A 485477-nucleotide genomic window follows, 5' to 3' on the forward strand; every position below is an offset into this window, starting at 1 on the left:
ACCTTGGGGTGGCCCGTCAAGAAGTCCACGAACCAGTTGCAGAGGGAGGTGTTTAGTCCCAGGGTTCTTAGCTTAGTGATGAGCTTTGAGACAGACAGGCAGGCAGCTTTTCTTAGCCTGCCAAAATCATGAATCAGATGGCATAATTTGTATGGATATATACAAAGAAATGTCAATAGAAAACAGCTTAAACAAATGCAATTGCAGCTATTTTGCTGTTATTCTGGCTGCACTGTTTGACGGTGACTGTACGTTAGCTGTAGTTGGCTAGCTAGCAAGCAAGGGATAAGAACTTTGCCAACCAGTATGGCAATGACACATTTAGAACGAACAACTGGGTGACGGCCATAGATACAGAACAAAAAGACTGAACGACTGGGTCGCATCCATGGCAACTGAACCGATAGAATGAACGACCAGTCGGCTTGGGTAGCAACCCTAGATTTGTTTCGGGACTATGTCTTGTGGAAAAATGAAATAGTATGAATACATTTATCGAAATAAAGTTTTTAATTAAAATATTGGTAACCCGTCTCGGGCCTAACACCAGCTTCTCGGGCATTATCACTTAACCTAATTGCACTAGTATGCAACAGTTATTACCTATTTCATAGTGAACAGATCCTTATAATGAATTCCCCTATCAATATTTTATATGGTTGTGGTCCAATATCATAGACAAAGATGCTCTGTACCTCTTTAATTTGTAATACAATGTCACTGCAGCCTCCTTTGAATTACAGTACAGTATTTCCAACAGCCGTAGCAGTCCAATGAATGTGCACACTTTTAAATATAGGCTATAGTATATCTAAATATGTGCATATGCTCATTTTACAGATTTAACTAAAGGTTTGAAGCCTCAGAGGACCAATTAGAATGAGCATGGGATGAGCAAGCTGTCAAAGCTGTTACAGAGGAGCCTTGACCCCTCCACCTTGTGTCTTGACTGGACATAACCACCACCCACATCCAAGCTCCCTAGTGTAGGGAGAGTAATCTCCTTTGAACAGTTGGCTTTCCTCTCTGCCCTCTGACATTTACACACCATGAAACATGATGGTATTTATTCCTTATGATCCATGAGTCCACCAGCTTTTGAAGTGTAAATGATATTGTCTCTCGTTATGGCACATACTGTAACAATAAAAGCTCCATAATTTAGATCCTCAGTAAGAATGGTATCTAATATCTACAGGAAAAACGCAAACCTACGATATCGGCTTAGAACTGTAACTTCAACTTCTGAAGTATAAGGACATATTATGTACAGAAGTTATCTAATTATTATTTATGTTCTTCCTCCTGTGCACAGACAACTTATGTCAATACACCGAGGGATACTACATACTTGAAAGTTCATGCAAATAGTTAATTGATTTGATTACGTGCAGTCGTTATTAGTGTTAAGTTACAAAAAAGGTTAGGTGATACAATCCAACTTGCTGTACTTCTGTCATAATGCATGAAATGGTAACCTCATTAAGCTTTTTAATGTATCCTGTCCTGTCAGATCATACATCATGTTATGAATAATTGAGATTTAGAATATATCCTTTATGAGCATCTGGATCAGAAATGGATCCAGCTTTTAATATGAATGTATGTCAAGATGTTACCAAACATGGCTTCTGATCTGAAGGTGATCTGTTTGATTCAGTTGGAAGTATGTTGGGGTTCATCCGTTTGCTTGGGTTGCATTGAATTCAATCACTTGTAGATATAAAGGTAAATTGCAGTGCGGGTTCACTCTAAGCTACATCGTATTTCAAGGTCTGGTTTTGCATCAATATCAAATCAAAACAAATATTTTTTGTCACACGCGCCAAATACAACAGTAGGCCTTACAGTGAAATGCTTACTTACAAGCCCTTATCAAACAATGCAGTTTTAAGAAAAACAAGTGTTAGGTAAAAAAAAAATAGATAAGTAATAAAAATACAAATAACAAATAATTAAAGAGCAGCAGTAAAATAACAGTAGCGAGGCTATACACAGGGGGTACATGTACAGAGTCAATGTGCGGGGGCACATGTTAGTCAAGGTAATTGAGGTAATACGTACAGCAAGGATGTGGCTCTCTGCCAATAATTACATTTAGAGGATTGCAATGTTCTAAATTAATATCTAATGGCCATTTTTCAATAGGATCTGTGAGAATATCTAAGAGGCTTTTATATAATTCTAAATTAATGAATAATAATCGCTTTATTTTGGAGATGATTTAGTTTTCATTTAACCTAGAGTGAGCTAAAAAAAAGGCCATTCTTGAACATGGGGTGAGACATTCTCACTAATTTGTAAATAAAGCCAGTTTGTTATTTACAATGATTTATTTCTGGAGAAACCAAAAGCTGCCTCATGGATCTCCCTGTGGCAGTCGGCTTGGGTATCGAACAAGCATCTGTAGCAAAGCAGTTTGCACTGCGATGCAGTGTCTTAGACTGCTGCGCCACTCGGGAGGCCCCATCCACAAGTTTTTAATGCTGATCAATTGCTTTGCACAAAGTATCAAAATACAGAGAGGTAATGGGCTATTATAATACTGTACATGGTGTCCAGGTCAGGATAACCAAAACATTTCTTTATTAAAGACTATCAGAAATAATGTTGGTACTTATTTATTTTGATTCAAAGCCATGAATGAGTGAGTCACTCAGCTTTATGTAGGTGCCAGGGCTATATGACTGTGCCATCAAGTTGATTATACATACATATATAACAATATTTTGGAGATTATTTTGTTTTCAAAAAACGAAAGTGAGATATTGTAATCTGAATAAAGGCCAAAATAATATTTGTAAAGACCAAAACATGCATTTCTGTTTTTAGAAGGAGAGAACCTCTGGGCCAATTGTGCGCCACCCTATGGGACTCCCAATCACGGTCAGATGTGATACATAATAGTAATACGATTTTTTTTTAAAGAATGTGTTTTATCAATTAGGATATTAGAGTTTAACCACAATATGTGTTGCATTATTTGTTCTGTCTTTTCTGGTGGATTAAACTGAAATTGCTTACAATAATCCATAAGTATACAGCATATCTCTGATTGTCCTCACTTTGATTATGCTGTAACAACATACTGTAGCACCATGACCAAGATCTCTGTTCATTTAAACAAGCAGATTAGGGCTTTCAGGAGGAACGGAAAATCTACTGGAGAAATTTGAAAAAAATACTGGTAGACTTGAAGAGTTTGGTCACAGATAGTACTATTCGCCAAACCTGAAAGCCCAGGAAAATGAACAGGTACAGTAGGCGACAATACTGTAAAGTAGGCCTAATAATGCTAAAAAATAATGCTTAAATAAATCACTGTTGCCTCCTTTTTCAGGTATCACTGCTCAAGATTTCATTGAGGAAGAAATCATCAAGCGATAGGGTCCAGCACACACAGAGAGGTGTTTCTGGGACCACATCGTTTCTTTCAAGGTAGGATTATAGCAATATTTTGGCATGTTTAGGCCTATTTACATGTATATTTATAGTATTGTACATAATGTTGGCTGTTAGGCAAAATGTTGTTGTTTTTTCTCCAAATGCAGACAATGACCCAAACACTGCCACCTGGGTTTGCATTGCAAATGAGGGCATAAACGGTGTAAGTAGACCATTATGCAGTAAAATAAAGGTGAAATAAAAATAAATACCTACAACACCTACGGTAGGCCTACAGTATATCTAAAAATGATTTTTTTTATCTCTACATGTAGGTCTGTTTTCAAAATGCCTCCAACTGTCCATCACTACTGTAAATAAAAAGACACCATATTGTTTACATCCTGTTCACATTCTTTATTGTAACCACAAAGTCACAAATCATTTGTGTCTACCTTTCCAATTACTTTTAGAGTTTGGGATTTACAAATGTGCGCTTTTCATGTCATTTTTCGTTAAATCCCGTTTGGATTTAAGTAAAACTTTGACTGACGCCTTTAGTGAGAGGTCTAATGCTTTAATATGTAATAATATCTGCCCTCTGAATTCATATCTAAGTGGCATTTTTCACGCCATTATTAGTTACATTGCTTTAGTTAGAATGTGCAGACAGGCACCAAGAACAGCGGGAACATTTCCCGAGTCAGCAACATTATTAGCGCCCAGTGGGGCGGGTTGGGGGTCCCCCCATGGGTTAGTTACATGTTCTGTGCACTTCTCTGCGGCCCGTCCCGTGCCTCCTGCCCTTGAACTTTGTGCACCTACCGCTATCTCAGTCGATAAAGCTGGAGAACTGCAAGACAATCACATTGTGCGCCACTCGAGAGCCATGACCAATATGACCAATATATATTGTCCTGCAAGAAATGTTGTTTGCAGAATTCACAGCCTTCTACGCTTGTGAAAAACAGCGTTAATAATATATCTGTGAGAATATCTAAGGGGATTTTATATAATTCTAAATTAATGAATAATAATAATAGTTTTTTAAATAACATTTGAGATTATTTTGTTTTCAAATAATGTAAAGTGAGCGAGAAAAGGCCGTTCTTGAACATGGGGTGAGACATTGCTACTAATTTCTAAATAAAGCCAGTTTTTTATTTAGAATGATTTATTTATGTTTTTAGAGGGAGAGAAATCAAAAGCCTACCATCACAGGTATAGAACCAGCATCTGTAGCAACCCAGTTTGCACTGCGAGTCTTAGACCATACAACGTGATCGGTCGGGAGTAGGCTAGAGTTCTACAGTAAGAGCAAAATAAAAAAACTGGGTAGCCATTTAATTAGCTGTTCAGGAGTCTTATGGCTTGGGGGTAGAATCTGTTAAGAAGCCTTTTGGACCTAGACTTGCCGCTTGCCATGCGGTAGCAGAGAGAACAGTCTATGACTAGAGTAGCTTGAGTCGTTGACAATTTTTAGGGCCTTCCTCAGACATCACCTGGTATAGACGTCCTGGATGGCAGGAAGTGATGTACTGGGCAGTACGCACTACCTTCTGTAGTGCCTTGCGGTCAGAGGCCGAGCAGTTGCCAAACTAGCCAGTCATGCAGCCGGTCAGGATGATCTTGATAGTGCAGATGTACAACTTTTTGAGGATCTGAGGACCCATGCCAAATCTTTTCAGTCTCCTGAGGGGGAACAGGCTTTGTCGTGCCCTCTTCACGACTGCCTTGGTGTGTTTGGACCATGATAGTTTGTTGGTGATGTGGACACTAAGGAACTTGAAGCTCTCAACCTGCTCCAATACAGTCCCGTCGATGAGAATGGGGGCATGCTCGAGCCTCATTTTCCTGTAGTCCACAATCATCTCCTTTGTCTTGATCACGTTAAGGGAGAGGTTGTTATCTTGGCACTACACGGCCAAGTCTCAGACCTCCTCCCTTACAGGCTGTTGCATCGTTGTTGATCAGGCCTACCACTGTTGTGTCATCGGCAAACTTAATGATGGTGTTGGAGTCACATCTGGCCATGCTGTCATGGGTGAACAGGGAGTACAGGAGGGGAATGAGCACGCACCCCTGAGGTGCCCCCGTGTTGAGGATCAGCGTGGCAGATGTGTTGTTACCTACCATTAACACCTGGGGGTGGCCCAGGATCCAGTTGCAGAGGGAGGTGTTTAGTCCCAGGGTCCTTAGCTTAGTGTTGAGCTTTGAGGGCACTATGGTGTTGAACGCTGAGCTGTAGTCAATGAATAGCATTCTCAAATAGGTGTTCCGTTGTCCAGGTGGGAAAGGGCAGTGTGGAGTGAAATAGAGATTGCATCATCTGTTGGGACGGTATGCAAATTGGAGTGGGTCTAGGGTTTCTGGGATAATACTGTTGATGTGAGCCATGACCAGACTTTCAAAGCACTCCATGGCTACAGACGTGAATGCTACATGTCGGTAGTCATTTAGGCAGGTTACATTAGTGTTCTTGGGCACAGGGACTATGGTGGTCTGCTTGAAACATCTTGGTATTACAGACTTAGTCAGAGACAGGTTGAAAATGTCAGTGAAGACACGTGCCAGTTGGTCAGCGCATGCTCGGAGTACATGTCCTGCTATGCCGTCTGGCCCTGCGACCTTGTGAATGCTGACCTATTTAAAGGTCATACTCACATCAGCTACGGAGAGCGTGATCACACAGTCGTCGGGAACAGCTGATGCTCTCGTGCATGCTTCAGCGTTACCTGCCTCGAAGCAAGCATAGAAGTAATTTAGCTCATCTGGTAGGCTCGTGTCACTGGGCAGCTCACGGCTGTGCTTCCCTTTGTAGTCTGTAATAGTTTGCAAGCCCTGCCACATCCAACGAGAGTCGGAGCCAGTGTAGTACTATTCAATCTTAGTCCTGTTTTGACGATTTGCCTGTTTGATGGTTCATCTGAGGGCATAGTGGGATTTCTTATAAGAGTCCGGGTTAGAGTCCAGCTCCTTGAAAGCGGCACCTCTTACCTTTTAGCTCAATGTGGATGTTGCCTGTAATCCATGGCTTCTGATTGGGGTATGTACGTATGGTCACTGTGGGGACGACATCGTCAATGCACTTATTGATGAAGCCAGTGACTGATGTGATGTACCCCTCAATGCCATCGGAAGAATCCCGGACCATATTCCAGTCTGTGCTATCAAAACAGTCCTGCAGCTTAGCATCTGCATCATCTGACCACTTCTTTATTGACTGAGTCAGTGGTGCTTCCTGCTTAGTTTTTGCTTGTAAGCTGGAGGATAGAATTATGGTCAGAGTAAAGGTAGTCTAGAGTTTTTTCTCCTCTGGTTGCACATTTAACATGCTAGTAGAAATGAGGTAAAACAGATTTAAGTTTCCTGCATTAAAGTCCCCGGGCAACTAGGAGCGCCACCTCAGTGAGTATTTTCCTGTTTGCTTATGGTCTTATACAGCTCATTGAGTGAGGACTTAGTGCCAGCATCGGTTTGTGGTGGTAAATAGACAGCTACGAAAAATATAGATGAAATCTCTCTTGGTAAATAGTGTGGTCTACAGCTTATTATGAGATACTCTACCTCAGGCGAGCAAAACCTCGAGACTTCCTTAATATTAGATTTCATTCACCAGCTGTTGTTTACAAGTATACACAGTACGCCACCTCTTGTCTTACAGGAGGTAGCTGTTCTATCTTGCCGATGCAGCGTAAATCCCGCTAGCTGTATTTTATCAATGCCGTCGTTCAGCCACGATTCTGTGAAACATAAGATATTACAGTTTTTAATGTCCCATTGGTAGGATACGTAGCTCGTCTATTTTGTTATCCAATGATTGTACGTTGGCTAATAGGACTGATGGTAGAGGCAGATTACCCACTCGCCGTCGGACCCTTACAAGGCACCCCAACCTACGTCCCCGATATCTCCGTCTCTTTTTCATGTGAATTACGGGGATGTTGGCCTTGTCGGGTGTCTGAAGTAAACCCTTCGTGTCTGACTCGTTAAAGAAAAAAAACATTTGTCCAGTATGATGTGAGTAATAGCTGTCCTAATATCCAGAAGCTCTTTTCGGTCATAAGAGATGGTGGCAGAAACATTATGTAGAAAATAGATGACAAATAATGCAAAAAAACACAATAGCATAATTGGTTAAGAGCCCGTAAAATGGCAGCCATCTCCTCCGGTGTCATTCAGTCAGATGTCTGCGAGAGTAACAGTTCAACCACAGCTCATAATTTCACATGCAAATTAGTTTTCTGGGCAAACTGTTGCGGTAAATGTGCGGCAACTTGTGAACTTCTGGCAAAAAAAATGGAGAAACTTGTGAACATTCTACTGTTTGCTGCAGGTTAGAATTTTCAAATTCATACTGAGTTTGCAGCGATCAGGTTTTTGGTTACTGTGTGTTAACAACATTGAAATGTTGTATCTACATAATACATCAGAGAAATGTGAACACTATGGGGATGCTGATCTTAGCATGTTTAAAGGGGCAACTACAGAATAATTTACATGTGCAATTGATTAACCAATGTAAGTTTAAAAGATTAACAAAATGTCAATGAGTAAAACAACAACAACTAAATAAAACCCAGTTCAGAACTATTGCCTTTTTGAGTGAACTTGAGATGGCGGCCCAGTGGAAGTCCTTTGTCCAAAGCTTGTTGAATGCATGCACTGAAACAATCCTCCCAAAATAGGACACTGAAAACAACTACTGAATATATTTTTATTTTGGCATCTATAAAAACAAGAAATTGAGTAATGCCTAATATGGCAATTCATATAATTTGTACAGAATCAATTACTGTTACACTCAAAAGAATGCTGGGTTTAAAATAACCGAATTTAGTTAATTTTGAAAACCCAGCGCTGGGTCAACATTGGACAAACACAGCATTGTTAATTTAACTGAGCAGGGTTGGGTTGTGCTTCTAACCCAGCACATTGGTTTAAGGGCTTGACCCAGCTGCTGGGTAAATTAGACTATATTGCTGGGTTGTGACATACACCCAGCACATGGTGTTGGGGTATTGACCCAGCAGCTGGGTAATTTTTTTATGTAATCCTTGGGTTATTGTCAGTGTAATCCTAATTTCGATTCTGCTTATATATTTTTGCCTTCCCTACCATCCCATCCTACACACAATCAAGATACAATGTTGAATTTCAATTAATTAATTTGTATTGCCTGCATTTCAGAACATACACATCACATCAGAGAATTGTCCACAATGTACAAGAATATATACTTTTTAAATAGCACATTGAGACAAAGCCCTATTGTCTAAGTATGTGTTATATAATAAGACAATAATCAAATCAAATGTATTTATACAGCCCTTCGTACATCAGCTGATATCTCAAAGTGCTGTACAGAAACCCAGTCTAAAACCCCAAACAGCAAGCAATGCAGGTGTAGAAGCACGGTGGCTAGGAAAAACTCCCTAGAAAGGCCAAAACCTAGGAAGAAACCTAGAGAGGAACCAGGCTATGAGGGGTGGCCAGTCCTCTTCTGTCTGTGCCGGGTGGAGATTATAACAGAACGTGGCCAAGATGTTCAAATGTTCATAAATGACCAGCCTGGTCAAATAATAATAATCACAGTAGTTGTCGAGGGTGCAGCAAGTCAGCACCTCAGGAGTAAATGTCAGTTGGCTTTTCATAGCCAATCATTAAAAGTATCTCTACCACTCCTGCTGTCTCTAGGGAGTTGAAAACAGCAGGTCTGGGACAGGTAACACGTCTGGTGAACAGGTCAGGATTCCATAGCCGCAGGCAGAACAGTTGAAACTGAAGCAGCACCACGGCCAGGTGGACTGGGGACAGCAAGGAGTCATCATGCCAGGTAGTCTTGAGGCTTGGTCCTAGGGCTCGGGTCCTCCGAGAGAGAGAAACAAAGAGAGAAAGAGAGAATTAGAGAGAGCATACTTAAATTCACACAGGACACCGGATAAGACATGAGAAGTACTCCAGATATAACAAACTGACCCTAGCCCCCCGACACATAAACTACTGCAGCATAAATACTGGAGGCTTAGACAGGAGGGGTCAGGAGACACTGTGGCCCCATCCGATGATACCCCCGGACAGGGCCAAACAGGAAGGATATAACCCCACCCACTTTGCCAAAGCACAGCCCCCACACCACTAGAGGGATATCTTCAACCACCAACTTACCATTCTGAGACAAGGCCTGTTGTAGCCCACAAAGATCTCCGCCACGGCACAACCCAAGGGGGTGCGCCAACCCAGACAGGAAGATCACATCAGTGACTCAACCCACTCAAGTGACGCACCCCTCCTAGGGACGGCATGAAAGAGCACCAGTAAGCCTGTGACTCAGGCCCTGTAATAGGGTTAGAGGCAGAGAATCCCAGTGGAAAGAGGTGAACAGGCCAGGCAGAGACAGCAAGGGCGGTTCGTTGTTCCAGAGCCTTTCCATTCACCTTCACACTCCTGGGCCAGACTACACTCAATCATATGACCCACTGAAGAGATGAGTTTTCAGTAAAGACTTAAAGGTTGAGACTGAGTTTGCGTCTCTCACATGGGTAGGCAGACCATTCCATAAAAATGTAGCTCTATAGGAGAAAGCCCTGCCTCCAGCTGTTTGCTTAGAAATTCAAGGGACAATTAGGAGGCCTGCGTCTTGTGACCGTAGCGTACGTGTAGGTATGTACGGCAGGACCAAATCAGATAGAGAGGTAGGAGCAAGCCCATGTAATGCTTTATAGGTTAGCAGTAAAACATTGAAATCAGCCCTTGCCTTGAAAGGAAGCCAGTGTAGGGAGGCTAGCACTGGAGTAATATGAATAATTTTTTTGGTTCTAGTCAGGATTCTAGCAGCCGTATTTAGCACTAACTGAAGTTTATTTAGTGCTTTATCCGGGTAGCCGGAAAGTAGAGCATTGCAGTAGTCTAACCTAGAAATAACAAAAGCATGGATTAATTTTTCTGCATCATTTGTAGACATAATGTTTCTGATTTGTGCAATGTTACGTAGATGGAAAAAAGCTGTCCTTGAAACAGTCTTGATATGTTTGTCAAAAGAGAGATCAGAGAAATGCCGAGGTCCTTCAGTTTTATTTGAGACGACTGTATAACCATTAAGATTAATTGTCAGATTCAACAAAATATCTCTTTGTTTCTTGGGACCTAGAACAAGCATCTCTGTTTTGTTTTGTTTAAAAGTAGAACGTTTGCAGCAATCCACTTCCTTATGTCTGAAACACAGGCTTCTATCGAGGGCAATTTTTGGGGCTTCACCATGTTTCATTGAAATCTTAATATCTTATGAAATGACTTATATTATTTTACAAACCAAACAGACTAAAGCCTCAGCTGAACTTGACGTACACACTAAGATTGCAATCTAAGAAAAACAAAGCATGCGTGCGTGTGACACAGTCTGTCTGAACTGGTATTAACACAGATCTGTCTATCAGACAGTACCAGAGCTAATCAATAGAGATTCACATTCACTGACACACTTCAGCTATCTTAGGCGGCAGTACACACACACACACACACACACACACACACACACACACACACACACACACACACACACACACACAATGCTGTTTTACCATACTATAATCGTCTAGATTTGGGTCGAGTCAAAATATTGTTACACAGAGAACAAGTGTAAAATATTACATTGGAAGGTCACTAGACTAATGACTGCCATTACTGAAATAATAACTGTATTTCACTCATAAAGGACTTTTCACAATTCCCAAAATGTAACATTTCTCTTTCAAATAAATTGTTGTGATCGAATGAAAGTGTAGCGGAACAAAACATTTCATTATATATATTAATCATACAAATATATCAAGATTTACATGCAACACTAGTTGAACTAAATGCAAGCAGGCACAAACAATACAGTAGCCAAAAAGCAGGCAGAAATTCATTAAAACAAACTAAAAGTCAATTTAACAGAGCTATAAATAGTGCCTTAAGACCATATTAGCATTGTAATATAAAGGGGAAAGGGGATACCTAGTCAGCTGCACAACTGAATGCATTCAACCGAAATGTGTCTTACACATTTAACCAAACCCCACTGAATCAGAGATTCAGATTCATGGCTCATCCATCCATTGATCTATTAATGCACTTCTCACAGTACATACAAGAGCAGCTACTTATTCACTATTGTTCAGTGGAAAAAATACATGCTCGCATTAGTCTTACTACAATGGGTTATTTCCTGGCAGCTGATACACTGTGGTCTGTAGGAAAGGTGATATCAAATACATAATAGGACTTGAAGCACACCTCCAGTGCCACAAGCAATGTACCTTGCTCCAATGCTTGTCCACTAATGATTATAAACACCTGTGAGCAGTCCCCAATGGGTAGGTTCTAGTCACCTCTGCCTGGCGCAGGTACTCTACCGTGTTGGTCCCAACTTGTTAGACATAAATCATTTGATTTTAGAATATGAGGACTTGTGCAAAGCATGGAGGCACACTGACAATGCCATCAAACACAATTTATTTTGTATACTATATAGCCATGTGTCGTGTCTTTGGCATCATTAAACTGCAGACTTATTTTTAGTTTATCAAATCAATTCTCTGTAATTGCGTGGGATAACTAATCAGGTAGATGTAATTAACTAGGTTGTCGGAGCACCAAGGAAAATATTCAGATTACAAAGTTCTAATTCTCCTAATATAACTTTCAGATATTTTAATATCTGATCAATTAGTCTTCTAATTAATGATGAATTATTCTTTACCTCATGTTAGTCTCATTCCAAACATCGTAAATTGTTGGTTATCGGTACGAACCCAGTCTTCACTATGAGTCATCCATACATCAATTGTCTTTAGCATTTATTGACTAACTAAATAATCACAGGAATGCACAATCAAACAGGTAGATATGGTTACAAGGAAATGATAGGGGAATGCGCCCTAGTGGGATAAACCGGCATGGCAGCTTGGTGGACAAAAGGGAAGTGGGGGTCGACTGAGATAAAAGACACGACAAAGTTGATAATTATAGCAATTGAAATGCTAATCCTTTGCACATGAAAGCTCACTCATTCGGGAATAATTGCAATCAATATATATATTTAAGCTCAGTGTGTCGTCCTGATCTCTGTTGGAAAGTTTGTTTCTGTTGGAGAGTTTGTCTGCCCTCTCTCTCCCTCCCTTAGTTAGAATGGATAGTTCAGAGTAACATTCAGCAATGTAGTTATAGAATAGATGTTTCGGCGGTTGTCGGTCTTCACGTTCAGTGATACCAAATTCATAGCTGCAGACTAGTAATTAGTATCAAAGATTTGTTCTTATTCTGCAACGGGCTCAAATCTTAGCCCTCTCGTAATTGAGGTAAGCTTGGTCTCTACTCAAACCTTAGCCCTCTCGTAATTGAGAGAAGCATGGTCTAAAGATAAATTCCCAAGGTGGGGTTACATTCGGAAGAGCAGAAAGGGGCTGTCCCATGACGCCAGATCAATGTCTGTGCTCATGGGGCGGACCAATGTTTTAGTTAAACTCCAAAAGGAATTGGAGTTTCCTTCATTAAACAGTTTAAAATCACATTACATAATTTCACAAATAGTTTCATCTTTAATCATTCATTTTATACAACAATTAGATGTAAGCCTCGTAACTGAGACTCTTGTATAAATAGGGTTATGGTAATGTGGCTGTATTGCCTCTCATGAGTTTCACAAAATTGTACCAAACGGACCAGTTCATAGCTGGTTACTTCACCAACCTTTTATACATTCTCCAGAACATGAATATTGTTCAGTTCTCAAGTTCTGCGAGGTGGAAGAAATTCCTTTGTTCTCTCTATGAAAACTCACTCTCTCTTATACTCTGGCCATGAGGAGAGAACTGCTCAAGGAATTTATTACCTGCCTAACAGAGCCTGGTGTAGGGAGTATAGAGAGAGGGGGATGGTGCAGAGAGAGGGGGGTGGTGCTCGCTGTATCCAAAGAGGGCAAAAACGTCATGACACATTTATAGTACACCCAATCCCTGTTTGATGCCAACATCTTCTATTCATTTGGGGCTGAGGCTTATAGGTTCATTTACACACCTATGTCTTGGATTGTGCAGTTATGCATAGCCGATATTGGAATTCCATTCTTTTCATTCAAGCTTTACAAATCAAATCAAATTGTATTAGTCACATGCACCTAACACAACAGGTGTAGACCTTCCAGCGAAATGCTTACTTACCATCCCCTAACCAACAATGCAGTTTCAAAAAAATATGGATAAGAATAAGAGATTAAAGTAAGTAATTAAAGAGCAGCAGTAAAATAACAATAGCGAGACTATATATAGGGAGTACCGATACAAAGTCAATGTGCGGGGGCACCAGTTAGCATCCCATCTAGCCTAGAGAGGCTACCATCCCCCCTGACCAACATCCACTGAAAGTGCAGGGCGCCAAATTCAAACTACAGAATTATAAATATTTAACATTCTTGAAAATACATATGCAATATGTCAAAATAAAGCTTAACTTCTTGTTAATCCAGCCAACATGTGAGATTTCAAAAAGGCTTTTCGGCGAAAGCAAACTATGCTATTATCTGAGGATAGCACCTCCGCAGACAAAAGAAAGAAAGCATATTTCAACCCTGCAGGCGTCAAAACGAAGAAATAAAAATAGAGTTCATGCCTTACCTTTGACGAGCTTCTTTTGTTGGCACTCCAATATGTCCCATAAACATCACAAATGGTCCTTTTGTTCAAATAATTCCGTCAATATATATCCAAAATGTCAATTTATTTGGCGCGTTTGATCCAGAAAAACACCGGTTCCAACTTGAGCAACGTGACTACAAAATATCTCAAAAGTTACCAGTAAACTTTGCCAAAACATTTCAAACTACTTTTGTAATACAACTTTAGGTATTTTTTAAAGTAAATAATCAATCAAATTGAAGACGGGATGATATGTGTTCAATACAGGAAGAAAACAAACTGAAGCATGCTTTCTGGTCACGCGCCTCTATCTAACATTACACTTCAAGTAACCCTCGTTCAAGATGGCCGTACTTCTTCATTACACAAAGGAATAACCTCAACCAATTTTTAAAGACTGTTGACATCCAGTGGAAGCGATAGGAACTGCAAGAAGGTCCCTTAGAAATCTGGATTCCCAATGAAAACACATTGAAAAGAGAGTGACCTAAAAAAAAAACATCTGAATGGTTTGTCCTCGGGGTTTTGCATGCTAAATAAGTTATGTTATACTCACAGACATGATTCCAACAGTTTTAGAAACTTCAGAGTGTTTTCTATCCAAATCTACTAATACCATGCATATCTTATCTTCTGGGGATGAGTATCAGGCAGTTGAATTTGGGCATGCATTTCATCCGGACGTGAAAATACTGCCCTCTGTCACCAAGAAGTTAACAAATAGCCTAATTTTCAGAACAGTGTGGTTACAGCTCTCCCTACGCTGAGTCATGTAGGTTGCATCAGCCAGGCTAGTTAGTAATCACAGCAAACAGAATCAAATTCAAGTCTAATGTTTTTGTAAACAATTTAACCCACCATGCCTGGAGTATAAAGCAGATGCAGCTACGCTCCGACTATCTTAATTCTCTTGGCCCCATTCTGTCTGGTCCACTGAGCCCTCTAGATCGAGGTACATTTCATGTACTCCGCAACTTGGCTTGCCGGCCAGATATTGTTCTTCAGCCACTCGGTCATCTGGGCTGCCCTATCACATCTGACGCTGTTGTGAGCAGAAAGTATTCAGTGAATTATAAATTACGTTTAGCAATCAGTTTTCAAACTACACAACAAAGCTTTCAACATATACCTGGCAACACGAGGCTACTGCTCAAGCTTGGTGCGTCACTTCGTGTGTCCACAGTCCTATGTAGTCATGTGTGTCCCCTGAGGACCTCCCCTCTTGTATAAAAAGGGTGCCGTTTACAGAATGCTCACTGAATGTACAGTAAGTCTTTCAAGTTCTTTAACTTCAGGCTAAAGTCGAGTCGTCCAAAAGCAAGAGCGTTTCCTGGTCTATCTCCTCCACTGCAAAAGAGAAAGGGGGTACCTAGTCAGCTGCACAGCTGAATGCATTCAACCAAAATGTGTTTTCCACATTTAATCCAACCCTCCTTAATCAGAGAGGTGTGGGGGTTGCCTTAATAACATCCACGGCGCCCAGAGAACAATTATTTTTGGGGCAGAAGGGCAGATGTATCCACCTTGCTGGCTCAGGGATTCGAACCAGTGACCTTTGTTACTTGCCCAACACTTATAACCACTAGGCTTAACCGCTAAGTGATTTATTTTAAGGGATAGTTTAACCCAAATTTCGAAATTACATACTTTGAGGAGGGAAGGGTTGATAAGACTGGTCAAATGGGAGTGAGGAAAGAGATAAATGAATAGGGTCGGCAGTAGCTTCAAGGTTAGAAAGGCAGGCCAATTACTGGCAGGTTATCAGTTCGAACCCCTAGCTGCCAGCAGGAAGGGATCTGGCAGCCAAAGGGTTACCAGCTACAATCTCTTTATACAACCTACTGCTGTTGTGCCCTTGAGCAAAATGGCCATGAGTTGCTCCCTTCCTGTGATTTTTGTTGTGTGTCAGGTTGGTCACTGTGACAGAATATCTGTGCAAATGATCAATATGGTAAAATTAAGGCCAGACTATCTATGGTAGTTGTGCATGTAATGCATCTAGTCCCAAAGTGTCTGCATGGTCCTAGAAGCTCTGGTGAAGTTAAGTCTTTCAGATTTTATATTGCGATTGTCCTACTTAAATTAGTTGCAGAAACAATGGAATGGTTTAGTTGACTTCTTCAATCAATGTTCCAGATGACAATGTGGAAGAAGTAGATGCTGTTTTACACAGGGTCAATGAAAACCAAAGTTCTGTCCCTCAATCTCAAAAAGGAATTTCTTAATTGTACTTATCCTCAGAGGCCCTGTTCCACTCATTCAGCATATCCTTTAAAAAGCAGTCCATTGCCTTAACCTCTACATTTAAATACATAAATAAAGACATTTTAGAAACATAGCTAGCTAGCTATACTAACTTGGCTATATCAAATGTATGGTCAATATTAATGTTAGGTAGCTAAAAGAATTTCCATCTTCCTCCGGCAGAAACTGTTGACAACCAGTACAGTAACGCTACCTAACACTAGCTAACTCAATCAATCACCATACAAGCGTGAGATAGGCCTGCCAAATAACCCAGATGAAGAATAAGAAAAATCCATGGTAACTTAGCTAGCCAGCTAACTTAGCTAACGAGTGAAAAAGTATACTACACACTCCAGAAGCAGTGTCAGACTAGCTAGCTAAGGTAGTTAGCTAGATAACTTTAGCTAGTGTAACAGTTGTTAAAGTACTATGTGAATTTCACCAGGTTCATATATTAATATGTTGTGTTGATTTGTTATTATGCATGCCTGCATCCTGGGAGAAGGGGAGTGTGTACTTACGTTTTGCCCTGCGTGCTTGTGCTCAAATCATTTTGATGAACTGAGAGGTAGGCACGCTTTTTCTGTCTTCAGAAAAGTTTGATTCTTTTAAGTACAAAGTCATACACACAGTGTTTTGTTCATGAATGATGATGTATATTTAGAGGTTGCTCATAAGTGGATGGTATTGTTAAGATGCACTTGTAATTGTACTTTTTTGGATGATATCAACATTCTGAATTCAACATGTGGTTAATAGCTAGCTAAGGTATTAGCAGGCTATTGTATGTGTGAACGATGGCTAGCTCCTCGATTGATCCCAGTCCCTCCTACATACTTTGAGGAGGGAAGGGTTGATAAGACTGGTCAAATGGGAGTGAGGAAAGAGATAAATGAATAGGGTCGGCAGTAGCTTCAAGGTTAGAAAGGCAGGCCAATTACTGGCAGGTTATCAGTTCGAACCCCTAGCTGCCAGCAGGAAGGGATCTGGCAGCCAAAGGGTTACCAGCTACAATCTCTTTATACAACCTACTGCTGTTGTGCCCTTGAGCAAAATGGCCATGAGTTGCTCCCTTCCTGTGATTTTTGTTGTGTGTCAGGTTGGTCACTGTGACAGAATATCTGTGCAAATGATCAATATGGTAAAATTAAGGCCAGACTATCTATGGTAGTTGTGCATGTAATGCATCTAGTCCCAAAGTGTCTGCATGGTCCTAGAAGCTCTGGTGAAGTTAAGTCTTTCAGATTTTATATTGCGATTGTCCTACTTAAATTAGTTGCAGAAACAATGGAATGGTTTAGTTGACTTCTTCAATCAATGTTCCAGATGACAATGTGGAAGAAGTAGATGCTGTTTTACACAGGGTCAATGAAAACCAAAGTTCTGTCCCTCAATCTCAAAAAGGAATTTCTTAATTGTACTTATCCTCAGAGGCCCTGTTCCACTCATTCAGCATATCCTTTAAAAAGCAGTCCATTGCCTTAACCTCTACATTTAAATACATAAATAAAGACATTTTAGAAACATAGCTAGCTAGCTATACTAACTTGGCTATATCAAATGTATGGTCAATATTAATGTTAGGTAGCTAAAAGAATTTCCATCTTCCTCCGGCAGAAACTGTTGACAACCAGTACAGTAACGCTACCTAACACTAGCTAACTCAATCAATCACCATACAAGCGTGAGATAGGCCTGCCAAATAACCCAGATGAAGAATAAGAAAAATCCATGGTAACTTAGCTAGCCAGCTAACTTAGCTAACGAGTGAAAAAGTATACTACACACTCCAGAAGCAGTGTCAGACTAGCTAGCTAAGGTAGTTAGCTAGATAACTTTAGCTAGTGTAACAGTTGTTAAAGTACTATGTGAATTTCACCAGGTTCATATATTAATATGTTGTGTTGATTTGTTATTATGCATGCCTGCATCCTGGGAGAAGGGGAGTGTGTACTTACGTTTTGCCCTGCGTGCTTGTGCTCAAATCATTTTGATGAACTGAGAGGTAGGCACGCTTTTTCTGTCTTCAGAAAAGTTTGATTCTTTTAAGTACAAAGTCATACACACAGTGTTTTGTTCATGAATGATGATGTATATTTAGAGGTTGCTCATAAGTGGATGGTATTGTTAAGATGCACTTGTAATTGTACTTTTTTGGATGATATCAACATTCTGAATTCAACATGTGGTTAATAGCTAGCTAAGGTATTAGCAGGCTATTGTATGTGTGAACGATGGCTAGCTCCTCGATTGATCCCAGTCCCTCCTATTGTGCATCTGTTGTAGAAAGAGGCGACGATTCTCAGAACATATGCGCTCTACAAATGTTTTATTTCCTTTTGGATGCAGGTATGTGGTTTTATCTATGTAAAATATGTTATGTATAATAAGGAGAGACTGTATGAATTTTTTTATTCTAAAATCATTTTGATGCACTGAGAGAAAGAGGCGACGATTCTCAGAACACATGTGCTCTACAAATGTTTTATTTCCTTTTGGATGCAGATGCAGGATGCAGAGAGTGAGTTCTGCTTGATTAAAACTACCTGATATCCAAAGTCCACGTCTATAGTCTCAATCAACCACACACAACGCAGAGTTACAGCGGTGCAGTATAGCACCGGTTACACAAGCTCCTTTTACAGACGCTGACATAGTTAGCTAGTTAACTTGCCAAACATCAACAAACAAGTACATCTAGCTATATTCCGCGACAACAGTCCAGTAAGCTAGCATCACGAGCATGGTCGTGAGGCTAACTTTAGCTACCTATTAAATGTTACCACAGCCAGAGATATTAGGACAGAAAATGGCAAGCTAGCTAACAGTCGTTAGCTAATTCTCAAGCTAATGTTAGCTAGCTACCTAATTATTATAGGTCAACATTTTCAACCTGAATGACGATCAAGTTCCTAATTCATAACATTTGTTACTTACCGTTTTCCTGGTTTTCAGTCAGCCAACACAGCTTTAGTTTATCAAAATAACGTAAACCGTTTTCAGTCTGTTACTAAATCGCAGGAAGACTTGTAAATTGCCACATCTTGACACTTTCTCACATTCTGGTGGACTTCACGCGCTGGTGGCAGGAGAATTAACTCACTGGTGGGGTCAAATATCCATAGCCCAATGTTAATAACCCAGCACCAAGAAACAAACCTTGCTGTTTATTTTACAGAAAACAAACAAGCTATAGACCCAAAGCCTGCAACTCAGCAATAGGGTCATCCAAACAACCCAGCATTTCTTCTCAAAGTCATGCATGCAAGAAGCCTTGACCTGTCTAGTGCACACATATTTATCTGTCCTCAGTTTGATTAAAGGCCTCAATCTGTATTTGTGCCTGGTAATTGATTGCTTCTAGAAAGAGAGAAGGAATAACATGATCAAGATGAGCTAGCTACTACTAGTGTAAAGCAATTAAAGATCTAATTGTTACAAAGAATGAATATATGGTCTACATTTACAAGCATTTGCTGACCTTCAAGAAGATACACTCATTTATCACTAAAAGGCGCTATGAGTGAGTGCACCACAAACATATTTCCAGGGTGTTGAGGCATCCTCCTCCCAGCCTCTCTCAACACCACAGGTAGGGTAAGGGCATACATCTGCAAAAGGCTTTGCTTTGATGTCAAATCAAATGGAATTAAGAATAAATAAATATATGGATGAGCAATGTCAGAGCGGCATAGACTAAGATACAGTATATAGTATAGAATGCAGTATATACATATGAGATGACTAATGCAAGATATGTAACATTATTAAAGTCACCAATGATTTCAAGTCTATGTAGGCAACAGTATGTGCTAGTGATGGCTATTCAAAAGTCTAATGGCATTGAGTTAGAAGCTGTTTTTCAGTCTCTTGGTCCCAGCTTTGATGTACCTGTACTGACCTCACCTTCTGGAAGACAGCAGCGTGAACAGGCAGTGGCTTGGGTAGTTTTTGTCCTTGATTATCTTTTTGGCCTTCCTGTGACATCGGGTCACGTAGGTGTCCTGTATGGCAGGTAGTTTGCCCCAGGTGATGCAGTGTGCAGACTGCACCACCCTCTGGAGAGCCCTGCGGTTGTGGGTGGTGCAGTTGCCGTACCAGGCGGTGATAAAGCCTGACAGGATGGTCTCAATTGTGCATCTGTAAAAATTTGAGAGTTTAAGGTGACAAGCCACATTTCTTCAGCCTCCTGAGGTTGAAGACGCAGTGTTGCGCCACCTTCACCATACTGTCTCTTTGGGTGGACCATTTCAGTTTGTCAGTGATACAGTTGAAGTCGGAAGTTTATGTACACCTTAGCCAAATACATTTAAACTCAGTTTTTCACAATTCCTGACATTTAATCCTAGTAAAAATTCCCTGTCTTAGGTCAGTTAGGATCACCACTTTATTTTAAGAATTTGAAATCTCAGTAGAGACAATGATTTATTTCAGCTTGTATTTATTTCATCACATTCCCAGTGGGTCAGACGTTTACATACTGTGGCAGACCAGGGGGTTTGGTCAAGACATTTACACAGATCAGACATGGACAGAGTATGATTACCTCCGTTTCAAAGGTGTTTATTTAAATAACAAATCAAAAAGAAAAAGATAGGTCTCCCTCATGAGACCCTCTCCGGGATACCGTCTTCTGGGCTCCGGGTCTTGCTGTATCCTGTTGGTCACAAAAACTGAACTCCCTCCTCATACCTCTGCAACCGTCCTCAACTATACGGGAGTCCTTCCTTCCCCGCTCTCCCTTGTGTGCTGCCCTTCTGACAGCTTGATGGGCCTTGCACAGCTGGTGAGCAATCAGCCCTTGATTACTTACCAGCTCCCAATCAGAACCAATTAGTCCTGGCCGGAGAGCCCTTCGAGACCTGGCACGTCCAGCAGATGGCGCCATCGCCTCGTGATGAATACTCCATCTGTCACCAGGCCTTGACGAGTCTCCCCCTGGTGGCTGACCCGCTGTACGCCACAATACACTCAATTAGTATTTGGTAGCATTGCCTTTAAATTGTTTAAAACTTGGGTCAAACTTTTCGGGTAGCCTTCCACAAGCTTCCCACAATAAGTTGGGTGAATTTTGGCCCATTCCTCCTGACAGAGCTGGTGTAACTGAGTTAGGTTTGTAGACCTTTCTTTAGGACCTTTCTTTAGGATTGAGGTCAGGGTCACACACCTTGACTTTGTTAAGCTATTTTGCCACAACTTTGGAAGTATGCTTTGGGTCATTGTGCATTTGGAAGACCCATTTTCGACCAAGCTTGAACTTCCTGGCTGATGTCTTGAGATGTTGCTTCAATATATCCTTATAATTTTCCTCCATCATGATGCCATCTATTTTGTGATGTGCACCAGTCTCTCCTGCAGCAAAGCACACCCACAAAATGATGCTGCCACCCCCGTGCTTCACTGTTGGGATGGTGTTCTTCGGCTTGCAAGCCTCCCCCTTTTTCCTCCAAACATAACGATGGTCATTATGGCCAAACAGTTCTATTTTTGTTTCATCAGACCAGAGGACATTTCTCCAAAAAGTACGATCTTCGTCCACATCTGCAGTTGCAAACTGTAGTCTGTCTTTTTTATGGCGGTTTTGGAGCAGTGGCTTATTTCCTGCTGAGCGGCTTTTCAGGTTATGTTGATATTGGACTTGTTTTACTGTGAATATACTGTAGATAGTTTTGTACCTGTTTCCTCCAGCATCTTCAAAAGGTCCTTTGCTGTTGTTCTGGGATTGATTTAAACCAGACTTGTGGAGGTCTACAATTTTTGTTCTGAGGTCTTGGCTGATTTCTTTTGATTTCCCCATGATGTCAACCAAAGAGGCACGGAGTTTGAAGGTAGGCCTTGAAATACATCAGCAAGTACACATCCAATGGACTCAAATTATGTCAATTAGCCTGTCAGAAGCTTCTAAAGCCATGACATAATTTTCGGGAATTTCCAAGCTGTTTAAAGGCACTGTCAACTTAGTATATGTAAACTTCTGACCCACTGGAATTGTGATACAGGGAATTATAAGTGAAATAATCTGTTCTGTAAACAATTGCTGGAAAAATGTCTTGTGTCACGCACAAAGTAGATTTCCTAACCGACTTGCCAAAACTATAGTTTGTTAATTAACAATACATTTGTGGAGTGGTTAAAAATGAGTTTTAACCTCTTGAAACTAGCAATCCCCGATCCGGGATCGTAATCATAGCCTCAAATGAATTAGCATAACGCAGTGGACATAAATACCCCTAGAAACTTTTCCTATTCATGAAAATCGCAAATTAAATGAATGAAAGATATTCAAACACAAGCTTAGCCTTTTGTTAACAACACTGTCATTTCAGATTTTCAAAATATGTGTTACAGCCAACACTAGACAAGCATTTGTGTAAGTTTATCATGGCATAATGCTATGCTAGGCTCTGCTACCAGCAGGCAACATTTTCACGAAAATAAGAAAAGCAACCAATTTCAATTATTTACCTTTGAAGAACTTGGATGCTTTCACTCAGGAGACTTCCAGTTAGATAGCAAATGTCCCTTTTTTTCCAAAAATATTATTTTTGTAGGCGAAATAGCTCCCGTTTGTTCATCATGCTTGGCTGAGAAATCGACCGGAAAATGCTACCACTACAACCCCAAACTTTTTTCAAAATTAGCTCCATAATATCGACAGAAACACGGCAAACGTTGTGTAGGATCCATCCTCAAGGTGTTTTTAACATATATATTCGATAATATATCCGTCAAGGCAATTGGTTTCTCATAAGAAGCGATTGGAAAACTGGCTACCTCAGTATTTTACGCAAGATTTTCTGCGGGAGACACCATGTGACCACTTGCTATATATGGTCCATTACGGCTATTCTTCAATGGAAATGCGTAAAAAGACGTCACAATGCTGTAGACACCATGGGGAATACGTGGAAAACGTAAGCTCATTCGTAGCTCATTCACAGCCATATAAGGAATCATTGGCATGAGGCGGTTTCAAAAAATGCGGCACTTCCTGGTTGGATTTTTATCTGGGTTTCGCCTGTAACATCAGTTATGTTGCACTCACAGACAATATCTTTGCAGTTTTGGAAACGTCAGAGTGTTTTCTTTCCAAAACTGTCAATTATATGCATAGTCGAGCATCTTTTCGTGACAAAATATCTTTTTTAAAACGGGAACGTTTTTCATCCAAAAATGTTAATAGCGCCCCCTAATGCTTAACTCCAACCTAAGTGTTTGTAAACTTCCGACTTCAACTGTATGTACGCTGAGGAACTTAAAACTTACCACCTTCTCCACTGCTGTCTCATTGATGTGGATAGGGGTGTTCTCCCTCTGTTGTTTCCTGAAGTCCACGATCATCTCCTTTGTTTTGTTGACTTTGAGTGAGAGGTTATTTTCCTGACAACACAATCCAGAGCCCTCACCTCCTCCCTGTAGGCTGTCTCGTCGTTGATGGTAATCAAGCCTACTACTGTTGTGTAGTCTTCAAACTTGATGATTGAGTTGGAGGCTTGCATGGCCACACAGTCATAGGTGAACAGGGAGTACAGGAGGTGACTGAGCACGCACCCTTGTGGGGTCCCAGTGTTGAGGATCAGCGAAGTGGAGATGTTGTTTCCTACCTTCACCACCCGGGGCGGCCCGTCAGGAAGTCCAGAACCCAATTGCACAGGGCGGGGTTCAGACACAGGTTCTCGAGCTAATGATGAGTTTGTAGGGTACTATGGTCTTGAATGCTGAGCTATAGTCAATGAACAGCATTCTTAAATAAGTATTCCTCTTGTCCAGATGGGATAGGGCAGTGTGCAGTGTGATGGCGATTGCATCGTCTGTGGACCTATTGGGGCATAAGCAAATTGAAGTGGGTCTAGGGTGACAGGTAAGGTGGAGGTGATATGATCCTTGACTAGTCTCTCAAAGCACTTCATGATGACGGAAGTGAGTGCTACGGGGCAGTAGTCATTTAGTTCAGTTACCTTTGCATTTTTGGTTACAGGAACAATGGTGGCCATCTTGAAGCACATTCATACTGATATTAAAAGACAGTTTTGTATTCACCCAAAATACGTGTTTAGACAAATCATTAGTTAGCTAGCTACTTATCACATGACTTGCGCAAAAATATAATAGCTAATGTTAGCGCTAACCAGTCAGTGGCTCTGACAGATTGAAACTGGTATCAGCAAAATGTGTTTCACTCTATTCAATAAAACAAGAGATTGTTAATTAGGCATCATTTAGCTACACTGAACAAAAATATAACAGCAACATGCAAGTTACAGTTCATATAAGGAAATCAGTCAATTAAAATCAATAAATTAAGCCCTAATCTATGGATTTCACATGACTGGGAATACAGATATGCATCTGTTGGTCACAGATATCTTTAAAAGAAAGTAGGGGCGTGGATCAGAAAACCAGTCAGTATCTGGTGGACCACCATTTATTTACCTGATGCATCTCGACACATCTCCTTCGCATAGAGTTGATCAGGTTGTTGAGTGTGGCCTGTGGAGTGTTGTCCCACTCCTCTTCAATGGCTGTGCGAAGTTGCTGGATATTGGTGGGAACTGGAACTGTTGTACACGTCGATACAGAGCATCCCAAAAATACTCAATGGGTGACATGTCTGGTCAGTATGCAGGCCATGGAAGAACTGGTACATTTTCAGCTTCCAGGAATTGTGTACAGATCCTTATCATGGGCCATGAATTATCATGCTGAAACATGAGGTGATGGCGGCGGATTGAATGGCACGATAAAGGGCCTCAGGATCACTTCATGGTATCTCTGTGCTTTCAAATTGTCATCATAAAAAATGTAATTGTGTTCGTTTTCCATAGCTTATGCCTGCCCATATCCATACCCCAACACTACCATGGGGACTATGATCACAACGTTGAAATCAGGAAACCACTCGCCCATATGACGCCATACACGCAGTCTGCCATCTGCCCGGTACAGTTGAAACCGAGATTCATCCGTGAAGAGCGGCTTAGGGTAGAGAAATACATATTAAATTCTCTGGCAACAGCTCGGGTGGATATTCCTGCAGTCAGCATGCTCCCTCAAAACTTGTGTTGTGTGAAAAAACTGCACATTTCAGATTTTATTGTATCCAGCAAAAGGTGCACCTGTGTAATGATCATGCTGTTTAATCAACTTCTTGATATGCCACACCTTTCAGGTGGATGGATTATCTTGGCAAATGATAAATGCTCACTACCAGGGATATAAACACATTTATGACAACATTTTTACAGAAATAAGCTTTTTGTGTGTTTGAAAAATTAGTGGGGTCTTTTGTTTCAACTCATGAAACATGAGAACAACACTTTAAATGTTGCATTTATATTTTTGTTCAGTGTAATAAAATGTTAAGTTTATTAGGATGTTTTAAATGAGTTAGACACTCACCGGACAACTTTGATAGGTAGCTAGCTGAATAGCTTGTTTTCTATTTTCCAACAGATGTTTCTAATCCCCCTGTTTGGTCATCAACGGTTACTGGTCTTGGAACTCATGTGTTCACCAGAAACGGCTACTGGTAAACTGTTTGCCATTATTGGCAATAAATGTTGTTGCCAGAGGTTTTCCACAGATACAAATTGAACCTTGAAAGTATTATCTTCCAGAAAGGAAGACCCTGATCTGTTTCACCTGTCCTCGATATTGTCTCCACCCCTCCAGGTGTCGCTTGTTTTCCCCAGGATATTTATCCCTGTGTTTCCTGTCTCTCTGGGCCAGTTTGTCTCGTATGTTTCCAAGTCAACCAGTGGTTTTCCTGTTCTCCTGCCGGTTTTGACCCGTGCCTGTTTCTGGACTTTGTACCCGCCTGCCTGTCCATTCTGCCTGCCTTGACCACGAGCCTATCTTCCACTCTGTATCCCATGGAGTCTGATCTGGTTTTGACCTTTTTGCCTGTCCACGACCATTCTCTTGCCTACCCCTTTTTGATTAATAAACATTGTAAACTCCAACCATCTGCCTCCTATGTCTGCATCCGTGTCTCACCTTGTGCCTTGATACTCAACCCAGTCAATTCCAGCCAGTCTGCACAGCACGATATCAACCCTGAGCAAATCGGACTGCTTTTTCTCTACCACATCTCCGGATTCCTACCACAAGTTCTGAACCTTTACACTGGATCATCGCAGCTAGCTGCTATCCGAGTGGATAACCTTGTGCTAGGCCCATCTCCCCCGGCTAGCCAAAGAGGTCCACCAGACAATTCTTGGGCTACAATACCTCTTTTGCCAATTGGCCTGGACCCTTTACTGCCAACACGGAGCCCCGCCGATCCATCATGACTGGTCTGCCGACGTAACCGTCCAAGGTGGTCTCAACAGGCTCTTCTGTTGCGACGTCACCGGAGGCCAATCTGCTAGCCCCAGCCCGCTAGCTTTTTGAATCGCCTTGTCTCCAGCTCACCTAGCGTAACAGCGGCTATGGAATTTGGCTCCCTGACTCATCTAGTGCTATTCATTGGACCCTATGATCACTCGGCTAAACATGCCTCTCCCTAATGTCAATATGCCTTGTCTATTGCTGTTTTGGTTAGTGATTGTCTTATTTCACTGTAGAGCCCCTAGCCCTGCCCTCACTAACTTTAAGTACCAGCTGTCAGAGCAGCTCGCATAGCCCATCTGTAAAAAGCCAATCCAACTACCTCATCCCCATGCTGTTATCTATTTATTTTGCTCCGTTGCAGCCAAGTATCTTTACTTGCACACTCATCTTCTGCACATCTATCACTCCAGTGTTTAATTGCTATATTGTAATTATTTTGCCACTATGGCCTATTTATTGACTTCCCTCCCTTATCCTACCTATTTTGCATACAAACGACCACCCCTCATCACTGTCAAACGCTCCTTAAAACACTTCAGCGAGCAGGCCTTTCTAATCGACCTGGGCCGGGTATCCTGGAAGGATATTGACCTCATCCAGTCAGTAGAGAATGCCTGGTTGCTCTTTAAAAGTGCTTTCCTCGCCATCTTAAATAAGAATGTCCCATTCAAAAAATGTAGAACTAAGAACAGATCTAGCCCTTGGTTCACCCCAGACTTGACTGCCCTTGACCAGCACAAAAACATCCTGTGGCATTCTGCATTAGCATCGAATAGCCCTCTAAAACGTTATTGGACACTGTAAAGTCCATGGAAAATAAGAGCATGTCCTACCAGCTGCCCAGTGCACTGAGGCTAGGAAACATGGTCACCACCACTAAGTATACGATAATTGATCATTTCAAAAAGCATTTTTCTATAATTGGCTATGCTTTACACCTGGCTACCACAACCACAGCCAACAGCTCAGCACCCCCTGCAGCAACTTGCCCAAGTCCCCCCCACCCCCACTTCTCCTTCACCCAAATCCAGACAGCTGATGTTCTGAAAGAGCTGCAAAATCTGGACCCCTACAAATCAGCTGGGCTAAACAATCTGGAACCTCTCTTTCTAAAATGATTCACCGAAATTGGTGCAACCCCTATTACTAGCCAGGTCAACCTCTCTTTCGTATCGTCTGAGATCCCCAAAGATTGGAAAGCTGCCGCGATCATCCCCCTGTTCAAAAGGGGAGACACTATAGACCCAAACTGTTATAGACCTATATCCATCCTGCCCTGCCTTTCTAAAAATCTTATCTTCGAAAGCCAAGTTAATAAACAGATCACCAACCATTTCGAAATCCACCGTACCTTCTCCACTATGCAATCTGGTTTCAGAGCTGGTCATGGGTGCACCTCAGCCACGCTCAAGGTCCTTAAAACTTCTTATGGCTGCAATCCCGTTAACGGGATGATATGACAACAGCCAGTGAAAGTGCAGGGCGCCAAATTCAAAACATCAAAAATCTCATAATTAAAAGTCCTCAAACATACATGTATTTTATACCGTTTTAAAGGTAGTCTTCTTGTTAATCCCACCACAGTGTCCGATTTCAAATAGGCTTTACGGCGAAAGCAGCACAAAGGATTATGCTAGGTGACCACCAAACCACAATAAAAACAGCCATTTTCTCAGCCAAAGAGGAGTCACAAAAAGCACAAATAGAGATAAAATGTATCACTAACCATTGATGATCTTCATCATATGACAGTCATAGGACTTCATGTTACACAATACATGTATGTTTTGTTTGATAAAGTTGATATTTATCAAAATATGAGTTTACATTGGCGTGTTACATTCACTAGTTCCAAAAACATCCAGTGATTTTCCATAGCCACATCATTCAACAGAAATACTCATCATAAATGTAGATGATAATACAAGTTATACACATGGAATTATAGATATACCTCTCCGTAATGCAACCGCTGTGTCTGATTTAAAAAAAACTTTACAGAATAAGCAAACCATGCAATAATCTGAGACGGCGCTCAGAAGAAATAGTTACAATAGCCTCCATGTTGGCGTCAACATAAACAAGAAATTACATGATAAATATTCCCTTACCTTTGATGATCTTCATCAGAAAGCACTCCAGGAATCCCAGGTCCACAATAACTGTTTGTTTTGTTCGATAATGTCCGTTATTTATGTCCAAATACCTCCGTTTGTTAGCGCGTTTGGTATACATGACCAAACGCTCATTCTGGTCAGCGTTACGTTGGACAAAAACTTTAAAAGTTATATTACAGTTCGAAGAAACATTTCAAACTAAGTACAGAATCATTCATTAGGATGTTTTTAAAATATAGCTGCAATAAAGTTCCAACCAGAGTATTCCTTTGTGTCTTGATGAGCAATGGAACGCAAGTGGAAATGCGCATGATCGGAAAATGGCTGACTGCCAGTCACCTGATAGATTCTGCTCTCATTCAGTCCCACAACACAGTAAACGTCTCATTCAAATTTATATAGATGGTTGACATCTAGTGGAACCCATAAGAAGTGCAAAATCATTAATATCTCAAGGGGATTTCATTGGGAACTGTGGTGAATACATACTGTACCAAGCTCAGATTTCTCACTTACTGTTTTGATTTCTCCTCGGGATTTTGCCTGCCATATGAGTTCTGTTATACTCACAGACATAATTCAAACAGTTTTAGATACTTTAGAGTGTTTTCTATCCAATACTAATAATAAGCATATATTAGCAACTGAGACTGAGGAGCAGACTGTTTACTTTGGGCAACTTATTCATCCAAGCTACTCAATACTGCCCCCCCAGCCATAAGAAGTTAACAATATCATAACCGCCATCGATAAAAGACCGTACTGTGCAGCCGTCTTCATCAACCTGGCCAAGGCTGTCGACTCTGTCAATCACTGCATTCTTATCGGCAGACTCAATATTCTTGGTTTCTCAAATGACTGCCTCGCCTGATTCACCAACTACTTCTCAGATAGAGTTCAGTGTGTCAAATCGGAGGGCCTGTTGTCCGGACCTCTGGCAGTCTTTATGTGGGTTCCACAGGGTTCAATTCTCGGGCCGACTATTTTCTCTGTATATATCAATGATGCCGCTCTTGCTGCTGGTGATGCTCTGATCCACCTCTACGCAGACGACACCATTCTGTATACATCTGGTCCTTCCAAACGAGCTTCAATGCCATACAACACTCATTCCGTGGCCTCCAACTGCTTTTAAATGTTAGTAAAACTAAATGCATGCTCTTTAACTGATTGCTGCCCACACCCGCCCGACTAGCATCACTACTCTGGACGGTTCTGACTTAGAATTTGTGGACATCTACAAATACCTAGGTGTCTGGTTAGACTGTAAACTCTCCTTCCAGACTCACAGTAAGCATCTCCAATTGAAAATTAAATCTAGAATCAGCTTCACATTTCGCAACAAAGCCTCCACTCATGCTGCCAAACATACCCTCGTAAAACTGAATAGTCCTTGACTTCGGCAATGTCATTTCGAAAAATTCCCTCCAACACTCTACTCAGCAAACTGGATGTAGTCCATCACAGTGCCATCCGTTTTGTCACCAAAGCCCCATATACTACCCACCACTGTGACCTGTATGCTCTCGTTGGCTGGCCCTCACTATATATTCATCGCCAAGCCCACTGGCTCCAGGTCATCTACAAGTATTTCCTAGGTAAAGCCCCACCTTATCTCAGCTCACTGTCCACCTTAGCAACACCAACCCGTAGCACGTGCTCCAGCAGGTATATTTGACTGGTCATCCCCAAAACCAACACTTCCTTTGGCCACCTTTCCTTCCAGTTCTCTGCTGCCAATGACTGGAACGAATTGCAAAAATCACTGAATCTGGAGTCCTATATCTCCCTCTCTAACTTTAAGCATCAGCTGTCAGAGCAGCTTACCGATCACTGCACCTGTACACAGCCCATCTGTGAATAGCCCACCCAACTACCTCATCCGCATATTGTTTTTTTTCTCTACTTGCACATCATTATCTGCACATATATAACTCCAGTGTTAATGCTAAATTGTAATTATTTCACCTCTATGGCCTATTTATTGCCTTACCTCCCTACTCTTCTACATTTGCACACACTGTACATATATTTTTCTATTGTGTTATTGACTGTACATTTGTTAATGTGTAACTCTGTGTTGTTTTTGTCTCACTGCATTGCTTTATCTTGGCCAGGTCGCAGTTGTAAATGAGAACTTGTTCTCAATTGGCCTCCCTGGTCCCTGTTGCGATGAGCAATCCCGTATCCGGGAGCGTAATTATAGCCTCAAGCTCATTACCATAACGCAACGTTAACTATTCATGAAAATCACAAATGAAATGAAATAAATATATTGGCTCTCAAGCTTAGCCTTTTGTTAACAACACTGTCATCTCAGATTTTCAAAATATGCATTTCAACCATAGCAAAACAAGCATTTGTGTAAGAGTATTGATAGCTAGCATAGCATTAAGGCTAGCATTCAGCACGCAACATTTTCACAAAAACTAGAAAAGCATTAAAAAAAAATAATTTACCTTTGAATGTTTTTTAATTTACCTTCAGATGTTTTCAATGAGGAGACTCTCAGTTAGATAGCAAATGTTCAGTTTTTCCAAAAATATTATTTGTGTAGGAGAAATCGCTCCGTTTTGTTCATCACGTTTGGCTAAGAAAAAACCCCGAAAATTCAGTCATTATAACGCCGAACTTTTTCAGAGTTTCAAGAGGATAAAGGGGAAATAAATACATAGTGTTTGCCACTAGTGGCCATTAATATTATTGTTACCAATAAGACAAAGCATCATTTTGTGGCACACTATTTAGTTTGCAGCAAATTTGCCACAATCTAGCCAGAAGTTTGCAGCAATAAATTACTTTTTTTAAGGAAGGGATTATTCAGACCAATGACCAGTCATCTTTATTTGCATAATCCTCTGACTTTGAAGGTGTAGGTTCTAGAGTCTAAACGATCCTATTGACCAATCAGGGATGTGTATGAAAATATATTTACATACATATCAACAAGCCCACACAATCAGACTCAGCATTTCAATGGCAAAAGGAAGTTCAGGGAAATAAATGATTAAAACCCCCTAAAATCGATTGACACACCCGGTGACGTCATTTTGAATATTGAATAGGTCCCTGTGTCATGTACTGTCATGTTGTGTCTTGTCTCTGTCCTTTCCCTTCATCCTGTCTCCCTCTGCTGGTCGTTGTTAGGTTACCTTTTCTCCTCCTCTTTCCCCCAGCTGTGCCTTGTCTCCTCCTAACCACCTCGTCACCCCTTTTCCCACCTGTTCCCTTTTTCCCTCTGATTAGGTCCCTATATCTCTCTCTGTTCCTGCTCCTGTCCTTGTCGGATTCTTGTTTGTTGTGTTTCATGCCTGAACCAGACTGTCGTCATGTTTGCTGTAACCTTGTCTTGTCCTGTCGGAATCTGCCGGTCCGTCTGAGCCTACCTATGTTTGGTAATTAAAGAAGCTCTGTTTAAGTTAATTCGCTTTTGGGTCCTCATTCACGCACCGTAACAGAAGAATCCGACCAAGAATGGACCCAGCGACTTCGGATCCTCTCCACTCAGCCGTCGGGATCCAGGGAGCGATGCTAGGCAGACACGAGCAGGAATTGTCTGCTGCTCGACATGCCGTTGAGACCCTGGCCACCCAAGTCAACAACCTCACAGAACAGGTTCACCATCTCCGCCTCGATCCACCGGCCACTTCCAGGGCTTTCGAATCTCCGGAGCCCAGAATCAATAACCCGCCGTGTTACTCTGGGGAACCCACTGAATGCCGCTCGTTCCTCACCCAGTGTGATATTGTGTTTTCTCTCCAGCCCTACACTTTCTCCAGGAGCACTGCTCGTGTCGCCTACGTCATATCTCTCCTTATTGGACGGGCTCGTGAGTGGGGCACGGCAATCTGGGAGGCAAGGGCTGAGTGTACTAACCAGTATCAGGACTTTAAGGAGGAGATGATACGGGTTTTTGATCGATCTGTTTTTGGGGAGGAGGCTTCCAGGGCCCTGTCTTCCCTATGTCAAGGTAATCGATCCATAACAGACTACTCTATTGAGTTTCGCACTCTTGCTGCCTCCAGTGGCTGGAACGAGCCGGCTTTGCTCGCTCGTTTTCTGGAGGGTCTCCGCGCAGAGGTAAAGGATGAGATTCTCTCCCGGGAGGTTCCTTCCAGCGTGGATTCCTTGATTGAACTCGCTATTCGCATTGAGCGACGGGTTGATCTTCGTCACCGAGCTCGTGGAAAGGAGCTTGCGTTCTCCGTTGCCCCCCTCTCCGCATCACTACCATCTTCCTCTGCCGGCTCGGGTGCTGAGCCCATGCAGCTGGGAGGTATCCGCATCTCGACTAAGGAGAGGGAACGGAGAATCACCAACCGCCTCTGTCTCTATTGCGGTTCCGCTGGTCATTTTGTCACTTCATGTCCAGTAAAAGGCCAGAGCTCATCAGTAAGCGGAGGGCTACTGGTGAGCGCTACTACTCCTGTCTCTCCTTCAAGATCCTGCACTACCTTGTCGGTCCATCTACGCTGGACCGGTTCGTCAGCTTCCTGCAGTGCCTTAATAGACTCTGGGGCGGAGGGCTGTTTTATGGACGAGACCTGGGCTCGGGAACATGACATTCCTCTCAGACAGTTAAAGGAGCCCACGGCCTTGTTCGCCCTGGATGGTAGTCCTCTCCCCAGGATTCAGCGTGAGACGCTACCTTTAACCCTCACTGTTTCTGGTAATCATAGTGAAACCATTTCTTTTTTAATTTTTCGTTCACCTTTTACACCTGTTGTTTTGGGCCATCCCTGGCTAGTTTGTCATAATCCTTCCATTAATTGGTCTAGTAATTCTATCCTCTCCTGGAACGTCTCTTGTCATGTGAAATGTTTAATGTCTGCTATCCCTCCTGTTTCCTCTGTCTCTTCTTCACAGGAGGAGCCTGGTGATTTGACAGGGGTGCCGGAGGAATATCACGATCTGCGCACGGTGTTCAGTCGGTCCAGGGCCACCTCTCTTCCTCCACACCGGTCGTATGATTGTAGTATTGATCTCCTTCCGGGAACCACCCCCCCCCGGGGTAGACTATACTCTCTGTCGGCTCCCGAACGTAAGGCTCTCAAAGATTATTTGTCTGTAGCTCTTGACGCCGGTACCATAGTCCCCTCCTCCTCTCCCGCCGGAGCGGGGTTTTTTTTTGTCAAGAAGAAGGACGGGTCTCTGCGCCCCTGCATAGATTATCGAGGGCTGAATGACATAACAGTGAAGAATCGTTATCCGCTTCCTCTTATGTCTTCAGCCTTCGAGATCCTGCAGGGAGCCAGGTTTTTCACTAAGTTGGACCTTCGTAACGCTTACCATCTCGTGCGCATCAGGGAGGGGGACGAGTGGAAGACGGCGTTTAACACTCCGTTAGGGCACTTTGAATACCGGGTTCTTCCTTTCGGCCTCGCTAACGCTCCAGCTGTCTTTCAGGCATTAGTCAATGATGTCCTGAGAGACATGCTGAACATCTTTGTTTTCGTTTACCTTGACGATATCCTGATTTTTTCACCGTCACTCCAGATTCATGTTCAGCACGTTCGACGTGTCCTCCAGCGCCTTTTAGAGAATTGTCTTTTTGTGAAGGCTGAGAAGTGCACTTTTCATGCCTCCTCCGTCACATTTCTCGGTTCTGTTATTTCCGCTGAAGGCATTAAGATGGATCCCGCTAAGGTCCAAGCTGTCATTGATTGGCCCGTCCCTAAGTCACGCGTCGAGCTGCAGCGCTTTCTCGGCTTCGCGAACTTCTATCGTCGTTTCATCCGTAATTTCGGTCAGGTGGCAGCTCCTCTCACAGCCCTTACTTCTGTCAAGACGTGCTTTAAGTGGTCCGTTTCCGCCCAGGGAGCTTTTGATCTCCTCAAGAATCGTTTTACATCCGCTCCTATCCTTGTTACACCTGACGTCTCTAGACAGTTCGTTGTCGAGGTTGACGCGTCAGAGGTGGGCGTGGGAGCCATTCTTTCTCAGCGCTCCCTCTCTGACGACAAGGTCCACCCATGCGCGTATTTTTCTCATCGCCTGTCGCCGTCGGAACGTAACTATGATGTGGGTAACCGCGAACTGCTCGCCATCCGGTTAGCCCTAGGCGAATGGCGACAGTGGTTGGAGGGGGCGACCGTTCCTTTTGTCGTTTGGACTGACCATAGGAACCTTGAGTACATCCGTTCTGCCAAACGACTTAATGCGCGTCAGGCGCGTTGGGCGCTGTTTTTCGCTCGTTTCGAGTTCGTGATTTCTTATCGTCCGGGCTCTAAGAACACCAAGCCTGATGCTTTGTCTCGTCTCTTCAGTTCTTCAGTAGCCTCCACTGACCCCGAGGGGATTCTCCCTGAGGGGCGTGTTGTCGGGTTGACTGTCTGGGGAATTGAGAGGCAGGTAAAGCAAGCGCTCACTCACACTCCGTCGCCGCGCGCTTGTCCTAGGAACCTTCTTTTCGTTCCCGTTCCTACTCGTCTGGCCGTTCTTCAGTGGGCTCACTCTGCCAAGTTAGCCGGCCACCCTGGCGTTCGGGGTACGCTTGCTTCCATTCGCCAGCGTTTTTGGTGGCCCACCCGGGAGCATGACACGCGTCGTTTCGTGGCTGCTTGTTCGGTCTGCGCGCAGACTAAGTCCGGTAACTCTCCTCCTGCCGGCCGTCTCAGGCCGCTTCCTATTCCCTCTCGACCGTGGTCTCACATCGCCTTAGATTTTGTCACCGGACTGCCTTCGTCAGCGGGGAAGACTGTTATTCTTACGGTTGTCGATAGGTTCTCTAAGGCGGCTCATTTCATTCCCCTTGCTAAGCTTCCTTCTGCTAAAGAGACGGCACAAATCATCATCGAGAATGTTTTCAGAATTCATGGCCTTCCGTCAGACGTCGTTTCGGACAGAGGTCCGCAATTCACGTCTCAATTTTGGAGGGAGTTTTGCCGTTTGATTGGGGCTTCCGTCAGTCTCTCTTCCGGCTTTCACCCCCAGTCTAACGGTCAAGCAGAACGGGCCAATCAGACTATTGGTCGCATCTTACGCAGTCTTTCTTTTCGCAACCCTGCGTCTTGGTCAGAACAGCTCCCCTGGGCAGAATACGCCCACAACTCGCTTCCTTCGTCTGCGACCGGGCTATCTCCTTTTCAGAGTAGCCTCGGGTACCAGCCTCCGCTGTTCTCATCTCAGTTCGCCGAGTCCAGCGTCCCCTCCGCTCAGGCTTTTGTCCAACGTTGCGAGCGCACCTGGAAGAGGGTCAGGTCTGCACTTTGCCGTTATAGGACGCAGACTGTGAGGGCTGCTAATAAGCGTAGAACTAAGAGTCCTAGATATTGTCGCGGTCAGAGAGTTTGGCTCTCCACTCAGAACCTTCCCCTTAAGACGGCTTCTCGCAAGTTGACCCCGCGGTTCATTGGTCCGTTCCGTATTTCTCGGGTCATTAATCCTGTCGCAGTTCGACTTCTTCTTCCGCGATACCTTCGTCGCGTCCACCCGGTCTTCCATGTCTCCTGCATCAAGCCCGTCCTTCGCGCCCCCGCTCGTCTTCCCCCCCCCCCCCCCCATCCTTGTCGAGGGCGCACCCATCTACAGGGTCCGTAGAATTTTGGACATGCGTCCTCGGGGCCGTGGTCACCAGTACCTCGTAGATTGGGAGGGGTACGGTCCTGAGGAGAGGAGTTGGGTTCCCTCTCGGGACGTGCTGGACCGTGCGCTGATCGAGGATTTCCTCCGTTGCCGCCAGGTTTCCTCCTCGAGTGCGCCAGGAGGCGCTCGGTGAGTGGGGGGGTACTGTCATGTACTGTCATGTTGTGTCTTGTCTCTGTCCTTTCCCTTCATCCTGTCTCCCTCTGCTGGTCGTTGTTAGGTTACCTTTTCTCCTCCTCTTTCCCCCAGCTGTGCCTTGTCTCCTCCTAACCACCTCGTCACCCCTTTTCCCACCTGTTCCCTTTTTCCCTCTGATTAGGTCCCTATATCTCTCTCTGTTCCTGCTCCTGTCCTTGTCGGATTCTTGTTTGTTGTGTTTCATGCCTGAACCAGACTGTCGTCATGTTTGCTGTAACCTTGTCTTGTCCTGTCGGAATCTGCCGGTCCGTCTGAGCCTACCTATGTTTGGTAATTAAAGAAGCTCTGTTTAAGTTAATTCGCTTTTGGGTCCTCATTCACGCACCGTAACACCCTGTGTGTTTATGCTGTAGCGGTTGCAGCTCAAGCCTCTCTTTCCATCGATATAAAGTTTGTGCTTATTCCGTAAAGTGGACCTTGTGAAAGCAGCCTTTTTCTACACATGCGAGGATCCAGACTTGAAAAACATCTGTATTTACCTGAACCGTTTGAGCTAAAAACGAATATATAACCAATATATAACCAACATAAAAGGTTTGGTTGTTTGGCACTACGTCATCCACAAGCTTTACAGCAGTCATCTGAACTCTCTGTCACTAATGTCCTCATTTTGAAGAGGTCTTCTCACAAACCTGATTGTCCAGACCGAACCGTTGGAGCTACAAAGTAATTTGTCTAAATTGGAGACTCTCATCAATATCGAAAGGGAGACGCTCACAAACACGAAGGTGCCTGTTGTTCTGCGTTACAACTAACACAAGCTTCAGGGGAGTCATATGAATGTAACACAGTACAAACATTACATCTCTCAGATATAGGAGAGACACTTCAAAACATTGTTCCTAATGATTTATATTTTGACTGTCAGTTTTGCCATTTATGACTGTGTTATTCAATGTGTTTCTCTGGGCTATATCAGTAAAGGCCTAATTATATTTGTATTTACCTACAGGTGTCCTAAAATTGAAAATCAAATGGCTAAATGAGACATTTTTTGACCATCTTAAAACAATTACGTATGTTAGCTTACTAGATATTGCGATCTAAGGGCTTTAACCTACATGGGTTAAAACTATATTTGGAACTATTTTTATGAAATTAACACACAGTGATTTATTAGACATTCCGAGTGGTTGTTTTGGGACCTCTACAGGACCCCAAAAAATAGAAGGTGGCATATAATTTGAACGCTACAGGCCTTGTCTTTTTGTAAATTGTATGCATGGAAAGGGTACACCCTGATGGTCATTGTAAAGCAATGCATTTCCTTTTCCATCCACATTACTGTACCTTGTATGCATCCTCCACATGCACCGTTTAGCTACAGTAGCTGATCATTTAGGAATTTTTTTTTAGGAAAAATGAATCGGAAAATAAGTTTAAAGTTTCTTCACCTGTCTGTGTCTTCTTTAAAATTAAAATAAAGCCCTGGTTGCTAATGTCATTTTAATATGTCAGGCTTGAAAATCTGCTTATCCATTTTGGCACAGTGACTCACTACCCAAACTAGACACAACTGGTTTCAAGTGGCCAAGAGACGTCATGTGATGTCCTACAACTATCTAGTGAGATGAACTGCGAATCAGACAGAGGATATATTTAGAACAATGGATAGGTGGAGACTTCAGCTTTCTCCTCATATATATATATATATATATATATATATATATATATATATTAGTCCTGTAAGACGAAAAATGAAGTTATGGCACATTGTACAAGCCCTGCACTTTTACAATGTCTGTGTTCCAATGGAAATGTGTGCATGTCTAAACAGTAATTGGTAATTGGAACAGTAATTGGTGACATTTGTTATCTCAAACCTAGTCTTTTAAATATCTTCTTCCCCTACATATGCACAATTGGGAAGACCCCCACGTTGTACATTTCTGTTTTTTCTAGTCTACTGTATGTTGGGCTCTGTAGTAGTCATGTTGTTTCTGACACCTTTACCTGATTCCCACTTTTCTTACCTTTCTAACAGTACTAAGCATGTGTTCGTAGAACTTTTATTTTTGAAACCAAAATGTACTTTATGAGTGTAGTATACAATACTATGTGTTGTTTAGAAAATGTCACCAGAGGGGGTCAGAGTTTAACAGACAAAGAAATAAAAATAAATAGACTATGTGGGCTAACACCTCAGATATACTGTAGCGTCAACATTGTGAGTGAACCTGCAGTGAACGTTTTAATAATCTGTGATAGATTGAAACTCTGCCTTACTGCTTAAGAGTGACTTCGAAGCACTCAAAGTCACAGATCACATTAGATTTGCTTAGCGTCGAATGTTCCCCTCAACACTTCCCTAATTCTAATCCATCATCAATTTGGAGGCAATTATCTGTCTTGTGTTTTGAGAGCACATCTACCTCTGGCAGTTAGTTCACCACATCCCCTTCTTCCTCCTGACATGTAATTAATTACGTGTTGCCTGCCAGGACCCCATGAGTTGATGGATTGGTCAATACAGTATGGGGTGCAACCAATCCATCACACTACTAAACATCTTGAACACCAGCTTAATACTAAGGTTTTTTCTATACCTACCTTTTTCAAAATCCCCTCAATGGATTTTAGTGCTGATACTTTTTCCTCGTGGGACAAGAACTATTTTTGGATTTAGTGCCAAGAGAACACAGACAGGCAGACAGAGAGGCCAGGATTAAGAAAAAGATGAATGTTCATAATGGCTGGCTTCCATGCTTGTCTGTCACTCACAGGTCCTGACAATGGCCATGTAAACAGTCTTGGGAGGCGGGCCAACAAGGTTGGCACATTACGATTGGTTGCCGCCTGCCATTGTCACACAGTGATTGGTTACCACCTGTCATTGGCAAGGGAACATGTTTGATTTCCTGTTTGTTCCAATTATCCATCATAGTCAGTTGTTCAAATGTTTGCAGAATACCAAGTAGTGGGTCAACAATGAGAGTTGTTGATATTTTCACTGCTCGGAGCAAATCAGTTTGAGGAGAAAAATAGCCTAGTGATGGTAATAAACAGACTGTTTCTAGTTTGCAAGAATTTAAGGCAATGTTTCCTATAAGCAACTGAATCAGGGATGACTTGATAGCAGTATTATTGTTTATCACATTGCCTCATAGGAATATGATTTGGAACTAGCCTAGCTTTGTCTTGTTCCATTCCATTCAGGTCATCTGCGTCATGTTTGCAATGTATGTTCCAATTAGCATATTCTATTTACTGAACGTTTACTGTAATGTACAGAACGTTTGTTAAATGACTAAATTGTAAATTGATACCTAGTGGAAACCGTATTGCCTACAAGGTGCACAAGCACTAAGGTTTGACAAATCCCCATGGGCAACAGGTGTTGCTATTGGTGACTGAGACACTACAATGCTGTAATCAGATGGTGAGAATAAAGCATGTGCTGTTGTGGAGTGTGTTTTTTTAAAATCGACACTGTTTTGCCTGTTCTCATCCAGTGTTTTGAAGCAAATCTCTGATTGGTTTTAGGGTGCAATAAAATAGTAAAAATAAGATATGTGTAGTGAAATGTGTTGTTGTGCAGGATCAGCAGTATGGTGACCCTGGAGCAAATTAGGGTTAGGTGCCTTGCTCAAGGGCACATCGACAGATTGTTCACCTTGTCGGCTAAGGTTTTCAAACCTACAAACCTTCGGTTACGCTCTAACCACTAGGCTACCTGCCACCCTTTAAAATTCAAAATTATTAAGAAATACAACTGTATTTAAGATCCCAACGGTATGAATGTTGTATATGGAATTACATTATGAATCCATTAATCTGATATATTTCCAAATGTTTAATCAGCCTGATTTATAAATTAATTTCTTATTCATCTTTAGTTACGAGTAATGTTCTGTATAAAGAAGAGGAAGGGGAGCGCTACTAAGGTACACAATAGTACATTTTGGTAGACAGAAGGTGATCTTTGGTAAAAGGGGTGAATTGTTCATCAAAAAGAAACGAGGACCAAGGCACTCTTCACATAATTAATTTAAATGGCTTTATTTGTTATGGCATGTTCAATAGAAACAACGTTTTAAAAATCCGACGCGTTTCGGCTGCATGGCCTTCGTCAGGGAGTACAAAGAAATAATACAATGTCCTCTTTTGAGCAGCTCTTCCAATTAGCCCTAATTTGAAGAGGGAGTGGTTACAATGTTGATTGGACACACCTAGTAAGCAATACTATACACATTAAAAAGCCAAATACTGTAGCTATGTTATCAAAAAAATACAACTCCAAGTTAGAAGTATCAGAACATTTAGATATGACTGGGAGAAGTGTCAAGAATAAGAAAGCAATATATTCCATAGTACACAAAAACACAGCAAACATGAACAACAACAGTCTAAACATAGTTGAGGGCAATTGAGCAAAATGTCCCCTATATGACAGCAAATGGACCCATCACGACCCTACAGGAAGGGTGAGAAATCCATATCTTCATTTAAACCAGGGTACTTAGTGACCTTTAGTTTGTAAATCCCAAAACTTTCCCTTTGGTTTAACTGTTAAAGTTACCTATTTTCTAATAGAGGCCAGAACATGATCAATACCCATAGCTTGTAGGGAGGCAGGGTTGCCATGGTGTAAGGACTTGTAGTGCCTTGCCATGGGGTAGTCTTCATTGCCTACCCGTATGGTGTACTTGTGTTCCACTAAGCTGTCTTGAAGGCGTCTCTTTGTCCGTCCAATGTAGAACACCTTGCACTGTGGACATTCCAATCTATAGAGGACATGAGTGGTTTTGCAGTTAATGAAATGCTTGACGTAATACTCAATTTTGGAAGCTGTGTCAACAAAATACTTTCTCTGTGCAATATTTCTGCAATGGTTGCAATGGTTACATTTAAAAGAGCCCTTGGGTTTGTGGTCAAGCCAAGTTTTTTGAGAGTAACCCGTGTCCGTGTGTGTCTGCATAATATAGAACATGTTTTGGTTTTTTTCCACATTTGCTGTTTTGTATTTTGTAGTGTTCACATTTATCGTCTTTATTAAACATGATGAACACTAACCACGCTGCGCTTTGGTCCTCTCCTTCGTCCACAGAAGAAAGCCCTTACAGTCACCCGGAAGATAACTGTGGACTAATTTGTCATTTAGGGTAGGACATCTCTTAAAGCTTATGACTCGTGGCTCAGGAAAGACTTGGCGTAGTAACGTATCACTTTGGATGATTCCCCAATTATTTTTAATTATTATTTTAATGTTCTCTGCTTTAGTGATGTATTTTGTAACAAAATACACTCTGATGTATCACGAGGCACTCCTCTTCGCAACAAGTTCTCTCTGTCAAGTAATCCAGCCCTTATACCTGCATCTTTCAGGACCTGAAGGCTGTAGCCCCGATTCAAGAAGCGATTCTCCAATTCAGCAGATTTGACACCGTAGTCTGTTTCCTGATCACAAATTCTGCGGACTCTTTGGAATTGGCCATATGGAATATTTTCTTTTAGCCTTTTGGGGTGAAAGCTGTTTGCCCTCAGAATAGTATTGACATCTGTAAGCTTCCTAAAGATTGATGTTTGCAAACAACCTTTGAATCATTGTCCAACAATGAATGGATTGCGGTTAAGAAAGTAGACAAAGGTGGAGCTACAGTAGTGTGGCATAAAGACAAATGTGACAGAAGCCTACCGTCAATTAGACAATGATGAATTCTACCAATCTTTTACATTCAACCCTACAGAGGACCTAAAAACTGAATTGAAACGGATCCTCACAGAAGCTAAGGAGAATAGCTACATTTCAGACGAGTTCAAATGTTTTTTCAATGGCAGTCTGGCTTCTTTTTACCTTCTTCCAAAGGTCCACAAACATCTTGAAAATCCCCCAGCAGACCAGTCATTAGTGGTAATGAAAGTCTGACAGACCCATCTCTAAGTACATTGATTACGTTATTAAGCCTTTTCTGACGTCACTCCCAGCCTATCTTCAAGATACCACAGATGTGTTGAACAAAATTAATAAGGAATTGAACAATATAGGTACAGCTTCCTTTTTAGTCACCATGGATGTGGAGTCTCTATACACAACCAGTGAACATATGGTGGTGTATAGAGACTCCACATCCATTGTGAACATTTATGTTCAATGGTGGTGTATAGAGACTCCACATCCATGGTGAACATTATGTTCAATGGTGGTGTATAGAGACTCCACATCCATGGTGAACATTATGTTCAATGGTGGTGTATAGAGACTCCACATCCACTCTTAATCATAACATCTTTATCTGTCAGGATCGTATTTTTAAACTGGTCAAAGGGTGTGCCATGGGAGCTACAGCCCTTCCTACGCTGGTTTGTGCTTGGGTAAATGACTTCATTTTGGATCCTTCTAATAACCATTTCTTTGACCGGATTATATGGTGGGGACGCTATATTGATGATGTTTGCCTGTTTTGGTCCGGCTCAGAAGATGAATGTATTTCCTTCCACCAATAACAGCATTAACCCTAACGTCAAACTAACTATGGAGTAAAGCAAGGATAACATTCCTTTTTTGGGACCTCGACATCAGCAAAAAAATGACAAAGGTTGTTTGCACACATCAATCTTTAGGAAGCCTACAGATGAGAATACCATTCTGAGGGCAAACAGCTTTCACCCCAAAAGGATAATAGGGAATATTCCATATGCCCAACTCCAAAGAGTCCGCAGAATTTGTGATCAGGAAACAGACTACAGTGTCAAATCTGCTGAATTGGAGAATCGCTTCTTGAATCGGGGCTACAGCGTTCAGGTCCTGAAAGATGCAGGTATAAGGGCTGGATTACTTGACAGAGAGAACTTGTTGCGAAGAGGAGTGCCTCATGATACAGCAGAGTGTATTTTGTTACAAAATACATCACTGAAGCAGAGATCATTAAAATAATCATTAAAAATAATTGGGGAATCACCCAAAGTGATACGCTACTACGCCATGTCTTTCCTGAGCCACGAGTCATAAGCTTTAAGAGATGTCCTACCCTAAATGACAAATTAGTCCACAGTTATCTTCCGTGTGACTGTAAGGGCTTTCTTCTGTGGACGAAGGAGAGGACCAAAGCGCAGCGTGGTTAGTGTTCATCATGTTTAATAAAGACGATAAATGTGAACACTACAAAATACAAAACAGCAAATGTGGAAAAAAAAACAAAACATGTTCTATATTATGCAGACACACAAAGACAACCAACCCACAAAACCCAACACAAAACAGGCTACCTACATATGGTTCCCAATCAGAGACAATGACTAACACCTGCCTCTGATTGAGAACCAGATTAGATTGGAATGTCCGCAGTGCAAGGTGTTCTACATTGGATGGACAAAGAGACGCCTTCAAGACAGCTTAGCGGAACACAAGTACACCATACGGGTAGGCAATGAAGACTACCCCATGGCAAGGCACTACAAGTCCTTACACCATGGCAACCCTGCCTCCCTACAAGCTATGGGTATTGATCATGTTCTGGCCTCTATTAGAAAATAGGTAACTTTAACAGTTAAACCAAAGGGAAAGTTTTGGGATTTACAAACTAAAGGTCACTAAGTACCCTGGTTTAAATGAAGATATGGATTTCTCACCCTTCCTGTAGGGTCGTGATGTGTCCATTTGCTGTCATATAGTGGACATTTTGCTCAATTTCCTCAGCTATGTTTAGACTGTTGTTGTTCATGTTTGCTGTGTTCTAGTGTACTATGGAATATATTGCTTTCTCATTCTTGACACTTCCCCCAGTCATATCTAAATGTTCTGATACTTCTAACTTGGAGTTGTATTTTTTAGATAACATAGCTACAGTATTTGGCTTTTTAATGTGTATAGTATTGCTTACTAGGTGTGTCCAATCAACATTGTAACCACTCCCTCTTCAAATTAGGGCTAATTGGAAAAGCTGTTCAAAAGAGGACATTGTATTATTTCTTTGTACTCCCTGATGAAGGCCATGCAGCCGAAACGCGTCGGATTTTTAAAACGTTGTTTCTATTGAACATGCCATAACAAATAAAGCCATTTAAATTAATTATATGAAGAGTGCCTTGGTCCTCATTTATTTTTAATGTTCTGTATAGTGTCATACTTTGCCCTGTAATTATGTAATTTCTGACTCCCCCATGGAAATCTGTGACAGTGCCTCTCTTCAGACTAAAGCCTAGAGGTGACAATCTGTCATATTTGGAATTTAAGGGAGAAAAATAAACCTGACCAGACAGCCCCTGAAATAGAAAAAATGAAAACACCAGACAGGATGGAAGTGGCTGGGAAATGGGTGTTATTAGAGATGGGCAATGTGAGGGTGGGGGGAAAAAAGGTTTTGAAATTGGGAGGAGAGTTGAAAGCAATGTCGTCTATGTAAATCGGTGTCATTGGCTCACAATGCAAAGTCAGACAGACTGACAGAAACGCTGCTGAATGAATGGGGAGGGGGCAGGAGGGTTGACACTTTCTGCATGGCCATGTTGGAAAGGACGGAAGTACTACATTATATCCACTGACTAACCCATACCATAACCCTCACTTTACCATAACCCCTACGTCGACCCTGAGTGAAGAATACATACACATATACTGAATACATACATACTACATGATTACCAAGGAAAGCAAGGGGAAAACCACGCTCAATGTGAATTGTCTCTGAGTGAATAGTGACATTCTGTTGACTTGAATAGCATTAACTGAAATTAAATGAAATCCCTTCAGGGATGTTTACCCCTTCTAGTATATTCTATTCTTTCTTGTTTCAAGCAAAGGTGAATATTGAACTCCATGAAACATGTGCACCAAACAAGTAGCCTATAGGTCTCTCTCTATATATACATACACTAACTTCGGAAAGTATTCAGACCCCTTGACTTTTTCCACATTTTGTTACTTCACAAAAATATTCTAAAATTGATACAATTGTTTTTTTCCTCATCAATCTAAGCACAATACCCCATAATGACAAAGCAAAAACAGGTTTTTAGAAATGTTTGCTAATTTATAAAAAATAAAAAATAAACTGAAATATTACATTTACATAAGTATTCAGACACTTTACTCAGTACTTTGTTGAAGCACCTTTGGCAGCGATTACAGCCTCAAGTCTTCTTGGGTATGACGATACAAGCGTGGCACACTTGTATTTGGGGAGTTTCTCCCATTCTTCTCTGTAGATCCTTTCAATCTCTGTCAGGTTCTATGGAAAGTGTTGCTGCACAGCTATTTTCAGGTTTATCCAAAGATGTTAGATCGGGTTCACGTCCGTGCTCTGGCAGGGCCACTCAAGGACATTCAGAGACTTGTCCAGAAGCCACTCCTACGTTGTCTTGGCTTTGTGCGGTTTTCCTTTTGGAAGGTTCTCCCATCTCCACAGAGGAACTTTAGAGCTCTGTCAGAGTGACCATCGGGGTTCTTGGTCACCTGCCTGACCAAGGCCCTTTTCCCCCGATTGCTCAGTTTGGCCGGCGGCTAACTCTAGGAAGAGTCTTGGTGGATCCAAACTTCTTTCATTTAAGAATGATGAAAGCCACTGTGTTCTTGGGGACCTTCAATGCTGCAGACATTTTTTGGTACCCTTCCCCAGATCTGTGCCTTGACACAATCCTGTCTCATAGCTCTATGGACAATTTCTTTGACCTCACTGCTTGGTTTATGATCTGACACACATTGTCAACTGTGGGACCTTACTGTGTTTAGACAGGTGTGTGCCTTTCCAAATCATGTCCAATCAATTGAATTTGCCACAGGTGGACTCCAATCAAGTTGCTTTGTAATTATGGAGTATTGTGTGTATATTACTGAGGATTTTTATGTTATTAAATAATTTTATAATAAGGTTGTGACGTAATAAAGTGTGGAAAAAGTCAAGGGGTCTGAATACTTTCCCAAGGCTCTATATACATAAATACAGTACCAGTCAAAGTTTGGACGAACCTACTCATTCAAGGGTTTCTCTTTTTTAAATATTTTCTATATTGTAGAATAATAGTGAAGACATCAAAACGATGAAACAAAACACATGGAATCATGCAGAAAGCAAAAAAGTGTTAAACATATCAAAATATATTTTATATTTGAGATTCTTCAAAGTAGCCAACCTTTTGCCTTGATGACTTATTTGCACACTCTTGGCATTCTCTCAACCAGCTTCATGAGGTAGTCACCTGGAATGAATTTCTATTAACAGGTGTACCGTGCTAAAAGTTAATTTGTGGAGTTTCTTTCCTTCTTAATGCTTATGTGCCAATCAGTTGTGTTGTGACAAGGTAATGGGTGGTATACAGAAGATGGCCTTATTTGGTAAAAGACCAAGTCCATATTTTGGTAAGAACAGAACAAATAAGCAAAGAGAAACAACAGTCCATCATTACTCAGTCAAAGCGGAAAGTTTCAAGAAAGTTTCTACGAGTGCAGTCGCAAAAACCATCAACCGCTATGATAAAACTGGCTCTCGTGAGGACCGCCACAGGATAGGAAGACCCAGAGTTACCTCTGCTGCAGAGGATAAGTTCATTATAGTTACCAGACTCAGAAATTGCAGCCCAAATAAATGCTTCACAGAGTTCTAGTAACAGACACATCTCAAAATCCACTGTTCAGAGGAGTGGGTGTTGCGTGAATCAGGCCTTCATTTGTATTTGTATTTATTATGGATCCCCATTAGCTGCTGCCAAATCATCAGCTGCTCTTCCTGTGGTCCAGCAAAATTAATGCAGTTTTATACAATTTTAAAAACATTACAATACATTCACAGATTTCACAACACACTGTGTGCCCTCAGGCCCCTACTCCACCACTACCACATATCTACAGTACTAAATCCATGTGTATGTAGTGTGCGTATGTTATCGTGTGTGTGTGTGTGTATGCGTGTGTCTGTGCCAATGTTGTGTTGCTTCACAGTCCCCGCTGTTCCATAAAGTATTTTTTATCTGTTTTTTAAATCCAATTGTACTGCTTGCATCAGTTACTTGATGTGGAATAGAGTTCCATGTAGTCATGGCTCTATGTAGTATTGTGTGCCTCCCATAGTCTGTTCTGGAAAGTTCTGTTGGGGACTGTAAAGAGACCTCTTGTGGCATGTCTTGTGGGGTATGCATGGCTTTCCAAGCTGTGTGCCAGTAGTTTAGACAGACAGTTCGGTGCATTCAACATGTCAATACCAACATGTCAATAAATAAAAGTAGTGACGAAGTCAATCTCTCCTCCACTTTCAGCCAGGAGAGATTGACATGCATATTATTAATATTAGCTCTCTGTGTACTCTCTGGGTTACTCCAAGCAGTTTAGTCATCTCAACTTTCTCAATTTCCACGTTATTTATTACAAGATTTAGTTGAGGTTTAGGGTTTTGCGAGTGTTTTGTTCCATATACAATGCTTTAAGTTTTAGAAATATTTAGGGCAAATGTATTCCTTGCCACCCACTCAGAAACTAACTGCAGCTCTTTGTTGTGTGTTGCAGTCATTTCAGTCGCTGTAGTAGCTGACGTGAATAGTGTTGAGTCATATGCATACATAGACACTCTGGCTATACTCAAAGTCAGTGGCATGTCGTTAGTAAAAATTGAAAAAAGCAAGGGGCCTAAACAGTTACCTTGGGGAATTCCTGATTCTAACTGGATTATATTTGAGAGGCTTCCATTAAAGAACACCCTCTGTGTTCTGTTAGACAAGTAACTATTTATCCACATTATAGCAGAGGGTGTAAAGCCATTACACATACGTTTTTCCAGCAGCAGACTATGATCGATAATGTCAAAAGCTGCACTGAAGTCTAACAAGACAGCTCCACAATCATTTTATCATCAATTTCTCTCAGCCAATCATCAGTAATTTGTGCTGTGCTTGTTGAGTGTCCTTCCCTATTAGCATGCTGAAATTCTATTGTCAATTTGTTTACTGTGAAATAGCATTGTATCTGGTCAAACACAATTTTTTTCAGAAGTTTACTAAGGGTTGGTAACATACTGATTGGTTGGCTATTTGAGCCAGTAAAGGGGGCCTTCCTATTCTTGAGTAGCGGAATTACTTTAGCTTCCCTCCAGGCCTGGGGGCACACGTTCTCTAGTAGGCTTAAATTTAAGCTGTGGCAGACAGAAGTAACAATATCGTCAGCTATTATCCTCAGTCATTTTCCATCCAAATTGTTAGACCCCGGTGGCTTGTTATTGTTGATAGACAACAATACTTGTTTCACCTCTTCCACACTGACTTTACGGAATTCAAAAGTACAATTCTTGTCTTTCATAATTTGGTCCGATATACTTGGATGTGTAGTGTCAGCAGTGTTGCTGGCATGTCATCCATAAGTTTGCTTATTTTGCCAATGAAAAAGTCATTAAAGTAGTTTATAATATCAGTGGGCTTTGTGATGAATAAGCCATCTGATTCAATGAATGAAGGAGCCGAGTTGGCTTTTTTTTGGGTGCCCCAAAGGTTTTTACTATCATTCTTTATATAATTTCTCTTTGTTTCATAGTGTAGTTTATTTTTATTTTTATCTAGTTTAGTCACAATTTCTTAATTTGCAGTACGTTTGCCTATCATTTGGGCTGCCAGACTTAATTGCCATACCTTTTGCCTCCCTCTCAACCATACCATTTTTCAGTTCCTCATCAATCCAAGGGGATGTAACAGATTTTACAGTAATTTTCTTAATGGGCGCATGCTTATTAGTAACTGGAATAACTAGTTTCATAAATGTGTCAAGTGCAGTGTCTGGTTGCTCTTCATTACACACCACAGACTAGCAAATATTCTTTACATCATCAACATATGAATCACTACAAAATGTATTGTATGACCTCGTATACACTATATTAGGCCCAGCCTTTGGAACTTTGGTTTTCCTAGATATGGCTATTATATTGTGATCAACACATCCTATGGATTTGGATACTGCTTTAAAATAATTATCTGCATTAGTAAAGATGTGATCACATGTTGATGATTTAATGCCTGTGCTGTTTGTAACTACCCTGGTAGGTTGAGCTGATTCCGGTTGTCAGTTTTTTGTCAGTGGGTAGATTGATAATTGCCAGTCAATATTTAAATCACCCAGAAAATAAACTTCTCCGTTGATATCACATACATTATCAAGTATATTATCCAGATACAGACTGTTAGCACTTGGTGGTCTATAGCAGCTTCCCACAAGAATGGGCTTTAGGTGAGGCAGATGAACATGTATCCATATTTATTTTATTTATCCTATATTTAACTAGGCAAGTCAGTTAAGAACAAGTTCTTATTTATAATGACGGCTTAAGAACAGTTAGTTAACTGCCTTGTTCATGGGTAGAACAACAGTTTTTTTCCTTGTCAGCTTGGGGATTTGATCAAGCAACCTTCCAGTTACTGGCCCAACACTCTAACCACTAGGCTACCTGCAGCCCCATATTACTTCAACAGTATTTAAAATTAGATCGTCTCTAAGCTTTACAGGGAACGTGGTTCTGAATATAGACCGCAACACCGCCTCCGTTGGCATTTCTGTCTTTTTGGTAGATGTTATAACCATGTATTGCTACCACTGTATCATCAAAGGTATTATCTAAGTGAGTTTCAGAGATAGAATATGAATGTCATCTGTTACAAGCAAGTTATTGACTTCATGGACCTTGTTTCTTAGACTACATATGTTAATATGTGCTATTTTTAGCACTTTTCTGGGTTGCTTGATTGATAAGCTTCCCATTAAAGCACTAAAAACAGAGGTAGACTTACTCATGTTATTTACATTGAAGCTAATAGTGCAGGGTGAGCTGCATAAAGTGGTCTTCCTACTATTGCACACCAACTCAGTGCTAACAGTGTAACTCTGGTTTATAGGCTCAAAATCATATACATTTGATGCAGCATTATGATGACTCATTGTCACAATGGTAGGGTTTAACTGAGCTAGTCTTGGGCCATTTACCAGTCATTGTTTCAACGCAGCCTTGAAATGCGTGGACAGAGTCCAGGAGCCAAGATGATTTGGATGGACTCTGTCATTCCTGTAGAGTATCTTCTGCTTCCAGAAGGTGTCAATGTTATCAATAAAAGTGACTCCAGCAGAGCTACAGTAGTCTTTTAGCCAGATCTGTAATTCCAGCAGTCCCCTGAATCTTTCACGCCCGCGGCCCAACGATGTTACTGGACCTGAAATTATTGGCCATTTTTTTGAGTCTTTTAATGCAAAATCAGTTCTTTAAAATCCATTTACATGGTTGAATTGCTGCAAAGAAACCACTACTAAAGGACACCAATAAGAAGAAGAGACGTGCGTGTGCCAAGAAACATGAGCAATGCACATTAGACTGGTGGAAATCTGGAAATTTGGGATTTTTGGATCCAACTGCTGTGTCTTTGTGAGAGGCAGAGTATGTGAACGGATGATCTCCGCATGTGTAGTTACCACCATGAAGCATGGAGGAGGAAGTGTGATTGTGTGGGGGTCCTTTGCTGGTGACACTGTCAGTGATTTATTTAGAATTCAATCACACGACCTCGACCCAATTGAGATGGCTTGGGATGAGTAGGACAGCAGAGTGAAGGAAAAGCAGCCAACAAGTGCTCAGCATATATGGGAACTCCTTCAAGACTGTTGGAAAAGCATTCCTCTAGAAGCTGGTTGAGAGAATGCCAAGAGTGAGCAAAGCTGTAATCAAGGCAAAGGGTGGCTACTTTGAAGAATCTCAAATATAAAATATATTTTGAATTGTTTAACACTTTTTTGCTTACTACATGATTCCATATGTGTTATTTCATAGATTTGATGTCTTCACTATTATTCTACAATGTAGAAAATAGTCAAAATAAAGAGCAACACCTTGCAAAAGTATTCATCCCCTTGTCATTTTTCCTATTTTGTTGCATTACAACCTGTAATTTAAATATATTTTTATTTGGATTTCATGTAATGGACATACACAAAATAGTCCAAATTGGTGAAGTGAAATGAAAAAAATAACTTGTTTCAAAAATATTTACAAAAATATAAAACGGAAAAGTGGTGCATGTAAAGTATTCGGCACCCTTGAACTTTGCGACCTTTTGCCACATTTCAGGCTTCAAACATAAAGATATAAAACTGTATTTTTTTGTGAAGAATCAACAACAAGTGGGACACAATCATGAAGTGGAACGACATTTATTGGATATTTCAAACTTTTTTAACAAATCAAAAACTGAAAAATTGGGCGTGTAAAATTATTCAGCCCCTTTACTTTCAGTGCAGCAAACTGAGGATCTCTGAATGATCCAATGTTGACCTAAATGACTAATGATGATAAATACAATCCACCTGTGTGTAATCAAGTCTCTGTATAAATGCACCTGCACTGTGATAGTCTCAGAGGTCCGTTAAAAGCGCAGAGAGCATCATGAAGAACAAGGAACACACCAGGCAGGTCCGAGATACTGTTGTGAAGAAGTTTAAAGACGGATTTGGATACAAAAAGATTTCCCAAGATTTAAACATCCCAAGGAGCACTGTGCAAGCGATAATATTGAAATGGAAGGAGTATCAGACCACTGCAAATCTACCAAGACCTGGCCGTCCCTCTAAACTTTCAGCTCATACAAGGAGAAGACTGATCAGAGATGCAGCCAAGAGGCCCATGATCACTCTGGATGAACTGCAGAGATCTACAGCTGAGGTGGGAGACTCTGTCCATAGGACAACAATCAGTCGTATATTGCACAAATCTGGCCTTTATGGAAGAGTGGCAAGAAGAAAGCCATTTCTTAAAGATATCCATAAAAAAAGTGTTGTTTAAAGTTTGCCACAAGCCATCTGGGAGACACACCAAACATGTGGAAGAAGGTGCTCTGGTCAGATGAAACCAAAATTGAACTTTTTGGCAACAATGCAAAACGTTATGTTTGGCGTAAAAGCAACACAGCTGAACACACCATCCCCACTTTCAAACATGGTGGTGGCAGCATCATGGTTTGGGCCTGCTTTTCTTCAGCAGGGACAGGGAAGATGGTTAAAATTGATGGGAAGATGGATGGAGCCAAATACAGGACCATTCTGGAAGAAAACCTGATGAAGTCTGCGACTGAGATTTGTCTTCCAACAAGACAATGATCCAAAACATAAAGCAAAATCTACAATGGAATGGTTCAAAAATAAACATATCCAGGTGTTAGAATGGCCAAGTCAAAGTCCAGACCTGAATCCAATTGAGAATCTGTGGAAAGAACTGAAAACTGCTGTTCACAAATGCTCTCCATCCAACCTCACTGAGCTCGAGCTGTTTTGCAAGGAGGAATGGGAAAAAATGTCAGTCTCTCGATGTGCAAAACTGATAGAGACATACCCCAAGCGACTTACAGCTGTAATCGCAGCAAAAGGTGGCGCTACAAAGTATTCACTTAAGGGGGCTGAATAATTTTGCACACCCAATTTTTCAGATTTTGATTTGTTTTAAAAGTTTGAAATATCCAATAAATGTCGTTCCACTTCATGATTGTGTCCCACTTGTTGTTGATTCTTCACAAAAAAATGCAGTTTTATATCTTTATGTTTGAAGCCTGAAATGTGGCAAAAGGTCGCAAAGTTCAAGGGGGCCGAATACTTTCGCAAGGCACTGTATATGTATTCACCCCCTTTGCTATGAAAGACCCTAAATACAGGTTCAACCAATTACCTTCAGAAGTCACATAATTAGTTAAATAAAGTCCACCTGTGTGCAATCTAAGTGTCACATGATCTCAGTATATATACACCTGTTCTGAAAGGACCACTTTAAGCCGTACACTCCACAGAGCTGGGATTTATGGAAGGGTGGCCAGATAAAAAGCCATTGCTTAAAGACAAAAACAAGCAAACACATTTGGTGTTTCCCAAAAGGCATGTGGGAGACCCTCCAAACATATGGAAGAAGGTACTCTGGTCAGATGAGACAGAAATGTAGCTTTTTGGCCGTCAAGAAAAACGCTGTCTGGCGCAAACTCAACACCTCTCATCACCCTGAGAAAACCATCCCCACAGTGAAGCATGGTGGTGTCAGCCTCATGCTGTGGAGATGTTTTTCATTGGCAGGGACAGGGAAACTGGTCAGAATTGAAGGAATGATGGATGGTGCTAAATACAGGGAAATTCTTGAGGGTAACCTGTTTCAGTCTTCCAGAGACTTGAGACTGGGATGGTGGTTCACCTTCCAGCAGGACAATGACCCTAAGCATACTGCTAAAGCAACACTCGAGTGGTTTCAAAGGGAAACATTTAAATGTCTTGGAATGGCCCAGTCAAAGCCCAGATCTTAATCCAATTGAGAATCTGTGGGTTGACTTAATGATTTTTGTACACCAGGGAACCCATCCAACTTGAAGGAGTTGAAGTAGTTTTGCCCTGAGGAATGGGCAAAAATCCCAGTGGCTAGATGTGCCAAGATTATGGAGACATACACCAAGACTTGCAGCTGTACTTGCTGCAAAAGGTGGCTCTATAAAGTATTGACTTTGGGAGGGATGAACAGTTATGCACGCTCAAGTTTTCTGTTTTTGGGACTTAGTGTTCCACAATAAAAAAATATTTTGCATATTCAAAGTGGTAGGCATGTTGTGTAAATGAAATGATTCAACCCCCCAAAAAATTCATTTTAAATCCAGGTTGTAAGGCAACAAAATAGGAAAAATGCCAAGGGGTGTGAATACTTTCGCAAGCCACTGTACATCCCACACTACCCTCATCCCTCACCCATCACATCTGTCTCCCCTACCACCCTGGCTTGAAGGCCAGAAGCTCCAGGCTCTACTGGCTTACTCCTGATGCTTAATTGAGTGAGAACGCCAAGGCGGCCCAGGGATCGCAGTAGGAGAACACTTTGCACTCGCTGCTTTTGTTTAAAGCAGAGTTCATTATTCAACTCCCTACGAAGCCAGACTGCATGCTCTTTTACCCCCTATTCTCACAATAACTCCAAATGAGAGGCTCTAGCTTGTAGCAATTTAAAATTCCTCTTGTTGTTGCTTCCATGCCCTGGTGATTATCTAAATGCTAAAGTGAGCGAAGCTACGAGGTGTGTGGCTGCCCCTCTATTTCCTCTTGACCTGGTTCACTTGCCTCTGCACTGCACTTCATGTACTCTAACAGTAAAGAGTCATTCGCCAACTCAGATGTAACGCTTACTGGGTCATCACTTTGAGAACAGTGAGTTAGGACTTTTACCTTCTGACATGATATTGAAGCTTTTAAATTCACAGGATAGTATGATTCATTCAAAAAGTTGTTTTTAGCGAGACATAACTAATGTTTGATGCAATCTGTCCCAGCTTCTGAACATTCTGCGTTACTTTTTTTGTGTGTTCCCTTCGCTGTTGTACCTTACCCTCAATGTACTATCCTCTTTATTCAGAATAGATTTGATTGGGTATGGACGTTGAAATGACTATTGTTACAAAACAACGTCAGAGAATGTGAAACAGATTGGATCATTGTTCAAAATCCAGCAGAAATGTTTATTTAATGTGTCAGGTCATGTTTAGTGTTGTCATAGTTGTCTTTCACACAGAGAACATATGCCAGCTACAATATTCAGTCAGACAATAACATATTTCATAATTCATGATTATTCTAATTTCTTGTCTTGCTTTTGGGGTGGGTGGTTGTTTAATTATTCATTCTTCTCCAAGTCGTCCGTAAACTTGGGTGTCAGAACATGTGGAGTGGAGATGTGCTCAGGGTTACAGGAGTTAGACGAGATACAGTTGTGTCTGCCCAAATGCCACTGACAATACACAGGCCTTTGTGTTTTTCCTAACCAAGAATATAAGTTATCATAGTCTATAAACTAGGGCCCAGAGGTTTCCAGGGCCAACGAGCACGGTCAGGACTCAGAGCACAAGTGGAGAGAAACATTGGAAAAGAGACAGAGAGAGCGAGAGAGAGTGAGAGGTGCATCAAAGCTATAAAAAAAATGATGATGTTACGTCATTTTACCTACGTATCAAAATCTTTCCAGCTGAGTCTGTTGATGGATTTAGACAGGGTCAGGAATGGATGAAACAGGGTATTATAGGCTAGTTGTTATAGAATCATATGCAGATTCAGCTCTTTTCAGTAATGCACTTGCTGCAAAGTTTGCCGTGTCTTTGTGTCTGGTGAGATTTGTAATAATGACAGGGATATATACACAAATCACAACTGATCCTTTCGATCCTAAATTATGGGTAAATATTATGCAGAGCATTGCACTGTTTGTGAACAGGGTTTTTGGTAACTCAAACACAAGGAGCATATTTGATAAGAAATCATGTGGTTTCAACGCTTTGTTTACTGCTGACATAGTTTATGATGCCACAGCTGATGAATTGGAGTCACAATAGACTTTGACTTATGACTTGATTAATAGACATTAGCTCCTGAGCAGACGTTATACATTACTGGAAGCTCATACCCCAAAGGCTTCTGCTCTATGTGTTCAAGTTGTCTTTGATGGGTGAGTTCAGTTCCCGGTCAATTAGTCTACAATTGTTGAGCCCATGCAGTGATGTAGAGGAGGACAAACAGTTTTGCTCATCAGTTTACCCACCTCTTGTGGAAAATGCTTTGAAAGTAAAGAGAGCGTTACTTTTTTCACTATCACTGGACCACGCCCTGGGAGAATGGTGAAATATTGACAATGAAGTTAAAAGAGTTCCACAAAAAATTCACCAACAACAAACATAGAAATGAACACAGATATGGATGCCTAAGCAACATAGTGTATCAAAATAGATTTCATTTCAATACCCAGTGGGCAAAACCTGGTTGAAAAGATGTCAGTATGACAAGTTGATTGCAAAGAAGACTAGCTTGCTCAGAACAGTGACCAAAGAAAGGCAGCTGCCACCATCTGCTCAAAACAAATTACGAGTGGAGCTGTACTCCACACCAGTGATGGAGAGTGTTAAAAGCAACACTAACAGTGAACAGAAATAAAATAAATAGAGTGTTTTCACCTCCGCACGATGCATCCTACTGGATCTGGCATGTGAGCTTCATTAGAACTACATGAACACCAAGAAAGAAGCTACAGCTGCCGAGCAGGCCGCCAAGGCAGCAAGTCCTGCTCTCCCTCTTCCACATGCACCACAGGTCCCACTCTGGAAAAAATAAGGCACAACGTCAAGTCGGCAGGTGCACATGAAACAAGGCCCATGAAAACTGTGTGCAGTGCAACCGATTTGTTTGTAGGAGTCACGCTTTGATCTGTTTCACCTGTCCTTGTGCTTGTCTCCATCCCCCTCCAGGTGTCGCCCATCTTCCCAATTATCCCCTGTGTATTTATACCTGTGTTCTGTGTCTGGTTGTTGCCAGTTTGTCTTGTTCATTCAAGTTCGTTCCCTGTCCTGACCCTGTACCCGCCCGCCTGACCTCTCTGCCTGACCCTGAGCCTGCCTGCTATCCTGCACCTTTGCTCCACCTCTGGATTACTGAACCCTGCCTGTCCCTGACCCTGAGTACCTCTCCGTCCTGTACCTTTGCCTTACCCTGGATTTTTGACCCCTGCCTGCCTTGACCTGTCTTGGCCTGCACCTGTTGCTACAATATATATTGTTACTTCGACAGTCTGCATATGGGTCTTACCTTGATCCCTGATAGTAGGGCTTGCTCACACAAAGTCTTGAAGCTGCGTGCTGACTGTGGACCTGAAGCATAAAGAGAAGATGTGACTGATTCATGCATAAAGAATTGGGTATAAGGGCATAACACAGTATCTGATACAATCAACAAATTCCTGTTTTTATATCTTGTCATTAATATATTTCAACAAATATTTATTTATGCAATTAATCCTTCACAATTGTTCATGCACTGTGGCTTTTGTTTAGGAATACTTCAAATTATTTCCCCTGCACACCAGGCTGGTTATATTATTATTATAATGTTTTTCTTTTTTTTTCTTTGTTAAAATAAGCTGTAACTGGACTTTATTAATTACTATAATTATTATTACTCTGTTACTAATCAAATATTCAAATAAAGTTGATCAAATGGAATACACTGTAATGTTTTTATTAGGGAAATGAAAATAGGCTATTAGGCCTAAGTTCTATTATACAAAACATTACCTTGACTCAATCTAAACAAATAACTATTGTTATTGTTTTAAATTGATACAGTATATTGCCATGAATATTTCTTCAAGCAGTTAATCCTTTACAACAGTTTATTACCTATTTATCAAGCATTTATTTAGCAAGCATGTTTGCGTACCTTGCAGGTTGTCACGCCCTGACCATAGAGAGCCATTGTTTCTCTATGGTGTAGTAGGTCAGGGCGTGACTGGGGTGTTCTAGTTTTCATATTTCTATGTTGGTGTGCTTGATATGGTTCCCAATTAGAGGCAGCTGGTAATTGTTGCCTCTAATTGGGGATCATATTTAGGTAGCCTTTTTCCACCTGTGCTTTGTGGGATATTGTATTTTGTATTTTTAGTTAGTGCATGTTGCACCTCTGTAGTCAAGGTTCATTGCTTCTTTATTGTGCGTTTCACTTACTTCAATAAATAAGATGTGGAACCCAGATCACGCTGCACGTTGGTCCAAATATGCTTCCAACGATCGTGACACAGGTTGATATGCAATGTTCTCTAGCGGGTACTTATATGCTGAAAGGCCAGACGGTTCTAGTGTTAAGCTGTGGGCACAGGGGGAAAAGGAGATCAAGGCCTAAGGCCAGTCCTTTCGATTCATCCAGGACCTGTCTACTAATTCCGATCAGACAGTCACTGGAGGAAAAAGGAATCAATTCTCAACTCCGATTCCCGGCAGTACTGCGGGTATGGAAGGGAACACAGAGAATTGAGTTCAGAAGCGCCAATGAAGCCCTGAACAGGTTGCAGGAAACCTTTGCAGTTGAAAGAGAGCCCAGTGCCCTAAAGAGAAGCAGAAGTGGAAAAAGCGGATAAGCACACTAGGCTACATACAGCGATGCACAAGACCAATTCATTGTAAGTTGAGAAAATATTCCTTCCCCCTCACCCCAATACAATCTAGACTCTGTTGTCCTCAAGTAACTGTTCTTCTCTAGGAAGTAACAATAGAATTAGCCAATACCAATGAGATACATGGACACTGAAAATACAATATATAACAGGAAATACAGCAATATATACTGCATTGTCAATAATTGTTCTATGGATGTGTGCGTGTGTGTAGGCGAGAGGGTGTAAGTGGGTATATGTGTGGGTAGGCGTCTGTGCTAATGAATGGGAGAGTGAATGATGATGAACATGTTTTGGAGGGTGGGAGAGAATGAGTGTGCAGAGGCATAGGGTATATGTTTGTGAATGAAGTAGAATGGATGATTAAGTAGATGTACAGTGAGGGAAAAAAGTATTTAATCCCCTGCTGATTTTGTACGTTTGCCCACTGACAAAGAAATGATCAGTCTATAATTTTAATAGTAGGTAAATTTGAACAGTGAGAGACAGAATAACAACAAACAAATCCAGAAAAACGCATGTCAAAAAAATTATATATTGGGAAATAAGTACTTGACCCCTCTGCAAAAAGTGACTTAGTACTTGGTGGCAAATCCTTTTTGGCAATCACAGAGGTCAGAGGAGATTGACAGTTCTTTTGTGTTTCTTCCATTTGCGAATAATCGCTCCAACTGTTGTCACCTTCTCACCAAACTGCTTGGCGATGGTCTTGTAGCTCATTCCAGCCTAGGTGTAGGTCTACAATCTTGTCCCTGACATCCTTGGAGAGCTCTTTGGTCTTGGCCATGGTGGAGAGTTTGATATCTGATTGATTGATTGCTTCTGTGGACAGGTGTCTTTTATACAGGTAACAAAATGAGATTAGGAGCACTCCCTTTAAGAGTGTGTTCCTAATCTCAGCTCGTTACCTGTATAAAAGACACCTGGGAGCCAGAAATCTTTCTGATTGAGAGGGGGTCAAATACTTATTTCCCTCATTAAAATGCAAATCAATGTATAACATTTGTGACATGTGTTTTTCTGGATTTTTGTTGTTGTTATTCTGTCTCTCACTGTTCAAATAAATCATTAAAATTATAGACTGATAATTTCTTTGTCAGTGGGCAGACATACAAAATCAGCAGGGGATCAAATACTTTTTTCCCCTCACTGTATAGAGGTGTGTGTATATGTGTTTTGAGAAGAAGCCAGGGGGGAAAATATGAAGGTTGTAATAAACTGGGCCTGGGTGGGTAAGGGAGGGCAAGGAGGGGAGGTGGTGATAAGCTTGGTGGCCCAGGGTGGGTAAGATTTGTGTCCATGCACTAATCTGGGGAAGGGTGCAGCATTGAAGGTCCCAAAGAACACAGTGGCCTCCATCATTCTTAAATGAAAGAAGTTTGGAACCATCAAGACTTTTCCTAGAGCTGGCCACCCGACCAAACGGGAGAGAAGGGCCTTGGTCAGGGAGGTGACGAAGAACCCAATGGTCACTCTGACACAGCTCCAGAGTTCCTCTGTGGCGATGGGAGATTCTTCCAGGACAACCATCTCTGCAGCACTCCACCAATCAGGCCTTTATGGTAGAGTGGCCAAATGGAAGCCACTCCTCAGAAAAAAAGGCATATAACAGCCCACTTGGATTTGCCAAAAGGCACCTGGAGGACTCTTAGAACATGAGAAACAAGATTCTCTGGTCTGTTGAAACCAAGATTGAACTCTTTGGCCTGAATGCTAAGTGTCACGACTGTCGGAAACGTGGAACCATCCCCACGGTGAAGCATGGTGGTGGCAGCATGGGGATGTTTTTCAGTGGCAAGGACTGGGAAACTAGTCAGGATCTACGGCAAGATGAACGGAGCAAAGTACAGAGAGATCATTGATGAAATCCTGCTCCAAAGCGCTCAAGGCCTCAGAAAGTTCACCTTCCAACAGGACAATGACCCTAATCACACAGCCAAGACAATGCAGGAGTAAAGGGTCTGAATACTTATGTAAATGTGACATTTCAGTTGTTGTTATTTATAGATTTCTTAAAATTTCTAAAAACCTGTTTTTGATTTGTCATTATGGGGTATTATGTGCAGATTGATGAGGGGGAAAATAATCTATTCCATTTTAGAATAAGGCTGTAACATACAAAATGTGGAAAAAGTCAAGGGGTCTGAATGCACTGTACATACCTTCCGTCCTCCTCCACCACGGCTGTCAGCTGCATATTTTATGACTTTCCAGGGGGCCCACAACACACCAACCTCCTGAGTTTTCTGTCTTTTCATGACACGTACTGTAAGCATAAAAATATATTTTTATTTATTTAACGATTGGCATAATGTGGGCATGCAGGACATGACAGAACAGTAACACACAGTAAAATATCTTTAACAGTCAGAATCTATTAAAAGCGGTAGCAAAGGCATGCTTTGTGAGACATTAATCAATTGGTCATCAATCTGAAACATTTTAAGAAAGAGTATATACAAATTAGACAGGATAATGACAATGTTTAACCCATCTCTAAATTGTTTTTCTTAATCCTTAATTCTTAATATATGTTGTAATATTCAAACAACTTTTTATAGACTCACAAGTTTTATTAACATAATCCTGAGGACATTGTCCCAGACAGAGGTTCCCCCAATTGAGGACAGCTTGGCAGTCTTTTAAAAAATAAAGCTAAATGCAAAAATGTAAATATGTGTAAAGAGGCAATAAAGAGTTATGTTATCTTGTTCAAAAGTTATGCGTCTGTCATATCATTACTGTAACAAACATGGTTAGAAATGGAACCAAAACGCGTTCTTCAAAGACAACGCTTAGACTCTAAAGGGTTAACTAAACATATGTTGAAATGGTAGCTATCTTGCTAAAACCAATGACTACAACATGTAAAAATTGTAATTTACCATGTCCATTGAGGATTAGCCAGCGAGCTAATGTTTACTAGCTAAAATTAACCAGCTAAATTAGCTAGCTAGCTAGCAAATCTTTCCTTTATGTTCTTCTCCACAACAAACCGCCACCTTACTTTAAAAAAGTTAAACAAGAACGCAGGAAAACGGGGACTGCCACTTAGCAGTCAAATCTTTTCAAAGGTTTTTGTGTACATTTTTGCAATCATTTTTGACTAATTATTTATGGCAATAAATGCCATAAAAATATGGTTTGTAAATCCTGGTGGATAGTATGATATTAAAATAAAATACATAGGTCTAGATGTTATTTGATAAATTCTGAAACCAAATGTAGTTAGTCATAATAGAACTTCAAAACAGCATTCAGTGGAACAGAAGAAAATGTGCAGCAAAAACAGTGCAATTACACAAATACAATATTACCATTAGAGGCCAATAGACAGAGCAAGCTACCAGATATCATTAATTAAACAAACATTATTTCATTGTAATGCAGTTTTACTGCATTTGAACCGCACTAGACTTTTGTAAGGGTGTCCTGTATTATTGTGCATGTGTATCTTACATGCTGGTAGCCTAGAACAAACGTTATGGAAGTGAATGTGCACTTTTCAGTGTGGGTGGACTGTAACTATGAGAAACACTGCCAAAGCAAAAGCATTTATAGCATCTGAGATTCTCTAATTTAGGGACCAGCTCTGATAGCTATAGCACCGCAGAAACTGTCACACATTTTTTTGCTTTAATGATATAGCAAATTCCACGATTTGGGGATGAAATACATCACATTTCTTAGTTTTTTTAAAGTGATATTTCAACACCTGCCAAATAAAAACCTAAAATAACCCTACTCCTGAAAAAGTTAATTGAGCAGGATAAACTGAAATAGACTCTGTCCTGGTACCATTAGCAAGAGCCCAGAGTAATATGATTCTACGAATCCATGCTGAGTCCCCCGAGTCTCGGATTAGGCCCGAACCCATCATGTTGGCTGGGTACAGTATGGAAGGGGACCCTAACCCGCTTTGTTGCACTCTGCCAGCTGTTGTTTGCCAAGTGTGCTAAGTTGAATCATGTAAATCCTTCTGAAAAACAACATTACTCCAATTTTAATAACTGTCATAGTCCTAGTGTCTTATATGCAATGGGTGCATGGCCCACAAACACTATGCCTATATATATATATATATATATATATATATATACATTTCTAATGATCAATTAGCCTTTTAAAATTAACTTGGATTAGCTAACACAACGTGCCATTGGAACACAGGAGTGATGGTAGCTGATAATGGGCCTCTGTACGCCTATGTAGATATTCCATTAAAAACTCCAGCTCCAGCTACAATAGTCATTTACAAAATGAACAATGTCTACACTGTATTTCTGATCAATTTGATGTTATTTTTTTATGATTTCTAAGTGACCCTAAACTTTTTAACGGAAGTACAGTGGGGCAAAAAAGTATTTAGTCAGCGACCAATTGTGCAAGTTCTCCCACTTAAAAAGATGAGGGGCCTGTAATTTTCACCATAGGTACACTTCAACTATGACAGACAAAATGAGAAAAAGAAATCCAGAAAATCACATTGTAGGATTTTTATGAATTTATTTGCAAATTATGGTGGAAAAAAAGTATTTGCTCACCTACAAACAAGCATGATTTCTGGCTCTCACAGACCTGTAACTTCTTCTTTAAGAGGCTCCTCTGTCCTCCACTCATTACCTGTATTAATGGAACCTGTTTGAACTTGTTATCAGTATAAAAGACACCTGTCCACAACCTCAAACAGTCACACTCCAAACTCCACTATGGCCAAGACCAAAGAGCTGTCAAAGGACACTAGAAACAAAATTGTAGACCTGCACCAGGCTGGGAAGACTGAATCTGCAATAGGTAAGCAGCTTGGTTTGAAGAAATCAACTGTGGGAGCAATTATTAGGAAATGGAAGACATACAAGACCACTGATAATCTCCCTCGATCTGGGGCTCCAAGCAAGATCTCACTCCGTGGGGTCTAAATGATCACAAGAACGGTGAGCAAAAATCCCAGAACCACACGGGGGGACCTAGTGAATGACCTGCAGAGAGCTGGGACCAAAGTAACAAAGCCTACCATCAGTAACACACTACGCCGCCAGGGACTCAAATCCTGCAGTGCCAGACGTGTCCCCCTGCTTAAGCCAGTACATGTCCAGGCCCGTCTGAAGTTTGCTAGAGAGCATTTAGATGATCCAGAAGAAGATTGGGAGAATGTCATAAGGTCAGATGAAACCAAAATATAACTTTTTGGTAAAAACTCAACTCGTCGTGTTTGGAGGACAAAGAATGCTGAGTTGCATCCAAAGAACACCATACCTACTGTGAAGCATGGGGGTGGAAACATCATGCTTTGGGGCTGTTTTTCTGCAAAGGGACCAGGACGACTGATCCGTGTAAAGGAAAGAATGACTGGGGCCATGTATCGTGAGATTCTGAGTGAAAACCTCCTTCCATCAGCAAGGGCATTGAAGATGAAACGTGGCTGGGTCTTTCAGCATGACAATGATCCCAAACACACCGCCCGGGCAACGAAGGAGTGGCTTCGTAAGAAGCATTTCAAGGTCCTGGAGTGGCCTAGCCAGTCTCCAGATCTCAACCCCATAGAAAATCTTTGGAGGGAGTTGAAAGTCCGTGTTGCCCAGCAACAGCCCCAAAACATCACTGCTCTAGAGGCGATCTGCATAGAGGAATGGGCCAAAATACCAGCAACAGTGTGTGAAAACCTTGTGAAGACTTACAGAAAACGTTTGACCTCTGTCATTGCCAACAAAGGGTATATAACAAAGTATTGAGAAACTTTTGTTATTGACCAAAATACTTATTTTCCACCATAATTTGCAAATAAATTCATTAAAAATCCTACAATGTGATTTTCTGGATTTTTTTTCTAATTTTGTCTGTCATAGTTGAAGTGTACCTATGATGAAAATTACAGGCCTCTCTCATCTTTTTAAGTGGGAGAACTTGCACAATTGGTGGCTGACTAAATACTTTTTTGCCCCACTGTATATATATATATATATATAAATATATATGCTACTCATTTAATAGACATCCATATGTCTATTAATTGAGTAGCATTTATATAACTGGTCAGCAGTTCAATTAGATTTCAACCAAAGTAAGATGTGTTTTCCAAAAGAGGTGATGAAAAGTACATACAGTATTAATCAGGTTGTGTTCTGGTTAGAAAACATCTCGAGCAGATTTCAAACTGTAAATCATGTCCTTATCACGTTTTCTGTCCACTGGGTAGAAACGGTAAATTGTAAATTGATAAACAAATATGTAGGCTATTACTGATATATCATACATCCAACAGTAATTACACGTTATGCTTTGATTGTCACTGACTCTCCGGGCAAGCTGTGGATGGTGCTAGAGTTCAACAGAAAACACAACTACACGATGGGTTAGGCCTAATCCGGTCAGGGAAGGGTTTGAGCTGTTCACGCGTCTGTGTAAATGCCGTGCGCCTTCAGCGGGAGGTATAAACACTAGCCACCTGTCAGGAATGGTAAACAGCCTACACCCGACAACCCTCACATTGAAAGCTGACTGCCTTCCCCCCTCTTGGCAGATGAGACTACGTCGAGGGAAACATTTTAGCTTGTAAAGCCTTCTAAGAACTTTGACGCATAAGTGAAAGTGAACCGTTATTTCAGACACCAGACATGCAACCTGGTATTGGCGAGATTAGAGACTGACTAAAAACACGGTTGGTTTCGACCCCTCTGGCTGTGAAGAGTAGCGCGGGTTGACAGCGTCTGATGGACAACGGGGAAAGGATTATATTTTACATACACCGGACACATACTTCATTTTATAACTCAGTGAAATTCTGCCTAATGATTGTTGTCTGACACCGGGAGCAGTGCCTCGAGGTAAGGATCAATATGGGGAATGTTTTGCATTTAGGTTGCTGTCAGAATCTCACTAATTTATAGCCTGAGTAGGCCTAGGCAAATATGTAAAGTCTAGGCCTACTGTATATAAAGTGTATCACATTGACTGGTCTTTGTGTTCAGTATAGCCAATGAATAGCCTACTACTGCAACAGTACATTCCAAACACAATTATCGTACTTACAATGCACATTACTGGTGCACCACGTGAACCATAGGCTTTTCACAGTTGACGGTCACGAGTTGAACTGCATTGAATTTGGGATCAAACTCAAATTGCTCATTTACAACAGAACAGGGCTCTTGGATCACCCACAACATTGTCACAACTAGGATATGATGGAAAGAGTTGCCATATAGCTTACTTTACACAGGGATTGAGTATTATTCATAGAATATGCAATTCGCGCAATTATCATGTTATCAGCGTTTGACAGTTTACTGCAGCCATATGTGCGTGGTTAATGAGGAATTGGAATATTAACAGACCATATTTTCCAATATTTTTCCATTGGTCAGAAAAAGCCTATAGGCTTTTTTGTGGTCTGCTGTAGCTTAATAGGTCTACTAAAGGATTGTGCCCAATCAGATGTGATTTTGTAAGGGGACTCAATAGTTTACCATGATTATGAATAATTGAATGAAATGTATGGTAGGCCTACACATAACATTAAGGTTGTGTTTGGTGTTATTTCAGTCCTCATTTATTGGCCATGAAAACCTTTGTACCAACCAAAAAGCTCATAATATGCATGATATAAATCATAAATCTATATTTAGCTGTTTGCACTCAAGTAGCCTAGTCCCATCCAGGGTTGTTAGATCACATTCCTTAATTAAAATATACATTTAAAGGTGGGTGTTCTGAAGCGCATTAGCGGGTCATGTTTCGGGGGACGCATTACTCGAAGTTCACCTCCACGCTGAGACAAGATTGAAATTGGGGAGAAAAGGGGGTAAAATATATATATATATATATATATATATATATATATATATAATTGATTCAAAATTGTATATATTTAGTAGTTCTCATCTAGTCAGAATTCTCCAGAGTATGAAGCCTCCCAAAATAAGGAAGTGAAATAGAAGTGTTTGTCTGTGTATGCATATGCGTGTGTGCGTATGCTTGCGTGTGCATTCATGCGTGCATCTGTGTGTGTGTGTGTGTGTGTGTGTTGGTCCAACACTGTGCAGTCACCCCAGAATTGCTCAGCACACACTTATGGGACCAGAGAAGAGCAGTAAACCAATGTGAAGTATTACTGTGTAGAGAAATGGATATCCTCCAATACAGGGCTCTGCTGCTGGCCAGCTTGGTACCCTACAGCAGGGACTGAAAGAGGTTCAAATGCAGAAACCTGAAAAATCATCCCCTACACAGTCAAATGCCTAAAAAAACATGGGGACTTAGGGGCCCCAAAAAAAACGACTGGCATAGAGCCTCTGTCAGTAATACATTGCTAGACCAGAAAACTAGCTTAAAAAATGCAAGGAAATAATGTTTTCAGGCTCCTCTTCTCTCCCAATCTCCTCCTGCCTCTCCCCTCCTTTTCCTTTAAATCATCCTATCCTCCCATCCTCTCCTCTCCTCTCTTCATGTTATTACGTGATAGCTACTTTTAGCACTTACAAGCTTCAATGGTGTAAAATGCACAGATTCTGCCTAAATAACTATAACTGTCTGCTAGATGTCCTAATTATGGCTAGACGATGGCTACAGTAGCTCTTTTCAACGGCAGATTTTGGAAATTAATAGGGATGTGAGTTTTACTGGTCAGATCACATAATCGGGACAATTTATCCCTTGAAATGAGGAATGATAGAATAAGAGGAGCATGCCTCCTAGAGCTCAGCTGTCTGTCGGAACCCATTGCTATTCTCCTCATGTCTGCAGCTGCCTCCGTAGGCATCCCATGTTACGGCTGGCTCAGTGGGATGGTTTCTGATGATTGAGGGGTATGGGGAAGGGTTGAAGGCCAGCTTGGGATGAAACTAAAGGCTTGTTTATTGAAGGTTAAGGATATCTTAACTGAAGGTTGAAGTGCGTGTGTGTGTGTGTGTGTGTGTGTGTGTGTGTGTGTGTGTGTGTGTGTGTGCTTGTGTGTGTGTGAGTGAGAGAGATAATCTAGCTAGGTTTCCACTAACTTGTCCAGTGATTTTTGTTGTTGTTGTTGTTGTTGTTGACATTTAGAATGCTTGCATAGAAAAATGATGAAATAATTGCCTGTTTCGGTGTGTTTCCATTGAACTGTCTTGTTCTGATAAAAACAGCTTGACGTAATGATGCAAAAACCTACAATATCGAATAAAAACGAAGTGGTTAAATGCACGTATGCCATGCTCATCTACAGGCAACTGCCAAAATGAAGGAAACATCAACATGGAGTGTCTTAAAAGGGCTCTGGGCCACTACTACATAGACTCTACAAGTGTCTGGAATTCTGTTGGAGGGATGGGACAACATTCTTCGGTGAGAAATTCCATCATTTGGTATTGTGTTGATGGTGGGGGAAAACGCTCAGACACCACTCCAGAATATACCATAAGTATTCAATTGGGTTGAGATCTGGTGACAGAGATGGCCATGGCATATCAAATCAAATTTTATTTGTCCCAAGCGCCGAATACAACAGGTGTAAGTGAAATGCTTACTTACAAGCCCTTAACCAACAATGCAGTTTTAAGAAAAATAAGTGTTAAGTAAAAAATAGATAAGTAAAAAACAATAACAGTTGTGGGGCTATATACAGGCTATATACTGGGGTGTGATTACGTATTTACCTGATTTATTTGATATTAATGGTTAACAATTAATATTTCACTAATAGTAAGACATTTATGTTCTACTAAAGCTGTGTATTTATGGTCTCCACTCCCTGCAGCTAATCTGGCTGAATGGGTCACTAGAGAGGGCTTGACCTGACAAATTAGTTGAAGACTGCATTCAGTAGACAATATGCGGTGGGTGTAAACGAGATGATAGAGATAGCCTGAAAGAGTTTAGAACAATCCTTCATTGTCTCAAAATCATCCTGGCATCTGGGAAACTAAGCCAGGGTGGGTTAAGACAATACACCCCCCCCCCCCCGCCCCCCCCATGCAGATAACGGCAGGATGAATCCAGAGTGGTTTATGATACCCCTTGGTCTGCATGGGAGGGGTGGACCCAGCCATGACTAAGCATTTCTGGATCTACTATATAAAGAACTCTGCATTTCTGTAAGGGTTAGGCTTCTCGGGTTGGGTTGACTAGTCTCATTATTGCAATAATTAATCAATGTTGAATAACGATGATTGTTTGAAGAAATGACAAAGTCTCTCTCACTTGATTAGAATATTCCACGACAGGTTTACATCCTTTTCATGCTCATCAAACCATTCTGTGACAACTCGTGCCCTGTGGATGGAGCCATTGTCATCCTATGGGGCACAGCCTGAAAAAAATAGGGCTAACAATGGCCTGCCCTCCATTTTTATTCATAACCCTAAGCATGATGGGATGTTATTTGCTTAATTAATTCAAGAACCACACCTGGGGAAGTTCGCCAAAAGAAAAATCCACCTCTGTTGAGCAGATCAAAATGTTATAGATTGTTTGATCATTTCTCCTATTCCTACTATTTCCATTACACATGTCGCAAAGATTACTTTTTTTGCAAACATTGCCATTGTCGGCTATTTTTCACTATCAGACTAACTTACTATTAGCAAACAGTTATTCTCACTAATTAAATGTGCCACCCACATCAAATGCATAGCACATATGACTTCACAGGAGATACCGTTTGAACGTAAAACATATTTTTCTCAAAATGCATTTTTTGGCAGAAATGCCTTTTCGAACATGTGAACTATCATGTGCCTTAAAAACAAACATTTATGCCATCTGTGAATACAAATAAGTTGTTAAATTAAGAGCCTAGGTGGTTTAGCCATAGAAAAAGTCAAGAACCTTCCCGCTAGCCATGATAGGTTGAGATAATGAGTGGGCTGGACATGCCGAGAAATGAGTTTCAGATTGTTCTGCGATCTTGTGTCTATAAAATGAACTGCAAATATGTTGATACTGCTCTCCATAACATTGCTGCCCTGAATTTATTAGGCACTATCTACAAAGGTCAGTGGGAAAAAGTTGTGATGGACTACTTTCTGGAGGACGATCGGGCCATGCTGACTCTCTCCGACTCTGAAAATGAATCAGACGATGATGAAATCCCTGATTTACAATACTGTTCAAAAGATTGGGGTAATTTAGAAATGTCCTTGTTTTTTTAAAGAAAAGCACATTTTTTTGTCCATTAATATAACATTTGTCAGAAATACAGTGTAGACATTGTTAATGTTGTAAATTACTATTGTAGCTGGAAACGGGTGATTAAAAAAAACTATGGAATATCTACATAGGCGTACAGAGGCCCATTATCAGCAACCATCACTCCTGTGTTCCAATGGCACGTAGTGTTAGCTAATCCAAGTTTAGAATTTTAAAAGGCTAATTGATCATTAGAAAATCCTTTTGCAATTATGTTAGCATAGCTGAAAACTGTTGTACTGATTAAAGAAGCAATAAAACTGTCCTTCAGACTAGTTGAGTATCTGGAGCATCAGCACTTGTGGGTTGAATTACCTCCTCAAAATGACCAGAAACAAAGAACTTTCTTCTGAAACTCGTCAGGCTATTCCATGCAAGAAATTGCCAAGAAACTGAAGATCTCGAACAACTCTGTTTACTACTCCCTTCACAGAACAGTGCAAACTGGCTCTAACCAGAAAGAAGGAATAGGAGGCCCCGGTGCACAACTGAGCCCCGGTGCACAACTGAGAATAGCAACATCCCGGAGTTACCTCTTCACTGTTGATGTTGAGGCTGGTGTTTTGCGGGTATAATTTAATGAAGCTGCCAGTTGAGAACTTGTGAGGTGTCTGTTTCTCAAACTAGACACTCTAACGTACTTGTCCTCTTACTCAGTTGTGCACAGGGGCCTCCTAGTCCACTTTCTGGTTAGAGTCAGTTTGTTATTCCTTGTTTTATAGCTTCGAAGCTCTGGAGCCTGGTGTTGTTGTCGTCAAGGAGTGTTCGGACTCTCGGAACCAGGTTTCAGCTTCTGTGCAACGCTGACATCCTTCCTCCCATAGATTGTCTGCCTGTACAAGCACGACCTAGACTGGACACAGCTAGACAAACTTATCTTTTTGAGAAGATTAGGGAGTTTTGCGACTAAGAGACTATGGACATCACATGCCCTGCACCAAAGTCAAGGGCAGAACAGAAACAGGCTCTCCGAATATAGATTCCCTTGTTCATGAGTGGTTCGCAATTTTTTTTATCCTGCTGCTCAGCCACTTTACCCCTGATTGTATAAATATAACTACCTCGTCTATCACTGATATCGTTATTGATATTGTTCTTGTACTGTACATACTGTATTTTATTTTGACACTATCTATTTCTGATATTTCTACTATGCGAGTAATCATTTGGCTGTACTGTTTACACCTTCTGTAGAGACCCATCCACTTACTGTAGTAAGACTTTGCAAAATATTAATATATAACATTAATATTGATATATGTGGTCGTAACATGATTTTGTGACATACCACAACAATATCATGTGAATGTTTCAAGTGTCTACCACAAATATATGATGCGTCTGTTTATGTACTGTACATGTGCAACTCACTCAGGTTTCAACTCAGGCCTTAACTTATGTATGGAATACTATGTGGTAAAAGTGTGTGTAACAGTATATTACGTATGCTAATGTACTGGTGTGAAAGCATTTGGGCAGTGGTCGAAAGTACTTAAGTAAAAATATTTTGGGGGGGTATCTGTACATTACTTTACTCTTTATATTTTTAACAACTTTTACTTCACTACATTCCGAAGAAAATAATGTACTTTTTACTCCTTACATTTTCCCTGACACCCAAAAGTACTTGTTACCTTTTGACAGGAAACTGTTCTAATTCACACACTTATCAAGAGAACATCCCTAATACATCTGATCTGGCAGACTCACAAAACACAAATGCTTTATTTGTAAATGATGACTGTTTGTTGGTGTGCCCCTGGCTGTCATTAATAAAAAAGTAAACAATTGTGCCGTCTGGTTTAATATAAGGAATTTGAAATGATTCATACTTTTACTCAAGTATGACAATTTAGTACTTTTTCCACCACTGTGGGTCATAGCATTTCTTTCACATTTCCCATCAATTTAGACAAATGTATCCTTATAAGTGTCATCTAATATTTATAAAATAAAAAAAATAAAGTATCTGGACACTTTCTGTTTACCTGGAATTGTTCCTTATTGTAGGCTACTACCACTTTTAGTCATAATCTTTACTACACCAATCGATGTTTAGCACGACCTCATGTGAATCCTTAAAAAGATGAGTGGGGCTGGCTTAAGAGGGTGTGAACAAGGCTGAATGGGTGGAGACGAATGAGAGCTCTCCAGTATGTACCAAAACATTCAAAGGCCCTTTTCTCAAAAGTGAGTTTACAAATTGTATCAACTTTCAAAGCAGAATTACTTTTCTATTGTTCCTCAAAAATGCTGTGTATGATATACCGTTTTGTAGCTCTGAGTCGCTACTTTTATCCAATGTAAAAATAAAAAAATTAACTACTTCAAATGTTGTTACATAAGACCGAATCCAGGTGGTAAGTCACATATTCCACAGATTCCAATGTCTTTAAATTTCTAGATTCTCCAAAGCCAGATGTAACAACAGAAGTGACCTTTGTGAGGTCACTCCTGAAGATCAATGGCAGGACAAGAGGAAAGATGTATCTGCTGTGAAATTGCAATGCTCTGCACTATTCTGTCCTGCTTTGGCAGGAGATAAGAATTCCCCAAAGCTTTAAACGATAGAGAAGTAACAGGGAGAGGAGTCATGCACATTAAGTAGCTTGCACTGATTGCTGTCGTGTTCTCTGTCAAGTACAAGTGATCAAGGCTGTATTCTCTCCTTTTATAAAAAATAAAAGAGTAATGTTAGGGAGTGAAAAGAACCCCATCTGAAGACACTGGCAAAATAAAGATATCTTTTGAAAAGTGGAATGGGAGTCGTGCCTCAAGATAAGAAGTCGACTATGGACTGACATAGCAGACACGTAACCTTTTAACCGAGCACTGAATTTGGACATTCCACTGTGCATAGACATTTGAACTACCAAATACTTCAATTGAAAGAACAATCAAAAGCTTATACTGTACATTAATATGGATACAGCCATAATGGATCCATAATGGATGGATGAACAACTTTAAATAACAGTAGATGGAACTGGATATTGCACGCTGGTCAACGTACAGTAGTAACGTCACTGTAATGTTGGAATTACTGAGTCACAATGTGACAGTGCCATTGCAACAGGAAATCATTGAAATCCACGTCACAGCAAGGTATAATTTACATCTGTTTACTGTGGAAACATCACTCTGAAGGCAGAGTTTGCTGGTGTGCAGAATGTGTTGCTTGTACTTGATAACAAACAAACTTTTAGTTTGTTAAAGGAAGCCGCATCAGGTGCTAATAAAAAAATTCCCCTCCAGTATCGCCAGCAGGTACTGTAGAAAGAATCTCTGTCTCTGAGGCCTCCGCTGAAGCATGAAGGGGAGAGGATGATTGCATGCAAGTTATCTCAATGTGGAAATGGCAATACTCTCAAAATTAATAGAAAAATAACTTGATATGAATATGAAAAACGTGTGTGGACGCATTGCAGATACTCATCTAATGCCGCTCTCACTCTCTGAGATGGGAACTTTATTGCTTTAATATTTCTCTAAACCTAGACTTTCTGGTTCTGATTATTTGTGAAATAAAACAAAACAGGTAACAAAAAATAACTGTCTCAGATTGTCATACCATCCATGATGTGATTTGTTTGTCCATTGAAGCAGAGTTCCTTGTTGTCAAGATAAAATAAATATAGAGTGCATTCGGAAAGTTTTCAGACCCCTTGACCCCTTGACTTTTTGTTACGTTATAGCCTTATTGATGAAATTGATTTTTTTTCCCTCATCATTCTATACACCATACCCCATGGTGACAAAGCAAAAACAGGTTTTTAGACATTTTTGCAAAAAAACAGAAATACCATATTTACATAAGTATTCAGACCCTTTGCTATGAGACTCAAAATTGAGCTCAGGTGCATCCTGTTTCCAATGATCATCCTTGAGATGTTTCTACAACTTGATTGGAGTCCACCTGTTGATAGGACATTATTTGGAAAGGCACACACATGTCTATAGAAGGTCCCACATATGACAGTGCATGTTAAAGAAAAAAACAAGCCATGAGGTTCGAAGGAATTGTCCGTGGAGCTCTGAGACAGGATTGTGTCAAGGCACAGATCTGGGTAAGTATACCAATAAACATTCTGCAGCATTGTAGGTCCCCAAGAACACAGCAGCCTCCATCAGTCTTAAATAGAAGACGTTTGGAACCACCAAGACTCCTCCTAGAGCTGGCCTCAGGGAGGTGACCAAGAACCTGATGGTCACCCTGACAGAGCTCCAGAGTTCCTCTGTGTAGATTGGATAACCTTCCAGAAGGACAACCATCCCTGCAGCACTCCACCAATCAGGCCTTTATGGTAGAGTGGCTAAACGGAAGCCACTCCTTAGTAAAAGGCACACGACAGCCCGCTTAAAGGACTCTAAGACCATCTGGTCTGATGAAACCAAGATTGAACTCTTTGTCCTGAATGCCAAGCGCCACATCTGGAGGAAACCTGGCACCAACCTTATAGTGAAGCTTGGTGGTAGCAGCATCATGCTGTGGGGATGTTTTTCAGTGGCAGGGACTGGGAGACTAGTCAGGATCGAGGGAAAGCTTAACAGATTAAAGTACAGAGAGGCCATTGATGAACCTGTTCCAGAGCGCACAGGACTTCAGACTTTTGTCCTTCCAACAAACCTAAGCACGCAGCCAAGATAATGAAGGAGTGGCTTCGGGACAAGTCCCTGAATGTCCTTGAGCGGCCCAGCCAGAGCCTGGACTTGAACCCAATCAAACATCTCTGGAGACACTTAAAAATAACTGTCCATTGACGCTCCCCATCCAACCTAAGATGATCTGCAGAGAAGAATGGGAGAATCTCCCCATATACAGGTTTGCCAAGCTTGTAGTGTCATACCCAAGAAGACTCGAGGCTGTAGAATCTGCCAAAGGTGCACAACAAAGTACTGAGTAAAGGGTCTGAATACTTAACCTGTTTTTGCTTTACCATTATGGAGTATTGTGTGTCGATTGATGAGGGGAAGAAAAAATTAATAATCCATTTTAGAATAAGGCTGTAACGTAACAAAATGTGGAAAAAGTTAAGGAGTCTGAATACTTTCCGAATGCAGCTGCAGCCAGTTTGTGCAACAAACGCTATTATAACACATTAGCATTTGTAAACAGTGCCAGTAGTTGATCTAGGGTTTGTCCTGTCAAACTGAATATTACTCCTCCTGATTTATGACCGGGGCGTGGCAGGAGGTAATACAATTAGGTAATTCAATTAGATAACCCTGTGGCATATGTAAACACCTTTTTAAACAGACATGTTTTTTTTTAGCAGACACTCTTATCCAGAGTGATTTACAGGGTTAAGTGCCGTGCTCAAGGGCACATCAACAGATTTTTCACCTAGTGATTCGAACCAGTAACCTTTCAGTTACTGGCCCAATGCTCTTAACCGCTATGTTACCTGCCACCATGTTGGTAGGTAAAACCAAATCATAAACTCAGCAAAAAAAGAAACGCCCCTTTTTCAGGACCCTGTCTTCAGAGGATAAGTAGTAAAAATACAAATAACTTCACAGCTCTTCATTTTAAAGGGTTTATTAAACACTGTTTCCCATGCTTGTTCAATGAACCATTAACAATTAATGAACATGCACCTGTGGAACGATTTTTTTTTTTTTGGCAAACTCCAGGTGGGCAGTCATGTGCCTTTTACTGAGGAGTGGCTTCCGTCTGACCACTCTATCATCAAGGCCTGATTGGTGGAGTGCTGCAGAGATGGTTGACCTTTTGGAAGGTTCTCCCATCTCCACAGAGGAACTATAGTGCTCTGTCAGAGTGACCATCGGGTTCTTGGTCACCTCCCTGACCCAAGGCTCTTCTCCCCCGATTGCTCAGTTTGGCTGGTCGGCCAGGTCTAGGAAGAGTCTTCGTGGTTCCAAACTTCTACCATTTAAGAATGATGGAGGCCACTGTGTTCTTGGAGACCTTCAATGCTGCAGAAATGTTTTGGTACCCTTCCCCAGATCTGTGCCTTGACACAATCCTGTCTCGGAGCTCTACGGGCAATTCCTTCGACCTCACGGCTTGGTTTTTGCTCTGACATGCACTGTCAACTCTGGGAGCTTATATAGACAGGTGTGTGCCTTTCCAAATCATCTCCACTCAATTGAATTTACCACAGGTGTACTCCCAAGTTATAGAAACATCTCAAAGATGATCAATGGAAACAGGATGCACCTGAGCTCCATTTTGAGTCTCATAGCAAAGGGTCTAAATACTTATGTAAATAAGGTGTTTTTGTTTTTTATATTTAATACATTTGCAAAAAAATCTTAACCTGTTTTTACTTTGTTATTCTGGGGTATTGTGTGTAGATTGCTGAAAAAAAATATTTAATACATTTTAGAAAAAGACTGTAACGTAACAAAATATGGAAAAAGTAAAGTGGTTTGAATCCTGTCTGAAGGCACTGTAATTCTACAGTCTATACAATCACTGTACATAACTCTCTGGCCCAAAGCCAGGGAAAGCCAGTGCCAAATTCAAATAAATTACTATAAAAATCCAACTTTGCAAATTAAAGCTACACTTGTTGTGAATCTAGCCAACATGTCAGATTTCAAAAAGGCTTTTCGGCGAAAGCAAACGATGCTATTATCTGAGGATAGCACCATAGTAACAAAGAGAGAGAAGCTTATTTCAAACCTGCAGGCGCGACACAAAACGCAGAAATAAAAATATAATTCATGCCTTAACTTTGACCAACTTCTTTTGTTGGCACTCCTATATGGCCCATAAACATCACAAATGGTCCTTCTGTTCGATTAATTCCGTCAATATATATCCAAAATGTCCATTTATTTGGCGTGTTTGATCCAGAAAAACACCGGTTCCAACTTGCGCAACGTGACTACAAAATATCTCAAAAGTTACCGGTAAACTTTGCCAAAACATTTCAAACTACTTTTGTAATACAAATGTAGGTATTTTTTAACGTAAATAATCGATAAAATTGAAGATGGGATGATCTGTGTTCAATACTGGAGTAAAACGAACTGTAGCTAGCTTTCTGGTCACGCGCCTCTATCTAACAGTACACTTCAAGTTACCCTCATTCAAGATGGCTGTACTTCTTCATTACACAAAGGAAAAACCTCAACCAAGGATTGTTGACATCCAGTGGAAGTGATAGGAACTGCATGAAGTTCCCTTAGAAATCTGGATTCCCAATGAAAACCCATTGAAAAGAGAGTGACCTCAAAAAAAAAAATCTGAATGGTTTGTCCTCGGGGTTTCGCTTGCTAATAAGTAAGTTATGTTATACTCACAGACATGATTCAAACAGTTTTAGAAACTTCAGAGTGTTTATCCAAATCTACTAATAATATGCATATCTTATCTTCTGGGGATGAGTAGCAGGCAGTTGAATTTGGGCATGCATTTCATCCGGACGTGAAAATACTGCCCCCTGTCACCAAGAAGTTAAATAGTTAGCTGTCTATGGTTCATTCAACGGTAGCCACTAAGCAAATAGCAAGCCTATATTCTTGATAGGTTAGCTTAGCGCAGTTAGCTTAGCAGTAAAAAAAAAACATCTTGGGTGGGGAGATGTCAGGGCCTAGACCATATAAATGGAGTAGAAAATAAATGACAATATTACCACAGAGGTGCTGTAAATCAATAAATTCAAACCAGAATTTTATTCTATGGGCTAGCTTTGCTTAGCCGCACACCCAGTCATCCCTATGTCAAGATGTTAACAGTTTTCACTCGATCTATGTACACATTAAAACTTTACAATTTCAACATAAAAGGTAAGTATCACCCAGATAACCATTTAGACTCTTAACATTTTCTATAGATGAAGTGCTTATGTACACCACATACCTTTTTAAGAGAACAAAGAAAAAAGAGACAGGAAAATAAATTGTCACAGGCATCTTCTTCGAGTGTTGTTGAGTGGAGGGGAGATGCAAACTGCTGTGTTCTCCCGCCCCTGCTGGTGGTAGCATGCATAAACAATACCCATTGGAAATTCTTAGAGGACTCAGCGCAAATATATAAGTGGATTACAACCATATACAGTTATTGATTACAACTACAACATCTAAACCATGTTTCATCTACTCTGCGTCTCACAAAGACCAAAAATGGAACCAAAAATCTCAAATTTGGACTCATCAGACCAAAGGACAGATTTTCACTGGCCTAATGTCCATTGCTTGTGTTTCTTGGCCCAAGCAAGTCTCTTCTTATTATTGGTGTCCTTTAGTAGTGGTTTCTTTGCAGCAATTCGACCATGAAGGCCTGATTCACGCAGTCTCCTCTGAATAGTTAATGTTGAGATGTGTCTGTTACTTGAACTCTGTGAAGCATTTATTTGGTCTGCAATATCTGAGACTGGTAACTCTAATGAACGTATCCTCTGCAGCAGAGGTAATTCTGGGTCTTCCTTTCCTGTGGCGGTCCTCATGAGAGCCAGTTTTGTTATAGCGGTTGATGGTTTTTGCAATTGCACAAAGTTCTTGAAATTTAAAGTATTGATGGACTGTCATTTCTCTTTGCTTATTTGAGCTGTTCTTGCCATACTATGGACTTGGTCTTCTACCAAATAGGGTTATCTTCTATATACCAACACTACCTTGTCACAACAGAACTGATTCCCTCAAACACATTAAGAAGGGAAGAAATTCCACCATTTCACAAGGCACCCCTGTTAATTGAAATGCATGGGTATTCTATGTTGTAGGTCTAGATTCTATTTTCTATGTGTTTGGCCTGGTATGGTTCTCAATCAGAGGCAGCTGTCTATCGTTGTCTCTGATTGAGAGCCATACTTAGGTAGCCTGTTTTCCCATTTTGAGTTGTGGGTGATTATTTTTCAGTTTCAGTGTTTTCACCACACCGGACTGTTTTGTTTTTCCTTTATTATTTTTGTTCGTTTGTATTCAGTGTTCAGTTTATTAAAGGCATCATGAACACGTACCACGCTACTCTTTCTTCCACCAACGAGAATCGTTACAGGTGGCTACTTTGAAGAATCTCAAATATAAAATATATTTGTTTAACACTTTTTTGGTTACTTCATGATTCCATATGTGTTATTTCATAGTTTTGATGTCTTCACTGTTATTCTACAATGTAGAAAATAGTCAAAATAAAGAAAAACCCTTGAATGGGTAGGTGTGTCCAAACTTTTGACTTGTACTGTATAGGGCCATATATTTATTTTCGGTATGGGTTATGTTAACATGTACATGTACTTTTCATATAACCTCCTTTTGTCCATCTAATAGCCTAACCACTGATCAAGCAACATAATGGACACAACGTTGCTGCACAATTATTTTACTCTGACAATACAGGTCAAATTAAGATCCAACATATTTCAGAAAATCACAAAAAAATGCAAGTTTGTTATTTAAAAGATTATGCAATGCAGGAATCTCAACCTAAGTTTGGTAATTTACTTCAATCATTTTTCACTTCGCAGTTCTCGGTGTGTTTCATTGTTGCCTTAAGATGATTCATCGGCCACTCATGGACATTAATGTTCATAAGCACTTCTGAATTTTTCATTACGCAGCCATTTTTCACTCTTACGCTCAGCAGTTTCAACATCTGTTCCCCTATCTATTTTGCCCTGCCAAGAAGAGTCTATTCATAGAAAACAGTCCTATGTGTCCAATCTTACTCTCTCTGATGTCAAAAGTTACCCATGTAATCAATTACATTATTCATTCCTCCAATTAGTGGCCACATGAGTGATTTTCATGAAACATCAAAGAGTAAGGACTTCTGGGAGATGTAGTTTTGTCAGAAGAAATGCTGCACATACTTTATCTGAAGCTGTCTCAGTACAACCTTGTCCCTCATGTCCTACAGTGTAGTGAAAATGAATAACTTTGACATCTGTGGCTAGAATAGCTGAGATTGATATATCAAAAATATTTAGCAGCTCTTTCAGTACAACACATTTCTGTGGAACAATGGTAATTGACCTGTAATTACCTAGGTCACAAGCGAGACTCAAGACTACGTACTGTTTTTTTTATAATTCCATTGAGGCATGAGAGGAAACACCAACACTCATCTTGATTGTTTCAAAAGAGATTGTCACTATATTTATTATTTTTAAATTGTTTGCATTAAATCATCATTATTTGATTTTGAGCCTAATGTACATTTGAGTGTGATTATCAACTGTCAACAGCAAATCCTTAAAAATAAAAGCATTAAAGAAAGATTTGTTTGATTTTACTTTATACAACTGGGGTCTAATCCTGAATGCTGATTGGTTTCCACTGGCTAAATCTATGACGTTAAATTCCCCATTTACTCTGTTCATCAACCAAGCTAGGCAATTTATAAACTTGATCTCCACTGTAAAAAGCCTCTAGACATCATCTCCATTTATTTTAGACTAGCATTTGATTTTCAACAGCTGAAATTTGTATTAAACAGGTAAAATTAAGCTAGTTTGTAGTCTTTCCAGCTTCAGTTTGAAGTGATTGTGTTATCTGTGTTGTTGGCTAAATCCTCTAAACAACATTGTCCTGACGAGACAGCACATTTTCTATGCCAGGTGAAATAGCACCTCATTAGCTTATTGTTATGGATGTATCCAAATAAATGTCACTAGGAAAAGAACAGTTTATGCAAATGCAGCTACTTTCTTGTTATTCTGGCTGCATTGTTTGACTTGACTGTAAGTTTGCCGTAGTTGGCTAGCCAGCACGCAAGGGATAAGAACGTTACCAGCCAGTATGGCTATAGAACATTTAGAATGAACGACTGGACACAGAACAAAAAGACTGAACGACTGGGTCACGTCTCTGTCAACCCGAACTGATAGAACGAACGACCAGCCGGCTTGGGTAGCAACCCTAGATTTGTGTCGGGACTGTATCTTGTGGAAGGAAGAAATAGTATAAATAAATTCGTTAAAAGAACGTTTTCTTGATGAAAATATGTAAATCATTACTTGAATATGTTTGTAACCAATTGTATAGAAGTGATAATTCCCTAGAAGCTGGTGTTTGGAAGATATCCTGGCATGGTTCTCTCTGACAAACAAACACAAAGAGATTTCTAACACACACAAACACAAATTACTAGGTCCTCATTCTTACCTTAGCTGAGTTCTCCATGGTGACGACCATGTTGGATCCAGCACTAGCCACCAGATCCATGAGCGTGCCCATTCCCTTCACCATCTTACCCTGAGGGGAAAAAAAACATTTCAGTACTTCATCAGTCTTATTTATTTGGGTCCATAATAAAGTCAATTGTCATGGGACCCAAATGTTTAAAAAAAACATACACACTCAAAGAAGGGTCTCTCTTCTCTTCAAACCGCTGTGTCTCTTTATCTTTCTCTCACTCCCTCTCTCTTAACGAATTAACATGAACTTGTTAGCTACCTACATTGTTTTGTTGGATACAGGAATGAAACATACCATGGCTGGTGAAATAGTCAGTGAAACATTTAGGCTAACATTAGCTATAGCAACTTGTCTTCAAACTTGTCTTCAGATAGTACTGTTGTTCCAACAACACTGGCAATAGCCTACCTTAAACAATGCAAAGAAGATGCAGGTAGTGAAGGCCAGATAGTTTATGAAGTCTAGCTAATGCATTGTGTTCTTAACTAGCTAGCTAGTCTAACATACCTTGTTTGCTCCTGATTGAAGATGCTTTCTCATCTCTCCATCCATGGTCGGATTGAGGTAACAGACGATCGTTGGGAACACTTGTAAAATCATCTTTGATTACCGGTAATTCAGAGCATAGTGGCAGCTTTGTGCAAAGTAATGGCAACTAACTAGCTAGCTAAATCAAACAACAAGTAACATCACTATTTATCTGAGAAGTCAGCTGTCAGCTTCAACAATGCTTGATTGACTAACTAAAAAACTGGAAGACAGTGTGTGTGTGTGCTTGCATCTTTTAGGTGAGTGGACGGGGCTAGCAAGAATTGGAATGCGTATTAAAATTACATAGAGTTGAAGTCGGAAGTTTACATACACCTTAGTCAAATACATTTAAACTCAGTTTTTCACAATTCCTGACATTTAATCCTAGTAAAAATTATCTGTCTTTGATCAGTTAGGATCACCATGTCACGTTCTGACCTTAGTTCTTGTGTGTTTTCCTTGTTTTAGTGTTGGTCAGGACGTGAGCTGGGTGGTCATTCTATGTTGTGTGTCTAGTTTGTCTATTTCTATGTTTGGCCTGATATGGTTCTCAATCAGAGGCAGGTGTTAGTCATTGTAATATAAATATTTAACATTCATGATAATACAAGCGTAATACATCAAAATAAAGCTTAACTTTTTGTTAATCCAGCCACTGTGTCAGATTTCAAAAAGGCTAAAGAACACCATGCGATTATCTGAGGACAGCGCCCCGCTTAAAAACATTTTTCAACCAGGCAGGTGCAACACGAAAGTCAGGAATAGCGACATAATAAATGCCTTACCTTTGAACATCTTCTTCTGTTGGCACTCCAAAATGTCCCAGTTACATCACAAATGGTCCTTTTGTTCGATAAAGTCCTTCTATATATCCATAAAAACTCAGTTAAGCTGGCGCACTTCATTCAATAATCCACCGGTTTCCCTCCTTCAAAATGCATACAAAATTAATCCCAAACATTACCAATAAACTTATCCAAACAAGTCAAACAGTGTTTATAATCAAACCTCAGGTACCCTAATACGTAAATAAATGATACAATTTAAGACGGAGAATAGTATGTTCATTGCCGGAGATAAATACCAAAGAACATGCTTTCATCCACGCGCATGGAAACACTACAGCCAAAATGGGAGCCACTTCGAAAAACTACAACTTCTAGCTCATTCTTCCAAAAACCAGCCTGAAACTCTTTCTAAAGACTGTTGACATCTAGTGGAAGCCCTAGAAACTGCAATCTGGGAGGACTTTTGCTCATAATAACCATGAAAGCCAATGGAAATATTGGTAGGCTGAATTTTCTTTTTTTTGGATGGTTTGTCCTCTGGGTTTCGCCTGCCATATCAGTTATGTTATACTCACAGACAATATTTTAACAGTTTTAGAAACTTTAGAGTAGAGGTCGACCGATTTAATCGGAATGGCCGATTAATTAGGGCCGATTTCAAGTTTTCATAACAATCGGAAATCGGTAATATTTTTTCTACACCTTTATTTAACTAGGCAAGTCAGTAAAGAACGCATTCTTATTTTCAATGACGGCCTAGGAACGGTTGGTTAACTGCCTTGTTCAGGGGCAGAACGACAGATTTTTACCTTGTCAGCTCAGGGATTCAATCTTGCAACCTTACGGTTAACTAGTCCAACGCTCTAACCACCTGCCTCACGAGGAGCCTACCTGTTACGTGAATGCAGTAAGAAGCCAAGGTAAGTTGCAAGCTAGCATTAAACCTAATCAATTATAATCACTAGTTACAACTACAGATGGTTGATGATATTACTAGTTTATCTAGCATGTCCTGCGTTGCATATAATCGATGCAGTGCGCCATCGCGAAAAAGGACTGTTGTTGCTCCAACTTGTACCTAACAATAAACACCAATGCATTTCTTAAAATCAATACACAGAAGTATATATTTTTAAACCTGCATATTTAGCTAAAAGAAATCCAGGTTAGCAGGCAATATTAACCAGGTGAAATTGTCACTTCCCTTGCGTTCATTGCATGCAGAGTCAGGGTATATGCAAGTTTGGGCCACCTGGCTCATTGCGAATTCATTTGCCAGAATTTTACGTAATTATGACATAACATTGAAGGTTGTGCAATGTAACAGGAATATTTAGACTGATGTCACCCGTTAGATAAAATACGGAACGGTTCCGTATTTCACTGAAAGAATAAACGTCTTGTTTTCGAGATGATAGTTTCCGGATTCGACCATATTAATGACCTAATGCTCGCATTTCTGTTATTATGTCATAATTAAGTCTATGATTTGATAGAGCAGTCTGACTGAGCGATGATAGGCACCAGCAGGCTCATAAGCATTCATTCAAACAGCACTTTTGTGCGTTTTGCTAGCAGCTCTGATGTTTATGACTTCAAGCCTGTCAACTCCCGACATTAGGCTGGTGCAACGATGTGATGTGAAATGGCTAGCTAGTTAGCGGGGTGCGCACTAATAGCGTTTCAAACGTCACTCGCTCTGAGACTTGGAGTAGTTGTTCCCCTTGCTCTGCATGGGTATCGCTGCTTTGAGGGTGGATGTTTCGTTGTGTTCCTGGTTCGAGCCCAGGTAGGAGCGAGGAGAGGTACGGAAGCTATACTGTTACACTGGCAATACTAAAGTGCCTATAAGAACATCCAATAGTCAAAGGTATATGAAATACAAATGGTATAGAGAGAAATAGTCCTATAATTCCTATAATAACTACAACCTAAAACTTCTTACCTGGGAATATTGAAGACTCATGTTAAAAGGAACCACCAGCTTTCATATGTTCTCATGTTCTGAGCAAGGAACTTAAACGTTAGCTATCTTACATGGCACATATTGCACTTTTACTTTCTTCTCCAACACTTAGTTTTTGCATTATTTAAACCAAATTGAACACATTTCATTATTTATTTGAGGCTAAATTGATTTTATTGATGTTTTATATTAAGTTAAAATAAGTGTTCATTCAGTATTGTTGTAATTGTCATTATTACAAATACATTTAAAAAATCGCTGATTAATCGGTATCGTTTTTTTTTTGGTCCTCTATTAATCGGTATCGGTAGCGGCGTTGAAAAATCATAATCGGTCGAACTCTACTTTAGAGTGTTTTTTTTTATCCAAATCTGCCAATTATATGCAGTAACAGGCAGTTTTGGGCATGCTTTTCATCCGGACGTGAAAATACTGCCCCCTAGCCCAAAGAGATTATAAAGCTATTTTGCCACAACTTTGGAAGTATGCTTGGGGTCATTGTTAATTTGGAAGATCCATTTGCGACCAAGCTTTATCTTCCTGACTGATGTCTTGAGATGCTGCTTCAATATATCCACATAATTTTCCTACCTTGTGATGCCATCTATTTTGTGGAGTGCACTAGTCTCTCCTGAAGCAAATCACCCCCACAACATGATGCTGCCACACCTGTGCATCACGGTTGGGATGGTGTTCTTCGGCTTGCAAGCCTTCCCCTTTTTCCTCCAAACATAACGATGGTCATAATGGCCAAACTGTTCTTTTTTTGTTTCATCAGACCAAAGGACATTTCTCCAAAAAGTACGATCTTTGTCCCCATGTGCAGTTGCAAACCATATTCTGGCTTTTTTATGGCGGTTTTGGAGCAGTGGCTTCTTCCTTGTTGAGCGGCCTTTCAGGTTATGTCGATATAGGACTCGTTTTTACTGTGGATATAGATATTTTCCTTCAGCATCTTCACAAGTTCCTTTGCTGTTGTTCTGTGATTGATTTGCACTTTTTGCACCAAGTACATTCATCTCTAGGAGACAGAACGTGTGGACCCATGGTGTTTTTTCTTGCATACTATTGTTTGTACACATGAACATCGTACCTTCAGGCATTGTACATTTCTCCCAAGGATGAAACAGACTTGTGGAGGTCTACACTTTTGTTTATGAGGTCTTGTCTGATTTCTTTTGATTTTCCCATGACGTCAAGCAAAGAGGCACTGAGTTTGAAGGTAGACTCAAATTATGTCAATTAGCCTATCAGAAGCTTCTAAAGCAATGACATAATAATTTTCTGGAATTTTCCAAGCTGTTTAACCTCTTAGAGCTCTAGGGGCGCTATTTCATTTTTGGATAAAAAACGTTCCCGTTTTAAGCGCGATATTTTGTCACGAAAAGATGCTCGACTATGCATATTCTTGACAGTTTTGGAAAGAAAACACTCTGAAGTTTCAGAATCTGCAAAGATTTTGTCTGTAAGTGCCCCAGAACTCATTCTACAGGCGAAACCAAGATGATGCATCACCCAGGAATTAGCAGAATTTCTGAAGCTCTGTTTTCCATTCTCTCCTTATATGGCTGTGATTGCGCAACGAATGAGCCTACACTTTCTGTCGTTCGCCCAAGGTCTTAGCAGCATTGTGACGTATTTGTAGGCATATCATTGGAAGATTGACCATAAGAGACTACATTTCCCAAGTGTCCGCCTGGTGTCCTGCGTCGAATTCGGTGCGCAATTGCCAGCTGCTTCCACTTTACCATTTGATTCAGGGGAGAAAGCATGTGTCCAAGAACGATGTATCAATGAAGAGATATGTGAAAAACACCTTGATGATTGATTCTAAACAACGTTTGCCATGTTTTCAGTCGATATTATGGAGTTAATTTGGAAAAAAGTTTGCGTTTTGAGGACTGAATTTATGGATTTTTTTTGGTGGCCAAATGTGATGTATAAAACAGAGCTATTTCTAATACACAAGGAATCTTTTTGGAAAAACTGAGCATCTGCTATCTAACTGAGAGTATCCTCATTGAAAACATCAGAAGTTCTTCAAAGGTAAATGATTTTATTTGAAGGCTTTTATGTTTTTGTTAATGTTGCGTGCTGGATGCTAACGCTAATGCTAACGCTAAATGCTAACGTGAAATGCTAACTCTAGCTAGCTACTTTTACACAAATTATTGTTTTCCTATGGTTGAGAAGCATATTTTGAAAATCTGAGATGACAGTGTTGTTTACAAAAGGCTAAGCTTGAGAGATGGCATATTTATTTCATTTCATTTGCGATTTTCATAAATAGTTAACGTTGTGTTATGCTAATGAGCTTGCTGATAGATTTACACAATCCTGGATACAGGGTTTTTTTCATAGCTAAACGTGACGCAGAAAACGGAGCGATTTGTCCTAAACAAATAATCTTTCAGGAAAAACTGAACATTTGCTATCTGAGAGTCTCCTCATTGAAAACATCTGAAGTTCTTCAAAGGTAAATGATTTTTTTGAATGCTTTTCTGTTTTTTTGTGTAAATGTTGCCAGCTGAATGTTAATGCTAAATGCTACGTTAGCCATCAATACTGTTACACAAATGCTTGTTTTGCAATGGTTGAGAAGCATATTTTGAAAATCTGAGATGACAGTGTTGTTAACAAAAGGCTAAGCTTGAGAGCTAGCATATTTATTTCATTTCATTTGCGATTTTCATGAATAGTTAACGTTGCGTTATGGTAATGAGCTTGAGTCTGTATTCACGAACCCGGATCCGGGATGGGGAGATCAGAAAGGTTAAAAGCACAGTCAAATTAGTATATGTCAACTTATGACCCACTGTAATTATGATACAGCGAATTATAAGTGAAATAATGTCTCTGTAAACAATTGTTGAAAAAATTACTTGTGTCAAGCACAAAGTAGATGTCCTAACCAACTTGCCACAACTATAGTTTGTTAACAGGAAATTTGTGGAGTTGTTGAAAATTGAGTTTTAATGACTCCAACCTAAGTGTATGTAAACTTCCGACTTTAACTTTAGCTAACCACTGACAGCAAGATGCCTCTCACTTCAAACAACTTTAACATAGCATATCGATTGCTTTGCTTTCGATATCAAAATAATTCTGAACTGCTGAAATTACTGCAAGACTGTTAATATATTTGGATAACTTTTCATGTAATTTTGGCCAGCTAATATCCCTGATCAAGCAACATTGGAAGAAGAATGAACCTCTTTTTTTTAACCTTACTCGTTAGGTCTGGTGTATAGCTATTTGTTTACAAAATCTAAATCCGACCCACTTGTATTCATAGCTACATTGCTGATTGTAAATGACAAATTTATACTACTACATTACTAACTAGCTAGCTACAGTGCCTTGCGAAAGTATTCGGCCCCCTTGAACTTTGCGACCTTTTGCCACATTTCAGGCTTCAAACATAAATATATAAAACTGTATATTTTTGTGAAGAATCAACAACAAGTGGGACACAATCATGAAGTGGAACGACATTTATTGGATATTTCAAACTTTTTTAACAAATCAAAAACTGAAAAATTGGGCGTGCAAAATTATTCAGCCCCTTTACTTTCAGTGCAGCAAACTCTCTCCAGAAGTTCAGTGAGGATCTCTGAATGATCCAATGTTGACCTAAATGACTAATGATGATAAATACAATCCACCTGTGTGTAATTAAGTCTCCGTATAAATGCACCTGCACTGTGATAGTCTCAGAGGTCCGTCAAAAGCGCAGAGAGCATCATGAAGAACAAGGAACACACCAGGCAGGTCCGAGATACTGTTGTGAAGAAGTTTAAAGCCGGATTTGGATACAAAAATATTTCCCAAGCTTTAAACATCCCAAGGAGCACTGTGCAAGCGATAATATTGAAATGGAAGGAGTATCAGACCACTGCAAATCTACCAAGACCTGGCCGTCCCTCTAAACTTTCAGCTCATACAAGGAGAAGACTGATCAGAGATGCAGCCAAGAGGCCCATGATCACTCTGGATGAACTGCAGAGATCTACAGCTGAGGTGGGAGACTCTGTCCATAGGACAACAATCAGTCGAATATTGCAGAAATCTGGCCTTTATGGAAGAGTGGCAAGAAGAAAGCCATTTCTTAAAAATATCCATAAAAAGTGTAGTTTAAAGTTTGCCACAAGCCACCTGGGAGACACACCAAACATGTGGAAGAAGGTGCTCTGGTCAGATGAAACCAAAATTGAACTTTTTGGCAACAATGCAAGACGTTATGTTTGGCGTAAAAGCAACACAGCTGAACACACCATCCCCACTGTCAAACATGGTGGTGGCAGCATCATGGTTTGGGCCTGCTTTTCTTCAGCAGGGACAGGGAAGATGGTTAAAATTGATGGGAAGATGGATGGAGCCAAATACAGGACCATTCTGGAAGAAAACCTGATGGAGTCTGCAATCAATCAATCAATCAAATTTATTTTATATAGCCCTTCGTACATCAGCTGATATCTCAAAGTGCTGTACAGAAACCCAGCCTAAAACCCCAAACAGCAAGCAATGCAGGTGAAGAAGCACGGTGGCTAGGAAAAACTCCCTAGAAAGGCCAAAACCTAGGAAGAAACCTAGAGAGGAACCAGGCTATGTGGGGTGGCCAGTCCTCTTCTGGCTGTGCCGGGTGGAGATTATAACAAAACATGGCCAAGATGTTCAAATGTTCATAAATGATCAGCATGGTTGAATAATAATAAGGCAGAACAGTTGAAACTGGAGCAGCAGCACAGCCAGGTGGACTGGGGACAGCAAGGAGTCATCATGTCAGGTAGTCCAGGGGCATGGTCCTAGGGCTCAGGTCCTCAGAGAGAGAGAAAGAGAGAAGGAGAGAATTAGAGAACGCACACTTAGATTCACACAGGACACCGAATAGGACAGGAGAAGTACTCCAGATATAATAAACTGACCCTAGCCCCCCGACACATAAACTACTGCAGCATAAATACTGGAGGCTGAGACAGGAGGGGTCAGGAGACACTGTGGCCCACTCCGAGGACACCCCCGGACAGGGCCAAACAGGAAGGATATAACCCCACCCACTTTGCCAAAGCACAGCCCCCACACCACTAGAGGGATATCTTCAACCACCAACATACCATCCTGAGACAAGGCTGAGTATAGCCCACAAAGACCTCCGCCACGGCACAACTTAAGGGGGGGGGGGGGGCGCCAACCCAGACAGGATGACCACATCAGTGACTCAACCCACTCAGGTGACGCACCCCCTCCAGGGACGGCATGAGAGAGCCCCAGTAAAGCCAGTGACTCAGCCCCTGTAATAGGGTTAGAGGCAGAGAATCCCAGTGGAAAGAGGGGAACCGGCCAGGCAGAGACAGCAAGGGTGGTTCGTTGCTCCAGAGCCTTTCCGTTCACCCTCCCACTCCTGGGCCAGACTACACTCAATCATATGACCCACTGAAGAGATGAGTCTTCAGTAGAGACTTAAAGGTTGAGACCGAGTTTGCGTCTCTGACATGGGTAGGCAGACCGTTCCATAAAAATGGAGCTCTATAGGAGAAAGCCCTGCCTCCAGCTGTTTGCTTAAAAATTCTAGGGACAATTAGGAGGCCTGCGTCTTGTGACCGTAGCGTACGTGTAGGTATGTACGGCAGGACCAAATCAGAGAGATAGATAGGAGCAAGCCCATGTAATGCTTTGTAGGTTAGCAGTAAAACCTTGAAATCAGCCCTTGCTTTGACAGGAAGCCAGTGTAGAGAGGCTAGCACTGGAGTAATATGATCAAATTTTTTGGTTCTAGTCAGGATTCTAGCAGCCGTATTTAGCACTAACTGAAGTTTATTTAGTGCTTTATCCGGGTAGCCGGAAAGTAGAGCATTGCAGTAGTCTAACCTGGAAGTGACAAAAGCATGGATTAATTTTTCTGCATCATTTTTGGACAGAAAGTTCCTGATTTTTGCAATGTTACGTAGATGGAAAAAAGCTGTCCTTGAAATGGTCTTGATATGTTCTTCAAAAGAGAGATCAGGGTCCAGAGTAACGCCGAGGTCCTTCACAGTTTTATTTGAGACGACTGTACAACCATTAAGATTAATTGTCAGATTCAACAGAAGATCTCTTTGTTTCTTGGGACCTAGAACAAGCATCTCTGTTTTGTCCGAGTTTAAAAGTAGAAAGTTTGCAGCCATCCACTTCCTTATGTCTGAAACACATTCTTCTAGCAAGGGCAATTTTGGGGCTTCACCATGTTTAATTGAAATGTACAGCTGTGTGTCATCCGCATAGCAGTGAAAGTTAACATTATGTTTTCGAATAACATCCCCAAGAGGTAAAATATATAGTGAAAACAATAGTGGTCCTAAAACGGAACCTTGAGGAACACCGAAATTTACAGTTGATTTGTCAGAGGACAGACCATTCACAGAGACAAACTGATATCTTTCCGACAGATAAGATCTAAACCAGGCCAGAACTTGTCCGTGTAGACCAATTTGGGTTTCCAATCTCTCCAAAAGAATGTGGTGATCGATGGTATCAAAAGCAGCACTAAGGTCTAGGAGCACGAGGACAGATGCAGAGCCTCGGTCCGATGCCATTAAAATGTCATTTACCACCTTCACAAGTGCCGTCTCAGTGCTATGATGGGGTCTAAAACCAGACTGAAGCATTTCGTATGCATTGTTTGTCTTCAGGAAGGCAGTGAGTTGTTGCGCAACAGCCTTTTCTAAAATTTTTGAGAGGAATGGAAGATTCGATATAGGCAGATAGTTTTTTATATTTTCTGGGTCAAGGTTTGGCTTTTTCAAGAGAGGCTTTATTACTGCCACTTTTAGTGAGTTTGGTACACATCCGGTGGATAGAGAGCCGTTTATTATGTTCAACATAGGAGGGCCAAGCACAGGAAGCAGCTCTTTCAGTAGTTTAGTTGGAATAAGGTCCAGTATGCAGCTTGAAGGTTTAGAGGCCATGATTATTTTCATCATTGTGTCAAGAGATATAGTACTAAAACACTTGAGTGTCTCTCTTGATCCTAGGTCCTGGCAGAGTTGTGCAGACTCAGGACAACTGAGCATGAAGGAATACGCAGATTTAAGGAAGAGTCCGTAATTTGCTTTCTAATAATCATAATCTTTTCCTCAAAGAAGTTCATGAATTTATCACTGCTGAAGTGAAAGTCATCCTCTCTTGGGGAATGCTGCTTTTTAGTTAGCTTTGCGACAGTATCAAAAAGGAATTTCGGATTGTTCTTATTTTCCTCAATTAAGTTAGAAAAATAGGATGATCGAGCAGCAGTAAGGGCTCTTCGGTACTGCACAGTACTGTCTTTCCAAGCTAGTCGGAAGACTTCCAGTTTGGTGTGTCGCCATTTCCGTTCCAATTTTCTGGAAGCTTGCTTCAGAGCTCGGGTATTTTCTGTGTACCAGGGAGCTAGTTTCTTATGAGAAATGTTTTTAGTTTTTAGGGGTGCAACTGCATCTAGGGTATTGCGCAAGGTTAAGTTGAGTTCCTCAGTTAGGTGGTTAACTGATTTTTGTCCTCTGGCGTCCTTGGGTAGACAGAGGGAATCTGGAAGGACATCAAGGAATCTTTGTGTTGTCTGTGAATTTATAGCACGACTTTTGATGATCCTTGGTTGGGGTCTGAGCAGATTATTTGTTGCAATTGCAAACGTAATAAAATGGTGGTCCGATAGTCCAGGATTATGAGGAAAAACATTAAGATCCACAACATTTATTCCATGGGACAAAACTAGGTCCAGCGTATGACTGTGACAGTGAGTGGGTCCAGAGACATGTTGGACAAAACCCACTGAGTCGATGATGGCTCCGAAAGCCTTTTGGAGTGGGTCTGTGGACTTTTCCATGTGAATATTAAAGTCACCAAAGATTAGAATATTATCCGCTATGGCTACAAGGTCCGATAGGAATTCAGGGAACTCAGTGAGGAACGCTGTATATGGCCCAGGAGGCCTGTAAACAGTAGCTATAAAAAGTGATTGAGTAGGCTGCATAGATTTCATGACTAGAAGCTCAAAAGACGAAAACGTCATTTTTTTTTTTTGTAAATTGAAATTTGCTATCGTAAATGTTAGCAACACCTCCGCCTTTGCGGGATGCACGGGGGATATGGTCACTAGTGTAGCCAGGAGGTGAGGCCTCATTTAACACAGTAAATTCATCAGGCTTAAGCCATGTTTCAGTCAGGCCAATCACATCAAGATTATGATCAGTGATTAGTTCATTGACTATAATTGCCTTTGAAGTAAGGGATCTAACATTAAGTAGCCCTATTTTGAGATGTGAGGTATCATGATCTCTTTCAATAATGACAGGAATGGAGGTGGTCTTTATCCTAGTGAGATTGCTAAGGCGAACACCGCCATGTTTAGTTTTGCCCAACCTAGGTCGAGGCACAGACACGGTCTCAATGGTGATAGCTGAGCTGACTACACTGACTGTGCTAGTGGCAGACTCCACTATGCTGGCAGGCTGGCTAACAGCCTGCTGCCTGGCCTGCACCCTATTTCATTGTGGAGCTAGAGGAGTTAAAGGAGTTTTGTTCTGCAAAAGACCTGAGACTGGGACGGAGATTTGTCTTCCAACAAGACAATGATCCAAAACATAAAGCAAAATCTACAATGGAATGGTTCAAAAATAAACATATCTAGGTGTTAGAATGGCCAAGTCAAAGTCCAGACCTGAATCCAATCGAGAATCTGTGGAAAGAACTGAAAACTGCTGTTCACAAATGCTCTCCATCCAACCTCACTGAGCTCGAGCTGTTTTGCAAGGAGGAATGGGAAAAAATGCCAGTCTCTCGATGTGCAAAACTGATAGAGACATACCCCAAGCGACTTACAGCTGTAATCGCAGCAAAAGGTGGCGCTACAAAGTATTAACTTAAGGGGGCTGAATAATTTTGCACGCCCAATTTTTCAGTTTTTGATTTGTTAAAAAAGTTTGAAATATCCAATAAATGTCGTTCCACTTCATGATTGTGTCCCACTTGTTGTTGATTCTTCACAAAAAAATACAGTTTTATATCTTTATGTTTGAAGCCTGAAATGTGGCAAAAGGTCGCAAAGTTCAAGGGGGCCGAATACTTTCGCAAGGCACTGTAATTATTCTGTGTCGAAACCAGCCTGATTTAATTTATCTGTAGCATAATATCTTGAGTGGGACAAGTCAGCTGTGACATTCTCAGGTCAGGAAAGTGCTAGCTAGGATTTGCTTGCTAAATGTAAAAAAAAGTTGGAAATTAAGACATTTCCTTAAGTATCCAAAAGAACCAAAATCTCATTTTCCACAAAAACAGATTCTCGTTGCATTTTGGCTTTTTCCTAACAATGCGTCGTTGCGACATCCTACGGGTTCTCATAGGCCGCCTCACATATTGGAAAAAGTCTGGGAAATCTTTAAAGAAAATGCTTATGTCATTGGTATGAAGCCCATTTGATACATTGGTTTCTGTAAAATGTGATGTTTATGGCGTATACTGAAAGCTGAAATAAGAAATCTATTTGAAGGATGATATCCAACATACTGTATTTCTCTTGGTCAGCCAACCAACCTGTTCAACTAGCTTTACTCATCCTCTACTGTGACAGGTCAACCTCCATGCTGTTACTTGTTCTGCAGTCTCCCTTGGTTTTCCATGGGTTTAGTGGCTCACTGTCATCCTCCGGTTCCTGTTTGTCTGCCTATTTGTACCCCTGTAGAGCGGTAGGATTGAGACAGCCAGAGCAGCGGCATCTGGATTTTCTCACTGCAGTCAGTCTCCACTGGTTTTTACCTTCCAACATGAGCAGGAAAATAAACTGCATCTAAATATGAAAGATGGAGATTGAATGCACTGGAAAGGAGAGGGTAAACCCAAGGCTTCTGCTGGTGCTTTCAGCTGCAAGTGGCCTAACTCCACTTTGAGTAGCAGGGATGAATAAAGCCCACACATTTGGGATGACAGAGACTGTATGTGTCTCTCTTCCCTCTCCATCCACAGGGTCCTTGGGATTTAAACACTGATTTAGGAAAGGGACTACCTGTTTTCCTTTATGAGATGGACCTTTTCTCTGCTTTTGCATTCATTTTGTTTTGCTACATCATGTTATGCCTTATTTCAAATGTCAGCTTAGATAAACTGACTTTGGTTTTCAATTGGAATCAAACAGGGCAATGTTATTCTTATTATATTCAACTTTGTTAAATGTTGAAATATTCTACTGTTTCCATTAGAGGTGCTGTGTATGTGTGGATGAGGACAGTTAAGGTTAGATTACTACAGTTGAGAATGTTATCCTCATGGAAATTAGATTCAGGAGAAGTGTTGCTTGACTTGGAGGAAATCAGTGCCAAATCCATTGGCCTCCCACAAAGAAGCCTTTCACAGTGTGACTTCAATGTTTTTTCCATTTTCCATGCATACATCCTTTGGGTACCATCCAGGAATCACAGTTCAGGCCTATAAAAATGTGTGTAGTAGTTAGATTGATCTTGTTTGAAATAAGCATAGACTTTTTGTTAATTCTAAACTCGATTGAACATGGGGAGCTCTAAGTTGTATGAAAAGTGTGTGTGTGTGTGTGTGTGTGTGTGTGTGTGTGTGTGTGTGTGTGTGTGTGTGTGTGTGTGTGTGTGTGTGTGTGTGTGTGTGTGTGTGTGTGTGTGTGTGTGTGTGTGTGTGTGTGTGTGCGTGTGTGTGTGTGTGTGTGTGTGAGTGAGAGAGAGAGAGAGAGAGACCAGGAATGTGGCTGCCGCCTGAAATACGAATGAGAGCAAACTACAGTTGACAGCTGTTAGATTGTTGGCCTCAGACCGGAAGCAAGCACCTGTAGACCCATTAATGTGTCAGAACAAAAAAGGAAATACTGATTACTCTACCTTTTTCTTCTAAAATTAACTGTTCTATTCTATCACTCATCCACTGCTGCTGTTCCATTCTTCTCATTCCCAGCCGTACTTCCATCCTAGTATTTTGTCATCGTGGGCAATGGCACATCAGGTGCCTCCAGAGTATTCGTAGGATCTTAATTTAATTTAAAGTGCTTGAAGGGAAAATAGAATTGTCCTTGTCGCAGAGAAACACATGGTTTTTAGTTTCAAGACATTCATTTTCTATGTAGTTGCATGACTGAAAATGTACATTTGCAGCACAGGAACAATGTCTAATCGGTAGGGTTTGGGTGAGTTCAGTAGCCCCAAAACTTCCCGTATGGCTTGAACTCTCCATTAGAAGATTATGCTTAGCAGGCTAGAAGGAAAAGGTAGAGTTTCTTTTTAATTCTCTCGCTCGCTCGCTCGCTCGCTCTCTCTCTCGCTCTCATTCTTATTTTGACATGTAATACCACATATTTCATTAATCCCAACTGAATGGGAGCAGGGGACACAGTGAGAACATGACAGGCCAAGGGGATGAGGAGGAGTCTGCCTTTAATAAAGAGGACACGAAAAGGCCTGGAATTACTTCTTGGTGTGACTTTGAAGTTCATGTGTGAGACTCAATTAAATTGTGTCTCTCATCCTTCTACATTGAAGTGAAAGTTCATTTTTTGTGGCTTTGCTCTAAGCAGATATATTGATGCTCATGCAGAGAGATTTTCCTTTCCCTTCCAAATATATGCTTGCAACGGGTCGAAAATATTGCTTTTTAGAACAAAGTCAGATTTGAATTCTTATAAGTATTTATTTTTATATGCTAAAATCAGATGGAAAATGCATTAGCAACATATAACGTTTTGTATGAAATAATTTGTGCTCAGGTTCTAAATGAATAGTGTACAATAAATTATATTTAAGTTGAAAGGGTCAGATCAACAATTCAGTTATTATGTAAATGTAAGATAACAGGACTAAACAGATTAAATAAAGATGAAATGCTGTAATACTGTCCTTAGATTCCTGCTGAGTTGCAGGTTCCTTGGTGTTCTGCTGTGTGTTAATGCTGATTATTCATAATGCTTCGGCTTTAAGAAATTAAATGCTTTTTCCTCTGTAGGAATTTTTTTTCTTCCAGAGAGCTGACAGGGAAGGGAAATGCATCTGAAATCCTCTAAGCATGCCCCCTCCATTGGTGTGGACAATGATAGATCTTTAGTGATGTGGACACAGAGGAACTTGAAGCTCTAGACCCTATCCACTACAGCCCCATCGATGTGAGTGGGGGAGTTTTCTGTAATCCACAATCCGCTTCTTTTGTTTTGCTGACATTGAGGGAGAGGTTGTTGTTCTAGCACCACACTTCCCGGTCTCTGACCTCCTTCCTATAGGCTGCCTCATCGTCGTCAATGATCAGGCCTACCACAGTCATGTCGTCAACAAACTTAATGATGGTGTTGTAGTCGTGCAGCGCCACGCAGTCGTGGACTAGTCGTGGACTAGTCGTGGACTAAACACACACCCCTGGGGGGCCCCCTTATTGAGGGTCAGCGTGGTGGATGTGTTGTTGCTTACCCTCCCACCTGGGGGCTTCCCTTCAGAACGTCCAGGATACAGTTGCAGAGGGATGTGCCTAGTCTCAGTGTCCTGGGCTTAGTGATGAGCTTTGTGGTGTTGAACGCTGACCTGTAGTCAATGCACATTATTCTGACATACTTATTCCTCTTGTCCAGGTGGGAAAGGGCAGTGTGGAGTGCAATAAAGATTGCGTCATCTGTGGGTCTGTTGGGACGGGATACAAATTATAGTGGGTCCAGGATGTCTGAGATGATGGTGTTGATGTGAGCCATGACCAGCCTTTACGAAGTATTTTATGGCTACAGATGTGAGTGCTAAAGGGTGATAGTAATTTAGACAGGTTACCTTGGCGTTCTCTGGCACAGGGACTATGGTGGTCTGCTTGAAACATGTAGGTGTTACAGACTGGGTCAGGGAGAGGTTGAAAATGTCAGTGAAGACACTTGCTAGCTGGTCAGTGCATGCTCTGAGTACACGTCCTGGTAATCCGTCTGGCCGCACAGCCTTGTGAATGTTAACTCTTATCGATCAAACCCTTTTTTAAATTTTCACCTAAAATTACATACCAAAATCTGTAGCTCAGGACCTGAAGCAACAATATGCATATTATTGATACCATTTGAAAGGAAACACTTTGAAGTTTGTGGAAATGTGAAATTAACGTAGGAAAATATAACAAATGATATCTGGTAAAAGATAATACAAAGAAAAAAAAACATGAATTGTATTTTGTTCCATCATCTTTGAAATGCAAGAGAAAGGCCATAAAAGAACATAGGAGTTTAGGCACCATTTAGATTGTGGCCACCAGATGGCAGTAGTGTGTGTGCAACATTTCAGACTGAGCCGGTGAAGCATTACATTACTGCACAACATTTTTAATCAAGTCTGCTCAAATGTCCCGAATTGGTCAATTGATACATTTTCAAGTACATAACCATTGAGAACATACATTTTAAAAAATTACATTTTACACACTCCCAGGAACTTCATACATGATGGATAGTTAGCTTCCCTACAGAAAATGTAATAACCTTCACACATCTAGATGGCCGGGCGGGATGGGTGTGGGTCCAGAAACAGCCGGGGTTGAAACTGTAGAAACCAGTTCCTTCATTTTAATATAAAAACGATGCTACATTTTATCTTTGAGACCCTCAGGATGACAAATCAGAGCAAGATTACTGAATGTAAGTACATTTTTTATGTTCAGAGGTGAATGTGTCAAATCATTTGCCATTATAAAAGTTTCTTGTTTTTTTGCACTCTCCTCAAACAATAGCAATGTTATGTTTTCACTGTAATAGCCACTGTAAATTGGACAGTGCAGTTAGATTAACAATAATTTCAGCTTTCTGCACATATAAGACATGCCTATTTCCTGGAAAGTTGTCTGTTACTTACAAGGTCATCCTAGTCACATTCGTGCACGTTAGCGACAAACGTCCCGGTATAGAGACACCTTATAACCTGTTTAAAGATCTTAAGCACATCGGCTACGGAGAGCGTGATCACATTCTTCTGGAACAGCTAGTGCTCTCATGCATGGTTCAGTGTTGCTTGTTTCAAAGCAAGGATAGTAGAAGGAATATATCTCGTCTGGTAGGCTCTCATCACTAGGCAGCTCATGGCTGGGTTTCCCTATGTAATCCGTGATGGTTTGCAAGTCCTGCCACATCCGACGAGCATCAGATCCGGTGTAGTAGAATTCGATCTTAGTCTTGTACTAATGCTTTAACTGTTTGATGGTTCGTTTGGGGGTGTAGCGGGATTTCTTGCAAGCGTCCAGATTACTGTCCCGCTCCTTGAAAGCGGCAGCTCTAGCCTTTAGCTCAGTGCTGATGTTGCCTGTAATCCATGGCTTCTGATTGGGATGTGTAGTGTACAGTGCCTTCGGAAGGTATTCAGACCCCTTGACTTTTTCCACATTTTGTTGCTCTACAGCTTTATTCAAAAATTCAGTCAATCAATCTACATGCAATACTCCATAATGACAAAACAAAGACAGTTTTTTAGAAATGTTTGCTAATTTATAAAAATTAGAAAATGAAATATCACATTTACATACAGTGCCTTGCGAAAGTATTCGGCCCCCTTGAACTTTGCGACCTTTTGCCACATTTCAGGCTTCAAACATAAAGATATAAAACTGTATTTTTTTGTGAAGAATCAACAACAAGTTGGACACAATCATGAAGTGGAACGACATTTATTGGATATTTCAAACTTTTTTAACAAATCAAAAACTGAAAAATTGGGCGTGCAAAATTATTCAGCCCCTTTACTTTCAGTGCAGCAAACTCTCTCCAGGAGTTCAGTGAGGATCTCTAAATGATCCAATGTTGACCTAAATGACTAATGATGATAAATACAATTCACCTGTGTGTAATCAAGTCTCCGTATAAATGCACCTGCACTGTGATGGTCTCAGAGGTCCGTTAAAAGTGCAGAGAGCATCATGAAGAACAAGGAACACACCAGGCAGGTCCGAGATACTGTTGTGAAGAAGTTTAAAGCCGGATTTGGATACAAAAAGATTTCCCAAGCTTTAAACATCCCAAGGAGCACTGTGCAAGCGATAATATTGAAATGGAAGGAGTATCAGACCACTGCAAATCTACCAAGACCTGGCCGTCCCTCTAAACTTTCAGCTCATACAAGGAGAAGACTGATCAGAGATGCAGCCAAGAGGCCCATGATCACTCTGGATGAACTGCAGAGATCTACAGCTGAGGTGGGAGACTCTGTCCATAGGACAACAATCAGTCGTATATTGCACAAATCTGGCCTTTATGGAAGCGTGGCAAGAAGAAAGCCATTTCTTAATGATATCCATAAAAAGTGTTGTTTAAAGTTTGCCACAAGCCACCTGGGAGACACACCAAACATGTGGAGGAAGGTGCTCTGGTCAGATGAAACCAAAATTGAACTTTTTGGCAACAATACAAAACGTTATGTTTGGCGTAAAAGCAACACAGCTCATCACCATGAACACACCATCCCCACTGTCAAACATGGTGGTGGCAGCATCATGGTTTGGGCCTGCTTTTCTTCAGCAGGGACAGGGAAGATGGTTAAAATTGATGGGAAGATGGATGGAGCCAAATACAGGACCATTCTGGAAGAAAACCTGATGGAGTCTGCAAAAGACCTGAGACTGGGACGGAGATTTGTCTTCCAACAAGACAATGATCCAAAACATAAAGCAAAATCTACAATGGAATGGTTCAAAAATAAACATATCCAGGTGTTAGAATGGCCAAGTCAAAGTCCAGACCTGAATCCAATCGAGAATCTGTGGAAAGAACTGAAAACTGCTGTTCACAAATGCTCTCCATCCAACCTCACTGAGCTCGAGCTGTTTTGCAAGGAGGAATGGGAAAAAATGTCAGTCTCTCAATGTGCAAAACTGATAGAGACATACCCCAAGCGACTTACAGCTGTAATCGCAGCAAAAGGTGGCGCTACAAGGTATTAACTTAAGGGGGCTGAATCATTTTGCACGCCCAATTTTTCAGTTTTTGATTTGTTAAAAAAGTTTGAAATATCCAATAAATGTCGTTACACTTCATCTACCCTGTACTACCAGAAGAGGACTGGTCACTCCTCTGAGCCTGGGTTCCTCTCTATGTTTCTTGCTAGGTTCCTGCCTTCTGGGTAGTTTTTCCTAGCCACTGTGCTTCTGCATCTCCATTGCTTTCTCTTTGGGGGTTTAGGCAGGGTATCTGTAAGGCACTCTGTGACAAAGCTGATGTTAAAAGGGCTTTATAAAAACAAAACAAAGGTTTTTCTGATTATTAAATAAAAAATGTATATACTGAATTAGAGGTCGACCGATTAATCGGCATGGCCGGCATGGCCAATTATATTATGGCCGATTATATTGCACTCCACAAGGAAAATGTGTGGCAGACTGACCACCTGTTACGCGAGTGCAGCAAGAGGCCAAGGTAAGTTGCTAGCTAGAATTAAACTTATCTTATAAAAAACAATCTATCTTAACATAATCACTAGTTAACTACACATGGTTGATGATATTACTAGTTTTGCTAGCTTGTCCTGCGTTGCATATAATCAATGCAGTGCATGTTTATTTATCATCAAATCACAGCCTACTTCGCCAAACGGGTGGTGATTTAACAAGCGCATTCGTGAAAAAAAGCACTGTCGTTGCTCCAACGTGTACCTAACCATAAACAACAATGCCTTTCTTAACATCAATACACAAGTATATATTTTTAAACATTAATATTTAGTTAATATTGCCTGCTAACATGAATTTATTTTAACTAGGGAAATTGTGTCACTTCTCTTGCGTTCTGTGCAGGCAGAGTCAGGGTATATGCAGCAATTTAGGCCACCTGGCTCGTTGCGAACTGTGTGAAGACCATTTCTTCCTAACAAGGACCGTAATTAATTTACCAGAATTTTACATAATTATGACATAACATTGAAGGAAGGGTAATGTAACATAAATATTTAGAGTTAGGGATGCCACCCGTTAGATAAAATACGGAACGGTTCCTTATTTCACTGAAAGAATAAACATTTTGTTTTCGAAATTAGAGTTTCCAGATTTGACCATATTAATGACCTAAGGCTCACATTTCTGTGTGTTTATTATATTATAATTAAGTCTACTATTTGATAGAGCAGTCTGACTGAACGGTGGTAGGCAGCAGCAGGCTCGTAAGCATTCATTCAAAAAGTACTTTCCTGCATTTGCCAGCAGCTCTTCGCTGTTCTTCAAGCATTGTGCTGTTTATCACTTCAAGCCTATCAACTCCCGAGATTAGGCTGGCAATACTAAAGTGCCTATAAGAACATCCAATAGTCAAAGGTATATGAAATAGAAATGGTATAGAGAGAAATAGTCCTATAATTCCTCTAATAACTATAACTGAAAACTTCTTAACTGGGAATATTGAAGACTCATGTTAAAAGGAACCACCAGTTTTCATATGTTCTCATGTTCTGAGCAAGGAACTTAAACGTTAGCTTTTTTACATGGCACGTATTGCACTTTTACTTTCTTCTCCAACACTTTTTGCATTATGTAAACCAAATTGAACATGTTTCATTATTTATTTGAGACTAAATCGATTTTATTTATGTAAGTGTTCATTCAGTATCCTTGTAATTGTCATAATTACTAATATATATATAAAAATTGTCTGATTAATCGGTATTGTTTTTTATGGTCCTGTTGGAGTTTGTTTCCTTGTTCCTTGTCAATCATTGGCTCATTGGTGAAATTAGCAATAACATGACGATATCTTTAATTAAATCATTCAAAAACCTTTATTAATGCAATTGCAGACAGAAGTTGACAACAGGAACATAACATGTTTCCCAGTGTGTTCTGCAAAATTGAAAAGGTCTCAAGTTGCTTTTATTAAACCCGAAGTCCAGCCTTAGTGATGTCACTGCCTACGTCATTACCTTTTACTCATGAGACCATCTAAAAGCTTAGTAGTAAATGTCCAAGTTGATTTATAGTGGAAACCTGACTAGTCTTATCTCCTACACTCCCCTGCAGAGTTCTGTCTCAGTCACACATTTCTCAGAGGGGTCTCTTTATAAAAGGCAGAAAGAGAGAACTAGAAAACAAATCTGGAACAATATTAAAACATGTACTGTACAGTGGGGCAAAAAAGTATTTAGTCAGCCACCAGTTGTGCAAGTTCGACCCACTTAAAAAGATGAGAGAGGCCTGTAATTTTCATCATAGGTACACTTCAACTATGACAGACAAAATTAGAAAAACAAATCCAGTAAATCGCATTGTAGGATTTTTAGTGAATTTATTTGCAAATTATGGTGGAAAATAAGTATTTGGTCAATAACAAAAGTTTATCTCAATACTTTGTTATATACCCTTTGTTGGCAACGACAGAGGTCAAACGTTTTCTGTAAGTCTTCACAAGGTTTTCACACACTGTTGCTGGTATTTTGGCCCATTCTTGCATGCAGATCTCCTCTAGAGCAGTGATGTTTTGGGGCTGCTGCTGGGCAACTTGGTCGCAAATGGGTCTTCCATATGGACAATGACCCCAAGCATACTTCCAAAGTTGTGGCAAAATGGCTTAAGGACAACAAAGTCAAGGTATTGGAGTGGCCATCACAAAGCCCTGAACTCAAACCTATAGAAAATGTGTGAGCAGAACTGAAGAAGTGCGTGTGAGCAAGGAGGCCTACAAACCTGACTCAGTTACACCAGCTCTGTCAGGAGGAATGGGCCAAAATTTTCCCAACTTATTGTGGGAAGCTTGTGGAAGCCTACCCGAAACATTTGACCCAAGTTAAACATTTGAAAGGCAATGCTACCAAATACTAATTGAGTGTATGTAAACTTCTGACCCACTGGGAATGTGATGAAAGAAATAAAAATAAAATCATTCTCTCTACTATTATTCTGACATTTCACATTCTTAAAATAAAGGTGGGATCCTAACTGACCTAAGACAGGGAATTTTTACTAGGATTAAATGTCAGGAATTGTGAAAAACTGAGTTTAAATGTATTTGTCTAAGGTGTATGTAAACTTCCGAATTCAACTGTAGCTAGCTAGCCACCTAGCTAGATTTCTTTGCTGACAAATGTTAGGACTGTTGCTGATCTTTTTACGGAGTTGCATTTGGAAGGTTGTGCCCGTTGGGTGTAGAGTATTGCAGTCTCCGAGTACTATTGTAAAGGTTATCCATGACTTGTTGTGACGGATACAAATTCTAGGAGTTATTCATTGTTAGCTACAGGAATGAAACATTTTAAATGGCCGCTAAAAGAAAACACGCCACAATTAATTGTTTTTTCCTTTTAAAGGGAAGTGGTATGGCAGACTTTTCAAATCGCGTTCATTTGATTGGTCTTTTTTAACCGTCACACACTGACTTCTGGTTTTGTTCGTTTGATTGGATTATTTACTTTCAATCACCACTCCCTCCCTTCTATTTACATGCATTTGATTGGCTGAAGAGTTTGTGCTCATGAACGAACACTTCCTTTCTCATCAAAACAGAAACTGAGATATACATTAAGTGCATTGCTCCAGCAGGCGGGAAAAGAAGTGAGACATCTCACGGGCAAAACATTTCCTGGTTCATATACAAGTAGACCAAACCCAGATGCTATCAGATTGGTGTCTATGGGAGAGCCACCCCATAAGTAGACCGGAACTGTGGCAAATGTATTTTAATTATAAACGTCCTGAGTAGACGTCTTCATTTATCCAGCAACTTTGTCAACCAGTCTTTTTAGCTTGGCCTTTAACCAGTTTTCACTAGTTGGTCTAAATTTAAGTTTAGGGTTAGGCATAAGGTTAGCAGTGTGGTTAAGGTTGAAATTAGGTACAGTGCCTTGTGAAAGTATTCGGTCCCCTTGAACTTTGCGACCTTTTGCCACATTTCAGGCTTCAAACATAAAGATATAAACTGTATTTTTTTGTGAAGAATCAACAACAAGTGGGACACAATCATGAAGTGGAACGATATTTATTGGATATTTCAAACTTTTTTAACAAATCAAAAACTGAAATATTGGGCGTGCAAAATTATTCAGCCCCTTTACTTTCAGTGCAGCAAACTCTCTTCAGAAGTTCAGTGAGGATCTCTGAATGATCCAATGTTGACCTAAATGACTAATGATGATAAATACAATCCACCTGTGTGTAATCAAGTCTCCGTATAAATGCACCTGCACTGTGATAGTCTCAGAGGTCTGTTAAAAGCGCAGAGAGCATCATGAAGAACAAGGAACACACCAGGCAGGTCCGAGATACTGTTGTGAAGAAGTTTAAAGCCGGATTTGGATACAAAAATATTTCCCAAGCTTTAAACATCCCAAGGAGCACTGTGCAAGCGATAATATTGAAATGGAAGGAGTATCAGACCACTGCAAATCTACCAAGACCTGGCCGTCCCTCTAAACTTTCAGCTCATTCAAGGAGAAGACTGATCAGAGATGCATCCAAGAGGCCCATGATCACTCTGGATGAACTGCTGAGATCTACAGCTGAGGTGGGAGACTCTGTCCATAGGACAACAATCAGTCGTATATTGCACAAATCTGGCCTTTATGGAAGAAGAAAGCATTTTCTTAAAGATATCCATAAAAAGTGTTGTTTAAAGTTTGCCACAAGCCACCTGGGAGACACACCAAACATGTGGAAGAAGGTGCTCTGGTCAGATGAAACCAAAATTGAACTTTTTGGCAACAATACAAAACGTTATGTTTGGCGTAAAAGCAACACAGCTGAACACACCATCCCCACTGTCAAACATGGTGGTGGCAGCATCATGGTTTGGGCCTGCTTTTCTTCAGCAGGGACAGGGAAGATGGTTAAAATTGATGGGAAGATGGATGGAGCCAAATACAGGACCATTCTGGAAGAAAACCTGATGGAGTCTGCAAAAGACCTGAGACTGGGACGGAGATTTGTCTTCCAACAAGACAATGATCCAAAACATAAAGCAAAATCTACAATGGAATGGTTCAAAAATAAACATATCTAGGTGTTAGAATGGCCAAGTCAAAGTCCAGACCTGAATCCAATCGAGAATCTGTGGAAAGAACTGAAAACTGCTGTTCACAAATGCTCTCCATCCAACCTCACTGAGCTCGAGCTGTTTTGCAAGGAGGAATGGGAAAAAATGTCAGTCTCTCGATGTGCAAAACTGATAGAGACATACCCCAAGCGACTTACAGCTGTAATCGCAGCAAAAGGTGGCGCTACAAAGTATTAACTTAAGGGGGCTGAATAATTTTGCACGCCCAATTTTTCAGTTTTTGATTTGTTAAAAAAGTTTGAAATATCCAATAAATGTTGTTCCACTTCATGATTGTGTCCCACTTGTTGTTGATTCTTCACAAAAAAATACAGTTTTATATCTTTATGTTTGAAGCCTGAAATGTGGCAAAAGGTCGCAAAGTTCAAGGGGGCCGAATACTTTCGCAAGGCACTGTAAGGGTTAGGTTTTAAATTTTGATTTTAGGAAGATAAATTGCAGAAATAAGCAAGGTTAAGCCATAATTTTTACTTTGTGGATGTGGTAGCTAGTGACAACCCCATTTAATCAATGATGCCTTTGTGTTTTATGTTCTTTGATAACATTTGGTCTCTTTTACTGCTGTGCTTGTTTTTTAATTTTATTGTTATAAGTGTGTTGCTATTTTAAATGCACTTCAAATAAAGATTTGAATTTAAGTTTGATTTGATATTGACTCATTAATTGATGATGCATGAATATAGACTCCATTAACGTTATAGTCTGTAATTATTATTTTAAATTCTGTAGGTTATAGGCCTACTAAATAAATGTTTGGGGTAGATTACATGCAGAGTTGAGGTTCTACTTCTTATCATTAAAGATTTTATTAATTACATCTACACACTCGGAAACAGACCATTTTACGCCGTGGTAGTAGTTTGTTGAACGAGACTCGTTTCATGATAACCCTGCCTCAGACATGAAGATGTTTAAGCTCCCAGAGCCATTGCCAAGGTCTTTAGCTCAGTGGGCTTTAGCTCATTAGCTCAGTGGGCTAACCCTGTCTCGAGGCATGCAGACGACCTGGGTTCAATATTGGTTGGTTGCATATGGTTAGTGTTTTTCACAGAAATATAGATTTCTAGGAATTCAGGCAGAACCCCATGGCTTATTTCTATGAAAAATTCCAACGGATCACTTTAATTTCAAAAGGATTTGTTTCGCTAAAATGTCAGATCAGACCATATTTGAGTCAGGGTGTTCAAGCCCTGTTAAATCCATGTCTCACTAGTCAGAGCCTGTCATTATTATCACCTGTAATAACGGTATCAGCATAGCAGTAGGAAGGCCTATTGTGACAGTAGGTTATGTGATTTGACATCCTTTCCCTTAAATATTACTGGACCATGACACATTGTAGCTCATTTTGGGATACATCTGTGGATGAGTCATGTAGCGAACATAATATCACCTATATTGATTCTATTATAGGAAGATATGTACTCATATATTTTTCCCTAATTACGCAAATATAAGAATATACACATTCTTGTGGCATTATGTATATATGTATGTATATATTTTGTGTTATTGTATGTTATTATTGTATTCACAGTGGCTCATATTTGTTCTGGAAATGATCACTACTCATTTTATAGACTATCAGAAAGCCATTTGTGGTGTTTTGTTTAAGTAGATATAGTTCAGTAATGTGCCAAAATGAAATACAATGCAGTAGTATTAAATTCAAGCAAACAGCATTTTAACGCAGTTCATTAATATGTAAATCCTAGCCAGACAGTAATCTTGCCCGTTTTTTTTTTTTTATTGCTGTTGATTTCATTCTTGGCCCGGGGCGCACAGTGTTTCTTCTCGGGGAAAGGACATCCATTTCCTGAGTGCACACAGCACACACACAACCAAACCTTTTGGCAGAATATGCATTTTTGCACATCCCAATATCAGTTCTCCTGTCAAGTCCCAATAACACCAGACGCCCCGGGGCTATTTATATGCCAAAACTACCATTTGCATCAAAAAGCCAGTTGGCAAGCACCCGGCGTCGTTCATACAACACAACCGGGGCATTTTGGAAATATTTCCTCACGGTCTCGACACTGCATTTTTTTAGTGGGCTGGGCTGGAGGAGTAACCGGCTGGGTAACCTTGTGTCTGTCCCGAAGTGAAGGTTATCTCTGTAGAGGCAGAGCTGTTACCACTGTATACTGCGCCCGCGTATCGGCATCTGTCTATCACACTGGTGTTATGAAGACAGCTATCGTCAGTTGGCATTTCCGTCTGTGTTAAAGTGATGATGAAGCATTCTCACACAACCCACTGTGGCCACATTTCTGCGTGCCGGCATATTGCATTGCAGCCGTTTCCTCACTTTACAGGCTAGGTGAACGAATATCTACAACAAGCTTATGAGCTATAACACTCCTATTTTGTCATGCAGGGCCATTTTCATTCTGCCTCAAAATGCTGAACCATTTTGAGGCAGATAGATAAACAACAGCCTCGGTGTTGAAAGGGAATCATGGGCCCAGCTGCTACCCACTAGCTCTCAGTCTACTAGCACTGACCTGCTGTTGGCAACACATCCCCAAGACCCAGGGATTCTTATGTGTACTCTTCATCAAAGATGGAATTTCACATTAGTGTGGATGTCCTTGCAAGTAAGTGTAAAAGACACAGAAGGCACAGCCAGTAGCAGTCAATGTACTGCATAACATTTTGAAGTGGCAAAATATCTCTAGGGTTTCATTCTTTTTACACGTGTACCTGAATTTGGAAATCCTCGTTAATTAAACTTAGGAGATGTTTAATCCCAACGTGGCAGGGACGAGACAAGCTCTGTCGTCTAAGCCGCTGGGAAACCGCTTCCAAAGCCTCGAGTCGACTTCCCCAGCAATCAAGTTGTTTCTTTGTCTTCAAAGTATTGCAGTAGATCAAAGGGCCTGGAGAAGATTACGACACACACCCTTTCACTCCACTGAAAGGTGACATTTAGTGCTTCACCAGGAACAAAACATGAAACCGTGCAACGGCACAACAAGCAAAGCCTTTATCAAAGTGGGTAATGACACTATGACATTTTAGAAACTGCCGCGTCGCGCTTGTTTTCACTTCCCGAGGCCGACAATAAAAATGGCCTCTTCGACACTACATGATTCATTAATGGGCTTCTGGATTTTAAAAAAATGATCGGTCGACATTTTATTGGCACTCAGCAGGAATACAGTACCCACAGGTTGTGATCTCAGTCAATTAACCATGAAATATGGAGCCAAGCTGACGTCAGCAGGTGTGGGAGATTATCAGGGCGCTTACACCACTCACATCATTGTTTCGTGATGAAATGATGACCAACTGCATATTTGATCAAATTTGATTAGAATTAGATTTATTTTCAATGAAATTGGATTTGTGAAAATTTGATGAATGGCTATTACATTAGAAAGATGTATGACTTGATGAAATGGTCACGCTTCTTATTTACTTATGTCATAGGCCTAGATTCAAATGCAAATAATGTCAATCAGTGCCTAGTTTTGAAGAGCCATTTTCAGTTTAATAGATGGCACAAATTTGTCGGGCATGGTCTCTGCAAGGTGTCAAAGGTGTTCCACAGGGATTCTGGCCACAGTTTTGTCAAGTTGGCTGGAGGTGGATGATTCTTGATACACACGGGAAACTGTTGGGTGTGAAAAACTCAGCAGCGTTGCAGTTCCTGACATAAACCGGTGCACCTGGCACCTACTACCATACCTCGTACAAAGGCACTTCAAACTTTTGTTTTAAACTTTTGCTTCTAGTTTTAACCAATCAGATCAGCTCTGAAAAAGATCTTATGCAAAAAGATCTGATGTGATTGGTTAAAAGACCAATTAGTGAAAAGAATATCAAAATTGTGCAGCCTATCTAAGCGCAGGAACTGAATTCAGTGGTGGAAGAAATGTTTATTTATTGTGCTCAAATAAGTTGTACATTTGCTGGCCACATCACGTCAAGGCTCTTTGAGTATAAGACAATATGGACGGACATCAATATCAAGATGTGTTATTTCTCTCCTTGTTTTGAACATGAGTTTTGTTTTCCTCCAGATCGTAGTGTATGAGGGGTTTCCTAGCAACAGTGGATGTTTTCTCAATATAAGTTAAAAATAGGATATCAATTCATACACTGTATGAATGGTCTAAAGTTAAAGTAATGGATGTTCTTTTTAGTCTAATAATCAATGTCCACCAATATTCAGAGTCTCTCCAGGATGCAAGGCACTGTTGTTTGAAGGAGGAAACGCTTTTTTATTCAAACTCAATGGTACATGCCGGTTTCGTAATTGTAGTTCAAAATGGAACCATGTCTGCGACTCTGCTCCCTACAGTAGTTTATTGTGAGACATGCACATGGTCCCATCACCATGACCAACATGCCCTTTTGACTGTATTTGGAGTATGTCTCTTTCTCTCTCTTGCTCTCAGGCTCTCTCTCTCTTCACTGCCCCTCCCTTGTTTATGGCGTCTGGTCCAGACGACTTGTCCAAAGTGGCAGTTTGAGTGGGCCTGTTTTCTAACTGGTGAGTGTCTCGATGGCTTTTACTGTCCCTTTAAAACACATCAACAATGACACTTACTTAACAAGGATATTTGTAGCATAATGGCCACCACACAAGTACCACAGAGCTTTTGCTGTCGCAATTAAAGTGCAGTGTGTACAGCATAGGAAACATTGGCACGGGGGATGGGAAGATATGTCCCCCCAATATTCAGAACAGGTCAATTTATCCTCCCCAATATTTTTTTTCAAATCAATAATTGTCATTTGGACACTGCTCCTCCTCCGCTCAGCTATTCACGCCCCTCTCCCCCTTATTTCAGTGTGCTGCTCAGCAGCCTCAGCCAAACCAGCACTTACTTCACAGTCAGGCCGGCCTCATTCCATCTCAGATACACATGTATCTCTGGAATGGAATTCGCCCCTCTGATATGGTGCACCTCCCTCTTTTAGTGACCATTAATTAAACTGGCCCGACGAAACAAACTAGTTTAATAGAGTAATACATTCAAATCTTGAAAGAATCATTTAGTGTTAGCTAAATGTGATTGCTGAACAACTCACTGCAAATGTGTCCTTTAAAGTAAACTTCCTAGGTTAACCAGTAACATAGGACATTGTCCACTCTCTCTGTCTGGCTCACTGTGTGTGTCCTTATCTGCTGTGATTGGGTGCGATAGAGGAAAGCAACTGTAAGGAGAGAGGTGTCAGTGCAGGCAGGGGCAGCGGCAGGGTTGGTGTAGAGGTGAGTGAGAGGAGACTTATTCTCAAAAAGTGGAAATAAAAAGTAGACTCAAAAGAGTCCCTTTCAGGGTGTATATTGTACTGATGTTTGAAGGTGGCAAAATGGCTGTATGTGATGATCAACCTTTCCATAACATCAGTCACTTATCTACAAAATCATTTTATTTTATTAAAAAAATAAATAATTACCCCCTTTTTTCTCCACAGTTTCGTGGTATCCAATTATTAGTAGCTACTATCTTGTCTCATCGCTACAACTCCCGTACGGGCTCGGGAGAGACCAAGGTCGAAAGTCATGCGTCCTCCGATACACAACCCAACCAAGCCGCACTGCTTCTTAAAACAGCGCGCATCCAACCCGGAAGCCAGCCGCACCAATGTGTCGGAGGAAACACTGTGCACCTGGCAACCTTGGTTAGCGTGCACTGCGCCCGGCCCGCCACAGGAGTCGCTGGTGCGTGATAAGACAAGGATATCCCTACCGGCCAAACCCTCCCTAACCCGGACGACGCTAGGCCAATTGTGCGTCACCCCACTGACCTCCCGGTCACGGGCCGGTTACGACAGAGCCTGGGCGTGAACCCAGAGTCTCTGGTGGCACAGCTGGCGCCAAATCCATTTTTTTTGTATCATTATAATACGACTCTGAGAGGCATAATAGGTCATGTCATACTGTGTAGAATTGTAGTAAATGTGTTTTAGAATGTCCTTTTAAAATATCTACACCACAATATTGCCTTTGGTGTAGAGAACCCATTCGTCATAGGAAGGCTCTTAGCCTCTCTGTCTGAATTTGTTGCGGAAATAATACATGACAAGCATTGTTGCGTTGGATTTTTGTTGATGTGCTTTTCAAATGAACTCCTACTGTAAGTTACCTCTTAAGTGAGGCCGTTTGTGGTTTCAAGAGGGTGCTCAGTGGAGGTTTTCATACCGTTATATAACCGGCATACCAGCATCCCTCCACTGTGCACTCTAGTACAGGCCTACGCTCATGTGTAGGCCCAGCTGTTTTTTTTACACACACCTGTCACTGTGTCTGAATGACTGCTTGAATGACACATTTTCTGGACATGATATCATCTCACCAGAGGCAAAGGTCAATAGCCATGCGCCCTCCAAAACACAACCCTGGGACAAGGGCATCCCGGCCGGCCAAACCCTCCCCTAACTCGGATGATGCTGGGCCAATTGTGCACCACCTCATGGGTCTCCAGGTTGGCTGTGACACAGCATGGGATGGAACCCAGGTCTGTAGTGTCGCCTTTAGCACTGTGATATAGTGCCTTAGACCGCTGCGCCACTCAGGAGGCCACCAATTGTCATACTTGAAAAGGTATTTGGTTTTAAATATACTTAAGTATCAAAATTAAATGTAATTGTGAAAACATACTTAAGTATCAAGAGTAAAAGTATAAAGGATTTCAAATTCCTAATAAATTCCTGCTATGCATTCAAAATATAACGGGTACTTTTCGATTATTTCACCCATTTTCCATCCAGCAAGACAGTAGATGGAGAAAATCTTTAAATAAGAACAAATATGGACAGCATAATGCAACATTTGATATGCACTCCTCAAACAAGCTGCCAAGCAGAAGGAGATAAACGTGGTTGGGGTGGTGCTACTCTTTAAACATCCCTCAAGCGCAGAGATGCAGAAGAAAAGCTCAGCAAAGATTAATGGAATTATCCCTCATATGTTTTAAGGTTTATTTTCATAGTGATTAGGGCTCTGTTGATGCTAGAGGATCTTCGGGATATAACTCACCGAGCTATAGAGTGGGAGGGGATTAACACTTTATGTGCCTATTTATGTTTGTGTTTCAGATGCTGTATACTGGAGTCCTCAACCTTTAGATTGCACATTTATGACAATATAAGACTCTTATCCTGTTTTCAAAAAGAAACAAAAAGAAGTAGAAAAACTGAAAATCTATGTACAGAATGTTCATGAAAAGTCGTTCACAATGAAAGAGCTTTAGAATGAAGAATTTGTTGTTCTCCAGCTCTTGCCGTTGTTCAGCACCCACCCAGGGCGTCGCAGTCTGTGAAACCCAAACCGGGTCAGCTACAAACTAATAGTAAAGGTGAGACTCGAAAGAACACGACAGTGTCAGTTGTTTGGCTCTACGACATCCACAAGCTTTACGGCAGTCGTCTGAACTCTCTGTCACAGATGTCCTCAATATCGAAAGGGGAGACGCGAACACAATCTTCAGGGGAGAACTCCATAGGTAACCCAGTACCAGGCTATAAAAATGACAAAAACATAATACACATCATAATTTCTTAAATCTCTCAGACATTCAAAACCTTATTTCTTATGATATATTTACTGATTGTCTGAATCTCTGACAAATTAAGCTAATTGATTGCACCCAAATTGGCCATTTTAATTTGGATGATTCATATAATATTCAATAACGATAGTACATCACATCCAAGTAAGACATGAGGAATCCAAAGAAGTGGTCAAAAGCCATTAGTGCTGAGTGATTAGTGCTTTTTGAGGTCGGTTCGGTTTCTTTTTGATTTTTAAAAAATAATCACGGTTTTCTATTTTGTTTTTCATGACATTTTTTTTAACATGAAATGCACTACGCATTATGTGGGTTGAATGCTGTAACAACACAGAATAAAATAATTAGTCCCATCATGGTAGTAATAAGTCTCATCATGGTCCCATCATGGCAGTGACTGCTCATTACTACTTATTACTTATTAACCAACAAAAAAGTTTGCTTGTTGTGTATATTACATTTGCTTTATTTGATGACTTTATTATTTCATTACAAGTCATCATCTCTACAGAGCTGCTGCCTATGCTGTCTGGGACAAAATAACAATTGTAGTAGTTCTTCTAAGTAAATAAGACATACTTTTATGACTGCTGAATAGCAATTATCAGTCACTGAGATCATGTATTTTCAGGTCAAGATACCTCAAGAAGCAACTGGTCTCCATCCCTCGATCGCACATTCATCTCTCTCTTTCACATACAGTAGTAGGCAGACAAGTAAGCGCACAATGGGTTATGGTCATTGTAGTTAATTACCATGTTTTCTGAGCTAAACTGTGTAGGATATTTGCCTGTTGGAAACTTCAACTCCCTACTACATCCCACAGTTCGGTCTTGATCTGATCTGATTTATTTAGGGCTCTGGAGTGGCAAAGCTGTCTAAGACACTGCATCACAGTGCTAGAGGTGTCACTACAGACCCTGGTTTGATTCCATGCTGTATCACAACCGGATGTGATTGGGAGGCCTATAGGGACTTGGCCAGTGTAGGCCGCCTTTGTAAATAAGAATTTATTCTTAACTGACTTGCCTAGTTAAATAAATAAAAACACTCTCTGGAGAGACTTTAAATTGAGCTCAAATAAAAAGCCATCCAAAAAACAAGTATATAGTATGAGTTCTCTATGTTTGAAAAGTAGCATGCAGCTCACAGTATTGTTTCTTCATCCTATTTAATGTATTTTCAGTTATGTTTTTTTTCTTCCCTGTTCAGAGAAATGTATCATTGAAGTTGTTAGGTTTATCTGACATCCTGATTTTACCATGTTCTGACCACTAGATGGTGCTGCCCCCCTCCAATTGTTAAAGGGATAGTTTGCCTAAAATACAAAATTACATATTGGTTTTCTTACCATGTAAGCAGTCTATGGACCATTTTTTTTTGTTAAGCAAATGTATTCAAAATAGAAAAGTGTGATCACATTTACATAAGTATTCAGACCATTAACTCAGTACTTTGTTGAAGCACCGTTAGCAGCGATTACAGCCTAAAGTATTATTGGGTATGACACTACAAGCTTGGCACACCTGTATTTGGGGAATTTCTCCAATTGCTCCTCTCAAGCTCTGTTAGGTTGGATGGGGAGTTGTTTGATTGGGTTCAAGTCCGAGCTCTGGCTGGGCAACTCAAGGACATTCAGAGACTTGTCCCGAATCCACTCCTGCATTGTCTTGGTTGTGTGCTTAGGCTCATTGTCCTGTTGGAAGTTGAACCTATGCCGCAGTCTGAGGTCCTGAGCACTCTGGACCAGGTTTCATCAAGGATCTCTCTGTACATTTGCCTCGATCCTGACTAGTCTCCCAGTCCCTGCCCCTGAAAAACATTCCAAAAGCATTATACTGCCACCACCATGCTCCACCGTAGGGATGGTGCCAGGTTTCCTCCAGACATGACGCTTGGCATTCAGGCCAAAGAGTTCAATCTTGGTTTCATCAGACCAGAGAATCTTGTTTCTCATGGTCTGAGAGTCCTTTAGGTGCCTTTTTGCTAACTCCAAGCTGTAACGTTACAATATGGAGAAAAAGTGAAGGGGTCTGAGTACTTTTGAACGCACTGTATATATACTGACATAGCTCACTGTAATATATCTACTGATGTACATATCATTCTTAGTATATCCTGTGTAATTCTACCAGTGTATGTATAGATTGCATTTTGATTACTCCTACAGTACTATTTGGGTTGTTAATAAGATTCGTCCCGCCGTTTTTGAATTCATGATTATTATTATTTTTTATACTTACTTGTTTGATATTTTACTGCAGTGTTAGGAGTTTGTAGCGTAAGCATTTCGCTGCGCCCGCTATAACACCTGCTAAACTGTGTACGCAATCACTCAACTCTAATTAGATTTCTGTTTACCTGTTTGAAATGCTAACTCTAATGCAAGTCACTAACTTGTTTTCCATCCAATTGGCAACAGAATTTCATGTGAATATTCAAACATTTTCATAAAAACAATATGTGTTTTCCCACCAGAGATGTTTCCATCAGATTGACGTGTTGCAGATAAAAGGCTGTGTGATGACGTAGTGCACATAAAAATACCTTTTACTGTTAAATTCCCATGTACCAAATAAAATATACAAGTTGCAGGGGTTTCCATCACATTTTGAACTTGACTGATGTTTTTCTCACAAAAAAATCAAGATTAAATAATATTTCAACAAAACAATGTTGTTTAAATGCTAATTTGATCTGTTTCTAACAACAGAAACGATTTCAGAACAATCTGAAATGGAGGGTGTCTCAATCTTCTTTTTGGTGCTTTTTGAGGTGGAACTTAGTAGATAATGTGATCTAAGGGATTAGACCTACAGGGGTTAAAGAAATACACTTACAGCCAAGGTGATGCTGTGAGTGTATTGTGTGCATGTGCACAGACATGCACTCACATGCGTTTTCAGCCCAAAAAGTTTTCCTGAGCCAATCGGTTAGGGATTGTTCAGCTCTAAACTAGGTTCTGTGCCCTGAGACCTCCCCTATTGGGAGAAGAGCTGGGAAACAGCCAGTGACTCAACAGAAGGTACCATATGGTCTCCACAGCACTGTTGTACCATATGTCATTGTCATCAATGACAGACTTATTAAAAGTAATACCTTTACGGGATCCAAAATATTAGATTTGTTACAAACATATTATGCATATCAATCTATTCAGTCTATGTTCAGTATACAGTACCAGTCAAAGTTTGGACACACCTACTCATTCAAGGGATTTTCTTTCTTTTGACTGTTTTCTATATTGTAGAATAATAGTGAATACATAAAAACTATGAAATAATACATATAGAACCATGTAGTGACCAAAAATATATATTTTATATTTGAGATTCTTCAAAGTAGCAAATCTTTGCCTTGATGACAGCTTTGCACACTTTTGGCCTTCTCTCAACCAACTTTACCTGGAATGCTCCCACGTAGTTCCCACATATGCTGAGCACTTATTGGCTGCTTTTCCTTCACTCTGCGGCCCAACTCATCCCAAACCATCTCAATTGGTGTTGTTTCAAATCAGAGGCAGCTGTCTATCGTTGTCTCTGATTGGGAATCATACTTAGGCAGCCTTTTTCCACCTGTTTTTTGTGGGTGTTTATTTTCTGTTTAGTATCTGGTTACCTGACAGAACTGTTCGCTTTCGTTTTATTACTTTGTTCGAGTGTTTCTTTGATCAATAAAATCATGAACACTTTCCACGCTGCGCTTTGGTCCACTCATTCCGACAAGAGCCGTTACAATGATTCTATAATATAGAAAATAGTCAAATTAAAGAAAACACTTGAATGAGTAGGTGTGTCCAAACTTTTGACTGGTACTGTATGTATGTGATGTGTATATTCTTGCTGACAAGGTAGCTCTTAAATTATTATATTCTGTGATAATTGTTTTTGTTAGAGCGGAACCCTTAATCCCAACTGCTAGTTAGTCACTACCTTTTTATGGAGGTAAATATTAAATCAGCCAAGTGCAAAGGAGACATTATTATCCCTTCATGGCCCATAAATAACTTGTGATGTGGCCTGCTTTTGAGTGTAACCATTTTGGATGGGTACAGTAACTTCGAGCTTGGCAGTTTGGGTGCTGTGTAAGCATAAACTACACTCATTCAAACTATGGCCCTCCCTTGGCACTCTCCCTCTCTCTCTTTCTCTCCCTGACTCTTCTTTCTGTCCCTCCCTATGCCTCTCTTTTTCTCTACCCTTCACATTTTTTCTCCCTCAGCTCACTCTCTATACTTTCTCTCTGCCTGTCTTTATCTATATCCCTCCCCCTCTCTCTTCCTCTCTTCCATTCTTTCTCTCTCTAACCTTCCTTCTCTCCCTCTCCGAGTTCTCTTGTGCATTTGCTCATGTTCCTTTGATGTGCTAAACAATACGAGGGATACATTCCCTGTTGAGTTCTGAGGAATCCAAGCTGAAACTGCACACCACAGCACAAGCATGTCCCTGGGACCTCCAGGGAATGGAGAAGATGTTACAGAGACTTCTTGTGGAGACATGGGCCAGTGCTCCATCAAAACAGTTTACCAGGAAGTACAAACACAACATTGGCGAGGGTCAATGCATATTGTGAATCCCACCCACAGAAAATGACCTTTGTCTTTATTGTTTGATAAGCTATTGAGGTGTTCCATTGTTTGGGTCACCACTTTATGATTAGGGACTAATTATAGAATCCATGGAATGTGCATGTAGACTATAGATTTAATTGATATAAGGATAGGCGTCTGCTGAATTCAAGCTTTACATACCAGGAGGAAAAAGAAAGACCTGCATATGCTCTCTCTCTCTCTTGTTCCCCATCTTTCTCGCTTAGATGCGCACACACACATACACACACGATGAATGCGCTTCGTTATGGGGGATGAAAGGTGATCTATAGGTAAATGAGTGCTCTCGGATGTGAGGTGTTACTGGGGCATAGTCTGCTGGAGTTTCTGATATCGGTGTTGTTCCACATCCACGTACAGTACCAGTCAAAGTTGGACACACCTACTCATGCAAGAGTTTTTCTTAATTTTTACTGTTTTCTACATTGTAGAATAATAGTGAAGACATCACAACTATGAAATAACACATATATAATCATGTAGTAACCAAAAATGTGTTAAACAAATCAAAATATGTTTTATATATGATATTCTTCAAAGTAGCCACCCTTTGCCATGATGACAACTTTGCGCACTCTTAGCATTCTCTCAACCAGCTTTACCTGGAATGCTTTCACAGCAGTCTTGAAGGAGCTCCCATATATGCTGAGGACTTGTTGGCTGCTTTTCCTTCACTCTGTGGTCCAACTCATCCCAAACCATATCAAATGGGTTGAGGTCGGGTGATTGTGGGGGCCAAGTCATCTGATGCAGCACCCCATCACTCTCCTTATTGGTCAAATATCCCTTACACAGCCTGGAGATTTGTTGGGTCATTGTCCTGTTGAAAAACAAATGATAGTCCCACTATGCGAAACCAGATGTGATGGCGTATCACTGCAGAATGCTGTGGTATCCATGCTGTTTAAGTGTGCCTTGAATTCTAAATAAATCACAGACAGTGTCACCAGCAAAGCACACCCACACACACCATCACACATCCTCCTTCATCCTTCACAGTGGGAACCACACATACAGAGATCATCCAATCACCTACTCTGCGTCTCACAACGACACCGCGGTTGGAACCAAAAAATTTGGACTCATCAGACCAAAGGACAGATTTCCACCGGTCTAATGCCCATTGCTCGTGTTTCTTGGTCCAAGCAAGTCTCTTCTTCTTATTGGTTTCCTTTAGTAGTGGTTTCTTTGCAGAAATTCAATCACGAATGCCTGATTCACACTGTCTCATCTGAACAGTTGATGTTGAGATGTGTCTGTTACTTGAACTCCATGAAGCATTTATTTGGGATGCAATTTCAGAGGCTGGTAGCTCTAATGAACTTATCTTCTGCAGCAGAGGTAACTTTGGGTCTTCCTTCCCTCTGGCGGTCCTCATGAGAGCCAGTTTCATCATAGCACCTGATCGTTCTTGCGGCTGCAGTTGAAGAAACTTTCAAATGTTTTGACATTTTGCTTATTGCCTGATCTTCATGTGTTAAAGTATTGATATGAACTTGGTATTTTACCAAATAGGGCTATCTTCTGTATAACACCCCTACCTAGTCACAACACAACTGATTGGCTCAAACGCATTAAGAAGGAAAGAAATTCCAGAAATAAACTTTTAATAAAACACACGTGTTAATTGAAATGCATTACAGGTGACTGACTACCTCATGAGGCTGGTTGTGAGAATGCTAAGAGTGTGCAAAGCTGTCAAGGCAAAGGGTGGCTAATTTGAAGAATTTCAAATATGAAATATATTTTCATTTGTTTATTGACACTGAAGAATCTGAAAAAAAAAATTGAATTGTGTAACACTTATTTGGTTACTACATGATTCCATATGTGTTATTTTATAGATTTCATATCTTCACTATCATTCTACATTGTAGAAAATAGTAAAATGAATAGGTGTGTCTAAACTTTTGACTGGTACTGTAGGTCTAACCATACACCCATACCGTGTCTTATGATCCATCTCCCTGTTTCATACTCATTGCTCACAAACTGTGCCATATGGAGTTCATGTTTGTGGCTGTGTTTATCTGTAATCGATATCATTTTGCGCACCGACATGTCTGTTTGATTAACTTCTATCCTGTGAATTACATTAACTAACACTTTATTGCAATGATTTGTCAGATAAAATGTGCCAACAAGGACACTGAAATGGATCTCTCTTTCTCTCACTCTCTCTCTCTCTCTTTCACTTGGACATACTTTATCTTTCCATCTCACTCTCTCTTTCACTCTTGTTCTCCCACAAACACAAGCATTCTGTTTGTAGTTATTTCATGCAAATGTTTCCTTTCTTGAGAGCCACTTCTACACAGAAGGTACTTTGGGTCTTGAATGGGATGACTATAATAAAATATTTGCTTTAATGTTTTGACAAATTGAAGGAAACCTACCTATTGGGACTGAGGTCAATAGTAAGTATTGTATGTAATTAACCACATAACAATAATATAGAGAAACTAAAACGTTAGTAACACAATTAGACATTGTGCATACAAAAATGACCACCGCTGACACACAGATCATTAGAAATGACAGGATACATTTTAATCTTCGCCAAACTTGAAACTCATGAGCTGCCTATAGTCTACTATAATGCCCATTAAAAAAAGGGAGATCCCGTGAAAGAAACATGACCGCGGATGGAAATCAAATGCCAGTCCAACTGATTCGTTCTGGCACCGGCCCTGACTGTACCTATACACTAACGTATTCCTTACAGTAGAGTACAGTATATTAATAAAAACAGGATAGGTATATAAATTATACAGTTTGAATAGAAACAGGAAATATAAACTTCCTTCCAAATGACCCTGCTGTATTGGCAGGAAATGTTGCCTTTTTGTCCAGCTCAAGGGAGCACTTCAACTCCTTGATGGATTGTAAAATGTATATTTTTGGAAATATTTTTCTAAAGATCTACCAAAACAGCAAGAAGTTATCCTCTACGGGATCGGTGTCCCTATACTTGGGCGGTTGAGTTAACGTGCGCTAATGTGATTAGCATGACATTGTACGTAACAGCAAACTTTCCAGGATATAGACATGTCTTTTATGGGCTTCAAGCTTAAAATCTTGTTAATCTAACTGCACTGTCCAATTTACAGTAGCTATTACAGTGAACAAAATACCATGCTATTTATTGTTTGAGGAGAGTGCACAACAACAACAAAAACTTTTTTCACATCAGCTGGTTTGATACACTCACCTTTGAAGGTAAATAATGTACTTACATTCAGTAATCTTGCTCTGATTTGTCATCCTGAGGGTTCCAGAGGTAAAATGTAGCATAGTTTTGTTTTATTTTCAAATGTAGAAACTGGGTTTTACAGTTTGAATCCCTGCTGTCTCTGGCTTCACACCCACCCCACCCGGCCATCTAGATGTGTGGAAATTAGAGTATAAGCTAATGATCCTTCATGTATGACATTCCTGGGAGTCAGTAAACTTACATTTTGTATTACCATATCCTTTTTGTATGTTCCCTATAGTTATGTACTTGAAAATGTATCAATTGACCAATTCAGCACATTTGGGCAGACTTGATACTAAATATTGTCCAGTATTGCAATGCTTCACTGGATCAATATAAGACGTTGCACACACACTGCTACCGTCTAGTGGCCAAAATCTAAATTGTGCCTAAACTGCAATATTATATTATGGCCTTTCTCTTGCGTTTCAATGATTGAAAAATAAATAAATAAATAAAAATGCATGTTTTTTTGTTTGTATTATCTTTTATCAGATCTAACGTGTTACATTCTCCTACATTAATTTCACATTTCCACAAACTTCAAAGTGTTTCCTTTCAAATCGTATGAAGAATATGCATATCGTTGCTTCAGGTCCTGAGCTACAGGCATTTTAAGCGAAAATTGAAAAAAGGGCCAGATCCTTCAGTTAATCATAAAAATCTTAATCTTAATCTTAATCCATTGGCAGCTAAAGAAATGAGTGCATGGAACTCAGAAATAGCCGATAGGCCAATGCAGCAATAGGCTACAACTTCCATCATCAACTAGGTAAAATACATAGACCTAAAGCCGACAAATAAAAACAGCAGAAAATGTCCTGATGAAAATACAGGTTCTTTCAATTGCATTCACCTCTCGACTCTGCCTGTCTGCCTCCCTTTCTGTCTGTCTTGACTTAAGCTGTTGCTAGTGAAGTGCAACATATCAAATCAATCTACTGGGTCCAGTAAATGGGCACTTTTTTACATTTGCGCTCAGCAGGCCATCTAGGCCTACTTCTATGCGTGCTCTCTCAACATTATCAGGACCGAGAAAGCAGACATATATTCATTGCTCACATGGAGCACTCAAAACAAAAGAAAATAAACAAATTGTCAAAACTCCTAAATTATGGTTATGAAATAAACCAAAAATGTAGCAGGTTGGATCTATGTATATAACCTGCTACATTCCGAGAATGAGAACGGTAAATTAGAGTAATTAATCAATGCATAAAAATAAATGAATGTAACCAAATGACAGGGATTAACGGTACATTTACTAGGCTTACTGGTGACATATGGGGAATTGATAAAAATAGACAAAGTGCGAACAATTCACACAATGAAACAATTAATGTGCAAGAATTGGGGGGAGGCCTTCCGGGTGGCGCTGTGGTCTAAAGCACTGCATCACAGTTAGCTGTGCCACCAGAGATTCTGGGTTCGAGTCCAGGCTCTGTCGCAGCCGGCTGCGACTGGGAGGCCCATGGGGCGACACACAATTGGCCCAGTGTTGTCCGGGTTAGGGAGGGTTTGGCCAGCAGGGATGTCCTTGTCTCATTGCACACTTGCAACTCCTGTGGTGGGCCAGGCACAGTGCATGCTAACCAGGTTGCCAGGTGTACAGTATTTCCTCTGACATGCTGGTGCTTCTGGGTTGGATGCATTGTGTCAAGAAGACCTGTGCAGCTAGGTTGGGTTGTGTTTCGGAGGATGCATGGCTCTCGAGCTTTGTCTCTCCTGAGTCCGTATGGGAGTTGCAGCAATGAGACAAGACTGTAACTACTACCAATTGGATACCACAAAATTGGGGAGAAAAAAAAAGGGCTTAGGCGTAGACCATGCAATTTTTTAAAGAAGGCTTGTCATGCTCTGGCTCTGGTGAAGTATTTTTAATTATTTTAAATGCTTGACGAGGTCACTAGGTGTTGGGTTTAGGTTGCCAAATCCGTTGAGGCCGACCGGGACTCGAATCCAGGTCCAGCGACTGTCAACCCAAGGTCCAGGTTCCCGGAACCTGCCATAGCCTAAAATAAATAATGCACATTAACCAGTGTAGGCTGCTGAGGAGAGGACATCTAATAATAATGGCTGGAATGGAGTGTAATGTCTGGGATGGAGTGAATGGAATGGAACCATTCCATTCACTCCGTTCTGGCCATTGTTATGAGTCATCCTGTCCTGAGCAGCCTCCACTGACATTAACTGACGAGAGAGGCTGAGTTTGCTTCGTCACAGCAATATCATGTTTATAGTGCGATATGGATGTACACATTATGTGTTTTGTTGAATGTCAATATTCCATAATACTCAGGCTATGCAATTTACAGTAGCCCATGTCATGTTGCAGGCCTACTATTTTGCTGATGATTATTCTCATTTTGTTTAGGTGGGAACTGTTTAACTGGAGTAAGAGACATGCAGTGTGACCACAGAAACACAAGTCAGGTAAGCTTTCTCAAACCCACAGTAAATGAGTATTGCAAGTATTTTAACAAGTACAGCAAGTATTTGCATGCAACTTCTGTCCTTGTGTGTGAATGTGTGTCAAAATCCAAATGTGATACGTGTTCAGATTGATTGACGTGGCTATACAGTAAAACAGTCACAGTGCCAACCTAACTAAACATTAAGGTCTGGTGGGGTTTTTAAAGTTAGACCTTGTATTGCTTTACTGTGTTTTATTTATGCCCCTCAGATGATTCACCCTGACATTTACAGAGGCTCTCTGTCATGTGAAAGTCTCACACTGTCATAAAACTGCTTGTCCAGGGTTCACATGGTAAATATTTGAGGTCGCCTTCCTCTCAGTTGGGCACAGAGTCAGTTGTATTTTTCAGGCCAACATTTTCATAATTGGATGAGGACGTTTGTTATTGTATTGTTCTGTAGTTTTAGGCATTCTGGTTGGATTAGGTAAAGCACAGGGACCTGGTTATGTGTGATTAGTTGTGTATAATGTCATAGCCCAGAGTATATTTACTGTAAAGCAAAAGTGTCATGGCACTTATGGGTGGTCTTTGAAAACTCATGCCCCACAGGCTTAAAGTGCCACTCATGCCCAAAAACACACAAAATGCTTAGTCAGCATACATCACACACACACGCACACACACACACACACACACACACACACACACACACACACACACACACACACACACACACACACACACACACACACACACACACACACACACACACACACACACACACACACACACACACACACACACACACACACACACACACACACACACACACACACACACACACACACACACACACACACTTACTAAATAACAGGCTGAGTTTGAGTGAAGAGAACTAGAGAGAGGGAGGGAAGTGAAGCAAGGGAGGGAGGAGAATTGAGGAAGGAGGAGAAAGGGAGCGAGGGATAGATAAGAGTCACCGGTGCAGTGAGAGGTGCAGAATGTACTGTAGTAGAGGGGATTCAGTGTGAGCAAGGAGGGGGGGGGGCAGTGGAAAGCAGGCCTAGTTTAGCAGGGTGTACGAATTGTGTGAGATCAGGCTGACACTCGAGGCACCAGAGTTTTACATGAAAAGAGATAGGTTAGCTAGATCATCTGAACAACAGATAATCTGTCTGTTTTACTGTCTGATACTGCTCTTCTCTAGGGTTAAATTAGCGGATGTGGCTGTGGCCCTTTTTTGGTGCCATGTAGCAATTGATCATGTAATATCTGCCAATAATGTTATAACGTTTGCTTTTATCTTATATAAGAAATTCCCAATAATGTAATAAATATGCTGAACACATAACATAATAGTGTGTTTATTATTACATTATGAAGTGGCTAAAAAAACATGGATAGTTTAATATCTTTAACAATTAATGTAATAACAACTTAAATGTTTTGATAGCTACCATAATTGACACTTAAATTCTTATTTATGCATTTTTTTTATTAGGGTTTGACTTTGTGGAAGACATATTTTTTTATCAATATTACTTAACTGACATTACTAAGAGAATGTAACAGTTCATTAAACCATTGGGCTAATGGTTGAGGGCCCATACACATGTTTCCCAGCAGACATAAACAGGGTTATCATGACATTTGAATTCACATTAAATATTACAGATACACAAATTGAGTGTTGGCCCTCTTGGTCGAATGCTCAAAACATAGTTTTTTCCTGAGTGAGACCCGGGTTCTAATCCCACCAGTAACAAAAGCACACATGTAAAATGTTAAAGATCACTTGATATGTTGGGAAACCAAGTGTCTGAGTCATGTGCAAAATCTACAGTACATGTGAAAGTTGTTTAAACCACATCTGACACAGATGTCTGTTTTTCCCACTTTGCATTTTTCACATGATTTCTTCACATGTGAAAATTCATGTGAAACGTCAAACGTGTCTGAAAACCACGTCTGACTCGTGAATATTTCATGTTCATTTCAAGGGGGAATTCAATTTTCTTTGTGTGGCAATTCTCACCATATTTATTTGCAGGTGTGTTCACACCTTTTTCATATGTTTTTTTGTAGTTGTTGTAAGGGTCTGATACAACAGTAATCGTTGAACGTTATAGTTATTGTAGATGTTTTTGCTTTTTGATTAACTCTCAAGGTCTGTGTTCTCTGTGTGTTTGGTATTTGTCTCACATAGTTTCAGTCTTTCAGTAGAGATTGTCTGGTAAGCGAAGCGTAGCAGACTCTGTTCAGCTTGGCTTTGTTGCCTCCTCTTGTCTGCCTCCCCATCCAGGACCTTGTGCTGTGCTTCCAGTTCACCTGTAATTAGCTTCAATAGGGCCAGTGCTTCACAGAGCCAGGTAGACTGTTCTGACCGCAAAAAAACAGGAGCACACACACGCACACGCATGCACACAGACACATACACACCCACATGTGAGAGGGAAGTCATCCGGAATAATCCCCTTGTGTCTGCTTGGCTGTGTGAAGGTCACCTTGCCTTCCCTTTCCATGCCTCTGCTTAATATATTTAAATGAATTTCTATTCAGTGTTATTTGGACAGGACTTTTGACTTTCAGCACTCTGGATGAAGTCAGGATCCCGTAAAGGAATCCAAGAGGGAAAACTGGCCTAGGGGGAAAAGTTAATGAGAATAGGCTGGGCAAGACTTCAGGGGTGTGTGTGACCAGAACAGGGATAAAGCTTTAATACTTATTATGACCACATTGGAGCCTTTGCTATGCAGTATGCTCGCTATCAATGCATCAGTGTTACTCGGGTAAAGAGAAAATGCCAGAGATATAGTATTTGACAGGTAATAACATGGAGCCCTGACGGCCTAGACCAGAGCTGTAATTAGCTCCCTATTCTAATGCAGTTTATTGTCTGTTTCTGAGTCAGCCGTCAGTGTCCTAACCCCTCTGGATCACAGCTCAATGGGAAACATGTTTTTAAGAGCTGCTGTCCACGATGGGCTCATTCAACCATCTTCAATTCCAATCTCCAACATGTCACATCTCTCTGAGCTGCTGCTGTTACACATGTTTAGAAGTATATGGAATTACACGTTCACATGAAGAGGTAGAGTGAGAAAAAAAACAGAATCTACCTACCGCCTTGTCAATCAAATCAACTGGAAAATTATTCAACATCAGTATGTGTGTAGATATATTTTCTAAAATGAGGTAGGAATGGTGACTCATGCCTACAGTAGGGTTGCAAAATTCCCTGGTTTTCCACAAATCCCTTTTGGAAGTTTCCCGGAATCAGGAGGGAATAAGCAGTATATCCGAAATCCCCCAACCAGGATTTCTGGAAAACCAGGAAATGTATTGAAAGTTCCCTGAATTTTGCAACGTTACTCATGTCTGCAGCTTGGATAATGTAATGAGTTGAAATGATGTATCGGCTGTGATGATCATTGCATACAGTATGAGGGTCACAATGTTCCATCAGCTGATAGGTCAGCTAACAGTTGTTTGTTCCCAGAATGTTTCTGGTACATTTGAGGCATATCCCCACAACAGCTAGCCTATCTGACACATTCTAGGAATGGCCCATCAACATTTTCACAACTGCAGATGCATACCCCTTGTGGAATGTTGTGACGTGAAGTAAGAATTAGATTTTTCTTTCACCTTGTCAAATGCATCTGGAAACATCACGCTTAACACAATGAATGTCTAGGGAGCATCATATAGTGAGTGTTATTGTATTTCACAACTAAAATGGATATCAGAGGAAACATCCCATAGGAGTGTGTCTTCTTAGATGTGATGTCTTCATGGTATTTGTATTATAAGAAGAGGTTATTCACACTAATATAGCTAGAAAGGGGGAAGGGGAAGGGAAAGGTGTAGATGGTGAGATAGCAGTGTGAATGGGGCGGCAGGGTAGCCTAGTGGTTAGAGCGTTGGACTAGTAACCGGAAGGTTGCAAGTTCAAATCCCAAAGCTGACAAGGTATCTGTCGTTCTGCCCCTGAACTGTTCCTAGGCCGTCATTGAAAATAAGAATTTGTTCTTAACTGACTTAACTGACTTAGTTAAAGAAAGGTAAAATAAATAAAATGCCGCACACACCCACGCAAAGGGCATTGTTCCCTCTCACAGCTGTACTGTGTGCAACCACTATATATCTCAGTCCCATATCCTACTTTATCTCAGTTCGGAATCTCCTAGATTTTAAAGAGAGAGAACATATAGAAGAGATAGAGAGAGATGGATAGGTAGAGTTACTGAGTAAGTTGATCACAGGATAAAAGGCATCCTGACAGGCCTGTTAGTGTGAAAGAGCCTGTGTGTGCATAGGGAAGCTCAGAGTGTGAAACAGAACCGTCTGCCATTGAATTTCATTCAGGAAACCTGAGGCTGTTATGGACTAATATGGTTGATGTTTCTCAAGCCTCCCCACGCATCCCTGTGGATGTGTTTGTGCGTACATCCCCTTCACCCAGCCCTGTGTGTGCAATAGGGAATAGATTGCCACTCCCCTGGATTCTCTTTCCCGCTACTGCCCAACAGAACAGGGCTCTTGTTCTTCTCCAGACTTTAAAAGTTTGAGCCAAGAGGGGACTTCGAGCGGTTCTGGACCGGTTCCGACTGACATTTTGCTGTATAAAGAGTTTTGTGAACGTCGTAGGGATTATAGTGCCAGAAAGCCCCATCTGTCTGCTCTCCACTACCACTCTCTCAGCGGAGCTGACTTGAAGTGTTAGGTTTCAGACCCAACATCTGCATAGGGAGTGATGTGTCACATTTTCTGACCTATCCAGTCAAAGAATCGATTTGCTCTTCCTCTGAGCGACTGAGCCCAGCCTGGGAGACAGCATATGAAAGGCTACAGTTGAGCCAATCAACAGTTGTGGTTTCATCTCGATATGATATTCTCAGCCAAATTTAGAGCTCTCAACATGAGACAAAAATTATTTCATAGAATTGAAACAAGACCACTTTCTTTTGGTGGCAGACGGACAAAATCTATTTGTGCTTAAAGCTGAAGTTTTTAACGAGTCTGCACATATTTGAATGGTGTCATTGACGTCGTAAGTTATATGAAATGGTGCCAATATTGCACTAAGTATGATCATATTTTACAGTTATAAGAAAGGTGAATTATTATATTAAGTCAGTTATAATTTGATTGTTACTATATTAAGAAAGCATTTCAGTCATTGCAAGCCCTATTTCCCCAATGTGTTGAATTGGGGAAAAAATCATATGATTTTCATATTTTCGTAATATTTGTACTATGTTCTTGAGCTGGTGTCCTCAAAAGTGAGTACACCTCAGCAATTTATAACACTTTTTATCAGAAAGTTAAGTTCTGGACCTTTTGAAATTGATGCAACATTACCAGTTAATGTTTATGGCCACCTCATGAAAAATAATTACGTTTGGGTATGTCTATTTAGGCGGAAATCCCAATTTTGCCCTATCATTCAAGAGGAGGGGAGAGTCATTGAACATTGCATCTGCCCATTTTTATAACATAAAAACCCTCACGTTTTCACACATAGACTTCAAAGAGAAAGAAGACACTTCTTTCAAGGGATCCTGCATTGGGGTTCTTGTTAAAGCAATGATGGTGCAATTCTGTCTGCTTGGTTGAAGTTATTTGTTTTGAGGGACATGAACAGTCAGGTCCCTAATTATTGGCACCCTTGCTAAAGATGAGCAGAAAATACTGTATAAATAAGTAATACTGAGCTATTGTATGCTCCAAAAATTTGGGAAATGATTGTATTTTATACTAAAACAGTTGTTCATAGAAAAATATTTAGTTGAACAGGTAATAAAGAAAATCTCAAAAATATAGGGGTCAAAGTTATTGGCACCCTTGTTTTCAGTACTCAGGCACCCTCCCCTTGCTAGGATAACAACACAGCCTTTTCCTAAAATGTTTTATGAGATTGGAGAACACATTGGGATGGATCTTAGCCCATTCCTCCATACAGAATCATTCCAGATTCTTGATATCCTTTGTCTGCTCTTATGGGCTGCCCCATTCAATTTAAACCACAGGTTTTCAAGTCCGGAGACTGAGATGGCCATTGCAAAATGTTTATTTTGTGGTCAATATTTTTTGTTGTTGTTGCAGATTTTGATTTGTGCTTCAGGGTTATTGTCTTGCTGGAAGATCCATTCCTGGCAGATGCAACCAGGTTTTTTGGCTAAAATGTCCTGGTACTGTCACGCCTGCTCCCAATCCCCTTCTCTGACACACCTGTCACAATCATTACACGCACCAGCACGTCTTTGGACTCACCTGGACTCCATTACTTTGTTTATTGCCCTTCCTATATCTGTCTGTTCCTCGGTTCGATCCCCATGTCAGCATTATTGTCATTGTGTTTTCTCCTGTCCTTGTTTGTTTGTTGTTGGTTATTTATTAAATGTTCACTCCTTGTACTTGCTTCTCGTCTCCCAGAGTCCTGGGCCCCAGGACCAGTGGAAGCAAAATAGCCCTACAACATTAAAGATGACGAATAAGGATTTAAAAATGGGAAGGAAAAAATGGGTTAGAAATGCTCATTTGTTATTTCTACCTTCATTAGAGTTTATTATTTCTCTAATGAATAATGTCAATCAGTGTGACGATAATGGATTTTATTATTTATTATTTTCCAGTATGTGCATTAAGCTGTTTATAGATTGTAATAGTTTGATCTCAACAAACATGTACTGTTTTGAAAATCAAAATTTCATCATATTTAATATAATACATTTTGATTTTCCAACTATTATGAGCTCATTTGTTGATTTTAGCACCCAGAATTTCACGTTCAAAAGTGAAAAAGCTGGAAAATAGCAAATTAATTTTTTGAGAGTTATTATTGAAGAGTTATACAGAATGACTTAATCATTACTCCGTATGTGTCACGCCCTGACCTTAGAATTCTTTGTTTTCTTTATTATTTTGGTTAGGTCAGGGTGTGACATGGGTGATATGTGTGTTTTTGTCTTATTCTAGGGTGTTTGCACTGTCTAGGGGTTTTTGTAGATTTATGGGGTTGTTTTCATCTAGGTGTTTATGTTGGTCTATGGTTGCCTAGATTGGTTCTCAAATAGAGGCAGGTGTTTATCGTTGTCTTTGATTGGGAACCACATTTAGGCAGCCATCCTCTTTGGGTATTTTGTGGGTTATTGTCTATGTTATGTTGCACATTAGCACATTGTTTATACAGCGGTCACATTTGTTTTTTGTTTAAGTGTTCTTCATTAATAAAGAAGAATGTATTCTAACCACGCTGCGCTTTGGTCTACTCCATACGACGATCGTGACAGTATGACAAAAAACAGTTTGAACTTATTCTACAGCCAATTGCTCGGTCATCTAAGAAAAAACGATGACCTTGATATACCGCATTATATTGTTATCTTTCACATCAAATATGCCATTTTAAAATAAAACAACATTATAAATGTTTTTTAAGCGTTGTACCATATGACACAGGATTTTGTATCATAATGCACCAGTGACCGAAAAGGTGAAATTATCAACATTTTAGGAGAGACTTACTGATCTTTCTGCACTGTGTGGGGTCCTTCTGAATCTTCCTTCTGATGCAATAACATGTCATGTGACTATCGCAAAGCATTATGGTTTGAAATAGCTCCTGAATGTCTGTTATACTGAATGACATTAAACGAAATCCCAATTTAGGGACAAAAGTCTTTCAAGCATAAAAATATAATAAAGTTTAGGATCTTCACCATTATTTTTATTTATCAATACAGATACCCTCACAGTTATGTCAACGGAGTTTATTCGATTTTTACATTTGTGGAGCATTTTTGTATATTGATTTCAGTTGTGGACAGTTACTCCAATTTACATTTTGGTACTTCTGAGATCTATAACGCCCTACATTTCCATTATTCATAATGAATATTCTTATAAGCAGATAAATAGGTGAACATTATGTCTTATAATGCAGTGTTTATAAAAATGTATATTTTATAATACTGTAAATATGCTGCGGACACCAAAATGGACATGACACGTCATTGACACAGGAATGAGGTACTGTACTTTTCTGCATGTGCTTCCGTTTTTGGACGCCAAACTAACTACTGGTGTGCGTGGCCAACGAGCTGTGTCATCTGACCATAGCACTGCCTGGAGTTTGATAAACGGCACTGGCACTTTGTGCCATGTTCAAATGACATGAAAATAGAGCTCTTTGGCCATGTACACTAGTGGTGGGTTTGGCATCTATAAACAGAAGCATACATTCTGTTAGAAAAGTACTGTACCTCATACCTACTGTAACATATAGTGGTGGATATTTACATTTTCTATGGGGCTACTTTGCTTCAACTGGTCCTGAGGCCCTTGTTAACCGCCTAGAGTCAATCTATATAAATTACATTAAAAAATCCCTGTCAGTTTAATCTGTTTTTCAATTATTATTATTTTTTTTTATTACCCCCTTTTCTCCCCAATTTCGTGGTATCCAATTGTTAGTACTTACTATCTTGTCTCAGAGCCTAAGCGCGAACCCAGAGTCTCTGGTGGCACAGCTAGCACTGCGATGCAGTGCCCTAGACCACTGCGCCACCCGTGAGGCCTGACATATCTGTTTTTATGCATTAGAATGTGTCTCAAAAATGCATCTGCCCATGTCGCACTTCTGCATATGTGGTAAAAAGTGGCAGAGCTAGTGTGGTGTTTGTCAGACCATGAGACATGACAAAAATCCGTCTTCTAACACAAATGTCTGTAGCGACCGAACGGTTTGACCTACAAACTACACAGCAAATTTGAAAGTGTTATTTTAACACCAGGTGTGTTAATTTTAACACTCGTCCAGTGTTCATATAGGTCCAATCTCGTCAGTGTTAACTTAACACTTTTGTCTTAAAATATAACACTTCAGATGTTGTTAAAATGACCCATGGGAGTGTCAACTCTAGAGAATCCATCCTGTAACTGAATTGACACCAGGAAGTGCAAAATATTCACACTAGGAAATAACCGTTTTTGGTTTGGTTCTCTCCAATTTATAAATCAAACCTGCAAGTTGTAGGCGAGTTAAACAGGAGCAATAAAGGATTCGTTACAAGAGTTGTGACTCTACATTGTTTAATTTATTCAGGCCACAAAGAGAGGTCGCATCAGAATGAAATCAATTCATCACAGGCACATCAGAATGAACTCAATTCATCACAGGTGCATCAGAATAAAATGAGTGCATCACAGGCGCCTCAGAACACGTATCAATCAATCAATCAAATGTATTTATAAAGCCATTTTTCCATCAGCCGATGTCAAAGTGCTATACAGAAACCCAGCCTAAAGCCCCAAACAGCAAGCAATGCAGATGTAGAAGCACGGTGGCTAGGAAAAACTCCCTAGAAAGGCAGGAACCTAGGAAGAAGCATAGAGAACAACCCGGCTCTGAGGGGTAGCCAGTCCTCTTCTGGCTGTGCCGGGTGGAGATTATAACAGCAAATGGCCATGATGTTCAAACGTTCATAGATGTCCAGCAGGGTCAAATAATAATAATCACAGTGGTTTTAGAGGGTGCAACAGGTCAGCACCTCAGGAGAGAATGTCAGTTGACTTTTCATAACCGATCATTCAGAGTTAGAGACAGCAAGTGTGGTAGAGAGAGAGTCGAAAACAGCAGGTCCGGGACAAGGTAGCACGCCCGGGGAACAGGTCAGGATTCCATAGGCAGAACAGTTGAAACTGGAGCAGCAGCAAGACCAGGTGGACTGGGGACAGCAGAGAGTCATCAGGCCAGGAGGTCCAGATGGCATGGTCCTAGGGTTCAGGTGCTCCGAGAGAAGGGGTCAGGAGACACTGTGGCCCCGTCCGGCGATAACCCTGGACAGGGCCAACCAGGCAGGATATAACCCCACCCACTTTGCCAAAGCACAGCCCCCACACCACTAGAGGGATATCTTCAAACCACCAACTTACTACTCTGAGACAAGGACGAGTATAGCCCACAAAGATCTCCCCACGGCACGAACCTGAGGGCGGCGCCAACCTAGACAGGAAGATCACGTCAGTGAACCCACTCAAGTGACGCACCCCTCCTAGGGGTGGCATGGAAGAACACCAGTAAGCCAGTGACTCAGCCCCCATAGTAGGGTTAGAGGCAGAGATTCAGAGTGGAGAGAGGGAAACCGGCCAGGCTGAGACAGCAAGGGCCGTTCTTTTTTAAATTTGATTTATTTTACCTTTATTTAACTAGGCAAGTCAGTTAAGAACAAATTCTTATTTTCAATGACGGCCTAGGAACATTGGGTTAACTGCCTTGTTCAGGGGCAGAACGACAGATTTGGACTTTTGCTCCAGTGCCTTTCCGTTCACCTTCACACCCCTGGGCCAGACAACATAGGACCTACCGAAGAGATGAGTCTTCAATAAAGACTTAAAGGTCGAGGCCGAGTCTGCGTCTCTCACATGGATAGGCAGACCATTCCATAAAAATGTTGCTTTATAGGAGAAAGTCCTGCTTTAAACTGTTTGGTTAGAAATTCTAGGGACAATAAGGAGGCCTGCGTCTTGTGACCGTAGCGTATGTGTACTGTAGGTATGTACAGCAGGACCAAAACAGAAAGATAGGTAGGAGCAAGTCCATGTAATGCTTTGTAGGTTAGCAGTAAAACCTTGGAATCAGCCCTAGCCTTAACCTTTCTGATCTCCCCATCCCGGATCCGGGTTCGTGAATACAGACTCAAGCTCATTACCATAACGCAACGTTAACTATTCATGAAAATCGCAAATGAAATGAAATAAATATGCTAGCTCTCAAGCTTAGCCTTTTGTTAACAACACTGTCATCTCAGATTTTCAAAATATGCTTCTCAACCATTGCAAAACAAGCATTTGTGTAACAGTATTGATGGCTAACGTAGCATTTAGCATTAGCATTCAGCTGGCAACATTTACACAAAAAAACAGAAAAGCATTCAAAAAAATAATTTACCTTTGAAGAACTTCAGATGTTTTCAATGAGGAGACTCTCAGATAGCAAATGTTAAGTTTTTCCTGAAAGATTATTTGTTTAGGACAAATCGCTCCGTTTTCTGCGTCACGTTTAGCTATGAAAAAACCCCTGTATCCAGGATTGTGTAAATCTATCAGCAAGCTCATTAGCATAACACAACGTTAACTATTTATGAAAATCGCAAATGAAATGAAATAAATATGCCATCTCTCAAGCTTAGCCTTTTGTAAACAACACTGTCATCTCAGATTTTCAAAATATGCTTCTCAACCATAGGAAAACAATAATTTGTGTAAAAGTAGCTAGCTAGAGTTAGCATTTTGCGTTAGCATTTAGCGTTAGCATTAGCGTTAGCATCCAGCACGCAACATTAACAAAAACATAAAAGCCTTCAAATAAAATCATTTACCTTTGAAGAACTTCTGATGTTTTCAATGAGGATACTCTCAGTTAGATAGCAGATGCTCCGTTTTTCCAAAAAGATTCCTTGTGTATTAGAAATAGCTCCGTTTTATACATCACATTTGGCTACCAAAAAAAATCCATAAATTCAGTCCTCAAAACGCAAACTTTTTTCCAAATTAACTCCATAATATCGACTGAAAACATGGCAAACGTTGTTTAGAATCAATCCTCAAGGTGTTTTTCACATATCTCTTCATTGATACATCGTTCTTGGACACATGCTTTCTCTCCTGAATCCCAGGAGAAAATGCCCGCACCTGAAGATTACGCACAAATTTAGACAAAGGACACCGGGCGGACCTCTGGAAAATGTAGTCTCTTATGGCCAATCTTCCAATGATATGCCTACAAATACGTCACAATGCTGCTAAGACCTTGGGCGAACGACAGAAAGTGTAGGCTCATTCGTTGCGCAATCACAGCCATATAAGGAGAGAATGGAAAACAGAGCTTCAGAAATTCTGCTAATTCCTGGGTGATGCATCATCTTGGTTTCGCCTGTAGAATGAGTTCTGGGGCACTTACAGACAAAATCTTTGCAGATTCTGAAACTTCAGAGTGTTTTCTTGCATAGTCGAGCATCTTTTCGTGACAAAATATCGCGCTTAAAACGGGAACGTTTTTTATCCAAAAATGAAATAGCGCCCCTAGAGCTCTAACTGGTTAACAGGAAGTCAGTGTAGGGAGGCTAGCACTGGAGTAATATGATAAAAAATGTTGGTTCTAAGATTTTAGCAGTCGTGTTTAGCACGTCCGCATAGCAGTGGAAGTTAACATTATGTTTCCGAATGACATCACCAAGAGGTAAAAATATATAGTGAAATCAATAGTAGTCCTAAAACAGACCTTTTTGCAGTTGATTTGTCAGAGGACAAACCATTCAGAGAGACAAACTGATATCTTTCCGACAGACTGTCTCTCTCTTTCCGACAGATAAGATCTAAACCAGGCCAGAACTTGTCCGTGTAGACTAATTTGGGTTTCCAATATCTACAAAAGAATGTGGTGATCGATAGTATCAAAAGCAGCACTAACGTCTAGGAGCACAAGGATAGGTGCAGAGTCTTGATCTGACACCATTAAAAGGTAATTTAACACCTTCCCCAGTGCAGTCTCAGTGCTATGATGGGGTCTAAAACCAGACTGAAGCACTTCGTATACATTGTTTGTGTCACGTTGTTATGTCTTTGTTTTAGTATGGTCAGGGCGTGAGTTGAGTGGGTTGTCTATGTTCATTTTTCTATAATTTGGGATTTCTTTGTTCGGCCTAGTATGGTTCTCAATCAGAGGCAGCTGTCAATCGTTGTCCCTGATTGAGAATCATACTTAGGTAGCCTGGTTTCACTTTTGAGTTGTGGGTGTTTATTTTCTGTGTTAGTGTCTATGCCACACGGAACTGTTTCGGTTTGATTTACTTCACGTTTATTGTTTTGTTCAGTGTTCGTTATTCATTAAAAACTTGAACACTTACCATGCTGCGTTTTGGTCCTCCGATCCTTCATACTACTCATCTTCGTCAGAGTTCTAATGATCATGATCTTTTCCTCAAAGAAGTTCATGAATTTATCAGTACTGAAGTGAAAGCCTACCCCTCTCGTCAAAGAAGCTGCGTTTTGGTCCTCCGATCCTTCATACTACCCCTCTTCATCAGAGTTCTAATGATCATGATTTTTTCCTCAAAGAAGTTCATGAATTTATCAGTGCTGAACTGAAAGCCATCCTCTCTTGGGGAATGCTGCTTTTTAGTTAACTTTGCGACAGTATCAAAAATTAATTTGGGATTGTTCTTATTCTCCTCAATTAAAACCATTTAGGGCTAGGCGTCCCGCTAGCTGGACAACTTCCTGTGAAACTGGAGGGTGCGCAGTTCAAATAAATAATCATAAAAATGATGGATATTAAACATTTAGGTACATAAGTAATTATATCGGTTGAAAGCTTAAATTCTTGTTAATCTAACTGCACTGTCCGATTTACAGTAGCTATTACAGTGAAAGCATGCCATGTGATTGTTTGAGGACGGCACCCCACATCAAAATATTTTTTCAACAGCACAGGTTTCATAAATTCACAAATAGCGATTAAATATTCGCTTACTTTTTTTTGAAAATCTTCCTCTGATTTGTCATCCAAAGTGTCCCAGCTATAACATTTAGTGTCGTTTTGTTAGATAAAATCCTGCTTTATATCCCAAAAAGTCTGTATAGTTGGCGCCATCGATTAGACTAATCCACTCGTTCAACATGCAGAGAAAGAATCTGGAAATCTACCCCTAAATTTTGTTTCAACAAGTCAAAATACGTTTCTATTTACTCCTCAGATACCCTAAAATGTAATCAAACTATAATATTTCTTACAGAAAGAAGTATGTTCAATAGGAAACCGATTTTAGCAGTTGCGTTCTGTCTTCATGGCGTGCGCAAACACAAATTTCCTAGAATGTGTCCCTGAACTAAAACATATATTTCTTCTTCGTTTTTGAAGTTACAAGCCTGAAACCTTGAATATAGACTACTGACACCCTGTGGAAGCCATATTAATGGCATCCAGGGAGCTACATTTTCAGTATGCCCTTATACTTTCCATTGTAAGAGCATGGTCTCTCTCAAAATAAAAATTTCTGGTTGATTTTTCTTTGGATTGTCTCCTACCATTTCTATTGTGTTATATTCTACTACATTATTTTAACATTTCTGCAAAGTGTTTTCTTTCCAATGGTACCAATGATATGCATATCCTGGCTTCAGGGCCTGAGCAACAGGCAGTTTACTTTGGGCACGTCATTCAGGCGGAAATTGAGAAAAAAGGGGCCTAGCCCTATTAAGTTGGAAAATAGGATGATCGAGCCGAAGTGAGGGCTCTTCGATACTCCACAGTACTATCTTTCCAAGCTAGACAGAAGACTTCCAGTTCCGTTCCAATTTTTTGGAAGCTTCCTTCAGGGCTCTATATGAGAACAAGAGTATTTTCAGAGCTACTATTTAACACAAGTGGAAGTCCTCCTAAGACTAGTTATGCAATTTTCTTGACAAACTTGCCAATAATTATTATACCTTTATTTCAACAAGAAACACAGACTGAGACTTATAATCTGACTATTACTCAATCATGTCAAACAAAGGAACAACATAAAGACTGTCGTCAGCACCATAAGCACTTTGAAGGAAAAAAGGCTTATAAAATTTCAAACAACTTTGTCATCAACACCATCAAACACAGTAAATGCATGGTAATGTTCACTGAAATTATCAGTGTGCAACAATAGTGTATACAACATTGTCAATCACAATGATCTTGGTTATTTTACTAAATACTTTTCATGCTCATTACTGCAAACTAACAGTCCCTCTCTGTACTCCGTGCCATCCATCTTAACCCAGCTGGTAGTGTAAATGGCTTCCTGCATAGTGACCTGAAGGTTTAGTTGGATGGTTTTTGTGCTCCAAGTACCCATAGTCAAACAAGTAGATTCTTGAGAGAAGAGCATGTTTCGAAATAACATTTTCAGAGACATAGTCAAACAACAATTTGAACTCAAACTTAGCCACCTCTTCAAGAATGTCATGCATTATGTCCACAGAACATTTACTACAAACATGGAAGTGCTGCAAACTGTTTAGTTTAGAATGTTTCTTTACACGTTACAGAGCTGTGGATTTCAACTGATTCAAATGCATTTTAAATTGATCTTTATCTCGCAAGACAATCTTAGGGTCCTCCTCTCTGTAAACCGTCTGAGCATTAGACTTTTCTATCACACAGAACCCGCAAAAGTAATGACCACTGAAGGACTCTGTGAAACCAAGGAGTGCATTCATCCCCAAATTGTCTCCAGTTATTTGGCAGATAGTGCCATAAACTCTATCAGTTGAAAAAGGAAAATTTACACCATCACTCTCCAGTTTTTTAACATCCTTAACCAAGGGCTCTAGAATGGCATCAATGTCATATTTCTTTAGATCATGGTAATGAAATAATGAAACTAAATTAATATTCATCACAGCAGAGTTAAACTTGGTTGGAGGATTCCTGAGGACAAAATAAATGACGCCTATCTTGTGAACACCACGCTTGGATCCAAGCGGGTTGGCAGTTTCAAAGTAATCATAGAACAATTGGATCTGTAAAGCATTTCTATGTTTTGAGAAGAAGGATGAGTCTTAAAGTACAGTGCCTTGCGAAAGTATTCGCCCCCCTTGAACTTTGCAACCTTTTGCCACATTTCAGGCTTCAAACATAAAGATAACTGTATTTTTTGTGAAGAATCAACAACAAGTGGGACACAATCATGAAGTGGAACGACATTTATTGGATATTTCAAACTTTTTTAACAAATCAAAAACTGAAAAATTGGGCGTGCAAAATTATTCAGCCCCTTTACTTTCAGTGCAGCAAACTCTCTCCAGAAGTTCAGTGAGGATCTCTGAATGATCCAATGTTGACCTAAATGACTAATGATGATAAATACAATCCACCTGTGTGTAATCAAGTCTCTGTATAAATGCACCTGCACTGTGATAGTCTCAGAGGTCCGTTAAAAGCGCAGAGAGCATCATGAAGAACAAGGAACACACCAGGCAGGTCCGAGATACTGTTGTGAAGAAGTTTAAAGCCGGATTTGGATACAAAAAGATTTCCCAAGCTTTAAACATCCCAAGGAGCACTGTGCAAGCGATAATATTGAAATGGAAGGAGTATCAGACCACTGCAAATCTACCAAGACCTGGCCGTCCCTCTAAACTTTCAGCTCATACAAGGAGAAGATTGATCAGAGATGCAGCCAAGAGGCCCATGATCACTCTGGATGAACTGCAGAGATCTACAGCTGAGGTGGGAGACTCTGTCCATAGGACAACAATCAGTCGTATATTGCACAAATCTGGCCTTTATGGAAGAGTGGCAAGAAGAAAGCAATTTCTTAAAGACATCCATAAAAAGTGTTGTTTAAAGTTTGCCACAAGCCACCTGGGAGACACACCAAACATGTGGAAGAAGGTGCTCTGGTCAGATGAAACCAAAATTGAACTTTTTGGCAACAATGCAAAACGTTATGTTTGGCGTAAAAGCAACACAGCTCATCACCCTGAACACAACATCCCCACTGTCAAACATGGTGGTGGCAGAATCATGGTTTGGGCCTGCTTTTCTTCAGCAGGGATAGGGAATATGGTTAAAATTGATGGGAAGATGGATGGAGCCAAATACAGGACCATTCTGGAAGAAAACCTGATGGAGTCTGCAAAAGACCTGAAACTGGGACAGAGATTTGTCTTCCAACAAGACAATGATCCAAAACATAAAGCAAAATCTACAATGGAATGGTTAAAAAATAAACATATCCAGGTGTTAGAATGGCCAAGTCAAAGTCCAGACCTGAATCCAATCGAGAATCTGTGGAAAGAACTGAAAACTGCTGTTCACAAATGCTCTCCATCCAACCTCACTGAGCTCGAGCTGTTTTGCAAGGAGGAATGGGAAAAAATGTCAGTCTCTCGATGTGCAAAACAGATAGACATACCCCAAGCGACTTACAGCTGTAATCGCAGCAAAAGGTGGCGCTACAAAGTATTAACTTAAGGGGGCTGAATAATTTTGCACGCCCAATTTTTCAGTTTTTGATTTCTTAAAAAAGTTTGAAATATCCAATAAATGTCGTTCCACTTCATGATTGTGTCCCACTTGTTGTTGATTCTTCACAAAAAAATACAGTTTTATATCTTTATGTTTGAAGCCTGAAATGTGGCAAAAGGTCACAAAGTTCAAGGGGGCCGAATACTTTCGCAAGGCACTGTAACTTCCATCACAAAAGTCTTCATAAGTGTCTTCCACAAATGTATCCCTAGGTGCATTTTCCAATAACTTACAGATTTCAGTCAAAGATCTGGCCCATTTTTCCAGTATAGTAATATATACAAAAGTGTCTTGACACCATTTACACCATGCCAAGAATGTGCAAAGCTGTCATCATGGCAAAGGGTGGCTACTTTGAAGAATCGTAAATATAAAATATATTTTGATGTATATACACATAAACACAGTTGAAGTCGGAAGTTTACATACACCTTGGCCAAATACATTTAAACTCAGTTTTTCACAATTCCTGACATGTAATTATAGTAAAAATCCCTGTCTTAGGTCAGTTAGGATCACCACTTTATTTTAAGAATGTGAAATGTCAGAATAATAGTAGAGATAAAAAAAATGTCAGCTTTTATTTCTTTCATCGCATTCCCAGTGAGTCAGAAGTGTACATACACTCAATTAGTATTTGGTAGCATTGCCTTAAAATTAGACTTCCACAAGCTTCCCACAATAAGTTGGGTGAATTTTGGCCCATTCTTCCTGACAGAGCTGGTGTAACTGAGTCAGGTTTGTAGGCCTCCGTGCTCGCACATGCTTTTTCAGTTCTGCCCACAAATTTTCTATGGGATTGAGGTCAGAGCTTTGTAATGGTCACTCCAATACCTTGACTTTGTTGTCCTTAAGCCATTTTGCCACAACCTTGGAAGTATGCTTGGGGTCATTGTCCATTTGGAAGACCCATTTGCGACCAAGCTTTAACTTGAGATGTTGCTTCTATATATCCACATAATTTTCCTCCCTCATGATGCCATCTATTTTGTTAAGTGCACCAGTCCCTCCTGCAGCAAAGCACCCCCACAACATGATGCTGCTACCCCCGTGCTTCACGGTTGGGATGGTGTTCTTCGATTTGCAAGCCTCCCCCTTTTTCCTCCGAACATAACGATGATCATTATGGCCAAACAGTTCTAATTTTGTTTCAGACCAGAGGACATTTCTCCAAAAAATACAATCTTTGTCCCCATGTGCAGTTGCAAACTGTTGTATGGCTTTTTTATGCCGATTTTGGAGCAGTGGCTTCATCCTTGCTGAGCGGCCTTTCAGGTTATGTCGATATAGGAATCGTTTTACTGTGGATATAGACACTTGTGTACCTGTTTCCTCCAGCATCTTCACAAGGTCCTTTGCTGTTGTTCTGGGATTGATTTGCACTTTTCGCACCAAAGTATGTTCCTTTCTAGGAGACAGAATGCATCTATCTCCTTCCTGAGCGGTATGACAGCTGCGTGGTCCCATGGTGTTTATACTTGCGTACTATTGTTTGTGCAGATGAACGTGGTACCTTCAGGCATTTGAAAATTGCTCCCAAGGATGTACCAGGCTTTTTGAGGTCTACAATTCTTTTTCTGAGGTCTTGGCTGATTTCTTTGAGTTTCCCATGACGTCAAGCAAAGAGGCACTGAGTTTGAAGGTAGGCCTTGCAATACAGCCACCTCCAATTGACTCAAATTATGTCAATTAGCCTATAAGACGCTTCTTAAGCCATAACATAATTTTCAGGAATTTTTCAAGCTGTTTAAAGTCACAGTAAACTTAGTGTATGTAAACTTCTGACCCTCTGGAATTGTGATACAGTGAAATAATCTGTCTGTAAACAATTTCTGGAAAAATTACTTGTGTCATACACAAATATGATGTCCTAACCGACTTGCCAAAACTATAGTTTGTTCACAAGAAATTTGTGGAGTGGTTGAAAAACTAGTTCAATGCATTTCTTTAGTAGTAATGGCCAAAATCAATACTTTATCAAATATATATATTGTGTTTTTTATGTATACCTAAACGGTTCCTAAAATTCTAATAATTCTGCTAAATGATCTATAGTATGACCATCCTAAACCAATTCCATATGCCTTCGTAAAAAAACAACTAGTAAAAGTTTTTGAGGCATAAAATATTGCTCATTATTTGTATTATTTTATACTGTATTTTTTTCTCATCTTTGTCAAGGGTGCCAATCATTTTGGGACTGACTCTATGTACTGTACTCTGTATGTTTGCTCACAATATGTTTCCACAACGACTGTGTAGAAGCCAATGACAGAACAAGATTGACATTTTCATTTTTCAGTGAACACCCCATTTTGCCATTAAGCCATGAAACCATTTTGTACCATGTAGATTTTCCATTGTGAATATTATGTCATAGTCTACACGTAGCCTACAATTACAGCCACTCCAGTTTAGTCTCTACATTGTGAAAGTTGGATATGCTTCAGTACCACATGTTTGGAAAGTCAACTTCGAAGTGCTAATAGACTCTCCAGAGATATGGTTGCCCTGAGCTGTAAGAGTAATAAACTGGGATCTCTGTCAAAGAGTTGTCCCCCTAGGTTATCAATGTGAGAGCGTTCAGTGTTAGCGGTAGCCTCTGGGAGCTCCAGTCAAAGATCTGGTCCATGCATTCTGTTCTGTTCATCATGCGTTCCAAATAATCAGCCTCTCACAGTCATCATAATCACCCCAAAGCTAGGCTCTATAATACATTTTCTTCCCCCAAGTCTCTTCTGTCACATTTAAAGGGACATGGTCAGGGCCGGCACCAGGCATAAGCGAGATAAGGGGTCACTTATCACCCAGGCCGCTAGGGGGGCCCCGTCCCCGGTCGGGGTCTCAATTTACTGTTTAGAGTTAGATCGGTGGAATACACAAGGTGCAAGTTCGATATTTGGCTGTGCATCACCAGTTTATCTTATGTCAGTCACTGTTTACCAGTCAGCTAACCATTTTTAGATTGGTAAATTAGTCTAGGCACCTATATAAACTTAATGGCCGAATACTAACCAGGCATGCAGGGCACTTGCCCAGGGTCCAACCTCCAGGTGGCCCCTATTGATTTTGTTAGTCACTCTCACTCAGATACCATTAACATGGCACAATTTATCTCCACCCCATTGCAAAATGGGTAGAATTGCAGGAAATTAGTTGAAACACTGCCAAGAAACTAATCTGGTTTAGGGCCCCACATGGTGGTAAAAAAAAAAAAAAAAGATGTGCTTTTCATTACAACGTGTGCTTGGTAAATCAATGTCGTTTCATTAGATAAATGAAAAGAAATGGCTAGGAAAGCTCGGCAATGGACAGCCGTATTATGTTATCACTCACTGTTTTAAGCACGACTATATTATTTCCTTATTTCTGGACATACACCCAATTTCCATGAACCAAAGCCCAAAGTACCAACTTGAGCATAATCTCTTCAGTCACTTTCAAAACTGATGGATTATATTTTACTGATTTATTTCCCATGAAAAATTAATATGGTAGTAGAACAACAAAATGTACTATTGAATTTGTGCTATTGCATTCTGGTTTGAATACACAAATCAGCTTTCCATTCCCCAAGTCTGGCATATGTCTAGCTAGTTCTATTGAACCAAACCACTCATAGAACTGTATCTTGTCCTCAAAACTAGGGGCCTTATTCATTGAATCACATGTCCCCAATTTGAATTGGAGTATAAATTTGAATTGAAATCCTGGGATGCAGTCCTAGAATATTAGCAAGAATTACCAGACATAGACTTTAAAATCCGCAATAGTATTTGCAGTTCTTCAACTGTTGTTGTAGGATAAATGTTACCTTATTAGATCAGATCTGATAAACCTTACGTAACGAGTCAATGCGAATGATTAAGTTAGCAATGACAGGGCTTCTTAAGAAACTTCTCAACAGCCATCTTTGTGCTAGGAACTGATGCTGAGGTGCTAAAGAGAGCAATTCTCTCTCTCTCTCTCTCTCTCTCTCTCTCTCACACACACACACACACACACACACACACACACACACCAGTCACTTCTGTGCCAACCATCAGAATCCCCTGACAGTTTTTAAGCCTACCTTCAGTGTTTTTCCATTTGCACAGAGCCAATTTCAATGTTTCTATGGAGTGGGTGTGGGTTGGTGTCAGAGCCACAGTAAGGAGCTGGACTGAATAATGCCCTAAGCGCTGCACTTTACAAGGCTAGAAATCAACATCAACTATCAGCTCCTGTACAAGCCAGAGAAACAAAGGCCTTTAGCATAGCTTTATTTGTGTGTGTGTGTGTGTGTGTGTGTGTGTGTGTGTGTGTGTGTGTGTGTGTGTGTGTGTGTGTGTGTGAGAGAGAGAGAGAGAGTGCCTAGCCCCTCTATGTAACATCACACTTCCTTGACTAAATGTAATTTTAAAAGGGCTCAGTTGGGAGACTGCTGCCACAACCTTCAGTACCGCAGTCAGCTGCACTCTCACTCCCGCTCTCACTTTGTCTAGCTGTGTGTGTGTTTGTGTGTGTGTGTGTTCATTCTTGTCCACATCTAGAGAATGTGTGTATGCACAATACTTGAAGAGTGAGCCTTTCCCCCCTTTTTTCACTGCAGATACAAAACATGCTGTCACACAACAACCTGTACAGTTAATGTACTGACCTTATTCATAGGAGCTGTACTACAGCTATTGTGTTATACAGTGTTATACAGCAATCTGTGCTATGTGCTTTGGAAATACCTTGTTCATTATTTCAGACAAGATGCTGCCCATAACAACCCCAACCTAAACAATTGGATTTGAAAGAGGACAGTTTTTTTATTTGTTATTTAGATATCCACAAGAGGAAACACTGTTCAGCTCTGAACCTGGATTGGAGTCTGTCACGTTTAGTGGCAGTCTCTCTTTGTGTGTGTGTCGTGTTCTCTGGGGATAACCCATAGGGAGCTCCCAGGAAGAGGATTTCAGAGCTGAGTGCACGGAATCTCCTGGGAAATGATGCTTCAACAAGTGGAATTATTTCCTGGCTACCCAAACTCCTTGCTCCGGCCAAACGCTATGCCACGCCCACAGACGTTCGTTTCTGGAGTCTGGATCTCAGTACCTTTCCCTACGTTTTCTAGAATGGAAATACATTCAAGACCAGGGGTGTCAAACTCATTCCGTGGAGGGTCTAGTGTCTGCAGGTCTTTGGTTTTTCCTTTCAATTAAGACATAGACAACTAGGTGAGGGGAGTTCCTTACTAATTAGAGACCATATTTCATCAATCAAGGCAAGGGAGGACACTCGGCCCTCCATGGAATGAGCTTGACATGTGTTCTAGACTGTCTGATTGGTCTCTGAAACCGATGGGTTGGGCCAGAACACACATGGGTAAAGTAACGTTTTGAAAATTCATCATTGGCTTTGATACTCTTATTGGTTTGAGATAATTCAATCGCCGATAACTTTTTTTATACAACACCCCTCATTTTGATGTCCCCACAAACAATTTTAATGATTGCAGTCTCAGACTGAAGTATGTAGCGAACATAGAGCAGCGGAAGAATTCAGTCTGAGTCGTCAGGCAAGAGGAATCATTTCATTTGTCCCAAGGGAAACACGATATTCAAGATTAACTCTGTTTTTGTAATGCCAGTATCTTATTCCTGTTTTTCCTTGAGACTTTTGGCCTCATGGCTGCTGCGCTGCCGAGGTTGTTGTGGATGGCAGTGTTCATCTACAGTAATGACAGAGGGGATGTAGCAAGTATGCATAGGAGGGATGATCATTTTCCTCTCATCTGAGTATGGTTCCTCTACTCCCTTGGAAGACACTTGTGAATCATTTATTGTGTGATTGATTCAAAGAGCTCAGAGAGGAGCATGGGTAGTGGGCTAATTCTCGAAACAGAAAAGGAGCATCATCTGCACTCTGAAACATCCCATTCGGGAGCCTCTGTGCCTTCGTTCCTGTGATACTGACTGGAATTCTACACCGCTACAGTAAACACAGAGATTGGAGTGTGATTATAACAGCAGATGGCACACAACCAATTACCCCAGCATTATTTTTCTGAGTCTGAAAACATCCAAACTGAAATGTGAAAATCATCCAAGTCAGATTCACGTGTTTTTAAATGACCTGGAAGCAATTTTACGGGTCGTCGATATGCGATAGAAAAAAGAAAAAAAGCCAAGCGTTGCTGCTGATCCATAGCCTCCACAGATGTGAGAGAGGAAGTAATTTATGGAGAATAATTAGCCTATTACTGACAGTCGTTGCTGCAAGTTCACATCTGCTAGGCACAGTCTCTCTGTGGAGCTTGAAGGAAATGTCTGACAGCACATTATTAATGAAACATCACTAATATTAATTATTTTCTCTGCAAATGATTTGCATGCTTTGTTATTGAACTAGCAGTTGAATACAGAGGAGGTTCCCTAATACTTCAGCTGTTAATGAAATATACAACAACCTCCAAAGAACAAAAAAACTGCTTAAAGTCAAATGAATGGATACAAGAATGGATACAAGGGTTAATGACATTCATCATTGCTTAAGAATCACCCAGAGGTTGCAAGCTAAGAGTTACAGTGAAACGTTTTTTTACTATATGTTCCTGTTCCAGCTTCCAAGGCAAATGTGATGAGTCTTCGCTCAGCTCAGCAGTCATATGTGTCAGGCCACAAAGTGAATCAAAGTGTTCTGAGAGTGGCAAGCAGGTCTACAGGTTGAAAACATTTACATCTACTTAAGTGTTAATGTTTACGCTATTGGTCATGTACGTGTAGCTAGCTAGTGGTTGCTGCAGTTAGTGCCGTAATTGTGGTGTGAATATCTTTATGGTCTCTCTCGCTCTCTCGCCTTCTCTCTCATACACACACTGACATGAACACACAACTTATATATTTGCTTTGGGTTCAGTGAATCCTCTTTAATAGGAGTTTATTGGGGTGACTGATCCTACAGTACGAGGAGACTTTAATACTCTCCCCCCAGAACAGCGCCTTTCTTAAAGGCAATTACGACACTTTTCAACCTCATAGTCATCATCTCCAGCACCTATCCAGTGTCTACATATGTGAAAACAGTGTGTTTGTATGATCTGTGGTTAAAAAAAAAAAATACTTTATATATATTTTTTTTAAAACATAGAATTGTTGACACTGGCATTATGCTGGAGATATTGAAAATGAGGTTGAAAAATGGCGGAGTTGCCCTTTAATAATTTCAGGGAGAAGTGTGTTCACTTCTGCCTGAACTCTGCCCTGCTTTCTCTCAGCACAAGAGAGAGAGAGAAGAGAAGAGAAAGAATTAACATCCTGACAGGCCTGATTATAAGAGAGCTTTTACACAAAGCCTGCTTGATATAAAAAACAAGTCGGGCCAAGCTGAGATTTTGATCTTAACCTGGATTAGCTTCTTGTGGAGGATGAATTCAGATGAATGCTAATTAGACAAGGTTTTTGAACAGTCATTTTAGTCTTTGAAAAGAGGATGAGATGTGGAGAAAACTCAAAGGAATTGGCCCATGAACCAGAATGACGCAGAACAGAACAGCCCTCTATTGATCTGAAGAGCTGTGTGTTCGAAATGATGGGGAACAATACAGTTTATAACAATGACAAATAACAGCAGATAGTAATATATTACTGACCCACAGTGCTTGGGCTACTACATTACACTAGCTCCTTTGGTAAGCATATTGTTAACACAAGGATTTTATTAGTGTCCAGTTTTTTCAAATTAGATTTGAATCCCCGAGCCAACTAGCAGAAAAATCTGTCGATGTGCCCTTGAGCAAGGTACTTAACCCTAATTACTCCTGTAAGATGCTCTGGATAAGAGCGTCTGCTAAATGACTAAAATGTAAATGTCATTATTGTTTTCATTTACTTCACAAAGTGTCATTGAACAAAAGGAAACTTCTTTCTACAGTGCATTGCCTCCAATGCAGGACCAAGCTTTGACAGCTCTTCTCTCACAGAAATTGTATTTAAGCTGATTGAACGATTTATGCCCCTAGGCATCTTCACTTGACTCCAGATTTGGGTCGACTATATGCTAATTCAATGGGACAGAGATTGGGAAGGTACAGGTACACATGTACATCTGAATGGTTGTTGGCTAGTGGGTCTAGGTTTTTTAGGTGCTCCTGCTTTTTTCATCCACAGATCTGCATTTTTGCGACATAAATTTGCTTTCTAATTTGACTTTGTGTAAGCAGGGGGGTACTTTCGCCAGAGGTGTTTATACTCAAGAGTTACAGTATACAGTGTGTTCTGAAAGTATTCAGACTTTTTACACATTTTGTTAAATTACAGCCTTATTCTAAAATTGATTTAAATAATTTTTTTTGAATCAACAATCTACACACAATACCCCATAATGACAAAATGAACAGGTTTTTAGACAATTTTACAAATGTATTAAAAATAAAAAACAGAAACAACTTATTTACATAAGTATTCAGACCCTTTGCTATGACACTCGAAATTGAGCTCAGATGTATCCTGTTTACATTGATCATCCTTGAGATGTTTCAACAACTTGATTGGAGTCCACCTGAGGTAAATGCAATTGATTGGACATTATTTGGAAAAGCACACACCTGTCTATTTAAGGTCCCACAGTTGACAATGCATTTCAGAGAAAAAAACAAACCATGAGGTCGAAGAAACAAGATTCTCTGGTCTGATGAAACCAAGATTGAACTCTTTGGCCTGAATGCCAAGCGTCACGTCTGGAGGAAACCTGGCACCATCCTTACGGTGAATCATGGAGGTGGCAGCATCATGCAGTGGGGATGTTTTTCAGTGGCAAGGACTGGGAGACTAATAAGGATAGATGAAAAGATAAACGGAGCAAAGTACAGAGAGATCCTTGATGAAAACCTGCTCCAGAGTTCTCAGGACCTCCAACTGGGGTGAAGGTTCACCTTCCAACAGGACAACGACCCTAAGCACACAGCCAAGACAATGCAGGAGTGGCTTCGGGACAAGTCTCTGAATGTCATTGAGTGGCCCAGCCAGAGACCGGACTTGAACCTGATCTCTGGAAAGACCTGAAAATAGCTGTGCAGCGACGCTCCTCACCCAAACTGACAGAGCTTGAGAGGATCTGCAGAGAAGATTTGGAGAAACTCCAAAAATACAGGTGTGCCAAGCTTGTAGCGTCATACCCAAGCAGACTCGAGGCTGTAATCGCTACCAAAGGTGCTTCAACAAAGTACTGAGTACTTATGGAAATGTGATTTTTCAGTTATGATAACTTTGTTTTGTAAAAAAATTATACAAACCTGTTTTTGCTTTGTCATTATGGGGTATTGTGTGTAGATTGATGAGAGAAAAAAGCAATTGAATCAATTTTAGAAAAAGTCTGTAATGTAATAGAGTGCGGAAAAGGGGTCTGAATTCTTTCCGAATGCACTGTATTTCCATTCCCGGTTTTTATTTTCTTTATAGAAATATACTGAATTGGCTGAAAAACATATTTTATTCTGTGAGTTCCTGAATGCGCTCATGTCTTCTCTGTTTATTCATTTAATTTTTGTTTCATCCGAATGGAAACTGAGAACATTTGATAAGCACATACGATTTTTATTGAGCCCTGGATTTTGACTGTCCTTGACACCTCTTGAATAGAAAATGCAACACTTTCCCCCAGTCTGAATGGAAAAGTGTCTTTGTTTGCATGAAGAGTCAAACTTCTTTAATGTTCCCCTCAACATGGCATGTCAAGACTTATTCAATAGTGATGCCTATTCTAATTATAGCAAGGTGTATTGATGAGAGGAGTTTTGTTGTGAGCTGAGCAGTAGTATAAAGTACTTATCCAAAAATACTTGAAAGTACTACTTAAGTAGTTTTTGGGGGTATCTGTACTTTACTATTTATATTTTTGACAACTTTTACTTCACGCCATTCCTGAAGAAAATAATGGACTTTTTACTCCATACATTTTCCTTGACACCCAAAACTATTTGTTACATTTTGAATGCTTAGCAGGACAGGAAAATGGTCCAATTCACACTCGTATCAAGAGAACATCCCTGATCATGCCTACTGCCTCTGATCTGGTGGACTCACTAAACACATGCTTCGTTTGTAAATTATGGCTGAGTGTTGGAGTGTGCCCCTGGCTATCCGTAAATAAACAAATACAATTACAAAATGGTTACGTCTGATTTGCTTAATATAAGGAATTTAAAACGTTTTTATACTTTTGATAATTAAGTATATTTTAGCAATTACATTTACTTTTGATACATATTTACATTTAAAAGCAAATACTTTACTTTTACTCAAGTATTAAAGCATCTTTACTTTTACTCAGGGATGCACCTGCCCGCCCGTCCTACTCTGGACGGTTCTGACTTAGAATACGTGGACAACTACAAATACCTAAGTGTCTGGTTAGACTGTAAACTCTCCTTCCAGACTTACATCAAACATCTCCAATCCAAAGTTAAATCTAGAATTGTCTTCCTATTTTGCAACAAAGCATCCTTCACTCATGCTGCCAAACATACCCTCGTAAAACTGACCATCCTACCGATCCTCGACTTCGGCGATGTCATTTACAAAATTGCCTCCAAAAGCCTACTCAATAAATTGGATGCAGTCTATCACAGTGCCATCTGTTTTGTCACCAAAGCCCCATATACTACCCACCACTGCGACCTGTATGCTCTCGTTGGCTGGCCCTTGCTTCATACTCGTCGCCAAACCCACTGGCTCCAGGTCATCTACAAGACCCTGCTAGGTAAAGTCCCCCCTTATCTCAGCTCTCTGGTCACCATAGCAGCACCCACCTGTAGCACGCATTCCAGCAGGTATATCTCTCTGGTCACGCCCAAAACCAATTCTTCCTTTGGCCGCCTCTCCTTCCAGTTCACTGCTGCCAATGATTGGAACAATCAAAAAAATCTCTGAAACTGGAAACACTTATCTCCCTCACTAGCTTTAAGCACCAGCTGTCAAGAGCAGCTCACAGATTACTGCACTTGTACATAGTCCATCTATAATTTAGCCCATACAACTACCTCTCCCCCTACTGTATTTATTTATTTTGCTCCTTTGCATCCCATTATTTCTACCTCTCCTCCGGACCGTACCCCTCCCAGTCCACGAGGTACTGTAGGACCCTAACCCAGCGTCTCGAGTCCAGAATAGCATGACGAGGTACTCATAATGGCCTGATGTGATACTAAATGCGGTCTTCCACTCATCTCCCCCCGGATACACACCAGATTATACGCACTCCTAAGGTCCAGTTTTGTGAAGAAACGCGCCTCGTGAAATGATTCCACCGCCGTGGCAATGAGAGGTAGCGGGTAAATAAACCCCACTGTGATGGAATTTAGACCTCTATAATCAATGCACGGACGCAGACATCCCTACTTCTTCTTCACAAAAAAGAAGCTTGAGGAGACAGGTGACGTGGAGGGCCGAATGTACCCCTGTCCCAGAGATTCAGTGATGGATGTCTCCATAGCCACTGTCTCCTCCTGGGACAATGGGTACACGTGAATCCTTGGATGTGCAGCGTTCTCCAGGAGGTTTATTGCGCAGTCCCCTCGTCGATGGGGTGGTAAATGGGTCGCCTTCTTCTTACAGAAGGCGATAGCCAAATCGGCATATTCAGAGGGAATGCTCACAGTGGAAACCTGGTCAGGACTCTCCACCGTTGTCGCACCGATGGAAACTCCTATGCATCTGCCTTAACACTCCTCTGACCACCCTCGAAGAGCCCCCTGTCTCCATGAAATCACCAGATTGTGATGAGCCAGCCAGGGAATTCCCAGCACCACAGGAAACGCAGGTGAATCAATAAGGAAGAGACTAATCCGCTTCTTATGATCCCCCTGCGTTACCATGTCCAGTGGAACCATGATCTCCCTGACCAGCCCTGACCATAATGGTCGGCTATCTAAGGCGTGCACGGGGAAAGGTTGGTCTGACGACACCAGGGGAATCCCTAGCCTTAACGCGAGCCCACGATCCATAAAGTTCCCAGCTGCGCCTGAATCGACTAGCGCCTTATGCTGTAGAGAGGGAGAAAAACCAGAAAAAGAAATTAGAAAAAACATATGGCTGACAGGAAGCTCTGGGTGAGTCTGGTGCTGACTCACCTGGGGTGAACGAGGAGTGGTCCATTAGGGCCCTGTCGTTCCACCCCGCCCCTGCGGCCAACGTCCGGAACTCCAGTGCAAAGTCCTGAACGCTCCTCGTCTCCTGTCGCAGGTGGAACAGCCGTTCACCCGCCGCTCTGCCCTCTGGTGGGTGGTCGAAACCGGCCCGGAACCGGCAGGTGAACTCGGGGTAGTGATCCCTCGCGGAGTCTGGGCCATTCCACACTGCGTTGGCCCAGGGCTCGACCCGTCAGACAGGAGACGAGGACGCTCACGCTCTCCTCCCCCGAGGGAGTCAGACGAACGGTAGCCAGGTACAGCTCCAGCTGTAGTAGGAACCCCTGGCACCCAGCCGCCGTCCCATCGTACTCCCTGGGGGGCGCCAGACGCAGGGCACCGGATCCAAACGCTGAAGGAAGGGTAGGTGGTGCTGGTGGAAGAGGCGCTAGAGGTGAGGTAGGGAGGCCACTCCTCTCCCATCGGTCCATCCTCTCCATCATCTGGTCCATAGCCGACCCAATCCGGTGGAGAATGGTTGTATGATGAAGGACCCTCTCCTCCATTGATGGGAGAGGAGGTGTGGCTGCTCCTGCTGACTCCATAAAACAGGTGCGGGATTCTGTCACGGGTTACTAGGAGTGGTGGGTAGGAGTCAGGCGCAGAGAGCAGAGGGTTCAGTGATTTGTAGATTTATTTCTCCGGCACAAAACGGTCAAGCCAAATACAGGGCGCATAAACACTGACCAGCACAAACATAGGGTAAATGATCCGGAGAACAATGAAAACACATCCACAACCGACAGAGAACACAAATAATCCCGCACAAACCTAAGCGGGCCTAACAGGCTTAAATAGACCAAAAATCAAGAAACACAAATGGAACAGGTGCAACTAATAAGACTAAACTAACAGAAAAGGAAAAAGGGATCGGTGGCGGATAGTAGACCGGAGATGACTACCACGGAACAGGCAGGGGAGCCACCTTCGGTGAGAGTCGTGACAGTTTTACTCCATGTGTAACTCTGTGTTGTTGTATGTGTCGAACTGCTTTGCTTTATCTTGGCCAGGTCGCAATTGTAAATGAGAACTTGTTCTCAACTTGCCTACCTGGTTAAATAAAGGTTAAATAAAATAAAATAAAAAAATGACAATTGAGTACTTTTTCCACCACTGGAGCTGAGAGCAATGGGGGTAAAGACCAGTGATTGTTGCAAGGTGACTGCTAGGTGAATCATCATTAGAAGTTTATAGTGTTAATATTGTTTCAGCACTAACATCATCCAGTCCATTCAGACAGAGTACAGTAAAGGCTAAAATGATTGCCAACTGATTGTAAATGGCTTTAGATGACCTTCACACTGCTGCTACCCTTAGCTGAGGGTAATCTTGATTGAGAGATAACACTTCTGCCTACTGTGGAGATACTGACGACCATTCACTTATTTTCACTGAAACCATTTTCAGTTGGGACACAATTATTTTCACCTGTGCCTATTGATTGGATTAATATTTTAATGTGTTCATCATTTATAAAATAGACTTGGTGAAAATAGAGTATGACATAACCATGTCAAAGGTAATTTCTCCCATTCTTAATCCAAGTGTACAACACCCTATAGAAACAAAAGTGTAGACTAGCATGGTCCTGTGTGTCTTTACTGTCCCTCCCTACCCCTCTGTGTAGTAGGAGTTGGCCAGGTAGAGCTGCTCTGTCTGACGACGTGGACAGGGGGAAAATACAGATTTACCCGACTTCACCTTTACTGCCCGGCGTAATACGATTACTGCTTAACGTCATGAGTATTTGCTCAGGCCGAGAGAGAGAGAGCGTCTGAATTTCAACGAGTAGTTGATTTCTGTAAGCTATGTGCTGTGCGCAGCAGAGTTTCGATGCTTGATATTCGTGCTTGCCAACAGAAATACACTAACTCGTACAATAGTTGTTATTTCTGGCCACGGAGTTTCCCTTTTAAGTGTAGGCGAGAGACAGGGGGCGGTCGAGGGCTGATGTGCTTGTGTGAGGATGTGTTCTAGTGTCAGTTGGCTTCTGTGACAATCGGAATAGGATTTGGGTGCTTTTGGAGACAACATGGTAAGAAATTATTTTACGTTTGATATGACCGTCGTAATATTTCAGTAAGGGAATAATGTGTAGAGGTCGTTGAAATGTATTGGAATGTGTGTAGCCTGCAGCCTTTGTAATATATAGGATTATATAAACTATTGTGTTTGTTGTGTGTGGTTCTATGATCTAGTCTAGTCCTTTCAAATAAAATGACTAAATGCAGTGTATAATAAATTCAGTATAGGGGGATGCCAGTAATAAACCATTTTAACGTGTTAATAATTATTAGCAATATATTTCATCATTGACATTGCGTCACCATGGTTAAACTACTCTACCCAAGGTAGACTACCGTTCCGTTAATCTCTTGAAAGTGAAGTTTTAAATCACACTGAGTGCATCAGCGTTCACATTGGATTACGCAAGGGTGATATACTATTAATGTTTTACTGTAAACTGTAGCTGCAGGCAAAACCAAGCGTTGTTTCACGATAAGCAGTCGCTTTAAGGACGTCATGTCCCCCGAGTCGAATGATCAGCGCTTTTGTTTTATGCGAAGCATCCAAAAATCACACTTTTCTCCACTGAGTCAAGGAGCTATATAGCGCCTTCACGCGCATGGGTCAGGTCTCTCTCTTTCTCTCTCTCTCGCTCTTTCTCGTTCTCTCTCTCGCCTGTGGATTTACCTCAAGTATTGAACAGCCACACACCTTATGCAGCCCAATTCCTGGCAGCTACCTTCCATTCGTCTTTTTTTTCTGATAAATATTTAGATACTGTTTATTTATTTCGAAAATTGGAAACAACTGTGTCACTGATGTGCATGGAGCCATGTGCACCGATCAGGTTTAAAGTTTCAGTTTAAAGTTTTAATGTCACATGCACAAGTACAGTGAAATGCCTTACTTGCAAACTCAAAGACCAACAATGCAATAATCCATGACAGTCAATAATAATGTAATACTAGAAAAAAGAAGAAGAAGAAGAAGAAATAATGAAGAAATTAATAAGTAAGTAAGCATACTATATACAGGGTTAGTTACAATGCCATATTTACAATGTGCAGGGATACTGGAGTGATGGAGGTAGATATGTAACGTAACTAGGCAACATGATTTAAGATAAACAGTACCAGCAACTTGTTTGTGAGTTGGTGTGTATGTGTGTCAGTGGCGATTTTAGCATTTAAATCTTGGTGGGGCAAGCCAGCAAAGTTTTATGCATGCCAGCATAGTCACAACACTAAACAATATATCAATTGCACTATAACGGTGACAAACGGTGCCCACAAACTGTTAGGGCCTGCATAAAGCTGTCCCAACCGAAGAGCTATCATTACCACCGCTACACCTGGCTATCAGCGGAGCCTTGTCTGGCAGCGAAATAGTTAATTCAGCCTCATTTAGTGCCTTTTTAAAAAACATAGCTGATATGGCTGACCTGCTTAAACAAATGTTTTTTACTGACAATTGAGATGTACACACTATGGCATAAGGGAGCGATGAGCAGATAAGAGGTAATCCGTAATTTCGATTAAGACATTAATGAGCAAGCTAAGACGACGTAGTCTATATAACTATTTGTTCAGCGCTTTTTAAATGTACAGTGACATAATTCAGAGCATGGGCATTATAGTATTCTCCCTGTACAACAAGTCAGAGCCATAGGATAAATAAAGGGGGCATATGAGCAGACAATGGAAGCTCTTAAAATATTCGACAATGACATTTCTCTAAAAACAGGATATAGGCTACATTTGCACCACCAAGTCAAACAGCAGGCTAAGTTATGAGGGGGAATGTGACCAAATTATTAGGGCGAGGCACATGGGCTACTAATAGATTACTAAACAACATACACTTAGTATTACTTTCTCTGCTACAGTATACATATCTCCCTGGCATAGTACATCATTTATGTAGCAGCATACAATATATGTTTGGACTGTGCTGTGCTCACTTGAACAGGAAGGTGGTGCGGAAGTCCTTCTTGTGGGTAAATTTAGTCATGTAACTTAGACTGGCATTCTCTGAATTTACGGGGCTTTCAAGACAATCGGGAACTCGGAAATTAACTAGATTGAATCATGACGTCAGTGATCTTCAGGTCGGAGCACTAGAGGAGGTTAGAGTTCCTAACTTGGAATTCCGAGTTGGATGACCGTTAAAAAACGTATTTTCCTATTCGGAGCTCAGTTGTGTTTTTAACATTGCAGAAGTCATGATGGATTGACAGCATGGCCAATGTATTCAACCTTTTCTGGTTCATGGTGTTGCTTGTGAATGTTAATCATTTTAAGCTTGGAAAGAGACCCTTAAACCCAGACTTGGACCACACACCCTCTCCACCGAATAGCAGGCATGGGAAGCAAAATAGTGATTAATTTGCAATGCTTGCAGTTAGCCACTGATTCCTTCCAAACCACTCATTGTTGAATTTGCGATTTCTGACTAACTAGCATGGTATTCTTTCACTATAATAGCTACTGTAAATTGGACAGTGCAGTTAGATTAACAAGAATTTAAGCTTTCTGCCAATATCAGATATGTCTATGTCCAAGGAAATTTTCTTGTTACTTACAACCTCATGCTAATCGCATTAGCCTACGTTAGCTCAACTTTTCCGTGGAAGGGACAGTGATCCCGAAGAAGTTTAATTGTTTGCAAACTGATATGTGTCACGTATTAGTGCCAAAATAACATGAACATTAAAAAGAAAAAATAATAATACATTAGATAAAAACTTCAAGTCAAAAGTTTGGACACACCTACTAATTCCAGGCCTTTTCTTTATTTTTACAATTTTCTACATTGTAGTGAAGACATAATAGTGAAGACATCAAAACTATAAAATAACACACATGGAATGATGTACTAACCAAAAAAGTGTTAAACAAATCTGCCACCCTTTGTCTTGATGACAACTTTGCATCCTCTTGGCATTCTCTCAACCAGCTTCACCTGGAATGCTTTTCCAACGGTCTTGAAGGATTTCCCACATATGTTGGCTGCTTTTACTTCACTCTGCTGTCCAACTCAACCCAAACCACCTCAATTGGGTCGAGGTCCGGTGATTGTGGGGCGGCAGGGTAGCTAGCCTAGTGGTTAGAGCGTTGGACTAGTAACCGTGAAGGTTGCAAGTTCAAATCCCCGAGCTGACAAGGTGGTTCTGTTCCTAGGCTGTCATTGAAAATAAGAATATGTTCTTAACTGACTTGCCTAGTTAAATAAAGGTAAAATAAAAAAGGTCATCATCAGGCCAGGTCATCTGATGCAGCACTCCATCACTCTCCTTCTTGGTCAAAAATCCCCTGTTGAAAAACAAATGATAGTCCCACAAAGTCAAAACCAGATGGGATGGCGTATAGATGTCGAATGCCGTGGTAGCCATGCTGGTTACGTGTGTCTTGAATTCTAAAAAAATCACAGACAGTGTCACCAGCAAAGGCCCCCACACCTCCTCAATGCTTCATGGTGGGAACCACACATGCGGAGATCATCCGTTGATCTACGACTCCACGTCTCACAAAGACACGGCGGGTGTAACTAAAATCTCAAATTTTGACTTTTAGTAGTGGTTTCTTTGCATCAATTAGATCATGAAGGCCTGATTCATGCAGTCTCCTCTGAATAGTTGATGTTGAGATGTGTCTAACTTGAATTCTGTGAAGCATGTATTTGGGCTGCAACTTCTGAGGCTGGTAACTCTAATGAACGTATCCTCTGCAGCAGAGGTAACTCTGGGTGTTCCTTTCCTATGGCGGTCCTCATGAGAGCCAGTTTCATCATAGCGCTTGATGGTTTTGTAACTGCATTTGAAGAAACTTTGAAAGTTCTTGACATTTTCTGGATTGACTGACCTTCATGTCATCTGCCCTTTTTTTTACATTTTCATCTAAAATTGCATACCCAAATCTAACTGCCTGTAGCTCAGGCCCTGAAGCAAGGATATGCATATTCTTAATACCACTTGAAAGGAAACACTTTGAAGTCTGTGGAAATGTGAAAGGAATGTAGGAGAATATAGCACATTCGATCTGGTAAAAGATAATACAAAGACAAAAACAACCGTTTTTTTTTGTAATTTCTTTGTAACATCAGCTTTGAAATGCAAGAGAAAGGCCATAATGTAATATTCCAGCCCAGTTCCTATTTAGATTTTGGCCACTAGATGGCAGCAGTGTAAGTGCAATGTTTTAGACTGATCCAATGAACCATTGCATTTCTGTTCAAGATGTTGTATCAAGACTGCCCAAATGTGCCTAATTGGTTTATTAATAACTTTTCATGTTCAAAACTGTGCACTCTCCTCAAACAATAGCATGGTATTCTTTCACTGTAATAGCTGTTGTAAATTGGACTGTGCAGTTAGATTAACAATAATTTAAGCTTTCTGCCAATTAAGATATGTCTATAGTATGTCCTGGGAAATGTTCATGTTACTTACAACATTATGCTAATCGCATTAGCCTATGTTAGCTCAAGACTCCCGTGGACGGGACACCGATCCTGAAAGTAATGATGGACTGTCAATTCTCTTTGCTTATTTGAGCTGTTCTTGCCATAATATGGACGTGGTCTTTTACCAAATAGGGCTATTCTCTGTATACCACCCCTACCTCGTCGCAACACAAATTCATTAAGAAGGAAAGAAATTCCACAAATGAACTTTTAACAAGTCACACACCTGTTAATTGAAGCTGGTTGAGAGAATGCCAAGGATGTGCAAAGCTGTCATCAAGGCAAAGGCTACTTTGAAGAATCTCAAATATAAAATATATTTTGGTTTGTTTAAAACTTTTTTGGTTACTACATATGTGTTATTTCATAGTTTTGTTGTTTTCACATTTATTCTACAATGTAGAAAATAGTAAAAATTAAGAAAAACCCTGGAATGAGTAGGTGTGTCCAAACTTTTGACTGGTACTGTATTTAAATACATAATATATATATATATATATATATATATATGTATATTTATTTTTTAGCTAAACAGGCGGGGCTAAAAACAGCCTCTGCCCCACCTGCCCTGAATGACAGGTCACCACTGGTGTGTGTAAAGTCAGTAGAAATGTACAGTGCATTCGGAAAGTATTCAGACCCCTTGGCTTTTTCCCAGAATTTGTTACGTTAAAGCCTTATTCTAAAATGAATTACATTATTTTTGTCCTCAACCATCTACACATAATACCCCATAATGACAAAATGAATACAGATTTTGTTAAATGTATGTACAGATCCTTTTTTAAGAGACTCGAAATTGAACTCAGATGCATCCTGTTTCCATTGATCATCCTTAGGCTGTTTCTACAACTTGATTGGCATCCACCTGTGGTAAATTCAATTGATTGGACTTGATTTGGAAAGGCACACACATCAAATCAAATTTATTGGTCACATACACATGGTTAGCAGATGTTATTGCGAGTGTAGCAAAATGCTTGTGCTTCTAGTTCCGACAGTGCAGCAATATCTAACAAGTAATAGCAAACAATTTCACAACAAATACCTAATACACACAAATCTAATTAAAGGAATGGAATAATAATATATAAATATATGGATGAGCAATGACAGAGTGCATAGGCTAAAATGCAATAGATAGTATAGAATACAGTATATACAGTTGAAGTCAGAAGTTTACATACACTTAGGTTGGATTCATTAAAACTCGTTTTTCAACCACTCCACAATTTTCTTGTTAACAAACTACAGTTTTGGCAAGTCAGTTAGGACATCTACTTTGTGTTTGACACAAGTAATTTTCAAACAATTGTTTACAGAGAGATTATTTCACTTATAATTCACTGTATCACAACTCCAGTGGGTCAGAAGTTTTCATACACTAAGTTGAGTGTGACTTTAAACAGCTTGGAAAATTGCAGAAAAGTATGTCATGGCTTTAGAAGATTCTGATAGGCTAATTGACATCATTTGAGTCAATTGTAAGTGTACCTGTGGATGTAGTTCAAGGCCTACCTTCACACTCAGTGCCTCTTTGCTTGACATCATGGGAAAATCAAAAGAGATCAGCCAAAATTGTAGACATCCACAAGTCTGGTTCATCCTTGGGAGCAATTTCTAAACGCCTGAAGGTACCAGGTTCATCTGTACAAACAATAGTACGCAAGTATAAACACCATGGGACCACGCAGCTGTCATACCGCTCAGGAAGGAGACACATTCTGTATCCTAGAGATGAACGTACTTTGGTGTGAAAAGTGCAAATCAATCCCAGAACAACAGCAAAAGACCATGTGAAGATGCTGGATGAAAAAGGTACACAAGTATCTATATCCACAGTAAACGAGTCCTATATCGACACAACCTGAAAGGCCGTTCAGCAAGGAAGACGCCACTGCTCCAAAACCGCCATAAAAAAGCCAGAATACGGTTTGCAACTGCACATGGGGACAAAGATCGTACTGTTTGGAAAAATGTCCCTTGGTCTGATGAAACAAAAAATAGAACTGTTTGGCCATAATGACCGTCATTATGTTAAAAGGAGGAAAACGGGGGATGCTTGCAAGCCGAAGAACACCATCCCAAATACATTTAAACTCAGTTTTTCACAACAGGCAGTGGCTCAGATGGTTGTTGTCCTTGATTATCTTTTTGGCCTTCCTGTGACATCAGGTGCTGTTTATATAAGATCCCACATTTCAAAGTGCGTGTCTGAGAAGAAACGAAGCCATGAGGTCGAAGGAATTTTCCGTAGAGCTCCGAGACAGGATTGTGTTGAGGCACAGATCTGGGGAAGGGTACCAAAAAATGTCTGCAGCATTGAAGTTCCCCAAGAACACAGTGGCATCCATCATTCATAAATGGAAGACGTTTGAACCCAACAAGGCTCTTCCTAGAGCTAGCTGCCTGGCCAAACTGAGCAATCAGTGGAGAAGGGCCTTGGTCAGGGTGGTGACCAACAACCCTATGGTCACTCTGACAGAGCTCCAGAGTTCTTCCTTGGAGAGGTGGAGAACCTTCCAGAAGGAGAACCATCTCTGCAGCACTCCTCCGATCAGGCCTTTATTGTGGAGTGGACAGATGGAATCCACTCCTCAGTAAAATGCACATGACAGCCAGCTTGGTGTTTGCAAAAAGACTCTCAGACCATGATTAACAGGATTCTCTGGTCTGATGAAACCAAGATTGGCACCATCCCTGCTGTGAAGCATGGTGGTGGCAGCATCATGCTGTGGGGATGTTTTTCAGTGGCAGGGACTGGGAGACTAGTCAGGGTCGAGGGAAAGATAAACATAGCAAAGGTTAGAGAGATCCTTGATGAAAACCTGCTCTAGAGCTCTCAGGACTTCAGACTGGGGTGAAGGTTCACCTTCCAACAGGACAACAACCCTAAGCACAAAGCCAAGACAACGCAGGAGTTGCTTCGGGACAGGTCTCTGTATGCCCTTGAGTGGCCCAGCCAGAGCCCGGACTTGAACCTGATTGAACATCTCTGGAGAGACCTGAAAATAGCTGTTCAGCGACGCTCCTCATCCAACCTGACAGAGCTTGAGAGGATCGGCAGCGACGAATGGGAGAAACTCCCCAAATATGTGTGTGCCAAGAATACTCGAGACTGTAATCGCTGCCAAAGGTGCTTCAACAAAGTATTGAGTAAAGGTCTGAATACCTATGTAATATTTCAGTTTTTATTTTTTATACATTTCTAAAAACCTGTTTTTGATTTGTCATTATAGGGTATTGTGTGTAGATTGATGAGGAAAATAAACAATTTAATACATTTTAGAATAAGGCTGTAACATAACAACATGTGGAAGATGTCAAGGTGTCTGAATACTTTCCAAATGCACTGTATGTGCATATACTTTGTTAGTGAGCAGATGATGGAATGAGCGTGAGTGTGTAGGGCCCTCTGAGTCTGCATAGATACAGTTAAAGGTCAATGAAGATAAAAGGTAAATTCAGATCATCCGTGTAGCGATTTTGTTAGCTATTTGTCAGTCTTATTGCTTGGGGATAGAAGCTGTTTAAGAGCATGTTGTTGCCAGACTTGATGCACCGGTACCGCTTGCCATGCGGAAGCAGAGAGAATAGTCTATGGCTTGGGTGGTTGGAGTCTTTAAAGATTTTCCGGGCCTTTCTACCACACCGCCTGATATAGATTTCCTGGGTGGCAGGAGGCTAGGCCCCAGTGATGTACTGGCTGTCCGCACCACACTCTGTAGCTCCATGTGATTGGGGGCAGTGCTATTGCCATACTAGGTAGTGATGCAGCCATTCAAAATGTATAACTTTTTAAGGATTTGAGGGCCCATGACAAACCTTTTCAACCTCCTGGGGTGTAAGAGGTGCTGTCGTAGAGTACATGCCCCTTTGCCCTTCCAGGCTCCAAAGTGCCCTTTCAGGAGGTGGTAAATATTTTTTTGTATTCTTTTTTTGTCATTGTAGTTCAGAACCCACTGCCCGCAAGTTGTCATGTTCACCACCCCCCATTCTGTCTGTTGGTTGCACCTGTTGTTAAGCCCTGTACAGAGCTTACAGTCACCCTGTTGTGCCTTTTTCTCCAGTCTGCCCTCTAAAGAGATTGTGCACGGCCGGTATCCAAACAGCACTCTTACCCAATGAGAAAGGGGGGACACTAAGGGTAGCTGTCACGTCCTGACCATAGAAAGCCTTTATTTTCTATGGTGGAGTAGGTCAGGGCGTGACTGGGGGGTGTTCTAGTTTATTATTTCTATGTGTATCCTATGTTTTCTACTTCTTTGTTGGTCGGGTATGATTCCCAATCAGAGGCAGCTGTCTATCGTTGTCTCTGATTAGGGATTATACTTAGGCAGCCTTTTTTCTACTTGTTTGTGGGATCTTGTTTTTGTATTGTTGCTTTTGAGCCCTACAAAACTGTACGTTTGTTTGTTTGTTACTCTTTATTGTTTTGTTGCTGGTTCACATTTAAAATAAATTATGACGAACCCAAACCACGCTGTGCTTTGGTCCACTCCTTATAACGATCGTGACAGTAGCGCTGCCACGCCTCTGATAATGCCCCTGGTTCACATGTACATTATAGGTCAATGCTTTCGAAGTTGTTTGTGTGTAGGCCTGCATGCGTGGTCATACATTCGGAGAGGGGTGCTCATCTCAGGAAAAGAGATGAGTGATTTGTGTCTCCATTAAACTTTAAATTTGGTGACTTGTCCCAGAGAGCAGGAGTGGTCAGCCTTGGTTAGCCCGAGATAGGGCACCGCACAGTGAACGCAATGGCGTCCTAGATTGCTAGGATGCGGAGCCCGGAACATAGTTTGTGAAAAGTCCTAAGGTTTAGGCCTGACTGTTATTCAAGGCAGTCCTATAATTCATTACTCTTTGTCTGTCCATCTGAATTGTATAATGTGAAGAAACCTTCTGCCCTTTTCTCCACACAGGCACATAACTCCAACTATGGTAGACAGTGGTAGGACACACTGTGACTGGTCTTATGTGCGGATTACCACAGCTGGAGTTTGGTGTATATGTTCCAGGCGTCGCATTTATTGCATGGTGTCCTATACTGTATATGACTAGCCTTTGCCATGCTCTATGCATCCAAGCCACAGTATAGGACTACATCAGCAGGATGTGTTTAGTATCTGAGTTAAATGAGTTCTATTCTGCCTGAGGTTACATTGACTTGTGTAATCCCTGGTTTGCTAAACCTCTTCTCTTGTTAAGACTATCCCTTAATAACTATTGACAAAGAGGTTTTGTCAATAGTTGAGTGATGTATAATCTCCCTCAAAACATCTCAATGCAAGTCAGAAGACATGTGGCATTGAGTTTATAATGAAGCGATGGAATTCAATTAAATCTGCAATGCAGCACACACAGAATGTGTATAGCCTAAGACAAAATCATTCCCTTACATTCTCCTCCTTGTACGCATTGCACAGTTTGAGAGTTCTGGACTGCACCAAAGGAGCTAGACGAATGATGTCAGGTCTTTAGTACATGACACGAGGACTTCCTTACATTACTCTATCTTTATTGTCAGTAAGAGAAGAGGAGGCTCAAGGCATCTTAAGATACAGTATTAATAAGGCGAACCAAAGAGGTTATAATGCTCTGATAACTAATCAGAACCAGAGGCTATAAATTGTCCATTCTAATATAATGAAGTACTTCTTTAGATTTATGAATGCACAGTAGAGAATAGCATAGGGAATGATGGGTAGGCCAAAAAATACCTGAAAACACCAGTATTCAAGGTGGCCTCACTCTACATATTGTGCAACTGGGACTTGTCTTTCTTTTCATCAAAATGCTATGCAAGCCAAATAGATATTGGAGAAAATGTTATAACTCACAGCATTGTGTGTTCTGATTGTTGTTGTAGTAGTAGTAGTAGTAGTAGTAGTAGTAGTTTGCACTTGTGACTCATTGCCTCTTCATTATTACCCTGGGCTCATGCGAGGAAGGTTTGCGTGTATGTTATAAAACACAAATTAAACAAGGTTGGAACACTCCCATGACTAACTAATGGTTCTCTCTCATCGGGCGCAACACTGCATGAGACATTACTAAACAATGACAAGTCTGAGACATATTACAGTGTTATTAATTGAAATTAAGCATTTATGTTTTACCTCGTGTGGGTTTTTCTTATTTTCTAGAAATATTTCCCTAAAGCGAACCTTTTGAGGTATTGTCAGTTTAAATGTGGCTGTTTGAAGGTCGTGTCAATGGTCACATTTGGGTGTTGTTCAGTTATTTTCTTGAGTGCTGACATAATAAAGACCATATCCCACGATGCTGTGTTGAACATTTGCATAGTCCCAGTGGGATTTCAGTCAGGGTCATTGAGCACTGACAGAAATATGGTAGGATGATAATAACCATGTGGTGACAGAAGCAATTATAAGGAGGTCAAAAGATTACAGTACATGCAGGATATGACCTTGTGAGTTCACATATACAGTAACCTCTTACTGTTAGTAATACACACAAGGTGATGGATGGCCTTACGCACAATCCAAAATGACATTTTGCTAAATGTAAGGGAGACATTCCACCAGTAGTTGATGACACCCGTGCGATACCTGAAATGATTTTACTCTGTCCGGATGTGGAGACGGAGACGATCCAGGATCGCTAGAAAGACTTGTCCTAACCCCCACCACCCCCGTGCTTCAATTTCCCCAGACATTGTGTGAGATGCAGGGCTGTATTAAGATATAACCTTCTATGCGTACATGCCACGTTTATCAAGAGGGCTGGTTCAGGTTGAGCACCCTTATCAAATCAGCCCATAATTAGACGCTGAGGGACATTAGACTGTCTGGTGCTACTCTGACACCTGGAGTGGCCTGAAGTAGGAACAGAGGCATGGCACAGGGACAGTGGCACAAGATCAAAGGTTATTACTGACAGCAGGGGAGGGTTCATATCAGGGCAGGGCTGATTGTGTGTAGATCATGAGGACTTCATTAACATTTTCCAGGTGTGGTCTTGTTCTCTCTCTCTCTTAACATGTATCTTCCGCAATGCTTTGGCGATACGGAGTGAATCTACCTCTAAGTGATTGCAGGTCTTACTTCCTTCAATATCCCTTTTGTATCTCTACACACGTGAGCAAGCCTTGGGCTGTCCATTTGGTATTGTCACAATATTTTTTGCTAAATTAATAGTCTAACCACTTTGAGCTAGCTGATCCAAAGATCATGCCGCCTTTGCGTTGTCACTCACTCACACACACGCACACACACACACACACACACACACACACACACACACACACACACACACACACACACACACACACACACACACACACACACACACACACACACACACACACACACACACACACACTCACACACACAGTGGAGTAGTTCAGTGGCCTGCATAAAGAGACGTTCTATAGTTCAAAGAATCATCACATTGTCCGTGCTTAAGGGGTTCCAGCCATCCTCAGACAATGGGATGGGGGTCAAAGATGCATATTAAAGTTCTTGCTTCCAACTGATGTTTTTATGTGCTTGGACTGAGGTTTTGGGGGATTACTATGATGTAGTTCTAATTGGAATGTAACTCCCAGGTTTTATCACAACTAGCTGGACCCCTCTTTGGTTGTTAACATTTGCAGATCCATTCTACCCACTGAAATGCTCTCTGAAAGTGTAAGAGGTAAGTGAACACTGATACTTCATTCAAACAGACTTCGGCTGTTAGTTCAATAACTTTTTTAGAGAAGAGAAGTGGTTGACTTGAATACTAGATGTGTTTAAGGTTGGCTGTTTTTAGCTGAGATTGAATGGTGGCAATATGATTTAAAATGGATTGGAATTTAAAAAAGGCATATATTGTGCAATACCTTGTTCTCTTTCACTGTCAATGTCAGGTCTGGTATGCATTCTTGCAGATGTAATTTATGTTGTATGACCAAACCATTCAGCTCTTCAGTGTAATGGTGATCTATCCTGACTATACATAACTGTTTTGTAAGGTAGAAGTTATGTTGAATGTTGGTCATGCTGTAGAAGCCCTGGTAGAACTGGGGGCATTGTTAAAGAGTCTGATTGTGTGTGGCTCAGCCCGGAGCAGGCTAGCAGCAAAAAACATCCTATTTTGAGTTATCATGCATTATACCTAGCAAGCATTTGAGTCAGCTAAAATGTTAATGTTATGTCTTTGCTACAGCATGCATACCCATCTATTTCACATTGCATTTGATGATTAATAGCTGTCACTGTAAAGAATGACAACAGCCTTTATATGTGACTAGGCGTATGTCACACGTCAATACTTCAAAGGAGAGGTATTTGAAGGGAAACATATTTTTTCACCAAAATGTGTTTTTCTGTCAGAAATGCCATCCAGAACATGTGAACTTCATGTGCCTTAATAACAAACGTGGACCCCATCTGCTAATATGAATACAATTGTTAAATTATGAGTCTAGTTGTTTTAGCCACAGAAAAAAGTCAGGAACCTTCCCGCTAGCTATGATTGGCTGAGATAATGGTTGGGCTGGATATGCCGAGAGATAAGTTCGGACTGGTAGCCATGTAGCATGCTTCTGTCTGTAACATGAGTTCCTATTTGTCGGTAATAATTCTAATGCTGCTTTTTTGAAAGATATCACAAAGAACTGCAAAAGTCTTGCTAATGCTCTCCACTTTCTGGTGGACTGAGTTTTTAAATCAGTGGAATACCAGGTGGAAGCAGAGCAAAATAACTAAGGAGATGGAAAAAACTCTGGTGTTTGATTGCAAATATGCGGAGGAAGTTGAAAAGATAACACAAAGAAAGCTATTGTATAAAACACCTGTCTCCGGATTACATCTTCAAACTAAGGGCAACCATGACATCCGTGACAGAGAGGGAAAAGCATTCCTCCATTTATATGGGTAAGAGAGTCTAGCTAGCTACATTTTCCGATAATATACGTTTCTAATTTTGTCAGAAAGTCGTTTTCATTGCCAGTTGAAGTGTACTGTTAACTAGCTAGCTGACGTTAGCTGGCTAGCTTGTTAGCTAACGTTATGTGTATGATCTTTGTAGTAATGTCATTTGTATCTCAGAAATCCATTTGCATTGCTAGTCATAGCCTATTATTAGCTAGCTAGCCAACATTGAACCTAGTTGGTTAGCTTTAGCTACCTGCAGATTCATGTATGGTAGTAATGTTATGAGTTGGGATTATGTTTCATTGTTTAGCGAGCTAGCTAGCTACATGTCTAAACAAAAGACTCCACTATGCAAGTAACCAATTCACTCTAGCGTTTTACTGTATCCTATGCATGTGACAAATAAACTTAGTTTTTTATTTAATATAGTGTGTTTACCAGAGATGGTAATGTGAAGAACAACATAACCTGCACCAAAGTCAAATTAGGATATAACGTTATGCCAATGACACAGTGTCCTCGTACAAAGCTCTCCCTCGCCCTCCATTTGGTAAATCCGACCACAACTCTATCCTCCTGATTCCTGCTTACAAGCAAAAATGATTAAAACATTTTTTATATCACCTTTATTTAACCAGGTTGGCTAGTTGAGAACAAGTTCTCATTTGCAACTGCGACCTGGCCTAGATAAAGCATAGCAATTTGACACATACAACAACACAGAGTTACACATGGAATAAACAAAACATAGTCAATAAAACAGCAGAACAAAAGAAAACAAAAAGTCTATGTACAGTGAGTGCAAATGAGGTAAAATAAGGGAGATAAGGCAATAAATAGGCCATGGTGGTTGCATGGCAATTTATAGAAATGTAAACAGATGTGCAGAAGATGAATGTGCAAGTAAAGATACTGGGGTGCAAAGGAGCAAGGAGCAAGTTAAAGGAATAAATACTGTGTGGGGATGAGGTAGGTGTAACGCCCAGGGTGTAGTGGGTGAGAAGTCAGGGGCAGGAAGCAGAGAGTTCAGGGTAGTGCTATATCGTTTAATGCACCAAACAATTCCGCACAACCAGTAGGTGGGCCTGCTGGTAAATAAAGCGCGACCAATCAGCCTAAAATGAACACAGGTGAAACCAATAAACAGAAAGGGGGAAAAGGGATCAGTGGAAGCTAGTATGCCGGTGACGACGACCGCCGAGTGCCACCCGAACAGGAAGGGGAGCCACCTTCGGTAGGAGTCGTGACAGTAGGTAGATAGATGGGCTGTTTACAGATGGGCTATGTACAGGTGCAGTGATCTGTGAGCTGCTCTGACAGCTGGTGCTTAAAGCTAGTGAGGAAGGAAGCCAAAGTGGAAGCACCAGTGACTCGGGAAGCACCAGTGACTCGGTCTATAAAAAAGTGGTCAGATGAAGCAGATGCTAAACTACAGGACTGTTTTGCTATCACAGAATGGAACATGTTCCGGGATTCTTCCGATTACATTGAGGAATACACCACATAAGTCACTGGCTTTATCAATAAGTGCATTGAGGACGTCATCCCCACAGTGACTGGACGTAGATACCCCAACCAGAAGCCATGGATTACAGACAACATTCGCAATGAGCTAAAGGGTAGAGCTGCCGCTTTCAAGGTGCGGAACTCTAACCCGGAAGCTTGCAATAAATCCTGCTATGCCCTGCGACGAACCATCAACCCGGCAAATCGTCAATACAGGGCTAAGATTGAATCATACTACACCGGATCCGACGGTCGTCGGATGGGGCAGGGCTTGCAAACTATTACAGACTACAAAGGGAAGCACAGCTGCAAGCTGCCCAGTGACACGAGCCTACCAGACGAGCTAAATCACTTCTATTCTCACTTCGAGGCAAGCAACACTGAGGCATGCATGAGAGCATCAGCTGTTCCGGACGACTGTGTGATCACGCTCTCCATTGCCGACGTGAGTAAGACATTTCAACAGGTCAACATACACAAGGCTGCGGGGCCAGACGGATTACCAGGACGTGTGCCCCGGGCATGTGCTGACCAACTGGCAGGTGTCTTCACTGACATTTTCAACATGTCCCTGATTGAGTCTGTAATACCAACATGTTTCAAGCAGACCACCATAGTCCCTGTGCCCAAGAACACAAAGGCAACCTGCCTAAATTACTACAGATCCGTAGCACTCACGTCCATAGCCATGAAGTGCTTTTGAAAGGCTGGTAATGGCTCACATCAACACCATTATCCCAGAAACCCTAGACCCACTCCAATTTGCATACCGCCCAAACAGATCCACAGATGATGCAATCTCTATTGCACTCCACACTGCCCTTTCCCACCTGGACAAAAGGAACACCGATGCGAGAATGCTATTCATTGACTACAGCTCAGCATTCAACACCATACTACCCTCAAAGCTCATCACTAAACTAAGGAACCTGGGACTAAACACCTCCCTCTGCAACTGGATCCTGGACTTCCTGACGGGCCGCCCCCCAGGTGGGGAGGGTAGGTAGCAACACATCTGCCACGCTGATCCTCAACAATAGAGCTCCCCAGGGGTGCGTGCTGTCCCCTCCTGTACTCCCTGTTCACCCATGACTGTATGGCCAGGCACGACTTCAACACCATCATTAAGTTTCCTGACGACACAACAGTGGTATGCCTGATCACCGACAATGACGAGACAGCATATAGGGAGGAGGTCAGAGACCTGGCTGGGTGGTGCCAGAATAACAACCTATCCCTCAACCTAACCAACACCAAGGAGATGATTGTGGACTGCAGGAAAAGGAGCACCGAGCACGCCCCCATTCTCACCTACGGGGCTGTAGTTAAGCAGGTTGAGAGCTTCAAGTTCCTTGGTGTCCACATCAATAACAAACTAGAATGGTCCAAACACACCAAGACAGTCGTGAAGAGGGCACGACAAAGCCTATTTCCCCTCAGGAAACTAAAAAGATTTGGCATTGTTCCTGAGATCCTCAAAAGGTTCTACAGCTGCAACATCGAGAGCATCCTGACCGGTTGCATCACTGCCTGGTATGGCAATTGCTTGACCGCAAGGCACTTCAGAGGGTAGTGCGTACGGCCCAGTACATCACTGAGGCAAAGCTGCCTGCCATCCAGGACCTCTACACCAGGCAGTGTCAGAGGAAGGTCCTAAAATTGTCAAAGACCCCAGCCACCCCGGTCATAGACTGTCCTCACTACTACCGCATGGCAAGCGGTACCGGAGTGCCAAGTCTAGGACAAAAATGCTTCTCAACAGTTTTTACCCCCAAGCCATAAGACTCCTGAACAGGTAACCTAATGGTTACTCGGACTATTTGCATTGTGTGCCTCCCCTTCCCCCTAACCCCTCTTTTACACTGCTGCTACTCTCTGTTTATCATACATGCATAGTCACTTTAACTATACATTCATGTACATACTACCTCAATTGGCCCTACCAACCAGTGCTCCCGCACGTTGGCTAACCGGGCTATCTGCATTGTGTCCTACCACCCGCAAACCCCTCTTTTTACGCTACTGCTACTCTCTGTTCACCATATATGCATAGTCACTTTAATCATACCTACATGTACATGCTACCTCAATAAGCCTGACTAACTGGTGTCTGTAGCCTTGCTACTGTTATTTTCAAATGTCTTTTTACTGTTGTTTTATTTCTTTACTTACCTACACACACACACACACACACCTTTTTTTCACACTATTGGTTGGAGCCTGAAAGTAAGCATTTCACTGTAAGGTGAATTCAGCGCACGTGACAAATACATTTTGTTTTGATTTGATTTGACATCTTTGGTTGCTTAGTACATACCACACTCACTATGTTTAGCACATGGCCTCACATGTGAATTCTTAAAAGGGTGAGACTAAAGCTTAAGAGAGTGTGAACGATGCTGAATGGTGTAGACAAATAAGAGCTCACCATTAGGTGTACCAAAATATCCAAGGGACAAGGGTTTCCCATTGTTCCTCAACTGTAGTGTATAATATATAATTTTCTAGCAGAGTCTGTACTTTTATCCGATGTAAAAAACGCTATTTCAAATTTTGCTACATAAGACCGAATCGAGCCGGTCGGTCACACATGTCAAAAGAGCTCTTTGCAAAGACTCTGGAAGGTATTGGAAACATGACACATCTGACGAGTAATGATTGTTTTTCAACAGGTTTTGATTGTATATTTCCCGTCAAGTATATATGTCCTAGGCTGCTTCATCGTACTGTAGGTTTAATTTAAGTGGTTTTGATGCTTCAATGCCCTTGATACTTCAATGGCCTTCTTACAAGGTGTGATTATGTTGCTGTCTATGGATATATTCCTGCCCACTCCTTTTTAAGCGAACGATGTTCACCAGATCAATTGTTTAATCAGCTGTTATATAGTGACTGCTAGTCACAATTTCAAGCCTTCTTCGGATTGAAGTATCAGTAATTCAAACATGGATTGAAGCTTAGTTGGAAACCTTTCCTCACAATGAATGATTTGTGATTACAACAGATTGACTTCCACAGCAAGCATGTTAAGCCACACATTAAGTAGAGGAAATCTCACCAAAAGTCAAAAGCGCTTTGTTAGGAGTCAGCGGTTAATGTTTAACATCCATTGTACTGAGCTGAGTGTCTTGTAACATGGATACTAGGCCTACATTGGGATGCTAAGCAGTGAGCCAGAAAAGCACCCACATGGGTTTAGCTCCACAGAGTTTAGAGCTTTGGAACTTGGTCATGACATGAATCAGACAGAGGTATTATAAACCTCAGAGCTCTGTAACTCTCTCAGTGACTATGAATGAAAACCTTCCCCATCAGAAACAAAACATTGTATACAGTGTTGCATCTGTCCCGCTGTCAAAAACTTGATTTTCCTGTGGTTTACATATACTGTATGTGACCCACCGCCTCGATTCGGTCTTATGTAGCAACATTTGAAATTGTGTTTTTTACATTGCATATAAGTAAGGACTCAGAGCTACAAAATTGTTTAACATAGTCTGCAGATGAGGAACAATGGGAAAGTATTTCTGCTTTGAAAGTTAATAAACTTGTAACACCACTTTTGATGAAATGATCCTTGAATGTTTTGGTACACCTACTGGAGAGCTCTTCTTTGTCTATATCTATTCAGCATCGTTCACACCTTAGCCCCATCCATCTATTTAAGGATTCACATGTGACGCCATGGTAAACAAAGTGAATAAGGTAGTGTAATATACAACCAAAGATTTCAAGAAAGTAGTAGCTTACAATAAAGAAAAACTCCAGGTAAAAATACACTTTGGCCAATATCCTAATTTAAATTGATGGGTCATGTGAAAGAAATGCTATAACCAACCCCCAGCCACATCTAGCTAAGTGGATGGGTCACTATTGTCTAGACAGGTACACATGTTCACGAAATACAATAGATGGCCATAATGAACCCCAGAGACACCTGGCTAACTTGATGGGTCATGTAATCATTCTCATGCGAAGTGGAGTCTTTTGTTTAGACATGTAGCTAGCTATCTAAACAATTAACCATAATCTCAACCCATAGCTACAGTACAAACAGATTGTCATAGCTAGCCACAATGCATTAAATGCTGGAGTATGAATCTGCAAGTACAGTTGAAGTCAGAAGTTTACATACACTTAGGTTGGAGTCATAAAAACTCGCTTTTCAATCACTCCACAAATTTCTTGTTAACAAACTATAGTTTTGGCAAGTCAGTTACTTTGTGCACGACATAAGTAATTTTTCCAACAATTGTTTACAGACAGATTATTTCACTTATAATTCACTGTATCACAATTCTAGTGGGTCAGACGTTTACATACACTAAGTTGACTGTGCCTTTAAACAGCTTGGAAAATGATTGAAAATTATGTCATGGCCTTAGACACTTCTGATAGGCTAATTTACATCATTTGAATCAATTGGAGGTGTACCTGTGGATGTATTTCAATGCCTACCTTCAAACTCAGTGCCTCTTTGCTTGACATCATGGGAAAATCAAAAGAAATCAGCCAAGACCCCAGAAAAAAATTGGAGACCTCCACAAGTCTGGTTCATCCCTGGGAGCAATTTCCAAATGCCTGAAGGTACGGCGTTCATCTGTACAAACAATAGTACGCAAGTATAAACACCATGGGACCACGCAGCCGTCATACCACTCAGGAAGGAGAAGCCTTCTGTCTCCTAGAGATGAACGTACTTTGGTGCGAAAAGTGCATGTCATGACTTCCGCAGAAATCGGCTCCCCTCCTTGTTCGGGTGGCGTTCGGTGGTCGACGTCACCGGCCTTCTAGCCATCGCCGCTCCATTTTTCATTGTTCCATTTGTTTTGTCTTGTTCCTCGCACACCTGGTTTACATTCCCTAATCACACTGCATATATATATATATTCCTCTGTTCCCCCCCATGTTGTTTTGTGATGGGTTTGTTTATTCGCGGCAGTCTGGGTTTTCACCCTGGTATTGCCTGTACCCTATTTAGGGTTATTGTTTGGTGAACCTGTTTGTATTATATTTGACGGTATTTTGCGCCCATCTATTTGGGTGCTCTTGGCTAATAAAGTCGCCTGATCCCCTATTCTCTGCTCTCCTGCACTTGACTCAAATAACCAGCAGCGAAAACCCTGACAGTGCAAATCAATCATAGAACAGCAGAGGACCTTGTGAAGATGCTGGACAAAAAAGTACACAAGTATTTATAGCCACAGTAAAACAAGTCCTATATTGACATAACCTGAAAGGCCGCTCAGCAAGGAAGAAGCCACTGCTCGAAAAACCGCCATAAAAAAGACAGACTACGGTTTGCAACTGCACATGGGGACAAAGATCGTACTATTTGGAGAAATGTCCTCTGGTCTGATGAAACAAAAATAGAACTGTTTGGCCATAATGACCATCGTTATGTTTAGAGGAAAAAGGGGATGCTTGCAAGGTGAAGAACACCATCCCAACCGTGAAGCACTGGGGTGGCAGCATCATGTTGCGGGGGTGCGTTGCTGCAGGAGGGACTGGTGCACTTCACAAAATAGATGGCATTTGAGGGAGGAAAAGTATGTGGATATATTAAAGCAACTTCTCAAGACAACAGTCAGGAAGTTAATGCTTGGTCACAAATGGGTCGTCCAAATGGACAATGACCCCAAGCATACTTCCAAAGTGTCTGGCAAAATGGCTTAAGCACAACAAAGTCAAAGTATTGGATTGGCCATCACAAAGCCCTGACCTCAATACCATAGAACATTTGTGGGCAGAACTGAAAAAGCGTGTGCAAGCAAGGAGGCCTACAAACCTGACTCAGTTACACCAACTCTGTCAGGAGGAATGGGCCAAAATTCACCCAACTTATTGTGGGGAGCTTGTGAAGGCATCCCGACATATCTGACCCAAGTTAAACATTTTAAAGGCAATGCTATCAAATACAAATTTAGTGTATGTAAACTTCAAACACACTGGGAATGTGATGAAAGAAATAAAAGCTGAAATCAATTTTTCTCTCTACCCTTATTCTGACATTTCACAATCATAAAATAAAGTGGTGATCCTAACTGACCTAAAACAGGGAATTTTTTTACTTGGATTAAATATCAGGAATTGTGAAAAACTGAGTTTAAATGTATTTGGCCAAGGTGTATGTAAACTTCCGACTTCAACTGTAGCTAAAGCTAACCAACTAGGTTACATTTTAGCTAACTAGCTAACATTATGCTATAACTAGCAATGCAAATTGCTTTCGGAGATACAAATTATATTTCTACACAGATTATACACGTAACGTTAGCTAGCGAGCCAGCAAGCTAATGTTTGCTAGCTAGCTAACAGTGTGTTTTATCTTGCAATGAAACCACTTTCTGACAAAATTAGAAACGTATAATATCTGAAAATGTAGCTAGACATTTACCTGTATACATTGATGAACCCTTAACAGCAGTGTGTCTTCTCCATTTGGTTTGTAGCTAGCTACAGCTTGTTCAGCCCATTGTTGTGTCAAGTCACTCCAGTTCACACGTAAAGTAGTCCATCACAACTTTTTCCCACTGATATTTGTACATAGTGCCTGCGAAATTCTGTGCAGCAATGTTGTTGAGAGTAGTAGCAACACTTTTGCAGATCTCCTAGGCTAACGTTATATCTTTCATAAAAGCCATGGTAGCAAGGATTATCTATACATACTGAGCAGCTCATGTTATAGACAGACGCAAACTCATCTCTCTGCATATCCTGCCCATCCAATATCTCAGCCAATCATGGCTAACGGGAAGGTTCCTGTCTTTTTCCAGATGGCATACAAGTTTGTTATTAAGGCACTTGAATGTTCACATGTTCCAGAAGGCATTTCTTCCAAAAAACACATTTTGATAAAGAATACATACAAATTCAAATGCCTCTCCTGTGAAGTAGTGACATAAGCCTAGCTTCTTGAAACAGTTCACATACAGCATTTCCCCACTATGAGGTTGGAATAATAATGTGAAATTGTGAAAATTATGAAAATACACTTTTATTGTAAAAGCTGAAAGCTGAAATTGTAGCCTGTTTTGGTGGAATTAAGTTTTGCCCTTAGTTATTAATAGTCCAATAAGAAAGAGAGTTCCAAACCTCCCAATAACAGCAGGTTTTCAGTTTTCCCCTCCCCACTCTAACCACTCCCAGACAATCCTAGCAAAATTCTTGATTGAAAAATTGCTCTTTGCTAAGAAATAATTTCTGTTTATTTTTTGACAATTTTAATTGCAATCAATCACAGTAAGGTACTTAATTGTTACCAAAAAAATATTGAGATAAAAATGGCTACATTGGACCTTTAAGCACAATACATTTGTAACATATTGCATGAATTGGATTGGTAATTGCAAAATTTGTGTGATATCATATGAATTGCAGAATATGTAATATTTCACACAAAATAGATAACATAATAATGTTTTGCTTAAAATGTTGACATACTACACTGAACAAAAATATAAATGCAACTTGTAAAGTGTTGGTCCCAATTGGATAACGTTGTACACCAAAAAGTGGGATCCGTCTTGGCTCGTGAGCTCCACTTTCAAAACTACTGGCTGAAATTATACAAAGGCTTGACAGTGCATCTTTAAGTTTCCCAATATAACTGTTGTGGAGAGGTTAGAACTGTTTGTGGAGAGATCCAGTGGTGGAGTGGAGGGTATACGCTGTATACCCACTTATATTTCAGTGAGCATTGTGTATACTCACTTCTTAATCCCCACGATGCGTGTCAATGTAGTGTAGTGGAGGTATATGCCGTATCAATTAATAAGGCTGATGGAACGGATCAAAATGTTTGGCTTAAATTGTGGATAAACTGAATAAAAATATAAATGCAACATGTAATGTGTTGGTCCCATGTTTCATGAGCTGAAATAAAATAAAAATTCCATACACACAAAAAGCTTATTTCTAATTTTTTTCTCACAAATTTGGGAAGATAATCCATCCAACTGACAGGTGTGGCATATCAACAAGCTGATTAAACAGCATGATCATTACACAGGTGCACCTTGTGCTGGGGACAATAAAAGACCACTCTAAATTGTGCAGTTTTGTAACACAACTCAATGCCACAGATTTCTCAAGTGTTGAGGGAGCGTGCAATTGGTATGCTGACTGTAGGAATGGTCACCAGAGCTGTTGCCAGAGAATTGAATGTTCCTTTCTCTAACATAAGCCGCCTCCAACTTTGTTTCAGAGAATTTGGCAATTATGTCCAACTGACCTCACAACTGCAGACCATGTGTATGGCATCTTATGGTCGAGCGGTTTGCTGATGTCAACGTTGTGAACAGTGTCCCATGGTGGCGGTGGGGTTATGGTATGGGCAGCCATAAGCTACGGACAACGAACATAATTGCAAATTATTGATGGCAATTTGATTCCACAGAGGTACCGTGATGGCATCCAGAGGCTCATTCTCGTGCCATTCATCCACCTTCATTACCTCATGTTTCAGCATAATAATGCACAGCCCCATGTTGCAAGGATCTGCTTCCTGTAATTCCTGGAAGCTGAAAATGTCCCAGTTCTTCCATGGCCTGCATACTCATGTATGACAGAGTATTCCAATTCCTCACACTATCCAGCAACTTTGCGCTGTAATTGAAGAGGAGTGAGGCAACATTCCACAGGCCACAATCAACAGCCTGATCAACTCTCTGTGAAGGAGATGTGTCGCGCTGCATAAGGCAAATGATGGTCCCACCAGATATTGACTGGTTTTCTGATCCACATCCCTACCTTTTAGGTATCTGTGATTAACAGATGCATTTCTGCAGTCCCAGTCATGTGAAAGACATACATTAGGGCCTAATTTATTTACTTAAATTGACTGATTTCCTTATATGAACTGTAACTCAGTAAAATCTTTGAAATTGTTGCATGTCATTTATATTTTTGTTCAGTATATTATTTATTCAAATTTTAGTCACAGCAATGTGTACATGTTAGTAGGCCTACATGTGGATGTTCTAAAATGCAAATTGCATGAAAATATTGTTCTAAAATGCGCACCGCTCCTGCGAGTAGTTTCATGGACAGAGATGGACATTTAAAAAGAGGGGATATCTAAAGATGCAACAACTATCATGGGTTGCTAATATGACTAGGATAATGCCTTTGGCTGCTAGACAATGAAATAAAGTTGAAAGAAAACCAATTGAACAGGAGAACGAATATGAGGAAGTCTTTAAAAAATAATTGGCTCCACGTGGTGGGATTTTGACTATAGGCTACTTTGAAGCAAGGTAAGACATACCTCTTAATATGAAGTAAAACCACCGGGTTTTAAACAATTACGGAACAGGAAAAATATAGATGCTAATGATAAACTTATCTTATCATTAAATGTTAACTAGCAACAAAGTAGCCTGGCAGAATACCATGATTATTTGCGTCAATCCAGTGGCACACTTCATCTCATATGCTAGAAACACTGCTCACAGTGCTATGTGCTGAGCACTTGAATTGAAGGGTAACTACACTCAACAATCTACATTCTTAGATTTTTCAAAGACCTCACAAATGGTCTGATGATCTGATATAAGCATTGGTGTGGACTTAGAATATCCAATGTTGTTGTTTTTCTATTAAAAAAGTGTGACTTTGAGAGTGAAAACCTGAACATTTTGGTAAAATTTGAATAATTTGAATTTCTGTCTCAGTTGAAAAGCTCATTTATCTGCTTCAACAGAAGGCCTACTTGCACAGTACAGCTTGGGTTGGTCTGACTGTGAAAATACCAATATGGGATTTATAATTTTTGGTCATTCAGAATGTTTCTCATTAAAACAAATTCACACAGGGCACCTTTCCTTCGCTGGGTGTGCCGTTTGGGAAATGTCTGGCAAAATCGGAGTATATCTACTTCTCCAGGCACCACTACACCACTGGAGACATCATAACTGTTTTTGGAGAGATATGGAAGGTTTAGTGGGCCGCGGGGCTCTATTGACTTTCCATGCGGGGTCTAGCTTTACTGTAGAATATTGCACTAATATCTATTTATTTTTGCTTTTTACTTTAGTATCCCAGGATGGTGTCTCAGAGTATGGAGAAAAACACCTCTCCCACTCATATTTATAGAATTGATTATAAACTATGACACTAGTGCTAGAACTAGCTAGTATTGGAAATAGCACTTGAAAGCCATGATAGAGAAGCATGAGGCATGCACACACACACACACACACACACACACACACACACACACACACACACACACACACACACACACACACACACACACACACACACACACACACACACTTCACTCTCTCTCTCTTTATCTTTCCCTCTCTCTCACACACTCTGATTATGTCTATTCTGCATTTACTGTAAAATGAAAACATAACACCAACAAGCACAGCGGCTGTATCTTGTTCTATCTATTTCTCCATTATAATAAACATATTAAAGTTTTATTTGCTTTCAGGAGGACTGCAAAAGCATGTAATGGTGTTTATTCCATCCCCTATTACGCTTCGAACACACCGACAGCGTCCTTGCACAAAATAGAATGCAGCATCATCTGGATATGTATGTAACATTCACCTTCTGCTACCATTTCTGTCAAGCCGTCTACGCATACAGCTTGACGCATACGTTGGATACGTATGCACCACATCGAACGCAACGCAACTGCCTCTGCAACGCAATGCTGCAAGGAAAACACAGCGTTTCATTGGAAATTAATGTAATTCTTGTGTACCAAATGCAATGATGCTGTCGATGTGTTCGAAGCGTTAGGGTCACTATGCTGCAGCAGAACTACCCAGGAAAGACTGTCTGATGTTAACACTTCCCAGGCCAGAAGGCTGAATATTGCTGCCACATGAACTTAAAGGCATGGTTATAATAACTGCAATTAAACTACTAAACTCAGAAAAAAATAAACATATTTTTTTCAAGACCCTGTCTTTCAAAGATAATTTGTAAAAATCCCAAAATAACTTCACAGTTCTTCATTGTAAAGGGTTTAAACACTGTTTCCCATGCTTGTTCAATTGAACCATAAACAATTAATGCACATGCACCTGTGGAACGGTCTTTAAGACACTAACAGCTTACAGACGGTAAGCAATTAAGATCACAGTAATGAAAATTTAGGACACTAAAGAGGCCTTTCTACTGACTCAGGAAAAACACAAAAAGAAAGATGCTCAGGGTCCCTGCTTATCTGTGTGAAAGTGCCTTAGGCATCCTGCAAGGAGGCATGAGGACTGCAGATGTGGCCAGGGCAATAAATTGCCTAAGACAGCGCTACAGCGAGACGGGATGGACAGCTGATCATCCTCGCAGTGGCAGACCACGTGTAACAATACCTGCACAAGATTGGTACATCCGAACATCACACCTGCGGGACAGGTACAGAATGGCAACAACAACTGCCCGAGTTACACCAGGAACGCATGATCCCTCCATCAGTGCTCAGACTGTCCGCAATAGACTGAGAGAGGCTGGACTGAGGGCTTAATAGGTCTGTTGTAAGGCAGGTCCTCACCAGACATCACCGGCAACAACATCGCCTATGGGCACAAACCCACCGTCGCTGGACCACACAGGACTGACAAAAAGTGCTCTTCACTGACAAGTCGTGGTTTTGTTTCACCAGGGGTGATGGTCAGATTCTCGTTTATCGTCAAGGAATGAGCGCTACACCGAGGCCTGTACTCTGGAGCGGGATCGATTTGGAGGTGGAGGGTCCATCATGGTCTGGGGCGGTGTGTCACAGCATCATCGGACTGAGCTTGTTGTCACTGCAGGCAATCTCAACACTGTGCATTACAGGGAAGACATCCTCCTCCCTCATGTGGTACCCTTCCAGCAGGCTCATCCTGACATGACCCTCCAGCATGACAATGCCACCAGCCATACTGCTCGTTCTGTGCATGATTTCCTGCAAGACAGGAATGTTAGTGTTCTACCATGGCCAGCGAAGAGCCCGGAACTCAATCCCATTGAACACGTCTGGGACCTGTTTGATCGAAGGGTGAGGGCTAGGGCCATTCACCCCAGAAATGTCTTGAAACTTGCAGGTGCCTTGGTGGAAGGGTGGGGTAACATATCACAGCAAGAACTGGCAAATCTGGTGCAGTCCATGAGGAGGAGAAGCACTGTAGTCCTTAATGCAGCTGGTGGCCACACCAGATACTGAGTGTTACTTTGGATTTTGACCCCCCCCTTTGTTCCATTTCTGTTAGTGACATGTCCGTGGAACTTGTTCAGTTTATGTCTCAGTTGTTGAATCTTGTTTTGTTCATACAAATATTTACACATGTTAAGTTTTTGCTGAAAGTAAACGCAGTTGACAGTGAGAGGACATTTCTTTTTTTGCTGAGTTTGTAATTAAGTTAAACAAATACATTGACAGTAGCTCTAAAACATCTAGTTTTTTGCCAGTGTCCTGTACGCATTGTTTGTTTACACAGCTTTAGTGCTGCTTTACTCCAACACAAAGAATTAATTGATTAATGAGTTAATTAATAATACAGGTGACTAGCAAAAAGCTAACAGAGACAGGCCAACAGGTAATAGAAAGGTGCAAGAAGATAAGCTTGTTGCAGCTGCAGGTGTGTTTAGTGAGTGCTTCTATCTCTGGCCGGCTGCTAGCTGAGGCAAACCATGAGGCACGGAGCCCCAGTCCCTTTGCCTGCGCTAATCACCCCAGTCATTATGAAGCGGGAGGGCCCCTAGCTAGGACTGATTACATCTCACAGTGTGTAATGAATATCTCCTACTTTTTTCTGGCAGGGACCTCACAGAGACATTAGCTTACTCTCCAGCTCTTCTGTTCCAGCTCCAGCTCTCTTCTTTATTCCAGGTGACGTGGTAACAGAGACAGTAACAGTAGTCGTTTGTGGACAGCGTGCAATATCATGCAAGGCCGGCTCACTTAACGTCACGTTGAGGGACGTCCAGTTTGGGTTACTGGACCGCTAGCTGCTGGAGCGGGTGTGTGCTGAGGGGATTTGGTTACGGTAGCAGAAGGGCTGTTGTGAGGAGAGGGTGTTTCCATGGAAGGCTGTCACCAGGTGAAGGTTCAGTCTGGGATGTCTTTGACCTGGCTTTTACAGGACCTGGCCCTCAGGCTAAAAAGGTTCTTTGTAATGCCTCTGCCCTGTCAATTAAACACTTAGAGCTGTCAGTCGAATTATCACACCTTTTACATAATTATTGTAGTATTATAATTGATTAGACAACTAGAACAAAACACAATGAAATTCTGCATTTTCTCAGTGCAGGAACAAAGTTATGTTTTTGAATTAAGATGTAACAAGTAAAACCATCGACAGCCGTCATTGTTGTAATCAGACTATAGTGAAGGGTCTGTACACATGCTGATCAACACATACTCCTGATGGTCTCTTTGTTTACGGCGTTTTTATGGTAAAAAGTGCTGCTTACACTCTTAGAAAGAAGGATTCCAAAAGGTTTATTCAACTGTCCCCATAGGATAACCCTTTTTGATTCAAGGTAGAAGCCTCTGTGGAAAGGCTTCTACAGTGCAATCGGAAAGTATTCAGAACCCTTGACTTTTTCCACATTATGTTACATTACAGCCTTATTCTAAAATGTAATAAATTATTTGTTGTCCTCATCAATCTACACACAATACCCCATAATGACAAAGAGAAAAGTTTTTTCGAAATTTCAGCAAATGTATTAAAAATCTAAAAACATAAATACAGTATTTGCATAAGTATTCAGACCCTTTGAAATGCGACTTGAAATTGAGCTCAGGTGCATCCTGTTTCCATTGATCATCCTTGGGATGTTTCTACAACTTAACATGATTTGGAAAGGCACATACCTGTCTATATAAGGTCCCACAGTTGACAGTGCATGTCAGAGCAAAAACCAAACCATGTGGTCGAAGGAAATGTCTGTAGAGCTTTGAGACAGGATTGTGTCGAGGCACAGATCTTGGGAAAGGTACCAAAAAAAATCTGCATCATTGAAGGTCCCCAAGAACACAGAGTCGTCCATCATTCTTAAATGGAAGAAGTTTGGAACCGTCAGAACTCTTCCTAGAGCTGGCCGCCTGGCCAAACTGAGCAATCAGGGGAGAAGGGCCTTGGTCAGGGAGGTGACCCAGAACCCGATGGTCACTCTGACAGAGCTCCAGAGTTCATCTGTGAAGATGGAGAAACTACCAGAAGGACAACTATCTCTGCATCACTTCACCAATTAGGCCTTTATGGTAGAGTGGCCAGACGGAAGCCGCACATGACAGCCTGCTTGGAGTTTGCCAAAAGTCCCCCAAAGGACTCTCAGACCATGAGAAACAAGATTCTCTGTTCTGATGAAACCAAGATTGAACTCTTTGGCCTGAATGCCAAGCATCATGTCTGGAGGAAACCTAGCACCATCCTTACGGTGAAGCATGGTGGCGGCAGCATCATGCTGTGGGGAGCAAAGTACAGAGAGATCCTTGATGAAAACCTGCTCTAGAGCACCTCAGGACCTCAGACTGGGGCGAAGGTTCACCTTCCAACAGGACAATGACCCTATGCACACAGCCAAGACAACGCAGGAGTGGCTTCGAGACAAGTCTCTGAATGTCCTTGAGTGCCCCAGCCAGAGCCCAGACTTGAACCCGATCGAACATCTCTGGTGAGACCTGAAAATAGCTGTGCAGTGACGATCCCCATCCAACCTGACAGAGCTTGAGAGGATTTACAGAGAAGAATGGGGGAAACTTCCCAAATACAAGTATGCCAAGCTTGTAGCGTCATACCCAATAAGACTTGAGGATTTACCCATGCCAGAGGTGCTTCAACAAAGTACTGAGTAAAGGGTCTGAATACTTATGTAAATTTGATGTTTCAGTTTTATATTTTTAATACATTTGCAAAAGAAATCTAAAAATCTGTTTTTGCTTTGTCATTATGGGGTATTGTGTGTAGATTGGTGAGAATTATTACTTTTTAAATCCATTTTATAATAAGGTTGTAACATAACAAAATGTGGAAAATGTCAAGTGTTCTGAATACTTTCCAAATGCACTGTACATGGAACCCAAAACGGTTTTACTTGTAACCAAAAGGGTTCTTCTACCTGGAACCAGAAGGGGTTCTTCAAAGGGTTCTCCTATGGGGACAGCCGAAGAACCATTTTATGTTCTAGACAGCACCTTTTTTCTAAGTGTATAGACTGATTTATGGTACCATGTGTGTTGTACAAGTTGTATGAATTGCATATCTGCATGCATGATTGATTATGTTTTGTATGTCATTAATTCACTTGATCAGTCAGGTGACACACAGTACTGTACAGTATATCACTCACAATGCTTTGGGGAGGAGTTGGGCTCTAATTGTGTCTAATTTTAAACGGATGATTTTGCAATTCTCAATATCTGTCTCCAAGGGGAGGAGTTTCAGATGTTGGAGGCAAACTTTCTAAAGAACGATCCTGGTAAAGATTGTATATCAAACTCAAGGTAACACATGGAAACTCTGTACTGTGCTCAAACATGGACTGTTAAGCTACTACTGGTAAATGTTTTGAAGGGTCATTAACAATGGTTTTAATCTCCTACCATGTTTCGTTCTCAGAGGTTTTAGTATCTAGCCCAGTGATCCTATTTAGGGACAGTCCCAGACATGCCAGGCCAGGCCATTTTATACAAATGGGATTACATCAATGAGGCTTGATGTCTCAGCCAAGTAGTGCAATGTGCAACATTGGAGGCCTGCATTGGGACCTACACTGGCCCATTAACTGGAACATCCTTAGATGATTAAAACACGCACACACGCACACACAAACAAACGCACACAAACAAACACATGCGCTCCCACAAACACTTCCACCAAACACACACATACACAAACACACACACTAGATGCCGTAATTGACTGCTTGATAAGTCGAGGCGTAGATTGATGGCTTGATGGTTTCTTTCTGCAGGGGTGGATGTTGTTTTTTCTGGCTCTGTTCCAGTAGATGCTCAGAACATCTACTCAGTGATTGTGACAAGACAATACAGATTATTTTCTTTCTTGTCTCGTCAGCTACTTGAACAGAGAGAGAGCCAGACTTTGGACAGGCATTTCTGAAGCATAGCTTATATGACTATATGACTCAGGATACACATGGACACAGCAACAACTGTTTTGAGTGTATATTCAAATTTACTGCAGCTTATTTCTTATAGACTAGCAGAGGTGGGACCAAGTCACTATTATTCGAGTCACAAGGAAGTCTCAAGTCACATGATCTGAGTCCCAAGTAGAACGGGTCAAGACTCGAGTCAACTCCAAGTTGTGCATTCTAAGAGCAAGTAAAGTCTCAAGTCTATAAATCTATACTGTACATGCAACGACTTGTTCAAACACAAATCGTTGTCTATTTATCGAGGCTATAGGACAGCCCTTTGCGTTATTTTGTCTGCAATTATTAGCCTATGTAATTGTAAAATATGGATCTTGTAGCAGTGGTAAGCGCATGAAATCAGCAGAAGGCAGGTTGACGTGCTCAGAGTGTAGATTTATTTACAGGTCTTGGTGATCCATTGGTGAAAGCGCCATATCATACAAAATATACAAGTAGACTGACCAAATATACACGGGCAATAACCCAAAATAAATAGCCTCTGTATCATTCTTAACCTGTCCTATCTGAGAAACCAAATTGAACCTGTCTAACAGGAGCTCAAACAGGTAGACCTGCATAATAAGCATTTGGCCCCCAGGACCACACAATTACTCAATTGGCAATTACAACCAATAAACTGGTTCTACAATGTAACAGGCAATTTCCACATCCATTGTTACATTGGTACATCCATCTTAATCAAACTTAATGATTATTAATGATATCCAAGGACTCCAAGGAGCACAGACCACGTAGCCTATTTCTAGTTCTTTTTCTCCTATTTCGCACAACAAAAATGACAGAGACATAGGACACAGATAGACAGAACTACCAAAATAACCGGGGAATCGTGACCAAAGGAATCTATACGTTGAATTAAATAAACAGAACTTCTTCCTCACGAGTTTTGCGAATGTTCATGTGCACTATAAACATCGCGCCAACTCAGAGCAGGGTAAGAAATAGTTGGCTACAAAATTAAAATGTATTGTAGTAGGCCTATCAAACATGAAATAGAAATGTCTACGTGTTACAATCAACAGTAGATGGAATATAGAATTACCACATAAGGTCTATGCATTTCAACGTGTGAAAGCAAGAGCAAACATTTCAGCGGGAGAAAAAAAGCCCTCCACTGGCGGGAGGTTGGAGAGTACAAGTGAAGAGCAGTGCCTACGGTGCGTCTTCGCCACAGTAATATTTGAATTTAACCACAAATTCCAATCACAAGCTTCTTAAGTAAAATATCAATATCAACCAACTGTTACATACCAAAAGACCAGTAGACCTACAGTATGGTAGTAATTGTTAAGTTAATATTATTGATCACCAAACGATTTTTGGAGCTGCATATTTATTTATTATGGCAATCCTCTCTCTTTTCAATTTGATGTTTGTGCTGCACCCGAACAGGAAATCAGCTGTTTGTTCTCTAGCTCACCCAACCTGTGTTGATTGACAGTTTGCTGGTCCAATCAGTGTGCAGAGTGTGCATTTCACTAGCCAATCTGTTGAAGTTTTTTTGCAAGGGAGATGCTGCGGCTACTATCTCTGGCTGCGTTTTGATTAATCCATGTAGACTCTGTGCCACAAAACGAGTGACAAAACATTACAAAACCTGGCCAGATCATTTCAAGTCATCAGTCTCAAGTTAAAGTCGAGTCCAGAATCTTGAGGCTCCAAGTCCAAGTCAAGTCTCAAGTTATTTTATTTTCTATCAAGTCATCAAATTTGTGACACGAGTCCACAACTCTGTAGACTAGAATATAGCCTTCTACAGGAAACCTCGGAAATCTGTTGTATGGCCCTGACCAACAGGCAAAATGTTCAACTGAAGTTAGGTTGTAATGCCAATGTCTTTTCAACTTTGTTGACCCCTACTTATATACATCCAGTATATGCTCAACCTTTGTACTGTAGAATCATCAGAACATGGAAAAACCTCTTCAAATGCCATGTCCTGCATGTGAATCTTTAGTTGCCGAGCGTGATTGATATCAAAAGTCATCCTCGTTATTGACGAGGATGAAGACAAGCTTGAAGTGGCTGCCAGCAGATGGGATGTTAAAAGAGATTATACAGGTACCATGAGTGTTAGATCAGCTCTTCACTCCTTTCATGTGTAATGGAAAGATATGATTCCCTTTTATCAAGACACTTCCGACACTCAGAAGCAGAAAAGAGCTAGTTGGGGAAGAAGAAAGTCTGATGAAAGAGAGGCGAAGGAGCTGAGAAGCTGTTCGTGTTTTTATTTCAGATGGAGTAGGGCTCCTACTGTACCCTCGCTGGATAAAGCCCAGCCTTGTCAGTCTCCATGTGATCCATAACCGTGATTGCTTCCCCCCCCCCCCTCGGCATAATCTCTTTGATCTCACTGCTTCACTCACTATGTTATTCCAGCCACATACATGTCCTACAAGAGATACTGACTTTGATACAGACTCGCAGCAGAGTTTAGAGGTTGAGAATCATGTTGTAGTTACAGAATCCAGATGTTGTCATATAAAAAGTATCATCCAAAGTAAAGGACATAGTTAAACTTTACACATTCAGTAGTCAGTGGTGGAAAAAGTACCCAATTGTCATACTTGAGTAAAAGTAAAAATACCTTAAGAAAATGGCTCAAGTAGAAGTGAAAGACACACAAGAAAATTCTAATTAAGTAAAAGCCTAAAAGTATTTTGGTTGAAATACACTTAAGTATCTAAAGTAAATCTAAATGCAAAAATATACTTATGTATCAAAAGTACATTTTCAAATTGCTTATATTTAGCAAATCAGACAGCACAATTTTTTTGTTGTAAATTGTTTATGGCTAGCCAGCGGCACACTCCAACACCCAGACATCATTTACAAATAAAGCATTTGTGTTTAGTGAGTCCGCCAGATCAGAGACAGTAGAGATGACCATTAAAAATGTAACTAGTACTTTTGCGTGTCTGGAAAAATGTATGGAGTAAAAAGTACATTATTTTCTTTAGGAATGTAGTAAAAGTTGTCAAAAAATATAAATAGTAAAGTTAAGTACAGATACCCCAAAAAACGACTTAATTAGGTAGTACTTTAAAGTATTTTTACTTAAGTACTTTACACCACTGTCAGTAGTCCAAAATCCCATTGGGGTAGTTGGAGCAATTGTGATTAACAAAAGAAGGAACGGAGACATGACTTCAACTAACAATTTTCTGATTTCACCACCATCTTCCTCCAATACTATCAACATGTCCCTTTAGAGTCACAGTAAAGCCTGGGTTGTGGCTAGAAAACATGCTCATGGCTTTGTTTACCTTGTATGCCAGGAAAACATTCAGTTGACTCACTATGCCACCAAGTTTGTGCTCCCCTTATTCTCTTCTCCTAGAGTCACATGGATTTCTTTCTCCCCATGAGGACAGGGATGTTATGACAGACAGTTTAGGCTCAGACAGGAAGTCATCTGGGGCGAATCCTGAAAGATGGCCCTCCCCTCTCTCCAGAGTTTATGGGCCCTGAAGACTGGCTTCAAACGTGTACTGATCAGCCCTGTTAAGACAGATAGATGTACATGGGAAATGAACCTGGCTTCAAAGGGAACACCACTGGGATGAGAGCGAGAGATATCAAGAGGCGGAAATAGAGAGAGGTAGAGAGAGAGAATACGTAAAAAAAATTCATTGTCGCAGTTGAAGAAGAGATACAACAGCTGGGGTTGTTCTCCATTATCCCCTTGTGTAATCCGCTAGTTATATCTATGATTTGTGTGCGTGCTTGTGTGTCTGTCTGGATGTAAGTCTCCCTGGATAAGAGCATCTGCTAAATTACAAAAATGTAAAACATTTAAATGTCTGTTTGTCTTGGTGGTATGTATGTGTTCTTGTGTCACAAATAATGATTCTGTCAGCATATGTGCTAAGATGACTGACAGAGACGCTGATTGTGTTAAACAGGCCTTTGATATGGTCCGGGGGATATCTGTGACTGCTTGCCCTGCCACCTTATGTTTTAATATCACATTTTGCAACGTATCTCCTTCTCCCAGAATAAATCAACTGAGGAAGTTCTGACTCAAAATACCCCTTACAGATAAAAGCTAAAACACTTCTATTCTTCTCTGAGACACCTTGCCTCTGTATAGGAAAATATATGTATGTGCTGTGTACTGTGTAATTCAATCACATAGGCTACATAGAGTGACAAGAACACACTAGGTGGTCTACTGTGATAGATGTGTCCAGCGAGGATTTGAAAACACTGAAGAAGGAAAAAAAGGTTCTTAGATGGTTCTTCATCAGCTCTTAAGGTTCCTTGTAGAACTCTTGACTGATAAAGAGCCTTTGAGTTAAGTGGGGGTTCTTGACATGACATCTACTGTTCTTCAGAATTCTAAAAGGTTGAAATGTATGGAAGCCTGCAGATGTGTCCCTTTCGTAGCATGTTCTTTGCTCATCAGTCAACATGCTCTGATTGATATGCATTACAATCTTCTGCATAAATATACGTTTTTTTCTTCTAATAGAAAAATGCTTGCTACTCATTGATATGTTTGAAAATAGTTGCTATAATGAAATCTGGTATACTGAAGCTTGCCATATACTGTACAGTAGATGCATGGAACGTAGCATATCATTGCTTGACTCCAAAACACCTGTCGTCTTTCTTTTATACGACATGACTAAAAACGGTGGATACGTTGTTTATGTCCTGCTCTCATCTGATCCTCTGAGGTAATTTGCAGCATAGCTACATCATCATCTGATGGAACATTTTGGTGAGTATCAAAGTTGGCTAGATTTGTCTAGCGTAATTTATTATAATTTATTTTAAACCATATTCCTAAATGTCAGTAATTTGTCAGTGAACAGTATAGCTACTACCAAACTGATCTGACTTGGCAGAGCACAGTAAGGTAGATAAAGTTATAACACAGACACAATGTTAAACCTGTAGTTATTAGTTAACGTTAGTTAGCTATCTAGTTACCAATATCTTTGGTTATATCTACTAACGTTAGCTGTCTACAAGCTAGACAGTATTGCTACTTTGGTTTACAGGGAACTCTCACACATGGTGCAGCTAGCTCGCTAGCTATTTAGCACCATGTACCATGTGATGTTAGCTAGCTAGGTACATTTTCTAAGTTAGATATCTACCAAGCTTGGCATGCTCGCACCAAGTCAGATCACAAAAGTATGTCTGGCCTAGTCAGATGAGTTAGCTAGCTAGCTTGGATTTTCCTAGTTAGCTAGAAAACAAACTTGTCAGTTATATAATATCATGTGAGGTGTTAGTTGTTTGAACCAAAACCTATCACTCGCTAAATACGAACAGTGACTTGCTAATGTTAGTAAAACACAGTGGTGTACAGCAAACTTTTATGCCCGGTGTAGCTAACTAGCTATTTACATTAGCTAGCATCATGCATGATATTAGCTATAACATATTAAGCTGACAATATTGGGGAAGGGACACAATTTTATGAAATATTAGATAGATAGTGATCTTGGTGATTGTTGTTTCACATGTGAATCCGTGATTCATAAGTGGGTTGTCCGTTTAATTATCTTCTCACTTTTTAGTCAGCAATGCCATGCCTATATTATGGGCCAATGAGCACCTCACGCTGGCAGTGAGAAATGTAGCTAGTAGTGTTGCCAAACAGTGCCCCTTACTGCCAGTAAAAAAAATAATAGCATATTTAATGGGTATTTTGTTTAAGTACCTATTTATTCATTTATCTCATTTAGTTAATGAAAACAATACATAAAAAAAGAATGAAGGTACGGAATGTATTTACAATATATATGATGGAATTAACTCTTAGAAAGTCTCAACTGTTACTGTATGTTTTTGTGATGAGTTTGACATATTTGTCTAGTATTTTGAGGACCTATTTAGTTGATCTCATTTAGTTCATGAATAAAATACAATAGATTCATTAATTTACAGAATGTGTGGACATCATGGATTTACATAATTTATGGTTTATTCTCTCTCTCTCTTCTCTCTCTCTCTAGCTTTTGGAAGAGATGATAGCACTCATGCAGAAGGACCTGGACAAGCTACTGATAACCAATCTGCATAAAATGGCAGTTAACGTAGTTGAGAAGGCCCCAAAGAGTCCCCCGAAGATATCATGTGCCCAGTTGCTAGATGGCTGCCGAACAGAGGTGGAGAAAGTAGGTCTGTGGTTTTATATTATTACACTTAAAGTTCAGTATGAAGTGGGCAGCTGCTAGGGGGGTCCACTGATTTTCAATGGTGGTGAGCAGGCTAGGTGGCACAACAGTGGATGCTTATTCACACTTGGGCAGGGAATGTTAAAGCCATGTTCAATAACAATATAGGAGGTGTGATGAATTAAGATGTTTAATTCTGTCTTTCAGGCCATATGGTCAATAGAGCTATATTCCTGCTGCCATATATCTTCAAAGAGGATCAGCACAGTTTTGGAACACTCATTACTTTTTTGTAAGCCATTAGTGCAGTGCTCTACGATTAGATTATTGTTCACTTCTTAGATTATACTGTACCTCTATTATTGAACAATGACTTTTTTTTAAATTGTACTTTGAAATAAATGGAAATTATACTTTGTTGGAAATTGTACTTTGAGTTTGAAATGAAATGGTACTTTGTTTGAAATTGTACATTCTACTGTTTTGTGCTTGGTTGTATAATAAACTATTGGTACATTTGGTCATGATTGATTATTATTTCAATACAGTTTAAATAATTAATGTATTTTAATTAAAATTCCTGAAGAACCACCATATGAGAGAACCATTGGAGAACCCAATCTACGTAGAACCATCAATGCTGTGCTTCGAAGGGTTGGGTTATGGTTAGGACCAGGGTTAATTTATAAACATTTATGCTGTTTCCTTGTGTAACCAATAATGGATCTTTGTAGAACCTTTAATGCTGGATCCTTGTGAAACTAATAATGGATCTTTGTAGAACCTTTAATGCTGGATCCTTGTGAAACTAATAATGGATCTTTGGAGCTTTAGCATTTTTTTGTTTATTGGTAGGGCTCTTTAAAGAACCATCCCATTTATGGTTCTTCAGTGATCCAAAAAAATGTCCAATATGGCATCGCTATCAAGAACCCTATTTGGTTCCAACTTGCACCTTTATTGTTGATGCATTTATTGTGTTGGGATAATGTGATGTCTACCCAATTCACACACGATAACGTACACACAGAATGTGAGCAACACGCACATGTGTCCCGCAATGGCTCAGTAACAACCTTGGCTGTTCTGTACAATTTCTGTGCATGTGTGTCTGTCTTTGTTTGTCCGCCTGCGTGTGTGTGTAGCCTATGTACACGTGCGGTCGTAGCCTGTAATTTGAATGAGTATTAGGTACGTCCATTATGAGCAGTCTTAGCTAACAGGTGTGTGCTGGACAAGAACATCTGGGCTGAAATGTGTTATCTCTGGCCATTTAATGAAGTTTCCCTCTCTTCCTCACGTCCAGGTGGGCAGGCAATAACATTTGACAGAAGATGCGACGGGGGCCATGTCTCTTCAGATGGCTGGGGATAAGCATGGCGCTCCTCTCTCTGACCACCTACAGCTGGGCCCAGAAAACAGAAGGTACAGTAGATGGACAGGCCTTAACGGGATGTGTGAAGTTGGGTATTGTGACAGCAAATCAATCAATTTCCATTGTAAAATTGACAATTAAGTGTCCATTCTATTCTATTATATAGAATATTATATGTGCTGAGTGAAAACATGCATACTGTTTAAGGTAGACCTTTTCACTGGAGTGTATGCCTGTGAGCTTTTTCGAAAAGCATAGTAACAAAGAATCCAGAGATTGGCTGGTAAGATGAGGGGGTCAGGACAAATGGCCAGGACAAATTGTCTGAGTTAAGCCAGGGGGTCGAGGGAGAGCAGAGCGGTAGCTAATTACTTTCTTGGATGGTTGTATAGATATTCTCTATGATACTTAATCACGGTGCACTCACAGTAAGCTCCCTAGTGTCAAGCCTTTCCCTCGTCATCAATATGACTCAAAAGGCATTATGTTAAATATTTATACATCCCTCATTACTGTCAGTACAGTTGAATTAGCTGGAGAAGAGGGTGCTCCTTGTAGTGTAATGTACTGTACAGTGAAAATATATACTTTGTAACACTCCATTCAAATGTTTCTGAGACGGTCAGTAAATTATGAACTGTAAAGTACAATAACTAAAGACATAACCATACTTGACTTCCCCAGTGTGATACTGTTTCTAACTTGTCCCAAAGATTTTTTATTTTATTTAACTAGGCAAGTCCGTTAAGAATAAATTCTCATTTACAATGATGACCTACTGTGAAACAGTGGGTTAACGGCCTTGTTCAGGAGCAGAACGACAGATTTTTACCTTGTCAACTCAGGGATTCAAACCAGAAACCTTTCAGTTACTGGCCCAACACTCCAACCACTAGGCTACCTGCCGCCCCAGGATATGTCACTTTACTTCAAGAAGTGTCCTTATTTCCTTCATTTCTTCATTTCTTCATTTCTTCATTTCTTCCTTCCTCCCTCCCTCCCTCCCTCCCTCCCTCCCTCCCTCCCTCCCTCCCTCCCTCCCTCCCTCCCTCCCTCCCTCCCTCAATCCCTCTCTTCCTTCCTTCCTTCCTTCCTTCCTTGCTACTGTATTACTAAAGTATTATAATTGTACAAAAATGGAATGGAGTGCCTCCTCAAGGTGAAAGCAAAGCATTGTGGGTTCCTTGTGGAAACTGTCTAGATGCATAAACAGCCAAACATCTGCTGCTGTTGAGTGAGGAGAGTACTGACCTAAAATATCATAGTTTTTATTACCCCTGGAATATGGATTTATTTGTACCGTTTTACAGTTTCTGTAAAGTTAGTCTTCTTTTAATGCATGGCTTACCTTGGAGAAACCACTGAAGGTAATGCCTTTAAAGCTGCAATCTTTCACAGTTTTATAGAGTTTTGGCTGGCACTCACATCAGCTCATTAATTAGCTCCTGTCACCTTGGGGGGAAGTGAGTTCCTGCTTAAATAAGTCCTTTTTTTTCAGAGCCTATGTGTGTCTGTGTGTGAGTGCATGTTGGAGTGATTGTTTTGTCTGTATGCACTTAAGTGTGTTATGCGCATATGTGTTTGTGTGTGTGCAGTCGTAGCCTGTAATTTGAATGAGTTTTGTATTACGTACGCCCATGTGTATGTTTGTGCTTTTCTTGCATCCACATGTTGAGCAGGCTTAGCAGAAGCCTAGTTGGCCTTCGCCTAAACAAACAAAAAATGTATCTTCTGACCACATTCAATCTCTGTGGGTAATTGAGTCTAGGCTGAGGTCTGACAATTTTACATATTTCCACTTGCCATTGTCAAGTATTTAACGTGTAATTTGATGTAACATAAAAGTTGATGGAAGAGTGTGGTTTCTAATGTTATTTTGAACTAGTGCTTTAGAACCGGTATCCTCAGTCAGAGTTGTTGCACTTAAACTTACATCTCTTATGTATCTACTCCATATGGATGTAAGTGACCAGACTGGCACATGATTATATATTTCCTGTACTTGTCCTCCTCGCCTTTGTGCCGTCTCTGTATTTATCTCACGGTACGGTGACCTGCTCCTGTATCAGTGGAGCTTCAGCCCACTGATTATAACTGGGGATGCAGCCTATAATTTGAACGAATACAGACGGGATAATTACACAGGGAGCAGGTAGGAATTAGAGGTAGTTAGAACAATCACAAGTGAGAGTTGATTGGATCACTGCGTGGAAACACGGACGCTTGTTGAAGCATGAGAGGGAACAGTGTCTGTTTACGAGAATGTGTGCATTCGTGTGTGTGTGTGTGTGTGTGCGTGAGTGAGTGTGTTCCCAACTGTGCATGTGCGTGCTTATTTTCTCAGTGTCACCTTGGTTTGAGCGGGCCTTCTTAGGCCATTTCCAACCATAAATCTCCCTGTCTATAGTCTTACTGTCTGTTTGTTGTCTGTCTGTCAGCATTCAAGGGTACAATACAACAAGGTTGTTACAGTATACAAAAAACATGCAACAATAATTTCTATATCGAAACATGGAAATTACATGAAAACACCAATTAAAGATAAGAGAATAGGTATCGCATAGCTCTTTGTTTCTCTTTCTGCCTTTCTACAGTGTGTCCCATCCTCATGTTTCTTTCATCCTCTCTTTCCTAGAGCTCTTTCTTCACCTTCTCATCTCCACTTTGCCTCATATGCTTTAACTGTCTTACATCTCTGACAGTCAGTCTGAATACTGTGAGTCTGTCTGAACAGTGTGGCATGGCGCTATGCAATGCAGTATTCCCATCATGCATATCCCCTGTCTGTCCATCCACTGTCTGTCTCTATGAGGATCAGCGATCAGCAGGCCCCATAGCTTAGGAAAGGATCATGAAAGGTCAAGCCTCAATCTGGATGACAACGCACAAACCTTTCTCATACCTCTCTCTACCTCTCAATACAATCACTCAAAATCTCCTGATGTTTAGTGTGTGTGTGTGTGCGTGTGTGCGTGTGTGTGTGTGTGTGTGTGTGTGTGTGTGTGTGTGTGTGTGTACATGGACTTATTTCTGTGGTAATACACTGTACTAATGACAAGCGGCTATTATCTTTGAAGGGTTTCATCACTAGTATGTTTATTATGTCTCTCTTGAGGCTTTGATGGTTGCCCTATTCTCATTAAATAATTGTGTGTGTATGTTGACAGCCATCCCAGCTAACCAAAATTGGTTCTGTGAAAGTTCTCAAAACATTAATTTGGTTGCAGCAAATGTTATCATAATACAAAAACTGTCCGGTTGTACTTATGATTATACAATGTTTGTACAAAACCTTTGCCTGATGTTGCAAGAACCTTTCCAGAACTTTACTCTCACATTTTGTTTCCGGCAGTATGTTTTAAAAACATTACTGGTACATTGTGTTATTTGATTACCTGGACAACTAAAGTTAGATAAATCCTTTACTAGAACTTAATGGGGAATCTTAGCTAATATTCTGGGAATATTAATGGTTTGCTGGGATGTGTCCTCTCCTCAGACTCCATCTAACCTTCTCTCTCATCCCCTTCCTCTCTCTCTCTCTCTCTCTCCCCTCCCTTGTCTCTGTCTGAAATTGTTTCTCTATTTTGGGGATTGTTTGATTAGAGGCCAGATGCGCAGACTCTGTCTAGCAGTAGCAGCCTCTAGCTGTGGGGGAAGTGGAGCGGCTGTGTGGATGTATGTTTTAATCTGGCAGCCAGCAGGCTGTAATCAGGCTCGGTGTGGCCCAGGAGGATGGGGGTTTGCTGGGCTTGGCTGAGCCTGAACTTGGCCTCTCCTGGAGCTCAACTGGTCCATGTGCAGGATCAACTCCGAGCAGTTCAATGGGAGTGTGATTGCAACACTCGAAGCAATGTCCTTTTTTAACATCGATCTAGCTTTTTTCCCTCAAGTGAAGGAGAATGGTTGTATATGATCTGAGCAATCCTCTCTGTAACTGTTTTCTAAACCCACCTGAGGACCTGTAAGGTAAAGAATCTGTCGATGTGCCCTTCAGCAAGGCACTTAACCCTAACGGCTGCTGTAAGTCACGCTGGATACGAGCGTCTGCTAAATGAGTAAAATGGAAATGTGGTATAAAAGGGTCAATCTGCAGTTAAAACAATAAAGCGGGAACCCCACCACTTCTTTGGTAAACAGCTATGGGATGGGGCTGGAGAAATGTAAACACTCTCAAATTCATATAAATTGAGGCAGGCAACACTGAACAATCGGTGAGAGCACCAGCTTTTCCGGTCGACTGTGTGATCACGCTCTCCGTAACCGATGTGAGTAATACCTTTAATCCTTAAGAGTCTATTGATACACCTGTGCGCCGATCTACTGTGCCTTCAAAAAGTATTCATACCCATTGACTTATTCCACATTTTGTTGTTACAGTCCTAGTTCAAAATTGATTAAATATGTATTTTTCTCACCCATCTACTCACAATACCCCATAATGACAAAGTGAAAACATGTTTTTAGACATTTCTGTAAAATGTATTTAAAATCAAATCCAGAAATATCTAATTTACATAAGTATTCACACCCTTGAGTCAATACTTTGTAGTCGCTTCTTTCTGGGTAAGTCTCTAAGAGCTTTCCACACCTGGCTTGTACAGCATTTGCCCATTATTCTTTAAAAATAAATTCAGACTCTGTCAAATTGGTTGTTGGTCATTGCTAGACAATCATTTTAAGGTCTTGCCATAGATTTTCAAGTAGATTTAAGTCCATACTATAACTCGACCACTCGGGAACATTCACTGTCTTCTTGGTAAGCAACTCTAGAGTAGGTTTGGCCTTGTGTTTTAGGTTATTGTCCTGCTGAAAGGTAAATTCATCTCCCAGTGTCTGGTGGAAAGCAGACTGAACCAGGTTTTCCTTTGGGATTTAGCTGTGCTTAGCTATATTGTTTATTTTTTATCCTGAAAAACACCCCAGTCCTTAACGATGACAGGCATACTCATAACATAATGCAGCCACCACTATGCTTGAAAATTGAGTGGCTCTACCTGATGCTGTCTTTAGAGCTCACAGGGAATAAGGTGAGCGGTAGCTGCCTGAGTTACAGTGCATTCGGAAAATATTCAGACCCCTTAACTTTTCCACTTTTTTTGCGTTTCAGATTCTGTTATTTTAAAATTGATTAAAAAAAACAATTCTCATCAATATACACACAATAACCCATCATGACAAAGCAAAAAAAGGTTTTTAGAAATTGTTGCAAATTTATAAAAAAAATATCAAAATGAAATATCACATTTACATAAGTATTCAGACCCTTTACTTTGTGAAGCACCTTTAGCAGCGATTACAGTCTCAGGTCTTCTTGGGTATGAAGCTACACGCTTGGCACACCTGTATTTGGGGAGTTTCTCCCATTCTTCTCTGCAGATACTCTCAAGCTCTGTCAGGTTGGATGGGGAGCGTCGCTGCACAGCTATTTTCAGGTCTCTCCAGTTATGTTCGATCAGGTTCAAGCCTGGGCTATAGCTGGGCCACTCAAAGACATTCAGAGACTTGTCCCGAAGCCACTCCTGCATTGTCTTGGCTGTGTGCTTAGGGTCGTTGTCCTATTGGAAGGTGAACCTTCGCCTAAGCGCTCTGGAGCAGGTTTTCTTCAAGAATCTCTCTGTACTTTGCTCCGCTCATCTTTCACCTCGATCCTAACAAACAACCCCAGAGTCTGAATCCTTTAGGTGCCTTTTGGCAAACTCCAAACTCCAAATGTTATTTATTTTGTCCACATGGTTAGCAGATGTTAATGCGAGTGTAGCGAAATGCTTGTTCTTCTTCTTATGACAATGCAGTAATAACCAACGAGTAATCTAACCTAACAATTCCACAACAACAACAATGAAAGAATATGTACATAAAAATATATGAATGAGTGATGGCACAGAACGGCATAGGCAATATGCAGTAGATGGTATCGAGTACAGTATATACATATGAGATGAGAAATGTAGGGTATGTAAAAATATAAAAGTGGCATTGTTTAAAGTGGCTAAGGATACATGTATTACATCAAGATGGCAAGATGCAGTAGATGGTATAGAGTACAGTGTATATACGTATACTTATGTAATTATTTGTAATATATTTGCACAAAAAAAAGTAAACCTGTTTTTGCTTTGTCGTTATGGGGTATTGTGTGTTTAACAAATTACGGAAAAAGGGAAGGGGTCTGAATACTTTCCGAATGCACCATATATCTATCATGAATAAATCCAGCACTGCTATAGTGCAGTTTTGTTTTGACTGTTTTGTGGTTGCCATTGCCGTGACCTCCCTGTAACGCTTGTCGTTGCATGAAGAAGGAGTGGACCAAAGCGCAGCGTCGTACGTGTTCATGATCATTTATTTAAACTGAACACTGAGACAAAATAACAAAATGGAACAAATTAAACAGTTCTGTCTGGTGCAGACACAAAACAGAAAACAACTACCCACAAAACACAGGTGGGAAAAGGCTACCTAAGTATGGTTCCCAATCAGAGACCACGATAGACAGCTGTCCCTGATTGAGAACCATACCCGGCCAAAACAAAGAAATACAAAACATAGAAAAATGAACATAGAATGCACACCCAAATCACACCCTGAGCAAACCAAAATAGAGACATAAAAAGCTCTCTAAGGTCAGGGCGTGACACTCCCATTAAAATAAATATTCAGTCATTTTGAATGTTATGTTGTTTTTGTTAATCTCTGAGCGATGTTCTATCGATTCCTGGGGTCATTTTATGTTTTTATGTGTATCTGATACTATTGCCGTTCAAGCAGGCAGAAATTCAACCATTGTGATATAGCTTAGCAATAAAGCTGCTCTCACTAAACTGGAAGTTATTAGGAATCTGAATTTTAGAAAAAACATCTGTCATACAGTGTATGTCAGATTTCAATACTGGCTGATGTCATAACGGCTTCTCTTGAATGAACCATTGATCATATTTTTTGTGATATTCCTACCTCGAGAAATGTGCACGTTAAGAGGGTCCACCACATTTTTCCTATTTGTTTTCCTCTTCAGGCTGCATTGCATGGTGCTGTTGAATGGCTGTTGCAAATGTCAAATTCCACTCGATCTGCAGGTTGAACATGGTGAAATTGTTGACTCCTAAATTGATAGTGTAGTTTGTTTAGTGCAGTTTGTTTACAGTTAACTAACTACTTCACATGCTGATATTGACTTTGGTATTATTGTGTGTAGCTACGTTTGCTAGATAACTACCTGGCTAGCCGGCCAGCCCACAGAGAGAGCATTGCATTGTGGGTTTTGTAGTTGACTTGAGCTGCAACAGATTTCCACAACGATTTTCACATTTGCCACCAACCTTATTATGATGACAAAATGAAACATTTTCACCCCAAAATATTTTTCTCACATATAAGTGTAACTTAACACTGCAAATTATAGGAATTAATGGTTTTGGGTAGATTTTTCCTTTAACTGGCAATGGGCAGCGTTGAACAAATGCCTTCCCTGTCACTCTCAGCTCTTCACCAACCAGCTATTGCTGGCCCCAGACCAGGGTTCCCTGCTGCCCTTCTGGATGCCACTCTATGCAAGCAGATTACACTAAGCCCCCTGGGAAATTAAGAAGTCCCTGTTCAGTTCAGTCTTCAGTCCCTCATCTAGGCATCATGCCTGCCACAACAGGGATTGGCAGGGCCATAAATGTAACCTTTGACCTTGGAGTGTTTTAAGCTGATGACGATGATCAGTGACACTGCGGTAGGGCAATCTTCCAATCTTCTCACTGCTTGGAAAGGTGAGGTAAGGCGAGGGATCTGGATTGGTTCAAGATTCCTCAGCTCTCGCCTTGAGAGAGAGAGGTGACATTGGAAAGGGACTCTCAGACAATTGCTCTCCGTCATCAAGGCTTAATATTTATTTAAAGGGCAGTAGTATTTATGAGTGCATAAGGAGGTATTAAAGGTTTTATGAGATGAAGGACCTGGTGTGAAACTGCCTGGAAGAAAGCCATTCATCTACAGGAGTAGTGTTCTCTCCTTTCATTCTCTGTCTCTGATGGGAAGAGACTGTCTGTGGATGGAGAAGAATGTCTTAGTTATTCTGACAATATCAATATGGATTGGATTGTGTGTATGCATGCATTACTAGTTAGTTGTGAGACGATGGGTTATTATGGGAACAACTCCCATCAAATAATTATGAACAAACGGAATTCCCCATCAGCTAAAATGTGTTTTAAGAACTTTGAGTGAGCTGTGGCTATTTGATTTAGTTACTTTTTTCAGATGAAGTTGTGAAAACGCAGAGGGCACTGATTTCATAGGCAGCTAAAAAAAACATTCTGAAAATAAAATGTCAGTGGGCAGCATTATCTCAGTGGTGCCTTGTCTGAGTGCTCTGGTAATTCAGTGCTGATTGAAATGTCCTGTAAAGAATTAAGGCACTGTCTATTTCTGTAAGCCTGCTTCTTCTGAAAATACCTTGAAATATTTTGCAGCTTTCATATCCCAGTCATGGAACAAAGTAAGATCTTGCACAAAAACAACCACATCACATCTAAAACAGGTTAGTTGTGCCTCCGTCCATCTCTGAGCCCAGTTCTTTTGTGAGGAAAAACGATAAACATTTATTAATTGAAGTTTTGTAGCTTAAGGGGGAATCGGCATGTTGATTAGTGCAGGATATTATCTCCTCAAATGAAAGCAAATTACCCCGAGGTTCTAATTAGAATATTTAGATTGTCCTTGGACTAAGCTCCTGGAGTGTATAGTGCCTTGATTACCAATTACTGATGGAATACTGTGTCTTTAACATTTTCTGTTTTTCCTCCTATACTTCGACTAATTTGACTGTGAACAAAATAGATATATCCATTAAAGCAATGTTCCCCTCTCTATGGTTTGTGAGATGGCTAATTAAACATTAGTCTAGATGCTTCGGTGCTCGTTGATCTGCTTTGGTAATCCTAATTGTGGATAGACGTTTGTTGTTGAATGAATTATTATTAGATGTCTATTGCACTAATGCTATGCATTGTCTGGAGGTACCAACTGTAGATCGAGTTACTGCAGTGCTTGTTGATCAGGTTGGTGTCCCTTCCTTCTGCGCCGTCAGAAACCCATCTATACACAATACCCAATAATGACGAAGAGAAAACATGTTTTTAGAAATTTTAGCAAATGTATTGAAAAATGAATACAGAAATATCTCATTCACATAATTATTCACACCCCTGAGTCAATACATGTTACCTTTGGCAGAAATGATAGCTGTGAGTCTTTCTGGGTATGTCTCTAAGAGATTTGCACACCTGGTTTGTAAAACATTTGCGTGTTATTTTCTTAATTCTTCAAGCTCTGTCAAGTTGGTTGTTGATTATTGCTTAAACAGACATTTTCATGTCCTGCGATAGATTTTCAAGTCAATTTAAGTCAAAACTGTAACTAGGCCACTCAACAACATTCAACGTCATCTTGGTAAGCAACTCCAGTATATAGTTGGCCTTGTGTTTTAGGTTATTGCCCTGCTGAATGGTAAAGTTGTCTCCCGGTGTCAGGCGTGTGTGTACTTGTGGTGAAGTCAGCTGCAGGAGAGCAGAGAATTGTGAACAGGCACACACTTTATTACGGCAGGAGAGATATACAGATGGGCGCAGCTGCGTCAAAAACCTCCTTAAGCCAACAAGGCAAAGTGTATAGCGCACACAAATATCACACAACATAACTGTATAGCAATACAAATAAGCTTAGTGAAAACACATGGAAAATAACAAAAGCTTAGCCTAGTGCGTACAACATGTAACACACAAATAGTTTCACACAAAGTCATGAGGGGGAACAGAGGAATAAATACATGTAGGGTGATTGGGGAAACCAGGTGTGAATGGAACAAGACAAAACCAATGGAAAATTGAAGAATGGAGCGGCGAAGGCTAGAAAGCCGGTGACGTCGACCGCCAAACGCCGCCCGAACAAGGAGAGGAGCTGACTCGACGGAAGTCGTGACACCCAGTGTCTGTTGGAAAGCAGACTGAATCAGGATTTACTCTAGGTTTTTGCCTACGCTTACCTCTATTCCATTTATTTTTATCCCCCCAAGAAACTCACTTGCCGATGACAAGCATATCCATAACATGATGCAGCCACGACCATGCTTGAAAATATGAAGAGTGATACACTCTGTATCAATGTGTTCTTATATTTGCCCCAAACATAAAGTTTTGTATTAAGGAAATAGTGTTAATTTCTTTGCCACATTTTTAGCAGTTTTACAGTGCCTTATTGTAAACAGGATGTGTGTTTTGGAATATTTGTGTTCCCTACAGTCTTCCTTCTTTTCACTCTGCCACTTAGGTAAAGTGGAGAAACTACAATGTTGTTGATCCGTCCTCAGTTTTCTCCTATTACAGCCATTCAACTCTGTAACTGTTTTAGTCACAATTGGCCTGATGGTGAAATCCCTGAGCGGTTTATTTCCTCTCCGGTAACCGAGTTAGGAAGGACGCCTGTATCTCTGTAGTGACTTATCCACAGTGTAATTAATAGCTTAACAATGCTCAAAGGGATATTGAATGAATTGTTTTTTTCCATCTACCAATAGGTTCCCTTTGCGAGGCATTGGAAAACCTCCCTGGTCTTTGTGGTTGAATCTATGTTTGAAATTCACTGCTCGACTGAGGGACCTTACAGATAATTGTATATGTGGGGTACAGAGATGAGGTAGTCATTCAAAAATCATGTTAAACACTGTTATAGCACACAAAGGGAGTCCATGCAACTTATTATGTGACTCTGTTAAGCACATTTTTACTCATGAACTTGTTTAGGCTTGCCATAACAAAGGGGTTGAATATTTACTTATTTTATTTATTTTTAAATGTTTTATTTCACCTGTATTTAACCAGGTAGGCTAGTTGAGAACAAGTTCTCATTTACAACTGCGACCTGGCAAAGATAAAGCAAAGCAGTTTGACACATACAACAACACAGAGTTACACATGAGTTACATATAGTGACAAAAATACTTACATTTCAGCATTTAGTTTTAATTCATTTGTAAAAGTTTCTCAAAACATACTTACTTTATTTAACCCTTAATTTACCAGGTAAGTTGACTGAGAACACATTCTCATTTACAGCAATGACCCGGGGAATAGTTACAGGGATGAATGAGCCAATTAGAAGCTGGGGATGATGAGGTGGCCATGATGTTATGAGGGACAGATTGGACATTTAGGAAGACTTCACCTTACACAGGGCAATGTCCCCAATCACTGCCCTGGGGTATTGAGATATTGTTTTCAGACCAGAGGAAAGAGTGCCTCCTACTGGCCCTCCAACACCACTTCCAGCAGCATCTGGTCTCCCTTCCAGGGACCAACTAAGTCCAAACATGCTTAGGTATGCTGCTGGCCAATTCCACTTTGACATTATGGGGCATTGTGTGTATGCCAGTGACACAACATTTCAATTTAATCTATTTTAAATTCAGGCTGTAACACAACAAAATGTGGAAAAAGTAAAGGGGTGCGAATACTTTCTGAAGACACTGTATGTGATCCTAATTGTGGAAAGACCATGATGTTGAGATCATTGTTCCTGAAAGATGTCCTTCTTGTTCTTAAAGTATGTCCCTCTATTTCAGACAATTGTAACCTAATGCTTTTTCCCTGGTTATTGTATGATTGTCTCAAGTATAGGCTACATTTCCCATGCATCTACCACTAAGTGGCTTCACTCTCAGGATCGCTGCAAGCTACACTGGAGGTGCATCAATGTGATGTTCAGCATAGCCCTGTAAATACCTTTGGTCACATTGAATTGGACATGCAGTCCTGGTAGATACCCAGGCCTCTGGTTACAGAGATGCTGATGATCAGTAAAGAGTGTCAAGTCATCAGAGTATTATGTTACCCATGATACACCATGCTGTCGCAGCCTCACACTCAGTCCACTTAGGACTGTTGGGGATTCATTTTGACCCTTTTCCTCTCTCAGCTATAGTGTCTTGCTGCAGTATATACAGTATCTCTTTACTAAGCACATTTGGGCTCAATCTTCTCAGAAAAGGAATCCAAATCTGTTGAATTAATTGGTTGTTGACCCTTATTGCAGTTTGGTTTTAGTTCTCTGTACGTTGTCCCCTCCTGTAGAATAGTTAAACGTATGTTCCAAGCTAGCCTCCACTCCCCCTGATATTCTCTGTTTGTATTGATTTTCACTTGAAGATCATTCTCTATACACTTGGTCCAACACTCCTGATTGTGTGTGTGTGTGTGTGTGTGTGTGTGTGTGTGTGTGTGTGTGTGTGTGTGTGTGTGTGTGTGTGTGTGTGTGTGTGTGTGTGTGTGTGTGTGTGTGTGTGTGTGTGTGTTTGTGTGTGTGTGTGCGCGCGCACGGAGGGGGGGAGCGAGAGAGGTATATGTCTTCCCATCTCCCTCTGCCATTCCTCTTTCTCTGTCCTTCCCTCTGGTGTGTCTGCCCCCACCTGCCTTTCGTTGTATCTCTCTATGTCTTATTTTTCTCACTGTCTTACACGTCGATTCAGAGCATCCCAAACATGTTCAATGGGTGACATGTCTGGTGAGTATGCGGGCCATGGAATAACTGGGACATTTTCAGCTTCCAGAAATTGTGTACAGATCCTTGCGACATGGGGACATGCATTTTCATGTTGAAACATGTGGTGATGGCAGCGGATGAATGGCACGGCAATGGGCCTCAGGATCTCTTCACGGTACCTCTGTGCATTCAAATTGTCATGGGTAAAATGCAATTGTGTTTATTGTCCGTAGCTTATGCTTGCCCATACCCATACCCCAACACCACCGTGGGGGACTCTGATCACAACGTTGACATCAGGAAACCACTCGCCCATATGACGCCATACACGCTGTCTGCCATCTGCCCGGTACAGTTGAACGCGAGATTCATCCGTGAAAGCACACTTCTCCAGCATGCCAATGGCCATCGAAGGTGAGCATTTGCCCACTGATGTCGGTTATGACGTCGAACTGAAGTCAGGTCAAGACCCTGGTGAGAACGACAAGCATGCAGATGAGCTTCCCTGAGACGGTTTCTGACTGTTTGTGCAGTCATTCTTTGGTTGCACAAACCCACAGTTTCATCAGCTATCCGGGTGACTGGTTTCAGATGGTCCCGCAGTTGAAGAAGCTGGATGTTGAGGTCCTTGGCTGGTGTGGTTACAAGTGGTCTGGCTGTTTAGACGTACTGACAAATTCTATAAAACAACATTGGAGGCAGCTTATGGTAGAGAAAGGAACATTAAATTGTATGTCAACAGCTCTGGTGAACATTCCTGCAGTCAGCTTACCAATTGCACGCTCCCCTCAAAACATGAGACATCTGTGACATTGTGTTGTGCACATTTTAGAGTGGCCTTTTCTGTCAAGGTGCACCTGTGTAATGCTGTTTAATCAGCTACTTGATATGCCACACCTGTCAGGTGGATTATCTTGGAAAAATAGAAATGCTCACTAACAGGGATTTAACCACATTTGTGCACAAAATTTGAGAGAAATAAGCTTGTTGTGCATGTGGAACATTTAAGTGATATTTTATTTCAGCTCATGAAACATGGGAGCAACACTTTACATATTGTCCAGTATATTACGACAAGCAGTGGTGTAAAGTACTAAAGTAAAAATACTTTAAAGTACTACTTAAGTAGTTTTTTTTTCTGTACTTTACTTTACTATTTATATTTTTGACTACTTTTACTTTTCACTACATTTTTTTAAAGAAAATTACCCCATACATTTTCCCTGACACACAAAATTACTAGTTACATTTTTTAATGTTTAGCAGGACAGCAATTAGGGTCCAATTCACACACTTATCAAGAGAACATCCATAAAAAAAAAAAAATATATATATATATATATATATATATATATATATATATATATATACAGTGTATAAATTGATCCCATCTGGTTTAGTTAATATAAGGAATTTTAAATGATTTATACTTTTACTTTTGATACTTAAGTATATTTGAGCAATTACATTTACTTTTGACACTTAAGTATATTTAAAACCAAATACTTTTACTCTCGTAATATTTTTCTGGGTGACTTTCACTTTTACTTTAGTCATTTTCTATTACGTAGTATCTTTACTTTTACTAAAGTATGACAATTGCGTACTTTTTCCACCACTGGCGACAAGCTATGTGTTCTTCCAAATATGTTCACTTTCCTGCTTGCTGGCTGCACAAGGCACTCCTTATGTTTTTGGCTCTTGTACCCCTTTCCCTATTGGACCAAGTTAACTCGATGCATACCGCCTGACTTCACAATTGAGCTTTTTAGGATTTTCCCTGGCCTGCCAGATATGTCGATACATCTATAAGCAGCTTTGCCGTGGTGTGTGTATTTGCCTATACCAACTTCAACAGTAGGCTTCATTAGCAACCTGAGGAACGTTACAGCCTATGGCATTTAGGAATTTCAGCATGACTAAGCTATGTTTACTATGAATACAGAATTCCAGGGGTGGGACAGTGATCGGAACCATCTCTGATATTCTCTTCTAACTCTGGGACGCCACCCGAGAGGGAAGAGTCCCAGACGAAGAATGTCAGAAAACAAACACACAAACACCCTGGAACAAATGTAACCACCAGATGAAATATGGTGTTCTCTTTTCTCTTTGGCTTTGTAGTCAACATGTGTCTCTTGACTGTGCTGACTTTAAAGCTGATGTGGTTATTGTGTGTGTGTGTGTGTGTGTGTGTGTCTTGCTGCCCTTCTGCTGCAGTGTGTGCTCTAATCTCAACAGGGGACCATTAACAGAGCAATACAAGCCATTGTTCTTCCTCCCTGCTGGAGAATATTCTTCTCAAAGCAGGCTTTTGACATTACTACACACACACACACACACACACACACACACACACACACACACACACACACACACACACACACACACACAGAGAGATGCAATAAAACCAACCGACTCCTTGGGATCCTAAGGTCTTGCTAAAGGTCTCATTTTAAGAGACATTCTGCACACACACATAGTTACACACATACACCTACACACACATACACACACACCCTCATACACGCCTAAACATACTCCCACTCTCCCTTTCTCTCCACATATTTGCTCAGAGCTGATGAGCATACTCATTTTCATGTGCTGTGTTGTGTATGCCTCAGATTGGTAGGTCGGACCACTTTCTATTTTTGTCTGAATCAAAGGAAATGTAGATCTCTCTGTTTCTCCAGCAGATGCATTCATTAATCTAATTGCTGTGAAATTGTAGGAAATCTGAACTCCTATATCAGAGCTCATACTCCTACTCCTAACAGATTAGCTGTGCATTTACAAAATGACTGAAATGAGATGAGCGGTGTGCCACCTTACTGATGAATTAAACCTCTGAATGAATACACACATAGACAGCATACATATGAATGCTTTTTCTCTGTCGCATTTCAAATGAATGTGCATCCACCTGAAGTCAAAAATGGACACAAACTGGATGTAATGAATACACAATTTCATGAAACAACTGAACTTTCAAATATTGTGGCACCCCTTATTGCCATTGAATCCCTAATTATCATGCGTAGCTGTGCTAGAGAAAAAAAACAAATGGATATAACAGCGAATTCAAGCCTGCAGTTGTATTACTGATTCATGTGCACTTTTAAACCTTCACATTACTGGAAGGGCTCGTGGCCATGAATATTTGATGGAAAAACGATCGGCCCGTTCGCACCTAGCGACAGGTGTTTAGTTGCGTAAGAGGAGTTAAGCAACAGACTGCCATTGAGGAACCTTAGAGGGGCCTATTTTCTCTGTCCCTCTCTGATGACACACAGACGTATTGTAACGAGACACCTGGGCTGGACAACAGATCACATGTGTTCCTCAACATGCCGTAGACAGGGACACTAGTTGCTGAATGAGTTATAGTGAGAGTCAACTTGTTCTCCATGTCCAGTAAACATTCTCTTTGAACCTGGTCTCTCAGCATCTCTAAGAATGTCACTGCTGATGTCAGTGAGGTACATACTGTCGGTTCATGGACATGGGCCATAATATGTGCCTTTTATAAAGTGTGCCATTATGTAATTATGTGGGAAATTCCTTTCTTGGGTGCCAGTAAGGTGCATAGGTTCGTCATATGTGTCTCTAAACAGTGTGCTATCAAGTAATTAAGTGGGAAATGATTTTCTTGGAGAAAGACAGTACAGTACCATCTAAGTATTGCTAACGTCAGTAAGGTATAGCTTGAGGAAATTATACTTGGTTGTTGTTTCTGTATGTATGTATGTATGTATGTGCATGCCTCTGAAGAGTTCACTTAAGTAATTATGTTCAAAACAAACACTTATCATGAGTTTTTAAGTCAGAAAATGTATGCAACAATTTAAGATGGCCCCTTTAAGTAAGATATGGTAATATATGTAATAATTTCCAAACTACAAGACAAAAGGCTAACTATGTTGTGGTGGATGTATCTTGTTTCCTACTCCCAAGCCAAATGAAGTCCATCTAAATATTGCTTAAATTGAGATCTAGTGTCTTTTATAGAGATGTTATTTTGATTCACTGACTCTCTATTCCTTCACTCCCCCCTTTCCTCTCCTGTTTTTATCTCTCTCTCTCCTCTAACATCAAACCTCTCCTCCAAACCATCATGCTATTCTTTTCTCCCATGATTCTTTTCTGCTTTCCTTCTATGGCACCATTAACCCTGACCTCTAAAGACTGGCAGTATGAGGGTAAGAGGGTAGACCTTCACTTTTCCTCTCTCTCGCTCTCTCTTTCTCTCGGCATTAAGTGTATATTGACTCTCAACTAGGGTTGCAAAGCTACCGGTAATTTAACAAAGCTAATAAACAGTTTACCTATGTCAATCTATGGTAACTTTGGTCATTTATACTTGACTAACAAAAAAATATGTATATATTAAACATCAATGGTATTCACTAAGTTGATGGTTTATGTTTAGGATAATGTCATTCTTTGTCATTGTATTTTTTTAATCATCTTATTTTATATATTTTTATTTGTGATAAGGCCACACAGAGGGCCAGAGATAATTACACACTCTCTTTGTACTCTGAGTAGTTCCCATCTGTGCATCTCCCGTACTGGACACTGTGCTCGTGTTGTCCCCGACATGGTTGTCATATATTGTCATCGTGTATTATAGTGAATTGGTCATCACTGTGCTTTTGTGTCAGTGTCGTTCAACCCATCAATGTTCTTCAACAGTCAGAGAAATGATGCAACCATTCTTAATCAGTTATGACAATTTATGTCAGCGTATAACATAAGGCTCTTTGTGGTGTTAATGTGTTTTATTGCATTCTCTCTCCGCATACAGAATGTAAACTGTCTCGGTCAGGCCCCCCTGCTACCATCGTGACCATCGATGAAGAGAGCCCCAATGGTATGTACTTCCTTTTTGTTTTCTCTGCACAGTACCTGCTGTTCAATATAGACCATAACATACATTACAACACAGAGTTGAAGTACCGGTATTTGGATTTCTAAGTTAAGAGTCGACTGGTATGCTACTGGGTGGCCAATCAAACCTCTACCCAAGATCCCAGGCTAGGAACCTTTGTGCTCCTGTTGAGAACACATCTAGCTTAAAGACTTCAGTTACCTGTAGCACTATACTTTCTATTTACCTAATTAGTTTGATGAAAATCAACTTGTTGCAGGCACTTGTTATTGTGTACTATGTGTGTGCGTGTGTGTGTTTGTGTGTGTGTTGGCCTCCCCAGGCAGGGGACGTGTGTGCTTGGTACAGATGGTGTTTGTCGTGGTGGTGCGGTGTGGGGCTCCATTAGTGTATAGACCGCTCCCAACCGAGGACTGTACGGCTATGCATGGCTGTGTGCAACTGGTGACGGCTACAGCTCTGAGTGTGTTCAAGGACTCAGGGATGTCGCTAAACAGATGTGCACCAGTTGTTGGGGTCAAGTGTGCCGAAATCCTTCTCCAGTTTCCTCATTATTATCTTCCTCCACCTTTTGCCTCTCTTCCTCCTCCTCCTCCTCCTCCACTGCTAATATAGTTTTTGCTGGTGAGGTGAGATGTTGCACCGTGCAGATTCATTTTATGTGTTTTTTTTCAACTGGTAAAAGGAATGTGGTTGAGAGTGAAGTAACTTCCAGCTGAGAAACAGGTGGACCTGCCTCAAAGTGGCTCCCTGCAGGAATAAGCTCTGCAGGTTAACAACATTTAATGAGCAGTTTTCAGTAAGCATACTTTTCTGGGTCTGTTTATACAGTCAGTTTATTATTTCACACGCGCTTCACTGGGCTGTCACATCATACTGGAGTTGCCTCTCACAGGTGTGTGTGTGAGCGCACGAGCTCGACTCCATTTGCCTGTGCTCGTGCATCTCTTTTTCTGCTTTGCTGTTGTTTTGTTCTGGGTATGATTTATCGAAATTGAGAGCTGTGGTTTTACAGTTCTGGGTGGAGCTTTTTAAAAGACAAATCGCTCAACAACCAGACCCTTATAATGGATGTCACAATGTCCTTCCCAGCCCTACCTCTCCATACACGTCCTTCCCAGCCCTACCTCTCCATACATGTCCTTCCCAGCCCTACCTCTCCATACACGTCCTTCCCAGCCCTACCTCTCCATACATGTCCTTCCCAGCCCTACCTCTTCATGCATGTCCTTCCCAGCCCAACCTCTCCATACATGTCCTTCCCAGCCCTACCTCTCCATACATGTCCTTCCCAGCCCTACCTCTCCATACATGTCCTTCCCAGCCCTACCTCTCCATACATGTCCTTCCCAGCCCTACCTCTCCATACATGTCCTTCCCAGCCCTACCTCTCCATACATGTCCTTCCCAGCCCGACCTCTCCATATGTGTTACTGTGATATGGCCATGATGGGTTGTCTAGGGAATGTGTTAGACTGCCATGCATTCCCTTTTACAGTGCCTTGCGAAAGTATTCGGCCCCCTTGAACTTTGCGACCTTTTGCCACATTTCAGGCTTCAAACATAAAGATATAAAACTGTATTTTTTTGTGAAGAATCAACAACAAGTGGGACACAATCATGAAGTGGAACAACATTTATTGGATATTTCAAACTTTTTTAACATATCAAAAACTGAAAAATTGGGCGTGCAAAATTATTCAGCCCCTTTACTTTCAGTGCAGCAAACTCTCTCCAGAAGTTCAGTGAGGATCTCTGAATGATCCAATGTTGACCTAAATGACTAATGATTATAAATACAATCCACCTGTGTGTAATCAAGTATCCGTATAAATGCACCTGCACTGTGAAAGTCTCAGAGGTCCGTTAAAAGCGCAGAGAGCATCATGAAGAACAAGGAACACACCAGGCAGGTCCGAGATACTGTTGTGAAGAAGTTTAAAGCCGGATTTGGATACAAAAAGATTTCCCAAGCTTTAAACATCCCAAGGAGCACTGTGCAAGCGATAATATTGAAATGGAAGGAGTATCAGACCACTGCAAATCTACCAAGACCTGGCCGTCCCTCTAAACTTTCAGCTCATACAAGGAGAAGACTGATCAGAGATGCAGCCAAGAGGCCCATGATCACTCTGGATGAACTGCAGAGATCTACAGCTGAGGTGGGAGACTCTGTCCATAGGACAACAATCAGTCGTATATTGCACAAATCTGGCCTTTATGGAAGAGTGGCAAGAAGAAAGCCATTTCTTAAAGATATCCATAAAAAGTGTTGTTTAAAGTTTGCCACAAGCCACCTGGGAGACACACCAAACATGTGGAAGAAGGTGCTCTGGTCAGATGAAACCAAAATTGAACTTTTTGGCAACAATGCAAAACGTTATGTTTGGCGTAAAAGCAACACAGCTCATCACCCTGAACACACCATCCCCACTGTCAAACATGGTGGTGGCAGCATCATGGTTTGGGCCTGCTTTTCTTCAGCAGGGACAGGGAAGATGGTTAAAATTGATGGGAAGATGGATGGAGCCAAATACAGGACCATTCTGGAAGAAAACCTGATGGAGTCTGCAAAAGACCTGAGACTGGGACGGAGATTTGTCTTCCAACAAGACAATGATCCAAAACATAAAGCAAAATCTACAATGGAATGGTTCAAAAATAAACATATCCAGGTGTTAGAATGGCCAAGTCAAAGTCCAGACCTGAATCCAATGGAGAATCTGTGGAAAGAACTGAAAACTGCTGTTCACAAATGCTCTCCATCCAACCTCACTGAGCTCGAGCTGTTTTGCAAGGCGGAATGGGAAAAAATGTCAGTCTGATAGAGACATACCCCAAGTGACTTACAGCTGTAATCGCAGCAAAAGGTGGCGCTACAAAGTATTAACTTAAGGGGGCTGAATAATTTTGCACGCCCAATTTTTCAGTTTTTGATTTGTTAAAAAAGTTTGAAATATCCAATAAATGTCGTTCCACTTCATGATTGTGTCCCACTTGTTGTTGATTCTTCACAAAAAAATACAGTTTTATATCTTTATGTTTGAAGCCTGAAATGTGGCAAAAGGTCGCAAAGTTCAAGGGGGCCGAATACTTTCGCAAGGCACTGTATATTAGTTTACGTCGGTCACCAGAAAAACAAACAGAATAATCATCAGTCCTTCACCATTTGCTTTGTCTGTAGGTTTCCAAGAAATGTCCTTGTTTTAGAATGTGTTTTGCATCACTTGAGGGACGAATACATCATAAGCCTTGTGATAGAAGACTTGAATCAGTTGCTGAAATTCTATTTTCAAAAGATTATTTCAATGGCCATTCATTGAAGAACAGAGTAGCCTGCACACTGCTCTTGCTCATATAACTCTGTTTTTTTAACCCGTTACACTCGTGGGAATTGGCCTATATGCATGTAGGGCCCAGTTCAAATGTTTCAAACAGAAGAAATATGAGAAGCATATGCACAACTATAGTAGGAATTGAAAGGAAACCGAAAGTGAGGACACATTTTGAGCATTAGACATTTTCTGTACTTTTCGCAGCATTTGTCAATACCGAAATATGACTCTTGATAGATTGAGTAACATAATAAGAATATACATGGAAAATGTGGGGATGTCCAACATAAGACAAGAAAAAAGGGACAAGGGTTTGAGTAGATGTCTTAACTGCTGATTTGACTCAAGGAAAATAATGAAAGTCATGTCACAACACAGTGTTAGCCTTTCACAAGGCACTTCGGTGAAACAGATTGTAATTTTGGTGTGCAAAGAATGGATCCATGAGCACATTCAGGTACTAGTTTTGTAGCCAATTTTCTTCACAATAGACAAACATCGGTGTACAATTACAAGTATGATATGGCGTCATTCCCCAAATTGTTCTGAGTAGAATAAGCCTATCATAAACATTAATACTGTAAATGACATGAGTTTTATAATATTTATGTGTGTATGTGGTTTGCTTGCAAGGGGTGTGTGGTTTGCTAGCATTACAACGAAACTGTATTTATTATAAATCCTCAATGTCTCATCGAGAACCCATCGAGTCCTTTTGATTTACAGCATTCCCGTCTCTCAGACGACAAAACGTTAGCAAAAGTAGCCAATGGGAGGGAGGGATGGGGGCATCATCTTGTTGCGCTAGCCAATTATCATGAGGGGTGGGGGCATCTTCTTTTTGCGCTAGCCAATTAGCGGGAGGGATGGGGCATCTTCTTGTTGCGCTTGGTGCCTACACCAAATGTCTGTCAGTTCAATCCCATACAGCGCTGTAAAGCGGAGACCCAGAGCTCTATCGTCATGTATAGCCCGTTACTGTACAGCCACTGGTTTCCAATTTAGGCACTTACTCACTTGACCAAACCGTATACGGATTGAAAAGTGCACAGCTTAAGTGTGGGCCTCTCTGCTTTTGTCAGGGCTTTGAAAAAAAGCTCAGACGAAGGCCAAAAGGAATACGCGTAAGCTTTAATAAAAAAGTGAAACAAACGAGAGCAGTGTGCTGGTTTCTCTTTTCTTTGAAGTAATGCAACAAAACTCAGATGTGAGAGTGCTTTTTTTCGCAATTTGAATGGCCATTCATTGGTATTGTGTGCTGTGGCATTATGGTGGGCCAAGGAAGGTACAGAAAACAATATTGATTCATGTCACTTTCTTTACTGCTTAGTACTTAACGTACTCAAAGAGAGGTCTGAATAGCTTGAATGCCTCAATGTTTTTTTATGTTGTTGCTAAGGAAGAAATGGACCCAAATTTTGACGTGAATTTCCATTGTCAGTCGTACCATCATTGGTGTATTGAATGGGATAATGCAACGGGAAGCATTGTATTGACCTTACTGAGAGAAGATGAGGATTGCATATTACAGAGTATGACTTAAAGGGAAGCAATATGATGCCTGTATTCAAATGATCCTCCTCATGTTTATCATCTATACAATTCCAAGATTGATTGATGAGGACTTATTGGTCAGCTGGTGATATACTGATAGAAGGGTGAAGAGATGGATAGGGAGATAGGTTGAGCAATGTGAAAGATGGTTAGGAGGACTGAGTGATACATTGCTATATAGATGACTAAACAAAGCACTTGCTTATTATTGTTTATGTTCAGGCTTAGCTTTATTCTAGACATGCTTTTCTCATTAAAGCTCACTGTCTGCGCCTACTGGGGCCTCTGTGCAGTCTGAGAATACCAAGGGCTCAGAAGGGGATATGACTGCTCATTCAGATGGAACATAGCATGTTTAATTTATCCAAAATGCTTGTTGTGCAGTCACTCTGACAGGTGCCAGAAAGATTCAAAGTATCACTTCACCATTTTTAGCTGATTTCTATCGTAAAGACAACGCTTGTTTTGTTTTGGCTTTTTTGCTGGTTCAATGTATGAGAAAGCAAATGTGTTTTTTTTCCCAGGTTTCAACTGCAGTTAATCGGATTGAAGAGATTTCTATCTGGGGGATAAAGGATATGGGCTGTCTGCAGGTGCAGAGAGAGACGGGAACCGAACTAGAGAGAGAGCATTACAGAAGTGAGTGGAGGTAGAGAGAGGACATTGGAGAGCGAGAGGAAGGACGGCAAGAAGGAGAGTGAGAAGACAGAAAAAGAGAGAAAGTGTGTGAGAGAACGAGAGAATAATACAGATTGTCTTAGAAGAGAGAAAGAAAAGCGAGTGACAGGTAGAGATGAAGTGAAAGAGATCACGTGAGCAGTGTAGAGATAAAGGCATAGAAAAAGAGATTAAGAGAGAGAGGATGAGAGAGTGAGACAGAACTACATAGTATGGAAAGAGAGGTAAATGAGAGGAATGAAGACCTTGAGAAAGATGAGGGAGAGTGAGAATGAGAGAAAGAGGCAGAGAATTTCACCGAGCAGAGCTATAAAAAGAGAGTGGAAGTGAGCGAGATGGGAGGGACAGAATGGAAGAAGCAGATCAAGGTGCCTGTAAACTAAGGGTCCGGTTCCTGGTGTTTTACTTTCCTACACAAATGCATGATTTATATCAGTTGAAGCCCATTCCTCTCATGGAAATATTGAGCGACAGCTTGCAGGAAATATAAAAACGTATTAAAGTAGTGTAGCTGAAGGGTTTTTATTAGAAAGGAGCATTTTATACAGTATGTGCTGTGGGCGAGCATAAGTCGCGGTGAGATCACTTGACTGATAAAGTCTTTGTAGTAAAGTAGGACTATCCATATGAATGACATACACTGATTATGCAAAATGTTAAGAACACCTGCTCTTTCCATGACATAGACTGACTAGGTGAATCCAGGTGAAAGCTATGATCGCTTATTGATGTCACTTGTTAAATCCACTTCAATCAGTGTAGATGGAGGGGAGGAGACAGGTTAAAAAAATATTTTTATGCCTTGAGACCATTGAGACATGGATTGTGTATGTGTGCCATTCAGAGGGTGAGTGGACAAGACAAAATATTTAAGTTCCTTTGAGCAGGGTATGGTAGTAGGTGTTCTTGTGTCAAGAACTGCAACCCTGCTGGGTTTTTCATGCTGAACAGATTCCCTTGTGTATCAAGAATGGTCCACCACCCAAAGGACATCCAGCCAACTTGACACAACTGTGGAAAACATTGGAGTCAACCTAGGACAGCATCCCTGTGGAACACTTTTGACACCTTGTAGAGTCAATGGCCCGACAAGTGCAAGTGACCAATGCTGTTTCAGATTCTGTTCATGCCCTGACGAATTGAGGATGTTCTGAGGGAAAAAGGGAGGAGGGCAACTCAATATTAAGACGGTGTACCTGATGTTTGGTATACTCAGTGTATTTAAGTCACAAATATCACTTCCCTTCATGAATAAGATATCACTACCCTGATTAAAAAATACACATATTCACACACATACAGTGCCTTGAAAAAGTATTCATCCCCCTTGGCGTAAATAAAATATCAAATTTAAGACAGAGAATCGTTATTGTCTTTACTGGAGAAAAATACCAAAGAATGCGTTCTCATTCACGCGCTTGGAAACACTACAGCCAAAATGGGAGCCACCTCGAACAACTACAATTTCTGGCTCATTTTTCAAAAAAACAGCCTGAAACTCTTTCTAAAGACTGTTGACATCTAGTGGAAGCCCTAGGAACAGCAATCTGGGAGGACTTTACCTTATAATAAAAGTGACAGCCATATCAGTTCTGTTGTACTCAGAGACATTATTTTAACAGTTTTAGAAATGTTTGTGTTTTCTATCCAAATCTACCAATTATATGCATATCCTAGCTTCTGGGCCTGAGTAACAGGCAGTTTACTTTGGGCACGCTTTTCATCCGGACGTGAAAATACTGCCCCCTACCCAAGAGAGGTTAAGGGGAAACATTTAAATGTCTTGGAATGGCCTCAATCCAATTGAGAATCTGTGGTATGACTTAAAGATTGCTGTACACCAGCAGAACACATCGAACTTGAAGGAGCTGGAGCAGTTTTGCCTTGACGAATGGGCAAAAATTATAGTGGCTATATGTGCCAAGCTTATAGAGACATACCCAAAGAGACTTGCAGCTGTAATTGCTGCAAAATGTGGCTCTACAAAGTATTGACTTTTGAGGGGTGAATAGTTATGCACGCATAAGTGTTCCGTTTTTTTGGCCTTATTTCTTGTTTGCTTCACAATAAAAAATATGTTGCATCTTCAAAGTGGTAGACATCTTGTGTAAATCAAAGTATACAAATCCCCCAAAATCTATTTTAATTCCAGGTTGTAAGGCAACAAATAGGAAAAATGTGAAGCAAGCACACACATGCATACAATGAAAGCTGAAGATGAAGAATGCTCCCTCTCCACAAAAGCAATGGCAACCGCAACAGGCTTCTACAGAACATCCCCTGTAGTTAGACTTGGACTGTATCGCCAAAGAGCTACATTAATGCTGATTAGTTAGCCTGAACTAGCTGATGCCAATCAACTAATGTGCAGAATAAGAATGCACTAGATTTAGTCTGATAACGAGAGAGGCCGAAATACAACACTAGACACAGACACTTGGCTCAGGACTGAGGCTGCATTAGAGGAATTGACATAGCAGAAGGAGAACCAAGCAGCTGAATCAGAGGGTTCCAGACAATAAATGTCATTCAGTCTCTCGGTCTCCTCTTTCTAGGAAAGCATTCAAGGACTGAAGGATGCTGTCTTCCATAGGAAAATGTAAGGTTCAACAATCTGTGAAAGGGCCTTGTGACTGTTTTCTCAACAACCATGGATTCATTAGTTACTCCTTTCTCCAGTGCTATTTCAAACCACTCTCTCTCTCTCTCTCTCTCTCTCTCCACACACACACACGACGGTGAACTAACACACTCTCAATTGTCAATTGTTTTATTTCATTCTCACATTTGAATTAAGCAAATCTTGTTAATTTGTCTCTGGTGCACACCTGTTTGCCCTGTAGCACATTACCTATTTTAAGGGTCTCAGATTGATACGAAGCTGTAATGACTGGGCCCTGTAATTATAGATTGGTTGCTATGTTAAAATGAGAGCTCTGTGTATTTCTGTTTTAGTGCTATGTTGGTTGTAACTTCTTCTAGCTGAGATGCCGGTTTGGTATTCTGGAGCCGTCTCTCTGTGATTCAAACGATGAGACCCCTGGTGGAAACGCATGCATGAATGCCTGGCAGCAGAGTAAAGAGAGAGAGACAGAGTGTGTGTTTGTGCGTTTTTGTTCCTGCATGAGTATGCATGTGCCTGGGTTGGTTACAGTGTGTGGATGTGATTGGTTTACATTCAAGGGTTTAATTTGGATTTTGCAGCTGTTCATTCCCAGTTAACCACTGCCAGTCTGATACAGAGAAAGTGTTTGTGTATGTAATAATTTGGTTGGTGCTTATATTTGCCCTATTTAATTTTTTTTTAATTTTTTTTTATTTTATTAATATGTATGTGTGAATTAGAAATGTATTTTTTTGCATATCCTACACTCCCTGAAAGGACGACCCTGTAGCAATTAGGGTTAAGTGCCGTGCTCAAGGTCACATCAACCAATTTTTTTACCTTGCTCGAGGATTTGAACTAAAGACCTTTCGGTTACTGGCCCAACGCTCTGACTGCTAGGCTACCTGCTGGCGAGTGTGTGCGCATGTGCATGCTTGCATACGTGCGTGTGTGCGCCCTGTTGAATTAATTGCAAGGCCAGCAATATGTAATTAGAGAGTGTGGCTGAAAGGACTGGATTAGTCCCCAACACCTGCTACGTCTTTGGATTAGAGAGGGAGAGGAAGAGAGAGGGATTGAGAGAGGCGTGTGGGGGAGATGAGAATGGTGCATGGAAAGTGGAAAGCAAAGAGAGAGGGTAGTGTGTTGACAGTGTGCATACTGTAGGTGCTTGCATGCTTGCCTCTGTGCATGTGATGTATTAGCAAATAAAGATTTTATTTATCCAGACGTTCCATTTTACTATTGTTTTTTTCATATGATGTATCTCGATGGCTTCGTGTTTGAATCTGCTTGCTAATTCAGTGGAACGTCAAATCTTTAGTGGAATGGTAGAACACTAGTTGATTTGTATCTCGGTGTCCACCCAATTAGCCTTATGGGGTTGCTAGTGTGGTTTTTTGGTATTGTCAAACATATTCCTACAGTTGATGTGTAATAAGGCTGCGATTACAGTATTATGTTGAGATAAACAGTCAGTTTAATTAGCCGTGTTGTGCTAAATTGCTTTGACACTTGGTTTACCCTCATTAAAAACAAGCTATAGAGATGAGTTTCTTTGAAGTATAGCTAGCATTCTGCATCCTCATTTACATACACTTAAATTCTTTGTGAGGATTCTTGCCTTTTTCCATTTAAAAACCTCCACCTTTGTCTCATTTTATTTTCATAGCTATCTACTCACAAAACAGATTACTAAATCAAATGTAATATGTTCACTCACATTCACAATATTATATAAACCTCTAATACAGAACTCATCCGAACAACTTAAATTCCCAACTGTAATGTAATTTCATAAGAAGTAGGAAGAAAAATGCCTCTTTCCCGTCCTTCACTTTCTCTCAAGTCGATTCTGACGTGAATTCTCAGCCCCAGTTGCATTATCCAATTGCCTCTCCCCGAGTGTCTGAGCATTGTCACGTTAGATTTAAAAATGTTCTGTGTATTGTCATTTTGGATTTGCATCTCTCTAAGAAAATCCTGGGGTAAATTTTCACAAGAACAGCATCCCCTTGTATTTCCTGCTTGGAAGATCTGATCTCAAGAAATTACTTTATTTTAATAGTTTCATGGTCACACAAGTAATACGGATTAAAAGTTTAAATGTATTTTATTTTTTTCGTTGATTTCAGTTTATGTGACAAAACAAGCAAGTAGATTGTAGAGAGTCATTGTACCATCTAAACCACTGTGAAATATATTTTCCATAATATACATTTTTTCAGCTGTTTGAAGCTGGTGTACAAAACCCAAAGTAAAATACACAAAATGAAACTTCAGAACGGAAAGCATAGAAGTAATACACCTAGAAAAGATGTACCGCTTCTTGGATTTACTTTCAATGACAATGACAGATCTATGTGAATTCGTCCCAAAAGTTGCATATTGCAGCTTTAATCCTCTCATTAGACTGAGCAATCATTAAAGGGATAGGTCATCTTCATTTCACTATTGGATCTCATTCCTCAGAGATTATTTTTCTAAATTACCTGCAAAATCAGCGGGTAGATACTTCCCTTGAGAAGGGGGCTGAATTGACTGATTCAGCCTCGGTTTCAATTGTCCTCATTAGGAAATGCAACTGAGAATGAAATTTGGGTCTTGGATGCGGGCGTTGATGTGGGTGTCTCTTGTGTAATAATATTAATACATTTTATTTGGGGAACGCCTTTCAAGATACTCAAGGACATCTTGCATTAAAAGTAGGCCTACATAAAATCAAATACAGTACATAAAATCAAATGCACCAATTAAATGTGCAAGAGGTTGAAGAGGTTTGTTTTGAGGAGGTTTTAGAATGTGATGATTGCATGTGGTATGTGTAGGGGGAGTACATTCCAGAGCCTGGGTGCTGAGCAGCTGGGTGCTCCGCCCCTATGGTGGAGAGGTGGAATGGGGTTGTGACAAATAGGGCTATCTTCTGTATACCACCACTACCTTGTCACAACACAACTGATTTGCTCAAACACATTAAGAAGGAAATTAATTCCACAAATTAACTTTGAGAAAGAAACACCTGTTAATTGAAATGCATTCCAGGTGACTACCTCATGAAGCTGGTTGAGAGAATACCAATACTGTGCAAAGCTGTCATCAAGGCAAAGAGTGGCTACTTTGAAGAACCTCAAATATAAAATATATTTAGATTTGTTTAAAACTGGTAAGAAGCTCGTTGACATCCATGGTGCAGCTGTGGCAAGGCTGAAGTGGAGATTAGGCCAGCTTCGGCAGCCTCGGTCTCACTAGTTGAGGCTTAGGTCTGAAAAATAATCACACAATCCTCCCAGTTAGTCACAACTGAATGGAGGAGAGAGAGAGAGAGCACTTGTATTTTTATCTGCATTCTCCTTAAGATTGTATGTCTGCAGCAATGTTTAATAGGCTTGCATTGTTGAGAGCACATCTTAAGTCTTGTTGTCACACACTGTCTGGACTGAGAGTGTGACAGAGCTTTACGTACAACACAAAGCTAATCAGAAGGCTTTACCTCTCCGAACAGATTTAACCTGCGGGATGCTCACTGGTTCCGTGAATAGAGACCCTAAAAGTCCTCATCAATAACACTTTCATGGATGTGAACATATTTACTGTAACAATGAAAGTCAAAGTCTCTCATTAGATGTTGGGGTGAAAGGGGATGCAGAGGGCGATACCCTATAGAAAACTTAACGAGCGATATAGCTGGTGTTGGTTGGCCACAATGAAGTTGTTTAGCTTTTAACTCACCCTTGGATCTTGTGCCCTCTGCCTTGAATGAGAACACGAACAAGACTAGAATAGAGTGTGTCAGTGTCATCTAAGGGACATGGGAGGGTTAGTGGCCCTGGAGCACTCATATCTATAGCTTTGAAATACTTTGAAAGGCTGGTCATGGCTCACATCAACACCTCCATCCCAGACACCCTGGATCCACTCCAATTCATATACTGCCCCAACAGAACAAGAGATGACGCAATCTCTATTGCATTCCACACTGCCCTCACCCACCTGGACAAATTGAATACCTATGTAAGAATGGTGTTCATTGACTACAGCTCAGCATTAACCACCATAGTCCCCTCCTAGCTCATTACCAAGCTCAGGACCCTGGGACTGAACACCTCTCTCTCTCTCTCTGGATCCTGGACTTCCTGACAGGCCGCCCCAAGTGGTAAGGGTAGACAAAAACACATCTGCCACAATCACCATCAAAACAGGGCTCCTCAGTGGTGTGTGCTTAGTGCCATCCTATACTCCCTTTTCACCCACGACTGAGTGGTCACGTACGACTCCAACACCATCATCAAGTTTTCTGAAGACACGATGGTGGTAGGACTGATCACAGACGGCAATGAGACAGCCTACAGAGAGGAGGTTAAAGACCTGGGAGTGTGGTGCCAGGACAACAAACTTTCAACATCAGCAAGACAATGGAGCTGATTGTGGACATCAGGAAACGGAGGGCCGGGCATGCCCCCATTCACATTGACAGGGTTGTAGTGGAGCCGGTCAAGTGATTCAAGTTCCTCTGTGTCCACATCACTACGGAATTAACATGGTTCACACACACCCACACAGTTATGAAGAGGGCAAGACAACGTCTCTTCCCCCTCAGGAGGTTGAAAAGATTTGGCATGGGCCCTCAGATCCACAAAAATGTTTACAACTGCACCGTTGAGAGCATCTTGACTTGCTGCATCACCGCTTGGTACGGCAACTGCAAGGTACCCGACCGCAAGGCACTAAGGAGGGTGACGAGTAGGGCCCAGTGCATCACTGCGGCCAAGCTCCCTGCAATCCAGGACCTCTATACCAGGCGGTGTCAGAGGAAGGCCCAAAAGATTGTCCAAGATTCCAGCCACCCAAGCCGTAAGACTGTTCTCTCTGCTACCGCATGGCAAGCAGTACCAGTGCACCAACTCTGTAACCAACAGGACCCTTAAGGAACTACCCATCCCAGATCTGGGAGAATTGTCATCAACGACACTAATTAGCATAGCGCAACGGTCAAAAAATATTACTAGAAAATATTCATATTCATGAAATCACAAGTGAAATATAGCGAAACACAGCTTAGCCTTTTGTTAATCACCCTGTCATCTCAGATTTTGAAATTATGCTTTACAGCCAAAGCAAGACAAGCGTTTGTGTAAGTTTATCGATAGCCTAGCATAGCATTATGTCCAGCTAGCAGCAGGAAGCTTGGTCACGAAAATCAGAAAAGCAATCAAATTAATTGTTTACCTTTGATGATCTTCGGATGTTTTCACTCACGAGACTCCCAGTTAGACAGCAAATGTTCCTTTTGTTCCATAAAGATTATTTTTATACCCAAAATCCTCCGTTTGTTGGTCACGTTATGTTGAGAAATCCACCGGAAATAGCGGTCACGACAACGCCAAAATAAATTCCAAATTATATCCATAATATCGACAGAAACATGGCAAACGGTTTTTATAATCAATATTCAAGGTGTTTTTCAAATATCTATTCAATAATATATCAACCGGGACAATTGGCTTTTCAGTAGGAGCGAGAGGAAAAATAGCTACCTCTGTCTTTTACGCAAGAATCTCTCTGAGAGCCCTCACCTGTCCACTTACGCAATGTAGTCATTTACGCTCATTCTTCAACATAAAGGCGTGAAACTACATCTAAATGCTGTAGACGCCTTAGGGAATATGTAGAAAAAGGAATCTGGTTGATATCCCTTTCAATGGCCAATAGGGATGCATAGGAACACAACGGTTTCAAAATAAGAGGCACTTCCTGATTGGATTTCCCTCAGGGTTTCGCCTGCAATATCAGTTCTGTTATACTCACAGACAATAGTTTGACAGTTTTGGAAACTTTAGAGTGTTTTCTATCCTAAGCTGTCAATTATATGCATATTCTAGCATCTGGTCCTGAGAAATAGGCTGTTTACTTTGGGAACGTTATTTTTCCAAAAATAGTGCCCCCTAGTTTCAAAAGGTTAACAGCTTCTACCCCCAAGCCATAAGACTCCTAAACAAGACTACTAAATAGCGAATCCAGGTACATTATCCATTTCAAATGACAAATTTATAAAACATGTACCCATAGGCTGCCAGTCAAAAGAAGAAGACAAAACTAAGAAATAAAGTACATACTAAGTTATGCTATAAATGAAATATGAACAGGAAAATAAAATAGAAAATAAGTGTACCTCCACCCCCAACCTCCCATCCCATTCCCCCAACTCCACCCATGTTTTTGATGTAACTTATGAACCGCTTAATGCAAATCTCTACTCTGTGTGAACTGTATGAGTGTGTTTGTGTTCAGCTTTGCTCACTCTCCCCATTCACGCTTGGTTGATGGGTGCTGAAGGGTCCAGGGTGTGAAACTGTAGAGGTCAAGCGGTGGGAGCCAAACCTCAGCCACTGACACATCCTTTTGAACACAGAGTTTGATCCACCATGTCAGGTATAGAGTAAAACCGTACTTCTTACACAGCCTCTTATAGAATACTCCTGGTCTTGAAAAGTCAGAGTATTGGATTGGTTCTTACAGCATGGTGTTTTTCACTTGATTGAGGACATTAATTACTTTTCAGTTAAGTTTTTTTGGTGCTTTATGCATGGAAAATATCATGTTTATTGTATTCTTTCAAAGATCAAACACAATTAAACCTGCAATCGGTTCGACATCAGTACAAAACAAATGAAATGCTTATTGATCTGTTTTTCGCTAATCTTTGGATTTTCTCCCCGCTAATTTCAAAGCTTTTGGTAAACCTCAGCACGTACTAAAATTATCCTGGGATTGATTTTATTGGTCTAAGGTCTAAGATATCGTGAGTCTAGAAACTCTGCTATGAGTCATCAAGGCTTACACCTTATGAAAGGCATTATCTTTAATATATATTCAATATCTACAGAACTCACACAAAGCGCCTGGTCTCTCAATTAGAGAAAACGGTTTTATTAACTAAATACTAATTAAATAATTACATAGCTATTGTTTGAAACATATCCTCATATGAGTGGCAGGTAGCCTAGCGGTTAAGGGCGTTGGGCCAGTAATTGAAAGATCACTGATTTGAATCCCTGAGCCGACTAGGTGTTGATGTACCCTTGAGCAAGGCACTTAACCCTAATTGCTCCAGTGTCGTTGCCAATAATGGCTGATCCCTGGCTGTGACCCAACTCTCTGAGAGCATCTCATGGGGAGTGGGAAATGCAAAAAAAAAATCCTAATAGGACAAATGTTATCACCATTATTATTAGATCCATAAAAGGTATAGTAAAGTGTAATTCTACCGACGTACCTTCCCATAGCTTCTGAAATATAAATATTTTTGATTTGCAATATCAGCCCTGTCTGGTACAGTAGCATGGTTCTGCAGAGTGTCTTTTGATATTTAGAATAAATGTCACCTGGTTTTCAACCTTCCCATGTTACCCCGCTCCTCCACAAACTCTGCTGGCTTCCAGTCGAAGCTTACATCCACTACAAGACCATGGTGATTGCCTACGGAGCAGCAAGAGGAACTGCCCCTCCCTACTTTCAGGCTATGCTCAAACCCTATACCCCTACCCTAGAACTCCGAACTGCCACCTCTGTTCTCTTGGCTCTCCCACCCCTACGGGATGGCAGCTCCCGCTCAGCCCAGCACAAGCTCTTCTCTGGCCTGGCACACCAATGAACCAACACTTGCACTTGACTCCTCCCCTTCTAGCACTGATTTAGCTGATAACTACTTTATTGAGTTTCTATTCCTGTCATATGTGGTTGTCCCACCTAGCTATGGTAAGATGTTAAGATGTAAGTCGCTCTGGATAATAGCATCTGCTAAAATGTCAAATGAAAAAAAGTGAATCCTCTGCCCTCCCTCAGTGGGCTGGTCACACTGTGAAGTCTGAAATAGATTAAATGCTCAGTGGAGAAAAACCCATAGGTAGGAAAGCTTCTGCAAGATTTTTTTTTTGCAAGGCTTCTCACCACCTGCAGAAGTTTACTTGTGTGAGTGTGTCAACATGACCTCTTTCCTGTGTTAGTTTTGTAAGTGTTAGACTGATAGAGTAAGTGACTAGAAGTGCATGAATCTTCCATTGACAGAAATAGTGAAAGCCATTGCTTTTGCCATTGCTTTACTTTCTCTACAAAGCTTAAGTGTAATTAACATTATAAAGCAACAAGGCTCCATCCCCCTCTGTAATATTATCTGCAGTATAATTTATGACCAAGATATTCCAAAAAGATGTCCCTCTCAAGTTACTGAAGCGAAAGTATGAAAATGCATTGTTTTCAGATTAATGAACCTGCACGGGTCCCTGTCTTCCACTTTAAATTAAATTCTTAAAGATCTATTATTCAAATGGGGTTGTGTCCAAGTCAGCAGGAGATAATGGTGTGTCCTCTTGATTGCAACACAGCTGCATGAAACATGCCGTGCTCCAAACATGGAGCATACACTTTAATGGGGAAAATGTAGATCGTTAATAATCCTCTGACTTCCCTGGAACCTCCTTCCTGTATGTTACTGCATTAGGCCATTTGATTAAAGCGTGAAATACAATGTTTTATACTGTCATGTCTGTGACTATCATTAAATGTGAAGACTGTTATTTTATATCAAATCAGTTCTCTAGGTTTAATTATTACGTGATTAAAATAATCATGTAAACAATAATTAAAATTCTTGGTTATCTGCATGATCCCTGTCCATAATGAATCAGCAATATATAAATTGGCTTAATTATTTATTTACTAACTAACTAGATAATCACACAGAATTACATAACAAACAATACATATCGGTTACTAACAATGATAGAAAAGTCCCTAGAGGGCTAAGCCGATATGACCACTTGGTAGACAAAGGAAAGGGGTGGGGACTGAGAAAGAGCGGGAAAAACAAAATAGATTCACTACACACTGTCTATAATTATATTCATTGAAATGCTAATCCTTTGCACATGAAATGCTGCTCATTCGAGAATAATTGCAATTTATATATTTACGCCCGTATGTCGTTGTTGTCTTCTCTGTTGGAATCCTTGATCGTTCTGTAAAGTTCATCAGAGTCTCTGGTTAACTTTCCAAGAAGTCACAATGTCTTTCATGGTTGTAGGTGGTTAGAATGGATACTTAAGAGTACCATTCAGAAATGTTCTCATAGAATAGTTGCTTCGGAGGTTGTCAGTATTCTCGTTCTAGACATACTTCATTTCTAGCTGCAGACTAGTAATTATACGTCTAAGATTTGCTCTTATTCTGCAGTGATCGATAGTTTCAGAGTTTAACCATTTGCAGCCGTGTAGCCAAACACTACAGTTGTATGGTCTAATGGTCTATAGAATTGTAGCTATTCCAACGTGGGAAATCTGACAGCTGGGAAATATACACTTTAAGAGTTACAGTTATGTGTGTTTCCTGTTCTTCATGAGATCACCAAATGAAACACACTTGACATGACTGTCCCTGTTTAGGTCTATGATCCTCCCCCCAGGGCACGTCATGACAATACTGTGTAATTAAAATATTCATAACATACAGTGGGGGGGAAGAATTATTTGATACACTGCCGATTTTGCAGGTTTTCCCACTTACAAAGCATGTAGAGGTCTGTAATTTTTATCATAGGCACACTTCAACTGTGAGAGATGGAATCTAAAACAAAAATCCAGAAAATCACATTGTATGATTTTTAAGTAATTAATTTTCATTTTATTGCATGACATAAGTATTTGATACATCAGAAAAGCAGAACTTAATATTTGTTTGCAATTACAGAGATGATACGTTTCCTGTAGTTCTTGACCAGGTTTGCACACACTGCAGCAGGGATTTTGGCCCACTCCTCCATACAGACCTTCTCCAGATCCTTCAGGTTTTGGGGCTGTCGCTGGGCAATACTGACTTTCAGCTCCCTCCAAAGATGTTCTATTGGGTTCAGTTCTGGAGTCTGGCTAGGCCACTCCAGGACCTTGAGATGCTTCTTACGGAGCCACTCCTTAGTTGCCCTGGCTGTGTGTTTCGGGTCGTTGTCATGCTGGAAGACCCAGCCATGACCCATCTTTCATGCAATAAAATGCAAATGTATTACTTAAAAAGCATACAATGTGATTTTCTGGATTTTTGTTTTACATTCCCTCTCTCACAGTTGAAGTGTACCTATGATAAAAATTACAGACTTCTACATGCTTTGTACAGTGGGGCAAAAAAGTATTTAGTCAGCCACCTATTGTGCAAGTTCTCCCACTTAAAAATATGAAAGAGGCCTGTAATTGTCATCATAGGTACACTTCAACTATGACAGACAAAATGAGAAAAAAAAATCCAGAAAATCACATTGTAGAAAAGGAAAATAAGTATTTGGTCAATAACAAAAGTTTATCTCAATATTTTGTTATATACCCTTTGTTGGCAATGACAGAGGTCAAACGTTTTCTGTAAGTCACAAGGTTTTCACACACTGTTGCTGGTATTTTGGCCCATTCCTCCATGCAGATCTCCTCTACATAACACATATGGAATCATGTAATAACCAAAAAAGTGTTAACAAATGAAAATCTATTTTATATTTGAGATTCTTCAAAGTAGCCACCCTTTGCCTTGATGACAGCTTTGCACACTCTTGGCATTCTCTCATCCAGCTTCACATGGAATGTTTTTCCAACAGTCTTGAAGGAGTTCCTACATATGCTGAGCACCTGTTGGCTGCTTTTCCTTCACTCTGCAGTCCAAGTCATCCCAAGCCATCTAATTTGGGTTGAGGTCGGGTGATTTAATTTTAAACAACCATTTTTTCACCTTTATTTAACCAGGTATGCCAGTTGAGAACAAGTTCTCATTTACAACTGTGACCTGGCCAAGACAGAGCAAAGCAGTGCGACACAAACAACACAGTTACACATGGGATAAACAAACGTACAGTCAATAACACAATAGAAAAGTCAATATATAGTGTGTGCAAATGTAGTAAGATTAGGGAGGGAGGTAAGGCAATAAATAGGCCATAGTGCCAAAATGATTGCAATTTAGCAATTAAACACTGGAGAGATAGATGTGCAGAAGATTAATATGCAAGTAGAGATACTGGGGTGCAAAGGAGAAAAAAAACAATATGGGGATGAGGTAGTTGGGTGGGCTATTTACAGATGTGCTATGTTCATGTGCAATGATCGGTAAGCTGCTCTGACAGCTGATGCTTAAAGTTAGTGAGGGAGATATGTCTCCAGCTTCAGTGATTTTTGCAATTCGTTCCAGTCATTGGCAGCAGAGAACTGGAAGGAAAGGCGGCCAAAAGATTGGCTTTGGGGGTGACCAGTGAAATATACCTAATAGAGTGCGTGCTACTTGTGGGTGCTGCTATGGTGACCAGTGAGCTGAGATAAGGCAGGGCTTTACCTAGCAAAGACTTGTAGATGACCTAGAGCCAGTGGGTTTGGCGAAGAATATGAAGCAAGGGCCAGCCAACGAGAGCATACAGGTCGCTGTGGTAGGTAGTATATGGGGCTTTCGTAACAAAACGGATGGCACTGTGGTAGACTACATCCAATTTGCTGAGTAAAGTGTTGGAGGTTATTTTGTAAATGACATTGCCAAAGTCAAGGATTGGTAGGATAGTCAGTTTTACGAAGGTATGTTTGGGAGCATGAGTGAAGGATGCTTTGTTCGCGAAATAGGAATATATTTTTTGAATGGGGCATGCTTATTTAGGATGGTGATGAAAGCACTTAAAGAATAACCAGGCATCCTTTACTGATGAAATGTGGTCAATATCCTTCCAGGATACCCGGGCCACGTCGATTAGAAATGCTTGCACACTGAAGTGTTTTATGGGAGCATTTGACAGTGATGAGGGGTGGTCGTTTGACTGCGTACCCATTACGGATGCAGCTAATGAGACATTGATCACTAAGATCCTGGTTGAAGACAGCAGAGGTATATTTAGAGGGCCGGTTGGTCAGGATGATATCTATGAGGGTGCCCATGTTAACGGATGTAGGGTTCCACCTGGTATGTTCATTGATAATTTGTGTGAGATTGAGGGCATCAAGCTTAGACTGTAGGACAGCCGGGGTGTTAAGCATATCCCAGTTTAGGTCATCTAACAGTACAAACTCTGAAGATAAATGGGCGGCAATTAATTCACATATGGTGTCCAGTGCACAGCTGGGGGCTGAGGGGGGTCTGTAACAAGTGGCAACAGTGGGAGACTTATTTCTGGGAAGGTGGCTTTTTAAAAGTAGAAGCTCAAACTTTTTGGGCACAGACCTGGGTAGCATGACAGAACTCTGTAGGCTATCTCTGCAGTAGATTGCAACTCCACCCCCCTTGGCAGTTCTATCTTGGCAGAAAATGTTGTAGTTTGGGATGGAAATTTCAGCCTTTTTGGTGGCCTTCCTAAGCCACGATTTAGACACGGTTAGGACATCAGGGTTGGCGTAGTGTGCTAAAGCAGTGAATAAACAAAATTAGGAAGGAGGCTTCTGATGTTAACATGCATGAATCCAAGGCTTTTATGAATTACAGAAGCGCCTGGCGCCTGGGGAACAGAAGTGGAACTGGGGGCTACAGGGCCTGAGTTAACCTCTACATCATCAGAGGAACAGAGGTGGAATAGGAAAAGGGTACGGCTAAAGGCTATAAGAACTGGTCGTCTAGTGGGTTGGGGACAGAGAATAAAAGGAGAAGATTTCTGGGCATGATAGAATAGATTCAAGGCATAATGTACAGACAAGGGTATGGTAGGATGTGAGTACAGTGGAGGTAAACCTAGGCGTTGAGTGACGATGAGAGAGGTTTCGTCTCTGGAGGGACTAGTTAAGCCAGGTGAGGTTTCCGCATATGTGTGGGATGGGACGTCTGTCCGGCATTTTGAGCGCGACTGACGGCTCTAGAGTGAAATAAAACAATAAAAACTAGAAAAACAGCAGTAGACAAGGCATATTGACATTAGAGAGAGGCATAAAGCAATCACAGGTGTTGATCAGGAGAGCTAAGACGACAACAGGTAAATGGTGGAGAATGGGCAGAGCGCGTCAGTTAGGTACATACAGGAGGCTGGGGCCGACAGGTAAACAAAATGAGGTACCATGTTATTGAAACAGTCTAGGGGGCATCAGCTGTGTAGCCAAGTGATCATAGGGTCATAAGAGCAGCAATAGATTAGTCAGGGTGCTGTTCGGCAGTCACTACTATGCTAGGCGAGCAGGGGACACAGCGTTCAGAAAAGCTAAGCTAGCAGGCCGGGGCTAGAAGATTGTTCTTCGGCGACATCTAACAGAATAGCCTGTTGAGACCACAACGGGCGATCACGTCGGCAGTCCAGTCACGTTGGATCGGCGGGGCTCTGTGTCGACAATAAAGGGTCCAGGCCAATTGGCAAAGGATGTATTGTAGCCCTAGAATTAGCTGGTGTCTTTACTATCATTAACTGAAGACTGCTAGTTTTTATCAAAGATTCTCTGTAATTAGTTGCTATGCGATCAACTGATTAATCACGTAACTAATTAACTATGAAATCGGGGCACCAAGGAAAAATATTCAGATTACAAAGTTAGCATTTCCTAAAATAACATTTCAGTTATTTTATCTGACAAATTAGTCTTCGAATTAATGAATTATTTACTTTACCTCACGTTAGTCTCATTCCAAACGTCGTAAATTGTTGTTTATCTGCACGATCCCAGTCTTCACTATGAGTCATCCATATATCAATGATCTTAAATTATTTATTTATTACTAACTAAGTAATTCACAGAAACAAACAAACAAAGGTAAATATAATGATAGGAAAATGTGCCCTAGTGGGCTGAACCGGCATGGCGGCTTGTTAGATAAAGGAGAAGTGGGGGTCGACTAAGAAGTGACTACAGAGTGATAATTATAACAATTAAAATGCTAATCCTTTTCACATGAACGTTCACTCATTCGGGAACAATTGCAATCAATATATATACAGTGCCTTGCGAAAGTATTCGGCCCCCTTGAACTTTGCGACCTTTTGCCACATTTCAGGCTTCAAACATAAAGATATAAAACTGTATTTTTTTTGTGAAGAATCAACAACAAGTGGGACGCAATCATGAAGTGGAACGACATTTATTGGATATTTCAAACTTTTTTAACAAATCAAAAACTGAAAAATTGGGCGTGCAAAATTATTCAGCCCCCTTAAGTTAATACTTTGTAGCGCCACCTTTTGCTGCGATTACAGCTGTAAGTCGCTTGGGGTATGTCTCTATCAGTTTTGCACATCGAGAGACTGGCATTTTTTCCCATTCCTCCTTGCAAAACAGCTCGAGCTCAGTGAGGTTGGATGGAGAGCATTTGTGAACAGCAGTTTTCAGTTTTTTCCACAGATTCTCGATTGGATTCAGGTCTGGACTTTGACTTGGCCATTCTAACACCTGGATATGTTTATTTTTGAACCATTCCATTGTAGATTTTGCTTTATGTTTTGGATCATTGTCTTGTTGGAAGACAAATCTCCGTCCCAGTCTCAGGTCTTTTGCAGACTCCATCAGGTTTTCTTCCAGAATGGTCCTGTATTTGGCTCCATCCATCTTTCCATCAACTTTAACCATCTTCCCTGTCCCTGCTGAAGAAAAGCAGGCCCAAACCATGATGCTGCCACCACCATGTTTGACAGTGGGGATGGTGTGTTCAGCTGTGTTGCTTTTACGCCAAACATAACGTTTTGCATTGTTGCCAAAAAGTTCAATTTTGGTTTCATCTGACCAGAGCACCTTCTTCCACATGTTTGGTGTGTCTCCCAGGTGGCTTGTGGCAAACTTTAAATGACACTTTTTATGGATATTTTTAAGAAATGGCTTTCTTCTTGCCACTCTTCCATAAAGGCCAGATTTGTGCAATATACGACTGATTGTTGTCCTATGGACAGAGTCTCCCACCTCAGCAGTTCATCCAGAGTGATCATGGGCCTCTTGGCTGCATCTCTGATCAGTCTTCTCCTTGTATGAGCTGAAAGTTTAGAGGGACGGCCAGGTCTTGGTAGATTTGCAGTGGTCTGATACTCCTTCCATTTCAATATTATCGCTTGCACAGTGCTCCTTGGGATGTTTAAAGCTTGGGAAATCTTTTTGTATCCAAATCCGGGCTTTAAACTTCTTCACAACAGTATCTCGGACCTGCCTGGTGTGTTCCTTGTTCTTCATGATGCTCTCTGCGCTTTTAACGGACCTCTGAGACTATCACAGTGCAGGTGCATTTATACGGAGACTTGATTACACACAGGTGGATTATATTTATCATCATTAGTCATTTAGGTCAACATTGGATCATTCAGAGATCCTCACTGAACTTCTGGAGAGAGTTTGCTGCACTGAAAGTAAAGGGGCTGAATAGTTTTGCACGCCCAATTTTTCAGTTTTTGATTTGTTAAAAAAGTTTGAAATATCCAATAAATGTCGTTCCACTTCATGATTGTGTCCCACTTGTTGTTGATTCTTCACAAAATATACAGTTTTATATCTTTATGTTTGAAGCCTGAAATGTGGCAAAAGGTCGCAAAGTTCAAAGGGGCCGAATACTTTCACAAGGCACTGTATATATATATATATTTATGCTCATTGTGTCATCTTGATCGCTGGTGAAAAGTTTTTGTCTTTCGTAGAATTGTCCGTCTCTCTCCCTCTCTCTCTCTCTGTCTTGGTTAGAGGGGATAGTTCAAATTGACATTCATTATAGAATGGATGTTTTGGCGGTTGTCGTTCTTCGCGTTCAATGATACCGAATTCCTAGCTGCAGACTAGTATTTAATATCAAAGACTTGTTCTCATTCTGTCGGTATCGATAGTCTAAGAGTTTAACCACGTGGTATGGTTAAAAGATTCAGCAATGGTCTGCCACCTTTTGTCCCCCTCATAATGGCGAAAAACATGGTCTAGTGATAATTTCTCAAAGTTTTGTTTTTTTCAGAATGGCAGAAAAGGGCTTTCCCAGGATGTCTGACCCAAACTGGGCTCAGGGGCGGTCCTCTGATTTAGTTCAAATCCAATTCCCTTTTTGAGTTTTCCTTCATTAAACAGTCCAAAATCACATTTGTAAAATTGTGTAAACAGTATCATACTCACTCAATCATCTTATACAGCAATTAGATGTAAACCTTATATCTGGGGCTATTATATAAACAGCGATATGGTAATGTTGCCACACCGTCTCCCATGAACTTCCCAAGTTGTGACAAACGGACCAGTTCGTAGCTGGATTCTTCACTGATCTTTTACACTTTCTCTGGAACATGAAATTTGTTCATACCTCAAGTTCTGTGAGGTGGAAGGATTTCCTTTGTCTCCATGAAAAACTACTCTCTATAACTGTGTGTCCATGGGGTCTTCTCAGGAATTTACGACCTCTGACCACAGCAGCCCAGTTGAAGTGGGGGAGGGGCAGGTATAAGGGGATGGGGTTGCTATACTCTGGACCTTGGCTAACGCCACTGCCACGAAGCTAGCACCAGTTAGCCGTGAGCCAGGCACATCTCCCTGCTAGCAAACTAAATTCTACAATACCTCTTTCGCCATCTGGCTTGGATTCTCTGTCGACACGGCCCCCCGCCACACCACCACGACTGGTCTGCCGACGAATATCAATCCGCTGTGCCTTCAACCGGCCTCCGTCTGAACAGACCGGCCTCCCCCGGGCTACTAACTTTAAACGCTGTGTCGCCCGCGTGCTAGCGTAGTGGCGGCTTCCCTGTTCCATCTACTGCTGCCCACTGGACACTATGATCACTTGGCTACATAGCTGATGCCTGCTGGACTGTCCATTAATCACGGTACTCCATTCTGTTTATCTATGTTTTATCTGTCGGCCCCAGCCGCGAACTCAGTCTCTGTGTGTAGTTAATCCGACCCTCTTTGCCTAGTCATTGCCATTTTACCTGCTGTTGTTGTGTTAGCTGACTAGCTGTTGTTGTCTCACCTGTTGTTTTAGCTAGCTCTCCCAATCAACACCTGCGATTACTTTATACCTTGCTGTATGTCTCTCTCAAATATCAATATGCCTTGTATACTGTTGTTCAGGTTAGTTATCATTGTTTTAGTTTACAATGGAGCCCCTAGTTCCACTCCTCACACCTCTGATACCTCCTTGGTCCCACCTCCCACACATGCGGTGACCTCACCCATTATAACCAGCATGTCCAGAGATACAACCTCTCTTATCATCACCCAGTGCCTGGGCTTACCTCCGCTGTACCCGCACCCCACCATACCCCTGTCTGCACATTATGCCCTGAATATATTCTACCACGCCCATAAATCTGCTCCTTTTATTCCTTGTCCCCAACGCTCTAGGCGACCAGTTTTGATAGCCTTTGGCCGCACCCTCATCCTACTCCTCCTCTGTTCCTCGGGTGATTTGGAGGTAAACCCAGGCCCTGCATGTCCCCAGGCACCCTCATTTGTTGACTTCTGTGATCGAAAAAGCCTGGGTTTCATGCATGTCAACATCAGAAGCCTCCTTCCTAAGTGTGTTTTACTCACTGCTTTAGCACACTCTGCCAACCCTGATGTCTGAATCCTGGTTTAGGAAGGCCACCAAAAATCCTGAGATTTCCATACCCAACTATAACACTTTCCGTCAAGATAGAACTGCCAAAGGGGGAGGAGTTGCAATCTACTGCAGAGATAGCCTGCAAAGTTCTGTCATACTTTCCAGGTCTATGCCCAAACAGTTTGAGCTTCTAATTTTAAAAATTAATCTCTCCCAAAATAAGTCTCTCACTGTTGCCGCCTGCTACTGACCCCCTCAGCTCCCAGCTGTGCCCTCTAGCTGCAGAGTTTGTTCTGTTAGGTGACCTAAACTGGGATATGCTTAACACCCCGGCAGTCCTACAATCTAAGCTAGATGCCCTCAATCTCACACAAATCATCAAGGAACCCACCAGGTACAACCCTAAATCCGTAAACATGGGCACCCTAATTGACATTATCCTGACCAACTTGCCCTCCAAATACACCTCTGCTGTCTTCAATCAGGATCTCAGCGATCACTGCCTCATTGCCTGTATCCGCTACGGGTCCGCGGTCAAAAGACCACCTCTCATCACTGTCAAACGCTCCCTAAAACACTTCTATGAGTAGGCCTTTCTAATCGACCTGGCCCGGGTATCCTGGAAGGATATTGACCTCATCCCGTCAGTTGAGGATCCCTGGTCATTCTTTAAAAGTAACTTCCTCACCATCTTAAACAAGCATGCTCCGTTCAAAAATGCAGAACTAAGAACAGATATAGCCCTTGGTTCACTCCAGACCTGACTGCCCTCGATCAGCACAAAAACATCCTGTGGCGGACTGCAATAGCATTGAATAGTCCCCACGATATGCAACTGTTCAGGGAAGTCAGGAACCAATACACGCAGTCAGTCAGGAAATCCAAGGCCAGTTTTTTCAAGCAGAAATATGCATCCTGTAGCTCTGACTCCAAAATGTTCTGGGACACTGTAAAGTCCATGGAGAACAAGACCACCTCCTCCCAGCTGCCCACTGCACTGAGACTAGGTAACACGGTCACCACCGATAAATCCGTGATAATCGAAAACTTCAACAAGCATTTCTTAACGGCTGGCCATGCCTTCCTCCTGGCTACTCCAACCTCGGCCAAAAGCTCCTCAAGGTACTAAACGATATCATAACCGCCATCGATAAAAGACAGTACTGTGCAGCCGTCTTCATCGACCTGGCCAAGGCTTTCGACTCTGTCAATCACCATATTCTTATGGGAAGACTTAGTAGCCTCGGTTTTTCTAATGACTGCCTTGCCTGGTTCACCAACTACTTTGCAGACAGAGTTCAGTGTTTCAAATCAGAGGGCATGTTGTCCGGTCCTCTGGCAGTCTCTATGGGGGTGCCACAGGGTTCAATTCTCGGGCTGGCTCTTTTCTGTGTATATATCAATGATGTTGCTCTTGCTGCAGGCGATTCCCTGATCCACCTCTACGCAGACGACACCATTCTGTATACTTCTGGCCCTTCCTTGGACACTGTGCTATCTAACCTCCAAACGAGCTTCAATGCCATACAACACTCCTTCCTTGGCCTCCAACTGCTCTTAAACGCTAGTAAAACCAAATGCATGCTTTTCAACCGTTCGCTGCCTGCACCCGCACGCCCGACTAGCATCACCACCCTGGATGGTTCCGACCTAGAATATGTGGACATCTATAAGTACCTAGGTGTCTGGCTAGACTGCAAACTCTCCTTCCAGACTCATATCAAACATCTCCAATTCAAAATCAAATCTAGAGTCGGCTTACTATTTCACAACAAAGCCTCCTTCACTCACGCAGCAAAACTTACCCTAGTAAAACTGACTATCCTACCGATCCTCGACTTCGGCGATGTCATCTACAAAATAGCTTCCAATACTCTACTCAGCAAACTGGATGCAGTTTATCACAGTGCCATCCATTTTGTTACAAAAGCACCTCATACCACCCACCACTTTGACCTGTATGCTCTAGTCGGCTGGCCCTCTCTACATGTTCGTCGCCAGACCCACTGGCTCCAGGTCATCTACAAGTCTATGCTAGGTAAAGTTCCACCTTATCTCAGTTCACTGGTCACGATGGCAACACCCACCTGTAGCACGCGCTCCAGCAGGTGTATCTCACTGATCATCCCTAAAGCCAAAACCTCATTTGGCCGTCTTTCCTTCCAGTTCTCTGCTGCCTGCGACTGGAACGAATTGCAAAAATCGCTGAAGTTGGAGACTTTTATCTCCCTCACGAACTTTAAACATCTGCTATCTGAGCAGCTAACCAATCGCTGCAGCTGTACATAGTCCATCGGTATATAGCCCACCCAATTTACCTACCTCATCCCCATACTGTTTTTATTTTATTTACTTTTCTGCTCTTTTGCACACCAGTATCTCTACCTGCACATGTTCATCTGATCATTTATTACTCCAGTGTTAATCTGCTAAATTGTAATTATTCACTCCTATGGCCTATTTATTGCCTTCCTCCTCATGCCTTTTGCACACAATGTATATAGATTATTTTTTTTCTACTATGTTATTGACTTTATTATTTATTGTTTACTCCATGTGTAACTCTGTGTTGTCTGTTCACACTGCTATGCTTTATCTTGGCCAGGTCGCAGTTCTTGTTCTCAACTAGCCTACCTGGTTAAATAAAGGTGAAATATATATATTTTTTTTAAATACTCAAAGTTGCCAACGTCATAACATACCCCCCCCCCCCTGGTGGTTTGGATCTTGTTTTTCCTGCAGGTTACAAATCAACATAAAATCCTGAACACGTGATGTCCAGTTTGTAGATCATCGTTGCAGTACCCTCTGGTGGTTGAACTTGGTAGGCTTCTTTGAAAGAGGAGCAGTCCACCTCAAGGATGGCAGTTGATGTCCAGTTGGTGATCGCCGTTGCGGTCCCTTCTAGTGATGTACCTTGGTAGGTTCCCTGGAAGCTGCAAAGTACCCCAGGGAGGGCCAGGGGAAGTCCTGGTTGGTGATCGCCATTGCGGTCCCCCCTCTCCCCTCTGGTGGTTTACCTTGGTAGGCTCCCTGACAGCCGGGCATGCCGCCACAAGGATGGGCCGTGGGTATCCGGATTTGGGGTCGCCGTTCCGGACCCGTCATCTGGTCGTCGTCCAGACTGGATGATCTGGGCGTCGTCCAGACTGGATGATCTGGGCAGTAATTTAGGCAGATGTTAACAACGCACGCACACACACTCATGAAATATATATAATTACATTAATTCCCCAATGAGAGGCATTGTGGCACTAAGTGATGGTTGTATGGGTCTTTGTTTATGGCTCTATCACTTCCTAAGTGTCAAAGGAACTGAACCGAAAAGGAATGAAAGCATAAACAAAAGATATACAAAATATAGTTCTCACACAAAAAAAATCATCTAATTGGACTGTATTCTAAATACGTCCAATGTTCTGGCAAAATGACTATCATGGCATTGTCTCTAATGCCATATCTAGGGTTTTCCTACTTGGTGTGTTGCTTAGGCACTATCCTAAGTTGATAACTATGTGATAAGTTTACAGCTGTAAGGCACTAGTTTTGCAGTCTACAGGGATGACCTATGGACTTCTGGGAAGACAACTGGTGAGTGCTTTAGAGTAAAAGGCCTAGAAGTAAATGTTCAACTTTATTTACTAAGGCTGGTATTTTGCTTGGACCCTTAAGTGGTCCTAGCATAAATCCTAATTGTATGTTCCGTTGTGTATGTGCATTTATGCTTACACAAGCGTGCCTGTCAAGGGGAAAAAAAGCAAGTTTTCTTGCAGATTACCACTTGTTCAGAATGAGTCTGACATAGTCAGGTAATTTTCAGGTCAATGCCTGAAGGTCAGTCAGAATTGGTGTCGAGGGAGTCTGTAGTAGTTTTTACTACACGTCACTGTGTCTTCCACTATTGTAGTGGCGATAGGTATGAAGTCTATTTCATAGCTATGTTATCCACGGAGGAGCTATCCTCACGACGGAAGTACTCTTTAAGTATTGGACCAGTCGTACGTGGTGTGATCGTGTTTAATGATTCTAATAATTTTCCTCCTAAATGGAGGATTCTATTTATTAGTGACATGTGTGTTAACCATTGGAAGAGTGCACTGGAGATTCCCTTCCATGTGTTGCACTCTGAGTGACTCCTATGTCGCTATTGTCAAGGGTAATTTGATTGGTTAGGTCTCTAACCTTCTTACTGATTGTAGCTAGACTGACTGTCGCTGGTATTGGTACTGGTGCTCAAAGGGACCAGTTATTCTACCGATTTATTCTGAAATATTATACTACCGGAACACATGATTGGAGCATTTTACTAGTTGTATTGTAGTTGAACCTACACATGGCAAGGAATGATTATTGTTGCCATTTGTTTTGGAGGTGGACAAGTCCACTGGAATTCCTTTACGACCAGTGTGGTACACCTCAGTACTATCTTAGATGTGTTCTAAGATAATCCCTGTCTAGGGGCCTGTTTTCTTGTTGAGACGGCCGCAGTGCTTGCAGAAGTGTCCGAAGGGCCAGAGAACGTAATCTCAACTACTGTATTGCACGACTGGGAAGTTGCTTATTCACAGAGACAGCTGGCTCGAAATCATGAAAATAACGGTCAATCAGGTTGGCTGATTGAATGTGTCGAGATATCGTAATATCTCCTTGGATCGGATTCTGCCCCAAGAGGTTTTTAAACATCTTTTTCCCAAGGGGTGCTTTCGACAGATACCCCTCGTGAATGACTGCGTTGCAGCTAGCGTTAGGGGAAGACTGTGGTCAGTGGAGAAGGCACGGTGGCCTGTGACAATACCTGGTTGGTTTTCCAATCCATCAAACTGATCCATCAAGTCTGCTCCAAGTAGCACAGTTACAGTTTCGAAGGCTGGTAACATACACAGGGTGGACGAGTGATACATCCTTGAAGTGTAGTTTCAGCATGACTCTCAATGTGAGAGGCGAGGTAGTCTGAGTGACGCCTTGAAGTGTACTGTCGCCTCGTTCCACTTTTAACCAACGTTTAGTTGGTTTCAAAGCCTTTTTGAGATCATCAAACAATGTTTGAGAGATGAGTGATATTGTTGCACCCGAATCGATTAGCGCATGACAAGTTAAGCAGTCCTCCAGAGCTGTTTCCAGGTATGGCCGTTTAGATTTGTGGTTAGTGGACATATTCCCCACAAAGTGGAGTGGTCGTTCCCAACGACGTGATGTGCCATTTCTGTTCAAGGTGGAAGCAGATGGACTTTTCTGATTTTGAGTGGGCTTCACTTTAACGAAGCGTTTGACCTTTTTCTTCGCAACCTTTGTATCAGAGTCTATAGACAAAGCCCGGGGTCTTGTTTCTTGATCAAGTGGGCCCTGGATAGGGTCTTGAATGAGAGCGGGAGAAATTAGAACTTTAACGTCCTTGCTATGGGTGTTAATTCCTGCGGACCTTGTGTCCGGTAAATTCCCTGTCTAGTCCTTGTGACTTATCTTTTACCCTTTTCTCAAATCGTTCTCGCTTCAGTTCTTCCCGTAGTGGAACTGCTGGAGAACATTGGTTGACGTTTTGATCGTCCTTCAACCCTTTGTTACCCTTGTGCTCTGACACTTTTTGTGGGTTGGGTGCAGGAACATAGCGAACAGGTCGATAGTTATGTTGATGGCGACGTACTTTACAGTTATTTCGACCGCGGAGGTTATTGGAATCATGGTTTCGTGGTAGAAACTGTTGTTGTGCGTCATCTCTCAACGCTCCAATACCTGATAATGCACCCTCTAACTGGAGTTAGTGCTCCTGGTCAAACTTCAAAACCGAGTGGTCAGGGCTCTTAGCGTTGTGAACTTTTGATGCCTCAAAAGCTGCGCTTGCAAGCTCCCTGAGTTGAAAGATAGGCAAGCCAACGTGGGCGGCAGGGCCCAAGTAGGTAATGAAGGTAGGATACATGTTCGACAGGAACATTTGTTTAAAAGGTAACAGGTCTTCCATGCCTGTTTCAGTGAGTAGGCCATTGTAAGCTGAACGAAGCCTATGATAGTAAGCTTGTGGGTGTTCGTTCCGAGCTTGTTTGACGGTGTTAGCCAGTGAGCTATCGTGTTTGCGAGTCTCGGAACCACTGAATTCTAATTTCAAAGCTGTGGCAAGTTTAGCGTAGTCATTTAGCACGTGTTGCTGTTGTAGACGAAAGAACCTTGTCACGTGTCTATTTGACGTTCGCTTCAACAGGTAAACCCTGTCAGAAACTGAAGCATTCGGGTAGCCATCCAACGCGTCCTCTATGTCAGCTAGGAACGTCTCAGTATCGTTTGGCTGACCTGGAATGGCGTCAAAGGTGGGGAAATTCTTGATGAGTTTGTCAAAGTAGAGCGTGACCATTCTGGACTTCCTCCAGATGGTACCTAAGGGGGGTATTCTGCTGCATTGCAGAGTCCACTTGAGCGCTTAGACTACTGATTTTGGACACGTGAGTGTCACACTTGCTCCTTTCCGTCTCAAACTTATCTGTCATGGTTTGCAGATAGAGGTCTTGAGTACGGAGCAAGAGATTCAGTGATGATATTTCCTCTGCTTGCTTAGAAATCAATATTTCCATCTTCATCACCTGAGTTCTCTCATCATTCATTTGGTCAGTGACTTCAATGAGTTCTGCTGATTTGTCATCCAACTTTGTCATTGTGTTCATTAACTGATCGTCTTTGGTCTGCAGCGTTTTGAGTAGAACCGTGTTACTTTGAGTAACGTTCAACAAAACTGCATGCATGTTATCAAGTTGAGCGCTCCTGTTTGTAGATAACTCTTCAGATTTATCTAGTTTGGCGTGAACGTCATCGTATTTAGTTTTGGCTAAATCGAGTTGTTCCTGTAGCATATGATTTTCTTCCTGTAGAAGACAATTTTGTTAAAGAGCTTGTGCTTGTTCATCGTCATACTTTTTTGCAATTACATTTAATTGTTCAGTTTTCAAGCGCAGTTCCATAGCTAGCAGGTTCTCTCCCTCTGTCCCTTTATGTCTCCCATTACCTGCTTGTGCTTCAGCTGTGCACTGCGGTATTGGACAGATGCCAATCTTGGGTGGCAAGACATCAGGGCTAGACTGGAGAGAACCTTTACGAGGCCTGTGTCCGATGGTTGATTTTGGAAAGCGTTGTTGTCTGCTTTTCCACTAATGGCATAATTAGGGTTGATCTCAAGGTTCGAGATCAATCCATTTGCAGCCTCATAATGTGAAACCCCCTCTGATTGCTTGCACATTATTAGAATATTTTGAAAGAAAAAAATGTTTTCCTAATTTTCCAAAGTTTGGTTTTGGAATATATTGGGAGCTGCAAAGATGATTTTAATCAGATTTTACTGATTGATCAAATGTAATGAATAATCAAACCTGTATAGGCTATCTGGGAATTAAACTTTAAATTCACCTGGGAAGTTGGTTCATCTAGGTTACTATTGCAAAGTTTAAGGTGTCTCATTTAATTGGAAGAACCTAGAAAGGTATGTCCGACAATTTAAATAAATAAATTGAATGAGACGATAATACCCAAGCAACGTGATCCACGTTTGGATTTCCAACACTTATTTAAAGAGATGTACTTGCGATTCTTCACTACCAGCGATGCTGAATGCTGAAATCAAACGGAAGTACAAAGGGCGGGCTTCCGTCACGCAACGCTGAAGAATTTAAACGGAACACAGGAAGTTGAGATGTGTCTGTTACTTGAACTCTTACTTGAATTTTATTTAGGCTGCAATCTGAGGTTCAGTTAACTTTAATGAACTTATCCTCTGCAGCAGAGGTAACTCTGGGTCTTCCTTTCCTGTGGCGATCCTCATTAGAGACAGTTTCATCATAGGACTTGATAGTTTTTGCGACTGCACTTGAAGAAACTTTCGAAGTTCTTGATATTTTCAGTATTGACTGACCTTCATGTGTTAAAGTAATGATGGACTGTCATTTCTCTTTGCTTATTTGAGGTGTTCTTGCCATAATATGGACTTGGTCTTTTACCAAATAGGGCTATCTTCTGTGTATCACCCCTACCTTGTCACAACACAACTGATTGGCTCAAACACATTAGGAAAGAGTAGGAAAGAAATTCCACAAATTAACTTTTAACAAGGCACACCTGTTAATTGAAAAGCATTCCAGGTGACTACCTCATGAAGCTGGTTGAGAGAATGCCAGGAGTGTGCAAAGCCGTCATTAATTTTGATGTCTTTACTATTATTATACAATGTAGAAAATGGTAAAAAATAAAGAAAAACCCTTGAATGAGAAGATATGTCCAAACCTTTGACTGGTTTTGTAAATGCAAGCAGAGATTACTGCATATGCCTTGCTACATTACTTCTGAGTATATGTATTTTGTATTGCAATTTTTTTTCAATAGGTGGCCACATTAACAAGATCAGAAGATTTTGTGGTGGAGTCATGGTACCCTAACAAGCATGCCAATCAAACAAGACACAATTGGTTGGTTTCCTCCAGCCAATTCCAAGCCCAGAACTCCAAGGCTGTTTTTCTAGAGGCATCTGAGCAGAGAGAGAGAATGTCTGGCCAGTGCTTGAGTACTGCAGTGTCGGATTCTAATCCTGATTCAAAAACAAGGATGAAAATCATCTAAAACTTAAGTGGCTCTTGAGGAACATAATTTGGTCATGCCTGGGGTGAGCGATGATGTAGCTTTCTCCACAAAGGGATTCAGAAGTTTTGGAGAGTATGTGGACCCTGATAATTATGCTGCTGTGTAACTGTTAGTTGAGGCATAGTGCTTGCAACACCAGCGTTAATAGTTTGGTGTTTGCATGGGTGACATACTGGACAAATCTGGATAAATCTGTTAAATAAATGTCAGTTGCAATGGATAAAAGTGTTATGCTAAATTGCAAAATAACATACTTCTTCTGTGCAGGCACAGTTCTGGTGGAGAATATGCAGATCAACGGGAGAGCAGAGGACCCAGACAGGACCATCTCTCTGATCCTGCTTGACAACTATGCCTACTGGGTCATCCTGGATCCCCTCAGACAGAGACTGTTCCTCAACAGCACCGGACGTGTCCTGGACAGAGATGTGAGTATGGACCTGGGTTTGGATACTGTTGTTAGTAGAGGAAAAGGCTTTTACATTTAAAAAAAATTGCAAGCACAGGCACACTTGCCTACACACACACACATACACAGTTCCACTGATACTTAAATTGTATGCAAATACATTGTAAGCTCTCCAAAACGCATTGATATTCCAAAACCACACAATTATTTTATTATAATTATTTTTACAAATTCATGATATTACAGATAGATTGTGGCTTCCATCAATGTAATTGCCTGGATAGTTTCCAATCCCCCATATACATATATTTTTGAATATGGTTTCCTTATTATTTTCCCCTAACCCTACCACCCCTGCCCTAATTGGAGTGAACTAATAGACAACACCAGTTAGTCTTTTTGATTTGAGAAAATAAGACAGGCCTGCTGCATGCTGGAAATGTTCATCAATGTTTAACTGTTTTTCACAACGAGAACAGTTTGGCCATTGTAAATACTGGTATCAAAACAAGTCCAAGAAAGCTTGAAGTGCTATACAGATCCCACTGTTTTGAGGCTCCTGGTTTGATTGCACTGCAATTTCCTCATTGTAAGGAAAAATCAGTTCTGTTGGATTGATTTGTAACCTCTGCCTCCTTGTCTTGGAGCCCATCCACCACTTCCCTGTTCAGAGTCTGTAAAATCCCAGGACACTGTGAGGTAGAAAAGCATTCTTTATGTGGCTGTGTTGGAAACATTTGGAACTAATCATCTACTGAGTGTGTTCGAGCAGTGTGCCAATGTATTTTACAAAGATGATTGCATAATCATTGGTTTATTGAATTGGTTGAATTCTTGTATCTCTTTCTCTTGCTCTCACTTCTCTCTCTCACTCTCTCACTCTCTTTCTCACCCTCAGCCCCCTTCCTCTATCACTACAATCGTGGTGAAGGTCCAGTGCACCAGTGAGCTGGTTGGGACAGTGATTCTTCACGAGGTCCGGATTGTAGTCAGGGACAAAAACGACAACACACCTCGCTTTCAGCAGCCACGCTACTATGTGGCCGTCAACGAGGTGAGCGAGAGGGAGAGAGAGTTACTACAGCAATTGTTGCTTTTTGCTTTAGTGAGCATATCTTTCTCCCCCGGGTAAGTAATTCAGCCTGGCATGACCCTTCCCACAGAGGTCAGCAAAGCCCAGAGGCCTTACAGACAGTGACTCCTATACAGATTACTGTTGAAGCAATTATGTAGTACATTAATGCTTCATTCTTTCAATTACAAAGAAAGGTCAAGGTTTGGTCATCATTGAAATTAAGGACCTACCTAGTTAAAGAGTCAAAGCTTTGTTGATGTAGGCACAGTGGAATAGAGTGTAGACTAGGCTACTCTGCACTAACAGGAGTATTTTGCACTTGGTTCCCCATCTTATTTTTCTCAGTTTTTTTTCTCTGTTATGCCTTCTGCATGGAGACAGAGTAAAACATGACAACAGCTATTCTACGCATATTAGGCAGCAGCTTCCGAGGATAACAAAACAATAGCAGGTCCTTAGATCTCCTGGATATCTGTTCTTCCTCTATTGCATGAAATTGCTCTGACGCATGGACGGTATCACGCTAGTTATGCGTTCCCAGTGAATCATGGGGTTCCTGTCTGTGTTCTCTGCGTGATATAGATGTCACCATACTCCCTATCTAACCCAGAGAGCTCAACGATGCTAGTGTGTGCATGTTTTATTTACAACAAAGTGATAGCTGCATGAGTCAGTACTCTCCCTACCAGTCCATACAGAGAGCACAGTGGAATATTACATTTTATCCAACGGGTGGGTCTAATGCTGAATGGCTAAATCCGCAGTTCCAGCCGGTGTCTATTCCACAAGTTACCACCGGCTAAATCTACAACGTTAAAATGCCTATATACTCTGTTCCATCTGACTGCGTAATCAACTATCTCATCAACCCAGCCAGGCAATTTATAATCTTGATCTCCACTATAAAAACATTTAGATGTTATCTCACATTTCTTTTAGACTAACATTTAGTTTTCGACAGCAGAAATTTGTATAAACCTTGCTGTCTGTCTCTCCAACTTTTGCAACATTGTTTCAGTATTCAAATTCGATCTCCAACTGTCGCAAAGTAATGAACGTGTTGGGGATCAGGATGAGACAGACAGGCAGGCAGCTTTTCTCAGCCAATTAAAATCAAGAATCAGCATAATTTTTTATGGATTTATACAAATAAATGTCAATAGAAAACAAATAAAATGCAGCTAGTTTGCAGTCTCTCCAGCTTCAGTTTGAAGTGATTATGTTAGTTGTGTTGTTGGCGAGCTCCTGTGAACAACCGTGTTCTGACGAGAGAGCACATTTTCTATGCCAGGTGAAATCGCACATCATTAACTCATTAGTTCACAGCTTAAACAAATGCAAATGTAACTACATTTGCACTGTTTGACGTGACTGTTAGACGTAGTTGGCTAGCTGGCAAGCAAGGGATAAGAACATTGCCAGTCAGTATGGCAATGGAACATTTAGAACGGACGACTGGGTCGTGTCCATAGATACAGAACAAAAAGACTGGCAACCGAACCAATAGAACGAACAACCAGCCAGCTTTGATAGCAACCCTAGATTTGTGTCGGGACTATATATTGTGGAAGGATGAAATAGTATGAATAAATTCCTCAAAATAATGTTTTTAATGAAAATATGTAAATCATTATTTGAATATGTTGTTAACCCGTTGTATAAAAGTTACAATTCCCCCGAAGATGTTTTTTGGAGGATATGTTGGTACAGTTAACAATACCCATATTATGTCATGTTTCATGTTTTGTGTGGACCCCAGGAAGAGTAGTTGCTGCTTTTGCAGCAGCTAATGGGGATCCTAATAAAATACCAAATACCAAAATACCTGTGCCAATATATCCTCCAACACCGGATTCTCTTAAATATTTTGTATTAGGCATCAATGTGTTTAGAATGATATAATATGTTTAATCAAAAACAGCCAGTGATATCTACACCTACAGCGAATTGACTTTTGGCTGCAATTTGCAGTATAACTTTTTTTTTTAAATTTATTTTACCACAAACTGTTATCTACCTACATGCTTGAATGAAACGTACATTTTGACCAAAACGTCTGCAGAAATGAACAAACAAGCTAATTATGTGGATACAGAATGTGCATACACATTTGATGATTGATTTTAATCTCCTACATTTGCTGATATAGCTCTCTGAAATTACCATGGTTCTCATCCATCATATCTCGCAGCTGTCAGAGGAAATACATTTAATTTACTGTTGAGTGTCACTGTCAAATACACTAGTTATTTCTCTGATTCTCTTTTCCAAAATGTCATCACATTAATGACACTGGACATGTCTTATTATTTCAGCAAGCTTTTGATATGAACAGATATCAGATCTGTGGAAATTACAAACTTTAGAAGGCTTTTTAAACCTCAAATACACTTAAAATGTGCAAATTCTCAGCAAAAAAAGTGAACAAATTAAGATCCTACATAAGACGCCTGTATCGAGAGCCTCCGAGTCAGACAACCATGACTTTTGTCTCCTTTGTTGACACTTCCTATGTTCTTCACTCTAAGTTCCTGTCAGTGTGTATTATCCCAGGAAACATTACTCCCTGAAAAGTGTTCTGAATCAGACTCCACTGCTGTCAAACCTCTCCTGAACTGAGCTCAACTCCCCTCGGGCCCCCAGGTGCTCTAGAACACAGCACTCTGGAGGCCCCTCTCTCTGCAGCATCTCTCTGAGAGGTTGTTATGGCTGTCAGTGGGGTGCTGAGGCCCCCAGAGAAATACTCATCCACGGCTGCCGACTAAAACATTTTCAGTCCAAATCAGTGCATTCATTCACTCTTCCTAACAACAAAGGTTTCCACTTCTTGCACTTCTGTCAGTATTTGGCCACCTTCCATAGAAGACACTGTGTTCCTGCGATCTTGGGAGGGGTCAGTAATATCAGTGAAATGTAAAATATAGAGTTGTTACAATGTCCAGACAGAGGGACATGCCTGTTGATAGTATTCTGTCTCTATCTCTGCCTCCAGCTCACTCCTGCCGGGACCACCATATTCACAGGCTTCAGTGGAGACAATGGGGCCACAGACATCGATGACGGGCCCAACGGACAGATAGAATATGGCATCCAGTACAACCCCAATGACCCAGTACGTGGATGTAATGATTACTGACTGCAGATTTTGACTTACTGAAGCTATACGACAATGGGACAGCGGAACAATGTCTGTTGACAGTGAAACCTATGACTGAACACTGCCTGTCTGTCTGTCTCTCTCTCTTTCTCTCGCCCTCTCTGTCTCTCTTTTTTCTTTCTCAGGTGTCTAATACAACTGTGGTTGTAGGGAATACTCTCTCTGGAAACATTGTTCTGGCTGAGAGACTAAACTACGAAGAGAAAACACGCTACCTGGTCATTGTTAAAGCCAATGTGAGACACTTTGTTTGTTTGTTTGTGTGCTCCAGAAGTGTGTGCATACGCATGTGTGTTTGTGCATATTAAATATTAATGAACAATATGTTTTACTTGGTGTCATGGTAGTGAATTGACAGTGAGAGTTGTTGAATGTTTAGGACTTGAGGGTCCATGGATCAGTTTGTTTTCTACTCTGGCTAAGAGAATGGATTGGCGTTTTGTAAGGTTTTGGAATGAATGGTTGGTTTAGGGACTTGTTTTGTTTAAAGTGTTAATTGCTGATGTTTAGAATATAGGGTAAATTGCTGATTGTTACTTTGCTTGGTTTATCCTTCATTAAGTTTGCCATTGCCAGATAAACCAAAACCTTACTACAATGAACAAAAATATTAAAGCAACATGCAACAATTTGAAAGATTTTACTGAGTTACAGTTCATACAGTGGCTTGCGAAAGTACCCCCCCCCCCCCCCCCCCGCTGGTTCTTTTCCTATTTTGTTGCCTTACAGCCTGGAATTAAAATAGATTTTTTGGGGGGTTTGTATCATTTGATTTACACAAAATGTACACAACATTTGAGGATGCAAAATATTTTTTATTGTGAAACAAACAAGAAATAAGACCCCCAGAAAACTGAAAACTTCAGCGTGCATAACTATTCACCCCCCCCACACACACAAAAAAAATCACTACTTTGCAGAGCCACCTTTTGCAGAAATTACAGCGGCAAGTCTCTTGGGGTATGTCTCTATGAGCTTGGCACATATAGCCACTGTGATTTTTGCCCATTCGGAAAAACTGCTCCAGCTCCTTCAAGTTGGATGGGTTCCGCTGGTGTACAGCAATCTTTAAGTCATTCCACAGATTCTCAATTGGCTTGAGGTCTGGGCTTTGACTAGGCCATTCCAAGACATCTAAATGTTTCCCCTTAAAACACTAGAGTGTTGCTTTAGCAGTATGCTTAGGGCCATTGTCCTGCTGGAAGGTGAACCTCCGTCCCATTTTTGAATCTCTGGAAGACTGAAACAGGTTTCCCTCAAGAATTTCCCTGTATTTAGCGGCATCCACCATTCTTTCAATTCTGACCAGTTTCCCAGTCCCTGCCAATGAAAAACATCCCCACACATGATGCTGCCACCATGCTTCACTGTGGGGACGGTGTTCTCGGGTGATGAGAGGTGTTTGGTTTGTGCCAGACATAGCGTTTTCCTTGATGGCTAAAAAGGCTGCGGTATAGTCTCATCTGACCAGAGTACCTTCTTCCATATGGTTTGGCAAACAATACATTTTCTTTAAGCAATGGCTTTTTCTGGCCACTCTTCCATAAAGCCCAGCTCTGTGGAGTGTACGGCTTAAAGTGGTCCTATGGACAGATACTCCAATCTCCACTGTGGAGTTTAGCAACTCCTTCAGGGTTATCTTTGGTCTCTTTGTTGCCTCTCTGATTAATGTCCTCCTTGCCTGATCCGTGAGTTTTGGTGGGCGACCCTCTCTCGGCAGGTTTCTTGTGTTGCCGTCTTTTATAATGGATTTAATGGTGCTCCGTGGGATGTTCAACGTTTCTGATATTTTTTTATAACCCAACCCTGATCTGTACTTCTCCACAACTTTGTCCCTGACCTGTTTGGAGAGCTCCTTGGTCTTCATGGTGCCACTTGCTTGGTGGTGCCCCTTGTTTTGGGGTGTTGCAGACTCTGGGGCCTTTCAGAACAGGTGTATATATACTGAGATCATGTGACACTTAGATTGCCCACAGGTGGACTTTGTTTAACTACTTATGTGACTTCTGTAGGTAATTGGTTGCACCATATCTTATTTAGCAGCTTAAAATATAGGTTGTAATGAACAGAATAGGTAAAACGCCAAAGGGGATGAATACTTTTGCAAGGCACTGTATGAGGAAATCAGTCGATTGAAATCAATTAATTAGTCCCTAATTTATGGATTTCACATGACTGGGAATACAGATATCCATCTGTTAGTCACAGATATCTTCAAGAAAAAGTAGGGGTGTGGAAAACCAGTCAGTATCTGATGTGACCACCATTTGCCTTATGCAGTGCAACACATCTCCTTCGCATAGAGTTGATCTGCCTGTTGGTTGTGGCCTGTGGAATGTTATTCCACTCCTCTTCAATGGCTTCAGTGACATTGTGTTGTGTGACGAAACTGCACATTTTAGAGAGGCATTTTATTGTCCCCAACACAAGGTGCACTTGTGTAATGATCATGTTATTTAATCAGCTTCTTGATATGCCACACTTGTCAGGTAGATAGATTATCTTGGCAAAGGAGAAATTCTCACTAACAGGGATGTGAACAAATTTGTGCACAACATTTGAGATAAATACGCTTTTTGTAAGTATTTCTGGGATCTTTTGTTTCAGCTCATGAAACATGGGATCAACACTTGTTGCATTTTAATTTTTTGTTCTGTGCAGTTACTATTTGTTGTTACTGAAATTAAAATGTACATAATTGGAAGGAAAGATAGCAGCTGTTGCAGATTACACATTTGCAATTAAAGTGCAAAGCTTTTTACAAAGCCTCTATACGCTTTGATTGTTCGACTGTTTTTAATTCTTTGCTTGACTGACATGGTGTTCTAATCCTAGAATAAAAGCAGCACAATGATCATTGATTTGTTGTGGTTATGTAGAAATTTGTGTTCTGGATTATGAAAGGATGGAGACAGCTCCTCATCAAGGGACCATTGTTTATCCCTTAACAAGAAACAAATCCACAAACAATCAACTTTCAAATAGCCTACAAGTTACATAGCCCATAATTACTTTTAGTCCAGAACGACCTAACTGAAAGGTCGGTCCCTTTTTCCTGTTTCCATTACTATTTATTTCCATATTTGCATAACGACTCCAGGCTCTCTTTGGAGCTCCGTCAGGTAACTGTTCGTAGGCTAACAGCCTAACATATCAGGATTTATTTAATTAGAACTTTAATATGAGGAAGGGCAGTGGCTCCCAGACTCCCAGCAGGCCACATTAGATATTGGAAATCAAGTGGCTCTAATGAGACTGATTTAAATGCTTAGGGTTTTAATAAATGCATTTTTATAAAATATGTAGTGTGGCCTTGCTTATTACTTCTGGTCATTAGCCGTGAAGAGTCCCTGACAAGGATTATGAATCAGGCACTGTAATGCTACAGAATTATATTTTAAGTAGAGCGATGGTACATGAATATATATTTCTCAACCCATTATGCTCACTAAGATTACAAAGTTGATCATGGAATTGAAAAGAGAAATTGGTCTCCTTTGATTGATTTTGATGATATTTCAATGTGTTATTCATTAATAGCTTTGGTAAGTAACCATGTTGACTTGCATCCTACAGGACCGTGCCCCGTACGATGCCAATAGGCGGACCGCTACAACCACATTGACAATAGATGTTCTGGATGGAGATGACCTGGGCCCCATGTTCCTGCCCTGTGTCCTGGTCAACAACACCCACGACTGCAACCCAGTCACCTACCGAGTCACCATACCAGAATTCACCAAACCGGTACAAAACACACTGTGTGTGTGTATGTTTTTGGTTTTGCTATCCTGGGTACCAGAAGTCCTCACAAGGATAGTAAAACAAGAAGTCCTCACAACAATAGTAAAACAAGGGCATTTGACCAATTCACCACAAGGTAAAAGGCTATTTTATGCTCAGGGGTAATGTTTAGGGTTAGGTTAGTAGGGGTATGGGAGGAGGATTAGGCTTTGTGCGTGTGTAAGCGAACAGGTAGTGAGTGAGTGAGTGTCAGGCAGGTGATGATCTGACAAGTGTGTATATCATAAGTCACAGCGCTATACTGGCACAGACCAGCACCACACTGGCAGAACAGCATGGCAGGAGAGTGTGGAAGTAAATGCCACATCTGCAGTGTTTGAAGTGTGAGCGTGTTCCTCACGCACACTAATCCTTGCTGTTTTGTCTCAGCATGGTCATTTAAAAGCATTTTCTGGTCTGGTGGAACAGCAATTACAGCTGAAGTTTCAGTTAGCTTCAGACTAAAAACACCAGCTGAATTCCGATCAAAAAGCGATAGAGATTGATATAGCTTTGGTAGGAAATGTAGAGCAGAAAGAGATGGAGAGAGGGGTGGGGGGAGTCAGACTGAGGGAAAGAGAGAGGGGGGGTGTGGTGGGGTGCTGTGGACCTGACATCTCTCACAGGATGTCAGAAATAAGAGGGAGAGAGAGAAGAGGAAGAGGCCTTTATGAGTGCTGGGAGGTAGTGACCAACTACAGTGTCAAACTGAGATTGGAGTTGCAGAACGTGACAGTCCCATGTGTTTTTTGACAATGTGTCTTTTCTGCTCACCCTGTGTCACTGGGTCCCTGAGGGAGTTAGAGAGAAAGACTTAAAAATATGGTGATAGTGACTGAGAAAGGGAGAAGGAGAGGAGATGGACAGTGACCTAAATAGTTAGAGACATGGATAAAGAGAGAGAAATAGAGTCATTGTGAATCCAGTTGTTGGCTGAGAGGAGTCAGGGTGATTTATAATTAATGATAAAAGGTTTGCAGACTGCTAAGTATGCAGGGCCGGGGAGCTGTGTGGATTTCTACAGTACAGTACCCAAAGCTCAGCTTTCTCATCAGTGGAAGAAATGTTGGAAGCTAGAGAGCAGGATGGAAAAGTATATCTCTTTCTCTCTCTGTCACTTTCTCTATCTCTTGTTCTCTATCTTGCTTTCTCTCTCTCTCGCTCTATTGCTCTCGCTTACTCTCTCTTTCTGTCTCTCTTTCTATCTCTCTCGCTCTGTCTAATTGTATCCCCCAAAAGCTTCACTTCAAGTACTGTCTTTTCAAGGTAACTAATTTAGCCAACATCTGAATGTTTCATTTTTCCCCAGGCATATAACAATGCCTAGTCTAACATTCTTGTGGCTAAACTTCCTAGGCATATAGTGCCTAGGCTAACATTCTGGTGGCTAAACCTCCTAGGCATATAGTGCCTAGTCTAACATTCTGATGACTAAACCTCCTAGGAATATAGTGCATAGTCTTAACCTTCTGATGGCTAAACCCCCTATGGGCTCCAAATCATAGGTCTATGACCGGTCGTACACACAGTAGGCCTACTGAATAAATCCAGGTTTTCTAGGTTTCCCATCATTTATATTCCACCTCCAACCCCAACATGACAGAATGAGTGGTGTCAGGTGTAGGAACTTGCCTACCTTGTTTTGTGCCGGCTCCTGTTCCACTGATTCAGACTCTTTAGTTTTGACTACACATCTTGGTGAATCCAGCCAATAACGGCAATAGTTAGGTTCTAAATTCCGTCTCAGTAATCCAGATGGATACCCAAAGAAAGCTCTAGCTAGATGTTTTCACCACACTAGGTTATGCAGCAGTGAGAGCAGATACAGAGTCACAACATATATTTATAACCTCCAACTAGGCCTCCCTTCCCAAACAGACCCCCCTTTTGTGTCTAGGATGAACGATCAATCTCTGTGGCTGGGCAGATGGTGTTATCATCCCAGCTTGAGTCCGGTACTCCTTCACGCCTCTCAAAGGTCTTCTTATCAGTCAAGTTAGGGAGTATTATTCCACACATTATTCCACATTCCACATTATTCCAGTCCACTACAGTCCACAACCTAATTATCCTTCTCATACACAAAGAACACTTATTTCTATTTTTAAGAATAAGCTATGTATTCATACTAAGATAATATATTGATATAAAACATTAATAGTATATAATGATACTGTATATTAAGAGGATATGTATCCTCCAAAGCTATCTATCTATTCTGGGCAGTTGAACCAGTGCGCAGACTCTGAGTACAACGCTTGTCAATGGTTTACAGTTTATTGCCAGAGTAAAATGGACAGTGTTCACCAGCAAAGCACCCCCACACCATCACACTTCCTCCTCCATGCTTCAAGGTGGGAACCACACATGCGGAGATCATCCGTTCACCTACCCTGCGTCTCACAAAGACACGGTGGTTGTAACCAAAAATCTCCAATTTGGACTCATCAGACCAAATGACAGATTTCCAACCCCTACCTTGTCATACATTTTTAACAAGGCACACCTGTTAATTGAAATGCATTCCAGGTGATTACCTCATAAAGCTGGTTGAGAAAATGCTAAGAATGTGCAAAGCTGTCATCAAGTCAAAGGGTGGCTACTTTGAAGAATTTAAAATATGAAATATATTTTCATTTGTTTAACACTTTTGTGGTTACTACATGCTTCCTTGTGTTATTTCATAGTTTTGATGTCTTCACTATTATTCTACAATGTAGAAAATAGTAAAAATAAAGAAAAACCATGGAATGAGTAGGTGTGACCAAACTTTTGAATGGTCTTGTATATCTATAGATATATTAATGAATAACTTACTAACATTAGTAAATATAAGATAAAATATTAATAAATGTTTAAAATGCAATTGACAATATTTTATCAATACTTTATGACCAGGGGTTATTAAAAAAATTTACCGAATTTGTTTTGCAGAGTTTGTTCAGCCTTCCTAGATTGCAAGGCTATATTATCAGCTTTTTTTCTGGTAGTTGCTTGGAAAACTGTACCTGCTGCAGTAAAACCATTGTGTTACTACAGTGCTTTCAGAAAGTATTACAAAGTGGGATTCAAGTTGATTTAACTTACTTTTTTTGTACACAAAATAGTATGTAATGACATAGTGGACATTTATGAAAAATAAAACAATACATGTTAGTCAATGCATGTTAGAATCACCTTTGGCAACAATTACAGCTGTGAGTCGTTCTGGGTAAGTCTCTAAGAGCTTTGCACACCTGGATTGTACAATATTTGCACATTATTCTTTTTTAAATGATTCAAGCTCTGTCAAGTTGGTTGTTGATCATTGCTAGACAGCCATTTCCAGGTCTTGTAATAGGTTTTCAAGTCGATTTAAGTCAAAACTGTAACTAGGCCACTCAGGAACATTCAATATCATCTTGGTAAGCAACTCCAGTGTAAATTTGTCCCTGTGTTTTAGGTTATTGTCGTGTTGAAAGGTGCATTTGTCTCATAATGTCTGTTGGAAAGCAGACTGAACCATGTTTTCCTCAGGAAATGTTTCTGTGCTTAGCTCTATTCCGTTTCTTTTTATCAAAGAAACTCCCTGGTCCATGCTGATGACAAGCATACCCATAACATGATCCAGCCACCACCATTATTTAAAATATGAAGAGTGTTAATCAGTAATGTGTTGTGTTGGATTTGCCCCAAACATAAAGCTTTGTATTCAGGAATTAATGCTAATTTCTTTGCCACGTTGTTTGCTGTTTTACTTTAGTGCCTTAATGCAAACAGGATGCATGTTTTGAAATATGTTTATCCTGTACAGGCTTCCTTCATTACACTCTATCATGTAGGTTAGTGTTGTGGAATAACGACAATGTTGTTGATCCATCCTCAGTTTTCTCCTATCACTGCTATTAAGCTCTTTAACAGTTTTAAAGTCACCATTGGCATCATGGTGAAATCCTTGAGCGGTTTCCTTCCTCTCTGGCAACTGATTTAGGAAGGACACCTGTATCTTTGTAGTGACTGGGTGTATTGATACATCATCCAAAGCGTAATTAACAACTTCACCATGCTTAAAGGGATATTTCATGTTTTGTTTTTACTTTTACCCATCTGCCCTTCATTTGCGAGGCATTGCTGTACTAAGGGACCTTTACAGATAATTGTGTGTGGTGTACAGAGATGAGGTAGTCATATCGAAACTCATGTTAAACACTATTATAGCACACACAGATAATAATGCAATTATTATCTGAGTTTAATCACATTATTATTCCTGAACTTATTTAGGCTTGCCATAACAACGGGGTTGAATACTTATTGACATTTCAGCTTTTCATTTTTTATTAATTTGTAAACATTTCTAAAAAATATAATTCTACTTTGACATTATGTGGTATTGTGTGTAGGCCAGTGACCCAAAATTCTCAATTGAATCCATTTTGAATTCAGGCTGTAACACAACAAAATGTGGAAAAGGGTGTGAATACTTTCTAAAGGCACTGCAAATTCATATGCTGTATGGTGAGGCTTTTCTCTGAATGAATAATTGATGAGTGTATTGTATGTAATTATAGAGGCTAGACACACCTTATTGAGTTGATATGTATTTATTTGCTCCCTTAGGGTTATTAGCTATCTGCTCTGGAGTCCTCACGAGAATGGCTGCTGGAGGAGTATTATAGCTAATCATCATTGTGCAGAGCTAGAGGGATTTGATTTAGCGCACCTCCATACATTGTAAAAGTGGTGGAGTGTGTGTGTGTGTGTGTGTGTGTGTGTGTGTGTGTGTGTGTGTGTGTGTGTGTGTGTGTGTGTGTGTGTGTGTGCGTGCGTGCGTGCGTGCGTGCGTGCGTGCGTGCGTGCGTGCGTGTGGGGGAATAAGGATTACAGTGGACCCTGGGATATAAATACTTTCCCCAAGGGAGGGATTCTGCCAGAGCTGTTGGTTAGCCATGTGCCTTCCTGTGCTTGGGAAGTACAACGCAAACCGCTAAGCACACATCCACTTACTGTATTAGCCATATGTGGGTACACTAGGGAAATGCAGAGCAAGCTAATTAGTGCTAAGGGTGTCTATTAGCAATGAGTGTGCGTGAATAAGAGAAGTCGCCTAGCCTACAGCACAACAAACAGATTAGCTGTGATGTATGGTACTATTATGCATGTTGGTGAGAATTCTGAGGAAGAAGAAACTTAAAGCTGTTTAATTAGATTGTTAGCCTATTGTGTTAACAGTAGTGTACTGTGTGAATGGGGACTGAATCTAACAAAGCCATAATACTGATATATTGTTTATGATATTTAATATTGAACATTTATTTGCATTTTGTCACGTTTCCCTTGTTCGCAAAAGGCTTAACAGTGTAATGGGGATACAAACTACTAACACAGTTAATTGGTTACTGACTCCCCCCTCTTCCTTCCTCCCTCCTTTTCAGAGTGAACTGAACCCACTGGGGGTGACCCCGCCTATTCAAGCTGTGGACATGGACAGGAACATTCAGCCCCCGTCTAAAAGGCCAGGGATCCATTACTACATACTGGTTGGTAGGTTCCTCACAGAGCTACCAGTCACACACATGCATGTTTGCATGATCAGTTCCACTATTCCACTTTGATCCTTTAATCGCTAATGTCTTATCAATGGTCACCATTCATGCCCAAAAGCACAAAAACAGATGATTTGTGCATGTTGTTTTACTTCAGGCCAGCCCTCAAAGTACCCAGACTACTTCTCCCTGAACAAGACGACCGCAGAGCTCCTCCTCTTGAAACCAGTCAGCAGAGACCTGTACACCAAATTTACCCTCATCATCAAAGTAAGCAAACCCACCTTTAACCTGAAATCAAGGTGCAACATGTATCACACTATCAACCAGAGAATTTGGGTAAGCTTAGTCAGCTTTTAAGCCTGACAAAAGGCAACTAAACCAATACTTACAGAAGTGTCAGTAATCTAGGAACATGTGATAGGAATTGTTGCTGTAGCCTTCTTATGAATCCTGATCAGAACTAGGGATTACCTGTGGTGATGAACAGAGCAGACTATCATCCACCCACCAGAACCTCTCTCCATTTAAAACGGTAGCCCCTGAGCACTGATCAGGTTGCCATGCACACAGAGAGGAGAGCAGAGGAAGGAGTGATCTCCACGCAGAGGAGAGGAGAGAGTGATGATGTGTGAAGAGCATGTTTTGTGTCGCCAGGAGAGTTGTCTATGGTGCGATGTCAGGCTTATCTAGCTGAGTCACATGGAGATAGAACTGGTGCTGGGGGTATCAGCAGTATCATGTCTTTGGCTATGCCGGATTAAGTGATATGACATGCTATTCTATAAAATAATTTCTCCGTAATTAATATCACCCGATTGAGCTAATCATGTAAATGTAATTAACTATAGAGTCGGGCACCACAAAATAATATTTATAGAGCTGTTATCTTCCGAATAAACTCTTAAAGACCTAGTAATATTTTACATCAATAGCAGTCAATATCAATCGTCGTCTTAATTCAGTCTCATCTGAAAGTTGTAAATTCTTTTATCTGCACCAAACCTGGCTAACAAGTTGAATCAGCAATACAAAATTGGGTTTAAATATTTATTTACTAAATACCTAACTAATCACACAGAATTACACATACACACAATTAATCATAACTTGATTACAAATGACGTCATAAAGGAAAACGTCCCTAGCGGGCGGAACATATATGACAGCTTTTTACACAAACGAAAAGGGGCTGTGATTAGTGAAGGAGCGGGAAGACTGAGGTTTGTAAATACAGTATCGTATGCATTCTAAATTACCGCCCATTTGGAAAAGGAAAATGCAATAAATATTTACTCTGAGCTGCGCTTCAGTAGGTTGGTGGTAGATGGAAGGCCGTGTTGCCAAAGTCCTTTGTCCTTTGAAGAATGTCTCTGGTGGTCAATTGGATACGTTGTAGTAACGTTGCTGTGTGGTAGACGGCATACTCTGTCTGTTCCTTCCTAACCTCCGTCTGCAGCTGCGGTTGCTAACTCAACGGCTAGGAGGTAGCACTTCTGTAGTGAATAAGAGTTCAAAGTTCATACCATTCGCAAACCAAAGCTCACACTGATGTTGGCTTCATTCTGTAGTTATTCTCTGAACCATTCTGAACCATTCTGACATAGGACCGTCGTCCTACATCCATAGAACAGGAAGTTATGTTGTCGTCAAGGGCTTATATAGGAAGGGAGAGGAGGGCGTGTTTGAAAAGTTGTATAACCCATGTCCCTTCACAGGGCGGGCCACTGATTGAGCAGCCTTATCTTATGAAAACCCAAATCTCACATTTTAGAAGCTGAAATCACATTTCATCCCATCACAAATAATTTCATATTCAAACATTTAAATTGAACAATAATTCCATGTGAATCCAATAACTCTGATGTGTTGAGTTTATGTAATCTTCTCATTGATGAGAAAGTCTCAGATGACAACCGAACTGACATCATATTCATTAAGTCCCACCGCATATGTTCAATTGGTCGCATTACCAGAATATAGTTCATTTCCCCCCACCTTCTGATGTTCCCCGAATCTCTATGTTAACCAAGGGTTTTGGCAAATGTAACCTCAGTAGGGTAGAGAGAGGAAAAAGGGGGGAAGAGGTATTTATGACTGTCATAAACCTATCCTCCAGGCCAACGTCATGACAGCAGGGAAGAAGATAGAGAATTATAGGTTGGTATCTGGAGACTGCTCTTTAGGTTGGCTAGCAGATACTGCTTTACAAATATGCCTACTGCCATTGAAATACATTGAGATCTTATACATTGAGATACCTGGAGGAGAGAAAATAGTATAACATTGTTGTATTTTATTGTCACTTGTTGTAGAATGTTCAGCACCAAGGACATGTTGCACCAATGTTATCATTGATTCTGATGTCTCATTGGAAAAAGCCATTTTCTCTCAGAGGGTGGCTAGGACAAAAGTGAAAAATAAAGATGAGTGAGATGAATGGATGGGGAAAGAGGAGGAGACAATAATAGTCAGATCAATACAGAGGAAGGGGAAAGAAAAAAATAACAAGAGAAATAGAGAGAGAGAGGGGAATGAGGGGGGGGGGCAATGAAGATTGAGTGATAAACAGTGACTGTAGGTGGCAGAGAGTTTCCTGCAGCCTGGTGTGTTCTAGCAACGGAACACAGGTAATTTACCACTGCCTCCCAGAAACAGGGACATTACTAAAGAGACAAACCACAAGGGAACATACTTCATCATCCTTTTCCCTCCTACCCTCTCTCTATCTGCCTAACGCTTTCACTCGCTGCCTCTCTCTCTCCCCATCTCCTCCTTCTAAAAGCATTTTCCCTCCGGTGTTCCTGAGAGTAGATTAGATCCTAGGGAGAAACCACAGGGTAGAAGTGGGTGGTGGGTCGATGGTTGTCCAATCTCATCAGTCTGAGATGGGCAGGAGGTGGGGTTGGTCACAGGAGATGGACACAGTGAAGATGTACAGATAAATTGGTGGTGGTAGACATGGAAGGAGTGCTCTTCAAGCTGGGCAGCAGGAGGATATGAGAAAGATGGACAGATGAGGCAGCACACCAAAAGTGAAAGTTGGAAAGCAAGCAATGAGCAGGGGAATCTTTTATTTTATACTCCAATATACTTGCAATAGATTCTATTCAATTCTATAGATTCTATGCACAGGTACTCCGACCTTAAAAAGAAACAGAGAGAACGTCCTAAAGAATATATTTTCTTGTGAGTAGCTAGGTTTACATCTAATTGGCGACTTTTCATTCAAATGTTTTAAAATCAGCATAAAGAAGATATGTGAATTTTCCCACCAGTGGTGTGTTTCCACTGAACGACCTTGTGAATAAAAATCAGTGTGTGATGGCGTAGTACACACAAAATGTACTTTTTCGCTTAAGTTTTCATGTACCGAATAAAAATCTAAAGTTCAATGTGTCCATCACATTTTAAACCGCTAGTTTTGTCACAAAAACTGCTGCGTTAATAAATAGCAAATGTGCCTACTTTGGTCTTGGCATGTACGCTCTAGCCAACAGCTCGGGTATATACTGTACAGTGCGGGTAGGCTGTGCGGGTTGGCTAGTCTACATGATGAGATTATTACTGATAAGAGCAAGAATATTTTCAGTTGTCAAACGACACTCAAGCATCAAGTCACCAGAATTAGACCCTCAATATTTATTGGAAAGGAGCATCAAGAAACTGTGATCTCTTTTTTGGATCTTCAGACTACGGAAAATCTACAGTACATACTAGCATGGTGGGTCAGTAGGTTCCCTCTGCTAGCATGATGGCATCATAGTATTCAGGGCACCTCTCTGCCTTCCCTCCTCCCTTCCTCTACGCCTCTCATCCTCTCCTCCTCGCCAGGTTCACTTGCAATGAAACAACATTTGTGTAGGAACTGCCTTAGATCAAGTAATTGTGTAATATATTTTTGAGGAATTATGGTGGTCTGACTGTATGACTGCACACAATCGGTGGCTCATCATCCATGCTAGGATATAGTTTCACACGCGTGTTAGGTTACAGTGTGACTATCACTAAAAGCTCATGTGATACTTGGCTGAAGCGACATGCAAATTGATGCGTGCTAATGTGGCATGTTACTGTAGTAATTTCCCCCCACCAACTGTGCAGCAATAAATGCAAAAACAATGGAAGCAACATGTACGCCCCTGTGATTGGTTACAGTATCGTATTATCCACAGTCCATTACACAAGACACCGACATGGTTGGTTGAGTACAAAAAAAAAATGTTGAGTACAAATGTGTGTACACAGTACAATTAAATTAAGACGGTTATTTATGTCCCCCCAGAAAGACAATGTTTTGAACATGTCCTGGTCTTTGTCAGAACTTTCTAATAGGGTGTTGAATGGTGCATTGAATGTGCACACAGTTTTATGATTGCCTCAAGCAAATACGAATGCTGACATTTAGATTACGTGTCTGATTGCTGTGAATGCTTGTCAATAGCTAGGTTTAATATCAAAGATCCACATTACAAAATTTCATGATTTGGATGCACTTATCCATTGAACTGGTGAGCAGCATGAGAAGGCACATTTTTAAGACAGCTACTAGGGGTGCAGGTCTTTGCTTCAGCCCAGCTCAAACACACTCAGTAGCAGTGCGTTGGTAAAATCACAGAGGAAGCCACCATGATATACAATAAGGCCGTGACAACAAAAAGATAAATCAGGCCTACCAACGTTGTGTCGTCGGAAAACTTAATGATGGTGTTGGAGTCTTTCTTGGACAGATTCAGATTCAGAAAACGTTTAATGTCTTCAGTGGTGGAATACATTTAACAACACATCACATAACCAGAGAGCCGCATCAGTCCGGTGAAGTCTGCACATATTGCACGTAACAAACAGTTAATATTTCCAACAGTTTACTACACAGCTACTGATTTAGAAACACAGCGAGTTACCCCAAGTCAGCACAAAGAAAACAGGAGCACTTTCTCAGCTATTCCAGCAGCATTTCAACTTAAACAATTCAACATCATCAAATCAAGATACCACAAACAATTTAGTCCAATCAACGTTGCTAAATATCATGTGGCTGTCCATGGTGCTGATTAGATTTCTGTGCGTGTGTGAGTCAAATCAAATCAAATTTTATTTGTCACATGCGCCAAATTCACTGCAGCCCCGTTGACGAGAATGGGGGCGGGCTCAGCCCTCCTTTTCCTGGAGACCACGATCATCTCCTTTGTCTTGATCACATTGAGGGAGAGGTTGTTGTCCTGGCACCACACTTCCAGGTCTCTGACCTCCTCTCTATAGGCTGTCTCATTTATCAGGCCTACCAACGTTGTGTCGTCGGAAAACTTAATGATGGTGTTGGAGTCGTGCTTGGACAAATTCTGATTCAGAAAATGTTTAATGTCTTCAGAGAGGCAATTCATCTTGCAGCAGTCATAAAACATATCACATCTAAAAATGAAAAATAAATAGCAAAGGACTTTTACAAACAAATAGGCAGGGTAAGTGCAGTTGCACAAAGTTGCACAATTGCATTCGGAATAAAAGAGTACTTGGACCTATTTCTTTAACCTTAGGTAGTCTGTACCTGAGGCCAGAGGGAAGGAGCTCGAATAATTTTATTTGCCTTATGAAGGGCTCTGGGTGAACAGGGAGTACAGGAGGGGACTAAGCACGCACCCCTGGGGGTCCCTGTGTTGAGGATCAGCGTGGCAGATGTGTTGTTGCCTACCCTTATCACCTGGGGGCGGCCCGTCAGGAAGTCCAGGATCCAGTTGCAGAGGGAGGTGTTTAGTCCCAGGCTTCTTAGCTTAGTGATTAGCTTTGTGGGCACTATGGTGTTGAACACTGTGGTATACTCCTCAATGCCATCGGATGTGTCTCTGAACATATTCCAGTCTGTGCTAGCAAAACAATCCTGTAGCTTAGCGTCTGCGTCATCTGACCACTTCCGTATTAAGCGAGTCACTGGTACTTCCTGCGTTAGTTTTTGCTTATAAGTAGGAATCGGGAAGATGGAATTATGGTTAGATTTGCTAAATAGAGGTTGAGGGAGAGCTTTGTACGCGTCTCTGTGTGTGGAGTAAATGTGGTCTAGTGATTTTTTGTCCTCTTATTGCATATGTGACATGCTGGTAGAAATGAGAAAGTTCCCCTGCATTAAAGTCCCCAGCCACTTGGAGAGCCGCCTCTGTGTAACGGATGTGATACGGCTAGCTTAGTTAGCGGTGGTGCGCACTAAATAGCGTTTCAATCGGTGACGTCACTTGCTCTGAGACCTTGAAGTAGTAGTTCCCCTTGCTCTGCAAGGGCTGCGACTTTTGTGGAGCGATGGGTAACGATGCTTCGAGGGGTGACTGTTGTTGATGTATGCAGAGGGTCCCTGGTTCGCGCCCGGGTATGGGCGAGGGGACGGTCTAAAGTTATACTGTTACATTGGTGCTGTGACCCGGATCACTGGTTGCTGCGGAAAAAGGAGGAGGTCAAAAGGGGGGGTGAGTGTAACGGATGTGATACGGCTAGCTTAGTTTGCGGTGGTGCGCACGTCACTTGCTCTGAGACCTTGAAGTAGTAGTTCCCCTTGCTCTGCAAGGGCCGCGGCTTTTGTGGAGCGATGGGTAACGATGCTTCGAGGGGTGACTGTTGTTGATGTGTGCAGAGGGTCCCTGGTTCGCGCCCGGTTATGGGCGAGGGGACGGTCTAAAGTTATACTGTTACATCTGGATGAGCATTTTCTTGTTTGCTTATGGCTTTATACAGCTCGCTGAGTGTGGTCTTAGTGCCAGCATCGGTTTGTGGTGGTAAATAGACAGCTACAAAAAAATGTAGATGAAAACGCTCTAGGTAAATAGTATGGTATGCAGCTTATCATGAGATACTCTACCTCAGGCAAGCAAAACCTTGAGACTTCCTTAATATTTGATTTTGCGCACCAGCTGCTATTGACCCCTTGTCTTACCGGAGGCAGCTGTTCTCTTTCTGATGCACGGAAAAACCAGCCAACTGTATATTATCCATATCCTCTTTCAGCCACGACTCTGTGAAACATGTTACAGTTCTTAATGTCCCATTGGTAGGATAGTTTTGAATGGAGCTCATCCAGTTTATTCTCCACTGATTGCACGTGGCCAATAGGACGGATGATGGAGACTGGTTACCCACTCCCCGACAAATTCTCACAAGGCATTCTGACCTGTGTCCCCTGTACTGGTGTCTTCATGTGAATGACGGGGATTTGGACCTGGTCAGGTAAATCCTTCGCGTCCTACTCATTAAATAAAACATCTGTCTTTAGTTCGAGGTGAGTAATCACTGTTCTGATATCCAGAAGCTCTTTCCGGTTATAAGAGTCGGTGGCAGAAACGTGATGTACAAAATAAGTTACAAAGAACGTGAAAAAACACACAAAATAGCACAATTGGTTAGGATCCCGTAAAACGTCAGCCATCTTCTCTCGCGCCATTCTTGTGAGCCTACTTCATGTGTGCAAGTAGAAAAAACATGTTAACTCACCCAGACTAGATGAACATCAATGTCATCCTCCTATAGTACACATTTTTTGTTTTTGTTGTCCTAGACTGTAGGCTACCAGGATAAAATGCTTGCTAGCCTTACTATCTCGCATGGGCAACAAGGAACCAGCGAAATTGGCTAGCTAGTTAACTTGAGCATACTACATCTAGACTTCAATCGTCTCAGGCCAGTGGCACAATGTATGAATTTATGGTCAGATCAGAAACTCAGTAATAATCATTGTCCTGTACGGAACCTCAAGTTCAAATCCATATCTCCATCCATGGCTTAGGAAAGGGTCGATTTTAGCTAGCTAGCTACTGCAGGAAAATAACAGAAGTGGACCAGAAATATATATACAAATTCAGAAAAATACATTTGACTTTTGATGTGATTTGATTGGTGTGAAGCCAAATCCAAACTGGCCTCCCTTGAGGGGTGGTTTTGCTACGCCAGTATCATCCGGAGTTGAGCTCAACTGAAAAATGTTCATCATGGGAGGCAAAATGCTCGCTGGCATCAATCAATCAAATGCTACATGTGGCAACATGTCATACTCTCTTGAGCCAGACAGCATCAGATACATGCGCTACACATGCTGAGACAGATGGGTATTGTTTTCCTCGCTCAGATGATTCCTCCAGTGAGATAGATTCAGCCACTTGCGAATTTAAGGAAATTCATGAAAACACAGAGAGTCGAAAGATAAGTGGGGAAGCCTATCTTTCCTTGACATCGATGAATGCATGCCACTGAACACACCTGATTCTACCAATCAGCTGTTCATCAGGACCTTGATTAGCTTTAATCGGGTGTGTTAGAATAGGGCTGGAACAAACGCCTGCACACAGGAAGAGGGTTGGCCAACCCTGATATAAACAATAAAGTCTGTGGTATCATTCAAAACAGAAACTGAACTGCTAGCTAACCATTTTAATTAGCGTCCATTCATCCCAGATTAAAGCATTTGTTTTAAGTTTCTTACCAATTACTGGAATCTAATTCAAAGTGGTTGTTTGATTAATTTGCGAATGATTTATGTAATTGAAATGACAGTCTTTCGGAAACAATGCTCTCTGCATTTCTATTCCCTCGGTAATCTGACGTTCAGAAGTTTGCATTTCAATTGTGACACTGAGTCCTTGTAAATGGTGTAATATCTGGCATTCAAATGTGTTTAGCTTTGTTTACTGATCTGCAACAGTTATTACAAAAATAGTCAGTCTGTCATAATAATCTTATGATTGTATGTTCCATGTACGTTGTAAGTTGCATATCAGTACATGTTACAGTGAGGTTCAAATCATATCAAAGTTTATTTGTCACGTGCGCCGAATACAACAGGTCACCTTTCACCTTACAGTGAAATGCTTACTTACAGGCTCTAACCAAAAGTGTGAAAAAAAGGTGTGTGTGTGTGTGTGTGTGTAGGTAAGTAAAGAAATAAAACATCAGTAAAAAGACATTTGAAAATAACAGAAGCAAGGCTATATACAGACACTGGTTAGTCAGGCTTATTGAGGTAGTATGTACATGTAGGTATCGTTAAAGTGACTATGCATACAGCTGTATATGATGAACAGAGAGTAGCAGTAGTGTAAAAAGAAGGGTTTGCGGGTGGTGGGACACAATGCAGATAGCCCGGTTAGCCAATGTGCGGGAGCACTGGTTGGTCGGCCCAATTGAGGTAGTATGTACATGAATGTATGGTTAAAGTGACTATGCATATAAGATAAACAGAGAGTAGCAGCAGCGTAAAAGAGGGGTTGGGGGGGGCACACAATGCAAATAGTCCGGGTAACCATTTGGTTACCTGTTCAGGAATCTTTTGGCTTGGGGGTAAAAGCCTTTTTGTCCTAGACTTGGCACTCCGGTACCGCTTGCCATGCAGTAGTAGAGACTGGGGTGGCTGAGGTCTTTGACAATTGTTAGGGTTCATAATAAATATACACGTTTCTGCTTCTTTTAGGCTGAGCAGGACAATGGCCACCCACTCCCAGCATACGCTGAACTGATCATTGATGTCCTGGATGAGAACAACCAGGCTCCGTACTTCCAGTTCCAGTCCTACCAAGGCTACGTCAGCGAGTCCTCCCCAGTAGGCACCACCATCTCTGCCAGCTCCAACCTCACTGCCCCCTTGGGCATAATCGCCCTGGACAAAGACATTGAAGAGGTATTGGGGATGTCTGCATGCACACACACAAGCGCACACTCTCACAAGCACAAGCATGTCACTTATGAACCTGCAAATACACAATACTATGAATGCACGCACAAGTACATACACAGACAGCGCACACAAATACACACAAGAATTAGCTGGCATGGCTACACACAAGAAACTAAATGTACATGTTAACCTTTTGAATGAATTTAATTTCATACAAAATATGAAGGCTTTTCAGACTAAATCATTTCATGAGTACATAAGCCAATTAAGTATTTACCTTTTATAGCATGTTTATGTTATTAAAATACTTCCAGAAGCCCATGCTAAGATGGGGAAACACTCTCCATCACACTGTATTATCATTGACGCTACTTTGTCTCTTTGTTGTAGCTGCTGCCTGGTCAAACACCTGTAGGTAAACGTGTGGTTTGTGATGCTGTTATGACTAAAAGTGTGCCTTTGGGTTTTACTCTACTGCATGGTCTGTGTTCAAACCTCTGGGCCAAGCTCTCTTTCAGGTTTTTCAGATGTGTGACTCAGTTTTCCCTTCCAATTATCAATTTCTTCATACACAAATGTCTAATGTTTTTGTGTTTTGCCGTGTGTGTCTATTGTTCTAGTCAAGTAAAAAAAAAAAAAAAATGTTATTAGTGGGTAAATACACAGATCGCACCGATACATTTAGTACATTCAGTGTGTGTGTGCGTGGGTGTGTGTTGTTGAGGTGATGATTCTGAAAAGCACAACATTTCAAACAGGCGCTGACAGGAGTGGGTTTTCTAAGCGCCTCAACTGCATTTAAATGGTTGAAATCACACATTGAGACAGGCTGCCAACACACCAGGAGACACTCAGAACACAGATGCACAGCAGCATTCGCCCCCACTCTGTTTGTGCTTTTGTCACCAGGATATTTCTCTTTATGTTGATGATGTTGAAAATATTGTTTTATTCCATTTCCTCAGATGGCACCTAACACAATAACTCCTCAACAGAGATTTCTCCAACTCACTTTCCCTCTGTATCATTTCTTACTGTCTATCTTTCTCTGTGTTTGTCTGTCTGTAACTTTCTATCTCTCGCTCTCTTGCACACTCTCCCTCTCAGCAGGGTGAGATTAAGACATCAAAGTGCAGCTCTAAAACAGATCAATGGGCAAAGCAGTGTGAATGTTTAGCAGACAGGCAGGCCTCATTGACAGACCTGAATCTCCATAACAATCCAAACCTGCTTAAATCTCCCTTGTGCCAACATAACCCAGAGAAGAAAACAATTTTGGGGGAAAGTTGTAAAACAGTATTGAAATGTTAGACCAAATTACTCCGTACTCCATTTTATATTTATATTTAAAGATCGCATATGAGTTTGTTATTAAGACACTTTCACCTTCAAGAATGCATTTTTTTCATGAAAAAAATATTTTCTACTTTCAAACGTATTGAACAGTAGGCCGGCATAAGCATAGGTTTCTGTAAATCTATATATATGCTGTAGCTTGTTGCCAGAGCCGCAATGAAAGACCTACTGTACAATTGTAGTGTGCTTTATAGGGGGTATACAATTCCATGATTTCTTAGAATTCCTTCAAGGCCTTCTCCTGTTCTCAGTACTATGTTCTCAATACTATGTTGTCTTTGTCAGCAGTCTTTTACCACTCAGACATGTTTTGGCTTGTTCTGTCTCTCACTGTTGTTTTTTCCTCAGTGACACAGCTGCAGATTTGAGTAAGGTCTTGTCTCCATGGTAACCCTCTTCTCTCCAATGACTTTACTTTTTGAAGAGCAAAGACCCTCTGGTGACGGTGACTCTGGATGACTTCAGCACCAGCTTTGCCATAACCCCGACCGGGATCACCCGCTACCTCCGACTGCTCAAACCTGTGGACAGAGAGAAGCAGATGACCTACACCTTCACGGTACGCCTCGTTCCAACGACATCCACATATATTACCAAATAACACTCACCACTCTAATAAAGTATATGGGAGGAAACAGCACCCACTTCTAAAATATATAACAGCTTGGTTTAGGCTGTATGATATGGCTTGACGTAACCACACTGCCTACGGAAACAATTTATTTTCAACTCAGTCAATACAATTGAACTTAACTTACGTTGTAGCAGTTTGATTTATCTATGCCTCTATTGAAGAGATTAAATGACTTGGCAAGGCACGTTACTACTTTACACCTTTATTATCATGTATTTATTCTGGATCACCTGTTTACTGACTTACAGTAGCTTTCCGAAATCCAACCAATACCAGATGAAGCCCTTTCCTTCTGGACAGGAACACACTGCAACTGTTGGCTCCTGCTGTATTTTGACACACAGTGCTCTCCAGCATATTCACAATGAAGGGATTTTATCTTACATTATTCAGAGACTTAATTGTGTTCTCTGTATTGATGGCATGCAATTTCATAAATAGTGCTACTGTTCTCTTTAACATTAAGACCCTAAGTAGTCTCTAAAGAGCCTCTGGTGCTTTAAGCATCTACATGTGTGTACTCTCCCTCTGGGATGGTTACATATCAGAAAGCATCATTATTTAAATATTGAGGGAGGGTTTCCTGGAGAAAGCACGTTTGATTAAACAAAAGAGAAAGTGGGAGGGTTTGGGCGATAGAGGTGGTAGGATACTAGTCTGTTTTCAATATCTGCATCTGTGGTCATGATGTGCCAGCTGAGTTCAGAAGAAGCTGTGAAGATCAAATATATGAAGCTTCAGCTTCTTTATCTCTGCTACCTCACTCCCTCACTGGACCAGTCAGGAAGATATTGATAAAGGGGAACAGATGACATGTTTGAACTCTTTACACCCCTTTGGAGAAGGAGTTAGCTCTTTTGGATCTTACAATCAGAGGTCTCTGTGTGTGTGCGTGTGCGTGTGTGTCAAGGACCTCAGCCACCCGAGCCATGGCCTGTTCACCCCTCAACCATATAGAAGGGTACAGGTGCATCAAAGCTGGGACCGAGAGACTAAAAAACTGGCCATCAGACTGTTAAATAGTCACCAGCCAGCCAGCCCCTGCCTAGTAACCTCTGCCTTGAACTTTAGTCACGTTTACTAGCTGGCTACCACCAGGTACTCAACCCTGCACCTTATAGACTGCTGCACTATGTACATACTGTAGGCATTGAAGACTGGTCACTTTAAAAATGTCTCAATACTGTTTTACACACTTCATATCTATACAGTGCATTCAGAAAGTATTCAGAACCCTTTACTTTTTCCACATTTTGTTATGTTACAACCTTATTATAAAATGTATTCAATATTTTTCTCCTCTCATCATTTTCTACGCACAATACCCTATAATGACAAAGCGAAAACAGGTTTGAATTTTATTTTTGCAAGTCTATTATAAATAAAAAACAGAAATGCCTTATTCAGACCCTTTGCCATAAGACTCGAATTCGAGCTTGGGTGCATCCTGTTTCCATTGATCATCAATGAGATGTTTCTTCAACTTGATTGGACTCCACCTGTGGTAAATTCAACTGATCGGACATGATTTGGAAAGGAACACACCTGTCTATATAAGGTCCTACAGTTGACAGTGCATGTCAGAGCAAAAACCAAGCCATGAGGTCGAAGGAATTGTCCGTGGAGCTCCGAGACACCAAAAAATGTCCAAAACAATGTATGCAGCATTGTAGGTCCCCAAGAACACAGTGGCCTCCATCATTCTTAAATGGAAGAAGGTTGGAACCACCAAGACTCTTCCTAGAGCTGGCCGCCTGGCCAAACTGAGCAATCAGGGGAGAAGGGCCTTGGTCAGGGAGGTGACCCAGAACCCGATGGTCACTCTGACAGAGCTCCAGAGTTCCTCTGTGGAGATGGTTATCCTTCTGGAAGGTTCTCCCATCTCTGTAGCACTCCACCAATCAGGCCTTTATGGTAGAGTGGTCAGACGGAAGCCACTCCTCAGTAAAAGGCACATGACAGCTTGCTTGGAGTTTGCCAAAAGGCACCTAAAGTACTCTCAGACCATGAGAAACAAGATTCTCTGGTCTGATGAAACCAAGATTGAACTCTTTGGCCTGAATGGCAAGCATCACATCTGGAGGAAACCTGGCACATCCCTACGGTGAAGCACAGTGAAGCATCATGCTGTGGGGATGTTTTTCAGCGGCAGGGACTAGGAGACTAGTCAGGATCGAGGGAAAGATTAACGGTGCAAAGTACAGAGAGATCTGGATGAAAACCTGCTCCATAGGTTCACCTTCTAACAGGACAATGACCCTAAGCACACAGACAAGACAACGCAGGAGTGGCTTTGGGAACAAGTCTCTGAATGTCCTTGAGTGGCCCAGCCAGAGGCCGGACTTGAACCTGATCGATCATCTCTGGAGAGACCTAAATATAGCCGTGCAGCAATACTCTCCAACCAACCTGACAGAGTTTGAGAGGATCTGCAGAGAAGAATGGGAGAAACTCCTCAAATAAAGGTGTGCCAAGCTTGTAGCATCATACCGAAGAACACTCAAAGCTGTAATCATTGCAAAAGGTGCTTCCACAAAGTACTGAGTGAAGGGTGTGAATACTTATGTAAATGTGATATTTTCTTCATAAATTAGCAAAAATGTCTAAAAACCTGTTTTAATGTATAATTATGGGGTATTGTGTGCAGATTGATGAGGGACAAAATGTGTTTTATCCATTTTAGAATAAGGCTGTAACGTCAAGGGGTCTGAATTCCTTCCGAATGTACTGTTTATTATTATTGTTACCTGTTATAATAGGGTCATAGCACTGTTATGATGCAGATATTTAGACCTGTTGTGACATACATTGCGTTATTTAATGTCTGGTTATGACACCTACATAAGATCCACAAAAGCTACCACACAAGGCAAAACATTACATCACCCCATAGCATACGTGTCAACAGTATGTTTATGTTATAACAATTTTTGGGAAATGTACTATATTATATTATCATTGTAATCGCGCACACATTGATGTCAGACATGCACCTACCCCAATGCTCTGTTGCTGATGACTGGGATGAATGCAGGAGCAGATTTCAATAGCAGGAAAAGACACCCTCTTTTTGACTGATGACTGATATAAGAGCATGTTTGTGGAAGGCCGACCTGGCTTATATGATTATGATGGTCATAATGCTTCTTGACAGTGTTATAAAGTGCATTTTCTACACGCTATATATGATGGAAAAAACGGGACTGTAAAGAATTCATTCCAACAACAACAACAACAACAAATGATCTAAAAAACTAAGTTTAAAACGAAAGGAAACTTCCTGGCAGGGAAAAAAATAATTTATACATGTTTGGGTTTTGACACTCGTATGTAGGTGTTACAACCAGCCACAAAATACCGCAATATTTGTCACAACTATATGACATAACAAAATTATGTCAGCTGTTATGAAATATTATGAAATGGATGTCGAGTAAATTGTTACAATGTACTGTAGATATAGATTTACAGTACCAGTCAAACGTTTGGAGACACCTACTCCTTCAAGGGTAGTTCTTAATTTGTACTATTTTCAACATTGTAGAATAATAGTGAAGACATCAACTGTCAACTTTGAAATAACACACATGGGATCATGTAATAACCAAACAAGTGTTAAACAAATTAAAATCTGCTTTATTTTTGAGATTCTTCAAAGTAGCCACCCTTTGCCTTGATGACAGCTTTGCACACTGTTGGCATTCTCTCAACCAGCTTCATGAGGTAGTCACCTGGAATGCATTTCAATTAACATGTGTGCCTTGTACAAAGTTTATTTGTGGATCTTCTTTCTTTCTTAATGCATTTGCGCCAATCAATTGTGTTGAGAAAAAGTTAGGGTGGTATACAGAAGATAGCCCTATTTGGTAAAAGACCAAGTCCATATTATTGCAAGAATAGCTCAAATAAGCAAAGAGAAACGACAGTAGATCATTACTTTAACACATGAATGTCAGTCAATATGGAAAATGTAAAGAACTTTGAAAGTTTCTTCAAGTGCAGTCGCAAAAAACCATCAAGCGATATGATGAAACTGGCTCTCAGAGGACCGCCACAGGAAAGGAAGACCAAGAGTTACCTCTGCTGCAGAGGATAAGTTCATTACAGTTACCAGCTGCAGAGGATACGTTCATTACAGTTACCAGCCTCAGAATTTGCAGCCCAAATAAATGCTTCACTGAGTTCAAGTAACAGACACATCTCAACATCTATTCAGAGGAGACTGCGTGAATCAGGCCTTCATGGTCGAATTGCTGAAAAGAAACCACTACTAAAGGACACCAATAAGAAGAAGATTCTTGCCTGGGCCAAGAAACATGAGCAATGGACATTAGACTGGTGGAAATCTCTCCTTTTGTCCAAATTTTAGATTTTGGTTCCAACCGCCATTTCTTTTTGAGACGCAAAGTAAGTGAACGGATGTTCTCCACTTGTGTGGTTCCCACTGTGAAGCATGGAGGAAGATTCGTGATGGTGTGTGGATGATTTGCTGGTGACAGTGTCAGTGATTAATTTAGAATGAATGGCACATTTAACCAGCATGGCTACCACAACATTTTTCAGCGATACGCCATCCCATCTGGTTTGCTCTTAGTGAGACTATCATTTGGTTTCCAACACACCTCCAGACTGTGTAAGGACTATTTGACAAAGAAGGAGAGTGATGGAGCACTGCATCAGATAACCTGGCCTCCACAATCACCCGACCTCAAACCAATTGAGATGGTTTGGGATGAGTTGGACCGTGGAGTGAAGGAAAAGTAGCCAAAAATGTCTCAGCATATTTTGGAAATCCTTCAAGAATGTTGGAAAAGCATTCCTCGTGAAGCTGATTGAGAGAATACCAGAGTGTGCAAAGCTGTCATCAAGGTAAAGGGGTGGATTCTTTGAAGACTCTCAAATGTAGAATATAGTTTCATTTGTTTAACACTTTTTTGGTTACTACATGATTCCATATGTGTTATTTCATAGTTTCGATATCATCACTATTATTCTGCAATGTAGAACATATTAAAAAATAAAGAAAAAAGTGTGTGTGTTTAAACTTTTGACTGGTACTGTATATTCGGGACTCTGAAAGTGCTCGTTCTAATATTTATATATTTCTTAATTCCTTTTTTTTTTAAATTGGTGGATTTGCATGTATTGTTTTGTTTTGTTTGGTATTACGGCACTGTTGGAGCTAGGAACATAAGCATTTAGCCACATGTTACGGTGAGTGAATGAGGACCCAAAAGCGAACTAACTTAAACAGAGCTTCTTTAATAACCAAACATAGGTAGGCTCAGATAGACCGGCAGATTCCGACAGGACAGGACAAGGTTACAGCAAACATGACGATAGTCTGGTTCAGGCATGAAACACAACAAACAAGAATCCGACAAGGACAGGAACAAAAACAGAGAGAGATATAGGGGACTAATCAGAGGGAAAAGGGGAACAGGTGGGAGAAGGGGTGACGAGGTAGTCAAGAGGAGACAAGGAACAGCTGGGGGAAAGCGGGGGAGAAAAGGTAACCTAATACGACCAGCAGAGGGAGACAGGGTGAAAGGAAAGGACAGAGAGACACAACATGACAATACATGACAGTACCCCCCCACTCACCGAGCGCCTCCTGGCGCACTCGAGGAGGAAACCTGGCGGCAACGGAGGAAATCCTCGATCAGCGCACGGTCCAGCACGTCCCGAGAGGGAACCCAACTCCTCTCCTCAGGACCGTACCCCTCCCAATCAACGAGGTACTGGTGACCACGGCCCCGAGGACGCATGTCCAAAATCCTGCGGACCCTGTAGATGGGTGCGCCCTCGACAAGGATGGGGGGGGGGGGGGAAGACGAGCGGGGGCGCGAAGAACGGGCTTAATACAGGAGACATGGAAGACCGGGTGGACGCGACGAAGGTATCGCGGAAGAAGAAGTCGAACTGCGACAGGATTAATGACCCGAGAAATACGGAACGGACCAATGAACCGCGGGGTCAACTTGCGAGAAGCCGTCTTAAGGGGAAGGTTCTGAGTGGAGAGCCAAACTCTCTGACCGCGACAATATCTAGGACTCTTAGTTCTACGCTTATTAGCAGCCCTCACAGTCTGCGTCCTATAACGGCAAAGTGCAGACCTGACCCTCTTCCAGGTGCGCTCGCAACGTTGGACAAAAGCCTGAGCGGAGGGGACGCTGGACTCGGCGAACTGAGATGAGAACAGCGGAGGCTGGTACCCGAGGCTACTCTGAAAAGGAGATAGCCCGGTCGCAGACGAAGGAAGCGAGTTGTGGGCGTATTCTGCCCAGGGGAGCTGTTCTGACCAAGACGCAGGGTTGCGAAAAGAAAGACTGCGTAAGATGCGACCAATAGTCTGATTGGCCCGTTCTGCTTGACCGTTAGACTGGGGGTGAAAGCCGGAAGAGAGACTGACGGAAGCCCCAATCAAACGGCAAAACTCCCTCCAAAATTGAGACGTGAATTGCGGACCTCTGTCCGAAACGACGTCTGACGGAAGGCCATGAATTCTGAAAACATTCTCGATGATGATTTGTGCCGTCTCTTTAGCAGAAGGAAGCTTAGCAAGGGGAATGAAATGAGCCGCCTTAGAGAACCTATCGACAACCGTAAGAATAACAGTCTTCCCCGCTGACGAAGGCAGTCCGGTGACAAAATCTAAGGCGATGTGAGACCACGGTCGAGAGGGAATGGGAAGCGGCCTGAGACGGCCGGCAGGAGGGGAGTTACCGGACTTAGTCTGCGCGCAGACCGAACAAGCAGCCACGAAACGACGCGTGTCATGCTCCCGGGTGGGCCACCAAAAACGCTGGCGAATGGAAGCAAGCGTACCCCGAACGCCAGGGTGGCCGGCTAACTTGGCAGAGTGAGCCCACTGAAGAACGGCCAGACGAGTAGGAACGGGAACGAAAAGAAGGTTCCTAGGACAAGCGCGCGGCGACGGAGTGTGAGTGAGCGCTTGCTTTACCTGCCTCTCAATTCCCCAGACAGTCAACCCGACAACACGCCCCTCAGGGAGAATCCCCTCGGGGTCAGTGGAGGCTACTGAAGAACTGAAGAGACGAGATAAAGCATCAGGCTTGGTGTTCTTAGAGCCCGGACGATAAGAAATCACGAACTCGAAAAGAGCGAAAAACAGCGCCCAACGCGCCTGACGCGCATTAAGTCGTTTGGCAGAACGGATGTACTCAAGGTTCCTATGGTCAGTCCAAACGACAAAAGGAACGGTCGCCCCCTCCAACCACTGTCGCCATTCGCCTAGGGCTAACCGGATGGCGAGCAGTTCGCGGTTTCCCACATCATAGTTACGTTCCGACGGCGACAGGCGATGAGAAAAATACGCGCATGGGTGGACCTTGTCGTCAGAGAGGGAGCGCTGAGAAAGAATGGCTCCCACGCCCACCTCTGACGCGTCAACCTCGACAACGAACTGTCTAGAGATGTCAGGTGTAACAAGGATAGGAGCGGATGTAAAACGATTCTTGAGGAGATCAAAAGCTCCCTGGGCGGAAACGGACCACTTAAAGCACGTCTTGACAGAAGTAAGGGCTGTGAGAGGAGCTGCCACCTGACCGAAATTACGGATGAAACGACGATAGAAGTTCGCGAAGCCGAGAAAGCGCTGCAGCTCGACGCGTGACTTAGGGGCGGGCCAATCAATGACAGCTTGGACCTTAGCGGGATCCATCTTAATGCCTTCAGCGGAAATAACAGAACCGAGAAATGTGACGGAGGAGGCATGAAAAGTGCACTTCTCAGCCTTCACAAAAAGACAATTCTCTAAAAGGCGCTGGAGGACACGTCGAACGTGCTGAAGATGAATCTGGAGTGACGGTGAAAAAATCAGGATATCGTCAAGGTAAACGAAAACAAAGATGTTCAGCATGTCTCTCAGGACATCATTGACTAATGCCTGAAAGACAGCTGGAGCGTTAGCGAGGCCGAAAGGAAGAACCCGGTATTCAAAGTGCCCTAACGGAGTGTTAAACGCCGTCTTCCACTCGTCCCCCTCCCTGATGCGCACGAGATGGTAAGCGTTACGAAGGTCCAACTTAGTGAAAAACCTGGCTCCCTGCAGGATCTCGAAGGCTGAAGACATAAGAGGAAGCGGATAACGATTCTTAACTGTTATGTCATTCAGCCCTCGATAATCTATGCAGGGGCGCAGAGACCCGTCCTTCTTCTTGACAAAAAAAAACCCCGCTCCGGCGGGAGAGGAGGAGGGGACTATGGTACCGGCGTCAAGAGCTATAGACAAATAATCCTCGAGAGCCTTACGTTCGGGAGCCGACAGAGAGTATAGTCTACCCCGGGGGGGAGTGGTTCCCGGAAGGAGATCAATACTACAATCATACGACCGGTGTGGAGGAAGAGAGGTGGCCCTGGACCGACTGAACACCGTGCGCAGATCGTGATATTCCTCCGGCACCCCTGTCAAATCACCAGGCTCCTCCTGTGAAGAAGAGACAGAGGAAACAGGAGGGATAGCAGACATTAAACATTTCACATGACAAGAGACGTTCCAGGAGAGGATAGAATTACTAGACCAATTAATGGAAGGATTATGACAAACTAGCCAGGGATGGCCCAAAACAACAGGTGTAAAAGGTGAACGAAAAATCAAAAAAGAAATGGTTTCGCTATGATTACCAGAAACAGTGAGGGTTAAAGGTAGCGTCTCACGCTGAATCCTGGGGAGAGGACTACCATCCAGGGCGAACAAGGCCGTGGACTCCCTTAACTGTCTGAGAGGAATGTCATGTTCCCGAGCCCAGGTCTCGTCCATAAAACAGCCCTCCGCCCCAGAGTCTATTAAGGCACTGCAGGAAGCTGACGAACCGGTCCAGCGTAGATGGACCGACAAGGTAGTGCAGGATCTTGAAGGAGAGACAGGAGTAGTAGCGCTCACCAGTAGCCCTCCGCTTACTGATGAGCTCTGGCTTTTACTGGACATGAAGTGACAAAATGACCAGCAGAACCGCAATAGAGACAGAGGCGGTTGGTGATTCTCCGTTCCCTCTCCTTAGTCGAGATGCGGATACCTCCCAGCTGCATAGGCTCAGCTCCCGAGCCGGCAGAGGAAGATGGTAGTGATGCGGAGAGGGGGGCAACGGAGAACGCGAGCTCCTTTCCACGAGCTCGGTGACGAAGATCAACCCGTCGCTCAATGCGAATAGCGAGTTCAATCAGGGAATCCACGCTGGAAGGGACCTCCCGGGAGAGAATCTCATCCTTTACCTCTGCGCGGAGACCCTCCAGAAAACGAGCGAGCAAAGCCGGCTCGTTCCAGCCACTGGAGGCAGCAAGAGTGCGAAACTCAATAGAGTAGTCTGTTATGGATCGATTACCTTGACATAGGGAAGACAGGGCCCTGGAAGCCTCCTCCCCAAAAACAGATCGATCAAAAACCCGTATCATCTCCTCCTTAAAGTCCTGATACTGGTTAGTACACTCAGCCCTTGCCTCCCAGATTGCCGTGCCCCACTCACGAGCCCGTCCAATAAGGAGAGATATGACGTAGGCGACACGAGCAGTGCTCCTGGAGTAAGTGTTGGGCTGGAGAGAACACACAATATCACACTGGGTGAGGAACGAGCGGCATTCAGTGGGCTCCCCAGAGTAACACGGCGGGTTATTGATTCTGGGCTCCGGAGATTCGAAAGCCCTGGAAGAGGCCGGTGGATCGAGGCGGAGATGGTGAACCTGTTCTGTGAGGTTGGAGACTTGGGTGGCCAGGGTCTCAACGGCATGTCGAGCAGCAGACAATTCCTGCTCGTGTCTGCCTAGCATCGCTCCCTGGATCTCGACGGCTGAGTGGAGAGGATCCGAAGTCGCTGGGTCCATTCTTGGTCGGATTCTTCTGTTACGGTGAGTGAATGAGGACCCAAAAGCGAACTAACTTAAACAGAGCTTCTTTAATAACCAAACATAGGTAGGCTCAGATAGACCGGCAGATTCCGACAGGACAGGACAAGGTTACAGCAAACATGACGATAGTCTGGTTCAGGCATGAAACACAACAAACAAGAATCCGACAAGGACAGGAACAAAAACAGAGAGAGATATAGGGGACTAATCAGAGGGAAAAGGGGAACAGGTGGGAGAAGGGGTGACGAGGTAGTCAAGAGGAGACAAGGAACAGCTGGGGGAAAGCGGGGGAGAAAAGGTAACCTAATACGACCAGCAGAGGGAGACAGGGTGAAAAGAAAGGACAGAGAGACACAACATGACAATACATGACACCACATCCATGATAACATCTGCAAAGTATGTGTACGCGACCAAAACAATTTGATTTGATTTTAGATTTGTACATGGACTTGTTGCTGTGATAACACACTGTTCTAAGGATATGTGACTATTATCTTTGAAGAGTTTTGTCAATAGTATGTTTATTATGTCTATGTGGAGGCTTTGATGGTTGCCATTTTGCCATTAGAATGATCCGGACTTATGAAAGAAATTGCTGCAATTTTAAATTCTTGAGCATCAAGCAATTGTGTTATATTGTCTTGGGCAAGCAATGGTAAGAGAATAAGTGGTCCATTTAAATTGAAATCACGCCTTTAATGTTCTGTATTCTGACTTCAAGGGTTCTGTTTTGTTTGGTTGTCCTTTCTTTTGGGTTGCGCTCACTTACTGTTTGTGTTTGTGTACGTCACAGGAGGTTGGTGGCAACTTAATTGGGGAGGACGGGCTTGTGGTAATGGCGGAGGCAGAATAAGTGGAATGGTATCAAATACATCAAACACGTGGTTTCAATGTGTTTTATGCCATTCCATTTGCTCCATTCCGGCCATTATTATGAGCCGTTCTCCCCTCAGCAACCTCCTGTGGTTTACGTGTCTGTATGTGGGTGTGTGTGTTTGTCTGTGTGATGGTGTGCCTTTATACAGTAAGTCTCAAAAGTTTGATGTAGTTTTGTGCCCCTCCTGAGGAAAACATCAACATCTGTGTTGTGAATTAAACCAGGGGGACCGGCAATATCACATTAAAGTTGTACCCTTTACCCTTTTATGTACCATTTATTTGTTCGTATTTACTCTGTTTTATCAGTTTGCTATTGTTTTTTTAGTCAGGCACTTAAGTTGAAAAACGTAACACAAAAGGAAACTGGAAGAGAATTTGCAAGAAATAGGCTTTGTCCTAAAGGCAGGATTTGTATTGCTCTCACTGTTGTTCTGTGTATAGATGATGGCATCAGATGGGGTACAGGAGAGCACGCGGGTGACTGTCAACATCCTGGTGATTGACGCCAATGACAACACTCCCACCTTCGGTGAAGTCTCCTACAGCGTTAAGGTGTTCACTGACATGCAGCAAGGAGAAACAGTACTACAGGTAATCAATACATATGTCTCTAACTTCCTGTCCCCCTTTCTCTCTGGCTCTCATTCTTCTCTTTTTGTCTCTCTCTCACGCTCTTGCTCTCTCTCTTGCGGTCTCTTCTCTCTCTCTCTCTCTCTCCCGCCTCTCTCTCTCTCTCTCTCCCGCCTCTCTTTCTCTCTCGCGTCCAGTTTCCGCAAACAAACGTTGCCTTAGATCAACATTCCCAGCCCCAGAACAATCCACTCTTTCTTTGATCAGAGCTGATGACTCAATAACAATCTACTTTCTTAATACAGTGGTCCAGACTCAAATATCATCAGCTCAATATTGACATAACTTGACGTAATACACTACCATGAGTCAACAGTCAGGACTCCAAATCAATCTACTCTCCTATAACAACAATTGTCACTGAAATAGCTCCAGGGTCCTCCCGAGGTGCACAGTGGTCTAAGGCGCTGCATCGCAGCACGGGTCGATTCTGGGCTGTGTCGCAGCCTGCTGCGGCCGGGAGACCCATGAGGAGACCCACAATTGGCCAAGTGTCGTCTGGGTTAGGTAAGGGGAGGGTTTGGCCCATCACGCTCTAGCGACTACTTGTGGCGGACTGGGCGCATGCACGCTGACTTCGGTCGCCAGCTGTACGTTGTTTCTTCTGACTCATTGGTGCGGCTGGCTTCTGGGTTAAGCGAGCAGTGTGGCTTGGCAGGGTTGTGTTTCGGAGGACGGATGGCTCTCAACCTTTGCCTCTCTTGAGTCCGTACAGGTTTTGCAGCGATGGGACAAGACTGTAACTACCAATTGGATAACACGAAAAAGGGTTTTAATACAAATATTTGCTCCAGGGAGATCTGGTTTATGGTTTGTCGTCATCTCTACAATATGTCTGAATTGATTGCAGAGTTTATTTAGTTTGACTAGGATTCTAGTTTGATTGGTTTAAAGGTTTGGGGTTGTGTTGGGTGTGTGTGTGTGAGTGTGTATGAGTGCATGCGTGCGCGTTTGTGTTTAGGGTCAAATTGTTTCCAGCAGGAAGTCCCCACAATGACATATCTGGTTTTGTGGGGTTCGTTCAGCAGCAGTGTGCGTTTGTCTCTCATTTGGTAAGCGGAGCATGATCTCCCATCTCAGTCGCTCAGCACACAGTCACAAAAAAAATGTCAGACATAGAAAAGGTCAAGTTTAATCTGTGTTTAAAATCAGCTGCCCAGCCCAGCTGAAATGAGGCCAGGGGTCACATGGCGGTTGACCATTTAACCTGTTTTTATAAGCAGTTTATATGAGAATCTCCTGGCCTCTAAGGAGGCAGGTTTATTTGATGATGCTCCTCTTGCTTTTTCATCTCTTAGACATCATAGCTCTATATGGAAAAAGTGTTCAGTAAGCTACCCTAGCACGGATTAACATAGCAAGGCCTTGCAGATATGGAGCTGATGTTAAATTAAAGCCTGGCTATGGGTGGCACGAGTTCTAAACAGTGGTGTGTCCAAATGAATTGGCCTGAATGGAGGGGTGGCTGTTTCATTTCGGAGATAGCACAGCATGGTTCTAAGATCTATTTAAAACAAAAAACTACATTTTAAGTGAGAAGTAGGCATGAGTCTGAAGCCGAAAAATAAACAAATTTCACATGAGCACCACAATGCCTACTGTACTCTACCCATGCTCTACTAAGGTTTTCCAGCACACAGCTTTGACCTACTACAGTAGCTATGTTGGTCTATTGTATTTCAAACAATGTGTAGGCAGGTTTCTTATTGTATTTAAACCTTCTCAAACAGCCTAATTCATACTCTTAAAGGAGGTGCTCCCACAATAATGTGATTTGTACCGCATACAAATATTAAGTATTGGATTTTTCACACAGCACGCTAATCCCACCTTTTCAAGCTTTTTTTATTATATGAAAACAAGCTTTGCTTTCATACTTCATACAAGACCATCATGCTTGATTGAGCGAGCTGTTTTGTCATGTAGTAATGTGGTGTCTGCCGGTACAATATATTGCTTGATCCGGCAATGCGGTCCAGAGGCTCCATACGGAGGGTGTGATGAAATTGCGGAGACTCCGGAGGCTTGCGTAGGCCAAATCAAGCTCTGTACCGCATCGCCATGCGTCTCCCACATTTTGCAGAGAGCTCTGTATAGCTCCGTATAACTCTGCATTGACATGATTGGTTGATGGTAGGTGGGGGGAGAGGTACGTCCTGTATAAACCTAAACGTTCTTCCTTGACAACTTCCTTCACAACAGCTCTGCTCTGCGAAGCGCAAGAAGTATGAATGCTGCATCACAGTAAATGCTGTACGGCCAATATAGACACCCGATTGACAACACATCGGTGTTTATGCTTAGCTATGAACCCTGTCATATACGCATTATCTTGACACTATTTAAAACCTTTTGTGACTAGGGGGCAGTATTTTCATTTTTGGAAAAATAACGTTCCCCTAGTAAACGGGATATTTTGTCAGGACAAGATGCTATAATATGCATATAATTGACAGCTTAGGATAGAAAACACTCTAAAGTTTCCAAAACTGTAAAAATATTGTCTGTGAGTATAACAGAACTGATATTGCAGGCGAAAGCCTGAGAAAAATCCAATCCGGAAGTGACTCATCTTTTGAAAGCTCTGCGTTCCAATGCGTCCCTATTGAGCAGTGAATGGGCTATCAACCAGATTACTTTTTCTCTGTATTCCCCAAGGTGTCTACAGCATTGTGACGTAGTTTTACGCATTTATGTTGAAGAATACCCGTAATCGGCTACATTGCGCAACTGGTTACCTGATGGCTCCCAGAGTGATTCTCGCGTAAAATACAGAGGTATCCATTATTCCAATCGGTCCTACTGAAAAACCAATTGTCCCGGTGGATATATTATCAAATAGATATTTGAAAAACACCTTGAGGATTAATTATAAACAACGTTTGCCATGTTTCTGTCGATTTTATGGAGCTAATTTGGAATATTTTTGGGCGTTTTCGTGACTGCAATTTCCGGGCGATTTCTCAGCCAAACGTGAAGAACAAACGGACCTATTTCGCCTACAAAAATAATATTTTTGGAAAAAAGCAACATTGGCAATCTAACTGGGAGTCTCGTGAGTGAAAACATCCGAAGCTCATCAAAGGTAAACGATTTAATTTGATTGCTTTTCTGATTTCCGTGACCAAGTTACCTGCTGCTAGCTGGACATGGGGCATGTAAGAAAGAGCAGGAGAAAAAGGCAAAGGACTTCACCAATGTACATACAGCTGGGAACTTTGCTCATGGAAATGTGAATACTTTGCACATGAACGGCCACTCATTCAAAGTATTGCAATGTACATATTTACGTGTGTATGTCTTTGTTGTCTCTCTGTTGAAATCGCCGGTCCGACTGAGGAGTAATTCGACAGAAAGTCTCTGGTTTGTCCACCAGAGATCAAAGTCTTTCGTAGATGTAGCTTGTTCAGCGGGCTGTGTTATAATGGATACGTCAGATGTCCCAATGTTCTTTTGATAGGGAAATGTTCTTTAGAATGGATCTTTCAGAGTACCATACTTAAGTATTTAAACAGCTGCCGACTGAATGTTCCTGTGTACATCTTCTTTCTTTGAGAAGGTTTCAGAGTTTCTAACCATTTCGTACTTTTCAGCTCACGCTGTCCGTGTACTGGTCTTGTTGAGTCTAACCATTCGTGACGTCCGGTTGACACCGTTCGCCTGCTTGGTCTGATGTACATTTTGTCACGCACTCTAGAAAAAGGGGCATTCCATGACGCCGACATACTGTCTGTGCTCACATGGGTATGGTCACTAACTGGTTAAGACTTCATATGAAAACAATTATCTCATTTAGAAGGCTGACATCCCATCTTCTCACAAATAGTTTCATATTTAATCATATAAGTTCCACCACATCTGGATGTGAATCTGATCACTGGGAGATATACACATTCAGAGATACAGTTATGTTCTACTGGCCTTAGTTACATCACAAATTAGTAATGAATTCGACAAGATTGATCTTTAAGTACCCACAGACCCTTCCAACTGTTTGGATTACAGAAATATTGTTTCATTATCCAACCTTGGATGTCACAGTACTACAAAATCTCTCTGTTGTAACAAATTAATTTTTAACTTCCCTTTCATTGTGTGGGAGAGAGAGAGTTCCTGCAGGTATTTATGACCATCATAAAATGGCCAACTTCATCTCTCTCCCCCTCTGCAGGAGGAAGTCAACATTAAAAGTCATGACACCATTCTACTGCTAATGTTTGTCAATGGAGATTGCATGGATGTGTGCTCGATTTTATACACGTGTCAGCAAAGGGTGTGGCTGAAATAACTGAATCCACAAATTTTAAGGGGTATCCACATACTTTTGTATATATAGTGTATATTGTCAACATTGAGTTGTGCCGGTGCATGATCCATCCATACAGCTAACGTTACAGCTTTGTTGGCTTGTAGCTAGCCAACGTTACTGGCTAACTTTATTTGGCTAGCTAACTGGCAATAGCAGCCAAGGACATTCGCTATCTTATTTGTGCTTATTTCTGGCAAGTGTCAAGTCTCAATGCCAACAGTTACACAGATGACTTCAGCCATGTGAAAACCCTTCCATAGCAAAATATAGCTAACGTCCTGTTCTTGTAGCTTGCCTCTCATCCGACTGGAGTTGGCTAGCTGCTATAGCTGTTGCTACACAACCCAAGTGATTTGGTTAGGTTTTAGGACTCTTGAGATTCATCTGAAAAAAATCTAGGATTGTCAGAAATGCTACAAAAAGTTAGCACATCATTGGTTCTTAATGGACAGCAATGAGCATGTGAGAGCGATTTAAATGATACATTTAATAAAAAGTGTTGCACCTACAAACTGAATCAGTCTGAAAGGTGGCAAGTCTAATGGTTACTTTATGGACCCTGTCGCCTCGTAATAACCCAGTGTCTAGAATTTGAGAAAGGTATGGGCAAAAAGTGGTCTGACAATCCTAATGACGACCCTGTCAAATATCCATTATAGTGGTTCTCGGTAACGGCTGGACACATCATGACAAGAGGCGGGAAGTGTGTTGTGTACCTCCAAGTTGATTTGAGAATTTTCATCTACATTGGTGTCAAATTGGCTTAGATGTGAAGGTAGGGATATTTTATTTAACATTGAGCTTCAAGTTACCAATGCATATACTATTGTAGGGGCTATCATTCCCACAATAATAATTTTGGTGTGTACAGATTTACCATATCTGACATCTGATACATCTAAAGACATACTTCTATGTAAAATATTTATCTGCTTCTAATGACGAGATGGGTTCAAATCGGGGTTTTTCAAATACTTTGAGCATTTGATTGAGCCTGCCTGTAACGGGTGTCGTTGGAAGGATGAGACCAAGGCGCAGCGTTCTTTGAGTTCCACATAATTTAATAATGAAGTGAAACTTTTAGGCTAAACAAACCAATAACGAATACAATGGCCGAGCAGCTTTGTTGTGCCAACTACCTGTGCACAACCGAAAGAACAAGATCCCACACTGAAGGAGGGGAAAAAGCTACCTAAGTATGATTCCCAATCAGAGACAACGATAGACAGCTGTCCCTGATTGAGAACCATACCTGGCCAAACACAAAGAAATAGAAAACATAGAAATATGAACATAGAATACCCACCCTAGTCACACCATGGCCTAACCAAAATAGAGAATAAAAACCTCTCTATGGCCAGGGCGTGACACTGCCTGCACTGGCAGCTGGGCAGGGTTTTCACTTTTGGGACTATTCCAATCTTCTGTAGCACCAGACAAACTCAAAGGAAACAATACTATTTGAACTCAGGTCCGATGATGACATCAGATGTTAAAGGGGCAGTGCAATATCAAAACTAAAATTGTGAAAATTATGATAATGCCCTTTTTGTGTAAGATCTGCTTGAAAAAAAATGCTGGAATTTCAACCTGTTCGGTGGGATTGAGTTTTTGGCCCAGATCATGACAGCACAATCTGTTTATTCTGACCAGTGACCAGTCATCTTTTATTTGCATATATATCCTCCTACTTTGAAGGGTTAAGCGGGTAGGCTGATTAAAAACCAAGCATTTGCCCAATACAATTGTGAAGTAGTCTAGACTACTTAAAGGGTTTGGCTTCTGAGACCGCTTGGAAATTAACCATAATCACCTAAGCTTTATTAAAATATAAAGTTTGAGAGGAATAAAACAGTGAGCTGACATTCCCTTTTTGTCTATGCATTGTTGGCAGGCCCACATTATTGGAGCAATGCAGGTCCTGTTTTGGACGTCAGTAAAAACCACTCCATGATAAAGGCTACCTGTCCATTCCTATCATGAAACGAGAGATGAGAACCTCTGTGAATTCTGGTGAACCTCGTATTTAGAAGTTATCTGTAACCTGTAAAAATTGCTTGTTTTCTGTTTATTTTTATTACAACAAAAATGTATTAGAAAGATTCACCTTCCTGGTTTTATTGTGACAACGTCCCTGTCGCGTTTGCAATGCAACTTCTGGAAATGTGTGAATGAGATCTGATCTGTAAAATGGTTCCGATTATATTCATAAAACATAGGCCTATTTGGGAGGAGTACAACAGTGAGTGGACATTCTCCCTTTCTCTTTATATTGAATCTTTGTCCAGCTACTGTGAAAAGTTTGTATGTGCATAAAATCGCCCCCATAGTCTGCATTGTTTTAATATTATATGCCAACAGGGATAAATTATGGTGCCTGTAAGTGTGACATAGCATATTTGTTGTTTCGTTTAGTTTAGAATTTGATTAGAATTACTCATTCTCTTTTTAGGCCTTATCAATAATGTATTTAAACTTGCTTATTGACAATGTTTGGCATGTCCATGCTCAGCCATATTGCAATTTACAGTAGGCCTAGCCCTTAAATCAGTGTGAATGCTATTGAAGCCATGCAATTACTAGATCCATGTGGACTGCAAATGGGTTCAACTTAACACATTTGGCAAAGATTCTGTTGGTCTACATTTTGTTATTTCATTTCTGTAAGCCATTTAACAAGCGTTAGTGGACTAATATTGGAATTGGACTTGATTCCAAGGCAATACATAACATTCCGTAAATACACAACTTAAAGGAAACACATATTTCGGCTTGTAGCACGTTTTGATTGGCTAGTAAGGGGCCAAGCCTCGACACACCCACAACTTGTTTATTCATCAAACCAAGACCATTCGCGCCAACGCCAGCAAGTGTGCCAATAATTGTGATTGTGAAAATATAAAAATGATTTCTGACACCACTGAACCTATAGCACTTCCACCTGATCTTAGATTTACCCTTCCGTTAGGTTTGTTAAAATATAGCCCATAGATTCTCACTCAATTAGGATCAATATTTTAGAAGGGAGGATAAGGTGTTTACTGTAGCAGTTAGAAAAGTTCAGTAGTTCTGTTTACACACTAGAGGTGCGCGGCTATAGCCCATCTGCAACTGCCTGACTATATCTGATGAAGTGAAAATCTGAGGCCTGCACCCAACCCAAACCAGCAAATTAGAAAATGCAATATAGACTACAGTCAAAGACTGCAGAAATATATATTTGTTTACTTTTCTGGCCCTTTCAACTTTCTCAGCTTGGTCTTAATTGAATTAAACTTCAACAATGTCCTTTTTGCCTCTGTGGATGGACTTGAACTTTTTCGGCCCTTCCTAAAAGCATTATTTGGCGATTGGCTGTGTGGGCTATTTGGCTCACATGTACAATTAAATCCTGAGGTTTAGGCGTATGCAGTAATACAAGACAGCCTAAAGTAATTCAAGAAAAACCTCAATGTAGCCTATATAAATAACACAATAATTATACATTTATGACATTTTTAAGGTATTGTTTCTCTTTATTCAACCCTTCCGTCACCCACCCTGTTACAGGTGTGTACTGGAGGCAAAGTCAGGTGCAGGAGAGCAGAGTATAGTAAACAGGAGCACGTTTTTATTCCAGCAAACGAAAGCACATAAGTACAGAAACGTGCCCAAAACACGGAACATGAACAAAAGTCTGGCGCGTGACAATACCCACATAACATAAAACAATTTCACACAAAGACATGGGGGGCAACAGAGGACTAAATACATTCAGTGTGATTAGGGAATGAAAACTGGAACAAGACAAAACAAATGGAAATATGAAAAATGGAGCGGCGATGGCTAGAAAGCTGGTGACGCCGATTGCCGAACGCCGCCCGAACAAGGAGAGGGGCCGACTTCGGGGGAAGTCGTGACACACCCTCCCTTCTGCCACATAATATTTAATGACCCTAAACCTGTCTGTCCCACGGATATATCCGCTAGGACGGCGGGTTATGAGTCAACCCACTCATCACTAATACATATAGCTTACAAGAGCACCCGTCTGGTAAATGTCACTCATTGTATGCCGGTCCTGTACACATAACATTACAAAAACAGTTGGGGCCCTCTCACGAATCACTATTGCCTGCCTTGAAACACTTTCAACACAGTTTAGTAAATTGAATAGTTGGCGGCTTTGAATGTTGATTTTAGGGCCCCCCACACCCTGCTGAGATACACTGAATTATTCCTCTCTCACACTGACTCTCTCTCTCTCTCTCTCTCTCTCTCTCTCTCTCTCTCTCTCTCTCTCTCTCTCTCAGCTGATGGCATTGGATGCTGATGAGGGGTTAAACGGTCTGGTGACCTATGAGATACTTGCCGGAGCGCAGGGTGTTTTCATCATCAATAACCGCACTGGACGAATCACCATCGCACCCGGGATAGCCCTTAGCGTGGGCCTTTCTTACGCCCTTACAGTGAAGGCTGCGGACAATGCACCAGAGATCCAGAGAAGGTACATTCATTTCATACATTCATTTTTATATCTGTTTGTTCTTTCAGCCTTTATTTTGCTCAATTACACCTTTCATTTATGAATGTGTTTATTAAAAAAGGACTGTATATTAATATCTATGGATTATTTAGGTGATGTTTGATGTAAAATCTTGTTTCTTACTCGGTTTTTCATTTTTTAGACTTCTTCAGTTGGCCAAGTATTCAATTATTCATTAAGTCAGGATTTCATAAGTATTCATCCATCTTATTTAGTCGTTGTTCCATCAGATTGTTTATTCCTACTGTACAGTCAATTGTAGGTCTATTCAATTCATGCATATAGAATCAATATATTCTTTATTGAATGTGCATATTGAGTAATGTATCTGCTGTGATTGAAGTTGTGAATGGTAAGAGGCTGTATGAAAACATATTTGACTGGCTGTTGAGACAAACTGTTTAGAATCAAGTATCAGATGGCCTCATTCTTACAGACGTTAGAAATACATATTTTTCATGTATTTCTCTTTATTTTCAACTATCAATGATAATGGAGTGTTGCTTTTTATGTAATTAATAGCCTCATATTCCTGTTGGCAAGTAGCAAGTGACTAGCAAACTCTTCTGAAAGTTTATACGGACTATCTTAGCCTAGGCTAAAAGCTCAAACTTTACGTCAGTATTGGAGTTTTGAACAGAAAGAGGTGACTCCTGCAGTAGAATGGGTTTTGCTGAAGATAGTTTGCCATGACTGGGTCAGACTGTGCAAACACAAATCTATTGGCCTTGGCAAACAGTGCCTCTGTGTGCATACTGTTCAGCAGCTTTTTCAAGTTAACACATGCAGGCTACCGGTTGGAAACAGAAGCACTTTCTTCATGATAGCTCCTTGTTTCTGTAAGGGCTTTCAATATGCTATATTCAATATCATATTTAGCTTACTGTGTTTGAGGTGCACGACTCCCTCCTCATTGGCTTGTTCACCTACCTTTATCAGCCAATTTAAGCATGATGTCCTTGTTGGATACCAGGAAATCCATGACAACCTTCAATTCCCTGATGAACCACCAATGTACTATTACACTTGCGCTCTAATATATTGGTACCCTTGCACGATTCACAATTTTTCAATAAGTTTAAGTTGAAAAAATGTTGGTGTTCACGCGTGTATATGTTTGATTAACAACTGCACTGGACCAAGAAAATATTGAGTCAAAAAATGGCCAGGACTAAATGATTCAGAATTCAAATTAATTTGGTTGGAGACAGGTGATTCTTGTTTACTGTGTAATGTTTCTCACCTGTGGTAATTTGGAGGTGCCTACAGGGTAGCAATAGCCATTGAACCTGAAAATCAGACCATTACCTTTACTTCCGCCCTCTTGTTGCCCTCCACCCCTCCAGGAGCTCTATCACCACGGTGTACATCGAGGTGCTGCCCCCCAACAACCAGAGCCCCCCACGCTTCCCCCTCTTCATCTACAACCTGGAGGTCAGCGAGGCCATGAGGATAGGAGCCATCCTGCTCAACCTACAGGTGAGAGACACACAGCAGGGGTCAAAGGTCACATAACTAGATCGGTGGAGGTCAGGAGAGGGCAGTGTGATTACTCAGGTTGAGATCATGGAAGCATTTGAGTTTAGCAAACAACAATTATTAAACCAGGATGGATTATGGATTATCAGATGTACTGTAATATTATTTAATAGATTTTAAGCATTTGTGTTGGCGGTGGAAGTAAACGCATCCTTGATTTCTATCTTCTGTTCTTGTTGTTTTTCATAGGCCACAGACAGAGAGAATGACCCAATCACATACCAGATTTTGAGTGGGGATACCCAGCAAGTCTTCAACCTCTCTAAAACGTAATATGGATGGATGGATGATTCAGAATAGCATTTGTGCCTTGTCTTGTTTCAGTCCTTGAGAATGAGAAATATTAAAGTTGTTAGTATGAGTAATGATCGTTTGGAAACGTTTTTTAAGGAACTATTCACAAAATGAGGCACAATTATCCTAACGAGCCTCTTGTCTAGAATGTGCCCTGAGTCAATGGCCTATACAATTAACCTAACTTGTTACATTTGGACAAGGGCAAAATTCAGAACATTCACATCTGTCCCCGAGGCGGACAGGATTATGTGGATACTTTTTCTGATTGGACTTGAAGCAACAAATTACTGGGTTCACTAAAGGCTTGGTGGTACAAAAACTTAACATAAGCCAATGCCTATTATGACTTAATAGGTGATTTAACTGAAACCGATGCAGATCAGCTTTGAAACTTTATAGTGAAACTATGGCTTGTTTAGGCCACAAAAATATGTGATATGTAAATAATGATGGCAGCATTAAATACAGTGCATTCGGGAAGTATTCAGACCCCTTGACTTTTTCCAAATATTGTTATGTTACAGCCTTATTCTAAAATATGTTTTCCTCATCAATCTACACAAAATACCCCATAATGACAAAGCAAACAGATATGTTTATTTTTTAGCAAAACAATTACAAATACATTTTACATTTACATAAGTATTCAGACCCTTTACTAAGTACTTTGTTGAAGCACCTTTGGCAGCAAATACAGCCTCAAGTCTTGGGTATAACGCTACAAGCTTGGCACACCTGCATTTTGAGAATTTCTCTAATTCTTCCCTGCAGATCCTCCCAAGCTCTGTCAGTTTGGATGGGGATCTTCGCTGCACAGCTATTTTCACGTCTTTCCAGAGATCGGGTTCAAGTCCGGGCTCTGGCTGGGCCACTCAAGGACATTCAGAGACTTGTCCCAAGGCTACTCCTGCTATGTTTTGGCTGAGTGCTTAGGTTTGTTGTCCTATTGGACGGTGAACCTTCGCCCCAATCTGAGGTCCTGAGCACTCTGGATCAGGTTTTCATCAAGGATCTCTCTGTACTTTGCTTCGTTCATCTTCCCCTTGATCCTGACTTGTCTCCCAGTCCTTTCCGCTGAAAAACATCCGCACAGCATGATGCTGCCACCACCATGCTTCCTCGTAGGGATGGTGCTAGGTTTCATCCAGACATGACGCTTGGCATTCAGGCCAAATAGTTCAATCTTGGTTTCATCAGACCAGAGAATCTTGTTTCTCATGGTCTGAGAGTACTTTAGGTGCCTTTTGGCAAACTCCAAGCGGGCTGTTATGTGCCTTTTTCTGAGAAGTGTCTTCCGTCTGGCCACTCTACCATGAAGGCCTGATTGATGGAATGCTGCGGAGATGGTTGTCCTTCTGGAAGGTTCTCCTATCTCCACAGAGGAACTCTGGAGCTCGGTCAGAGTGACCATCAGGTTCTTGGTCACCTCCCTGACCATGGCCCTTCTCCTGGATTTCTCTGTTTGGCCAGGCGGCCAGCTCTAGGAAGAGTCTTGGTGTTACCAACCTTCTTCCATTTAGGAATGATGGAGGCCACTGTGTTCTTGGGGACCTACAATGCTGCAGATATTTTTGGGTACCCTTCCCCAGATTTGTGCCTCGACACAATCCTGTCTCGGAGCTCCACGGACAATTCCTTCGACCTCATGGCTTGGTTTTTGCTCTGACTTGCACTGTCAACTCTAGGACCTTATATAGACAGGTGTTTGCCTTTCCAAATCATGTCCAATCAATTGAATTTACCACAGGTGGACTCCAATCAAGTTGTAGAGACATCTCAAGGATGATCAATGTAAACACCTGAGCTCAATTTCAGTCTGAATACTTTTGTAATTAAGGTATTTCTTTTTTTTGTTTTTAATACATTTGCAAACAGATAAAAAACTGTTTTGCTTTGTGATTGTGGGTTATTGTGTGTAGATTGATGAGGAACATGTTATATTTAATCAATTTTAGAATAAGGCTGTAACGTAACAAAATGTGCAAAAAGGGAAGAGGTCTGAATACATTCAGAATGCACTGTATATTGAGAACAGAACAAAAACATCCTGGGTCAACTGCATCTATCATCATCCATGTTTATAAAGCATAGCTTTATGAGCTAGCTAGTGGAAGTCCTCTACAACATCCTCCCCTATAGCCTAGAAAGCACATACAGTCCTCAGCCTCACTGAGTTGTTACACGGGTCACTGCTTGAAAAAGAGAAGGAGGGGAGAAGGAGGTGGAGAAGGAGGATACAACCAGAAAGAAGATGAAAATTGTCATCAGCCACCCAGTGCCAATACAGTCTGTCAGAGCAAGGCATGGGAGAGGAGGCGGAGGGGGTGGAGTGAGAGAGGGATGGAGACGAGAGGAGAAACACCATAAAATATTTACGAGGCAAGTGCTGTTTACTGCCCCTTAAATAAACAAGGGAATAAAGTGGGAAGCGTCCCGTGCAATGGCGCCGCGGTGAGGAGACATGGGGAGACTGAAAACAAGGCACCTTTTCAGCCATTTTTTTCTCTAATTGATTAAAGCCTCTCCCAGCCATGCCAGGAAGGCTTGTTTAGGCATTGTTTCCCCCTCTTTTTTTTTAGTTTGTTTACTCTTAATCTGTCTCCATGTTGGAGCGATTGTTTGTATGGAGGGATGATTACTTTACGCAGGCCCAGTGGTGGCAGCAGTAAGAAAAGATGTGACAATATCTCCAGGACTCTGAGACATCTGTGGTTGGTACAGGAATCTCTCTCCGAGCAGATACAATTGACGTCTTCCTAAAACAAGCGCATGTCCTACTGTGTCTTTTGGAGAGGTCGAATGGTTACACATTACTATAACAGCCCTCAGCAGATTTACTGTATAAGTACCCCACTGTAAATTCCCCTAACCAGGTGCTGGGGGCTTCTGATGAATCGAAGGATAATTAACCTGTAATGTATGCTTGATGAGCATGCAAGATAATTATGGCATCCTAGTCAGAGCTGCTCTCTCATTTTTCAAGCCCATCCAGAATTCTTGAGGGGGATGATGGGGCGGCATAGGTTTTGTGCAGCGTAGGATGTTCAGATTCAGGCCACATATGGTGCTGGTTTGATACGGCTATATGAATAATGGGCTCCTTGGTCTATAACTCCCTCTAAATGGAGCAGGTTCCCCAGAGGCATGATGAGTAGAGACAGAGAAACTCAGCCTCAGATCTTTCCCACTTTTAGCCAAGAATAGAGAGCAAAGATCACTACAACAAGGCCTGGACACATCACCCGTATGATACACAGAAAATATGCTACAGAGTCAAAGAGAGGACATACAAGTAGAAGAGCAGATACCAGAGATCATATGTTCAGTACTGGGGAAAATACTTACAGGTTCATGCACACGGAAATAATCAAAAATGCTGTGCAGAATCACTCACATGCAGCACGACCTTCCTACACTTGCCCTCCACTGTGTGTTAACAAGATCCTATCAATCTGACAACAGCTTCCTCTCTCTAGGATCTCCCCTGTAGCTGCTGGTCGCTATCATACGTGATCAGTGTCCTCTCAAACAGGGTCGGAGTAGAGTTCACAACTTCGAGCAGCTTGGGATGAATTCCCTTTTGTCTGAGAAGCAAAGATCATCATCATCATCATCATTATTATAATCATCATATTCAGGTTCAGCTTCACTGCTCTTTGTCCCCAGGGCTTCATTCTGTGCAGAAGATGGATTTTAGGCCTTTGTGGCCATGAGCACAACAGCTTGGCTGTGGAAGACACTGCTTTGCATTTTTATGCTGTTTGGAGAAAAATGTACTTGGCCTTGTGAACGCCAGCTCAATTGGTGGCGGAGAAATGTACGGGCCATAACTAAGAGAACTCACTTGGAAAATGGACAACTTTAATCAAGCTTGGAGCTGGTCCTCTCAGGCTGTGATGCATTGGGGGGCAGACAGACAGGCGAGGAAGTGTAGGCTCTGTAACGCCATGGCTGACCTGCCTGGTCAATGAAGCTTTAAATTATAGCCATGAGAGTGCAGGCGGAAAGGAGAAAAATGTGTAGCTGCATGTTTCCGTCTGTGTTTCCAATCGTGTGAGTGTGTTTGTGTGTGTCTGTGTGTGTGTGTGAGTGAGAAAGGGAGACAGAAAGAAAGAGAGAGGTGTGAAGAGAAAGTGTGTTCATGTCTCAAGTACACCTGCTCATTATACTGTACTGTAGTTTATCCAGCCATTGCAGATCCACTAGCGAGGAAACCAACAAATCCTGGATGGATTTAGTAGAGCATGGGTTTTGCTGTTGACTAATGCTGCTGTGTGTTGTGTGTTGCTGTCTCTCCCTCTACAGGATAGGCCTGCTGCTTTTGGGGAAGCCTCTGGACAGGGAGACAACTGACCAGTACCGTCTCATCGTCACTGCCTCTGATGGCAACCCAGGCGGGGTGAGAATCTTTTATTCAGTTAGTAAGGGTGCAACGGTACACGTACCAAACCTTCTGTATGGGGAGCTGCCTCTTGAGTATTTATGAGCAACACAAAAGAAATGTCAGGCTTTTCCGTTAAAAGAGCCTATGTGCACATTGTAATCAAAATTCAAATCTGAATTGGCACATTTCAAACTGTCCTTTTGTGAGGCGCAGCCGGGAACTAGTTCTGTACGATGGCGATTGGTGTGGATGATCCTCCAGAATTGGAGGATCTTACATCATCGTTTAAGTGTCCAGTTTGGGAAGATTTTGGGCTTCCCATTAGATTACAATGGCAATGGACAGAGAGTTGTGGATAAAACGTTAACAGTATGTTGCCACGTTCAACATGAATACCCTATGCAGCTGCCAGCACCTCAAAATTGAGCGCAAACTTGAATGCCGAAATCACCCCAGTATACCGGAACAAGACGGAAATGCAAATAAACAACAACACAACACCGTCTCCCCTCTGCATTCAAACAGACCTTGGCAGCTGATTCTGACCGGGCCAAAGAAATTACAAGAGCAATAGCTAGGTTATGTTAATATGTTTTACAGTCTATGTTTTATAGCCGCGGATATGCGCCCAGTCTCTGTGGTTGAGGATAGGGGTTTTCAGCACCTCGTGAAAGTACTCAAGACACTTTACGAACTTCCCTCTTGCACCCATATCAGGAAACATGTAGTACACACTCTATATAAGTAAACCATAGCCAAAATGTTTGCGCTTAATTAACAGCAGCAGCCCATCACGTTACCCCGGAGTGGGAGATGAACCGTGCTACAGACACGCATCTGGCACTGAAGGAAGCAGTTCTAACCAAGTGGGAATTTACCACATACGACTGAGAAAAGCCACTTCAATGGCCTCCAACTGGTAATTACTAGTGGGAAACTTGTCTATCATCCTAACCACCCACTTCTCCCATAAGGTGACCTCTGACGTCACCTACTAAGGAAATGACCTATATAAAAGCATTTTCGGCAGTTAAGTGCAACAACAAACATTATTTACAAAAAGCAATCTTTAAATGTGGTTTTTGAACTCTATAAATTACAAGCATGACAGCTGTACTTTTAGTTTATGATTGGCACAGTTTGTTGGCCATCAGCCAATCGGCGTTTCTCAACAAGTTCAAATCACATGAATCCATCCAATTGGTATTTATGACTTCACAACTGGTAAATTCCCACCTCCCACATGGTTACAAACGCAACATCTGAGTGGAAACTTGAGATGCCCAATGTAACAATCCTGTCACAACAGACAATGCAAGGAACATTGTGAATGCTGAACATTGTGAATGCCATTTAATATTCCTGATGTACACGAAACCGTACCGAAACGTGATCTCAAAACCACAATATGTACTGAACTGTGGGTTTGGTGAACCATTACACCCATGTCATTTAGGGAATTGGATGGATGGATGGATGGATGGATTGATTGATTGGTTGATTGATTGATTGACACAATTTCTTGGAAGGTCTGACTTCCGATGATTTATACTAAGATCACAGCTAGGATACATGCCTTTATAGTTATTTCCTTGAAGCTCATGCTAGATCTTCAGAGATAGATAGACATGCACTTTACTGTGAGAAGACTATCCTATACAGTGTTAAAGGGATACTTCAGGATTTTGGCAATGAGGCCCTTTATCTACTTCCCCAGAGTCCGATTAACTAATTGATACCATTTTTATGTCTCTGTGTCCAGTATGGAGGACGTTAGAGGTAGTTTCGCGAGCCAATGCTAACTAGCGTGAAAGACAGCATTTTCTAAAAAGACAGTATGATGGTAGAGGAGGACAGAGGGAGAAAATGAGGCTACACAATGGACAGAGAGAAAGTCAGAGTGGGAGTGACAGACCAATAAAGAGGCAGAGAGAGAATGGTGCCCTGACCTCAGAATGAGGTGACCAGCTCTGGCCCTCTGTGTACTAATGTTGATTAAAGGATTGTAAGCAATGTTCCCTCTAAGCTGTGTGTGTGTGTGGGCGCAGCTCCCCTGGGACTGCCATGCAGAATAAATATTATTGAACTTCACTCAACTTTCTAGAGCAGTGGTCACCAACCGGACGATCGCGATGGACTGGTCGATCTCCAAGGCATTCTTAGTCGATCGCCAAACATTTCTGTAAAAAACCCAACTATAAAGCCATGTGTTCCTATTTTTTTATCAGTCTCGGGCTGTTGGCGGTAGGTTCACCCGATTCAGCCTGCCTTCATTCTGCGTGCCGGGTAGGCAACTGTTGCCATTTTTAACCATGTGTCTGAAAGTACAAACTCTGCCTTCCCTGCAGGCCCGGAGAGCAAATCAAGTGCACTATAGGCCTACCGCTGGCCAATCGGATGGCTCAGATTACCATTTATGCAGGAACTAGCAGGTATAAAAGAAAGCTACAGCAAAGTTGATACTGGAAGACTTCACAACGTTTAAAACCATGACTAGAGAGAGACTGTCAGCGAATACACCAAAGAGCTGCTGTTTTTATGAGTGAGTTCATGTTTGTCCTTAGCCAGCATTGTCAACACTTTGTATTCAACACTTTTCTAAGTCATAAAATGCGCGTTCTTCCTATTTCCATTCAGCGCTACAACAAGCACTGCAGCAGTAATGAATGAGTAGGAAAGTGTACTCAAATCAAATCAGTTTATTTGTCACGTGCCCCAAATACAACCTTACAGTGAAATGCTTACTTACAGGCTCTAACCAACTTTGCAATTAAAAAAAACTGAATTCTTATTTTCAATGACGGCCTAGGAACAGTGCCCCTGAACACTGCCTTGTTCAGGTCCTCACCAGAAAGCACAGGCAACGTTACCTATGGGCACAAACCCACATCGCTGGACCAGACAGAACTGGCAAAAAGTGGTCTTCACTGACAAGTTGCGGTTTTGTCTCACCAGGGGTGACGGTCAGATTCATGTTTTTTGTCGAAGGAATGAGCGTTACACCGAGGCTTGTACTCTGGAGCGGGATCGATTTGGAGGTTGAGGGTCCGTCATGGTCTGGGGCAGTGTGTCACAGCATCATTGGACTTAGCTTGTTGTCATTGCAGGCAATCTCAACGCTGTGCGTTACATGGAAGACATCCTCCTCCCTCATGTGGTACCCTTCCTGCAGGCTCATGACCCTCCAGCATGACAATTCCACCAGCCATACTGCTCGTTCTGTGCGTGATTTCCTGCAAGACAGGAATGTCAGTTTTCTGCCATGGCCAGTGAAGAGCCCGGATCTCAATCCCATTGAGCACGTCTGGGACCTTTTGGATCGGAGGGTGAGAGCTAGGGCGATTCCCCCCAGAAATGTCTGGGAACTTGCAGGTGCCTTGGTGGAAGAGTCTGGTAACATCTCACAGCAATAACTGGGAAATCTGGTGCAGTCCATGAGGAGGAAATGCACTGCAGTACTTAATGCAGCTGGTGGCCACACCAGATACTGACTGTTACTTTTGATTTTGACCCCCCCTTTGTTCAGGGACACATTATTCAATTTCTGTTAGTCACATGTCTGTGGAACTTGTTCAGTTTATGTCTCAGTTGTTGAATCTTGTAATGTTCATACAAATATTTACACATGTTAAGTTTGCTGAAAATAAACGCAGTTGACAGTGAGAGGACTTTTTTGTTGCTGAGTTTATATGCACATTTCATGGAATGTAGGCCTACATTGAACAGCTATTTCCATGTTAAAATGTTACAGGATGTATTTTCTCCATTGTTTTTGATGGTAGGCCACTCTGGTTGGTCTACAGTAGGATAAGATAGCCACAGTAGCCTACTTGGCCACTGTTAAAACTATTAACTTAATGCCGATACAGCCTTAGTGTTGACAGTAATTTTCACAACATTCAAGTTTGCGCTCAACAGACCTGAAATTTGCTCAGTGCCTGATTTTTTTTTTGAAGGAACATTGATTGCAAGGACCTTGATCTACAATCAGTTGCAAACGTGTCTGTGTGTGTGTGTGTGTGTGTGTGTGTGTGTGTGTGTGTGTGTGTGTGTGTGTGTGTGGGTGGGTGTGTGTGTGTGTGTGTGTGTGTGTGTGTGTGTGTGTTCTTGCATGTGTCTGTTACGATGGAGTCCCCATGGGAACAGGAAAATTATTGTCTGACCCTGCAGCCCATCAGGAGGTGCAGTCACAAAGGGAAGAGAGGGGTGGACAGGCTGAGAGAAATACAAAAAGATGTCTAATAGACTGAGAAACAGTTGAATAGGAGATTATGGTGTTAGATTTATAGAGTGGGAGAGATTGTGTGCAATTGATGAGAGAGAGAGATATACACCACGGTCGCCATTCTGGGATGCAGTTATCCCCTTCTCCAAAAACATAGCAAAACGACATAATCTGTTTCAGTAGCTATAGCTAGTTAACTATCTAGCTAGGTGTCATCATCTTAAATATCCCTAGTTAAAAAATAAGACCGTTTTCGGATTTGGTTGATGATGGTCGGACCCGGTCTGGCCAAGTCACACTGGAGCTTGGTAGCTGGTTAGCTTGTTAAGTTCTTTATTTAGCTAGCTAGTTATTTTCATGAACTGAAGTTAGATTTCAATAGTAGAACAACAAGTGGTTGCCAAGCTTATTGTTCATGATATGGATTACTAAATCCTTGAAAAAAATATAACAAATTATTGCAGTTTCCGATCATTGTTTTCAGGCTGGTTGCATTGGTGCTAGCTAGGTAGATAGCTACCCCAGAAGTGGGTAAAAACATTTGTGATTGACTTTGTCATACTCCAAACCGAAGTCAAAGTAGTATGGAGGCCTACCTCCAGTTTCCAAACGATCATCAATGTTGAAAAAAAGCTTGATTATACTTCTGTATTTTGACAAGCTAGGATGAATCAGGTGCAACTGCTTGGGAAGTTGGGATGTGGTTAGCTGGCAGGCAGCAGCTGCAGGAATACCATCCTTTCTCCCTGTCTCTGGGATGGTTGTATGTCAGGGAGAATGTTGGACTATCTAGCTAACAGTTTTTATCCTACTTGTTTGATCCTGATCTTAATTCAACTTATTTTCCATTCGGTCTAATAAATAATTGCTTATTACCAATGTGGTATTGTAAACACTTCCTGGCTGCTGTGTGTACTTGTTTGCAAAGAAAAAAAATATGTATATATAAAATATACATATAAAATATGTATATACAGCTTTGACAGTGCTACTGACCCTAGTAGTGGCGCTTGGCTTGCGCAAACAAATTATTTGCTGTGTATATTTTTTGACATGCAAATACCCAATTGGCGTTCCATAGGACCCATAAATCCTCAAAGTTCCAGAATGGACGGAAAAATGGCAGAAGCTGTGTTTCAGTCTCTCGGTCCCTACTTTGATGCACCTGTACTGACCTCGCCTTCTGGATGGTAGCGGTGTGAACAGGCAGTGGCTCGGGTGGTTGTTGTCCTTGATGATCTTTTTGGAATTCCTGTGACACCGGGTGCTGTAGGTGTCATGGAGGGCAGGTAATTTGCCCCCGGTGCTGCGTTGTGCAGACTGCACCACCCTCTGGAGAACCTTGCCGTTGAGGGCGGTGCAGTTGCTGTACTAGGCTGTGATACAGCCCAACAGGATGCCCTCGATTGTGCATCTGTAAAAGTTTGTCAGGGTTTTGGGTGACAAGCCAAATTTCTTCAGCCTCCTGAGGTTGAAGAGGCGCTGTTGCTGTTGCGCATTCTTCACCACACTGTCTGTGTGAGTGGACCATTTCAGTTTGTGAAGTGTGATGTGTACGCCGAGGAACTTAAAAAACTTTCCACCTTCTCCACTGCTGTCCCTTCAATGTGGATAGGGGGTGCTCCCCCTTGCTTGGAAGTGTCCTTCGCCAGACTGCCAAGAACCTTGCCCTCATCCAGTCCAAGATGGCAAGACACAGTAGTGATGATACCATAGGCCTTGTTGATCTCTGCACCAGATAGGATGCTCTTGCCAGCATACTTGGGGTACAATGTGTACGCTGCGGCATGTATGGGCTTCAGGCAGAAGTCTTCATGTATTTCAGAACTGCAGATTCCTCTGCTTGGAGCAACAGTGAAGTGGGCAGGGCAGTACAGATTTCTTCTCTGACATCTGCAAGCAGAGTCTGAACATCAGACAGGATGGCATTGTCTCCCTCAATCCATGCAATGGCTACTGCTATAGGTTTCAGGAGTTTTAGGCTGCTTACCACTCTCTCCCAAAATACATCATCCAGGAGGATCCTCTTGATGGGGTTATCCATATCGGCAGATTGTGATATGGCCATTTATTGGAGAGACTCTTTCCCCTCCAGGAGACTGTTGTCGTGGAAATTTCCTCTATTTACCAAATCATGGGAGCAAACCACACACACAAGTCAGAGTTAGTTATAAAAGTCCATCTTTAATTATATGAGCTCTATCACAACCCTGTGACTCTCAGATTGATTCAGTGTCTCCCAGTGAATCCTCTGAGCGCCCCCTTACAATGCAACTGAGTTCCTTTAATAGCAAAGACACACATAGTCAGACAGCATAGACATAACTCATCGTTCAGCTTTGTCTCCTTTCCCAAACCCGTGAAACCATAAACCAAATCCATATCAACAGGCATATATCAAATTGTCATTTATATACAACCCACTCTAAATACAAACTCCTGGACAAACTCACGGAGAGGAGGGTGAGGCTATAGTTTAAGATAGAAACAACACTGCAACCCGTCTTTCCCCACTAGAAAAGGTAGGGAGTAAAAGATATGTTTACACATGATGACACTTTGACCTCTCCCCTCTCAGCGGCCCAGGCAACTTCGTTTTGACATAGAACAGATAACTGCAACCTCACCACAGAATTACACAAAAATACCATTCTGATGAGAATTAACTTACACATATTTGATGAATATAAAACATCTTACATATGTTACCAACAAATTCTGAATCTTCCCTAACACTGTCAAACATGATGACAACACCACCCCAATAGGTGTTGCTGGGTAGCTTCAATGTGGTGCTCTTATTCTTCTCCCTTTGCTTGGTGAGGTAGATTGCTGCTATAACTTGATGACCTTCACATACCTAACCATTTCCTTGGCTCTCTTGTAGACTGTATCCATTGTTTTCAGTGCCATGATGTCCTTGAGGCGCAGATTCAATGCATGAGCAGCACAGCCAATGGGTGTGATGGGATGGTAGGACTCCTCCACTTTAAACCAAGCAGTCTTCATGTTTGCAGCATTGTCTATCACCAGTGCAAATACCTTCTGTGGTCCAGGGTCGTTGATGACTGCCTTCAATTAATCTGCAACGTAGAGACCGGTGTGTATGTTGTCCCTTGTGTCTGTGCTCTTGTAGAATACTGGTTGAGGGGTGAAGATGATGCTAATGATGTTAATTATTCCTTGCCCGCAAACATTCGACCACACATCAGAGGTGATTGCAATACAGTCTGATTTCTCTATGATTTGCTTGACCTTCACTTGAACTCTGCATCCAGCAAATTAGTTGATAAAGCATGTCTGGTTGGAGGGGTGTATGCTGGGCGAAGAACATTGAGAAATCTCTTCCAATACACATTGCCTGTGAGCATCAGAGGTGAACCAGTTGCATACACAGCTCGAGCAAGTCATTCAGCAGCATTTCTCTGACTATGTTCCTCCATTGAGTCAAAAAAATGTCTGATTCCAGGAGGAATATGAGCTGTTGCTATCGATAAGGTGTCTGATTCATAACTTTCACCTCAAATAGAAGCAGAGGGACTTTTATCAGAGGTTGCTTGTTGTGAGCACTGAGGGAACTTTATGCACTTGACCAGATTATTCTGCATCTTTGTTGCATTCTTCACATATGATTTGGCACAGTATTTGCAAATGCACACAGCTTTTCCTTCTACATTAGCTGCAGTGAAATGTCTCCGCACATCAGATAGTGCCCGTGGCATTTTCCTGTAAAGATTGTGTCTTGAAATTGTGTCTTTTGTGTCTTTTCAATGTCTTGAAAAAAACAAATACAATTCCATGTACAGATAAATAGTTGAGCAGTTATATTAAACAACTCCTTTGTAAGATACATGTTTTAAAATGAAACATGGTAGCAAAAACTAACTACTAGGAATTGTTAACAAGTTAGAAATTATTTAAACACACTTTGCTGTAGGCTACTATTTACTAGTTAATAAAAAATCATGTATGTCGTATAAAATATATTCATCCCACCCAGTATTGTAATCAAAACTAACCAGAAAGCATGTAGTCCTTGGCTCAGACAGTGTAGTAGCGTGGGCTTAATAGCATCTCATTAGTGTGCAAGATCTTGAGAATCAGCTGTACATGTGATGGAAGAGTGCACTGTACATGTGATGGAAGAATGCACTGTGCATACAGAGGGTTGCAATTCCATTGAATTGGGGATAGTTCAACCAAAATATGCCACAAGACCTATAATTGCCTTACAGTATGTGTATCCCACAAAAAAGGTTCACTGTTATAAGCTAACTTTTTAAAAATGAATTTAAGCAAAATTCCCCAAATTCCAGGGATTAACTTCCCATAGAAAAATTCCGCAAAAATTCTGGGAATTTACCAGAAAGTTTCCAACCTTTCGCAACCCTACTTATAGGCCTATACTATGTGCCCTGTTTATCAAACGTGTTGGAAAAACTTGTCAATAATCAACTAACTGGCTTTCTTGAGGTCTATAGTATTCTCTCTGGTATGCAATCTGGTTTCCGCTCAGGTTATGGATGTGTCACTACAACCTTAAATGTCTTCAATTATGTCACGATTGCCCTTGATTCTCAGCAATGTTGTGCTGCTATTTTTATTGACTTGGCCAAGGCTTTTGATACGGTAGACCATTCCATTCGTGTTGACTGGCTAAGGAGAATTGGTGTCTCTGAGGGGTCTTTGGCCTGCTAACTACCTCTCTCAACGAGTGCAGTGTATAAAGTCAGAACATCTGTTGTCTTAGCCACTGCCTATCACCAAGGGTGTACCCCAAGGCTCGATCCTAGGCCCCACGCTTTTCTCAATTTACATCAACAACATAGCTCAGGCAGTATGCCGCTCTCTTATCCATTTATATGCAGATGATACAGTCTTATACTCAGCTGATTTTGTGTTAAACGCTCTACAACAAAGCTTTCTTAGTGTCCGACAAGCTTTCTCTACCCTTAACCTTATTCTGAACACTTCCAAAACAAAGGTCATGTAGTTTGGTAAGAAGAATGCCCACTGTGATTATTACCTACAAGTACTTGGGAGTATGGCTAGATGGTACACTGTCCTTCTCTCAGCACATATCAAAGCTGCAGATTAAAGTTATATCTACACTTGGTTTCCTCTTTCACCCAAGCTGCCAAACTAACCCTGATTCTGATGACCATCCTACCAATGCTAGATTACGGAGACATAATTTATAGATCGGCAGGTAAGAGTGCTCTCGAGCAGCTAGATGTTCTTTACCATTCGGCCATCAGATTTGCCACCAACGCTCCTTATAGGACACAACACTGCACTCTATGCTCCTCTGTAAACTGGTCATCTCTGTAAACCTGTCACAAGATCCACTGGTTGATGTTTATTTATAAACCCTTTTAGGCCTCATTTCCCCTATCTGAGATATCTACTGCAGCCCTCATCCTCCACATACAACACCCGTTCTGCCAGTTACATTCTGTTAAAAGTCCCCAAAGCACACACATCCCTGGGTCGCTCGTCTTTTCAGTTCGCTGCATCGAGCGACTGGAACAAGCTGCAACAAACACTCAAACTGGACAGTGTTATCTCAATTGCTTCTTTCAAAGACTCATGGACACTCTTACTGGCAGTTGTGGCTGTTTCGTGTGATGTATTGTTGTCTCTCTAATGTTTTCCATGTTTTGTGCTGCTACCATGTTGTGTTGCTACTATGTTGTTGTCATGTTGTGTTGCTACCATGCTGTGTTGTCATGTGTTGCTGCCTTGCTATTTTGTTGTAATAAGGCTCTCTTTATGTAGTGTTGTGGTGTCTCTCATTTCGTGATGTGCGTTTTGTCCTATATTTATATATATATATATATATATATATATATATATATATATATATATCTTTTTTTTTTTTTTGTAAATCCCAGCCCCTGTGCCTGCAGGAGGTCTTTTGCCTTTTGGTAGGCCGACAATGTAAATAAGAATTTGCCTAGTTAAATAAAGGTTAAATAAAATAATAATAACAAAAATAAAAACAACTCAGATGAGGTGACTGTGGCAGCCTACACAGCTCATCAAATCTCACCACATCCACACACACACACACACAAGTTCCAACCGGGTTGACACTTTAAAGGCCGTACTGTTGGCACCCTCGCCATGTCTTAAGGACTGTGTTGACAGAGAGGGGAGATCACAGACATGTATTTCTTCTAATAAATAAATAAAAGGAGCTCATTAATCAGCATACGACTGATGGCCATATCCAGCCATAAAGAACTGGAGCAAGGAGATGCTGGGCTTTGATAACGCCCGCCCACGCAAGACCCACGCCTAATTAGCCTTCAGGAGCTGGGAGATGTGAGGTCCATCATAGAACAGTTAGTGTCTGCGCTATCATGAAATGTGAAGGAAGAGAGGGGGGCCTATATTGGATGTACAGTGGCAAGAGAAAGTGTGTGAACCCTTTGGAAATACCTGGATTTCTGCATAAATTAATCATAAATTTGATCTGATCTTCATCTAGGTCACAACAATAGACAAACACCTTCTGCTTAAACTAATAACACACACAGTTATACATTTTCATGTCTTTATTGAACACACCGTGTAAACATTCACAGTGCAGGGTAGAAAAAGTATATGAACCCTTGGATTTATTAACTGGTTGACCCTCCTTTGGCAGCAATAACCTCAACCAAACCTTTTCTGTAGTCGCGGATCAGAGCTGCACAACGGTCAGGAGGAATTTTGGACCATTCCGCTTTTCAAAACTGTTTCAGTTCAGCAATATTCTTGGGATGTCTGGTTTGAACTGCTCTCCTGAGGTCATGCCACAGCATCTCAATCGGGTTGTGGTCAGGATTCTGACTGGGCCCCTCCAGAAGACGTATTTTGTTGTTGATTTACCTCTGTGTTTTGGGTCATTGTCCTGCTGCATCACCCAACTTCTGTTGAACTTCAATTGGCAGACACATAGCTTGACATTCTCCTGCAAAATGTCTTGATAAACTTGGGAATTAATTTTTCCATCGATGATAGCAAAGCAACCCCAAACCATGATGCTCCCTCCACCATACTTTACAGTTGGGATGAGGTTTTGATGGGGGCAAAAAAGTATTTAGTCAGCCACCAATTGTGCAAGATCTCCCACTTAAAAAGATGAGAGAGGCCTGTACAGGTACACTTCAACTATGACAGACAAAATGAGAAAAAAAAATCCAGAAAATCACATTGGACATGGACTTTCAACTCCCTCCAAAGATTTTCTATGGGGTTGAGATCTGGAGACTGGCTAGGCCACTCCAGGACCTTGAAATGCTTCTTACGAAGCCACTCCTTCGTTGCCCGGGCAGTGTGTTTGGGATCATTGTCATGCTGAAAGACCCAGCCACGTTTCATCTTCAATGCCCTTGCTGATGGAAGGAGGTTTTCACTCAAAATCTCACGATACATGGCCCCATTCATTCTTTGCTTTACACGGATCAGTCGTCCTGGTCCCTTTGCAGAAAAACAGCCCCAAAGCATGATGTTTCCACCCCCATGCTTCACAGTAGGTATGGTGTTCTTTGGATGCAACTCAGCATTCTTTGTCCTCCAAACACGACGAGTTGAGTTTTTACCAAAAAAGTTATATTTTGGTTTCATCTGACCATATGACATTCTCCCAATCTTCTTCTGGATCATCCAAATGCTCTCTAGCAAACTTCAGACGGGCCTGAACATGTACTGGCTTAAGCAGGGGGACACGTCTAGCACTGCAGGATTTGAGTCTCTGGCGGCGTAGTGTGTTACTGATGGTAAGCTTTGTTACTTTGGTCCCAGCTCTCTGCAGGTCATTCACTAGGTTCTGGGATTTTTGCTCACCGTTCTTGTGATCATTTTGACCCCATGGGGTGAGATCTTGCGTGGAGCCCCAGATCGAGGGAGATTATCAGTGGTCTTGTATGTCTTCCATTTCCTATAATTGGTCCCACAGTTGATTTCTTCAAACCAAGCTGCTTACCTATTGCAGATTCAGTCTTCCCAGCCTCGTGCAGGTCTACAATTTTGTAAAGACCAAGCTCTTTGGTCTTGGCCATCGTGGAGTTTGGAGTGTGACTGTTTGAGGTTGTGGACAGGTGTCTTTTATACTGATAACAAGTTCAAACAGGTGCCATTAATACAGGTAATGAGTGGAGGACAGAGGAGCCTCTTAAAGAAGAAGTTACAGGTCTGTGAGAGCCAGAAATCTTGCTTGTTTGTAGGTGACCAAATACTTATTTTCCAACATAATTTGCAAATAAATTCATTAAAAATCCTACAATGTGATTTTCTGGATTTTTTTTCCTCATTTTGTCTGTCATAGTTGAAGTGTACCTATGATGAAAATTACAGGCCTCTCTCATCTTTTTAAGTGGGAGATCTTGCACAATTGGTGGCTGACTAAATACTTTTTTGCCCCACTGTAGGAGTGCTGTGCCTTTTTTTCCACACATAGTGTTGTGTGCTCCTTCCAAACAACTCAACTGTAGTTGAATCTGTCCACATAATATTTTGCTCGTAGCGCTGTGGAACATCCAGGTGCAAACTTCAGACATGCAGCAATATTTTTTGGGGGTGGGGGGGCAGCAGTGGCTTCTTCTGTGATGTCCTCCCATGAACACCATTCTTGTTTAGTGTTTTAGATATCGTAGACTCGTCAACAGAGATGTTATCATGTTCCAAAGATTTCTGTAAGTCTTAAGCTGACACTTTAGGATTCTTCTTAACCTGATTGAGCATTGTGTGCTATGCTCTTGCAGTCATCTTTGCAGGACGGCCACTAATAGGGAGAGTAGCGACAATGTTGAACTTTCTCCATTCATAGACAATTTGTTTTACCATTGTTAGGTTCTTATTTTCAGTGAAGCTTAACCAAGTTTAATTATTCCCAAAGGGTCAATACAGCTGTAATTCAGACATTTCACACAATCACTGATATTTAACCCTTTCTCCTAGGCTGAGTCTCCTCCTACCCATCTGTACAAACATCGTTCTTTATTGCTAGGCAGGACACTAGTGATACAGGCCTTGAACTTCTATTTCTCCCTTAAGTTAACCTGACCTCAACCCACCTTCATCACTAATCCATGGCTCTCTCCCCTTATCAATGCCGGCCACATGTAATCACTTCCCTGCACTCAACACATTCCAAGCTTAGTTGCACACACTATATACCTTCTTCCTATAACCCTATATATTCTGGTGTAGGCCCTCTAAACCTTAGCACTCCATCAGTGACATGAATAAGTATATTTTCATATTCTCAGATCCTAACACCATGGACTGATGAACATCAAGGCTTTTAGAGATACTTTTGTAACCCTTTCCAGCTTTATTCTTAATCTTAGGTCTTCTGAGATCTCTTTTGATCGAGGCATGGTTCACATTAGGCAATGCTTCTTGTGAATAGCAAACTCAAATTTTGTGATTTTTTTATAAGGCGAGGCAGTTATAACCAACATCTCCAATCTCGTCTCATTGATTGGACTCCAGGTTAGCTGACTCCTGACTTCAATTAGCTTTTGGAGAAGTCATTAGGCTGTTTAAATTATATATTCAATATAGACAAGAAAAATACAATCATTTGTATGTTATTAGTTTAAGCACACTATTGTTTGTCTGTTGTTGTGACTTAGATGAAGATCAGATCAAATTTGATGACCAATTTATGCAGAAATCCAGGTAATTCCAAAGGGTTGACATACTTTTTCTTTTCACTGTAGCTATTATTTTCTTCTCTGTTCTCTTTTTTTTTCTCGAAATGCAACCTCTCTGAGAGAGATGACATGTACTGATGTTATAAAGCTTTGACCTCTCACAGAGACAGATGACATGATATAAAGCTTCGACCTCTCTGAGACAGATTACATGTTATGTTGTAAAGCTTCGAGCTCTCACAGAGACAGATGACATGTTATGTTGTAAAGCTTCGAGCTCTCACAGAGACAGATGACATGTTATGTTGTAAAGCTTCGAGCTCTCACAGAGACAGATGACATGTTATGTTGTAAAGCTTCGAGCTCTCATAGAGACAGATGACATGTTATGTTATAAAGCTTCGAGCTCTCATAGAGACAGATGACATGTTATGTTATAAAGCTTCAACCTCTCACAGAGACAGATGACATGTTATGTTGTAAAGCTTCGACCTCTCTGAGAGAGATGACATGTTATGTTGTAAAGCTTCGACCTCTCTGAGAGAGATGACATGTTATGTTGTAAAGCTTCAACCTCTCACAGAGACATATGACATGTTATGTTGTAAAGCTTCAACCTCTCTGAGAGAGATGACATGTTATGTTGTAAAGCTTCGACCTCTCTGAGAGAGATGACATGTTATGTTATAAAGCTTCGTCCTCTCTGAGAGAGATGGCATGTATTGATGTTATAAAGCTTCAACCTCTTACAGAGACAGATGACATGTTATGTTGTAAAGCTTCGATCTCTCACAGAGACAGATGACATGTAATCTTATAAAGCCTCGACCTCTCACAGAGACAGATGACATGTTATGTTATAAAGCTTCAACCTCTCTGAGAGAGATGGCATGTATTGATGTTGTAAAGCTTCGACCTCTCACAGAGAGATGACATGCTATGATGTTGTAAAGCCTCGACCTCTCACAGAGAGATGACATGTTATGATGTTGTAAAGCCTCGACCTCTCACAGAGAGATGACATGTTATGATGTTGTAAAGCCTCGACCTCTCACAGAGACAGATGACATGTTATGATGTTGTAAAGCTTCAACCTCTCACAGAGAGATGACATGCTATGATGTTGTAAAGCTTCAACCACTCACAGAGAGAAATGGACTGGCATCTGATATTGTACAGGGGGGTGCTGTAGCTGTATTTGGACAATCTTTGAGAAAAAAGGGGATTATGGGTGTAAAAAGAGGAAACAATATCGAAGATGTTCCCTGTACACTATGTAGAAATTAAGTTGACATTAACCAGGTCATTTCTCTCCTCCCCTATATCTGAAATGCTTTATGAGGCGAGGAGGATGCCTACCTCCCGGGAATTATTTGTTTTACATTGTATCCTTTCCTTTCCTCCCCAAGGAGGCCATTTTGCGCCATTGTGTAAGCACAGCATTGCCTCAGTGCATGATGGGATTATATGTTGTGCATATTCAGCTATCTTTCCCAGTGATTTATACGAGGGCCTTGGAGGGTTGTATACTGGTGTCATTGTTTGAAGGTTAACTGCACTATATTGGTACACTGTGACTTCCCAAATCGTATATTATTAGCAGCATTGGGATACAGAGGATCCTCCTCCTCTATTGAATGGACTGCCATGTCCTACAGCAGTCCGTGTGCACGTTTAGGTTTTTTCCCTAGCACTACACAGCTGTTTTAAATAATCAAAGCTTGATGATGAGTTGGTTATTTGAATCAGCTGTGTAATCGTGTTTGGGAAACCCTGTCCTACAGTATCAGTCAACAACTGATGATAGTCTTGGATGCTGGGTCCCTTTCAATCACAAAAGTTCACTTGGAGTGCCAATGATGAAGTCAAATAGAACTTTGCCCTCAAACAGTTAATATTATGTGATAATAATTGCACACTGTACAGTATATCCACAAAGATACTGTAGGAATGCTAACAGCCTTTGTTGCATTAGTAATATTGTATTCTCTGCATTCTCCGTGAAGATGAAGTCTGTGTGAGTTAGTTTCAGTAACTATTTGATGTAGTGTCTCAGCATTGACTTCATTACATTATGTATTCATTAGTAGAGTATATTTGTATTTGCCTAGTCATCACAGGTGCTGTTCTGTAAGTCTGCTTCAGATAAATTATTTTCCCAATTCTTTTGAAAATATTTGATTCCCTGCTGCTTTGGATTTTGTTTTGCAAATTGTCATTGAATTATTTACACTGTATCATCATACAGAATGTCTTTTAGTTTTAGAATTTAATTTTGATTTCTTTCAAAGCTTTCCAATCTACCGCAAATACAGTGTGTCTGTCTGCTTGTGCGCGTACACAGACACATGCATGCAGGTTCGTGCGCATATACACACACGATCAACTTGTTTTTTTCTCTCTGTCTTTGTTTACCAGACCTCCACCACCACAGTGAACATAGTGGTGACTGATGTAAATGATAACGACCCTAAGTTTGACCTGACCCTGCCCAGGAACCTCACTGTCCAGGAGGAGAAGGCCAACGTGTTTGTGGGTCAAGTCACGGTAAGCATATGTAATGGGTTAAATATGCACACAGTGTAGTAAATAGTATGTTGTTAGAGTTCACCTTGAGCATGAATACAACATTTAAAAAATAACATTCCTTTCACCTGCCATTTCCTGGTATTTCCTTTCTTTCCACATTCCTGCCTGGCACGGCTTTTCTGAGCAGGTATTTTTGTATCTTCACCAACCCCAGCTACTCCAAAAGTCCCACCAGTGTCCACAGCAACGCATGTGGCATAACTTCAACACGGCCGGTCTCGATTGGCTGATCTTTCACCCAAAGTGATGTCCCTTTTGACTGGTTCAGTTCAGCTCCGTCAGGCAGGAAGGGTTTTTCTAATGACTGTTTTAGATTAATTGGACTGGGAAATAATCAGAGAATAATTCTTCCAGAGTTTTTGTGTGAGCATGCGTGTTGGCGCGATGGAAGGACCACAGCACAGCGTTTGTTTTGTTACCTCCTTGTCTTGCCTTGATTAGGTGGACTTAGGGACATGCTCTAATTGACTAGAATACAATGCCTTGATGAAAGATCCAAATATATTTTTTAATTGAGATCAAAATTATTACTTTGCCAGAACGTCAGAACTTTGGTTTGAGCTGTGCTCCGATAGTGGTAGCACATGAAGAAATAAAGGGCAATTCCCCCACTTTTCAATCTCCAGCCAGGGCTCTAAAGTGCGACCAAATATTTTGCTGAGTGAGTTTTATTTTGGGAGCAACGGGCGACCGATCCACCCCAAAAAATCATAGAAAAAAGTCAATGCAGGCCTCCCGGGTGGCGCAGTGGTTAAGGGCGCTGTACTGCAGCGCCAGCTGTGCCATCAGAGTCCCTGGGTTCGCGCCCAGGCTCTGTCGTAACCGGCCGCGACCGGGAGGTCCGTGGGGCGACGCACAATTGGCCTAACGTCGTCCGGGTTAGGGAGGGCTTGGTCGGTAGGGATGTCCTTGTCTCATCGCGCACCAGTGACTCCTGTGGCGGGCCGGGCGCAGTGCGCGCTAACCAGTGTGCGTTTTCCACATTTCTTCTAAAAATGATTCCAAGTTTCATTTATCATAATATTAGTCTGTGTATCTTACTCTTTGCAAAACGCGAGTTAGTTAGTCTAAGGAAGCTGGCATGTGCCTAAAGCTAATTGCTAATGCTAATCGCTAACTAGCTAGCTGGCTAGCTAAAGGCCCTTTAGCTAAATGCACTAGCTAGGGCAAAGCAAACATTAGCTCTAATACAGGTTGCTACCAGTGGTGGTGTATATCAGAATGTTGCATGGCTTTTTAACACATGTAGACACTGTCATGGTACTGGAGATTATGAAAATGAGGTTCAACAGTGCCGGAATTGCCACGTAAGAGTGGTTTGGATGCTTTATTTACAAATGTATCAGATGCTTATCATTTAATAAACATTTATACAAAAAATGTCTGGAAAAAGCTAAAGAAAATATTTCATGAAGTGTATTTAAAGTACAATAGAGAAGACAATGAAGTGATTATATAGAGAAGTGATTATTGCTATATCTATTGTTTGTCCCTTTAGAGAAGTGATTATTGCAAATCTATTGTTTGTCCCTTTATCTGAGTATAAATCTAGCAATTAAAACAACTGTCAATAATCCATTATTACCTCTTCATTTAACCTGTTAGATCTACCCCCCCCTTTTTTGAAAATTCTGTTAAAAATCGCGCAACTTTTCAGCGTCCTGCTACTCATGCCAGGAATATAGTATATGCATATGATTAGTATGTGTGGATAGAAAACACTCTGAAGTTTATAAAACTGGTTAAATCACGGCTGTGACTATAACAGAGCGTGTGTTTCATTGAAAAACGCAAGAAAAACTGCTCTCTGAAAGCAAAAAATAATTTCCATAAGTCACTTCCACCAGTTGTTAAAGGAGAACAGAATTTAATGGAAATTTGCCTGCACTTCATACAAATTCCGCACGATGGCGCCATTGTACTAATTTTCAATCGAATTAATTGTTGGAAAATCCATCTGTCTGACCCCAAGTTTTCCAGTCTTCACCCGGATGCAGTTCAAGGAGAGATCAGATTGCATTGTTTTTGAAGTGAGGACCTATTGAAGAGACATCGCCCTGTAATCGTTTTGATAGATTATAAACGTTTACTAATACCTAAAGTTGGATTACAAAAGGATTTCGAAGTGTTTTGTGAAAGTTTATCGTCGACTTTTTTAATTTTAAAAAATTACGCAGCGTTTAAAAACGATGAATTTTTCTGAATGACACTACTTCTATACAAAGCTATTTTGGGTATATATGGACCGATTTAAACGAAAAAAAGACCCAATAGTGATGTTTATGGGGCATATAGGAGTGCCAAGAAAGAAGCTCGTCTAAGGTAATGAATGTTTTATATTTTATTTCTGCGTTTTGGGTAGCGCCGTCTATCGCAAAATCTGTTGTTTACGTGTCGAGCTGGCATTTTGGGGGGTGCATGCTATCAGATAATAGCTTCTGATGCTTTCGCCGAAAAGCATTTTAAAAATCTGACTTGCTGGCTAGGTTCACAACGAGTGTAGCTTTAATTTAATACCCTGCTTGTGAATTTTGATCAAGGTTTGAGTTTTAACGAGTACATTTAGCATTTAGCGTAGCGCATTTGCATTTCCAGGTGCCTACTTGGGACATGTGCGTCTCAAGTAGATTCAAGAAGTTTTAATTACTTATAATGGAATACATGGATTGATAATTACCCAAAGTACACTGATGGATGGATGGGCCAGCTAACTTTGTTAATGTGGCCTCTTGTGAGGGCCCTGCTGGACTGCAAACAAGTGGAAATTCTTACTTGTCCACCTTGTTGCACGTTTAGTTGTGTTTGGATCATGGGGTTAGTGTCCATTCCGAAAAACTGTAACAACAAATGCTCAAAAATAAAAAATAAATATACAATTTGTCTAGCCAAGACCATGTTGCATCCAGACCAAGAAGAAATACAAACTTCCATAATTTTTTTCTTCATTCATTTAATCTATTGAATGATTTTCTGTTCTGCTGAGGGATATGATAGGCAGTTCATACTCCTACTGAATTGTGATGACGATTCACACATTTGTTAATGTTGGAAAGGAGATAAGGGTAATTCCAACATCCTTTATGGAAACTGGAGCTCCTCAATTTGAGTTACTATATTTGTTTCATCCTGATGACACACATTCACCAACCCAAGAACACCAAGACTTGTCTCTCACTTTGAAGTTCCCACATCTCTCTTATTGATTTAAACGTATTTGAGTTACTCCCATAGACCACATTATGGCACAGAGATTGATAGAGTAAGTAATACATGTATCAACAGAATACAAAACACATTCATTGGTGCATTTGTAATACTAATAAAACTTCTCCATGTGGTATTGAAGTCCAGCCATTGAGTTCCACAACTCTGCTGGTTATCCATCTGCTGTAATCAGGGACTGACTCAGTCCTGGGACACCAAGTGAGAGGACTCTACTTACAATCAATGAAAATCAGTCATTTACCAGGGAGAAAATGGATCCTGCAATACTGATTAGAGTTGAATAATGAAAATCAGCAGTACTTCTCAACTTGAAGTCTAGTCTTCACATATAACTCATATCTCAATACTATCTTGAATGGCAGTCCCTTTTTATGTGGGTCTGTAAACATCACTCAACTCTATCCACCATAAAATGGCATTGAAGTGCAGTACTTGACCCTTAAGCTGATGGCAGATGACACTTATGCATGGGTGTTGCACTGCATACTGTATTATTTAAGTATATTTAAGGGATGGTGTGGGATTTTGACAATTAAGCCCTTTGTCAGATGAACTCATAGATACAATTTATGTAGTTGTGAAATTTGAAGGTAGTTTCGTGAGCCATTGCCAACTAGCGTTAGTGCAGTGACTGGAAGACTCCCGAAACAGCATGTTTTCATGTCTTGTATTATCACCAGGTGAATGGTAATGGAAAGGAAGTAATCAAGATATAAAAATGCATACATTTGGTAGATGACCATCCCACAGTTATAACTGAAGAGGAAGTGTAAACTCTAACGTAGCCTATCTGCTAGAAAGGTAACTCTAAACACATTTCTGCTAGTTTAGCTGGTTACAAACTGTAATCCACTTTAGAATTTGTAGAGATATTTTCGCACATCCCTGTTTGAAGACCCCTGCCTTACACGCCTTAGGGTTAGCATTAAGATACTTAAACAATCTGAATTTTATGGCACCCTCTGAGAAATGATGCACACTCTAGAATGCCCTTCGAGCCAATTAGAAATGAGTAGAATTAGCAACCAAAGTGTTTGTCTAGCAACCAGGCAAATTGGACTAACGACTGGTATGTTTTTGTTGGAACTACTTCATAACTGTTGTTATTGCCGTGCATTACTGAGAAATAGTGCACACTCTGATTGGCATGAAGGGCATTCTAGAAACGAGTAATCAACATTTCTTTCTTAGAACTGCATCATACCTGTTCTGATTTTCCAATGTCCCAGACAGTTCAAAATCAAATCAAATCAAATTTGATTTGTCACATACACATGGTTAGCAGATGTTAATGCGAGTGTAGCGAAATGCTTGTGCTTTTAGTTCCGACAATGCAGTAGTAACCAACGAGTACTCTAACCTAACAATTCCACAACTACTACCTTATACACACAGGTGTAAAGGGATAAAGAATATGTACATACATATAGATGAATGAGTGATGGTACAGAACGGCATAGGCAAGATGCAGTAGATGGTATCGAGTACAGTATATACATATGAGATGAGTAATGTAGGGTATGTAAACACAAAAGTGGCATAGTTTAAAGTGGCTAGTGATACATGTATTACATAAAGATGGCAATATGCAGTAGATGATATAGAGTACAGTATATACATATGAGATGAGTAATGTAGGGTATGTGAACACAAAAGTGGCATAGTTTAAAGTGGCTAGTGATACATGTATTACATAAAGATGGCAAGATGCAGTAGATGGTATAGAGTACAGTATATACATATGAGATGAGTAATGTAGGGTATGTAAACATTATATTAAATGGCATTGTTTAAAGTGGCTAGTGATACATTTTTTACATCAATTTCCATTATTAAAGTGAGCTGGAGTTGAGTCAGTATGTTGGCAGCAGCTACTCAATGCTAGTGGAGGCTGTTTAACAGTCTGATGGCCTTGAGATAGAAGCTGTTTCTCAGTCTCTCGGATCCTGCTTTGATGCACCTGTACTGACCTCACCTTCTGGATGATAGCGGGGTGAACAGGCAGTGGCTCGGGTGGTTGTTGGCCTTGATGATGTTTATGGCCTTCCTGTGATATCGGGTGGTGTAGGTGTCCTGGAGGGCAGGTAGTTTGCCCCTGGTGATGCGTTGTGCAGACCTCACTACCCTCTGGAGAGCCTTACGGTTGTGGGCGGAGCAGTTGCCGTACCAGGTGGTGATACAGCCCGACAGGATGCTCTCGATTGTGCATCTGTAGAAGTTTGTGAGTGCTTTTGGTGACAAGCCAAATTTCTTCAGCCTCCTGAGGTTGAAGAGGAGCTGCTGCGCCTTCTTCACAACGCTGTCAGTGTGGGTGGACCAATTCAGTTTGTCCGTGATGTGTACGCCAAGGAACTTAAAACATACTAACCTCTCCACTACTGTCCCATCGATGTGGATAGGCGGGTGCTCCCTCTGCTGTTTCCTGAAGTCCACAATCATCCCCTTTGTTTTGTTGACGTTGAGTGTGAGGAAATGTATCACTAGCCACTTTAAACAATGCCACTTAATATAATGTTTACATACCATACATTACTCATCTCATATGTATATACTGTACTCTATATCATCTACTGCATCTTGCCATCTTTATGTAATACATGTATCACTAGCCATTTTAAACTATGCCACTTTTATGTTTACATACCCTACATTACTCATCTCATATGTATATACTGTACTCGATACCATCTACTGCATCTTGCCTATGCTGTTCTGTACCATCACTCATTCGTTGTTTATTACTACATTGTCGGAAATAGAAGCACAAGCATTTCGCTACACTCACATTAACATCTGCTAACCATGTGTATGTGACAAATAAAATTGGATATGATTTGATAACGTAATGATGTGACGATAATTACATTGTTAGTTTCTTTGTCATTCACAAGCATGCATACTGTATGTAGGCCTACCTTTTTGTATCAGGTATTAACCAAAAGGTATTTATGCATCCACATAGTGTAGATTCTATACTTATCCACACTCACCTAGCATACACAAAAGTGAAGTTTCGACACTAGCCGAGTCGTAGCAGTTTTTTCATGTGGCAGATCTAAGGCTGCGTTTGCACAGGCAGCCCAATTCTGATCTTTTTGGTGTTTTGACAAATCAGATCAGCTCTTTTGCCCATAATTGTGCAAAGTATCAGAAATTGACTGCCTGTGTAAACGAAGCCTAATGAACTTTTAATGGATCTGAGAGACAATGAATACTCGGCTACCTTAAGTTCATAAAAAAACAGCCGGTAATCAACCCTGCGGTGCTAAAGTGAGCTTGTGTGTGTTTCTAGTCCATGGCAGGCTGTTAAAATATTCCTAATTATTAATTGATACATTTAGTATGTATTAAAGGAATTAAGCCTGTGAGCCGTGAGGTTCATAATGATGTCAACTCATTGCACAGTAATGTTTGCACATTTCAATTGACCATGTTGTTCTTCTGTTTTCTAAAGGCTTAACATCAGGGCTCCATCTTTAGCCTTGGCTTTGAGCATCTATCTGGCTTTCTGTGTAATACAAAATTAGGGTAAAGCACCCTTACTCCATCTAAGCCCTCTCCCTTTTTAATTTTCCCTTTTTTACTCTCTGTGCTACTCTGTCCTTTCATAGCCGAGATCAAGAACTCAGTCAGGAGCAGGGTCAGATTTCAAAGCCTTCCCCACCTCTCTTGCTCTCTATTTCTCTCACTCCCTCTCTCTCTTTCCTTGTTACCATGATTACAACAGAAAGGAATTAGTGCCTGCTCTTTACACACAAAAACATGCAGTCAGGTTCTCACACACACACACACACACACACACACACACACACACACACAAGATAGCACACACTGACACACGCTGGCATACTCATGAGCTGGCATATTCATGAGGGATTTAGAATTTGTTAAGCAACTAACTTTCTGTCTACCCTGAAGGATCCTAAAAATGTACCCTGTTCCGGGGTTTTTCAACCTTTCCTTCTTTTTTGCTGAATAAAGAATGAAGTGTACGTTTCTGGAACGTGATTTAGCATTCAAGGAATTCCCTCTGTTGAAAATCAGACTTTTAAGGAAGAGGCTTCTGGCCTTTTGAACTTGCTGATGATTAGTCATGAGTCTGTGACAGAGACACTAATCTCAATGTGAAGAGAAAATGAGATTGAAATGAACACTGGGTTTGAATTTATGAGACCCATGTCAGTTAAGTAATTTTTAGATGTACAGTACTAATTTTGAGGTGTGTGCGTTTTTAACTGTGACTATATGTATTCATGATAGAGCACAACCTCTTGTACCTTACTGCTTAAGTATTTCCATTATTTGCCTGTTTCTCTTCCTCACTCCACAAATTGAATCTACTATGTTTTCCTCCTCTACTGCAGGCCACAGATCCAGATGCAGGGGCTAATGGTCTGGTGCGCTACAGGATAGTCAACCACCCAGGTCTTTTCACCATCACTGAGAACGGCAGCATATCCACCGTGGTGCCTCTGGACCGAGAGGTCAGGAGTCAGTATGACCTCATAGTGGAGGCCTCAGATGGAGCGGTGGACCCCCGCAGGACCACCTTCACCCTCTCTGTCCAGGTGACAGACATCGATGACAACAGCCCAGAGTTTTCCCAGAAGACCTACGTGGTCAATGTTCCAGAGAACAGCCCTGTGGGTACCGTGGTGCTGCGCCTCAGTGTAAGTGTGTGTTTGTGTGTGCGTGTGTGTTTGTGTGTGCGTGTGCACATGCCTTCGTGTGCGTCCTACAGCTACACTGAGTATTTGTGTGATTAATGAGAATTGTGGTTCTGATACTCAGTGTAAGTGTGGACGTGGGGGAGGGGGATCTGTGGTTTCTCTCCCTCTCTCTGCCAGGCCTTGCACAGAACAGTAACGGCTTCAAACAGCTTGACTATTAAATGCCCCCTTTAACATAATTTAACGTCAAAGCGTCTACAGCTATCAGGCGATTTGGCCTCCATTTCAACTGCCATAAGCTTCCAGGCTCTTTAGTGTTTCACACACACAATGGAGGGTAAAACACTTATATTTTACTATCTGAGGAGTCTGGTCTGTAAGAACTCTCTGGGTGTCTTAAGTCTCAAATGGAGTAAGACTAAAAGCTAGTTTCTCATCAACGCTCTGAATCAGGCTTAAGGGGTAAAAAAAAAAATCCCTCTCTTGACAAACGATAATGTAATGCTTGATAAACCCTGAGCGCCTTGGAACTTGATGGAAGGTGTCTGAGGTAGATTCGACACTGTCAAGTAGGGCTGCACGATTTGGACAAAATGTATAATTGTGCCCTTTTTTTGACGGATATTGCGATTATGAATTGCGATTTTCAATTGCGACCCAGGCAATTAAAGTTTCACACAAACCCAGAGCAATGTTTTATCCTGTGTGATCTTCTGGCCTATGATGTTTCCAAGCACCGACCTTTCAGTTGAAACATCTCATCAATATAGTGTACTGTCAAACTAATTTAGGGCTCGGCTGTCCTACTTCCAAATGTATGTTGTAGTCAAGTAATAATCAACATGTGTGAGCTCTGTTTCAACTTCTCCCTTAATTTTGCTATACAGTGTTGGGATTGTGACTCGGGTGACATATGTACGAGATGGAATCTTGTATCTCCTGTCCAGCTTGTTAATCATCTTCTTGACGCCATCTTTGTTGACTCTGCAAATAGGAATCATGTCTTTGGCTATGTGATATATTCTTATTTGTCTGCGGGATGTTTTTTCGTTAGCACTAGCAGCACTCAGCCCTTCCTCTCCTCACCAGCATTTAACTGCACCCTCTAAGCGGGGACGCTTGTGATTGGCCAGCATGTGCATGCAATGCAAATGTGATTGGTCAGCATCCTCTATGCATGTAGGGAGTGAATGAACGGAGTCTAGCGGATCTCATTGTAGGAGGGCCGTAGTCTAGTTTTTGTTGTATTAACTGAGCGTCAAATAGATAATCGCAGCCTCTTGCGATATAAATATTGACCCATGATTATCGCAATTTCAGTCTGAATTTGATTAATCGTGCAGCCCTACTGTCAAGCATATCCTCTTGTTGTGTGTGCTGAGGAAGAGAACCATAGGAATACCCAAGCGAGCACCAAAGCAAAGCCGGGGCAGAGGGGAAGTAATTGTAGACCTATTCTGAGTGACATATTACTCAAGGGAATAATGCAAGGGAGGGGGGAGTGGATGAGTGACTGACACCTGCAACCGTGACAACACTAATCTCCCAAGAAAAACGAACAACATCTTCAGCCAGAACAGAAGCAGACAGGGATGGGGTTGGTAGTGGGAGTGACACCTGTCTGTAAAGAAGGCCCAGTGACAGACAGCCATTGCAGGCAGATGAATCTCTGATCCCCGCCTCTCTCCTCTGGAGGGATTATATGTGTTCTCTTTTCTATTTATTTATAAATGTATTTTATCTTTTTATATTGTTGTGTATTGTTACTTCCGTCACATCTCCACATCAAAGCCTTCCACCTGAAAGATTCTCACTCCCACAGATCGCATTGACTTTTTATTCTCAGGTGTCGGTTGGATATCTTTTCTAATCAGGATTTTGGTTGCTGTGTTTGTGTGTGTGTGTGTTTGTGTACATGCATTTCTATAATCATATTACTCTGCCGCTAGCATAACTCCTCCTTTGATCTTAATAATTGTACTTATAAAGGGACAACTAAACAATTTCCTTTGGATTAATTTGATCAGTGCCTGTATTAATTGTATTACATTTCTACATAGTAGAAGCACTTTACACTGTTTAAACAAATTAGCATTCACTGAATATAGCCAACACCTATACCAATTCTCATTTCATTGCGACTTCAGTCCCTCCCTCCCTCCCTCCCTCCCTCCCTCCCTCCCTCCCTCCCTCCCTCCCTCCCTATCTATCTATCTATCTATCTATCTATCTATCTATCTATCTATCTATCTATCTATCTATCTATCTATCTATCTATCTATCTATCTATCTATCTATCTATCTATCTATCTATCTATCTGTCTGTCTGTCTGTCTGTCTGTCTGTCTGTCTGTCTGTCTGTCTGTCTGTCTGTCTGTCTGTCTGTCTGTCTGTCTGTCTGTCTGTCTGTCTGTCTGTCTGTCTGTCTGTCTGTCTGTCTGTCTGTCTGTCTGTCTGTCTGTCTGTCTGTCTGTCTGTCTGTCTGTCTGTCTGTCTGTCTTTCTGATCCCTCTCTCTCCCTCTGTCACAGGCGGTGGATGCAGACCTGTTCTCTAACGTAACGTACCGTATTAAATCTGCGGAGGCCAGGAAGCTTTTCTCAGTGAACCCGATCTCGGGCGAGCTGTTGGTCCTGCAGACGCTGGACTTTGAGGACCTGGCTAGTATGGGCATGGGGACCAACTATACCTTCCAGGTGGAGGCCGTGGACCAGGCAGGGACAATGCCCCCCGGTGAGGCCACCGTCACTGTTCGGATCACGGTAAGACCAGCTGAAGCTCTGTATTCACTGTGTATTCACTCCCCCCTCCCACTGTGTGACCCACTGCAGTTCGCCTCCAGAGTTAACAGGTCTGTGGACTATGTTGTTAACAGGGGCCTACACTACATCCTTAAGCACCTCGATAACCCAAAGACATATGCAAAGATATTGTTTGTGGACTTTATCTCTGCGTTCAATACCCATAACTGCTACAATACAAACTCTCCCAGCTGAACGTGTCCAGCTCCATCTGTCAGTGGATCACTGACTTCCTGACCAACAGGACCCAACATGTGAAGCTGGGAAAACACCTTTCGGACTCTTTATCCCTTAGCACCGGAATGCTGCAAGGATGCGTGCTCTCACCTCTAATCTACTCATTCTACATCAATGACTGCACCTCCAACAACGCATCTGTCAAACTACTCAAGTTTACAGATGACACTACTCTGCTCGGTCTCATCACCAACGTGGAGAGGTCGACCGGCTAATGGCCTGGTGCAGTCGCAATAAACTGGAATACAACACAGACAAAACTGTGGAAATGGTAGTTGACTTCAGAAAATGCCCCTCACCATCTCTCCCCCTTGAGATTGATGGCTCAGCTGTTACTGTAGCATTGCTGAATCATTCAAATTCCTGGGGACCATCATCTCCCACAACCTCAAGTGGGAGGTTAACATCACAGCGGTCACCAATAAGGCACACCAGCGGATGTACTACTTGCAGCAGCTAAAAACAAAATTTAACATCTCCCATTCAATCTTGATCCTGTTTTACCCATCAATCGTTGAGTCAATCCTCATCTCTTCCATCACCATCTTGTTTGGGTCTGCGTCTGCCCCTGTAAGGGTAAACTGCAATGCATTGTCCGGTCTACAGAGAGGGTCATCGGCTCAGGGTGACCCTTCCAACCCCGGTCATTCCCTCCAAAAATTCACCTCTGGCAGGCGGTTCAGGTCAAAACCTCCCATCACCTGAATAGTGGCCCTCACCAACTGGCCATCTGGCCTATAGAGACTGAAGGAATATGCACTCTATGCTGCACACGCATCAAGACATCTCTGAACTGTACACAAAATAACTGCACTATAATGCATTGCACTCTGTCCATTTCTCTGCATTTAGACACACTGAGTATACCGAACATTAGGAACACCTTCCTAATATTGAGTTGCACCTCCGTCAGTTTGTACATTTGCTGTATATCAACTGTATAAACACTGTAGCTCATTCTGTTATAGCTATACTCACTCTACCTTGTTGTGTATAATGTATGTAAACTTTGTTTAAACTACGTTGTCTGTCTCTAAATGTGTCTATCACTAGCAGCACCATATCACCTTCTACAATTCTGAGTATGTGTACATTTACTTGGTGAAAAACATTGTCTCTGTTACTTCACTCTCACTTGTTTCCACTCATGGTGGTAAAAAGTAGGCTAGTGCTTGAAGAATAAACGAGTTATAGCCCTCATCAAGGAAAAAGCACTTGTTGCTTTACATTTTGCAATAGTATGTACCATCACAGTCCCTAAGGACCATCAGTGATGGTGAAGGATCCATAGAACCAGCACTGTAGAAGTGATAGTCATAGTCGGCATAACGCTTTATTCACTGTGTGTCTCCTGCTCTGCAGTTACTGAGGAAGGTGTGCTGGAGTTAGAAAACTCCTTTGATTAGGATGAATAAACACTTTGTTTCCAAATCCTTTCACCTCATGGTCTCCAGGCAGAAGTAGTACTGGCAAAAGGCAACAAAGCAATACTGTTTCAGTGCCAGGAACAGTAGTTACAGTTATCTTTAGACGAGATATAGGTCGTTATCAATAAAATGTCACACTACGGTCCAGAGCGTTCAATTTGACGTACGTGCCATTTTCAAGTGATTGTTAAATAAGTGATGTGAAGTCTAAGGGCAGAAGGCAGAGTGGCTCTGGATATGTGCTCAGCCTTGGATCAGACATAACAAAGACACAATCAGGACTGCAATTCAAAAGTCTCTTAGCTGGCCTATCTGAATGAGGTGATCATTAAATTGAGTTCACAGCATATAATGACATAATACCATGACTGCTATTCATGTAGAGCTAAAGTACTTTGCCCGTTAAATTACACGATCAATTGATGTTTACTGATCATTAAAAGCATGCAGTTACTTGCTGCATAACTCTGATGATAGAGCTAAATATGCGCAATGTTTTTGCAAGGCATAATAATTTATAGTTCTGACTATGCTCTTCAAGAGGTGATGTGATGATATTACAAACAAGTAGTTAACTTTGCCCCCCAGCAGGCAAAGTACTTCAGCGCTAGATGAATAGCAGTCATGGTATTATGTCAAGGTCAAGGTGTCCTTTGACAGCTCTTTGGTCTTGGCCATAGTGGAGTTTGGAGTGTGACTGTTTGAGGTTGTGGACAGGTGTCTTTTATACTGATAACAAGTTCCAACAGGTGCCATTAATACAGGTAACGAGTGGAGGACAGAGGAGCCTCTTAAAGAAGAAGTTACAGGTCTGTGAGAGCCAGAAATCTTGCTTGTTTGTAGGTGACCAAATACTTATTTTCCACCATAATTTGCAAATAAATTCATTAAAAATCCTACAATGTGATTTTCTGGATTTTTTTTCTCATTTTGTCTGTCATAGTTGAAGTGTACCTATTATGAAAATTACAGGCCTCTCATCTTTTTAAGTGGGAGAACTTGCACAATTGGTGGCTGACTAAATACTTTTTTGCCCCACTGTATATGCTATGAACTCAATTTATTGATGGCATCATTCAGATAGGCCAGCTAGGAGACACTTGAATTGCAGTCCTGATTGTGTTTTTGTTATGGCTGATCCAAGGCTGAGCACATATCCAAAGCCAGTGTGGCTTTCTGGCGGTCGTGTTAGCCCGGTGCTATTCCAGGGCTGAATGACTCATTAGCTTTGTGACTGCAATTATGTGAGGATTTCCAGACGCATGCGTTCCCTTTCCAACCTTTCATGAGATTAGCCGCTCAATCGAAACTAAGGGATTAAACGCCTCCTGTTTTGGCACACTGTGTTTCGCTCTGTTTGTGTGTACGTGTGTGTGTGTACGTGAGTGTGTGCATGCGTAACAACACCTTTTAACTGTGACTATATTCATGATATAGAACATCCCCTGGTCTCACACTTTACCCACTGAGTTGGACAGAAAACAGTGCATTTGCTTTTTCAGGCTGTATGTGGGTTTTATTTAGCCCGATGGCAGATCCGCTGACTTCCACTCTGCATTCACAATACTGCCAGGATGGCAAGGGAAGCTTGGTCCTTAAAGTTGTTCCTCTGCAGGCCCATCCTAGCTGTAGAGTGAGTTTGTCCTTCGATAAGGACAGTTTGATGCAGTTTCCTTGTAGTCACCCAGGAACAGTGTTTGATAGGATCACATCCTGCTGGCAGCTTTTTGATAGGGCCAACATGGATTAAGGCGGGACGAATGTATTCACACTGGGTTCCTATGAGTGGAAATGGAGGAGGCACAATGCCATTCCTTCCTTCCTCCCTCCATATTACACCTGCCGAGGCTTTTTAAGTCTTTTGCGTTTAATTTGTTCTTGTGTTTGTTTTTAGAAAGGTTTCGTTTCCATGGAAGACCTCGCGGTGAGATTGTGTAGTCTACCTGTGTCCTTGGATTGAGAAATAAACTCGCAAACGTTTCCCTCTTCTCTCACTTTCTGAAAACACACGGTAGAAGCTGATAGAGCGTGCTTGTGTGTGTGTGTGTAACTCACAAACGTTTCTCGCCCTTTCTGAAAACACATGGTAGAAGCTGATAGAGCGTGCTTGTGTGTGTGTGTATTCTCCACCTCTACAAACAGAGGACAACACCATGGCAAGACTTTGTTATTGAAAGCAGAAGCACTGAATCACTGTTTGTCAGCTCAACAGAACACAAGCTGCATATAGATGGACTGGACACGTGTCTGTGAATGAGTCTTTTCCTTTCACATTAAGATCCTCTAGGTATGGTTAAATCAGATGGTTTGTTCAAGGGCACTTGTGTCAAAGGCTCTTCTCTCTGCAGGTCAGCACCGGCCCACTTCAACCATATCATCAGAAATGTCGTTATATCATATGAATCAATGTGTTGTTCAAGATCTTTAATTGTATATGTACAGTGCATTCGGGAAAATATTCAGACCCCTTGACTTTTTCCACATTTTGTGACGTTACATTCTTATTCTGAAATTGATTAAATTATTATTTTTCCTCATCAATCTACACACAGTATCCCATATTGACAAAAGGAACACAGGTTTTTAGAAATGTTTGCAAATATACAGTACCAGTACCACACACCTACTCATTAAAGGGTTTGTCTTTAGTTGAACTATTTTCTACATTATAGAACAATAGTGAAGACATCAAAACTGTGAAATAACATATGGAATCAAGTAGTAACCAAAAAAGTGTAAAACAAATCTAAATATATGTTATATTTGAGATTGATCAAAGTAGCCTCCCTTTGCCTTGATGACAGCTTTGCACACTCTTGGCATTCTCTCAACCAGCTTCATGAGGTAGTCACCTGGAATGCATTTAAATTAACAGGTGTGCCTTGTTAAAAGTTAATTTGTGGAATTTCTTTCCTACTTAATGCGTTTGAGCCAATCAGTTTTGCTGTGACAAGGTAGGGTTGGTATACAGAAGATAGCCCTATTTGGTGGAAGACCAAGTCGTCCATATTATGGCAAGAACCAGTGGCGGTTCTGAGGGGGGGGGGGGCAGTGCTCCTGTGACAACAATTTTGGACCCCCTTGTGGCCCCCCTAAATCTTGAGTATGAAATAATTTTTACATAACAAATTTTTGCTATCATTCTTTTTTTTACATCCGTTATTAGAAAGTGGCAATTATGATTATGAACATGGTCTTTTGCCTGCTAATGCCTGAAGAAAACGATGACAACAATAACGTCTAATGTAACTGGCCCCTCTAACAGTACAACTGGCCCCAGCTTGGCCCCCCCAGTTGAAATGGTCTAGAACTGTCACTGGCAAGAACAGCTCAAATAAGCAAAGAGAAACGACAATCCATCATCCATCATACTTTAAGACATGAAGGTCAGTCAGTCTGAAAAATTTCAAGTGCAGTTGCAAAAGCCAAAAGCCAAGTCCATATTATGGGTAGGTGTTGGGCTGGGCGGTATACCGTATTTTATGATATACCGGTATTGATGCAGGGACCGGTTTGGGGTTTTACTTTACCTTCTATACCGGTATTTGAATGTTTGGTTTGTTAAATGTGTAATGTCAATTTTTATAGTTTACTTCGCTACTTGAGTGATCTCTCTCCGCTCTTTCTCTCCGTCCACACAGACCTAGGCACGCCCCGCCCCCTTTCACTCAAGGAGCACATTTGATGGTCCTCAACCACGAGACACTTGTGTTTGGTCTGCATGATCAATGCAGCACATGCAACAATGTTGATGACAATAATGCTGTTTTCACGTTGCTTCTTAATATAAATCCACTAGCGTTCTATAATGACACTATTAGCTTGTGTTTCATACATCAGCAAACAGCTAGTTTGTCTTTTCTTAGCAAGTTGCCCAAAATCTTGTGAGATGCTAATTGTTAGCCGCTAATGCTAATAGCTAGCTAGCTAACTAATAAATGTACTGAGTAAGAGCTAATACAGCCTGATAATACCAGTGATGGTGTAGACCTAAATCAGCATGTTGTTTGTGCAACAGTATCTTCTAAATCAATGAGGAATATGCAAAGCAAGAATACGTTAGCTACATGAAGTATTATACGATTATAGGGTCCCCTAGAAAACACCTATCAACACTTTAGTTCCTACCCTGTCACAATAACTCCTCCCTGGCATTTTAATTCATTGTCATCTCAAACAACACTATTCAAAGTGCACACTATTATATTCTAACTATAGAATTAGAATAGTCATTCTATTTCCATGATTACTACAGTTTTGCTCTAATTCTAAGTCAATTTGCAATTGCAACATTTGGTTAAAAATAAATTCTAAATTATTTGACCATATCAGACAGCCCTACGTGGCAGTGTGTTAATTATTTCAATTGAGCAGTGATGTAAAGTACTTTCAAGTACTACTTAATTTTTTGGGGGGTGGGGGGGGTATCTGTAGTTTACTTTACTATTTTTATTTTTTACAACTTTTACATTTACCTCATTACATTCCTTAAGAAAATACTTTACTTTTTATGCCATACTTTTTCCCTGACACCTAAAAGTACTTGTTACACTTTGAATGCTTAGCAGGACAGGAAAATGGTCCAATTATATAATAGCCACGGATGTTCATTTCTTCTCCGCATTGTCTGAATCGGAGTACTTTCCCGATGATTTCTAGAACAGAAAAACATTCTAGCCGTTCTGATTGTTCTCAGAAACCAATGGATTGGGCCATTACTAGAACGGTGGCGGTTTGAACATTCGGAATTGGCTTTGATACTCTGATTGGTTGGAGATAATCTGATTGCTGATCACTTTGTTTTTTCCAACCTCCCTAATTTTGACTGAAGTATGTAGCGAACTATAGAGCAGCAAAATAATTCAATTTAAGTCAAAGAGCAAGCAATGTAGATGCACAGAGGTTAGGAAAAACCCTAGAAAGGCAGGAACCTAGGAAGAAACCTAGAGAGTACATGGCCATTTAGGCCAGATCGTTCTTCAATACGTTTAAGTTGACGTTCGGTACAGTTTACAGTTCAGTTTTTGTTTTTGTTCTACCTCGTTATTTTTAGTGCTACATTAATATTGATTACTGTAATGTTGGTTTGGAGCTTGCAGGAAAGGTGGTGGCAGGGTAGCCTAGTGGTTAGAGCATTGGACTAGTAACCGGAAGGTTGCAAGTTCAAATCCACGAGCTGACAAGGTACGAGTCTGTCGTTCTGCCTCTGAACAGGCAGTTAACCCACTAGGCCGTCATTGAAAATAAGAATTTGGTCTTAACTGACTTGCCTAGTTAAATAAAGGTAAAATAAATAAAACAACATAAAAACAGTAAAACTTGAAACTAATGAGTTTACAATCAGATATGAAATATGTACCACTGTCCTAAAGCAACGCTTGGGACCATACACATCTTGCAAAGGCCAATTTCCTTGGTTTCCTCAACATTCCATTATTTGGAATTAAGTATCTTGTGACATTAATTCACATAATAATGCTCCCACAGAACTTCAGCTAGACTTGCACATAGCAGTTCCAATCACAGTGTATAAAATAAATTGACCAACTTTCTCTTTTTTGTTTTTTAAGCGTTGGGGATACAAAAATGTAAAATTCAACATTCATAGTAGCCTACAGTACTTTATGTATCTATTCCTTTTCTTTTTATTCACAGGATATGAATGACTTCTCCCCGGTGTTTAGCCAAGCGCTGTACAAGGGCCTGGTGGCCCCCAACGCAGAGAAGGGAACGGTCATCGCCACTGTGTTCGCTGAGGACCAAGACCCTCCTGTGAGTTTCACTGATCTCTCTGTAACTAATGATTCATATCAAGATTAATATGTATTGGTTTTATAAAACAACGTTTTTAAAAACTTTTTGGGGCCGGGGACCGCTTTTGTGATAGCAAATCCATCAGGGAACCCCTCAAAATTAGAACACAACTCAAGTGACATAAAAAAAATATCATCCAAGGAGTTTCTAAACCCAGAGGCGCAAAATCACAAGACCTCCGGGAACGCTTGTGAAACAGACCAAGCAGACCAGGCCAGTGTCAATGAGAGAAATAAAAAATGCTTCCTTATTTGTTCATTTTCTCAAGCCAAAGGCATAACCTAGATTCGAGTCAATGTCTTAAGTAGTTGAACATGTTATTACTCCAACCTCGTGAAAATATTCATTTTCTGTACTGTCTTTGGTTTTACTATGACCTCGGCAGTGCATTGCCAGTTGAACCCGGTGTCGAACCCTAGGAAGGAATATTTTAATGGCCCACCTCTTTCTCAGTTTTCAAGAAAAAAATAATGGGGCAGAGATATATTCTCTTGTTGCAGCTTTATCATTAATATCCTGAAATTCAAAAAATATTCCATGAGGCAGAGAGAACTGCAGTTTTAAAGCTTAAATTATTGGTGGAGTACTGTAGATACCAATATCCCTATGAGCCTCCCAGGCCCATGTTGCCCAGGGTTAAGATCATAAATTGTAGAAACTTATTCCACTGTTCCCTTGGCCAAACATTTTTTAAATGTCCAATGCAGCTCTTTTTACACCCCTTCAAATTAATGGATTCGAGCACGCAGCCATGCAATCTCCATAGACAAACATTTGCAGTAGAATGGCCCATAATGAAGGGCTCAGTGACTTTCAACGTGGCACCGTCTTAGGATGCCACCTTTCAGTTTGTCAAATTTCTGCCCTGCTAGAGTGGTAAACAGTAAGTGCTGTTATTGTGAAGTGGAAACGTCTAGGAGCAACAAAGTCTCAGCCGCGAATTGGTAGTCCACACAAGCTCACAGAACGGGACTGGCGAGTTCTGAAGCTTCTAGAGCAAAAATTGTGTGTCCTTGGTTGCAACACTCACTGCTGAGTCCCAAACTGCCTCTGGAAGCAACGTCCGCACAAGAACTGTTCGTCGGGAGCTTCATGAAGTGGGTTTCCATTGCCGAGCAGCCACACACAAGCCTAAGATCACCATGCACAATGCCAAGCGTCGGCTGGAGTAGTGTAAAGCTCGCCGCCATTGGACTCTGGAGCAGTGGAAATGCGAGTGATGAATCACGCATCACCAGCTGGTAGTCCGATGGACGAATCTGGGTTTGGCGGATGCCAGGAGAACGCTACCTACCCGAATGCATAGTGCCAACTGTAAAGTTGGTGGAGGAGGAATAATGGTCTAGGGCTGCTTTTCAAAGTTCAGGCTAGGCCTCTTAGTTCAATTAAAGGGAAATCGTAACGCTACAGCATACAATGACATTCTAGACGATTCTGTGTTTCCAACTTTATGGGAATAGTTTGGGAAAGGCCCTTTCCTGTTTCGTTATGACAATGCCCTGTGCACAAAGCGAGGTCCATACAGAAATGGTTTGTAGACAACAGTGTGGAGGAACTTGATTGGCCTGCACAGATCTCTGATCTCAACCCAATCGAACACCTTTGGGATGAATTGGAATGCCGACTGCGAGACAGGCCTAATCGCCCAACATCCGTCCCCGACCTCACTAATGCTCTTGTGGCTGAATGGAAGCAGGTCCTCGCAGCAATGTTCCAACATCTAGTGGAAACCCTTCCTAGAAGATTGGGAGGCTTTTCTAGCAGCAATGGTGGGGAAGGGGCATCTCCATATTAAAGGGAAATGGAACACTTTGGGAAGTAAATCTAAACAAAGAGATGTATTCAATCCATTAACAATAAACATGTGCATTACAGTTATTTTCGATTGCTAAACAACAGCGGACACAACTGGAGTCACATGTGCAAAACTCTAACTACAGTCTGCACAGCAGCAGTTCATGTGGACCAAACTCTAGTTCGTTTTTCATTGCTTGAACACAGTTTACAAAACTCTACACACTTATCCCATGACTTTAACCACAACCTGCACAACACTGTGGATTTACAGCACTTTGTTCAAATGCTAACACACTGCTGTCAAAACTGTGAACCACACATTCAAAACGGAATAGATTTCAGCCTTGTGCCTTTCACACACTGCTGATTGCAATTTCAGCTGAAAGGCTAAGCAGGTGTCTTGTTTTAGACTTGTTAGTGAACACACACATATTACAGTATATATAGGTAGAGCTCAGAAAGACTAATTTTGGAAATGGAACAAGGAAGATGGGTTCGTGGAGGGAGAAGGGTGGCAGGGAGAGGGCGGATGCGTGGAGGAAGACAAAGAAGACAAAGAGCTGTTATTTCAGATGAAATAAGGGCTACACTTATAGACCATGTCATGAACCATGGTCTCTCATTGAGAGAGGCAGGGTTGAGGGTGCAACCCAATCTGCAAAGATCCACAGTGGCATCTGTAATGCGAATTTTCCATCATGCAAACAGGTGAGAGTTACATCCTTACAGTAAATGAAAACATTACAGGAATCTATTTTGTATTGCAATTATATAATATTTACACAGATATATATTACAGTAAGTTTGACAGGACCCAAAGGCTGCCCCCAACAGGGGGAAGAGGAAAAATATTTTCAGATGCGCAGGAAAATGCTATTGTTGACATGGTTGTTGTCAACAATGCAATAAAACTGCGGGAGATTCAAGATAGAGTGCTGGCTGATAATGATATATTTGAAAATGTTACAGTTTTTTTCGATTGCTAAACGACAGTGGACACAACTGGAGTCACATGTGCAAAGCTCTAACTACAGTCTGCACAGCAGCAGTTCATGTGGACCAAACTCTAGTTTGTTTTTCATTGCTTGAACACAGTTTTCAAAACTCTACACACTTATCTCATGACTTTAACCACAACCTGCACAACACTGTGGATTTACAGCACTTTGTTCAAATGCTAACACACTGCTGTCAAAACTGTGAACCACACATTCAAAACGGAATAGATTTCAGCCTTGTGCCTTTCAAACACTGCTGATTGCAATTTCAGCTGAAAGGCTAAGCAGGTGTCTTGTTTTAGACTTGTTAGTGAACACACACACATATTACAGTATATATAGGTAGAGCTCAGAAAGACTCATTTTGGAAATGGAACAAGGAAGATGGGTTCGTGGAGGGAGAAGGGTGGCAGGGAGAGGGCGGATGCGTGGAGGAAGACAAAGAAGACAAAGAGCTGTTATTTCAGATGAAATAAGGGCTACACTTATAGACCATGTCGTGAACCATGGTCTCTCATTGAAAGAGGCAGGGTTGAGGGTGCAACCCAATCTGCAAAGATCCACAGTGGCATCTGTAATGCGAATTTTCCATCATGCAAACAGGTGAGAGTTACATCCTTACAGTAAATGAAAACATTACAGGAATCTATTTTGTATTGCAATTATAGAATATTTACACAGATATATATTACAGTAAGTTTGACTGTAAAATATATTTTTACAAAAGGACCCAAAGGCTGCCCCCAACAGGGGGAAGAGGAAAAATATTTTCAGATGCGCAGGAAAATGCTATTGTTGACATGGTTGTTGTCAACAATGCAATAAAATTGCGGGAGATTCAAGATAGAGTGCTGGCTGATAATGATATATTTGAAAATGTTAATTCTGTCAGCACAACAGCTATTGCTTGAGTCCTAAAGAAACACCAAGTTACAATGAAACAGTTATACACTGTACCGTTCGAGAGAAACAGTGAACGGGTAAAAGAGCAAAGATATCAATATGTCCAGGTAAGACGTCTGAGGTTACGTACACAGCTATACAAAATATTTACAGTTAAAAAAACACTAGCATTTCTACAGTAAAACTGTGCACTTACTGTTTTTCAGAGAGTAATGGAGGTGGAAGCACTGGAAAGACCACATTCATTTGTATTTATCGATGAAGCTGGATTTAACCTTGCCAAAACACGGCGCAGAGGAAGGAATGTTATGGGTCAAAGGGCCACTGTGGAGGTTCCAGGCCAAAGGGGGGGAAATATCACCATGTGTGCTGCAATGGCCAATGATGGTTTGCTTCTCAACACACCACTCATTGGCCCATACAACACAGAAAGGCTTATAGCTTTCCTAGAACAGCTCTATGCTCAGCTAGTGCCAGCAGAACAGGGGGAGCCAGTAAGAAACCCCCAAGTTTTTGTCATAGTTTGCGATAACGTTGCTTTTCACCACTCTGCAGCTGTCACAGATTGGTTTGCAGCACATCACAGATTTATGGTTTTGTACCTGCCTGCATATTCACCCTTCCTCAACCCAATAGAGGAGTTTTTCTCTGCCTGGAGGTGGAAAGTGTTTGGTCACCACCCACATGACCAAATGTCTCTTTTGGCAGCCATGCGTGCCGGATGTGAGGACACGAGTCCAGAGGACTGCCAGGGATGGATAAGGCACTCCAGAAGGTTCTTCCCCAGGTGCATGGCAAGAGAAAACATTAGATGTGATGTTGAAGAAAACCTGTGGCCTGATGCTAGAGAGAGGCAGGATTAGCCCCTCAATTATTTGTTCGAATTACAGTATGTACTTTTAGTTTCTACCTTTTTTTTCTCATTACTGTAATTCCGTAAATTACTACCGACTATTGAAGCAAACTGCTAATTTTCATTTACCTTAAAGAATTGTTATGTTCTAAAAATTTTATAAATCATGTGAAAGAATGTCACTCTTTTCTTTGAAGAAAATATTACTTTGTATGAAGTCACTGAAATTGTTCAAACTGTAAAGATGAAAAGTTTGTATTTTCTGTATTGGTGGTTGATGCTAGTGTTTTTACTCTCAGTGTGTTCTGAGTGACAGTGTGTGTTATCTCAGTGAGGGTTGTGCATAGTGTTTGGCTGCACTGAGCGTGTTTTGAGCCATGTGTTAAGAGTTGTGTTGCTTGGAATGAGTTTTGCAGGTGATGTGAACTGTTTAGCTCAGGTGACTGTTGGTAGTGCAGACTGTAGTTAGAGTTTTGCACATGTGACTCCAGTTGTGCCCACTGTCGTTTAGCAATCGAAAAAAACTGTAAACACAAAAACATCTCTATATTTAGTATTTTGATTGCCAACAAGGTTTATTTGAGCTATGGTCAGCTGCATTTTAAATTTCCATAGTAACGACCGACGCCAGTGCATCACTGGCAGGAATCAGCAAATTGTCTGTGGTATTGAGAGTGAATCGAAGAACAGGATCTGCAGACAGCACTTTGCGGAGGCAGACTTCGAGATGAAGGGCACTTTCGATGCGGCAACCGGGAGTTTCCGAATGGAGAGGAGTCATAGGCCCACGTTGAAGCCCTCTGCTTGCGCCTCCGTTTGACATTTAGAGGGTTATGGTGTAGGGGTTCCCGACCGACCATCATCAAAAGCAACTGAGCGGAGGAAGCGACGCGAGTCAATGCAATGGAGCCCCAGAGGTAACGTTAACCGGTCATGACTGTTGTTGACTAGGCTAGCGTTAGACACTGGACAACTTTGTTGCAACTCTAGTTGAAGGTAACTAGCTAATTGCGTCTGAAGTGTTTTGTGTTACACCTCCCAGCAAATAACGTTAGCAAGCAACTCAACTGCAACTCAAATTGCAACAGAGTTTATCCGTGTACTCCTGTTATTAGGTAAAGTTAGTTACTGTAGCTAGCTTCCACCTCAAATAGTCAAGTACTGTAATACATGTTGTTGACAGATTTGTTTTTGTAATGTTTTGTTAGCTCCACCTCATTAGCTAGACGGAAGTTGACATACCTAATGTTTGCTGAAGTGTGTGTGTGTGTGTGTGTGTGTGTGTGTGTGTGTGTGTGTGTGTGTGTGTGTGTGTGTGTGTGTGTGTGTGTGTGTGTTGACAAAGCATACAACAGGTAGCTTGTTAATGCCAACTGATGTGGGTTCAGTTGTCTTAACAAAACGTTTGTTAATGTTTCTTTTCAAGATGACATCTTCATCCCTGAAAATGTTTTAATCCTGGATGGGGACTGTGCAGGAGGCAGGTGGTACATGCAAATACATGTTATGTCTAAGGCTATTGTCTATTTCAAGTATTTGCAGTGACTCTTGAAGATAACTATAGCCTAATAAATGCCTTAATTGTTTTCTACCAACAGGAAAGAATGGTTAGTACTGTCATGTACTGTCATGTTGTGTCTTGTTTCTGTCCTTTCCCTTCACCCTGTCTCCCTCTGCTGGTCGTTGTTAGGTTACCTTTTCTCCCCCTCTTTTCCCCAGCTGTGCCTTGTCTCCTCCTAACTACCTCGTCACCCCTTTTCCCACCTGTTCCCTTTTTCCCTCTGATTAGGTCTCTATATCTCTCTCTGTTCCTGCTCCTGTCCTTGTCGGATTCTTGTTTGTGTTGTTCATGCCTGAACCAGACTATCGTCATGTTTGCTGCAACCTTGTCCTGTCCTGTCGGAACCTGCCGGTCCATCTGAGCCTACGTTTTGTTTTGTTATTAAAGAAGCTCTGTTTACGTTAATTCGCTTTTGGGTCCTCATTCACGCACCGTAACAGAAGAATCCGACCAAGAATGGACCCAGCGACTTCGGATCCTCTCCACTCAGCCGTCGAGATCCAGGGAGCGATGCTAGGCAGACACAAGCAGGAATTGTCTGCTGCTCGGCATGCCGTTGAGACCCTGGCCACCCAAGTCTCCAACCTCACAGAACAGGTTCACCATCTCCGCCTCGATCCACCGGCCACTTCCAGGGCTTTCGAATCTCCGGAGCCCAGAATCAATAACCCGCCGTGTTACTCTGGGGAGCCCACTGAATGCCGCTCGTTCCTCACCCAGTGTGATATTGTGTTTTCTCTCCAGCCCAACACTTACTCCAGGAGCACTGCTCGTGTCGCCTACGTCATATCTCTCCTTACTGGACGGGCTCGTGAGTGGGGCACGGCAATCTGGGAGGCAAGGGCTGAGTGTACTAACCAGTATCAGGACTTTAAGGAGGAGATGATACGGGTTTTTGATCGATCTGTTTTTGTGGAGGAGGCTTCCAGGGCCCTGTCTTCCCTATGTCAGGGTAATCGATCCATAACAGACTACTCTATTGAGTTTCGCACTCTTGCTGCCTCCAGTGGCTGGAACGAGCCGGCTTTGCTCGCTCGTTTTCTGGAGGGTCTCCGCGCAGAGGTAAAGGATGAGATTCTCTCCCGGGAGGTTCCTTCCAGCGTGGATTCCTTGATTGAACTCGCTATTCGCATTGAGCGACGGGTTGATCTTCGTCACCGAGCTCGTGGAAAGGAGCTCGCGTTCTCCGTTGCCCCCCTCTCCGCATCACTACCATCTTCCTCTGCCGGCTCGGGTGCTGAGCCTATGCAGCTGGGAGGTATCCGCATCTCGACTAAGGAGAGGGAACGGAGAATCACCAACCGCCTCTGTCTCTATTGCGGTTCTGCTGGTCATTTTGTCACTTTATGTCCAGTAAAAGCCAGAGCTCATCAGTAAGCGGAGGGCTATTGGTGAGCGCTACTACTCCTGTCTCTCCTTCAAGATCCTGCACTACCTTGTCGGTCCATCTACGCTGGACCGGTTCGTCAGCTTCCTGCAGTGCCTTAATAGACTCTGGGGCGGAGGGCTGTTTTATGGACGAGACCTGGGCTCGGGAACATGACATTCCTCTCAGACAGTTAAGGGAGTCCACGGCCTTGTTCGCCCTGGATGGTAGTCCTCTCCCCAGGATTCAGCGTGAGACGCTACCTTTAACCCTCACTGTTTCTGGTAATCATAGCGAAACCATTTCTTTTTTAATTTTTCGTTCACCTTTTACACCTGTTGTTTTGGGCCATCCCTGGCTAGTTTGTCATAATCCTTCCATTAATTGGTCTAGTAATTCTATCCTCTCCTGGAACGTCTCTTGTCATGTGAAATGTTTAATGTCTGCTATCCCTCCTGTTTCCTCTGTCTCTTCTTCACAGGAGGAGCCTGGTGATTTGACAGGGGTGCCGGAGGAATATCACGATCTGCGCACGGTGTTCAGTCGGTCCAGGGCCACCTCTCTTCCTCCACACCGGTCGTATGATTGTAGTATTGATCTCCTTCCGGGAACCACTCCCCCCCGGGGTAGACTATACTCTCTGTCGGCTCCCGAACGTAAGGCTCTCGAAGATTATTTGTCTGTAGCTCTTGCCGCCGGTACCATAGTCCCCTCCTCCTCTCCCGCCGGAGCGGGGTTTTTTTTTGTTAAGAAGAAGGACGGGTCCCTGCGCCCCTGCATAGATTATCGAGGGCTGAATGACATAACAGTGAAGAATCGTTATCCGCTTCCTCTTATGTCTTCAGCCTTCGAGATCCTGCAGGGAGCCAGGTTTTTCACTAAGTTGGACCTTCGTAACGCTTACCATCTCGTGCGCATCAGGGAGGGGGACGAGTGGAAGACGGCGTTTAACACTCCGTTAGGGCACTTTGAATACCGGGTTCTTCCTTTCGGCCTCGCTAACGCTCCAGCTGTCTTTCAGGCATTAGTCAATGATGTCCTGAGAGACATGCTGAACATCTTTGTTTTCGTTTACCTTGACGATATCCTGATTTTTTCACTGTCACTCCAGATTCATGTTCAGCACGTTCGACGTGTCCTCCAGCGCCTTTTAGAGAATTGTCTTTTTGTGAAGGCTGAGAAGTGCTCTTTTCATGCCTCCTCCGTCACATTTCTCGGTTCTGTTATTTCCGCTGAAGGCATTAAGATGGATCCCGCTAAGGTCCAAGCTGTCATTGATTGGCCCGTCCCTAAGTCACGCGTCGAGTTGCAGCGCTTTCTCGGCTTCGCGAACTTCTATCGTCGTTTCATCCGTAATTTCGGTCAGGTGGCAGCCCCTCTCACAGCCCTTACTTCTGTCAAGACGTGCTTTAAGTGGTCCGTTTCCGCCCAGGGAGCTTTTGATCTCCTCAAGAATCGTTTTACATCCGCACCTATCCTTGTTACACCTGACGTCTCTAGACAGTTCATTGTCGAGGTTGACGCGTCAGAGGTGGGCGTGGGAGCCATTCTTTCTCAGCGCTCCTTCTCTGACGACAAGGTCCACCCTTGCGCGTATTTTTCTCATCGCCTGTCGCCGTCGGAACGTAACTATGATGTGGGAAACCGCGAACTGCTCGCCATCCGCTTAGCCCTAGGCGAATGGCGACAGTGGTTGGAGGGGGCGACCGTTCCTTTTGTCGTTTGGACTGACCATAGGAACCTTGAGTACATCCGTTCTGCCAAACGACTTAATGCGCGTCAGGCGCGCTGGGCGCTGTTTTTCGCTCGTTTCGAGTTCGTGATTTCTTATCGTCCGGGCTCTAAGAACACCAAGCCTGATGCTTTATCTCGTCTCTTCAGTTCTTCAGTAGCCTCCACTGACCCCGAGGGGATTCTCCCTGAGGGGCGTGTTGTCGGGTTGACTGTCTGGGGAATTGAGAGGCAGGTAAAGCAAGCACTCACTCAAACTCCGTCGCCGCGCGCTTGTCCCAGGAACCTTCTTTTCGTTCCCGTTCCTACTCGTCTGGCCGTTCTTCAGTGGGCTCACTCTGCCAAGTTAGCCGGCCACCCTGGCGTTCGGGGTACGCTTGCTTCCATTCGCCAGCGCTTTTGGTGGCCCACCCGGGAGCATGACACGCGTCGCTTCGTGGCTGCTTGTTCGGTCTGCGCGCAGACTAAGTCCGGTAACTCTCCTCCTGCCGGCCGTCTCAGGCCGCTTCCCATTCCCTCTCGACCGTGGTCTCACATCGCCTTAGATTTTGTCACCGGACTGCCTTCGTCAGCGGGGAAGACTGTTATTCTTACGGTTGTCGACAGGTTCTCTAAGGCGGCTCATTTTATTCCCCTTGCTAAGCTTCCTTCTGCTAAAGAGACGGCACAAATCATCATCGAGAATGTTTTCAGAATTCATGGCCTTCCGTCAGACGTCGTTTCGGACAGAGGTCCGCAATTCACGTCTCAATTTTGGAGGGAGTTTTGCCGTTTGATTGGGGCTTCCGTCAGTCTCTCTTCCGGCTTTCACCCCCAGTCTAACGGTCAAGCAGAACGGGCCAATCAGACTATTGGTCGCATCTTACGCAGTCTTTCTTTTCGCAACCCTGCGTCTTGGTCAGAACAGCTCCCCTGGGCAGAATACGCCCACAACTCGCTTCCTTCGTCTGCGACCGGGCTATCTCCTTTTCAGAGTAGCCTCGGGTACCAGCCTCCGCTGTTCTCATCTCAGTTCGCCGAGTCCAGCGTCCCCTCCGCTCAGGCTTTTGTCCAACGTTGCGAGCGCACCTGGAAGAGGGTCAGGTCTGCACTTTGCCGTTATAGGGCGCAGACTGTGAGGGCTGCTAATAAGCGTAGAACTAAGAGTCCTAGATATTGTCGCGGTCAGAGAGTTTGGCTATCCACTCAGAACCTTCCCCTTAAGACCACTTCTCGCAAGTTGACCCCGCGGTTCATTGGTCCGTTCCGTATTTCTCAGGTCATTAATCCTGTCGCAGTTCGACTTCTTCTTCCGCGATACCTTCGTCGCGTCCACCCCGTCTCCTGTATCAAGCCCGTTCTTCGCGCCCCCGCTCGTCTTCCCCCCCCCCCCCATCCTTGTCGAGGGCGCACCCATCTACAGGGTCCGTAGGATTTTGGACATGCGTCCTCGGGGCCGTGGTCATCAGTACCTAGTAGATTGGGAGGGGTACGGTCCTGAGGAGAGGAGTTGGGTTCCCTCTCGGGACGTGCTGGACCGTGCACTGATCGATGATTTCCTCCGTTGCCGCCAGGTTTCCTCCTCGAGTGCGCCAGGAGGCGCTCGGTGAGTGGGGGGGTACTGTCATGTACTGTCATGTTGTGTCTTGTTTCTGTCCTTTCCCTTCACCCTGTCTCCCTCTGCTGGTCGTTGATAGGTTACCTTTTCTCCCCCTCTTTTCCCCAGCTGTGCCTTGTCTCCTCCTAACTACCTCGTCACCCCTTTTCCCACCTGTTCCCTTTTTCCCTCTGATTAGGTCTCTATATCTCTCTCTGTTCCTGCTCCTGTCCTTGTCGGATTCTTGTTTGTGTTGTTCATGCCTGAACCAGACTATCGTCATGTTTGCTGCAACCTTGTCCTGTCCTGTCGGAACCTGCCGGTCCATCTGAGCCTACGTTTTGTTTTGTTATTAAAGAAGCTCTGTTTACGTTAATTCGCTTTTGGGTCCTCATTCACGCACCGTAACAAGTACAGCATGCCAAACTGACCAGAGTGTTCCTGTGCTGCGGTGGAGAAGAGGTCCACCGGGACCATCACTAAAGAGCTCAGGGCCCAGCTAGATTGAGCTCACGATCATCAGTATACAAACGAGTCCTGCCCCTATACGCCACAGATGGAGCTGACGGAGAGTGAGATCAGTGAACTCGCAGAATCACAATCATCACAGTGCAAACTAAGATATACTATCAATCACTTTGGGGGAGCGGGATGGTGTTCCGAAAATGGAGAAGGAGCAGGCCATTCAACAGCGAATTCAAAGATACACCCCTACATAAAGGGAATCAGAGTGGAATTGTTTTTCCACCAATTTTTTTGTATACCCGTTTCAATGGATGTGCTACCTTGTCCCGGTTCTGCTGTTTCGACTCTCTCTCTCAACCTATTAATGCTGAGCGTTGAAAAGCAGTTGCTCCTGAGGTGTTGAACTGTTGCACCCTCTATAACCACTGTGGTTATTATTTTGATGTAAAAAAGGCTTTTGTAAAATATATTTGATTGATTGTTTGCTCTGCTGGATGCTGTGTATCCACTAATTGTCTGAGTGATGGGACATTTTTATATTATCTGTAACATATTTTGGTGTGTATTTAATCTGCATCTTAACTTCTTAAAGTGGCAATCAGCAGTAGAAACAATAACAAAGGCACTCCCTGCTCCTCTTTTGGTAAAAAAGCTAAGGGATTGGGCTGGAGAAATGTAACCACTCTCAAATTCATAGACAGAGCTATAGATGCGAAGACTGACCATCTATGACATCAAAATTGTAATCTTGTTTCTATGATCTGTTTCCACTACCATGTGCCCAGTTCGCTTTGGATAAAGGCGTCTGCTAAATGGCATATATTATTCATGTCTACTTTGACTCTGACTAGCTGCCCATTGTAGTTACTATTCCTTTCCTATAGATGGAGGCCAAGGCTAGTTGAAGTCACTACTCTAGCGACAGGGGTACGGGATTAGTGCACACTGAAAGTAGTTTTATCTTCAAAGCAAGTTTTTCTGGTTACGCTTGAACCTGTTGTTATAGTGAACAAGCTAACTAATACTATTTTTACATAAGGCGCAGGCATTAGGTCTATGTCTTACGCTAGGCTAGCTTTACCAAATGAACTGGTTTTATTCAAACTTTTGCTCAATGCCTTTGCTTCTGGCTATGCACACTTTATGGAAGAAACGACACACGCAGAGACCTCGTCCAATTCTCTCTTGTGCCCATAGGGTGAGCTGGCGATAAACTGCCAGCCTATATGCTCTGCAATCAAAAAAAAGCAAAGTTAGTCTGATACCGAAACGAAATCACAATGTATTTATAAAGAGCACGCCCCATTATTGGTTAGAATGAGATTTCATGAATCATGATGCTGTCTGCGATTGGAACTCTAGTCGTCTAATCTAAAGGTAAATGTGTTACCAACGCGCCAAACAGAGCTGATGATAAACATCGTTATAGGATACTGATTATATATACTGAGCACCGACACATCCAATAAATACATCGCAACCAAGACAGATTGACAGGAACCTCTGACTGGATGTAATACAGTCACCATCCAGACAGATTGACAGGAACCACTGACTGGATGTAATACAGTCACCATCCAGACAGATTGACAGGAACCACTGACTGGATGTAATACAGTCACCATCCAGACAGACTGACAGGAACCACTGACTGGATGTAATACAGTCACCATCCAGACAGATTGACAGGAACCTCTGACTGGATGTAATACAGTCACCATCCAGACAGATTGACAGGAACCACTGACTGGATGTAATACAGTCACCATCCAGACAGATTGACAGGAACCACTGACTGGATGTAATACAGCCACCATCCAGACAGATTGACAGGAACCTCTGACTGGATGCAATACAGCCACCATCCGCTGGGATTTTGTGCTGTATCTCCACCATCTCTCTACAACACACACACTCCTACTCTAGCCATTACCTGGCAGCATCCCCACTCACACCAGTTTGTGTTTGCCTACGCCGACCGTAGGCGGCATATCCTTGTTGTCACAGTTACAAGAACGAACTCTTTGATCTGGGGCAACGATCGGCTCAAACATGAACGTCTTCAGTAGGTTTATTGGCTCCCTAACTAACATGATTTCATTCTCAGACTCGGAGCGACTCTGTAAATTCAGCCATTTTTGTGAGTTCCAAAATGTTCTCTCCTGCCAGTGACGCAACAATGCCAATATGATGATTTACAGTTCGCCGTCGTTCTAAATCATAGTGTTTCCATTCCCCTTTATAGCCCATGATTTTGGAATGAGATGTTCGATGAGTGGGTGTCCACATACTTTTGGTCGTGTAGTGTATATGCAGTGCTTCTGTGGACCCCACTTTGAGAACCCCTGTTAAAGAGAACAGCGATTTCCACCGCTTAAGGCATCACAGCTGATTACACAAACTATTGTTTATTACACAGCATAGTGAAATACAGCACTACCAGCAAAAACCAATGTTCTCTTCGTAAAAATAGCTACCTGATTGTGTTGCATCTGTTCTGTTCCCACAGTTGTCATAATGTGATGATTATTTCTGTTAAGTATGTTAAACAACACACTCTTCCAGTCTCACCCTTCTGTTTATCTGTCTCTGTCTTCATTGGCTTTGCCATGGCTGAGCAGTTCCACACCGACTTCCTGGAATATGCTTTTTCTTTTGCCCGGCTGCAAACCAGAGGAATGAAATTACACCATACAGCACCATCAGTTTGACACCCTGTTGCACTCAGAAATGATTTCCCTATCACAGGCGAGACTGTACAGGGGCAGGGGGAAATCAGTATAGGTTTTTGTAATGCCTCACACCGCACTCAGCTAACTTTTACTGCTTCCCGTTCGCTCTGTCAATAGGGCAACAAGGCCATTACGATAAAGCAAAGACACATTTGCAATCTAATAAATGCTAGAGAACAAGGTTATTTTGTCCCCCAAAAAATGTGGTTCAGCTTCATCAACCCTATGCCAAAGGAAGGTGGGTTTATTGGCGGTGCAATCACCTAAATATTTTATAGCCCCGTAGGTGAGTCAGTATTCTACCTCACATGCTCCCTCTCTTTTCTTTTCTTTTGAGATTGGAGTTGTTTTTCACTATAACAAGTGCTCAGCATAGTTACATCATGTCTTGAGGTCTGTTGTCTATTTTCTAACCTGGTCTGTATCCCTCTCTTTCCTTTCTCTCCCTGGCAGTCTCTTTGGCAAGGATTTTTATATAATTGAATGACATGCCTTTTTTTATAGTCTGCATCATTATATTTGACTCTTGTGTGAATTGTGTCCATCTAAAACATTGCAGCCATCAGACACAATCCTCATCTGACGCTTCTCGAATCTATCTGCTCGTTATACCCTCCCGGGGGTCTGGAGAAACGGCCAGTAATTGTAGACTGGACTGGAACTTGGTGTGAAAGGACCTCCTGCTGGCTGTGTTCCCTCCAGGGTAGGGGGCCTCCGTGGTGTTTGTAGCAGAGGAACAGTACACGTCCCTGGGGTTCACTCTAAACCTGTCAATCACAACCGTGTGGATCTGAACATTTCACACAACATAGTTAACCTGCACTCTCTGTGCATGTGTATTGTTCGTTCTGTCTGTCTGTCTGTCTGTCCGTCTGTCCGTCTGTCCGTCTGTCCGTCTGTCCGTCCGTCCGTCCGTCCGTCCGTCCGTCCGTCCGTCCGTCCGTCCGTCTGTCTGAGAGCACAGTAACAAGTGGGCTGTAGTTGTGCCTCCTTTCCACAGCAGAGCTGATGAGGGAAACAGGGACGGAGAACAGAAATGGAATTCAATCTCTGACATGAACTGTTCTGTGTTTTGGGCTGCACCATACAGTTCAAAACACTTATTCAAATGTTCATTTCGACTTGATTCCATGCAAAGACAAAGGCTGAGAATACAAAGGCATATACGGAAGCGTCTCATCTTATTGCTTACTAGAATTGAAGGAAATCAATTAGAGAAGTGTAATGAATACCTATTATTAAAGTCCTCGGGGCTCCCGAGTGGCGCAGCGTTCTGAGGCACTGCATCTCAGTGTTAGAGGTGTCACTACAGACCCTGATTCGATTCCAGGCTGTAAAACAAAACACTTTTTTTGAGGGCCTCTTCTTAAAAGAGGAGGATCCCATCAGCTTTCTATAGGCTAAGCTTACTATATTTGTTTATCAACTTTTTAATATTAAGCACATTGCTTTTCTTTACAACAGGAGCATAGCCTACCTGGCTGGCACAAAAATTAACCACGGGAAAAGCATCCTCCATTCGCTATATAAGTGCATAGATAATGGTCCATTCTAAATCAAAACTAATTTCACACATACTGTATATTATTTAGTAGGGCTGGGCGATGTGACAATATATATATATTGTGTGGTGATAGAAAAATGTCTATCGTTTCATATTATGCTCTATTGTTTATTTCGTTGTGTCGCAAATCACACTCTTTACGGCAGTATTGTTTTCAAGTTACAGTATTTCCTTTATAACATTTTTAATGACATCACAAAATAACAACCAAAATTACATTATTATTCTTTAGATCGCCTCTTACCATTCCCCAAGTTCTATGTTAGAAATATTGTTCCAGTATTCACTCCAGAACGTGCTAAAGTTTCAGCTGGAAAATGTCTGTGAAAGAAAGGCACATTCCTGTGTGAATTTGGAGAGGGATGTTCTCTCCTTGACTTACAACACAGTGTGGGCTGTCAACCCCCCACCAGCTCCCTTCTCCCTCCTCTGTGGGTGAAAGCGGGTCTGGCTGAACTTATTTATTGCAAAGCTGATCTGACCTATTTGGATCCTTACAGGACAGTAAGGACAGTTAGCTTGCGAGCCAGCCAGCTAACGTTAGCTAGCTAACAGTACTCTTTAACTTGAAATTAAAACAACTTTCTGACAAAATTTGAAATATGTAATATCTGAACATGTAGTTAGCTAGACTATCTTATCCGAATACATGGATGGATGCTTCTCCCTCTCTGTCACGGATGCCATGGTTGCCTTAGTTTGAAGATGTAATCCGGAGACAGGTGTTTTATACAACAGCCTTCTTTGTGTTGTCTTTTCGACTCCGTCTGCATATTTGCAATCAAACGGCAGAATATCATACTCTAATTCCACTGTGCATTCCACTGATTTCAAAACTTTCAAAACAAAGTGGAGAGCAACACCAGGATTACCTACATATACTGAGCAGCTTATGTTATAGACAGAAGCATGCTACATGCCAGACTAATCTGAACTCATCTCTCGGCTTGTTCAGCCCAAACATTAACTCAGGCAATCATGGCTAGGGAAGGCTCCTCACTTTTTCTGTGGCTTAACCAACTAGGCTCGTAATAAATTATATATATCATTTTATTTGTATTTACAGATTGCATACAAGTTTGATATTAAGGCACATGAAAGTTCCTGAAGGTATTTCTGCCAAAACACATTTTTATACACATTTTAAAAAGTTTACGTTCAAATGGCTCTCCTGTGAAGTAGTGACACATGACACGCCTAGTTTCCTGAAAATAGTCACATATAAAATGATACAAAATAATGCCACGGTATTCTAAGCAGATCTTGTCTGCTAAATTAACTAGTGTAGCCCACAGCCATATGCAATAGCCACAACAGGACCTAACATAAGGACAACTCTGAGTATGCAATTCTGTTCTTCTGAAATAGACTACATTTTCTTCATATCATGTTTCTTTAGACCTGTCTAAAATACATAATGTATTCATTGTGAAGGTGTTGGCTATATTACATTTATTTATGAGACTTTTTAAAATGTAGAAGTTTCAAAGATCTGCATCAGTGGCTTGTTGGCTATGCATGGAAGTCACAAGATACCAAACGTGTTATGTAAATAATAACAGTTAATTACCGTGTAACCGGCAGCTGTTTGCTTGACAATCACCAGCTGACAAAATTTTATGACCGCCACAGCCCTAGTCCCAACATACATTTCTTAGATGTCAAAGTGGTAAATATCTCCATTTTTGGTGAGTGTTTTCCCCAGCAGAAGGCATAAAATATTTATGGTCTGTGAGCAAAAAGCCAGACAAGGGGAGTTGCTGTAAACCTGAAAGCACTAGTAGATATTGTAAGATGTTACTGTATCTACAGTCAAGGCAATCCACATAGTACTGCTGTCTTGGAACCAGTATGAGACCTGCCATTGAATGTCAAATGTGGAAACTGGAAATGTTGATACTGAACTGCACAGTTTATAGGGGAAGGGAAATGGGGAGAGGACATAATCTCATTTTTATAAATGTTTATTTTAAATAGGTGCATGGTCTCTGATCCTGAGGGCTTGTTTGGCCTTTCAACTCACACTGCAGTGGCCAAATGGCCTGGGGTTCTACTTCTTAGTAATATTTCAAAGTCAAAGCTTGGCCTTACATGTTAAGGAACAGCATATGACTGGTGTTGGAATCCGAAATGGTGTGCCTTTATTGGTTGCCCTTGGGCAAGATACCGTACTTAGCCTATGCCATTATGTTCAACTGAAATACAAATTCAGACAGAATGCTGACACTTTTGTTACAATATTTGGTAGGTGCCGTGTGCAGTTGCCAAACAAAAATACATTTGGTTTCTGTTCTTATTATGCTCAGTTTGGATCTAACACAAATGCCGTATTCTACGCACACAGCCTGGATGTTACACACATGCCCCTCAGTGTATCCGTAAGCTCTCTCTGATGATTTCTCACAACCTTCGGCAGATGTATTTGTGTGAGTAAACCACCCAAGGGATCTAACATCTCTAACACCCGCATTTGCTCAGTTCTGCCCAGTTTGACTCTACAGCACAGAAAACCCATTAGGCTTTTTCAAGCCCCGCATTCTCAGTTCTGCTGAAGGGCACTGAAGTATTATCTTCTATTAGAAGACAGTAAGAAAAAAAAGTGTGTGGGGGGGGGGGGAGGGGGAATGTGGAGCTTGAAAGTGGTATAATTGAAAAAGATAGTTATGAGATAATCAGCTATCTGAAAGCATTATTAATCTTAATTAAAGGGTCATATTAAAGTCCCAGCTTTCATCAATACCTTAAAGTGGATTTGATTTGGGGATGGAGGGATAGGGTGGGTGTTATTTAACCCCAAGAGATGATGGGTTTCATCTATGAATACAGTAAAGGGTAATGTGATGAGCTGTCCTCCTACTGGTAATGAGGAGATGAGACTATGTCGTGTAGTCACAGTGTAGCAGAGGTAGTTCATCGAGGTTCACTTGCATGGAGAGTACCTGCCGGAGACAATAGCGAAATCGGAAAACACACCCATGAGTCATATTCACGACCTAGGTTCGTGATCCGGTCAGGTGAATTGGGGATCCGTTAGCTTCTCAAGCTACTGTAGAGTTAGAGTAAAGCAAACTGTAAGTCAGTTCTTTCAGACTACTTCAACCCACCTGTGTGAAAATACTAATAAAATATCATAGCATCACTGCTGTCCCCTTGAGCAATATACAAAATCAAAAGTAAAAATATTTGTTTTTTTATTTAACTTTTATTTAACTAGGCAAGTCAGTTCAAGTCAGTTCTTCCGGCTTTCACCCCCAGTCTAACGGTCAAGCAGAACGGGCCAATCAGACTATTGGTCGCATCTTACGCAGTCTTTCTTTTCGCAACCCTGCGTCTTGGTCAGAACAGCTCCCCTGGGCAGAATACGCCCACAACTCGCTTCCTTCGTCTGCGACCGGGCTATCTCCTTTTCAGAGTAGCCTCGGGTACCAGCCTCCGCTGTTCTCATCTCAGTTCGCCGAGTCCAGCGTCCCCTCCGCTCAGGCTTTTGTCCAACGTTGCGAGCGCACCTGGAAGAGGGTCAGGTCTGCACTTTGCCGTTATAGGGCGCAGACTGTGAGGGCTGCTAATAAGCGTAGAACTAAGAGTCCTAGATATTGTCGCGGTCAGAGAGTTTGGCTATCCACTCAGAACCTTCCCCTTAAGACCACTTCTCGCAAGTTGACCCCGCGGTTCATTGGTCCGTTCCGTATTTCTCAGGTCATTAATCCTGTCGCAGTTCGACTTCTTCTTCCGCGATACCTTCGTCGCGTCCACCCCGTCTCCTGTATCAAGCCCGTTCTTCGCGCCCCCGCTCGTCTTCCCCCCCCCCCCCATCCTTGTCGAGGGCGCACCCATCTACAGGGTCCGTAGGATTTTGGACATGCGTCCTCGGGGCCGTGGTCATCAGTACCTAGTAGATTGGGAGGGGTACGGTCCTGAGGAGAGGAGTTGGGTTCCCTCTCGGGACGTGCTGGACCGTGCACTGATCGATGATTTCCTCCGTTGCCGCCAGGTTTCCTCCTCGAGTGCGCCAGGAGGCGCTCGGTGAGTGGGGGGGTACTGTCATGTACTGTCATGTTGTGTCTTGTTTCTGTCCTTTCCCTTCACCCTGTCTCCCTCTGCTGGTCGTTGATAGGTTACCTTTTCTCCCCCTCTTTTCCCCAGCTGTGCCTTGTCTCCTCCTAACTACCTCGTCACCCCTTTTCCCACCTGTTCCCTTTTTCCCTCTGATTAGGTCTCTATATCTCTCTCTGTTCCTGCTCCTGTCCTTGTCGGATTCTTGTTTGTGTTGTTCATGCCTGAACCAGACTATCGTCATGTTTGCTGCAACCTTGTCCTGTCCTGTCGGAACCTGCCGGTCCATCTGAGCCTACGTTTTGTTTTGTTATTAAAGAAGCTCTGTTTACGTTAATTCGCTTTTGGGTCCTCATTCACGCACCGTAACAAGTACAGCATGCCAAACTGACCAGAGTGTTCCTGTGCTGCGGTGGAGAAGAGGTCCACCGGGACCATCACTAAAGAGCTCAGGGCCCAGCTAGATTGAGCTCACGATCATCAGTATACAAACGAGTCCTGCCCCTATACGCCACAGATGGAGCTGACGGAGAGTGAGATCAGTGAACTCGCAGAATCACAATCATCACAGTGCAAACTAAGATATACTATCAATCACTTTGGGGGAGCGGGATGGTGTTCCGAAAATGGAGAAGGAGCAGGCCATTCAACAGCGAATTCAAAGATACACCCCTACATAAAGGGAATCAGAGTGGAATTGTTTTTCCACCAATTTTTTTGTATACCCGTTTCAATGGATGTGCTACCTTGTCCCGGTTCTGCTGTTTCGACTCTCTCTCTCAACCTATTAATGCTGAGCGTTGAAAAGCAGTTGCTCCTGAGGTGTTGAACTGTTGCACCCTCTATAACCACTGTGGTTATTATTTTGATGTAAAAAAGGCTTTTGTAAAATATATTTGATTGATTGTTTGCTCTGCTGGATGCTGTGTATCCACTAATTGTCTGAGTGATGGGACATTTTTATATTATCTGTAACATATTTTGGTGTGTATTTAATCTGCATCTTAACTTCTTAAAGTGGCAATCAGCAGTAGAAACAATAACAAAGGCACTCCCTGCTCCTCTTTTGGTAAAAAAGCTAAGGGATTGGGCTGGAGAAATGTAACCACTCTCAAATTCATAGACAGAGCTATAGATGCGAAGACTGACCATCTATGACATCAAAATTGTAATCTTGTTTCTATGATCTGTTTCCACTACCATGTGCCCAGTTCGCTTTGGATAAAGGCGTCTGCTAAATGGCATATATTATTCATGTCTACTTTGACTCTGACTAGCTGCCCATTGTAGTTACTATTCCTTTCCTATAGATGGAGGCCAAGGCTAGTTGAAGTCACTACTCTAGCGACAGGGGTACGGGATTAGTGCACACTGAAAGTAGTTTTATCTTCAAAGCAAGTTTTTCTGGTTACGCTTGAACCTGTTGTTATAGTGAACAAGCTAACTAATACTATTTTTACATAAGGCGCAGGCATTAGGTCTATGTCTTACGCTAGGCTAGCTTTACCAAATGAACTGGTTTTATTCAAACTTTTGCTCAATGCCTTTGCTTCTGGCTATGCACACTTTATGGAAGAAACGACACACGCAGAGACCTCGTCCAATTCTCTCTTGTGCCCATAGGGTGAGCTGGCGATAAACTGCCAGCCTATATGCTCTGCAATCAAAAAAAAGCAAAGTTAGTCTGATACCGAAACGAAATCACAATGTATTTATAAAGAGCACGCCCCATTATTGGTTAGAATGAGATTTCATGAATCATGATGCTGTCTGCGATTGGAACTCTAGTCGTCTAATCTAAAGGTAAATGTGTTACCAACGCGCCAAACAGAGCTGATGATAAACATCGTTATAGGATACTGATTATATATACTGAGCACCGACACATCCAATAAATACATCGCAACCAAGACAGATTGACAGGAACCTCTGACTGGATGTAATACAGTCACCATCCAGACAGATTGACAGGAACCACTGACTGGATGTAATACAGTCACCATCCAGACAGATTGACAGGAACCACTGACTGGATGTAATACAGTCACCATCCAGACAGACTGACAGGAACCACTGACTGGATGTAATACAGTCACCATCCAGACAGATTGACAGGAACCTCTGACTGGATGTAATACAGTCACCATCCAGACAGATTGACAGGAACCACTGACTGGATGTAATACAGTCACCATCCAGACAGATTGACAGGAACCACTGACTGGATGTAATACAGCCACCATCCAGACAGATTGACAGGAACCTCTGACTGGATGCAATACAGCCACCATCCGCTGGGATTTTGTGCTGTATCTCCACCATCTCTCTACAACACACACACTCCTACTCTAGCCATTACCTGGCAGCATCCCCACTCACACCAGTTTGTGTTTGCCTACGCCGACCGTAGGCGGCATATCCTTGTTGTCACAGTTACAAGAACGAACTCTTTGATCTGGGGCAACGATCGGCTCAAACATGAACGTCTTCAGTAGGTTTATTGGCTCCCTAACTAACATGATTTCATTCTCAGACTCGGAGCGACTCTGTAAATTCAGCCATTTTTGTGAGTTCCAAAATGTTCTCTCCTGCCAGTGACGCAACAATGCCAATATGATGATTTACAGTTCGCCGTCGTTCTAAATCATAGTGTTTCCATTCCCCTTTATAGCCCATGATTTTGGAATGAGATGTTCGATGAGTGGGTGTCCACATACTTTTGGTCGTGTAGTGTATATGCAGTGCTTCTGTGGACCCCACTTTGAGAACCCCTGTTAAAGAGAACAGCGATTTCCACCGCTTAAGGCATCACAGCTGATTACACAAACTATTGTTTATTACACAGCATAGTGAAATACAGCACTACCAGCAAAAACCAATGTTCTCTTCGTAAAAATAGCTACCTGATTGTGTTGCATCTGTTCTGTTCCCACAGTTGTCATAATGTGATGATTATTTCTGTTAAGTATGTTAAACAACACACTCTTCCAGTCTCACCCTTCTGTTTATCTGTCTCTGTCTTCATTGGCTTTGCCATGGCTGAGCAGTTCCACACCGACTTCCTGGAATATGCTTTTTCTTTTGCCCGGCTGCAAACCAGAGGAATGAAATTACACCATACAGCACCATCAGTTTGACACCCTGTTGCACTCAGAAATGATTTCCCTATCACAGGCGAGGCTGTACAGGGGCAGGGGGAAATCAGTATAGGTTTTTGTAATGCCTCACACCGCACTCAGCTAACTTTTACTGCTTCCCGTTCGCTCTGTCAATAGGGCAACAAGGCCATTACGATAAAGCAAAGACACATTTGCAATCTAATAAATGCTAGAGAACAAGGTTATTTTGTCCCCCAAAAAATGTGGTTCAGCTTCATCAACCCTATGCCAAAGGAAGGTGGGTTTATTGGCGGTGCAATCACCTAAATATTTTATAGCCCCGTAGGTGAGTCAGTATTCTACCTCACATGCTCCCTCTCTTTTCTTTTCTTTTGAGATTGGAGTTGTTTTTCACTATAACAAGTGCTCAGCATAGTTACATCATGTCTTGAGGTCTGTTGTCTATTTTCTAACCTGGTCTGTATCCCTCTCTTTCCTTTCTCTCCCTGGCAGTCTCTTTGGCAAGGATTTTTATATAATTGAATGACATGCCTTTTTTTATAGTCTGCATCATTATATTTGACTCTTGTGTGAATTGTGTCCATCTAAAACATTGCAGCCATCAGACACAATCCTCATCTGACGCTTCTCGAATCTATCTGCTCGTTATACCCTCCCGGGGGTCTGGAGAAACGGCCAGTAATTGTAGACTGGACTGGAACTTGGTGTGAAAGGACCTCCTGCTGGCTGTGTTCCCTCCAGGGTAGGGGGCCTCCGTGGTGTTTGTAGCAGAGGAACAGTACACGTCCCTGGGGTTCACTCTAAACCTGTCAATCACAACCGTGTGGATCTGAACATTTCACACAACATAGTTAACCTGCACTCTCTGTGCATGTGTATTGTTCGTTCTGTCTGTCTGTCCGTCTGTCCGTCTGTCCGTCTGTCCGTCTGTCCGTCTGTCCGTCCGTCCGTCCGTCCGTCCGTCCGTCCGTCCGTCCGTCCGTCCGTCCGTCCGTCTGTCTGAGAGCACAGTAACAAGTGGGCTGTAGTTGTGCCTCCTTTCCACAGCAGAGCTGATGAGGGAAACAGGGACGGAGAACAGAAATGGAATTCAATCTCTGACATGAACTGTTCTGTGTTTTGGGCTGCACCATACAGTTCAAAACACTTATTCAAATGTTCATTTCGACTTGATTCCATGCAAAGACAAAGGCTGAGAATACAAAGGCATATACGGAAGCGTCTCATCTTATTGCTTACTAGAATTGAAGGAAATCAATTAGAGAAGTGTAATGAATACCTATTATTAAAGTCCTCGGGGCTCCCGAGTGGCGCAGCGTTCTGAGGCACTGCATCTCAGTGTTAGAGGTGTCACTACAGACCCTGATTCGATTCCAGGCTGTAAAACAAAACACTTTTTTTGAGGGCCTCTTCTTAAAAGAGGAGGATCCCATCAGCTTTCTATAGGCTAAGCTTACTATATTTGTTTATCAACTTTTTAATATTAAGCACATTGCTTTTCTTTACAACAGGAGCATAGCCTACCTGGCTGGCACAAAAATTAACCACGGGAAAAGCATCCTCCATTCGCTATATAAGTGCATAGATAATGGTCCATTCTAAATCAAAACTAATTTCACACATACTGTATATTATTTAGTAGGGCTGGGCGATGTGACAATATATATATATTGTGTGGTGATAGAAAAATGTCTATCGTTTCATATTATGCTCTATTGTTTATTTCGTTGTGTCGCAAATCACACTCTTTACGGCAGTATTGTTTTCAAGTTACAGTATTTCCTTTATAACATTTTTAATGACATCACAAAATAACAACCAAAATTACATTATTATTCTTTAGATCGCCTCTTACCATTCCCCAAGTTCTATGTTAGAAATATTGTTCCAGTATTCACTCCAGAACGTGCTAAAGTTTCAGCTGGAAAATGTCTGTGAAAGAAAGGCACATTCCTGTGTGAATTTGGAGAGGGATGTTCTCTCCTTGACTTACAACACAGTGTGGGCTGTCAACCCCCCACCAGCTCCCTTCTCCCTCCTCTGTGGGTGAAAGCGGGTCTGGCTGAACTTATTTATTGCAAAGCTGATCTGACCTATTTGGATCCTTACAGGACAGTAAGGACAGTTAGCTTGCGAGCCAGCCAGCTAACGTTAGCTAGCTAACAGTACTCTTTAACTTGAAATTAAAACAACTTTCTGACAAAATTTGAAATATGTAATATCTGAACATGTAGTTAGCTAGACTATCTTATCCGAATACATGGATGGATGCTTCTCCCTCTCTGTCACGGATGCCATGGTTGCCTTAGTTTGAAGATGTAATCCGGAGACAGGTGTTTTATACAACAGCCTTCTTTGTGTTGTCTTTTCGACTCCGTCTGCATATTTGCAATCAAACGGCAGAATATCATACTCTAATTCCACTGTGCATTCCACTGATTTCAAAACTTTCAAAACAAAGTGGAGAGCAACACCAGGATTACCTACATATACTGAGCAGCTTATGTTATAGACAGAAGCATGCTACATGCCAGACTAATCTGAACTCATCTCTCGGCTTGTTCAGCCCAAACATTAACTCAGGCAATCATGGCTAGGGAAGGCTCCTCACTTTTTCTGTGGCTTAACCAACTAGGCTCGTAATAAATTATATATATCATTTTATTTGTATTTACAGATTGCATACAAGTTTGATATTAAGGCACATGAAAGTTCCTGAAGGTATTTCTGCCAAAACACATTTTTATACACATTTTAAAAAGTTTACGTTCAAATGGCTCTCCTGTGAAGTAGTGACACATGACACGCCTAGTTTCCTGAAAATAGTCACATATAAAATGATACAAAATAATGCCACGGTATTCTAAGCAGATCTTGTCTGCTAAATTAACTAGTGTAGCCCACAGCCATATGCAATAGCCACAACAGGACCTAACATAAGGACAACTCTGAGTATGCAATTCTGTTCTTCTGAAATAGACTACATTTTCTTCATATCATGTTTCTTTAGACCTGTCTAAAATACATAATGTATTCATTGTGAAGGTGTTGGCTATATTACATTTATTTATGAGACTTTTTAAAATGTAGAAGTTTCAAAGATCTGCATCAGTGGCTTGTTGGCTATGCATGGAAGTCACAAGATACCAAACGTGTTATGTAAATAATAACAGTTAATTACCGTGTAACCGGCAGCTGTTTGCTTGACAATCACCAGCTGACAAAATTTTATGACCGCCACAGCCCTAGTCCCAACATACATTTCTTAGATGTCAAAGTGGTAAATATCTCCATTTTTGGTGAGTGTTTTCCCCAGCAGAAGGCATAAAATATTTATGGTCTGTGAGCAAAAAGCCAGACAAGGGGAGTTGCTGTAAACCTGAAAGCACTAGTAGATATTGTAAGATGTTACTGTATCTACAGTCAAGGCAATCCACATAGTACTGCTGTCTTGGAACCAGTATGAGACCTGCCATTGAATGTCAAATGTGGAAACTGGAAATGTTGATACTGAACTGCACAGTTTATAGGGGAAGGGAAATGGGGAGAGGACATAATCTCATTTTTATAAATGTTTATTTTAAATAGGTGCATGGTCTCTGATCCTGAGGGCTTGTTTGGCCTTTCAACTCACACTGCAGTGGCCAAATGGCCTGGGGTTCTACTTCTTAGTAATATTTCAAAGTCAAAGCTTGGCCTTACATGTTAAGGAACAGCATATGACTGGTGTTGGAATCCGAAATGGTGTGCCTTTATTGGTTGCCCTTGGGCAAGATACCGTACTTAGCCTATGCCATTATGTTCAACTGAAATACAAATTCAGACAGAATGCTGACACTTTTGTTACAATATTTGGTAGGTGCCGTGTGCAGTTGCCAAACAAAAATACATTTGGTTTCTGTTCTTATTATGCTCAGTTTGGATCTAACACAAATGCCGTATTCTACGCACACAGCCTGGATGTTACACACATGCCCCTCAGTGTATCCGTAAGCTCTCTCTGATGATTTCTCACAACCTTCGGCAGATGTATTTGTGTGAGTAAACCACCCAAGGGATCTAACATCTCTAACACCCGCATTTGCTCAGTTCTGCCCAGTTTGACTCTACAGCACAGAAAACCCATTAGGCTTTTTCAAGCCCCGCATTCTCAGTTCTGCTGAAGGGCACTGAAGTATTATCTTCTATTAGAAGACAGTAAGAAAAAAAAGTGTGTGGGGGGGGGGGGGAGGGGGAATGTGGAGCTTGAAAGTGGTATAATTGAAAAAGATAGTTATGAGATAATCAGCTATCTGAAAGCATTATTAATCTTAATTAAAGGGTCATATTAAAGTCCCAGCTTTCATCAATACCTTAAAGTGGATTTGATTTGGGGATGGAGGGATAGGGTGGGTGTTATTTAACCCCAAGAGATGATGGGTTTCATCTATGAATACAGTAAAGGGTAATGTGATGAGCTGTCCTCCTACTGGTAATGAGGAGATGAGACTATGTCGTGTAGTCACAGTGTAGCAGAGGTAGTTCATCGAGGTTCACTTGCATGGAGAGTACCTGCCGGAGACAATAGCGAAATCGGAAAACACACCCATGAGTCATATTCACGACCTAGGTTCGTGATCCGGTCAGGTGAATTGGGGATCCGTTAGCTTCTCAAGCTACTGTAGAGTTAGAGTAAAGCAAACTGTAAGTCAGTTCTTTCAGACTACTTCAACCCACCTGTGTGAAAATACTAATAAAATATCATAGCATCACTGCTGTCCCCTTGAGCAATATACAAAATCAAAAGTAAAAATATTTGTTTTTTTATTTAACTTTTATTTAACTAGGCAAGTCAGTTCAGAACAAATTCTTATTCATAATTACGAACTACCAAAAGGTGAAAGGCCTCCTGCGGGGACAGAGGCTGGATTAAAAATAAAAATATAGGACAAAACACACATAAAATAGAGGAGTTCACTCACCTAACATGTCTGTCTTGCCCCTGTGTTTCTGTCCCAGGGTACTCCAGCCAGTCTGGTGCGTTACAGAGTGGACGAGGACCAATCACCTTACAGCGGTAGCATCTTTGACGTGGAGAAGGGATCTGGGAGGGTCATCACCAGGGTCAACCTCAACGAACAGCCCAGCGTCACCTTCAAGGTATTATGATGATGATGATGATGATGATGGATGATTTGTATAGTACACTTGCACTTTAAGATCTAATGCAGACCAGTGGGTCAGAAACGTGCACAGATTAAATCATACTGTGTCTTTCTTTCCTTTTTATATATATATACTGTATATACACACACACACTGCCGGTCAACAGTTTTAGAACACCTACTCATTCAAGATTTTGTTTATTTTTACAATTCTTTACATTGTAGAATAATAGTGAAGACATCAAAACTATGAAATAACACATGGAATCGTGTAGTTACCAACAAAGTGTTAAACAAATCAAAATATATTTTATATTTGAGATTCTTCAAAAAGCCACCCTTTGCCTTGATGACAGCTTTGCACACTCTTGGCATTCTCCCAACCAGCTTCATGAGTTAGACACCTGGAATGCATTTCAATTAGCACTTGTGCATTCTAAAAAGTACATTTATGGAATTTCTTTCATTCTTAATGTGTTTGAGCCAATCAGTTGTGTTGTGACAAGGTAGGCGGGTATACAGACGATATCCCTATTTGGTGAAAGACAAAGTCCATATTATGGCAAGAACAGCTCAAATAAGCAAAGAGAAACGACAATCCATCATTAACTTAAGACATGAAGGTCAGTCAATCCGAAAAATTTCAAGTGCAGTCGCAAAAGCCATCAAACGCTATGATGAAACTGGCTGTCATTGGGACCACCATAGGGATGGAACACCCAGAGTTACCTCTGCTGCAGAGGATAAGTTCATTAGAGTTACCAGCCTTAGAAATTGCACCCAAATACATGCTTCACAGAGTTCAAGTAACAGACACATCTAAAAATCAATTATTCAGAGGAGACTGAATGAATCAGGCCTTCATGGTCAAATTGCTGCAAAGAAACCAATAGAAAGGACACCAATAATAAGAAGAGACTTGCTTCGGCCAAGAAACACGAGCAATGGACATTTAACCGATGAAAATTTGTCCCTTGGTCTAGAGTCCAAATTGGAGATTTTTGGTTCCAACCGCAGTGTCTTTGTGAGACACGTTGTGGGTGAACAGATGATCTCCGCATGTGTATTTCCCACTGTGAAGCATGGAGAAGAAGGTGTTATGGTGTGGGGTTGCTTTTCTGGTGACACTGTCTGTGATTTATTTACAAATCACACTTAACCAGCATGGCTACCACAGCATTCAGCAGCGATACGCCATCCCATCTGGTTTGGGCTTAGTGGGACTATTATTTGTTTTTCAACAGGACAATGACCCAACACACCTCTAGGATGTGTAAGGGCTATTTGACCAAGAAGGAGAGTGATGGAGTGCTGCATCAGATTACCTGGCCTCCACAATCTCCCGACCTCAAACAAACTGAGATGGTTTGGGATGAGTCGGACGGCAGAGTGAAGGAAAAGCAGCCAACAAGTGCTCAGCACATATGGGAACTCCTTCAAGACTATTGGAAAAGCATTCCTTGTGAAGCTGGTTGAGAGAATACCAGAGTGTGCAAAGCTGTCATCAAGGCAAAGGATAGCTATTTGAAAAATCTTAAATATAAAATATATGTTGATTTGTTTAACACTTTTACTACATGAATCCATATGTGTTATTTTGTAGTTTTGATGTCTTCACTATTATTCTTCAATGTAGAATAATACATTCTACATTATATATACACTGACCGGTGGTGTATATATATTTTTTGTGAGTCTTAAAGTACACATGTACTGTACACCTTTCCTCACATACTGTACGGAAATAGTGTACATTATCTGTGCACTTTATTATTAGTTCTAATTGGTCAAAACGGTGCACATATTGAGCTAATGGACTCTTTTTGGAACCTTCTCACAATACCTTCATCATGTCCTAATTCATCAGGCCATTGCACAGACTCCACCTGTGACTAAACCAATATGTGCATGCATATTAAGTTCCTGACATTATACTCCCACAGAAGGTCATCTGAGTGTATGTGGAGCTGACCTCAGCTCAGTGTAACCTTGGCAGCGAACGGGAGGAGCATGTTGCTGAAGGATATTAGGTTGTAGAAAGGACAAACTCTCTCTCTTTCGCTCTGACTCTGTCTTGCTTTCTGTCTCTGTCTTGTCTCCCCGGTCTAAGAATGTTGGGTCGATAGATTCATACACTCTCTCTGGGTGGGTTGGAGCTTGGTTCCCAGGCCTGTTCCCAGGCCATTTCAAACTTCTCTGTTATTAATTGTCATGCATGCAGAAACAGCTGGCGACCAGGCAATGTGGTTTGATTCAAGAAGAAATCAGTAATGTGTGTGTGTGCTTGTGTGTGTGTGTCCTCTCAGTTGGTGGTGATAGCGTTTGACGATGGAGAGCCAGTGAAGGAGAACCGAACCCTGGTGGAGATCACTGTCCTCCAGCCCTCCAGGATCCCCATCTTCACTCAGGAGGAGTACAGGTAACACACACACGCACGTGCTTACACACGCACGCTCAAACGCATGTGTGCACACTCACTTGAATATTACCATATTACCATATTACCATATAAATATCTTACTTATATACAGCTCATTACTCAAAGCTGCAGGCAGGGCTGGGTAGGTTACTTTCTAAATGTAATCCATTACCTTTCCAAAATTGTAATCAGTAATGTAACTTTTGGATTACCCAAATTATGTAACGTAATCTGATTACTTGTTGATTTCTTTCCCTTTAAGAGGCATTAGAAGAAGACACAAAGGACCCAAAAATGTTATATATTATATTGTTATGTACACCAGATAGGTCCAGTGAAATGTGTTGTTTTACAGGATGAGCCATAGTAGTACAGCATCCCTAGTGCAAATGAGGGTTAAGTGCCTTGCTCAAGGGCACATCAACAGATTTTGCACTTTGTCGGCTCGGGTATATACGAACCAGCAACATTTTGGTTACTGGCCCAATGCTTTAACTGCTATGCTACCTGCCGCCCTACGTTTTGGGGGGTCATCATAGTCGCCTCTGACTCGTTCAGGCAATTTAAACTTGAGCCTTTTTTTCAATGCTGCATTGAATTCTCATGATGTATTTTGTTCCGCAAACATCTTTTCTGAATTGAAACGTAATCTAAAGAAGTTAACGTCTAGTTTTTTCAAATGTATCTGTAATTTGATTACAATGTTTTTTGTTGGTAATATAACTGATTTACAGATAGTTGATTTGTAATAAGATTTAATCAGTTGCTCCCCAATCCTGGCTGCTTGGTAGGTTTATCTGGTGTTGAGCAGAAACGCAACAACACCTCAACACACACAAGCACACCTTACACACCAGGTCACATCCTCCCTCCCTCACCAGGCCTTGGTAAATATTAAAAAAACATTTTGAATAATGCATCCGCCAGCTTCAATTACATTTTGTTTGGCCCTGAGTTGACTATATATTATTTAAAACAGTTATTATTATGTGATTACATTAGCCCATGCTTGTGTCTCATCATGGGTGATGTACACAATGTGAGATGATGTATAAATATTTGTGAAGACAAGGGTTGTTCAGAGCAGGTTGTAAAAGATTTTCCTCGTATGCCGACTTTATGAGTGGTATAAATATTAAGGAGTGCTCGGAGCCAGAGGCTGCTGTAAACCACAACATTAGTTTTTCTTGGAGGGCAAAGCAGAGTTTCCCCTGAGTTTATTAAGAGAGTATTTTAGCCAGATTACGTTTTAAATACGTTGAACTGACAGGATAGTGGTGGACGGGGATCATGACTTCTCTAGCAGGGCTGGATCGCAGCGAGGCACAGCCCAGCCTGAGTTTGCCATATTGATATGTTGAAGGAGGGATTTGTATATATTTATTTCAATTATTATTAGCGTTGTGGCTGGAGCAGGATTGAGAAAGTCTTGGTTTTGACGAGATATTGCAGCTTCTCTGAGTGTGAGATACACCAACTCTGACATTCATCAAAGTTTTTTTTGTATGCTAATATTGAACAGCAGGTGGTATTAGCTGTGAGGTACCAGTCAGTGTATTATGTATCCTACTGTCCCTTGGAGCTTATTAAGTAAAGCTTGTTAGCAGCGAATTGATTTCTAACTGCGTTTGTCAGTCATGGCATAGAATCATGGCAAAATGTGTCATTTCTAATAGAGTTGGACATGCCTTGCTCACATTAGGGAGAGCATTTCATTAGGTCAGCTCATACTGTCGAGCTTCTGTTTTGTGCTCACTTTACAGTAGTTGCTCGATCTTGTGTAAACTGTATGTCAGAAAGTGCTGTGTGCGTCTGTCTGTCTGTCTGTCTGTCTGTCTGTATGTCTGTCTGTCTGTCTGTCTGTCGGTCTGTCTGTCTGTCTGTTGTGTACTATGTTTATAACTACGTGCATTCACTATTAGGAATGTGTGTGTGTGTGTGTGTGTGTGTGTGTGTGTGTGTGTGTGTTCTGTTTCTTTTCCCGTGCTCATGTTCTCTCTATTCCAGGCATTATCTTATGATTGATCAATGCAATATACATTCCCAGCGGTGTGTCTGATGAAGGGCCTTAGATTAGCTTGTGAATGAGTGTTATGTCCTACACACACAGAAGGTTAGGATGGCTGGCACGGCACCCCTGTTGGGCGTAGCATTGCTGATGCTTACCATCCACGGCGACAGCCCCAACATAAATGATGACCCATAAAAACATTAGCCAGGTGCTAGCTCTTCCCTGCTGTACAGGAGTGCACCAAGAGGGCCTCCAATCTGGTCTTCACCCCCCTACTGGACAATAGAGTGCTCCATCTTTCCTCCTCGCTTCATCTTCCTCTCTCTAAGGATCCTTCACAACACAAATCATGCTCTACACGTCCACAGAAGATGCTGTTTGTCTAACCAAAGCCCGTTAGCAATAGCAGCAATCAGGAAGGCTGTGCCAAAAGCTCCACAACACACAATTAAAACAGTTATGTGGCTGGCTTAATGCTTTCAGGGTTTTATTTTTAGTCCCCTCCATCTGTTTTGGGGAGATGAACATCTCCCAGTCATGGTTGGAGAAAACAAATGGCACGTACAGTACAGTATTGTAATGTAGCACATTGTACCTTGGCTTTCAAAATAAATAAAAATAATAACCTTTATTTAACCAGGCAAGTAAGTTAAGAACAAATTCTAATTTACAATGGCGGCCTACACCGGGCAAACCCGGACGACGCTAGGCAAATTGTGCGCCGCCCTAAGGGACACTCAATCACAGCCGGTTGTGATACAGCCTAGATTCAAACCAGGGTGTCTGTAGTGACCTCTGCATCACTTGGAAGCTTGTGTTGTTGAAATTCTGAGCACCAGTTTGTTTGTTTATAATACTACATGTAACGTTAATTACAGAAGTCTTACAACAATTAGGCTACACCATCTGCAATGATACACTGCGTACAGTAGAGTTGAAAAATTGACAGATTCCTTCATTTTATACTCAAGTTTAAATAACAATGGAATGCATGAACAGTAAGTTTATATTTATGTAATGTGTTAATGTAATGATGTTGATGTATGATGTAATGTTGAATAGGACATTATTGTTGTACATTCATGAAATACATCAAGTTTGAATTCAAATCATATTTGAATCGAAACATAGATACAATTTACTAGGAAAACAAGTTAACAGGCTTTATAACCAAGGGCCCATTGCAAGAAAAATTCTTCCTGTTTGAAACCTTTCACTTAATTGCAATGATGGCCTTTAGATGGAACTCACAAACACATCCCTGTGGGGAAGTTTTCAGCACTGGGCACAGGACAGCAAGTAATTTATTTTCCTCAGCATGTCTGACTGCAGGAGAGGAGCGGTAAGCTTTTTACTAAGCCGGGAATCCCTACTGTACTCTATGGAGGGGAGGCTACTTTACTTTACTGGTCCCATGTAGCAGACCTTCAGCTTAAAAGCATCTTTAACTTAGGCCTGCTGCTTATCTCCCACAGCACTTCGCCTGAGCTGAGGGTTGAGAGCTGCGGGATGGGGATGGATGCTCTAAATCACAGGACACTAAGCCTCGCCACTTCTCACTTTGTCATTTTAATGATCACAGCAATTATAGCCTCCCTTTCTTTCTCCTCTCTCTCTATCTCTCTCTCTCTTTCTCTCTTTCTCTCTTTCTCTCTTTCTTCTGTATCCTCTCTCTCTCCTTCTTCTGTCTCCTCTCTCTCTCTCTCTCTCTCTCTCTCTCTCTCTCTCTCTCTCTCTCTCTCTCTCTCTCTCTCTCTCTCTCTCTCTCTCTCTCTCTCTCTCTCTCTCTCTCTCTCTCTCTCTTTTTCTCTCTCTCTTTCTCCTCTCTCTCTCTCTTTCTCTCTTTCTCTCTCTTTCTCCTCTATCTCTTTCTTTCTCCTCTCTCTCTTTCTCCTCTCTCTTTCTCCTCTCTCAATTAAATGCTATTCAATTGTCTCTCTCTTTCTCCTCTCTCTCTCTCTCTCTCTCTCTCTCTCTCTCTCTCTCTCTCTTTCTCCCCTCTCTCTTTCTCCTCTCTCAATTCAATTCTATTTAATTTTCTCTCTCTCTCTTTCTCCTCTCTCTCTCTCTCTCTCTTTCTCCCCTCTCTCTTTCTCCTCTCTCAATTCAATTACATTCATTTTTCTCTCTCTCTTTCTCTCTCTCTCTCTCTTTTTCTCTCTCTCTCTGTCTCTCCTTTTCTCTCTCTCTTTCTCTCCTCTCTCTCTATCTCTCTTTCTCCTATCTCTCTTTCTCCTCTCTCTTTTTCTTTATCCTCTCTCTCTCTTTCTCTTCTCTCTCTCTTTCTCCTCTCAATTCAATTCTATTAAATGTTATCTCTCTTTCTCCTCTCTCTCTCTCCCTCTCTTTCTCCTCTCTCTCTCTTTCTCCTCTCTCAATTCAATTCTATTCAATTTTCTCTCTCTCTCTTTTTCTTTCTTTCTCCTCTCTCTCTCTCTCTTTCTCCTCTCTCTTTCTCCTCTCAATTCAATTCTATTCAATTTTCTCTCTCTTTCTCCTCTCTCTCTCTCTCTTTCTCCTCTCTCTCTTTCTCCTCTCTCAATTAAATTCTATTCAATTTTCTCTCTCTCTCTCTCTCTCTCTCTCTCTCTCTCTCAATTCAATTCAATTCAATTTGCTTTATTGGCATGACATAACAATGTACATATTGCCAGAGCTTATTTTGGATATTTACAATATGAAAAAATAAAAAATGAGTACCAAAATTGTCAACGGAACAACAGTGACAACAATAACCAAGGGTCAAAATAACCATACATTGAACAATAACAATAACCATACAGTAGAGTACATGTGCAGGTTGATTGGTCTGTCAGACACTGTCCCTCAACTTATGGCAGGCAGCAATGTAGTGCGCTGCCAACCCACAGCTCTCTGCGTCCTCCCCAACAGTAGCCTACTCTCATCAGAGAGGTCTTTGAAACCTTGAATAAGGGTTTCAAATTTGGGGAAATGACACTCTCGAAAAATTGTTTTATATTTTTTACATTTTGTCAGGAAATGCAGGTCCGTCTCAGGTTCTGCTGTTGTGCAGTGGTTGCACAGCCTTTCCTCTACAGGGAGTCAGGTTTTCCTGTGTGTAACCCTTATCAATGGCAAGGCTGTGCTCACTGAGCCTGTACTTTGTCAAGGTTTTTCTAAGGTTTTGATCAGTAACCATGGTCAAATATTTAGCCACAGTGTACTGTCGACTTAGGGCCAGATAGCACTGCATTTTGCATTGTGTTTGTGCTTCCCAATAAGCAATATAGTTTTGTTTTGACTGTGTTGTAATTTGGTTTATCCTGATTGATTGGATGTTCTGGTCCTGACGCTTCAATGTGTTAGTAGAACAGGTTTGTGATCTCAGCCCCAGGACCAGCTGGATGAGGGGACTCTTTTCTTTGCTCAGCTCTTGGCATTGCAGGGCTTGGTAATGATATGAAAGGGGTCACTGTATTTTAGATGTTTCCAAAACTTAATTGCTCTTTTTTGAGTTATTTATTATTAGTGGATATTGGCCTAATTCTGCCCTGCATGCATTGTTTGTAGTTTTCCTTTGTAGTTTTTCTTTGTATGATTATCTTGCAGAACTCTGCATGCAGGGTTTCAATGGGGTGTTTGTCCCATTTGATGAAATCTTGTTCTGCAAGTGGACCCCACACCTCGCTGCCATAAAGTGCAATTGGTTCAATGACATATTCAATTAGTTTTAGACATATTTTAATATGTATTTCAATTTGAATGAGCTTTTTAAAGGCTTAGAATGCCCTGCGTGCTTTCTCTCTCAGTTCATTCACTGCCTCATTAAGGTGTCCAGTTGAGCTTACTTTTAAACCTAAGTATTTGTAGTGTGTGCAGTACTCTATATATTTTGTACCGATTGAGAACTTTGGTCTAATTCCCCGAGATCTGGATTTTCTCTGGAAAATCATTATTTTTGTATTTTTGGGGTTTACTGCCAGGGCCCAGGTCTGGCAGGACTGCTCTAGCAGGTCCAGGCTATGCTGTAGGCCATGTGCTGTGGGTGACAGCAGGCATAGGTCATCTGCGAAGAGTAGGCATTTAACTTCTGAATTGTGGAGACTAACACCAGGGGCTGAGGATTTTTCTAGAATAGTAGCCAATTCGTTGATGTAAATATTGAAGAGTGCAGGGCTCAGATTGCAACCCTGACGAAGGCCCCACCCCTGGTTAAAGAATTCTGTTATTTTCTTGCCAATTTTAATGCTGCACGTATTGCCAGTATACATTGATTTAATTATGTCATGTATTTTACCCCCTACACCACTTTCAATAACTTTATAGAACAGTCCTGTATGCCAAATAGAATCAAATGCTTTTTGGAAGTCGATAAAGCAAGCATATATTTTGGTATTATTTTGGTGGACATGTTTATTTATCAGGGTGTGTAGGGTGTAAATATGATCAGTTGTGCCATGTTTTGGTATAAATCCAATTTGGATTTTACACAAGACATTGTGCTTATTAAGGAAGTTTAGAACTCTTACATTTATAATACTACAGAAAACCTTCCCCTTGTTACTGTTCACACAAATGCCTCTGTAATTGTTAGGGTCAAATTTGTCTCCGTTTTTAAAGATTTGGGTTATGAGTCCTTGATTCCAGATGTCAGGGAAATAAGCTACACTCGGGATCAAATTAAACAGTTTTAATATAGCGAATTGAAATTTTGCACTAGTGAGTTTGAGCATCTCATTTAGGATGCCATCAGGTCCGCATGCTTACATTTGAGAGCCTGAAGTTTCTTGTAGAGCTCCTGGTCAGTAATTGGGGAGTCCAATGGATTTTGATTGTCCTTTATAGCTTTTTCTAATCCGTTCAACTTCTCATGAATTTGGCGTTGTTCTGCGTTTGTGTCAATTTGAACGGTTTTGTAGTGTGTTTTAAAATGGGTTGTCCATATGTCACCATTTTGTATCGCTAATTCCTTGTTTAGATTTTTTTTAGTTTTTTCCAATTTTGCCAGAAGTTGTTTGTGTTTATGGACTCCTCAGTTAGTGTCAGCTGCTTGCTGTTGTACTGTGCATTTTTGGTTCTGAGTGTACGTTTATAGAGTTTTAAAGTCTCACAGTAATGAAGGCGTAATTCACCATTATTCGGGTCTCTGTGCTTTTGGTTGGATAGTGTTCTAAGTTTTTTCCTTATAATTTTACAATCTGCATCAAACCAGTTGTCATCTGTGATCTTTTTTGTTTTGTTTTTTATCAATTTCAATTGTGCTTCTTTTGCCGCTTGCCTGAATATATAGTTGCTGTTTTGTACTGCTAGATTGATGCCTTCTTTACTGTGAGTGAATGTGGTATCCAGAAAGTTATCTAAGAGTGTCTGGATATTTTGGTTACAGGTTGCTTTCTGGTATTCTTCTGAGTTGTTTTGGGCCCATCTGTATGACTTTCTGATGTTGTACAGCTTACTGGGCTGTGAATGTCTGGTTGTTTCCATGTCTGTTCTTTTGAGGAATAACTTAATTTGGCTGTGATCAGACAGAGGCTTGACAGTGAATGTGTTACGGTGCATGAATGAGGACCCAAAAGCGAATTAACGTAAACAGAGCTTCTTTAATAACAAAACATAGGTAGGCTCAGATGGACCGGCAGATTCCGACAGGACAGGACAAGGTTGCAGCAAACATGACGATAGTCTGGTTCAGGCATGAATAACACAAACAAGAATCCGACAAAGACAGGAACAAAAACAGAGAGAGATATAGAGGACTAATCAGAGGGAAAAAGGGAACAGGTGGGAAAAGGGGTGACGAGGTAGTTAGGAGGAGACAAGGAACAGCTGGGGGAAAGAGGGGGAGAAAAGGTAACCTAATAACGACCAGCAGAGGGAGACAGGGTGAAGGGAAAGGACAGAAACAAGACACAACATGACAATACATGACAGTACCCCCCCACTCACCGAGCGCCTCCTGGCGCACTCGAGGAGGAAACCTGGCGGCAACGGAGGAAATCATCGATCAGCGCACGGTCCAGCACGTCCCGAGAGGGAACCCAACTCCTCTCCTCAGGACCGTACCCCTCCCAATCTACTAGGTACTGATGACCACGGCCCCGAGGACGCATGTCCAAAATCCTACGGACCCTGTAGATGGGTGCGCCCTCGACAAGGATGGGGGGGGGGGGAAGACGAGCGGGGGCGCGAAGAACGGGCTTGACACAGGAGACATGGAAGACCGGGTGGACGCGACGAAGATATCGCGGAAGAAGAAGTCGCACTGCGACAGGATTAATGATCCGAGAAATACGGAACGGACCAATGAACCGCGGGGTCAACTTGCGAGAAGCGGTCTTAAGGGGAAGGTTCTGAGTGGAGAGCCAAACTCTCTGACCGCGACAATATCTAGGACTCTTAGTTCTACGCTTATTAGCAGCTCTCACAGTCTGCGCCCTATAACGGCAAAGTGCAGACCTGACCCTCTTCCAGGTGCGCTCGCAACGTTGGACAAAAGCCTGAGCGGAGGGGACGCTGGACTCGGCGAACTGAGATGAGAACAGCGGAGGCTGGTACCCGAGGCTACTCTGAAAAGGAGATAGCCCGGTCGCAGACGAAGGAAGCGAGTTGTGGGCGTATTCTGCCCAGGGGAGCTGTTCTGACCAAGACGCAGGGTTGCGAAAAGAAAGACTGCGTAAGATGCGACCAATAGTCTGATTGGCCCGTTCTGCTTGACCGTTAGACTGGGGGTGAAAGCCGGAAGAGAGACTGACGGAAGCCCCAATCAAACGGCAAAACTCCCTCCAAAATTGAGACGTGAATTGCGGACCTCTGTCCGAAACGACGTCTGACGGAAGGCCATGAATTCTGAAAACATTCTCGATGATGATTTGTGCCGTCTCTTTAGCAGAAGGAAGCTTAGCAAGGGGAATAAAATGAGCCGCCTTAGAGAACCTGTCGACAACCGTAAGAATAACAGTCTTCCCCGCTGACGAAGGCAGTCCGGTGACAAAATCTAAGGCGATGTGAGACCACGGTCGAGAGGGAATGGGAAGCGGCCTGAGACGGCCGGCAGGAGGGGAGTTACCGGACTTAGTCTGCGCGCAGACCGAACAAGCAGCCACGAAGCGACGCGTGTCATGCTCCCGGGTGGGCCACCAAAAACGCTGGCGAATGGAAGCAAGCGTACCCCGAACGCCAGGAAAGCCGGCTAACTTGGCAGAGTGAGCCCACTGAAGAACGGCCAGACGAGTAGGAACGGGAACGAAAAGAAGGTTCCTAGGACAAGCGCGCGGCGACGGAGTTTGAGTGAGTGCTTGCTTTACCTGCCTCTCAATTCCCCAGACAGTCAACCCGACAACACGCCCCTCAGGGAGAATCCCCTCGGGGTCAGTGGAGGCTACTGAAGAACTGAAGAGACGAGATAAAGCATCAGGCTTGGTGTTCTTAGAGCCCGGACGATAAGAAATCACGAACTCGAAACGAGCGAAAAACAGCGCCCAGCGCGCCTGACGCGCATTAAGTCGTTTGGCAGAACGGATGTACTCAAGGTTCCTATGGTCAGTCCAAACGACAAAAGGAACGGTCGCCCCCTCCAACCACTGTCGCCATTCGCCTAGGGCTAAGCGGATGGCGAGCAGTTCGCGGTTTCCCACATCATAGTTACGTTCCGACGGCGACAGGCGATGAGAAAAATACGCGCAAGGGTGGACCTTGTCGTCAGAGAGGGAGCGCTGAGAAAGAATGGCTCCCACGCCCACCTCTGACGCGTCAACCTCGACAACGAACTGTCTAGTGACGTCAGGTGTAACAAGGATAGGTGCGGATGTAAAACGATTCTTGAGGAGATCAAAAGCTCCCTGGGCGGAAACGGACCACTTAAAGCACGTCTTGACAGAAGTAAGGGCTGTGAGAGGAGCTGCCACCTGACCGAAATTACGGATGAAACGACGATAGAAGTTCGCGAAGCCGAGAAAGCGCTGCAGCTCGACGCGTGACTTAGGGACGGGCCAATCAATGACAGCTTGGACCTTAGCGGGATCCATCTTAATGCCTTCAGCGGAAATAACAGAACCGAGAAATGTGACGGAGGAGGCGTGAAAAGAGCACTTCTCAGCCTTCACAAAAAGACAATTCTCTAAAAGGCGCTGGAGGACACGTCGAACGTGCTGAACATGAATCTGGAGTGACGGTGAAAAAATCAGGATATCGTCAAGGTAAACGAAAACAAAGATGTTCAGCATGTCTCTCAGGACATCATTGACTAATGCCTGAAATACAGCTGGAGCGTTAGCGAGGCCGAAAGGAAGAACCCGGTATTCAAAGTGCCCTAACGGAGTGTTAAACGCCGTCTTCCACTCGTCCCCCTCCCTGATGCGCACGAGATGGTAAGCGTTACGAAGGTCCAACTTAGTGAAAAACCTGGCTCCCTGCAGGATCTCGAAGGCTGAAGACATAAGAGGAAGCGGATAACGATTCTTCACTGTTATATCATTCAGCCCTCGATAATCTATGCAGGGGCGCAGGGACCCGTCCTTCTTCTTAACAAAAAAAAACCCCGCTCCGGCGGGAGAGGAGGAGGGGACTATGGTACCGGCGGCAAGAGCTACAGACAAATAATCTTCGAGAGCCTTACGTTCGGGAGCCGACAGAGAGTATAGTCTACCCCGGGGGGGAGTGGTTCCCGGAAGGAGATCAATACTACAATCATACGACCGGTGTGGAGGAAGAGAGGTGGCCCTGGACCGACTGAACACCGTGCGCAGATCGTGATATTCCTCCGGCACCCCTGTCAAATCACCAGGCTCCTCCTGTGAAGAAGAGACAGAGGAAACAGGAGGGATAGCAGACATTAAACATTTCACATGACAAGAGACGTTCCAGGAGAGGATAGAATTACTAGACCAATTAATGGAAGGATTATGACAAACTAGCCAGGGATGGCCCAAAACAACAGGTGTAAAAGGTGAACGAAAAATTTAAAAAGAAATGGTTTCGCTATGATTACCAGAAACAGTGAGGGTTAAAGGTAGCGTCTCACGCTGAATCCTGGGGAGAGGACTACCATCCAGGGCGAACAAGGCCGTGGACTCCCTTAACTGTCTGAGAGGAATGTCATGTTCCCGAGCCCAGGTCTCGTCCATAAAACAGCCCTCCGCCCCAGAGTCTATTAAGGCACTGCAGGAAGCTGACGAACCGGTCCAGCGTAGATGGACCGACAAGGTAGTGCAGGATCTTGAAGGAGAGACAGGAGTAGTAGCGCTCACCAGTAGCCCTCCGCTTACTGATGAGCTCTGGCTTTTACTGGACATGAAGTGACAAAATGACCAGCAGAACCGCAATAGAGACAGAGGCGGTTGGTGATTCTCCGTTCCCTCTCCTTAGTCGAGATGCGGATACCTCCCAGCTGCATAGGCTCAGCACCCGAGCCGGCAGAGGAAGATGGTAGTGATGCGGAGAGGGGGGCAACGGAGAACGCAAGCTCCTTTCCACGAGCTCGGTGACGAAGATCAACCCGTCGCTCAATGCGAATAGCGAGTTCAATCAAGGAATCCACGCTGGAAGGAACCTCCCGGGAGAGAATCTCATCCTTTACCTCTGCGCGGAGACCCTCCAGAAAACGAGCGAGCAAAGCCGGCTCGTTCCAGCCACTGGAGGCAGCAAGAGTGCGAAACTCAATAGAGTAGTCTGTTATGGATCGATTACCTTGACATAGGGAAGACAGGACCCTGGAAGCCTCCTCCCCAAAAACAGATCGATCAAAAACCCGTATCATCTCCTCCTTAAAGTCCTGATACTGGTTAGTACACTCAGCCCTTGCCTCCCAGATTGCCGTGCCCCACTCACGAGCCCGTCCAGTAAGGAGAGATATGACGTAGGCGACACGAGCAGTGCTCCTGGAGTAAGTGTTGGGCTGGAGAGAAAACACAATATCACACTGGGTGAGGAACGAGCGGCATTCAGTGGGCTCCCCAGAGTAACACGGCGGGTTATTGATTCTGGGCTCCGGAGATTCGAAAGCCCTGGAAGTGGCCGGTGGATCGAGGCGGAGATGGTGAACCTGTTCTGTGAGGTTGGAGACTTGGGTGGCCAGGGTCTCAACGGCATGTCGAGCAGCAGACAATTCCTGCTCGTGTCTGCCTAGCATCGCTCCCTGGATCTCGACGGCTGAGTGGAGAGGATCCGAAGTCGCTGGGTCCATTCTTGGTCGGATTCTTCTGTTACGGTGCGTGAATGAGGACCCAAAAGCGAATTAACGTAAACAGAGCTTCTTTAATAACAAAACATAGGTAGGCTCAGATGGACCGGCAGATTCCGACAGGACAGGACAAGGTTGCAGCAAACATGACGATAGTCTGGTTCAGGCATGAATAACACAAACAAGAATCCGACAAAGACAGGAACAAAAACAGAGAGAGATATAGAGGACTAATCAGAGGGAAAAAGGGAACAGGTGGGAAAAGGGGTGACGAGGTAGTTAGGAGGAGACAAGGAACAGCTGGGGGAAAGAGGGGGAGAAAAGGTAACCTAATAACGACCAGCAGAGGGAGACAGGGTGAAGGGAAAGGACAGAAACAAGACACAACATGACAATACATGACAGAATGAGCTGAGAGAGTAAGGGTCAATGTCTGTAATCATATAGTCTACTGTACTGTGGCCAAGAGATGAGCAGTAGGTCAATCTCCCCAAAGAGTCCCCCCGTAACCTACCATTGACAAAGTACAGACCCAGGCTTCTACAGCGCTGCAACAGATCCCTTCCGTTTTTGTTGATGGTGTTGTCACTGTTGTTTCTATGTGGGAGATTAAGACAGTTAGAAACAGTATGGCCTGTAATAAAGCAGTCCCCTCGTGTGGTTGTTAGATCAGGTAGTGTTCCTGTGCGTGCATTTGTGTCCCCACAGATGAGCACATTTCCCTGGGCCTGGAAAAGGCACGTCTCTTCCTCAAGGGTGGGGAAGATCTCCTAATCTCCTAATATGATGAGGGGGGATATATATTGCGCAAAGGAACACATCTTTTTCTGTCAGTACAAGTTCTTTTTTCAGTTTTAACCAAATGTGATATTTACCAATTTTGATCAAATCAATGTGTGTGTGTGTGTGTGTGTGCGTGTGTGTGCGTGTGTGTGCGTTCGTGCGTATGCGTGTATGTGCACATGTGTGTGTGTTTAGTGCAGATGTATTGGAGGAGCTGTTTAATCTCACTTAATCCTACAGGGTTCTCCTGTCCTCTGACAACCTCTGCGTAGCTGCGCTGGTCCTGCTGTTGGGCCCTGTGGAGTGGAGGAGGGACAGTTCTGGGCCGTGGGGCTTCCTCTCTGGTCTGGTAGGGGTGGTGGTCTGGTGCGGGGTAGTAGACTGGGCCCGGTCCGGTCTGGCTAAGCCGATGGAAGTGGTGATGCTCTGGTGGTGGGTGGAGCCTGTGGGGTGCGCTGGGTCTGGTGGGGCGTTGAAGGGGCCTGGGGCTCCTTGGTGGTGTAGTGGTCTGGTAGGGGTCTCTGGGTGGTCCTCTGGCCAGTGCGGCATGGGGTGTTCGTCTACCAAGTGCCACGTCCTTTAGAGACTTGGCAAACATCCCTACTGTCTGCTTCTTCAGGTGGGCGTGGTCGTGCAGATGCTCTGGGGTGATTGTTGGGTGGTGAGCAACGTGCATGTTCGGGAGTAGGCTTTCTGAATGGTACGGGGATGAAAGTCTTTGCGGGGCAGCAGAGTGGAGATGGTGATGTGGGAGTTGGGGAACCACTCAGAGGCCCTCTCTGCTAACCTGTTGACCAGGCTGCCTACTCTCTCCTGCTCCTCTCGCAGGTTGTTGCTGCCGGTGTGAATAATAATTTGGCCTGGTGTGCCAAAGTCAGGCTGGGACAAGATGTGGAGTGCATCCTGTGTTTTTGGGCACCATATTTTGCACACCTTGTGTTGGGGGAAGAGTTTATCTTCTTGGATGATTTTCCCATTTGAGTCAATGAGGACGGCCACCTCAGTGGGTTTTACCAGATTAGTGCGTTTACGGTCTGGGGCTGGAGTACACAGGGCCTGTGTACATGGAGGGGTGTGTGGGGGTGTGTCAGGGGGACCAGAGAGCTTCTCTCTACAGTAGGTGTCCCCATGTGAGTCTCCTTGTTGACTGGGGGTGTGGGTAAAGTGTTGTCGGTATGGGGGGAGGGCATGTGGTTCAGTGGGGGTGTTAGGAGTGGTGAGGGGCTCCAGCTTCTCTCTGGGAGTGTCTACAGTCTGTTCTCTGTGCTGTAGCACTCTCTTGATGACAGACAACTCCTTTTCCATCTCCTCCTTTACCTGCACCAGCTCTCTCCTCATGGTGGCCTTTACCTCCTCAAGCGCTGTGGTAAGGCTCTCTCAGCTCCTCGACAGAGTTCTTCAGCTGGGTCCTGCACTGGTTGATCTGGTCTTGTAGAACCTCTGTGTCTGGGCTGGTGGTGGTGTAGCTGGGGGGCTGCTCCTTCAGCTCAGTAACCAATACCTCTAACAGAGTCAGCCTATCTCTCAGCAGGCTAATGGTAGTGTAGCTGGGTGGCTGCTCCTTCAGCTCAGTAACCCATACCTCTAACAGAGTCAGCCTGTCTCTCATCAGGCTGATGGTAGTGTAGCTGAGGGGCTGCTCCTTCAGCTCAGTAACCCATACCTCTAACAGAGTCAGCCTGTCTCTCATCGGGCTGATGGTAGTGTAGCTGAGGGGCTGCTCCTTCAGCTCAGTAACCCATACCTCTAACAGAGCCAGCCTGTCTCTAAGCAGGCTGATGGTAGTGTAGCTGTGGGGCTGCTCCTTCAGCTCAGTAACCCATACCTCTAACAGAGTCAGCCTGTCTCTCAGCAGGCTGATGGTAGTGTAGCTGGGGGGGCTGCTCCTTCAGCTCAGTAACCCATACCTCTAACAGAGTCAGCCTGTCTCTCAACAGGCTAATGGTAGTGTGGTATTGGCTCTGGTGGTTGTAGGCAGGCAGGGGGAGGATAGTCCTGCTGTTGGGGTGATTGAGGTGAGGGGAGAGGTCAGAGTGCTGTCCTTGTCTTATTTGCTTTCCGCTATCTTCGTTAGGGTGTGGAAGTCCTGCACAACAGAGCTGAGTGCAGCCTCACTGCTCTGGACCATGACAGTGCCGTTCTGGTACATGTTTACCGTCAGAAACCTGTTTTCCTGGTCCTTATCCTGTCCTCAAAAATGTGGGTTTGCCTTCCCTTGCAGATGCCTTTTTTTGTGGTATAGCTGAAATGCCTGGTTACAGCTGTATGCCAGGCAGTAGTGTGGTCTTGGTAAAATAACAGGTTTGTAACAGTCCTGTTTTGTGAGCAGTCGGCAAACAAAGTTTCTGGGTTCTCCCTCAGAATTCTGTGTTTAAAATTGATTCTTCCTTTCTCTGATTTGATTTCTGCTGGATATTCAAAAAGGGGGGGGGGGGGGTCTCTTCTGGTGCTGATGCTGCTGGAGCTGCCTCAGTGGCCATGTTGCTATGGTTACCACCCGTAAACAGTTGGCGCTGGACGGTAAACTAGCTGACAGATTTGAATTTGGCTAGCTAGCATGATTAAGATTGGTATTTTAATTCACTCTCTGTCTCTCTTTCTATCTCTCTCTCTTTCTCCTCTCTCTCTCTTTCAGCTTCTTTTCTCCTCTCTCTCTCTTTCTCCTTTTTTTATCTCTCTCTCTCTTTCTCCCTCTCTTTCTCCTCTGTCTCTCTCTCTTTCTCCCCTCTCTCTCTCTCTCTCTCTCTCTCTTTCTCTCTCTCTCTCTCTCTCCCTCTCTCTCTCTCTCTCTCTCTCTCTCCTCTCTCTCTCTCCTCTCTCTCTCTCTCTTTCTCCTCTCTCTTTCTCCCCTCTCTCTCTCTTTGTTTCTCTCAGCTCACTGTTTCATCTTGTTTAATCAATCATGTCAATCATGTTTCATTAATCAATCATGTCTTACCCTTACACCAAGCTAAAACACTGAACCTAGGGTGAGACCTTGATATGACAATTGTGTTTTGACAGGATAATATAGCCAGACATGATGTACTTTGAGCAAATTACAAAAACATTAATTGGATCAAACGTGTTCTAAGCAAGAGGATAATGCTGTCTTAGTCCAAAAGCAAAAGCTCTTTTAAACGAACTCAAACCCATAGCAGTTTGTTATTTATTTGTTCTATTGGTTCTATCAAGGGTTAGGGATAGGGGTAATGGAGCTTTTGACCCTTTTGGCATGTGGCTGTTCTAAGAGGGACTTTTAGGACTGCGGTCTTTCTCTGTGGCTGGCGACACTCTGACTCGCTCACTGTGATATTAGCTTGCAGCCCAGCGGGCCACTGAACAAATCCCCACCACAGCACATTTTTGAGTCAGCTTCTTAGACACGCTATTAGCATAGCAAACCAAGGTAGCTAGCGCTGTCCTTATCAAGTATTACTAGAGGAAAACACCTTGTCAAACAACCAAGCTCTGCCAGCTGCACTGGTAATAAGAGAATTAACAGCGCTATGTCAACAATTAGGATGTAAATATTAGTTTGCTACTTCACAAATGCCACAGCATCTCTCTATTTAAATGTGGCTATCCAAAAAGGCTTTGAGAAAAAGTACAGCTGACGTTGTTTTAATACCCTTGAGAAAGTGTTTCCTCGGTAGTGCGGTATTCCTACACAGGAATCTGTCTTCCTGCACTTGAACATTGCTTATCTAAGATGTCCTTTGAGTGATATCTGAACCCAGTGGAACAAAATGTCTGTTCTGTTATGTTTTTAGACCATAGAGAGTGCTGGTGTACATTGTATGTTCTTCTGTTGCCACACAGTGAGAAGGGATTCAGTACTCTCTGTGGTGCTACTAATGGCCTTAGCCTGGAATAGAGGACTGTCTAGGGTCCACTAATATATTGTAGCTCCCCCAGACCTTTAGCAACTCATTAAAGAGTCATGAATAACCTGTGAATATAAATGTTATTTTTTGAAAGGCCTTAAGAACTGTTGCTCATAATGTAAAAGGAATTACCTAATAAAAACTGTTCAGTCGATTTCAAATAGAGAGACCTGTTGGCTTAAGTAGAATGGCCTCTACCCATAAACCTTTTATGCATAGCACAAGTTATTTTTTACACCGCTTAGAGAGAGAATCTGCATCAGTCTTGCGTATTAGTTCAATAACATACCGATAATTCGTTTGATCCCTGGTTGTCATAACAGACTGCTGTCTCTGGTTTTGATATGCGTGCTGTAATGTGCTCGCCCACACACATAAACGCTCAATCAATCTCTATCTTCTGTCTTACACTCTTGCCTTCAACACACTGTTTCTCTGATCTTTGTCCTATTTTCTTTCTAAAACAGACATTAACATATGTGGGCATACACAGCAGGCTACACACACACTACACACACACTAACCCACACACCACCCACACACTACACACACAGTAGGCTACACACATTAACAGTAAAGGATTATCCATGGCCATACATATTGTGTGACTTTTTTGTACCTGCGGTGTGTGATTGAAATTCTACTGAAGACTCAAAGGTGCTGTCTTTTATCTCACCCTGCAAAGCAGACAGGCATCTTAGGTCAGTCATACTGTATACAGGTGCTAAGTAGCAGACGCTGCTCACATCACACTGTCCACAGAAGGTCAATGCTACTACAGACAAACCTTTAGAAAAACTTCTCTCTGGTTCTGTACTTCCGAAAAAGAGGAGATGGTAGCGACAACAGTTGAAGTCGGAAGTTTACATACACCTGAGCCAAATACATTTAAACTCAGTTTGCCACTGCATAGAAGTGTTTAGAGGGGCCTCCAGTGGTGCCACTGCATAGAACTGTTTAGAGGGGCCTCCAGTGGTGCCACTGCATAGAACTGTTTAGAGGGGCCTCCAGTGGTGCCACTGCATATAACTGTTTAGAGGGGCCTCCAGTGGTGTCACTGCATAGAACTGTTTAGAGGGGGCTCCAGTGGTGCCACTGCATATAACTGTTTAGAGGGGCCTCCAGTGGTGCCTCTCTGAATAATGCAACAAAGGCAGAATGATATCCAGAAATCTGTCAATTTTGGGCATGTCCAAAACATGTGTAATAAAATAGCAGGAGCCTGCTTACATCGGTCACAAGTGGGATCAGGGAAATTAGGATTTTGAATGGGAATAATTTTTTGATCCCCAAAAAGTCACGAAAATGTACACATTTGTGTGAATGTCTGTGCATGCATGCATGCTAGATAGTCCTGTCATCAGCCATGGATAATGGCATTTGTCTGTCTACAAGGCACCACGGCCAGGTTAGGACAAACAACCAAGTCATAGCTGGCCACAGTATCCCTCCATTTGACAGAGGCCTCCCCATGTGTGTTAAATGAGACAGTGAAAAATAATCCATATGATGGGATACAAAATGCTGTCCTCTGCATGCTGACACTTGCCTTGCACAATACTTTGAGAAGAGGGCAATAGGCTCATGTTCTTTGGTGGATTTCTGAGTCATTTGTTTGGACAGCCTTGACTGTTAAATCGGCTTACCAAGCTTGTCAGTCAGCAAAATAAACACTATTCTGTGCTAATATCTGCTAGCTTTGCTTTGGACTAGGCCTGCACTGACACTGCACTTTTCTCAGTAGGCCAGAAGGAGGAGATTTGGAAAAGTGTTCACTCAGACGTACTTAGGGGAAATATCGAGTCTAATTGCAATTGAGTAAAATAGAAGACCGAAAAATTTTATTCGTTTACAGTTAACACTAGAATGGCTGGGCCTCAACGAGTACCAATAGACGCTCTTGGGGTATCTATTTTCACAGTCTATTAAATCGATTTAATATACACCATTACACTAAGTCCATTAATAATTGTTTAAGACACATTATGGTACTAAGAAAATGTATTTCAAACGAACAGAATAGCATATTTTGAGTTAAAAAATGTTACTAGTCTGTTCTTAGTGGTAATTTTTCCAACAATTCTTTACAGACAGATTATTTCACGCATACTTCACGGTATCACAATTCCAGTGGGTCAGAAGTTTACATACACTAGGTTGACTGTGCCTTTAAACAGCTTGGGAAATTCCAGAAAATGATGTCATGGCTTTAGAAGCTTCTGATAGGATAGTTGGCATCATTTGAGTCAATTGGAGGTGTACTTGTGGATGTATTTCAAGGCCTAGCTTCAAACTCAGTGCCTCTTTGCTTGACATCATGGGAAAATCTAAAGAAATCAGCCAGGACCTCAGAAAAAGAATTGTAAACCTCCACAAGTCTGGTTCATGGGGAGCAATTGGGAGCAATTTCCAAACGCCTGAAGGTACCACGTTCATCTGTACAAGCAATAGTATACAAGTATAAACACCATGGGACCACGCAGCCATCATACTTCAGGAAGGAGACGCGTTCTGTCTCCTAGAGATGAACGTACTTTGGTGAGAAAAGTGCAAATAAATCCCAGAACGTCAGCAAAGGACCCTGTGAAGATGCTGGAGGAAACCAGTACAAAAGTATCTATATCCACAGTAAAACGAGTCCTATATCGACATGACCTGAAAGGCCGCTCAGCAAGGAAGAAGCCACTGCTCCAAAACCGCCATAAAAAGCCAGACTACGGTTTGCAACTGCACATGGGGACAAGTATCGTACTTTTTGGAGAAATGTCCTCTGGTCTGATGAAACAAAAATAGAACAATTTGGCCATAATGACCATCATTATATTTGAAGGGAAAAGGGGGAGACTTGCAAGCGGAAGAACACCATCCCAACCGTGAAGCACGGGGGTGGCAGCGTCATGTTGTGGGGGTGCTTTGCTGCAGGAAGTACTAGTGCAGTTCACAAAATAGATGGCATCATGAGGTGGGGAAATGAAGTGGATATATTGAAGCATCATCTCAAGTCATCAGAACCTGTTATGGATGATGCGAATTTTCGCAGCTTTTTGTTAAAAATAGCGCAACATTTCAAAGTCCTGCTACTCATGCCAGGAATATAGTATATGCATATGATAAGTATGTGTGGATAGAAAACACTCTGAAGTTTCTAAAACTGGTTAAATCGGGTCTGTGGCTATAACAGAACGTGTTTAGGAGTAAAAATCCCTGGTAAAACTGTTTACCAAAAACAAAAACAAAATATTCGTCCGCCATTCAATGAATTGTTTAAGACGAGAGAAAATATATGCGAACCCCCTGTAAACGCCTACAGCTTCCACACGATGTCACCATTGCTATCAATATCAGAATCATTTATCCCTGGTTACAACACGAATAGACCCCTCCCTTCTTCTGGCGCACCACAGTATGTTGTGAAACTGAAAAAATGGACGATGTTTTCCAGACTTGCTGCTATCGAATACAGATCGTCCCCGTGATCAATTTGATACATCATTAACGTTTATTAATACCTAAAGTTGGTTTAGAAACGTCGTTTGAAGTGATTTGTAAAAGTTTATAGGCGACTTTTGTAATTTTAAAAAGTGACGTTGCGTCTTGTAAATGGACTTTTTGCAGCATCAGACTGGCCTTCAGCAAATGACATTTTGGGTATACAATGACGGATTTAATCGGGAAAAAGACCCAATTGTGATGTTTATGGGACATATAGGAGTGCCAACAAAGAAGCTCGTCCAAGGTAATGAATGTTTTATATTTTATTTCTGCGTTTTGGGTAGTGCCGGCTACCGCAAAATCTGTTGTTTACGTGTCGTGCTGGTATTTTGGGGGGTGCATGCTATCAGATAATAGCTTCTCATGCTTTCGCCGAAAAGCATTTTACAAATCTGACTTGGTGGCTAGATTCACAACGAGTGTAGCTTTAATTCAGTACCTTGCATGTGTGTTTTAATGAAAGTTTGAGATTTAACGAGTACTAAGTAAAGTACTATAGGTGGCGCTCTGAAATTTCCGCTGAGCTATCCCTGTGCAGGGACCACCTCCATAAGAAGGAGGTTAAGGAGGTTAAAGATTGGTCGCAAATGGACAATGACCCCAAGCATTCTGTGGCAAACCAGGGGGTTGGGTCAAAATGTTTACACAGATCAGACATAGACAGGGTAGTATTAGCTCAGTTTCAAAGGTGTTTATTAAAATAAAAGTCCAAAATAATAGAATAGGTTTCTCCCAAGAGACCCTCTCCGGGATACCGTCTTCTGGGCTCCGGGTCTTGCTGTAGCCTGTGGGGATCAAAAACTGAACTCCCTCCTGTTACCGTCCCCACCTATGCGGGAGTCCTCCCCCCCTTGTCGCTCCCCTGTGTGCTTTATGGGACTTGTACAGCTGGTGAGCAATCACCCTTGATTACTCACAAATTCCCAATCAGCCCCAATTAGTCCTGTCCGGAGAGCCCGTCGAGACCTAGCATACTCCGTCTGTCACCAGGCCTCAATGAGTCTCCCCCTGGTGGCTGACCTGCTGTACGCCACAATACTTCCAAAGTTGTGGCTAAATGGCTTAAGGACAACAAGGTCTAGGTATTGGAGTGGCCATCACAAAGCACTGACCTCAATCCTATAGAAAATGTGTGGACAGAACTGAAAAAGCATGTGCGAGCAAGAAGGCCTACAAACCTGACTCAGTTACAGGGTGTATGTCATCAACCATGTGTAGTTAACTAGTGATTATGTGAAGATTGATTGTTTTTTATAAGATAAGTTTAATACTAGCTAGCAACTTACCTAGGCTCCTTGCAGCCACAAGGTTCTTTTGACGCTGCACTTTCCTCGTGGATTGCAATTTAATCGGCCATAATCGGCGTCCAAATAGGCCGCTTACCGATTTGTTATGAAAACTTGAAATCGGCCATGCCGATTAATCGGTCGACCTCTACTTAAAACCCTAAATGTTTTGGTGATCAGCTCCCCTCGATGTCTCCATCCCCATTCCTCTCCATCTCTCTCAGTACAGTACGTGTCTAAGTATTACCTTTCATTTAGAAAGTTCTCTTTTCAGTCCCTGAAGCATGCTGCAACACAGGGGTCTGTAATAGTATTGCATCATTTTAATAGTGATTTTAGCTTCAACTTTTACTGGTTTAGTATACAGTATCTTGCAGGGTTGGTGTAAACAGCCATTTGGGAAAAATGATTTAAGAGTGTGGATTAATTTTGTTCACCAAGGGTTGGGGTCAAGTTATTGTCACATTTTTAATAGAAAGCGGGCATGATTGTATTCATATGATCATTATTTCCTGAATGAATAACATTGAATTGGCTTCAACTTTCAACCGTAGCCTGTAAAGGAGGCTAACAAATACAGCTCACTGACGTTGTTGTTAGAAGTCACATTGGGACACAACTCAACACCTGTGAGTCTGCCCTTGGCATTTGATAATAGCACCTTATTAGTATTCAGCCAGTGGATTGGTGTGTAAAAATACACTAATGAAATTTTGAAAATGTAAGGTGTAGGTTAATGGATTAGGCTTATTCCCTGTGCAAATCTTGCAGCATGACTGAATTTCCTGTGCTGTGGCTGCCTAATATAATAAGGCATGTCCTCTTAATAGAAGGTACTGTATGGAGCCTGGATTCAAAAGGTCCCTTCTTAAAGTCCCAATGCAGTCAAAAACAACAATAAAGAGCAAGTAAATGGCAAAACCACAGAGAGGAGATACTAACTTTCCATGTGTAATTTACTGAAGCCACGTCAGTCTGAATGTGTTGTCTTATGGATCTGAATGTACAATGTATATCCCTCCATATTTTTAATACCCAAATATCCAGTCAATCAGTCAGTCTCAGGTTAAGCTGGTGCAGGATAATAAAACACTTCCTGAACCAAGTTAAGGCGTTGAATAAATCAGTTCTACTTTGATATAAAGCCCCTTTAGGCTTATTTAACACTGATCTAACATAGTCATAAACTATGTAGAATTATCACCTTCACAAACACTGCCTAATACATAAATACTGAACAAAATACAGGTGTCGGCTTGTGTCAACAACACCAGGCACAGAAAGATTATGCAGTAACATATCCGCTTCTGGATGTATGCAACATTTATGAATGTCCATGCAATGCTTATGAGTGTGGTTCTTATGATAACCCACAGTGGTTTTGAATGTTTTACGCAGTGCTAACTGTACATAGGGCTTTCAGACTCATGTACTGCAATATACGAATTTGTGTCGAGAGACCTTACCAGTGACCTATGACCTGAATCATATACTCATATACACTCATACACTCTGTCCTCTGGGCTTCAGACCCACTGTGTTCACTCAACACATTATCTTATGCAATACAGGCTACAGAGAGATAGAGAGAGAATGAGGGAGAGATAAAGCCCCTTGAATTGAAGGGGCACGGTAACATTCTTCCCTGTGGCACACAGCATGGTTTGCACTCCTCTGCCATGTCTCGTCAACGTCACTCTGAGTTTGGCCCCAGGGCCTGGCACCCGCTGACACCTCTGTGTGACGCTCTGCACACTGGCATGTCATTCACACTCTCTCACACTGACACATTGGAGAGAGTCTCTTTCTTCCCTTGTTTTTCTTTCTAATTTTCTGTCTCTTTTTCTCTCTTACCGTCTCCTCTCTCTGGTGCCGGTGCCTCTTTTTCAGTTTCTCTCTCTCTCTCTCTCTCTCTCTCTCTCTCTCTCTCTCTCCCTCCTCATTGTCCTGTTCATCTTATCTAAATATGGAATCAGCCCCCTTTGTCCCTTCTCTGTATAATTGAATCCTAGAATACACCGACTTCTTTGGCTCACACTAATTTAAGTTCCTTGTTCGCCACGTCCCTCTCTGGTTTGACTTGTTGTTGTCCCTTTGTAGTTCAGTTTTGGGGGTGGTTGCAGAATTCGGTCTTGTTCATACACACACACACACACACACACACAGACACACCACACACACACACATGCAAGCACACAGACAAACACACACACATCCTTTGGGATTTCACAGTCGCTAACACCCTCGGGCCAAGCTGATTTTGAGTGCGACTGCAACCAGTCAACTCTGGCCGCTCTGCGCTGAGTGTGGTCTCAGTAGGAAAGCAGCATGTTAGCGTAGCGTGTCACAGCCTCAATTAAGTCAAATCAAATTGTGTTTGTCCCAGGTTTCGTAAATAACAGGTGTCGACTAAAACTGAAGCGCTTAATTATGGGCCGTTCCCAACAATGCAGAGAGAAGAACATTTTAGAAATAATAGAAAAGTAAAACGCATAATAATAAAAGTAATAGTAAATACACAATGGGTAACAATAACTTGGCTGTACACATGGGGTACCAGTACTGAGTCGATGTAGTAATTGAGGTAATTAAGGTAGATACACTACATGACTAAAAGTATGTGGATACCTCCTTGTTGAACATCTCATTATTCACCGGCATTAATATGGAGTTGGCCCCCCCTTTGCTGCTATAAACAGCCTTCACTCTTCTGGGAAGGCTTTCCACTAGATGTTGGAACATTGTTGCAGGGACTTGCTTCCATTAAGCCGCAAGATCGTTAGTGAGGTCAGGCAGTGATTTTGGGCTATTAGGCCTGGCTCGGCGTTAAAATTCATCCCAAAGGTGTTCGATGGGTTTAAGGTCAGAGTTCTGTGCAGGCCAGTCAAGTTCCTCCAAACCAATCTCGACCAACCATTTCTGTATGGACCTCGCTTTGTGTACAGGGGGAAATGTCAAGCTGGAACAGAAAAGGGCCTTACCAAACTGTTGCCACAAAGTTGTAAGCACAGAATCGTCTGGAATATAATTGTATGCTGTTATGCTGCAACGATTTCGCTTCACTGGAGCTGTAATGTTGTAATGTTACGATTTTGCTTCACTGGAGCTAAGGGGCCTAGCCCGAACCATGAAAAACAGCCCCACACCATTATTCCTCCTACACAAACTTTACAGTTGGGACTATGCATTGGAGCAGGTAGCGTTCTCCTGCCATCTGACAAATCTAGATTTGTACGTCGGCTGCCAGATGGGGAGGCGTGAATCACGCCAGAGAACGCGTTTTCACTTCTCCAGTGTCCAATGGCGGCGAGCTTTACACCACTCCAGCCGATGCATGGCATTGCACATGGTGACTGTGTTGGTGTGTGTGGACTATCATAGATCCTTAGTCATGTGGACACAGGAACTTGAAGCTCTCGACCTGCTCCACTACAGCCCTGTCAATGTGAATGGGGGGCGGACTTAGCTCTTCATTTCGTGTAGTCCATGGGTCATGGGTGAACAGGGAGTACAGGAGGGGACTAAGCACGCACCCCTTAGGGGCCCCGTGTTGAGGGTCGGGGTCGTGGATGTGTTGTTGTCTAACCTCACCACCTGGGGGCAGCCCGTCAGGAAGTCCAGGATCCAGTTATTTGCAGAGAGTGGTGTTCAGCCCCAGGGTCCTTAGCTTAGTGATGAGCTTGAAGGCCTCTATGCAGTTGCATGCTGATCTGTAGTCAATGAACAGCATTCTCACATAGGTGTTCCTCTTGTCCAGGTGGGAAAGGGCAGTGTGGAGTGCAATAGAGATTGCGTCATCTGTGGATCTGTTGGGGCGGTATGTGAATTGGAGTGGGTCCAGGGTGTCTGGGATGATGGTGCTGATGTGAGCCCTGACCAGCAAAGCATTTCATGGCTACAGATGTGAGTGCTGTGGGGCAATAGCCATTTAGACAGGTTAATTTGGCTGTTACGGTGCGTGAATGAGGACCCAAAAGCGAATTAACTTAAACAGAGCTTCTTTAATTACCAAACATAGGTAGGCTCAGACGGACCGGCAGATTCCGACAGGACAAGACAAGGTTACAGCAAACATGACGACAGTCTGGTTCAGGCATGAAACACAACAAACAAGAATCCGACAAGGACAGGAGCAGGAACAGAGAGAGATATAGGGACCTAATCAGAGGGAAAAAGGGAACAGGTGGGAAAAGGGGTGACGAGGTGGTTAGGAGGAGACAAGGCACAGCTGGGGGAAAGAGGAGGAGAAAAGGTAACCTAACAACGACCAGCAGAGGGAGACAGGGTGAAGGGAAAGGACAGAGACAAGACACAACATGACAGTACCCCCCCACTCACCGAGCGCCTCCTGGCGCACTCGAGGAGGAAACCTGGCGGCAACGGAGGAAATCCTCGATCAGCGCACGGTCCAGCACGTCCCGAGAGGGAACCCAACTCCTCTCCTCAGGACCGTACCCCTCCCAATCTACGAGGTACTGGTGACCACGGCCCCGAGGACGCATGTCCAAAATTCTACGGACCCTGTAGATGGGTGCGCCCTCGACAAGGATGGGGGGGGGGGGGGAAGACGAGCGGGGGCGCGAAGGACGGGCTTGATGCAGGAGACATGGAAGACCGGGTGGACGCGACGAAGGTATCGCGGAAGAAGAAGTCGAACTGCGACAGGATTAATGACCCGAGAAATACGGAACGGACCAATGAACCGCGGGGTCAACTTGCGAGAAGCCGTCTTAAGGGGAAGGTTCTGAGTGGAGAGCCAAACTCTCTGACCGCGACAATATCTAGGACTCTTAGTTCTACGCTTATTAGCAGCCCTCACAGTCTGCGTCCTATAACGGCAAAGTGCAGACCTGACCCTCTTCCAGGTGCGCTCGCAACGTTGGACAAAAGCCTGAGCGGAGGGGACGCTGGACTCGGCGAACTGAGATGAGAACAGCGGAGGCTGGTACCCGAGGCTACTCTGAAAAGGAGATAGCCCGGTCGCAGACGAAGGAAGCGAGTTGTGGGCGTATTCTGCCCAGGGGAGCTGTTCTGACCAAGACGCAGGGTTGCGAAAAGAAAGACTGCGTAAGATGCGACCAATAGTCTGATTGGCCCGTTCTGCTTGACCGTTAGACTGGGGGTGAAAGCCGGAAGAGAGACTGACGGAAGCCCCAATCAAACGGCAAAACTCCCTCCAAAATTGAGACGTGAATTGCGGACCTCTGTCCGAAACGACGTCTGACGGAAGGCCATGAATTCTGAAAACATTCTCGATGATGATTTGTGCCGTCTCTTTAGCAGAAGGAAGCTTAGCAAGGGGAATGAAATGAGCCGCCTTAGAGAACCTATCGACAACCGTAAGAATAACAGTCTTCCCCGCTGACGAAGGCAGTCCGGTGACAAAATCTAAGGCGATGTGAGACCACGGTCGAGAGGGAATAGGAAGCGGCCTGAGACGGCCGGCAGGAGGAGAGTTACCGGACTTAGTCTGCGCGCAGACCGAACAAGCAGCCACGAAACGACGCGTGTCATGCTCCCGGGTGGGCCACCAAAAACGCTGGCGAATGGAAGCAAGCGTACCCCGAACGCCAGGGTGGCCGGCTAACTTGGCAGAGTGAGCCCACTGAAGAACGGCCAGACGAGTAGGAACGGGAACGAAAAGAAGGTTCCTAGGACAAGCGCGCGGCGACGGAGTGTGAGTGAGCGCTTGCTTTACCTGCCTCTCAATTCCCCAGACAGTCAACCCGACAACACGCCCCTCAGGGAGAATCCCCTCGGGGTCAGTGGAGGCTACTGAAGAACTGAAGAGACGAGACAAAGCATCAGGCTTGGTGTTCTTAGAGCCCGGACGATAAGAAATCACGAACTCGAAACGAGCGAAAAACAGCGCCCAACGCGCCTGACGCGCATTAAGTCGTTTGGCAGAACGGATGTACTCAAGGTTCCTATGGTCAGTCCAAACGACAAAAGGAACGGTCGCCCCCTCCAACCACTGTCGCCATTCGCCTAGGGCTAACCGGATGGCGAGCAGTTCGCGGTTACCCACATCATAGTTACGTTCCGACGGCGACAGGCGATGAGAAAAATACGCGCATGGGTGGACCTTGTCGTCAGAGAGGGAGCGCTGAGAAAGAATGGCTCCCACGCCCACCTCTGACGCGTCAACCTCGACAACGAACTGTCTAGAGACGTCAGGTGTAACAAGGATAGGAGCGGATGTAAAACGATTCTTGAGGAGATCAAAAGCTCCCTGGGCGGAAACGGACCACTTAAAGCACGTCTTGACAGAAGTAAGGGCTGTGAGAGGAGCTGCCACCTGACCGAAATTACGGATGAAACGACGATAGAAGTTCGCGAAGCCGAGAAAGCGCTGCAGCTCGACGCGTGACTTAGGGACGGGCCAATCAATGACAGCTTGGACCTTAGCGGGATCCATCTTAATGCCTTCAGCGGAAATAACAGAACCGAGAAATGTGACGGAGGAGGCATGAAAAGTGCACTTCTCAGCCTTCACAAAAAGACAATTCTCTAAAAGGCGCTGGAGGACACGTCGAACGTGCTGAACATGAATCTGGAGTGACGGTGAAAAAATCAGGATATCGTCAAGGTAAACGAAAACAAAGATGTTCAGCATGTCTCTCAGGACATCATTGACTAATGCCTGAAAGACAGCTGGAGCGTTAGCGAGGCCGAAAGGAAGAACCCGGTATTCAAAGTGCCCTAACGGAGTGTTAAACGCCGTCTTCCACTCGTCCCCCTCCCTGATGCGCACGAGATGGTAAGCGTTACGAAGGTCCAACTTAGTGAAAAACCTGGCTCCCTGCAGGATCTCGAAGGCTGAAGACATAAGAGGAAGCGGATAACGATTCTTCACTGTTATGTCATTCAGCCCTCGATAATCTATGCAGGGGCGCAGAGACCCGTCCTTCTTCTTGACAAAAAAAAACCCCGCTCCGGCGGGAGAGGAGGAGGGGACTATGGTACCGGCGTCAAGAGCTACAGACAAATAATCTTCGAGAGCCTTACGTTCGGGAGCCGACAGAGAGTATAGTCTACCCCGGGGGGGGGGTGGTTCCCGGAAGGAGATCAATACTACAATCATACGACCGGTGTGGAGGAAGAGAGGTGGCCCTGGACCGACTGAACACCGTGCGCAGATCGTGATATTCCTCCGGCACCCCTGTCAAATCACCAGGCTCCTCCTGTGAAGAAGAGACAGAGGAAACAGGAGGGATAGCAGACATTAAACATTTCACATGACAAGAGACGTTCCAGGAGAGGATAGAATTACTAGACCAATTAATGGAAGGATTATGACAAACTAGCCAGGGATGGCCCAAAACAACAGGTGTAAAAGGTGAACGAAAAATTAAAAAAGAAATGGTTTCACTATGATTACCAGAAACAGTGAGGGTTAAAGGTAGCGTCTCACGCTGAATCCTGGGGAGAGGACTACCATCCAGGGCGAACAAGGCCGTGGGCTCCTTTAACTGTCTGAGAGGAATGTCATGTTCCCGAGCCCAGGTCTCGTCCATAAAACAGCCCTCCGCCCCAGAGTCTATTAAGGCACTGCAGGAAGCTGACGAACCGGTCCAGCGTAGATGGACCGACAAGGTAGTGCAGGATCTTGAAGGAGAGACAGGAGTAGTAGCGCTCACCAGTAGCCCTCCGCTTACTGATGAGCTCTGGCCTTTTACTGGACATGAAGTGACAAAATGACCAGCGGAACCGCAATAGAGACAGAGGCGGTTGGTGATTCTCCGTTCCCTCTCCTTAGTCGAGATGCGGATACCTCCCAGCTGCATGGGCTCAGCACCCGAGCCGGCAGAGGAAGATGGTAGTGATGCGGAGAGGGGGGCAACGGAGAACGCGAGCTCCTTTCCACGAACTCGGTGACGAAGATCAACCCGTCGCTCAATGCGAATAGCGAGTTCAATCAAGGAATCCACGCTGGAAGGAACCTCCCGGGAGAGAATCTCATCCTTTACCTCTGCGCGGAGACCCTCCAGAAAACGAGCGAGCAAAGCCGGCTCGTTCCAGCCACTGGAGGCAGCAAGAGTGCGAAACTCAATAGAGTAGTCTGTTATGGATCGATTACCTTGACATAGGGAAGACAGGGCCCTGGAAGCCTCCTCCCCAAAAACAGATCGATCAAAAACCCGTATCATCTCCTCCTTAAAGTCCTGATACTGGTTAGTACACTCAGCCCTTGCCTCCCAGATTGCCGTGCCCCACTCACGAGCCCGTCCAATAAGGAGAGATATGACGTAGGCGACACGAGCAGTGCTCCTGGAGAAAGTGTAGGGCTGGAGAGAAAACACAATATCACACTGGGTGAGGAACGAGCGGCATTCAGTGGGCTCCCCAGAGTAACACGGCGGGTTATTGATTCTGGGCTCCGGAGATTCGAAAGCCCTGGAAGTGGCCGGTGGATCGAGGCGGAGATGGTGAACCTGTTCTGTGAGGTTGGAGACTTGGGTGGCCAGGGTCTCAACGGCATGTCGAGCAGCAGACAATTCCTGCTCGTGTCTGCCTAGCATCGCTCCCTGGATCCCGACGGCTGAGTGGAGAGGATCCGAAGTCGCTGGGTCCATTCTTGGTCGGATTCTTCTGTTACGGTGCGTGAATGAGGACCCAAAAGCGAATTAACTTAAACAGAGCTTCTTTAATTACCAAACATAGGTAGGCTCAGACGGACCGGCAGATTCCGACAGGACAAGACAAGGTTACAGCAAACATGACGACAGTCTGGTTCAGGCATGAAACACAACAAACAAGAATCCGACAAGGACAGGAGCAGGAACAGAGAGAGATATAGGGACCTAATCAGAGGGAAAAAGGGAACAGGTGGGAAAAGGGGTGACGAGGTGGTTAGGAGGAGACAAGGCACAGCTGGGGGAAAGAGGAGGAGAAAAGGTAACCTAACAACGACCAGCAGAGGGAGACAGGGTGAAGGGAAAGGACAGAGACAAGACACAACATGACATTGGCGTTCTTGGGCACAGAGACAATGATGGTCTGCTGCAGGTATTACAGACTGAGTCAGGGATAGGTTTAAAATGTCAGTGAAAACTTGCCAGCTGGTCAATGCATGCTCTGAGTACGTGTCCTGGTAATCCGTCTGGCCCTGCGGCTTTGTGAATGTTAACCTGTTTAAAGGTTTTAGTCACATCGGTTACGGAGAGCATGATCACGCAGCTTTAGCTACTGTAGCAGCACTTAGCACGTATCGTAGCATTAGCCTCAATTCACAAAAATCTCACCCAATGTTTGACTTCAGGTCCAGGCAACAATATATTAGCTTCAACCCTGTAAGCCTGTCGCTCTGTAGCTGCACTCCTACTACACATTAGTGGCAATGGGCAACAGAGTCATTAGTACACAGTACTGATGTTCACTTAGTGTACAAAACATTAAGAACACCCGCTCTTTGACATAGACTGACAAGGTGAATCCGGGGTGAAAGCTATGATCCCTTATTGATGTCACTTGTTAAATCCACTTTAATCAGTGTAGATGAAGGGGAGGAGACAGGTTAAATTATTTTTAAGCATTGAGACATGGATTGTGTATGTGTGCCATTCAAACGTTCCAACGCAATATTAGGAAGGTTTTCTTGTGTTTTGTTCACTCAATGTATAGTGTTACCCCTAACTAGAGTTACAGACATGCCAACCTTCCCCAACCAGTGTCTTGCTGGTTTTCAAGGGGCACATTTTCCACCAGCCCCCAGTGTATTTCCTTCACTGATATCGTAACTCTAGCAACTCCCAGAGTCATGTAGTCTGTGTTGGCCTTTGCCAAGTCTCTCTCCGTTGTCCCTCTTCAAGCTTCTGCAAAGAGAACACTTCATATGGATAGCCTTGATTCGTAGTGAGTGTTAAGCGGAGGGTCTGTATTATTAGAAATGTTTTTGAAAGGCTTCGACAGCAAAAGCCCAGGTGTGGATTGGAGCTGTGATTTATTCATCTTTGCATGCTTACTGATGTGATCCTGGAATTTGTTCAATGTCAGGACTTAATGTCCATGCTTTGCAGAAGTACACAGGAAGTTATGTTGTCTCAACTGAAATCTTACAGATTTCTGCACATGGTGTATCAAAATGACCATTGACCTTCTGTCTCTCAAGACATTGTTTCCTGAAATACAGATTGTTTTCTAAGCCTAAAAGACACTTTCATCTCTCACTTCTTCAGTTTATCTCCCTGACAGTCAAATGATTATTGCATGTTGTCTAGCAGGGGTAGTGATATTCTATTAGGTATTTCTAATTGTACTTGATATTCTAATTCTATTATTGTACTAATATTCATATGCTTACTGTATGTGTCTCGTGAATAAAGCCAGATGTTGTAAAGAAGATGCATATACCATTCCCCCAGGTGCAAATGCCTCACACTGACCTTCATGTTCAATATGGGAAATGGAGGCTGTCTCCTCTTTGGTTCCTCTCATGAAATCGCTTTTATATGGAAGAGCCGTGCTATTAAAACACAAGAACAAACCCCTGGAGTGAAAGTCTGACTGTTTTGACGTTTGTTCTTACCTGAAGGTTTGCTTTATTATGGATGCTTTAAAATGCATGGGGGTCAGGGAAGACAAGAAGGAGTAAGGAAATGACAGCGTTGACGCAGTGGTTTAAACGGCCTTGGGTTGCCAATATGGTTTACAGCTGGGAGACGCTTCTTTATCTTTCACTTCCTCTACTGCGGAAGGTTCTGTAACCCTGACACCGAATGGAGTTTAGTGTATATAATAGAATACGACTCCCACACCTTGTGATTTGATCGTTACTTTTCCCCTCAAAGCTTTCACAAGGGAGGCTTTTTATCTCTTGACATGATTGACTGTAGGCTGAAGTGAAACTAGTCTTGAAGCAACACGAGACACACATACACGCTCGCTGACAGTATTACGAAAGCACACACAGTAAGATGGCATTATCAACTTAAATCATCTCATGCTGACACTCTGCCAAGCTAGCATTCAGCGCTATTTATTGCAACCGCTACTTCTATGGAGACCTGTGACAGGCTTATCTGTCATAGATGTGGATGAGAATGCATTCTTTATGTGTAATAGTCAGCCGTGGCTGTTAGCTGTTATTAGCCATTGTCTCGCCTATCATGGAAATAACAGCTCATGCTATCTCATGCTATTCACGGGCACAATAGAGGAAGTGTTAAATATCAAGGACATTGTTGTGATCTTTTTTTATCTTGACAACCTGAAGACACCGACGTAATGTTCACTTGAAGTTGTCAGGCTAAGATAAAGTGTTAATTGCTATTGTAGAATCATTGAATGTTTGAATATAGTCTCCTTTAGTGCAATTTTCGAATATGCCATATTCAACAATGTGTTTGCTAAATGTGGTGGTAAGGCGCAGAGTGTCAGAGAATTGGATTTTGTTACAATGGATTTTTTCAATGGAAGTTGTCAGTGGTAATGTGTCCAGGGATATTTAGTCATATTGGATGTCATCTCTTTCTCCAGGTTTGCCCCTGTCAGTGAGCTGGCCCCAGTAGGCAGACCAGTGGGCAGCATCCTGGCAGCCGCCATGAACCAGACAATCTTCTACTCCATCGTGGGAGGAAACGAAGGCGGTAAGTGCAGAAATGTACCCTCCAGTACCATAGATAGAACAAACATTTGCCAAAATAGGAAAAGGTCACATTTTTGTCTTAAATTCTTGCAATAATATACAATCCATGGAAAATGCAGAGAAATTACCTGAAACAAAAAATTGGCTGCGCTTTACTTGTGGCAAAAGTAACTATTGTTAAAGTAACTATTTTTTACAACAGTAGAGGTTTCCTTTTATCACAGTCTATTTCCATGTCTATGAAGTCAACGTGCAATAGTCTTCATCAATGTTAATCTGCTGATTAATGCATCGACTTGGTAATGTCCTAAATGAGTGCTTTAAACCTGTGGTTGGCAGTTGGCACACACACAGACAGACACAAAAGTAACCTCTTTTTTTTTATCTAATGTTGATCCTGTCAGTGAGTGCTGCCAATGTCTTCCTCATGTTGTACTGATTGTTTTTTGGTTGGTTGCAGGTGAGTTCCAAGTGAGTAACCGGACAGGTGTGATCTCCACGGCTAAGCCTCTGGATTATGAGACTGTCACCAGCTACGTGCTCAGGGTTCAGGCTGACTCCATGATCGTGGTCATGGCCCAACTGCGGGTTCCCTCTAAATGTAAGAGGGGGATATTGAAATGGAGTAGGGGGCTGGGAGGCTACATCAAGTGTACATCAGCTTTCCAGCTAGATACCGTGGTCCTTGGTTTTGACAGAGGAGTTGACAGCATATTAATTTCTACAATTATTAGTCATTTAGCAGACAGTCTTATCCAGAAGAACTAACAGGAGCAATTACCTTCTTCAAAGGCATATCGACAGATTTTTCAGTTACTGTAGTCGGCTCAGGGATTCGAACCAGCAACCTTTTGGTTACTGGCCCAACGCTCTTAACTGCTAGGTTAACTCTTCCCCCCCTCAATTTTTCAGATAAACCCTCATCACCTCATAGATCTGTATTTATTGGAATGCAGAGCAGGCCACCGTACCGTGTACATTTTCATAATTTTTAAAAACTTTATTGAGTTCAAATAATCAGAGCAGAACAGGGCGTAATTGTCAGATTGTCACAGCCCAATTAACATCATTACACACACACACACACACACACACACACACACACACACACACACACACACACACACACACACACACACACGCACACACACATTATTAATAAAGCAGAGTAATTGATAAGAATTAATTTAACACAGCTCCTCTCCACTCCCACCACCCCTTTCCCTAAATTAAAATGTACTCTACGCAGACTCAAAAGCCCATTCTGCCATGTGAGCCATCCTTTCTCTTAATGCTTTTCTTTTTATGTGTGTGTGCTGAATTTCTCTCTATGCTGTTGTGTTTCTCTACACTTGCAAACATCTGTTTGTGATTGTGTGTCGTAACTGAAAAGTTACCATTTCCCACAAGACCACAATGGATAAACCGCGGAGGGAATAAAACCGTTTTTAGAGAGACAGAAAAAGGCAATAGAGAGAGAGCGACTGACGTATCCCTCTGTGCCTTCCCTCTGGCTCTCACGGTGGTGTTTGTGCTGTGATTTAATGAACTGTGTTTTTGGTCATCCTATTCCCTTGGATCCTCCTTAGCCCTAGCAGCATGACTTTACATTTCTGTGCTCTGCTGGAAGAAAAATAGTCATTGACAGTGCATATTTTTCACCTTAACTGCAGTGTGGGCCAGGGTAAGGTTGTGCTAGGTTTGTACATATTTGTACTGTATAAGTTAAACAGTGACAAATGGGTACGGAGTGTGTATATCCTTACTACAAGCTATTTTCCTTGAGGACAATCTGGCATATGAATGGAAATGGCACAGTAGCTGCAACAGGAGAACATATTTGATTATTTGATCATGAACTGGAACCTTTCCTACCAACACTGATCCCCTCTAAACTATAGGGTGTACTGTAGAGGAACGTCAAGGAAAGTGGATAAGACAATATGCCTCATGTCTAAAATGTGACTGTGTCCCTCCTCTTTAACTCTGCAGCCAACACAGCCAAGGTGTTTATCGAGGTGCGGGATGAGAACGACCACCCGCCTGTCTTCACCAGAAAGCTCTACATCGGTGGCGTGGCTGAAGACGCCAAGACCTTCTCGTCTGTGCTGAAGATAGTGGTGAGAAAGGCCTTCGCACACTCCTCCTTATATGCTACTGTCTTAACACACACGCATAAACATACACATCTACTGAAGATCATGTTGAGAAAGCTGTCTGACACTCAATTCTCTGACGGACTCTGATTGTACTCTGACGTAAGCCAGTCAAAACTCATCCTTAATGCTACTCACGTCCCTGCAGTCCATTGGTCGGTCTAAAATCAATTAATGATTAGAGAGATTGTGTCATCACGCACGCACGCACACAAACACAGTACTGTACATATGCGGTCTGATTCCATCCCTATCCTCCCTGTCGGTTCCATTCTGTTCAGTCATGGTGGCAAAATTCATTCGAGCCACTCTCTGTAGTTCAGTTTCATCTTCCTCTCCATCCTTCTCTCCATTCCTCCCTCCATTCCTCTATTCACTGGTGGGATCTAATATAACGGTGGGATGTAATATAATCACAGTTCACCAATTGGACCGTGGTCAAAGATCAGTCCAGATTATCAGTCTGTTTTACATTGAAGGTGGTATGGCTCTGTAACGTGAACATTCCTTTACGTGTGACTCAGCTGGTAGCACCTTACATACCAAAGAGGCACACATAGTCATTTGAAAACAATCGGCAGCACGTACATGCTCTGGGATGCAGTATACTGTAGCTCCTGCTGCATAAATCTCTTGCGCTCCACTATCAATATTGTATGATTGTACGGTTTAAGTCCTATTGTTTGAGTAGAAGCCACCCTTGAGCTCAGATTTGTGTAATTACTTTAACCGTAACCATTCCTAACCTGAACCATTTGCAAGTCCTTATTTATCCAAACTGAACAGAGATGTACACATTTCCAAGTCCGTCCACTATTGTGGCATATAAAAAACTCAGTCCAGTCTTTCATGAGACAAACACTATATTGGATATGAAGCTTTTTTTATTTTTATGCTGTCTGATATAATGAAACTAATACATTATATAGGCTAGAGAGGGACTTCACATATGACTGATATTAAATCTTGATTTGCAATCTGTTCCGTGAGCTTAGTTTCATCTGGACATGATGAAGGCAAAAGGAGTTGATGGGAACCTGAGGCTCCGTGACACTCACAGTCACGTTGGGCCCAGCAACTGTCAGTGGCCTAATATCTATCAAGATCTAAACATCTGCACGCCTGTCTGCCTGTCCGTCTATCCTTCTATCTGTATTTATACAGTACCAATCAAAGTTTGGACACACCTACTCATTCAAGGGATTTTCATTATTTTGACTATTTTCTACATTGTAGAATAATGGTGAAGACATCAAAACTATGAAATAACACATATGGAATCATCTAGTAACCAAAAAGGTTTTAAATAAATCGAAACATATTTTATATTTGAGATTCTTGCCTTGATAACAGCTTTGTACACTCTTTACATTCTCTCAACCAGCTTCATGAGGTAGTCACCTGGAATACATTTCAATTAACAAGGTGTGCCTTGTTAAAAGATCATTTGTGTAATTTCTTTCCTTCGTAATGTGTTTGAGCCAATCAGTTGTGTTATGTCAAGGTAGGGGTGGTATACAGAAGATAGCCCTATTTGGTAAAAGGCCAAGTCCATATTATGGCAAGAACAGCTTCAATATGCAAAGAGAAACAACAGTCCATCATTACTTAAAATGTTTTAATTTAACCAGGCAAGTCAGTGAAGAACAAATTCTTATTTACAATGATGGCCTATCAGGGAACAATGGGTTAACTGCCTTGTTCAGAACAACATAATTTTTTACCTTGTCAGCTCAGGGATTCGACCCAGCAACCTTTCGGTTACTGGCCCAACGCTCTAACCACTAGGCTACCTGCTGCCCCCAAAGCCCTAAAGGTCAATCAATATGGAACATTTCAAGAACTTTAAAAGTTTCTTCAAGTGCAGTCACAAAAACCATCAAGTGCTATGATGAAACTCGCTGGCATGAGGCTATGCGGCTTTGGAACCCTGACCTGTTCACCGGACGTGCTGCCTGTCCCAGACCTGCTGTTTTCAACTCTCTGGAGACAGCAGGAGCGGTAGAGATACTCCTAATGATTGGCTATGAAAAGCCAACTGACATTTACTCCTAAGGTGCTGACTTGCTGCACCCTCGACAACTACTGTGGTTATTATTATTTGACCATGCTGGTCATTTATGAACATTTGAACATCTTGGCCATGTTCTGTTATATTCTCCACCTGGCACAGCCAGAAGAGGACTGGCTACCCTTCATAGCCTGGTTCCTCTCTAGGTTTCTTCCTATGTTTTGGCCTTTCTAGGGTGTTTTTCCTAGCCACCGTGCTTCTACACCTGCATTGCTTGCTGTTCGGGGTTTTAGGTTGGGTTTCTGTACAGCACTTTGAGATATCAGCTGATGTAAGAAGGGCTATATAAATCAATTTGATTTGATTTGATGAGAACCGTCATAGGAAAGGAAGACCCAGAGTTACCTCTGCTGCAGAGGATAAGTTCATTAGAGTGACCAGCCCAAATAAATGCTTCACAGAGTTCAAGTAACAGACACATCTCAACATCAACTGTACAGAGGAAACTGCGTGAAGCAGACATTAATGGTTGAATTTCTGCAAAGAAACCACTAATAAAGGACACCAATAAGAAGAAGAGACTTGCTTGGGCGAAGAAAAACGCGCAATGGAAATTAGACCAGTGGAAATCTGTCCTTTGGTTCCAACCATTGTGACTTTGTGAGACACAGAGTAGGTGAACGGATGATATCCACATGTGTGGTTCCCACCATGAAGCATGGAGGAGGAGGTGTGCTGGTATGAGGGTGCTTTGCTGTCGGTGATTTATTTAGAATTCAAGGCACACTTAACCAGCATGGCTACCACAGCATTCTGCAGCGATACGCCATCCAATCTTGTTTGCGCTTAGTGGGACTATCGTTTTTTTTTTCAACAGGACTGCATCAGATGACCTGGTCTCCACAATTACCTGACCTCAACCCAATTGAGATGGTTTGAGATGAGATGAACCGCAGAGTGAAGGAAAAGCAGCCAACAAGTGCTCAGCATATGTGGGAACTCCTTCAAGACTGTTGGAAAAGCAGTCTTTATGAAGCTGGTTGAGAGAATGCCAATAATGTGCAAAGCTGTCATCAAGGCAAAAGTTGGCTACTTTTAAGAATCTAAAATCTAAAATATATTTAGATTTATTTTACACCTTTTTGGTTACTACATGATTCCATATGGGTTACTTCATATATGATCTTGATGGTTCGTTATTGAGCTTTGGTGAGAACAGACCAGGGATCTTGTCATTCTGAGAATGGAAACTGTAATTATAGAATGTACTTTTTTACATTTCTGTGAAAGAAATGACTCATTGAGTTGAATCAGATGAAAAGTGAGGATGAGGATAGATGACATGAGGAGGACTGTACGTTTAAATGAGAAATGCACTATACCTCCGCATAGCCTTGTTGCATTCCTGTTTATAACACTTTGACCTTCAATTGATTTCAGTGGACAATTCTGATGTTTGCAGCTATAGATGTTGCTGAGATATATATTTTGCCTGCTGTACAAAGAATCCATGAAGCATTTATAACAATCGACAATTAACCTGCAAATGCGGTAAAAATGTATCCAATAATACTGCATCAACTAGTAGGCCCTCTCAGACTCCATCTGTAGAATTAATTATACGATTCCATCTTTCCATTGTTCCTGTTCCTGAGAATGTTGTGTTAACTCTGTCAGGTCTAGATAGAATACTGAATCATCCTCAGTAGCATGAACGCTAAACACAGTTTGGCTGTGGCCCCAAGCTTTGGTATCAGCCATCTTTGTCTTGCACTGCATGCCATTCTCTCTGATGGACCTTCAGATGGTATCTGATGTGTCTGAGATCTTTGTATGATTTTAAGGCAGGCGGCTCTACAGTCTATAAATTAGCTTAATTTACTGTCAAATTCTTCTTTAAAATGATTTTGAATAGAAGCCGGGGGAAATAAAAGATGGCAGGGGGTGATGTGGCACAGTGGTAATGACAAAGAAACCGCAATTTTATGCTAAAAGTTTTCTCAGAACGTATGGTTTTACCAAGGGTAAGCCTATTGAGTTGAAACAGAATCACTTAATTTTATATGGTTGTTTTTATATGAAGTCTTGTACACAGTCTTGTTGAGTATTTCATGAGTGATTGCTGAATAGAAGTCTATTCTCCAACCCATTCTTCCTTTCAGTGCCACGGCACACTGATAATTTTTTTTCAGAACCTTTGTTCTCAAGTGCTTTTACAAACTGTATTGAGATAAAGCAGAACTCAAGGTTACTCTCATAACCCAGGTTCTGATATGTGACGGATCGGCTTGATTTTGTCTTATATAGCAACATTTTAAGTTTAAAAAAGTAAAAGTAGAGATTCAGAGCTAGAAAATGGTATATCATACACTACAGTTGAGGGACAATGGGAAAGTAATTCTTCTTTCGAAGTTAATAAACTTGTAACTCCACTTTTGAGAAAATATCCCTAGAATGTTTTGGTACACCGGCTGGAGAGCTCTTCTTTGTCTACACCCATTCAGCATCATTCACACCCTCTTAAGCCTTAGCTCCACCCATCTCTTTAAGAATTTACATGTGAGGCCATGTGTTAAACAGTGAGATTACGTTAGTGTACTAAACATCCAAACATTTTAAGACCAAAAGCTGCATTATACTATGTCTATCGACATGTCTGTAGACAGTTGTCGCAGTGACATCACAAACATTCTATTGTCATCTGACATCAAACTTGTCGTTATCGTTATAAAAAAGTATACAAACATAAAAACTACAGGCTTTTTGACATCAGTGGCCCGGTGTTCCAAAATAGCATAACTGGTATATTTTAACACCAATAAACCCAGAAAAAATAAACTAATTTACTATATGTCAATCTAGCAAACCAGGCAACTAAAAGCAACTTTCTAAACAATGTTTTGGTTAATTTCTAGCTTGTTAGCTAGCTACATTTTGCTCTTGAGAGCATGGGAATATGGTGAGATATCTCACTCATAATATCAGAGAACCTGGGAACCTCAATTACTCGTTTTGATATCTCACAATTAGGATATTACCAATTCTGTATTGCAGACCTGGTTTCCGAAGCCAGGTAGTCTTAAAGTATCAACGCTCGAACGTCCCGACACTGAGGACAGAATGTGTCCCAAAGAAGGTGCAGTGACGTCTAGCTGGTAAACCTCAGAAAAGTATGAGGGGATTCCCAACAAGCCTCATCACAAAACTCCTGTAAGGACATGCCCTTGAGCAGTGCACAAGAGGTTGCTCTTGCGTAAAATTCACGCTCTATCCAAGTAGATGCGCAACACGCGTACTGGACACAAACGGTGGAGACGTTCTTCTTCGGTAAAAGTGAAGGGCGGCAGGTGGAATGCCACAAGCAAGACAGTTGTAATTGCTGCTGACCTTCGGTATAAAGGTGGGTTTAGACAACAAAGAATCCTTGGGGGGGAAAACAGGGGCAACTGTAGACATGAAGGGTGAACCCACAGTGTGCAGCTCAATAACTCGCTTTGCGGACTTAAGACCGACCAGTAAAGCAGTCTTGAATGAGAGATACGTCATCTCCATGCTTTTCAGCGGCTCAAAAGGCTGCTGTGAAATAGCCTCAAGCACAATAGACAGATCCCAAGATGGGGCTAGAGGCTTGGAAAATGGACGTGAGCGAAGCGCCCCTTCATGACAAGTGGTGTTTTCCCACTGTGTTATTGCGAAAGCCTATATGGCAGGCTGAGATAGCGGCTAGACCTTAACAGTGGAGAAAGCCATACATTGAGCTTCCATACATTGAGAGTGTAGAAGGGGCCCTGGCACTCTTGATTGTCTCAATGACTGAGAGGCAAGCATGTCACATCCAGATTTTAACTCTCACGGGAAATGCCCAGAGGGCCATAGTATCGGGGTGAGGGTGGAAAATGTCTTTGTTCGCTTGGGTCAGATGATCCCTGCGTAACAGGAGTTGCCGGGGCTCATAGAACAGCAGGAGAATGATCTATGCTAACTAGAGCTTGCCTGGCCATGGAGGGCTACCAAGATGAGGTATGAGCCTTCTTCCCTCACTCTGGGGAGTATGAGGCTTAGAAGAGGAAAAACGTAACGGAACACTCCCGGCCAAGGGTGTTCCAACACGTCCACCCCCAATGGTGCGTCTCCTGCTAGCGCAAAGAATAGCGGGCAGTGCACGTTTTTGTGCGAAGAAATCTATGGATGTTTGACCATATCTATCCCTGATCTGTTTCACAACTTGGAGATGGTCTCCATTCCCTGTGATGGGGATTCCATCTGGACAAGTCAGCTCCTACGTTCAGTGCTCCCGCGACATGAGTCGCTCGTAGTGAGAGTAGGTGTGCTCTTCTCCACAGAATAATTTGATGGATAGTCTGTGTAAGCGCAGGGAGCAAGTGCCACCCAGGGTTTTGATGTATGCCACCACAGTCTTATTGTCCGTTCTGATCAAGATGTGAGAATTTCAAAGGGAGGGTAAGAATGGTTTCAGAGAAAGGAACACTGTCAGCAGTTAGAGGTCATATATGTGAGCAATGCGGAGTTGTGGACCCCACAACTCCGCTTTTCCCTCATGCCCAACCTGTGAGTGACGTCTCTGTCGTGACCACCTTCCTCTTTACCACTACCCCTCTGGTGGCATTATAGTGAGTCGCCCTTTCATTGAATGTATTAAAAGGGGCAGCGTTAAAACACTAGGATACGTGGACAGTGCTAGGTGGCGACTGACAGTTTTGGTTCCTGCCTCGGCTACTTGAGAAAGAGCTGTGGTGAGAGCTGTGGCACGGAGGGCACTAGGGGGTAGAGTGGGCTCCGTCTTCCTTGTGAACAAACTTATAAAAATTAGTCACTGCACGAAGGGAAAGGTTATAGGAGCACAGATGTGCCTCTCCCCCATTGGGATGGGGGAGGAAGGGAGCCTGTGCTCCACCGAGAGGTGTCAGGCCAGGAGACGGTTGGCTGCCTCTCTGCTGCTGGGGTGTACCGTTGGTCTGGCGCCCTTTCTTCCCCACAGGGGAATCAGCCAGGCGGGAATTTGATGCGGCTGCTACAGAGTACCGCTTCCCCAAACTGTCTGCCTCTTTCCTGAGACTTGGACTGTGGGTTTGCAGCCAGCCATTTGCATCACTGGTCACTCAGTTAGCACTTGCTCTAGTGAACTGCCCCTCTCTCTGATGTGGAACCTTGGCTCGTAGTGGGAGAAAGTGGAGACCGGGTTGCCACGATATCCGGGTCTGCCGGGCAGGTGATGGCAAGGTTAGCCTTGACGCGGTAGCTGACCTGGGTTTTGAGTCTCTTGGACCGAAGAACCTAGTAGGTGGGGCTGGTAAAGTTGATAAGTACAAAAACGACAGAGCTTTATGTAAATCGTGCAAGACTCAAGAGACCTAAGCTAGTGGTGAGTCCTCTCATGGACCGGATCACTGCATGGTTGGACCGGTTTGGTTAGTAAGCACAAAGCCACTTAATGCTAGACAAACTAAAAAACAAGACAGTGGTTAGCTTGTTAGCTTTCACCGTGACGGCTAGTAGGGTTGCTTAAGGTGACACAGGCCGTTATTTGGTAAAAACATTACAAAACTTGCAGGACTCGGTCGAGAGCTGCCTGAGCATATTTGTTTCCCATGGGTACGGGGGCCCATTATCACGCTGGTATAAAAGTATGGTTAACCAGGTTATGCGTGTGCGAGTGTATGCTTAGCCATGAGGCTTTTGTGTTAGCCAGCTAGGGTTCACCCAGCGAAAAAGCAAACTATTACCCGAACCGAAAACGTTAGTTTCGGTAAAGTCACACAACACAAAAGATCTCCTGTCTGTACTACTGCAACTTGCTGTTGGCTTGTGCCATCAAATTTATCCAGAACGCTGCAGCTCGCCTGGTGTTCAACCTTCCCAAGTTCTCCTATGTCACCCCGCTCCTCCACACACTCGCATCCACTGCAAGACCATGATACTTGTAGCAAGAGGAACTGCTGCCTACAGGCTATGCTCAAAACCCTATGCCCCAACCAGAGAACTCTGGTCTGCCACCTCTGGTCTCTTGGCCGTCCCACCCCTATGGAAGGGCAGCTCCCGCTCAGCCCAGTCCAAGCTCTTCTCTGTCCTGGCACCCTAATGGTGGAACCAGCATCCCCCTGAAGCTAGGACAGCAGTCCCTGTCCATCTTCGGAAATAATCTGAAACCCTACCTCTCCGAAGAGTATCTTAAATAATCCCACAGTACCCTCCCTTGCCTTGACTGTGATATGTGGTTGTCCCACCTAGCTATCTTATTAAGATGCATGTAATGCACACTGGATGCACACTGGATAAGATCTCAAATGTAAATGTAGATGAAGAGAGCTGAAAAACCTGTGCGACACACCTGTCAACAGTTAAGCAGGATACAGGGATCAAGTCGTGTTGAGCAGAGCTTAGAGTAGTGCTCTTCGCAAGGAATAGAGGTGAGACTGACCAGAGGGCAGGCGAGTGGCTCCTTATCACCTGAAACTACTTTATTTTATATGAGTGTGTTTTTAGGTTGGCTTGAATGGAGTGGTATACAGTCTTATTTGAGAATATCTAGCTCCATCTAATGACCGAGATAGGGCAGCCCTGTCATTTATTGCACTCCTCCCTCCATTTCCTCCCTCCCTCCTTCAATCCCTCCATCCTGGAGAGAAAAAAAGTATTTGTACCTATTAATCAATGTCACTGCAGACAGGCACTTTGAGAACTGATGAAAGACTGAGAATGCAGGCCGGCAGACAGGCAGCAAGGCCAGAATCAAATTCTTTCTGTGCCATACTGTACCTGCTTCTGAGACTCAAGTTCCCCCTCTCCTGGCCAAATTATCTAAATGCACTGTCATCCTTTATTTTGGTCATTAAGCAGAAGCTCTTATCCAGAGCGACTTACTTACATGATGTTAGTTTTGACTAAGGAGCCTCAATACTCCATTCTATGCCCTCCATTTGTGTGTATCATATGTGTATATGTGTGTCGACAAGTCAAGCAGCTCTGTCCCAAAATATGCCACCACAACTGAGGCCCACTCAACATAACTGCCATTGTTAATGTAGTAGATGTCAGAAGATCTCAGTCTAGTGTTTATATGTGTGCGTGTGTGTGTGCGTGTGCGTGTGCGTGTGCGTGCGTGTGTGTGTGTGTGTGTGTGTGTGTGTGTGTGTGTGTGTGGTTACTTTTCCCCAGGCCACTGATGCAGATACAGGGAACTACAGTGCCAATGCGTACCGGCTGATCATACCGCCCACGACAGATGGTCAGGACAGCTTTGTGATCGAGCAGTACACGGGCATCATCAAGACGGCTATCATGTACCGCAACATGCGGAGGTCCTACTTCAAGTTTGCAGTCATCGCCACCGACAACTACGGAGAGGGCCTGAGCAGCAGCGCTGATGTGGTGGTGAGTGTCTAGTGTGTTCAAGCAACACATATCCCTCCATTGTTTGAAACACTCTTTCTTGTTAGGCAAGTAATTATGAGACTTTGACGCTTGGCAGTTGGAAGTTTGTCCTCAGTCAACTGTGATCTTAACAACCGATGCCAATACCCCAACCACCCACAACATCTGATGGGTTTGTTAGTGTCAGACTGCAGTCTCCTCTGAGAAGAGTTATTCATTAGGAGGCTACATGATGATGAGGCACGTTTTCTCTTCTCTCTAGGCTGTGTTTAGCTTCCAATATATTAAATTATTCAGAGCAGTTACAGGACACGAGATGTGTTATGTGTATGCCAGAGAACCCCTCTGCTTCGAGCTGATGATCCAATTAAACTATGCATGGAGTGCGTTTTCTGCTCATTCTAATTGGTGTGTGTGCATGTGTGTGTCATTATACTTATACAATACATTCCGTTTCTTTCCAGTTATTGGAGTCAGGGGTTCTCCTAATATGTCAGCCTAACAAGTCTCTAATGAGACTGAAGAAGTGTTGGAACGGCACCTGAACGGGTGACAGCGGCGAGTGCTTAACCATGTTGCTGGTTCATTTTCAACAGGAACTGTAATTTCACAGAGACCGTGTGGGAGATTTGGCTGGAGAGCCCAGAGCCAGTGCATTTTCTGTGCCGGCGAATATTAAGCACCATTAGATTGGCCACGTGGCACCAATACAAGCAGGCAATAAGATTCTCATTTTGACCACCTGGAGCATGTTAAGCATGAATAGACAAAACGTCCATATCTACTACTACTATATCTCTCTCTGTCTCTCTCTGTCTCTCTCTGTCTCTCTCTCTCTCTCTCTCTCTCTCTCTCTCTCTCTCTCTCTCTCTCTCTCTCAGGTGTCTGTGGTCAACCAGCTGGATATGCAGGTGGTGGTGTCCAATGTCCCGCCCACTGTCGTGGAGGAGAATAAAGAGCAGCTTATTGCGTAAGGCACCAGTCAATCACTTCCTTTCAGCATTATTCTCACAGTGATCATTTTTGGTTGAATTGGAAACCTATTAATGGTCCTAAAGGCCCCTCAACACTCAACAGAAACAGGAGAGTGAATTAAAAAGTATTACATTTATTTTCATTAGAGAACATTTCCTCTACTAGGGCATCATACTTAAAAATATCTATATTCTGAGAAGCATCTACAGTGGAATAGATTTGTATAGTAAAGTAGGGTCTGTCACCACCCTTGTCTTTTCCTTTCAGCCAAAGCCAAAGTGCATTTTAAATGCATTACAACTAAAAGTTTGAGGCCATCCCTTTCATTCTCAGTGATAACTCCATGGTTTAGCAGCAGAAGCCCTGTGGAGAGTCACAGTTTGATTGCCACAGCATGCCACTTACAAAAGTGGAATGCATTTAATTTTTTTTCTCCTGTTGAATAAGAGGACTTGGTTCAAAGTCGCACGATGCAAATTAGCATTTCGGCTCGTGAAATTGTTTGCGTTGAATCCCATTTCCCTACAGGGAATCTTAGCCAATGTTCTGGCAATGTTCCCAGTTTGCTGGGTAGTCTCCAACTGTGTTTTGAGAAACAAAACATGCAATGGAAAAAAAAAGTTCTAGAACTTGTGAATTATCCCTGTGTTGCAGAACTTAGGTCCTCAGTGTCTTCACTGTCTGTTTACGTTCTGTCTGCCTTAAACAATGATTGAGCAAGTAAAACCACTGATTGTCCAGATAGACAGTCAAGTCAATCATTCTCAATCAGTTTATGAATGAGAAGCAAGAACAGAAGAAAGTACAGTGTTTTTAGACAGATAGGATAATAAAATAAGGTGTAATATACATTCATTGTTTTAAAGCCTCCCTTTCAATGGCACTACTCCTCTAAGATTGCTCTATGCTTTGACAACTAAATCATGTGTTGAGTTAGTCATTCTGATCAAATCTGAGAAGCCTCCCGTCTTCCTTGGTCCTACTGGGGTCCAGAACTGGGTACTCTGTTCATCAGGCTTGGCATTTGGGTTGGCATTCGGGTTGGCATTCGGCACATATGGTCACACACAAGTAAAAGTATGGCGTTTCAGCATTATGAAGTCAATGACATCATTTATAAATGGTGACACAACACATGCAGGTGAAGTGAACCAGGGCAACCACTGCTAAAGTTTGATCAGCACATTCGCTACGCTACTGTACATCACCTGTTAATAACAGTATGAGAGTAGTTACTGAATGATTCATAGAGCCTTCACATCATGGTGAAGATGGCTGTAGAAATATGAAGGTAGAAATGCCTAATGCTTCAGCTATACCTGGTACTATACTTTATTTTAAATGTGAACAGACCACAATGGTTTTGTTTCCCAAACGTAAGTATTCTGGAGCGATACATCCAGGACCAGATTCCAGGAGCTAAGGTGGTGGTGGAATCCATTGGGCCGCGGCGGTTCGGAGATGGCTTTGACCAAGAGGATTACACCAAGTCAGACCTGATGGTGTACGCCATCGACCCACTGACCAACAGGGCCATCTCACGTCAGGAGCTCTTTAAGTGAGTGAACACAATTAAATTAATAGCTATCTCTTTATCTCTCTCCTCTATCTTTCTCTCCCTTTTTATAACGAGAGAGAGAGACAGAGACAGAGACAGAGACAGAGACAGAGACAGAGATAGAGAGAGAGAGAGAGAGAGAGAGAGAGAAAATAAAGGAAAAGGTGCTATTCCATCAGTAGTGGCCACTAAGCCATCCTGAGGTTGTTCCAACATTCTGGAGAAATGACAGCTTAGCATTTTAGTCCCCCTGTATTCAGAGAGAGAGATCTACTCCTCAGAGGCCAGGGTCCCCCTCTTACATAGCAGGAGAAACAATGTTTACACTTTTACCACTAAGAGGCAGTATCCAAAAATGCTTTAATGGTGCAGCTAAAAAGTGCTTTTGCAACACTTTTTCACCCTGTCAGGGGAAAGAGCAGTGTGTGTGTTAAAACACCCAGGGCCATGTTGCTGCCATTAGTCTTATGTTCGCTGGCCCTCAGACAGGGTTAGAGTCAACACTGTGGGAGCCCAGGCCCCCCTCAGAGCATGACAGGCACCATGCTAGAGGAACCCTTCCCCCCTACTGCGCACCCTTCCACTTTTCACAGAAGGAAGGCATGATATCTCTTTTTCCCTCCTTATCCCTCTCTTTTGCCCCATACTCATTTTCACTCTGGCTTTAACAGCACGAGTTAGGCTACGTCCCCCTCCTCTTCAAACCAGATACCAGTCTATTGTTTAATCCTGCTCTTAAAGAAAGTGACTTTGAGTAAAGTGGCTTTGTGTTGAGTGAATCTGAGCACGTTACTTCTCTGTCTGTCCTTGGCTGCTAGTGGTGGCCCTGTTTTACTGTAATGACACACGTGTCTCATAAAGAAAGGGGGTTTCTGAGTCTGAGCTAGTGAGCGTCACTCTTATCACAAGCACCAGCTTTGGAGAGCCGTTGTTCATTTTAAATAGAGGTGCTGATATATCTATCGTTGCTTCAATAAGAATCCCCCTCTTAGATACAATGGCTGTTGAGGAAGAGTCTAGCCGAGGTTTAAGTAGCAGGGAGGGAAAAAATAAGCTATTTGTTCATGCAGCTCACACCTGGCAGCGTAGAGTTAATTGCATGTTATATTTATGTGCTTCTGCTGTCAGCTCACATAGAGAAAGAGAAAGAGATGGAGAGAGAGGGGGGGAAGAGGTTATAGCATTATGATGTCACCTTGAGTGTGCCTCTCTCGCCTAAATGAAGGAAATAAGGACTCTTGAGGGTTGAAAGAAGCCTATGGATAACTCACATGGAAGACCAATCACTTGAGTACTATTCATTTGTATAAAGAGTCCATATAGTGTATGATAATGCAGCGTGTGGCAGAGAGGGATTGCGTTGGGACTGCACAAATCTCCTATTGACATCAATGCCTGTTTACGCATAAGGCCAAGTAACAGTATTATGTTAGGATTCAACACCAATTTAAATCGCAGTTGAAATGGTGTTACATCCAAACTTAAAGTACACTACATGAACAAAAGTATGTGAACACCTGCTCGTCAAACATCTCATTCCAAAATCATGGGAGTTTGGTGATAAACAGTTCTTGTGCTGACCTTGCTTCCAGAGGCAGTTTGGAACTTGGTAGTGAGTGTTGCAACCGAGGACAGGTGATGTCTACCCATTCTGTGAGCTTGTGTGTCCCACCACTTCGCGGCTGAGCTGTTGTTGCTCCTAGACGTTTCCACTTCACAATAACAGAGCTTACAGTTGATCGGGGCAGGTCTAGCAGGATAGAAATGTCACGAACTGACTTGTTGGAAAGGTGGCATCCTATGACGGTGCCACATTGAAAGACACTGAGCTCTTCAGTATGGGCCATTCTACTGTCAATGTTTGTCTATGGAAATTGCATGGCTGTATGCTCATTTTATACACCTGTCAGCAACGGGTGTGGCTGAACTAGCTGAATCCACTCATTTGAAGGGGTGTCCACGTACTTGTGTGACTGACTGGTCTGTCTGGCAGGTTTCTAGACGGGAAGCTGCTGGATATCAACAAGGAGTTCCAGCCGTTCCTGGGTCAAGGAGGACGCATCCTGGAGATCCGTACACCCGACATCGTGGCCAGCGTGAAGAAGGCTGCCCAGGCTGTGGGCTACACAGAGGGGGCGTTGCTCGCCCTCGCCATCATCATCATCCTCTGCTGCATCCCCGCCATCCTCATCATCATGGTCACCTACAAACAGTGAGTGCACAACCGCTTGTCGTAGCTACAGGCAACATGTGTGTGTATGGCCATGGTGACCTTTCAAAGCTAGCAGTGTAGTTTGTTGAGGCTGAGGAAATGTGCATGGTGCCAGGTATTTAGTCAAGCACCACTCTCCCAGTCTCTCTCTCTCCACCGAATTAAGGATGCTGACAGCGTGCACCGCCGGTCTAATGTCCCTATTCACACACTGTGAAAGCCGATTAATTAACAGTCATTTGCAACAAATATCCAAAGCCAATTGTGACCGTCACAGTGTGTCTTCATGGCTCCACTACCCCATTACTCACACTCTCTCACACCCATACATATACACACACACACACACAACAAATTGCATAATGCTAAAGCATATGGCACAGATTTAGTATACCATTTAGTACATCAAATCAAATTTATTTATATAGCCCTTCATACATCAGCTGATATCTCAAAGTGCTGTACAGAAACCCAACCTAAAACCCCAAACAGCAAGCAATGCAGGTGTAGAAGCACGGTGGCTAGGAAAAATTCCCTAGAAAGGCCAAAACCTAGGAAGAAACCTTGAGAGGAACCAGGCTATGAGGGGTGGCCAGTCCTCTTCCGTCTGTGCCGGGTGGAGATTATAACAGAACATGGCCAAGATGTTCAACTGTTCATAAATGACCAGCATGGTCAAATAATAATAATCACAGTAGTTGTCGAGGGTGCAGCAAGTCAGCACCTCAGCAGTAAATGTCAGTTGGCTTTTCATAGCCGATCATTAAAAGTATCTCTACCACTGTTGCTGTCTCTAGAGAGTTGAAAACAGCAGGTCTGGGACAAGGTAGCACGTCCGGTGAACAGGTCAGGATTCCATAGCCGCAGGCAGAACAGTTGAAACTGGAGCAGCAGCACGGCCAGGTGGACTGGGGACAGCAAGGAGTCCTCATGCCAGGTAGTCCTGAGGCATGGTCCTAGGGCTCAGGTCCTCCGAGAGAGAGAGAGAGAGAGAAAGAAAGAGAGAAAGAGATAATTAGAGAGAGCATACTTAAATTCACACAGGACACCGGATAAGACAGGATAAGTACTCCAGATATAACAAACTGACCCTAGCCCCCGACACATAAACTACTGCAGCATAAATATTGGAGGCTGAGACAGGAGGGATCGGGAGACACTGTGGCCCCATCCGATGATACCCCCGGATAGGGCCAAATAGGAAGGATATAACCCCACCCACTTTGCCAAAGCACAGCCCCCACACTACTAGAGGGATATCTTCAACCACCAACTTACCATCCTGAGACAAGGCCGAATGTAGCCCACAAAGATCTCCGCCACGGCACAACCCAAGGGGGGCGCCAACCCAGACAGGAAGATCACATCAGTGACTCAACCCACTCAAGTGATGCACCCCTCCTAGGTACGGCATGAAAGAGCACCAGTAAGCCAGTGACTCAGCCCCTGTAATAGGGTTAGAGGCAGAGAATCCCAGTGGAAAGAGGGGAACCGGCCAGGCAGAGACAGCAAGGGCGGTTTGTTGCTCCAGAGCCTTTCCGTTCACCTTCACATTCCTGGGCCAGACTACACTCAATCATATGACCCACTGAAGAGATGAGTCTTCAGTAAAGACTTAAAGGTTGATACTGACTCTGCGTCTCTCACATGGGTAGGCAGACCATTCCATAAAAATGGAGCTCTATAGGAGAAAGCCTTGCCTCCAGCTGTTTGCTTAGAAATTCTAGGGACAATTAGGAGGCCTGCGTCTTGTGACCATAGCGTACGTGTAGTTATGTATGGCAGGATGAAATCAGAGAGATAGGTAGGAGCAAGCCCATGTAATGCTTTGTAGGTTAGCAGTAAAACCTTGAAATCAGTGTAGGGAGGCTAGCACTGGAGTAATATGATCAAATGTTTTTGGTTCTAGTCAGGATTTTAGCAGCCGTATTTATCACTAATTGAAGTTTATTTAGTGCTTTATCCGGGTAGCTGGAAAGTAGAGCATTGCAGTGTTCTAACCTAGAAGTAACAAAAGCATGGATTAATATTTCTGCACATTTTTGGACAGAAAGTTTCTGATTTTTGCAATGTTACGTAGATGGAATAAAGCTGTCCTTGAAACAGTCTTGATATGTTCATCAAAAGAGAGATCAGGGTCTAGAGTAACGCCAAGGTCCTTCACTGTTTTATTTGAGACGACTGTACAACCATTTAGTATACCATTTGTTCTTGATTGTCAATGCGTCAGGCAGGTGCTCCTCAACGTCGTTCTTTGTGCCGTGTGAATCCACTACATAAACACTACATCAACACTGATGTCTGGGGAATGTTTACACCCAACAGACGGGTCAGAGTGGTTCACCTGAGCTGAAGAAACACACACACAGACACATTGTAGAGTTTGAAGTGCTACGATGCGACAATTTAGAGAAGTTCATTCATTCCTTCAACTTCATGACTTATTGATCTCCGGGAGAATATTCTGATGCAACGCATTCTCTCATTTCTCTCTTCTGGGGTAATTGTATTTTGTTGTGAATAAGTAATGCTGAGAACAAAAGAAATGGAAGAAAAATAAAAAGGCTTCTTGAGTTTGATATACTTGTATGAACTGGATGCTGCAAACATAGCTGGAGAGCCTGATGTGTTTCATAACACTGTGTGATAAGAAATTAAGCAAAATGTGTTACTATATCCTCTTATTATATTCAGTGCTGAAATAGGCTGAGATTTATGATAGGGCATGTTATCCAAAGCCTGGCTGTTATCTGAATAAGTCAAAAGGAATGCCATGAATAATAAACATTTGTTTTACCTCGAGTGGTGTGTTTTTCAAAAGGAACCTTAACAACCACCATTCATTAAAATTGAATGGAGTTGGAGGAACGCAGAGGCGTCTCATAATTCCCAATTTAATTAATGTTTCTCATTGTGTAGTATTAACAAAATTGGACTGAGCTAATTGTATAACCAAGGTTCTCTTGTGTTTTCTTTTTCCCTCTGTCTCCCGCACTGCCTGGAAAACCATACACCAGATTCAAAGAGTAAGTAATTGCCCATGTGATATGAGTGATCTCTCTTGTATGCACTTGAGCATGAATACAACATGGTTCTGTCACATGTCCTCGTTACTGAATAGTATTTTAAAGATGAACCAGGGAGTCAGAATGACTATTAAAATTAGGATAAAAGTACAAACATTGTAGTTCAAGTCATCTCCTTCATATAGACAATGACTTGCCTTTTTTTTTATCTAGTTTTATATAAGAGATTGGCTCTGTTATTTTTATCTCAGTCAGTTGGGATGAGGCACATACTGTACTGATGTTCAGTCACTTCATTCACCACAGACATGTAGCCTTCATGGGGAACAAGTGATGAAATGTTATGGAAACAAAGTGCAATGGATTGACTCAAACTGATGAAACTTTATTTGAACTTCAGGAGACAGGCGGAATGTGCCAAGACTGCGAGGATTCAGCAGGCTCTGCCAGCGAGCAAGGCTGCTGCTCCACGTGCCCCAACAGTCAATATCTACGGGGAACTAGGGGACAGCAGCACGTAAGTCAAGTCAAAGCAAATGTATTTATAAGGCCCTTTCACAAAGTGCTTATATAGAAACTCAGACCACCTTTGACCTCTTCCTCCTTACCTCCTTACTCCCTGTTTCAGGTACCATATACTGATGAGTAATGCCTATTTGTGCAGATGATAAAGTTTGTGGGTGTTAGGACATTGTCTATTTTTCAAACAGGAAACACATTTCTTTTTTCCCCCTTTTTGGTACTTTTTACCCCTTTTTCACCCCAATTTCGTGATATCCAATTGGTAGTTACAGTCTTGTCCCATTGCTGCAACTCCTGTACGGATTCCGGAGAGGCGAAGGTCGAGATCCATGCGTCCTCCGAAACGCGACCCCGCCAAGCCGCACTGCTTCTTGACACACTGCTCGCTTAACCCCGAAGCCAGCCACACCAATGTATCGGAGGAAACACTGTACAGCTGGCAACCGAAGGCAGCATGCATGCGCCCGGCCGCCACAAGGAGGCGCTAGAGCACGATGGGACAAGGACTTCCCAGCCTGCCAAATCCTCCCCTAAAATCAAATCAAATCAAATTGTTTTGGTCACACACATACTTAGCAGATGTTATTGCAGGTGTAGTGAAATGCCTATGTTCCTAGCTCCAACAGTGCAGTAATATCTAACAACTCACAACAATACAAAATCTAAAAGAAAAATCATGGAATTAAGAAATGTATAAATATTAGGACGACGCTGGGCCAATTGTGTGTCCCCCTCATGGGTCTCCCGGTCGCAGCCGGCTGCGACACAGCCTGGGATCGAGCCCGGATATGTAGTGACGCCTCTAGCGCCTTAGACCGCCGCACCACTCTGGAGGCAGCATACACATTTCTTGGAGAAAAAAAAGGCCTAGACATTGGTCTTCAGAGTCTTTCATGTTGAGCTTTAGACATTTGGATGACTACATCATTGTTCCCATTCAGTCATAATTCAGTGTGCTTTCGTCCTCCTACAAACACCTGCACAGACCTAAGTTTGTTCGACATCCCATCTCAGATTGTCAATGTGTGACTTTGCAATTAAATGCCAGATCCATTTCAACATGGCCTTCTGTTCTCTCAAGGTGAAGCTGTTTGATTTGACTCATAAAAGAGAGACCGAGGTTTGCTAGAAATAGAATAATGCTGTGTCTCAGTTTGTCCCATCCATTTGTTAGTAATTGATTCTGTGGGAAGTTACTTTTTGATTTTCCCTTGTTATTGTCGCTGTTGAATACCTCAGCAGTTTTGCGAGTCAGTTTTGCCATTAACACAATCGGATTCCACCTTTCACACTAAATACTATTCTGAATGCGCAATGAAATGTTAATCGTTTCAGAAGAAACCTTGAATGAATGCAGAACTCATTATATGCCTATTCATTTACCACCTTCATCAACCAACCAGTTTGACCATGGCTACCTCAGCCTCTTGACCATTTCCCATAAGGTTACACTTTGTTAAACATCTGTCTGTCTTTGTCTGTCTTTCATTTAACCTCCACTCTATTTGCTCTTCAATGGATTCAGACTGCAGTAAGTAGCCCCAGTGCTTATGCCTAGGCTCAAATAGCAAAACAAGAGTGATGTAGATGGCGTCTAGTCTCCTACACCTGTTCTTGAATATTTGTCATTGACACGCACTTAATATCTTATTACAGAAATAACTTAGACGTTACAGTACTGTACATGGTTAGTGCATTTGCATTTTAATATGATGGTATAATTTCAGGGATGCTAGGTAATACTCTTTATGAAGGTAAGGCTTAATTACAGCGTAACACCATTTTTGCATCCACCATTTTTGCTTCCAGTTTAGGAAAAGTGATCCTCCCTTTGTAAATTTAGAGGTATGGTGAATCTTTAGATGCTTATAGCTTATGCCCTACCCATCCCTATCCTGATCTCATTAGAAAAAAGTTGTTGTTTATCTTTCACGTCCATTAACTTATTAAGATCATAACCTCTTAGTATTATTGCTATGATTGGACTGATGCAAATGGGCAGGTGTTGGGTACTTCAGATATCACATGTGCCATATATTTGTGGACTGTGATGTTAAAATGGAAGTACCTCTGTGACTGCTTTGATTTCTTCAAATCAAATATGATTAGATTTTTGATCTTGTATTAAATGTACTTGGGATGTTTTTAAGTGGACACTTTATCGCCTGTCCAAATATTGTCAGCAGTTGAACTGCTATTCTTTATTAAAGAAAAGCATGATCTACCCTGCTGCATAACCTTTGAGTTTGAATCACATTTTTTATGTTGTTTCTAACTATAATCATAATACTAAGAGTCAAAATGACTGAAGGATCTATAGCATCTCCCTCATCCCTTCTCCTCTGCTTCCTCATCCTTCATCCTTCCTTCACCTGTGTTTCAAATCTTTCTTTTCTCCACCCTCCATCTACATTCCTAATCGGACAGGGCTAAAAGGTTTGAGATCGATGAAGCCGACCGCCAGAGACGCCTTAGCAGCTTCGCCTGTCGCGCCAACTCCTCCTGTGGCAACGGGTCGCTGCACAGCATCCTGCCCAAGTCAGAGAGCAACGTCACCTTTCTGTCAGACCACCACCCCCTGACCACCACTAACCCTCTCTACGACGAAGAAGAAGACGGGAACTTCAGCAGCCCCTACGGGACAGCGAAAAGGGGCTCTTTCTCCCCCTCCCTCTCTGGAGGGTCCGGGAACGCCTGGACCATGCGGACTCGTCTCCGTGGAGGGTCAGAGGGGTACGAGTCGCTGAAGAGACAGGCTCTGATGGACCCGGCCCAGTGGGAGCTGCAGCTGCTCCAAGCTGGGATGAAGGGTCAAGGAAGCCTGGAGGGTTATGACGTCCAGAGCAGCCGCAGCACAGAGGAGAGCAAGCTGTCTGTCAGGGAGCAGGCCAGGCAGTATGAACAGCAGGCCATGCAGGAGAGGACCCCCAGGGGAGGGCGTGACTCCAGGGGCTCCCTGACCTCCCCTCCTTTACTGCGGAACCAAGACAACATTGACATGCTGGAGTTAAGCGCAGAGACCCTGTTCTCCATCATGGACAGCCCCTACAGCCCCCTGTCCATAGGGAAGGATGTTCCTCCCCGCATCATCATCACCCAGGGCGAAGGCTCTCCGCCCCTGGCCCAGAGGCCAACCCTGCCTGTCCTCAGGACCAGCATCTCCAGCTACATCACTGCAGAGCCCTGCGAGATCACTGTGGAGATCATCCCTGACCCGCCTGAGAATCCGCCACCTCCCCCTCCTTCTCCTCATTCTCCTCCACCTCCTTCTCCTCATTCTCCTCCACCTCCTCCTCCTTCCCAAACACCTCATTCTGGTCCTCCTCCTCCTCCTGCCTCATCTCCTCCTCCTCCTCCTCCCTCCTCATCTCCTCCCCCTGCACCCTTCAATCCTCACTTCATTGAGCCTGATCATTCTCCCCCACCCTCCTTCCCTCCATCTCCCCCTCCTGCTCGGAATCATGCTCCTCCGCCACCACCCCCACCCCTCCCGCCCCCTTTCTCCCCTACTTTCGAACGACCCCGCCACACCGTTCAGTTTGTCCCAACCTCCCTGCCGCCATTGTCCTCGCTCCGCCCTATTTCCTCCCGGGCCCATCCCCCTCCTACTCACCCCCAACCCGAGGACGGTGTGAAGAGGAAGGAGCTAAAGGGGATTCTGAAAAACCTGCAGAACCTCGCTGACATTGAGAAGTCTGTTGCCAACCTCTACAGTCAAGTAGACAAGAATCGCAAGGTGGCGCGATTCGGCAAGAAACCCCAAGCAACCGAGGGACCAGAAGGAATTCGGAGACAAAACAGATCTGGGTCCTGTGAGGAACCAAATCAGCCAAACCTGACCAGCACGGAACCTGTGGTCCAACCAAACTCAACCACAAACACTAACTCCTCTGATCTGGAAACAAGCCAACCAGGCACTAACAATGTAACCTCAGAGGTCCAGGAGCCAAGCCAATCAAACCAGTCAAATACAGACTCTGTGATTGAGGAACTAAGCAATCACTTTCCATCCCAATCCACCACCTTCTGACTGGCTGACTACTCTCCTCCTTAGCTCTATTTCCTAAATCATTTTCTTTCTTTCTACATCTTTATGTCTCATGTCATGATCATGCTGTGTTGTATTGGATATGTTCTGTCTGATGTTATTGTATGTGTTGTCATCAACAACAGTTTCTTCCCCTAACAAACTTTTATAATGTAATCACCACTAACAGCAAGTGGGCCCTTAGATCCCGTAGCTTTTCAGAACCTCTTAAACTGAGGATTCTTTTTTAAAATATTGTCGTGTTCCTTAGTTCATAACCCTTTGGCCTTTTCTATGTCACCAACCATCCTCTGTCTTCACCCCCTGTTCTACCACACAGATTCCATTAAAGTGTTCAAGGCTTGAGAATTATGTTGAACTGAACCTGCATACAACTTGCTCCTTGTATGTTGTACTCCCATCCAATCCCATCCAATTCCGGAAGATGGAGAGTCTATTATTTTCAATGTTTTTATTGACAGACAGATTAGATATAGAGATAAGTGAAGAGGCTAATTAGGTAAAGAGATGGGATATGGAAGACAGCACACAGGAATTGAATCTAGATCTATCCCACAGGGCACAGATGTCAATTCAACGTCTATTCTATTTCATGGAAATGACGTGGAAACAATGTTGATTCAACCAGTGTGTGCCCAGTGGGATGTGAGTATGTGCATAGAGCCTGGATGACTCATCCATACAAACAAACTTATTCTAAGCCCACTCTCACATTGTGAGCCTAATGGACTTGAATTCCCCATGAGTACCCTGGTGAATGGAGAGCCCTTATTCTTCACATAGGACAGTGCATTCGATCAGAATGTCCATACAATCTATACAAGATAATACTATGGGTTAATGGTGCGGTCTAATTTACTTATTTCAAAACAATGCAAGAGCATTCTATTTGTTCATGATTTGCAGAAAAATGTTACATTTCCGGAACAACATTGCATTGGAATTTCCAAAGTGCTCTGAAGGAATAGTGTGTCAGTTCAGATGTTTCTCTAGATGTTTAACGTTGGGAAGTGGTAGTTGAAGCTGTGGGCTCATTAGTAGGCTGATGATGTTGTGGATGGTCTATACAGATCCTCACAGCATGATAAACTAGTAGCTGTTGCTGTCTGAAGGCTCCCTGAAAGCGGCTAATTAGTCAACCAATCAATCCCTCAACCACTGGCGCTGCTGTCCTGACCTGTCACCCTCCCCTCTTAACTCCATCACACACACTCTCTCTTCTTTCTTCTGTCTACCACTCTTTCTTGCCCTCTATCTTTTTATTCTCTCTTTCTCGCTTCATTTCTCTACCTAACCCCTTCTTGTTATTCCTTTCATTTATCCCTTATCATTTTCATGTGACTCTGACAGACTTCCATCGGCGTCAATCGTCTCAAGGCTCCTGTAGCTCTTCCTTTCTCTGTATTTTCTCCCTCTGCCACTCCCATGTTTGTCTCTCGTCCCTCCTCTCTCGTCTCCTTTCAAGAGCAGTTAAATTTGTTTAATCAGACATTCCCCTGGTGTTCCAGGATAGATCAAATTTGGACTAATTGTGTATTCTGTGTTCACCACATGGGGTAATCTCCTCTATCGAAAAGGCAAACAACTCACGTACTATACTGAACAAAAATATAAATGCAAGGCACAACAATTTCAAAGATTTTATTGAGTTACGGTTCATTTGAGGAATCAGTCAATTGAAATAAATGAATTAGGTCCTAATCTATTGATTTCACGTGACTGGGAATACAGATATGCATCTGTTGGTCACAGATACCTTAAAAGAAATGGGCCTCACAATGGGCCTCAGGATCTCGTCACTGTATTTCTGTGCATTCAAATTTCCATTGATAAAATGCAATTGTGTTTGTTGTCCATAGCTAATGCCTGCCCATACCATAACCCCACCAGTATGTAACAGTTCTGGGATATTTTATTTCAGCTCATGAAACATGGGACCAGCACTTTACATGTTGCATTTATATTTTTGTTCAGTGTATTTTCTGGTTCAGGTGCTCTTTTTCTTCGTCCCTAACATCTGTCATTTCTGACAGATGAGATTATTTTAATTTTTTGTTCCTTTGATGGCAATTATTGTGTCACTTCCTTTTCGGTTTTACAATTTATTTTCTTAATTTTTCATCCAGTGCCTTGATAAAGTTAATGAGGAGGGTCTGTTCACTACCACCACACAGTAGGCTTTTTAAATGTATCACATCACCTTCCTCAAAAGTATTATTAGTTTAGAAAACTCAATAATTTAATTTAAACATGTGTGTGTGGTCTAACTCATCATTATGTCTGGGTATGGTCAAATATAGTATATCATAGGGGAAATGTCTGCATCATAAAACGATCCTTTACCTCTCTGCATCATAAACCATTAGCTCCCAGTGAATTAATGGCCTCTAAGATAGGATGAAACTCCCTCCTCTTGGTTACATCCGGATACATGAGTATTTAACTGTCCATTAGTTATATGAAGTGGACATCTCTGGATGTGCATCCCCCCTACTCCTCCCTGCCTACAGTATCTGTCCTATGGGCCATTTGTTTTGGTGTTTCCTAAAGACTTCACCAGCCCAACAGACCATTCATCAGCCCTACTCCCACCTAGCCAGTCTCATACAGGGAGGTGTGGTCGTATAGCAGGGATCATCAACTTTTCATATGCACACCTCCCCGTATGCATATTTTGGATATGCACTATGTCTGGGACAGTTATGTTTTTTCTGGGGGAAATCTCTGTGATGCTTTGTTAACTGTTGGCTAGTGTGAGGTGCATTTGAGTAAATCATCAAGAATGCTTTCAAAAAAGGGTGCAATACCTCTTTCCAATACAGACGCTCTAATTCTTGACAATTAGGCCAGGATTCGATCAGATCAGCGTAACCCGCATTAGTCGACAAACACAGATTTATATTGCTTTTGTTCAGGCAGTGTCAGAGGTGTAACTGCTTTTGAGCTGTCTAATTGGTAGGCGGCTGTGCTCGTAGTCTTTATCACGAAACCACATTCTTATATCCACCCACGTTAGAAGTTCAGAACAAGCAGGTGTATATAGAAATAGAGTGCCATTTTAGAAATATAATGGCACTCAAATACAAAATCATTCAAGGAAATAATAGGGATCTATATTAGCCTAATTGAGGTGTAGATAACATCACACATTCCAGCCTTCAAATTTGTAATGCAGCTGCATCGGATTTCTACTAATGTGACTCTCTGCATCCAATGGAAATGTCCGTGATAGGAAACACCAGGAGCCGCTTGTGGATTTGACAGCACTAACGCAGTTAGCCTACACCTCCGTCACTGCCTAAACAAAATAAATAAAAAGCTATGAAAAAGCTTTGTCGGATAATGCAGGTTACCACGCTAATGATTGAATCCTGGTGTAAATTCATCTGATATGAGTTATATGGTGTGACGTCCACAAAGCTAACCACAGTCAAAGGATGTTTGAACTTTTTACAATAACAAATCCATTTTTTTTTTTTTTTTTACATAAATGTATATTTTACTAACAAATGCGTTCGAGAGACGATAGTGTGCCATACAATTATTTTCCCAGTTTCTATTGGGAAGGTAATTGCTTCGATATGTCAACTTAAGTGTAGGGTTTGTTGTTATTTCCTATTTCTTTCTCCCCCACCTTTTTATGGATCCAACTTTTCTTTTTATCTGCCAATCATTGTTATAATGGAAGAAAGAACATAACAAATAGATAACAAAAATGTTTCTGCATTATTTTTTAAATGAAAATTGAACCATTGGCTTGACACAGGAATTTGCACAGTAAGTAGCATTGAAATCACTTAACTGGTCAGCAGAATATATGCTTTTATATCAATGCACTTAGAATGTTGATGTCACATTGTCCTCATTATTTGCACTATTTCTTTCCTCCTTTTTTCCATGACCTACAGGCGAGGATACGGAAGAAAGGTAGGCATTTTTCTTGTGAGGTATTTTTATGTTATGCATTGTGTGCCAAGTAAATTTTTCCATGCTCACGGGAGCTTTATTCACCATCATTCTTATCTACCACTCACCTGATGGAAGACACTGAATGAGATTTAGACGGGGTCATAGAGTTGTCTTATTACTTTAACATTAGCATCACAGTTTACATTTGGTTTGAAAACTGCTGTTGCTGTAATTTCAAATCTGTCTGCTGTCAAGTGACGGATGAGCATTTGGGCCATTTTTTTTCTCTCTACTGGTGCATGGAAGTACTACTAGGAGCTTAGCCAATGATTAACTGATATACTGTTTGACAACTTTTGACGTACCCTGAGTCCTACAAATCCTGCCCAGCATCAGAAGTGTCATGCATGCTCCCTTCATTTTCAATCTTGTTTGATAGCAGCTGTGAGTGTGCTTTATCTGTCATATCTCTCTTCTGGCTTCTTCTGTCTCTCAACTTTTCTGTCATCTTTTTTTCAACTATACCTTTTTTTCTATTTTCTATCTACTCTGTTCATCCTGTCTTTCATTTTCTCTCTCTTCTCCGTCACCTCTTCATCTCCTCCTTAAACCTTTGTTCGCTACCCTCTTCCAACTCCACTCTCCTCTCCTATGGCCTTAAAAAGCTTTCATTCTTTATCCTGCTGTGTCTGTAGTTAAATATGAACTGTGAACTGGACACTCTGTCTCTGTTTCTCCTTATCCCTCCCTCTCCAACTAATCTATGGCAGCAACTGCTGAGGCCATCTCTGCTGAGACCTGAGGTAGAAACCTTACTGCTTCTGTCAAAGCTCCCGGATACTTCTGCTATGCGCACACTGTGCTGTTCTGTACTGTGCTGTGTTTCTAGCTATGGTTTCTAATTTTTTCTCTCTATTGATGTATCTCTATGTGCTTCTCCTGAAATTCAGGAGCTCTCCATGGAGTCAGGCATCGACCCAGGCCAAGACTACTACAGGGACGAATACCAAAATTACGACCAGGGGTGAGTCCAATCCCCGCTGTCTCTCCCACATCTCATCAGTTTCCCTCTGATCCAGGGAATTGAATTGATCTCCACTGGTTAATTGCTGAAAGTAATGCCATTAAGACTAGTTTACAAATGTATCATGAACTTACATTTCACAAGCCCCTAACACACACACACACACACACACACACACACACACACACACTGAGAGATCCTACCTCTAACTTCCTTCATATTGGATGCAAAGACACAAATGGTATCCATTAGTTCATCTGACTCTGGGGAAGTAGATAAAGGGCCTCATTGCCAAAATCCAGAACTATCCCTTTAAGTGTAACAGTGCATAAGACCCCTTCCAGTTATGCAGATCATCCCACTCCCACCAAATATGATCAATTGCCCAGCCTTGAGTGGAGCGTGGCACCTGAGAGCTTTGTAATGGTCTCCACCAGTAGAGAAGAGGGGAGCGTACTTTGGCTTGCGTGGTACACTGCATATCGCCCATATGGTCCAGTGGAAAACGCTGGAATCTACAGCGATACGAACAGATGCTGACCAAATGTTGTGCATTGGACTCTCGTGTCCCGTGAGGGGTTCTTTAAAACACTCAGGGGAGTTAAGCTAGACAGAGGACAAGCTAAACCCCTACTTGAATCAAACCTTAGTCAACCGTGTGAAGTGGATCATCGACCACGTAACATATTTTAATTGCATGATCACGTAGGCCTCATCAACTCTGTGACTTACCCTCTCATCATCCATGAAAATTCTCATTGATGCTTAGTGTGTTTGTATGATGAAGCCCTTCCGTTGAGTCTTATAGTAATTGTGTTGTGAAGACTCTGTGGGACAGCAGGTCCCTAAAGCTTCTGCTGCTGAGGTTGCTATCACGATAACCCAGACTGCCTTTGATCCATTTCTATTTAAAGAGCAACTTAATAGCTGGGTTAAGCTCTTAATCCAGCAATCACTAGCTCTGGCGGCCTTCAGCTGCGACCCAGCGACCCCACGTGTTCAAAAGGTTTTCCATTTACCTGCTTCCTTCAGTTTTCACACAGATTCACTGGTGTAATGCAGCTTGCTTCTGGCACCCATGCCAAGTGGGTTGCAGATAGTACCACCAATTGGCACGCAATTTCAGCTCTGACATTGATGCTGATTGATGTTGGCCCCACACCGCACCTCATTTAGAGATTCAGTGTGGGGCTAATGCGGTTTCTGATATGGGTCTTTTAATTGTGCATCGCCCAGTTTAGTCTTGTACAGATTCATTTATGCAGAAGATTAGTGTTGACTCCTTTTCTTATGCATGACCTTGGGAACTGTTGATTTAAGAATGTGTTATGGACATGTAACACAGTAAATGTGCAAATGTATTATTGTTAGAGCAAGTGCTTGAAATATCTCATGCACTAGCTATATAACACTGGAGGGTTGTGTGTGTTTGTGGCTCAAGTCCCTAGGGGTGTAGGCAGATGTTGTTATTTACTGTCACCTCTCGAAAAAGATTTCACAATACTGGCAAATAAATGATGGTTGAAACAGCCCTTTAAGCTGTTGCCTCTAAATGTTTGTTTTCTCTTCCAGGTATGACCTTCCTCAGTATGGCAGTCGCAGGAAGCTGATCTCTCCCATGTATGATGAGTATGGAGAGCTGATTATGGAGGATGACTACTACAGCCCCCATGGGTCTGAGGTACTTATTTTACTATATGTAGCATCACTTTGATATGATCAACAATTTATAATAACTACCCACTATATAGCTACAATTTCAACTATATCATGTTGTCTGAACTATGTTGATGCTGAAAATCTTGTTTAATCACAAGTGATGTAACTATGGCAGGGGCGAGGCAGAGGGCGTGGAAGGGGTACTGGTCGAGGAGGCAAGAGGGTGGGATTTAGAGACCTTCCACCAGAGGATGAGATTGAGCAGGCAGAGCCAGTGGAGGGCGAGGAACCCCGTGAACCCTCCTCGGCTGCCAAGAGGCTGAAGTCCGTCATGAAGCTTAGCAAGCTCCTAGCGGCCAGTAAGAGTGGAGACCAGACTGTTCCAGCCGGAGAACCAGGCCCATCCCCCTGGAAGAAAGCCAAGATGTTCAAGATGTTTGGCGCCAAGAAGGACAAGGACTACGCCAAACTGATGTCGGCCCGCCGCATCGACAGCCAGGAGAGTCTGACAGGGGGACCTGCCGGTGATGGTCCGATAGACACCAAGTCCACCGCCAGGAGCCGGCTGGGCAAGGTAATGAAGCGCATCAAATTGAGCAACAGGCTGCAGGCAAGGAGGAAGTCTCAGGGAAGCATTAGTAGAAGCTCTGCCACAGGTAGCGAGAAGGATGAAGACGCCTCGCAAGCTGCCACCAGTGACGAAGAGAAGAAGTCCAAGGTGTCTATCAGCGTGACGGTGGAGAGCGAGCCGGAGGCGAGTGGGAGTGGCAGTGGGAGTGGGAAGGGTTCTGATGAGGATTCAGAGAGAAGCAGTGTGGCGCTTTCCACCGAGGACAAAGATTACCTGAAGGTGGATCTGGACCGAGACGATACCAATGAAAGCACTGTGGACTCAGAAGAGGAGCCAGAAGAGCACCCAGAGGATTCTGATGACGAGAGCAAATCCAAGTCAGAGGGTGACGAGACAGAGAAGGAATCTGTCACTGAAATGGAATCGGGGACAGAAAAAGAGTCTGATTCAGAGAAAGAGTCAGGCTCAGAGAAAACATCTGGGACAGAAAATGAATCAGGATCAGAGAAAGGTTCTGATTCTGAGAAAGGTTCTGATTCTGAGAAAGAATCTGATTCTGAGAAAGAATCTGATTCTGACAAAGAATCTGATAGTGGGAAAGAGTCAGGGACAGAGAAAGAGTCAGGAACTGAAAAGTCAGGAACTGAATCCAGTACAGAGAAAGGATCTGGGACTGAGAAAGATTCAGAGGAAGTGTCTGAAGAGGATGAGGGGACTGGGGAGTCCAAAGAAAGTGGCTCCTCAGCCCGTTCTTCCAAGAAATCATCTGGCACTGCTACTGAAAGGTCCAGTGGAGGGACACAAGCCAGCGTGAGGAGTAGTGCCTCTGGCATCAGTGGAAGTAATAGTAGCATTGGTAGCGTTGGTGGCAGTGGTAGCGTTGGTGGCAGTAGTAGCATTGGTGGGAGTAGTAGCGTTGGTGGCAGTGGTAGCATTGGTGGCAGTGGTAGCATTGGTGGCAGTGGTAGCATTGGTGGAAGTAGTAGCGTCGGTGGCAGTGGTAGCGTTGGTGGCAGTGGTAGCGTCGGTGGCAGTGGTAGCATTGGTGGCAGTGGTAGCATTGGTGGAAGTAGTAGCGTCGGTGGCAGTGGTAGCGTTGGTGGCAGTGGTAGCGTCGGTGGCAGTGGTAGCATTGGTGGCAGTGGTAGCGGCTCAAGCAGTGCTGCCTCCCAGCCTGGTTCCTCCATAAGATCGTCACAAAGTGCTGGAGGCTCAGTGATGTCCAGGCCAGAAAGTGAGGGTGTCAGTGAAGGAGAGTACGGGTCGGGAAGCTCGGTGTACCATGGGGGCAGCCAGACCCAGCTCTCTGGATCAGAGGTCAGCGAGCCAGAGGACAACCAGATGACGGACCAGAGCTCCCTGGCGGGCAGCGAGAGGAGCTCTACCAGCTCCAGGTCCACTGGAGGCAGCCGCAAGTCCATCCTGACCTGCAGTTCACAGGACACCATCAATGAGGAGAGTGAAGAGGAGGACGAAGGAGAATCTGAGGAGGAAGGCAGTACCGCCAATGAGAGAAAAGAGTCTGTGGAAGAGCTGAGTGACGGAGCAGCGTCCAGGAGGTCCAGCTTACTGTCTGCTGGAGAAGGGCCCAGCCGTAGTCCCGATGCTGGAACACCCTACTGCTCAGACTCCAGCAACAGCCTGACAGAGGCCTCAGAGGAGACCTTCGGAGGACTCTCTCCCATCACAGAGGTGGACGAGGACGCCATTACACCATCTGAGAAATCTGACGCCAGTAGCCAGGGGTCAGCTGGTAGATCCCAGTTGGGAGCCACAGAGGAGACCTCCGATACCGATACAGAGTCTGATGGGAACGCCACAGCCTTCTGAGGGACTAGTTGGTCAGCTGTGAAGTAAGATTGGCTGGAGTGGCCTCTCGCATGGGAGTGAAGATAATACTGTGTGCTTCCCCCTGAGTGCTTCATTCTCTCTACCGCTCTCTATCTCCTGGAAAATACTTCTTGCATGGAAGGGGAATGGGTTGTTCTATCTTCAGTTTGAATTGTCTTTTCAATGGTGTTGAACCACTTTTTGTGGCATTTTTGTATTTTCTCTCCATCACACTTTTTGGTTGTGTTAGAAATGTTTCTTCAACCAATTGTACATTGTGTCTCTTTACTTATAGCCATATGATGACCAAAACGTAACACCGCAATGAACATGTTTACAGAGTTGTGTGTTTCCTATCCTGTTACTGTCATAGTTTTAAAATGACTTGTACATTGATTGACATACTTTTATCTATGATCTGTTTGGATGCATGATGTTTGCATATTTGGAAATACTATTTTATCTGTGCATTAACCTCCTCTTTCTCTCTCCATCTTTCTTTGCATCTTTTATTCTCAGCCTGGAGTGAGAAGGAAGCGGATCAAGCTGGTTGTGGACAGGGAGTATGAGACCAGCTCCACAGGAGAGGACAGCGCTCCTGAACCCCAGAGGAACCGCCTGTCTAACATCAACAGCCACGCTAACATCAACGGGAACATCTACTTCGCCCAGAACGGGACCATTGTGCGGACCAGGAGGCCTAGCCACCCCAACAATCTCAAGGTGGGCTCCCCGGGCCGCTTGGGAAAACAGTTTAAAAAGTTGGACATGCTGACTGAGACTCAGGAAGAGAAGCTTCCTCTAAACAGCGTAGGGGAACCAGTAACAGGAAATGGAACAGGTGCACTTACAGGCATTTCCTCAACCGTTGACATTAACCTCAACACCCGGCCGTCCAGCGGGTCCCTGGGGTCCATCATCACGGGCCTTGACAGTATTGGGTCCAAATCCAATATTGCCAAGGCCCTACATGACAGGAACAGCAGGAGTAACTGTTGTGTAGATGAGCAGGAGTCGTGTGTGGACAACATGGCATCGAAAGAAACATTGACGTCCCACAGTGACCACACGCTGTCGGATGAGGAGGAGCTGTGGATGGGGCCTTGGAACAGCCTGCACATACCAATGACTAAATTATGACATATGGACTGCTGAGAGTTTATATTTTTCTGTTGACAAAGTTGACCCTGCATTTAATGTGTTGAGATATGGGAGCAACAAATGATTGTATGCCTCTGCTGTATAAGCGCCAATCACTGTCCAAGACTAGCAGTGTGATTGCGCTGACAGTATTATTTCATTATTCTTATGAATGATGACTTTTGATATGGTGACGTTTAATGTGTCAAATACATATCCCTGATAGAGCTATTATACAATCGGTCAACTTGCTATGAAGCAATGCTTGTCTCAAATTTTTTTATGAAAAGTCATGAATGGTGATTGGCATTATCCATAAAATGTACCTCGAGGACCTTTGTCTTGCTGGATGTTGCGCAATATGTTTTAGAACTATTTTCTGGATTTAGAGGTGAAGGATTTTTGGAGCTCACATACTTTATAATACAGATAAATATAATGAGGTTCATTAAGAAATGATATGTATTTTGCTAAAATTGCGTTTTATTTGTAAATAATGAAATATTCTGATTTGATTATTTTGTGTTTGAATCATTTCCAATATTTTGAAGTCTTATCAGAAAGTTGATGGAATTATTGTTGTATTTTATTATCAGAGTATGGGGGAACATTTGGACTTGTAACCAATGACATAGAAGTAATGCAAACATGTCTGTCAATATTTCAACAAAGAAATATGTTAATATTGTCCTCATTTAAACTATATTGTTTTTAACAGACATGTGTATCTATCATGATGTGGTATTTTCAGTCCCTTAAAAATTTGATGCAAAACCATTCTGTTTGAGAAATGTTCTAAATACATCAGGTCCCTGCAGATGGGGAAACACTACCAAATAATGTTTCAATCTCAACAATAAAGTTTTAACGTGCAATTATTTGGAGAACTGGCATGAATGAAGTAGCACAACATCCGCAGGTAACTCATGTCAAGACACAGGTATTGTGTAGAATGCTGTTTACAAAGGCCCAATATTGAACTCTGAAAAAGTACACTTTGAGTGACTTTGGCAGAGAAATTTGAAATTCATCCCTGTGGTTTTCATTCAGTACACTCAATATCAATAGTTTTTGCTGTTCCCATTAGCTTGTGATCTGAAAATAAGTTGGCGGTATTTGACAAACTTCCTAACCTAGAGTATTTTTCTGAAGCATCCTCCTTATCATCTTGAATGACTTGGGATAGGCAATTGTATATGATATTAAATGCTAATCATCTTTCATAAGCTTGACTTTCTACCTAAAAGTCATCTGCCAATTTATCTTCGGACAATTGGAATTCCAGACAATAAAGAGATGAGGTAATGTGGAGAGAGGACAGAAGTGGAAACATTGAGAAGATTGAGAGATTAACCTCTTCTGATAACCAGGTGAATTCAGGTGAAAGCTATGATCCCTTATTGATGTCACCTGTTAAATCCACTTCAACCAGTGTAGATGAAGGGGAGGAGACAGGTTAAGAAGGATTTTTAAGGCTTGAGACAAATGAGACATGGATTGTGTATGCGTGCCATGCAGATGGTGAATGTGCAAGACAAAATATTGAAGTGCCTTTGAATGGGGTATGGTAGTAGGAGCCAGGCATACTGGTTTGTGTCAAGAACTGCAACGCTTCTGGGGTTTTAACGCACAACAGTTTCCTGTGTGTATCAAGAATAGTCCACCACCCAAAGGACATCCAGCCAACTTGACACAACTGTTGGAAGCATTGGAGTCAACGTTGGCCAGCATCCCTGTGAAATGCTTTCGACACCTTGTAAAGTCCATTCCCTGACGAATTGAGGCTGTTCTGAGGGCAACTCAATATTAGAAAGGTGTTTTTATTAATGTTGTGTACACTCAGTGTATGTTATGTTTGGCGCTTTACGTGTTAGGGCATATCTGAGAATTCTCTAGAGTGTGCTCTATCCTTTCAGCCACAAGATGGCGCCTAAAGATTTATAATGGAACTGATTATTGGCCTACATTATTGACAAACTATGAAATTACACTACACTACCAATAGAAATCATTTGGACTATCTATCTATACAAAACAGAAAATATAAGTTATAATATGTTTCTATTTACCTATTTATGGACATATTAAATATTTGTTGTATGTTTGTTGTATGTGCTGCCAATTTAGCCTGTATTTGTGGAATGAGTGTTAACATAGTTTATTCTTATTGTTAGATAATCTAGGATTGCTGCTTCCGTATAGCTGGATTCAATGCTGATCAATTCTAAACACTGCGTAGTTGGATGCAATATTGATCATTACCAATACACTGCGTGGTTTGATGCCATGCTGATCAATACCAATACACTGTGTAGTTGCTGTACTGTTGATTTGGAGGGCTACTTTTCACCACTAAGTGGAGACATACTATATCTGAGCTACAGGGATGATCAAGCAAATTAATTCAAGCATTTTAGTATCAAAATACTTCGCTATCAACAATTCAAATGAACTGAAAGGGATGAGGAATATATTTGACAAAATGGCAGCAGTGGTGGAAAAATGACCCAATTGTCATACTTGAGTAAAAGTATAGATACCTTAATAGAAAGTTACTCAAGTAAAAGGGAAAGTCAGCCAGTAAAATATTATTTTGAGTAAAGTTCAAAAGGTATTCGGTTTTAAATATAAGCATCAAAAGTAATTGTAATTGCCAAAATATAGTTAAGCATGAAAAGTACAATTAAAAGTATAAATCATTTTAAATTCCTTATATTAAGCAAAGCAGACAGCACAATTTTTTAAATGTATGGATAGCCAGGGTCACACTCCAACATTCAGTCATTATTTACAAAATATTAATTTGTGTTTAGTGAGTCCGCCAGGCCAGAGGCAGTAATGATGACCAAGTGTTCTCTTGATAAGTGCTTGAATTTGACAATTTTTCTGGTTTGCTAAGCCTTCAAAATGTAACAAGTACTTTTGGTTGTCAGGGAAAATGTATGGAGTAAAAAGTACATTATTTTCTTTAGGAATGTAGTGAAGTAAAAGTAAAAGTTGTAAAAAAAAAATGAATAGTAAAGTGAAGTACAGATACCTCAAAAAAACTACTTAAGTAGTACTTTAAAGTACTTTTACTTAAGTACTTTACACCACTGCAAAATGGTAGATGTATCTTTTGTTTAGGTGTGTTGGTGGGTGCGTAGGTCACAGTATTTAACTGTACTGTTTATGTGTTCATGCACATACATGTAGGTTAGTGTTGTAATATTCCTCATGCAGTTCTGGTCTGTCTGAACATGTGATGTTTTCTGTATGTGCCTCAATGTTAAGAAACATCACGTTCCAGGGAATGTTCGAGATGTGAGCTGGTTTCCTTCCATGTTTTGTAAAGTATATTTCTACATGAACATAAATATGACTGAACTGAATTATTTTGGTCTGGTAGGAGGATATGATCAAAAAATACCCTCACACCATCTCAGCTTGCCCTGCCCCAGAAAATAACTTGGGAATACAGAGATACAGAAAATGGAAGCTACTCTGGGCAGACTAATTATAGCAGAAATGATTTGGATATTGCTGTAATGTGTTTAAGAGGTACCTATTTCATATCTAGCTCCTTTCATCAGTAGCATATGAGACCCTTGTTAGACAGTTATGACTGCAGACCCCTGGTTAAACATCAGCTACTGCCACTACAGGTCTATCTGAGCAGTATAATTAGCTGAAATACTGTAATTAGTAAGGTGTTCAATATATCAAAGCACCAAGGGTTCTTCTTCTGCTTAGAGAACACTGTCATAGGCCCATGAGTCAGATGTTTTCGCACAGTAGACATATCCAGCTAGCTGCTTGTGGCAACAGACAGTTTAAAAGTAGATTGTAGAAGAATGTGGTCGTTAATTGATTTATTTTCTCACTAGAGGGGAACAGAAGTGTCTAAGAGGAAAGTGGCTGCTGTTTAGTACAAATGCACTGTTACCTTGAGGAAGACAGTCAGTTCAACTTCATTGAAACCTACTGTAATGTTTCCTTGCCAGGGTTGTTTAGTTTGTCCATAGGTTGTTCATTTTTCCATTAGCATCGGAATTGTTGTAGTTCTTATCTGGTTTTCCTCCTACTGTGAGATGGGATTTGTCAGAAGAGGAGCAAAAAGGGACAGGAAGATTTGTAATGCGTAATGTGATATTTGTAATGTGGCGACTGGTTTCTTCCATCTCCCTGCATATGATTCATACAATGCTGATTGGTCGGAGGGTCCACATACTGGCCTAAAGACATCTAAAGGCTGAATCAGTCTCTTATTAGAAGGCAAAGATAAAAAACCAGTAGAAACTTCTGTCCTCTAGAATCAGTGGTTTTACAATGCCAGGGCCTTGTCCAGTTTAATCAGTACAAGTTAAAAGTGAGTTTGGGCTGTGAAATTAGCCTTAATTGAGTAATGGCAACAGATTGTCTCTCTTGCGTCATTTCAGTGTTTATAGCTGGCCTATTGTGGTTGTCATTGTTTTAACTGCCCAGAATGGGCAATTTATTCAAAGTTTGTTTACTTAAGGCTCTGGCCACCGCCGTTTATCTTCTTTTTAATGGTTCGGATGAAAATGTTCACAATGTTGTTTTTCGTTTGTGATGTGCTATTTATTGGATTCCTTTGGCCTGTTTGAAGTAGGAATCTGATGCTCCTCCTCTGAGCTATTTTAGAGAGAACGAGGTGCTTAGGCTGAGTAGATGTAAGTCCATCATCATCTCCTCATTTCCACTTGCTATTTAGGACCATGTCCTTCCAAAATAAGTATCTCCTGACCGCGGTGTGAGCTATCTGGGGACCTGTTTGTGAGTAATTTCAGGATATTAGGATGTCCCAATTCGTTTTGTTTTGACGTCTCACCAGCTCCATCGTCTCCTGTGTGTATTTCTGTATGGCATTTCATATAATGCCATTTTCAAGGCAATTTAAAAAAGCTTTTTGGGGTTTTGGTAACTATATATTGTACATGTTGAGTACTTTATAATTTCTATGCTGCACATTGTTATTTTAGAAATGTACACAAACCCAAATAAAGGTTTTACTGACAGACAGGGGACACACTCGTGAACTCACACACACACACCCGCACGTTCACACACACAAGCACACACACACACACGTGCAGTCAGACATGCTGTGCACTCCATGAGCTTGTCCCTAGGACATACCCCCAAAGGTTATATTATATCTGAAATGCTGGGTGTGTAGTGAAGTACATGCTCCACTGTCTGGCACGTCTCTAATGACGGGGTGTACAGTATGGCCCATGATCTTGTTTTACATGCCGTATATATGCACCATTAGATACTGTACATTTCTCACGGGACTCTTACAAGATGAGAAAAGTATGCCATCTTTTGCGTTCAATATTCACTATAACAAACAGATCATCAGGTGCCAAACACACTCATGGCCTCCGGACTACTAAATCAGTATTTCGAACAGAGATGGACATGATTAGTTTTAGGCCACATTGTGATGATCAAGCCTGGAAAAAAATCAGGTCTAAAATAATCAGGAGTCTGAGAGGGCCACACGTCGCCAGACCTGTCAAGACTGTGAAATTTCAGCACCCACGGTGTTAATGCATAATGTCAACCCAGTAGGTAGCCTTGTTAAAAAGCAATTAAGCCAAAAATGATTTAAACATCATGTGGTTTGGCTATTGGGTAGCGCAGTGTTGTTTTCTTAAAATGAGAATTTGACTGTCTGCTCACATTTAAACCGCCATTTGTGTGAGCGTAGTTCTAACCACACTTTCTCACAACCGCCAAACCCTACCAAACCACAGACTTCACACACACACACACACGCACGCACACACACACACACAAATATACACACATACAAATGTACAGACACACAAACACACACAAACACGTTCCCTCATGAAGAGTAATTGAGGGGTTTGACTAGTTTTTGGTGCATTAAAACAGTAGATGCTGTTTTAAATGGCTGGGACTGAGACACACTTGGTTGTCTGTGACTGGCAAAGCCATGGGTTATTGCTGACAGAGGACGTGGCACCCAATACTGTGTCTGTGTGGGTCCTTTTAAATCCTGTTCAACAGAAAGGTACAATGATGGCTATATTGTCATGTTTCTATTGGATTTGCAAGGCATCAAGAAAAAAAGGAGTGTTTGGATTAAAATGACTAAGATTAAACACTGATGCATTCTGTATAAACAACCAGAAGCCTTTGCATGCCAATTACTGCATCTGGACAAATACTGTATCACCACAGCCAGCGGAGAATCCTCGGAAAACAACCCATGTTTCCATAGCAACTGGTCCCATCCCATAGTATGTGATGATTTGGTATTACGAGTGCATCAGAATAAGTCTGCTGGAGTCTAACGATATAACTACCCCTCCTGTCTGACACAGCATACTGCTTTTAGCTCTTGCCTTTCCAAAACTGAAAAGTAAAGTGGTGAGAGTCGTTTTTTTGCTTTTGGCAGATTATTACCCCACACTGCTCTGTGTGAATGTGCTCATCACAGCCAGACGGCTTGGATGTGGTTTGGAGTGTCTGTGTGGTCCGCTGCACAGAAGACAGACAGAGAGACGGGGGGAGGGAGGGAGAGACGGATAGACCCCAGCGCTACTTTAAGCCCTCAGTTTTTCCATCACCGCTGTCGCCACTACGGTGCTTGTAGTACTTTTGAGCAGTGCCAGGGGACACAGAGAGAGAGAGTGAGACAGAGAACGAGTTAGAGAGAGAGGGAGGGAGAGAGAGAGAGAGAGAGAGAGAGAGAGAGAGAGAGAACAAGCTAGAGAGTGAGAGAGAGAGAGAGAACGAGCTAGAGAGAGAGAGAGCAAGAGAAAGACCGAGAACAAGCTAGAGAGAGACTGCGAGAAGGAGAGACAGAGAACAAGCTAGAGAGAGGGAGAGACAGAGAACAAGCTAGAGAGAGGAAGAGACAGAGATTTAGCTAGAGAGAGACTGAGAGTGAGCGAGAAAGAAATGGAGAGAGAGAGAGAGAGAGAGAGAGAGAGAGAGAGAGAGAGAGAGAGAGAGAGAGAGAAAAAAAAAAGACAGAGAACAAGCTAGAGAGAGACTGAGGGACTGAGTGGGGAGCCACCAGTCTGGAGTCTAGTGGATGACTTATGAGGTTGATGGTTTGGTCTGGCGGGGCTGGGGTTTAATGGGGCTGGTGAAGGGGGGAGTGGAGGGGCGTTGAAAATAGCCTGGCCCAAACCTGTGGTTGACTCCAAGCCCCCCACCCCTCACCACCCCCTGCCCATACACGTGTGGTGTTTATTTACGAGGCAGTTAACCGCGTCGCGGTCCCCGCGGTGGACTGACACTAGACGACAGCAGCGTAATGTCCTGCCCTTTAAACTCAGCCCTAATGGTTGCTTTAGTGCGAGGAGCAGGCACTGGAAGAGGCGCCTAAGTGTCTTTTCATGGGGGCCCTCTGAGTAACACATCAACTCGCACATCTATGGGCCACCGTCCAGGCTTTATGAGTACCTGCTTCTGTGGCTGTGGCGCCACTATTTTTAGGCACGGCTCTATGACAAGGATAGCAGGAATACATAGGAGAATGTTATTAATCTGTTAGACTAATTGAAAAAATTACTTTTGGAGGTGAATGTCTTTTTAATATCAGTGACTGTGACACCTGTGACATTTGAATGGCATCTAGAGGAACAGGGATTTGAAACTGAGCCCTTTTAATGCTATGTTGGGGATGGCCACAGTACACTTCAGTTGGGTACTGTTACCCAACCTGCAATTGTTTGGGTAACAGATGTGATCGTACTTCGTAACTCTCTTGCATTGTGTTTTTAAAGAAAAGATTATCCAACTGGTGATCCCAGATAATTCTGTTAATTCTGACGATAGACACTCGGAAGCAAATTAGATGTGTAGGACAACAGAATATTGATGGCTGTAGATTTGTAATTTGTCTGTTAGCAAGGAAATAGCTGAATATGCAAGGAGCTAATGCGACCATTACAATTAGTGCATGCTAGTTAACACACTCTTGCAACAATAACATACAAAACCACATCCCAAGAAGCCCCCAATATCTAGCGGTCAAAAGTTTGAGAACACCTACTCATTCAAGGGTTTTTCTTTATTTTTTACTATTTTCTACATTGTAAAATAATAGTGAAGACATCGAAACAATGAAATAACACCTATGGAATCATGTAGTAACCCAAAAAGTATTAAAAAAATCGAAATATATGTTTTATTTTACATTCTTCAAAGTAGCCACCCTTTGCCTTGATGACAGCTTTGAATGAGTAGGTGTGTCCAAACTTTTGACAGGTACTGTATGTACATAACCAGTCAGAAGTTTGGACACACCTACTCATTCCAAGGTTTTTCTTTATTTTATGATATTTTTTTTTACATTGTAGAATAATAGTGGAGACATACAAACTATGAAATAACACACATGGAATCATGTAGTAACCAAAAAATGTTTAAACACTTTGCCTTCATGATAGCTTTCTCTCAACCAGCTTCACATGGAATGCTTTTCCAACAGTCTTGAAGGGGTTTCCACATATGCTGAGCACTTGTTGGCTGCTTTTCCTTCACTCTGCAGTCCAAACCATCCCAAACCATCTCATTTGGGTTGAGATCGGGTGATTGTGGAGGCCAGGTCATCTGATGCAGCACTCCATCACTCTCCTTCTTTGTCAAATAACCCTTACACAGCCTGGATGTGTGTTGAGTCATTGTCCTGTTGAAAAAAAATGATAGTCCCACTAAGCACAAACCAGATGGAATGGCGCATCACTGCAGAATGCTGTGATAGCCATGCTGGTTAAGTGTGCCTCGAATTCTAAATAAATCACAGACAGTGTCACCGGCAAAGCACCCCCACACAATCCCATCTCCTCCGCCATGCTTCATTGTGGGAGCAACACATGCGGAGATCATCCTCTCACCTGCTCTGCATCTCACAAAGACACCGGTTGGAACCAAAAATCTCAAATTTGGATTCATCAGACGAAAGGACAGACTTCCACCAGTCTAATGTCCATTGCTCGTGTTTCTTGGCCCAAGCAAGTCTTTTTTTCTTATTGGTGTCCTTTAGTAGTGGTTTCATTCCAGCAATTTGACCATTAAGGCCTGATTCACACAGTCTCCTCTGAACAGTTGATGTTGAGATGTGTATTTTACTTGAACTCTTTGAAGCATTTTTTGGGCTGCAATTTCTGAGGCAAGTAACTCTAATGAACTTATCTTCTGCAGCAAAGGTAACTCTGGGTCTTCCAGAGTGGCCGTCCTCATGAGAGCCAGTTTCCTCATAGCACTTGATGGTTTTTGCGACTGCACTTGAAGAAACGTTCAATGTTCTTGAGATGTTCCTGATTGACTTATCGTCATGTCTTAAAGTACTGGACTGTCGTTTCTCTTTGCTTACTGGAGCTGTTCTTGCCATAACATGGACTTGGTATTTTACCAAATATCTTCTGTATACCACCCCTAACTTGTCACAACACAACTGATTGGCTCAAACGCATTAAGAAGGAATGAAATTCCACATATTAACTTTTAACAAGGCACACTTATTAATTGAAATCCATTCCAGGTGACTAACTCATAAAGCTGGTTGAGAGAATGCCAAGAGTGTGCAAAGCTGTCATCAAGGCAAAGAGTGGCTACTTTGAAGACTCTCAAATAGACAATATTTGTTGGTCAGTTTAACACTTTTTTGGTTATTTGATGTCTTCACTATTACTCTACAATGAAAATAGTGAAAATAAAGTAAAACCCTAGAATGAGTAGGTTGTCACATTTCTGTGGAACTTGTTCAATTTATGTCTCAGTTGTTGAATCTTGTTATGTTCATACAAATATTTACACATGTTAAGTTTGCTGAAAATAAACGCAGTTGACAGTGAGAGGACGTTTCTTTTTTTGCGGAGTTCATGTACAGGGGCGCAACTTTCACTGGGGACACATTCGTAATTGCATTATTGTCCCCCCCCCCCCCAGTTTGGTCATTGGAATGTGACACAAAACGAGGCATTGGTGTGCTTTTGGACCATGCGGATTCCTCCAAGCGGCCAGGTAGGCTGTTTGGAATGTTTATGTGACTGGATAATAATTTAATGATGTCCCCCCACTTCTAAAACCAAAGTTGCGCACATGTATATGTATGTGTTTGCAAAACATTAATATTTAGTTGCCCCCCCCTTTTGCCCTCAGAACAGCCTCAAAAAAGCCTCAAAGCGTCAACACAGGACTAAGATCGAATTGTACTACACCGGCTCCGATGCTCGTCGGATGTGGCAGGGCCTGCAAGCTATTACGGACCACAAAGGGAAGCACAGCCGAGAGCTGCCCAGTGACATGAGCCTACCAGACGAGCTAAATAAAATGCTCGCTTCGAGGCAAGTAACACTGAAACATGCATGAGAGCATTAGCTGTTCCGGACGACTGTGTGATCATGCTCTCTGCAGCCAATGTGAGTAAGACCTTTAAACAGGTCAACATTCACAAGGCCGTAGGGCCAGACGGAGTACCGAGACGTGTACTCCGAGCATGCACTGACACTGACATTTTCAACCTATCCCTGTCTGAGTCTGTAATACCAACACGTTTCAAGCAGACCAACATAGTCCCTGTGTTCAATAACACTAAGGTAACCTGCCTAAATGACTACTGATCCGTAGCACTCACGTCTGTACCCATGAAATGCTTTGAAAGGCTGGTCATTGGTCTCATCAACACCATTATCCCAGAAACCCTAGACCCACTCCAATTTGAATACGGCACGAACAGATCCACAGATGATGCAATCTCTATTGCACTCCACACTGCTCTTTCACACCTGGACAAAAGAAACACCCATGGGAGAATTATATTCATTGACTACAGCTCAGCGTTCAACACCATAGTGCCCTCAAAGCTCATTACTAAGCTAAGGACCCTTGGACTAAATCCTGGACTTCCTGACGGGCCGCCCCCAGGTGGGAAGGGTAGGTAACAACACATTCGCCACGCTGATCCTCAACATGGGGTCACACCAGACAGTCGTGAAGAGGGCACGACAAAACCTATTCCCCCTCAGGAGAATGAAAAGATTTGGCATGGGTCCTCAGATCCACAAAATATTTTACAGCTGTACCATCGAGAGCATCCTGATGGGCTGCATCCCTGCCTGGTATGGCAACTGCTCGGCCGCAAGGCACTACAGAGGGTAGTGTGTATGACCCAGTACATCACCGGGACCAAGCATCCTGCAATCCAGGACCTCTATACTAGGCGGTGTCAGAGGAAGGCCCTAAAAATTGTCAAAGACTCCAGCCACCCTAGTCATAGACTGTTATCTCTGCTACCGCGTGGCAAGCGCTACCGGTGTGCCAAGTCTAGGTCCAAGAGGTTTCTAAACAGCTTCTACCCCCAAGCCATAAGACTCCTGAACATCTAATCAAATGGCTACCCAGACTAATTGCATTGCCCCCCTCTTCTATGCTGCTGCTACTTACTCTGTTATTATCAATGCATAGTCACTTTAATAACTCTACCTACATGTACATATTCCCTCAATTACCTTGATGTTGTTATTTACTGCTGCTCTTTAATTATTTGTTGTTCTTGTCTCTTACTTTTTCTTAGGTATTTCCTTAACTGTATTATTGGTTAAGGGCTTGTAAGTAAGCATTTCACTGTAAGGTCTACTACACCTGTTGTATTCGGCACATGTGACAAATAACATTTGATTTGATTTAAGATCCTCTCAAGCACTGTCAAAAACAATACTCCGCAATCTACACACAATACCCCATAATTACAAAGATAAAACATTTTTATTTATTTTGGAAATGTATTAAAAACAAAAAAAGAAAGAACTTATTTACATAAGTATTCAGACCCTTTGCTATGAGATTTGAAATTGAGCTCAGGTGCATCCTGTTTCCATTGATCATCCTTGAGATGTTTCTACAACTTGAATAGAGTCCAGCTGATTGATTGGACATGATTTGGAAAGGCACACACCTGTCTATATAAAGTCCCACAGTTGACAGTGCATGTCAATGCAAAAACCAAGCCATGAGGTTGAAGGAATTGTACGTAGAGCTCTGAGACAGGATTGTGGTCGAGGCATAGATCTGGGGAAGAGTACCAAAACGTTTCTGCAGCATTGAAGGTCCCCAATAACACAGCAGCCTCCGTCATTCTTAAATGGAAGAAGTTAGGAATGACCAAGCTGGCCTCCCGACCAAACTGAGCAATCGGGGGAGAAGGGCTTTCGTCAGAGAGGTGACCAAGAACCCGATCGTCACTCTAGCAGGGCTCCAGAACTTTCCAGAAGGACAACCATCTCTGCAGCACTCCACTGGTAGCTTCATTAAATAGTACCTGCAAAACACCAGTCTCAACATCAACAGTGAAGAGGCGACTCCCTTATGTTGGCCTTCTAGGCAAAGTTGCAAAGAAAAAGCCATATCTCAGATTGGCCAATAAAAAGTAAAGATTAAGATGGGCAAAAGAACACAGACACTGGACAGAGGAACTCTGTCTAGAAGGCCAGCATCCCGGAATCGACTCTTCACATTTGACGTTGAGACTGGTGTATTGCAGGTATTATTTAATGAAACTGCCAGTTGAGGACTTGTGAGGCGTCTATTTCTCAAACTAGACACTCTAATGTACTTGTCCTCTTGCTCAGTTGTGCACCGGGGCCTCCCACTCTTCCTTCTATTCTGGTTAGTGCCAGTTTGCACTGTTCTGTGAAGAGAGTAGTAGTACACAGCGTTGTACCAGATCTTCCGTTTCTTGGTAATTTCTCACATGGAATAGCCTTCATTTCTCAGAACAAGAATAGACTAACAAGTTTCAGAAGAAAGTTATTTGTTTCTGGACATTTTGAGCCTGTAATCGAACGCACAAATGCTGATGCTCCCGATAGACAACTAGTCTAAAGAAGGACAGTTTTATTGCTTCTTTAATCAGACCAACAGTTTTCAGCTGTGCTATCATAATTGCAAAAGGGTTTTCTAACGATCAATTAGCCTTTTAAAATGATAAACTTGGATTAGCTAACACAACGTGCCATTGGAACACAGGAGTGATGGTTGCTGATAATGGGCCTCTGTACAGCTATGTAGATATTCCATTAAAAATCAGCCGTTTCCAGCTACAATAGTCATTTACAATGTTAACAATGGCTACACTATATTTCTGATCAATTTGATGCTATTTTAATGGACAAAGAAATGTGCTTTTCTTTCAAAAACAAGGACATTGCTAAGTGACCCCAAACTTTTGAATGGTAGTGCATATGTAACGGATGTGAAACGGCTAGCTTAGTTAGCGTGGGCGCTAAATAGCGTTTCAATCAGTGACGTCACTTGCTCTGAGACCTTGAAGTAGTAGTTCCCCTTGCTCTGCAAGGGCCGCGGCTTTTGTGGAGCGATGGGTAACGACGCTTCGTAGGAGTCAGTTGTTGATGTGTGCAGAAGGTCCCTGGTTCGCACCCGGGTATGGGCGAGGGGACGGTTTAAATTTATACTGTTACATTGATGCTGTTGACCCGGATTACTGGTTGCTGCGGAAAAAAAAAGGAGGAAGGTCAAAAGGGGGGTGAGTGTAACGGATGTGAAACGGCTAAACTTTTGAATGGTAGTGCATATGTAACGGATGTGAAACGGTTAGCTTAGTTAGCGTGGGCGCTAAATAGCATTTCAATCAGTGACGTCACTTGCTCTGAGACCTTGAAGTAGTAGTTCCCCTTGCTCTGCAAGGGCCGCGGCTTTTGTGGAGCGATGGGTAACGATGCTTCGAGGGTGACTGTTGATGTGTGCAGAGAGTCCCTGGTTTGCGCCCGGGTATGGGCGAGGGGACGGTCTAAAATTATACTGTTACACATATACATATATATATATATATCTCAGGAAAGGTACTTGGTGAACTCATACACATTGTAAATACGTAAAGAGAATGCACTATTTCAGAACTTGACCTACTGCTTGCATGTCAAATCATAAACATCAAATACATATTTTTGCAGTGGGTAGTGGAAACACAACCAACACTGTTAAAGTTGCTTGACTCAATTGGTAAAGAAGTCCATCTTAATGTTAAAATAATTGCCAGTCTCATCCTTGCAGTTCAGATCAGAACAGATTAATACAGCAATACATCTCTCCTTGTTATACCTCTGTTTTTAGGCAAATCATGAGCATTACTATTATATGAGAGCAAATATACACTAAGCATAAAAATACCTGGGTAAACAGGACAAATAGGACTGCATACATTTCTGTGTGGGCCTGCCAGCCCACACAATGAAACTACTTCTGAGAGGAAGCGAGGATTATCACTTAAACCTCTCAAATTGCTCAACCCAGTCTACCAAGGTGAACATGGTTTACTGTTTGATCAACACTGACAATCACTCATTGAAAATAATTCCAAACAAACATTTACTCTATCCATCTTTCTTTGGTTTGTATTTGCAGATTTGATAACATTGGATTAAATAAGTGTAAGCATAATGGTGGAAAAAACCTTAAACCTACCAGAGGGCTAGGTGGGACAGAGAGAAAAGAAGGAGCACATTATTCGATTGGAATCCATCAACCCTTGGAGAACAGTCTCCTATGGTCTTCTTCTTCACATGCTGGTTCCTGGATTACTTACTGTTTATGTACCAGACTGGGCTCATCGTTGCTCATTGAAGGCTACACCTCCACCATACAAATGAAAGGACCATGAGGAGTCAACACAGACCAGACCACATTAATTAGTCCATGGGGTTTTCTCGTTTGGACAAAAGGCCATCCTCCGTCCTCCTTCCTCTGCCCTCTCTCCTCCGTGACCCGGAAACCGATAAGTGGTAGAGTGGTCAAGGAGTGTGTCAGTTCGTATGTAGGCAAACGGAAGAACTGCCCTCCTTGATAGCCTCCTTTTGGTTAGGATGCACAAGTGTATCCTGACAGAGTCCTTCGCAGAAAGGCTTTTGTTTTGTCAGAGGAGAAAAACATGCACATGTTTAAAAACAACATTATACTTATTATTATCTATAAAATGTCTTGCACAACTAACTTAATTTGTTTTGATCACTTTAGAAATGTATTTTGAGACCCAGCCTACGGATGTAGATTTTTGGTCCAGTCCGGACCGGCCTTGATTCGACCCAAACAAAGACGTCTATGATTGGTTCAGATTTGGTCTAGACCGGTCTTTATTTGGCCCAACAAAGAGGTCTATGATTGGTTCTGATATGTTCTGGTCCAGACCGGCCTTGATTCAGCCAAACTTAGTTCAGATTTGGTCCAGTCCGTCCTTGATTTGGTTCCATTGGTACAGATTTGGTCTGGTCCGGACTGGCCTTGATTTGGCCCAAACTGTGGCACAAATTTGGTGTTTTCTGGACCTGCCTAATAAATATTCCATACTTTAGTCTCCAATTTGCAATTTGCCAAGTGGAAAATAAAACATTGAACATTACATAATGCTATCTTCATTGACATGTAAGTGAAATTATGTACAGTTGAAATTTGGCCATGAGAAACAATTATTAAAAAATACAGATTTTCACCACCTGTTAAATACGTCTTTCATTTTTACTTCGGGAAAAAATGAACATGTCATCAATGTCAATAAAATTTTGCTCACTTGGTTGTTTCCCTGTTCATGGTCTTTTCCTTTTTCCGCTTTTTTTCTGCTTCAGCTAATTGTCTGAACAGACTTTGATGATGCAAACACAGATCGAGCTCTCCTCTTGTCTCCATCTATTCAACAATGGCCTCCCACTCACAGAGGACTCTAATGACAGGATGTGGCTGGATCAGCTTGATGACCTCATCAGTCCTAATCTGTAGGGGGTGGGGGTCAGTTGGTTCATGGAGTAGGATGAAGTTACTCCTATACACTAATCTTAGGTCAGTTGTATGGTCATGTGTATTTTTCCCCTCTAGCGGCTTTGGTTAGGATTTGGGGAAGGAAAGCTGATCTGTGTCTCTGGGGAACTTGTCCCCTGAGTTTGGATCACAATGTTTGATGAGGCACCCTTGGTCTCACTGATGAGCTGGTTGCAGCCACTGTTCTCCAGACTAGTGACTGTGGTCTAGACTTCCTCCAATCCAAGAGCCAATCCATCCCAAGACAAACAGACACAGTGATTACAATTAAGCACTGCTATTAAGGGATAGGCTTCAGGCAGATTATGGGAAAGAGTTGTGGCTAGTACTTATATATTGCTATTGCAGAATGTTGATTTTCTCAAGGATGAGCGTGAGATTGACGTGTGGTCAATTGTATTTATAGTTAGTGTAACCACACAAATTATAATCTATCAATGGTGCAGGTAAAAATATGTCTCTGCAAGGGACAGTGAATCCAATAGCTCCCTATGTCTTTGGCTAATTAGAGAGACAGTGAAAACATTTGGGAAGAGAAACTGGAGGTGCCCCCAGTTCCCCAGGAGGGGCTGTGATTGAGAGGATTAAGATTAGTGGGCGGATCCCTCTGAGTGACTGACAGTACAAAGTGAGATAGGGAGGGAGGGAGGGCAGGGCAGGAGTCTGTGTGGCGGACCAGCAGCAGTTTTACTCTTCAATCAGCCAGTTGAAAATTGCCACTCCTGTCAAAGTGGAGGTGTTTACTGAATAGAGGACAAGAGAGAAAAAGAGAGACAGGGGAGAGAGTTATGCAATGTGTTGTGTATGTGTGTGCATGCGTGTGTGTCTTTGAGTGTGCACGTATGTGTGAGTGTACGTGTGTGTGTCTGTGTGTGCGTGTGTGTGCATGTGAGCTGAAGATGAGCTGAAGATGAGCTGAATTTGAAAGAGTCCGTGGGTTGAAATAACATTAGGCTTGATAGGTTGGAATGAAGACAATTTCACAATGATGTTTCCTGACACAAAAACAAATGATGCATTGCTAAATATGGGTGAATTAAAAGTGGAGTGAAAATCTTCCAAGAATGCCTATGAGGAACCACATCAAACAAGGATTATAACTAAGTCATTGTTTGTGGTATTTTTTTCATCAGTACTATGTTGGTACAGTCCCAATTTGTATTGCATGTCAGCAGTCAAGCCTTTTGCATCATGGTGATGATGTGACTCGTGACACTTTGCTTCTTGAAAGTTCAATATCTTGAAAACATGACTGCTGACATTCCCATTTTGGGACTGTATCAACAGAGGATTAATGAAAAACTTTTGGGTTGGTTTCCCTTTAACTTAGTAAGTGTGTATGAGGCAGTGGTCTGATAATCCAATACAGACAAGAAAAAAAGAAAAACTGTCTCACATTCTAACAACATTTACTTTTTTATGTTATTCCAGGAGAGTGTAACTGCAAGTAATAAAAAAAAATGATTTTCCACTTATTTGAGACCAATCCTTAGTCTCTGAGGACTGAGAAGTGATGACATGTGGCGTTGCTGCTAACATAACCTCAGTTAACCCAGAACAAAAATCTTGCGTAATTTGGATGGACCATTTATGTTTACGTAGTCTGCCCACAAGAGATTACAGCTAACACAGATTCTCTTTCCTGTGCCTCATCTGGATTTTATCTCTGTAGAGGAGGTGGAGGGGGGTTATTTGGGTTTGGTCATGGTTGGCATTGGGGGATCCAAGGACGTTATCTGGGAGAGCCCCACCGATGACCTAGTGAATTGTCTGGGGGTTCAAGGGAATCATTTTGGGAACTCTACCATGCCAATTATATTATTGTCGTAACCCTAACCCTAGCTTCATGTCCACACCCCAGCTCAACCCTAACCCTAGCCTCAACTCTAACCTCTAGCACCTGTGCAATGTACTACAGCTGTAGATAGCCTATATGTTTTTTTGTGCAATTTTTGCCTTCTAAGTATGAGATCACTTCATATTTTACTCATCACAGTTAGTACCCTAGCGCAGCCGGCATATCCTAGAACTGTATACCATCCAATGCCCCCTCCTACCATCCCATGCCCCTTCCTACCCGCCCAAATAGAGAAAGAGGATAATTTTATTTGTGGCATGGTTCTGACGTCTTCATAAATCAGGCTAATGGCAGGGTTGTGGTGCACCCCTGCCTTGTTTGAATCTTTGTTAATGCCATACACATGTGACCAATGACAAGCTTGTATATATCACCAGCCATCACCACTCGCTCAGCTGTAGGGGTGGTTAGTCGTCTGCTGAGATATAGGGCAAATGACAGACGTTGTTGTGATATTTGGCTGTGGTCTTTGGAACCAGGGACAGGCTTGGATCTGTGTTGTAAAGTACTGCCATACATTTTTGACGTTATATAGCTCCCCTCACAGGCTATGGAATTAGTTCTCAGTTTTATCATGACAATGACTTTTTCAGTTAATTTCCTGTCGACATGGCGTAGAGCAGTGGCTCCCAAACGTTTTATAGTCCCGTACCCGTTCAAACATTCAACCTCCAGCTGGGTACCCTGTCTAGTAAATGTGGATTTTTTTTCACCATCATTGTAAGCCTGCCACACACACACACACACACTGTACAATAAATGTATTAAACATACGAATTAGAGTGAGTTTTTGTCACAACCCTGCTCGTGGGAAGTGGCAAAGAGCTCTTATAAGACCAGGGCACAAATAATAATATAATAATAATCAATAATTTAGCTATTTATTTAACCATCTTACATATTAAACATTATTTGTTCTTCCGAAAATGGTGAATGAGTCACCACAGGTTAATGAGAAGGGTATGCTTGAAGGGATGCTCATAATGCTGCAATGTTGGGTTGTATTGGAGAGTCTCAGTCTTAAATCATTTTCCACACACAGTCTGGGCCTGTATTTAGTGTTCATGCTAGTGAGGGCCGAGAATCCACTCTCACATAGGTATGTGGTTGCAAAGGGCGGCAGTGTCTTAACAGTGTGATTTGCTAAGGCAGGATACTCTGAGCGCAGCCCAATCCAGAAATATGGCAGTGGCTTCTGATTAAATTAAATTTCCACAGAACCGCTTGTTGCAATTTCGATGAGGCTCTCTTGTTCAGATGTCGGTAAGTGGACTGGAGGCAGGGGATGAAGGGGATATCGAATCCAGTTGTTTGTGTCACCCGTTTCGGGAATGTAATTGCGTAATTGCGCACCCAACTCACTTAGGTGCTTTGCTATATCACATTTGACATCGTCTGTAAGCTTGAGTTCATTTGCACACAAAAAAATCCTACAATGATGGAAAGACCTGTGTTGTCCTTGTTTCTTCGGGATCGGTGTCCCTTCCATGGGACGGTTGAGCTAACGTAAGCTAATGTGATTAGCATGAAGTTGTAAGTAAGAAGAACATTTCCCAGGACATAAACATATCTGATATTGTCAGAAAGCTTAAATTCTTGTTAATCTAACTGTACTGTCCAATTTACCACAGCTATTACAGTGAAAGAATACCAAGCTATTGTGTGAGGAGAGTGCACAGTTTTGAACATGAAAAGTTGTTAATAAACAAATAAGCATATTTGGGGAGTCTTGATGTAAAAAATTTAAAAGTCTAAAAGATTGCACATACACTGCTTCCACCTAGTGGGCCAAATCTAAATTGCAGCTGGGCTGGAATAATACATTATAGCCTTTCTCTTGCATTCCAAAGATGATGGCACAAAAAAATACAAAAGAAAGGTTGTTTTTGTCTTTGTATTATCTTTTACCAGATCTATTGTGTTATATTCTCTTACATTCCTATCACATTTCCACAAACTTCAAAGTGTTTCCTTTCAAATGGTACCAAGAATATGCATATCCTTGCTTCAGTGTCTGAGTTACAGGCAGTTAGATTTGGGTGTCGTTTTAGGCAAAAAAATGTTAAAAAGGGGCGGATCCTTAAGAGTTATTAATGCAGACAGAGAAGAACTCCAACTTCTTAATCCCAGCCTCAATTTTGTCCCGCACATTAATATAGTTGCGGAGAGTCCCTGTAATCCTAGATTCAGAATATTCAGGCAAGAAAAAACATCACCCAGATAGGCCAGTCGTGTGAGAAACTCGTCATCATACACGCGGTCAGACAAATGAAAATTATGGTCAGTAAAGAAAACTTTAAGCTCGTCTCTCAATTAAAAAAGAAAAATGTGTCAATACTTTGCCCCTTGATAACCAATGCACTTCTGGATGTTTTAAAAGTGTTACATGGCTGCTGCCCATATCATTGCACAGTGAAGAAACTACACATGAGTTCAGGGACCTTGCTTCAACAAAGTTAACCATTTTCACTGTAGTGTCCAAAACGTCTTTCAAGCTGTCAGGCATTCCCTTGGCAGCAAAAGTCTCTCGGTGGATGCTGCAGTGTACCCAATTGGCGTCAGGAGCAACGGCTTGCACGTCCATTACCACTCCAATATGTCTCCCTGTCATGGATTTTGCGCAATCAGTACAGATACCAACACATCATGACCACCAAAGTCCATTTGATGTCACAAAGCTGTCCAGTACTTTAAAAATATCCTCTCCTGTTGTCCTGGTTTCCAGTGGTTTGCAGAATAGGATGTCTTCCATAATTGACCCCCATAAACGTAATGGACATGTACCAGGAGCTGTGCCAGGTCCGCCACGTCTGTTGACTCATCTGGCTGTAATGCATAGAAATCACTAGCTTGTATGTGAAGCAGTAATTGTTTCAAATCATCTCTTGCCATGTCACTGATGCATCGTGAAACAATGTTGTTTGATGAAGGCATTGTCTGTATAGTTTTTTGGGACTTTCCCACAGCATTGTCCTAGCCATATACGCAGCAGCAGGAAAAATGAAGTCCTCTACAATAGTATGGGGCTTGCCTGTCCCAGCCACTCGATAGCTCACCATATAAGACGCTTCTAGCCCCTTCTTTGTAATAATACTACTAATCGAAAGTTGTCTCTATTTTTCAAATTGGCATGTTTTGTTTCTAAATATCTGTGCAAGTGTGAAGGTTTCATTGAGTTGTGAGATAGTACTTTAAACATATAACACACTGTGGGTGAGGAAAGGCACTACTCCCAATATAAGTGAACCCCAAATCAATGTATTTTTCATCATATTTGCGCCTCTTTGATAGTCAAAAGTCCTTGTCTGTTATTAGTGCGTTCCCGGGTAAGGGGGCAGTAGCTCTTAGACTGCATCCGATTCACAATTGTCAGTGTCCATGCTAGCTGGACTAACAACAAATGTAAAATTACTAATGCTAGCATGAATGTGCTCATGGAAGCAGAACAACTTGTGTCGCCGACAGGTGCAGGTTTAGTCAATCAAAATCAAATCAATTCAAATTGTATTTGTCACATACACATGGTTAGCAGATGTTAATGCGAGTGTAGCGAAATGCTTGTGCTTCTAGTTCTGATAATGCAGTAACAATCAACGAGTATCTAACCTAACAATTTACAACAACTACCTTATACACACAAGTGTAAAGGGATGAAGAATATGTATATAAAGAAATATGAATGAGTGATGGTACAGAACGGCATAGGCAAGATGCAGTAGATGATATCGAGCACAGTATATACATATGAGAAGAGTAATGTAGGGTATGTAAACACTATATTAAGTGGCATTGTTTAAAGTGGCTAGTGATACATTTTTTACATCAATTTTCCAATATTAAAGTGGCTGGAGTTGAGTCAGTACGTTGGCAGCAGCCACTCAATGTTAGTGGTGGCTGTTTAACAGTCTGATGGCCTTGAGATAGAAGCTGTTTTTCAGTCTCTCGGTCCCTGCTTTGAGGCACCTGTACTGACCTCACCTTCTGGATGATAGCGGGGTGAACAGGCAGTGGCTCGGGTGGTTGTTGTCCTTAATGATCTTTGTGGCCTTCCTGTGACATCGGGTGGTGTAGATGTCCTGGAGGGCAGGTAGTTTTCCCCCGGTGATGCGTTGTGCAGACCTCACTACCCTCTGGAGAGCCTTACGGTTGTGGGTGGAGCAGTTGCCGTACCAGGTGGTGATACAATCCGACAGGATGCTCTCGATTGTGCATCTAGCATCTAGTACTGCTGGTAGTAGCAGTACTACCAGTAGAGCTGGTCTGTGTCTCTATGGTTGTGGGCCTTATTAAATGGACTGTTTGAAAATGTGAAGACATTTAAAAATATATATATGTTTATTTAAAAAATTAAAATAATTTGAATCACATTTTTAATTGGTGTACCCCCAGCGACATTGCGTGTAACCCTGGGGTGATACCTGGCGTAGAGGGAACATCCTCTTTGAATAATATACTGTATGTTCCTTGAGTTACATCTCAGACACACCATCCAGATTGTCAGCCTTCACAGTAGAGGGCCCCAACCTCGCCAGGCACAACAATAGGCACCATCTGCTATGTGCCAGACAAACTGCTGCTTCTCTCGCTGGTTCAACATGCAGAACCGATGACTTTACTTTGAGCCAATCAGAAGGCATGCAAGGACCAACAACGAGAAGGAGAAAAGAGGGAACTTTTCCTGGTGACATCAACGCCCTTTCATCTTCAAAACAGACAGAATTTAACTTAATTAAAACAATACATCTGCTATTCATTTTGATGTTTTTTCTGGAGCAAGTCTTAGTTACATCTACCTAAGGGGTTTTGTGGTTGATGGAGCATTATTTTTAAAGTTTTGCTATATGCACGAAAATGGTCTATTAGCTAGCTAGCTAACATTAGCTTGCTAGCTGAGCCAGTCACACTTCATACAAAATTAATGGAATGGTAACCAGCAAGTGCACACAATGCTGAACACTAGCTAAATGCTTCCTCCATAAGCTAGCTACCTAGCCATTGTGGCTAGTAACATTATTAATAAATCACAATTAATTTGTTTTCACAAAGTGGCTGCTTGTTCTCACAATAGTCAAACCAAGTCATCTTAGTGTGTTAGCGAATGACAATGCTAAATAAGCTAGAAATTTGGGTAGCTGGCACTGGGATTATGGGATAATGGAGAGTGAATTCTTTAAAAAATGTCATCATCTTGCTAGCTAGTTATCGAAAAATTATAGCTAGCTAGCCAGCAAACATTTAGCGCAGCTAGCTAGCTAACATAGGCTATCTAGCAAGGTCATCGACATGCCAAACAAAGCTCCAGAAAGTAATGATACTGCCACCTTCTGGCCTGGAGTATTTTAAGGCTGACTGTAAAAATTTAAAAAAAGAGTGACTGCCGACATTCTGGTCAAAAGTGCAGTAACACTTTATCTGGATAGTCCCAAGTAGATGGTTTGTAGATGTTCAGTAGATGTTCAATAACTGTCAACAACATTTCAAATAACTATCTACTAACCCTAATCTTAATCGTAAAACCTTATCCAAACCCCTAAACTTAAACTTATCCTAACCATAGCCCTAACCCTAACCTTAACCCTAACTCTTATTTTAAACCTAAGCCTAACCATAACCCTAACCATAACCTTAGCAAGCAGTTGCTTATCAACAAATCAACAGTTTGTTGATTTTTTGACCATCTGTAGATGGCGCTATCCAAATAAAATGTGACCAAAAGTGCTAAGTACTGCGGTCGATTGTATCTCTGAGGTTTCTGTGCTCCTAGACTTGACCCATTGGAAACAAACCGCGTCTGGGTTCCACATTCCATCATATCTCTGCTGCATTCCATGGCCCCATTCAATTACAATATTAAATGACTGTTCCTCTATGTTCTGGCGTCCCTTTTTCTTTCACTTTATCTCTCTGGCTTCTTCACACTACCTCGCTATTGTCTAAGAAAAAAAGATATAGTTCATTTATTTAAAGGCTCCATAGTAGACACGTGCTGTCTGAAGTGGAGACAGCGACGGTTCATACAGCTGACGAATGTTGGAATGCGTTTGGTCTTATTTAATTTGCTGACATGATCAGACCACAGCGAGGCATTCTCAAGACGCTAGCGAGACACAACCTCAGACGATGGCTCTGAAGTTTGAAACACTCGCTAAATCAATATGGCAGCTTTTTCATTTCTCACAGAAAGCCACAGAAGTGCACATGCACAGACAGAACAGCGGCGTCACTAATATTAATGTCATATTAAAATATCTGTCCAGTGAAAATCTCACATTCAAAGTCATTTTTCTGTTAACTCATACTCAAATAATGTTGTTGACTCATCATATACTTGTATTTGTGGCCAAAGCATACATTGGTGGGAAAAAAAACACATCAAAAATCACACCTCAAGCTTGTATCTCAAACAGACTGTTGCAAAAATGCTTGCTATTTCCTCAATAGAACATGATGTCATGTAGGCTTATGGGCTGAGCTCGCCAATCAACTCGCATGAATATTTTTAATGACCGGTATACGCCCATACCATTCTGTTGTTGGGGTACACCCACACCATTCCAACACAGAAAAGCTGCTTTTGAACATAATTAAATAACGTTTTTGGAAGGAAAACTACTTCAACTCATTGTTGTTAATTATAGGTCATATTTAATAGAAATCTGGGAATAGTGGACAGTTACTTTAAGTATTGAAGCCACTTTGGTTGCTAATGCAGTAAATCATGTTTGGATACACGTTGCGTTTTCAGTCTGAGGGGAGCAGTGTTTACTCTGTGCGTCAAATGGATTTGTAATGCTTTCTAAGCTTATGGGTGCATCTCAATAACTCAAAGTGGCTCCCTTTCCTTCAGCATCGCTGATGTTACGTGAAACAACTGAACAAGTCCATACAGCAAAATTCAACATGTGAAAGCAAAATAAGCATGTACACCATAATGCTTGAACCTAGCCTTTGTTTTCAGACACTGTCTACGTATATTTCCCCAAGACAAGAGCTAGTAACATCATTGATGTGTCATGTTCATCCGAATATTTTAGAGTATGTTTAATCTCTGTTCATCTCAAGTCAACCGTTTCACTGTACTTGTTCATGTCAAAAATAGGATAATGTCAGTTGGTAGAGCAATATAGATATTAAAACTGATTCAAATCCATAGCTGGCGAAGTTGCCAACGTTTTCATTAGGCCAACCACTAGAATACATCTTCATTCTCATTAATACATAGAGCTTATATAGAATGATATACTGTATAGACTAATGTAGTTTGTAAATGATTGAAATCCATGTCTGGTGAAGTTACTATAGTTATCATAAGGCCAACCACTGAACTAATAATAAGTCTTAGATCTCTTTAAATATGGTGACACTGGTGACAAGGGGGACTCTGTGACTGTCACTGTTTCCAGCAGTCTGCTGTGCACTGGTACGCACCAGTCTGGATGTCATTACCCTAACGGAGACAGTAAATCATGACGCAACGTAAGGCCAATTTGTGGTGGGCGAAAAAAAACTGGCCCTGGGTTTATGGAGTCGTCGCTGACTAAACAGGGCCCATTAACACGTGTGTGGGAGAGGATTGCAATAGCAGCTAGAGAGAGGGGGGGGGGGGGGGAATGGGGGTTTAATAAAACAAGCTATTTAAGTGATATTATGTTTTGTCTCATTTCAAAACTGAAAATATAAGAAAGACAAATAGCAATATTCATAAAAATAGACCTGGATCCATGGGTAAAGCCAAGGGATTCATCCCTTGGTCTTTCACAAGTTCTGTTGATGCCAAACCGTTCTCCTTTGAACTTTATACAGTTGCTTGTACTTATTAGTGAACAAAATATCAGTAGGCGGTTTCAATACTTCACCTGTATTTACGACATTTATATAACTCCCCTTTCATCTGAGGACCAGATTGTACAGGGACACACTGACTCGAAAGTTTCCACTTCGATTGGAAGCTAAGCTAGTGAGTCAGCATCAATAAAAGTTTAACAGCGATCATCTCCTTTGAGCCAGCTCTACAGACCCATCAGATAAACCAGGACCCCCTCACATATCATTTTACTTGGCCAGAGGGGATAAGACAAGGCTTTTTTTCCTCAGCCCTGTCTGTCAGGGAACTTCATCTCTCTTTGTTTGTTTTGGAACAAAATATGTTGCAGAAACACAAAATGTGTGACATGCAAAATGCGAGTCCTTCCAGGTTGAAAGGGTTGGAGCACCAGGGGGTAGGCCTTACTAAGAGATGTCTACTGAATGACACATTATTCATTTGTTATTGACACAATTATCTTCCCGGAATATCCAGTGTGATACAACATGCCACAGTGTTTGGGAACAGTAACCAATAGAATTCAGCATTCAACTAGGATAGACATGAACAGCACAAAATATAAGCCATGGGTGCTATTAAATAACGTTTCAAGTCTCCTTTGCCGCACAAACCATGTATAAAGGGAGAAGTCTCCACCACAATCTGCTGTGGCTGTTGCTGTGTTTTTGTCTCTGCTGCTCCACTTTTCCGTTTTAACCCTTTGAATCATCCTCTCTCTCTCTTTTCTCTCTCGCTTCTCCAGGTCAAATTATTCCCTGGCTTCACAGGGAATGGTTCTGCGGTGGCTCCAGTAATGGCGCTGTAATTTTGTATCTGCTTTGATGTGCTCCCGTCCCGACCGTCGTGTTACCTGAAGTCTGCTCGGTTGTGGGATGGCTGGGGCTGGAGCAGGCTAGGCTAGCTCACGGCTCCCTGCAGCCTGATTAGATGTAATTGCTCCATTTTGTAGTGGTGCTCGTGTGGAGAGGGGAAGCCTTGTAATAAGGGAGATTGCGTGAAGGGTCCAAGGATCAGAGACGCCAAGAGGAGCCACAAGGAGATGATAGGAGACAATTCCACCCCTCCTGTCGCCTCCCTTGTCCTGAGCAGACCTAGTCATTACCCCCTCCACCCCTTTCTATCTTTCCCTCTCTCCCTAGTCTCTGGCACACAGCATGGTGCCCTGGGGTTGAGTCATCAGAACTGTTTTGGGGGGAAGACATGGAGAATGTAAGGCTGCTGTCACATAAATATTTAGCATTTGTCCTCATTGTTAATGGTCTGTGTGTATACATATTCTGGTTGTGTGTCTTGTGTTGACCGCACACAGCTGCACTAATCTTACTCAATGAGGGTTTCGAATGAAAACTGTTTTACAGTAATTAACACCTACATTAGATTCCACAAATATAAACTCCCAATGATTTAGAAAGTTTAATTTTTACGGTCAGTGAATTTCAAACTATTAGAAGTGGCTATTTTGCAGGATTCTTATCTTGTAGGATTCCACTTGAAATGTGTTAGGGTTCCACTTGAACTGTTGTAGGATTCTATGTCACCAAACTGCAATGTTTTAATAATCAGGTAGTGTGTATGTAGTATTCTCCATTGAATTCTCTCATCTAGCGTCGCTGCTCTGCATGAGAGCTGGGATTCTTGGAATAGTTCAGACACTTCCGCGTATCTGTGTCTGACTCAGACACTTTAAGAGGTTCTGTTTAACCCTGACTCTGACTCTGAGGAATGACAGGAGACACATTCTTTACGGGAAAGAGGAGAGGAAAAGAGAGGAAATTACAGGCCAGAAAAGGATGACATGACACAGTGGGAGATGGAAGGAGGGAAGGGCGAGAGAGAGGGGGGAGAGACAGAGAGAGCGTCTGCTTGACCATGACCCTGTCTGATGAGATGAGAGGCTGGTTAGTTGTGTGAGCTGTGTCTACAGAGGTGACTCAGACAGAGGGATGTGCTAAGATTAACCTCTCTGTTTTAAAAAGGTCCTGCAGACTGACTCCGCTGTTGGGGAGATGACATTCCTTCCTCCTCTGGCTCCAAATGCCTCTCCTGCAACAGGATGTCCAGTGATTCGCTCCCCTCCTCCTCCTTTTCCTCCTCCTCCTCACCCTCCATCTCCCAGTCGTTGGTGCCAGCTCGTCTGCCATTGGGCCCATTAAGGCTAATGCGACACAGCCTCCGGATCGCATTTCAGCCCAATATGAGCCACCCGTACACCCACCTCATCCCTCACTCCATCTACATCCCCCTCATCTCCTCTCCTCCTCCTTGCTGACCAGGCCTGGCCCAGGAAGCACATGTCAGACCCAGGCTGACAGATCAATAAAAACACAGGATCCCAAAAGCCACCATTTTGTGTTTTATGATCCAGGAAAGCGTGCTGTAAATGATTTCTCTGCTTGTTAAACTCGTTTTATGAAGATGTCTGGAGAATGGGTTGGATGCTGCTGTTTCTGGAGAGATGGGGTAGGGGATGGAGGGATGAGGAGGAGGAAGGATAAAGAGGAGGATGATGGAGAGAAATAAATAAATAGTGGGAGGAAGGGGGCTAGGTGCAATGTCCCAGTCAATCCCTCCCTGTTTTACTGACTGGAGAAGAATTCTCAGCCCAGAATAAAGAGAGGAGCAGAAGATCAAAAGGCGGACAGAGACAACGTGCGGTTGGATCACACACAGTGCACGGGCCAGTCTCTCTCCTGACCCCTTCTTATGTGGTTTCTATGAAACCATGCCCCTCAGCCACAGTGTTTCCATATAAACTAAAGCAGATTTTGCAAAAACTCTGAACACTGTACTCCCGTTTACCACTGTACTAATCGCTTTGCTGTCTCTGGATGAGTGCATCTTATGTGTCATCACTTCACTGCCTTCATATCACCCAGATTTTTGAAACACCACCATGTATAAATACCGTCATATAAGTGTCAAGTCCTATTCTATTCCCATCCTCACTTTTCCAGAGTCCTAGTTCCCCTAAACGTATACCCTTACGCAGTGCAAAGTTAATTTCTCTAAACATTTCTATCATATACACAGCGCATGTGACGTTAGTTAGTGCATCACTCTCCCAGGCTAATGAGGCGGTCCTCCTATTCAGCACTGGGGGCATCAGGCAATTAACCAGTTGCACATGGTGATTAGCTGTCTGCATGTTGAATAACATTTAGCTCCCAGTTCCACATTAGTGGCTTATGGAAGCTAAGGTTCATAATTATGTCATGAATTGTATATGCTTGATTCATAATTATAGAGTCTATGTAATTATAGATGTATGCTTCCTCTGCAACCTGTTGTGACACACATTGTGCAAACGTTCGTAATTAGCTCCGTTTGAGGGAGTATTACCTACCTTGGATGAGGGAGGATTCTAGAATGGTTCGGGAATGGAAATGTTTTAGTTGCTTGCTTTTGCCAACGGTGGATGAACTAATCTGGTTTTGAATTCTGTGTTCACCTGATGAGGCTTCACACTGCCTGCTCAACCCACATAATATCACACTTACCCTACCCCTGACATAGACACATTACTTTCATCTGCCAAATGCTGTTTGATTAGTTATCATTTCTGAGAGGGATCCATTTTTATTTGTGGGTTGATACAGTTATTACTATAGCCACGTCCCACCTACGCCGGTCACCCAGGCTCTTCATTCTCTCACAGCCCCATACCGCTTCTGGAGCCCTTTCCCACAATTCCGACACATTTATGCACTTCTGAGTAGTTGGTATTGTAAGGGTTTTCCTCCTCTTTGTCTGAAGAGGAGGTGTAGCAAGGATCGGACCAAGATGCGGCGTGGTAAGTGTCCACGGTTTTTAACATGAAAAACTCAACCTGAACACAAATACAAAACAATAAACGTGAACAAAACCGAAACAGTACCGTGTGGCGAACAAACACAGACACGGAAACAATCACCCACAAAACAACAGTGAAACCCAGGCTACCTAAGTATGATTCTCAATCAGAGACAACTAACGACACCTGCCTCTGATTGAGAACCATACTAGGCCGAACACAGAAAACCAACCTAGAAACACAAAACATAGAATGCCCACCCAACTCACGTCCTGACCAATTAAAGCAAACAAATAACACAAGAACTAGGGTCAGAACGTGACAGGTATTCAGACTTACCTTATGCAGGTGCGTAACGGGCTTTGCAGGCGTGGTTAACTTGCGTGCTGAATACATTTAATTCAACGGCTGAAAACCCTCCCACTTGCAGGTAAACAGATTTTCTCATGGAGTTGTCATTCAACAGGATTTTCAGTGCATCTATCTTAAGCCAACCCATTTAAATATGGTGTTGCTTTATTAATTCATATTTTGTCGACAGGCTAGAATACATTGAGAGAACATAGGGATCAATGAATGAAAGCCATCTAAATATATGCATATTCATCTCCATTTAAGCACCAGCTGGTAGATGAAAAAAAAATATCCAATGATCTTTTAGATAATTTAGGCACATTTTCAGGTCAGGAAAGTGCATATGAATCATTAAAAAAAAATTTGGAGAGCCTTTATGCTCAAAATATATTGATGAATCAAAAATAAAGTGGCTTGATTCCTCCTGAAAGTTGTCATACTCAAGTTCAATCCTTGAAATATTGGAAGGTGTGAAAAATGTGTATAATATGGGTTGAACAATAGTCCTATAGACTATGTCCTACACTAATCCTCACTAATCATCGAACTGTATGACAAAGATCCAGTCGTCGTGAACCATGCACCAGGCTCTAGGCTCCAGGTTTAAACTGTGAGGTGTGGTCTGAGTTCCATAATGATTCAAATAGGCTACATGTCCCAAATTATGATCCAGTAATGCTAGCTACCCTCAGGAACAACTACGCAGACGTGACAGAGGAAAGAAAGGTAAACGGAATGGAATTATGCAAACTGTAAGCTACAAATTCAAGAAAACAAACACTAAAGTGACAGATCTAAATGCATGTGGGTATTACTGACGATGGCTCCCGTTAGTGGATAACATTTAACATGACACAAATTGTCAATTATAACCTGGGTGGTTCGAGCCCTGAATGCCGATTGGCTGACATCCGTGGTATATCAGACCGTATACAATGGGTATGCCAAAACAATTATTTTTACTGCTCTAATTACGTTAGTAACCAGTTTATAATAGCAATATGGCACCTCGGGGGTTTGTGGTACATGGCCAATATACCACGTTGCGTGGTGCCTAAGAACAGCCCTTAGCTGTGATGTATTGCCCATATACCATACCCCCTTGAGCCTTATTGCTTAAATAAACCAGAGAAAATCCTAGGCATATAATTCTAAAGTGCATACATCAACTCAGAAGGTTCAGCCAGAAGCCTATAGCTTGGGTCTTCAAATGTCATCCTTGCAAATTGACAGGGCATTACAATACAATTTTTGGAATAATGGCACAGCTATTTATCGCCTACTTCACTGTGAAAAAGGGGCCGCAATATATGTCATGTTGATATGATTTTCAGTCCATAAGACTGGTTTCACATTAGTCTCCAGGGATGATAAGGACAAATCATCTAAACAATTGCTATGTGTATTTACAATACCTTTTTCCAAATGGATAACTCATTTACCTAGCTCTTCTCAATAACTCATCCGTTTATAAATTACAGTGCATGAAGAATTCTGTTGACATACTTTTTTCACTTGGAACCGGCAGGTTCGCACAACCTTATTCATGGTTTCCTCAAGCGTAAAGGTGGTGGAATTGTGAGTGAATTAAGTCAAGGTCAGAATATTGCGTATCTGTAGACACACCAACGCTACACCTTCATCTCTTAGATCTCCATCCCAAACAAGTAGGGGGTGAATAGCATGCTATTCTGATGCTTAAGTTCAAGGTCAGAATAAGCATAGAGAGAAAAGTGCATAAAAAGGGAATTACTTTCCACTTACACGAGCTTAACTCTGGTCGAAATCGGCCCCATGATGTGAGAAGTTATTGCTATTTAGCCTGAATCCACCTGGCTACTTGATCTGATTGAATAAGGCCCTATTAGGCACTAATAGGCCATGATTCCTCCAACAACAGAGTATGTCTTTAGAATAAGCCAGGTTCTATCCTCTTCCCTTCTTCCTCCTTTTCTTACTCGTCATCTCCTCTATTCTTGGCAGTCATTGAGAATCCTATTCTCATCTCATTGTAATGCAACATGGACTGTGAATATATGAACATGATTTTTCACACTTCTGAATCTTGGCTAAACTTTGATGAGCGTTTATCTTTTCGCTCCATAGTGAAAGCTGTAGTAGTTGTGTCGAAGTTATTGCCATTGTTTGGACTATGAAGTGTAAAATCAGCATCAGATGTGGCTCATTTAATGCTCTGATCAGGACCATATGGTGCCATATTTTACTCAGCGGGATTCAGAAACCCTTCCCGTACAGCCTGTTTGCAGTTAAATTGTTCGGAGAACTTTCAACAAGTGAGAGAAATCATGTATTTTGGAATAACAGGGACACAGAGCAGGGGTGTGCTGTGAACAGTGGAAAGGACCACCCTCAGGCGGACTGTAAATTACTGTAAATGATTTTTTTTTAAATTGTAGTGAGCTCACCATGCTATTTTTAAAAGAGGGCAGAATAAAGGAGACCAATGAATATGGTACAGGTTTTGTATGAGAACTGTCTTCAATTGTTTATGTCTAGGGCCACGGGTTTTTCCTGATCATGTGAACTCAGTTGGAAAAAAAACTCTTGACCCCATCTCTCCTCTGGATTAACAAATAACATGCCACTGGAGGTAAATCACGTTCTCAGAGAGAACAAGACGACCAATCAGAGTTAGACCTGGGGAACTCCAGAGCCTGTCAGAAGGTGCCCTCAGGATACACAGGCTTGTAATCTCTACCTTATTAAAGCAGATTAGTGTACATTTGTTTAGAGACAAGGCCCTGTTGTGTTCTGAGAAGGCCTATTGTACTGAGACTGCATTGAGTACAGAGAGTAAAAATACAATGACAGCTAACATGCAAATGATTCCATGGAAAATTAAAATGTAATTTCTAATTACATGTTAATGAATAGAAATTGTTTGCGCTAACTGTCATTCAACAAAATAAAATGGGATATTATGAAGGTAGATGGATAGAAGACTACAACTTTCACCTCATTATCAAATACTCCTTGTCATCACACGGTTTCATCAAGCTAAGCTATTTGGAAAGTATTCAAACCGCTTGAATTTTCCACATTTTGTTACGTTACAGCCTTATTCTAAAATTGATTAAATTGTTTTTTCCCCTCAGCAATCTACACACAATACCTCAGAATGACAAATCATAAACAGGTTTTACATAAATGTTTGCAAAAAAAAAGAAAGAAAAGGAAATAACACATTTACATAAATATTCATACCCTTTACTCACAACTTTGTTGATGCACCTTTTGACAGCAATTACAGCATCATGTCTTCTTTGGCACACTTTTCTTGGCACACACAGAGTTTCTCCCAGTCCTCTCTGCAGATCCTCCCAAGCTCTGTAAGGTTGGATGGGGAGAGTCGCTGCACAGCTATTTTCAGGTATCTCTAGAGATGTTCGATCGGGTTGAAGTCTGGGATCTGACTGGGCCACTCAAGGACATTCAGAAACTTGTCCCGAAGCCACTCCTGCATTGTCTTGACTGTGTGCTTGGGGTCGTTGTCCTGTTGGAAGGTGAACCTTCGCTCCAGTTTGAGGTCTTGAGCGCTCTGGAGCAGGTTTTCCTCAAGGATCAAGGTTTCCTCCAGACGTGACGCTTGGCATTCAGGCCAAAGAGTTCAATATTGGTTTCATTAGACCAAAGAATCTTGTTTCTCACGGTCTGAGAGTCCTTCAGGTGACTTTTGGCAAACTCCAAGTGGGCTGTCATGTTCCTTTTACTGAGGAGTGTCTTCCGTCTGGCCACTCTACCATAAAGGCCTGATTGGTGGAGTGCTGCAGAGATGGTTGTCCTTCTGGAAGGTTCTCCCATCTCCACAGAGGAACTCTGGAGCTCGGAACCATCAGGTTCTTGGTCACCTCCCTGACCAAGGCCATTCTCCCCCAATTGCTCAGTTTGGCCGGACGGCCAGCTCTTGGAAGAGTCTTGGTGGTTCCAAACTTCTTCCATTTAAGAATGATGGAGGCCACTGTGTTCTTGGGGGACCTTCAATGCTGCAGACATTTTTTGGTACCCTTCTCCAGATCTGTGCCTCGACACAATCCGGTCTCGGAGCTCTACAGAAAATTCCTTCTACCTCATTGCTTGGTTTTTGCTCTGACATGCACTGTCAACTGTGGGACCTTATATAGACAGGTGTGTGCCTTTCCAAATCATGTCCAAAAAAATTAATTTACCACAGTTTGACTCCAATCAAGTTGTAGAAACATCTCAAGGATGATCAATGGAGACAGGATGCACCTTAGCTCAATTTTGAGTCTCATAGCAAAGGGTCTGAATACTTATGTAAATAAGGTATTTTATTTTAAATACATTTGCAAACATTTCTATGGGGTGTTATGTGTAGATTGATGAAGATTTCTCTTTTTAAATCCATTTTATAATAAGGCTGAAAAGTAACAAAAAAGGGTCTGAATACTTTCTGAATGAACTGTATCACCACTCACTCATACAAAGATATCATGAACATTTTGCCATAGAGCAGGACTGGACTCCTTAGCCTAGATGGACCCAAGTCAACACTTTTGACTGTGTTTGATAGCTAAAGTAAATAATTGTGGATATACTTCTATAATGGACTAAAATAAGATAATTATCAAAAGGAAACAGTGCAATCAAAGCAGTGGCTGCATTCTAAAAAGCAGAGGTGTTATGCATAACGTGCCAGCTGCAGCTCCCCTTCGGAATTCTGAGAATTTAGCATTTTATAAACACCTGAAACAGCTTTTTCCAGTAATCAAGCGCAATAATCATCATGACTAATTTTATGTCAAAAAAGTGTGGATATTTTCCTGCGTAGGTTATCTAAGCATAACTCTTTACCTGTTCAATTGTCATTTTAATTAATGATGCACTGTCACGTTCTGACCATGATTCTTGTGTGTTTTCCTTGTTTTAGTGTTGGTCAGGACGTGAGCTGGGTGGGCATTCTATGTTGTGTGTCTAGTTCGTCTACTTCTATGTTTGGCCTGATATGGTTCTCAATCAGAGGCAGGTGTTAGTCATTGTCTCTGATTGGGAACCATATTTAGGTAGCCTGTTTTGTGTTGGGATTTGTGGGTGATTGTTTCCTGTCTCTGTGTTCTCTGCACCAGATAGGACTGTTTTTGGGTTTTGACACATTTATTGTTTTGTAGTGTGTTCATGTTGAGTTTCTGTTATTAAAAAACCATGGACACTTACCACGCTTCGCTTTGGTCCTCTCTTTCCCAGGAAGAAAGCCGTTACATGCACATTGATGCACATTTTAGAGCTCTAGTACCTTCGGAGTTTAGTACAACTGCTGCACTGGTATATAGTATCATAACCCAGGAAAGAAAGCACATTTTATATTTTCTAGTCTAGCAACCTTGCCAGCAGGCATGCCAGCTAAGATAGTTAGACAAGCTACTCTAACTTGATTGATAGCCTGAAATGGCTTGGTATCTCCTTATGAGGTTGGGAGATTGGGAACCTATCTAACTGGATAGCTGAAGACGCCTTAATAAAAATTAATAGGTGGCTAGTATTACAGAGAAACAACAACATTTTGTATTTTTTCATCAAGAAGGAATCAATAGGCTACATACTGATCTGATCTGTCACGATCATCATAATGATTGGACCAAGGCGCAGCGGACGTAGAGTTCCACACATTTTAATTAAATAGAAACTCACCAAACAAGCACAAACAAAACGTGCCACTACTGGTGTGCACACAGGCAACTAACTATCTGTAGACAAGATCCCACAAAGCGCAATGATGAAATGGCTACCTAAATATGATCACCAATCAGAGACAACGATAAACAGCTGTCTCTGATTGGGAACCATACCAGGCCAACATAAACCATTAATCACCTAGATGACCCACCCTAGTCAGTATCACGCCCCAACAGAGAATAAACAGCTCTCTATGGTCAGGGCGTGACATGATCAAATTAATTTACCAACAGTCCTATGCCTGGTGCAATCAGTAGGCTCCATCCGTAAAAGACCATTGACAAATATTTTTATAAATAATCATGATAAAATGTGGGCTTAAAAATGAAATGTAATCATTAACTTAACTTCTGAAAAATATACAGCACCAGTCAAAAGACTGGACACACCTACCCATTCAAGGATTTATCTAAATATTTTTTTGATTTTCAACATTGTAAAATAATAGTGAAGACAACAAAACTATGAAAAAACACATATGGAATCATGTAGTAACCAAAAAAGTGTTAAACAAATCAAAAAATATATTTTATATTTGAGATCCTCCGAAGTAGCCATCTTTTGTCTTCATGACAGCTTTGCACACTCTTGGCATTCTCTCAACCAGCTTAATCTGGAATGCTTTTCCAACAATCTGAAGGAGTTCTCACATATGCTGACCACTTGTTAGCTTCTTTTCCTTCACTCTGTGGTCCAACTCATCCCAAAACATCTCAATTGGGTTGAGGTCGGGTGATTGTGGAGGCCAGGTCATTTGATGTAGCACTCCATCACTCTTCTTCTTGTTCAAATAGCCCTTACACAGCCTGGAGATGTGTTGGGTCATTGTCCTGTTGACAAACAAATGGTAGTCCCACTAAGCACAAACCAGATGAGATGGCGTATCGCTGCAGAATAGTGTGGTAGCCATGCTGGTTAAGTGCGCCTTGAATTCTAAGTGTCACCAGCAAAACATCATCACACCTCCTCCGCCATGCTTCACGGTGTAAACCACACATGCGGAGATCATCCATTCACCTACTCTGCGTTTCACAAAGACATGGCGATTGGAACCAAACATCTCAAATTTGAACTCATCACACCAAAAGACAGATTTCCACAGGTCTAAAGTTCATTGCTCGTGTTTCTTGACCCAAGCAAGTCTCTTCTTATTATCGGTATCCTTTAGTAGTGGTTTCTTTGCAGCAATGCGACCATGAAGGCCTGATTCACACAGTCTGCTCTGAACAGTTGATGTTGAGATGTGTCTGTTACTTGAACTCTGTGGAGCATTTATTTGGGCTGCAATTTCTGAGGCTGATAACTCAAAAAATGAGCGCCTTATGCTGGGAATGCGGGGACAACTCAGGAAAAAACATGTGTGCAACAGAGGGCTCTGTGTGAGAATGGTGCCGGCTCACCTCAGGTGATGCCAGAGTGCCCTGCCTGCTGCCTCGACCCCTAGAGGAACCAACCCGGCACCGACCGGCAGTGTGACCTTTGCGGCCCCAGATGGTGCACGAGACGGAACCTCCTTAGGTCTCCTTGTGCTCAGCACCTCCCAACTCCATGGGCATTGGAGCGGTGGTCCTGGGGGATGGAACCAACAGACCCCAATCTGGACGTCCGCGTGTAGCCAGCAGGTTATCCAGCCGAATGGACAGGTCCACCAGCTGGTCGGAGGTGAGGGTGGTGTCCCTGCAGGCCAACTCTCGACGGACGTCCTCGCTGAAACTGCAGCAATAGTGGTCGATCAGGGCCCTGTCGTTCCATCCCGCTCCGGAGGCCAGAGTCCGAAAATCCAAAGCGAACTCTTGTGCACTCCTCGTCCCCTGCCGCCCTCGGGCGGGTGGTCGAAGACTGCCCGGAAACGACGGGTGAACTCCTCAAAGTGGTACAGCACCGCATCTCCTTCCACCCACACGGTGTTGGCCCACTCCAGGGCTTACCCCGAGAGGCATGAGACGAGGGCGGACACCCTCTCACAGCCCAAAGGAGGCGGGTGGACGGTTGCCAGGTATAACTCCAACTGCAACAGGAAACCCGGGCAGCGGGCAGCCATCCCATCGTACTCCCCGGGGAGGGTGAGGCGAATCCCACTGGAACCGGGTACAGGGGAGTGAATAGTGGAGGCCCCTGTTGTGCTGGTGGAGGTGCTGGAGGAACTCTCCGTCTCTCCCAGCTGTCCATAGCTTGGACAACGCGGTCCATAGCGGCGCCGAGATGGTGGAGCATCGCTGTGTGTTCCTGGACGCGTTCCTCGATATCCATACCAGGGGCACCTGCTCCTGCTGACTCCATATTCGGGTGTGGTATTCTATACGGGGTGCGTAACTGGTGGCAGGGAAGTCAGATGCAGGAGAGCAGAACTAGGTAATAGCTAGAGCAGTTTAACCTCTCTGATCTCCCAAACCCGGATCCGGTATCGTGACTACAGCCTCAAGCTCATTACCATAACGCAACGTTAACTATTCATGAAAATCGCAAATGAAATGAAATAAATATGCTAGCTCTCAAGCTTAGCCTTTTGTTAACAACACTGTCATCTCAGATTTTCAAAATATGCTTCTCAACCATTGCAAAACAAGCATTTGTGTAACAGTATTGATGGCTAACGTAGCATTTAGCATTAGCATTCAGCTGGCAACATTTACACAAAAAAACAGAAAAGCATTCAAATAAAATCATTTACCTTTGAAGAACTTCAGATGTTTTCAATGAGGAGACTCTCAGATAGCAAATGTTCAGTTTTTCCTGAAAGATTATTTGTTTAGGACAAATCGCTCCGTTTTCTGCGTCACGTTTAGCTATGAAAAAACCCCTGTATCCAGGATTGTGTAAATCTATCAGCAAGCTCATTAGCATAACACAACGTTAACCTTTCTGATCTCCCCATCCCGGATCCGGGTTTGTGAATACAGACTCAAGCTCATTACCATAACCCAACGTTAACTATTCATGAAAATCGCAAATGAAATGAAATAAATATGCTAGCTCTCAAGCTTAGCCTTTTGTTAACAACACTGTCATCTCAGATTTTAAAAATATGCTTCTCAACCATTGCAAAACAAGCATTTGTGTAACAGTATTGATGGCTAACGTAGCATTTAGCATTAGCATTCAGCTGGCAACATTTACACAAAAAAACAGAAAAGCATTCAAAAAAATCATTTACCTTTGAAGAACTTCAGATGTTTTCAATGAGGAGACTCTCAGATAGCAAATGTTCAGTTTTTCCTGAAAGATTATTTGTTTAGGACAAATCGCTCCGTTTTCTGCGTCACGTTTAGCTATGAAAAAAACCCTGTATCCAGGATTGTGTAAATCTATCAGCAAGCTCATTAGCATAACACAACGTTAACTATTTATGAAAATCGCAAATGAAATGAAATAAATATGCCATCTCTCAAGCTTAGCCTTTTGTAAACAACACTGTCATCTCAGATTTTCAAAATATGCTTCTCAACCATAGGAAAACAATCATTTGTGTAAAAGTAGCTAGCTAGAGTTAGCATTTCGCGTTAGCATTTAGCGTTAGCATTAGCGTTAGCATCCAGCACGCAACATTAACAAAAACATAAAAGCCTTCAAATAAAATCATTTACCTTTGAAGAACTTCTGATGTTTTCAATGAGGATACTCTCAGTTAGATAGCAGATGCTCAGTTTTTCCAAAAAGATTCCTTGTGTATTAGAAATAGCTCCGTTTTATACATCACATTTGGCTACCAAAAAAAATCCATAAATTCAGTCCTCAAAACGCAAACTTTTTTCCAAATTAACTCCATAATATCGACTGAAAACATGGCAAACGTTGTTTAGAATCAATCCTCAAGGTGTTTTTCACATATCTCTTCATTGATACATCGTTCTTGGACACATGCTTTCTCTCCTGAATCCCAGGAGAAAATGCCCGCACCTGAAGATTACGCACAAATTTAGACAAAGGACACCGGGCGGACCTCTGGAAAATGTAGTCTCTTATGGCCAATCTTCCAATGATATGCCTACAAATACGTCACAATGCTGCTAAGACCTTGGGCGAACGACAGAAAGTGTAGGCTCATTCCTTGCGCAATCACAGCCATATAAGGAGAGAATGGAAAACAGAGCTTCAGAAATTCTGCTAATTCGTGGGTGATGCATCATCTTGGTTTCGCCTGTAGAATGAGTTCTGGGGCACTTACAGACAAAATCTTTGCAGATTCTGAAACTTCAGAGTGTTTTCTTTCCAAAACTGTCAAGAATATGCATAGTCGAGCATCTTTTCGTGACAAAATATCGCGCTTAAAACGGGAACGTTTTTTATCCAAAAATGAAATAGCGCCCCTAGAGCTCTAAGAGGTTAACTATTCATGAAAATCGCAAATGAAATGAAATAAATATGCCATCTCTCAAGCTTAGCCTTTTGTAAACAACACTGTCATCTCAGATTTTCAAAATATGCTTCTCAACCATAGGAAAACAATCATTTGTGTAAAAGTAGCTAGCTAGCGTTAGCATTTAGCATTAGCATTTAGCGTTAGCATTAGCGTTAGCATCCAGCACGCAACATTAACAAAAACATAAAAGCCTTCAAATAAAATAATTTACCTTTGAAGAACTTCTGATGTTTTCAATGAGGATACTCTCAGTTAGATAGCAGATGCTCAGTTTTTCCAAAAAGATTCCTTGTGTATTAGAAATAGCTCCGTTTTATACATCACATTTGGCTACCAAAAAAAATCTGAAAATTCAGTCCTCAAAACGCGAACTTTTTTCCAAATGAACTCCATAATATCGACTGAAAACATGGCAAACGTTGTTTAGAATCAATCATCAAGGTGTTTTTCACATATCTCTTCATTGATACATCGTTCTTGGACACATGGTTTCTCCCCTATATCAAATGGATAGGTACGAGCAGCTGGCAATTGCGCACCGAATTCCACGCAGGACACCAGGCGGACACTTGGAAAATGTAGTCTCTTATGGTCAATCTTCCAATGATATGCCTACAAATACGTCACAATGCTGCTAAGACCTTGGGCGAACGACAGAAAGTGTAGGCTCATTCCTTGCGCAATCACAGCCATATAAGGAGACAATGGAAAACAGAGCTTCAGAAATTCTGCTAATTCCTGGTTGATGCATCATCTTGGTTTCGCCTGTAGAATGAGTTCTGGGGCACTTACAGACAAAATCTTTGCAGATTCTGAAACTTCAGAGTGTTTTCTTTCCAAAACCGTGAAGAATATGCATAGTTGAGCATCTTTTCGTGACAAAATATCGCGCTTAAAACGGGAACGTTTTTTATCCAAAAATGAAATAGCGCCCCTAGAGATCTAACAGGTTAATTCCAAAACCAACGGCATCAAAAAAATAACAACTTGGGTACAAAACCCGACGCGCACCAGTCAACATGTGCACAAGCACTTTAAACTAACAGTACCACACAAAGAAATGGGGGGAACAGAGGGTTAAATACACAACACGTAATGAGGGAATGAAAACCACGGACCTCACGAGTGGCGCAGTGGTCTAGGGCACTGCAGGCTCTGTCGTAGCCGGTCGCGACCGGAAGGTCCGTGGGGCGAAGCACAATTGGCCTAGCGTCCGGGTTAGGGAGGGTTTGGCCGGTAGGGATGTCCTTGTCTCATTGCGCACTAATGACTACTGTGGCGGGCCGGGCGCAGTGCGTGCTAACCAGGTCGCCAGGTGCACGGTGTTTCCTCCGACACATTGGTGCGGCTGGCTTCCGGGTGGGATGCGTGCTGTGTTAAGAAGCAGTGCAGCTTGGTTGGGTTGTGTTTCGGGGGACGCATGGCTTTCAACCTTCGTCTCTCCCTAGCCCATATGGGAGTTGTAGCGATGAGACAAGACAGTAACTACTAACAATTGGATACCACGAAATTGGGGAGAAAAGGGGGTAAAATTCAACAACAAAAAAAAGAAAAAAGAAAAATGAAAACCAGGTGTGTGGGAAAACAAGACAAAACAAATGGAAAATGAAAAATGGATCGGCGATGGCTAGAAGACCGGTGACATCGACTGCCGAACAAGGAGAGGAACCAACTTCGGTAGAAGTCGTGACAATAGGCCCACCGACTTGGGAGCCAGGCCCACCCTCTGGGGAGCCAGGCCCAGCCAGTGAGTTTTTCTCCAAAAAGGGGGTTTATTACAGACAGAAATATTCCTCAGTTCCATCAGCTGTCTGGGTGGCTGGTATTGCAGGTGAAGAACGTTCCCGCAGGTGAAGAAGCCAGATGTGGAGGTCCTGGGTTGTTGTGGTTACACGTGGTCTGCAGTTGTGAGGCCAGTTGGACGTACTGCCAAATTCTCTAAACTACGTTAAGGAGGTGGCTTATGGTAGAGAAATAAATATTTAACTCTCTGGCAACAGCTCAAGTAGACATTCCTGGAGTCAGCATGCCAATTGCACGCTCCCTCAAAACTTTAGACATCTGTGGCATTGTGGTGTTGGACAAAACTGCACATTTTAGTGTGGCCTTTTATTGTCCCCAGCACAAGGTGCAGCTGTTTAATGATCATGCTGTTCAATCAGCTTCTTGATATGCGACACCTGTCAGGTGGATGGATTATCTTGGCAAAGGAGAAATGTTCACTTACAGGAATGTAAACAAATCTGTGCACAAAATTTGAGATAAATAAACTTTTTGTGCATATGGAAAAATTCAGGGATATTTTATTTCAGCTCATGAAACATGGGACCAATACTTTACATTTTGCGTTTATATTTTTATTCAGTATATATATACTGTATACAAAACACTAAAATGAAATTGTGCCCCTATGTGCATGACGCTTTTGCTGAACAGGCCACCTTCCTTGTTTCCCATCTGAGAGGATTTAAGTGGGTGCACCAGGCCAGTCCTCACTTATCAGTGCTTATGCATCTCTGTTCATTCATGACCGCTGGAATCTAAGAATTGTTATATTGCTAACATCTATCAAGTCCTTTCAGACAAAGTCGTCATGAAGTCCAAGGAGAAATGCAAGGAATTAAGCTATTCAAAGTTATTGGGACACCGAGAGTGACGTTGGAAACAAGCGTCCACTGTTACCCCTTGGATACAGGACTACAGGACTACAGGAGTCTCCAGGACCAGAAACTATGTGTTTTGGATAAGCATCACAAGGTCAAAAAGGCAGGAATCTTAATAAAACACTTTAAATAAGAGTAGAGCTCTCTCATTAGAGTGTTAATACATCATAGGGACTTCCTGAGCTAATAATCAGATGACAGAGACTGCATGGGTCTGCTTCAGGATCTGTCTCGGCAGAGAGACAGCCAGCCCTGTAATACAACAGCTTCAATTACACTGCATCAGGAAAGGAGGCCATGATAGAGCTCATTCACAAAGAGAAGGACATGGACAGAGAAGGAAGGAAGGAAGGAAGCAGTGTTGTGTGTGCGTGTTTGAGTGTGTCACCGTGAGGATGATTCACCTTCATTTGGAATTTTGGTTGGTCTTGGGGTGGTAGTCTACAGACATTACTACAACAAGTAGTCATTTTTGGAGTCAATGCCTTGACTTTCAATTAGGATTTCATCAAATCATATATTCTGTTAACTTGAAATGACTGACATTTTAAACTACCCCCAATCTAACTACCCCCTGCCCTGTGAGCAGAGCCAGATAATTGCTTCCCTCATGCCTTAGAAAAGCTCCAGCAGGCAGGCTGTTGTTGGAGTTATCCTCAGGAGAGGAGCTGGAAAGAATGATGCCTTCAAACAGCACTAACAGCACAGGAACATCTGTTCAATCGCTTCCATTGATAGTAATCACAACTACCGGCAAACTGCTACATCTTATCCCCGCAATTAGCAAAATAAGGAACTTCTAAAACACCCTCTGGCTCTCTCTCTCTCTCTCTCTCTCTGTCTCTCTCTTCCTTCCCCTATCTCTCTCTCCCTCTTTCTCTCTTTCTCTCTTTCTCTCCCTCTCTGTGCTTTTGAGGGACTCTTCAGATGTTTATTCCGCCTCTTGTTAGCCAACATCGGTTGTAGTGAATGCCCATTGAAGGAAACTATTTTGCCAAATGCCAAAGCCATTCACATTTTCTTCATATCCTGTCAGATAAGCCACCACAAAGGCCTCTCTTTTTTTCTCCAGCTTCCAAACAATTCTTAACATCTTGACATCCTCCTCTCTTCCTCCCCCTCCCCTCTTGTTAGGCTATAGAGTTGTAATGTCAGGAAGGACACACATTCCTCTGTACGTATTCACAGATCTCAGAGGAGAAGGGGACAGATGTCATGCAATGTCTCCAGCAGATCAGAAGGGGAGATGGAAAGGAAGGCAACAAGAGACAGAAGAGGCTTCAGAGAAAGAGAGGGAGTGGGGAGAGTGAAAGAGGGAAGGGAAGAGGCCAAGGAACGAGAGAGAACGTGGGACAGGGAAAGCAAGAGAGAGCAGTCTTGATCAAAGGTCTTAACCAAACATTAAAACACTGGCTCAGGCCTCTCCAATAGTTTTGTTTTCCAAAGGAATCAGCATCTAATGTATGTCAAAAAAATGGGACTGCTGTAACTCCTAGGGTCAATATGGATGAAGTGCTGACTGTTAAGTCTCAGAACACACAAAAAACATCTGTACTGTAAATTAGTTTATTAGAGTGCACCATGGGAGTCAACAGTAGCACATTTTAAGTGCATTAAATTGATTGTAAATTACATGCAGAGCAGGACAAAGCTTGAGTGTTTAAACTGGCCTTGGTTTCAAAACCTCCATTGTGGGCGCTTTTGGATGGCTAGCAGCTCGAACGCTCAATAAAACATATGCTTGGTATTCAGACTCACACAATTAGAGTTGAAATGGGGCAGCCAACGTGAAACTGAGGCGTTAACTGCAGTGGGCCCTGGCTTTTTGACATTCTTTTGTAAACGCTGTTGTTTTTGTCAACAAGGTTGTTTGGAAGGGATGGGAAACACCTGTGTACTGTGATCAGTCAGATGACACTCAGATGCTCTGGAATCTGTCTCTTACTGATAACTACATGTAATGATGTCAGCATGTTGGACATCCAGTGATCAAAGCTATCTACCAGACCTTAGTGTTTTTCTTGGAACTGTCATTTTTAAGGTTGGTATGGGAATTTGTATCCTTCATTGTCTTGCAGTGTCTTGCCCCTCTTTCCCGCTCATCCTCACTGTATCTCCATCTTTGTCTGGGTGGATCTTGACCCTATACGACCATATTTGTCTTCAATGTCTTCACTATACAGTCTCATATTTGGTATTTATCCATGTATGACTGTCAGCATGTACCATGTTTTTAGAGTTGCTTCCCATGCATACAGAAAATGTGCTAGATGTAAGAGTCCCATAAACAGTATTACATATGAGAGCCTCCTGTATGACTCCTATCAAAATGACTGGGATTCCTGTGGCTTGTGATTAAGCTGTTGCAAACCACACAGCCAAGAGAGAGAAAAAAACAACATTTAAACTCAGACCCAGGGACTGGCAGCCTAGGCAACAACAGCGGCATATTAGTGATTATGCCCCGAGACAAAATGTCCGTAATTTGTGTGTAACCCACATTGAGGCAATTCTACCTCTCAGCACATGGTATTATGTCTGGAGAGGTTTTGGGGGTGCATTTACCAGTCCAATGTATTGCCTGGAGTAATCAAAATTACTTTTTTGAAAACGATAAAACTGATGTGCTTTATAGCTGCATTATAGCTGTTGAGTATGACATATACCTTTACTAAATATGACTTGTGTTTAGTACACACAAAAAACACATTAAGAATGGTCCTTTTAAGGTTGTTCAGCAGAATAAATTATTGTGATGGCCAGCTTTTCTTTCCATAAGCAGGTTTTTCCACCCTAGGACAAGAGTTCCTGTGTTGTTGGTGGGCTACTGTAATCCATAATAACACCATAATTGGTGTTGCTATGTCTACGATTGCCCATGAGAATTAGCAAAGCAACCTGTTTAGAATGTCCTCTAAGTGTTTACATGGACATATAAGACAGCTACAGTTATTTCAAGTCCTCTTTTGACCAGTGGGACTTGGTCCAAAGGAAAGCAGAACCAATCTGTCTGGGAAGTGTTTCCATATGGACACAGAGAAGGGGTACATTTTTGTGGAAATGAAAGCCAGTCCTTTAATCTAAGATACATAATCAATATATGATAAGGGTTCTAGCTGAAGCACAAGAGCAGTAGTTTGAAGATAACTAAAAGACAAGATTTGTGATAGGACAGAGAGAGGGGGGCACTATGTTGAATTAAAACATCATGCACAAGGGTAATAGTTAGCTCCTTGCTAATCAAGGGTTCTAGTTAGCGCCCTATCAGCTGCTTAGATCACTCCCTGCAGGCCTAGTGTTGCTTGTGTTTTTAGTGAACATAGGTTTCTCTTAGAGGAATGGTAATTAAAGTTGTAGAGAACTTGTCCAGAGATCTGTGACAGCAGTTACGTAATTAGTAGACCAGTGGGACAGAAATTAATTGGCACGTTGGAGATTGCCGCACATCACTAAAATGTAGTATGTGTTCAGAATACCAGTACTCCCTGCGACATCAGTATGTCATGTGATTGTTTATGTTTGTGAGGGAGACAGTGAAGTGGTGCGGTTTTGGATTGTGCTGACCACCCAGCTCTAAACAGATGTTTATCATCGTCTGAATGCCAAACGCACCGTTTAAATTAAATGGAACATTTGTGAGGCTGCCAGTGTTGTTTTGGGGTTGTCAGTTAAATGCAGGGTGCCACAAAATAGAAGAGCTCTTGAATGGAGATTTAATATGTGTAATGCGATGGTCAAATGCATACACTGAGGAATGTGCTGATACCAACAATAGTAGTTAGCATTTTAACCAAAGTATTAATATTGCTTAATCACCATGTCTTTCCGAATTTCAGAATAGGTCCAAAAATATCACCAAGGATTCTGGAGGATTTGGTGCTTGGCTAAGAGTTGATGTGACTGTGTAGTTCGAGCCAAGGGAACGGTTTGGGGTTACCGGAGAGTTAAGACATCTCTGGGACAGCATCTGACATGTAGGGACAGTTTGATTCCAACAATAACTTATCTGAAATCTGGTATCAATTGGCCATTTGGGTGGCTACCTAGCAGCATGAGAACATCACAAATACTTGCAATGTCCATAACTTCTCAAATTGTGCCACCCATTCCCATCACCACCCTCAACAACATAAGGAGGGGGTGGCATGCATGATCAATGTAAATCCATGTTTCTCAGCCCAAGCTGCGAGTCCAGGGCTGAGTTAGTGTGATTTATGTCCTGTTATTCACATCAGTCGTGAGAGTGACAGTAATGTAAAGTTTCCCACCCACAATGGAGGAACACACACAGGCTGCAACCTCAACACAACTCCACGGCACGGCTGTGGGGTGTTCTCAGTCACTGTAAACCTGCAGAACAGTCACACAGCATGCAAGCCATCGGGGATCAGTTATGAGTAGGGCCCTGAGTTTGTACTGACTATATGGATTTCACTAGAAATACTCTACATCTGTAGTTTGTGTTGGTCAGGTCATGTGGTCAAGTAAACCGTAGGGCCCTAGTTATGAGTATGATTCAACTGGTAAGGACTGTGAGTGAGGATGATGCTGAGTGAAATACAATGCTTATATTTTATTTTACGTTCATAGTCCTTGAAGTTCACCAAGGAAAGAGAGAGAGAAAAGAAGTCTTACGAATATCAGAATGTCAGAATGTCTGCTAATGGAGGTGAACTTGACTGTTTTAGGGGCGTGGACAGTCTATTGAGTGTTCCTTATGGCACCTCATCAAGTCCCTTCAGATGTTGGTGTGAACGAATCAACATTTAGACAACGTCCTAATATGCTGGAGATGACCCAGTGAGGATAACCCAACCTTTGATTTAACCCCCTGCCACTAACTCTGTCGCAGCTTAGCCCACCAGCAGGGGCCAAGACAATCCAGTCCATTTACCCCTCACGGAGATCAAGGCACCAGAGCACTGCCGTCTCCCTTTTCATTCTATTCTACCAAACTCTACCTTTGTAAAGTCCCCTCACGCAAATGAGATTGTGCTCCAACCCCCTTTTTTGAAGGACTTAAAGACAGTCTTTTGATGGCAAAACGAACAGGGGCATTGATAGGTAGGAGGAATGGAGGGAGGGAGGAAAGGAGTATCAAAGGGTTAGGTGAGTGCCCGAAAGGGGTTGGAGGGGGGGATGTAGGGATGGAGGGAATCGCCCCATCCCTGCCCCCCCCCCCCGCCTCCCCCATCCCCCATCCCCGAGGACTGCACTGTAACGGAAAATGGTCATTTATATGGTAATTTGAGGTATTATCAACAGTAACATTTTACTGCTGCATACTGTAAATGATGGTGAACTATGGGAAAATGTGGACGGGGAAAGAATTGCTGCATTTCGAATGGTACTGTATTTTCATTCCCAGAATACAGTACCATACTGTATATTTTTTGAGCGTCAAAAACCTTTTGACCACTAGTGGTGCATGGTATTGTTGTTTCTGGCTCACTAATTAACATACCTTGAGGCGTGCCTTGTAAGAGGCTATATTTGTTGTACCCCTTAGTGAGAATGTTATACCAATTTAACTGGTATGTTGTAGTCGTGCCCCATCAATTTACAATGTAAAGGGGACAGATTGGAGTGGCAGCAAGCCTTAAACTTGAAATCGTTGAGCATTCTTCAATGTTCTATTTGTTTGTTTTGCCCTGTAGTCGCTGCCAGTCTGGAAGTTTTTACAGTACAATACCGTCAATTCTATGGTATTTTGCTGTGTGTCATTACACAATACTTGCTTTGATACTTTATTTAGATTACAGTAGTTGTACTGCAATATGAAATACGATAACTTACTTACCACTAGGTAATGTCAAACTCACAGCAACCCCTTTCCAGTGTGTTAATGGGACAATGGGGGAACCTCTGAGGCCATTGCTGTACTATTGTCTAATGGGATGCTTCCCCTTCGAGCTCAGGAGGCTGCTCTGGGGCTCTGCTCTTTTGATAATACCGGACTGACACTAGGTAGGGTGCGGAGTGACATTCCATGTTTTCTGTATTTCCCTGGAAAAGGGAGAAAGGGAGGGAGAAAGAGATGTGAAGAGGGAGAGGCATGGGGATAGGTATTAGGGGGAGATGGAGAGGCAAGGTGAGGAATTGTATTGTTCCATGTGCTGGGAGAGGGCAAAGAGAGATGAGAAAGAGGGGGGGGGGGTGAGAGAGGGAGAGGCAGAGGCAGAGGTATAGAGAAGAAAGTAAGAGAGAAAGAAAGTGTGATAGAGAAGGGGGAGGCAGGGGAGAGACAGACATATAGGAGAGAGAGAGGGGATGTAGACAGACATCTCCTGTCGGTCGAAGGGTTTCATAATTTAATTTCCAAAACTCTGTTATTAAACAAAGTCCAGAGACACCTATTTCCTGTTTCAGGGGAAGTGCTCTATGTCTCCTGTGAGCATACTGAATTAGCTATGGTCACTTGTCTACTGACAAGCATTCATACTGTTTTTGGCCAAGCATTGCATTTTTGACGATTCACACTACTTCAGGCCTTCCACAAATGTGTCTGTGTCACGGATGGATATTAACTATATGTTGCCATTGAGTCAGCTGTTCTGAACACTGCCACTCCACAGGTCTACTCAATTAGAACATTATATGACAGCATAGCTTTCATTTTTACTGAGTAATGACTCTTTTCTCTGTCAGTGTTGATTTTCCAGCATAGCTGCCATTGCAATTAATCTAATCTCTTTTTACATAGAAAAATGTACAAATAATGAGTAAATTATACGTGTGAAACAGCTTTGCACAACGTGGTTGTGGCTCGGAGAGACTTTATACAGCAGCATTCATGCCAGCTTTCTGGCTGCCAACAGAAAAGGTTCTGGATCAGGGATAATGTAGAGTAGGCATTTTTATTCCTAGCTCCCCCCCCCCCCCCCCCCCCCCGGAGCATCTGTTTGCTGTGTTTTGCCTGGCACAGAGGGCAGACATGGAATATTGGCTTATTATTTGTATAAACAATGGGCATATTGTTTGTTTGCAGTGTATGGGACCCATCTGTGGCCGAGCTGGAATACTGGCACATCAGGAAGAAAGAGACGACCAATTGAATCCACCTGAAGAACACAGGTGTATGAGACATTCGAAACTGAACACGTGCCAAGATAGCACTTAATAGTAGACTTCCCTTGCTGACATAAATTAGAAAGCCATGAAAGAAGTTAAAAGCATCAAGTGCAATGCAAATGTGTTTATTGGAAATGGAGTGCTCAAATTACAATGTATGGCTGGTAGTTTCTCTTCAAGACATATATGCTCCTTATATCAATGTCAAGACAGCCTCTGACATTTCACATGTGATTCAACTCAATGAAATACATTTATCTGCCAGAAAAGGGTCCACAAATCACTAAAATATGCCTGTCCTTCCTGTTTCAAGTTTACTACATGTGTTGTTAAATGTCCTTTAGCATGACATAATCAGAGTGGGACAGACCTGAGACCACAGAGGAGGCGTCGGCCACAGATGGATGGAACACCAGCCTGGATCAAACCAGACACCCAGGGGCCCCCCAGGAGAGCCAGCCCAGAGCAGCGTTCTTGGGGTAGTACAGAAAGATGCCGAGCCTCCTGGCCGCCATATGAGGAGACCTGCAGACATCACTATGGCTAAGAGAAACAGATTGGGAAGAAATACATATGATGGGAAGTATATTATTTTCCATGCTGTTCAATGGAACCAATGGATTCTAATTTGCCACAGCAAAAAGTTAGGCAACCAGCTGCATCACTGTAACATAACTAAAAATAAGCCATTACTCCACTTGAGATACTACAACACTACTAGTTAGTTATTAACATTATTTTAGGACTGTTATAACTGTGGGGGGAAAGTGTAGGTCCCATCATGGCCTTTGAGGAACAAGAGCAATCAACAAGACAGACTCACCTGTTGAGGGCAGTCTACGACACACCTTTTTGTACCCAATCCAACTTCCTCACTGTGTGAAAGACTCCATCGTAATCATTTTGAATTTGAATCAGTAGGACTCAATTGTTTTCAAATGAGACGGTCAAACACACAAAGCATTGTGCAGGATGACGTGTAGCTTTTTAATTACACATTTCCCAGAGATAGGGAGAGTCCCCCTGTTGCGCAATCTCTCAGATAGTCACTGCGATTACTTCACTGAGATGAATAGTGTGCATTGTGCCTCTATATGGGGCAAACCGTGCCAGCGACCAACAGTATGATAACACCTCCCTGGGATAAATGTTTTGATAAGAACTTGTTTTGATCAGGTTCCACATTCCCCAGATACATGCCCCTATCAAGTGACAGAATAGCAGGTATTATGCATGTGTACACAGCCTCATCTCTTTTGTATTTTATCTGTGATGGGTCTCACTGCACATTTGTTTATATAGCCTTGTCATGGATGTTTTGAAAACCTTTTAGAATGATAATGAAGATTACACCGGCCACTTTAGTGGTGAAATGGTTTATTGTGCTTATCAGATCTAAAAGTGAAATAAGAGATTTGAATATAGCTTGAAAATAAACGCAAGTAGGCAGTGTGTTATTATAACTCAATAAATATTTGGAATTGATATGGGGAAATTGAAAAACACACATACACATAACTAAACAGACTTATCAATGGTGGCCATCATCAGTGTTATGGTTTTATGGTCAATTTAAATTACAATCCCAGTGCACGTCATGAACAGGAGCGGCGATTCTATGATCTTCTCGATAAGATCAATAAATGTTATGGTAATGTTGAGACTTCCAGATAACACAAGGTCATAATAAAGCCATCTCAAAGCCCTAGAAGCATGACTGGTGTTTGGTTAGTATTTTACTCATGTATAATTTACCACTCCTAGGACATGCCAGTGGGATGTGCGAGTGTGTGGTTAGCCTAATTATGAGTGGCTCTGCAGAGACACTGATTCCAGGAACCCCAGCAAACACGCTTTAGCTCATGCTGGAGCTTTATGATGACAATACAGGAATTGGCAGTCATTTAATAGGAGCATGGGCTACTTCTTGATGTAAAATACATATGTGTGTTTGTCAGTCTGCCAACTTCCATGCACAACTGGGGGTTGGGTGCTACATTTGCAGTGGATATGGTGAATTACCCCCATACAATGTAAAGAGCTTAAAGACATGGGTGAAATCACTTCTGATACTGTGTAAACATCCATCCTTAACCATCATAGTGTACTGTATATGCCCGTGACATGAAAGGTTGCAGAGGGCACTTTGCATGGTTACAAATCAAATGCTTCCCTTTGCCACCCTTTGATCCAAATCACTGGGATGTCAACATGGGAATCTGTCTGCTAGGCTGGGGCAGAAGACACAGTCGTTCCTTTGCCATCATGTAATCCACATTGTCCTAATTAGAGACACGCAGGTAGAGTTTGGTCGATGCTTATATGTTATTGCACAAGTGCAGGAAGTGCGGTGTGTCCCTGCCGTGCAGTGAGCATGAAGAACACTTGCATTGCATCACAGTAAACCTAAGTCGTGTGGTATCCCCATTTCATGATCCTTCTTTAGATTGAGTTAGATAAAGTAATTAGAGAGTAAGCTCAGCTAGCTGGTAGCTAGCTACATTATCTCTATGTTCTGTTCAGCTTCACATGAAGGCTAGGAAAGGTGTAATTAGAAGTTAGCCAGAAACACCAAAGACCCAAGGAGGACACTGCGATACTTATCACAGACTATTTTCATTGGATACAGCGTTACTGTCTTTGTAGTCCCCTGCTGTAGTGTTTCTGTCTTTAATGACTAGGTGTGTTTTTTTACAGGAAGCAATGCATGGCCCAAGGACTGTGCCGCACCACTATGATATTTCTCCTATGGTCAAGCCCCCATACAAAGATATGTTGTTTTGTGATAGTTGATGTGACGTTTGTGTGTGTGTGTGTGTGTGTGTGTGTGTGTGTGTGTGTGTGTGTGTGTGTGTGTGTGTGTGTGTGTGTGTGTGTAAAAACCATGACCAGGAGCTGGGCCAAAAATTCGAACTCTCCAGTCTTAACCACTGATTTGTGTGGACTGGGTTAGGAGTTAAATGCTACCAAGAGCATGCCTAAATAACTCTTGCTTTCCAAAAGGGGTGGTTGTTAGCTTGGAATGCTAAAAACATTCCCTACCCCCTATCTTTGGAGAGCTTGACTGAATCATTAAGCTGTTGGACATCATTTTGGGATGAATAGAGTCAAAAAACGATTGGCATATGGGTTGTTTTGCACCTTTCCCCCGGATCACAATATCAAATACTAGATTATTGTTAGACAACCATTGTAAAACAGACAAACAAGCATTTTTTCTTGTAGAACTCGAGCAGCCACACTTACAACATGGGTCAGGTTACTATAATGTTTTAATAAAACAAATATCTGTACTTTTTTTTTTTTTTACAAGTAAATAAAACAAATATACATTTTACATTAAACAGTAAATAACAATATAAATCATATTGTGTACACATTTACAATATTGGAAACGAACCACGCAGCACCGTGTTCTTATTTATCATACTGGTGTTGACAGAATTCAATAGCTCAGTTAAGTACCACCTCCAGTATAGTATTTACAATACAGTAATTTACTGCAATAATCAAGGTTAGTTTCATAAAAAGAGAAACAAAACAACTCTGCCATTTTTAATGACCTATCGATCTTTCGAAGACACATCCAATGACAACTTCCTTATTCGGCATCCTCCAGCATCCAGGGGAATCAGATTGGTCCATTTTACACCATCGCATCCCTCTGAGCGTATCACTTTTCTCTGGAATCTGTTCTTCCTTTCCAGGTGGTGTGTGTGTGTGTGTGTGTGTGTGTGTGTGTGTGTGTGTGTGTGTGTGTGTGTGTGTGTGTGTGTGTGTGTGTGTGTGTGTGTGTGTGTGTATGTGTGTGTATGTGTGTGTGTGTGTGTGTGTGTGTGTGTGTGTGTGTGTGTGTGTGTGTGTGTGTGCGTGCGTGCGTGCCAGCATCTCTGACAAATGTGTAGGTCATGGGCAGTGTGTCAGCATCTTAGGCAGTGTGTATGTTCAGGGTGTGTGTGTGTCCGCGTCTCTGGCAGGTGTGTAGGTTCCGGTCTGCGGTTCTGCTGACTCCAGGGTCTTTCTCTCCTCTCTCTGGTCTGCAGGAGAGACCACCTCCACAGTCGCAGCGCTGGAACAGCTCCAGGCCATGGCCACCTTTCCTACGGTGACGCGTGCACACCTGGCCCTTCGTCAGCACCGGCTTACAGATACGAGACCAGAAGTGGCGTGCACAGCACAGACCCTCAGAGCAGTCAGAGGACCTCAGGCAGTTGTCACTTTCCCGACCTAGAGAAAGAGTGAGAGAAGAGAGAGGTAAATATGATGTGTTCTGTGGGAAACTCGGAAAAGGCCTCAAAGCTGGAATTTTTATAATGAAATGTTTTCTTTCAAACCCCTTGGCTTTGTGTTTTCAATGGAAATTTAGTCCGAAGTGGACAGTGTAGGGAGGACAAATCTATAGAATCTTTATGGGTAGTGTTTGTTGTGTGGGTGTGTGCATGTGTGCGTGTGTAATACACACCTACCTTTGACAGAATGTTGTGGTTGACCTTGGGGCAGAGGCAGTCTCTTGCCATGGTGTTCCATGGTGTTGTTCTGCCTATTCCCAACACTGGTAGTGACTACAGCTTCAGCATCTTGATCACTGGCCTGACAAACACCTGAGGGAAAAGGTACACGTTATCAATAAACGCTAATAAAGTTTTCAAGATAATTACAATATCTCATGACACCCCAACATTCTTTATCCATAAGTTATTGTTGTACTCCCAATACCTCTCTTACCACATCATTAAAATTCAATACAAGACATCGCATGAATTAAAAGTATCATCATCTGAAAATGGTTGAAAGGATAACAACATGTAACATGTGGATATGTTGAGCTCACCGTTGATGCAGCGGTTCCCAGCGCAGCACACTGAATCCCTTGCGCACCGCTTCCGGATCTTTCGGCATGGGAGGCACGCGCCTCGGATATCATTGCAGAATTCATCGGTCCCACACTCATCATCATATGTGCAAATAAGCTAAGATAAATAGACATAATAAAATATGTATTTCCATTGGAACATAAATGCAGAACGCATTTCGGTAAAAGCGCAAAGGTAACGTGTCCAACAAACGTTTGGGCATTGGTTAGTGTTGGTATTACGCACAGCTCCTAGAGCTTTCTAGTAGGGTTTCTTACCTGCAAAGTGTCCACGACTGCTTTCTGCCTGTCGCTATCTGGTGAAGACGGGCGTGGGCTCGGACTAACCGTGTCGTTGCCACCAGGCAAGTTCTTGATGGCATTAGAGTTCATTAAAACCGCCCCGGCATAAGCATCCCCAAGGTATCCAAAGAGCATGAGATACACGGCCATAAAACGAAGCACTGACAGATGAGGCATACTTCTTCTTTATGTAAATGATCGGTCTTATAAATAAATCCGTCAAATGTATTGTTAAAAAGTCCGCGTAAGTCTTGTATCCTACCACAAAGTCTCAAGAGGTTGTTGTTAGTAGAGTATTTTGACGCATGGCTCTGCGATGTTCTCTTTATACATTTGGGTCTGTATTTATTCCCGCCCCTCGCCGCACACAACAAAGGCAGAGGGTGGAATTTCAAAGGCGTTTAAAATCCTGAGCTCCACTGTACGGAAATGGGCAACCGCCCCGCCAGGATTTCGGTTCACAATGTTTGTGTGATCAACAAGTCTCCATTGGGATTGAACGACACTTAATAAAGGATGCCATTAGGATACAGCTCAGGATAACTCCTGGCTTATTATGGCATTGTAGCCAATACCACATTTCTGTCAACTGGTTAGTGTAGCCAAATGTTGATTAAATTGGCACCAAAGTTATTTACTCACATTTCAGACAGAATAAGTTGTGGAGCTGCTCATATCCAGAACTTCTAATAGACTACGCTTGACGAGCAGTTGACACGGACCCTATTGCTTATTTTTGGTAAGATGGTCTGAAATCTATGAACCGTTCCGGCTCGCACAAGCCGCTCATGCAAGGCTACTTACTGTTTGTACATAGTCTGAAATCTGCGCTCATATCTCGCAAATATTATGATTTAATATAGCATTTTTCCTTATTACAACATCCTATGGTTGAACTGTATCTGTTGTCTGGACACATTCTCCCATTTTTACGCTCTTTTGGGAAAGTTTGGCACAGTGGAAGGGTCTTTCCTAAAGGCGCACTATTTTTCCTTTGACATTCAAGTCGCCTAACTGTCCTTTGGCTGTGTGTACACGGTGATTGGAGCTACTTTCCGTCGATTAACTACTTCATTTGATCTCTCTGATTGCAAAGGGCGCAATTATCCTCTAAGTGTGCTTGATTACACTAGCGGCGGACATCAATATAGGATATGCAAACCATTAAGGGGTGCGAAAGTTTACCGAATTAATGGGCTTCCGTGGAGAGGTCTTTCAGGGCTGACTGGCACATTGAGATAAAAGCCAACTCTGATCTTTCATGCTTGCGATCAGGTTGCGCTTGGGAAGGACACAGGCTAAAAGAGGCCTCCAAATCGGACAGAGTGTCTCTCTGCTCTTCCCATGGCCTGTAGCTCACTCCCACACAAATAGTCTCAAAAAGTTTACAATATATCTAGAAAAGGCACCAAAACAGTTGCTGTTCGGGGTGGGAAAGCGAGGCCGTAGAGAATGTGCTTGCTTCTCTTGTAGGCTACAGAAATAGTTTGTCACTTGGTCCCCATCTGGTGGTTTATAACTGTATAGACAATGAAGAAGCAATGTCGACATAAAAATATTGCCAACCTGAACACGAACACGAATTGGCGCTAAAGTATGTCTGGTGGTTTGGTTTGATGCTTTAGCTTTTAACCAACGTGTAAACCAACGTGTGGTTTATAACTGTATAGACAATGAAGAAGCAATGTCGACATAAAAATATTGCCAACCTGAACACGAACACGAATTGGCGCTAAAGTATGTCTGGTGGTTTGGTTTGATGCTTTAGCTTTTAACCAACGTGTAAACCAACGTGAATTAACAAGAACCCCTTTGATAGGTTCAAGTGATCACACAGAGGTGACACACTGTTAGGCCTGTCTCGTGAGTCAATTCCATCTCGGTGAATACACTTTCGATGGGTCTGATTACTGGCATCTGAATACTTATGAACTAGATGAAACATCTCTGAAAAGCTTATAAGGTCCTCCTGTCAAAGCCTACAAGTTGCTTTCATTTGAGTCAGGCTACTTTGGGGTGAACAGGAAGATGCTAACCTTTTGCACACTCTTGTGGTTGTGGATGTTTCCTTCTCTATATTATTGATTTGGTGTTTTAAATAGAAAATGTTAATTTAACTTTAGATTGGTCACATGAAGAAAAGTATGAAAAGTATGTTGTATTGACTTTTTAAAGGGTGTACACGTGGCCCTCTGAAAATGTATTTGCGGTAGAAACATAACAAAAACACAAGGAAAATACATCAGGCAACTCAGATTGTAATGGTTGGGGATACACAAATCACTGGAAATGAAAGCAGTAAGGGTCTGTCAAATTGTGAATGACAAAGTGTTGTACAAGAAACTGAAATGTTTGCAATCTTTTCTATTGGTCCCTGCATCACGGCAACAAGAGTGTTTAAAATAAGTAATGCAGGCCTAGGCTACGTGTTCTTGTCTGTGCCGTATAATCTGGATTATTTGTGGCTTGGGTTGCATATGCTTGTACATGAGTGAAGATTGAAGCAAAATTCAGATTATAATCTCTTGGGCCTTTGCAAACTCAGCACTTTTTAAAAAATAAAGAAAAGAT

General features: G+C 42.1%; 4 protein-coding genes and 2 long non-coding RNA genes across 8 annotated transcripts; 3 read left to right on the forward strand and 3 right to left on the reverse strand.

Annotated features, from left to right (window-relative positions):
• Window positions 1-9116: 9116 nt before the first annotated feature.
• LOC149985643 (uncharacterized) lies at window positions 9117-134243 on the reverse strand. Its single transcript, XR_016497124.1, has 3 exons — window positions 134167-134243; window positions 133737-133798; window positions 9117-9253 (listed from the first exon to the last, which is right to left on the reverse strand). It is a non-coding gene; the product is annotated as an uncharacterized LOC149985643 (long non-coding RNA).
• LOC149985644 (uncharacterized) lies at window positions 60593-82155 on the reverse strand. Of its 2 annotated transcripts, none has more exons than XR_016497122.1 (3): window positions 82017-82155; window positions 80668-80757; window positions 60593-60697 (listed from the first exon to the last, which is right to left on the reverse strand). It is a non-coding gene; the product is annotated as an uncharacterized LOC149985644 (long non-coding RNA). The 2 variants fall into 2 exon arrangements; XR_016497123.1 differs by lacking the exon at window positions 82017-82155 and adding an exon at window positions 81208-81334.
• Window positions 134244-153627: 19384 nt separating the features above from the next.
• Window positions 153628-429177, forward strand: LOC110528891 (protocadherin-15). Of its 2 annotated transcripts, XM_021611090.3 has the most exons (38): window positions 153746-154039; window positions 192435-192553; window positions 209213-209227; window positions 209836-209901; window positions 244444-244604; window positions 245484-245639; window positions 248653-248772; window positions 248943-249053; window positions 252394-252564; window positions 258015-258123; window positions 258283-258395; window positions 267568-267774; window positions 269552-269686; window positions 280949-281098; window positions 289739-289932; window positions 291318-291450; window positions 291700-291779; window positions 296113-296206; window positions 312482-312610; window positions 320242-320547; window positions 323078-323308; window positions 330667-330783; window positions 358542-358682; window positions 360994-361106; window positions 394161-394270; window positions 394730-394870; window positions 396262-396389; window positions 405613-405828; window positions 406710-406798; window positions 408185-408361; window positions 410355-410573; window positions 413591-413599; window positions 414000-414116; window positions 422078-422096; window positions 422849-422881; window positions 423029-423102; window positions 424675-424783; window positions 427682-429177. In XM_021611090.3, exons 2-38 carry the CDS (start codon window positions 192463-192465, stop codon window positions 428300-428302), a joined length of 5205 nt encoding a protein of 1734 aa, XP_021466765.3. In that variant the 5' UTR covers window positions 153746-154039; window positions 192435-192462; the 3' UTR covers window positions 428303-429177. The 2 variants fall into 2 exon arrangements, with proteins under 2 accessions (XP_090096479.1, XP_021466765.3); XM_090240353.1 differs by lacking the exons at window positions 209213-209227; window positions 413591-413599; window positions 414000-414116; ... (3 more) ...; window positions 424675-424783; window positions 427682-429177 and having other exon boundaries at window positions 153628-154039; window positions 410355-410577.
• Window positions 415881-418514, forward strand: LOC149985645 (protocadherin-15-like). Its single transcript, XM_090240370.1, has one exon. It carries the CDS (start codon window positions 416823-416825, stop codon window positions 418149-418151), a length of 1329 nt encoding a protein of 442 aa, XP_090096496.1. The 5' UTR covers window positions 415881-416822; the 3' UTR covers window positions 418152-418514.
• On the forward strand, window positions 424974-427278 carry LOC149985646 (uncharacterized). The gene has a single exon (XM_090240363.1). It carries the CDS (start codon window positions 425093-425095, stop codon window positions 427160-427162), a length of 2070 nt encoding a protein of 689 aa, XP_090096489.1. The 5' UTR covers window positions 424974-425092; the 3' UTR covers window positions 427163-427278.
• Window positions 429178-481005: 51828 nt separating the features above from the next.
• LOC110528940 (dickkopf-related protein 1) lies at window positions 481006-483291 on the reverse strand. Its single transcript, XM_021611112.3, has 4 exons — window positions 482883-483291; window positions 482583-482721; window positions 482218-482352; window positions 481006-481978 (listed from the first exon to the last, which is right to left on the reverse strand). Exons 1-4 carry the CDS (start codon window positions 483081-483083, stop codon window positions 481680-481682), a joined length of 774 nt encoding a protein of 257 aa, XP_021466787.1. The 5' UTR covers window positions 483084-483291; the 3' UTR covers window positions 481006-481679.
• Window positions 483292-485477: the final 2186 nt, after the last annotated feature.

Source organism: Oncorhynchus mykiss, chromosome 1 (assembly GCF_057628025.1).
Source record: "Oncorhynchus mykiss isolate SJ-2025 chromosome 1, ASM5762802v1, whole genome shotgun sequence".
NCBI classification, from domain to species: domain Eukaryota; kingdom Metazoa; phylum Chordata; class Actinopteri; order Salmoniformes; family Salmonidae; genus Oncorhynchus; species Oncorhynchus mykiss.

Bases quoted from the DNA above. Each gene is read 5' to 3' on its own strand.
- LOC110528891 (XM_021611090.3), top strand. From the start codon at position 192,463: ATGCGACGGGGGCCATGTCTCTTCAGATGGCTGGGGATAAGCATGGCG. The intron at 330,784-358,541 runs GTGAGTTTCACT...TTTCTGTCCCAG, and splicing joins CTGAGGACCAAGACCCTCCT to GGTACTCCAGCCAGTCTGGT. The intron at 406,799-408,184 runs GTAAGGCACCAG...CCCAAACGTAAG, and splicing joins AATAAAGAGCAGCTTATTGC to TATTCTGGAGCGATACATCC.
- LOC110528940 (XM_021611112.3), bottom strand. From the start codon at position 483,083: ATGCCTCATCTGTCAGTGCTTCGTTTTATGGCCGTGTATCTCATGCTC. The intron at 482,353-482,582 runs GTGAGCTCAACA...CTTTTCCCTCAG, and splicing joins TGGGAACCGCTGCATCAACG to GTGTTTGTCAGGCCAGTGAT. The intron at 481,979-482,217 runs GTAGGTGTGTAT...CTCTTTCTCTAG, and splicing joins ACCACAACATTCTGTCAAAG to GTCGGGAAAGTGACAACTGC.
- LOC149985645 (XM_090240370.1), top strand. From the start codon at position 416,823: ATGCGGACTCGTCTCCGTGGAGGGTCAGAGGGGTACGAGTCGCTGAAG.
- LOC149985646 (XM_090240363.1), top strand. From the start codon at position 425,093: ATGAAGCTTAGCAAGCTCCTAGCGGCCAGTAAGAGTGGAGACCAGACT.